This window comes from Perognathus longimembris, chromosome 26 (assembly GCF_023159225.1).
Source record: "Perognathus longimembris pacificus isolate PPM17 chromosome 26, ASM2315922v1, whole genome shotgun sequence".
Classification (NCBI taxonomy): domain Eukaryota; kingdom Metazoa; phylum Chordata; class Mammalia; order Rodentia; family Heteromyidae; genus Perognathus; species Perognathus longimembris.
Window position 1 is genome coordinate 9,844,636 of NC_063186.1, and position 560,449 is coordinate 10,405,084.

Consider the following 560,449-nt stretch of genomic DNA (forward strand, 5'->3'; position numbering starts at 1 on the left):
CAGGACTGGCCAAAAAACAAACAAAACAAAAAATAAGTAGAGAGTGATGGAAGGGGTGGCATTGTCCAAAAAAGAAACGTACTCTTTACCTCACTTATGAGGCTGTACCTTTGTACCTCACCTATATAATAACAAAAAGTAAAAAGAAGTAAAGGTATGGCTCAAGTGGTAAAGTCACAGACTTAACATTCGAGAAAGTCGAGAGGCCCTGAGTTCAAGCCCAGTTCAAAAGAATAGAGGAGAAAAGAAGACACTCAAGATTTTGTTACAATTTTATTTAATGTGTACCAAAAAAAGTTAGTGTAACTAATAAAAGAGAAATAGTCATGCTTTCCAAGCCAGTGAAAATAAAACTATCGAATAGAAGGCAATAGAGGGGAAATAAGGAGATGCAAAGAAAAAATAAAGAGTAATTAAGATGCCTATAAGATGGTAACAGTGCATCCAAATATATAGTCACAGTTGTTTACACTTGTGGGGCTGGGAATATGGCCTAATGGTAAAGTGCTCGTCTCATACCTGGGTTCGATTCCTCCGCACCACAAGTATAGAAAAAGCCGGAAGTGGCACAGTAGCTCAAGTGGCAGAGTGCTAGCCTTGAGCAAAATGAAGCCAGTGCTCGGGCCCCGAGTTCAAGCCCTAGGACTTGAACTCAAAAATAACAACAAAACCAAACAAACAAAGTAGTTTACACTTGTTCTCAGCTTATTAGCAGGCTGAAGCACAAGGATCATTTGAACCCAGGAATTTGATATCCACTGGGAAACAGTGAGATCCTGTTTCAAAAAAAAAAGAAGCCAGGTGCTGGGGGCCTCACACCTGTCATCCTAGCTACTGAGGAGCCTGAGATCTGAGGATCACAGTCCAAAGCCATCAAGGGCAAGAAAGTCTCTGAGACTCCTTTCACACCAGGGAATTCTGATCAGCCGTCCGTGCTTTCTGGTGATTTTTAATTTGAAATGTAACCTACTAACCACTGGGGGGCGGTATAGGACATAAGTAATCTTTCATCATCTTATCTTGCAGGGGTATTGTTCTTTTACATTGGGAGAAAGGTAGCTTTGTTTTGTTTTGCCAAAAATGCTTTGTTTTGTGCGTTCGGCATGTTAAGATGTTAGTCAAGTGTTCTACTATGGGAACTACATCCCAGCTAAATTCATTTTTTTCCCTACATTTAACAGGTGGCATTTTACAAAAGTGAAGCCGTGGTTAAGTGGTAGAGCACTAGCCTTGAGCGAAATACCTCAGGGACAGTGCCCAAACCCCAAGTTCAAGCCCCAGAACTTGCACCAAAAATAAAAATTGGTATTTTACCACAAAGGAGCATTTCTCTTCATTTATTCATTCATGCACTACATAGTATGTATCACTGAACTTTCTTTGGGCTAAAATCCGTTATCATAATTATTTGACATAGAGCTTATAATGACAAATATTTGTTGCTCTTGGATTATCAGAGACTAGTAATCTAACATCTTTTAAAAATGTGAATAGAGGCCTGTGAGGTTGGCTGTTACGTGTGTGTGTGTGTTGCCAGTCCCAGGTCTTGAACTCAGTGCCAGGGCACTGTCCATGAGCTTCCATTGCTCAAGGCTAGCACTCTACCACATGAGCCAAGCTCCAGTTCTGTTTTTTTTTTGTTTGTTTCTATGGTAATGGGGAATCGAACCCAGGGCTTCATGAATGCTAGGCAAGCACTCTATCACTGAGCCACAATCCCAGCCCTGTTAGGGTTTTCAAATCCAGTGTTTTATTATTGTTGTGCTTGTTTTGAGGCTTGAACTCAGGGGCCTGGGCTCTGTCCCTTACCTTTTGGATTAAAACTAGCAACTCTACCATTTGAGCCACATTTCTACTTCTGACTTAGTGCTGGTTAATTAGAAAGAAGGCTGGCTTTGAACTGAAATCCTTAGATCTCAGGCTCCTGACTAGTTAGAATTACAGGCATAGCTGGGTGCCTCTGGCTTGTACCTGCAATCCTACTCAAGAAGTTGAGCTCTGATGATCGCAGTTCGATGCCAATCTGGGCAGAAAAGTCGCCATGAAACTCTTATTTCCAATTGACCACTCAAGAACTAGAAGTGAAGGGACTGGGAATATGGCCTAGTGGTAAAGTGCTCACCTCATATACATGAAGCTGTGGGTTTGATTCCTCAGCACCACAATATAGAAAAAGCCAGAAGTGGCGCTGTCCCTCAAGTGGTAGAGTGCTAGCCTTGAGCAAAAAGAAGCCAAGGACTACAGTGCTCAAGCCCTGAATTCAATCCCCAGGACTGGCAAAAAACATAACAAAGAACTAGAAGTGGAGCTGTGGCTCAAAGTGGTAGAGTGATAGCTTTGAGCTAAAGAGCTCAGGAACAGTGCCCAGGCCCCTGAGTTCAAGCCTTACAATCGACAAAAAAAAAAAAAAAAAAAAAAAAAAAGGCACGAGCCACTAACATTTGACTTACAGTCAAGTTTTTAACATACAGCAATGTATGATGGTTTTATGTTGATTTTTCACCCCAAAGACTATTGATTAATCTCCTTTATCTCTTCCATCCATTACCCTATAACCTTTTTAATTAAATCAGTAACATCTCAAACTTTATTCAATCACAGTTTACATACTATCATTATATATTTAAATTATATATTGTTAAATACCACAACACAGTTAATATACAAAAAAAAAACTTCAGACATACTAAATTTTACTACAAGAGCTAGAAGATGGAGGGGAGACGGGAGCACTTAGCTTCCTGCCAAAGAAACAAGGGTAATGTAGACATTCCTAAACATTTAACTTCAGGGTCTGGGAGTGGGCCTTAGTGGTGAAGTGCTTGCCTAGCATACATGAAGCCCAGCACCACATAAACAGACAAAGTGGCGTTGTAAGCTGCTTCAGTGCTAGCCTCGAGCAAAAAGAAACCAGAGACAGTGTTCAGGACCAGCAAAACAAAACAAAAACCCACCAACTTTTAATGGGTGCTGAGGGGCTCATACCTGTAATCTTAGCTACTTAACATCTTAGATAGGTTAGAGGCCAGCCACGGAAGGAAAGTCTGAGAGTCATCTCCAGTGAACCACAGAACATTGAAAGTAGAATTGTGGCTTGAGTGGTAGAGCTAGCCTTGAGCAATAAAACTCAGGGACAGCACCCAGGATGTGAGTTCAAGTCCCTGGACCAGCAGTCCAAAAACAAAACAAAAAACCCTTGACTCATATCCCATTAAAGCCTAGGCACAATAACGGCTTTATACCCCAGCCAAAGCCAAAGCAACAATCCTTTTTTTTTTTTTGCCAGTCCTGGGCCTTGGACTCAGGGCCTGAGCACTGTCCCTGGCTTCCTTTTTGCTCAAGGCTAGCACTCTGCCACTGGAGCCACAGCGCCACTTCTGGCCGTTTTCTGTATATGTGGTGCTGGGAAATCGAACCCAGGGCCTCATGTATACGAGGCAAGCTCTCTTGCCACTAGGCCATATCCCCAGCCCGCAACAATCCTTCTTATGAACCAGGTTTTGAACTGAGGTACCTGTAGCTTGTTTGCTCACCATTTGATCCACACCTTCAGAATTTTGCTGGATATATTTTTTTTTTTTTGGCCAGTCCTGGGCCTTGGACTCAGGGCCTGAGCACTGTCCCTGGCTTCTTCCTGCTCAAGGCTAGCACTCTGCCACTTGAGCCACAGCGCCGCTTCTGGCCATTTTCTGTATATGTGGTGCTGGGGAATCGAACCTAGGGCCTTGTATATCCGAGGCAGGTACTCTTGCCGCTAGGCTGGATATTTTTGAGAGACCTTGATTCTTCAGATTTTAGCTTCCTGAGCACAGATTATAGACATGAAGCCACAGGTCTCTAGCTAAATTTTTTCTTTGCCAGTCTTGTTGCTTGGATTCAGGGCCTGGGCACTGTCCCTGAGCTCTTCAGCTCAAGGCTAGTGCTCTAGCACTTGAGCCACAGTGCCACTTCTGGCTTTTTCTGTTTACGTGGTGCTGAGGAATGGAGCTCAAGGCTTCATGCATGCTAGGCAAGCACTCCACCACTAGGCCACCTTCCCAGCCTCTAGCTAAAACTTTGTAATGATTAAATAACTCTTATCACTCAGCTTTTACAATTTTTACTTATATTTTAAGGGGGTATATTTCTAAAACTGGGTGAAAGGTGTACTTTGCCTTTAAACACTTCAGCATGCATATTACTATTACTTGGTTACTTGAGGCCTCCTCCAATACTGTCAAGGGGTCCTTCTGCTGGGCTCTGGTGGCTCATGCCTGTAATCCTAGCCATTCAGGAGGCTGAGATCTGAGGATCAGTTTGAAGCCAGCCCAGGAAGAAAAGTCCTTGTGAGACTCTTATCTCCAGTTAACCACCCAAAGACTGGACAGCACCCAGGCCCTGAGTTGAAGCCCCACAACCTACCAAAAAAGGGTGGAGGGAGTCCTCCCATTTTAGCTCCCTGGGAAGAAGTTGGAACCATAGGTTTTCACTAACCTGTCTGGTTCAGCATGCATATTATTGTGTCAGGACCTGGGCACTATCCTGAGCTTTCTGCTCAAGGCTTCAGTGCTACCACTTGAGCCAAACCTCCACTTCCAGCTTTTTTGGTAGCTAATTGGAGACAAAAGTATCATAGACTTTCCCCATGCTAACTGTGAACCTTGATCTTCAGATCTCACCCTCCTGAATAGCTGATTACAGGTATAAACCACAAGCACCAGGCACTGTCTTTTTAAGTTTTGCATACAAAAACAGGCTGCTTGGCAGTTTCAAAAGATTTCACTGATCTAGAGAACTCAAAAAACTAAGCCCCTCCAAGCCCAATAAACCTATTAGGAAATGGGCAAAAGAGCTAAAGAGAGACTTCACAAGAGAAGATATAAAAATGGCAAAGAAACACATGAGGAAATGCTCAACATCCCTGCTAGTAAAGGAAATGCAAATAAAAACAACCCTGAGATACCACCTCACCCCAGTTAGAATGGCCTATACTCTGAACTCAGGAAACAACAAATGCTGGAGGGGCTGTGGGGAAAAAGGAACCCTTCTCCATTGTTGGTGGGAGTGCAAATTAGTACAACCACTTTGGAGAACAGTATGGAGGTTTCTCAAAAAGCTCAATATAGACCTACCCTATGACCCAGCCATACCACTCCTAGGCATCTATCCTAAACAGCAAAACCCAAGATATCAAAAAGACATTTGTACTTCCATGTTTATCGTGGCACAATTCACAATAGCCAAAATATGGAAACAACCCAGATGCCCCTCCACAGACGAATGGATCCAAAAAATATGGTACTTATACACAATGGAATACTACATAGCGATTAGGAATGGTGAAATATTTTTATTCGCAGGGAAATGGTCAGAACTCGAACAAATAATGTTGAGTGAGACAAGCCTAGAACACAGAAAACAAAGGGGCATGATCTCCCTGATATATGACTGTTAACAAAGGGAGACGGAGAGACAGTAGAGACCAAGTCTGTGAACACTGTATATGTCCTTGATACATTGTATATTGCATATGTGTCTACCTGACCTAGACAAGGGATGGAAAACAGGTTGTAAGATATCACAAGAAATGTACACACTGCCCTACTATGTAACTGCACCCTCTTTGCACAACACCTTGTAAAAAAATTTATGTTCAATTAATTAAAAAAAAAAGAAAATAAAAAAATTTCACTGTTCTATTTTCATACTTGCTGACAATCTTTTTTTTTCTTTTTTTGTCACTCATAGGGCTTGAACTTTGGGCCTGGGCATTGTCCCTGAGCTCTTCAGCTCAAGGCTGGAGCGCTTATAACTTGAACCACAGTGCCACTTCCGGACAATCTATTTTGAAAACATTCACCCTTGTGAAATCCCTTTTAATAGTACAAAATTCTCCAACAAGATGTGGTTATACAGCTATGTAGGTTGGATTAATAAAAACTCATTTGTAGTGAGCTTCCAGAATTATTCTATTTATTTTTAGTAGGTAATTGGAGATAAGAGTCTCATAAAATTTCTGCCTGGGCTAGCTTTGAACCAGAATCCTCAGATCTGTTGCCTGAGCAGCTAGGATTACAGGTATGAACCACTGGCTCTTGGCTCTATATTTGTGCCAATAATGGAGCTTGAATGTAGGGCCTAAGTGTTGTCCTGGAGCTCTTTTGCTCAAGGCTAGCACTCCACCACTTGAGCCATAGTGGACTTCCAGAGTTTTGTGATTAATTGTAGATACCAATCTCAGACTTTTCCTGCTGGCTTTAAACCAGAATCCTAAGACCTCCGTTTCCTGAGTAGCTTGGATTACAGAAATGAGTTACCAACACCCAGCTGAGTTTTATTTATTTAGTTTTTGCAAGTTCTGGGGTTTGGACTCAGGGCCCTGGTGCTGTCCCTAAGATTTATTTTGTTGTTTTTGCTTTTGCATATGGCTAGCAGTCTACTACTTGAGCCACACACCACTTCCAGCTTTTTCTGAGTAGTTTATTGAAGAAAAGTCTCATAGACTTCCTGTCCAAGCTGGCTTTGAATTGTGATCTTCAAATGTCAGGTATCGTTGCAGCTAGAATTGCCCAGGGTTTTTGTATAGTCAGGGCATCAGTGGTTCATGCCTGAGGTTAAGATTTGAGGATCAGGCACCTCAACAACTGACTACTGGATGATAAATATAGGAGAGGAGCCCTAAGGGGGTAACTCCTCTGAACATCTAAAGTACTATTTATCAAAACGAATTCCAGAAAATGGCTTGATGTTTGATTTTGTGGGTTTTTTGGTGGATGGGGGTGGAGGGGAACAAAAGGGGAAACTGGAATGGAGGAAGGGTGAACAAATGCAGTCATATTCAGTATACTATGTAAAGAATGAATTATGCAACTTGTGTGTAGGGATGCAAAGGGGAAAACGGAGGAAAGGGAAGAAAGGGGTGACAATATCCAAGAAGCATGGTACTCACTACCAGACTTATGGAACTTTAATTCCTTTGTACTTCATAACAATTTAAAAAATACAGGAGAGAGCCAGGCTCTTGTCTTACACCTGTAATCCTACTCTGGAGGCTGATAGCTGAGCCGGGAAAGTTTGCAAGACCATCAGACCATCAAAAGGTAGGAACGTGCGCTGTAGTTCCAGTAGTAGACTGCTAGCCTTGAACAAAAACACCTAGGAGCAGTGCCCAGGCCCTGAGTTGACGCTTCCAGGTCCTGCACAGGGGGGAAAAAAACCAACACTTTTTTTTTTTTTTTTGCTTACTGCCACAATACAATTACCTCCTTTTTTACTCATGGCCTTGCACCAAACAGCCTTTCCTAATTCCATACCCGTTATTTGTTCGGTGTCCTGAATGCCCTTTCCCCTCTCATCATATTTTACTCATTGAAGAACTCATCAGCATTCCTTACAAGCCTTTTGTCACTTTGCTTGTTCTCAGGGGATGAATACAGTGTCACGTTCATAACTCCATGACGGCCATCCTCATTCTGGTCAAGTTCTTCCTGTCTGTATGGCAGGCCGCTAGTCACCTAGTCATTGAGCCCGTGTTAGATGACAGCTCTGGTATCCAGCCCCAAGGGACGCACCCATAGTCACTAGCTCGATCGAGATGGTCGAATGGGCTACAGGAAGCCACTCCAGGTTGCCCAGGCAAGGGATCGGGCTTTCTCGGCTTTTCTCTGAAAAGCTATCCACCTGAGGAAGTCGCCAGTGCTAGTTCTCGCACGTGATTTCCCTGGGTCGGCACGGTGCAGCGGGCCCGGGGAGGTCGCGGACACGCCGGGGTTCGCGCGGAGGGTCCGGTGCTGCCGCGGCGGGAGCCAGGAGGGGCGGGGAAGTACGTGAAACCCGAGAGGCTCGGAGCTTCGAGCACGTTCACCAACATTCTTTTTTGGTGGTCTGGGGTCCAAGGCGCGGCCGCTCGATCCGACCTGGCACGTGGGGTTCGCCCGGCTAGAACGCGACACCCCGGAAGGATAGAGAACCTCCTGACGGTCGGCGACTGCCTCAACGCCGCGAAGCCCGGGAGCAGCCAGACGCGCGCGGGGAGGGAAAGACGACCTCAGTGGCCGTGGGCACGAGCGTCTCTCCGCGGCCGCGGCGGGCGGAAGGGGCGGGCACAGCGGCGGCGGTGCGCGCGCGCGCGCGCGTGGCGCATGCGCGAGGCCGTCCAGCGAGCCCACGGCGGTTGGAGCGCGGGTGTCCGGAGGGGGCGGGGCTAGTCCGCCGAGCCGGAAGCAGGTTGGCTGGGCGGGGCCCGGGCGGCGGTGGCGGCGGCGGCGGCGGCGGCGGCGGCGGCGGCGGAGGTGGCGGCTACGCGCGCGCGGGCGCGCGGGCGCGAACGGGAAACGCCGCGAGGGTCGGGGCTGTGGAGACGACGGACGGCGACGATGGCCGCGGCGGCGGGAGGCGGGCCGGGAGCGGCGGCGGGCGCGGGGGGCGCGGCGGCGGCGGCGGGTCTGGCCATTTATCGGCGGAAGGACGGCGGGCCGGCGAGCAAGTTTTGGGAGAGCCCGGACACGGTGTCCCAGCTGGACTCGGTGCGGGTCTGGCTGGGCAAGCACTACAAGAAGGTGAGTTCCCGCGCGCCCGTGAGGAGGCGGGGGCCGCGGCGGGAGCGGCGGCGGCGGCGGCGGCGGGAGGCCGCGCGCCGGGGGGTCGGCGAAGGGGGGTGGGGGGCAGAGGCGGGAGGAGGCGGCGGGCCTCGCGGGCCGCCCCTCCCCCCCGCGCGCCACGAGGGACAACAAAGGCCGGCGCCGGGCTCGCCACGCCCCCGCGGGCCGCCCCGGGGGTCCCAGGACCCCCTGCCTCTCCCCCCCCCTCCACCTCCGGCCCCGAGCCCACGCACGTGGGTGGGCAGCCTCGGCCCGCGCCGCTGCGCCGGGGCCGCGGGAGCGCGGCCAGCTCGCCGGGCGTGAAGCTCTCGCTCCTCTTTTGTTAGCCGCGTTCCAGTTAGAGGTTCAAAAAAAAAAAAAGGGGGGGGGGAAGGAAAAAAAGAAAAGCAGATCACATTTTGTTCGGGGTGGGGGACGGGACTGGCAGGTCGTGGGGTAACCCAGGTTTCTCGTTAGCTGTCGTGTGGTGTGGCAGGGACTGCGGACGGTCGTCCTCGGAAGTTGGTCGCAGTGGGATTCTGCCATGCTCCTGGATAGCATTGCTGGCAGTACCGATCGACTGTGTGTGGGTCGGGGTTTTGTTTTGTTTTTTCTTTCCTCTCCCCTTCAAAAGGACGGTTTTTACTTCATCGTAACTTTTGGGTGATGTGTGTAGCCCGAGTACAAAGAGTTAATTAATGGTGCTAAGTACTTCGTGTTGTTGCGATTCCGTGAGGCCTTTAGTATTAGAGCACCTTTATTCCTAATGTTTTACCCCCATTTGGTGAAATTTCTGCCCCTTCCACTTTGGAATTTAAATTCTGCTGAATCTGTGTTTTTCTTTTTGTTGTTGTTCTGAGTTTTGTGTGTGTGTGTGTGTGTGTGTGTGTGTGTGTTTTTCAAAGCTTGGCTTATTAACCTGTTGTGTTTTAAAACCAGTGTTGTGGGGATGTATGTACAGCACCGCACCTGTGTTGTTACTTCGGGGGTGAGTGAACTCAGAGGCTCCTGCTTGTGTTAGTCTGGTGCTCTACTGCTTGAATCCACGTCCACCAAAACCCCCTTTGTGTAAACATTCAGGCGTGATGCCCTCAGGTGATTTAACGCAGCAGAAAGAAACACTGCTCCCTCCCACATTTTGGGAGCCTCCTTAGGTGGTGTTCCATGGAACTGGGGCAAGAGCCTGGGGTCACTATGTTGCTCGGCAAGGAGGTTGGTACTTAATTTAGCCTTGGGTAAATATTTGTTGAATGAATGAAAAGATAAACTTGTCTAAGAACCTCCTTATTTAGGGTGTACAACGCTGTGAAGTCTGTTAGTGTTGGACAGTTGTTAGTTTGGCCAGGCATGTTGGGTTCTTTTTGATTATACATTTTTAGGTGCTTTCATGCTCTTTCCTCCCTCCTCACCCCCAAGTCACATTTGAGCTCTAGATTTTTCTTCTCTCCAACACAATAAATATTGCTCCTTATGCAGTGAGAAACTGGTCACTTTATCGTGTGTTGGCAATAGAGTTTCTGGAAGTGGCTAAGGGAATTAAATACCATGAAAATATTTGTTGATTCTAACAAAATTTCTTAAGACAATACTTTGGGTCTGGGGCTGGGGATATGGCCTAGTGGCCCTGGGTTCAATTCCCCAACACCACATATACAGAAAACGGCCAGAAGTGGCGCTGTGGCTCAAGTGGTAGAGTGCTAGCCTTGAGCAAAAAGAAGCCAGGGACAGTGCTCAGGCCCTGAGTCCAAGCCCCAGCACTGGCCAAAAAAAAAAAAAAAAAAAATACTTTGGGTCTTTGTTGTTACTGTTATTTGGGCCTTAAATTCAATGAAGTTTTTGGGCTTGAACTTAGAACTCATGGCCTTAACACACTTGGTTTGTTGTTGTTTTCCTTTTTTAAAATAAATGCTTAAGGTTGGTGACCTACCACCTTGAGCCATGCCTTTGCTTCCAACTTTTTGGTAGGTAGTTGGAGATAGGGGTCTGTTTTGATGCATCTGCTCAGCATGGCTTTGAACTGTGATCCTCAGTTCTCAGCCTCTTGAGCAGTTAGGAATACAGGCATGAGCTACCAGTGCCTGCATAGCACTCCAGTTGAGCACTGGCCTTAGCCCTTTCTGCTTTAGTTATGTTTCATACAGGGTCTTTTTTTTCTTGCATAGGCTAGCCTTGTACTTCAGTCTTCCTCTTCTTCCTCCTTGCCTTCCTTGCAGCTAGGATGACAAGTATGATCACCACGCTCAGCTTTTTGTTGTTTTTTGTTGTTTTTTGTGCCATCCCTGGGGCTTGAACTCAGAGCGTGAGCACTGTCCCTGGCCTCTTTTGAATCAAGGCTAGCACTCCACCACTTGAGCTACAGTGCCCCTTCTCGCTTTTTCTATGCAGACATATGTGGTGCTGAGGGAGCGAACCCAGGGCTTTATGTATATGAGGCAAGCACTCTACCACTAGGCCATATTCCCAGCCCAGCTGAAATATTTTTTAAGTATGTATAGGGATGGGATTTTATTTATTTTTTGCCAGTCCTAGGCTTGAACTCAGGGCCTGGACACTGTCCCTGAGCTTCTTTTGCTCAAGGCTAGCACTCTACCACTTGAACCACAGTGCCACTTCTACTTTTTATGTTTTTCTGAGGAATTGAACCCATGGCTTCATGCATCATGCTAGGCAAGCACTCGACCACTAAGCCACATTCCCAGCCTGTAGGATTTTTTTTAATAAGTTTCCTTAAAACAGAAAATATATCTCGTATATCTGTAAGTTTGTCACAGTGACAGCAAACTTCTTTCCTGCAACAATTTTGCTAGGTTTTGAGTCTCTGTCTTTATCTTTCAGTATGTTCATGCAGATGCTCCTACCAATAAAACACTGGCAGGATTGGTAGTGCAGCTTCTCCAGTTCCAGGAAGATGCCTTTGGGAAACATGTCACCAACCCGGCCTTCACCAAACTCCCTGTAAGTACATCAGCTTATTCCAAGGCCATCTTTCCTGTACACTTGGATGCAGCCTGTGGTTGAATTAACCTTGCTGCTCAAGAGAGTCAGCTAAAGAGTATTGCTTTTTTTTCTTAATTTATTTTTTGTGATGGTAATAGAGTTTGAACTCAAAGCCTTCTGCTCTTATTGGACTTGTTTGCCCACAACTAACATTCTACTACCTCCAACCTAGCTTTTCTTTTCTCTCTCTCTCTTTCTTTCTTTCTTTTTTTCTTTCTTTCTTTCTTTTTTTAATGGCCTGTCTTGGGTCTTGAACTCTGGGCCTGGGAGCTATCCCTGAGTTTTTGTGCTCAAGGCTAGTGCTCTACCACTTGAACTACAACTGCACTTTCACTTTTTTGGCCATTAATTGGAACTAAGACTCTCACGGACTTTCTGTCCAGGCTGGCTTCGAACCTTGATCCTCAGATCCTTAGCTACTCAGCTGAGGAGTTCAGGAGTGAGCCACTGGCGACCAGACTAGCTGAGCTTTTTGCTGGTTATTTTGGAGATGAAGTCCTTGAAAACTTCTTTGCTTGGGCTGGCTTCAAACAGTTATCCTGTGGTTTTCAACTTCCTGAATAGCTAGAATTACAGGCATGAGCCACTGGCCCCCTGCTGAAAAATACACGTGTGTGTGCGCGCGCGCACATGTCTACACCCCTGTACATACCAGTCCTGGAGTTTGAACTCAGGACCTGGGTGCTGTCCCTGAGCTCTTTATACTACTCAAAGCTAGTGCTCTACCACTTGAGCCACAACTCCACCTCTAGCTATTTGGTAGTTAATTGGATATAAAAGTCTCACAAACTTTCCTGCCCAGTCTGGCTTTGAGCTGCAATCCTCAGATTTCAGTCTCCTGAGTAGATAATATTACAGGTATGAGCACAGTGCTGGCATATTTTTCTAACTTTTATGACTTTAAAATTATTTCTAAGTAAAAATGTGCAAGTATAGTGTAAAGGACTTATATTTCCCTTCCTTAGTAGTGTGGATTACTATTTTACAAATTTACTTTATCATTCATTCTCTTCCTCCCTGTGTGTGTATATGTGTATACCTACATCTTTATTTTTTCTTAAAATTGAAAGGGCCATGTTTTTCTGCTTTTGAGTAATTGAGTGCTTATTTCCTACTTTCTTCCACTGAAACTGGATTGGAGTTATTTAACTAAACTATATTTTTAACTGTTCAAAGCACTGTAATGTAAGTATTCGTTAGACTGTTGAGTATAACAGTCTAAATTACACACATAGCATTACACAAAGTATTTTACATAGTATGTTTTCACATTGGGAATATGTTTATAATTAGAAACATACAAGTATCCCCAAATGGTATTTTCAGGGCACTTTTTTTTTTTTTAATTTTCATGGGTCATGGGGCTTGAACTCTGGGCCTGGGCGCTGTCCCTGAGCTCTTCAGCTTAAGGCTTGTACTCTGCTACTTGAGCCACAGTGCCACTTGCTGTTTTCTAGTGGTTAAACGGAGATAAGAGTCTCACAGACTCTCCTGTCGGGCTGGCTTTAAATCTCATCTTCAGATCTCAGCCTACTGAATAGCTAGGATTACAGGCATGAGCCACTGGCACCCAGGTTTCAGGGGGCTTTTTTCATAGAATATTTAGCTCTTGGTCACGAAACCATTATTAACTTGCAGTGTTTAAGGATTAGGGAAGAATATTTTTAGGCATAAGCCATAATTAATAATTCATGGCTTAGTGCCAGTAGGACCAGATGTACTTCTCTTCCTCTCAAAATAGTGTTCTACACTTACTCAAATGAAAAGGATATCATATTTAATAGTGTAATATAAGATGGGATGAGAGAGAAAATTAAAAAAATCAAATGTTTTAGTGAAATGTACAACTTTATTGTACAAAGCTCTTTTCCTGAATAAATAACATTAGCGTAAGAGTAAATTACGTGGACTGATTTCTTTTTTCTTTTTTTTTTTTTTTGCCAGTCCTGGGCCTTGGACTCAGGGCCTGAGCACTGTCCCTGGCTTCCTTTTGCTCAAGGCTAGCACTCTGCCACTTGAGCCACAGCGCCACTTCTGGCCGTTTTCTATATATGTGGTGCTGGGGAATCTAACCCAGGGCTTCATGTATATGAGGCAAGCACTCTTACTAGGCCATATCCCCAGCCCCTGTGGACTGATTTCTTTAAAGTCAAAGTGGAGGGCTGGGAATGTGGCTTAGTGGTAGAGTACTTGCCTGGCATGCATGAAGCCCTGGGTTCAATTCCTCAGTACTACATAAACAGAAAAGGCTGGCACTTCCAGCTTTTTGCTGTGGCTTAAGTGATGTAGAGTGCTAGCCTTGAGCAAAAGAAGCTAAAGGACAGTGTCCAGGCCCTGGCCAAAAAAAAAAAAAAATCAAAGTGGGACTCCCTTCCCCTTTCTTTCTTCCTTTTTCTTTCTGTCTTTCTGTGTGAGGCTTTGAACTTAAGGCCTGGGTGCTATCCCTGACCTCTTGTACTCAAGGCTATAATATTCTACCACTTTGTACCACAGTTTCACTTCCAGTTTTCTGGTAGTTCATTGGAGCTAAGACTATGGCCTTTCCTGCCCAGGCTGACTGAATCACAGTCCTCAGATCTCAGCCTCCTGAGTAGCTAAGATTACAGGTGTGAGCCACCAGCACTCAGCTTAACAAGAGAAAAGATTTTGTAAGAAATAGGTTGTGTAGACACAATAAGTTTTTCACTTCTACCATATATAGAAGATTGAGGGGCTGGGGATATGGCCTAGTGGCAAGAGTGCCTGCCTCGGATACGCGAGGCCCTAGGTTCGATTCCCCAGCACCACATATACGGAAAACGGCCAGAAGCGGCGCTGTGGCTCAAGTGGCAGAGTTGCTAGCCTTGAGCGGGAAGAAGCCAGGGACAGTGCTCAGGCCCTGAGTCCAAGGCCCAGGACTGGCGCAAAAAAAAAAGAAGATTGAGAGTTTGGGTCAAATGGTATAGCTACAAGGCCCTGGGTTCAAACCTCAGTATAGCTCCCTCCCTCCTAAAAAAAAAAAATACAAAACAAAACTAATCTTCCCCTCATTCCTACAAGGTGGTGTGTGTGTGTGCACGCGTACCCACATAAGAATAAAAACACCTTAGAGCCACTCTTCTACCTGTTTTTTTTTTTTTTTTTTTTTTTGGCCAGTCCTGGGCCTTGGACTCAGGGCCTGAGCACTGTCCCTGGCTTCTTCCCGCTCAAGGCTAGCACTCTGCCACTTGAGCCACAGCGCCGCTTCTGGCCGTTTTCTGTATATGTGGTGCTGGGGAATCGAACCTAGGGCCTCGTGTATCCGAGGCAGGCACTCTTGCCACTAGGCTATATCCCCAGCCCCTCTACCTGTTTTTTAAAGTAGATGTGTTTAAGAAACAATAAAGCTCTGTGAGACCTAGACTACAGGATGATGAAGTCTCAGTCTAGGAGGGACAGAGATCTTTCAAGTATAAGGCTCACAAAACTTTTTGCTAAATGATAGGACAGATACATATGCTTTTTGTCAGCTGTGCACAGAGCCCATCTGCTGATATTGATCATTTTATTTGGCCTGAGAATATCCCTCTAACTAGCTCTTGGCAGAAAAAGTTTTCCTGCCTCTGGAAGTAAGTGAAGGAGTGAAACTCAATGGTAAAAGTGCATGCCTAGTTTGTGCCAAGGCTCTGAGGTTGGTCTCTAGTACCACCAAAACAACAGCAACCAAAAATGACAGATTTGGCGAAGTATAGGGGGAAAAGGAAGGTATAATATCCCCCAAAATAGAAATGTACTCATTAACTAATGCAGCCTCTTTGTAAAACCTTAGCAATTGCAGTAAAATTACACGTGTGTGTGTGTGTGTGTGTGTGTGTGTGTGTGTGTGTGTTTGAAAGATGACTATAATCCTAGCTACTCAGGAGGCTGAGATCTGAGGATTGTGATTCAAAGCCTGGGCAGGGAAGTCTGTGACACTCTTATCTCCTCCAGTTAACCACCAGGAAAACAGAAAGTGGAGCTGTGACTCAAAATGGAAGAAATCTAGACTTGAGCAGAAAATCTCAGGCCCTGAGTTCAAGCCCCACAACTGGCACACAGGCACTAATGCTACTAAAGAAATGTAAAATGTGTTTAAGCAACGTCCCCCAAAGCATACCCTTTTGTAGCTCTGGGAAAATCAAACCTAGGGCCTTTTACATGTTAGGCAAGCATTCTTTTTTTTGGGGGGGGGCGGGGAACCTAGTCCTGGGCTTGAATTCCGGGCCTGGACACAGTCTCTGATCTTCTTTTTTGCTCCAGGCTAGCACTGTACCACTTGAGCCACTTCCAGCTTTTTCTGTATGTGGTACTGAGGAATGGAATCCAGGGCTTTAGCACTCTGCCACTAAGCCACATTCCAGACCATAGGCATTCTTAAACTGAGCTACATCCGTAGCCCAAGATAGCCAAGATCTTAATCCTGTCATTAAGCTTTAATAAATTATTGAATTTTCGGGCTGGGGATATGGCCTAGTGGCAAGAGTGTTTGCCTTGTATACATGAGGCCCTGGGTTCGATTCCCCAGCACCACATATACAGAAAAAGGCCAGAAGTGGTGCTGTGGCTCAAGTGGCAGAGTGCTAGCCTTGAGCAAGAAGAAGCCAGGGACAGTGTTCAGGCCCTGAGTCCAAGCCCCAGGACTGGCCAAAAAAAAAAAAAATTTTATTGAATTTGTAATTAAGAGATGTTTTCTACCATTGTATGAATTTTGAAATGAAGAGGTTATGTTGGGGACTGGAAATGCAAAGACTATAGGTGGTATTTTGTGTATTGAAAGTGGGACTTTTTAGTTCATAGATTACAAATCTAATGGAAACAATATAAGCAGTCATTTAAGTGAAACGGTGTCCAAACAATGAGTGTGCAGAAAATGAATAAAACAATTTTTATTTATTTTTGCCAGTCCTAGGACTTGTACTCTGGGTCTGGGTGCTATCCCTGAGCTTTTGTACTCAAGGCTATAGTGTTCTACCACTTGAGCCACAGCTTCATTTCTGGCTTTTTTTGGTAGCTAATTGGAGAAAAGAGTCACTGTCCTGGCTGGCTAAAAACTACAATTCGCAGATCTCAACCACCTGAGAATTCCACGTGTGAGCCACTGGTGCCTAGCTGAATAAAACACATTTTGACTAAATGGGAGAATGCTTATTTAACTCCAGTTCAGATCAGAATTTGAACATTGTTGGCCTAGGAATGTAACTCAGTGGTTAGGTTGCCAGCAAAACATCTTTCCCTGTCCCTTTCTGTTCTCTGCCCCCCATCCTAGAATTCAGACATTGCCAGTAATCCAGTCTTACATATCCCTTCCCCAGTCATAAAGCCCATTTCCCTTCAGAGATAAAATTTATTTTTTATAGGTATCACTATGTTTGTATTTATGGGTTTTTGGGGTGTTTTTTTGTTTTGTTTTGTTTTGTTTTTTGCCAGACCTGGGACTTGACCTCAGGACCTGGGCACTGTCTCTGGCTTCTTTTTGCTCAAGGTTAGCACCCTACCACAGAGCGTCTTCTGGCTTTCTCTGTTTGTGTGGTGCTGAGGAATCGAACCCAGGGCTTCATGCATGTTAGGCATGCACTCTACCACTAAGCCACCTTCCCAGCCCTGTGTTTATTTTTGAATGGTATTTAGTATATGCTTGTTTTATTTGAATGGATGGTATTCTTTTGTATCTTGCTATAGCAGAAATGTTTCAAAACATGGAAAAAATTAGACCAGATAATTTAGTTACCTCACCTGCTCAGAAATATATTCCTGAATGTAAACGCAGGCTAGCCTTGGTTGGTCTCATGACTTTTGTTTCAGCCTCCTGAGTGCTTGGATTATAGGGGTGCAACACTATGCCTGTTTTGCTGTCTTCTTAGAAATTTGTTTTTTTGTTTTTGTTGCCAGTCCTGGGGCCTAGACTCAGGGCCTGAGCACTGTCCCTGGCTTTTTGCTCAAGGCTAGCACTCTACCTCTTAAGCCACAGCTCCACTTCCAGCTTTTTTCTATATATGTGGTGCTGAGGAATTGAGCCCAGGGCTTCATGTATACAAGGCGAGCACTTTACCACTAGGCCATATTCCCAGCCCCTCTTCTTAGAAGTTTGAAATTATATAGTCCTTTACATGTATTGTTTTCAAAGAAAAATATGGCCAGCCAGGCAGTGGCTCACATCTGTAACCCTAACCACTCAGGAGATTGAGATCTCTGAGGATTGTGATATGAAGCCACTTCAGGCAAACAAATCCAAGAAATTATCGTTGTTCTTATTTATGTGTATGTATGTGTGTTCCTGTGTGCATGTGCGTGTGTATGTATGTATACATGCTCTAGTCTTAGAGCGTGGACTCAAGACCTGGATGCTGTCTGAGCTATTACTCTACCACCTTCACCTTTTTGGTGGTTAATTGAAGATAAGAATCTCAGAGGGGCTGGGGATATAGCCTAGTGGCAAGAGTGCCTGCCTCGGATACGCGAGGCCCTAGGTTCGATTCCCCAGCACCACATATACAGAAAACGGCCAGAAGCGGCGCTGTGGCTCAAGTGGCAGAGTGCTAGCCTTGAGCGGGAAGAAGCCAGGGACAGTGCTCAGGCCCTGAGTCCAAGGCCCAGGACTGGCAAAAAAAAAAAAAAAAAGAATCTCAGAGACTTTACAGCCTGGGCTGGCTTTGACCCACAATCCTCAGACCTCAGCCTCTTGAGTGGCTAGGATTACAGGTATGAGCCACTGGTGCCTGGCTGTATGTTTTCAGATATCAGATTTTAAAATAAAAGTAATCATGAATCAGTGATTTTGCATTAGTGTTCTTTTTCAAAGACTTTGTATCCTTTCATATACTATTTATTTACAATGTTATATTAATGGAGTTTAAAAAGATGCTAGTATGTTTTTAGTAAAACTTCTTTATACCTTAATTTTTTTCCTGGAAGAACTCAGTAATTAAGTAGCAATCACTTAAGTCTTCTAGATTTATAAAACTTGGAATTTAAACATGAGTAATCTTTGTAAGATCCTTTATTCTCATGTGTAATTTGTATCATTTTAGGCAAAATGTTTCATGGATTTTAAAGCTGGAGGCACCTTATGTCACATTCTTGGGGCTGCTTACAAATATAAAAATGAACAGGGATGGTAAGTTTGACTGTTTGCATGTTTTGGTATCATATGTAACTTCATTAGTGTTAAATCATATTTTTCTATAATGTTAGAAAATTCTGTGAAGCATATTGTAGTTAAGTACAAGATAAGTTTTTATTAAGAACCTAGTTTACTTTGTTCCTACATCCAAATTACTATAGTTAAACTATAAGTATATTATTTTCATTATTTATTTTGGTGACTCAATCTAGAGTCTTCCATTTATTCTACCACTGCTATATCCTTTGCCCTAAGCAAGTCCTATATAGATAACAAATGCGCAGTATTAGCACACAGGAAGATATACTCACAGTGTTGGGGGTTGTTTTTCTTTTTCTTTTTATTGGCCAGTCCTGGGCCTTGGACTCAGGGCCTGAGCACTGTCCCTGGCTTCTTTTTGCTCATGGCTAGCACTCTGCCACTTGAGCCACAGCGCCATTTCTGGCCTTTTTCTATATATGTGTCGTTGGGGAATTGAACCCAGGGCTTCATGTATAGGAGGCAAGCACTTTTGCCACTAGGCCATATTCCCAGCCCTGGGGTTTGTTTCTGGTGCCGGTTCTGGAGCTTGATCTCAGAGCCTGGCCACTGTCCCTGAGTTTTTGTGCTCAAAGCTAGTACTCTACCACTTAAGCCACAGCTCCACTTTCAGCTTATTAGTGGTTAATTAGAGACAAGATTCTCCTGAGCTTTCCTGCCTGGGCTGGCTTCCAACTCCAATCCTCAGGGCTCAAAGCTTCCTGAGTAGCTAAGGTTATAGGTATGAGCCAAAATTGCCCAACTATATGTGTGTATTTTAACTTGTAAGAACGTTATATAAAGAAGCTGAGAGATAGTCATTGTAGTGAGGTTTGCCTTGCAATAACTCCTCCATTTTGCATTGCCATCAGAGTATTAGATGAAAGGAATCTGGCTAGGAATTTGCCTCAGTCAGTGGAGATAGGTTTTGAATCCTAGGTGTTTCAGTTTGGCTCAATTCATTCTTCCTCTTTCCTTTTTTCAGCCTTATATTTCTTGGTGCTATTTCTTTCTTTATTTTCTTGGATTGCATGCCTTCCATCCTAGTGATTTTGAGTTCAGGGTGCACCTTCATGTGGTGGCAGAGTGGAGAGACCTAGAGTTTAGTGAAGCTTGTGGTTTCTTTCTTTCTTTCTTTCTTTCTTTCTTTCTTTCAGTCCTGGGGCTTGGACTCAGGGCCTGAGCACTGTCCCTGGCTTCTTTTTGCTCAAGACTATCACTCTGCCACTTGAGTCACAGCACCACTTCTGGCCATTTTCTGTATATGTGCTGGGGAATTGAACCCAGTGCTTCATGTAAATGAGGCAATCACTCTTGCCACTAGGCCATATCCCCAACTTATTTTTATTTTTCATGGAAGTTTATAATGTTGCCATATCTCCAGGGAAGAATTTGTGTCTTAGTTTTTGCTTCCTTTGTCTCCCTCTTTTGTAGGTGCTGATGTAATCTAAGGCCTTGTACATGCTTGGCAAACACTACCTCAGATCTACACTCTGATCCCTGTAGTTTATCAAACTAAAGCTAATTATCCTAGTACAGTATTTCAGGGAAATGCCAATAAACGTCCAAACGTGTTATCAGAAGCAATTTACAATTAAATGATTTACTTAAAGTAAACTGGAAGTGATATGGGTACATGCATGTTTGTTAGAACTTCTTAAATGTAGGTTATAATGTTTATTGGGTTAAATGAGCAGGAGAGTTTAATTAGAGATACCTTTCTGTTTTGCAATTCTCCATCCAGCTCTGGTGTTGTACCTTTCACCATTCCCACGTTCAACTCTTTACTACTTTCTTATTCTGCTTGTAATTCAAATCCCAACCTGGACTCTTGGGGAAATAGTCTGAAAGATAAATAACTTCCCAGGTTACATATTGTAGAACTTGATTTGGGGCTTCAATGACAGCACAATGAGACTTTTTATTAGGAAAGATTAAGATATTTTAGATGGATACCTATAGTAAAATCTTTAATTCTTCCCCACTCTTTTCTTAAAAAGAAGAAAAGGACAAGGTTAGAGGAATCAAGTTAATAGAAATAATGATAAGAATCTGATCTTTGTCTTTAAAGCACCTAATCCATTACTTCAGTAACAAGATGGTTTTGTTAGGGGACGTTTAGGACAGTCTTATCCTGAAGGAAGACAAGAATAGCTTCACACGTGACTGATTCTGGAAGCCATGGTGTGTGTGAAGGCCATTGAGTAAGTGATGATAGTTTGAGAAAGCGACAGAGTTTAGGAAGACATTCTTGGAAGTGTGGGAAATACCTCCAGGATAAAATTAGATTGAGGGGCATGTTAAGAGCATGAGCCCTGGACTCACATACTGCCTGTATAATACTGCCCAGTTTATGGTAGTAATTGCTTCAGAAATGATCACTAGGGCTGAGGCTATAACTCACTGATTGTGGGCTTGCCTAGAATGAGCAAGGTCTTGCATTTAATTCCTCATTTGTGTACTCATCATAAACATATTCTGAGCTCTAAACATATATACCTTTCATTAAAGATTTAACTTTGTTGATGGTTTTTTGTTTGTTTGTTTGTTTGTTTTGTCTAGGCCTGGGCACTGTCCTTGGCTTCTTTTTACTCACAGCTAGCATTCTACCACTTGAACCACAGCTCCACTTCCAACACTTTTGGTACTTAATTGGAGATAAGAGTCTTACAGACTTTCCTGCTTGACTACCTTTGAGCCATGATCCTAAAGTATCAGTCTCCTAAGTAGCTAGGATTACAAGTGTCAGCCTCTAGCACCCTGGCAAGATTTAACTTTTCACTAAAATCACAATAAATCACTAAAACTGAAGGTGTTGATCCTTGATTAGTAAGACTGTATGGAGGAGGTGGTATGATTAATACCTAGACCAGCTTGAATATACAACCCATGTTATCAGTCACCGAAGTACTCTCCTTGGATGTTTGTGCTGAAGAATTAAAATGGATTTTAAAAAAAAGTAAGTCTTAGATTTTTAAACAAATGTGGAAGTGTTAGACTTCATATTGATTTTAACCATTTGGAAATATTTTAAGAGTAGGTCAAGACAACATCAGAATATATTACTTATTGGTATGTAAAGAGATAAGGAGAGGGGGGAGGGGGGAATAAGGGAGGAGGTAACAAACAGTACAAGAAATGTCCCCAAGGCCTAACGTATGAAACTGTAACCTCTCTGTACATCACTTTGACAATAAAAAAGAAAAAAAAAATTTTTAAAGATACGGAGAAAGTTAAGAAGGAAAGGTTAGAAGAGTTTTAGCACATTTAGATAACCAGTAATGTCAAAGATCACCTTTTTTTCCCATAGGAAGTAGATATTAAGACCATAGGGGGTTGGGGATATGGCCTAGTGGCAAGAGAGCTTGGCTCGTATACATGAGGCCCTGGGTTCGATTCCCCAGCACCACATATACAGAAAATGGCCAGAAGTGGCGCTGTGGCTCAAGTGGCAGAGTGCTAGCCTTGAGCAAGAAGAAGCCAGGGACAGTGCTCCGGCCCTGAGTCCAAGGCACAGGACTGACCAAAAAAAAACAAAAAACAACAAAAAAATAAAACAAAACACAACAAGATATTAAGACCATAGTACTAAGTGAATTAATTTGGAGACTTAATTCCCTTAGGGAATCTCAGTACTTTATTTTGACTTGGTTAGCTTTTAATGTCATTTTTTTTGTGTGTGACAGTATTGACACTGTGCTTGTCCTACTGACAATACTTTTTCCCCCCTAGGTCTTTCTAATTTGTTTGCATTGGATCCTAAAATGAAGTTTTCACTTTTCTTTAAGTTTGTTAAGACATACTTAGTAATTTTTTTCGTCTGTTTTAGGAGGAGATTTGATCTACAAAATCCATCTCGAATGGATCGTAATGTTGAAATGTTTATGAATATTGAAAAAACATTGGTGCAGGTAAGTTGGAAAGTGAATTAATTAAAATTTTGTAAAAAGCAGACTTCAAGCTGGGTACCTGTGGGTCATGCCTGTAATGTTAGTTTTTCAGGAGGTTGAGTAAGATCTAGAAAACCACTTTTTGAAGCTAGCCCTTGCAGAAAAGTTCAAGAGAGTCCATCTCTAAAATAAGCAACAAAAATCAGGGACTTGAGTTGTGGTTCAAATGCTTGAGTGCCAGCTAAATAAGCATGAGGTCCTAGAGTGGAAAAAAAAAGTATGTGTGTGTTAGGTTTGTGATACTGGATTGCCAAATGACCAATGGAAGGTTTTCTGTAATATATTGCCTGATGTCATTTTAAGACTATTGACCTTAGATTTCTGGTAAAAATAGACCATGTTGTTTTTCTTTATTTCCCCTCTTGTAGCTAGCTGGTCATGGTGGTTCAAGCCTGTAATCTGAGCTGCTTGGTAGGCTAGCTAGGATTGTGTGGTTGCAGTTTGAGGCCGACTTAGGTAAACAAGTTCTAGAGGCTCACTGAATGCCTGGTGTGGTGGTGCAATCATGCCTGTTACTCTCAGCAGTGTATGGAGCACAAGTAAGATTAAACACTGTCTCAGCCACTGTACCAGTTACTTGATTGTATTGTCAGTATTTTGGATGGGTTCCATGGTTATGATTTTTATGTGTTTTATTTCCTAACTAGATAATCTCTTTCTCTGTCCTTTCTTCCTTCTCCTCCCTCCCTACACAACTTCCCCCCCCCAGCTCTGTTTTTTTTTGTTTGTTTGTTTGTTTTGTTTTTTGGTCATGGGGCTTGAACTCAAGGCATGGGCACTGTCCCTGAGCTTTATCAAGCTCATGGCTAGCACTCTACTACTTTGAGCCACAGTGCCACTTCAGTTTTCTCTGGTTAATTGGAGATAAAGAGTTTCATGGACTTCACTACCCAGGCTGACTTCGAACTTTGATCTTTATGTCTTAGCCTCCTGAGTAGCTAGGATTATAGTTGTGAGCCACCAATGCCCACTGTACCCCCTCCTCTTTTTTTTTTTTTTTTTTTTTTTGGCCAGTCCTGGGGCTTGGACTCAGGGCCTGAGCACTGTCCCTGGCTTCTTTTTTGCTCAAGGCTAGCACTCTGCCACTTGAGCCACAGCGCCACTTCTGGCCGTTTTCTATATATGTGGTGCTGGAGAATTGAACCCAGGGCCTCATGTATATGAGGCAAGCACTCTTGCCACTAGGCCATATCCCCAGCCCCCCCCCCCTCATTATTTTTATGATGTTGATTATTGAAATTGACATCTTGTGCTAGGGAAGCACTCTTTCACCATTTCACATATCCATTCTGCTGACCTAATATTTTTATTGAGTGGTTGTAATTTTAAAATGATCACTAAGTTAAGTTAGCTTCCCTGGAGAAAGGTCTCTAGCAAAAACTAATGTGTAAGGTAGGCACTGGTGACTTAAGTTTATAAGCATAGCTGCTACTCAGGAGGCTGAGATCTGAGGACTGTGGTTCAAAGCCACCCTGGGGAAGGAAAGTCCATGAGACAAAGTAAGCCAAAAGTTAGGTTCACTTCAGCACATATACATATACATTGATATGATACAGAGATTAGCTTGGCCCCTGGGCACATGGAGATGTGTGAAGCATTCTATATTTTCATGCCCTGGTTTTATCTGTCAATAAACATTGTGATACTTGGGGCAGGGGGAAAAAAGCCAAAAATGGAGCTGTGGCTTGAATGGTAGAGCACTAGCATCCAGGCCCTAAGTTCAAGCCCCAGGACTGGCACAAAACAACTAACATATGGAAGTTGTTTGTCTACGGGCAGTTAGCTATGGGAAGAATTGGATTCGTTGATTGAGTTTCATCCATGATTGAGGAGTTAATCAGCATGTTCTATTATTCTGGAAATGCTATAATTTCATGCTTAGGCTGGGAATATGGCCTAGTGGCAAGAGCGCTTGCCTCCTACACATGAAGCTCTCGGTTCAATTCCCCAGCACCACATATATGGAAAGCGGCCAGAAGGGGCGCTGTGGCTCAGGTGGCAGAGTGCTAGCCTTGAGCGGGAAGAGGTCAGGGAGAGGGCTCTGGCCCTGAGTCCAAGGCCCAGGACTGGCCAAAAACAAAAAAAAACAAAAAAAAAAAAATTTCATGCTTAATCCTCAGCTGAAAAATACTACTACATTAGGTTGTTAAGGTAAATTCAAGTAATTTTGGCCAAGAACATTTATCTGATAATGGGATGGTATCTTAAAAAAGTGTTAAATTTCATGTCAGTATTCTTAGCAAATTCTTGTTCAGGGACAGTCACCTGCAGAGAAGGGATCTGGGAATAGTCTTAAATGGCCTGCTGAAACACTGAGGTTTTAGTTTGAAATAAGACTTTCATATTTTCCATACTTTCAAAGTATGGTTTTCTCATTTTAAGAATGATGAGTTTGAATGCCAGTTTTTGCCATGAAAGTAAGGAGTAATGTAAAATTATTTCAAAAACAATAGAATTAAACATTGTCTTTATTTTTTTTTTCTTAGAACAATTGTCTGGCAAGACCCAACATCTACCTCATTCCAGACATTGATCTGAAGCTGGCTAACAAATTGAAAGATATCATCAAACGGCATCAGGTAATCCAGTCATGTCAGAAACATTGTATAGTAACAAGCCTCAAATAAATGTTACCTGTGATTGATATGTTTGGTTTTTATTGTGTATACCTGCACCTTAAAGGAAAGTTTTCTCTTTGAGTTCTTTTTTTCCCCTTTCCTTACTTGCCTTCAGAGCAGCATTTAATAAAGTCACCACAGTTTTATTTATTTATTTATTTTTTTGCCAGTCCTGGGCCTTGGACTCAGGGCCTGAGCACTGTCCCTGGCTTCTTCTTGCTCAAGGCTAACACTCTGCCACTTGAGCCACAGCGCCACTTCTGGCCTTTTTCTATATATGTGGTGCTGGGGAATTGAGCCCAGGGCTTCATGTATACGAGGCAAGCACTCTTTCCATTGGGCCACATTCCCAGCCCCCAAGTAATCTTCATTACAGAACACTAAGTCACAGATAATACCACAGTTGCTGGGCGCCTGTGGCTCAGTGGCTCATGTCTGTAATCCTAGCTATTCAGGAGGGTGAGATTGAGGTTTGAAAGCCCGCCTGGACAGGAAAGTTCATGAGACTTTTCTTTCCAATTGACTATTAAAAAGATAGAATTGGAGTTATGGGTCAAATTGGTAGAGTGCTAGCCTTGGGCAGAAAAACTCAGGATGGTACCTCAGCCCTGATTTCAAGCCCCAGGACCAGCACACTAGAGAAATCAACAAAGTCACAGAGTTTGTGATGTAATTCTAGATTGGAGGAGGTGAAAGACACTTTAAACTTACCTAAGTACAGCAAGCTTGTCTTATTTTTTTAGATTTATTACATTTCGTTTTGGTAAGATATGAAAAAAATCCATCAAAAGTTTTTAAAGCTGCACAGAAATGATGGGACAAAGGGTGAACAAATGCAGCTGTGATATGTAATACACTAGATGCTGTTGAAAATGAACTGTACAACTTGTAAGGGGGGGATTGGAGGGAAAAACTGGGAGAAAGCAAGGGCAAGGGGTGGCACTGTTCAAAAAGAAATGTTCTCATTACCTGACTTATGTACATCACCTTTACAATAACAATTTACAAAAAAAATAATAATTTTTAAAGCCAAAAAGCACAAATTCCTATGTACATAGCATATTTAGTTCTGCATTGTCATCAGTTGTGTTTAAATCGTGTAATCTAGTTGGGTGAGGTGGCTCAAGCTGTAATCCTATCTACTTCCTCTGCAGAGATCAGGGAATCCTGGTTCCAGACCATAAAAGTTTAAGAAAAGCATTTCCTACCAGTAGCTGCCTACAGAGGAAGCTCAATGGCTGGGCACAGTAGAACACCTCTGTCATCCCAGTACAAATAGAATTATCAAGGCCTTATTTAGGCAGAAGCCCTGGCAGAAATAGAGACCCTATCTGAAAGTGATCAACTCCAAAAGAGGCTGGTGGAGTGGGTCAAGAGGTGATTGCCTCTTAATTCACACCCATAATCCTAGCTACTCAGGAAGCTGAGGATTGAGGTTCAATGCCAACCCAAGCAGGAAAGTCTGTGAGACTCTTGATCTCCAGTTAACTACCTCAAGAGGCTGTGAGTGGAGCTGTGGCTCAAGTGGTAGAGCACTATCCTTGAGACTGTGCCCAAGTCCTGAGTTCAACTCCCAAACTTATATATACACACACACACACACGAAGTTGAAGTTGCATGCCTGTCCAGCAAGTGTGAGGCCCTGAGTTGAAACCCTAGTACCACCTAAAACAACAATAAGAAAATCCTGGGTAATCTATGAATGCTTTCCTGCTCCCATTTTGGGAGTGTGTGCCTTCCAAAACCCCCCGAAAGCAAGCTAAGTGTTCATGTGGGTAATGTAAGTGATAAAGTGAAAATTTTACATTTGTTGAAGAGGCATCAAGCATTAAGCAGAAGTTGAATCACGTTATAGGAAAAAAGTGAATGATGCATCATCTGTACAGTATAGCCATTGTAGCTGGATGAAATAGGCAGAGCAGGTGCAGTTTTGCCATCCATATCCTGCTACCCTATGTAGAAGTAAAAGTTCTTTTGATAATACTCAAATCCAAGGAATGACTCTTTGCATTGCCTTTTTTGTACTTAGCAGTGTGAATTACTTTGTGCCTTTAAGAAGTTAATTTGCTGTGTGCTTGTGGCTAGGGGCCTTTATATTAACTTGTCAGTACAAGTACCACATCTGAAGAGTCTTACTGGCTTGATTGTGTGGGACTTTTGATCATTCATCTGCTCTCTAGAATGAGTGATTTTTGGTCTAAAGGTTTCCAAGTTGTGTTGGAGACTGCATTCAGTATTCGAACTTGGGCCTACCCATGTCTTTTTTTGGGAGGGAGTGGGGCAGTCCTGGGGCTTGAACTTGGGGCCTGGGCACTGTCCCTGAGCTTCTTATGCTCAAGGTTAGCACTCTACTACTTGAGCCACAGCACCATTCCAGCTTTTGCTGTTTATGTGGTATTGAGGAATTGAACCTGAGGCTTCCTGCATGCTAGGCAAGCACTCTACCACTAAGCCACATTCCCAATCCCCTAGCTGTGTCTTAACTTTATTTAGCTTTTATATATTAGTTCTCTCAAAATGACTGCAGCAGATGTATACACAGACACACTAGTGTCATTTCATATTACGTCTGCATCTTTTGGTCAAGCTAATAATATATGTATATAGTAGGTATTTATATATACATGTGTCTCTGTATTAAAATGTAAGTAAAACAGTACTGTTATAAATCTTGTGAAAATTGTATCTAGCATCTGATAGTTGGCTTGCTATGTGCTTTCTTTTCATATTAATTTGTAAATTTACTTTCTAGGGAACATTTACTGATGAGAAGTCAAAAGCTTCCCACCACGTTTATCCATATCCTTCCTCACAAGAGGATGGTAAGTGTATTTGCTTATGAATTTACAAACTCAATATATCTTTTATGTCCTATCCAAAAAGGTTTAAACACTATAGCTACTTATTTATTTACTTATTTGCTTACTCACTGTGTAGAACAGTAGCGGCTGCCCAAGAACTATCTATCTAGCCAAAGGCAGCTTTGCATTCATGATCTTCCTGCCTCAGTCTTCTGGGTTATACCAACACACTCCCTTTGAAGTCAGCTTTTGAAAAGTGCCTGTTATTGTCTCTACTTAATGACTTAGGTCTCCCACTTAAATCTAAGCCTAACGTACCATTTCCTAATCTTTCCCAATATTCAGTGAGAGGCTTCACTGAATATACGCCTGCTAAGCAAGCTTATTTTGTGCTGTACAGTTTTCTAGCTGGTATATATTTATTTATTGCCTGTCCTGGGGCTTGGATGTTTCTAGTGATGTTTAGTTCGTAGTCAATTTAGCCCCATGTCCTTAGGCAGAACATCATGGCATGAGCATGTGACCTAGTAGAATCTCATCCAATGTCAGTCAGGAAGCAGGAGGTATGGGGATATAGAAAGTGATCAAGACAGGTACTGGTGGCTCACACCTGTCATCCTAGCCACTCAGGAAAGTCTTTTGAGACTTATGTCTAATTAAACACCAAAAGGCTAGAAGTAGAGCTGTGGCTCTAGAGATAGAGAGCTAGCCTTAGCTGAGAAAGTTTAGGGAGATCCCCCAGTGTCTGAGTTCAAGCCTAGGACCAGCAAAAGAGAAGAGGTGGCAGGAGAGGGGAGAGATCAAGCAACATCCACAGTCCCCAATGACACACCCTCAGTGACCTTTGTCCTCCTACATGCTCCTCTCAGCAAATCATGAACTCATCAAGAAGTTTATTCATTAGATCAAAGCCTTCCTGATCTCATTGTGACTGGAAAAGACACATCTAGACATACCCAGACACGCTCAGAGGAGTGCTTTAGTAACCCCCCCCCAGCATCTCTCAGGATAGTCACACTGATTATGAAGATCAACACACAGTATGTATAAATATAGAATATCTTGAAAGGATGTAAGTTTAGATATCTGAAACCTTTAATTATTTCTTCCGCTAGGAAATTTTTCACAGGCAGTTGCTGTCACAATGTCTGTCAAAATCATCAGTGATTAAGATGGCTATTCTTTTTTCCCCTTTCCTCCTAAATGCACAGTCTTTAAAGGTAGGTCAGTATTTCAAACAACACAATCTTACTAGAGAGCCACAAGAGACAAGACTAGGTGTATAAATCAGCCTTTTGTCACTGTAATAAAATACTAAAGAGGGAAAGCTCACACTTTGGAGGTTTCGTCCTGTGGGCAGTCAGTCCACACTGCTTTTTGGTAAGACAGCACATCATGCAAGTTGCATCCCAGGATGGAGAAAGCAGTTTGCTTAATGGGGGCTGGGGAGCAAAGAGAAAGAATAGTGCCCTAGGGTCCTAAGATTGTCTTGACGGCCACCCCCTGTATCACCAGAACACTTCCAACTTGGACCTGCCAATAGCATTGTCCAGATGATTCCTCTAGCTAGCTTGGGGGGTGGGGGAGGATGGGACTGGGAGTGAAGACTTTGGGGGCTGCTTATCTAATCGGTAGCAACAAATTAGTTCAAAAGTCCTGTGGCCTCCATTTTTCTGAAACTTGCCCTTATTGGGATGTCAGGTTAGGGAATGAGGACTAATTGCTTTTAATTTATTTCAAGAGAGCAAGGTAACCAGTTGGATAATTCAAAAAGAATTACAATCTATGGGCTTCATGGCTTTAGTCTGAGTTGTGGGTATTACTCATTGAAACTACTATTGAAAACTCAGGTTTGCTTAGCTAATTTACCTAGATTGGGGCTTTTTTCTTGACTTTCAAAGTCCCTTTTCAGACTTTGCTTTTAATACGATGATTACAATTTCTTTTTTCCTTTTGCAAACCGGAGGTTGAACTGGGGCCTCATGTTTTGCTAGGCCAAGGTGCTCTACCTTTTGAGCTACTCCCGTAGCCCTTTTAGTTTGTCCTTGAAATAGAATCTAACTTTTGATCCTGTCTCCTGAGTAGCTAGTTACATCTACCATCACCGTACCTGGTTAGAAGCAACTTTTCCTAGATAAAAAGAGAAGCCTTGTTGACCAGTGCTGAAATACAGAGTTAATTCAAGTAACCAGAGTTAATATGTAATTTGCCAGTTAATATGTAATTACCACCTGTCTTTGAAAAAGGAAACTAAAAGGATTCTATCTATAGCCTGTGATCACAGTCTTTTTGTTTTGTTTTTTGGTTCTGGTGAAGGAATTTTTGTAGGCCTAGCAACACACTGTAATTGCTCTATATCCTCAGACTGCATGCTTGCACTCATGTTGAGGTTACAATAACAGATAGGAGGAAAGTTGAAAATACAAAAAATATGGGCTGGGAATATGGCCTAGTGGTAGAGTGCTTGCCTAGCATGCACGAAGCCCTGAGTTTGATTCCTCAGTACCACATACACAGAAGAAGCCAGAAGTGGTGCTGTGGCTCAAGTGGTAGAGCACTAGTCTTGAATACAGAATACTGGCAAAAAAAAAAAAATAGTGGAGTCATAGTTGCCTTGTTTTCAAAAGGATTGTTTTCTTCTATGTTTGTTTCTCTTTTTTTCTTTTTTCTTTTTTTTTTTTTTTTTGGCCAGTCCTGGGCCTTGGACTCAGGGCCTGAGCACTGTCCCTGGCTTCTTTTTGCTCAAGGCTAGCACTCTGCCACTTGAGCCACAGCACCACTTCTGGCCATTTTCTGTATATGTGGTGCTGGGGAATTGAACCCAGGGCCTCATGTATATGAGGCAAGCACTCTTGCCACTAGGCCATATCCCCAGCCCTGTTTGTTTCTTTTGTATTTCTGGGAGTGAAGCCCAGATACAGCATATAGGAAGGAAGAAATCTACCACTGAGCTACATCCTGTTCTTTTTTTTTTTCCTTATTTTAAATTGTTGCTGAGTATGGAATCCAAGATTTTGGGCATGCAGGGCAAAACTATATCACTGAGCTACAGGCCTACTCCTCAGTGTCGTACTATATAACATTATAGGACATGAGAAAAGGTGGATATAAAGGAAGCAAAATGATCAGCCAAATATTTACATCAAGGTGTTATGGCATGATTTACATCTTGAAATATGTAGTTAATACAGTGTCTTACAGAAAAGGGACCAGAGGGTCTGAGAGCTAACACAATAAAGAATGTTTACATTATGATTTTGACTTGGTGGTAGAGACAGGTAAGTAAATGGGAGGGAGTAATTTGCTGCAGCAGTCTTTGGTAAGAGTGGTAGATGGTAGATCTATTTAGAAAGTCTGAATATGCCAGCTGAGAAATTTCCCTTTAATCTAGTAGATAGCCTTCAGTTGATTTTTTTTTTCTCTTTGTTCATTAGCAAGCCAAAAGTTGTTAGTAAAACTTTCAGTTAAATCATGGTTATTTGCAATTTTTATATTTTGATGAGTTTTCTTTTTTTTCCTTTTTCAGAAGAATGGTTGAGACCAGTGATGAGAAAAGATAAGCAGGTATTAGTGCACTGGGGCTTTTACCCAGACAGGTAATTTTTTTTAATATTAATTTATTGGTTTAATTGAATATATGTATGTTACATAAAGTGATAACTCAATATATACCTAAAGTATGTAATGATGAAAACAGTGAGTTAGCCTACTTGTAAAGATTGTTTTGATTTATGTAATAATTGTATATACTTATGAGGTACATTGTGATATTTTAATGCATGTGGGTAGTATCTACTGATAAGTCAGGGGTAATTAATGTTTGTGTCCTTCTTGAGCTCTCTTCAGACAGTATACATTGGTGCAGATGCTCTGAGATCTGATATAAAGATTTATGTCAAAGCAAGTATATAGTTTCATTTTCTAAATAGAATTATCTTTGTTGATTAGTATTGCTGATGGAGGCCCCCCCCCCCCTTTTTGGTCCATCATGGGGCTTGAACTCAGGGCCTGGGCGCTGTTCCTGAGCTCCTTCACTCAAAGCTATCACTCTACCACTTTGAGCCATAGCACCACTTCAGGTTTTTCTGGTGGCTAATTGGAGATGAGAGTCTCACAGACTTTTCTGCTTGAGCTGGCTCTGACCCACAATCCTCAAATCTCAGCCTCTTGATGAGGCATGCGCCACCAGCACCTGGTTAGTTGTGATTTTTGTCTAGATTTTGAAAGAGGATCTTGCCATGTTGCCTTGGCTTGCTGTGAACAAAGCCTATTGGCCTTGAACTTGAGATCCTCTTTTAACTTGGCTTTCTGCCTCCGCTTCACTACTGGTGCAGTTACGCTGGGGTACCATCATACCCTACTCAAACATTTAACCATAAAATAAATTAGTATGTGTTTCTTAAATCAAAGGACTTTTTTTTTTTAATGGACAGTACTGGGGTTTGAATTTTGAACTGGACCTTGTGCGTGCTTGGCTTGCTTTCTAAGCTGGCAGTATCCACTTGAGCCACACTTTCAACCTGTGGCTTTTTGCTAGTTATTATGGAGATTGAGTCTTGTGGATTTTTATGTCCCTGCTAACTGTGAGTTGTTATTTTCCAGAGCTTCCGGGGTAGCTAGGATAATAGGCATGACGGGCTGGTCTTGCACGAACTCCTAAAAAAAACATTAATCATATCATTGTCAGTCCTCAGAAAAGTTAACAATTTCTTAATATGAAATATTTGATAGTTGCCATATAATTTTATACTCAATTTTATTGATGTTTGATAGATATTGAATATTTGATTGAATTGGAAATCAGATAAAATTCCTCATGTTGTCATTTTTCTTTGTGTGTGTGTGCGCGTGCGTGCGTGTGCCAGTGTTGAGATTTGAACTCAGACCCTGGGCACTGGGTTCTTGCTTTTTTTTTCTTTTCTTGATGGCCGTTACTTGGAGAAAAGTTTCACAGACTTTTCTGCCCAGACTGTCTTTGAACTATGATTCTCAGATCTCAGCCTTCTGAGTAACTAGGATTACAGTGTCAGTCTTAACCATCTTCTCTTCCTTCCTTCCCCTACTGGGGTTTGACTTTAGGGGCTCATGTGATTTCAGCTTGCTTGCTCAGCTGGTGCTTTGTTACTTGAGTCATTCTTCCAGCCTGGTCTTTTGCTAATTAGTGTAGCGATAGCGTCTTGGACTTTTCTGCTCAGGTTGATCTGGAACTGTGAGGATCTCACCTTTCTGAGTTGCTACAATTATTACAGGCCTGAGCCTCAGGAGCCTGGCTGCTAATAAATAGTATTTCTAAAATACATTATTTGGTAAGGTATTTTGTCAGTGAATGAACTTTGAAGCTAATTTGATTTTCTTTTTCACTTGCTCCATAGCTATGATACTTGGGTCCATAGTAGTGATGTTGATGCTGAAATTGAAGAGCCACCAATTCCAGAAAAACCCTGGAAGGTACATGGATTTCCCCCCCAATCAGGACAACCAGACCCTGCCTTCCGGCTTTCTTCCTGCTTCCCTGTCATTTCTTTATTGATTTTGACTTTTTTCACTGCAGAATCTAATTTTTCCTACATAGTTCTCATTCATAGAATAAAAATAGCAAGTGCTTCTAGTCCATTTTGTTCCCCCGTCCCCTGGCAATACTTTCTTAACTCTTTTTTTTTTTTTTTTTTGGCCAGTCCTGGGGCTTGGACTCAGGGCCTGAGCACTGTCCCTGGCTTCTTTTTGCTCAAAGCTAGCACTCTGCCTTTTGAGCCACAGTGCCACTTCTGGCCGTTTTCTATATATGTGGTGCTGAGGAATCGAACCCAGGACTTCATGTATATGAGGCAAGCACTCTTGCCACTAGGCCATATTCCCAGCCCCTTTCTTACCTCTTTACCAGTGAAAGATAAGGAATTAAAATTAGAAAAGGTAACTGGGTGCTGGTGGTTCACACCTATAATCCTAGCTACTCAGGAAGCTGAGATTTGAGGATCACAATTTGAAGCCAGTCCAGGCAAGAAAGTTGTGAGACTCATCTCCAATGAACTACTCAGAAAATGCTGTAAGTGGTCTGTGGCCCAAGTGGTAGAGCACTGGCCTGAGCACAGAGAGGCTGAGGAACAGTGCCCAGGCCCCGAGTTCATCCCCACGACCAGCTACAACAAGAACAAAATTAGAGAAGGTTAAGTTGTAGCTTAGGTATCATTGCTAGTAGATGTTTTACATCTGTTTTTATCTAGTCTGCCTTTGAGAATTAGCTGCTTTCCCTTTAGAATACTTTAAGAGCTTGTAATTTTATTATGTTCATATTCCTTCTTTGATGTGGTTTAGGTTCATGTAAAATGGATTTTGGACACTGATATTTTTAATGAATGGATGAATGAGGAAGATTATGAAGTAGATGAAAACAGGAAACCAGTGAGCTTTCGTCAGCGAATTTCAACAAAGAATGAAGAGGTATTTCATTTGGCTCCATTTTTTAACTGCTAGGTGTTTTTCCTTTCTTGTCTTAAATCTCTTTCTCTTCATTGATGCACCGTCACATACATACCAACATGTATCAGCCACTGTTACATGTAAAAATTACTAACAAAGACGTGAAGACCTGACATGGCCTGTAGGAAAAGGGATTAAAAATAGCTCAAGGGGTTATTAAGATTGCTTGGCTTGTTTAATATGGAATAGTACAGCTTATTTTCTCCTGTAGATCTAGTATAAATTTTGTATCCCACCATAACTTAATTTAACTTCTGGATTACCTTGGGAAATCCAGCTCCTACTTGGTTATTTTGGTAGGTACTTAACATCTGATATTCTTTTTTTTTTTTTTTTGGCCAGTCGTGGGCCTTGGACTCAGGGCCTGAGCACTGTCCCTGGCTTCTTCCCGCTCAAGGCTAGCACTCTGCCACTTGAGCCACAGCGCCGCTTCTGGCCGTTTTCTGTATATGTGGTGCTGGGGAATCGAACCTAGGGCCTCGCGTATCCGAGGCAGGCACTCTTGCCACTAGGCTATATCCCCAGCCCCTGATATTCTTTTTTTGTTGTTTTGTTTTGTTTTTGTTGCCAGTCCTGGGGCGTGGACTCAGGGCCTGAACACTGTCCCTGGCTTCTTTTTGCTCAAGGCTAACACACTCTACCTCTTGAGCCACAGCGCCACTTCTGGCTTTTTTCTATATATGTAGTGCTAAGGAATCAAACCCAGGGCTTCATGTATAAGAGGCAAGCACTTTACCACTAGGCCATATTCCCAGCCCCTCTTTTTTTTTTTTGTCTTTTTTGGTACCGGGGATCGAACCCAGGACATTGCACTAGACAAGAGCTTTGCCACTAAGCTACATTCAAGCCCTCTTTTTTAAAATTTTTTAAAAAAATTGGTCAGGTGCTTTAACCTGGGAGCTGCTCCTGAGCTTATTTTTTGTTTTCTTTGGTCTTGTCCTGGGAGTCAAACCTGGGGTTTTAGGCATAAAAGTCTTCTGTAATCCTAGCTACCCAAGAGGCTGAGCTCTGAGGATCATGGTTCAAAGCTAGCCCAGGAAGGAAGGTCCGTGAGACTCTTACTACTTATTAACCACAAAAATCTGTTGGCAGAGCTGGCTCAAGTGGTAGAACACTAGCTTTAAGCAGAAATGTTCAGGGACAGTGTCCCAGGCCCTAAGTTCAAACCCCAGGACCAGCAAAAAGTCTTCTACCACTGAGCAATTTCCGTGGCCCAGAGTACTTTTATATTATGGAACATTTTCACAGGTCATTTTCATATCTTTTTCGTTTCGCTACTTAATTCACATGTTTTATATTTTTTTAATAGTTACTATATCAACAGGCAGGCAAAGTTAGGAAATGTTCATCATAATGTGTATTGCATTGTGGGATTTTCTTGATCATTCCATTGAGAGATAGAATGTGAAAGGTTAGGGAAGTTTCTTCATTGCCTTGGTTATTGCGTGTTCTTTGTGTTCTGAACTGGTGGGTTTGGTATTTACTCTGTATTTACTGTATTTACTATGGAACCTTAATTTTGGACATACAACTGTAGAAACAGAGGAATCACCAAAGTTGATATTTATTTTCATTTACTTCTTCCTAGCCAGTCAGAAGTCCAGAGAGAAGAGATAGAAAAGCATCAGCCAATTCAAGAAAGAGGAAACATTCCCCTTCGCCACCACCTCCCACACCTGCAGAATCACGAAAGAAGAGTGGAAAGAAAGGGTAAGAACTGCATCATGTTTTAAAATGGCGTCAACAAATTTTAGAGGACTTTCCTGATTTGTACAATTGACGTTGGAAAATTGCTGAAAGTAAGTCCTACTTCAACGTCTTTGCAAGAGTTTTGACCTGGTTGATTATTTTGGGATGTTGCCTTGTTGGCATCTTGTTACATTTACACAAAAGCACCTTGTATACAGTCTTTTTCTGTGTGCAAATGGCCTGCAAAAAGTGAAAAAATTCATGTATACCATAATTAATATATTTTTCTCTGATTTAATTTCCTAATTTGTATCAAACTCAGAAGAAATGAACTTTCCAGCGGCTGGGATATGGCCTAGTGGCAAGAGAGCTTGCCTTGTATACATGAGGCCCTGGGTTCGATTCCCCAGCACCACATATACAGAAAACGGCGAGAAGTGGCGCTGTGGCTCAAGTGGCAGAGTGCTAGCCTTGAGCAAAAAGAAGCCAGGGACAGTGCTCAGGCCCTGAGTCCAAGGCCCAGGACTGGCAACAAAACGAAACAAAACAAAAGCTCAGTGACAGTGCCCAGGCCCTGAATTCCAGACCCAGAACAAGCACCACAAAAGAAAAAAGAAAGAAAAGAAATGAACTTTCCAAGCACAGAATGTGAGAATTATGGTTTCTATTCAATACATTATTGTAGGAATTAAACGAGATTTTAAAGGCTTTTAATGAGCCGGACACTGGTGACTGACACCCATCATTGTAGCTACTCGGGAGGCTGAAGTCAGCATCAAGTTAAAAGCCTACCCAGTCAGGAAAGTCCTAAGACTCTTATCTCCAATAAACTACTCAGAAAAAGCTGCAAGTGATGCTGTATGTAGCTCAAATGGTAGAGTGCTAGACTTGAACACAGAGACTCAGGGAGAGCGCCCAGGCCTGACTTTAAGCCCCATGACCAACGCCCCAAAAAGTCTTTGAACAGTGCCTAATCGGAAGTATATATTTAGCAAATGACATATTTGAAATTGTTATTATAGTTCCTTGATAATTTTTCAGAGCTTCTGGTTTTGTCTTAAAAAATGAGAGTGCAAGAATTATTTTTTTAGGGGCTGGGAATGACTTAGTGGTAGAGTACTTTCCTAGCTTACACGAATCCCTGGGTTTGATTCCTCAGCACCACATAAACAGAAAAGGGAGGGCAGGGCACTGTGGCTTAAGAGGTAGAGTGCTAGCCTTGAGCAAAAAGAAGCCAGGGACATTGCTCAGGCCCTGAGTCCAAGTCCCAGGATTGGCAAAAGCAAAACAAAACCTTATTTTTCTAAATTTATGCATATTTTTGAGTAGAAAGAGCTACTTTGTGACTTTTTCCCCCTCCCTGGTCCTGGGGCTTAAACTCAAGGCCTGGGTGTTATTCCTGGGATTCTGTAGTTTGACTTCCTGTTTTTTTGGGGTGATTGATTAGATAAGTTTCTTAGACTTTCTTGCCTGGGCTGGCTTCTAACCATGATCCTCAGATCTCAGCTTCCTAAGTAGCTAGGATTGCAGTTGTGAGCCACTGTAACAATTTCTTATATAAGTGACATATAGTGTGAGAGAGAAGATGCAATATTTTCTTAACAGTTCTTCTCCCCACCTTCAGCCCCCGCTGGAACCCAGGGCTTCATGCTCACTGGGCTTACTTGCTCATGGCTGGTACTCGGATACTTGAGCCATGAGTCCAGCCTATGTCTTTTCTGGTTAATTGGAAATGGACTCTTAGAGACTTGGAAAGGCTTAGAACCTTGAATCTCACATCTCCTGAGTAACTAGAATTTCAGATGTGGGCCACTGGTTTGATGCAGCACATGTTCTGTTATACTAATTAATCTTCCTTTAGAGCACTGTCTGCAATTTGAATAATAGCATTTCTTTGCCCATTTCTTATACTAATAACTTCATTTTAATTTTTAAATTTCATTTTAAATTTTGATTGGATTAATTTGAGGATTGTGTATGATTGTTTTTGGAAGTGATTTTTTTTTTTTTTTTTTGTCAGTCCTGGGGCTTGGACTCAGGGCATGAGATGAGCACTGTCCCTGGCTTCTCCTTTTTTTTTTTTTGCTCAAAGCTAGCACTCTACCACTTGAGCCACAGCTCCACAGAAAAGCCACAGCTTTTCTCTTTATGTGGTGCTGAGGAATTGAACCCAGGGCTTCATGCATGCAAGTCGAGTATTCTACCGCTAAGCCATATTCTCAGCCCCTTGGAAGTGATTTCTATGCATAATTTCTACAAATAATGTAGACATTCAAAAATGGTTTGCTGTAAGTACCTGTAGTTTATCTTGCTTCTGTCACATGTACCTGTATGTTTTAGGCAAGCTAGTCTTTACGGGAAGCGCAGGAGTCAGAAAGAAGAAGACGAGCAAGAAGATCTTACCAAGGACATGGAAGATCCAACTCCTGTACCCAATATAGAAGAGGTGGTACTCCCCAAAAACGGTTTGTATTCTTCTGCGTGAGAATGGGTGCTAGGTAGAATTCTCTCCCACATGATTAGGCTTTTCCTCTGGGTTCATAGCTCTCAATTTTAAAACCTAAATGGATTTCTTCTTTTAATACTAGCTCTTCAAAATTTCCTATGTCTTTATCAAAAAATTCATTGAGATTAAGTAAGTTACCCACCTACCACTAGTAATGCTTTAAAATTAATGAGTGTATTAGTGTCAACAGAATTAAAATAATTCATATCAAAATCTGAAATACTATTCATATTATACCTATTTAAGTGTGTAGACATTGCTTTATGTGAATACAAATTTGAAAACCTCCAGTATTGAATTTTGTAAACCACACCTAACCTATAAATAATTGATTTGTTATTTAATTTCAGGCTTAAATGTGTTTAAATATTCATAAACTTAAAATGACCTTTGAATGTTTGTATCCTCAGTGAACCTGTGATAAAATTTTCAAAAAGGCCTAGCACAATGCAAAGTAAAGACATAGGACAGGAATTGATTAACTTATTCCTCACTACCATCCTATAGTGCATAAAAAAGAGATGTGTATGTCAAGTAGAGACTTTTTTCCTTCTCATCCTGGGGCTTGAACTCTGGACCTGGGTGCTATTGCTGAGTTTTTGTGCTCATGGCCAATTCAACCACACTTCCACTTTGGTCTTTTTGTGATTAATTGTAGATTATATAGACCTTTGCAGGTTACATAGTCAGCTTTTGTGTGCTTGCCAGTCTGGGCTTGAACCAAGGCCCCAGATCTGTTCCCTAAGCTTTTGTGCTCAAGGCTACTGCTTTACCATGAATAGTGTAGAAATTTTAGAACCAAAGAATATTAAAATCTTTCTTTTTTTACAAATAGGACAAGGGACTGGCAATGGGTTTGTTAATATTTTGCTCCTTGAGCCTTTAACTATAGAATCTAGTCTGTTAAGTGTTCATGCTTTATAGTTGAGCATGAAGGTATATAGTAAATTATTTAAGAGTTTCATAATCTGTTTTAGAAAAACAAGGACAATTTTTCTTCTAACCTTTGCACTTTTTTCTTTCTTTCTAGTGAACCCAAAGAAAGACAGTGAAAATACACCTGTTAAAGGAGGAACTGTAGCAGATCTAGGTAAGCCTACCAAATATAGTTGTGTTTTTTCTCTCCTCTTTTTGGTAGTACTATGGTTTGAGCGCAGACCTTTGGGTTTGCTATGCAATTACTCTCCATGCCTCCTCCATCTTTCTGTCTTTACTATGAAATGTTGCTTTTAAGCTGGGCACCAGTGGCTCAGGCTGTAATCCTAGATACTCTGGAAGTTGAGATCTGAGGATGGTGGTTCAAAGCCAGACAGAAAAGTCCATGAAACAGCTCCAATTAACCCCCAAAAAACAGGAAATGGCACTGTTAAAGTTGGTAGAGCACTAACCTTGATGAAAAAGCTCAGGAACAGTCCCTACCTAGGCCCTGAGTTCAAGCCCCATAACCAACAAAACAACAACAAAAAAAAGACTTGTTGCTATTAAGGTTACTAGGTTCATCAACATTGGTTACTAGGTTCATTGACATCAGGTATGTGCTGGCTGCCTGCCCTCTATAAACTTTCATGATCTGGTTCCCAAGTTTATTTCCTATAGTTCTTTTTTTCCCCCATTTCTCGTGATCTTATTTAATAGTGTATATTGTTTTCCAGAAATTAGCAAAGCCAGTAAATAGTGTTTCTCTTTTGAATTTTTTTTTTTTTTTTTTTTGCCAGTCTTGGGGCTTGAACTTAGGGTCTGGGCATTGTCTCTGAGCTTCTTTTGCTCAAGGCTAGCTCTCTACCACTTTGAGCCACAAGGTCACTTCCAGCTTTGTCTGTTAATGTGGTACTGAAAAATCAAACCCAGGGCTTTATGGCATGCTGGAAAGCACTCTACCACTAAGCCATGTTTCCAGCCCCCTGTGAGACTCTTTCTGCCAGTTATCCACCAGAAAATTTGACGTCGTGCTGTGGCTCAAAATGGTAGAGTGTTAGCCTTGAGCAAAACTGCTCGGGGATAGCACCCAGGACCCTAGTTCAAGCCCCATGACCAACAAAAAAAAAGTCTCTTTCAGTACTTTTCTCTGTGCAGTACCAGTTTTCAAATCGTAAAGATGTCATTAAATTCAGGTAGCATTCACCTGTTTTAAAAATAAATGATGTGTTTTGACTTTACAGATGAACAGGATGAAGAAACAGTCACGACAGGAGGAAAGGTAAATGTTTTTATAGCCTCGGTTTGTGGAATGTTCCCACAGTTCTGTGTATTTGAGCAGAAACATTCTCTGGAAATGTCCTTAGAAGTCTTTTTTGTATTACTACTAGGGCTTGAACCCAAAGGCTTGGGTACTGTCTCTGAGCTTTTTTGTTCAGGGCTGGCACTTTACCAGTTGAGCCACGGCTCTACTTTAGACTTGGTGCTGGCTAATTGGAAGTTTAAGAGTCTCAAGCATTTTCCTAATAGTGCTAGCTTTGAACTGGGATTTCCAGATCTCAGCCTTTAGAGTTAGGTAGAAGAGTCTACTATTTTGAGACTTCTGATTTTCTAGAAATTATATGAGAGGCTTTACCTAGGAAAATTTAATATTCTTTTTTAGTAACATTTTGGGGACCAAGGAAGACAATTTAGTTTGGTATTAAAAAAGTGGTTCAGCTGTTGATGATGGTGTAGTCCTCTAGTTTTACTTAAAATTATGAGATCTGAAATGGAAATTTACAATTATTTGAATCCAGAAGTTAGAGGTCTGGGTGGGCAGTGGTGCCAGCCTCTTCCTGGCATGATCTGAGTAAAGGAAAAATTTGTGTATAATTTATTTGCAAACCTGTGCTCCAAGCATACATTAACCATGCTGTACAGGCTGACCATGGTGGTTACTCCTATAATCTCAGCTACAGAGTAGGGATGGGTATGAGGCTGGTCCTACATACAAACCTAAGCCCCTGTCTGAGAAAACCAAAGTTGGCTAGGAGTGTGGCTCAAGTGGTAGAGTGCTTGCAAGTACTTAGCACCAAGTTCCATATCCAGTACCACCCAAAATTTAAGAAAACATTGATGAAATTGCTAGTTTCCCTGATTTAAAGATAGAAATGTTTTTGTTACCGCGCAAGTACTTAGCACCAAGTTCCATATCCAGTACCACCCAAAATTTAAGAAAACATTGATGAAATTGCTAGTTTCCCTGATTTAAAGATAGAAATGTTTTTGTTACCGGCATCCTCGTTTAAGTATCATTGAATTCCCTAGTGTCTTGGGGTTCCGTTCTGAGCCTCAACCTTTCTATGTAGAGACTCTCCCACTTGAGCCCTGCCTCCAGTTCTTTTAGCTTTTGTGTGTATATATATTTTGTACATAGGGTCTCACATTTTTGTTTACATGTTGCCTGAGACTGAGCTCCCCTTAGTTTTTGGCTTCTCAAGTATCTAGGATGATAAATGTGGACCAGGACTGCCACTTACTTAATTGAGTAGATGGAGGTCTCAGTTTGCCTGGACTTGCCTTAAACCATGATCCTCTAGGCACAGCCTCATCGTGTGTGTTGTGTGGTGTGGTGTGGTGTGTGTGTGTGTGTTTCTTATGGAACTCAGGGCCTTGTTATATTGTAGGTTTGTGTTGATTCAGTCACAATGCCTCTTATTTTTTTGGTCAGTCATAGACCTTGAATTCAGGGCTATCCTTGAGCTCTTGCTCAAGGCTAGTACTCCACCATTTTTTAAAATAATTTATTAATTAAGCAAATTTTTTTGACAAGGTGTTGTGCAAAAGGGGTACAGTTACATAATAGGGCAGTGTGTACATTTCTTGTGATATCTTACACCCTGTTTTTCTTTCCCTTCCCTGGGTCAGGTAGACATATATACATTACACAGTATACCAAAAACATATACAGTAGTCACGTGGCCTACACCAAAGGAAATTCACCTGGGGCTTTAAATGTAATGTCGACAATAGTTTTCTTATCCTTGTCTTATATGAACATACATACATAGCTTTTGATCTGTTGTGATCCACTGAGAGGTGTATTTTTGACCTTTATATGTTGCGTAGTTGTTTGGTTTTAGTTACATAATGTAGAGTCGCTGACCCAAATCTGTGGGAAATACCATTTGACAAGAAGTTTTTGGTTTCGCAGACCTAGTCTCTACTGTCTCCCCCTCCCCCCACCTTAACAGTCATATATCAAGGAGATCATGCCCCTTTGTTTTCTGTGTTCTAGGCTTGTCTCACTCAACATTATTTGGTCAAGTTCTGACCATTTCCCTGCGAATACCAATATTTCACCATTTCTAATCGCTATGTAGTATTCCATTGTGTATAGGTACCATATTTTTTGGATCCATTCATCTGTGGAGGGGCATCTGGGTTGTTGCCATATTTTGGCTATTGTGAATTGTGCCGCGATAAACATGGAAGTACAAATGTCTTTTTGATATCTTGGGACTTGCTGTTTAGGATAGATGCCTAAGAGTGGTATGGCTGGGTCATAGGGTAGGTCTATGTTGAGCTTTTTGAGAAATCTCCATATTGTTCTCCGAAGTGGTTGTACTAATTTGTACTCCCACCAACAATGGAGAAGGGTTCCTCTTTCCCTGCACCCCCTCCAGCATTTGTTGTTGCCTGAGTTCAGAGTATAGGCCATTCTAACTGGGTACTCCACCATTTTGAACCACAGCTCCACTTCCGTTTTTTGAGTGGTTAATTGAAGTCTAGCGTCTCACAGGGACTTTCCAGCTCAGGCTGGCTTCAAAGTGGGATCCTCAGATCTCAGCCTCCTGTGTAGCTAGGTTACAGACATTTGCCACTGTGCCCGGCTTACACAATACTAATTATTTTTGCTGCTTTACTTAATTTTCAGCCAGGGTCTTGCTTTCCTTTTATTTATTTATTTTTGCGCCAGTCGTGGGCCTTGGACTCAGGGCCTGAGCACTGTCCCTGGCTTCTTTTGCTCAAGGCTAGCACTCTGCCACTTGCCACTGCGCCACTTCTGGCTGTTTTCTATACATGTGGTGCTGGGGGATTGAACCCAGGGCTTCATGTATACAAGGCAAGCACTCTTGCCACTAGGCCATATCCCCAGCCCCTCAGGGTCTTGGTTTCTGTAGACCTCAGTCATCATAATTCTGCCTCTCACATAGCCAGGCATGTATCAGCATTCCTAGTGAGAAATCCTTATTTTGTGGGGAATAGTGGCAGTGTTTGAAGTCAGTGTCTTGAACTTCTTGAGCCTCATCCCTAATCTTACAAATAAAATTTTAACATAATTATTATCATTACACATTTTGTGTTTTAACTTGAAAGAATTCCTCACACTTCCATATGTCAGATAAAAAGTTAATTTTTAAGTAGTAATTTGCTTTGTAGCTGGATTTTTAAAATTTAAATTGTATGTATACATTATAAATAACCAGAGACTTTTCAGTGATCCGTAAGATATGGTCTTGTTTTTCTAAAAATTTAAATGTCATTAAATCCTCCCCAAACACACAGGAATTAAAGGGAAGTTAAGAGAGGTGTTATGATTAGGTGGTTGTGAAGAATAAATGAGATTACATAGGCCATTAGGAAGGAAGATGGTCTAGTTATGCTTCATCTGAGCTAGAAACTAGTGGCTCACACCTGTAAATCCTGGCTACTCAGGAAGCTGAGATCTGAAAATCACAGTTCAAAGCCAGCTCCGGCAGGAAAGTGCATGGAACTCATCTCCAAATTAACCAGCAAAAAAAGCAGGAAATGGAATTGTGGCTCAAGTGGTAAGAGTGCTAGCCTTCAGCAAAAAAGTTCAATAACAGCAGTCTGAATTCAAGCCCCAGGACCTGCACAAAAATAAATAAATAAAAATCAGAATTAGCAATTTGGATTGATGACCTAGGATTAAGTAAAGCTGCTCAAGTAAGAACAAGCTATTGTGGAAAGCAAGATGGGCAACAGAAGTCAAATCAAATCTATACCTTCATTGTGTTTGACTTACTATAAAGTCTGATGTATTTTTGTTTTTCTCTCGTTCCCTGACTTGGGCTTTTTTTTTCCTCACCCAATAGGAAGATGAAGATCCTAGTAAAGGTGATCAGAGCCGGTCAGTTGACTCTGGTGAAGATAATGTAACAGAGCAGACCAATCACATTATTATCCCCAGCTATGCATCCTGGTTTGATTATAACTGGTGAGTGGGCCACTTCCATCTTCCATCTGTAAGCGTGGTAGCTGAGGGATGGGAAATCTTACCATCAAATCAGGCTCTGTCGGGACAAGGTCAAAGTGGATGAAAGGAAACAAACTGATCATCTCTGCAATATGATTTTCAGAATAATTTAAGAATGAAAGTTGTAATTTAGGATTATAAAATTTTGTAAGCTTTAACTTAAATCATATGTGTTTAGTCTCATAGCAATTTGGTTCCCTTCTCTTACTATCAAGGACCCATGCAGTATAATTAATTTTGGTAAATAGTTGTTGGATTTATTTTACTTTTAAAGTTGAAAAAAGAACAGCTCAAATTTAAGATTTTTCTTCTCTTTCAAAGAAGTTTCTCAATATTCTTATCTTTCCCTTTCAGCATTCATGTGATAGAACGGCGTGCGCTTCCAGAGTTTTTCAATGGAAAAAACAAATCAAAGACTCCAGAAATGTGAGCCTCATATTTTGTCTGTGTTTTCATGGCAAGAATGCTTAAAAGATACTTCTCAGTTTGCTATTGCCCATGTTTGGAAGTGAGCAAACATCAGATTCCATTCAGAACATTGTTCATACCTCATTTCCACAGCATCCCTTACTGTAAAAGAAATTCGTGACAGGCACCACCAGAGTCTCGTGGACCTAATCCTAACTACTTAGGAGGCTGAGATCTAAGGATCCTGTTTCAAAGCCAGTCAGGGCAGACAAGTCCATGAGAATTTAATCTCCATCAAAAAAGCTAGAAGTGGAGCTGTGGCTCAAGGGATGGAGTGCTAGCTTTGAGGACAAAAGCTCAGAGACAATGCCCAGGCCCAGAGTTGAAGCCCCAGAACTGGCAAAAAAGTAAAATAAATTAGCACTTTTTGGAGTATCCACATTCATTCTTTCAGTTAGATAGAATTCAGCAAAGGGTGTTTAGTACAGTTTTGTCCTACAGCTCTTCCTTTAGGTGTGCTCCTCTATGTTGTTGATTGCATGTAGGCATGTTTAATAATCCTGGAGAATATGGAGGAGTCTCCATGTATCTTCCTGATGAGGTTCGATACAGTGATGCAGCTGCTTATGAGCTGAGCTAAATTACATAAGTCATGGCTATGCTTGTGCTCTGGGAATAGGAACAACTTACTGGAGGGAGGAGGTTTGCCAGGAAGTATTTTTGTGTTTTTTCTATGGCCCATCAGCATACCCTTCTGTAGTCCATGTTTTAGATCTATCCTATACTGACAAGAACTAACCTGTTACCTCTTACTTACATGTGATTACACATAGAAATGTCTATATTTTGACTTAAAATATCTGGAAGTTTTGCAGATGAAACACAATGTAACATGGATGATTTAATGATAAATACATTTAAATGATACTTTGAGGCTTTTTCATGTAGACAATAATTTGTTTCCCATTGGAATGCTTTTGAGATTCAGATAAATGAAGAACGACAGATTTGGCATAAGAAGCCCTGATCATTTTTGCACATACTCAGATGTGATATGTTCTCCCAGTTAGTGTGTCTGACATATTTTTGACTTTGTGTTGTATTTTGGTAGTTTTTTCATTAAAAGCAAAGTTTTGTATTTACCAGTACTTATTCTATGTCCTTTTTGGAAGGTACGTGTACTCTTTCTACTCAGCTGTAGCTCCCTTCAGGCTGCCTAACTTGCTTTGTGTCCTAGCTTACTAAGCCTCAAACTCGATACTCGTGATTTTAAATATATTTTGAGGAAGTAGTTTGGTTTGGGGGTGTTTTTTTGTTGTTGTTTTTGGTACATTGTGGAATTTAGTGACACTGGTGACTTTTTTCTCTCATTTTGGTATGTTTTTGTCTTACCGCATCATAACTGCCGCTTCTATACCCCAGAAGGGTATTTTACTGTTATAGTTGTGGGAAGATTATATAGATGAAATTGAGCACACCACACTGCATGTATTGAATTCTAGCACCATACCTTAGCAATCCTTAGTGTAGTAGAATTCTTTAACCACTCTGTTCTTTAGTTTTCTCATCTAGAAATGAGATCATAATAGTCTTTATGTTATAGAAAGATGTTGAATATTGAGTTACTATATGGGAAATGCTTGATGTGTCAGAGATGGCTTAACAAAGTTAGCTTGGTATTCTGCAGGCAACCATTTACTCATGAACCTCCATCTCCAAGTTTGTTTATTTTTCTTGCCAATCCTGGGGCTTGAACCCAGGGCCTGAGCACTGTCCCTGGCTTCTTTTTGCTCAAGGCTAGCACTCTACCATTTGAGCCGCAGCTCCACTTCCAGCTTTTCCTGTATATGTGGTGCTGAGGAATCGAACCCAGGGCTTCGTGTGTGCAAGGCAATCACTCTACCACTAGGCCATATCCCCAGCCCCAAATTATTTTATAATGAACAAGTATGTGTGCGTATGTATATATATATTTTTTTCTTTTAGAAAAGCTAAATATTCAATGCTGTATCACCAGTAGTCCACTAATGTCTAAATTTTCTATTGCATATAGTTGTGAACAATCTGAAGAAATTTGGTTTCGTAAGTTTTTATAAGTAGCTTTTTCTGAAAGGATGCATGTCTACTTCATGGACTTTGCCCTTGCTTTTTTCAGATACTTAGCCTATCGAAACTTTATGATTGACACATATCGTCTAAACCCTCAAGAGTATTTAACCAGCACTGCTTGTCGAAGGAACTTAACTGGGGATGTGTGTGCTGTGATGAGGTAAAATGTTGGACTTTTTCTAAGACATTTCACTGCAAGTGGTTACTGATGTACTAATGTTTAATATTTGATTAAGCTATACATTTTCCTTTTGCTGTGAGTGTGTGTGTGTGTGTGTGTGTGAGAGAGAGAGAGAGAACACATAGGATTTGAACTCAGGGGGGCTTGTACTTACCAGGCAAGCACTATCCATCTCTCTTTAGTTATTTATGGGATATTGTCTCTTGTTTATGCTTAGTCCAGTGTGACCTTTATTCCTCCTATTTATTCTTTCTGCATAGCCAAGTGATGGGCATGCTTCATTACACTCAGCCTGTTCATTTTTCCCTGAGCTGTTCTCATGCCTGATCTCGGTTTCCCACTAGTTGGGATTTATAGGTCTGAACCTGTTGACAAGACTGGGTGTTTTTGATTAGTAAAACATCTACAGCTTAGTTTGTTTTTTGTTGTTGTTGTTGTTTTTGGTCAGTCCTGGGCCTTGAACTCAGGGCCTGAGCATTGTCCCTGGCTTCTTTTCTTTTTTTTGCTCAAGGCTAACACCCTGCCACTTGAGACACAGCGCCACTTGTGGCCATTTTCTATATATGTGGTGCTGAGGAATGGAACCCAGGGCTTCATGTATACGAGGCAAGCGCTCTTGCCACTAGGCCAAATTCCCAGCCCCTAGTTCAGTATTTTTTAAGTACTCAGTTCAGTTTTTCTAGATTTTATACTTGCTATGTTTCTTTCCTCAGTCCTGAGGCTTGAACTCAGGGCTTGAACACTGTCCCTGGCTTCCTTTTTGCTCAAGGCTAGCACTCTACCACTTGAGCCACAGCACCTGTTCCGGTTTTGTCCTGTTAATGTGGTGCTAAGGATTTTCAAACCCAGGGCCTCGTGCATGCTAGGCAAGCCTTCTACTGCTAAGCCACATTCCTAGTCACTTGCTATCTTTTTTGTGTATTAACGTAGTCATATTTTGAGTAGAACAGGGTGGGCTGGGGTAGGGGAGGGTACCAGTGGGCTCACACCAGTCATCCTAACTACTTAGGAGTCAGAGATCTGAGAATTATGGTTCGAAACCTGCCCAGGGAAGGAAAGTCTATGAAACTGTATCTCTAATAAACTATGAAAAAGCCAGAAGTGTAGTTGTAGCTCAAGGGGTAGTAGACTAGCTTTGAACAAAAGAAGTTTAGGAACAGTGCCTAAGCTGAGTTCAAGCCCAGGATCAGCACCCAGAAAAGAAGAAAAGGTTTTGGGTAGAATAATCAACTGTCCCAGAGGAAAACCAAAATGTGTATTTCCTTCTGTTAATTGGGTTTTAGTGTAAGTTCTTTGATCATATGCATAAATGAGCATTTGTTTTCTTGGTCACCTAATTAAACTATTGGATTTTGTACTAAGTCTTGAGATTCTATGTTCTTAACATTAGTTCGGGCTTGTAGAAGTTTTCTTTCATACACAGAACGAAATTTCTTAAGTACATGTTGATTTCTAACCCATAGAGAACCATGTAACTTTTATGTGTGTATGCATATTCATTTTTTCACCATTTGTTGATGGGTGTAGAAGTTGACTCTTTAGATTTTAATATTTGGAGCTTTATTTCTTTAGGGTTCATGCCTTTTTAGAGCAATGGGGACTTGTTAATTACCAAGTTGATCCAGAAAGTCGACCTATGGCCATGGGACCCCCTCCTACTCCTCACTTCAATGTATTGGCGGATACCCCCTCTGGGCTTGTGCCTCTGCATCTTCGATCACCACAGGTAAAGTAGTGCTGTATTTTTTCAGGCTTAGATACCAACAGATACTACCTAAAGCATTTCTGTTTAGGGGTAATTATGCTATATAATGTGATAGTATTTTGGTACTATTTCTTAGCTAATAGGTTTTTTTTGTTGGTTTATGAAAGTGTTTGTTTTTTATTATACAAATTTTTGAGTCCATAATAATTTATAAGTTTTTAGGGACTGTTCTCCTACCAGTTCTAAGTAGATTATTCATTATACTATGAAATTATATCTTTATTTTCATACTTTGAACCATTTTATAGTTTCTGCCATCAAGTTGCTAATAAAAAAGCAGATACCATAAAAATTTCATGCAGCCCATATCCTATAAATGTGAATTTAATGTCTTCATAACATTACACAAAATTCGAGGACATCTGTATATACATTGTTGAAAAGATTAATTTGGGGAAATAGGAACCTAAACTATAAAATTCCCTCGTTGTGAAATGGAAGATTATGTGCAAGATAAACTTCTCTCTCTTTTTTTTTTTGGTGGGACTGAACTCGGAACCTGGGTACTATCTCTGAATTTCTTTTGGCTCAAGGGTAACCACTCTTACCACTTGGGCATGTTCTATGGTACTGAGGAATTGAACCCAGGACCTCGGGCATTCTAGGCGAGTACCCTACCGCTAAGCCACTCTCCACGGAGTTCCAAGATAAACTTCTCTATAATATAAATGAAGACCAAAAATGTTTCTTTGTGCTGTGTTTTCATTAGAACTATGGCAGGTTCTTGTTGTTTTTTGGTCAGTCCTGGGGCTTGAACTCAGGGCCTGAGCACTGTCCCTGGCTTCTTTTTGCTCGAGGCTAGCGCTCTACACTTGAGCCACAGTGCCACTTCTGGCTTTTTCCATGTATGTGTACTGAGGAATTGAACCCAGGGCTTCATGCATGCTAGGGAAGCACTCTACCACTAAGCCACATTCCCAGCCCTGGTCTTAGTTTTTGTAAATACTTTATCCTCTCAACTTTGCACAGGTTAATATTGTTATTTGTTATTTTGTTTGATTCTAGATTCCAGCTGCTCAGCAGATGTTAAATTTTCCTGAGAAGAACAAAGAAAAACCAATTGACTTGCAGAACTTTGGTCTTCGTACTGACATTTACTCCAAGAAAACATTAGCTAAGGTAAGTAGTTGTTTTCTAAACCTACATGGAATATAGCCCAGTCTATTTTCATCTTCTAATGGGTATCATTTTTAATGAGAAATAAAATAAGGTTTGTATTCTGGGGAAGTGAGCTTTCTACTGCATTTTATAAAGCACCATACCTTTTTCCTCCTATGTGGTTAACAGATAGGAATTTTAATAGCTATAACCAGTATGGGGGGGGGGGGGAGAGATTACTTGTTACCACATCTGTGGTGAGAAGTATCAATAGAATCAGGGTCCAGGCCTGCCAAGGCAAAAATTAAGATCCTATCTTTAAAATAACCAGATCTGCCAGGCACCATTGGCTCATGCCTAGCTACTGTAGTGACTAATATCTGAGAATAACAGTTTGAATTCAAAGCTAGCCTGTGCAGGAAAGTCTGTGAGACTCTCATCTCCAATTAACCACCAAAAAGCTGGAAGTGGAGCTATAGCTCAAGTGGTACAGCACAAGCCTTGAGCAAAAAAACCTCAGAGACAGTACCCAGGCCCATAGTTCAAGCATCAGTACCAACACACACACACAGAACATGCTGGGCTTGCTTGTTTTAGCCTATAGTACTTGTTGTTATGTGGGGATCAACCTTCTTTTAGTAGTTTATTGGAGATAAGTATCTCAGACTTTCCTGCCTGAATTCGCTTTAGAACCAGGATCCTCAGATCTCAACCTCTTGAGTAGCTAGGATTGCAGACATGAGAGACATTGGCACCCCTTAGGAACATGGTTTTTCATGACTTAGACATAAACGGTTTGTGAATTCTCAGCAGTGGTTTAGTGGAGGATATGATTCAAAAAGCCAGCCTAGGCAAAAAAAAAAATCTCGGACTCTTTTATCTCCAAAAATAAAAAGCAAAATCTAGGATGAAAATATGTCAGAAGTAGTAGAGCACCATTCTAATAAGCTGGAGGCCCTGAGATCTCAATCCCTTCTATCAACATAAAAGATATCTGGGGCCTGGGAATGTGGCTTAGTGGTAGAGTGCTTGCCTAGCATGCATGAAGCCCTGGGTTCGATTCCTCAGTACCACATATACGGAAAAAGCCAGAAGTGGCACTGTGCCTCAAGGGGTAGAGTGCTAGCCTTGAGCAAAAAGAAGCCAGGGACAGTGCCCAGGCCATGAGTTTAAGCCCCAGGACTTACAAAACAACAACAACAACAAAAAAAAGTCAGGTGCTAAATGGGTTTTCAGAGTATACTTTGAGATACAGTGAGTTTTTGTTGTATATACCACTCTGATTTGATTCTCCAGTTCATCATATACCTTCTTAATCTATCACTGGGGGCCATGGTACACATCATCAAAATGATGAATGGGGGCGCAAATAGATTGGAGTCCAGGTTGATAAAAAGAAAATTCCCATCTCAAAAATTAACAACACCACACGCTGTCAGGATGGCTCAAATCATAGAGTGCCTGCTTAGCAAGCAGGAAGCTCTTGAGTTGAAAGGCTTAGTAGGTCCCCTCCTTCCCCAAAACAAGAACAACAAAAAAGTGCTCGGGGCATGACTTTTCCTTGACTCTTATTTATTGAAAGATTTACCTTGATGCTTGCATAGCATAGTCTTCTGAGTTCATTTACAGTCACCCTTTTGAATGACTAATTTCTGGTTTTACTTTTGTAGAGTAAAGGTGCTAGTGCTGGAAGGGAGTGGACGGAACAGGAGACCCTTCTGCTCTTAGAGGTAAGCAGATGCTTGTTTTCATAGGTGGCCATACCTGTGTGTTAAGATGCTGTGGCTAGCATTTGAAATTACACTTGGGATGTCCAACGAAAAAGGTGTTGAGTTTCACACGGGTACAGCCCTCATGCCTTGTTATTGGATGTTCCCTTACCTCTCTCTCATGTCACAGTATCAACTATAGAACATATACATGTTGGTACTCAGAATTAATGATATTATTAATTTCTGCAATTTCATTAGGAATTTAAGTGCAGCTGATTATTGCATTGTAAGGAATGGCAGTGCACAATCAAGTGCCTTCTAAGACAGTTTAGTGTTTTTAAAGCCTTGATTTGTGCTAAGATGCCACCACGCCTTTTGTAGCACCAGCACCAATGTCAACAAAGTGAATAAAGCATTGATATCTCAGTTTTGTCAAGAATGTATCCTTATATTGTCCATATATATATTTTTTCCTTATAGTCCTCTTAAAAGAGTCAGGTGCTACGTGGGTTCCCAGAGCACCCTTTGAGGCTCAGTAGGCAGATAGTTTCTTGTTCTCTATAGTTCTCTGATTTGGTTCCCTAGTTCCAACAGTTGAGGTTCCTTTAGAATTCAACAGTGTCAGCTGGTTCACACCTTGAAGTCTTAGCTTTTCAGGCAGCTGAGGTTGACAGGATTATAGGTTGAGGGCAGACTGGGAAGAAAAGTCTGTGTGCCTCCAAAATAACCATCAAAAAGCAAATGTTGGAGGTGTGGCTCAAGTGGTAGAGTATCAGCTGAGCAAGTGCTCAGAGTGCTGAGATTTCAAATCCTAGTATTGGCAATGAAGAAAACAAAAATGAACCATTTCTCTTCTTTGTTCTTTTCCCGATTTTTGTCTCACTCAGACACTGTCTCTCTTTCCCCTTCTCCACCTCATCCCTCTCTATTGCCTCTTCTATTTCTTTGTCTAGAGATCAGCAACTCAGAAAGGTTTCTTCTCCTATTTTAATTTAAGACTCACTTGTCCATTCAGTAACAGTGATGTAGAGACACTGGCTTTTCTACTTCAAACTTGTTTCTGGGTGTATCTGCCATGGTTGTTCCTTAAAAAAGACAGTGTTCTCAGGGCTGGGAATGTGGCTTAGTGGTAGAGTGCTTCTCTATCATGCAAAAAGAAGCCAGGGACAGTGCTGAGGCTGAGTTCAAGCCCTAGGACTAGCAAAAAAAAAAAAAGAAAAAAGAGTACAGTGTTCTCAGTACTTATTAAGGGAGTAAAACTTGTTTTTGTATTATTGTTTTGGAATCTTTGGTCTCTGAGGAAAATTTTATTCGTACAACACTGTCTTAGAAACAGCAGTTCTTTTTATTGATTATCTAAATTTTATCCTCTTCTACATTTAAGATTAGTGGATAGTAAATACAGAGTGAGGTAAGAATGACTGAGCGCTTGTTTTATCTTGAACATACCCAAGAAAAACCACAGTGCCCATAAACATTAGTATGTTTTCTTTCCTGCAGGTGGAATCTGTGCTATGGTGTTTTTTCTTTTAAACAGACAATTGAGTCAACATGTATTATCTGCCCTTACACAACGAGAAATAAAAGGTTTCTCAACAACATTGTTTACCACTAATATCTTCCATTTGTGTAATTTATTTAGAGTAGTTAATAGCTTAAAAGCCAGGTGTGGTAAGCATCCTATCTATAACCCCAGTAATTGGGAAGCTAAAGCAGGAAGATTGCTAGTTCAAGGTTAACCTATGCCACATACCAAGACAGCTCAAAAAAACAAAATAAACAGCACAAAATATAATGAAAATCATTAGATTGGTTCATAATAAAACATTTAGATTTCTATGTAATAACTTAACAAGTGTGATAGACTCAATGAGGTTATTTTATGAAAAAGTGTCATGCCTTTTTAGACTAATATATGGTATTCTAAATATTTCTGATTGTTCTTGAGACAGACTACTTTTTTTTTGGCCAGTCCTGGGTCTTGAACTCAGGGCCTGAGCACTGTCCCTGACTTCTTTTTGCTCAAGGCTAGCCCTCTACCACTTGAGCCACGGCGCCACTTCTGGCTTTTTCTGTGTATGTGGTACTCAGGAATCAAACCCAGGGCTTCATGCATGCTAGGCAAGCACTCTACCACTGAGCCACATTCCCAGCTTTTATTTTAGATTTTGAGACAGCTCTATATAACGCAGGGTGTCTTAGAACTCAACATGTAGCCTAGGTTGACTCTTGCAGTCTCAGCCTCCCAGACACTAGTCTTACAGGTATGTGCCACTATTTGGCTCCATTCTTTTCAATGTGCTGGAACTGTTATCTCGATACATATCTGTAATCCTGTTACTTGAGGCTGAGGCAGAATAATTAGGAGCTCCAGGCTAACCTAGCCCCCAAAGGAAGACTTTTTTTCCTTATTACGTAATTACTTTCTTGTTCCTTGATATTATGTCAATTTTAGGCTCTGGAAATGTACAAGGATGATTGGAACAAAGTATCAGAACATGTGGGAAGCCGTACTCAGGATGAATGCATACTCCACTTTTTGAGGCTTCCCATTGAAGACCCCTACCTTGAGAATTCCGATGCTTCTCTGGGCCCTCTGGCCTACCAGCCCGTCCCTTTCAGCCAGTCTGGAAATCCTGTCATGAGTACCGTTGCTTTTCTGGCATCTGTGGTGGACCCTCGTGTGGCATCTGCTGCAGCCAAAGCAGCACTAGGTATGGATGCTTAGCTTGACTTCAGATTCATGGATTACCAGTTGTTACATAAATAGGTTTTATATTAATAATCAAAGGGGACAGTTAGCCTAAAGTAACCATGTCCTTTATAGAGTATTCTTAACAGTTCTAAATAAAGCACTTTCATAGCAGTTTATATGTTACTGCTTTTTTTTATTGGTAGTGCTGGGATTTAAACTGTCAGATACCTTAACGATCTTAACTTTGCAAGAAATATTTGTATGGAGTGAACTCAGTCTTCCACTTGTATCCTTGAACCAGAGGAGTTTTCTCGGGTCCGGGAGGAGGTGCCACTGGAACTGGTTGAAGCTCATGTCAAGAAAGTACAGGAAGCAGCCCGCGCCTCCGGGAAGGTGGACCCCACCTATGGCTTGGAGAGTAGCTGTATTGCTGGCACTGGGCCCGATGAGCCGGAGAAGCTTGGTAAGTCACTGCTGTGTCCGTGTACTAGACTGCTGTTTGGGGTCCTGTCACTTTACTGAAATGATGGCATTTGGTCGTACTTAAGGAAACAATTGCTGTAAGTTTGTCTCTGAAGATTAGTATACAATATTAAGTATGAGGGCGGGGAATGTGACCTGGTGGTAGAGTGCTTGCCTCCTTTACATGAATCCCTGGGTTTGATTCCTCAGCACCATATATACAGAAAAAGCCAGAAGTGGTGCTGTGGCTCAAGTGGTGGAGTGGTAGTCTTGAGCAAAAAGAAGCCTGGGACAGTGCTCAGGCTCTGAGTTCAAGCTCCAGGGTGCCAACTTTTTCATGAATCGTTTTTGTTTGTTTTTTTTTAATCATGGTTAGAATATCTAAAAATATTTACAAGAGGCAACAGTATCACAGTTAGGAAATATTTGATGACTGTTGTCTTTGGTCAAATATACAGTGTAGAATTTCTTTTTTTCTTTCTTCTTTTTTTTTTTTTTTTTTGGCCAGTCCTGGGGCTTGGACTCAGGGTCTGAGCACTTTCCCTGGCTTCTTTTTGCTCAAGGCTAGCACTCTGCCACTTGAGCCATAGCGCCACTTCTGGCTGTTTTCTGTATATGTGGTGCTGGGGAATTGAACCCAGGGCCTCATGTATATGAGGCAAGCACTCTTGCCACTAGGCCATATCCCCAGCCTAAAGTGTAGAATTTCTAATGTTTGATATCTTCCTGAAGTTGTGTTACATTGACAATCGTGGGGCTTGAAAACTCAGGGCCTGAGCACTGTCCATGAGCTTTTTTTTGCTCAAGCTAGTGCTCTACCACTTTGAGCCACAGTGCCACTTTGGGTTTCCTGGTGAATAATTGGTGATAGGAGTCTCATAGACTTTCCTGCCCAGGCTGACTTTGAATCACGCTCCTTAGATCTCAGCCTTCTAAGTAGTTATGATTACTAATGTGAGCCACATCAGATGTCAGACTTTTTATTGTAACCCCCATGTGATCTAGCTAACTAAACCAGCCAAGTCAATACCAGTGATCAGTGGGTTCCAAATAGCACAACCATATCACCCTCATAGCATGCTGTTAGTATCCTAATCCTAGTTGAGAGGAATTTGAGAGGTAGAGTTAATTATGTTTTCCTTAAACAGCTGACAATGCTTTTGGAAATTGAATCACTACTAGAATGGATGGTTAGAGAATATTCTCTTTATAACACCTGGAGGTTTGTCCACTGAGCTCCTGAACACCCAGTGGCACGCAGGACTCCACAGAGTCAATCTTGAGCTACTTGTAGAGCTCTAGTAGAATATCCCAATTAATCATTCCTAATTTACAAGGTCATTCACAATCTGGGGTTGGAGATATGACTCAGTTGGTAGAGTGCTAGCCAATGAGCAAAGTGTAAGATACTGAGTTGAGTCGCAGTCTCAGACCAAAAAAAGAAATGTTTACCTCCAGTCCATCATAACATTAACAATAGCTTCCTGACAGTAATATTGGCACTTTTTAAATTTTTATTATTATTTTTATTTATTTTTTTTTTTTGGCCTGTCCTGGGGCTTGGACTCAGGGCCTGAGCACTGTCCCTGGCTTCTTTTTGCTCAAGGCTAGCACTCTGCCACTTGAGCCACAGCACCACTTCTGGCCGTTTTCTATATATGTGGTGCTTGGGAATCGAACCCAGGGCTTCATGTATATGAGGCAAGCACTCTTGCCACTAGGCCATATCCCCAGCCCCTCTTTTTTTATTTTTTCCCTATTGTTCCTGGAGCTTGAACTCAGGGTAAGCACAGTCCCTGAACTCTTTTGCTCTACCACTTGAGCCACAGCTCCACTTCCAGTTTTCTAGTAGTTTATTGGAGGTAAGAGTCTCATGGACTTTTCCTGCCCAGGCTAGCTTTGAAACATGCTGCTCAGATCTCAGCCTCCTGAGTAGCTATAGCATATTACAGGCGTGAGCCACTGATGCATAGCTGACATGGCCATTTTCTGTCAACATAAAGCTTAGGATTATTCCTTTGTTACTCTCATAGCTTATGAAGTACCTCACTATTCAAGTCAATCACACTATGTGTAAAAATATAAGGCCACTGAACTTACTAAAGCAATGGGACAATATACGATCATCAATCTTAACACTGACCAATGAGCTTCACTCTTCTCCTTTTTTCTGTTGTGTTTCAGATCTGCTATACAAAATACACTGAAATGGAGACTTAACTTTTTTGTCAGTCATAGGGCTTTAACTCAGGGCCTGGGCACTCACTGTCCCTGAGCTTTGGTACTCCAGGCTAGCTCTCTGCCACTTTGAGCCACTTTTGGTTTTCTGGTGATTAATTGGAGATAAGAGTCTCTTGGACTTTCCTGCCAAGGCTGGCTTTGAATTTTCATGCTCAGGTCTCAGCCTCCTGAGTAGCGAGGATTTTAGATGTGAGCCACCAGCGCCTCACACATTCAACTTTTTAAATGTGACCCATATGACCAGGAAGAAATTAGCTGTCATTATGTAATGAAATATGTATTGTCCAGCCTTTAGAGGACTATTTTCGGGGATTTTATTTGGTGTGTATCTCTTCCTACAAGCAATTCATAGTTGAGAAGACACAGTTAATAATCTCTACTACGGAGCCCATGTTTTGTGCTAAATTACGCATACATGAAAAAAACATTGTTGTGTTGGAGGATTTGGGTATTAATTATTCCAGGAGCATTATACATAGAAAGTGCTGTAACAGTTAACACAAGGGTACGTGTAATTTTAAACTGGTTTTGAGCTGAGTGTTGGAAAAGAAGCCAGGGCGTCACTTACTTAGCAGATAAAAGCAAGTACTCTGGACCGTGAAACAATGAAAGAACAAAGACAGAGAAAGGGAAGGATTTCAGCGGGTGGGAACTAAACCAGGTTTGCCGGTTGATATTGGGCCGTGGGAGGAGTAAGTAGCCTACAGAGGTGGACTAGAAGTGATTTTAGAGGAGAAAACGGAGGGCCCGTGAGCGTGGGCTGTCCCTTGCCGGCTTTTTGCGGTGCTCGCTCCTCCGTGTAAGCAATGACATGACCAGGCCCCCAGTCCTGAGCAAGCTCCTGCTTTGTGCCTCCTCTTCCTCCTCATAGGCCAGAATTGTACTAATATGTCAACACTTGCCTCTCCTGTATACTCAAAAAAAAAAAATTGACATCTTCGGTGTATATTTTTTTTTAACATCAGCTGATGTAATTCTAGGAGTCAGATTGCCAAGAGCATATTTCTCTACCTGTCAGAGCTGAATGACTTTATTATATACATATATATGGCTCTGCTTTTGTGAAAGAAGGCAAGTTATTATGGAAATCGTTTTGCTCTTGTGACCCCTGGACATTTCCCATGAAGAATATTCAGTTTAGGAAAGAGCAAAATGCAGCCATAAATAGCTATACCTGAAGAAAAGCACAATTAGTTTTTCTTGGGTCCATTGGAATAAAAAGGTCAAGTCAGAGGAATGAGAAAAACAAAAACAAAAAAAAACACTGGGTGACATATTCTTAAACAATCACAATGTCTTGGAGGAGTAAGTACTGTGGGTAAGTGCTAGTCTAGAGATGGGCATACTTGGTATTTTGTCATTATGTTGTCTTTGGGTTTTGTTTTGTTGCGAGACCTGGGGCTTGAACTTGGGGCCTGAGCTCTGTCCCTGAGTTTCTTTTGCTCAAAGCTAGCACTGTACCACCTGAGCCACAGCACCACTTCTGGCTTTTTCTTTGTATGTGGTGCTGAGGAGTCAAACCCACGGTTTCCTGCATGCTAGGCAAGCACTCTACCACTAAGCCACATTCCCAGCCTGGTTGTCTTTGTGTCCATAGTGGGACATGAAGTTGGCACTGTTCCTTAGCTTTTTTGTTTCAACTCTTGAGTCATATCTATACATTTGCCTTTTTATGGGTTAGATAAAAGTCTCAAGGACCTTCCTGTCTGGGCTGACTTCAAATTGGGATCCTCAGATCTCAGCCTCTTGAGTAAGATGGATTTCCAAGCGTGAGCCGCTGGTGCCCACGTATAGGTTGGTTTTGAAGGGTATAGATAGGGAAGTAAACAGAATAGCAGTAGCATGATTCAGTTTTTTTGTTCTACAGTATTAATCACTGACACAAATGAGTGTGTAGAATAGGGTGTTTCACTTAATAAATAACCAGTTTCTCTTCAGGATCTGTCATTACATAAAACATTGTTTTATTAAGTATATAGCTATTTTGCAATATTCTCTTCATCAACTTAACTTTCCCCATTTTCCTCAGCCATTTACAAAATGATTTCTAGACCTCTTCTCATGGTTTTTCTAACCACATTACTATATCAGCTTTGGCTGCTGCTACTTTGTTTTATGTCATGTACCTTCTTGTTTAAGTGAAAATCGTGAAACTCTTTATCTCCAATGAACCACCACAAAGCTGGAAGTCAAGCTGTGGCTAGAGTGGTAGCCTAAAGTGGAAACCAGCTGTGAGTTGGCATCTGAGAATGGGGGCACGCACGGGTGGACACACACACACACACACACACGTGTATGCTGTAATAGAGGGGTTTTCTTTAAGTATAGTTACAAAATAGAACCCACTTTATGTACTCTGCTACATAGGTCTTTTGAGAAGCACAAAGCACACGTTTTAAGGAGCTATGACCTTCGGAACCTGAGCCCTTACATAGGCTCTGCCCTAAATATTTCATCCTCATATGAATACATCATAATATTATGTAACTGTTCATCTTGGAATTACAGCTAATTAAAGAGTTGCTACCAAATTTTGCCTTCCTTACAATGGAGAAAGTGTGTAATCTTTTGGAATGTGAGTCTATGTAAATCATAGGATATCTTTTCAAAAGTATCTATCTTTGAAAAAAAAATCATTGCGTTTTTCCCACATAAGACATTTTTGGTCTACAGTTGAGCCGCCTTAGCCAACATAGCCTAATGCATATTCAGCTGAGAGGAACCTCTCAGGTTTTTGGTTTGTCTTAAACCTATTGAATTTCATTTTCTGTTCATGATCTATCAGGACTCTTCCTTATTATATTGTAATGTGTCTGGATGTAAGTTACATATTTCAGTCTGAACTGAGAGTTAGAACATTACCAATATTTTCAGTCACTGCTCCTCCTTTATCAAATCACCTCACCTTCCCACTCCCAACAGGAGGGATCCTAAATTTTGAAGATCATTCTAAACACCTAAGTGACTTTTACCACAAACACATGCACTTAAACAACATATGTTAGACGTAATTTTGCTTGTTTTTAATCTTTATAAAACATGGTGCATTTAGATTTTTCAGTCTTGATTTTTTTTTTTTTCTGAAGCAATGGGGTTGTGCTATATTGGTGTTGGGGTGTTGGTTTCTTTGTGTTGCCATAAGGGTTTCTGCTGAATAGCCTAGGCTGGCCTGGAACTTGCTACATACATATGCAAAGATCCCCTCAAACTCTCAGTCTTCCTATTGCACTTTCCCAAGTGCTTGGAATGTAGGCATGGACAGCCATACCTAGACCCTGTAGCCTTTTACCTTTACTCCCATCAAATACTGTGAGCTGGACACAGGTGACTCACCCCTTTAATCCTGGCTAGTTACAAGGCTAATTATAAAGCTAAGATCTGGGGATTGCAGTTTGAGGGCAAACTGTGAAAGAAAGTTTGCGAGACAATTCCAATTAACCAACAAAAAAGGCAATTCAAGCTGTGGCTCCACTGAACACCAGCCTTGAGCAAAAAAGATGGGGACAGAGCCTGGGCCCTGAGCTTGGGGACACACACACACTCACAACAGAATCAGAATATCCCAGATTTAGTTCTTAAATTACTTATCAGAGTCATGTATCTTTTTTTGTTGTTGTTGCCAGTCCTGGTGCTTGAACTTAGGACCTGAGTACTGTACCTGGCTTCTTTTTGCTCAGCACTAGCACTCTATCCACTACTTGAGCCACAGTGCCACTTCTGGCCGTTTTCTATTTATGTTGTGCTGGGGAATTTAACCCAGGGCTTCATGTATACGAGGCAAGCACTCTTGGCACTAGGTCATATTTCCAGCCCAGAGTCATGTATCTTACAACTACAAGGCCTGAGTTTTTTTGTTTTGTTTATTTGTTTTTCTCAACACTAGCGAGCTACCTCTTGAGCCACAGCTCCACTTTTGGCTCTTCTGGTGTTTAATTGGAGATAACAGATCTCAGCCTCTTGAGTAGCTAGGATTACAGGCCTGAGCTACCAGCACCCAGTTAAATAATAAATTGTTGGCTTTTTTTTTTCTGCTTCTAAGGTGGGGTTGTGGTTTTTTGTTTTTGTTTTTTAACTCTCCCTCCTCCTCCCCCCCCCCGCCACCCCCCCCCCAATCCTGGGGACACGGTAAGCACTCTACTAGGCCATGTTCCCAGCCCATCTTTCTTACTCTTATGCTTACAAAAAAGTATTTTCACAAGTTAGACCTATTCATGTGTAATAGGTCTAGAAAGTATGATTATTTTGGGGCCTTAGCACTCTCATCAACGATATTAATTGTGTTCCAGATACTCTTACTGCATAGTTCATTCTTGCCCTTTTTCATGCTTTTTTTCGCCTTTTACATCTAGAAGGATCTGAAGAGGAAAAGATGGAAACAGATGCTGATGGTCAGCAGCCTGAGAAGGTAAAGCTTATTTAAGTTGTTCTATAGCTGAAAAGCCACACGTGCTTTTTCTAAATGATGACTTGGAATTTTATTTTACTATATATATATATATATATATATATGTTTTGTTGTTTTTTTTTGTTTTGTTTTGTGTTTTTTTGCTTGTCCTGTGCTTGGACTCAGGACCTGAGCACTGTCCCTGGCTTCTTTTTGCTCAAGGCTAGCACTCTGCCATTTGAGCCACAGCACCACTTCTGGCCATTTTCTATATATGTGGTGCTGGGGAATTGAACCCAGGGCTTCATGTATATGAGGCAAGCCCTCTTGCCACTGGGCCATATTCCCAGCCCCATTCTTTATAATTTTTGATCCCCTTCCAGGGTCTAAGAGACTATTAGTAGTTCTGTGCACCACTTAGAATTTATTACTTGTGGTATAGTTTTTAGTTTTCACACAGTACAGGACCTTCACCTGAACCACCTATTGAAACTTTTTTTTTTCTTGCCAGTCCTGGGGTTTGAACTCAGTGCCTGAGCACTGTCCTTGGCTTCTTTTTGCTCAAGGCTAGCACTCTACCACTTGAGCCACAGCACCATTTCCAGCTTTTTCTATATATGTGGTGCTGAGGTATCGAACCCAGGGCTTCACATATGTGAGGTGAGCACTCTACCACTAAGCCACTTTCCCAGCTGTGATCACTGTTCCTTTATTATGTTTCTTCTAAAATTATCAATATGTGATAGACTGTCATTTCTTCTGGCAGCATTACATCTTGCTTCTTGGTTGATAATATGAAATTCAAATTCTTAAAATGACTAGTTATAATTTAAGTACTGATTTTTTAAATCTATGAGTTCTTAGTTTCATCTCTTCCTGTACCTGGCCCTTCTGAATCTAATCCACTTTTAGTCTAAGGTAGTATCACTCTGTAATTCTTTTGTTTTGACTTCCTTCAGGCAAAAAATAAAATGGAAAATGAAACCGAGGAAGGTGAAAAAGCCCAAGATGGAGAAAATGAGAAAAGTAGTGAAAAGGAACAAGATAGTGAAGTCAGTGAGGACATTAAATCAGGTAACTTGAGAAGCACCAAAAGGGACTGAAGAAATAGCGAGAACTCATATGTATCCATCCTTGTTTATTTGAGGTTTTTTTCTAAATGTAAATTTACAGAATTATGCTGTCTCATTCGACAGCTAGGTACTGCCTTTTCTTTTGTTCTTCATATGTTCAACTTAATTCAAATCCTGTCTTGTCCTAATCCTTTGGCTGTGTGGGTAATAAAAAATATAGTGGATTCAGAAACAAGAAAACTGCCCAGCACCAGTGGTTCAGGCCTATAATCCTAGCTGCTTGGAAGGCTTAGATCTGATGATTGTGGTTCAGAGGCAACCCAGGCAGGAAAGTCCATGAAACTCATATCTCCAGTTAACCACCAGAAAACCAGAAGTGACACTATAGGTCCAAGTAGTAGAGCACTAGCATTGAGCAAAGAAACTCAGGACAGTGCCCAGGCCTTGAGTTCGTGCCCCACAAACTACCACAAAAAAGGCGGGGGGAAAGCTGACAGCCATGCCTGCATTGTGATAGGTGTATCTGTAAGTGTATATGTGGTGAAGAGGAACAATCCAAGAAGCGGCTAGTGAGAGAGCACCGTAGCTCCCCATATACAATGCATAACCTCTGTAATCTAATTATGTTGTTGAAGTTACTTACAAACAGGATTTGTACCCATTCACACTACAGCTCTTCAATATGTTGGCTGGTGCAAGGATGTATGTCTATTAAAAATGGAATCAGGTGCTGGGAATATGGCCCAGTGGTAGAATGCTCGCCTCCTAAACATGAAGCCCTGGGTTCCATTTCTGAGCACCACATATATAGAAAAGGCCAGAAGTGGTACTGTTGTTCAGGTGGTAGAGTGCTAACCTTGAGCAAATAGAAGCCAGAGACAGTGCTCAGGCCCTGAGTTCAAGCCCCATGACTGGCCAAAAAAAAAAGAAATGGAATCATGGATACAATAGAATTTGGAAAATATATGTTCTCTGTTTCCTTCTTCCCTTGCTCTATTCCTGCTCTATTCTTCTCCCTCCCACCCAACCATCCTCAGGTTTGAACTCAGAGCTTTGTTGTTAGTCCCTGGTTCATCTTGTTTTGTTCATCTTGGTTTTTGTTTTAGTTTTAGTTTTGGTTAGTCATGGGGCCTGAACTCAGGGTCTGGGCACTCTACCACTTTGAGCTATAGCACTACTTCCAGTTTTCTGGTGGTTAATTGGAGATAAGAGTCTCACAAGGGCTTTTCTGCCTGGGCTGGCTTTGAACCTCACTCCTCAGATCTCAGCCTCCTGAGTAGCTAGGATGACAGGTATAAACCACTGGTGCCTGGCTCTCTTTTTTTCTTGCACATAAGTCCATCCTTTTTCTTTTTTTTTCTTTGTTTGTTTCCTGGTTATTTTGGAGCCTATTCAGTTTTCTTCCTGGAGTGGCTTTGAACTGTATTCCTTGGGATTGCTTCCTCCTAGTAGCTAGCCTGATGTCTGTGGGCCGATAATGCCTTACTGAAGATACTTTTTTTGCCAGTCCTGGGGCTTGAACTCGGGGCCTGAACACTACTGTTCTTGGCTTCCTTTTGCTCAAGGCTAGCGCTCTACCACTTGAGCCACAGTGCCACTTTCGGCTTTTTCTGTTTATGTGGTGTTGAATCAAACCAACCCAGGGCTTCATGCATGCTAGGCAAGCACTCTACCACGAAGCCACCTTCCCAGCCCCAAGATACTTCTTACTTTTATCCAGAGATTACTTCTCAAGATTTTCTTCCCAAAATGAGTCCGTGGTTACAGTTCCAGGGTTGGTTGGTTTAGGTTTAGTGAGAAGGATGTAAGTTGAAGGCAATTGCTTATCTACATTAGGAGCAACTATTTGCTACCCTGCTCTGGAAGCAATAATCACAAAGGCAGGCAGCTTAGGGAAAAGAAGTATGTTGGACACCTGCTGATTTATGCTTTTTTTCATTGTGGAGAAAAAGCAATAACAAAGAATCACTCTCTGGACCTAAAGGAACTCAGCTCTGAAAAGAAAGACCAAGTCAGAATGTACCTCAGGTACAGCTCATGGACGGTATGAAGATAGAGGAATGCTTACAGCACGAGACGCTGAAATAGACTGCCTCGAGACACTGCACAGAAAACTGCCAGAGTTGGGAACTACAAATCATGATGAAAAAAATCAAGTAATGGATAATTAAGGCAGAGTACAATGATGTTTTCCCCCAGATGTGCAGTTTAACCAATCACGCAAGTCATTAAAACACAAATTGTAAAGACAATGCAAACCATATTAAATGATTGATGAGACAAAACACAGAGAAGTATTAGGATACATTTGATGAGCTGTAAGGGCATGTGTTAGAAAATAAAACAGAATGAAGATAAAAAACACCAGCAAGACTAAAATATTTTAAAAAAAATCTGTAGTACCTATATTGAACTTGAGTTCAAATCCCACTAGCCCATGTGTCTTCTCTGTCTGCCTCCATACTCCAAATACCTGTCATTTCATTGTCACTGTCAGCTGCTTGTGTTCATCTCAGGTTTGCGCAAATAACTATTCTTAATGTTTAATTCCCTCTAGTTTTAGGGCTAGAGCATTCTGTTAGCTAGTGAACAGGCATATGGGTCTAAATTCCCCTGAATTTTCCTTTAGGTCTAAGGGAACTACACAGAGAGCTTAGGGCAGTGATGGCAAGACAGTGTTCTATTTTAAGCTATATCCCAGATAGAGGCATACTTAAAAGTGTGAAAATTTAAAGAAAAAAAGGGGGGGGGTTGCAACATTAGTCCTAGTTTGTCGTATGGCAAAGGTGAAAGGGTAAGATGGATTATTGTACCTGGGCTACAGTGATAATAACGTTTTCTGATATTTTTCAGAAGAAAAGGAAACTGAAGAGAACAAGGAACTCTCTGATACATGTAAAGAAAGAGAAAGTGATACCGGAAAGAAGAAAGTAGAACATGAGATTTCTGAAGGAAATGTTGCCACAGCCGCAGCAGCTGCTCTTGCCTCAGCTGCCACCAAAGCCAAGGTTTGCCCCTGACAGCCCTCTTTCTCCCGTGCTCTCTTAAGCCATGAATAGTCATATTGTTTTTAGTTAATTGGGAACATTTAGTATAAAGCTCCTTGCTCCCAATAGGCGATCACTATTGGCTTGAATGGCATTTCTAGGTTAAATTCTCAAGCAGGAGGAAAAGGGTGGAATAAATGTAGTTGCACTGGGGAGTTCAAGTAGTTAAAAAAAGGATAGATCGCGTCCTAATGGGTGGATTTTTTTTTCCATCTCATTCACTGTGTCATTTACCTTTGTGAAGACTTCAAGGCAAATGTGGAGGTCTCTCCAAGGAGTCGATTGTCTCCTGTTTTTCATTTGCCTTCAGAGCTGGTCTTGGGCCATTATTCCTATAATTCCTACCAGATTGAAATATTTATTATTTTTAAAGCAAAAATCTGTTTTCTTGTATAAATACTTTGCCCTGGTATTACGGACTGAAAGGAAAGAGGGGACCTAAAATAGCTCTTTTTCTTCTTGAATTTGCCAGCTTTTCTGGGGGTGGTTTTTTTCTATTTATAACACTGTATCGACTGCATAGCATATTTAAGAAGACAAGAAAATGTTATTTTCCCTGCTTAGTGTTAATTTAGCATGTTAAGACATTCCAACATGAATATATGAAATTTTTAGAAATCTTTTCACCTTTTATCTGTTCTACCTCAGAACAAGTTTCCTTCCATTGTAGATTACCACATTTCAAGAGGCAGTAGTTACTGGAACATTCCTAATCTCTTTATGTTGAGCTGTTTTTGACCCTTGGGTAAAGATGTTCTTCCAGGTGTTTAATCTGGGGAGCATGATTCCTAACAGACGACACACAGGAACTCAAATCCCAGAAGGCCATTGTGAGCACTAACTCACCTGACCCAGCGCCAGATGGACTGGGGAAGAGGTCTTCACAGACCTCATTAATTCTCAGTCAACCCAGACCAGATACTACATCAAAAATAACCTTTTTTTGTTCTTCACCTTTTCTTGAAGGTTAACTTATCATTCAGATAAATGGAAAGATTAAAAAGTCTGCAGCTCAGTGACTTTCTCAAAATTTAAGCCCACCTCTATAAGCACCACCACCCACTTCCAACCCTCCAGAAGCATCCTCCTCATTGTCCTGTGCAGTCACTGTGCCTCTCCCCAAGAGAGGCTTCCAGCCTGTCTCCCAACACCATAGGTTAGTTCCTTTTTTTGTTGTTACTCTACATAAAAAGAATCCCATAGTACAAATGGGATTTTTTTTTTTTGAGGTGCAGGAGTTTGTACTCAGGGCCTTGTACTTGCTTTCCAGCCCTATGAACAGGAGACTTTAAAAAAGAAAACTCCTCTTGAAATACTGATAATTAAAGACTTATTTGTTCAGTAACTGCCTGGTCTTTCTTAGCCTAAAAGTTCAAACTCTTAAGGAATCATGAACTGTCTATCGGAGAATTTCGGCACACTTTCTTCACCAATTGTGGTTTTTCTTACCGATTATTTTCCCCTTTTATGCCTCTGTTTTGTGGCTTTTTTGTGTATTGTATGAGAAAGAAATGAAATAGTAGAGCACCGTAGGACCGTTGTATGATGTCCCTTGGGTCTCATAGCTGTTACTGTGTCCAACTTTGGGCTGGAAAAAAAATGGGTCTGTTGGCTGAGAAGGTGGCTTAGTAGTAGAGTGCTTGTCTAGCACGCACGAAGCCCTGGGTTCGATTCCTCAGTACCATATAAACTGAAAAAGCCAGAAATGGCGCTGTGGCTCAAGTGGTAGAGTACTAGCTAGCCTTGAGCAAAAGAAGCTCAGGGACAGTGCCCAGGCCAGGAGTTCAATCCCCACTACTGACGTGCATAAATTAAATACATAAATAAATGTATGTGTCTGTTGTATGGCACTGACCATCTTACAACTATTTGACTAGAGGCTGCATAATAATTTTGTAGATTATTAAATCTGACCCTTTGCTAATTCTTACAAAGTTGAGAATGCTGTGCAGACATTGTTTTCTAGGTCACTGAATTTTCACTCCCTCCTCATCAAGCACTCTCACATTTCTAATCGCTGCTAGGAGTTTATGTTTTTATTTTTGAAACATTGATTTTCCTCTGATCTGTGCAAACAGTACAAATGCTCATGGTCTATGACTTGGTACATGTGAACTGTTTAGTACCACTTCCAGCTGGATCTGATACATTTCACAGCACATAATCATTTTTGTGCTCCATGGTAATCAGGGATAAGGAACTCACCTAAATTACTGTAATTAGTCTAGCATATCCAGCCAATCCAAGTTTCCCTAACTCTCATTATGTTCTTCTGTGTCTATAAACAGCTTTATTATTAAGAGTTTGTCACCCTCGGACATGGAGCGGTAATTAGAGCCTCTAGCTCTAGCTCCTGAACAGATGAGGTACTATGTTCTCTGCCTTCTCCCCAGACTTGTCATAGGAAAGGCTCTTCAGGAACGACCCATTTGTGCGTTGCCCCTCCTGCCAAGCTGTGAATTGCCACCTGCAGAAAGGCTATAGCAGGACACTGCCAGCTGGGTACTCTGGGTTTCCTCCTTTGTAGGCATTTAAGCTTAGCGGGAAAGAAAAGATGGATAACTATTGGTGGAATAAACCAGAAACCCCAGAACCTAGAATACAAGCTCTTTTTCAGCAGTAACAATCAGTTCTTCCAAGAGAGCAGAGATCACCCTTTCTTGAGAACACAGACATTTACCTTCCATTTATTTATAAATGGCTTCATATCCTTATGCCCTCCAATGGCAACAAGTAGTTTTATGTTCATGATAATTGGCTCTGAGCCCTGATTAGCAGGAAGATACTTTTTTTTTTTAACCCATCAGAAATAGAACTTGCTCTCTTTTATGTGTGAAATTCCTTCTTGAGATGGGAACGTTATTGCTGTTATTTGACTTGGGGTCACAAGGCTTCTCCTTGTGTCACAGGTATGTGTCGGTTAAAGACAATTTATAGTAAGTACATTGGGCATGGATATGGATATCATAACTGCTAATACTGGAACACGGAGAGGACACGGAAGGCTGGCATCACTCGTTCTCCACACATCCTCTTTAAGATCCTAGCCTGTGACACGTTGTCTAAGAACTGTTCTAAAGACTGAGGAGAGTGTTACAAGTAAAATAAATGGGAATCTGCTAGTGTCTTGGATGACTTGTAACCCCAGATAAGTCATAACTCCCAATATACTCTACTACTCAAAAGATTATGTCCAAACTCAACGTAAGGAGACATAGAGAACCCCTGTGGATGGAATTCATGCCAGTTTAACCCACTACAGTCTATCCTTTGGTCACAAATCGTACAACCTTCTCTCACTTGCAAAATAACCATTCCAAGGCTATACCATTGCACTATGGTATCATGTTGGGGTTGGAGGTCCAGATCTTATCAAAACAAGGTCCAGGGTTCTGGAGGCTCATAGGGGTAGGGGTATGGCAGCTCTTTTAAGTGTTGGAGTTATGAATGTCGAGATTGTATGTCCTAAATCTATTTCAGTCAGCCTCACCCCTTCTGTCACTCTCCCTTCTCCCTTTCTGCCCTTCCCAAAACAATTTCAACAGACTCCATTGTTTTATTTTCATAGTTGCAATTAGTCTGTTTTGACTATATTCAGCCTCTTTCATCTTTGTTAGCCCAGCCCCCTCCCACCATTATCTACCACTCATTCCTGGTTTCTTGATCAGAGCCCAGTCATACTCCTTAAGAGATTTTTTTCTTTTTTTTTTTTAATGTACTCTAACTGGGTATGGTGGCACATGTCTGTAATCCTAGTACCTAGGAAGCTGAGGCCAGCCTTAGCTACATAGTGATTTCCTCTTTTAAAAAAAGGGGGGGGGGGTGTGGAACGGGCCTGGGAATATGGCCTAGTGGCAAAGAGTGCTTGCCTCCTATACATGAAGCCCTAGGTTCGATTCATCAGCACCACATACATAGAAAAAAAACGGCCAGAAGTGGCGCTGTGGCTCAAGTGGCAGAGTACTAGTCTTGAGCAAAAAAAAAGGGGGGTGGGGAGGAAGTAGTAGAGTGCTTGCCTAGCAGGCACAAAGCCCTGGGTTTAGTTCCTCAGTACCACATAAATAGAAAAACCCAGAAGTAGTGCTGTGGTTCAAGTAGTAGAGGGCTAACCTGGAGCCAAAGAAGCTTTAGGGACAGCGCCCAGGCACTGAGTTCAAACCTCAGGACTGTTAGAAAAACAAGCTAGGCTTGCAATCCGGTCATAGAGAACTTACCTAGCATCTGTAGGACCCTGGATTCAATCCCTATACTGTTTGGGGTTTTTTTGTTGTTGTTGTTTTTCTGTTTTTAAAAAAACAACAACAAAACCATAGTTGGCACCAGTGCCTCATACAAGCTCCTTGGGAGGTAAGAGCTAGGGCATCATGATTTGATGCCAACCTGGGTAAAAGTTGTCAAGACCCCCATCTCAAGCAATAACTTAAATTGGTCATGGTGATGTGTACCTCCTATCCTAGCCATGCAGGAGGCAGAGATCAGGAAAATTAGGCCAATGCAGTCCAAAAAAAAAACCCTCATAAGACCCCCATCTCCACAGAAAAGGTAGGGCTTGGTGATGATGCTTCTGTCCTCCCAGCTGCTGCTTTCTCTCTCCTGGCTGTCTCTTGAGTCGTGTGTCTGGTCACCCTGGCTCTTTGTTGAAATCAGAGTCTCATGGACTTTTCTGCCTAGGCTGACTTCAAACCATAATCCTCCAGAGCTCAGCTTCCTAAGTAGTTAGGATTACAAGTATAAGTCACCAACTCCCAGCTTTCCTTCTGCTTTTTGATTATAAGCATTTTTAAATGTAAGTTCTTACTTTGAGATTGATGGTCCATTGACTTAATTTTTGTATATGGTATGAGGTAGTAGGGGTTGTGATCCAGACTCATCCTGCCCCCAGTACCTCTTGTCCAGCTTCAGTGTCTCCTTTATCTTTTTAAATAATTGTTCTTGTGTTTGTTTATTTTTATTGTTTTATATTTTGTTTATATTGGGGTTTGACTTAGGACCTGGTACTTGCTAGGCAGGCACTCTACCATTTGAGCCACACCCCTAGCCCCGGTCCTGTTTGTCCTCAACCTATTGTTGAAACACACACACACACCACCACCACCCACCCACACACACACACACACACACACACACACACACACACACCACCCCTCAAGAATTCAGAGCTTCATTCATTCTTAGGTTTTGCCTGCAACTTCTGTATCTCATTGTCTATTATGGCAATTCCCTACACTAGCTGCAACATTGACACGTGCAGAAAGTAAAACTTCATTTAGTCACCATTGACACTATTTGTATCAGGGTGTTTCGTGCTGAAGAGACTTAATTGCCTGCCTGTCCCTAGGAAACTCATAGGGAAGAAAAGGTGTTGGGGGGGAGACACAGCAAAGGGTGAGATGTACCTTCTTTTTGACTCATCAGTACTCCTAGCTTACACTTTACCCCTTGATAGGCTCTTTGATGGAAAGAGTTTCCATGGGAGGAGTTTCCTTTAATCCCCTAAAAGCATTAGTTTCCTCTCTCTGAATACTAAAACTTGAGAGGCAGTTATTTTTAATAGAAACAAGTGCTTGGTAGAAACAAACAAGGCACATTCTTAATTACATAATTTTCCTGCAAACTTCAGCATTTTCTTATATGTATTTCTTAAAGTATTTGCCTAACTTACTTGATCTTTTGCCTTTAGCACCTGGCTGCTGTGGAAGAAAGAAAAATCAAGTCCCTCGTAGCTCTCCTGGTTGAGACACAAATGAAGAAACTAGAGATCAAACTTCGACATTTTGAAGAGCTGGAAACTATCATGGACAGAGAGAAAGAAGCTGTAAGTAAGGAGAATCCCGTGGGGAATTTGGTCATTCATCCTTGATCAGCTTTCAAAAATGTAAATTAGGGTAGTACTTGAGTGCTGGTCTATGCACAAATCTGTCACTTTTGTCTCTCACTTATCCTTTCCAAAGAGGATTATTAGCTAAATAGTAGAAAGTAGATACGAACTTATCTTCAGAGCCTATGATCCCTCAGATCTGATCTTGGACATTCTCGTAAGGCCAAGAAATGTATGAGAATGGCCAAAAATGAGAAAGGACCCTACTACAAAGCATGAAACTATACAAAGGAAAAGAACACTTGGTTATCTTGAGGAAAATTTTATAGGAAATAAAGCTAGACTTTTGGGAAATTTTTTCTTTGTAGTTGGGGTAGTAGGTGATGGCAATTGATTTCCGGGGCCTCCTACATGCTGGACAAGCACTCCACTATTGACCTCCATGCCCAACCTTCTCCCGTGCCATCATTCCCTTCCTCCCTCCCACCCCCCCGTGCCGTGCTCCTGCCTCAGCCTTCAGAGCTGCTGAGAATACAGCAAGCACCACCCATCTGGCTTTGACTTGTTTCCTGGTAAATTCTAACCAAAATACACATGACATATAAAACAGCACAACTGGAAATGGGAAAATACTGCCTAACACAAAAGGCTGGCTTACTTGAATTCTTTCATGTTTGGCCTTCCTTTGCTTTTTTTTTTTTTTTGGCCAGTCCTGGGCCTTGGACTCAGGGCCTGAGCACTGTCCCTGGCTTCTTCTTGCTCAAGGCTAGCACTCTGCCACTTGAGCCACAGCGCCACTTCTGGCCATTTTCTGTATATGTGGTGCTGGGGAATCGAACCCAGGGCCTCATGTATACGAGGCAAGCACTCTTGCCACTAGGCCATATCCCCAGCCCCCCTTCCTTTTCTTAATTGCCCTTTGATATTAGCTGCATTTTATGATAGGAAAATTCTTTGTACAGGACAGTCCCTAGCACTGCCTAATGAATGTCAACAGCCCCGCTATAGTCATTTCTTATTGCTATATAAAATCCTACCCAATGCTTACTGACTAAAAGGGTATTTATTATCTCATATCTTTTCTGAATAATTCAAAAGGATAAGAATGTGCAGGAACACCCAGAAGGGAAGGAAGACACTATCTTTTTTTTTTTTTTTTGTCATGGCCTAGGCTCCCTGAGCTCTTTTGCTTAAGTCTAGCACTCTATCACTGTGAGCCACAACTCTACTTCTGGTTTTGGGGGAATTCATTAGAGATAAGAGTGTCACGGACTTTCTTTCCCAGGGTGGTTTTGAACTGGGATCCTCAGATCTCAGCTTCGTGAGTAGCTAGGATGGCATGTGTGAGCCACTAGGGCCTGGCCATTAGCATCTAGCGCTTTCTAATTCATAAACAAGCCAGTCCTCTCATCTTAATGTGCAGAGTTGGTCGTTCTTTTCTTGGGAAATGAACGGGCCCACTCATTGTGGAGCCTCCTCACTCCCAGCCAAGTCTCTTTGAGCTGCTGTGCCCGGGGTTTACTGTAAAAGGCACTCCTGCCCAGCTCCTTCCACTCCCAGCTGCTGTGGGACAGCTTGCTTAATTTAAACACTTGATTTTGTTTAACTGTCTGTAGATTTAATTTTCTCATACTATCAGAATTAAAGTTGTTTTTCTCTAGTGATTTAACATCAGAAGTGTCTTGGATCTTAAGTATTTAGCAGTGAATGAAATTATTACATCTCATTGGTATCATGAGTTCAGCCATAATTAGTGATCTGATAAAGTGTGAATATAGAGGAAGATGGTTATGAAAGTTAACAGGGAAATGGCATAGGCAAAAGCATCAAACTTAAGGGAAGATGCTAAGCTAGCCATGAGTTGTCTAAACTGGCACACGCAGCAGTCGAGAGCAATTTTCAGTCCTGGCTGTTTGGAGGACTTGAATTTGCTGAGAGAACTAGAGTGTTTGGGCTTTGCCTAAAACAGTGCAGTTGGTTTTTAAAAAGAAAAAATTACTCGAGGCTGGGAATGTGACTTAGTGGTAGAGTGCTTGCCTCGCATGTACAAAGCCCTGGGTTCGATTCCTCAGCACCATGTAAACAGAAGAAGTGGGAAGTGGCGCTGTGGCTGAAGTGGTAGAGTTCTAGCCTTGAGCAAAAGGAAGCCAGGGATAGTGCTCAGGCCCCGGGTTCAAGCCCCAGGACTGGCAAAAAAATAATACTCTGAGCCAAGTGTGAATTGGCTTCTGGACTAAGTGCTGCCTTGGTTTCTTGAAGTTTATTTAGAGAGGAGCAGAAACTGTGTATCTTCAGAAAAGAAAGGCAAAGCTGTAAGACATGCAGCCTGTGCTTAAAAAGGTGAGAGAAAGACAGTGACAGAGAAAGGGAGAAAATACTGTACTGAAATAGGGCCATGAAAAGTCAGCTCAGATTATGAGGAAAAGCTTTCTGGAGAATGAGGAGTTGATCTATTGTAAGGCTGGCCCAAATCTTAAAATACGAAGAAAATAGGAAAAGTGTTGTTTGTTTGTTTGTTTTCTCTTTTGCCCATCATGGGGCTTGAACACAGGGCTTGGGTACTGTCCCTGAGTTTTTGCACTCAAAGCTAGTGCTCTGCCACTTTGAGCCACAGCTCCACTTCTGGTTTGGGGGTAATTAATTGAAGATAGAGTCCCTTGGACTTTTCTACCTGGGCTTGGCTTTGAACCACAGTCCTCAGATCTCTGTCTCTCCTGAGTAGCTAGGATTACAGGTGTGAACCACAAGTGCCCAGCAAAAGGAAACCTTTGAAGAGATGAAAGGCTAAGTCATTTATACATCTATATTGGTATGTGTTCCAGGTATGTATGTACTGGCCATACAGTGGTGCATAAAACCCAGCAAAGTACTGGTGGCTCACCCCTATGATCCTAGCTACTTGGGGGCTGAGGTCCGAAGATTGAGATACGAAGCTAGCCTGGGCAGGAAAGTCCATGAGGCTTGTATCTCCAATTCACCAGCAAAAAGCCAGAAGTAAAGGTGTGGCCCAAAGTGGTTGAACATCAGTTTTGAGCAGCAACATGAGTCCAAGTTCAAGCCCCAGTATTAGTAAGAAAAAATAAGTGATAAATAAAGCCCAGCAAAATTCTCTGCCTTAGTGGAGCTTCAGTAGCTAGAAATAATGGGAGACTTAAGGAAATGATGAAACACCCTGTGTTTGTTTATGTACATACTTTAACATATTGAAGGCTGAGTGAGAGATTAGGCATGCCAAGAGAGGCTTTCAGGTTTAAGTGATATCATCCTCATAGTCATTATGAACAAACTGATAGTTGGTGACCACGTGCTGAGATGGGAATGTGACTACCATATTAGGGCACTAGGAAGTAGTTGGATGGATTGGAGCATAAATTAGAGTAGTTTAGAGAATAAATTCAGTCCCTGTAAACCATCCAGAAGCATTGCACCTTAACTGAAATAATTGGGGCCTGAGTATACCTCAGTGGTAGAACCAACCCATTCTTAACTTGCAAAAGGGCTGAATTCAGTCCCTAGCACCAAAAAATTTTAAAGAAAGGGAAAGAGGGGTGGGGTGGGTAAGGAATAGGCTAGGGTTAGAACTGAATAGGGTAGATTAGTGTAGGATGGGGCATTGAATTGAGGATTGACATTATTTTTCTTTACTATTTAGAACGAATTAGTCTGCGATTGTGTTTATACTTTCGTATAATTTATTGTTAGATATGCACATTACATAGTAGATACTTAATTTGTAATTAAGAAAGCTATATCCCAGGGAGCAAGTTCCCTTCTGAAGTGCAGAAATACATGGCATCGCAGAGCAAGCACGTTTCCAAAAGGACCAATGGCTAGTCGCTGATAGGCTTCAGGCTTTGAGCACATATGGAAGTCAAATGCAGTTGTGTTCTTTTCCTCGTTAAGGTGTGATAAGGAACGGTATATCTCTTTTTGGCTTGATTTTTTCCTCCATGAATGTCTCTATCGCTGGCACGAAATATTGCAGAGGAAGGTGTGATTATTAACTTTAGTTGGGAGGCCAACCAGTTAGAGGCTTGGAGTCTTAGCTGGTGTTTCAGGCTTTGGCAGTGTGGATTGGAATTTTGTGGCCCTCACCCACCTTTTCTTCTTTCTCACCCCTCCTCCCTGTTTTATGCAAATGGAGGTCCGGAGAAGAGCTTTGTGTGGAGTTCAGCTGCACTTGCAGCTGCATCTGCCCTCAGTGTCTTCTGCTGAAAAGTGCTCTGTTGTAGGTTCCGCTTGGATGTGGCTGCATCATACATACCCAGTTCAGGAACTCGGGGAGAGGAAGACAGCATTTGAATACTGTGGGGTTGGAGAGGGGAGGCTTCCGAGCAGCTTTGTGTGACTTGGCTCCCTAGAGCCTGGTGGGAATCCTGAAGGAGCTGACAGGTTCATTGACACTTTATTTACATGAGTAATTTACACACTGCTCATTGCAAATTGTAGGCTTCACTCATAGCCTGAGAAATGGAGGTAGCAGGGAATAAAATCAAGGCATTTTAGGACCTAATGTGGAGGCTTTTAGTATTTGTTTTTTAATTACAAGAATATTATGGATGGATAGGTGCTGGTGGCTCAGGCCTTTATTTTTAGTTATTCAGGAGGCTGAGATCCAGGGAGGATAAGACTTGATACCCAAGTAACTAGCAAAAAGCTAGGCTGGAAGCATGGCTTATATGTTAGAGTTCCAGACATGGTTGAAAAAAGCCAAGAACACAAGGCCCTGAGTTTAAGCCCCAATGTCAGCACAAAAATGAAAAAGAATGCTTTAAATGACAGTCTTTATGCACACAAACAATATTCTACGGACAGTTTTCCAGGTATCAAATCACTGGGTTCGGGCTGGGAATGTGGCCTAGTGGTATAGTGCTTGCCTTTTATACGTGAAGCCCTGGGTTCGATTTTTCAGCACCACATATATAGAAAAAGGCCAGAAGTGGCGCTGTGGCTCAAGAGGTAGACTGCTGGCCTTGAGCAAAATGAAGCCAGGGACAGTGCTCAGGCCTTGAGTTCAAGCCCCCCAACTGGCAAAAAGAAAAAAAAATCAAATCACTGGGTTCATCATCAAGTGCCTTTAAAGTATGCCATCACTTCTAAATTTTACTGAAATCCCTAGGTCACATTCTTTCTGATTGCCACAAAAGTCAGTGTAGCTTTCAAAGTAACCAGAATGAGAGGTTTTTCCTTTCTTTGCCTGATGAGGCCAGGATATGGTCGAAGCTCTGCAGCCTCTGCTCCAGAGCAAAGATGAACTTCCTAGAGCCCCACAGGAGCCTGCTGTCTGAGCATTCCTTCGCCTTTGGGGACCTGCTTGTCCTGTATTAGCACTTTGGTATAAACTGGATTTTGCTTTGAGCTATGTGTATATTTAATCATTTTTTTACATTCTTCTAATTACCTTCTCTTAATTACTTTCAGTGTTTTAAAAGGACAGCTGAAGTTCAAAAAATGAATAGGATAATGAAGAGTCATTTATATTATAGATGGTAAAATTGGATACGTTTTTCCTCCTGTCTTCTTACTGACACATCCATCTTTTTCTTACCAAAGAAAAAGAATGGCAGAGACCCTAGTGTTTTCTACAAAATAACCCAGGAACCACGCACTGGTGGTTCATATTTGTGATCCTAGCTACTCAGGAGGATGATATATGAGGATCGAGGTTAGAAGCCAGCCCAGGCAAGAAAGTCCAATTAGCCACCCGAAAACTGGAAGTGGTGCTGTGGCTCAGAGTGGTAGAGCGCTAGCTTTGAGCAAAAATGCTCAAGGACAGCAACCAGGTCCTCAGTTCAAGCCCCACAAAAGAAAAAAAGCCAAGCACCAGTGGCTCACACCTATAATCATAGCTACTCAGGAGCCGGAGATCTGAGGATTGCAGTTCAAAGCCAGTCCAAGCAGGGAAGTTCATAGGACTTATTTTTAATGAAACATCACACAACTGGAACTGGAGCCCTGGCCCAAGTGATAGAGCACTAGCCTTGAGCACAAAGATCTCAGAGACAGTGCCCAGGCCCTGAGTTCAAGCCCCACGGTGACAAAAAGAAAAAGAAAGTGATCACTGTCAACGCCCTCATGATTATGATACTTGTCATGCATTTAATTTCCTTTCTATTCAAGTTGGTTTTAGTAACTTTATTAAAGCAATTTAGGCTGGACCACCTATTATTGGGCATATGGTTTCTGAATTTTCTACATGTATAATAGTTTATGTCTCTCTCTGCCAGTCTTGGAGCTTGAACTCAGGGTGGAGGCACTGTTCCTGGTTTCTTTTTTCTCAAGGCTAGCCCTCTACCACTTGAGCCACAGCACCATTTCCTGGTTACGTGGTGCTGAGGAATCGAACCCAGGGCTTCATGCATGTTAGGCGAGCACTCTACCACTAAGCCACATTCCCAGCCTCAGTAGTTTCTCTATAGGTCCCAGAATAATTAGACATTCTGACTAGCCTCAAGAGCTACAGTCCTACCTAATGGGAGGCTAAAGCAAGAAGATCACTTGGGTCCAGGAGTTAAGAGGCCAACTTGGATAGCATAGCAAGATGCTATCTCAAAAGAAAGGTGGGGAGGGCTGGAAAATGGCTTAGTGGTGAAGTGCTTGTCTAGCATGCTTGAAACCCTGGGTTCCATACCTCTATACCACATAAGCAGAAAAGACTGGAATGGCACTGTAACTCAAGTGGTAAAGTGCTAGCTTTAAGCAAAAAAACCTCAAGGACATTGCCCAGGCCCTGAGTTCAAGCCCCAGAACTAGCACAAAAGAAAAGGAAAGAAAAAAATTCTGGTGGCTTCTCAGAGAGGATTGCACTGTCCCCAGTGGTCTCATAGCTAAAGTGGAAAATGAAGTCTTAAAGTGGTCTGAAGGGCTGGGAATGTGGCCTAGTGGTAGAGTGCTTGCCTCATATACATGAAGCCCTGGGTTCATTCCTCAGCACCACATATATAGAAAAAGCCAGAGGTGGTGCTGTAGCTCAAGTGGTAGAGTGCTAGCCTTGAGCAAAAAGAAGCCAGGGACAGTGCTCAGGCCCTGAGTTTAAGCTCCACGAGTGCCAAAACAAACCAAAAAAGAATTGGTCTGGGAGAAGCCGGGTACTGGTGGCTCATAATCTAATCAGGAGGTTAAGATCTGAAGATCATCTGTGAGACTCCTGTTTCCAACTAACCACCAGAAAACCAGAAGTGGTGCTGTGACCCAAGTGGTAGAGTACTAGCCTTGAGCACAAAGTGACTCAGGGTTAGTGCCCACGCTGGGAGTTCAAGCCCCACAATCAACAACAACAAAAAGTGGTCTGGAGGAGTCTCTGGCAATGACTAACAAGTATCTCAGTGGAAATATAGATGTAGCCCTTGGGAACTCAGAACCCAGGTAGTATGTGTCTCCAATCCTGAGAGCCCCTCTTAGTGTCATCTCTCTTGTCACAGCTGGAACAACAGCGGCAGCAGTTGCTCACTGAGCGCCAGAACTTTCACATGGAACAGCTGAAATATGCGGAGTTAAGAGCGAGACAGCAAATGGAGCAGCAGCAGCAGCACAGCCAAAACCCTCAGCAGGCACACCCACACTCAGGAGGACCTGGCCTCGCCCCTCCCGGAGCAGCAGGACACCCGGGCATGATGCCACACCAGCAGCCCCCTCCCTACCCTCTGATGCACCACCAGATGCCACCGCCTCATCCCCCCCAGCCAGGTGAGAGGACAGCGCTGCTTGCCCTGAGCAGCTCGTGGCCCTCCAGAAGGGTTGGCCCATGCATATCTGTTCAGAATTTCCATGGTCCTCTAGAAAAGCCTAGGCGAGTCAGTTCTGGTTTAACCTCATATAAATCTGTGCTGCTCTCTTGCCAAAGTTCTCTTGGTGAGGTAGGTCATTGTCTATAAATGGGTAAAATATTTTAGAATTGGGTTTTTTTGTTGTTGTTTTAACTTTAGGACTGACTGCCAGTGGTTTCCACCTATCATAGCTATTCAGGACGCTGAGATCTGAAGCTTTCAGTTCAAAACCAGCCCAGACAGGAAAGTCTCTGAGACCCTTACCGCTCATTAACCACCGAAGAGCCAGAAGTGGAACTGTGGCTCAGATGCTAGTGTGCTAATTGAGCATAAAAGCTCAGGAACATTGCCTAAGCCCTGAGTTTAAGCCCCAGGACCAGCACACAAAAATTACCTTTAGAGGCTGGGAATGTGACAGTGGGAGATGCTTGCATAGTATGCAGCACTGCATAAACAGAAAAAGCCAGAAGTGGCACTGTGGCTCAAGTGGTAGAGTGCTAGCCTTGAGCAAAAGAAGCTCAGGGACAGTGCTCAGATATTAAATGTCTGAGTACTTTGTATTCAAATAAGATCCACACACTGCATTCACATCTCTTTTTTTTTTTTTTTTTTTGGCCAGTCCTGGGGCTTGACCTCAGGGCCTGAGCACTGTCCCTGGCTTATTTTCTGAAGAGCCACAGCACCACTTCTGGCTTTTTCTATGTATGTGGGGCTGAGGAATCAAACCAGGGCTTCATGTATACGAGATAAGCACTTTTGCCACTAAGCCATATTCCCAGCCCTCACATCTCTTTTTAAAAGGTCACTTACATGTAGAGGAAAACACAGTTTTCAGCAGTGTGGCCATGCCTGATTTATGTTCTACTTTGAGCTATTCCCCTTGGGCAAGGCTTATATCTTTCTCGTGGTATTGGTCACTTGTCCTTTACTTTATCTCCTCCCCGCCCCACCCTCCCCACGCCCAATAATCTAGGCACAGCTCTTAGAACAGCTACCCTGAAGTAGTCTGATGCTTATCCAGGGTAGGAAGCAGGGTTCGCTATGGCTACTCACAACTGACATTCTACCACTTGAGCTACACCTTCACTTTCACCTTTTTGCTGGTTAATTGGAAATGAGAGTCTCGTGGATTCAGCTTCCTGGATTGGCATTGAACTGTGATCATAGATATCAGTCTCTTGAGTAGCTAGGATAATAGGTGTGAGTCACCTATGCCCAGCTGATATTTGGTTCTTTTTGTTTGTTTGTTTGTTTTTGTCCGTCCTGGTGCTTGAACTCAGGATATGCCACTTCCTGCTTTTTCTGCATAGTTGTATATGAGTCTCATGGACTTCCCTGCCTGGGCTGGCTTTGAACTGTGATCCTCAGATCTCAGCCTCCTGATTAACTAGGATTATAGGCATGAGCCACCAGCACCTGGCTGGTACTTGGTTCTTAGTGGAAATAGTGCCATATCCACAGTAGCTGTTCACAGAGAAAGTCTAAGGAGCTACAGCATGTAGCTTAGAGGTGCATCTGATTTCTACTCTATATAATGTCCTGATGAGCTGGGTGTGGCTGACACGCCTGTGATGCCAACAGTAGGGAAGGGGATTATGAGTTCAAAGTCAGCCCTGTGTACATAGTAAGTTGTGGCACCTTGGTATATACGTGAGACTGTTACCTTAGGGGGGGAAAACGCCTAATAATATGTGTTAGGATGCCTGGCTCATCGCCCACCTCATTTCACTGCATTTGAAGAACTAATGCATGGCATAACCACATAGCCTAGCTTCCTGCTGGAGCCAGGATTCACACTGAGCTCCATCTGATTTCCTAGTGAAGCCAGAGCCACAGAGGCACTATGACAGGGCTCAGGTAGAATTGTCAGCAGGCTCAGGGAGAGCTGTTTTCCTAGTGAGGTAGCGCCAGCAAATTAACTGATAAAAATAGCCTCTAGAAGAGAAATAGGGCATTTTCCTCTTCACTTTCTCTATAAAATAGGCTCTTCATCTTGAATTTGTAATAGAATCATTCAATGGAAGGCAAGGTCTCTTTTAATATATGACAAGATACTCTTTCATACTTGAGATACACATATGGAAAAATCTAAATTATAGGTAATAGGTTCTTCCTTGTTGACTATTATATAAACCAACACTCAGGACCACCATCTGTCCCTACAATTTCCCTGCTTCTCTAGTTGGGCTGATTTTCATTGTTATCTCAATAGAACGTGGTGAATTTCATCTGTCTGGCTCCTTCCTTTCACTCAACACCACCTGTGAGACATGTGCACATTGCAGTTGTTTTATACATTTGTTTCTTCTGTCTGTTACAGTGTTTCATTCACTACAAGGCTGTGCCCTCCTATACTAGTCCATTTTACCATTGATGAACGAATAAGCACCCAGTATTCAAGCTTTCGGCTAAATAATGTGTCTGTGACCATGGTAGACTTACTGTGTACCGTTGTGTTGTGTGTATCTCCAAAGGACTAGAATTGGGGTGTGCCTGGGAATGGTCCATGGAATGCATATCCTGCATATGTTCACCTCTCCAGCTCTGGTTGGACAGGTGTAAGTTCAGAACCGGTTACAAGCAGGTCCTCCAACCAATGTTTCCTGCATTTTAGTAGTGAAGAGGAGCAACGTTTACCTTAGTTGCTGAGCACTTGTCCTGGATAGTTGACCAGGTCAGTTAGCCAGATTTTTTGTTTTTGCTTACATTTTGTAGTGTGGGAAAAGACAGGAAGAATCTGCCTCTAAATGGCAGCATTGGCAGGGAAGTAGGCAGCTTTCTTGTTGAATGACGATCTTGTCCAGGTTTTTTGCTTTATAGAATTAATACGAGTATGAGTAATTTATATGGGTGTAAGTGATTTTTCTCTGCTGGGACATCCATAGCTAGTGTTAAATGGCAACTGTATGTGTTCCCTCTGGTTTGTCTTTCTGCATCCTTATTCCTTCCTCTTCTTTTCTCATTCCTAATTTTGATTTTCATTCAAGTGCTTGGGATTTTCACAGAAAGTCCTTATGCACGCTTCTGTCTCTTTTTTTTTGCTATTAACTTACTGCATACTTGTGTGTGTGTGTGTGTGTGCGCGTGCGTGTGTGTGCCCATGTGCACTCCCATGCCAGGAACTTGAACTTGGCCTGGATGAGATCTTTGTTGTTGTTTGGTCGAGGGCTTCAACTCAGGGCCTGAGCACTGTTCCTGAGCTCTTGTTCTCAAGGCTAGTAGCCACTTTAAACCACAGCACCACTGGTGGTTCAAACTCTGATGAAGTGTCTCAAGTTGGTTGGTTCCTATCAAATAAGAAGGCTGGGGAATTACATGCAGTAGAATGTTCCTGCTGTGTGGTTGCACACCCGTTTTTGACCGTCTTTATTTGGCATCTTGCTGAACTTGATGAAATGCACAGAACTGCATTTTATCCCTTTTCATGTGAGCTGTAAAATTGCTTCACATGATTCCTAAACTAAAGGCTCACTAGTTCTCTCTCTAAGACTACCTATTCCAGATGGTGCAAGATGAATAGTCATTATCGCAACCAATCAGGCTCTTGACTCCCCTCAGGGCCTCCGTATCCAGGAGGCCATGGAAGACCCTGAAGGAGAGTGGTGTCGGTGGTGGCTGCCCCTTCTTGCGTCCTTTAGTGTGCCGCAGTGGCTGCTGGCAATGTGCTTGAGGGTGAGGTGGTCGGAACTCCAGGGGCCTCGGCACTGGTGGGGAGGAAGATTGCCTGTAAGTAGGTGCCGTCAACATGACAACAAAAGCCTAGTGTGCGGGGGCAGTGGTGAACTCTGCCTCTCTGAATGAGTGGGAAATGAGACTCTTGATTATTTACGCTTGGTGGGTCTCAAGCAAGTCGCCTTCAGCAGGAAGCCTTTGAATGTGTAGAGAGCTTGTTCATTTCAATATCTGCATGGTTTCCTTGTTGTTAATAATGTGGGAATTTTCAAGTATCCAGAAAATAAGGATAGAAACGGGTCTGGCTTGATGAGAGAGAATTCAGATATTATTTCAGGGATAAAAGTAGAACATTTTATGTCAGTAAAATTCAGGTTCCAGGACCTCTCAGCCAAGGCATGACGCACCTGACTTTGTTTTGGTTTGTGGACCTAAGATATACCACCTTGCTTTGTAACCCAGGCTTGCCTTGAACTCAGGATTCTCCTGCCTCAGCCTCCCAAGTAGCTGAGATTACAGGAGTGCACCGCTTTGCCAGACCTAGACACTCGGGTTTAATCTTAAGCCCCTAAGTTAGACCTACTTACTTACCCAACACTACTGAGGAAATAGTACTCAGAAAAGGATTATAACCAACTGTCCCTCTTTAGCCCTTTCTGTAGTCTTGACCCCGCACTGAAAAGGGAAAAGAAAGGACTGGCTCATCACATTGGCAGTTTTTGTTATCTCTGGTACCCGTAGTCCTGCTTGCATGGTGAGATGATAAGGCTGCCATCCCACTTTCTGGAGTGGCAGGTTACTCTCACAAAGAGAACAGTGAGGGCCCAGTCCCTAACAAAGAGTATCTGTGGCAGGCTCTCCCAGGAAGCTGCTCTGGGGAGGAGCAGTCTCTAAGGAGCCTGGGCTTCCCCTCACTTGGCCCTGATTGTGTTATTTCCGTTCTCCTGGGGACTCAGCCAGAGGATGCCTGCACAGTTCGAAATGGATGCATGAAATACAAGACAAGATATTCACAGGTCTCTCCTCACAGCTTGATTTTTTTTTCTTCCCACCTTCCTTTCCTCTGGCATCTCAAAGAATAAAAATAAAATCCTTAACTAACATCACCATTAGAGATGATGGCTATATACCTTTAATGAAAGACCTGTAATCAACCTACATGTAAGAAATTTTTCTACTAGCTAAGCCTAATTTTAGCCGACCTTTCCTTTTTTTTTTTAAGATGCCTGCTGTTTTGTTTTGGTTTTTTTTTTCTCTCTCTCTTTAAAGGAAGGGAAAGAAGAAGGAAAAAAGCATGTATGTAGGTCAGACTCCCACTATCCTATGCTTTGCTACAGATGGGTTTGAAGTTACATTTTTCTTATCTACTAGGGAAGGGGGAAATACCTAGGGAAAAAATGTAATGCACACACAGCACTTAATTTGTGTGGTAAGGGCTCCTTTTAGTCTTATATGGGCCCATGTAGTTAGTTCTTTTATATTGGTAAGAATTAGGAAGTGCTCTCACATGGGTTATCTATTGAAAAAACAGACACCACAGAAACCACAGGATCTGTAGATTTCAGATGGACAGCATTGCTTTGGCAAGAAAATTTTTTCTACACTACTTCAGATTTGATCCTTAGAAATCCCTTTTGCAAGGAAGAAAAATAAATGTCCCTTTAAAATAGAATGGGTAAAGAAAAAGAATAATGTGCCTTGGAGTCTCAGTCAGTCCTGGTTTTAAATCTCAGCTCAGCTTCCCTTTTTTTGTTGTTATTGAGACAAGGCCTCACTATGTAACCAAGACTGTCCTCAAACTCACCATCCTCCTCATCCTCCTGCTTTCCCCAGCTGAATGCTAGGTTTACAGAAATGTTCCACCCTGTAGTCTCTTCATCTTATTCATTGAGACTATAGGCCAAAATATATATAGTTCATGTGAAACTTGGCTTTCTTACCTTAATTCTGGGTCTCACTGTCTTAACTGTCAATGAAATAATTGTTATCCTGCCTCCCAAATGTTAGATCTCTAAAAGCCACTGGCCTGTCTGTGTGTGGCCCCACAAATTGTGTGGTCTGTGTCCCCAGGAACCTCTTTAGAATACTCCTGTGGCTTGTTGAGCTGTCTGTCTCCAGGGTCCCAGAAGCAGGAATCATTATCTGTCCTCTGATCCTTCAATTTTGCTGTCACTCCTTCCAAGGAGCCATTGTCCTGCCACACCCTACATGCCCACATGCATGTCCAAACCCCGGCAAGAAGGCCTCCGACTTTACAGTAAGCGAAAGGAAGGACTTGTTTGATATTTTGTTGTTGGCTTTTTTAGTGCATCATAGAGACCATCAGTAACTGCCAATGCAGTCTGTATTTTAGGTTGTCATGTAGGATATTGGGGAAACATTTCAGTTAGCAATTATCATGCCTCAGATAAACCTCAATATCCATGATACTGCCACTTTGCAGAGTTGTTTTGATTTTTTTTTTTTTCCTTAGCTGACTGGTTCTTATAGACTTGAAAACCCCTAATGCTGCTCTGCCCCAGCTCATTAACAGGAAGATATAGGGAACTGGGTAAGTGGGCCAGTAGCACTGAGCAGGTAGCTTTACCAGTAACACTGCCTGGCCTAAAAGCCAGAGCCTGTAGGCTTATCCCAGTGCATGATGGACAGGCACCGCCGAGGGTTTGTGTCAGTCTGCCAGGGGATGCTTCCCTCTGCCAGATTGTTGCTTGAATAGCTCTTTTCTCCTGGAACTCACACTCCAAGACACCATCTCCCAGAGCCCAAGGCCCAGGTGCCTCCATTTCCATGTTCCATGTTGTCAGGCAACTTACTCGATCTTAATATCGTCCCTTCTCCCCTGTAAGTTGAAATAATCACTATTGGGATCAAACGAGTTCACATTTATACAGTTCTTAAGTAAAGTCCCTTAAGTACTTGGCATAATAGATTACACCATACATTTGGTGATTTAAAGCAATAGAAATTTCTCACTGTTCTGGAGACTCGGAGTCCAGGTATTCTATATAAAACAAAAGTATTTGGTTGTGCCTTGTACCAGCATACTGGTTGAGCTAGTGAGAATGATTATAGGTCTAGACTAACCCTAGGGGAGAATTCGGAAGGCCCTGTCTTTTTATTGGTTGGTTGGTTGGTTGTGGGACTTGAACTCAAAGCCTGGAGCTTTCTCATTCAAGGCTAGCACTTTATACCATTTTGAGCCATAGCACCGCTTACAATTTTCTCCAATGGTTCATTGGAGATAACAGTCTCAAGGACTTTCTTGCCCTGGCTGGCTTTGCACCATGATTCTCAGCCTTCCAAGAAGCTAGGATGACATGTACGAGTCATTGGTGCCCAGCTAAGGCCCCATCTTAACTGATGAAACCCCTGTTGTCCCATCTACACTTGAAGGATGAGGATCACAGTGTGTGCCCTCTTGGACCAGAAACATGACACCTCATTCAAAGAATAACTAGAGCAAAAAGAGGTGGAAATGTGACACGTGGCAGAGGCCTTAGCTTATAAGCACAAAGCACTAAGTTTAAAAAAAAAAATCAACACAGAAGGAAAAAAATGAACAGTTCTCTCAACATCACTGAAAGTCCTGTGGTAAAGGAGCAGCTGCTCAGCTTCCCTTTGTATAAATAAGCTGAGCACATGCCGAGTGTCTTGGCCAAGAGTGCACATCTAGGATAGGGTGAAGCGGAGTGAGGTTGTGGCTGCTACATCTGTACATCCATGTTGAAGACGGCTGCTGCCTGGGGTGGCCCACTCATGAGTCAGGCGTCCATGGTTCACACGTGAGACACTTCATCAAAGCATGTAAAGCCTCCGTTCTGTGGGGAATGCATGGGACTGAACCGTGTGTGTCAAGTGTGTTAGGATGCTTACATGAGCGCACACCTGCCGTGTTCCCCTTTGCACAGTACTGGCCTTGGCTTCTCTGTGAAGGTGTGCTTTACAGCTGTCCTGTAGAAGCTGGCAGAATGCTGTTTTCTGCTTGCCTAAGGTTCTGTCCGGTCTCAGCCTGGTGGTAGGAGGCACTACACACCCATTTATAGACGTGGTTTCTGTCGCTGATTCTCATGTTTGGCTTCCTTTTATCCTAAGACCATTCATTCATTAGAAGTATTCTTTTGTCTCTGGGCTAGAATTCTGTACTTCTGGGTTCAGAAGTTGACCTCCTTCCTACCTTTAACTACATACCACAGCAGCAGAGTTGAACAGTGACACTGAGACCCTGAAGTCTAAAATATTTATTACCAGAGTCTTAAAAGAAAAATTCATGGGGGGCTGGGGATATGGCCTAATGGCAAGAGTGCCTGCCTCGTATACATGAGGCCCTGGGTTTGATTCCCCAGCACCGCATATACAGAAAATGGCCAGAAGTGCCGCTGTGGCTTAAGTGGCAGAGTGCTAGCTTTGAGCAAAAAGAAGCCAGGGACAGTGCTCAGGCCCTGAGTCCAAGCCCCAGGACTGGCCAAAAAAAAAAAAGAAAAGAAAAGAAATTCACGGGGCTGGGAACGTGGCTTAGTGGCAGAGTGCTCACCTAGCATGCATGAAGCCCTGGGTTCGATTCCTCAGTGCCACATACACAGAAAAGGCTGGAAGTGGTGCTGTGGCTCGAGTGGTAGCTTTGAGCAAAAGAAGCTCAGGGACAGTGCCTAGGCCCCAAGTTCAAGCTCCAGGACTGGGGATTAATAATAAGTTTTAGGCTGGGAATGTAGCTTAGTGGTACAGGGCAAAATAAAAAAGTTTTTTTTTTTAAAGAACAAATTTGCTGAAAGCTCTAAAGACTGGATTAAATTGAATACAAGAGGCTGGGAATGTGGCTGAGTGCTTGCTTTCCTAGCATACATGAAGCTCTGGGTTTGGTTGATTCCTCAGAACCACATAAACAAAAGGCTGGAAGTGGCACTGTGGTTCATGTGGTAGATCCCGAGCCTTGAGCACAGAAGAGGCTCAGGGACAGAGCCCAGGCCCTGAGTTCAAGCCCCAGGACCAGCTAAATAAATAAATAAATTGAATGCAAGAAGTATCCTTCAAGTAGCTATCTGTCTTTCTCTCAGGCCAGTGCTTCATGATGAGCTCCATAGAAAAAGATGTTAATGATGATTTCATACCCTTCAGCTAGACCTACCCTCACAACCTGCTCACAAAGCGCAATCTGGGCTGAGCTGTAGCCGTTGGACTTTGAGCCTCCGTTTCTCTAGTCACTGTGGTCAGTACCTGGCATTGTGTGTGCCCAGGAAGACATTTGACAATCCCCTGTTCACACAAACTAACCAGAGTGAATGCTTGCTTTCTCTTAGGAATTTGCTGCTGTTATTGTTTCCCCACTCATGAGGCTTGAACTCAGGGTCTAAGGCGCTGTCCTGAACTTTTTTTTTTTCTCAAGGCTAGTGTTCTACTTTGAGCCAGAGCACCACTTCTGGTTTTCTGGTGGTTCATTAGAGACAAAAGTCTCATGGGCTTTACTGCTCAGACTGGCTTTGAACGGGGTTTCCTCAGATCTCAGCCTCCTGAGTAGCTAGGATGACAGGCGTGAGCCACCAGCGTCCAACTTAGTGATGATTTCTTTATAATTGCTTCTTAACAAGTACCTACTTGTCAGGGTGTAGGATAGCCCATCACTCCACCTCCCTCATAATGAATAGATGGGAAGCTGATCAGAGCCAAGGGGTGGCTCGGCAGTAGACCACCTAACAAACAAGCACAACCAAGTTCAACATCTGGGGTTGGAGGCATAGCTCAGGTGGTAGAGTGCCAGCCAGTTAGTGAAAGCATCAGATACCTAGTTCGAGTCCCGGTCTTAGACAAAAAGAAAAAAAAAATCTGATCATGGGGGTAAAGCGCCGATCATATTCTACTAGAACTCTTTGGAGAGTTGAGTTGTTGCTTGTACTTAATCGTCATGAACAGTGAGCTGTTCCCCCTTGTTCTCACCATTCCTTGTGTACTCACTGTGCTTGAACTCTTCCCTCCACAGGTCAGATACCAGGCCCAGGTCCCATGATGCCGGGGCAGCCCATGCCGGGCCGCATGATTCCCACTGTTGCAGCCAATATCCACCCCGCTGGGACCGGCCCTGCCCCTCCGGGGATGCCTGCAATGCCTGGAAACCTCTTAGGACCCCGGGTACCCCTCACAGCACCGAATGGCATGTGTAAGTAAGAAGACACAGCACCTCAGAGCCATGTCAGAGGGCTGAACATGTGTGCAGTGGGCTCCATACTGGTCACAGCTCTGGAAGACTGATGAGTTTGGAGTAGAAGGGCCAGGGGTGTAAGCTCAGGCCCAGCCCCCGGTTCTGTCTCTAGCCCTGCAACAAGAACAAAAGAAATAAAGGCTAGAAAGCAGACTACAGAGTAGGAGAAACAAATATGTTTCTCATAGCTATTCTTACTAACGTTTGCATAGAGTGAGGAAGGGAGTTTTCCCAGCTGTGTTGAGAAAGAAAGAAGACAGAGTCCCTCCAGACCAACGGAGGAAACAGCTCTGCTGATGCTTAGCAAGCCTGAGGCTGCAGGGGCCAGGTCACTTCTACCCTAAGCCAGGCCCTCTGGAGGGTTGCTGTTCTCTGCCCTTCACTGTAGACCTGCTTAGTGAGAGCGCCCTGCAGCCTATAGCACTAGGCAGGACCCAGCTCTGTCTGTGATTCTTACAATTAGAATTTCCTGTATGTTGTAAGAAGTTAGCTGCTAGTCATAGGACAACAGAAAACAAGAATCAGCTGGGCACTGATGGCTCACATCTGGAATCCTAGCTACTCGGGAGGCTGAGATCTGAGGATCATTATTTGAAACCACCCCAGGCAGGAAGGTCCATGAGACTCTTTATCTCCAATTAATCACCAAAAAAGCCAGAAATAGAGCTTTGGCTCAAATGGTTGAGCACTAGCTTTGAGCAAAAAGAAGCTCAGGGATTGCATCCAGGCCCTGGATTCAAGCACTAGGTACCCCTCAAAAGAAGAAAACAAACCACCAGAATCTCTTGTCTACGAAAGCTTTAGATGGGGTAAGTTACAGGAGACTACAAAGTACCGTGAATGCACCCTGGTACTGCGAGGAGGGAGAACAGGACAGGGAAGCGCTCAGAAGCACACACTGGCAGGCCCTACCCAACTCCTGGGGGCTGAAACAATGTAAGGTGCACAGAAAAAAGACATAGTTTAGCTGGATGTAGCAGGACTGGAGAACATCTGGCCCCAGACAACATCTATAAGGCCCATAAAATCATCTGGTACATGATAGGACAGATATATATGCTTCTTGTAGACTGCCTGCAGCCATCTGCCTGCATAGAGCTTTTTTTTTTTTTTTTTTTTTGCCAGTCCTGGGCCTTGGACTCAGGGCCTGATCACCGTCCCTGGCTTCTTCCGCCCCTTCTGGCCGTTTTCCATATATGTGGTGCTGGGGAATTGAACCGAGAGCTTCATGTGTAGGAGGCAAGCACTCTTGCCACTAGGCCATATTCCTAGCCCATAGAGCTAATTTTGTATGGCCTATAAATGATGTTATAAATATCCAAATGGGCCGAGTGCCGGTGGCTCATGCCTGTAATCCTAGCTACTCAAGAGGCTGAGATCTGAGGATCATGGTTCAAAGTCAGCTTGGGCAGAAAAGTCCGTGAGACTTTTATCTTCAATAAATGACTCAGAAAACTGGAGGTGGTACTGTGGCTCAACTGGTTGAGTGCTAGCTTTCAGCTAAAGATCTCAGGGACAGTGCCCAGGCCCAGAATTGAAGACCCATGACCAATTCTTCCCCCCGCCCTCCCAAAAAAAATTCCAAATGGCCCTTGACAGAAAAAAGGTTCACCCCCAGATAGGATTATGCCTGTAGAAAAGACAAATAAATGATCTCCCCTGAGGGAAAGCCTGGTCAGAGATGGTCATACACCCCTGTACTATGTTATCTCTCTTGCTAGACACCTGCGAGGCACATGAACTGACCTTCCAAGGGAATTAACCAGTCAGCCGTCCTTAGTACGGACATGTCATTATTACTTATCACTATCCTAACCAGCTGGTCCCCATGATGTGTCTTTGAGATCCCACCCTAAAGAGTCTTGAGTTATGACTCTGAGAAAATGGGTGTTTTGAAGGGTGTTCTTCCTGAAATGAACATGCAAGGGATTCTGAGCTGCTGACATAGCACGTGGCGCTAGGCAGGCTCCTCCCCCCACCCCCCCCAAGTTCCCACTGTGGGAAGATAACACAAAGGATGGGATTATTGGGCTTAAATGTGTTAGGTTTGGTAGAAACCTGAAACCTCTCAGGAATAGGGTTGGGTGCATTGACTAGTAAGCAAAGCTGTGCTTTCATTACTTGTTTTATATATTTTCATTTTCTGGCAAGATCTAGAGACTTTTAAAACCCCTAGATTAAATAATCTCTAGGGTTCCTTTGTACACTAAAGTTGAAATAGGAAAGAGCTCTACACACTCACACTAATTGTTCCCTTCAGGACTTGACCTAGTTTCGTCCAGAAATCCAAGGATTGCAGTTGAGGAGTTGTGAGGGACTCCCCATACTCTGCAGCTTGTCAGCGTCTCTTCTGTGTTATCTCCTGGCCCTGGCAGAAACAGATAACCGGCAAAAAGTAGTTGATCATCTAGTTTCTGGCCAGCTAGCTTACATTTACACTGTGGTAAAAAGAAACCAAGACAGAGCCCTGCCTGGTTCCTGACACCTGTGGTTCTTGCTGCTCTGGAGGCTGAGATGGGAAGATCTGGTTCCAGGCCAGCCCCAGCATACCTGCAAACTCCTCCCCTAGAAGACGCAGTCTCAGCTGATAGAAAGTGCCTTTCATCTCACTTCCGCTGGGAGGCATGGAGAGGGAGGCTGCAGTGCAGACCTGCCTAGGTCAAGGAATTAGACCTTGTCTTTAAAATGCCTAAGCAAGGGCTGGGGATATGGCCTAGTAGCAAGAGTGCTTGCCTTGTATACATGAAGCCCTGGGTTCGTTTGCCCAGCACCACATATACAGAAAAAGGCCAGAAGTGGTGGTGTGGCTCAAGTGGCCGAGTGCTAGCCTTGAGCAAAAAGCCAGGGACGGTGCTCAGGCCCTGAGTCCAAGCCCCAGGACTGGCCAATAAAATAATAATAATTTAAAAAATGCCTAAGCAAGCTGGACACCATTGGCTTACACAGCTACTCAGGAGCCTGAGACCTGAGGATCATGGTTCAAAGCCAGCCCAGGCAGGAAAGTCTATGAGGCTAATTAACTGCCAGAAAGTTGGAAGTGGAGCTATGGCTCAACTGGTAGAGCCTTAGCCTCAACTGAAGTAAAGCTCAGGGACAGTACCTCAAGACCAGCACAAAGTAAAATAAAATAAAGCAGAAGGGACTGGAGGTATAGCCCCAGTGGAAGAGAGCCTACTAGTAAGCACAAAGCCCTGATTATAGACCCCCCAGGGCCACCAGTTAAACAAACAAACATGTAAAAGCTTACACTTGACCAGGACGGGGCTTATTCAACTGCAGACATAGGATTCATAAAGAGAACCCTTAAAGTACACTGACGTCAAAATCCAGTAGTTGCAAGCTGGGAGCCAGTGGCTCACGCCTGTCTTCCTAGCTGAGTACTCAGGAGGCTCAGATCTAAGGATCGTGGCTCAAAGCCAGCCCAGACAGGAAAGTCCATAAGACTCTTATCTCCAAAGAAACCACCACCGAAACGGAATTGGTGCTGGGGCTCAAGTAGTAGAGCGCTAACCTAGAGCTGAGAAGCTCCGGGACAGCACCCAGGCCCAGAGTTCAAGCCCACGATTGGGGAGAAGAAAAATCCTGTTGCATTCTGAAAGGGTCTGGAGGGGAGGGCCTCTTGGCCTCCCAAGTGGGCTGTAGAGGAGGCAATGGTGGATTTAGACACCCCATCTTTTGGGAGATTAGGGTGAGCTTTATGAGCAGTGCACTTGCTGTGGTTGTTGGGGGAGCGGGCCTCCCCCAACCCCCGCCTTCCTCACAGTAACCAGTTACCTTGGATGTGTTTGCAGATCCCCCTCCGCCACAGCAACAGCCACCACCACCTGCAGATGGGGTCCCTCCGCCGCCTGCTCCTGGCCCTCCGGCCTCGGTTACTCCTTAGCCTGGAAGATGCAGGGAGCCCACCGCAAGCTGGAGTGGGGCTGACAAGACTGGGCTTTCTCAGCTTCCTTGGGTTTCTTTCAGGATTTTTCTTCTGGGCCTCCCCAAGCACACATCCCATGTCTGTCCCCCCGCTCCCCACTTCCTCTGCCCACCCTCTCTGTGCCCCGACGTGTCAGGTCCTTGGCTGACACTCCAGGTGAAGCCTGTGGTGACCAGGTGCTCTGGTGGTCCCCCCTGTGTCGCCCCGGCCCGGTGGGCAGGCGTGGGCAGTCCTGCCTGCAGGTCCTGTCAACATTAGTATTCTCTTGTCTGTGTCACTTTTTCTCTCCCACAGTTTATTGCTTTGTCTCTTACGCTTCTATGGATAATACTCTGTAATTATTATCTCCCTCCCCTCCCCCCCCGTTAGGATTCTTTAAGAGGAAAGCATCCTAAGTTAATAGGAACCAAAAATGGTGATGAGCAGAAGAGAGCTGCAGGGGACACACCTTAAAGGCATTAAAAGTGACCTTATTTCTGCTTTTCTGAGCTAAGAATGGTGCTGCTGGTAAAGTTTCCTGAGATTTTTGCCACATATCAATGCACCAAAATTAAGAAGTGGGGGAGGAGGGACTACCCCCTTGATCTTATTCCCTCATGAGGACTGTGAACGCCTCTGTCCTGCCCGGCAGAACACCCCACTCTGAACTAGTGTTTGGTCGAGGAGAGCACACGCGTTACAAACAAGTGCACACTCCCAGGCCCACTGCTTCTGGTTTTCTATGCAGGTGGTTTTCAGGGCCGGTGGAAGGCGTTTTGCTTTTTGAGGGCAGTGTGAGCTTTGAAGGATGGAATTTGGGGAGGCTCCCTAGACTAGCTAGGAAAGTGTAAAGAGTCTGGGGGCAGTGTGCCCCCACTCTTCCCCCCATGAATCTAGCCTGCTATATTCACTGCTGTGTATGTATTGGGTGGGTTTTTTTTTTCCTTCTCTTAAAAACAAAAGAAAAAAAATAAGTAGCTAGTGGGATAATAGCTTGTAATAGCGTGTAGCTCATGGAAATTGGTTAGGATAACTGGGGGGGGGGGGGTCCAAAGTCCCCAAACTACCTCTCGCGGTAGCCAGGGTGAACGGCATTTCTCGAAGCGGTACTTTAGGTTCTGCCTGGGATTAGAAAAGGGACCCTCCGCCTCCCTTAGGTTCTCCCTTCCCTCTCTGCGGCCATCTCTGGTTTCATCCACCACAGGCTTGTCAGGGAGGTACTGGGGCTACCAACCACCTCACTGGCTCCAGAGCGTTTGTTTTAAGGTTTGGGGTCATCGGGCTGGAAGAGTGGGGTACCATTCCAGAGGAAGATCCACTCCCACCCCCACCTCCCAAAAAAAGCCTTAACTGGAGTCCCTATCTTGCCCTGCTGGCTGAGTGGCCGGAGAGTTTTGGGGTTTCTCTTCTTGTCCTTCCCTCCTGTCCTTGCACGCGTAGTTAAAGGGTGTTTGGGGGCAAAGCTTGGATTCCAAAGGATCTGGCTTCTTCCCGTTCTTAAGGGGCAGTTTTATTATTTAAAATGCCAGGTAGGACATCTTTGGGGTATCTTTTTCTCCATGTTTTCTAAAGCTTTACTTATGAGAGGGTGTAGGGAAGGTGTCTTTAAACACCTTGGAGCTTCTTCCCTTCATATTAGGATGCAAAAAAAGTAAAACCACGACTGGGATTTGCCTTTCAAACCCTCAGGTTGGCCTTGAACCAGGTGACCCTGGTCACCCTCAGAGGACTGGAATATGGGACGCAAGGCAACATTGTTGCTTGTGTCTTCCAGACTTGGCAGGGAATGGAAATGAGTTTGTTCCCACTGGAGTTTTACTTCCCATGTATTTGTCTCCAGAAAGACCCAGTGCCTTCACAATGGCCGGGCTTACCCCCAACTCTGCTCCCGTCTCTCCCAAAGGGAGCTCAGTCTCAACGCTCACCTTTGATTTACCCTGGTGTCCTAGAAGGAGAATGAAATTCTGGTTCATACTGTGGTCCCTTGTAACCTCAGGTCTTTCATGTGATCACTTTCAAATTGAAGAGATTCAGGCAGAAATATTTTTTACTATACCGGTAATCTACAAAAATACCTGAATTCAACAATTGTTAACGTATTAGTGTAAAAATGATGACTTTTTTTTCTTTTCATGTCTTTAATCTGGTTTCATTCCTGTAATACAACGACCCAATTTTGTGAGGGGTGGGGGAATAACACGTGGTTTTTGTACAAACCTGTTTCTCGGTGTGTTATTATTTTGGGAAAATGGGGAGGAGTTTTGAAAGATTGGAGGAAATGGATGAAAGTGGCTTAATCTCTCTTTTTCATTGAATAAATGAAATGCCGATTCTGGATTCTAGTCCCATTTTCTGCATTCACACAGCAGTTTCCTCATGTACCCCATGAAGAACCTACAGAACTAGGACTAGCTCCTGCGAGCTCTCTGTATCTGGTGATCATGAAATCCTGTTCTTGGGGCTGGGAAAGTGGCCGAGTGGTAAAGTGCTTGCCTTGCATACATGAAGCCCTGGGTTCGATTCCTCAGTACCGGGACTGGCCAATAAAAAAGACCCTTAGATCCTGAATTTAGGAGCATTGAGGCTAGAAGTACACAGATTATCTAGAGGAAGGGATAAAATTCATCAACTCAACCCAAACAGATCCAGAACCAATTACAGCTGAGACCAACCTGCCCAGTTCTGCTTCTTAAGGGACCCTCGGGGTTAAGAAGGCCTAGGTCCCTCTGGCTTCTCCTGGCCTGCCTTACAGAAATGGAGCCCTCAGTCACTACTACTGCCTGTCCCCAAGGCCTTGTGCCCTTCCAACTCAGGAAAGCAGCCAGGTGACAAGGACTGCCAGCTGCCTTTTATCTTTCTGGGGAGACTTCACCACCTGCCCTGAAGGCACAACTTTGCAACCCTCAGCTGACAGTCACCTAATGAACCACGCCTTTGCACAGGCTGATTTCTGGGCCTGATTCCCCCCCCTCCCCCCAGTGTTGGGACTTCCTAATCCAAAGGGATTGTGGCATCCTTTATTCCAGTCACCTTATTCTGGAGATGATCTGTGGCTGTGTTGGCTTGTATGGGGTTTTCTCCCAACTGGCTGAACTCCAAAAGGACTTTTCCACACTGGCAAACCCACTACCTCAACAAGATGACCACTCCAGGTACGAATCCTTTTAAGTCTCTCCCCAGCAGTTCATTGCCAGAAAGTCACTGCAGTGTCCCACAACCTAAGGCTCTGTCTACTCTTGCTGTGTTCCATTGGTAACAGATCATACTATTAACTCTTCAGTGCCTAGGGAGGAGAGCATGCAGATCTTCCTTGCCCTGATTCTCCTGTGAGATTAAGAAGCACTGTATTAGCTAGTGCGGGAGGTTCATGCCTGTAATCCTAGCTACTCTGGAGGCTGAGATGAGGTTCGAAGCCAGCCAGCCCCAGGGCGGAAAAGTCAGTGCGACTCTTTAGCTCCAATAAATCACCCAGCAAAAGCTGCAAGTGGTGCTGTGGCTCTAGTGGTAGAGTGCTAGACACACTCAGGAACAGTGCCCAGGCCCTGAGTTCAAGCCCCAAGACTGGCCAAAAAAAAAAAAAAAGGCACGATATTCTTGCAGTGAGAAGGAAGGGTGGCCCAGATGTTGTCCAGCAAGGCCCTGAATTCAAATCCCATGAGAGGACATGGATGGATGGATATATTGGAGGAGCTTGAATTCCCTGGGTTCAATCCCCAAAGCCTCCACTTTTTTTTTTTTTTTTAGCATGATCTTGGACAAGATTGCTGAATCTCTTAGCAGAGGTAACCCATATGTTATTGGTACTGTGGTTATAAAGAATAAGGCAAGGATGTGAGAGCAATCTGTCACCCCATTGATCTCTAGAGTTGATTCGGCTGATCTGGCTGGCTAGGCAGGTGTCCCCCTTCCTCCCTCACCACTCCATGTCCCTCCCTCCCCTGAAGCTGATCATTCCCCTAGAGAGGAGGACCGATCTTCGGGTCAATATAGGAGTAGCTGTGCTCTGCTCGAACCTTCAAACAAGCTCTCAAGAATAAGGCAAGTCATTGTGGCTAATACTCAAAATGCAAAGCTAAGAATGATAAGGGTTCCTATCTAAACCCAAGCACGGCCTCAGGCATTGCCTGGTGAAGCCAACAGCTTCCCATTCCACATGGTTGCTTGGTAGGCCGCCGCATGGTCCTTGGGTCTGCCTTGGCAGTACAGGCAAGTTGGCAAACCCGGTACCAAATAGGCACGGAGAAGCCATTACCACACAAAAACCTCTGGTACCCAATTGTACATGATAGGAATCGAGGGACATGAGCAGAGGCTGTAGAAAAATGGTCATTTCGTTCTACAGTTTCTACTTCTTTTCTCTTTAGCCTCCCCAAATCATGTGCCTAGAAATAAAATATGACACTTTAATTCCCCAGTTGGAGAAAGTGGTAACAAATTGCTTCCAAGGAGAAATCTGAAGATAATTCAACATTTTGTACCATATGCTTCTGTTAGTTTGAAATTTGAAAGGAAAAGAAATAACAGCTATTCAGGTGGCTGAGATCTGCGGATCACAGCAAAGTCCCTGACACTTAATCTCCAATTAGTCATGGAAAAAGCTAGAAGTGGCTCGATGCAGGTGGCTCATGTCTGTAATCCTAGCAACTCAAGAGGCTAACATCTAAAGATCACGGTTCAAAGCCAGCCCAGACAGGAAACTCCATGAGACCCATCTCCAATGAACCACCAGAAAACAAAATGGCACGCCACGTGGCTTAAAGTGGCAGCAAGCTAACCTTGAGCAACAGAGTTCAAGGACAGCTCCCAGACCCTGAGTTCAAGCCCCACTCATGGCTGACAGGAAAAAAGAAATCTGGAAGTGGAGCTGTGGCTCAAGTTCTAGACGGCCAGCCTTGAGCAAAAAAGCTAAATTGGGACCATGCCCCCAAAGCCTGAGTTCAAGTCCCAGTGCCAATATTTTTTTTTAAATAATAGAAAATAGAGTTAACAAGGATAGCAGATAGGAGTTTTAAAGGTGAGTAGAAGAGACATAGGGTCTATAGAGACGTATAGGAAAAGGAAGCGATGAACCCATCCATTATCCACTTGTAAATTACCCAAGAGTCACAGACAGAAACTAACACAGGGGGCTGGGAATATGGTCTAGTGGCAAGAGTGTTTGCTTTGTATACATGAAGTCCTGGGTTCGATTCCTCAGCACCACATATATAGAAAAGGCCAGAAGTGGTGCTGTGGCTCAAGTGGCAGAGTGCTAGCCTTGAGCAAAAAGAAGCCAGGGACAGTGCCCAGGCCCTGCGTTCAAGACCCAGGACTGGCAAAAAAAAAAAGAAACTAACAGTATATACAGTGGGACAAGGTGACACAGATAAAGTATAGACCAGATGGTCAGAAATGGAATAAATAAGGATGTGTTGCTGCCTCTGGCTGAGTTGGTTCTCTGCTTAGAGCAGGGTTGTTTTTTTTTTTCTTTCCCCCTTTTGTTGGTTGTGGGGCTTGAACTCAGCACCTGGGCGCTGTCTCTGAGCCTCTTTTGTGCTCAAGGCTAGTGCTCTACCAATTGAGCCACAGCACCATTTCTAGTTTTCTGCTGGTTCCTTGGAGCTAAGAGTCTCACAGACTTCCCTGCTTGGGCTGGATTTGAACCACGATCCTCCAATCTCAGCCTCCAGAGTAGCTAGGATGACAGGTGGGAGCCACCGGCACCCAGCTTTAGAACAAGTATTCCGAGTGGTAGGTTGCCGTCCCAGAAGGCAGCAAGAAGTCAGGAAAAAGGGTTGGGGGGGAGGGGGTGTCACAAACGAAATGCTGCATGCTGCATGCCTCTCCCACCAACAGGGCTCCCCCAGTGAGCAGGAGACGGGAGACAGGTGCCCCCCCAAAGGAAGGTCAGCCCGCCCTTGGTCTCTCCAGGAATGCTGGGTGACCCGGGGCACATCGCAGGGAAAGGGACCAGAATGAGAGGCCCATCTCCAGGCTGCCCCCCCCCCCGCCCCAACAAGGTTAGGGGAAACCTGCAAACCTGCGGGGTGGGAGGCGGGTGGGCCTCCCGCCACCGGGGCCCCTCGGGGAGCCAGCCGGGTGACAGGCCAGCTCTTGATGGCTTTGGCTGAGGGAGGGGGTGCGGATTAGCTGTGATCCGATTAGAGCCTGTGCGCCCGGGGTGCTCGCCCCTGGCCAGGCTGGGCCACCCCACCCAGGTGGGGACCTCCCCCCCGCCCCCCCTCAGAACCCTGCCTGCCACCCGGGGTTGGGAGGACTTGGCAAGGTCCATATTGGGGGCCCCACCCCGAGGCTGCAGGTGCCTGAGTTTTCCTGCCGCGCGGCTCCCCGCATGGCGGGGGGGGGGGTGGGATGGGGTTGTGGGGGGGGGGGTCCCCGGCTTGCTGGTGCTGCAGCCCCGGCCCGCCCCTCCCGCAGGTCCGCAGCCCGTGCACCTGTCGCCCCCCTCCCCCCGTGCCCTGCACGCCCGGGCGGGCGTTGCACACTCGGGGTTGCCCCCCACCCCGTGCCCCCGCAGGAGGAGGGCGGACGGGAGCGGGGAGGGGGCGGGCGCCGGCGCGGCGTGCGGGGAGGGGGGGTGGGTGCGGGGAGGGGGGGTGGGGGCGGCGCCGAGCGCGCGGCGGCGGCGGCGGCGGCGGCGGCGGTGGCGGCGCGGGAGGCGGGAGGCGCGGCGCGCGCGGGGACGGCGGCGGACGCGGACGGCGGCGGCGGGGCGGCACGGCGGGGCGGCATGCGGCGGCTCGCGCTGCCCACGGCGGGCTGAGGGGCGGCCGCAGCGCGGGCTGCAGGCGTGGCGGCCGGGCGAGCCGGGGGCTGCGGCGCGGGCGGGCGGGCGGGCGGGCGCACGGCGCACAGCGCGCGGCCGGGGCAGCGGGAGCGCCGCCGCCGCCGCACCATGGCCCGAGCCGGGGGCGGGGGCCCGCGCCGGGCGCCGCCGCCGCTGCTGCTGTGTCTGGGGGTCGCGTTCGTCCTCGTGGCGGGGGCCGTGCCGGGTAGGTCACCGATGGCGACGCGGGGCGGCGGGGACGGTCGGGGGGTGGAGGGGGACGCGCGGGAACCCCGCGCCCCACCCCGAGCCGGGGCGGTGCAGGGGGTCCCCGCGCCGGGCTTCACACACCGCACAGGTGGAGTCCCGAGCGCGGTGGCCGAGGGGGCGGGGCGCCGCCTCGCCCGCCGCCGGGGACCCGGGCGCTGCGGGAGAGGGGCGGGGGCCGCGCGGGAGGGTGGGCGGACGGGGGCGCCGCAGGGAGCCCAGCGCGGGCCACACGGTGGGATTGGGGTGGGGGGGGTTTCCTCGTGGGCGTGGCTTGCACGCGGGGGCGTGGCCGTATGGCCTGGGCGATGCCTTGCGGGGGCGTGGCCCATAGCGTGAGGGCGTGGCCTCATGGTGGGGGCGTGGCCTTGTACTCTGGAGAGGCCTATGAGAGGGCGTGATCTCTGCGTGAGGCGGGGGCGTGGTCCTATGCTCTGTACAGACCTATGCGAGGGCGTGATCTCCGTGTGGGCGTGGCCTTTCTCGGGGGCGTGGCCTGGGTGGGGAGGAGTCTGGAGGGTGAGACTTGTGAACCTGCCAGAGTTGGGGGGGTGGGGGGGGGAGAGAGTCGGCCTGGGCGGAGCCTGCCGCTCCGCGGGCGCTATCTGTCCGTCGGTCCGTCGGTCCGTCTGTCAGCAGGTGGCTGGAGCTGGTGGGGGGGTGGGCGGAGACAGGTGGACCCAAGGACTTGGGTGTACTTCCCTGAGATGTGGGCGGGGCTTACGCTAGGGGCGGGGCCCTGAGGGAGGAGCGGCCTCGGGGGGGAGGGCTACGAGGGGGGCCCCCGGCCCTCCCCCGGGGAGCCCCTCCGCGCGCCCCTGACGCCCCTCCCCCGTTGCCCTCCCGCCCCGCAGCGCGCGAGTCGGGCAGCGCCCTCGAGGCCGACGAGCTGGTGGTGAAGAGCGGCCTGGCCTGGGAACCGCGTGCCGCCGCCAATGACACGCGGCCGGACGCCGGCCCGGGCCGGGCCGGGGGCGAGAAGACGACCACGTGGACGGCGCCCGGCGGCGCCCCGGCCGCCCCGGACCCCGGGGTGGGGCCCGAGGAGACGCTGGAGGCCTCGGCGTCCGTGACGGGCGCGGCCTGGCTGGAGGCGGACAGCCCGGGCCTCCTGGCCGGCGTGACGGCCGAGGTGGGCAGCGGCGATGCCCAGGCCCTCCCGGCCACACCCCAACCCCCCGACGAGGCCCTGGGGCGACCGTCGAGGCCCGCGCCCTCCCCCGACGCCCCCGACGCCGGGGGACCCCCATCGTCCCCGGTCCCCGAGGACAAGGAGCGCCCCTTGGAGGTCTGGCTGAACCTCGGAGACAGCACCCCCGACGCCCCGCAGCCGCCGGAGCCCACCCGGCCCCTGCCCGGCACCCTCGGGTCCCCGCCGCCCTCCGAGATCCTCGACATGGACTACTTGGAAGGGCTGGACGGGAAAGAGCGCGGGGTGGACCTGGGCGTCTTCCCGCCGGGGGTCCCCGAGCAGCACCCCGACGCCGACGGGGAGACCCCCTCCTGGAGCCTGCTGGACCTGTACGACGACTTCACCCCCTTCGACGAGTCCGACTTCTACCCCACCACGTCCTTCTATGATGACCTCGAGGAGGAGGACGAGGACGACGAGGACGAGGACGAGGACGCCGTGGGGGGCGGAGGCCTGGAGGAGGGCCCGGCCCTGCTGCCCTCCCCGAAGCCCACGGGCCGGTGGCACGCCCTGGGGGTGATCCCGGGGGGCAGCCTGGCCCTCCGGCCGCGCCCCGGGGGTGGGGAGTCCCCGGGGCGGGAGCTGGCCCCAGCCCCCGCCGGCGGCGAGAACGGCACCGAGTGTCGCAGTGGCTTCGTCAGGCACAACGGCTCCTGCCGGTCCCTGTGCGACCTCTTCCCCAGCTACTGCCACAACGGCGGCCAGTGCTACCTGGTGGAGAACATAGGGGCCTTCTGCAGGTAAGGGGGGGGGGCTGCTGAATGGGAGCCACCTGACCAGAGCACCTGGGGAGGTGGCCTCGTGGTAGAGTGCTGGCCTGGCACGCAGGAAGCCCTGGGTTCGATTCCTCAGCACCACAGACAGAGAAAAAAGCCACAAGTGGCGCTGTGGCTCAAGGGGTAGAGTGCTAGCCTTGAGTAAAAAGCAGTCAGGGACAGTGCCCAGGCCCTGAGTTCACGAAGCCCCAGGATCCGCACAACACTAAAGAAAAAGCGATTTTTCCTCAAAAGCCAGGTGTGGTAACCATATGGCTGTGATCTCAGCGCTGGGGTGGGGGGAGGATGGGGAAGATGACCAATTCTAGGCCAAACTGGCTGACAAAAGAAAAAGAGAATCTTAAAAAAAAAAAGGGGGGGGGGGAGGGGGGATTCTGTCATCCCTGGGAGAGAGGTTTCTGAGAAATAAGATTTTGAGAGTCCTTTAAGCACCCAAAGCACTCCATTTAAAAGACAAAAGGTAGAGACTTCCCCAAAGGTTTTGTAGAGAGGCCTTTGTGAGGTTGAGAGTTTTTTTAATTTTTTATTTGTGTGTGTGTGTGTGTGTGTGTGTGTGTGTGTGTGTGTGTTCCTAGAGAGTCCTGGCCATGCTCAAAAAGAGGTCAAGCCTTGGGCAGGGAACGTGGCTCAGTGGTAGAGTGCTTGCCTAGCATGCATGAAGCCCTGGGTTCGATTCCTCAGCACCACAGACAGAAAAAGGACAGAAGTGGCTCTGGGGCTCACATGCTAGCCTTGAGCAACAAGAAGCTGAGAAACAGTGTCAGGCCCTGGGTTCAAGCCCTAGGACTAGCAAAAAAAAAATATGTGTGTGTGTGTGGAGAGAGATGGATATCATATATATACATATATATGTATACATACATATGTATATATATAGAGAGAGAGGGGGGCCAAGCTCTGGCGGATGGATGGGTTATGAGCACAGCCTCCACTACTAAGACTAAAGGAGACGTAGGTGTGTCAAGTTCTGCAAGCTAAGCCCAAGGCCACTCACGTAGGGGAAATCAAGCTGGATAGTTCCTCAAACCTTGGGAATAGCAGGTGTTTCCTCACTTGGAGCGATGGATCTTTGCTTTTTCTTTTACTTTTTGCCACTCCTGAGACTTGAACTCAGGGCCTAGGGCACTGTCCTTGAGCATCTTTAGCTCTAGGCTAGTTGGTGCTCTACCACTTGGGCCACAGCGCCCCTCTTCTGGGGTTTTCTGAGTAGTTTGTTAGAGATAAGAGCCTCATAGACTTTCCTGCTCAGGCTGGCTTCGAACCACCATCCTCAAGTCTCAGTTTCCCTGAGTAGTTAGGATGACAGGTGTGAGCCACTCGTGCCCCAGAGGCTCTTTCCTTTCTATTTCCATTGATACTTGTCTCAAGAGTTTATCCCTGGGGGCTGGGGATATGGCCTGGTGGCAAGAGTGTTTGCCTCGTATACATGAGGCCCTGGGTTCAATTCCCCAGCACCACATATACAGAAAACAGCCAGAAGTGGCGCTGTGGCTCAAGTGGCAGAGTGCTAGCCTGGAGCAAAAAGAAGCCAGGGACAGTGCTCAGGCCCTGAGTTCAAGCCCCAGGACTGGCCAAAAAAAAAAAAAGAGTTTAACTATCCCTGAAATATCCTAAGCCACTAGCCTGCTCCTCATCTGTGATTACTTGTGTCACCTCACTCTTTGGAACTTCTCCCACCAGGGAAGTTCTGTTGTCTACTTGAAACCACACTGCCTTCTCTTGGAAGGATTGCAGGTCAGAGTCGATCCAGGCGCTACAAGTGGAATAGAGCATTCGAACTCCTCTGAGTCTTATTCCCATTGGTCCCGGGAAGAACTTGACTTTGTTTTCTGTAGGTTTCTTTTAAAAGTGCTCTTCTCAATGCTGCCACTTTTTTTTTTCCAGGACTAGGTGAAGACTTAAATATCTTGGGATTTAACCTTGATAGTTTCATACAGAAAGCAGTACAGCCTGGCTGGTGGCTCATGCCTGTAATTCTAGCCCTCAGGAGGCTGAGATCTGAAGATCATGGTTCAAAGCCAGTCTCAAAGCAAGAAAATACATGAGAGTCTTATCTCCAATTAACTACCGAAAAGGATGGAAGTGGTAGAGCGCTAGCCTTGAATAAAACAGCTCAGAGACAGTGCCCAGGCTCTGAGTTCAAGCCCCCCAAGTCCTGGCACCAAAAATAAAAGAGAGAGAGAGAGAGAGAGAGGAAGATGATGAAGAGGAGGAGGAGGAAGAAGAAGAGGAAATGAATGTTACACCTTTGGCCTTGAAGCTTGAGTACCAGTTCAATTCTATACATGACCATGATCTCTAGGGTCACTAATACAGGATGTGACCCACACAGTTCTGGTTGGAGTTGTCCAGTCATTGCCAAAAATAGGTCCTTTGATTGAGAAATTAGGGCAGGTCTGTGCCAGTGGCTCACACCTGTCAGCTTAGCTACTCAGGAAGATCCAGGTTCAAAGCCAGCTAGGGCAGGAGAGTCCTTGGGACTTTTTTTTCCCCCCTGCCAGTCCTGGGGCTTGAACTCAGGGCTTGAGCACTGTCCCTGAGCTTTTTGCTCAAGGCTAGCACTCTACCACTTGAGCCACAGCGCCACTTCTGGTCTTTTCTATGTATGTGGTACTGAGGATTCGAACCCAGGGCTTCATGCATACTAGGCAAGCACTGTACCCCTAAGCCACCTTCCCAGCCCTCTTTGTTGATGTAATAGCTTCGATGCCAGCATCACCTTCCCAGGCTCCTGCACCCACCCACCCGCCCCTCACAACCCAGGCCGGGCCCAAGGCTGGAAGACTGTTTTGCATTCCACTCACAGGGGACTGCTGAGCTTTTCAGTTGCAGACTGCAGCGAGCCTTTGTCTCTGTCACCCTGACCCACTGCAGCCGAAAACCATCAGGGAGCTGTGGCAGGACTCTTCTAGAATACTGGGCTAAGAGGGCCCCACTTAGAGGGGGTCTGCATTTCCCTAGCAACCCCAAACACTAGAGTCTTTTCCCCCACCCACCCACCTACCCGCCCATGAGGGCAGAGGGGTTCAGTTGGGAAACAAAGATGAATTGCTTGGGGGTTTGGGATGTGGAGAAGACAGTCCTCTGACCACATCATGCCCCCCCCCCATCTCTTGGGCCCCTCTTTCTAAATCTATCATTCACCCTGGGGTTCGTGTCCTCTCTCCTTTGCCTGCCTCTGTATCCTTCTACATCTTCTCTCTTTGAAGCAGCCCTGTTCCCATAGCAACAGCAATGTCATTGGAAGAGTTGGAGCCTGGGAATGTCCCCAAGGGCAGGAGAAAGTCACTCCACAAAAAGGACTAAGACCCACCCAGAGGGGGTTGCTTCTCAGTCGGCTTGCTGGATAAGTTCTCCTAGTCTTAGGGCACTTGAGGGGCCAAACTTTGCCAGAGGGCGGATGGAAAAGAGGGGAGGAGGCAAAGATAAGAGACTATACATCCATCTTTGGGTTTTGTCCCTGGCTGCCAGCTCCTGATTGTTCTGTGTCTGTTTAGCCAGATGAACCAGATAGGAGACAAAGTAGCCAGCTCCGCTTTTATGTAGGGGGGACTGTGGGGCTGGTACCCATAGCTCTGGTTCATCCCAAGTCTTCAGACTTATCCACCTCTTTATCCAGAAAGAAACAGGGCAGGCAGAGAGCCTGAGTGAACCCAGTGATTGTAATTCTTGAGGTTCCAGGACAGGAGATGGGAGGTTCCTGTTTGTCTGCAGTTCCTTAACAGCCATGTTAAAACTCAGCTGTTCTCTTAGTTTCTCTGTGCCTTGGGAGCCTCGTGGTGGTGGGGGGGGAGGGGGGAGTCATGGGGCTTGAACTTAGGGCCTGGGTGCTGTCCCTGGCACAGAATGGCTTTAAAGAGGGGGAGAGGGGGAGGCTGGTGGCTCACGCCCGTCATCCTAGCTACTCAGGAGGCTGAGATCTGAGGATTGCCGTTCAAGGCCATCTTGGTGCAGGCAAGTCCGTGAGGCTCTTACCTCCAATTAACTCCTCAGAAGCAGCCGGAAGTGGCGCTGTGGCTCAAGCGGTACAGTGCTAGCCTTGAGCAAAAGAAGCTCAGGCACAGTGCCCAGGCCCTGAGTTCAAGCCCCAGGAATGGCAAAAAAAAAAAAAAAATAGATGGGATGAGGGTCCCGATGGGGGGCTGTGGGGAGGAGTGTGGGTCCCCGCCCCATGCCCGGCCTCTCGCTGTCGTGGCTGCAGGTGTAACACACAGGACTACATCTGGCACAAGGGGGCGCGCTGCGAGTCCGTGGTCACAGACTTCCAGGTGATGTGCGTGGCCGTGGGCTCGGCTGCCCTGGTGCTGCTCCTGCTCTTCATGATGACTGTGTTCTTCGCCAAGAAGCTCTACCTGCTCAAGACAGAGAACACCAAGCTCCGAAGGACCAGGTGAGGCGGGGCCCGCTGACCCCTGACCCCAGGTGCTGATCAAGAGCGTTTCTGACCCTGTTGTTCATGCTAAAGATTTTCCCCCCAAAAAAGACAAACAACAACAAAAAGAAAACCCCAGGCACTGGGCTGGAGATATGGCCTAGTGGCAAGAGAGCTTGCCTCATGTACATGAGGCCCTGGGTTCAATTCCCCAGCACCACATATACAGAAAACGGCCAGAAGTGGCGCTGTGGCTCAAGTGGCAGAGTGCTAGCCTTGAGCAAAAAGAAGCCAGGGACAGTGCTCAGGCCCTGAGTCCAAGCCCAGGACTGGCCAAAAACAACAACAACAAAAAAAAAAACAGGCACTGATGGCTCCCGCCTGTCATCCCAGCAACTCAGGAGGCTGAGATCTGAGGATCATGGTTCAAAGCCAGGCCAAGTAGGAAAATTCATGAGACGAGTGTGTGTGTGTGTGTGTTTTGTCAGTCATGGGGCTTGAACTCAGGGCCTGGACGCAGTCCCTGAGCCTTTTCAGTCAAAGCTAGCGCTCTACCACTTTGAGCCACAGCTCTACTTCCGAATTTCTGGTGGTTCAATTGGAGGTAAGAGTCTCATGGGGAATTTCCTGCCTGGGCTGGCTTTGAACTGCGATCCTCTGATCTCAGCCTCCTGAGTAGCAAGGATTACCAGCGCCTGGCTCCATGAAACACTTATCTCCAATGAACCACCAAAAAGCCGGAATTGGAGCTGTGGCTCGAGTGGTAGAGCGCTAGTCTTGAGCACAAACGCACAGGGACGGGGTCCAAGCCCTGAGTTGAAGCCCAAGGACTGACACACATGAGAGAGGGCGGGGGGGGGGGGGAGAGACTGGGCCTCAGCTTCCTTGGGGCCCAAGAGACAATTTATACAGTGCTGACCCCAACTTCTCTTCCAGCCTGTTGCCCCATTAATCCCCTCGGGCCTTTATGAAGCTCCCTCCAGACCATGTGACCGAAGCACTTTCCCTGGGCAAAAGACAAAACCCCGTCTGTTGCTCGTGGGTCGGGTCGCCTCGTGCAGTGTGCAGACGCAGGCAGCTGCGCTCCTCTCAGCGGAGCGCCATTGTGCCTGTGCACTGAGGCGAGGGCCTGCGCGCGCACGTGATGACCCTAGAGAGACCCAGGCCCCTCCTCGCATGCGTGCCGCGCGGGGTGGGTGTGCACAGGGCGGGGAGATGGGACCATCCAAATCGGGGCACCCGTGGGGAGCCACCGCTCGCCAGGGAAGTGGGGGGGGGGGGGGGAAGCAAGAGCCTTTGCCAGATCTTCTTCATCTATTTATTTATTTTGGTCATCTGTGGGGCTTGAACTCAGGACCTGGGCGCTGTCCGTGAGCCTCTTTGTGCTCCAGGCTAGCGCTCTACCCCTTGAGCCACAGCGCCTCTTCTGGTTTGTGAGTGGTTCACTGGAGATGAGAATCTCGCGGAGCTGGGCGTCGGTGGCTCACGCCTCTAATCCCAGCGACTCAGGAGGCTGAGATCTGAAGATCGCGGTTCAAAGCTAGCCTGGGCAGGAAAGTCCACGAGACTGTTATCTTCAAGGAAACCAGCAGAAAAACTGGAAGTGGCGCTGTGGCTCAACTGGTTGAGTGCTGGCCTTGAGCGGAAGAGCTCAGGGACAGCAGCCAGGCCCAGAGTTCAAGCCCCGGACAATAAATCAATTAAATAAATATATTAAATATATATATATACATATATATATATATATAGAGAGAGAGAGAGAGAGACTCATGGGGAAAAAAGAAATAACCCCACACACCGAGCAGTTGGTGGCTCGCACCTGTCATCTTAGTTAGAGACTTAGATCTAAGGATGGCAGTTCAAAGTTAACCTAGGCAGAAAAGTCTTCGAGACTCTTAACCTCAGTTAAACATCAAAAAGGCCAACAATGGAGCTGTGGCTCAAGTGGTAGAGTGATTGGTAGCCTTGAGCCAAAAAGTTGAAGGACAGGGGCTGGGGATATGGCCTAGTGGCAAGAGTGTTCGCCTCATATACATGAAGCCCTAGGTTCAATTCCCCAGCACCACATATGCAGAAAATGGCCAGAAGCGGCGCTGTGGCTCAAGTGGCAGAGTGCTAGCCTTGAGCAAAAGGAAGCCAGGGACAGTGCTCAGGCCCCGAGTTCAAGCCCCAGGACTGGTTAAAAAAAAAAAGCTGAAGGACAGTGCCCAGGCCCTGAGTTCAATTCCTGGGACTGGCCACACACACACACACACATAGCCTGAGCTAGGTTAACTGTGCTGAGAATGCTAACTTGTGCTCTGTGCTGAGACTGCTGCAGTTTTATTGATTCTACGATACACGTTTTTCTTTTTGCTCACATATTAACATCTCTGAAATTGGATTGTGTTGTTACAATATCTGGCATTTTATCATTACTGTCGGCCAGATGGTTGTCATGATGCAGTTATAATTGCCTGGCGTGTATAAAACACGGTCATAGCTGTTCATATCATTGTCAGCTCTTTATTTATTTATTTATTTATTGCCAGGCCTGGGCCTTGAACTCAGGGCCTGGGTGCTTGTCCCTGAGCTTCTTTTTGCTCAAGGCTAGCGCTCTACCACTTGAGCCACAGCGCCATGTCCAGGCTTTTCTGTTTCTGTGGTGCTGAGGAATCGAACCCAGGGCTTCGTGCGTGCTAGGCGAGCGCTGTACCACTGGGCCACCTTCCCAGCTTCATTGTCAGCTCTTGATCTCCAGTCCCAATGAGCTACTTGCAGCATATAATAAAATCCCAAGGTGATAAGAAGGTAGTGGATCTTCTTGTGCTAAGCTGGCCCTCTACGGCATGGGCCATGCCTCCCCTTCTAGCTTTCTGCTGGTTACTTGGAGAGAAGGGTCTCACAGATTTGTCAGCCACAGGCTGGCTTTGAACCGAGAGCCTCAGATCTCAGCCTCCTGAGTGGCTAGGATGTCAGGCGTGAGCCGCCAGCAGCCTGCCCCATTTCACCGATTTCCCCCCCTCTTCTCTCTTCTGTCCTACCAGCAAATTTCGGACCCCATCCGAGCTTCACAACGATAACTTCTCCCTCTCCACCATTGCAGAGGGCTCTCACCCAAACGTAAGGAAGCTTTGCGACACCCCTTGTGTCTCCTCCCCCCCTGCCCGTGCCTTGGCTCACTATGATAACGTTGTCTGTCAGGTAACTTACCTTCTTCACATCTCCCCTTATGCATGCCTCTCGTCCCCCTCCCCACCTCACCCCTGTCCACGCTTTGGGTCACAGTGGAAATGTCCACATTGCCTTGGGGGGTAAGCTCAAGACCACAGGGGGTGGGAAGGTAGGGAAGGTAGGAATAAACTGTTCCATGATTGTCCTCCCTCTGACCAGTAGACTGACATGTCATTGAGATCTTTTGTTCCTCAGATGACTGGAAATTTTTATTTTGCCATTCCTGGGGCTTGAACTCAGGTCCTGGACACCGTCCTTGAGCCTCTCCTTGTTTCAAGAAAAAGAAAGATAGCCATGTCCCGGTGATTCATGCCTGTCATCCTAGCTACTCAGGAGGCTGAGATCTGAGGATCATGGTTCAAAGCCAACCCAGGCAAATCCATGAGACTCTGATCTCCAATTGACCACCAGAAAACCAGAAGTGGCGCTGTGGCTCAAAATGGTAGAGTGCTAGTCCTGAGCAAAAGAGCTCAGAGACAGTGCTGAGGCCCTGAGTTCAAGTCCCACAACTGACTAAAAGAAATAGGACCACTTCAATATGAAATGGAGCCTTGCCCATTGCTACAGCCGCCAGTCTGAGCGCTCCCGCGTGTGCCAGGAGAAACAGGGGCTTTACAGTGGACCTACTGTTTCGTTTCTCCTTTACCCTCCAGTTCCATGTTGGTATTAACAGTCCTGAAAACTTTCAGAGACTGCCAGGCACCAGCGGCTCACGTTTATCGCCCTAGCTCCTCAGGAACGCTGAGAGTTCAAAGCCATCCCAAGCAGGAAAGTCCATGAGACTCTTTTTTTTTGGCCAGTCCTGGGCCTTGGACTCAGGGCCTGAGCACTGTCCCTGGCTTCCTTTGCTCAAGGCTAGCACTCTGCCACTTGAGCCACAGCGCCACTTCTGGCCGTTTTCTGTATATGTGGTGCTGGGGAATCGAACCCAGGGCCTCATGTATATGAGGCAAGCGCTCTTGCCACTAGGCCATATCCCCAGCCCCTCCATGAGACTCTTATCTCCAATAGAACACCAAAAAAGCTGGAAGAGGAGCTGTCACTCAAATGGTAGAGGGGCTAGCCTTGAGCAGAAAAGCTCAGAGACAGCGCCCAGGCCCTGAGTACAAGCCCAAAATAAATGAATAAGTAAATAAGAAGAAAAAGTTCGATTTACTCTGTAAAGGGTAAGGGGTATTTCTTTTACATAAGTGAAGTAAGATTAAATAGATTTGTTTCCCCCTACCATTTCTACCAGTCACAGTCGGAAAAGATTTCAAGTCTCCCGTCAGCCAGGTCACTGGGTTAGCTCATGTCTGTCATCCTAGATATTCAGGGGGCTGAGATCTGAGGATCATGGTTCAAAACCAGCCTGGTAGGAGGAATCCAAAGGGCCTTAGTATCTAAGTAACCATGTAATTAACCAGCAAAGTACTCTACTGGGGGGAAGGGGAGGACTCAGGAAAGTGTAAGGGGTGCACATGCTCACTCTCACACAGAGATGCTCACACGCGCACACTCAATGTGCTGTTTGGGGAATGCGGGGAGTTGTGGGAGATCACTTGGCCCTCTGAAGACCTGCCAGCTTTCTGTAGTGATCTGGTGTTTTGGGTTATTTATTTATTTATTTTTGCCAGTCCTGGGACTTGAACTCAGGGCCTGGGCGCTGTCCCCGGGCGTCTCTGTTCTCAAGGCTAGCACTCTACCACTTGAGCCACAGCGCCACTTCCGGCTTTTTCTGTTTACGTGGTGCTGAGGAATCGAACCCAGGGCTTCATGCGTGCTAGGCGAGCGCTCTACCACTGAGCCACCTTCCCAGCCCCTGCCTGAGTGCTTTTCCCCTTCACTTCAATCTTCCTTACTTGCCGGCTCGGCACTTAACATGTGTGTGGTCGCCCCCACCCCTTCCCATAAAGCTTTGCATCTGGACCCCAAAGAGTGGGGGAAATCCAGGCCTGACACCCCCCCACCCCCCGGCAACTTACCCCAGGGAGACCAGGGGCCCATGTGGTGGGAGGCAGAGCCCCCCCGGGAAAGGACCTATGGCAGATGTGGATCCTGCTCCCTCCTGCCTAGAGACTTGCTGCCAAGCCAAAGCAGATGGCCCCGCTGCCGTGGGACTCGGCGACCTTGGGTCTTCTCATAGGCTGTGTTTGGAGGACGCACGCGTGGCGGGCAGGCGGGGAGCTCCGTCTGGGCCTCCATCCCCCTTCCCCTGTTCTCTTGGTGGGCGGTCCTTCGCGTGCCCGGAAGCCCTGTTTGCACACCTCTGTTCCTGACAGATAGGATGTGGCCCCGTGGGTGGTTTTCTTCTCTATCCAAACGCCAGGAGCCCTGGAGGAGCCCGGTTTGAGATGCGTCGCCTCCCTGGCTTTGTCGCTCCCTTTGGTCCATTGTGGGGTTTGAACTCGGGACCTGGGCGCTGTCCTGGGATTCTTTTTGCTCAGGGCCAGAGTGCTCTACCACTTTCAGCCACAGCTCCACTGCCGGTTTTCTGGTGGTTCATTGAGGATGCGAGTCTCACGGACTTTCCTGCCTTGGCTGGCTTTGAACCTCCATCCTTAGACCTCAGCCTCCTGAGTAGCTAGGGTGACAGGCGGAAGCCACCAGTGCCAGGCTCTGGCCATTGCTTTCGTAAGAATTACTTTGCTGTAAAGTACCTGCTAAGTAGAGCTAGGTGCTGGTGGCTCACGCCCATCATCCCAGCTCCTCAGGAGGCTGAGATCTGAGGATCATGGTTCAAAGCCAGCCCAGGTAGGAAAGTCCCTGAGACTCTTAGCCCCAATGAAGTAGCAAAAACAGGAAGTTGAAGTGCTGGGGCTTGATCTCAGATCTGGGCGCTGCCGTTGAGCTTGAGTGCTCAAGGCTGTCACTCTGCCACTTGAGCCACAGGGTCCATTCTGGCTCTTTGCTGGTTAATTGAAGATAAGAGTCTCACGGTCTTTCCTGCCCAGGCTGGCTTTGAACCTCAGTCCTCAGATTCCAGCCTCCTGGGAAGCTAGGATGACAGGTGTGAACTATTGGCGCCCAACTTTTTGTTTGTTTGGGTTTTTTTTTGCCAGTCCTGGGGCTTGAACTCAGGTCCTGGACACTGCCCCCGAGCTCTGTGTGTTCAAGGCTAGCACTCTACCACTTAAGCCACAGCTCTGACTTTGCCTGTTTATGTGGAACCTGAGGAATCGAACCCAGGACTTCATGCATGCTGGGCCGAGCGCTCTACCTCTAGGCCACCTTCCCAGCCCCATCCTTTTGCTTTTAGTTAACATCTTTGGGCTTTCCTCCTCCGTTCAACCGGGCAGGAAAACGTGAGAGGATGCTTTGATTGTCCTACCCGTTGTCTCCTTTCCTCATTTTTCTCCCCAACTCCTATCTTCTCCCAGGATGACCCTGGTGCTCCCCACAAAATCCAGGAAGTCCTCAAATCCTGCCTGAAAGAGGAGGAGCCCTTTAACATCCAGAACTCCATGTCAGCCAACCTGGAGGGTGGCAAGGGCGACCAGGCGGAGCTGGAGGTGAACTGTCTCCAGAATAATTTAACCTAAAGCAGAAGAAGAGCGGAAGTGGGGGGTGGGGGCAGGGCAGGAACGGAGTCTCCCCTTGTACAGAGTCTATTTCTTGTAACCATTTGTTAAACTCTTTTCTTCTTCTTTTTTTTCTGATCTCATGGCATGCTCTGATGTATTTTGTACAGGAGGGGAAAACACTTAAAATAAGCAAAGGAACTGAACAGAATTGCATACGTTGGATGTTTTGTCTGTACATTGCTACTGCTGTGATTTCTAAACCTACGCTGTTATATTCAACTGACTTTTTTTTTTGTACTTTGACCCACCTTTTTTTGGAATACCAGTTTAAAACAACAACAACAACAACGTTCTTGAAATAAAACTTTTTAAAAAGCTCTCCCATTTCTTCATGTTCTGTCTACTCCTTCCCAGTTGGCTCATTGTCAGATTTTCTCTCTTCCTTTCTCTCTGTCTCTGTCTCTCTCTCTTTTGGTGCCAATTCTGGGGCTTGAACCCAGGGCCTGGGACCTGCATTTGAGCTTTTTTTTTTTTTTTTTTTTTTGCCAGTCCTGGGCCTTAGACTCAGGGCCTGAGCACTGTCCCTGGCTTCTTTTTGCTCAAGGCTAGCACTCTGCTACTTGAGCCACAGCACCACTTCTGGCTGTTTTCTGTATATGTGGTGCTGGGGAATCGAACCCAGGGTTTCATGTATACGAGGCGAGCACTGTTGCCAATAGGCCATATGCCCAGCCCCCATTTGAGCTTTTTTGTGCCACAGTGCCACTTGTGGTTTTCTGGTGGTTAATTGGAGATAAGAATCTCATGGAGGGGCTGGGAATGTGACTTAGTGGTAGAGTGCTTGCCTAGCATGCATGAAGCCCTGGGTTCGATTCCTCAGCACCACACACAGAGAAAAAGTCAGAAGTGGCACTGTGGCTCAAGTGGTAGAGTGCTAGCCTTGAGCAACAGAAGCTCAGGAACAGAGCCCAGGCCCTGAGTTCAAGCCCCAGGACTGACAAAAAGAAAAAAGAATCTCATGGACTTTCCTGCCAAGTCTGACTTCGAACCATGATCCTCAGATCTCAGCCTCCTGAGTAGCTAGGATTATAGACATGAGCTTAGCCTGACTTCTTCCCTTCCCTCTCTCCCTCTCTCCCTTCCTCCCTCCCTCCCTCTGTCTCTTTCTCTCTCTTCCTTTTCTTCCTTCTTTCCTTCCCTCTTTTCTTTCTTCCTTCCCTCCCTCCCTCCTTCCCCGCCTTTCTCTCTTTCTGCAATACTGGTGTTTAAACTGGGCCCCTAAGCTCTTTTTTTTTTTTTTTTTGCCAGTCCTGGGCCTTGAACTCGAGGCCTGAGCACTGTCCCTGGCTTCTTTTTGCTCAAGGCTAGCACTCTGCCACTTGAGCCACAGCGCCACTTCCCACTTTTGGGTGGTTCATTGGAGATAAGGGTATCATGGGGACCTTCCTGCCTGGGCTGGCTTTGAACTGTGATCCTCAGACCTCAGCCTCCTGAGTAGTTGGGATGACAGAGGTGAGCCACCAGCCCCCCCCCCCGCCCCCCGCCCACTTCTTACTCTCACTGAGGCCTTAGGTGCAGGTCAATAGACAATGGGGAGGCTGTTAGCCGTCCAGGCACCCAGTGGGAATCGATTCAACAGCAAACGTTCCCATAGCCGGGGTTGTGAGTTGGAGAATTTTCTAGAACATTCTGCCTGAGTTGTCTGTGATGAGACTCCTTGGAAGTCTGCTTAGCTTGCCTAATTCTTGCTAATCCTAGATTTATAGTCTCATGTGCCTTCTTATTTTTTTTTTCATTTCCTGCGGGACCTTGCATTTGAAAAGTGATTAAAATATCTGGAGGCTTGAGATGGTTTCTCCTTCTAGAAAGTTTTTGTTTGCTTCTGTCAGATGTTCAGAGGGATAGGAATTCTGCAATCGCGTTTGTTCACATTCAAAGTGTAGGACGTTTCCTAAGCCATCAAAACCAAAACCACACACCAGTCATTCTACGCAAGGTGATTCATGTTTAATCTTTTTTTTTTTTTTTTTTTGGCAGTCATGGGGCTTGAACTCAGGGCCCTGGGTGTTGTCCCTGAGCTTTCTCCATTCAAGGCTAGCACTCTACTACTTTGAGTCACAGCACTGCTTCTGGTTTTCTGGTGGTTTATTGGGGGGCTGGGGATATGGCCTAGTGGCAAGAGTGCTTGCCTCGTATACATGAAGCCCTGGGTTCGATTCCCCAGCACCACATATACAGAAAATGGCCAGAAGTGGCGCTGTGGCTCAAATGACAGAGTGCTAGCCTTGAGTAAAAAGAAGCTCAGGGACAGTGCCCAGGCCCTGAGTTCAAGGCCTTTGTTTGGGTCTAGCCTCTTGTGGCTGGCTGCTTTGGTGGCTGGTCCTCCCCCCCCCCCCCCCCCGCCCTTCTCTGCAGAAGAGCGAGAGTTGGCCTTCTTCCTTCTTGGCAGGGCCTGTGTGCATTTGAAGTTCCCCAGGCCAGGCTCTGTGGGCCTCCTGAGCCGCCACCATTAATCACACAGCCTGCGGCGGCTGCCCCACGCGGCCGGCTTTGAGGGGCGGCCAGCCCCTCTGGTGGGAACTGCTCGTGGCTCTAATTGGGCCTCTCCAGGGAGGCGGCAGGCCCTGAGGCGCGCTTGTCTTTCCCCCTGACGGCCATTGCACCCTCGCCAGGAGCACAGCCGGCTTCCTGGTGCAGCCAGCCCGGGGCAGCAGTTCACTCTTGTTCTCCAGATGGGAAAACCAGAAAGCGGGGGGGGGGACGGGGGGGGGGATGCAGTCTGGGTCCCTGCCCAAGGCCAGGTCCAGGGAGGTTACCCGGAGTAACCAGCAGGAAGTGGGGTGACGAGGCTCTACCTCCCCTACTTTGCTGGCAACTCCAATGAGTTCCCACAGGAAAACAAAATAGACTTCCCTTTGGCTCACAGAGTCACGCAGACCCCATCAAACACCAGGCACAGAATCTGACTGATGTTCATGAAGGAATAGCTAAGTGATGGGCTGGGATGGCAGCTTAGTGGTAGAGCGCTCGCCCAGCATGCATGAAGCCCTGGGTTCGATTCCTCAGCACCACACACATAGAAAAAGCCAGAAGTGGGGCTGTGGCTCAAGTGGTAGAGTGCTAGCCATGAGCAAAAAGAAGTTCAGGGACAGTGACCAGGCCCTGAGTTCAAACCCCAGGACTGGCAAAAAGAGAAAAATCTAGATAAGAACCATCATACATGCCAAGAAACCCTGCCAGACCTATGAGAAGAGCCCAAAAAAAAGCCAGGTGCTGGTGGCTCACACCTGTAATCCTAGCTACTTAGGAGGCTGAGATCTCAGGATCGTGGTTATTGGTGGTGGTGGTGGTCATGGGGTTTGAACTCAGGACCTGGGCACTGTCTCTGAGCTCTTTTTGCTCAAGGCTAGTGCTCTATCACTTTGAGCCACAGCGCCATTACTGAATTTCTAGTGGTTCATTGGAAATAAGCATCACGCAGACTTTCCTGCCCAGGCTGGCTTTGAACCACCGCCCTCAGATCTCAGCCTCCTTGGTAGCTAGGATGACAGATGTGAGCCACTAATGCCCAGCTGTTCAAGGATTTATTTTGTCAGTCAAGGGACTTGAACTTGGTCCCTGAGCTTCTTTATGCTCAAGGCTAGCACCCTACCACTTTGAGCCACAGCGCCACTTGCAGTTTTCTGGTGGTTCATTGGTTCAAGCCTCAAGACTGGCAAAAACAAAAAGGAAAAAAAGAAAAGAAAAAGAAATAGAGAAGTGGAGTGATGGCTCATGTGGTAGAGAAAACACCATCTTTGAGTGAATAAAGCTCAGGGAATATGACCAGCCACTGATTTCAAACCCAAGTACTGACACACACACACACACACACACACACACACACACACACACGGATTGCTAACTGTCAGTGCCAGCTGTCCCCAGCCCTAGCATCTACCATTCCTCTCTGGCTATGTTGCTTCCCGGGTGTGTGCACAGCTAGTAGTGTTAAAAGTGAGCTAATGATGACACGGAGGGGAGGAAGTATGAACTGTGCTTTGTAAACTGTGAAGCTCCTGTTCTTACCCTTCCCCCCTTCCCTGGGGGTTCTAACTCTCTCTAGCCCGGGGTTTCCCTGCACAATCCTTCAGCCTGAGACTGCGGTCAGTCAGCCACCCCCCCCCCAAGCCCCCACACCGCTGCAGGGTCTACTGGCACAGAGCCAACCACCAGCCCCCACGCGCTTCCAGAATCTTCTGTCCCCAAAATGGCCCCCATCCTGTGTGGCTAGAGATGAGATCTGAGAGATCAAAGCAGTATGCTTGGCTTTGGGATGTGTGGGGTCCACAACCTACCTCTGTGAGTGTGTGTGTGTGTGTGTGTGAGTGTGAGTGTGTGTATCCACAGCCAGCAACTGAGAATACAAAAGCCCAGCAGGGCGCCGGTGGCTCACGCCTGTCCTCCTAGCTACTCAAGAAGCTGAGATCTGAGGATGGAGGTTCAAAGCCAGCCTGGGCAGAAAAATCCATGAGACTCTTTGTTCCCAATTAAGCTCCAGAAAACCAGAAGTGGTGCTGCCGGCCTTGCGCATAAAGAGCTCAGGGAAGGAATTGTCAAGGGCTGTCATTAGGTCGCATCACGTGCGTGTGTGTGTGTGTGTGTGTGTGTGTGCGCACGCGTGCACATGTGCCCACGCGCAATTACTGGGGCTTGAACTCAGGGCCTGGGCACTGTTCCTGAGCTTCTTTTTGCTCAAGGCTAGCACTCTGCCACTTGAGCCACAGCGCCACTTCTGGCTTTTTCTATGTCTGTGGTGCTGAGGACTCGAACCCAGGGCTTCGGGCATGCTAGGCGAGCGCTCTACCACTAAGCCACCTTCCCAGCCCCGGATCTCAGCCTGATGATACAACTAGGATTACAGGTGTGAGCCACCAAGGCCTGGCCCTGGCTTGTGTTGCTTCTAGTTTCTCACAGAAGTGTGTGTTCTTCCACTATTCCTGTGTGTGTGTGGGGGGGGGGAGTCTGCCTACCAGAGTTGGGGCTCCATCTTGGCTTCCTAGAGAGAGGACTGGGCCAGGAGCGACCTTGTGATGACCCAAGCCAGGCAGAAGGCTGGGGGAGTCTAGCTTGGGGCTCCGCGCATGCGCCGTGTGGACCTTGGAGTCTGCCGGAAGAGCAGTACCTTTGTGATTACAGGCAGTTGGCACCGGAGTCTGGGACAAGGGACAAGCTGGCGGGGAGTCAGAGCGGGGCCCCTGCTCCCATCCGGGCTGTGGCCTTTCCGCTGGTGATACGTAAGAGGATTAGGGCTCAGAAACTGGGGACAAGGGGGCTTTTCTTCTCAAGACTGCATGCTCATCGGTCTGCAAAGCCTCAGAGACAGGAACAAAAGGTGAGCCTGGTGCTTTTTGGGGGTGTGTGTGGGGGAAGGGATCCAACCCCACTTGTGATGGGTGGAAAGGCTCCAGTCTAGAGCTCCAGAACCCCCGGGGAAGAGTGGGGGTTCAGATCACTCATGGAGTGGTATAAAGGATTTGGGGGAGTCAGCAGTAGCTTACAAAAGGAAGCAGTCTTGGAATGTCAGGGAGGAAGGAGGCCTTTGTGGGAGTGTGGGGGAAACTGAGGTATACAATGAGAACCACTGAAATCTGGTGGTAGGAAACTCCCTGGCCTGATCCAAGAACCACCACGAAGATCAATGATCAGCCAGGTGCCCGTAGCTCATGCCTGTAATCCTCACTACTCAGAAGTCTGAGATAGGGGGATCACGGTTCAAAGCCACCCTAGGTAGGCTTGAACTCAGGGCCTTGAATTTGCTAGGCCTTGTCATAGTGTTTGGGCCTGCCTGCTTGCCTAGTAAGTCCTTTTCATGTTAGATCTTTTTTAAGTAAGGTCTCCCGTTTTTGTCTAGGCCATCGTCAATGATGCCCAACTTTTGTGTTTACTGATTGGGATGGGAATCTCATGAACTTTTTTTCCTGAGCTGGTTTTGAACCACAATTCTCTTACTTTAGCCTTCCAAGCAACTAGGAATACAGGATTGAGCCACTGTACTTGGCATTTGCATAGTCCTTCCTAGAACACAATTTAGCTAACATCTCACCTTTAATTCCCTTCCTTCCTTCCTTCCTTCCTTCCTTCCTTCCTTCCTTCCTTCCTTCCTTCCTTCCTTCCTTCCTTCCTTCCTTCCTTCCTTCCTTCCTTCCTTCCTTCCTTCCTTCCTTCCTTCCTTCCTTCCTTCCTGTTCGTCGGTCATGGCGCTTGAACTCTGGGCCCGGGCCCCATACTTGAGCTCCTCAGCTCAAGGCTAGCACTCTACCACTTGAGCCACAGCGCCACTTCCAGCCATTTCTCTTTATGTGGTGCTATGGAATCGAACCCAGGGCTTCATGCATGCAAGACGAGCACTCTACCACTAAGCCACATTCCCAGCCCTAGGGCTACACTCTTGATGCAGAATTGAGCCTCAACCACTTACTGGCCTCTTGTCCTATTGTGTGGGAAGACGAACATTCATCAGGATAAATGTCTTCTTCTGAACTGGGACATTCCCCAAGAGTGCAATGAAAGACAGGAGCAGCTTGGTGAGTACATGAGTTTATTAGTTGTTGCTTACAGAGCAGAGCCTGCCAAACATCCATGGAAACCCGGACTCGGAGCGCCCCCTGGTGTCCACAATGGCACAGCTTGCTCCAGGCTCAGATAAAACGTGGTACAGATGGAGCCACACTCCAGGTGGAAGGTTCTGTTCTGGAGCTCTTCATCCATGTGGTCTCAGCAGACACCGCCAGACAGTGAGGCCGACTTTGGTTTGCTGGGGTCGGGTACACAGAAGGGCTGTGAGATATAGATTCATCCTGGCCAGGATTCCGTGATGTTTCACTATTCATGGCCCTCAATATTTTCCGGTGGCTGTTTCCTTTTCTTTTCTTTTTGCCAGTCCTGGGGCTTGAACTCAGGGCCTGGGCGCTGTCCCTGAGCCTCCTTGTGACCAAGGCTAGTATTGTGTCACTGAGTCACGGCCCGATTTCTGGATTTCATGCCTGCTAGGCCAACACTCTACCACGGGGTCAAATTTCCAGGCCCAAGGATGGCTAGTCTTGAATAGAAGCTTGACAAGTGATTTAAAAAAAAAAAAAATGATACTGCAAGGGGCTGGGAATATGGCCTAGTGGCAAGAGTGCTCGCCTCGTATACATGAAGCCCTGGGTTGGATTCCCCAGCATCACATATACACAGAAAAAGCCAGAAGTTGGTGCTGTGGCTCAAGTGGCAGAGTGCTAGCCTTGAGCAAAAAAAGAAGCCAGGAACAGTGCTCAGGCCCTGAGTTCAAGGCCCAGGACTGGCCAAAAAGAAAAAAATAAAACAACGAAAAAAATGATACTGCAAATGCAGTGAAGTAGGGAAAAAGAAGGTTTTTTTCAACACAAAAAAAGTCCAGGAACAATGTGACTATTTATTAGCAAAAAGAAGAAAAAAGGATTGTGGAGATGTTCTCAGTGGTAGAGCAGTTCCCTATAGGTGTGAGGTCCTTCCGGCTTTTTCTGTGTCTGTGGTGCTGAGGAATCGAACCCAGGACTTCATGCACGCTAGGCAGGCACTCTACCTCTAGCGCCATCCTTCACCCGTTTCCATGGAAACAGGAGGCCAGCCCCTGACAGCAGGAACCCTCCCAGCCTATCACTAGCGCGCTCGTGCGCATGCGCCGCAGCGGGAGACATCCACCCGATTGGCTGCGTCGGTGGCGCTTGCGCACGCGCAGTCCTCGCCCAAACGGGGTGAGGTCACGAGGGTCGCGGAGGTGTGTCGGTGTGTGTATGTGCCTTTCCGGCCCCCGTCATCTCCGGCGCTTTCCCATCTTCATTCATCCCGGGCGCTCTGTTTCAGAGCTCGGAATGTTCCCGGAGCTCAATAATCTTCTCAACACCAGCCCTGACCGGGCGGAGCAGGCAAGATGTCAAGCGGACCCGAAGGGGAACGGGCTTGGAGAGAATGGTGGCTTTACATCCGGGATCTAGCGCGCGGGAGCCGGGGAAGCTCGGGCTTCTGGGAGTTGTAGTCCACAGATGGTGTGTGTGTGTGTGTGTGTGTGTGTGTGTGTGTGTGTGTGTGTGTGTGTGTGTGTGTGTGTGTGTGTGTGTGTGTGTGTGTGTGTGTGTGTGTGTGTGTGTGTGTGTGTGTGTGTGTGTGTCTAGGATTAGAGTGAAGGGAGGGAGGATTGCAGTGGGGAGGCGGGGGGGGGGCGGTTAGCTCAGGTCCTGTTAGCGGGATCTTTCTTTTTTTTTTTGGTTACTGTTGGGGTGCAGATCTTTTGGGCTTGAACTCGGGTCCAGGATGCCAGTCCTGAACATTTGTGCTCAAAGCTAGCCACTCTACCACTTGAACCACTTCTGGCTTTTTGATGTTTAATTGGAAATAAAGAATCTCATGGACTTTCCTGATTAGGCTGGCTTCAAACTGTGATCCTCAGATCTCAGCCTCCTGAGTAGCTGGGATGACAGGCGTAAGTCACCTGTGCACCACAAGAATTATTATTAGTCCATTGTGGGGCTTGAACTCAGGGCCTAGGTGCTGTCCCTGAGCTCTTCAGCTCAAGGCTAGCACTCTACCACTTGAGCCACAGCACTGCTTCCAGCTTTTTCTGTGTATGTGGAACTAGGGCTGAATTCATGTATGCTAGGCAAGCACTCTACCACCAAGCCACATTCCTAACCAAGAATTAATTTATGTTATTCCTTGTTTTGCCTTGAGAAACGGAGATTGACATTGTTTGCTCATTATAACTTCCATCATTGATTTTCCCGTATTTCTGACCTTTTGTCTTCATTTCCAAGTAAATTTAGTATGTTTATGGTTAATGAATACATTCTCCCCAAAATACATTTTCCAGGTATAGAAATTTACACAGACAGATGCCAGTGGCTCACACCTGTAATCCTAGCTGCTCAGGAGGCTGAGATTTAAGGATCGCAATTCAAAGCCGGTCTGGCCAGGAAAGTCCATGAGACTCTTATCTCCAATAAACTACTCAGAAAACAGCTAGCAGTGGTGCTGTGGCTCAAGTGGCAGAGTGCTAGCCTTGAGCAAAAAGAATTTCAGGGACAGTGCTCAGGCCCAGAGTTTAAGCCACAGGACAGCCAAAAAAAGAAAAAAATAAAGAATGAAAAAGGAAATTTACACAATCAAGTAGATTTCTGCACTATTTTGACTTCTTTCCAGGGAGGCTAATTATTTGTTTGTATTCCTCTTCATTTCTAGGGGAAACTGACTCTACTATGTGATTCCAAGACAGATGGCAGTTTCCTTGTGCACCACTTTCTCTCCTTCTACCTCAAAGGTATGGGGCTCACTGATGTTATAGGAAAAGAAACCTAAGGCAGCTTTTGCCTACCTACTCAGGAGGATGAAATCTGAGGATTGTGGTTCGAAGCCAGCTCAGGTAGGAAAGTCCATTAGACTTTTTTTTTTTTTTTTTTGGTCAATCCTTGGGCTTGATCTCAGGGCCTGAGCACTGTCCCTGGCTTCCTTTTTGTTCAAGGCTAGCACTCTACCTCTGGAGCCACAGTGCGGGCTGTTTCTGTTTATGTGGTGCTGAGGAACCGAACCCAGGGCTTCATGCATGCTAGGCGAACACTCTATCACTAAGCCACATTCCCAGCCCCACATTTTTTTTTTTTTTTGGCCAGTCCTGGGGCTTGGACTCAGGGCCTGAGCACTGTCCCTGGTTTCTTTTTCCTCAAGGCTGGCACTCTACCTCTTGAGCCACAGCACCACTTGTGGCTTTTTCTAAATATGTGGTGCTGGGGAATCGAACCCAGGGCTTCATGTATACGAGGCAAGCACTCTACCACTAAGCCATATTCCCAGTCCCCACAATTTATTTTTAAGGCAACAAAATTGAGTTATCTTGGAATATTTCTAAGAGAAGTACCTCTTGGAATCCTTGCACTCATTTCATGACTTCTGCAAAACTATAAAATGTGTGAAAAATGTGTATTTTACCCTCTTGAATTTGTTTTTTTTTGGCCAGTCCTGGGCCTTGGACTCAGGGCCTGAGCACTGTCCCTGGCTTCTTCCCGCTCAAGGCTAGCACTCTGCCACGTGAGCCACAGCGCCACTTCTGGCCGTTTTTTCTGTATATGTGGTGCTGGGGAATCGAACCTAGGGCCTCGTGTATCCGAGGCAGGCACTCTTGCCACTAGGCTATATCCCCAGCCCCTTGAATTTGTTTTTTAATAGGTTGTGGGGCCTGAACTCTGGGCCTTGGCTCTGTCCCTGAGCTCTTTTGCTCAAAGCTGGCGCTCTACCAATTTGAGCTACACCCCCACTTCGTAGTCTGGTGGTTCCTTGGAGACAAGAGTCTCACAGACTTTCTTCTTACCCAAACTGGCTTTGAACCATGATCCTCAGACCTCAGCTGCCTGAGTAAACCAGGACGACAGGTGTGAGCCACCAGTACCCGTGTGTATGCCTATCTTGGGGGTTGAACTTAGGTTCTGGGCACTGTCTCTGAGCTTCTTTAGTAGTTTATTAGAGATAAGAGTCTCAGGGAGTTTCCTACCTGAGCTGGGTTTGAACTGCGATCCCCAGATGTTCAGTAGGATTACAGGCCTGACTGAGCCACTAGCACCAGCTACCTGTAAATGTGTTGATCTGTTTGAGCGCTTTTCTTCCCAGAGGAATGAAGTATATGCAGGGAGGAACAACAGCTTTATTAAAACTCCACTGGTTTTGTTTCCTAGCCAACTGTAAAGTCTGCTTCGTGGCACTCCTCCAGTCTTTTAGTCACTACAGCATTGTGGGACAGAAGCTGGTAAGTATTCCAGAATTCCCTGCGTGAATCTGCATGCCCTGCTGCTGGACTAAGGCTGAGCTTTCCTCTTCAGGTGTTAGAGGACTTAGAAAAGGAGGGACTAGGAAATCTTAGGACCCTGAACCCCTTAACTAAGGCAGCACCTTAGCTTTTTCTTTCTTTTTTCTTTTCTTTTCTTTTTTTTTTTTTTTTGGTGCCAGTCCTGGGGCTTGAACTCAAGGCCTGAGATTTTCTGCTCAAGGCTAGCACTCTGCCACTTTGAGCCACAGCTCCACTTCCAGCTTTCTGGTGGTTCATTGTAGATACGAGTCTCATGCATGGCCTTTCCTTCCTGGGCTGGCTTCGAACCTCAGTCCTGCGATCTCAGCCCCCTGAGAGTAGCTAGGATTATAGGTGCGAGCCACCACCACCTGGCTCTTAGCATGGTTTATGAATTGAGAATTTACAGAACCAACCCTGTTGTTTGTCGATGTCACTTAGCCAAACGTTTTCTCGACTCATTCTGGATCAGGGCACGTTCTCTCCCTCTCATAGGGTCCTCCATCTTGGCCTGCTTGGGGTATATGGAAGGCATAGCTTGATTGGTTGGTTGGTTGGCTTGAGACACAAACATGAGAATAATCAACTTTTGCTGCTGACTGCCTCATCTCATCAGATGCAGGCAGGTAAGGAAAAGAATAAGCCAAGAGGGTGAGGGGCAGTGCGCAGATACTCAGGAGGCTGAGATCTGAGGATTATAATCAAAGCCAGCCCACGTAGGGAAGTCTGTGAGAATCTTTTGAACACAGGCCCTAAATGCTGTCTTTGCTCAAGACTATTGCTATAGCACTTTAAGCCACAGTACCCCTTCTGTTTTTTTCTGGTAGTTAATTGTAGATAAGAGTCTCACGGACTTTATTTTTTTGCCAGTCCTGAGGCTTGGACTCAGGGCCTGAGCACTGTCCCTGGCTTCTTTTTGCTCAAGGCTAGCGCTCTGCCACGTGAGCCATAGTATCACTCTCTCACAGACTTTCCTGCTTTGGCTAGCTTCAAACTGATCCTCAGATTTCAGCCTCCTGAGTAGCTAGGGTTATGGTGTGAGCCACCGGGACCTGGCAAGAACTCTTTATTATAAAGTCAGACACCAGTGACTCATGTATAATCCTAGCGACTCGGGAGGCTGAGGTCTAAGGATCGTGGTTCAAGGCCATTTGGACAGGGCGGTCCTTGAGACTTTTATCTCCAATCAGCCAGCACAAAGCTGGATTTGGAGGCATGGCTCAAGTGATAGAGCTCTAGCTGTGAGCAAAAACAAACAGAGCGAGATGGGGCTGGGAAGGTGGCTTAGCGTTAGAGTGCTTGCCTAGCATGCATGAAGCCCTGGGTTCAATTCCTCAGAGCTACATATATAGAAAAAGCCGGTAATGACCCTGTGGCTCAAGTGGTAGAGTGCTAGCCTTGAGGAAAAAGAAGCCCAGGCCCTGAGTTCAAGCTCCAGGACTGACTGGCCAAAAAAACCCCCCCAAAAAACCCCCAAACCCCAAACACTCCAGAGCGAGAGCATGAAGCCCTGAGTTCAAGTCCCAGTACAAAATAAATAAGACTAAATTGCTACAATTGTAAGTGAAAATACAGGTCTGAAAACAGCATAGAACATGTGCAAGGGTGAGTTGTGGGGAAAAGGAAGACCTGGTTTCAGATGAAGCATAGACTTTTGTGACTTGTAACCTCTCTACCACTTGAGCCGCAGCTCCACTTCCGGCTTTTTCTGTGTACGTGGTGCTGAGGAATCAAACCCAGGGCTTCAGTGTATGCTGGGTGAGCATGCTACCACTAAGCCACCTTCCCAGACCCAAGTTGTAACCTCTTAGGAGGTTGTAACCTCTGGTGTCTCCCCTCTGGGATGAGTTTGCCTCCAAGGTCCAGCTGCTTCCTTCCTTCTCTGTCACGTTTAGGGTGTCAACCTGACTGTGGCCAGAGAGCGAGGGCAGCTGGTGTTCCTGGAGGGCCTCAAGTCCGCCGTGGACATCTTCTTCCAGCCTCAGGAGGAGCCACACCCCCTGCGCTTCCTCAGGTCAGCACGCCACAGCATGGCCCCTGTGCGGAACCCTCTCTGCTTGTTATGTGGGGAGGCCGAACTGGCCTCTGAGATCACACATTCTCCCTTCGTCTGGCAGCATGGGCAGAAAGCTCTTGGCTCCCGAAAGAAACACAGAAACAAAAGCTACCAATAACAACAACAACACCCAGAAGGCCCTTGACCTATTTGTGTGCACTGGCTGCAAAACTTCTTGGAGAGAGAGAGAGAGAGAGAGAGAGAGAGAGAGAGAGAGAGAGAGAGATCCCCTAGCATCACTGACTGTGTGTTTCTTCATCTGGTTTCTTGTTTCTTCATCTGGCTGGTTATACCTGATTGATTGTTGGATGTGTGAGATGAGGAGCCATCTTGGTTCAGATAACCCTGGAATGTGGGGCAGGCAGGGCGATTGCCCTGGGCGCTTTGCTCCTTTTCTCTTACCCAATGTGGGAAAATGACTGCTGAGCATCCATTGATTGCGGGAAGATAGGGGTCCCCGGGCCAGGTGGTGTTACAAACTGCATCTGGTGGCTATTGAAGCGGCCTGTAGCCCTCAGCCCATCACCACAGGGGTATCAGAAATCGCTGTTATTTACTTAGTAATTATATAATTTTTATTTTTTTTGGGTATCAGAAATCGCTGTTATTTACTTAGTAATTATATAATTTTTATTTTTTTTGTGATGCTACTGCTTGTCCATAGGAACTTTGACACTTAGCGAGGCAAGCATGCCTCCAGCCCTTTTTGCTCCAGTTATTTATTTATTTTTGGCCAGTCCTGGGCCTTGAACTCAGGGTCTGAGCACTGTCCCTGGCTTCTTTTTTGCTCAAGGCTAGCATTCTATCACTTGAGCCACAGTGCCACTCCTGGCCATTTTCTATATATGTGGTGCTGGGGAATCGAACCCAGGGCTTCATGTATGAGGCAAGAACTCTACCACTAGGCCATCTTCCCAGCCTGCTCCAGTTATTTTTGATAGGATCTCTCTCTCTCTCCTGGCTTGGAGCAGCCTGGACTGTGATTCTATTTAGGCTTCCCTTGGTTTCTGGACTGATAGGTGCACACAGTCATGCTCAGCTTTTTCGGCTGAGATGCGGGCTCTTGTGAATATTTTCTGCCTGGACTGGCCTTGAACCACAATTCTTCTGATCTCTTAACTCCAGAACAGTGAGCACTACAGGTGTCAGGACACTGGCATCTAGCTCTGCCAAACTGTTTTTGTTTTGTTTTCAGTCGGGGCTTGAGCACTGTCTTCTAAGACTTTTTTCACTCAAGGCTAGCACTCTACCACTTGAGCCACAGCTCCACTTCCAGCTTTTTCTGTGTATATGGTGCTGAGGAATTGAACCCAGGGCTTCGAACCCAGGGTATGCTAGACGAGCACTCTACCACTAAGCCACCTTCCCAGCCCCATGGTGCATGGCTTTTGATCTGTCTTTTAAGGGCTCTGGAAATGATTTATGTCCCTCACTTTCTAGCACAGTGCTTTGTGCCCAGTCGGCCTCAGGATATTGAATTGGAGTAAAACTTCCTCATGAGTGTATGAATGCCTTTTCTTTGTCAGGACTATGATTTAATTCTTTGCTCCCTCCCCCAACTGCCCCGCTTTTTCCTGGTGCCTTTTCATCCTAGATAAACATTTATGAAGAAATTGAGCTCTAGTGACTTTTTTTTTGGTGCTTGTCCTGGGACTTGAACTCAGGACCTGGACGCTGTCCCTGAGCTTTTTTTTTTTTTTGCTCAAGGCTCACTTTTATATACCACTTGAACCACTGCTCCACTTGCAACTTTTTTTTTGCTAGTTAATGGGAGACCAGAGTCTCACAGACTTCCTTGCTTGGGCTCCAGAGTAGCTAGGATGACAGGCGTGAGCCAGCAGCGCCTGCCTCTGAGCTCTGGTGACTTTGGTCCCTGTGTCTCCAGGGAAGCCAGTGCCGGGAGCCTGCAGCCATTACATGCGTTTGTGCGGGAGGCCCTGACGCCCGCGGACGGCGAGGACGCTGCATGGAGGTTCCCAGTGCTGCTGGTCGACGACCTCAGTGTGCTGCTGAGCTTGGGTTTAGGAGCGGTGGCTGTGCTGGACTTTGTCCACTACTGCAGAGCGACCGTGTGCTGGGAATTACAGGTACTGACAGCCCTGCAGCCTGCATTCCTTGTCCGTGGCTCAAAAGACCCAGAGAAGCTCACGATCGGGTGCTGAGATCAAACCCGAGGCCTGAGGCATGCTGGGCGAGCAGTTCACTGCTGAGCTACGTGTATATTCCTAGCTCCAGTCTGTCACTTTGTGATGACGTAGACCTCTTCCCTTCCGTTTGTCCTAGACTCGGGTTATATATATGCCCGCCCCCTGACTCCTTTTTGTGAGCTACGCAGGAGGCCTCTCCTGGCCCTGTCATCCTGTAGTTTTAGTATCTGTCTGACCTACCACGGCAGCCATAGTTCCACTTCTAGATTTTTGTTTTTTTTGCTGGTTAATTGGAGGTGAGACGGTTTTTTGTTGCTGTTCCTGTTTTTGTTTTTATTGGTTGTGGAGCTTGAACTCAGGGCGGTGCTGTCCCTGAGCTTTTTCATTCAAACCCAGTGCCTCTACCTCTTTGATTCATGGCGCCACTTCCAGTTTTCTGGTGGTTCACTGGAGATAAGAGTCTCATGGACTTTCCTGCCCGGGCTGGCATCAAACCGTGATTCTCAGATCTCAGCCTCCAGAGTAGCTAGGAAGGCAGGCCTGAGCCACTGGTCCCAGGCAGTGACACTTTTTATAACGTTCAAGAACTGGAGAGATGACTTGGGCACCGGTGGCTCACACCTGTCATCCTAGCTACTCAGGAGGCTGAGATCTGAGGATCACGGTTCAAAGATAGTTGAGCAGCAAAGTCCATAAGACTTCTTATCTCCAATAAACTACACACACACACAGCCGGAAGTGGCACTGTGGCTCAAGTGGTAGAGCTCTTGCCTTGAGCAAAAGAAGGTCAGACCTGGCCCAGAGTTCAAGCCCCAGGATCGGGGGGGAAAAAAAAAAAACTGAAGAGATAGAGCCAATTTTCCAATTTTGAAGACCCTAGGATGGGCTTGGTTTTAGATGAATTTACCTGGAAGTTCAGGTTGGACTGGTTGGTGAAAATGTCCAGCTGATGATTTGCAATTAGCATCCTGGTCCTTCCCAGAAGGGACCGGTAGCAGCAGCAGCAAGAGGGAGGGTGACCGAGAGGACATGCTCCGGTAAGAAGCTGGGTTCCATCTTGTGTGTGATGCAGGGAAATGTGGTGGCCCTTGTGCACGACAGTGGAGACGCGGAGGATGAGGAGAACGACCTCCTGTTGAATGGCCTCAGTCATCAGAGCCACCTGATCCTGCAGGCTCAAGGCCTGGCCACTGGCTTCTGCAAGGATGTGCACGGGCAGGTACGTCAGGGTTGGAGCCCAAGGGCTGCTTTACCCTCTGCCTGTCTGTCTAAATTACACTGGAGAAGATGAAAAGATTAGGCTGGGAAGGTGACTCAGTGGTAGAGAGCTCACCTAGCATGCCTGAAGCCCTGGGTTCGATTCCTCAGTACTGCATACACAGAAAAAGCCAGAAGTGGCGCTGTGGCTCAAGTGATAGAGTGCTAGCCTTATGCACAGAGAGGCTCAAGGAAAGAGCCCAGGCCCTGAGTTCAAGCCCCAGGACTGGCAAGAAAAAAGAAAAAGAAATTGGTCCCAAGCTGGGTGCTGGCAGCTTATACTGGTAATCCTGGATTCTTAGGAGGTTGTGATCTGAGAATCAAGATTGGAAGCCAGCCAGGATAGACATGGCTGAGAAAACTCTTATCTCCAATTAACCAGCAAAAGTTGGAAATAGATGAGTGGCTCAAATGGTAGAGCAACTGCTGTGAGCAAAAAAAGCTGGGCAAGAGCTTGAGGCTTGCTGGGCATGGGAGGATCACACATGGGATTCTAGCTACTCGGGAGGCTGAGATCTGAGCATGGAGGTTCAAAGCCAGCCAGAGCAGGAAAGTCCATGAGACTCTTATCTCCAGTGTATTCATCAGAAAAAGCCAAAGTGGCACTGTGGCTAACGTGGTAGAGAGCTTGTCTTGAGCACAGAGAGGCTCAGGGACAGCGCCCAAGCCCAGAGTTCAAGCCCCAGGACTGGCAAAAAAAAAAAAAAAAAGAAAAAGAAAAAACAGCATAAGGCTCTGAGTTCGTGCTTCAGTCCCAGCATAAAAGAAAAGGAAAAAACAAAAACAGAAGTTGGTCCCATTACTGTACAGTGTGTTATGTGAGATCTCTGTTGAAGCTCAAATAGAGGACAGAATGGGGTTTCCAGTGCCACTTTTCGGGTGACTCCCTCTTTTTTTTTTTTTTTTTTTTTGCGAGTCCTGGGGCTTGAACTCAGGGCCTGAGCACTGCCCCTGGCTTTTTGCTCAAGGCTAGCACTCTACCACTTGAGCCACAGCGCCACTTCTGGCTGTTTTCTATATACGTGGTGCTGAGGAATCAAACCTAGGGCTTCATGTATACAAGACAAGCACTCTTGCCACTAGGCCATATTCCCAGTCCCCCCCCCCCCCGTTCCCCCCCCCCCCCCCGCCCATTCTTCTCCCTATGTGCAGCTGAAGATCTTCTGGAGGAAGCCCACAGGCCAGCGGGATCGGAGCCTCATTTACCAGTATAAGATACAGGACAAGAACGTGTCCTTTTTTGCCAAAGGAATGTCTCCAGCTGTTCTGTGACTCCATTTCAGGGGCCAGCTATAAAGTTCACTTGGAATGTCTTTTACATGTGGAAAATGAAGCAGTCTGACAGGAATAGTATTTTATGTTGGACTGGTGGCTCCACTATGAACAGAAAGGGTTGAGCAGAGAGAGGACCCTGGTCCTGGAAGCTCATGCCTGTCATCCCAACTACTCAGGAGGCCGAGATCTGAGGATTGCAGTTCAAAGCCAGCCCAGGCAGGAAAGTCTGTGAGACTGATCTCCAATTAGCCTCCGAAAACCTGGAAGTGGAGGTGTGGACTGAGTGGTAGAACACTTGCCTTGAGCAAATAACCTTAGAGACAGCACTCAGGCCCTGAGTTCAAGCCCCAGTACTGGCGCAGAAAATTAATTAAAACTTATTTTTCTACTTGTTTAACTTTTTTTTCATTTGTCAAAAAACTCTTCCATTTGTCTTTATAAAGGAAAGACCCCACTACCTTTTCCTTCCAATCAAGCTCAGATTAGTATGTAGTTCACCCTGGTGAAATAGCAGCTACCTTTTTTTCCCCCCAAAATACTGCAGACTCATAGAAAACTTCAAATATCTAAAGAGAAAGTCGGTATTAAGGGTTAGATCTAGCTGGGTGTGGGGGGGATGTATGCCTTTAATCCCAATGGTAGGTTCTGGAGTTCTAGGCCAGCCTGGGATACCTCCTGGATTTATGGCCAGTTCTAGTCTACAAAGAGAAACCGTTTCAAAAACAACCCCCCCCACACACTCCCAACCAAAGCAACAGCTGGGCAGTGATGACCAGAATCATAGCTGTTCAGGAGGCTGAGATCTGAGACCACGAGATGCTTACCTTCAAGTAACTACCAAGAAGCCAGACATGGAGCTGTGGCTCGAGTAGCCGAGTGCTAACCTTGAGTGAGAAAGCTCAGGGAGGCCAGGCCTGTCACCTTAGGAGGCTGAGGTCTGAGGAGCATGGTTCAAAGCCAGCCCGGCTTTGTAAGGTATAAGGTCTGCCCCAGAGGGCTCTGTGCACCGGTTACCCAGGGAACTGGGTGGAGACAACTAGGTGGGGGGGCATTGCAGGGAGCCCTCTGGGCAGACCTTACAGTCAGGAAGATCCCTGAGACTTACCTCCAGTTAATGATCAGAAGACCGGAAGCGGAGCTATGGTTCAAAGTGGTAGAGTGCTAAGTCCTGAGCACCAAAGTTCAGGGGGCAGTGCCTAGGCCCAGAGTTCAAGCCCAGGGCCAACACACACACAGTTCAGGGACAGTGCCTGGGGCCTAAATTCAAAAACCACCTAACAAGAGCAGCCGGGCTAGGTGGCTCACACCTATAATCCAAGTTACTCAAGGGGCTGAGATCTGAGGATCAGGTGTGAAGATGACCTGGGCCTCTATTCTCTAGCCGCCACTTCCGTTTCGGTGTATGTGGTGCTGTGGAATCGAACCCGGGGCTTCCTGCCTGCTAATAAGCAAGCGCTCTACCACCCGGCCACCTTCCCAGCCCCATAAAACGCCCTGGACGTGGTCCAAGCCGGGCGATGGCGCCCCCGCCGGTCATCCTGGCTACTCGGGAGGCTGAGATCTAAGGATCGCAGTTCAAAACCAGCCTGGGCAGGAACATCCGGGAGACTCTCATCTCCAATGAGCCACCAGAAAACCGGAAGTGGCGCTGTGGTTAGGTGGCAGGGCGCCAGCCTGGAGCTGGAGAGCCCCGGAACAGCGCCCAGGTCCTGAGTTCAAGACTCACCACCTACCAAAAAATAAAGGAAGCTCTCGGGCGATCGGCCGTGGGGACCGGGGAGGGGGGAGGCCCCCTCCCCGTGACCCCAGCTGCAGCAGCGACTCCCGCTCCCCTCAGCCGTCCCACCGGACTTCCTTCCGGATGAGTGGCAGGCGGCCCGGACCGCCAGGGGGCGGGGCGAGCGCTGCGGAAGCGAGGCCCGGCCGCGCAGGCGCACGCGCACGCCTGGCGGGCGGGGGAGGAGCCGCACGTGTGGAGGGCGGCGGAGGCGGCGAGAGGGGAAAGGTAGAAGGTGAGAGGTGAAGGGGCGGGGAACGACGCCGGCGCCGGGGCGGCCGGGAACGGAGGGCGGCCGTCAAGAACCGGACCGCGGTCCCCGGCGGCGCGCACGCGCTCCCCGCCGCCACCATCACCGCCGCCTCCGCCACGGGCGCCGCCGCCGCCGCCACCGCCGTCCCGGAGCCGCCTCCGTCCCAGGTGCGCCCGAGGGCCGGGCCCGGGCCTGCCGCCGCGCTCCCGGAGCTCCGGAGTGGGGGGCGGTTCCGGGGCGCCTCCTCCCGCAGCCTCTCCCGGGGCGCTGTCCAGCAGCGCGGCCGAGGGGGCGCCCTTCCCCCCCACCCCGGCCGCGGCCCGCCTCCCCCGCCCGACCTCCCCGCAGCCCGCCGGGGGTCCCGGCCCGCCACCGCCTTCCCCGCCCGCCAAGGGCACTTGGCTTCTAGAACTTGCTTTGGTTCTGTCTGGGATTCCCAGGGTGCGGGCGCGTGTGCGCGCGCGTGAGAGGGTGCGGGGCGTGTGAGGGGGTGCGGGGCGTGTGAGGGGGTGCAGGGATGCGGGGTGCAGGAGTGCAGTGGTGTTTGGGGGGCGTAGGTGTGTGGGAGGGGTACAGAGGTGTGTGAGGGGTGCAGGGGCGTGCGAGGGGGTGCAAGGGTGTGGGGAGTGGTGTTTGGGGGGGCACAGGTGTGTGGGAGGGGTGCAGGGTGTGTGTGGAGGGGCTCAGGGGCGTGCGAGGGGGTGTAAGGGTGTGGGGTGCAGGGGTCCAGTGGTGTTTGAGGGGGTGTAGGGTGTGTGAGGGGTGTGTGAGGTTCAGGGTGTGTGCGGAGGGGTGCAGCGTGTGTGAGGGGTGCGAGGGAGTGCAGGGGTGTGGGGTGCAGGGGTGCAGTGGTGTGTGAGGGGGTGTAGAGTGTGTGTGAGGGGTGCAGCGTCTGTGAGGGGGTGTAGGGTGTGTGTGAGGGGTGTGTGAGAGATGAAGGGTGTGTGAGGGGGTGTAGGGGGTGTGGGGTGTGTGAGGGGGTGCAGGGTGTGCGGAGGGGTACAGCGTGTGTGAGGGGGTTTAGGGGGTGCAGGGTGTGTGCGGAGGGGTGCAGCGTGTGTGAGGGGTGTAGGGTGTGGGTGCGGGGTGCAGGGGTGCATGAGGTGTGTGAGGGGTGTAGGGTGTGGGTGAGGGGGGGATGCTCTCTGATGGGGAGAGAAGCACCTGGTTTGTTCCGCTGCTGTAGTTTTCTTGTGTTGCTTCACACATAACTTTGCTTCTGGGTTTCACTGTTGTTGTTTTTATGGTGTTTTTTATTTTAAATTAAATTTTGTTGTCAAGGTGTTGTGCCAAAGGGGCACAGTTACATAATAAGGCAGTGAGTACATTTCTTGTGATATCTTGCACCCTCGTTTTTCTTTCCCCTCCCTAGATCAGGTAGGCATATATACAATATCCAGTGTACTAAAATCACATACAGGAACCACGTAGCGTAAGCCAAGGAAATTCACCTAGAACTTTAAAGATAACGTCAACAGTAGAATCCTCCGGTGTCCTGCTCTTGGAGTTGTTTTTGCTTATCCTTGTCTTAGATGATCATGTGTGCGTAGCTGTTGAGCTGTTGGGATCCACTGGTAGGTTCATTCTAGACCTTTTTATGTTTTTCACTGTTGTTGTTTTTTAAGGCTTTCCTATTTATTGCTATTGTAAAGGCGATGATGGCCAGCGGGGAGACAGTTCCATAAGTCAGGTAAAGAGAACATTTCCTTGTGGACAATGTCACCCCTTCCCTCTCTCTCCCAGTTTCCCCCTCCCATCCTCAACCCACCAGCTGAGTAAGTAGTTCATTTTCCACACATAGTGTCTAGTGAGGACCATTGCTCTCGGTAGGTTTTTGTTTTTTGTTGTTTTTTAAAAAAGAAAAGCAGTTTATTTTTAAACTTTGCTATTATACGCAGGAAACAGGGAGTCTTGGGTCAGACTGTTTGCAGAGGGAGGTGATGGAGGGGTGGCAGAGGCAGGAGGTCTTTCTGACTTGAGTCTTGTCTGGTCTTCTGGCCACTTGCTGCACTGCTTCCTGTGGTGACATTCAGAGGTGGGAGCACAGACTTGGTTTTTTGTTTTTTGTTTTCCTGGCGATTTTGCAATTGGTTCTGGAGTGGACACAGATTTCTTTAATGATCTTATCATTGGTATGGATTTTCTTACTGTCTCTTTTTTTGTGGAGTTTTGGTTTTTTGATGTCTTTATTGGTGTGCTGCGATCTCTGTGTTGTGCTAATAAAGATAGAAATGTTTCTTTTTTTTTTGGCCAGTCCTGAGGCTTGAACTCTGGGCCTAGGCAGTGTCCCTAAACTCTTCAGCTCAAGGCTAGTGCTCTACCACTTCAGCCACAACACCACTTCCAGTTTTCTGGTGGTTCATTGGAGAGAAGTCTCACAGACTTTCCTACCTGGACTGGCTTTGAACCATAATCCTCAGAACCTGAGCTTCTTTTGCTCAAGACTAGCACTCTACCACTTGAGCCACAGTACACTCACTTCTGGCTTTTTCTGTTTATGTGGTACTTCAGGAATCGAACCCAGAGCTTCATGCATGCTGGGCAAGCACTGTACCACCAAGCCGCATTCCCAGCCCATTTTAGGTATTTTAGGGTGATGCTTAATTGAAGCCTGTAGCTCACCCACCTTCCCTCCCTCCCTCCCTTCCTCCCTTTCTCCCTCCCTTCCTCCCTTGTCTGTCTGTCTTGGTGTTGTTACTGGGACTTGGACTCAGGGCCTAGTGCTGTCCCTTGGCCTTTTTTTTCTCAAAGGTGATACTCTAGCTTAGCTCCACTTAAGTATTTTTGGTGGTTAATTGGAGATAAAGAGTCTCACGGGGGCTGGCTTCAAACCTCGGTTCTTAGACCTCAGCCTTCCCGAGTAGCTAGGATTACAGTTACAAACCACAAGAGCTCAGCTCTTGTATGATAATATAGTTTAGCCTTCCCTGTGAACACATGATACAAACAAATATCTCCATATTTAGTCTTTTTTTCTCTTCACTTGTTCTGAGGCCTGGGCGTTGTCCCTGAGATTTTTGTGCTCAAGGCTAGTGCTCTACTTGAACCACTTCGTAGTCTTTTTTTTTTTTTTTAATTGGAAGGAGGTTAAAATCAGGGTCTTGGACATTCTAGGTAAGCGCTCTTATCATTGAGCTACACCTTTATCCCCTTTTAACTTTATATTGAGACAGGGTCTCATCAACTTGCCCAGGCTGGCTTTGAACTTTTCATTCCACCTCGACTGCCCCTAGTGTAGGGATTATAGGCTGGCATTACAGGTACCCGGCTCTATACTCACTGTTTTGATCATACTTGAAAGAATTAGTTTTCATTTATTATGAAGTAATGTGTTATTTGATATTCTTTTTGCCAGTCCTGGAGCTTGAACTCAGGGTCCAGGCACTGTCCCTGAGCTTCTTTTGAAGCTCAAGCTTAGCGCTCTACCACTTGAGCCACACCGCCATTTCTGCCTTTGTTTGTTTATGTGGAGTTGAACTCAGGGCTTCATGCATGCTAAGCAAGCTCACTAAGCCACATTCCCAGCCCTGAGTACTCTTGTTGTTGTCGTGCTGGCCCTGGAGCTTGAATTCAGTGTCTGGGCACTGTCTCTGATAATTTTGTGCTCAAGGCTAGTGCTCTACCACTTGAGCCACATTCCTGCTTCCAGCTTTTCTGATGGTTAATTGGAGATATGATAATTGGAGATAATTGACTTTTCCAACTGTGAGCCTCAGATCTTAACCTTCTGAGTGGCTAGGATGACAGACAGCCATTGGCACCCAACCTCTTGCTTTTGTTATTGTGACAAAGAAACCCCACATTTCTCTAGAGGCTCCTATGTACCTTTATATAACTAGTTAGGACTCCTAAACACCCCACCCAACCTCTCAGTTTATTTATTATTATTATTATTTTTGGTGCCAGTAATGAGACTTGAACTCAGGGCCTGGTGCCGTCCCTTAGCTTTTTTTGCTCAAGGCTGGCACTCTTCCACTTGAGCTATAGCTCTGTTTCACTAAGTCCCGTTTAGGCAACTGTCTTGAAGTAGGTAAAAAGTTTATGGCACGAAAACAGGTTTAATGATGGTGAATTGCCTGAAGTCATATATGAGCAAGTTAACTGTCCGGTTGGGAAAGCAACCATGCCTGCTGGGCTTTGTTTTTTCTGGCTTTCGTGGTAGTGCATATATATGTGTGTGTGTGTATATATATATATATATATATATACATACACATACATATATACATATATATGCACACACATATGTATGGTGGTATGTGAGATATATATATATATATGTATATATATGGTGGTATGTGCTATCACATTGAACAGATGGGAAGATTCCTCATAGAGAAACTGGGGCTTCTCCCAGGTAACCCAGCTTGTGAGTGGTGGAGCCAGGCCTTTCCATCATGTCCTCAGTTTGAGAGCCTCACAGACATTTCTGCTTAGTCTGGCTTCAAACGTTAATCCTCAGATCTCAGCCTCCTGAGTAGTTAGGATTACAGCCAAGAGCAACCAGTGCCTGGCATGATTGGTAACTAATTTTGGTCAGTTCTGGAGCTTGATTTCAGTGCCTTGCCCTTGCTCAGAGTTGGTGCTCTACCTCTTGAGTCAAACCTCCAGCTTAGCTTTTTATTGGTACTTTAAGGTGGCATCTTTTTAAATTTTTTTTTTTTTGCCAGTCCTGGGGCTTGAACTCAGGGTCCTAGCACTGTCCCTGAACTTCTACCACTTGAACTAGGCTAGAACTCTACCACTTGAGCCACAGCATCACTTTTGGCTTTTTCTATGTATGTGGTACTGAGGAATAGAACCCAGGACTTCATACATGCTAGGCAAGCATTCTACCACTGAGCCACATTCCTAGCCCATGATGGCATCTTTTTTTTTCTTTTTTTTTTTTCCCCCCCAGTCCTGGGCCTTGGACTCAGGGCCTGAGCACTGTCCCTGGCTTCCTTTTGCTCAAGGCTAGTACTCTACCTCTTGAGCCACAGTGCCACTTCTGGCCGATTTCTATATATGTGGTGCTGGGGAATCGAACCCAGTGCTTCATGTGTACGAGGTGAGCACTCTACCACTAGGCCACATTCCCAGCCCAAGATGGCATCTTTTGAGGAATTTTCTGTCCAGGATGGCTTCTAACCACAATCCTCCAGGTGTTAGCCTTCTGAGTAGCTAGGATAACAGATAGGAACCCCTGGCACTTGGCTTCAATTGCCTATAATACCTAGTACAGTATAAATACTGTTCATGTTCTTTTTCCATTTTTGAATTGCCTTGAACCAAGCACTTCACATTTTCTGAGTAGTCACCCTGCCACTTTAGCTGTAGCCACAGCCTGCCTTTATTTATTTTTGAGATGTCTTGCTAACTTTGGCCTGGGCTGGGCTTCACATTCATGACCCTCTTGCTTTGGCTCCTGAATAGCTGGAATTACAGACATATATCACTATGCCCAGCTAAACTTGTGTTTTTCTACTGTTGGTTTGTATGGTTTTTTTTTTCTCTGATATATTCTGGATATTAATTAATCCCTCACTAGGTAAATGATTTGTAAATATTTTCTCTCATTCTACCGGCTCTTGTTTGTATCCTCTAATGTACAAAAGTTTTTAATTTTTGTAAAGCTCGGGGTGTTATTCCCAGCCCTTTGTTTTTGTTATTGTTGTTGCCTTTGCTTGTTTTTGTATTCACGAAATCTTTGCTGAATCCAACATTATGAGGCTTTTTTCCCCTTCGCTTTGGTCGTGATGGGGATTGAACCCAGGGCTTTATGCATGCTAAGCAAGCACTGTACCACTGGAGCCAAGCCTCCAGCTCCCTTCTAGGGGCTTAATAAATTTTAGCTCTTTTTTGGGAGGGTGGGGGGCGCTATCCTGGGGCCTGAACTCCGGGCCTGAGCACTGTCCCTGGCTTCTTTTGCTCCAGTCTAGAGCTGTACCACTTGAGCCACAGCTTCACTTCTGGCTTTTTGGTGGTTAATTTGAGATGAGAGTCTCATGGACTTCCTGCCTGGGCTGGCTTTGAACCGTGATCCTCAGATCTCAGCCTCCTGAAGTATATATATTTTTTATACTATCATACATGGAATGTCTTATTAATTTACTTTTTGGCATTCATTGTTAAGATATAAAATGCAACTGTGTTTTTTTTTTATTCTTTCTTATTGTCAAAGTGATGTACAGAGAGGTTACAGTTTCATACGTTAGGCCTTGGGTACATTTCTTGTACTGTTTGTTACCTCCTCATTCATTCCTCCTCCCACCTGCAACTATGTTTTGATGTGCATATTTTATGCTGTAGCTGCTAACTTTGCTAATTTATTAGCTTTGTGTGTATATAAATTTTTTGTTTTCCAAATATAAGATTTTTTTTCCAGTCTTTGTGGTACCTGGCTTTGGGCTTCGAGCTTGCTAGACAAGAGATCAATCATTTGAATTATGCTTTTAACCCATCCCATGAGAGCTCTATATCATGACATTTGAGAAAGAGATAATTTATTTGTTCCTCTGAATTTGGATGCTAAGGAGAAAAGGTTGGTGAGAAAATTCTGATTACTCTGGCTAGAATTTTCACTACTGTGTTAAAGTGGTAAAACACCCTTATCTTCTCTCAGATCTCAGGTTTTTTCCATCAAGTGTAACATTTTCATATCCTTTCTTCTGTTGAGGAACTTTCCTTCCAGTCCTGGTTAATGTGGGTTGGTTTTTTTTTTTTTTGTTGTTGTTGTTGTTGTTGTTGGTGGTGGTGGTGGTGGTGGTCATGGTCCTTGAACTCTGGGCCTGGATGCTGTCCCTGAGCTCCTTTAGCTCAAGGCTCTGCCACTTTGTCTTTTTTTTTTTGCCAGTCCTGGGCCTTGGACTCAGGGCCTGACCACTGTCCCTGAGCTTCTTTGTGCTCAAGCACTCTGCCACTTGAGCCACAGTGCCACTTCTGGCCGTTTTCTGTATATGTGGTGCTGGGGAATCGAACCCAGGGCTTCATGTATACGAGGCAGGCACTCTTACCACTAGGCTATATCCCCAGCCCACGGCTCTGCCACCTTGAACCACAGCTCCACTTTCAGTTGTCTAGTGGGTTAATTAGAGAGAAGAGTCTCATGGACTTTCCTGCCCTGGCTGGCTTTGGATGGTGATCCTTAGATCTGAGCCTCCTGAGTATGGAGGATTACAGGTGTGAGCCCCTGATGCTGGGCTACTCAGTGTTTTTATTGAGAAAGGAAATTTATTGTTGTCAGATGCTTTTTCTGTATCATTGAGTTTGGTTCTGTATCATTGTGTTTGGTTTTCTTCATTCTGTGAATATGGTATATTTTGAATAGATAGAAAAAAATATTTTTTTTGGTTGGTCTTGGGGCTTGAACTGAGAGGCCTGGGGCGCTGTTCCTGAGCTTTCTTTGCTTAGGGCTGGCACTCTACCACTTCAATCACAGTGCTACTTCTGGCTTTTTCTTCTTTGTATGTGGTACTGAGGAATCAAACCCGGGCCTTCATGCATGCTAGGCCAGCTCTCTACCACTAAGCCACATTCCCAGCTCCTACTGGGGTTCGTCCTAACCAGTTTTTTGTTTCTTGGGTTTCAACCCAATGCACTTACTTGCTTGGTAGGCAGGCACCTGTACCACCTTTCCTTTTTCCCTTTCCCACATCTTGTCCCCCCCTTCATAAAATTCATTTTTCAGATAGAGTCCTATGCTTGGGTAAAAACCAAGGCTGCCTTTAGGTTGTGATCCTTTTACCTAAGCCTTTCAATTTCTTTTTTCTTTTTTTTTTTGGCCAGTCCTGGGGCTTGGACTCAGGGCTTGAGCACTGTCCCTGGCTTCTTCTTGCTCAAGGCTAGCACTCTACCACTTGAGCCACAGTGCCACTTCTGGCCATTTTCTGTATATGTGGTGCTGGGGAATCGAACCCAGGGCCTCATGTATACGAGGCAAGCACTCTTGCCACTAGGCCATATCCCCAGCCCCAAGCCTTTCAATTTCAAGTAGCTTGGATTACAGAAGGGGTCCATCATGCCAGACATGTTTGTGGATATGGGATCTTGCTAACTTTTCCCCTTGGGCTAGCACTGAATCCAGATCCTCCGGATTTCCAGTACCAATATGACCTAACACATGTGGCCCTGTTTCTAGCTTTCAAATGGATTCTTTCCAGTGGTCAATTCATTTACTTTGTCTGTCATTCCTGACTTAGGTCAAGTGGGAGTAAAAACATAGGTAGTTGGCACTGCAGAAGAAAATCTTTATTTGCTGATACTCTATTGTGACTAGCGTTGGGCATGGTGGTGGTCATTTGTGACCGCCACCACAACCAGTCATTGTGATTATTAGGTTTGTATCTTCCCAGCATTCTAAATCGAGACCCTGCTTATCCTCTTGAATGATCCTGCTTCTGATTCTCTGAAACCAGCCACCATATGTTGTTGTTGGTCGTGGGGCTTGAACTCAGCTTGAGTGCTGTCCCTGAGCTCTTCTTGTTCAAGGCTAAGCACTCTACTACTTTTGAGCCACAGCGCCACTTCCATTTTTTGAGTGGTTCATTGGAGATGAGTCTTCCTGGACTTTCCTGCGGGGGCTGGCTTTGAACCACCAATCCTCAGATCTCAGCCTCCAGTGTAGCCAGGATGACACCAACCGCCCTGAGGAACTTTCCAGTCTGCTGACAATTCTTGCAGCTTCACTATTGATGGGTAGAGAAGTAAAGTTTCTTGTTGTCAGCTTTGGTCCACTTCACCGAACGACCTTCATTCACCGCACACCTACTTTTCTCCTGAAGAGATGAATTAGCACAGTGAATGGACGCGGTGACTTTCCACCCTGGGCAGAGTGAGGTGCTGCCGCCTAGGGAACCCCAAGTGATTTCAGCTCTGGCCTGCCCCAGGGGAGCTGAGAGCCCAGAAGAACAGAAGAGCAAGGGGACATTGTAGGCGAAGTGACCCAGGGGGGTGGAGGACTCAGGGCACCCGCAGGACAGCTACGCTCCTATGCTCTTAACTTGGTTTTAACTCTTCAGTGCGGTCATTCATTCCCTTGACACAGAACTCCAGGTTGTAACAGAGTGTCCACAGGGGACGTTGCCTTCTGCCAGCCCTGGCCAGGGTCCTCTCCCCAGAGGCACAGAGAGAACTCAGGAAAGTAGCACACTGTCCCCTTGCCTTTTTTTTTTAATGGCCAGTGGCTGGTGGCTGAAGACTGTCATCCTAGCTACTTAGGAGGCTGAGATCTGAGGAGTGTGATTCGTGATCTGTAGCCACAGGAAATTCCCTGAGACTCTTCATCTCCAATAAACTACTGAAAAACAGGAAGTGGTGCTATGGCTCTAAGTGGTAGAGGGCTAGCCTTGAGCAAAAGAGCTTTGTGAACAACTGTGCCCAGGTGCTGAGTTCAAGCCCCACAACTGGCAAACAAAGAAAAAAAGAAAAGAAAAAAATTGTTTTCTTGAAGTAACTGTACAAAGGGGTTTCAATTTCACCTATACATTCATGATATAATTCATCCGGATCTGTCATTCACCCACCTCCCATTGTCCCTTTGCTTTTGTTTTTGTTCTCTGAATGTTTCTTTGTGTTTTTTTTTAATTATTATGAATGTACAAGAGCTAGGCTCCAGTGGGAGCTCAGTGTGGCACAGTGCCGTAGCAAGACTCTGCCTCTCTCTTTGTCTCTCTTTCTTCACATGCAGACACAGACACACACACACATACACATACACACGTGCGCGTGCCAAAATGAAAATACATGGGAGTTTCCTCATCTTCTTTCACAACTGGGTCATGTACCATTGATATTCCAGGACGTCCCTTAATTTCTTTAGCCAGAGCTCTCCGGATCAAGTGGTGAGGAGTTTGAAGTTCCAAACACAGGACAGACAGGCTGTACTGACAAGAGAAGCCAAGTGTCCCCCTGCTCCCCCTGAGGGTCACACGCAGCTAGCTGGGATGGTGAGCTGTGCTTTTGTAACTTTGATAGCTCTTACCAGAGAAACTTGGCTCATTAATTTTATTGGTGCACATTCGTAAGCAGCGTATGACAGTGGTCTTTAACCCTTGCCAACCCTTAGTGCCAATGTATAAGAGGCATTGATAGGTGAAACATTTCAATGATAGGTGTAAAGTGTGTAGATTTTACATACACAAACATACAACCATCCCTTCACACGCTCTCTCTCTCTCTTGTCTCTCTCTATAGTTCAGGCTGCAGCCCTCAAATCTTGGAACTCTGTTTCCTCCTGCTTCTACCTGACATGCTAGGATTACAGGCATGTGCCATTATACCTGACATGTATAAGTTTTGGGTGTGTGTGTGTGTCTGTGTGTGTATGAGTGAGTTCTGGAGTTTGAACTCGGAGCACGGATGCTATCCTTTAGCTTTCTTGCTTCCACTGGTGCTCTGCCTCTTGAGCTATACCTCCACTTTCGGCTTTTTGCCTGTTTATTGGTAATAAGAATCTCTCAGATTTTTCTGCCTGGGTTGGCTTTCAAACAGTGCCCATTTCTTAAGTTTATTCTTAAGGTCTTTTTCTGTTGTTGTTTTGTTTTGCTTTAAAAGAAAAGGTTATTGGATCAAGATGATCTACCTTATTGTAGATGATGTATATGCAGGCATTGATTTCTTACCTGCTCATTTTCACTTAAGTTTTGTATTGTTTCATCAACTGTAAACGATTTTTACTAATTTCTCTTGGATTTTCTAAATCCACAATAGTATCACAACTTTCTATTTCCTTTCCAGTTCTCTACCGGTATGATTGTTAATCTTGATTGTCCATTTGATTAGGTTGGGAAGTGCCTAGATTATTACCAAATGCCACTTCTGGGTATGTGTGTCAAGTCATTTCCACAGATGGTTAACCAAAGCAGGGAGCACTGTCCTGGGACTAGGGGTCCAGATTGGAATGAAAGAGGAACCCTGTAGTGCAGGTATATATGTCCGCATTCATATTCACATTTTATCTCTTGCTTTCTGCCACCATGATTCAAACTCCTTTATGTGAAGTATTTTGTCATCGTGGCCCCTGTGTGACCAGAAGGTTGGGACTGGTGAAGGGGTTGTTGCTGTGACTCTTCTCTTGGCATTCGGAAGCCATCAGCACTGGTTTGTGGGAGGAGTTTCCTCGAGTGCTGCAGGCAGAGCTTCAGGGATGTTTCTGGTAGGAGCTAGGAAAACCAGAATGCCAAGAGTCCTGTGGACAGTACTGACTGTGTTTGTGCGGCTTCACATGACAAGGACTCTTGGGTTACATGCTGGCAAAGAAGTTGTCTACATTTTGCCTGTTTCCTAAGACTGTGCAAGACTGAGTTTAACTTGGACTTGAGTTGTTTCTCATGTATTTGTCCCAGGAATGGAAAATGTGACTGACTTTTTTTTTTTCTTTGTTGGTCGTGGGGCTTGAACTCTGGGCCTGGGTGCTGTCTCTGAGCTCTTTTTTTGCTCAAGGCCAGTGCTCTTATCACTTTGAGCCACAGCACCCATTCCGGTTTTCTGGTGGTTCATTGGAGATAAGAGTCTCATGGACTTTCTTGCCTGGGCTGGCTTTGAACCGCGATCCTCAGATCTCACGCTCCTGAGTAGCCACCGGCACCCTCCCTTTTTTGCCAGTCCTGGGGCTTGAACTCAGGGCCTGAGCTTCTTTTTGCTCAAGGCTGGCACTCCACCACTTGAGCCACAGCGCCACTTCCAGCTTTTTCTGTGTATGTGGTACTGAGGAATCGAACCTGCTAAGCCACATTCTCAGCCAATTCTTAGTTTAAAAGAGGGCTGAGTATTATTAATTGTCTTAAGAACTGACCAAGGTGATCTGCTAATATAGTGAATATAACAGTGTACTTGGCATAGCATAGGTTGATGTTATGAGAAGGCTTGTGGAGGAAGTGACTCTTTATCTAGCACTGGAGACCTTATCTAGCATGCAGAGTTGGATAAACCTTATCTAGCATGCAGAGCTGGATAAATAATTAGATGTGGGAGATTTAGAGCACTTTCACCGGCTTGAGGCCCTAGGGTTGAAACCTGTAGCCCGGGCTACATGGAGAAGCAAACCTAGAAAAAGAGGTGCAGGGTTCAGACAGGAGGAAGTGAAAGGGTGTTCACTGATAAAGATGGAGGGATGTTGGTGTGCAGTCAGAGGTTTGTAGGGTACAGCGTATGTGGCTGGAATGGTAGAGACACATGTGGCAATGATAATTCATTGAGGATTTCCTAGACTGGGCCCGATAACTCCACACTGGGCCTCAGATTTTTTTTTTTTAAATTGAGATTGGACTCAGGGCCTGGGCACTGTCCCTGAGCTTCTTTTGCTCAAGGCTAGCACTCTACCACTTGATCCACAGCACCACTTCTGGCCATTTTCTATCTATGTGGTGCTGGGGAATCGAACCCAGGGCTTCATGTATACGAGGCAAGCACTCTTGCCACTAGGCCATATCCCCAGCCCCGAGTTCCAGGTTGTATTAAGTGCTTCCAACGTGCCAACGACTGTTCTAGGCCCTCATGTACAGTCATGAACAGACGGCCCATTGGAGTTTTAAACGTTTTGAAAGAGAAGAAGTATGTTCCGAGAGGAGCAGCAAAGGGAACTGGCAGGGCTGGTCCCCTCAGGGGAGGTCTTCTCTAGCAGTGACAGTGCACCTGAGACCTGAGGGATGAAAGGACAGCTCTGAAGAGGAGCGCCTAGAGGAGGGAACAGAATGTGCCAGGTCCTTGAGATGGAAATGAGGCTGGCCACACTTTAGGTATTGGAAGAGAAGGGGGTGGAGGCAGGGGAGGTGATGTGAGGTGAAGCTGGGCGGGACCAGGGCGCACTGTGCCGAGTCCTTGGAGCCAGGGACAAGCATTGGTTTTTGTTCTAAGTGCAGGGCTCAGATGAGGACAGATCTGTGAGGCTTGTTATCAAGGCCTGGGCAGAGGATTGGCAGGGGAGCAGAGAAGACACAACTGGTGAGCTGGAGGGAGAGTTGAGAATGACGGCTGGGTGTCTGCCTTGGTGGCTTTGTGAAGGGGAAGACATGATGCCCAGAGGAGCTAGTTCAGAAGGTGTGTTTGTAGAGTCTCTGGGGGCGGGGGGGGGGGGGGACAGGACTGAACTTCAGCTAAGAATTCTGAGAAGTGGGTCACATGCGCTAGTGTCTAAAACCAATTAGCTCATTTAATTGGAGACTGAACAACAGGTTTAATAACACGGATGTCATGTTTTATAGATGATTTTTTATTGGCATATATTAAACTGTACATAGTAAATGGTTTCATCAGGACAGTGCCATTTCATTCATGACAGTATACTTTGATCATGTTCATACCTCTGTTACTCATTCTTAACTCCCTTCCTTCTCCTCTAGTAGTCCTTTTTTTTTTTTTTTTTTGGACAGTCCTGGGGCTTTGAACCCAGCCCATTAGTAGTCCTCTTTTGTATTAATGATCGGGGTTTTCATTTTCCTTCACCTAGTTCCACAAATGAGAGAATAAAAAATTATATTTGGGCTGGGAATATGGCCTAGTGGCAAGAGTGCTTGCCTTGTATACATGAAGCCCTGGGTTCGATTCCTCAGCACCACATATATAGAAAAGGCCAGAAGTGGCACTGTGGCTCAAGTGGTAGAGTGCTAGCCTTGAGCTAAAGGAAGCCAGAAACAGTGCTCAGGCCCTGAGTCCAAGCCCCAGGACTGGCCAAAAAAAAAAAAAAAAAAAATAGCTGGGTGTCAGTGGCATATTCCAGTCATCCTAGCTACTTAGGCTGAGATCTGGGGAATCCTGGTTCGAAGCTAGCTTGGGCAGCAAAGTGTGTGAGGCTCTTAAACTAACCATTAGAAAACTGCAAGTAGAGTTGTGGCTCAAAGTACAACAACAACAAAATATCAAGGACTTACTTCGAGCCCCTGGATTGGGGGAAGGGGGGAAATCTCTAGATATGCATGCCCTCAAGGAAAAAGCACAAACTTTAGAGTATATTGAAAGGTAATCAGATGGAACTTTCTCCAGTTTTCATTAGGTTAACTAGTATTAGGGTTATTCTGTTGGTCACAAAGTTTCACTGGTCAATTACAACATGTGTTTGCCATAGGTCCTGTTGTTTCTGGTTCTTGATTTTGTAGTATGTGTGTTTTCCCCAAGAGTGTTTGTATGATTTTAAAGCTGAATTTTCTTTTTCCCCAATGCTGGGGCTTGAACTCATGGCCTGGTCACTGTCCCTGAGCTTTTTTGCTCAAGGCTAGCACTCTACCACTTGAGCAACAGCTCTGCTTCTGTCTTTTTCTGTTTATGTGGTGCTGAGGAATTGAACCCAGGGCTCCATGCATGCTAGGCAAGCACTCTACCACTAAGTCACATTCCCAGCCCCCGTGAATGATTTTATGGCTGAAAAGCCATTGGTAGTGAAATGTATGGGTATGAAGTGCAGAGAGATCTGGGCACCAAGATAGAAATAAATGATATTTAAAACCAGGGCAATAAGATAAAAAGAGGAGAGGAACATTTCATTGTGCTTTGGTGAGGAAAGCCCAGCCCCATAAACTCTCCGATCTGCTTGTGTATCTGGAAGTTGACAGGACTAATGCCTGGGCCTGTTAGCTTCTCATAAAAATAAATCAACACATGAAAGCAAATTTGAAGACTGTAAGGTAGTATAATTATACTATTACTGTAAGGTCGTTATATGTTTTTAGTCTTTATTTAATTTGCTTGTTGGTCATAGGGCTTGAACTCAGGGCCTGAGCACTAACCCTGAGCTTCTTTTCTCAAGCCCAGCACTCTACCACTTGAGCCATGGCTTCCACTTCTGGCTTTTTGGTGCTTGAAATAAGAATCCCAAAGAATTTTTCTTCCTTGGGCTGCCTTTGATTTGCCCGTCCTCAGTTCTCAGCCTCCTAAGTAGTTAGGATTATGTGAGTCGGCTGACATTTAAAAAAAATTGTTTGACATTTCTCTCTTTACCATCATGTAAACCCTTTATTGTGGAGCTGTTGACTTTTAAGGGAGACATGTTGCTTTATTTGTGAATTTAGTCATTTTTGTTGCTGAGATTTAGCCATCTGGAACCATGCTTTTGTGGAGATTTCTTTTTTTTTTTTTTTTTTTTTTGGCCAGTCCTGGGCCTTGGACTCAGGGCCTGAGCACTGTCCCTGGCTTCTTCCCGCTCAAGGCTAGCACTCTGCCACTTGAGCCACAGCGCCGCTTCTGGCCGTTTTCTGTATATGTGGTACTGGGGATTCGAACCTAGGGCCTCGTGTATCCGAGGCAGGCACTCTTGCCACTAGGCTATATCCCCAGCCCTTTTGTGGAGATTTCAATCTCCTGTGTTCTTTTAGTCGGTGATTTCTCACAACTTGTGTCTGTGTAATGGCTGGGTTGTGTATTTTCTTGTTACGATTTGGGGTGTGTGACTCAGTAGGACAATAATCATTTTTATTGCTCAGAACTCTTCTCCACTCAGAGTGAGGACACTTGGTTACCAAAGCTATTGCAGTTGATAAACCACAACCTTGTATATGTAGCAATCTCTAATGAAGACTAGTCACCACTACCGCTTTAATATCTTTAGATGAATATAGGAGCAGAGACATGTCTTCATCATCCAGGAGGGCCTTAATTAACCAGGTAGTAATAGAAAGAAGATAGTGACATAACACTAATGAATAATAATATGCATTTGGTTATATAGGAAAAGCAGGAATGGGAGCTAAACTTAATAGGAGAGGTTAGTAAGGAAGTAGATGAAAATATGATTTAAAATGGAATATTGAAAGGCAGATGTCGGGGCTGGGAATATGGCCTAGTGGCAAGAGTGCTTACCTTGTATACATGAAGCCCTGGGTTCAATTCCCCAGCACCACATATACAGAAAATGGCCAGAAGTGGCGCTGTGGCTCAAGTGGTAGAGTGCTAGCCTTGAGCAAAAAAAAGATGCCAGGGACAGTGCTCAGGCCCTGAGTCCAAGCCCTAGGACTGGCAAAAGATTAAAAAAAAAAAAAAAAGAATGGCAGATGTCATGGTTCAGGTATGATGATGTTGGAGGAAAGAAAGGTAAGGAAAAGTAGAACTAATGCGAGTGGGCAAATGGCTTATACTGAACAGGAGAAACTAAAAAGTAGTGTCCTATATTAAATTTATAGAAAAAGAATGAATAGGGCTGGGAATATGGCCTAGTGGCAAGAGTGCTTGACTCGTATACATGAAGCCCTGGGTTTGATTCCTCAGTACCACATATATAGAAAATGGTCAGAAGTGGCACTGTGGGGTGGGAATATGGCCTAGTGGTAAAGTGCTCATCTCATATACATGAAGCCCTGGGTTTAATTCCTCAGCACTACATACATAGAAAAAAGCCGGAAGTGGCGCTGTGGCTCAAGAGGTAGAGTGCTAGCCTTGAGCAAAAAGAAGCCAGGGAGGGGCTGGGGATATAGCCTAGTGGCAAGAGTGCCTGCCTCGGATACACGAGGCCCTAGGTTCGATTCCCCAGCACCACATATACAGAAAACGGCCAGAAGCGGCGCTGTGGTTCAAGTGGCAGAGTGCTAGCCTTGAGCGGGAAGAAGCCAGGGACAGTGCTCAGGCCCTGAGTCCAAGGCCCAGGACTGGCAAAAAAAAAAAAAAAAAAAAAAAAAAAAAAAAAGAAGCCAGGGATAGTGCTCAGGCCCTGAGTCCAAGCCCCAGGACTGGCAAAAAAAAAAAAAAAAAAAAAAAAGAAAAAAAAAGAATGAATACAAGCAAATGATTTGTTGTTGGTGGTGATAGGGCTTGAACTCTGGGCCTGGGCGCTGTCCCTGAGCTCTTCAGCTCTAGGCTAGCGCTCTACCACTTGAACCACAGCTCTACTCCCAGTTTTCTGGTGGTTTATTGGAGATAAGAGACTCACCGACTTTCCTGCCCTGGCTGGCTTTGAACCACGATCCTCAGATCTCAACCTCTTGAGTAGCTAGGATGACAGGGGTGAGCCACCTGCACCTGGCAGTCAAAAAAAATTTTTTTTGGTAAGGAGTACCAAGCCTTCCTTACCCAGTACTGTCAGGCTTCCCAAATTGCTGCCTCTGACACTAAGCTACCCCGAAGTTTAAACTTCTGGGGGGAGGGGAAGCTCCTATTGGACCCATTTTCTCTCCTCAGCCACCTGTTAAAGACTGACTTATTGCCATTGAATCATTGAGCTGTCCTCACTCCTTATTGTGAGTGCAACTTGGGCTCTAATTGGCACTCAAGATGGCAGTTTACTACTGTGTTCTGAGATAGGGGAGCCTCAGAGTGCCCTTCTCACCAAGGCTAGCTCCCACTCTGGGCTGATTGCTGCCCGGCAAATTCCTCTTATAGAGTTCAGGCTTGCAGGGTATGTGGGCTTTTCCTGCAGCTTGAGTTGGCAGTCTGATGGCAGGACTGTTTGTTTCGCTTCCGGCTTTTTCTGTGTATGTGGTACTGAGGAATGGAACCCAGGGCTTTGTGCATGCGAGGCCAGCACTCTACCACTAAGCCACATTCCCAGCCCAGGTAACTGATTTTCTTTGCTGGGTTTAGTTCTCTTTCTCCTTCGGGGTTTCTTGTTCTCTTCCTTTCTCTTCCTCTTCAGAGTCTCCAGATTCTTCTGGCAGATGCTTTTAATCTGCCATTTTGCCCTGCCCTTCAAAAGTCTCTTTAGTGAGAAAGAATCCTGAAGTGTATGAAGATGTTTATGTTGAGAGAGAAATTTTAAGTGTTCTAGAGCTGTAAGTGTGGTGGTGCACAGCTGTAATCGTGGCACTGGGAACCAGGCAGGAGGATTTCTCATTGACGGTCATCTGGCTACATAGCAAGTTGAAGGCCAGCCTGGTATAGATTTACTAAGACCTCATCTTGAAAAACAAAACAAACTGATCGAGTTGGAATAAGCATATTCTTGCCTTTCTCTCTGAAAGAGTGCAGCTACAATCCCTGGACAGAATGCATGAATTAGGTATCTGAATACTCTGAAAGATAAATGGTAGCAGATGGATTGAAGAAAGAAAGGTGAACTCAAATTAGCACTGAGTTGGCATTGAGCCTCGTGGGTTATCCCCCCTTCCCCCCAATATCAACCATTGTGGATTGACTCTGTGGCAGCCCCAGATCCTTAACTGTGTACTTGGTGCAGACAGAAAGAGGACCAAGAGAAGCTGTGTCTCTGTAGTCTGAGGATCAGCAAAGAAGGTTGCTCTAGTTAGGGGTAGAAATGCAGGAAAAAATTTCATTCATTCGCTGTTGTTTTTGTTTTCTTCTGCCCTGTGAGCCATGGACTTCTGTAGTAGTGGGGCAGCAGTGACATAAGAGCATATAGAGATTATATCTTCTCTTCTTGGTGCTGGGAATGGACTCCAAGGTTCTGGGCATGTTAGGCAAACACAGTACTCACTACTAAGCTACTCAACCTGCTCCTGAAGTTCTTGATTTGTATGTATAGATTTTCCCCAGACTTCTGTGTTTGTCCTCCTCCTTGGAATGAGCTCGGAGTTATAAACACCTTAAACAAACTTGGACTAGGTGAGCGGTCTGCCTCCCTACCGCTTACCTATTCTTCTCTTGCCTAGTGCCCTTTACCTTCTGAGCCTTTAAGCGTGGCTTGATCTGGCTTGGCTGTCCCTAAGATCCTTAGGGCTGTTGTGTCTTCATTCTTTTTTTTTTTTTTTTTTGGGCCAGTCCTGGGGCTTGGACTCAGGACCTGAGCACTGTCCCTACGCTTCTTTTGCTCAAGGCTAGCACTCTACCACTCGAGCCACAGCGCCACTTCTGCCTTTTTCTATATATGTGGTGCTGAGGAATCGAACCCAGGGCTTCATGTATATGAGGCAAGCACTCTACCACTAGGCCATATTCCCAGCCCCTGTTGTGTCTTCATTCTAATAGGGTTGTTCCTTTGACATTCGCCTCTAATGTGGATTTCTAACATTAATAAGCCCCTTTGTTTTTTCTCATAGTGGGGTCTTCGGCAAAGGCAGGGGCAGGCTTGCTTATAATTTTTATGTAATACCTTCCACTCAGGCCTCCAGGGCAACATTGTATCATGTCTTTTTAAATTCAGGAAGCACAGCTAGATTTTGATCTGAAGCAATCTGTAAGTGTGGGGCAATATAAGAAGAACAGGTTTTTATTTTAGGTTGGGAAAATTTTGCTTTGGAATAGCTTTGTTAAAATTGGAGTAGAGGTGGATAGTGTCTCCATTTGCTAGGTTCAGGTAGGAAGACTGTGTAATAAATTAGAATTTGGCTTTGTTTTCCAAGTGCTAGAATATGAACACTTTTGAGGTGTGGCTCATGTAGTAGAAAGCCAGTCTTCAGTCAAGTGAGAGCACAAGTCCCTGAGTTCAAACCTTGGTACTGGCCCAAAAGAGAGGGAGAGAGAGGCAGAGAATAGTAGAAGTCAGAAAGACATGCATTTGACCAGAGAATGGAAATGAAATAGTGTTTGCCTCATTCCTAGCTCTTTGTTGTTGTTTGTGCAAGTCCTGGGCCCTGAACTCAGTGCTTGGGTGCTGTCTTTGGGTGACTACTGAAGGCTAGCACTCTATTACCATTTGAGCCACTGCTTTTTCTCCCCTCTTTTTTGGTGGCGGGGTGGAGGGTGGTTTTCCTTGGAGATAAGAATCTAAAGTACTTGGTGTTGGGAATAGCCTAGCAAGCATGAAGCCCTGGGTTCAATTCCTCAGCATCACATAAACAGAAAAAGCCGGAAGTGGCGCTGTGGCTCAAGTGGTAGAGTGCTAGCCTTGAGCAAAAGAAGCCAGGGACAGTGCCCAGGCCCTGTGTTCAAGCCCCAGGACTGGCAAACAAACAAAAACAGAACCAAAAAACCTCAAGCACTTGCCTGCCCAGGTTGCCTTCAAACCCGGGATCCTCCTATCTCAGCCTCCTGAGTAGCTAGGATTACAGGCATGAGCCGCCAGCGCCTGGTTTCATTCCTAGTTCTGAGTGAGCTAGCCAGCAGGGGAGGCTCACTCCTGGGGGTTGGTGTGTGGGGGGGAACCGGCCTAGGAAGGAAGCTGGGATTCGGATCTCACTTTCCTGGAAGACCTGCCCTTGGGAAATATTTAAGGGAAGAGGTGTGGACAACTGGTTCATGGTGTTCTGTCTTGACTGTCTTCACCAATCATCTTGGGCAGTGTCTCTGTGGGTGAAGATCTCCTTTGCCTTTGTTTTTCTCCAGGGGCGGGAGGGAGAATACTAGGTAGGTTGCTGCCTTGGGCTCTGCATGTGCTAGGCAGGGACCGCTCACATTCCCAGTGAGCCCCTTGAATGATGCAGCCTCTGTGAGCACATTTGCATGGAGCCGCAGCTGCCACCTGTGGTCCTGACTCTGCCACCTGTTTCAGATCTCCCTAGAAGGTTCCAGGACTGGACAGTTCCATGCGTCTCTTTAAGCCTTGTCTTCCAGGAAGAGGGAAGGAAGGAGTGTGGATGACTCCCCTCTGCCTGGGCGTTAGTCAGGGAATGACTCCTTTGGCTTTTCATTTCTGATTGTGACACTTGAGGAGTCATCTTTTTGGCCTGGGTTGTCATCAGTAAACTAAATCAAGCCAAGACACACGTCTGGGCAGAGTCCCTGAGACACAGACCAAAGAAAGAGAGGCCTGGGACAGGAGAAGTGGGTTGAATTTGAATGCCATCAGAGCGCTCAGATAGGAACAGAATTGTTCATCCCTGAATTTTCAATTTGATTACACTGGTTTAAGGTTCTTTGTTTGCAAATGACAGAAATTAACTTTGAATATGTTAAGCAAAAATAATTTATTGGAAAGATGAGACTGCTCACCAACTAGAAAGAAAAGTTGATGAGCCAGTCTTCATAAAGGACTAGAGCCGGCACAGCCCTGGGATCTTGGGAGCCTCTGTGGTGTTGACTGAATAACGTCAGTACCCAGTCCCTCTTTTCTGTTTGGAAGTCAAAGCCTTGGGCCGGAGTCAGGCCCTGCTGGTATGACTGATGGCTGGATCCTGGGGCTGGAGTGAGTTTCCCCAAGCCACAGGAAGAAGCCGTTACTCAAAGAAGGGACACCTGCTAGGCGGACGGGCATGGCGTAACTCTCTATCCACTGTGAGAGCAGGAGCTGAGGTCATAAGCTAATGTTGCTGCCCGAGAGGTGACTCCTATTTCAGGCACCTAAGGCTTTTTGGTGTTTTTTTGGGTGGTGGTGGTGTTTTTGTTTGTTTTTTGGTCGTGGGGCTTGAACTCAGGGCCTGGGTGCCGTCCCTGAGCTCTTTCACTAAAGGCTAGCACTCTTATTACTTAGCCACAGTACCACTTCTGATTTTCTGGTGGTTCATTGGAGTCTCACAGACTCGTCTGCCCCAGCTGGCAGGAAATGCTGGCGCCTGGAGTCCTTTTTGGTATTTTTATGTTGAGAGCTGGCCACACTAAATGTTCTTTATCAGTAATAAATAATCAGTGGAAGAAGTATGTTTTGGGGGACACTTGCTTTGCAAAGTGTGTGTGTTTCCCTTCCACAATTTTTTCTCCCCTCTCCGGGTGCTGGTGGCTCACGTCTGTAATCCTAGCTACTCAGGAGGCTGAGGATCACGTTTCTATGACAGCTGGAGCAGGAAAGTCTGTGAGACTCATGTAGCCAATCAACCACCAGAAAACTAGAAATGGTGCTGTGGCTCAAAGTGGTAGACTGCTATCCTTGAGAGAAAAAGCTCAGGGACAGCACCCAAGCCCTGAGTTCAAGCCCTGCAACTGATCCCCACTCCCCCTCCCCCCCCCCAAAAAAAATCAAATCTCAATCCAGCCTGTGCTGTAGAGAGGAGGTTGGGGGTGTTCACACAGCCGATTTGGGTAGAGGTTCTGGGGGAGGTGTCTGTTACGTGTAGCTGTAGTACAGGTGTGCTTTCCTGTGTCACATGCTAGAAAAAATGCCCTCCTCCACCTCCTGGGGTGTGTGTGGCCTTCTAGAAATGTTTAATACTGGGGCTGGGGATGTAGCTTAGTGGGAGATTGCTTTCCCCTAGTTTGTGAAGTCCTGAGTTTATAACCAGAGCTGGAAGGGAAGTTCATTGGTTTCTTTGGTTAAGCTGGTGAGAATAGCCCGTAGTCACTTGCAAGGTTCCTAAGGCAAGGTATAGGTGTGTGTACACGCGCATGCACAGATTGGTTCTTAGGTCCCCTGACTTCTCATGCAGGCACCCCGAAACCTGGCTGTACAGTACCTTCCCCTGGCAAACCTAGTGCGCAGAGCCAAGCACTCTTTGTTAATTGGCTTTTCCCTCCTGGCCAGGTGCCTACCGATGATGTCCGTGCTCCGTGGCGTCCAGCGTCTGCCAGGCTGATCCATGGTCACTTTCCGGGATGGCAGCAAGGTGACTTCCGCTGAGGATGACCCTGACTGAACGGCTGCGGGAGAAGATATCGCAGGCCTTCTATAACCATGGGCTGTTCTGCGCATCCTACCCCATCCCCATCATCCTGTTCACGGGAGTCTGCATCTTAGCCTGCTGGTACGTGGTCACCGTCTAGGGACTGTAGGTGTTCTGTGCTTAACTGCTACAGAGTCCTGGGACTCTGGTGGTGCACAGCCTCAGTCTTGAGGAATTTTGGCCAATCAACTAAAGTAGTCCAGGCTGGCTTCGGCTTGGTAATTCACCAGACTTGTTCACCTCCTTGGTATGGTGTATCAGCTTGTAAGAAATTTTAACACAGTTGAAAGGCATGATCCTTTCATTCCATTCCCCTCCCCTTTTTCTGTGTGCTGCTATTGGAGTTTGAACTCGTGGCCTTGTGTTCCCACTTGGCTCTGTTGCATATAACTGTCACTCTGCCACATGAGCCACTTCCATCTTTTTGCTGGTTATTTGGACATGAGTCTTGGGTTTGTCTGCCAGGGCTGGTTTTGAACTGTGGTTCTCAGATCTTAGCCTCCTGACTAGGGAGGATTATAGGCACCCGCCACCCGTACCTCGGTTCCTTTTCCTTTAGTGCCTGAACGAGTAGGAGCTTTCAGGTGTTGTTGCAAGGCAGAGTCCATTTGAACACCGAAGTTCCTTGGATCCCGTTTTACAGGTAACCTCTAAGGCTGGCTTCTCTGCTCTCTTTCTCTTAGGTTCATGTGCAGACTAGTTTTGACCTCCTGATTTATGAGGTCTGCCAAGGACTCTAGTGAGAGTCACAGATGCCTTTGATTCTTGTCTGCCTTTCCCAGGGTCACATAGAAGTCTGAAGCCTGGCTAGTAATGACGATCTAAAAGGAGGAGGTTGATGTATGATAAGATTGGCTGACCCTTTTTTCTGTGTGTGCGTGTGCACGCGCATGTGCGTGTGCTGGTTCTGGGGTTTGAACTCAGGGCTGGGTTGCTGTCGCCGAGCTTTTCTTTTGCTCAGAGTTATCACTTTAGCCACAACTTCACTTCTGTGTTTTTGGTGGTCAATTAGAGACAACAGTCTCATGGACTTTTCCTGCCCAGGCTGGCTTTGAACAACAATCCTCAGATTTCAGCCTCCTGAGTAGCCAGGTTTATAAGCGTGAGCTACGAGCACGAGCTCCTTTCTTTTGACAAGATCTCACTTTGTCGCCTGGGCTGGCCTGAGGAGTGCTGGGATTTTAGGCACGTTGTCACCTCACCTGGCTTATTCTGATTCCTAAGCAGCAGTGTGTGTTGGCACTTTGGGACACTGCTTGGCATTCCTATTGCCTTGCCAACGTTGAAGGGAGTGTGCTGCGTGGGTACAGTTGAGTCTTATCTTTGATTGAGTAATTTGACATCACACAAGTGTTTCAAAATAGGCTGTCCTTGGTTGTGAGATATTGAAGGAAAGGAAAGAGAGCTGCTGGCCTTTTGAATTGGAGGCCTTGAGAGTAAGAGGCTCCTCGTGGGTGGCAGGGCCGGGACTAGGCAGGACCTGCCTGGACAGAGAACAGAACCCTTCTGAGGTGAGCGGTGCTGCGTCACAGCACAGAGGCGCTTCGTAGCTGCCTTCATGCAAGTGCTTGTGGCAGCTTTTTTTTCCTTCTTCTTCTTGCTTTTTTACGCATGATAAGGCTGTATCAGAGAATCCACAGATTCTGGAACTGTTTGGCCAGGAGCCCAGAAATTCCAGACCCAGAGATAGAAGGTTCTTTTCTGTCATCTTCCATCCTGGGAAGCTCTTCTAGCTGGAGCAGCTCCCTTCGTGTCGTGTTGGAGCCACGTGGCCGTGGGATCGCTTACCTTCCGTAGTTTCTCAGATGAGACATTTGCTCAGCGTGAATGTTCCTCCTGGGATCAGCACCCGCCTGGGTGTTGGGAGCACTTGTTGCTTCACCCTCCACTGGGGATGAAATGAACAGAGCAGGGCTGGAGGGGGTGGTGACCAATGCAGCTTATTAGGACTGTGCTTTTCTCTAGGTAGGAGAGGGAGAGTAGGCAGTATGCAGTGTGTGTGTGTGTGTGTGTGTGTGTGTGTCTGATTTTCCCTCACAGCGTGCAGGGTGTGTGATCTGGACAAGCTGTTGCTGAGTGACTGAACACTAGGGTATGATGACCTGGACACTGAACCTTGTGTGGGAGCCCTGGTTTCCTGGCTCCCCGGCGCACTTGACTGCTCTTTCCTGTGGGACACTATGATGAAACTTGCAGCCAACAGTCACTGTGGCAAGAGAGATCGGCTTACATTTCCTAGAAGTGAGGCCCCAGGGGCCCGAGGTGTGTCGCGGCAGCTGCCCACAGGCAGCTGTGGCTGTGGGCCTGTCTTCGTGAGTGGGGAGGTACACACAGGGTGAGTGTGTCAGTGTGAGCGGCTGGGTGTGCGGGTGTCCCCTCGCTAGACCTTCCAAGGGCAGGCAGGGAGTAAGGTGAGAATCACATAAATCACTCGTGATTCGGGGGGGGGGGGGAATCCGATAGATTGTAGCGGAAGTTGGAGTCTTGAGGCTGTACAGAACTTCCGGAAGGCTGATGATCCTTGTGGTGTGGCTCCATGACCACTTCTTTCCTTGGTAGGTAAGCAAAGGATCCTGGGAGCAGAAAGTTCCAGATTCTGTGCATTCTTTTAAGTACTGCTTCCTCATCTCTCAGGCTGAGGCCGGCCGTGTCAGTTGTGGTGGCCGCCACTGCTGTCAGTGTGCTCTGTGATGACCATGAGCCCTGGGGGGTCCCACCTGGAGCTGGGTGACACGTTCTCTTTTTGGCTCCTCATGTGGCCCCTTTCTATCTAGACTCCTTCAGAGTAGCTCAAGCCCTGTTTGTTGGTGTAGTGGAAAGTCACAGTGGACCGCTGAGAAGCCCTCCTCCTCTCCCTCCCCCCCCAGTCCTGGGGCTTGAACTCAGGGCCTGGGCGCTGGCCCTGAGCTTCTCTTTGCTCAAGGCTAGCACTCTACCATTCGAGCCACAGCCCCATTTCTGGCTTTTTTTGGTTTATGTGATATTGAGGAATTGAACCCAGGGCTTCATGCATGCTAGGCAAGCACTCTACCACTAAGTCACATTCCCAGCCCCGAGAGGCACCTTTGATCTCTGTCCTAAGTCCTGGATTCAGGAGAAGCCACGTGGTCAGCTCCCTGACACTTTGTGTGGCTCTGACCTGTTAGCATTCCAAAGCCAGAAGTTACCCCTGCCTCCCCAAGCAAAGCCTGTAGGAGATCAGAGCCATTTAGCACACACTTCCTCAAGCAGAGGATAATTCAGTCTCTCCCTTCTCTGATGTCTTCCAAGAAGACCTCTCACGTGGCATTTCCTGATCGTGTCTGAAGTTGCTTTCTGTGTGTCTCCAGGGACTCCCACATTTCCCATTAGAAATGACTGGAGGTTGAGAATGAGGGGAGTGAAGATCCAAGATGTCTGCATAATCGGCAGGACCCAGAGCAATGTAGGGCCACATCTTCAAAAAGCAGGAAGAGCTGAGCACAGTGACACATACCTCTAATCCCAGCTATTTTGAAGATGGGGATAGAAAGAGTTAAGTTTGAGGCCAGTTGTGTAAAATGTTTGTGAGATCCCATCTCAAAAACAAGTGAGGCATGGTGGTTCACTTTTAATCTCAGCTACCTAGTAGTTGTCCTTCAGAGGGTCTCAGTCCAAGATTCTTGCCCAGGCAAAAAGCCTAACACCCTATCTGCAACAAAGCCAAAAGGGCTGAGGGTATGGGTCAAATGGTAAAGTCCTTGCATCTTTGTGTTCAAGCCCTTGAACTTTAAAAAAAAGGCAGAGTGTCATTTTGATTCACTGTCATAGTACTTACGGTTTGCGTTTTATACCTTTGTTTTCCTTCATGATTTAAAAAGAGAAGCCTAATAATTACAATAACTACAAATGGACAGATAATATGGAAGGTCTGATGGGTAGTGATAGCAGTCTAAAGGGCAGAAGGATGACCATGTGCATGGAGAGTTTGTATACTCCTGGAGCTGAGCTTTTCAAGTTTTAGTTGTTTCTCCTTGAGGCTTACTGATGCCACCTTCTCCCATCTTCCACTGGACCTCAAACTAGATCATTAGACATGTTACTTGTGATCCCGCGGGTAACCACAAAGAAAATACAGAAAAGGAAAGAAGAGAATCCAAATGACATACTACCTGTGTGAGTTAGGAAGATTGGAAGGATCTGGATCCTGGGCTATTGGGGGTGGTGGTTGAGGGAGTTCAAGAGGCCCAATCTCAAGCTGGGTATGGTAGTCCATGCCTGTCATCTCAGCAACATAAACAGGAGGCTAGAGGTCCAGCCTGGGTGAAAATGAGACTCCCATCTCAAAAATAAGTAGAGTGAAAAGGGATGGAGGGAGTTATGGTTCAAGTGGTAGAGCGCAAAACACAGCCCGAAGTAATCTGGTCCTGCTTCTCAGGCTTTGAGTTGTTCCAAGTTCAGCCTTGGGTCTGTCTGGCCTGAAACCTGCTGCTTGAGACTCTGCCTGCCTCTCCTCTGCTTCTCCCCTCATTACCTAACGCCGTGCACTGCACCAGAGGTCACATCTGTCTTGTTCATCCTGCGCCTTGCACAATGTCTGGCCCTGAGGTGATGCTTAGCGATTTATTGGGAGAAGGACTATTAAGAAAAGCCCCCAATGCTGCTGGGTGTGCAGTCGCTGATGTCACAACCCCAGAACTGGGCAGACAGGAAGCCATTTCCCAAAATGAAGGAGCAGGCAAGCGGAACAGATTACCCTCAGGCCCACTGCCAAGGGGATTTCGGCCATTTGCCTTCCCCGATGCTGGATGTATCCCAGATCGTGGGTGTCTGCTTAAGGGGGGATGGGGGGAAAGGTCAAATCTGGTGCCTTTTGTGACCCAACAGAAGCAGGTTTCCTGCAGAGATGCTTTCGTGTTGTTCTATTGGAATAGTGTGGTATTGGAAGCTCGCTGCTTGGGTTGGAAATTGCCTTAGCTTGGATGACTCCATGTTCAAAATAACCAGCAAAGCAAACAGGGCTGGAGGTGTGGCTCAAGTGGTAGAACTTCGGCTGAAGCCCTGAAATCAAACCCCAGTTCTGCCCCTAAATAACAGGAGCAGTGGGTCCTCCAAAGGCTGTCAATGTAGCTCCGTGGTAGAGGATTTGCTTCGCAGGTACAGGCATGTGCGCACACACACCTGAGTGCACATATATACACCATCACCCCCACACACCAAGATACCACCTCCCACTGCCTCCTCCTCTGTGTGGTTAAAGTTAACTGGACTGATGATAAGAGGTGGCAAGGAGGCAGGGAGCATGGTTCAAGTGGTACAACACCTTCCTGGCGTGCGCTAGGCCCCGAGTGCAAGCCTGTGTCTCAATCTGATTGTAGTTCAAAGCCAGCCTGGGCACAAAAGTCTGAGAGGTACTATCTTCATTTAACCAGCAAAATGACAGACTGGAGATGTGGTTCAAGTGGTAGAGTACCAGCCTGGAGCACAGAAAGTTCAGGGACAGTGCCTACACCCTGGGCTCAAGCCCTAAGACTGGTGCACATGTGTGCGTGTGCACACACACAGACACACAGATTTGTTTCAGCACCACATCTTTATTGTCTCTGAAAACATTGAAGCGACCTGCTTTTATAAAGTGGGCTTCTTTGTAAGCTGTAGGTGACTGCCATAAATTTGCAACGCTGTGCTCTAGATGACCTCTCCACTTGTATGATGCTCACCTTCGATGTGTTCCAAGGAGAGCTCACGGCCCCTGCAGGTTCCCAGGTCACCCCTCCCTCACGCCCGAGCCCACCTCCCTCTTCCTGCCCTCACTCTTCTCCCCCTCCCCCTCTCCTCCCCAGCTACCCGCTGCTGAAGCTGCCCCTGCCGGGAACGGGCCCCGTGGAATTCTCCACTCCGGTGAAGGACTACTCACCCCCGCCCTCGGACTCTGACCGCAAACAAGGCGAGCTCGGCGAGCAGCCGGAGTGGGTAGGTGCCCGGCCCGCTGCTGAGGAGAGCCCAGGGCCAGAGCTGATTGGCTGAGGCTGGCTCCCCGAGGGGCTGCGCCGATGGTCAGCCCAGAATGGGTGTTGACGTGCTCCAACGGCCTCACAGAGGCGCCCCAAACACTGAGTTATACATTGAACCAATAACCTTTATTGTAAGAAAACACCCGGTGACGCAAAAGCGTGACTATCCCAGAAAGACCGGGAGCCGTGATCGTCTGGCGGTGGCCAGCCGCATCTGGGCTCCCGCACGCCCCGGAGGGGTGCCCGGCCTCTCCCCTGGGCTGAGAGCAGCACGCATCCCTGGGATGTGCACAGCTTAGATCCTTTCTCCAGGGGAGGGCCCACAAGACCTAGCTGCCTTGGTGAGTTTACATAGGTCAGTGCTAGCTAGAACTCTTAGCTCCCCCAGCCCCGGCTCCTGCTGTTTGCAAGCCATACTGTTCCCTGCTGGCTGTCTCTGGGTTGAGCACTGACAAATGGGAAGCCCGGCTCTGGCTGAGGGGCTCAGAGTCAGGACGTCCCTTGCCGTCCCTGCCCTCCCAGTTTGGAGTCCCATAAGCTGGAGTAGCTTCTCTCTGGACAGCATGTGAATGGACTATGTGCCAGGCTTCCAGAAATGGTGTTCTGGCCCCAGGGCTTGGGGCTGGGCCTGGGGAGTCTCTGGAGAACAGAGCCTCTGCCCCTCTGTCTCTGAGAGCTCCCAGTTCCTGTCTGGTGAAGGTAGCAGGGTACTGGTTATACACTTGACTTACCCTGTTCAGATGTATGTGTGTTACAACCACACAGTGTCAGTGGGCAATGCAACACACCATTTTGGCTTACTGGGGCTCTGCCTGTCAAGATTTCTGCTAGCAGAAATCAGTTCTGGCAGAAACCAGTTTGAGACTTTGCATCCCAGCTTGACTGTTGGGGTTCACAGTGGGGCCTTGTTGATTGAAGCCTTTTACAACTTTGTTAACTTTTATTGCAAATTTCATCATATAATAGAACAGATGTGGGGTTGGGGATATGGCCTAGTGGCAAGAGTGCTTGCTTCGTATACATGAAGCCCTGGGTTCGATTCCCCAGCACCACATATACAGAAAACGGCCAGAAGTGGCGCTGTGGCTCAAGTGGTAGAGTGCTAGCCTTGAGCAAAAAGAAGCCAGACAGTGCTCAGGCTCTGAGTCCAAGGCCCAAGACTGGCAAAAAAAAAAAAAAAGAAAGAAAACAAATTGAACAGATGTGAGTTTTATGCCAGTCTTGGGGCTTGAACTCAGGGCCTGGCGCTGTCCCTGAGCTGCTTTTTTGCTCAAAGCTAGCACTGTACCACTTGACCCACAGCGCCACTTCTGGCTTTTTCTGTGTATGTGGTCTTGAGCACTGGAACCCAGGGCTTCATGCATGTGAGGCAAGCACTCTACCGCTAAGCCACATTCCCAGCCTTCTTTGTGTCTTCTGTTGGATCCTGAAACAAAATGTCATCCTTCTCATGTCCCTTGAGCTCCTGAATTTCTTAAAATGTCATATATCGGGCTAGGAATGTGGCTCAGTGGTAGAGCGCTCGCCTAGCATACATGAAGCCCTGGGTTCGATTCCTCAGCACCACATACACAGAAAAAGCCGTGGTGCTGTGGCTCAAGTGGTAGAGCGCTAGCCTTGAACCAAAAGAAGCTCAGGGACAGCGCCCAGGCCCTGAGTTCAAGCCCCTGGCAGGAAAAAAAAGTCATACATGAAGGCTCAGTCTTTGTGCTGTAAAGTTCTTGATATTACCAGCCGTGTAGTTTTTATCCATTGTGGTTTTAATGTGCATTTCCCAGATGTTGCTGTGAAGGTTTGCAGGTGGCTGTTGTATCCGCCTGCCTCGCTTTGTCGTGTGTTGCTTATATGCCGCGCCCACGTTGTTTATCGGGTTGCTGTGGTTATTTTTCCATCCACCCCGTGGGTTGGGTCAGCTGGCCACACAGAGAGGAGGAGGAGGAGGAGGGAGGAGGAGGAGGAGGAGGAGGAGGAGGAGGAGGAGGAGGAAGGTTTGCACACCTAGAGCCCCTGTCGTGTCAGCAGGCACACACTCCTCAGCGGGCTCTTAGCCCAGTGGCACTTGGTGCAGGGGGCCTGGTTTCTGGGTGTGTGGGCCCAGCTTGTGGGTGCCCTGTGCTGGCCTGCTGGGGTTGTATTCCCTTCCTTGAGCTTAGTGAGCACTGTGGTCTGCTGCCGGTAAGGTGAGTACAGCCGGATGAGCCAGAAATGGGGTGCCAGTGGCTTTGATGTGTGGGCTCGTACCCCTTCTATGTGCCCACGGCCCGTGTTTCTCCCTCGCGCGCTGAGGCGCCCCCTCCCGGTGCCCCCCCTTTCTCCGGCAGTATGTGGGTGCCCCCGTGGCATACATCCAGCAGATATTTGTGAAGTCTTCCGTGTCTCCCTGGCACAAGAACCTCCTGGCGGTGGACGTGTTCCGCTCCCCCCTGTCCCGCGCCTTCCAGCTGGTGGAGGAGATCCGGAACCACGTGCTGAGAGACAGGTACCCCTCTCCCGAGACCGCGGGGAGCCACAGTTCCATTTCCCAGCAGTCTTGTGGGCCCACTGCGGCTGCATTTCCCCCGTGGACCCCAGAGCTCCATCTCCATGTCTCAGACACCGTCAGTCTCCGTGGGTCTGACTCTGCCACGAGACAGACGTCTGCTGGGACCCCAGGCTGTCACCACCAGCTTTTAGTTAATGGCTTTGATAAGGAAGTGTGTGTGTGCGCGCATGTGCGTGTGCCGGTCGTGGGGCTTGAACTTGGGCCCCGGGCACTGCCTCTTAGCATGCTTGCTCAAGACTAGTGTTCTGCCATTAAGTCACATCTCCACTTCCAGCCTTTGGGTGTTTAATTGGAGAAAAGAGTCTTTATTGCCCAGGCTAGCCTCGAACTTTGATCCTCAGACCTCCGCTTCTGGAGTAGCTAGGACACCAGGCAGGAGCCGCCGGCGTCTGGCTTTTGCCGAGGATTGTGATCAACTAAACGAAGCCCTGGCTTGGCTCCCTCTCCCTCCTTGCCCACCACGTTGGCTCAAGGGTTCCAGGGTTCGGCTCTTCTTGGAGGCGGCGCGCTTGGCTGCAAATCCTTTCCTTGCTGCCTCCATCCCCAGGCTGTGTGGGGACAGCGGGTGGTGGTGGGGGGCACGTGGGAGCATGCAGGGGGCTGGCGGCATAGCGGGGCCTCCTTGTGTGTCGCGCACAGCTCCGGGACGCGCAGTCTGGAGGAGGTGTGCCTACAGGTGACCGACTTGCTCCCGGGCCTCCGCAAGCTCCGCAGCCTCCTCCCCGAGCACGGCTGCCTGCTCCTGTCCCCCGGAAACTTCTGGCAGAATGACCGGGAGCGTTTCTACGCCGACCCCGACATCATCGGGACCATCCACCAGCACGAGCCCAAAACCCTGCAGACGTCAGCCACGCTCAAAGGTACCTTCCCCCCCCCCCTCCTCCCCAGCCTGCTGTGTGCAGGGGCCATCACGCCTCCCCTCTGCTTGCAGACTTGCTGTTTGGCGTGCCCGGAAAGTACAGCGGGGTGAGCCTGTACACAAGGAGGAGGATGGTCTCCTACACCATCACCCTGGTCTTCCAGCATTACCATGCCAGGTAGGGCAGCGGCCCCGCCCCGGGGTGGCACGCTGGGAGCCTGGCTTTGGAGGAGGCCCCGGGGGCCCCATGCCGTCTGTGAGGGGTGCGGCGGCCTCCACAGGGGAGGAGCCCACAGCTTGAGTGTCCCCTCAGCCTGGACATGGCGGGGCCTCCTGTGGCCCCAGTGTTCCCAGTGGGGCCCTGTAGGAGCTCCCCACAGTGGCCAGGGCCCGTGAGGTGCCCCCGATCGCCTCTTCCCGGGCTTTGGAGAAGGAGTGGGGGAGCCAGGCCCGACTGCCAGCTCTGCCAGCCCCGCCCATCTTCTGTGCCATGGAGACTTAGAGACGCTTCCTCCCAGCATGGGGGAAGTGGGCCGGGACTGCAGCTCAAGGGGCAGGTCCTGAGTTCAAACCCAGGGCTGCCCAAATGAAACCCCCATGTGGGGCGGAGACCCCTGGCCCCACCCAGAGATGCCCCTCCTTTCCAGCTTCCTGGGAAGCCTGCGTGCCCGGCTCATGCTCCTGCACCCCAGCCCCAACTGCAGCCTTCGCGCCGAGAGCCTGGTGCACGTGCACTTCAAGGAGGAGATCGGCGTGGCCGAGCTCATCCCCCTGGTGACCACCTACATCATCCTGTTCGCCTACATCTACTTCTCCACACGTATGTCCCCCGTGAGCTCACAGGCCCCCAGACCACCCCAGGCCCTAGCCCAGCTTCCCTAAACAGGTGTGTGTGTGTGCGCGCGCCCCCCCCTGTCTGTGAAATGGAGAAGTGCCTGTGGGTGTGCTTTGCTTTGGATGAAACCTCGGGGCTTTCCTCCTCCGCTGTCAGGGCGTCCTCTGCTCTGAGCTCAGTCAGAAGGGCCAGGGGCCCGGTCCCCCCTGACGTTGCTTCCCTGCCCTCTAGGCAAGATCGACATGGTCAAGTCCAAGTGGGGGCTGGCCCTGGCGGCCGTGGTCACCGTGCTCAGCTCGCTGCTCATGTCCGTGGGGCTCTGCACGCTCTTCGGCCTGACACCCACCCTCAATGGCGGGTAGGTCCCTCCCTGCAGGCCCCACCCTTCCGCCAGAGAGCCTCCCGTGTCTCCCATGCCTTCACCTTGTGAGCCGCTCACACCTGTCTTCCTAGCTACTCAGGAGGCTGGGATCTGGGTAGGAAAGGACATCAGATTCTTACCTCCAACAAACTACACAGAAAACGCTGGAAGTGGTGTTAGGACTCAAGTGGCAGAGCGCTTGCATCTAGTTTCTATTCATGCTTGTGTGTAGTGCATCTAAATATAGCATATTTAAATATATAACGTGATAGGCATAGTTAGGGTGTGTATGCAGTAATTGCACTTGGGTGTTTATGTAAGTATGATTTGCAGTGTTTTGTTTTTTTTTTGGCCAGTCCTGGGCCTTGGACTCAGGGCCTGAGCACTGTCCCTGGCTTCCTTTTTTGCTCAAGGCTAGCACTCTGCCACTTGAGCCACAGCGCCACTTCTGGCCATTTTCTGTATATGTGGTGCTGGGGAATCGAACCCAGGGCCTCATGTATATGAGGCAAGCTCTCTTGCCACTAGGCCATATCCCCAGCCCCTGCAGTGTGTTTTAATGGCTGTATCCACAGTCTACTTGTTCACTTTTTGTAGGTGTATATGATGGTACTAAGACTTGAACTCAGGACCTCCTGCCCTCTCGCTTGGCTTTTTCACTTAAAGTTGGTACTCGGCCCCTTGAGCCACACCTCCACTTCTGGCTTTTTTTGCCGACTAATTGGAGATAAGATTCTCACAGCCTTTTCTGCCCAGGCTGGCTTAGAACTGGGATCCTCAGATCTCAGCCTTCTGAAGAGCTAGGATTGCAGGCGCCAGCCGCCAGTGGCCGCCCGGTTGCTCACTCTTAATGTTAGATGCCTGATCCGAGTGCTGAGGCTCCCGCCCCCAATCCCAGTGACGCAGGGGGCTCAGCTCTGAGGACCAAGGCTCAAAGCCAGCGCGAGCAGACAGAACCCCAAGACTCTCCAGTTTGCCAGAAGTAGGGGCTGTGGCTCAGTGGTAGAGCGCCAGCCTTGAGCAAAAGCAGCCAGCTCAGAGACAGCGCCCAGGCCCTGAGTTCAAGCCCCAGGACTGGCGAAAAAAAAAAAAAAAGCCAGAAGCAGAGGCCTGGCTCATCAGGTAGAGCTTCTGCACCTGCCTTGAGCCAAGCCCGTGAAGCCCTGAGTTCAAGACCCCAGTGCTGGCACTTAACAAAGGAAACCCACGCGGAAGCAGCGCTGGAGAGCCCTGCTTGCCCTCTGCCCTCTGCCTGCGAGGGGAGGTCACGTGCCCTGGGGAGGCGATGACTCCCCCTCTCCTGTAGCCCTCCCCCCCTGCTTCCCCGGGTCACAGCTAAGCCCGTCCCCGCGGGGACCACACCTGCCGCCCGGCTCCGCGGCACAGGCCGCCCTCCCGTCCCGTGTCCCCTCCCGTCTCCAGGGAGATCTTCCCGTACCTGGTGGTGGTGATCGGGCTGGAGAACGTGCTGGTGCTCACCAAGTCGGTGGTGTCCACCCCGGTGGACCTGGAGGTGAAGCTGCGGATCGCCCAAGGTAACGCGGGGGTGGGGCGGGGGGCTCCCCGACCCCGCTCCCCCACTGCGCCCTCCTCCCGGGGCCTCGCGCGGCGCCCTCCACGCGCCCTGCCGTCGCCCTCCGCAGGCCTCAGCAGCGAGAGCTGGTCCATCATGAAGAACATGGCCACCGAGCTGGGCATCATCCTCGTGGGCTACTTCACCCTCGTGCCCGCCATCCAGGTATGGGGCCGGGAGGGCGGGCGGCGCCCCCCCATTCCCCGCCCCCCCCCCCCCCCCCCGCGCGTCCTCAGCGCCCGCCGCCCGCGTCCCCAGGAGTTCTGTCTGTTCGCCGTGGTGGGCCTGGTGTCGGACTTCTTCCTGCAGATGCTGTTCTTCACCACCGTGCTGTCCATCGACATCCGCCGCATGGAGGTGCGGGGGGGGGGGGCGTGAAGGGGACAGGAGGGGGGGTGTGCGGGGCGGCCCGCGCGCTGACCGCCGCGCCCCCGCAGCTGGCCGACCTGAACCGGCGGCTGCCCGCCGAGGCCTGCCTGCCCGCCGGCAAGCCCGTGGGGAGGCCCGCGCGCCACGCGGCCGCGCGCCCGGCCACGCCGCACACCATCACGCTGCAGCCGTCCTCCTTCCGCAACCTGCGGCTGCCCAAGCGCCTGCGCGTCGTCTACTTCCTGGCCCGCACCCGCCTGGCGCAGCGCCTCATCATGGTACCCGCCGCCCCCGGTGTCCCCGTCCCCCGCCGCCCCGTCCCTCCCCCCGCACCCCCCCTCCTCGGGCCCTCCCCGGCGGGGCGTGCGTGGGTGCGTGCTGCCGCGGGCCCACGGCTCCCCGGCTGGCTCCCCGCAGGCCGGCACGGTGGTGTGGATCAGCATCCTGCTCTACACGGACCCCGCCGGGCTGCGCACCTACCTGGCGGCGCAGGTGACGGAGCAGAGCCCGCTGGGCGACGGCGCCCTGCCGCCCCTGCCGGTGCCCGCGCGCCACGCCGACCCCGCCTTCCCCATCTTCCCGCGCGACGCCCCGCCGCTGCCCGAGAACCAGAGCCTCCCCGGGGGACCCCCCGAGCCCGCGGGCCCGGCGGAGGGCGCCGGCGACGGCCCGGCCCCCGAGGTCACCTGGGGCCCCGAGGACGAGGAGCTGTGGAGGAAGCTGTCCTTCCGCCACTGGCCCACGCTCTTCAGCTACTACAACATCACGCTGGCCAAGCGGTGAGCGCGCGCGGGGCGCGGGGCGCGGGGCGGGGGGGGGGTACGGGGAGCCCTCCCCGCCCTGAGCCCGCCCGCCCATCCGCCCAGGTACGTCAGCCTGCTGCCCGTCATCCCGGTCACGCTGCGCCTGAACCCCAGGGAGGCGCTGGAGGGGCGGCGCCCGCAGGACAGCCGCAGCTCGTGGGCGCCCGGGCCGGGGCCCGCGGGGCTCTGGGAGGCCGAGTCCCTGCGGCCCGGGGGGACCCAGGCCCACGGCGACGTCACGCTGTACAAGTGAGGCGCGGGGGGGGGGGGCGAGGGAGGCCCGGGGATGGGGCGGGGCCGGGGGGGGGCGCCCCGCTGACGGCCGGCTCCCCCGCAGGGTGGCGGCGCTGGGCCTGGCGGCCGGCATCGTCCTCGTGCTGCTGATGCTCTGCCTCTACCGCGTGCTCTGCCCGCGCAACTACGGGCAGCCGGGCGGCGGGCCGGCGCGGCGGCGGCGCGGGGAGCTGCCCTGCGACGACTACGGGTACGCGCCGCCCGAGACGGAGATCGTGCCGCTGGTGCTGCGCGGGCACCTCATGGTGAGCGCGCGGGGGCGGGGCCGCGGCGGGGTCCCCCGAGCCCCGTACCACGCCTCCCCTCCCTCCCTCCCCTCCCTCCCGCAGGACATCGAGTGCCTGGCCAGCGACGGCATGCTGCTGGTGAGCTGCTGCCTGGCGGGCCACGTCTGCGTGTGGGACGCCCAGACCGGGGACTGCCTGACGCGCCTCCCGCGCCGGGGGTAGGTGCGGCCCCGCCCCCTCCACCGCCCACCCATCACGAGGCCCCGCCCTGGCCCCGCCCCTCCGCCACCTCAGGGCCGGCCTGAGGCCCCTCCCACCCCGCCTGAGGCCCCGCCCCTCCACAGGCGGCGCCGCGACAGCCTGGGCAGCACTCCCGAGGCGCAGGAGAGCTGGGAGCGGCTGTCGGAGGGCGACAAGGCCGGCCTGGAGGAGCTGGGGGACAGCCCCCCGCTGCGCCGCCGGCCGCAGGGCCCCCCACTGCCCGCGCGCTTCCAGGACCAGCCCGACCTCAGCTGCCTCATCGACACCAACTTCGCGGCCCGGCCGCGCGCCCCTGAGCTCGCCCAGCCCGAGCCCCGGCACCGTCTGAGCTGCGGCCGCGCCCGGGACCCGCCGGGCTACGACTTCGGCCGCCTGGTGCAGCGCGCGTTCCCGGAGGAGGGCCGGGCGGCGGGGCCGGTGCCCGTGCTGCGCCCGCCCTCGCCCTCGCCCGGGCCCGCGCTGGCCCCGGCCCCCGAGGAGGACGTGGCCGAGAAGGGCTCCCCGCCCCTCTCCTGGGCCCCGAGCGCCGACGGCTCCATCTGGAGCCTGGAGCTGCAGGGCGGCCTCATCGTGGTCGGGCGGAGCAGCGGGCGGCTGGAGGTGCGCCTGGCCCCGTCCCCGGCGGTGGGAGGGCCGGCTCGCCCCGCCCCGCCCCGCCCGCGCTCACGGCCGCGCCCTGCAGGTGTGGGACGCCATCGAGGGCGCGCTGTGCTGCAGCAGCGAGGAGGCGGCCTCGGGCATCACCGCCCTGGTCTTCCTGGACAAGCGGTGAGGCGGGCGCGGGGCGCGGGCCTGGGTGGCGGGAGGGGCGGGGAGCCCCGTGGGGAACCCGCGCCCTCTGATCCCCCAGGATCGTGGCGGCTCGGCTCAACGGCTCCCTGGATTTCTTCTCCCTGGAGACGCGCGCCGCCCTCAGCCCCCTACAGTTCAGAGGTCAGAGGCCACGCGGGGAGCTGCCCACGCCTCGCCATGCAGTGCCCGCCGCCGCCCCAGGCCTCACGGAACCCGTTGTCTGCAGGGACCCCCGGGCGCGGCAGCTGCCCCGCCTCCCCCGCGTCTGGCGGCGGTGGCGACGCGGTGCTCTGCCGCCTGACGCACACGGTGCCCTGCGCGCACCAGAAGCCCATCACCGCCCTGCGCGCCGCGGCCGGGCGCCTGGTGACCGGCAGCCAGGACCACACGTTGCGGGTGCGTGCTGTGCGGGGGAGGGCCGGGGCTGAGGGCGCGGGGCGGGGGTCCAGCGGGGACAGGCCCGACCCGAGCGCGCGCCACCCCGCCCCGCCCCGCCCGTGCAGGTGTTCCGGCTCGAGGACTCGTGCTGCCTCTTCACGCTGCAGGGCCACTCCGGGGCCATCACCGCCGTGTACATCGACCAGGTGAGGCAGCGGCCGGTGGGCGGGGCCTCGTGCCGACCGGCGGCCCCGCCCCTCGCGGTGACCCCGCCCTCGCCTCTCCCCAGACCATGGCGCTGGCCAGCGGAGGGCAGGACGGGGCCATCTGCCTGTGGGACGTGCTGACCGGAAGCCGCGTCAGCCATGTGTTTGCGCACCGCGGAGACGTCACCTCCCTCACCTGCACCGCCTGCTGCGTCATCAGCAGCGGCCTGGATGACCTCATCAGCATCTGGGACCGCAGCACGGGCATCAAGCTCTACTCCATTCAGCAGGTGGGCCGGGGCGCCGGGCGCGGGGGGCGGGGGGCGGCTCCTCTCCCTCCCCCCACTTAAGGCGCCTCTCTCGCCCCGCGCAGGACCTGGGTTGCGGGGCGAGCCTGGGCGTCATCGCCGACAGCCTGCTGGTGACGGGCGGCCAGGGCTGCGTGTCCTTCTGGGACCTGAACTACGGGGACCTGCTGCAGACCGTCTACCTGGGCAAGAGCAGCGAGGCGCAGCCCGCGCGCCAGATCCTCGTGCTGGACAACGCCGCCATCGTCTGCAACTTCGGCAGCGAGCTCAGCCTGGTGTACGTGCCCTCGGTGCTGGAGAAGCTGGACTGAGGGGGCGCGGGGCCGCGCCATCCCGAGCGAGACATTAAACTTTGTACAAAATGGTGTGTGCGGGGCCTGCGTGACTGTGTCCGCCGAGGCAGGTGGGGAGCGGCGGGGACGGCGCAGGCGCAGCTCGGGGTGGTTCCGCCACACAACCTTTATTATTTCAATAGCAAAGAGCCGAGAACCGGCGGGACCGAGGCAGCAGGAGCGGGGGGCCCCTGGCCCTGCGGGGCGCGCGGGGTGTATGTAGTGTCGGTGTTGGGTGTTCGAGGCCGGCGGCTGTCAGGTCTTGTTGAGCGTCCACAGCGGGTCCAGGAGGCTGAGCGGGTCGTCGGAGGGCGCGGCCGCCCGCAGGCCCTGGCCGTCGGGGGCCTGCAGGAAGTGGTGCTTGCTCATGCGCGGCTTCCCGCGCCCGGAGCCGTCCAGGGAGAAGGCCTCGGGCGTGAGCGAGGCCAGCAGCTCCAGCGAGGACGACGAGGAGGAGGGCGGCGCCGCGCTGGGCGTCTCGGGCCGCGGCGGCTCCTCCTCGGGCTGGGGGAGCTCGGGCAGCGGGGATGGCGGCGGGGGCGAGGGCGGCGCCGGGGCGGCCTCGGGGAGGCTGGCGGCGGGGGGAGCTGGAGGCTCGGCGGGGCCGGGCGGGCCGGCGGGCGGGGCGTCCACGCTGCCCGCGGGCCGGATGCTGAGCTTGGCGATGGTGGCCTGGATGGAGCTGATGGGCACGTCGCCGCCGAGGACCAGGTCCTGCGCGTCCTGCGGGAGGGGGCTCTGGGGGGCCCCAGCCGGTGAGCGGGGCCCAGCCCCCCCCAGCCCCGCCGCCCCCTCAGCCCCGCCCCGCTCACCTTGTGGCCGCCGCCGGCGCCGGGCGCGGGCCTGCAGGGCGGGGGCACGCCGTGGCGCTGCAGCACCTGCTCCACGTGCCTCACCAGCGCCTCGTGACAGAACCGGAGGTGCAGCTGCGGGGGGACGCGGGGCTCAGCCGGGCAGGTGCGCGGGCAGGGGCCCGCTTCCCCAGACCCCGGCCCCGCGCACCCACCTTCTCCTGCAGCATGTGCTTCCGCTGCTGGCGCATGCGCCGCACCAGCTGCGGCAGCTGCGGGATGCCGTTGCCGGCCTCCACCTCCTGCACCGCGGCGTAGAGGAGCGCGAAGGCCCCGGTGCGGCCGACGCCGGAGCTGTGGGGAGGAGCGGGGTTAGTGCGGGGGTGGGGGGATGGGGTTAGTGGGGGGGGTGGGGGGGATGGGGTTAGTGCGCGCGGGCGGGCCGGGGCGCCCCCTACCTGCAGTGCACCACCACGGGCGTGTGCAGCGGCCGCTGGTGCAGGCAGTGCGCGTGCACCTCCTGGATGAAGCGCAGCAGGTGTCCCGGGCTGTCGGGGAGGCCTCTGCGGGGGAGGGCGCGTGAGCGCGGGGAGAGGGGGTGGGGGCGCCCTCCTCCCCCTGCCCCCCCCCCGCGGGACGCACAGCTCGGGCCACGTGGGGAAGTGGAGGTGCACCAGCGAGCGCGTGAGGCTCTGGTCGCGGAACTGCAGGCTCAGCACGCGCTCCACGTGCGTGTCGGTGACGCGCACGCTGCTCAGCGCCACGCGCAGCGCGCCGTGCACCACGGGCTGCCCGCGCTCCGTGGGGAAGTAGCGGGCCACCTTTTGCTGCGGAGGGAGAGAGGGAGGGCGGGCGGGCGAGACAGGGCCGGTGAGCGGGGTGGGGTCCCTGGAGCGGCCCGCGGCCCCCCGCCCGGCCCGGCGCGCACCTTCTCCATCTCCGCCTCGGACACGAGCATGACGATGACGGCCGCGCGCAGCTCGTGCACCATGAGCCAGAAGTCGGCGGCGGTGCCGGGCAGCGGCGCCTGCGTGGCCACGAGCGGCGGGCAGTAGGGCGAGAGCCCCTCCACGCGGCTGGCGTTGATGTAGTCGTCCTTGCCCGAGCGCAGCACCACGCGGTTGCCGTCGTAGGGCATCACGTCCGGGTGCCGGTTCTTGAGCGAGTAGCAGCGCGCGATGGCGATGGAGCGGCCGCGCGCGTCCGCCTCCTGCGCCTCCTGCAGCTCGCGCCACGCGGCGTCCAGCGCGGCCGCGTCTGCCAGCTGCCCGCGCGCCGCCTCCAGCTCGGCCCGCAGCCGCCGCAGCCGCTCGGGCCGCTCGTAGGGGTCGCGCTCGATGAGGCGCAGCGCCTGCGGCCGCCGGCCCTCGGCCGCGTCCACCTTGGTGGGCTGCAGCAGCGGCTGCCCGGCGCCCGGCGGCGGCGCCCCGCCGTGCTGGCTCTCGGGGCTGGACGACAGCAGGTCGGCGGCCGCGGGGCCCCGGCGCGCGCACGGCGGCGGCTCGGGTGCGGGGGTCCGGGCGGGCCCGGGCGTGGGGCCGGGTGAGGGCGCGGGGGAAGGCACGTGGCGGGGCGCGGGGCCGGGCGGGGCGGCCGGCGGGGGCCCGCGCATGGGCAGCGGGGCGGCGGGGGGCGCGGGGGCCCGGGGCGCCGGCGCGGGGCAGTAGGGCAGCGGGGCCTGCCGGGGCGCGGGGCTGGGGAAGGGGTGCGGGTCCGGCGTCGGGGCCGGGCCCGGGTAGACGAGCTGGGGATGGACGGGCGGCTGCGGGGGGAAGCGGTAGGGAGGCTGGGGCGGGAGGCCGCCCGCCGCGTGGACCGGGGCCGGGAAGAGGTGCGGGTGCTGGTACGGGAGGGGCGGCTGGGGCGGGAAGGCGGCCTGCGGAGGGGGCGGCGCGGCCCGGGGCGCGGGGAAGCCGGCCGGCAGGGCGGCTGGGTAGTGGGGCGCGGCGCCCGGCGGCTTGGCCCCCAGCGGGTAGGTGTAGGGCGCGGGGTATCGGGGCTGCGGGGGCGCCGCGGGGCTCGGGCCGGGCGCGGGGTGGCTCAGGATGGGCGCCTGCACGCTGTCCACCGTGGTGGTCGCCGGCCGCAGGGCCATGGCCAGCTCGGGGCCTGGGTAATGGGGCGGCGGGGCGGAGGGGAGCCCGGCAGCCGGGGCGGGGGCCCGCACGCCCCCGTAGACGCTGCTCACCGCCACGTGCTGCGGGGAGGACCGCGGCGCCAGGCCCAGCTCGGGGCCGTAGGCGGGGGCCGGGGCGGGGTAGAGCGCGGGCGCGGGTGCCATGGGCACCGCCGGGGGCACCAGGGGCCCGGGGTAGGGGCCGGGGGGTGCGGGGCCTGGGAGGTAGTGGGGCGCGGGGCCGGCCGAGCCCGGGAAGGGGCTGGGAGGGAAGGAGAGCGGGGCGGCGGCCCCCAGGAAGGGGTCGGGCGGGCGCGGGCCGGTGGCCATGTCGGGGGGCAGGCCGCGCAGCTCCTCAGCCGGCTCCCCGGGCTCGCCCGGCTCCCCGTCCTCCCTGCGCGCCAGCAGCGGCTTGGGCGCCGTGGGCCGCGGCGGCGGCTTCTTCTTCAGCTCCCTGGGGGACAGGCCGTCAGCGAGGCCGGCCCGGGGTGCCCCCGCCCGCCGCACCCCCGCCCCGCACCCACCTGTCGAGCAGCTGCTGGCGGGCGGCCTCGCGCGCCCGGCACGCGCCCTGCGCGCGCTCCAGCAGGGCGGCCACCTTGCTCTCCAGGTCGGCGTAGAAGTCCTTGCCCTCCTGCGACTTCTTCATCAGGTCCTCGTAGGCCTCGTACGAGGCCACCAGCGTCTGCAGCGTGGAGTTCCACCTGCGGGAGGGGGGAGGCGCGGTGAGGGGGAGGCGCGGCTGGGGGAGGGCTGGGGGGCGCGGGCGGGCGGGCGGGCGCTGACTTGTGGTCCAGGTCGCCGAGCGCCCGGCGCACGGCCGCGTACTGCTCGTGGGCCTCGGTGAGCGCGCGCAGCACGTTGTCCTGGGCCGCCAGGTTCTGCTCCAGGTAGACCCGCAGCTGGTCGTACTTCTTCAGCTGCTCCTCGAACAGCTTCTGCGGGGGGCGGGGGACGGCGCGGCCCTCAGTGCCTCCCCCTCCGTGGCCCCCTCCGTGCCGCCCCCCCCAGGCCCGCGGCCGCCCCACCTTCATCTCCGAGTGGTCGGTGGTGACGAGCGCGGCTGTGATGTCGTCCTTGTGGATCAGCTCGCGCAGCTGCTGCTCCAGGGACACGCGCTGGTCCCGCATCTCCTGCACCTTGGCCAGGATGCGCTTCAGGTTCTGCAGCACCGCCTTGTCCTCTGGAGGGGGGCGTGAGGGGGGCGTGGGGGGGCGTGGGGGGGTCAGCGGGGCGCAGGCGCGGCCGGCCGGGCCTCGCCCTCACGGGGGCGGTGCGGTGCGGGGCAGGGCGGGCTCACCTGGGGTCAGCGCCGGCGAGGGCAGCGCCGCCCGCACCTGCTCGAGCGGCCCGCTGAGCAGCCGCAGGTTCCCCACGTGCAGGTTCATGGCGCGGTGCAGCTCGCTGTTGGTGAAGGACGCCTTCTCGTGCACCTCCATGTACTTGGCCCACTCGCGCCGCACCTCGGCCAGCTCCGCCTTGCCCCCCGCGGGGGGCCGTGGCCGTGGCCGTGGCCGCCGCCGGGCCCAGCGCCTCCTGCAGCTTCTGCTCCTGCCGCTCGTCCTCGTCTAGCAGGTCCTTGACGTCCTTCAGCGAGGCCTCCACGTCCGTGAACACGCCCGACAGCACTGCGGGGGGGGGGGGGGGGGGCAGGGGCGGCGCTGAGGCAGGCCCCGCCCCGGGGAGCCCCGCCCCGTCGCCCGGCCCCGCCCCCGGCCCCGCCCACCTTGCATGGACTGCACCAGGTTCTTGACGGTGTCGGGCCGCACGCTGAGCGCCGCGCACTTCTCCATGAGCGCCGGCGGGATGTGCGCGTACGCGTCCAGGTTGTCCACCGTCTCCGGGGCCAGCTGCATCGAGTCCATGAACTGGCTGCGGGGACAACCACCGTGCTGCGCGGCCCTCCTGGGGAACCCCTCCCCCCACTGCGGCCCACGCCGGACAGCCCCACCCCACAGCCCCACCCAAGCTGCTGGAAAGAGTGGGGAAGACCCCGGCCCCGGCCCGCACTCACTCCAGAACCTCGTTCTTGTCCTCGATCTTGGCCATCATCTCCCGAAGCAGCTTGGCCTTCTCCTCGCTGGGGAGGCAGCAGGGCGGTGAGTGGGGGCGCCATCGCGGGACACCCCGCACCCCGCGCCCCCGGCGGAGCAGCGCACCCACCTGTAGAGCGAGGACGCCTCGTGGGCGGCCATGGGCACCAGTTTGGCAAAGATGTCGGGCCCCGTCACAGCCGGGTCGGTGGGGTTCACCGGCAGGGGCTTCACCAAGGGGGCTCCTGGCGGGCGTGGAGGGGGTATGGCGGGTCGGTCCGGCCGGGCCGGGCAGGGCGCCCCCACCCCACCCCATCTCCCGCCCGCTACCTTTCACGGGCTGCAGCGTGTCCAGCGCGGGCACGGCCTCGTGGTAGATGAAGTCGTTGTCCTTCTTGGCACAGTTGTACCTGGCGGTCCAGGGAGGGGAGGCGCAGGCGGCGGAGGTCAGGAGGGCCCGGGCTCCCTTCCCCCGCCGCCCTGCCGGCCCCCCACTCACTTTCCCCCGATGACGTCCATGGCGAAGCGCAGCGCATCCTGTATGGCGTCGGGCTGGCCCTGCGGGGCAGAGAGAGGAATGGGCGCGGGCCGGGGCCGGGGGCGGGCGGAGGGGCGGCCAGGCCCCCGCCTCACCTTGGCCAGCTTGATGGCTTCGTTGAGCTTGTCCAGGGCGCTCTGGAAGTAGGCCACCTGCGGGACAAAGCCCGCTCAGTGCCTTCCCGCCGGCACCACCTCACAGCCCCGCTCCACACCCTCTGTGGACAGGGCGGGGCAGGGCCAGCCCCGCTCGCCACGGCCTCCTCACCTGCTCCCCGAACTTCTGCTGCTCCTCAGCCTGCTTCCCCATGTGCAGCTGGGAAGAGAAGGGGACACAGCCTCACAACCGGCCCCTGTCCCTCCCCGGTGCCCCGGCCTCCCGCCCCCCCCCCCCCCCCAGCCCGCCACTCACGTGCGCCACAGCGGCGAAGTAGTAGATCTTCATCTGCACCAGCTTCTTCCAGTCCTTCTGGATGCGGCCCAGCAGCGCGGCGGTGTCCGGGCTCTCCAGGGCCCGGCAGGCCTCCTTGTAGTAATCCACCACCTGGGGTGGACAGGGGTGGGGTGGGGTGGGGGTCGGAGGCGGGCAGCGCGGAGCCGGGGGCGCACCCCCCCCTTGCGCCCGCCCCTACCTGCGCGCTGATGCGGGCCACGAGGAAGCTCTTGCGGTTGTCCAGCATGGACTTCTCCAGCAGGCACTCCTGCGCCTGGCCCTGGGGGCACGTGGACACATCACCCCCTCTGGCCCGCCCTCCCCCGCCCACGCCCCCTGGCACCCCCCCCTTCCCCCCCTCACCAGCATGAGGTTGAGGTTGAGCGTGAGGACCTGGCGGCTCATGTCCACGCTGTAGGCCTGCGGGAAGTGCTCGCGCAGGTAGGCGAAGGCGCCCGCCGCGCACTGGAAGTGGGTGCAGGAGACCTTCATGCCCTGGGGGCAGGCGGGGGGGTGTCAGCTGGGGCGGCCCTGCCGTGCCGCGCTGCGCCCCCCCCCGGCTCCTCTCCTTACCTCCTCCGACACCCGCTTGTCCATGGCCCCCAGCATGGAGTGCAGCGCGCCTGGGGGCAGAGGATGGGGAGTCGGGGGCTGCCCACACCCGTATCACCCAGTCGGGGCCACCCCCGGGGGCAGGGGGGACAGCAGGGCCGCAGTGGGGGGGGCTCACCGAGGTTGTAGAGGATGCAGGCCTGCTCGTACTTCATGTCCTCGTGGGCCACGGACTTGCCCGAGAAGATCTCCGTCCTGCAGACACAGTGCCGTCCGTCACCGGGGTGGGGGCGCGGGGACCCCGGGGCGGGGGGGGGGGGGGCGGCTCTCACCAGGTGACGGGCACGGCGGCCTCCTGGCCCGCGCCCATGGGCACGCGGCTCTGCAGGTAGTGGAGCTGGCCCAGGTACTTGCGCAGCACGCTGCAGCCCTCGAAGTCGCGGGGGACGCGCACGGCGTTCTGGGGGCACGAGGGGAGAAGCAGGCTAGGAGACCGCACGGGGCGCCCCACCAGCCGTGCTTGAACACCCTACCTACCCACCCACCCTGCGACCTAACCCCAGACACAAAGATGGCGCCGTCCCTGTGCTGCGAAACCCCAGTGACCCGCAGATGGGCCGCGCAGACCCCAAGACACGCGCCGACGCGCACGGCCAGCTCCGTGCACGCCTGCTCTCAACACTTCCGGCTCTATGAGAAACGAAAGGACACGGGGCTGGAGGCGCCCAGGGCTGGGTCCCCAGGGCCGCGGGGGCGGGGTGCAGTCCCGGCTGGGTACCTCCAGAGCCGCTGGCTCCTGGCCGCGTCAGCCCAGGGCTCTGCGGGGCTGTGACTGCAGGCACAGCCCCCTGCGGCCCCCTCGGTGGGTGAGGTGGGGGTCTGGCTAACTCGTTTCCCAGGATAATCCTGAGCTGCCATCCTCCCATCCCGGCCTCCCAGGGGGTCGTCACCGGGATCGCAGGCGTGTCTGCGCGGCAGGGGAGCAGGCGGCTGGCTGGGCACGGCCCACTCTGGCCTCTCAGGAGATGGGCTCCCCTCTTTCTACAGCAGACGCACCTGTAGTAAGGTGTGTCCCCGCCCCGCGGGGGAGCCCCCTCTGCCCCACAGGGAAGGGCTTCTCAGAGCTCCTCATCCGCATTACCATGATCTCTGCCATATTCAAACCCTACCTTTCGTTAAACCAAAACCACTGTACAAACTAGAGCCATCCCCTAAAGCAGTAATGACCCTGAAATAACAAGTTCCATGTCTAGCCGCACGCTGCTTATAGTCACAAAAATATTGCCTTGAATTTTCTAAAACCGTCTCCAGATCACACCTACCCACCCGAGTAGGTGGAAGGGTCATGTGACTTGTGCTGCATCTGCTGTGTGTGCCTCCAGACCGGGGATGTGTTTTCTTCATGAAGCACCAGGCTCAAGTCTGGTCTAAAATTGCTCACCTGGGCTGGGAAGGTGGCTTAGTGGTAGAGCACTTGCCTAGCATGCATGAAGTCCTGGGTTCGATTCCTCAGCACCACATATACAGAAAAAGCCTGAAGTGGTGCTGTGGCTCAAGTGGTAGAGGGCTAGCCTTGAGCAAAAGCAGCTCAGGAACAGTGACCAGGCCCTGAGTACAAGCCCCAGGGATGGCAAAAGAAAAGAATGTACACCTCATTTTTACTTCTGTATTGTTGGATCTGATCACTTATTTTTCATTAAATAATTAGAGCATGACCAGTGGTTTCATGGATTTATGAGTCATTGATCTCATCTAACTCTAGGGGCAGGGTCCAGGTCCACAGCTCAAGCAGATGAGGATTAAATCATTAGTTCCCCCAATTACTCAATAAACTCTGTTTCCAGAAGACGGTGGAGTAGGAAGCACAGAATGCTTCTTACTCTCCAGTCTCTCCAGCTGCACGTGTGTGCTGGCAGGACTTGGACTCTATTCAATACTGAAGGCTCACAATTTCCCAGGGAAGCTGGATAGCACATTAGGGTGCATATCAGTTCCTCTACAGTAGCAGCCAGCAAGCAGCTGAGGGAACGGGGTGGGGGGGGAGAAGAGGATGCCTGTTCTCCAAAAGCGCACCTGGCTCTGTCGGATGACCACCATCACTGCCCCTCCCTCCCCAGAGTCACTGCCCAGGCACTTAAAGGCACAGTGCCCCCCCCCCTTCACGTGTCCCATTTTCCTCTCTGGGATAATGAACAAATACGAGGACATCTAAAAGTAGCCACTTACTACAGGCGAAGTGAGAAAGGAACCAGGCGTACCCAAAAGGAAATGCAGCATCCGAGAAGACCTTCGAGTTTACATCTGAGGCCGGCACAGAGACAGCCGACAGCAGCCACAAAAAAAATCAAACGCCAGCCAATGCTGGGCTGGGAAGGTGGCTTAGCGGTAGAGTGCTTGCCTTGCATGCATGAAGCCCTGGGTTTGATTCCACAGAAAAAGCTGGAAGTGGCACTGTGGCTCAAGTGGCAGAGTGCCAGCCTTGAGCAAAAAGAAGCCAGGGACAGCACTCGGGCCCTGAGTTCAAACCCCAGGACTGGCACACACAATAAAGGGCCAGCCAACACCAGGGAAGGAGGGGAACCTCATTTCCATCATTAAGTTCAAATGCTCAGTTTCCACCAACCAAAGGATCACACAGCATATGAAGAATGCACTAAAAGAAGAACACCGTTCAACCGAGAATGCAATTTCTGGGGTGAGCCTGCTAAGTCCACGGCACTCTGCTCTTGGGAACATAACTGGGGGAGTAGAAAGGGAATCAACCAGGGCGGGGAGTCCGGGAGTGACCACCTAGAAGGCCCCTGGCTTCCATTCAAGTGCTCGCGTGGTGCATGTTTATGGAGGTGTTCAGGGTGCTGGGCTTCAGGTGTGCGGCCCAGGTGACCCACCAAGGACACTGAGCTCAGAAGGAAGGACACAGGAAGGTCCGGGTGGGTAGCAGGGCATGGAGTAGGCCTTGTCTGCATGCCCGGTGTGCAATGTGCTGAAACGCCCCCTGCTGGGGATGTAACTGCTCTCTCCCCAGCTGGACACACCTCAGCAGAGAATGGGGGCGGGGGGGGGGGGGGAGCAGCCAGCCCTGAGCTGTTACCTCAACTTGTGGGAACAGAGATCCTCGACCCCTTGACCTTTGCACTCCAGCACTCCGTCATACCCAGCGAAGCACCCATTTACTCCGTGGTTCTTAATTTTTAAACTGTGCAAGTGCCGCCGGTGGTTGATGCCTGTGACCCAGGCTACTGGGAAGGCTGAGATGCGAGGATCACGGTTCAAAGCCAGCCTGGACAAGAAAGTCCCTGAGACTCTTATCTCCAGGGAACCACCAAAATGCTGAAGCCATGCTGAGCCATGGCTCATGTGGCAGAGTGCTAACCTTGAGCATAAGTTCCAAAATTGGCACACAAAAATAAAATCTGGGGGCTGGGGATATGGCCTAGTGGCAAGAGTGCCTGCCTCATGAGATACATGAGGCCCTGGGTTTGATTCCCCAGCACCACATATACAGAAAATGGCCAGAAGTGGCGCTGTGGCTCAAGTGGCAGAGTGGTAGCCTTGAGCAAAAAGAAGCCAGGGACAGTGCTCAGGCCCTGAGTCCAAGGCCCAGGACTGGCCAAAAAAATAATAATAACAAAAATAAATAAATAAAATCTGAGCCAGATGCTTTAGTAGCTCACACCTGTCATCCTAGCCTCTCAGGAGGCAGAGATCTGAAGACTGCAGTTCAAAGCCAGCCCAGGCAGGAAAGTCCCTGAGACTCTTATCTCCAATGAACCACCAGAAAACCGGAAGTGGAACTGTGGTTCAGAGTGGTAGAGCTCCAGCCTTGAGCAAAAGAGCTCAGGACAGGACACAAACACTATGCTCATAATACTAATTACAAAAATGCCCTTTTGCTGTTATTGCTAAGAAATGCAGATTAAGGTCTAGGGGTGTGGCTCAAGCTGTAGAGGACCTACCTGCCTAGCAAGTGGGAGGGAGGCCCTGAGTTCAAACCTCAATATACACCAACACCACCACCCCTTGCCTAAAAAGAAGAGCAAGTAGAAAAAAAATCTTTGATTAATAAGTCTTAGGAAAGCAGGAAGTTTGAGCTATATGGCAAGATGCTATCTCAAGAAAACAAAATAAAGCAAAAAAAAAAAAACCCACTGTTTTAAGAAACACAGCCCCTCTTCCGGCTTTTTCCATTTACGTGGTACTCAGGAATCGAACCCAGGGCTTCACGCATGCTAAAGCAAGCACTCTACCATTAAGCCATATTCCCAGCTTCACCACATTTTTTTACCAATTGAATTGGTTTAGTTCAATAGTTCTTGAGCAGTGGGGTCTTCTAAGCTCTTTAAAACAAAGAGCATGGAAGCTGAGGCAGGAGAATCATGAGTTTAATACCAAACACCAACCTAGCCTTGAGTAAGACCCTCTTCCAAAAACAAAAGAAGCCTGGGATGCCCTACTCCCCCAGCCTCTCCAAATACAGAACAAACCACTGCAAACAGCCAAACAGCCAGCCCTGTGCTCAAGGCTCACACCGCAGACACCAGAAACAAGCCACAGATCATGCCACCAATATTGTTCTGGAAGTATAGCCATCACACGAAAAGTACTGTCAGTATGTGATCCAAACTCTATACTCACACAACCCCAGAAAACAACCTGAAACAGCATCGGAAAGAATAAGATTAACAACATCCATCATGCAGCTGCTTTTTTCTAAATCAACAGGTAAAAACACACTGGAAGAAGTGGCCAGGCATGCAATAATAGCAACAGCTAAACATGCATCGAGGCAGGCGAATGGAGCAACGGGACTTGTGGAAACTTTCTATGAGGGAGTATATAGAATAAGGGAGAGTGATGGAGGGGATCAGGCTGATCAGAATACATCTGTAGAATATGAGAACATGTCACAATGAGCCCCCTTTGTACAAATCATGTATGCTAATTAAAAAAAAAAAAGGCTAGGTGCTAGTTGTTCACACCTGTAATTAAGTTACTCAGCAGGCTGAGATCTGAGGTTGGTTTGAAGCCAACCGGGGCAAGAAAGTCCATGAGACTCTTGTCTCCAATTAACCACCTGAAAACTACATGTGGTGCTGTGGCTCAAAGTGGCAGAGTGCTAGCCTTGAGCAAAAAAGCTCAAGGACAGCGCCTAGGCCTTGAGTTCAAGCCCCCTCTTCCCCCCACCCCCCAAAAAGATACTTGCTGAGTATGTAGCCTAGTAGTAAAGTGTGTACTTGGCAACCTCCAGCAACCAAAACTAAACAAAAGTAAGGGTGCTTTAAGATAAAAATAAGCAACAACAACAAACCCTGAAAGCTGGGCCAGGTAGCAAGCTCATGCCTCTAGTTTTAGCTACAAGCTGGAACTTGGGAGGCTGAAGCAAGCACGCATGAGCCCACCAGTTTGAGACCAAAGCAACTTAGTCTCCCACTAGGCACACTGGCTCATGCCTCTAATCCCAGCTACTCAGGAGGTGGAGATGAAGGAGATCACAGTTTGAGGCAATAATATTTTTTTCTTCATTAAAAGAATGAGAAGACCTTGATTCAACCAAGAAGCCAAGCATGGTGGCAAGTGCCTGTGCTCCTAGCTACCGGAGGTAGAGGTAGTTGATCATGGGCTGAGGCCTGCCTGGGCTACACAGCAAACTCAACAACAGCACGGGGACTATGAGACCCAGTCCCAAACCAAACCAAACAAACCAAGCGAGGCCTCCTACCTGTCTGAGCAATTCCAACTTCTTCAGCTCTTCATTGTAGGCTTCTGGGTTCTCTCCATAATTCTTCAGGACAAACTAGAAAGAGAGGAAAGAATGTAATCTAGTGAAAGGTAGGACAGACGGACAGAAACACAGACACACACCTCTCCCCAGACCTCTGAATCCTGGGTGATCACCAGTTGGAGTCCAGGCTGGAGTCTATACCCAGAGCTGGTCCAGGACCACTCTTTCTCAACAATGGGCAGCACGGAGATGCTATAGCCATGGGCACCTCCTTTTCCTTTGAGCACAGTGGGCCTTGGCAGGCCCTCAAAATGTCAAGTCCTCTCCATAAAGTCCAGGATTCTTACAGCTCAGGACACTAGGGAGCTTAGCTGGCTAACTGGGACCCTATGAGAATTTCAAAAGGGTCACAAAGTTAAACATCCTTAGGATTGCACCCTGCTTTGTGTTGGGATCATAATCGGACAGCACATGCACGTAAGAGGCACCAAACAAGAGCAAGAGAAGCTGGGCATTGACCACGCACACCTGTTACTCAAGAGGTTGAGATCTGAGGATCAAGGTTCAAGGCCAGCCTGAGCAGAAAAGTCCATGAGACTCTTATCTCTAACAAATCACCAGAAAACAGGAAGTGGAGCTGTGGCTCAAAGTGGTAGAGTGCTAGCTTTGAGCAAAAGAACTCAGGGACAGTGCCTAGGCCCTGAGTTCAAGCCCTATCTCTCTCTTGCTCGCACGCACGCACGCACGTACAAGCATACAAAATCTTCAGCAACCCTATTCTCTGGGCTGGGAAAGGGCAGCACAGGTGATCTGCAGAGTCTTGTCCAGTGGGAATGACCCGGAAGAGAGACAGGGACAGAGGAAGTCAATGGCCACATCAGAAGAGACTGCCAGGCCTGCCCCAAGAGCAGCCTGTCTTGGACAGTGAGCACCCACACTAGTTGAGGCCTGAGTGAAGAGCCCTTTGTTCAACAAGGATCAACAGACTAAGGCAGTGGGGGTTACCCCTGCTGTCATGCCTGTTGCTAGTGCGGTGGATAACAATCTGGGGCAGAGGGAAGCCATGTGCTCTACAAAGGACACTGATGACCAAAGCACAATGACTTTGAGGCCCTGGCCAGTCTGTGACGTGAAGGGGAAAGAGGTTGAATTCTTTCCCAAGACCCAGGCAGGACCTGCTACTATGGATCAGTCACGTGGGGCTGGAGACAGGATTTATCTACCCTAGTAGGAAAGAACAGCAGGGGGGAGGCTATTGCTGAGCTAGTTATTTTCCCAGCCCTCTGGCCCTTGCCCCTCTGCTCCTGGTTTTACTCCCTCAAAGTCCCTGTATTGGTGAGCTCTCTTTTTTACCCCCTGCCACTTCAACCCACTCCTACAAATCTATCACAACTCTGACTTCACTCCTGGCTTTCAATTGGAGGACTGAGAGGGAAACGCACACCCTTAGGGGGAAAGACAGTGAAAGAAATGGAGTGCAACCTCAAGAAAATGTGCTTATGTGTTCTTGATGCCTGGCAAGGAAAGCAACTTTTGTTTTAATATTTATTTTTTATTAAGTAGTTGTACAAAGGGGTTTCAATGCCAGAAGTCAGGCTGTGAGTACAAATGTAACTTGATCAATGTCAGCCCTTCCATCAACTTTTCCCATGGAGAACAACTTTTTTAAAAACTGCTGGGGGGGCTGGGGCTGGGAATATGGCCTAGTGGCTAGAGTGCTTGCCTCGTATACATGAGGCCCTAGGTTCGATTCCCCAGCACCACATATACAGAAAATGGCCAGAAGTGGCGCTGTGGCTCAAGTGGCAGAGTGCTAGCCTTGAGCAAGAAGAAGCCAGGGACAGTGCTCAGGCCCTGAGTCCAAGCCCCAGGACTGGCCAAAAACAAAAACAAAAACAAAAAAAAACTGCTGGGGGCGGGAAGAAGGCTGGGAATGTGTCTCAGTGGTAGAGCGCTTGCCTAGCATGCATGAAGCCCTGGGTTTGATTCCTCAGTACCACAAAAACAGAAAAAGTCAGAAATGGCGCTGTGGCTCAAGGGGCAGAGTGCTAGCCTTAAGCAAAAGAAGTTCAGGGACAGTGCTCATGCCCTGAGTTCAAGTCCCAGGACTGGAAAATAAATAAATATTGTTGAGAGGCCAGGTGCGAGATGGCTCATGCCTAAAAAAATCCCACTGGGTGGAGATCAAGAGGACTCTGGTACAAGGCCAGCCTAGGCAAAAAGTAAGATCCCATCTCAACAAAAAAGGTAGGAACCTGGTATAGTGCCTCAGGCCTGGGGTACAAATCCTAGCTTATCAGGAGACTGATATCTAAGGATCCTGGTTGCAAGCCAGCCTGAGCAGGAAAGCTCATGATACTCCTATCACTAACAACGAGGAAAAAAACAAAAACAAAACACATGGAGTTGTAGCACAAGTGGTAGAATACCAGCCTTGAGTGAAAGAGTTAAAGGTCAGTGCCCAGGCTGAGTTCAAGCCCCAGTACGTAATACACATTTTTCTCTCTCTCTCTCTCTCTCTCTCTCTCTCACACACACACACACACACAAAACACACACACACACGGAGGGGGGAAAACAACTGGGAGCAACTGTGCACACTATAATCCCAGCAGCAGCAAGAAGATTAAGCAGAAAGTTAGTAGCAAGTCGTAGATAGATTACAGTTCAGGCTAGTCAGAGGGAGGAGGAAAAAAACCAAACTATAAAATAACTAAGGGTTGGGGGTATGGCTCAAATGGTGTCTGCTAAGCAAGTGTGAGGCCCTAGGTTCAATCCCCAGCACTAGAAAGAAAAAAAAAAGTGGCTGATGATTGGGTACTTAGCTCAGTGGTAGAACACTTGCCTACTAGCAAGACTAAATCCCTGGTTCAATCTCTAGCACTGGAAAGTTACCTAAAGAACACTTGCTGTTAGTGGGTTTTTTTTTTTTTTGGTCCTCTGAGAAGATACATTCCATGAAACAAAGCCCCCTAGAGATATTCACCTCTACACAAACTCTGTAAACCAAAATTTACTAATCACTGTTCTCCACACCCCCCCCCCCCCGGGGTGGTATTATCAGACACACTGCAGACTTCAGGGGCTCCACACTCTGATCTATCCAACTGTCTTCGTACTCAACCCCAACACAACAATGGGGACTAAGCCATGAGGTAAAACTTGATTATCTGAATGGGAGCAGTCTTCAATTGAGTCCATCTAAGACGTTTTAAGTTTGCCCACTGCCTACAGGCCCTCTGGGATAAGAGGCCAAAGGATCAGAATTACATGGAAAGTCCTAGAAACAGGGTTTCATAACTAATGTAAGCTAATTATTTAAAAAAAGGAAAAAAGTGAGGGCATTTGCTAAGACCACTGAGCACTAGTAAATGAAGGGGCAAGGACTGAAATCCAGGCATTTGGGCTTCAGAGGCCATGTTCCTAGCCATGCATCAGACCACCTATTTGTTTCTAATTTTTGTGTGTGTGTATGCTCAGTTATGGGTCTTGAACTCAGAACCCGGGAGCTGTCTCTGAGTTGTTGTGTTTTTTGCTCAAGGCTTGTGCTCTACTGCTTGAGCCATAGCTTCACTTCCAGCATTTGGAGATAAGAGTCTCATAAACTTTCCTGTCCAGGCTGGCTTTGAACAGTTATTCTCAGATTTCCACCTCCTAACTAGCTAGGATTTCAGACATGAGCCACAGGCTCCTAGCTTATGCTATGCTCTTCCCCTCCCCCTCTTGTCAGTCATGGTGCTTGAACTCAGGGCCTGGCACTGTTCTTGAGCTTTTTTGCCCAAGGCTATCACCCTACCACTTTATTCATTTATTTATTTTTGGCCAGTCCTGGGCCTTGGACTCAGGGCCTGAGCACTGTCCCTGGCTTCTTTTTGCTCAAGGCTAGCACTCTGCCACTTGAGCCACAGCGCCACTTCTGGCCATTTTCTATATATGTGGTGCTGGGGAATCGAACCCAGGGCTTCATGTATACGAGGCAAGCATTCTTGCCACTAGGCCATATTCCCAGCCCCTCACCCTACCACTTTGAGCCACAGTTCCACTTCCAGTTTCCTGGTGGTTAATTGGATAGGAGTCTTACAGACTTTCTTACCTGGGCTGGCTTGGAACCATAATCCTCAGATCACAGCCTACTGAGTAGCTAGGATTACAGACATGAGCCACCAGCTACCGGCTTGCTATGCTCCTCATTTATCTTACTATCTTTAAACTTCAGTGCGTCAAGTGATAAACCAAAAAGGAAAGGCGTGAAAAGGGATCGAATATACAACTTTTTTTTTTTTTGAGGATTGCTGGGTCTTGAACTCCTAGACCCAGTGGTTCTTCCAGCTCACTTCTACTTCCAGAGCTGAGTCAAATATAGGGCATTCCTTGAATTGTGCTTCAGAAATACACAGTGAATTGAGTCCTTCATATAATACTATTACTTAATATATGTTCCGCTGCTGAACTTCCAAGGATTACTTTCATTCAAGAAAGAAGGGCTACCAAGGGAAATTTTTAGCCCTTTGCTCCAAGTCAGCAAGCCTAGCAGACAACCACTGGCCAAAAATACTGCACCTGGAAACAGACTCTCAATTTTCCCTTAACCTGGGCCTCACGAATGAGCACCACCCCACCCCTCACTTCTAGGTCTTATAAACAGCACAAATGAGGAAGACTCAAGTTACCTCTCCCAGAGGGAGTAAGAAGTAGATTAGGTCATCCAGCCAACAGTTACAAGGAACCCCCACACAAGGAATTTACTACTTCCTGTACGAAGGGAAAAAAAAATCTGATCGATGCCCTAAGTGAAGGAGATGTAGGCCTTTGGTGGATGAGATTATAGCTGTTTTGTGGGGAAATATGAAAAAGTTCTCCAAACCTGAAAAGCCACGTAGCTCTACCCAGTTGTGACTAAGGTGAAGGGTAAGAGAAGAGGAGGCAGCATGTGCGTGCAGCACACTCTAAGTCAAATGAGTGATGGAAAGGCTTGTCTCAGTCAGAGGAGGTGGTTCAATCGCCAGGCAGCTGAGGGGATTGTGATGAGAGATGGTTCAACTTGGGTGACAAGCAGGAAGAAAGCGATTACCAGAAGGACCTGAGCAAGGGCAAATGAACAGATGTGGGAGGGAGGCTGAAAGTTCCCACAGGAGCAGACTGGAAGAGTGAAGTTACAGAGGCAGGCTGCAGCGAGCTTGTGACAGGACTGAACAGTAGGCTGTTTCTCTACAGGTAAAAATTTAGCTATCAGTTCAGGAAAGGGGGTGGGGGTAGGGAGGAAAGAGAAGACAATGGATATGCAGAGGGGCTACCAACCAGATAGTAAACCTGACCTGAGGGGTGGATCACTAGGAGGTGAGCTCCATGAGGACAAGGATTTTTGCCACTGACACATAACAGACACTCAATAACTTATTTGTTCAGTGAATGAACCAGGATGGCTGCATCATCTTCGCCTAAGCCTGTTATATATAAGCTCAAGTGCAGGGAGTTCAAGGTAGGTGTTTGGGATAAAAGGAACGAACACTAGCACCTGCAGCCAAATCATTCACCAATAAAGAACCTAAGAGTCATCCTTCTCTTACTTGCGGTGAGTCAGCACAATAAAGTATACAGCAGGTTCAAGACACACCTCAGTGGTAGAGGGCTTGGGTAGAATGGGTGAATACACAGCCTCAAGTTCAATTTCTGTTAAGGGGAGGTGGGGGGGTGGGGGTTAGTGCAAGTCCACCATCACTTGCCTACCAGAAGATTATGCGGGCCCAGGTATGCCAACCCAGTTTGGCACTGAGAACTTCTTGCTCTTTTCCTGGCTCCTGTTTCTCATCAATATAGACTAGAAGGCATGTCCATTAGAAGCAAAAATCAATAGTTACCAAGAAAAACCTTCAACAAGTTTACATTTAATGGGTTTATCTGTGGAAAAGCCAAAACACAGGAATGCACAAATAACGAAATCCTCCAATCAAAATTCCTTCAGAGAACTCCAATCACCAACATGCTCTAAAAACATTTATAGAAAAATAGTGAGGCACAGAAAACAACTGGCTACCACTGATTCAACCAGTCAACCCGTTACTGCTAAATTAGAACCACCCAAATCTCAATTACTATAATTCAACTCTACTATGTTTGTTTTTTGGGGGCCCACTCCAAATCTATAGCCTCCCCAAGATTTTATTTAACAATACCACCACACCAGACTTTGTCAAAAGCCTAGCTTCACAAACATTTGACTAGAAAACTTCTATTCATCCTTCAAAACCCATCTCTAGCAAGCCTTCCCTGGCCCCTCCTTAGGTTAATACTTCTGTTTACTACAAGCTTTTCTTAGACTAATATCACTCTAATTTTTAAATTCTCTCTACCAAACTATGAATTCCTTGAGAAAAAGGAAGGTAAGACTATTTGTATAACCAACGCTCAGCATGATGCTTAATAGGCTGACACAAACAGAACTAAGTTTTATTTTACCTCCCTAAATCAAATTTAGAAATCAGCAAACCACCAGACTGTTTGGCTGAACTGGTAAAGCACTTGTCATAAACAAAAAAGCCCTGAGTTCAAGCTCTGGTACTGGCACTTGTAAGTACATGCACATACACAAAAAAATTACATGTTTATATATGTGTGAGTGTATACACATACATACATACATACATACATACATGACCTATCACTACCATAGGAAGAGGGAGGAATTCCTGGACAGAAAACAAAGTCGCTATGAGCAGAAGTGTAGAAGGCTTGTACCAGAAGTATTCAGATCAATTTATATTGGGACTTCAATAATCACAGAAAAGAACTGGACTAGGTGAGGGCTTTGAAAATAACAAGGAATGCAAACCAATAGTGGCTGAATGAAGACACATTATAATAGCGTGAAGAAAAGGTGGGAGATAGGTTGGTAGGAAATGATTTCCAAACTCAAGCTTCTTTTCCCAAGCACCTCGCTGAGTAGTGCTTAATATAGTAGCTGCTGTGCTAAAAAGCAACAAAAACCCTGCCATCTCCAACAACAGCCTCCTAGTTTGGCTCTTCTCAGAGGGTGAACTTGATGCTCAATCACCACAATCTGTGGGGTAGGGAGAAGAGAGACGATGGATACGCAGAGGGGCAACCAATCAGATGGTTGACCTGAGGGGTGGGTCACTAGGAGGTAAGCCTCCTGCCTCAATAGAAACACCAAGCTTGTCTTGTCCTATGCAAACCAGTAATTCTCGATAGGTCCCTCCAACGGCTACAACACTGCAGGCAGAAGACCTGTTTGTTTTTGGTTCACAGCTTTCCCAATAGGCTCATGGGGAGACCACAGAGAATTGGGAGTCAGTGCCCTATGCGCCGGGCGCCACTGGCTCACCCCTGACATCCTAAGCTAACTCAGGCTGAGATCTGAGGATCACAGTTCGAAGCCAGCCTAGACAGAAGTGTGTTGAGATTCTGTCCCCCCCCCCACCAATTGCAACCATTTCTTCCTCCCATGAAACCACCAAAAAGCTGGGGAGTGGAGCTGCGGCTTCAGTGGGATGAGCTGCTCAATCAAGCCTTGAGCACAAAAATCCAGGGACAACTTCCAGGGTCCCGAGTTCAAGCCCCAGGACTGGCACAAAACAAACAAACAAACAAACAGAAAAACTGTAGTCAGTGTGAGAAACGCTTCCCCCCGCACTCCCACTTCCAGCAGGGTTCCGGGGGGCTCCGCCGGGCCCAGCCGGACGGCCGGGGTGGGGGCGGTCCGGCCACGGAAGAGGGGCGGGGCAGAAACGGGTCCGGAAAGCGTCACCGGGGCGGGCGGGGGGTGGGAGGGCTCGGTGGGAACTGGCGGACCGACGGACCGAAGGCCTGGAGGCAGGAGTTGGGACCCGGGTTCCGTGAGGAGAAGGAGAAGGAGCTGGGAGAGGCGGGGTGAGAGGGACGAGCAGGGCGGGGGCGGCCGGGCCTCAGCCGACCCCGCGGCCCGGCCGGAGCTGGGGGGCGCGGGCGGGGCGGGGCCCGGAGCCCGAGGGGGCGTCACGCGCGGCGCGACGACGGCGGCGGCGGACGGCGGCGAGGCGCGCTCACCTTCTTCACGGCAGGCTGGAAGTGGAAGTCGCCGGCCTCCTTGAGGTCGAGCCAGATCATGGGCATCCGAGGGACGGCCTCCATGGCGGCTTCCCGGCGCCGAGCAGGCCGCTCGGCCGCCCTCCTCGCCGCGGGGTGTGTGCTGCCTCAGCCGCGCGCACGACCCCGCCCCTCCACGCCGGAAGTCGCTCGTCACGAGGGCTTCCCTTCTCCCCACACCCTCCCTTTCCACGAGACTGCCCCGCGGCCTGCCGGGAGGTGTAGTCTTCGGGCTGCGTGGGGCCGCGGCGCATGCTCAGTCTTCCTCGCGCGAGGGAGTTAGACGAGAGCGCGTGCGCACTCTCTTCTGTGCGCACGCTCGGTCTTCCACGCCGTGGGAGTTGCAAGGCCCGAGGGGAAAGCTTCATCCGGGGAACGAAGGGGATTCTGGGACTCGTAGTCTTCTGCCCCCTGAAGCTATGCGGCGAAGCAGGCTCGTTACCGGCGTGTAGTTTCTACCTGCCAGTGGGGCGGGGCATTAGAAAACACACCTGTGGGGGGCGTGGCTCGAGTGGTACAACGCCAGCCCTAACAGGCGAGGGACCCTAAGTTCAAGTCCCAGTATCACCACCAAAAAAAAAAAAAAAAAAAAAGTAATAGAGGCGGGCATCAGCTCAGGAGACTGGGACCTGAGGATCGCGGTTCGAAGCCAGCCCAGGTGGGAGAAGTCCCATGAGTGTATCTCCAGTGACCACCAAGAAGCCAGAAGTGTTGCTGGGGCTCAAGGGGTAGCCCTGGCCTTGAGCACAAAAGCTCAGGGACGGCGCTCAGGCCCCGGGTTCGAGCCCCAGGACTGACCTGGGAGAGAGGAGGGAGAAGAAGAGTTCGTTCACCTGTGCACTTTTGGGAGCAGAGGTTCCTTGCCCCCCAAGGGGACCGGTAGGTCCAGTCACCTCCTGGAAGACCTGCCATTGCCAAAGAGCCCAGGATGTCCGCTCGTGATGATGGGAAACGGACGTAACCCTAGGGTGCGCAGGAAACAAATGAAGGCTGGAGTGATTGCTGGTGCAAACAGCCGCGTGTGCACAGAAGGACGGGGCACGCCCGCTCGGCTTGCACCCTCAACCCCTCAGCCTCCTGAGTAGCTAGAATGCCTGGGCGTCTGGTTGAGAGACTTTTGAGGAGCAGGGAACAGCAGCAGATGGAGCCAACAACACAGTGTTGCCTCAACCCAGCCAGAATCCTGGGGCCCCTGGTGGGGAACAGAGCAACAAAAGAGAAATTAGGCCGATTTTGTTGTTGTTTTCAATGATAGGGGGCTTTTTTTTGGGGGGGGGGAGTGGTTGGTACTGGGGCTTGAATTTAGGCCTTGGGGTGCTGTCCCTTTGCTTCTTCCCCCCTCCCCCAGGCTGGTCCTTTCTCGCTTGAACCACCACAGCTGTGCTTTTTGCCTTTTTAGTGATTCATGGGAGATGAGTCTCAGGGACTTTCCTGCCCTCGCTGGCTTCAAACCATGATCCTCAGATCTCAGCCTCCTAAGTAGCTAGGGTTATAGCCATGAGCCACTGATGCCTGGCAGATGTGTTTTTCTTTTCTTTTCTTTTTTTTTTTGAGGGAGGTTTGGTTTACTTTCTCTCAGGACCAGGTTTAATCACTGGGCAAAGGGCCTTCTTGTACCATATTTATACATGGAGGGGAGCACTGAGGATTCATCTGTCTAGCACAGTCCCCCAAATTCACACGATGGATAGGGAGGACCTAGGTCCATGGAGCCTGGAGCACTGCCCACACACAGCCTCTCACGTTGCTTGGTGCCTGGCAATGAGCACAAGCACAACCAGACCTTCAAGGACATCCTGTAGGCCTGGCAATACCCTATGGGGTGCCAATCCACGAGGTCAGGACTGAGGTTAGACTAGGGTAATGGGTTTTTCGGGGGGGGAGGGGCTTTTGTGCCAGTTCTGACCACTTCCGGCTTTTTCTCTGTAAGTGGTGCTGAGGAATCGAACCCAGGGCTTCATACTAGCTAGGTAAGCACTCTACCACTGAGTCACATTCCCAGCCCAACTTCTGACTTTGTGTATGTGTGTGTGTGTGGGGGTCATTGGAGATACTAGTCTCACAGACTTTTCCTGTCCCAGGACTGGCTTCGAACTGCGATCCTCAGATCTCAGCCTCCCGAGTAGCTAAGATGACAGGTGTGAGCTCCACCAAGCGCCAGGCCCAGTGGCCGTTCTTGGGGCAGCCATGTTCTTCCTGCTTATGGAATACTCTGAATTTATTTCCAGGCCCAAATCATCCAGTAAAGTGAGACAACACAAGCAGTTCCCTGGTGATCACTCTGAGATGAGTACTGTGTTCTGGGCTTTAGCAGCTTCATGGGAGCCTTCAGGTAATAGAAGCAGAGATGTTTCTGCCTGGAGGGAGGGATGAAAACACACTGGGTGGAATCAAACACAAGCCTTTCCCTCCCTCAGCTCTCCCAGGTAATCGGACCAAGCAAAGGGCTTCAATATTATTCCTGTATGGCTGGTATCTCTACTTGTCTCCTTGTGAGGAACCCCACGCCCCTACCTTCTGTAGAAGGAAGGAATTGGGGGAGAAGGAGGGGGAATGAGAAGCAGGGAGGTCCTCTGAGACTAAGAACATGTATGATTTTGGTGGGCTGGGTGTGGTAACACATACCTGTTATCCCAGCTACTCAGGAGGTAGCAATAGGGAGGATTGAGGGCTTAAGGACAGCCCCCCAAATAGTAAGACAGAGTTGCTGGAATTGCAGACATGCCAGGTATGGCTGGAACAGAAACCTTTTTTTTTTTTTTTTTTTTGTCCAATTCTGGGGCTTGAACTCAGGGCCTGGGATCTGTCCTGTGCTCAAGGCTAGCTCTCTACCATTTGAGCCACAGGGCCACTTCTGGCTTTTTCTGAGTAGTTACTGGAGATAAGAGTCTGATGGACTTTCCTGCCCAAGTTGGCTTCAAACTGCAATTCTCAGATCTCAGCCACCTGAGTAGCTAGGATGACAGACTTGAGCCACCAGCGCCTGGCTGGCACTGAAACTTTCTACGTTCGGTTCCTCACTCGCTATAGGCTGGGGACTTCAGGGCCTCCACTCCGTGTCTCCTGTGCCTTTGTTCTCACCTGTCAACCAGGTAAGAGAGACAGGCAGAATTCATCTCTTCACTTTTCTGGAATCCCTTCCCACATTATTTATTTATTTATTGCCAGTCCTGGGGCTTGGACTCAGGGCCTGAGCACTGTCCCTGGCTTCTTTTTGCTCAAGGCTAGCACTCTACCACGTGAGCCACAGCGCCACTTCTGGCCTTTTTCTATATATGTGGTGCTGAAGAATCGAACCCAGGGCTTCATGTGTAAGAGGAAAGCACTCTTGCCACTAGGTCATATCCCCAGCCCCCTCCCCTCCTTCATTTTCTAGAGTGATATCTTGCCATTCTTGCATTCTTCATCCCTTCCAGCAAAGAAAGAACAGACATAGGCATGGCAGGAGGAAGGTGTAATAAAAATGTCTCTATTAAAATCCACAAGAAAAAAAATACAAAAACCCACAGAAATACAAGAAGAAACGCCCACAGGGCGACGTCACGGAATATAGATTGACCTAGAAAAGGTTCTGGAAAGTTCATTTGCTTGGCGGTTAACAATCACTGTCAAATCATTCCCACACCCTCACACCTCCTTTTTAAAAAAAATAAAGAAAACAACCTTCATAGACAGATATGTTCAGATACAAAGAGCTTCTCTCACTACTTTTTTGCTTTGTATTATTTTCAGTAAAGCTTTCATTTAAAAGTTTATTAAGTATATAAAACAGGTGGTGGAGGGGGAGAGAAATGGAGCTGAAAGGGCTTGGGGCGCCCTCGTGTGGTGAAAGTGTAGACTCACCATCATTTGCTCCCGCAGAAGCCTGGTGCTCTACCACTTGAGCCATGGCTGCACTTTTTTTTGGGGGGGGGAGGTTAAGAGTTAAGAGTCTCACAAGAGACTTTCCTGCACTGCACTGCAGTCTTCGGATCTAAGCCTCTTTCCTTAGCTGGAATTGCAGGCATGAGCCATTGACACGCAGCTTCTTGAGTCCCATGCATTGATCAACCACACCCTTGGGCATTGTTCTTCCTCATTTCTCCCAAACCCACGCCTCCTGGGATGCTTTCAGGTTGTCTCTCTCCCAGTTCACTAGGAGTCATCTCTTTTTAGTACCTGATTCTTGTCATTCTGAGTCAAAATGGAAGATCCTTCTATTTTTTTAAACCTTTATTATTTGCCAGTCCTGGGGCTTGAACTCAGGGCCTGGGTGCTGTCCCTGAGCTTCTTTTTGCTCAAGGCTAGCACTCTGCCACTTGAGCCACAGCGCCACTTCTGGCCTTTTCTGTGTCTGTGGTGCTGAGGAATCGAACCCAGGGCTTCATGCATGCCAGGCGAGCGAGCACTCTCCCACTAAGCCACATTCTCAGCCTTCTCTCATGGCCTTTCCTGGCCTGGGCTGGCTTTGAACCCCGATCTTCGGGCTCTCAGCCTCCTGAGTAGCTAGGATGGCAGGCGTGAGACTTGCTCTTGTTGCTTTCTGGAAGGCTTTCTTTTTAAAAATACACTGCGTTGAAACCTTGCGACTGTCATCAATCGAGGATGAGAAATATTCGCCCCCGAAGCCACAGTGCTTCCTCCAGCCTCATCCACCAAGCACTGCACACAAGGGCCTAACTCCCGGGAGGGGAAACCAGGAGGTCTAGCATGGGATTCTCAACCAGCAGAGGGTGTGTACTGGGTGCTCCCCACCTGTCGCCTCAGCTCCCCAGGAGGCTGAGATCCGGAGGACCGCGGTTCGAGGCCAGCCCTGGCAAGGAAAGCCCGTGCGACTCCAATGAACCACTCGGAGGCGGGGGGGGGGGCGGAAGAAAAGGCCGCGAGTGGAAGGGACGACAGGCCGCGGCCACGAGCTCGGGGTGTGGATAGGGAGGGAGGGGGAATCCCCCGCGTTGCAGGGGCGTCGGGCGGCCGTGCGCGCATGCGCGGGCGCGGGTCTCCGCGCCGGGTTTGTCCGCCGCGGCTTCCCGTAGCGCTTCCGCCCACGTAGGCTGCGCAGGCGCAGTGGGCTCGCGGCGCACCTGCCGTTGCCGCCGCCGCCGCCGCCGCCCTCGTCGCCGCCGCCGCCGCTTCCGGCCGGGGCGGGACTAGATGGGGGGCCGCCGAGGCCAGTCGTCGCCACCCGGAAGTGAGAGCCGCGGCGGCGGCGACCCCGCCGACCCCCGCCGCGCGACGCCCGTGCGAGCGGCCGGAGGAGGCGCCGCGGCCCGGCGCCCGCAGGCCCGCGCGTAGCGAGGCCGCGCCGTCCGCGCCGGCCCCGCCCGGGCCTCGTCCCCCCCCACCCCATTCCCCCCCCGCCCGGTCCCCACGCGCCCTCGGGACCCCGCGCCGGCACCATGTTCAAGAAACTGAAGCAGAAGATCAGCGAGGAGCAGCAGCAGCTCCAGCAGACGCTCGCCCCCTCTCAGGTACCGCCGCCTCCACCTGACTCCCGCCGGGGAAACTGAGGCAGCTGCTCGAGGGACGAGGAGGGACAGCGAGGGGAAGGCGGACATTCCAGGGTGACCTTTGCCTTCCGTCCCGGGACGCCCGGCCCTCCCTCCTCGGCCAGGTGGTGGGGTCCGTCTGGATCCGTGGCTACTTTTGACCTTTGACCTCCGAGGTCCGCCCCCAGTGCCTCCACACCCACCCCCCCCTCCCGCCCCCCGGACTGTGGCTCGAGGCCCAGTGACTCTTCCCAAGTTTTTCCCTTGGGAGAGTTGCGTTTCACCCTTTATTTCCTCCTCCGGGGGTGTCTGCTTTGCCGGGTGACCTCCGACCTCTGACCTCCCTGCCCTTTGATGCCTGACTCTGGCCAGGAGCCCCAGTGCAAAGGGCTCGGGTGTGGTCTACTTTTTGGGGGGGGAGAGGCGCACCTTGGAGACACCGCCTACCCACCGCCACCGCCAGAGATGGTTGACCGGGATTGAGGGGTGGCCACCTGGGGAAAACAGATCCCCAGCTTCCTTGTGATCGCTGATCTTGGAGTTCTGGAAGAGCCCGGAATCCTCCAGGACTCGGCTCCACCATCGTGGTCTCCTCGTTGGGAACTGCAGGGCTTGGAGCCATGGGGTCCTGAGAAGGATTGGCGGCTGGCCTGCCTCCTGTCATGATTAGTCACTTCGCTCCGTTGATGGGTGGACTGGCATGGACTGGTGCGGGTCACTGCCCTGTTGGCTGCTGTTAGCATGGATTACGGTTTACTTTTTTTTTTTTTTTTAAAAAAAGAAGGCTATCTTGATGTGGGTAACAAGTTCCCAGGAAAAGCGTGTGTGTGTGTGTGTGTGTGTGTGTGTGTGTGTGTTAGGGTTGAAAGAAACATTTCACTGATGCTGGAACAGGGAGGCTGAGGGTTTATCCGTGTCTAGGAAGCTTCTCTGTAGCTCAGCAGCAGATTGAGCACTGGTTTCCTCACTTTTTTGTTTTGGGAGTCTTTGTCTTTGATTCAAGAAATGCTGAGTTTGGACGAATTTTGAATCACTTCTAATGAAAAGAAAAATAAAACTCAGGGCATGTCCCTGAGCTTTTTCCACTCAGGACTTAGCATTTGTGTCACAGAGACACTTTCAGCTTTTTGGTGATTTCTTGGAGCCAAAAATCTCATGGACTTTTCTGCCTGGTGGGCTTCAAACGGAGATCCTCAATTCTCAGCTCCCTGAGTAGCTAGCTAGGATTGCAGGTGTGAGCTCCCAGCCCTCCAGTCCTGTCCTTTTAGACTCCACTATTAAAGATCCAAACATGGAACAGTTTGCTACTCTGGGAAACTAGTTTCTAAGTGTGAACAAACCCTTGGGGAACACACCTGCCTGCAAGCCATAGCACATCATAGCAGCATTTCTCCCTGCTGCTTACCAAGACAGGTGATTTTCTAGTAAGATCGTGTCTTACTATGTTACCTGGTAGTAGTGATCTTTCATGCCTTAGCTGCCTGAGCAGCTGGAACTACAAGCACTCACCACTAGTCGTGGCACGAGATCCTTTTTGAAGCATCGCTTCATTTTTATTTTCGGTGTTGATGCTGAGAAATCTTATCTAGCACCCTCTGCTACTCTTTCCTTTTTGAAGGCTGACACCTTGTATGAAGTTTCATGGCGGCCTTTGAATGCCTTTCTCTACCACGTTCTGGCTGCCCATGAGCCAATTTTAATTTGGAGTTACGTGTTTAATGTCCTATAAACTTTAAGGTAATTTCTTTGACATTTTTCTTGCCTTTGTGTTTTCTCAGAATTTAAGTTAGTTGTATTTTATGCCTTCTGAATGGACTCTTGCTTTTCCCTCTACTTCTTTTTTTTTATTTTATTTTTTACCCTCTGCCAGTTCTGGGACTTGAACTCAGGGCCTGAGCACTGCCCTTGAGCTTCTTTTTGCTCAAGGCTAGCACACTGCCACTTGAGCCACAGTGCCATTTCTGTCTTTCTCTGTGTATGTGGTACTGAGGAATCAAACCCAGGGCCTCATGTATGCTAGGCAAGCACTCTAATACTAGGCTAAACTCCCAACCCCTTTACCTCTTTGTTGTTGTTGTTGTATGTTTGTTTTGTTTTATTTTACCTCTTTTGTATTCTACATTTCTTTTTTTTTTTTTTGGTTGGTCCGGGGCCTTTAACTCAGGATCTGGGCATTGTCCCTGAGCTCTTTTACTCAAGGCTAGCACTCTACCACTTTGAGCCACAAAGCCATTTCTGGTTTTCTGGTGGTTCATTGGAGATAAGTGTCTCAGGGACTTTTTTTGCCTAGACTTTGAACTGCAATCCTTAGATCTCAACCTCCTGAATAGCTAGGGTTATAGGCATGAGCCATCACTGCCCTACTTTTGAGAGCTTAATTCATCTAATTCTTTAACTGAATTTTTTTTTTTTTTTTTTTTTTTTGGCCAGTCCTGGGCCTTGGACTCAGGGCCTGAGTACTGTCCCTGGCTTCTTCCCGCTCAAGGCTAGCACTCTGCCACTTGAGCCACAGCGCCGCTTCTGGCCGTTTTCTGTATATGTGGTGCTGGGGAATCGAACCTAGGGCCTCGTGTATCCGAGGCAGGCACTCTTGCCACTAGGCTATATCCCCAGCCCCTTTAACTGAATTTTTTATTTTGAATATCCTATTCTTAAATTACCCAGGACTGTTTCTTACTATCTTCTGATCTTTCATAGCATTCTTCTTGCTGTATAATAGCACATATCTTTTATTTCTTTAAAGAAATAGGAATTTTTCCCTTTGTTTTCATGGTTTTCTTTTCATCTATGTTTTTTATTTGTTCTAGGTCAATTTTATATTGTTGAGCCTGTCTTTTTATATTGGGTTTTTTTCTTTACATATCAAATTCTCTGGACTATAAAGTCACATTTTCAAGGCTCCTAACATCTGGTGTTATGTGCAGGTGTGTCATAGAGACACATTAGGATTCATTCTAGTTATGGGCTAGAAACTGGTTTTATCATCAAGGGAAACACGAACATATTGTTTACTGTAAGTCTCTTTAAAAAGGTGACTCAGTTTTTTCCAGAAAAGTGTGCAGTTTGAGGGAGGAGTCAGGCATTCTATTCCTAATGTTCTCAAAGCAGGTCTGAAGATGTGGGCTTAAGGGTTTTTTACTGTACACTATGTCACATATCACTTACACCCTCTAAATTTAGCCACACTCTTTGCCTTTCACCCCTATTTCTCTGTGTCATTGCTTTAGATAGTAAACCCATGGTTCTTCAGCGGCTACTATGTTGTGTGTATAATATTTTAGTTTATCTCTTTTTGGTCCTGCCTCTTAACTTCTGCATCTTTACCCCCTTTTGCTTTAGGTCTTAAGACTTGCTTTGATTAGCATAGTAGTCACTTAATAGGGAATTTCCTAGTAAGATGAATATCTCAATTTTGTGGTTTTGTTATCTTTGATTGTGTTGTGCAATGTGAGATTCATTCCTTTTTAATCCCTGTTTTGGGGGTAGTTAAAATTATTGACTGTATTTGACTTACTCTGGATTTAAGAGTCAGTAACTGTGTTTATCAACTTTGTTCTTGCAAAGATAACGTATGATGAAATCACTTTAAGTAAGTTGTGAATCAGGGACTGGGAGAGACCTGTTGAATGACAATACAGGTCGGAAAGTATCTCAAAGGCTGTTGGGTAGGAGCCAGGAGCCAAGAGTGTGGCTCAGTGGTAAGAAGAGTATTGGGCTAGCAAGGGTAAGTCTTGAACTTCAGCACTAATATTGAGTATGGCAATCAAAAACAAAACAAAACCCCAGGAAGGTTCTGTAAAAATCCTAGCTACTTAGGAAACTGAGGTCTAGTTTGATTTCCTAGGCAGGAAAGTCGACATGACTCTTTATCTTCAATTAACCATCAAAAAGCTGGAAGTTGAGTGGTGACTCAATTGCTAGATCACCACCCTTGAATGAAAAGGCTAAAGGACTATCTATCCCCAGGACCTGAAGTCAAGTCCCAGTAGTAGTAGTGTGTGTGTGTGTGTGCACACGCGCGCGCACACACACACACAATACTTGTCTTAGTGGTGTTTCCATGTGAATTATATTACTGTTATTTTCGTTTTTACTGTGAGTCCAAGATAAATCTTGAGAGTCATGTAAAAAAAAAATACTAGGGAAATGGATAAGGGAATTAAAAGACCTTTGTACTAACCTACATCTTAGTCTGTAACCTGAGCAGGCTTCAGATTTTCTGAAAGTCTGATTTTCACATCAGGAAATTGGGGATGACATCTTTCTCTCCTGCTTACCTTTCAGGAGAGGTCTAAGGATCAAAAGTAATGAAATATCTGAAAGCATTTGTCATAGTTGAACATTTTATTTCTTCAACAGTGGCTGTAAGAGAGACTCATGGTACTTCTGGTGTGATCATGCACAGGGCGTGCGTGTGACGTACGTGGGCAAACATTTCCCGAGAAACTAGGGTGGCATCTGAGGACTCTTCATGGGTAATGAAAGCAATGATACAGCCAGGTGCTGGTGGCTCATGCCTGTCATCCTAGCTACTCAGGAGGCTGCGATCTGAGGATCATGGTTCAAACCCAGCCTTGCCAGGAAAGTTCATGAGATTCTTATCTCCAGTTTAATACCAAAAAGCTGGAAGTGGAGATGTGGTTCAAGTAATAGAGCACTGACCTTGAGTGGGAAAGCTAAAGGACAGTGCCCTGAGTTAAAGCCCCAGGTTTGAATATACACACATACAAAAATGACACATAGAAAAAATAGTTCTGTTGAGATGACAAGGCAGTCAAGACTTACTCTTTCGAAAAGTGACTATATTAATTTTCTAATGTTGGTAAGTAATTACAACTTACAACTTGTTTAATGACCCAGTTCACAGTCAGAAGTCTGGAAGGATGAAAGTAGGTTTTTTGCTCATTGTCTTTTTGTGCTAAAGTCAGGTGTTGACCCAGTTCTGTTCTGTTGTCACTCTTGTCAGTGTTGCTTACAGTTGCCCTCTCTGCTTCTGCTGTTTAGAATCTAGAGATTCTAAGGCTAGGCTAGGCTAAGGGAGTATGAGAAAGTTCTAAGTGAAGACTTTTTCCATGTTTTCTTGAGAATAACTTTATTAGCTGGGCTCCTGTGACTCCTTCCTCTAGCTCCTCTGGAGACTGCACCCTAAGGCTCGAAGTTCAGAGCCAGCTTGGGCATCAAAGTCTACGAGACTCTTATCTCTAATAAGATAAGAAAACCCCACATCCTCTCCCACTGAACTAGAAGACTTGGGTCCACTCTAGATGGAGGACTAACTCTTTCTTAGCATCATGTTCTTGCAGCGTTTTGCTTTCTTCAAGTAAGGTAAGACTGCATCGCTGCCCTCTACTCTTACTGTCTAGGCCCATATTTGGAAGGGCTTAGGTTTACCCAGCTCAGCTTTTGTTTTTGTTTCTTTTGCCAGTCCTGGGGCTTGAACTCAGGGCCTGAGCACTGTCCTGGCTTCCTTTTGCTCAAGGCTAGCTAGCACTCTACCACTTGAGCCACAGCGCCACTCAGTCTATGTTGTCATAGATGTGCAGGAGGCTGTCTTGAAGGTTTGGATTTATTTAGACTGTTAGGGTTGCTGTTAGCTCACCTTAGAGTAGACCTCAGAGTTCTTTAAATTTCTTTCTCTTTTTTTTTTTTTTTTGGCCAGTCCTGGGCCTTGGACTCAGGGCCTGAGCACTGTCCCTAGCTTCCTTTTTGCTCAAGGCTAGCACTCTGCCACTTGAGCCACAGCGCCACTTCTGGCCGTTTTCTGTATATGTGGTGCTGGGGAATCGAACCCAGGGCCTCATGTATACGAGGCAGGCACTCTTGCCACTAGGCCATATCCCCAGCCCCCTTTAAATTTCTTTGGAGAGTTTCTAGTGAGGAGTATAGTTTTCAGGTATTTAGACCTCAGTATCTATCTGGGGTAATGCTATTTTACCTTGTATTTCATATAGTACTGGATATTAAAGAAACCTTAAAGGGGAAAACTCAAGAGCCATTGTAAAAAGTGAATTGTCAATATTGAACTCAAAGTTAGTTCTAGATGGTAACAGAATTAGCCTGAGTCTTCTAGTTGGTTATTTTTTATTCTTTTTAAAAATGTGTTTGTTTGTTTTCTTAAACTGATTCATAGGCATGGGTGCGCGGAAAAGAACTGATCAGTAGTGATCAATATAGTCTTCCTAATTTGTATAATGATTTCAAAATTCAGGGACCCACTGCCTCTTCAACACCAACTAGAGCTAGAAGCAGGACATCTTCATTCTCAGAGCAACTGGATGAAGCTGCTGCCCCCAACAGAGAGGTAAGGTTAATAAGTCTCCTAGTATTATTTCTCACAAGAAATTACTCTAAAATGTCATGCCACCGAGGATAACACCACGAGAAATGATTTTGACAGGCCATTGATTCAGTTCCTAGGTTTTAGTAACATCGTCTTTTGTTTGGAACTAGAACTGATGCTTTTGTTTTTCCTTTGTGTGCCTGTATTGGGACTTGAACCCAGGGCCTTGAGCTTTGGCTTAGCGAAAGGCTAACACTGTACTACTTGAGCCACACCTCTACCTCCAGCTATTTGCTGGTTACTCGGAGATAAGAAGATCAGAGTCTCTTGGATTTGTCTGCCTGGCCTGGCTTTGAACTGGGATCCCTCAACTTACACTTTTCTAAAGGGTTTCTCTGAGAACCTTCCTTTCAGAGGATGATATGCTCTTTAATATTGGAAGCTTCTTGGTAAAAGTTGGTCCAGCATAGCATATGAGGAAAATTCTTCTCCTTTCAAACTGGTGAATGGAAGCTGAAAAGTAAGTAGTTCCACATGACTAGTAGGTGGGACTTTTTTCCCCTCAGTACTGGGGCTTGAATTCAGGGCCTGGGAACTGTACTTTAGCTCTTTCACTCAAGGATAGCACACAACTATTTGAACCACAGGTCCACTTCTGGCTTTTTTCTGGTTAGTTGGCGATGAGAGTCTCACAGACTTTTCTGTCCAAGCTGACCTCAGTCCTCAGATCTCAGACTTCTGAGGAGCTAGGATTACAAGCATGAGACACCAGCACCCATCCATATAAACTTTTAAATAAGATACTTAAATTCCACAAAATAACTACAAAGTAAAGCACAACTAGGATTGCAAAACATAAGAATTTTGCTTGGTCCAGACACTGGTGGCTCACACCTCTAATCCTAGCTACTCAGGAGAGTGAGATCTGAAGATTGTAGTTCAAAGCCAGCCAGGGCAGAAAAGTTGTGAGACTCTTATCTCCAATGAGAAGTGGTGCTGTGGTTCAAAGTGGTAGAGTGCTAGCCTTAAGCAAAAGAGCTCAGGAACGTGAGCACCCAGGCCCTAAGTTCAGGCCCCACAACTGACCAGGGAAAAAATAAAATTTTGTTTGGGTTGGAGTAGCATTAAATCTGTGGAGTAGTTTGAAGGAAGTGTCAATGTTATGAATCAAAATTGTGGTAGTTTTTTTTATAAAAATAGTATCATAGTGAGGCTTATAGACATACATTTAAAATGCTATTATTTTATCAGATAGGTTTCTTGGAATGGAGTTAGTCTATGCAAATTTAAAAATTCAAAGACATATCTAGTTGTGCTTTGAAATAATTTTTTTAATTAAAAAAAACTTTTATGGGCTGGGGATATGGCCTAGTGGCAAGAGTGCTCGCCTTGTATACATGAAGCCCTTCCTGGGTTCAGTTCCCCAGCACCACGTATACAGAAAATGGCTAGTAGTGGCGCTGTGGCTCAAGTGGCAGAGTGGCTAGCCTTGAGCAAAAAGAAGCCAGGGACAGTGCTCAGACCCTGAGTCCAAGCCCCAGGACTGGCAAAAAACAAAAACAACAACAACAACTTTTATTTAGTAGATGTTAAGCCTAAAAAGTGTCATAGCATATGTGATAGCTTTCCATTACCTTAACAAATACTTGAGATTATCAACTTACACAGAAGTCTCCTTGGGTTCGTGTTTTTGGAGGTTTCAGTCAGTCAGTTGGCCCTGTTGCTTTTGGGCCTGTGGCAAGACAAATAATACATCATGGCAGGTAGTTCATGGTCGAACAAAGCCTATTTCCCTCATGGCCAGGACATGCCGAAGAGGGAGATCAGTGGTCTGAGCTACAGATACTCACTACAGGGCACACCCCTCACTCTAGCCCTCCACGCCTTAAGATTTCTACCAATTCCTCTGCTGCTAAGTGAGGGACTAATCCTTTTGAACCCTTGGGCTTTGTGGACATTTAAGATCTAAACTATAGCAGTACAGTTTTTTCATTCCAAATTAATGGCATGTGTATTATATATGTATATATGTTTTATAAATGTATATGTAATATATGTATATATATGATCCTTCTCTCCCCCCGCTTCTTTTTTTTTTTTTTTTTTTTTTGTGCTGATCCTGGGTCTTAACCCCAGGGCCTAGGCACTGTTCCTGAGTGTTTTTGTTCAAGGTTAGCACTTTGGAGCTCCATGTGTAGCTTTTCTTTTTAGGTGTTTAATTGGAGATAAAAGTCTCCTGGGCTTTTCTGCTGGAAATGGCTTCAACTGCAGTCCTCAGATCTCTAGAATTACAGATGTGAACCACCAGCACCCAGCAGTCTAAAATATACTTTTGACTTCAAAAGTAATCTAAACTTGGACTTTAACTTGCTTTGCAGTCGATAGAAGTCATGATTGAAAGTATACTTCTGGGCACTGGTGGCTCACACTTGAGATCCTAGCTACTTAGGAGGCTGAGTTCTGATGGTCCTAGTTCCCAGCCAGCTTGGCCAGGAAAGTTGGTAAGACTCTCATCTCCAACTAACCACTAAAACAAACAAAACCCCAGAAAGTGTATGTTGAGTGGTAGAGTGCCAGCCTTGAGCAAAAAAGCTAAGGGACCACACCCAAGGCCTAGAGTTCAGAACCCATTAGGAGTACCAAGAAAAGAGGAGAAGAAAAGAGATAGGAGTTTCTCCTGCCATTAGGATTGCCAGTGGTTTTTTTTTTTGTTGTTGTTACCAGGCCTGCCTGGTTTATTTTATGACCATGACTTCAACTTTCCCCACTTGCACCAGGAGCCAGGGTTGGAGTTGCAGAAAATTTGTCTTCTTTTCTCTTCTGTCTCTTTTCTGCATCTAAAAGGCTGTTTCAGTGTAGCTGTCATTTCCCCCTGCCTGTTTGTTGATTCCTATGCTCCTCTTTTTCTTTCTCCTTGGAATATAGTCCTTCTTTCTCTCTCTCTCTCTTCCCCCTCCCTCCCTCCCTCCCTCCCTCTCTCTCCTCATCTCTCCTGACTGCTCTGATTCATGGAGTCATGGAGGGGGTAATCTACCTTCTTATTTGGAATGTTATTCCTCAAACAATGAGTTGTTGTTTTTTAAATGGAGAACATTTCCTAATTACATTTTTAAAGGTTTTATTGCTACTCTATGGAAACATAATTTGTGCCTGTAACTTAATCTTACATCTTGCAATATTGTTACCCTCATTATTAAGCCCTTTTTAAGATTTAATTTACAACAATTGGTATTTTGGTATGTAGCATGGAAGTCATTCAAAGAAAATTAAGTATAAAAGAATATACCTAATATATCCAAATAAGTAGTGTGATAGAATTTATTCTTAAAACTTACACTTTTCTATTTCAAAAGTTCTGTCTGGGGCTGGTAATGTGGCTTAGTGGTAGAGTGCTTGCCTAGCATGCATGAAGCCCTGGGTTCACTTCCTCCGGACCACATCAATAGAAAAAGCGGGAACTGGTGCTGTGGCTCAAGTGGTGGTAGAGTGCTAGCCTTGAGCAAAAGAAGCTCAGGGACAGCGCTCAGGCCCTGAGTTCAAGCCCCAGGACTGGCAAAAAAAAAAAAAAAAGTTCTGTCTGGGCGTAAGTGGCTCACACCTGTAATCCTAGCTACTTAGGATGCTAAGATCTGGAGATCTAGGTTCAAAGCCAGCTTGGGCTTTCATAAATCCAAAGACTTACCTTTAATTAGTAAGCCAAGAGCTGGAACTGGAGACATGGCTCAAGTGGTAGAGAGCCAGCCATGAGTGGAAAAGCCAGGTGAGAGTGCAAGGCCCTACGTTCAAGTCCCTGTACTGACACACACACACACATATACAAGTTTCTTCTATGCATACTCAAGAAATAATTTTGGGGGCTGGGGATATGGCCTAGTGGCAAGAGCGCTTGCCTTGTATACATGAAGCCCTGGGTTCAATTCCCCAGCAGCACATATATAGAAAATGGCCAGAAGTGGCGCTGTGGCTCAAGTGGTAGAGTGCTAGCCTTGAGCAAAAAGAAGCCAGGGACAGTGCTCAAGCCCTGAGTTCAAGGCCCAGGACTGGCCAAAAAAAAAAAAAAAAAGAAATAATTTTGCATGTGAGTACAAATATATGTGTGTGTGTGTATGTTTGTGTCTGTGTATTTGGGCATATTTGATCCTCTGTAAACACTACAGCCTTTTTGAGTACATAAAAGATGAAGTTGGACTGTGGGTGTGACACAAGCAGTAGAATGGTTGGCCCTGAATTCAGTCCTCAGTACTGCAAAAAGAAAAAGGGGGTGGTGAGAAGGCTGGCTCTATATTTATGAATGTTATTACAAGACTGTATTCTTTACGTTGTTTTTTTTTTTTTTTTTTTTTTTTTTTTGGCCAGTCCTGGGGCTTGGACTCAGGGCCTGAGCACTGTCCCTGGCTTCTTCTTGCTCAAGGCTAGCACTCTGCCACTTGAGCCACAGCACCACTTCTGGCCATTTTCTGTATATGTGGTGCTGGGGAATCGAACCCAGGGCCTCATGTATATGAGGCAGGCACTCTTGTCACCAGGCCATATCCCCAGCCCTTCTTTACGTTTTTTAAGCCCACTTTGCTCAGGTAATATTGACATCCAAAAAGCTGTATATATCTCATATGTACAACTAAGTAAATTTGGGATTTAAGTATATACAGTGGAGCTATCACTTCCCAAACTTTCCTTTTGTGTCCATTATTGTGGTGACAATTATTTATGGCTAAGAAGGTTTCACACAAGTTGTCCCTTTATAAACAATTTAAGTACACAGTACAACACTGACAGCTGTCAGCATTATACTTTATTAAAGAGCCCCAGAACTTATTTATCTTACACCACTGAAACCTTCCATTTTGTGTTATGTATACTGGTAGGAAATTTTATTTCAAATGTCTAGGCATGATGTGCACTGTAGTACTGGTTGCTATATTGTTTGTATTCCAGTTAGCAATTTGTCAGTTGTATCTCGAAATCCAAACCAATCAGTTTGTCTCTTATCACTGATTATTTCTAGCAACTTGGTATTCCAATGGTGGGGAGAGGTAGTGATGATAATGATGATGATGGCGATTATAATGTAGTGTTACACAGTGAGAACACATTTCGACATGCCATGATGATTTGTATTTCATCCTTCGTTTTATTTTTGTACCTCTGCTGGTTACACTGAATGAGACAGCTACTAGCTGGGATGATAGCAGAGCCTGCTTTTCTCTCTGAATATACTATCTTTGCTTTGGATTCCTCCAAACAGCCTAAAACACAGAGTGACAGTGTGGTGAGTCCTTCCATGACTTTTCTGCACTCCCTTTGTAGGACAGCAACAATAACGTGGCGACTGTACAACCAAATTTTCACCTTGCTAGTCACTTACCCCTTTCTCTAAAGTGTCTTTCTAATGGCCTCTTGCTAACCCTACTATCAGAGCCAGTGGCTGAGTTCTGGTGTCTGCTTACTGACAACTTTGTAACAGCAGCATAATAACACAATAGCAGCAACACGGTAACAGTTCGCACTAATGCAGGCCAGGGTCACTGGGTCAAACCTCTTCAGATTTCTCCCTCAGGAATGTTTGCCCATTCACTGAATAAAAAAGAAAGGTGTATATTGTTTGAGATCTCTTTTTTGCTATTGGTAGGGAGTCAAGACTATTTTGAAATGTGACTTATCTTTTGGGAGAAAGAATTCGTTGTTATACAAATTCATAAATTTATGGATTCTCTGGCATTACTAGTAAGAAATAATTGCATTGTACTTTGCAACTATTAGTTTTCTGAGTGTCAGACACCTGAAAGAAATGTTATTTTTATCTGAATGGATTCACATAGTTTTGAACTGTGTGTAAAATTTTTACATAGGAAAATTAGACATTTTCCTCTTTAAAATATCAGGTCGATTTGTAATTAGCAAGGTAAAATTTAGAAATGTTTACCCAGTAAGGATAGCTTTCCATGTTAGAGTAGCAGTGAATGGAACTGGGCCAGGCGCTGGCGGCTCATGCCTGTAATCCCAGGTACTCAGGAGGCTGAGATCTGAGGACTGTGGTTCAAAGTCAGCAGGGCAGGAAACTCCATGAGGCTCTTACCTCCACTGAACCACCAGAAAACTAGAAGTGGCGCTGTGGCTCAAAGTGGTAGAGCACTAGCCTTGATCAAAAGAAGCTCAGGGACAGCGACCAGGCCCTGAGTTCATGCTCTAAAGCCCCATGACTGACAGAAGAGAGAGAGAGAGAGAGAGAGAGAGAGAGAGAGAGAGAGAGAGAGAGAGAGAGAGAGAGAGAGAGAAGAATGGAACTAGTGATTGGGTAGCTAGTGGTAAAAGTTCTATACTTTATGTCATCAGTGAACATTTAGCATGCCTATATGGCCAACTCATTTCTGAACTTGGTTTCAGAGAAGGAAGTTTCTTAGGGTAATAATGGAGTATTAAGAGATATATTAAATTACTGTGAGAAACTGGTTTGTCATTGGCTCTGGCTACAAGTAATACGACATTGTTTCCAAACTGATTGGGGAGTGAATCAGGGGTCTCAGTCAGAGAAAGCTTAGCAGTTTACTTTAAAAACAAAGAAGGCTGGGAATATGGCTAGCATGCATAAAGCCCTAGGTTCGATTCCTCAGTACCGCTTACACAGAAAAAGCCAGAAGTGGCGCTGTGGCTCAAGTGGTAGAGTGCTAGCCTTGAGCAAAAGCAGCTCAGGGATAGCACCCAGTCCCTGAGTTCAAGCTCCAGGACTGGCAAAACAAAAAACCACAAAGAAGGGCCTGGTGTTGATAGCTCACACCTGTCATCCTAGACACTCAGGAGCCTTAAGTTCTTAGTATTGAGGTTCAAAGCCAGCCCAGGCAGAAGTCCATGATACTCTTATCTCCAGTTAAGCACAAAAATGAAGCTGTGGCTCAAGTGGTAGATAACCAGCCTTGAGCAAAAGGCTAAGGGGCAGTGCCCCAGGCCCCAAGTTCAAGCCTCAGAACCAGCAAAAGAAAGAAAAGAACTTCTTACATGCCAAGCTCTTGTAAGTATAAAACATAAAATTCATTTGAATCTAGTATCTGTTTTTTTTTTTAATGTTACAAATGTAAAAGTGGAGGGCTCTTTGAAAGTAAATTTCAGAGCTAGGCATGGTGGTACACACCTGTAATCCCAGCTACTTGTTACTTCAGAGGCTGAATGAGTCAAGAAGAGCCTCAGTTCAAGGCTGGCTTAGGCAAAGTTAGCTGGACTCTAATATCAAATAACAAAATACAAAATAAACAAGAAAGGAAGGAAGAAGGTAGATAGGGAAAGGAAGGCATGGGAGGGAAGGGAGAGAGAGAGGGAAGGAGGAGGGAGGGAAACAGGAAGGAAGGAAGGAAGAAAGGAAGGGAGGAAGGGAGGGAGGGAGGGAGGGAGGGAGGGAGGGAAGATGGGGAAGGAAACCTTTAGTAAACCAAACATCTTTTCTTAGCACATTTAAATTTCATATTTGTCTGATAAAATCTTTTCTCCTCATGTGATGAAAGTATAGAATAGTCTATGTCATCATAAAAATTTAGTGAGACACAATTCTAAGGCCTTGAGTTTTTGCTGTATCCTTAGTGCCTGGCTTGGCTTGGCATTCAAGAAACTGATTATAGAAAGATTGAAGATGATGTTCTTAAAGACAAGGTGGGTGGGAGAGCCTGTGTGTACTGTCAAATACATATTACAACCTTTTTTTCCCCCTTATTACCAAAGAATTGGTGACTTTGAATATTGCCATGTTTTTGAGCTAGCACCATAGACATCTCTTGAGAAAAAGCCTTTAAAAGGAAATGATTACCTAAAAACTTAGTAAGCATTTATCAATAGCTTACTAATACAACAGATATTAGGTGCTGAGCATCAAACTTAACATGTAGAACTGTAGTCTTCTAAGACTTTATACTTTAATGTGGGAACAAACCGGAATTGAAGTTTTACAAGAGGAAACACACACCTAGAGAATGCATTTGTCTTGTAGGTGAGCCACATGCAGCAGTACAAGTGAATTTGAAAAGGGGCCAGGTCCTTTTGTGGTTCAAGTTTATAATCCTAGCTACTCAGGAGGCTGAGATCTAAGGATTTTGGCTCAAAGCCAACCCAGAAAAGAAAGTCCCTGAGACTCTTCAGTTAATAACCAAAAAGCCAAAGTAAAGCGATGGCTCCAATCTTGAGCAAAAAAAAAGCTAAGGGACAGCACCCAGTCCTGAGTTCAAGTCCCAATATCAACATACATGCACACTAAAAAGATACATTGTTTATAACTTAAGCCCATTCATTTAAATGGAGTGTGATTCTGTAGGAGGGAACAATCAACATTGCTTCTGTTTTAGATAGTTTCCTCTTTGAATTTTGCTGATTGAATCCCTGAGGAATTTTATCATGGGGAGAAAGTTGGGACACATTGGGAAAGAAGCTGTGAGTACTTGAAATAAGTTTTGCTGTGTACTAATCTTTGCTATTTGGTTTCACATACTACAGCAAAATGGGTTTTCTAAATCGCCATACTAATTTTTCCTTGCATGAAGACATTCTAATAAGTGTGCAGTTACTAATTGTGTTCGATCGATGAAAGTATGTTATAGGTCCTGATACTTACTTTTGGAAAATATCCCTTTATGACATTTCTTTCTTTTTCTTAGAATGCATCCACCCATGCTGCGAAGTCCTCAGACAGTGTTCATAGAAGTGAACCATCCACTCTACAGGTTTGTCACTAATGGTACTTAAAAAAAAAAAAAATCCTTTCAGAGTGTAGGCCCATCTGTTATTGTTACATTTCAGCATGCACTCAAACACTGATGTTCAAATATGTGATACTGTATGTCTAATAAATATGGATTTGTTTATGGTTTCTTGGGAAAATTTTACCTTCCTTTCTTTATTTCTTTCCTTATTTATTTTTGTGCTGGTACTAGGGCTTGAACTCAAGGCCTTGCATTTTTCCTTAAATTTTTTTCAGTTTTTTTCTTATTTATAAAATTAATGGCAATGACAGTGAAAACTTTTAAAATGGTGAAAAAAACACCATTTTACTGATTTTTCTCTTGCAGTGTGTATTATCAATCTGAAACATGTTACATTCTTATTTGATTATTTTTTTTTGGCCAGTCCTGGGGCTTGAACTCAGGGCCTGAGCACTGTCCCTGGCTCCTTTTGCTCAAGGCTAGCACTCTGCCACTTGAGCCACAGCGCCACTTCTGGCCTTTTCTGTGTATGTGGTGCTGAAGAATCGAACCCAGGGCTTCATGCGAGGCAAGCACGCTACCACTAAACCACCTTCCCAGCCCAGGTACATTCTTATTTGAAAGAGTGTGGAAAAACTGAATCAAAATTAGAAATTGAAATCTAACAGTATCACAATTTAGTGATACAGAACAGTACGTATGCTTATTATCCAAATCCACTCAGCTCCCCAGCCTAGACACAGAAGTTGCTAGCATCTCAGCTCCCTCTGACTCCCTTCTGGTCCCTTCTTCATCCTCCAAGGGCAGCCCCATTCATCTTCTAACACCACAGGGTTAGTTTTTTGGAACTTTTTTTTTTTTTTTTTTTTTTTTTGGCCATCCCTGGGCCTTGGACTCAGGTCCTGAGCACTGTCCCTGGCTTCTTCCCGCTCAAGGCTAGCACTCTGTCACTTGAGCTGCAGCGCCACTTCTGGCCATTTTCTGTATATGTGGTGCTGGGGAATCGAACCAAGGACTTCATGTATACGAGGCAAGCGCTCTTGCCACTAGGCCATATCCCCAGCCCTGGAACATTTTGTAAATGGAATCAAAAGCAGGCACTTTTGCTAAGTCTGGATGATCTTGCTCGATGCTCTTCTGAGATGGATCTGTGCTGCTGTTTGTGGTTGTAAGTCATTCACTCTCACTGGTGAATGAGAGAGCTCTATAGTATTTCACTGGTGGACATGACTTTGTTTCACCTGCTCTTGGCTTCAATGGTGGTTTTGAGTTTGTCTTGAATAGTGACTTTGATCATCTTTACACAATTCTATTGGTGTAACCTGGGAATAAAATTTGCCAATGTCAGAGAGGGTGCTTGTGTTCAGTTTTAGTAAATGCTGACAGCTCTTCAACATGGAAACATGGTGTGTTTTCCATAGTTTTATTTTCAGCCATCCTAGTGGATGTGGAAGGTACCCTTTGCTGGCTTTAGTTTGTATTTAAAGCAGGGTGCTGGCTGGCTACCTCTTAGGAAGCTTTAACACCTGCAGGATTGAGGTTCAAAGCCAGCCCAGGTTTGACAAATCCAAAGAAACTCCATCTCCAATTAATCAGCAAAGTGCTGGACTGGTGGAATGGCTCAAATGGTAGAGCACCAGTCAAGAGCAAAGAAAGCCAAGGGAGATTATGAAGCTCCAGGTTTAATTAAGCTCTGGTAACAGCACAAAAATAAATAAATAAGATGGAGAAAAAGGGGAAGATTGAATGTCAGGCAATATTTATTTGAGTATATACCTCAGGCCAATCTTGATTTTTACCTAGTTCACATGCCCTTAATTGATTTCTTTTTTAATTTTTATTTTTTGGTGCCAATCGTGGGGCTTGAACTCAGAGCCTAGGTACTGTCCTTGAGCTTCTTTTGCTCAAGGCAAGCACTCTGCCACTTGAGCCACATTCCACTTCCAGCTTTTTCTGAGCAGTATGTTTCAGAGTCTTACGCCTTCTCCTGCCTGGGCTGGCTTGGAAGCACAGTTGTCAGATCTCAGCCTCCTGAGTAGCTAGAACAACCCAGGTGAGCCACCAGTGCCCAGCTACAGATTACTTTTTTACAAGTCCCCGAAGAAGAGAGAGAGCGCTCTTGTTATTGTCATTTTGTATAGGTAGATACAGTGTCACAGCAGTGTAAGTAACTTGATCAAAGCTGTTTAGCCTGGGATGACAGGTGTGAGCCACCAGTTTTAAGAGCTAAGAGGCCACAGTCAATAGTTTATGAGGCCCATCCTGGCTCTACAGCTACTTAGGAGGCTGAGAGCTGAGGATCATGGTTTGAAGCCAGTCCAGGCAGGAAAAGCCCAAGACTCTTATCTCCAATTAACCACCCAAAAAACAGAAGTGGAGGTGTGGTTCAAGTGCTAGAGAGCCAGCAGTGAACAGCAAAAGTGAAGTAACAGTGTGAGGACCTGAGTTCTAGTCCCAGTCTCAGCATATATGCACACAAAAAGAATTTACCCAATGGCTGTCTTCTCTCCCTCCCTCTCTCTCTCTCTCTCTCTCTCTCTCTCCCTCAAAAAACAATGTTTTATAGGCAGTGTCAGCAGTTGAATTTGTTGTGTGTGTGTGTGTGTGTTTGAACTCACTTCTTCTGTTGGATTTTGGTTACAGTCAGGTGACACTCAGACTTTCGCTCAGAAACTCCAGCTTCGAGTGCCTTCCATGGAATCTTTGTTTCGAAGTCCTGTAAAGGAATCTCTCTTTCGATCTTCTAAAGAGTCACTGATACGTACATCTTCTCGCGAGTCCCTCAATCAGCTTGACCTGGAATATTCTGTGGCCTCCTTTGATTCACCTTCTGATATGGAGAGCGAGGCCGAAGATTCGAATTTCGACAGTGTCAACAAAGAACAGTTGATTCAGCGATTGCGAAGACTGGAGCGAAGTTTAAATAGCTATAGAGGAAAGTATTCTGAGGTAGGAACATGCCCCTTTGTCTTGTACCAAAACATTTTGCCTCTGGCCGGCTGGTCTCTCATTTATAGGAGAGAGAAGATAAATCAGTTTCATTTCTGTAAATCAATTGCCTAAACCACTGATCTTTTCCAGCATCTAGTTGAAAATTTTCCATGACATAGAGAGCCTTTGATAAGTTTCACTCCTGTAAATCAATTGCCTAAACCACTGATCTGTTCCAGCATCTAGTTGAAAATTTTCCATGACATAGAGAGCCTTTGACAAAACACAGGGTGTAAGGTTTTAGAGACTATGGCCTACAGTCTTCTACTTTTTTTTTTTTTTTAATATCCCTTTGCCATTCTTTTTTTTTTTTTTTTTGCCAGTCCTGGGCCTTGGACTCAGGGCCTGAGCACTGTCCCTGGCTTCTTTTTGCTCAAGGCTAGCACTCTGCCACTTGAGCCACAGCGCCGCTTCTGGCCATTTTCTGTATATGTGGTGCTGGGGAATCGAACCTAGGGCCTCGTGTATCCGAGGCAGGCACTCTTGCCACTAGGCCATATCCCCAGTCCCCCCTTTGCCATTCTTAATTCCCTGTTTTCAAGGTTACGTGGATAGACAAATAGAGACTAGAATACCCCCAAATCAAGTTCTTTTGTCAACCAAATTCTTATTACTCATGGAAGTTAATTTTTAGTAGTCTTTTTTTTTTGGCTAGTCCTGGGGGCTAGAACTCAAGTCCTGAGCACTGTCCCTGGCTTCTTTTTGCTCAAAGCTAACACTCTACCACTTGAGCCATAGCACTACTTCTGGCTTTTTCTGTGTATATGTGGTGCTGAGGAATCGAACCCAGGGCCTCGTGTATACAAGGCAAGCACTCTACCACTAGGCCATATTCACAGCCCCAGCTTTCAGTAGTCTTAATTGGTTCTTTCTAATTGATCTTGTGTTTAAACTTTTTGTCTTTTTTTTTTTTTGGAGGTGTGTGTGTGTGTGTGTGTGTGTGTGTGCGTGTGCCAGAATAGAGACTTGAACTCATAGACTTTCCCGCCTGAGCTGATTTAGAACTTTAATCCTCAGATCCCAGCCTCCTGAGTAGCTAGGACTATAGGCGTGAGCCACTGGCCCTCTGCCCAACCACCTTCTTATTTTTTTCTTAAATTGTTATGTACTTTCTGGTCTTAAGATTAAAAAGCAAAGGAGAATCATAGTCTTGAGCACAAGTTTGCTTTCCATAGTCTGAAGTCTGTTAGTAGTCTCATCTTCCACTGCTTTTTTGCCTTTTGATTCATGATATCAACAGCTTTCCAAGGAACATGGCAAGCTGTATAATAGAAATTGTTTCCTCTATATTTAACCTTATTCCTTAGTGACCACTCTCACTAAGAGTAATCCCCTGGAGCTGTATGTTTAATCTTCATGTGTGTCATGCTTATAGTTTCCAAAAATACTGTTAATCTATACTGTCATCAAGTTAGGCTAGAATGTTTAATTCTGTTTAGGTTAAGGGTTTGTTTAGGACTCCAAATGCCAAGTTTCTACCACTTGGTTATAAATTTCTTTCTTTTTTTTTTTTGCCAGTCCTGGGCCTTGGACTCAGGGCCTGAGCACTGTCCCTGGCTTCTTTTTGCTCAAGGCTAGCACTCTGCCACTTGAGTCACAGCGCCACTTCTGGCCGTTTTCTGTATATGTGGTGCTGGGGAATCGAACCCAGGGCCTCATGTATACGAGGCAAGCTCTCTTGCCACTAGGCCATATCCCCAGCCCCTTGGTTATAAATTTCTATCTTCAAAATTTTACAGAGCCAGTGTCATAGGTTCTATAACCAGAATCTTAAGGGATTAATTATATGCTCTCTCGGAGCTAAGGGGGAAAAAAAAAAGAAATCAACCAGAGAGTGCTTCTAAACAGATTTCTGTCTCTCTAAACTGTTTTCCTCAATTGTTAGACTGATGTGGGGCCCCAGAATTTCTTTTTCTAGCAAACACCCCATTGATTCTGTTGTTAATCCAGGCTGTGATATAAGATGGGTTGTCCTCCTGCCTTTAGGCAATTGACTATCACCTCAACATTTGAATTAGGTAGTAAAATCCGGAGAAATGTGCCTAAAGTGAATTTATTAAAATTAATATCTTACCATCAAATTACATTTTGTCTTTTTTTTTTTTTTGCCATTCCTGGGGCTTGGACTCAGGGCCTGAGCACTGTCTCTGGCTTCTTTTTGCTCAAGGCTAGCGCTCTGCCACTTGAGCCACAGTACCACTTCTGGCGGTTTTCTGTATATGTGGTGCTGGGGAATTAATTGAACTCAGGCTTCATGTATATGAGGCAAGCACTCTTACCACAAGGCCATAACCCAAGCCCCACATTTTATCTTTTATAACTAATATTTTGTGTGTTATTTAATTTTACCCTGTGTATCTGGTTGGGTTTAGTGGTCTATAAAGGAGTCTGATAATTTTTGGCATTTTTTTAAGAGGTGTTTTGTTTTTTTTCCAGAGCTGAGGACCGAACTCGGGGCCTTGTGCTTGCTAGGCAAGGCGCTCTTCCGCTGAGCTAAATCCCCAGCCCCAGTTTTTGGCATTTTTTGAGTGTCTCTTTTAATTTTATTTTCTTTGAGTATTTATACAAAGATGTTTCAACTGAATAAATCAGTTTATAAATACAATGCATCTTGATGTTTTTTCCCAACACCACAATCATTACCCTGAAGTAATTTATTATTTTCTATGACAGGATGGTTTAGCTAAAAGAATAATTAAATTGCACTTGTTGAGAAATGACTAATGTTATTGGTGTATTTGTTGTAGCTTGTGTCAGCTTACCAGACTCTTCAGAGAGAGAAGAAAAAGCTACAAGTAAGTGGAAGTGGTATACTGGCTATTTTTGAGTCATGCATAAATTTAAATTTAGAAAAGGTCTTTTAGTGAGAGGCTGCTAATTCTTCTAAAATTATTCCTCTGATCATGCTGTTAGCCCACTTCACCACTACTGGAAAATGTGATAGTCAGTAGAAGACCCTAGAGGTTTTTCATGGTTATTTAGGGAGGAATTTTTTTTTGAGGTACAGATCCCTGTAATGGTCAGGAGTTTCAAATTTAAGACCTACTTTCTTCTTTTCAATTTATTTCCATGTTTTCCCAGTAATTCAGTCTTCAAATTTCTTCCCTGTTTAGTTTGTTTTGTTTTGTTTTTGTTGCCAGTCCTGGGGCGTGGACTCAGGGCCTAAGCACTGTCCCTGGCTTCTTTTTGCTCAAGGCTAGCAATCTACCTCTTGAGCCACAGCGCCACTTCCAGCTTTTTTCTATATCTATGTGGTGCTGAGGAATCGAACCCAGGGCCTCATGTATACGAGGTGAGTACTTTACCACTAGGCCAAATTCCCAGCCCTCTTCCCTGTTTAGTAGTAAAGTGTCACACAGCTTTCTTGGTTTTGGGTCTTTTCTTTTTGCCAGTACTGGGGCTTGAACTTAGGGCCTGAGCTCTCTCCCTGACTTCTTTTTGCTCAAGGCTAGCACTCTACTACTTAAGCCACAGGGCCACTTCTGGCTTTTTCTATAATGTGGTGCTAAAGAATCGGCTTCATGTATGTGAGGTAAGCACTCCACTACTAGTCCATATTCCCAGCCCTCTTTTTTCTCTTTATCTTATTCAATACTTGCTAGTCGCTCTTCAGAGCAAGATACTTCATTTGTGTATTTGGCATTTGTGCTGTAGCCTTACATTAAACAACAAAAATCTCTAGGGAATTTTATTGTCTATCCAGTGTACAAACAGTATTAAATACTTTGAAGGAAAATAGACCAATCAAATACAGTTTACCACCACCCAGCTCTAGCTTTTTAAGTATGTTTAAGTTATTGGACAGGTGCTATACCAAAAACAAACAAACAAACAAACCTCCTTACAAACTATGAAACAATATATTAACTTCTATAAAGTAAAATACAACACCAATATCTTGCCACACATTTCGCTGAATTGTTAACATGTATATCTATAATTGAAAGTGAGGTGGTTTTTTTTTCAACCTTCTATTTGTTTCCTTTTATTTTCTCAGTAGATATCTCTGATGTTTTCTAAAGCCCTTTATTTCTATGTCAAGGTCTTGGCAAACATTATGTTCTAGAAAGAACAGTTCTTGGGAGACTACTGCTTGTCTAGCTCTTAAGTATTTGAGGATAAGAAACTACATCTACTAGATGACCCCTTTTCTTTCTCTTTCCCTCCTTGTCTCTCTCTGTCTCTCTATCTCTCTCAGTTCTTTTGTGCCTGTACTAAGGCTTGAACTCAGGGCCCGGGCTCTGTCCCCTAGCTTTTTTACTCAAGGCTACTCTACCATTTGAGCCATACCTCCACGTCCAGCTTTTTGCCATTAGAGTCTCACAGATTTTTCTGCCTGATCTGGCTTCAAAGCATCTCAGTCTCCTGAGTAGCTAGGGTTACAGCTGTGAGCCATCAGCACCCAGCTTGCACTATTTGTTTTTAAGATAGGTTCTTGCTTCTTGCCTGGGCTTGAGCCTGGACCACATTGTACCTATTTTAGGCTTTCCATCACAGCTGGATTATAGGCATACATCATCTCACCCAACTTCTGTTGAGATGAAGTCTCACAGACTTCTACCTTGCCTGGCTACCTTGATCTTCTCATTTGCAGCCTCCTAAGTAGCTAGAAGTGAGCATAAGGCACATGTGCCAAACTATTAACAAAAATCTCATCATGGTCATGTCCTTTACATTTTCAGTCCTGGCCTTTAAAACTGCCTCTTCTTTGAATAAGTAGTTGTAATTTTTTTTTTTTTTTTTTTTTTTTTTTTTTTGCCAGTTCTGGGCCTTGGACTCAGGGCCTGAGCACCGTCCCTGGCTTCTTTTTTCTCAAGGCTAGCACTCTACCACTTAAGCCACAGCGCCACTTCTGGCCATTTTCTATATATGTGGTGCTGGGGAATCGAACCCAGGGCTTCGTGTATACGAGGCAAGCGCTCTTGCCACTAGGCCATATTACCAGCCCCCTAGTTGTAGTTTTTTTTTTTGGCCAGTCCTGGGACTTGAACTCTGGGCCTGAGCACTGTCCCTGGCTTCTTTTTGCTCAAGGCCAGCACTCTGCCACTTGAGCCACAGCGCCATTTCTGGCCATTTTCTGTATATGTGGTGCTGGGGAATCGAACCCAGGGCCTCATGTATATAAGGCAGGCACTCTTGCCACTAGGCCATATCCCCAGCCCTAGTTGTAATATTTTAAAAAGTTTTTATTGTTGGTTTTTGTATGCTGTGTCATGCATATCTTTAACCGGCTTATTCTTGTGTTGTTTCCATTGAAGGGTATATTAAGTCAGAGTCAAGACAAAGCGCTTCGGAGAATTGGAGAATTAAGAGAGGTAAGTTGTAATGATTAATACTTGCAGACAGTAATTTATCCTCTTACATTTATCAAAGTTATTGGACCTGCTAAATTAGTTTCATATCCACATTGTTATAGGAACATTCAGCCAGCCTTAGAGTTTTTGTGGGCTTTTCCTAAGATAACCACACAAATTAGTTCTTACAGTTTTTGTTTGTTTTTTTTCTATGATAGAGGTTATCTTAAAGTTAATGAAATAAATATGTCTTGCTTTGCCAGGTGTTGTTAGCTCATACCTGTCATCCTAGCTACTCAAGAGGCTGAGATCTGAGGATAATGGTTCAAAGCTAGCTTGGGCAAGAAAATCCCTGTGAGACTCTTATGTTCAAGCCCCACCATTGACTCCCCCCCCAAAAAAAAATATACATATATGTCTTACATTGCAACAGATTATGTTCAACTGTGTGAACAGTCATTGGCAACTTTCAAGAATAAACCCTCTGAGCAGTTAAGTTTGTTTGTGACAGTCCTGGAGCTTGAACTCAGGGGCTAGGCACTATCCTGGCCGTTTTTTGTTTCTTTTTTCTCAAGGCTACCACTCTGCCACTTGAGCCACATCTCCACTTCTGCCTTTTTGGTGTTTAGTTGGAGAGAAGAGTCTCATGGATTTTTCTGCCCCAGCTGGGTTCAAACGGCATTCCTCAGATGCCTCCTGAGTAGCTAGGACGACAGGCATGAGCCACCAACACTGGCATTACCTGTTAAGTATTTTAAGCATCTTTTTGCTTTTCTTAGCCAACTGTCTGGTAAAATTAAATAAAAATAATGTTCCTTGCACTTTTGAGGTATAATTTTTCTATAAAGATTAGAGTGCATTCCTTTGTGTCTTTCTGCCTCCTTGTACCTCCTTGCTGTGGGAGTGGACAGAACCACTCCTGATTTTATTCATGCTCTCCAATGAGTCTGTGGGTTTTGTTCTCAAATGCATCTTACTGCTTCTCTCTGCTTTTTCCTCTCCAGATCTTAGTAATTTGCTCCTTCCTTCTCCTCCACCATTTGTGTTTTCATATGTGTGTGTGTGGAAATATTACATATTTTAGTTGTGAATGTTCTTCATGGCTGTCAGCTTGCTGTTGTTTGTTTCCTTATGTTTTCTTCCTCATTTTTTAAATTATTTTTTTCTTTCGGTACTAGAGCTTGAACTTCAGGTCTGGTGCATGCTAGGCTGTGTTCTCCAACTTCAGCCACATCTCCAGTTCTGTTTTCTTTTTCTTTTTTTTTTGCCAGTCCTGGGCCTTGAACTCAGGGCCTGAGCCCTGTCCCTGGCTTCTTTTTGCTCAAGGCTAGCACTCTGCCACTTGAGCCACAGTGCCACTTCTGGCCGTTTTCTATATACATGATGCTGGGGAATCGAACCTAGGGCTTCATGTATTCGAGGCAAGCACTCTTGCCACCTGGCCATATCCCCAGCCCCGTCCAGTTCTGTTTTCTTCATGTTATGTTCAAGACAGGGCCTCTCAAATTTTGCTGTCCTGGCTGGTCTCAAACGGTGTTCCTTCTGTTCTAGATAGGATTGGAGGAGTGAGTCACCAACCAGCTCCTGACTTCAACTTGACACTTTTTGTTTCTAAATTACTCAATTTCTTCATGTTCTGGTGTGTGTGTGTGTGTGTGTGTGTGTGTGTGTGTGTGTGTGTGTGTGTACTGGTATTGGAGCTTAAACTTAGGTCCTTGAGCTCTCAGCTGTCTTGTTCACAACTGGTGTTTTGCCACTTATGCCATGCCTCTAGTCCAGTCTTTTGCTGAATAATTGGAACTAGAGTCTTGCCTTTTCTTCCTGGACAGCTTTGGATCTTGATTGTTCGGGTCTCAGCCTCCTGAGTAGCTAGGATGACAGGCTCAGCCACCAGCACACTGCCTGACTCTTAATATTCTGTGTGTGTGCGCATGCGCGCACGCATGCTGGTCCTGGGGCTTGAATTTAGGGCCTGGGCACTGTCCCTCATCTTAAGATTGGCACTCAACCACTCAAGACTAGCTTCTACCGTTAGCGCTCAAGACTAGCACTCTACCACTTAAGCCACAGATCCTGATTAATTGGTGCTAAGAGTCTCAGGGACTTAACTGCCTGGCCTGGCTTTGAACCACAATCCTCAGATCTTATCCTGCTGAGTAGTGAGGCTTACAGGTGTGTTTCCTGATGATCTTCATAGTCTTTAAGGAACAAAATCCTTTGTCCATGTTAATGTGTTAAATAATCTTGGTGACTTTATGTGCTGATTATTTTCCAATTATTTGGGATTGTTATTTCTGGTACCCTATCTTAAGAGATAAGCAAGCCAGGTGAAGGTGGCAGGAGGCTGAGCAAATGAGGATCTAGGATCAAAGCCAGCCCTGGCAGACATATCTGTAAGATTCTTGCTTCTACCTCACCAGCAAAAGGCTGGAACTGAAGGCTGGCTCAGGTAAAGTAGAGCGGCAGCTGTGAGAAGAAAAGGGAGAGCAAGAGTGCGAGGCCCTGAGTTCACACCCCATTTCTGATACCCCCACCCCCCCCACACACACAAAAGAAAGATAGGCAAATCTGTCTTAGTTATAACTTTCAGCTTGGAAAAACCTTTTGTTTTATGCTGACAGCCATACAATCTTTTACTTTCAGGAGATCCAAATGGATCAGCAAGCGAAGAAACATCTCCAAGAGGAGTTTGATGCATCTTTAGAAGAGAAAGATCAATATATCAGCGTTCTCCAAACGCAGGTAGAGGATGGAATTTGGGGGTAAAAATAAAGGGAGAAGCTTTAATGGATTAAAATGGCTTTTAATGGACTAGGTTTTGTTGTTTTCTGTTTGAAGTGAGAGCCTTGTTTTTAGAAGTCTTTGCTTTCCCTTCCTTTTAAGGATAAGTTGGAGTTTTATATCCTTTGATTATTTGTAATGCCATTGGTAACTATCACAGAGTATAATCAGCTACCTTGGAGAACAGTTTTATATACTTCCTCCCCTGTAGTAACACTACTGCTGTTTACTCTCTCCGGTTTGTTGTTTGGTTTCTGTTTGTTTTTATTTTGTTTTGTGCTGGGGACTGGGGTGTGAACTCAGGGCCTCAGACTCTCACTGGGCTTTTTCACTCAAGGCGGATGCTCCGCCCCTTGAGCCGTACCTCCACTTGTGGCTTTTCACTGGTTGATTGGAGATAAGAGTATCTCATGCTGGGGATATGGCCTAGTGGCAAGAGTGCTTGCCTTGTATACATGAAGCCCTGGGTTCGATTCCCCAGCACCACATATACAGAAAGTGGCGCTGTGGCTCAAGTGGTAGAGTGCTAGCCTTGAGCAACAAAAAGAAGCCAGGGACAGTGCTCAGGCCCTGAGTCCAAGCCCCAGGACTGACAAAAAAAAAAAAAAAAAGTCTCTCACACCGGTCTGCTCTTGCTGACTTGGAACTGCTGTTCTTGGAGCTCAGCCTCCTGAGTAACTTAAGATCCAAGATAGTGAGCTAGTGAGCTCGCCCCTGCCATTAAAAATTAAAAAAAAAATTTTTTTTTTGGTGCTGGTCCTGAGGCTTGAACTCAGGGGGGCCTAGACTCTGTTGCTGAGCTCTTTTTTGCTTAAGGTTTGGTGCTCTAGCGCTGGAGCCACTACTGCACTTCTGGCTTTTGGCCGGTTAATGGGAGATAAGAGTCTCATGGACTTTCTTGCCCTGGCTGGCTTCGAACCATGATTCTCAGATCTCAGCCTCGAGAGCCCTGTATTTTTTTTTAAAGACAGTATTACTTCTATCCTTTTTTTTTCCCACCCCCTAATGAAATATTTTATTTTAGGTTTCTCTCCTGAAACAACGGTTACGCAACAGCCCCGTGAATATCGATGTCCTAAAACCTCTCCCTCAGATGGAAACCGAGGCTGAAGTTGACAGGAGGGAAGAGAACACGGAGGATAATGTAGAGGCAATAGGTAAGCTTCCTCCTGTTGAAAGTTTAATTTAAAAAATAGAGGGGAGCCAGGCACTGGGGGCTCACCTGTGTCTTTCTAGCTACTAAGAGGCTGAGATTTGAGGATTGCAGTCTGAAGTCAGCCTGGGAAGACAAATCCAAGAGACTCTTAGCAACCAGCAAAAAACCGGAAGCAGACATGTGGTTCAAGTGGTTGAGTGCCAACCCTAAGCATAAAAGCTAAAGTAGATTCAGGAGGCCCTGAGTGTAAGCTCCAGGGCCACCACCAAAACAATGAAAAAAACACAGTAGAGGACAATATTGAAATACAGGACAGGAGCTGACTTAAAAAGAGGAAGGGAGTAAAGTGCCCTCAGTCTTAGCATTTCCACAAAAATGCAGAGATTTCTGTTGTCTTTTAGTATTTTGTTGTCTAACTTTCAGGAGAAAGTAATTGCTTTAAAACTTGATAGTTACATCATCTACAGGTAGCAGCGTGCTTTCATTATAATTGAAAATGATGATGTTATCCTGTGTATTGATAGCAGCTGCTACATTTCATAGGAGCAAGTCAGTTCTTCTCAAGGTTAATGGATATTGTATTTATAATTGTTTAGATATTTTAAAAATTCCATTGTTTATATGGTTCTAATCTCAAAAGTATCCATATTTTGTCCCATTATTTTTTAACTGGAAGATATAGAAAAGATTTTATGTCAAAGTTCAGTTGTTACCCTCCTTAAATTTTGGGTTTCATCTTCAGTAAAAATTTCTATTTTTTTTTATCTCCTAGATAGTTGTTGGGATTTTTTTGGAGACAAATTGGCTATACCTTTTCTTTTTTTATATAATTTAATTTATTTATTAATTGAACACAAATTTTTTTGAAAAGGTGTGTGCACAAAGGGTACAGTTACATAGTAGGGCAGTGTGTACTTTTCTTGTGATATCTTACGCCCTGTTTTTCTTTCCCTTCTCTAGGTCAGGTAGACATATATACAATATACAATGTATTAAGAACATATACAGTAGCCATGTGGCCACGCCCAAGAAAATTTGCCTAGGGCTTTAAATGTAATGTCGCTATTAGACGATATGTCGACAGTAGTCTTATATGAACGTACATACATAGCTTTTGAGCTATTGTATTCCACTGAGAGGTCAATTTTTGACCTTTATATGTTGCATAGTTGTTTGGTGTTAGTTACATACTGTTGGGTCGCTCCCCCAATCCTGTGGGAAATACTATTTGACAAGCAGTTTTTGGTTTCACAGACCTGGTCTCTACTGTCTCTCCGTCTCCCAATATACATTTTCATTTCCTAGGTTTTCATTGGTTGGTTGGTTGGTATTTTTGGCTAACAGGTTAGCATGTAAAAGGTTACACTATATATATAACCCGGTGTGGCCTCACCTTCCAGATTACTGAGCTTGCAGGCATATGCGACTACCCTTTCAAAAGACCACTTTTTTTTTTTGTATAGCCAGAATTAGAGTATGTTACTAAGCAGCTATCTGAGCAATCAGCGTATAAGAGGATTTAAAATTACCCAAATGTAAAATTTCACTCATAAATGTAATGAAATGCAGAAAGCTCTGCCAGCTTTCATGTCAGGAAGAGTGTGGTTAGAAGGAATATTTAATAATCCTTTTGAGTTGGTATTGAAGATCACATAATTATGAACAACAGCAAGTAGTTGCCAAATATGTCGGTTAAGGAAGGTGGATCCAGTCACCGTTTGTTCTCTTCTGTGCCATTGTAGACTTAAGAAAGGTGAATACAATAGGCATCTATAATCTTAGGTACTCAGCAAGGTTCAAAGGTCCAATGAACTGCCAAGAAGCTGGAAGTGGAGCTGTGGCTCAAGTGGTAGAGCACTAACTTTGAGCAAAAATAGCTCAGGTTCAAGGCCCAGGACTGGCACGTGCAAACACCTACACACACATACACACACACCATACACACACCATACACACACTCACTGTACACACACACACCATACACACACACACACACTAAATTGAATATACTACACATCTTCAAAGACTAGAGGTTTGGGAGATGCTTATATATTAGCTGGCCTTGCTCTTCTTGATCTAGTTTGGAATATTGCACAGCTTGGTAGAGGAATACCCTCCAGGGGCTTGGGGTTTGGCTTAGTGGGGGAATATCTGCCTAATTCGCCTGTGGAAGACCCTAGATTCAATTTTTAACTGCCCCCCCCCCAAAAAAAAAATGTTGACAAGCAATGGTATGCATACTTGTATACTAACAGAACTGTATGTAGAATTCCTTTCTAATTCCTCGCTGACTGACCCTGCTCCTGGTGCTTCGCTGTCTGATGCTAGGAGATGTCCCTTCTGCTAAAATGCTGGAAACACTTCAGCAAAGAGTGAAGCGTCAAGAAAATCTTCTAAAGCGTTGTAAAGAAACCATCCAGTCACATAAGGAGCAGTGTACACTACTAAGCAGTGAAAAAGAAGCTCTTCAGGAACAGCTGGATGAAAGGCTTCAGGAGCTAGAGAAGATGAAGGTAAAACTACAAAGTTCCTTCTGGAAAGATAGATCTCTCAGCTCCCCGCCTGTACCTTCTCTAGAAGGCCTTCCCCACGCTTCTCCGAACACCCATACACCCTAGCTTCTGTGGCATTTGCTGTGCTTCCGTCTCCTGTACACTTCCGTCCTACTAGAAATGAATTTGTTTTTATTTTTTAGGAGCTTCATATGGCTGAGAAGACAAAACTTATCACTCAGTTACGTGATGCAAAGAACTCCATTGAACAGCTTGAACAAGATAAGGTAACACAATGTAATATGTCACACCTCCCTAATTCATTGAGAGCTGTGAGAAGGCATATTTCTGCTTTTTAAAATTAATACAGTTGGGGGCTGGGAATATGGCCTAGTGGCAAGAGTGCTCTCCTCGTATACGTGAGGCCCTGGGTTCGATTCCTCACCACCACATATACAGAAAATGGCCAGAAGCGGCGCTGTGGCTCAAGTGGCAGAGTGCTAGCCTTGAGCAAAAAGAAGCCAGGGACAGTGCTCAGGCCCTGAGTTCATGCCTAGGACTGGCAAAAAAAAAAAAAGTAAAAAAAAAAAATTAGTACAGTTGATGTCATGAAAATTTTGCTTTTTTTTGTGTGTGTGACAGTACTAGGGCTTGAACTCAGGATCTAGATGCTGTTTCTGTGCCTTTTTGCTAGCACTCATATCACTTGAGCCACAGCATCCTTTCTAGCATTTTTGTTTATTAGTTGGAGATGAGACTGTCACAGAATTTTCCTGCCGGGACGGGCTTAGAGTTGGTGGTCCCAGATCTCAGCCTCCTGAGTAGCTAGAAACTGGAATTTGGTACTTTTTTGTTTTTACAAAACTATAACCACATTACTATGTCCTCTAGTAATTAAAGTTTTTCTTAGGGGGCTGGGAACATGGCCTAGTTAGCAAGAGTGCTTGGCTCGTATACATGAAGCCCTGGGTTCGATTCCCCAGCACCACATATATAGAAAACGGCCAGAAGTGGTGCTGTGGCTCAAGTGGCAGAGTGCTAGCCTGGAGCAAAGAGAAGCCAGGGACAGTGCTCAGGCCCTGAGTCCAAGAACCAGGACTGGCAAAAAAAAATTTTTTTTTTCTTAGTATGATCTGCTTTCTCCTCAGCTTCAGATTTTTCTTTTCTTTTTTTTTTTTTTTTTTTTTTTTTTTGCCAGTCCTGGGCCTTGGACTCAGGGCCTGAGCACTGTCCCTGGCTTCCTTTTTGCTCAAGGCTAGCACTCTGCCACTTGAGCCACAGCGCCACCTCTAGCCATTTTCTATATATGTGGTGCTGGGGAATCGAACCCAGGGCTTCACTAGGTCAGCACTCTTGCCACTAGGCCATATTTCCAGCCCCTCAGATTTTTCATATTATCTCAGAAAGGTTTTTTTGCTTTGTTTCTTTTTATGAATCAAAGTCTAGATAAAATTCTTTTATTACAGTTGGTTGATATGATTCTTTTTTTTTTTTTGGCTAGTCCTAGGCTGTGAACTCAGGGCCTGAGCATTGTCCCTGGCTTCTTTTTTGCTCAAGGCTAGCACTCTGCCACTTGAGCCACAGCGCCACTTCTGGCCGTTTTCTGTATATGTGGTGCTGGGGAATCAAACCCAGGGCCTCATGTATAGGAGGCAAGCACTCTTGCTACTAGGCCATATCCCCAGCCCCGGTTGATAAGATTCTTAAGACTTCTGTTAATTTATAGTTTCAGTTGTCTTCTTTATCATCTCCCCCCCCCCCCTCCTATGGTGATTTGGTTTCTGAGGAAAATGAAGGCTCAGGATTTTGTTTTAAAATTCCTTCTTCATGATTCTTCATTGTTAATATTGGCTATTGTCATACTATAAAGCAGGAATTAGGAGACCCTGTGAGAAAGGTAATAAATCTTCTTAAGAACATAAAATAGCTGTTACGAAGTCTGAGCACCTTTTCAAGAGATGAGTTAAGCTACTCTCATTTTACTTAGTGTCTAATAATTGATTTAATATATTATTATATGATTCTGTTTCCCCCCCGTGATCTTCATTTCTAGTATACATTATTCATTCACAGATGCTCATCAGAGGCTTGGGATAGGTTCTTCCTTCACAGACACACTGGCACATGGGAGGGCCGGGGTTCCTTATTGTCTGATAGGGGCCTGTGACCACTGACAATCACAGGAAGACAAAGGAAAATCCAAGCAGATTCCTCTACTTCACTTTGGTCCATCCATCTGGGCAGTAGGGACCATCCATTCTGAACAGTCTTTGGACTTCTCCACACATCACAGCCCTTGATCAGTGGTTGTACTTCAGTATGGTCAGGAGTCAAGTTCAATGACATCTATCTCATTCATTATAAAATACTTATTAGGATAGGGAAAATTATAGCTCATTTATAGAAAGGTTAGAAAATCTTTTAATTGAAATGTGTTTTGATACTTAAAGGATTACACTTACTAGTCACATATATATATAATATATACATATATATATATATTTTTTTTTTTTTTGCCAGTCCTCAGGGCCTGAGCACTGTCCCTGAACTTCTTTTGCTCAAGGCTAGCATTCTACCACTTGAGCCACAGCACCACTTCTGGCCTTTTCTATATATGTGGTGCTGAGGAATTGAACCCAGGGCTTCATGCATACGAGGCGAGCACTTTACCAGTAGGCCATATTCTCAGCCCTAGTCACATAATTTTTAATAAAAAAACTCTTGAGGGCTGGGAATGTGGCTTAATGGTAGAGTGCTTGCCTAGCACGCATGAAGCCCTAGGTTCCATTCCTCAGCACCACAACATAAACAGAAAAAGCCAGAAGTGGCGCTGTTTCTGAAGAGGTAGAGTGCTAGCCTTGAATAAAAAGAAGCCAGGAACAGTGCTTAGGCCCTGAGTCCAAGACACAGGACTGGCAAAAAAAAAAAAAAAAAAAAAATCTTGATACTTTGGGTGGTGGTGGCTCATGTCTGTCATCCTAGGTATTCAGGAGGCTGAGATCCAAGGATCGGGGTTCGAAGCCATACAGGGCAAAAAAGTCCCCAAGAGATTATTATCTCCAATTAACCACTCAAAAACCATAAGTGGCACTGTGGCTCAACTGGTAGATTGCTAGCTTTTGAGCACAAAGAAGCTCAGGGACAGTGCCCAGGTCCTGAGTTCAAGCCCCACAATTGATCAAAAATATTAAAAAAATGTGTGTGTGTGCACACACACACACCCCCACACCCGATACTGTAAGTATCAGAGCAGAACAAACTTGAGTTTGTGAATAGTAAAGAAATTCCTAACCTTGCACCAAGTCAAAAGTATTTTCCCTGCCTTTCTTACTAGTTTTAAGCTATCCTATCTGTTGGTGATGCAGTTTTGTTATGCAAATGCTTTAGAGTCTGCACTTATGTTCAGGGAATGGTCATCACCGAGACAAAACGCCAGATGCATGAAACCCTGGAACTGAAAGAGGAAGAAATCTCTCAGCTTCGGAGCCGCATCAAACAAATGACTACCCAGGGAGAGGAATTACGGGAACAGAAGGAAAAATCTGAGAGAGCTGGTAAGAATGCAGGGGTTACTTATTTTATGTTGTAGTGCCAAAATCACTGAAAGTACAGCTGGGTACTGGTGGCTCATGCCTGTCATCCCAGCTACTCAGGAGGCTGAAATCTGAGGATCGCAGTTCAAAGCCAGCCCAGGCAGGAAAGTCCATGAGATTCTTACCTCCAATGAAACCACCAGAAAACCAAAAGTGGAGCTGTGGTTCAAGTGGTGAAGTGCTAGCCTTGAACAAAAAGAGCTCAGGGATAGCGTCCAAGGCCCTGAGTTCAAGCCTCAACCCACAAAAAAGAAAAAGAAATATATAGGTTATATGCAGTATACTGCAGCTGTTCATTTTATCCCTTTCCTGGTGTTACTTGAGATCTGTTGCTCCTGTCTTCAAATAACTAGTTTTTCACACTTAAATAAATCCACTGCTTTAGCTTTAGTACATGCTGCTGCTATTTATGGGTATCAAGAAATTCTTCCAGTTATTTTGAAAATCCTGTCTTTTTTTTTTTTTTGGCTAGTCCTGGGTCTTGAACTCAGGGCCTGGGCACTGTCCCTGAGCTTCTTTTTGCTCAAGGCTAGCACTCTACCACTTGAGCCCCAGCGCCACTTCCAGCTTTTTCTGTGTATATGGTGCTGAGGAATCGAACCCAGGCCTTCATGCATGCAAGGCGAACATTCTACCACTTAGCCACCTTCCCAGCCGGAAAATCCTGTCTTTTGTCTTTTAAGTGCACACCAGGGTGGAATGTTCATGCTTGCACCGATCTCAGTTACTCTGTATGTACTTGTGCACACACGCATGTTTAGTTGGCCAAGGCAGGCACTAGGATAACTATCTATTTAGGTGTGTGTTGCTGCTGGATTGGGAAAATAAAAGCACATTTACTATTTCAGTGTGCTTTCAATCAGTAATATTATTGTAATCATTGTACATATAGTTTGTATGTGAGCACCTGCGTGTTTGTGTATGCCTGTTCTGGGACTTGAACTCGGGGCCTAGGCGCTGTCCCTGAGCTTTTGGGCTCAAGGCTAGCACTCTACCACTTGAGCCACCACACCACATCTGGCTCTTTGGTAGTTAATTGGAGATAAGAGTCTCAGGGATTTTCGTGTCCTGGCTGGCTTTCAACCATGATCCTCAAATCTCAGCCGCCTTAGTAGCTGGGGTTACAGGTGTGAGCCATCATTGCCCAACATTCTTGATACCACAGTTGAACATTGTAATAGCACATAAATGTTGCTAAGATACTAACATACTTTAACAGCAATGTCAATTTTTTTTCCCCTTCAGGTAAATTGCTTTGTTACTACTTTTTTAACCCCTCCCACTTTTTGCTTTTTGAAGGTTCACTCATAAGTCTCTTGGATTTTTTTCTTCCCAGACTGGCTTTAAACTGTGATCCTCAGATCTCAACCTCCTGAGTAGCCAGGATTATAGGAATGAGCCAATAGTGCCTTGCTTGTTACCTTATTGTTAACATAGCCAGTATTTAAAAAACAAAAAAAAAGGAACCCACACTCCATTGTTAACCCCCATTACAAAGTATTCTTGCCTCCAGTTATACAAAGGGAATAAAATATTCCCTTTGGAATAAAAAAAAATTTCCAGAGTTCACTAACTTATATAAGCCTTCTTGTGGTTGTTTTTCCACATGTGCTATCTTTGCTGAAGTTTATATGTTTTCTATGATTGGCAACATAGAAAAGCCTGGATTAAACCAGGGGCTGTGCTCAAGCTGGTAACCCAGCTACTTAGGAGGCTGAGATTTGAGGATTGTGGTTCAAGAGACTCATCTCCAATTAAACAGCAAAACACTGGAAGTGGTGTTGTGGCTCAAATGATAGGGCTCTAGCCCTAAGTGCATGTAGGCATTGGGGGGAGGGAGGGGGAAGAAGGGAGTGGGGAAGACCAGGCAAGAGAGAGAGAGAGGCCTGAATCCAAGCCAGAGTACTGGTAGTGAAAGAAAACAACTTGCATTAACAATTAACATGCCTTGCTTTAAAAAAAAAATTACCATGTTGTGTGTTCCAAAAATGTTTTTATTCTTTTGTATGCTCTAAGCCAAATATACCAGACATTCAGCAGGTCATAGAGATTTATGGGACCCGTTATCATAGTTTATGTATTTAATAATGTGTGATGTTTATGCATTTCTATATGGCAAACCCAAACCATGTGTGTATGTAAGTGCTTTGTTACTTGCTAATGATGTATGTAACAAACTTTGCTGAAGTCTCATAAAACATCTTTATTTTATGCGCCCACACATGCCAAAAGTGAATCATGTGCCTTTCCCAAGCCTTGTATGAACAGGACTGGGGTAAGGGCCAATATTTTTTCTTATCATGGGTCTTAGAATAAGCTTTACAAAGAAAATTCCATGTATCTCAGGCAAGAAAAGTATGAGATGAAGTAATAAGTAATGTATACATGTTTTGGCACCAAATGAATATCTGATGAGAAATTTATTATAACTGCACCTGAGTTGGATTTATTTTTAGACCTGGCAATATCACTACTACTCTTTACCCACTGGCAAAACACATTTCTTTAATGTAGGTATGGGTTTTGGGTTTTTTTGGTGTGCCGATACTGGGTCTCGAACTTAGGGCCTAGGTACTATCCCTTAGATTTTTCCTGTAAGGCTGGTTCTCTACCATGTGAAGCACCCTTCCACTTCCAGCTTTTTGCTGGTTAATTGGAAATAATCGCTTCACAGACTTTGCTGTCTGCCTGGCTTCGAACAGCAATCCTCAGCCTCCCGAGTAGGTAGGATTATAGGCAGCTGGCTAATGAGGGATTTCATCTCCAATTTAGTTACATTTGCTTGACTTTAATCCAATGTTTTTCAAGATTAGTGTGATGTTTAAGGTATTTAATAGGTAAGATGTCTTAAAATATGGGTAGGTAAAACCCGCACTATGGCTTATTAATAGGATGAATCTTGTTATATATACTTTGGACATGTCTAAAAAGCAATTTATTTCTGAGGCTTCAACTTGAATAGGAATTGCAATATCAGTTTATACCACTGGGTGGCAGTGTTTGTTTTTTAATGTAAATTGCAATCCAGTTCTCAAGTTTTTTCATACCTCTACACTTTGAAAAGTTATTTACGGTTCTAAAGAGCTATATCTAGTGGGTTTTATTAATTGTTACATTAGTAATTAAAACTAAACATTTCAGAAAGGTTTACTTTACTTTACAAGTGAAAACATAAACATTTATTAGCACATTTGTAGTGAAATATACCTTTATTTTCCAAATGGCCCTTTTTACATTTTAGTTTTTGTCTATCACATGGTTTGTTTTAATACAATACAACTGGATTTTCATGCTTGCTTTAACCTATGTTTAATCAGTTGATTTTGATGAAGTAGAATTTCTGTTTTACACAGATAAATATGTGTAAAGGACAGAATCTCACAGATTGTCTGACAGGGTCCCAAGACCCAAGAATCTTTGGAGCACACATTCTGTGTGTGTGTCTGTGTGTCTGTGTCTGTGTTTGTCTGTGTCAGCACCGGGCATTGAACTCAGAGCCTCACACTCTCTTGGCTTTTTCACGCAATGCTGACTCTTTACCACTTGATCCACAGCTCTACTTCCTGCTTTTTCCTGGTTAATTGGAGTTAATACTTTCATGGACTTTTGTGCCTGGGCTGGCCTCAAGCCACAATTCTCAGATCTCAGCCTCCTGAATAGCTAGGATTACAGGTCAGAGTCACCCGCACCTCCCTGTATTCCTTTCCTCTGCTCACAGAAAGAGGCTTGATAATTAAATATGAATTAATAAACTTCATTGATTTTTATTAGCTTTTTATTGCCTTTTCTGTTATTTGCACTTTTTTCATTTTGTAGTTCTAGCATTTTTTTCTTTTTAAGCCTAATACCACATGTGTTTTAGCCCCTATTTGCTGGGATAAAAAACACAAACTCATTTTCATACTCCCCCACCCCCACCCCAGTCCTGGGGCTTGAACTTGGCCTGGGCACTGTCCCTGAGCTCTTTAGCTCAAGACTGGCACTCTACCGTTTTAAGACACAGCTCCACTTCCTGTTTTGAGTGGTTAATTGGAGATAAGAGTCTCATGGGGACTTTGTTGCCGGGCTGGCTTCAAACCGTGATCCTCAGATCTCAGCATCCTGAGTAGCTAGGATGACAGGCATGAGCCACCAGCCCATGGCTTTACATACTTTTTTTATGTGCCAGTACTGGGGTTTGAACTCAGGGCCTGGGTGCCATCCGTTACCATTTTTTGCTCAAGGCTAGTATGCTGCCCCTTGAGCCACAGCTCCACTTCCAGCTTTTTGATGTATAGATGGAGATAAGAGTCTCATAGACTTTTCTGGGCAGGCTGGCTTTGAACCACAGTCCTTAGATCTCACCTTCCAGACTAGGATTACAGGCATGAGCCACCAGATCCTGGCTTACTCATTTTTCATGTTACTAGCCAGCCTTTTACCATCAACAATTCATACTGAGATTGGCAGCCTTTCCATACTTCTGCATCTTGTTTTGAGTAGAAGGGGATCTTGTTAGCCTATTCACAGAATATTCTCTAGGAGTTTTCCCTACCTTTATATGAGAGTTCACTGTTTAATTTATCTCTCTTCCAGATTAGTTCACTTGTCTTTTTTTGTGAAACATTTTCCATATGTCACCCTATTCCCAGCATATGCCTGGCCATGCGGTTCACACCCAGGAAATACTTGACAAAAGAATGGGTGGATCATTGACTTGTAGGTTAGCAGGCTTTCTCGCCTAACCCTGAAAGAGAGTGTTCGTGTTTATATTCCCCTTGGTCCATGTGCGTGACTTTGTTTAAAGGGGCGATGAGTAGCTGTGGAAGTCCCGCTCTGCGTTTTACTCACGAGACAGAGACCAAATATTAACTCATTAGAGCTTAGCCTAGAAGTATTTTCAAAGTTCTGAGTGTCAGTTTGCTTTGGATTTTCATAGGAGGCTGGGGTTTGAACTCAGGGTCTGTGCTCGTTAGATTACTTCCTGTGCCTAATCCTCTCTGCTTTAGTTATTTTCCAAATATAGTCTCACTTTATTTTTGGGTGGGATGGCTTGGACTGTAATCCTCCTATTTTGAGACATAGGTGGGGGGTGACAAGGGCTTTTGATGAGTTCTTAGAATTTTTTTTGTCCATGCTGGCCTCGAGTTGAAATCCTCCCCATCTCTATCTCCCAAGTAGATAGGCTTCCAGGAGTGAGCTACTGAGCCCAGCCTAAAGTGTCTTTTATTTTAAATAGAAATTGCCTGAGATACATTGAATTTTGGAAAGAACACAAGGTGTTCTTGCAACCTTCTGAAATAGTTCACGCTTCACCTTCCTGTCTAATGGTGGTTTTTGGTTTTTCCTGCGCCCTCTTGCACGTCGGCACACTTGTAATTTGTGGTTGTATGCATGCTTTCTCTCTCCTCATTTGTCCTTTGTAAAAAAAACCCCACAAAAACCCCTGAATTTATGTGGACATTCAGAACATTCTTTTAGTACTTGTGTTACAATTCTAGCCTCCTTTGCAAAGAGAAGAGAAATTCACTGGTAAAGTGTTCAAGATTATGAATACCACTTCCTTGCTACCCCAGCTGAGTAAATTCTCAGTATATCTTTTTCTGATGCCAAGATGGGACCCTGTCACAGAGTATGTTTATTATTATGCACACACACAAACACAGGAACACATATGTAACGTGCTTTGATCATTTGCAGAAGAACTTAACATTTCTTTGGAAGAAGATGGCAGAAGAAAGTGATTTTTTTAGTGTCGGAAGTTTTAATGTGTTGAATTTCGTTGAGGGTTAGAAACCCCTACTAATTGATAGATTCAGGAATTCTGACTTCATAGGAAATACAATTACTCAGCAGAGCTAGATCAGTGTTAGTATGCTAGCTGTGATCCTAGCTACTCAAGAGGCTGAGATGTGAGGATCATGACTCAAAGCCAATCCAGGAAAGTCCATGAGGCTTAACCAGCAAAAGCCAGAAGTCCGGATGTGGTTCAAATGGTAGAGCAGCAGCCTTGCGCCAACAACAAAAAAGGCACTTGAGGCTCTGAGTTCAAGTCCCAGTACTGGTACCAGAAAAGAAAATCTTTATTCTGTTGCATTTTGTTGAGAATTAGAAGCCATTTGTAATTGACAGGTTCTGAAATTCTGGCTTAGTAAGAAACATTACTCAGCTGAGCTAGATCAATATTAGCATGCTTAGCTTTCTTAGATATTGTTTCTTAAATCCTATTTTAAACATCTGCCACTATTGAACCTATATAATTCCAATAATTTTATCATCTGTTGGAAAAATTGAGCACCCCAATTGTTGTATTTAAATGAGGATTACAAGATTGCAAAGGTTTATCTTTCTAGATGAGATAATTTGGTTTCTGACATAGTAGAGAGAAGGGATTAAATTAAAAAAAAAAGGAATGTGAAACAAAAACCATCCTTAAATCATAGGATGGGTAATCAAATGGTTTATGAAAAGCATTTTAGTGGGTAAAACACTAAAATTAGGATACAATATCAGAGGTATCCTAAAATTTACTGAATGTGTTTAGTAAGTAGTAGAAAATTATATCTAAATAGAAACCAAAGACATGGATTTGCTTTATCTAAAAGGTGAGAAAGCTACATTTAATTTAGTTCTGTTCTGAATTCTGGCATTACAAGAATAGAAACAGAACTTTTTGTGTGGTATTTACTACATACATTTTTATTTTGCTTAACTGACTAAAAGGTTTTCATCTGAACAGTGGCAGAGAATAAAAAATATCTTCAGGGCCTCCAAAAGATGTTTATATGACATACTTAGTGGCTAGGAAACAGTTTTACTTGATGATGAATAATAAATGAAATGGTAGCTGGAAGTCAGTGGCTCAGGCCTGTGATCCTAGCTACTTTGGAGGCTGATGTCTGAGAATCAAGGTTCAAAGCCAGCCCAGACATACAAATCCAAAAGACTTAGCTCCAGATAGCCAGCAAAAAATGGAGCTGTGGCTCAAGTGGTAGAGCGGCAGCTTTGAGTAAAAAGGTAAAGGAAAAGCATCTTGGCCCCGAGTTCAAGTCCCAGTCCCAGTACACAAGAAACTATAACTATATTTTTTCATTACTTTCATATTTTTTTGCTTTCCATATTTAAATCTTCAGCACAAACTAAGATCTTATAGGATCTCTTTCCCACAATCAGTTAAGACACTGACTCTTTTTTCCTTTTAATTGGCAGTATTGGGGTTTGAACTCAGGGCCTTGTCCTTGCTCATCCGGGTGCTCTACCACTGAAGCCAGACTCCTATCCCTTTTTATTTTAGTTGTCTCTCAGATAATACCTCATACTTTTTGCCCAGTTCTCTCTATGTACAGCAATCCTCCTACCTAATCTCTCAGTATGGTTGAGATGGTTGATCACCAGTGCCCAAATTATTTTTGGTAAGTGTCTCCCTAACTTTTGGCCCAGCCTAGCCTTGCAGTATGTCACAAGCAGGGATGATAGGTAAGGAAACGAATCTTATAATCATAACAGGAATGAAATTATTTCTGTATCCCAGATTCTAGAATGTATAGTAAAAGCAAGCTAAGTTGAACAAAAACAATGTTTTTCTTTCTTTTACTTATTTCTATAGATGACCTGGGTGTTAGTAGGCACATGCCAGTGTACTTAGACTAAGAAACTTGAAAAAACTAATTCCAGGTAGTTGAATGTTCCTTTGGGATTTAGGCTTTAGTTAAGCATCAGCTTTCTACTTGAGGTTTATAAGATGAGTAATGGTTGCCAGAGAGATTATGTATTAAACTGTTTTGAGCAGTCATTTGTGTTTCCCAGTTGTTGGTAGAGATCAGCTTCTGTCTCTTGCTATGCCTAATACAATTTATTGTTTAAAAAATGTTTTAGTCTGAGTGTAGTAAGGAATCTATCCTAGTTACACAGGAACCATAAATGGGGGCTTCACAGTCCTGTATCAGCCCATGAGTGAGAGAAGTCCTATTATTAGCATTAAATAATTACTGACGATAAATTAAGAACTGTGGAGCAAACAAACAGCAAACAGATTATACAGTGTGGAAGCAGGGGCCCTATCTCTCTCGTCTCTTTGAATTTGTTACAAAACACTAGTTATGAGCCTAAGGAAATTTTTAAAATTCCATTTGGGTCATCAATAAGGAGCCCTGAACTCCAGGGGGTAAAAAAAAAAAGCTTGAAAATAAACTGATTTCTCTGACACTTGTGACTCTGTTAAACAGAACGAGCTCTGGCTTAGACCAATGAAGTAATTTTCTTTCCCACCTCTCCTGCTGCAGCTGCTCTTAGTTCTCCCCCTCCCTTGAATGTCAGACACGTTAGCTCACTGGTAGTGCTTCCTGAAGATACTTGTCCTCTGCTCTTTTCCTGATAGCCTTTGAGGAGCTGGAGAAAGCCCTGAGTGCTGCCCAGAAAACAGAAGAGGCGCGCCGAAAGATGAAGGCGGAAATGGAGGAGCAAATCAAAGCCATGGAGAAGAGGAGCCAGGAAGAGCGGGCCAGTCTTCAACAAGAACTAAGTCGGGTGAAACAGAAGGTCACGGGCCTCATGAAAGTAAGAATAACTCCGGGTTGAAATGGCCTGCAGACATTTTGAAACTGATCATTATTTGTATTTTTTTGGTGCTGGTACTGGGGCTTGAACTCAAGGCCTGGGTGGGGTGCTGCCCCTTAGCTTTAGGGCTCTACCCCTTAACCACTTCTGGCTTTTTTGATGGTTAACTGGAAATTAGAGTCTCAGACATTCCTGCCCAGGCTGGCTTCGAACCTCTGTCCTCAGATCTCAGCCCCCTGAGTAGCTAGGGTTACAGACATGAGCCAGCCAGCACCAGCTGTTTCTATTTGTTTTGTTTATTTGTGCTGATAATTTAGGGGCTTGAATTCAGGGCTGAGGCTCTGTCTCTTACCTTTTTCATTCATTCTTTGGCTGGTTAATTATAGTTAAGAGTCTCATGAAGTTTTCCTTCCTGGGTGGACTTCAAACCTTGATCCTCAACTCTCAGCCTCCTGCGTAGCCAGTATCACAGGTGTGAGACACCAGCCCACAGCTGAATCTGATGGGTTCCCTCCCCCCCAATTGTGGGGCTTGAACTCAGGGCCTGTGTGCTATCGCTGAGCTTTTTGGCTCAAGGCTGGTATTCTACAACTTTGAGCTACAGTTCCACTTGTGGTTTTTAGGTCCTTAATTGGAGAAAAGAATCTCACGGAGTCTCTTCCCTGCATGGGCTGGCTTCAAACTGAGATTCTCAGATCTCAGTCTCCTGAGTAGCTAGGATTACAGGTGTGAGCCACCAGCACCTGGCTGAATGTGATTTTTTTTTTTTTTGGGGGGGGGGCAGTCCTGGAGCTTGGGACTCAGGGCCTGAGCACTGTCCCTGAGCTTCTTTTGCTCAAGGCTAGCACTCTGCCTCTTGAGCCACAGCGCCACTTCTGGCTTTTTCTGTGTCTGTGGTGCTGAGGAATCGAACCCAGGGCTTCATGCATGCTAGGCAAGCACTGTACCACTGAAGCCACATTCCCAGCCCCAGACTTAAATTCTTTTAATTTTGTGGTTGTTTTGTTTTTTCTTCTTACGTTCTCACATTTTCATTTGCTCATGATTACATCTTTGAGCCAACTGAAATTTATTTATTTATTTATTTATTTATTTTTGGCCAGTCCTGGGCCTTGAACTCAGGGCCTGAGCACTGTCCCTGGCTTCTTCCCGCTCAAGGCTAGCACTCTGCCCCTTGAGCCACAGCGCCGCTTCTGGCCGTTTTCTGTATATGTGGTGCTGGGGAATCGAACCTAGGGCCTCGTGTATCCGAGGCAGGCACTCTTGCCACTAGGCCATATCCCCAGCCCCCAACTGAAATTTATTTGATATGAAATACGAGGTATGGTTCTAACTTAAATTTTTTCTATGTAACTATTAAGTATTATCCCCTATTAAGTATTAAGTATTGTCCCCTGCCCAACAACTGAGATAAAAAAAAACAAAACTTAAATAGTTGTACAAAGGGCTTTCGATCCAGCATGTCACTTTGTAAGTACAAAGCATCTCAGTCAGTGTCACCCCTTTCACCATCCCCCCCCCCTTCAGTTGGTGACTCTTAATCAGTGTAGGGGAGCTGTTCTGATTTTTACTCCTCAACAAGTCACTACCTTGATTAGGGTATAACAAAATATTACTTCCTTGGAGCGTTACGTATTTGATTCTGTGGCTTTTCACGTCATCCATTTCACTGATTTTCAGAAATCCTCAGAAGAACAAATTGCTCAACTCCAGAAGCTACATGCAAAGGAACTGGCCGAAAAAGAACAGGAATTGACTGAGAAATTTCAGACCCGTGAAAGGGAATTACAGGAACAAATGAAAATAGCCCTTGTAGGTACCTATGTTCTTTGTCTATAAACCTCACAGAGTTACAAGACTTGTTAATCAGTTGCCTTTCAGAGAGTGTAGGAAGTGTCACAAAAGGTTGTCGGAGTCCTACGTGATAATTACTTTTGCTGATCTTCAACACTTTATTTTGTCCGTGTTGTTTTCATCCATTCTTCCTATAACTGCAGGCTGTAATGAGAAGGAAAGTGAGGAGAAGATAGGTTAATTGAAAGAGTGCCTACATACTTGAGGAAGAATGTCTAAACCCTAAGTGTTATCTGACATGTATTTTATTGTTTGTGGGTTTCTTGAGGGTGTTGATCTGGGGCTTGATCTGATCTAGGTGCCATCCCTGAGCCTTTTCTGCTTCAGGCTGTCATTCTACCACTTGAGCCACCACGCCACTTCTGTTGTTTTGGGTGGTTAACTGGAGATAAGACTTTACTGCCCGGACTTTTCTTCCTAGCTAATGTCAAGCTGTGATCTCAGCTCCTAGCTCCTAGCTCAGATCTCAGATCTCAGCCTCCTGAAAAGCTAGAATAACAGACGGGAGCCACTGGGCTGTCTGAAATGCATTGTAAAGAAGTAAATGCTTTGAAAATAAATTTAATCAGACTCCAGTGGCTCACACCTCTCTGTAATCCTAGCCTGTCAAGAGGATGAGATCTGAGAATTATAGTTCGAAGCCAATCTATGCAGGAAAGACTTTGTCTCCAATTAGCCATCAAAAAGCCAAAAGTGGAGCTCTGACTCAAGTGGTAGAGCACCAGCTTTGAGCAGAAAAGCTAAGGGATAACATCCAAAGATTAAGCCATAGTATCAGAATGCACACACACACCAATGAAACAAAAACCCTCAACAGACTGATACTCAGCTCGTGGATCCCAAAGTTTTATCTGAAATGCATTTTAAAAAGGTAAATTCTCGGCTGGGGATATAGCCTAGTGGCAAGAGTGCCTGCCTCGGATACACGAGGCCCTAGGTTCGATTCCCCAGCACCACATATACAGAAAACGGCCAGAAGCGGCGCTGTGGCTCAAGTGGCAGAGTGCTAGCCTTGAGCGGGAAGAAGCCAGGGACAGTGCTCAGGCCCTGAGTCCAAGGCCCAGGACTGGCCAAAAAAAAAAAAAGGTAAATTCTCTCCATTCATATGATGCTTGAAAAAGAAATTTAAGGACTGGGAATGTGGCTTAGTGGTAGAGTGCTTGCCTAGCATGCATGAGGCCCTGGGTTTGATTCCTTAGTTCTACATAAACAAATTAAAGATAAAAGAGATAAAATTATGTAAATAAGTATAAATTTAAAATGAATGAGTTAACAAAAGCAACAATTCAGTTGTGCAGACAAACTGTCATAGTGTAAATGATCATTAAAACCCTCAAATATTTTTCTGTAAATTGTAAAAGCCTTTTTGTCTAAGTTATTATTAAAATGTGAACTATCAAAATTGTTTGTTTTATATGAAGTTACTCAAAATAATAAATGATTTTGAAATGTGTTTAGTGCAAAATGGTAAGAGGTATTTAGATTTCTAATCCCCTTTCATGAATTATTTTCTGTACTTAGTCAAATCTGAGTCTCCAAGAATTTCTCAGAATTTCTACAATAGTGACTCTTTTTTTTTTTTTTTTCTTTTTTTTTTCTGCCAGTCCTGGGCCTTGGACTCAGGGCCTGAGCACTGTCCCTGGCTTCTTTTTTGCTCAAGGCTAGCACTCTGCCACTTGAGCCACAGCGCCACTTCTGGCCATTTTCTGTATATGTGGTGCTGGGGAATTGAACCCAGGGCCTCATGTATAAGAGGCAAGCACTCTTGCCACTAGGCTATACTCCCAGCCCTACAATAGTGACTCTTGACCTATAGTAGCAGCTTTCCTTTCTGATTGGCTGAAGTCAGGAAATTAGTGTGTGGCTGTGACACATATCTGGAGACATGTCCTCTGGGGTGGTGTAGAAAAAATTCCCAGCAGTTTACAATGATGTTTAAAGCATATCAGGACAGCATGAAATAAAGATAGAGTCATGGAAGTCAAAGACAAAATGAGACATAAGTGAAAACTAAAAATAATGCTGGAAAGGACCTGCTATAGGGTTTCATGCTGGAAAAATGGGATTTTAGGGGCAGAGAGCCTTGAATGTTGCTTTATTATTACTATCTTCCAGGAACTGATATATTCAGATATAGTCTTTATAGAGAGAACCAAGACACACACACACACACACTCTTTCTCTCTCTCACACACACACGTACACGTACTTGCCTACTTCTATTTGAACCAACTTTAAAACTTTCCGCTTTTTATTTTTATGACCATATAGAAATTCATTTTACCTTATTATTTATACCCAGTATGGCGGCTGAAGCCTGTAATCCTAGCTACTTGGGAGGCAGGTATAAGGGGATTGTGATTGAAGGCCAGCTCCAGCCTAACGGTTGGTGAGGCTCCATGTCAATCATCGGCGAGTCCAGCACCACACACCTTCTGCCCTGGCTGCAGAGACAGTACCCATGGCCGGGTACTGTCATCTTCAGCAATATGGAGAAGCACAGTGAGAATTGCAACTCAGGCCAGCCTAGGGGCACAGAACAAGACGCTAGCTTGAAAATAACTCTGAGCATGGTGGTTCAAAGCCAGCCTAGGCAAGGAAATCCATGAGACTCTTATCTCCAATGAACCTCTCCCCCCTCCCCCTCCCCCTCCCCCAAAAGCTAGAAGTGGAAGTATGAGCAAACAGTAAAAGGACAGTGCTTGGCCCTGAGTTCAAGCCCTGGTACCAGCAAACAAGGCAATAAAGAAATAACCAAGACATAAAGGGTTTGGAGGTGTGGCTTCTGTGTTCCTCACCTGTCTTGCTGGCACCAAGTCCAGAGTTCCATTTTTCATACTGCCAAAAAAATTAAAATGTTGCTTACATTAAACAACACAGTGTATTGAAATAAAATATTTTAAAAATCAACATGATGAAAAATGGACTTTTTTCTTTGTCAATTCCTATATAACCCAGAATCATTTCTTCAAGTATGGTACAGTCACCAGAGTATACTGATGTGGAAACGCAGTTGGTTAGCAGTTTGTACCTAAGCAGTAGGTATCATCAAGATACTTTTCGTAATTGGAGTTCAGTCAGGCAATGGACATGTAATGGGACAACGTCATGTTATGAGTGTTCTTCTCGCTTTCCTAACCAAAACAGGTTCCACACTTGAAGCTGTTTGTGGCTTCATTGGAGGTGGGAGTCTCAGGGACATTGCTGCCTAGCTGGCCTCAAACCGTGCTCCCCAGAGGTCAGCCCCCCTGTCCCTAGGATGACAGGCATGAGCCACCCTCTCCCCTCCCCCCGTCCCCCAGCTAACACTGCACCTCAATTCTGCAGACAAGAGAGATGATGCTATGGCTTGTTTCACAGCACTGCATGTAGAGCAAATGAAAAGCATGATTCCTGCTGCGATTCCCGTTGGGAACCCTGGTGATGGGTGTGGGGTTAAGACGTTAATATAGTCCTTGTTTCCTGCACAGGAAACAAGTCGGTCAGAATTTGTGAAGATCGCTCAAGAAAAAGCAGGCCAGGAGGCTTTGGCCCTGGAAGAGCTAGAGCTGCAGAAACAGGCAGTCCTCGCAGAGAGCGAAAAGAAGCTGAAGGACCTCCAGCAGGAAGCACAGACTTATAAAACGGTAAGCTTGATAGGCATTCTCCATTGCTGTGAACTTGTTTGTGTATAAACATCAATGCTCTATCCATATAGAGGCTTTTGTTTTTTGTTGTTTTTTTTTGTTTTGTTTTGTTTTTGCTAGTCCTGGGGCTTGAACTTAGGGCCTGGCCATTGTCCCTGAGCTTCTTTTGCTCAAGGCTAGCTCTCTACCACTTGAGCCACAGCGCCACTTCTGGCCTTTTCTGTCTATGTGGTACTGAGGAGTCGAACCCAGGGCTTCGTGCATGTTAGGTGAGCACTCTACCACTAAGCCACCTTCCTAGCCTGGGCTTTTGTTTTTATGTTTACAATCACATGTCCATTTCCTTGATTGATTGATTGGCTGAAACTGAAGACTCCCTCCACACTCTTGCTTAGCTTTTTCCACTCAAGCTGGCCCTCTACTACTTGAGCCATAGCTCCACTTCTAGCTTTTTGTTGGCTTATTGGAGAATTTCAGGTTTTTCCTGCCTGGGCTGGCTTTAAACCATGATCCTCAGATCTCAACCTTCTGAGTAGCTAGGATGACAGGTGTGAGTCACTGACTGGTACCTAGCCAATGCCAACATTTTTAACAGGTGCAGTAAAGTGAGCACTAAAGCAACGTGGATCTTTCACTTGCTTGTTTTGTAAATTATATCTTAATTTCCTTTTGGTCACATAAAGAGACTGGATTTGACCTTTTTTTTCCCTTTTCTTCTTTATATCTTCCTTTCTCTTTTTCTTCCCTCCCTCCCTCCCTCCCTCCCTCCCTCCCTCCCTTTCTGTGTCTGTGTATACACATGCCAGTACAGGGGCTTGAACTCAGTGTCTAGGACACTGAACCTTAGCTTTGTCCCTGAGCTACACCTCCAGTTCCAGCCTTTTGCCAGTTAATTGAAGATGAAAACCTCACAGATTTTCCTTTCTCTCTGGCTTTGAACTGGGATCTTCAGATCTCAGCTTCCCAAATAGCTTGGGTTACAGAAGTGAGCCACCAGCACCTGGCTTGGATTTGAGCTTCATAATACTTGCCCAGTTCTGACTTCCTGATGACTTCTTTTTTTTTTTTTGGCCTTCAGAGTCAAGATAACTATAAAATATTAGTAATCTCTGGTAACATTTATATTTTGATATAAGTACCTACTTTTTAAAAAGAAATCTTATTTTGAGGTAGAAAAATAATGTACTTAAAAATTACTTTATAAAAGCTATAAAATATTATTATAGGCCTTAAGGTAAAAAAATAGGAGGTGAAAGTCCATTTTCCTAAAAGCTACTATTGTCTTATAGTTTATTTCTATTCTAGTTGGAATAGAGGTAGTTGGAAGTGGTTACCCTAATAAATAGAAAGAATTTAGAGTTTCGAATTGTGTTAAAAATGTTGTGTTCCTAAAAATGATTGTTAGTAATTGAGCATAAACATACGGTTTGTCCTTATGCTTGGGATGTTATGTAAAGTTACCTATGTTTTGATTTTGAACTAGGCACACAGCCTACTTCATTTGTATATCATTTTTAACAACGTATATTCTTTCAGTAATATCTATTTTCATTCACAGAGAATTCTCGAGTTGGAAAGTTCTTTGGAGAAGAGCCTACAGGAAAGCAGGAGTCAATCCGAGCACTCAGCTGTTCATTTGGAAGCCGAAAGAAATAAGTACAATAAAGAAATGACAATCATGGCTGAGGAGCACAAGACAGAACTGGAGCGCCTAACCCATCAGCAGGAGAGCCTGTGGACAGAAAGACTCCATATGTTAAAGCAGCAGCATCAGACGGACATGGAAGCACTTAGAAAAAAATACGAAGAAGAGAAAGAAACATTATTGAAAGACAAAGAAAGCCTTTTCCAGGAGCACATCGAAGACATGAATCAGAAGACTTTAGAAAAGCTGGATGTGAAACAAACAGAACTGGAATCGCTGTCCTTGGAGCTAGCAGAAGTCCTCAAAACCCGTCAGAAGCTGGAAGAGGAGCTTTCCGTCCTCCAAGATCAAACGAAGCAGGAATCAGAGGCTCGGCTGGAGGCGGAGAGGAGACACCACGAGCAGCACGTGGCCAGAGTCATCCAGGAACAAGCAACGGCTCTGCAGAGAACAGAGATCACGTTGAAAGATCAGATTAGCGAACTGGAACTCCTCATAAAGGAAAAGGACAGGCAAATAAAAGAGCATCAGTTGCGTGTGGCATATTTAGAAGCAGACATGGAAAGACGTAAAGGGGAACTTCAGGAGGCAACTGCTAAGGTAGAGCTTTCTCAGTCATGCATTGAGCAGTCAAAGACATACGAGGAGCAGTTGGCCCAGTCGCAGCAGAAGTTAGCAGATTTGGAAACAGAAAGAAACCATCTTAGACGCCGGGTGGAAGAAGCCGAAGCCCAGACGAATCACGCTTGTCTGGAGTTAGATACTCAGAAAAGCCAGGTGCAGAAGTTAATGCAGCAGCTAGAAAACCAGAGGACCGAAACAGAGCAAAAAGTGCAATCGTTAGCCCAGCTCTGTGAGTCTCAACGTAAAGACAATACCATGGGCCAAGAACAAACCAAGCAGCTCCTGGTGGAGAAAGAAGATACGATTTTACAACTGCGCAAAGAAACGGACACCCTCAAACAGAAATTGTCAGCCAAGGAAGAGCAGATTAGGAGCTTGCACGAGGAACATGCAAGCCAATTTAAAAAGCAAGAAGAAAAGATGGAGAAAATGAAGCAGAAAGCCAAAGAGGTTCAGGAAACTTTAAAAAAGAAAATGTTGGATCAGGAAGCCAAACTTAAAAAAGAGCTTGAAAATACCACTCTGGAGTTTAGTCAAAGAGAGACGGAGTTCAATGCCAAAATGTTGGAAATGGCTCAAGCCAACTCAGCAGGACTCAGCGATGTGGTCTCAAAACTCGAAGTAAATCAAAAGGAGCAAGTAGAGACTCTTACGAAGGCCCATCAACAAGAACTTGGTGACGTCGTAGCCAGCTGGGAAAAGAAACTGAGTCAGCAAATGGAAGCACTCCAGGAGAAACACAGAGCCCAATTAGTGCAGAAGGAGCAGGAAGTCACGGGTCTGAAGAACTCCATCCTCTTAGTTGAGCGCCAGAAAGAAGAGCTGGAAAAGGAAGTGGCCCAGCTGAAGGAAGAAAGTATGAAGCAGGACGCCAAGTTAAGCGAATTCCAGGACCAGTTAAAGCAGAAATCAGCGCACCTGACATCTCTCTCACAAAACGAATCGCAGTTGAAAGCGCAGCTTGAAAATGTGCAGGCCGACTTGAATCGCTCTCTGAAGGAAACTGCTCTTCTTCAAGGGCAGATCGATGAATGGAAACAGCGAGGAGAAGAAGAGCAACTTCAGCTTTCCGAGTTGTCACACAAATTAAAAGCCACCGAGGAAGAATTCCAGGGTTTGCAGTCTTTACATGAGACATGTCAGAAAAGCCTGGAAGCCAAAAGCTTGGAACTCAAAGCATTGCCCGAGCAACTCGCATCTCAGCTAGATAGTTACTGTAAAAACATGGAAGCTTTCTTTGAAGCAAAAGCAAGTGAGCTCCTTCATATTAGCAGCAGTAAAACGAATGCCCTTCTCGCGAGGATTTCTCATTGCCAACACCACGCAACTCGAGTGAAAGAGGCACTGCTGAGGAAAACGAGCAGAATTTCTGAGTTAGAAGCACACGTGACCCAGCTCACCGAGGAGCAACATACACTCAATAGATCTTTCCAGCAAGCCACCCAGCAGTTAGAAGAAAAAGAAAACCAGATTAAGAGCATCAAAGCCGATATTGAAAGTCTTGTCACGGAAAAGGAAGCGCTCCAGAAGGAAGGAGGCAGCCAGCTGCAGGCTGCCTCCGAAAAGGAGTCTTGTATCACACAGCTGAAGAAAGAGTTGTCCGAAAACATCAATGCCGTCACTCTGATGAAAGAGGAGCTGACAGAGAAGAAATCAGAGATCAGCAGTCTCAGTAAACAACTAGCTGATCTGAATGTTCAGCTCCAGAACAGCATCAGCCTCAGTGAAAAAGAGACAGCCATTTCCTCCCTAAGTAAACAGCATAAGGAGCAACAGCTTGAGTGGCAGGACAAGGTACAAGCTTTGTCTTTGCAAGTGGATACTCTGAGTAAAGAAAAGCTGACCGCTCTTGAGCAGGTACAGCATTGGTCCAACAAATTCTCTGAGTGGAAGAAAAAGGCGCAGTCTAAATGCACGCAGTATCAAACCACCATCAAAGAACTGCAGTCACAGCTTGAGTTCAAAAACAAAGAAGCTAGTGAAAAGGAAGAGCAGATCACTTTACTGAAGGGAGAACTTGATCAGCATAGTCAAAGACTCGAATGTCTGAAGGGTGAGGTGGAAGGTAAGAACGAGTATGAGCAAAGGGCTTGTACATTGGAGGCAGAGTTAAAGACTCAGACAGCAAGGATTGCTGAGCTTCAGGGCCATGTTACTCAGAAAGAAGTTGAAATTGAATCTTTAAATGAAGTTCTTAAAAATTGCAATCAACAGAGGGATCAGGAGCAGGAAGAATGGGTTCAGAAACTTCAACACTTTCAGGAGTTGGGAGAAGCAAAGGACAGAAGAGTTAAGGAAGTTGAGGAAGAGGTCTTAAGGCTTGAAAAGAAAGTGTCTTCCACAGAAGCCGAACTGGAAATGAAGAAGAAAGAACTGGAACAGGCAAGTCAAAGTGTACAAAGCAAAGATGAAGAGCTGAGGGCTTTGGGAAATCGACTGGAACTAGAAAATGCTGCCAAATTAGCAGAGCTGAAGAAAAAAGCTGAACAAAAAATTGCCGCCATCAAGAAACAGTTGCTGTCTCAAATGGAAGACAAGGAGCAGCAGTATAAAAAAGGGACGGAAAGCCATCTGAGTGAGCTCAATCTAAAACTGCAAGAAAGAGAGAAGGAAGTTCAAAGCTTGGAAGAACAGCTGCGCTCATTGGGAACTTCTCCACAGTCCAACACACCAACTATGCACAAATCCGTAGAAACTATGGCTGCACACTGGGAGCAAGAAGAAGCCGCGTCCCAGGGCTGTGTGCAGAAGGCGTGCAGAGAAAAACTGAGAGCTTTGCAAAGCACTTTAGCTGAAAAAGACAAACTATTGCAGAGGCTAGAGCAGGGGGAAGAAGGAATCACTTCTTCACATTCAGAAATGCAGTGCAAATGCCAGGAACTCCTAAGAAAATTAGAATGTGCCGAAGCGAAGCAGTGCGAGGATCAAGTTGTAATTGACCGTCTTCAAAAAGAACTAGAAGAGAAAAGGAAATGTTCCTTGATAGGGCCACAGGACATGGCCGGAGAGGGAGGAGAAAGGATCCTTGGGTCCAAGCAAAACTGGGAAAATACAGTTGATGATGTCCAGAAAATTCCCCAGAAGAAAAACCCGGACTATCAGGCCCTAGAAGAAAAGCTAAAGGAGCTGGACACCTGCTTAGTAAGAGAGAAAGAAGCACATCAAAGTGAAATGAAGGAGTTGACCTCAAAATATGAAAAACTGCAGGCTTTATACCAACAGATGGATGGGAAAAACCAATCCATGGAAGTTTTGGGGGACAATGATGAAGAAAACTCCAAATCACCTAAGTTCCCATCTAAACCGCTTAGTAACATGACCACCGAGCACAATGATCTGGAGTTGAAATTAGCAGGGGCAGAGAAGGAAAAGCAGAAGCTAAGCAAGGAGATTGCTAGACTGCAGAAAGACCTTCGGCTCTTGCGGAAGGAACACCAGCAGGAACTAGACATCCTGAAAAAAGAATGGGAACAAGAAATGGATGAAAAAATCAAGTAAGTTTCTTTTTCTTTTCTTTTCTTTCTTTCTTTTTTTTTTTTTTTTTTTTTGGCCAGTCCTGGGCCTTGGACTCAGGGCCTGAGCACTGTCCCTGGCTTCTTTTTGCTCTAGGCTAGCACTCTGCCACTTGAGCCACAGCGCCACTTCTGGCCATTTTCTATATATGTGGTGCTAGGGAATTGAACCCAGGGCTTCATGGATACGAGGCAAGCACTCTTGCCGCTAGGCCATATTCCCAGCCCCAAGTAAGTTTCTTGTACACCCAATAAAGTTTCATTTCTTCGGGTATTTTCACCTCCCTAAAATGTTAAACAGAAATCCAGTAAGTTAAATACTGAGGAGAGAAAACAGATGGGGGCAAAGGACAAGATTATCCCCTGGCCATTTGGAGGAAAAGACTTCCATGTGGGATCATAGTTACTGAGTTTAAGTATTTTCCTTTTGTTGATGACTTTTAGTGGTAGCATGATTATTATATAACTTAGATGGTCATGATAAAAATTTAAAGTGTGAAAGGACTGATCTCTAGAGATTATTTGTAGGTTTAGGGTATCCTTCCAGAAGTTTTCCTTCCTAGAAGAGGACACACACACACACACACACACACACACACACACACACACACACACATACTTCAAAAATTGCTTTCAATCTAGTGTTCATCCCTATAACCCTACTTGGAGGCTCAGATCTGAGGAGTACTTTTCAAAGCCAGCCCAAGCAGAAGTGTCCAGGAGACTTTTACCTCCAATTAACCACCAAAAAGCTAGAAGTAGAGGTGAGCCTTAAGTGGTAGAGTGCCAGCCTTGAGTGAAAAAGCTAAGGGACAGTGCCCAGGCCCTGAGTTGCAGCCCCAGTGTCAGCACCAAAGAGAAATAAATAACATTTAATAACAGGGACAGTATGTGGTGTGCACTGTTTGAAGAGGAGATAAGTCTTTAGCAGCTTGTTCTCTGTGTGGTGACTGTGAACTTTTTTTTTTTTTTAACGTCTTTCTTACTCAGACAGGAACAGGAAGACCTTGAGCTGAAGCACAATTCCCTGCTGAAACAGCTGATGAGGGAGTTCAATACCCAGCTGGCCCAGAAGGAACAAGAGCTAGAGCAGTCCATCAAAGAAACCATCAGTAAGTACAAACAGGAGTAGTGGTCACAACTAGCCGGGACGATCTTAAGTGTATTCATGTGTGAATTTTGTCAAATTCAATTTGGAATGAAGATTCTTAGATCCACTGATTGGGATATACCTCTTCACCCTTATCTCATACACTTTCTTGTCGTTTCTGTTTTTATTTATCAGATAAAGCCCAGGAGATTGAAACCGAACTTGTAGAAAGCCATCAAGAAGAGACAAATCAATTATATAAAAAAATCGCCGAAAAAGATGATGATCTAAAAAGGACAGCCCAAAGATATGAAGAAATCCTTGATGTACCTTACTTTATTTCTCTCTTTTGCAATGTTGCTAGAATAGATTTCATGGTAGTAGTAAAGATTGCCTATTTTTCTAATGTCTAAGAGTTTTTTTGTGTTTTTTTTTGCCAGTCCTGGGGCTTGGACGCAGGGCCTGAGCACTGTCCCTGGCTTCTTTTTGCTCAAGGTTAGCACTCTGCCACTTGAGCCACAGCGCCACTTCTGGCAATTTTCTGTATATGTGGTTCTGGGGAATTGAACCCAGGGCCTCATATATACGAGGCAAGCACTCTTGCCACTAGGCCATATCCCCAGCCCTTGTTTGTTTTTTGTACAATGTTTTGTTTTTTATACAATGTTGCCCAAATTAGTACTTCCATGCTATATGGCAATTTACAACACAATTGATTTCTGCTAAGATTATAGTATCCTGTTCAGATTCTGCCACCCAGTCAGTACAGTTTGTTTGCTGCTTTTTTTTTTTTTTTTTGGCCAGTCCTGGGCCTTGGACTCAGGGCCTGAGCACTGTCCCTGGCTTCTTCCCGCTCAAGGCTGCTAGCACTCTGCCACTTGAGCCACAGCGCCGCTTCTGGCCGTTTTCTGTATATGTGGTGCTGGGGAATCGAACCTAGGGCCTCGTGTATCCGAGGCAGGCACTCTTGCCACTAGGCTATATCCCCAGCCTGTTTGCTGCTTTTAAGGCAATAGTGATCTACTAGGGGAAAAAGGGATTTCTTTTTCCCCTCAGTTTTTCATAGACTCAAACTAGCCTAGAAAGAACTAGAAGAAGAATTCAGTGTTTGTAAGCTCACACTTGTAATCCTAGCTATTGAAGAGGCTGAGATTTGAGGGTTATGGTTTGAAGCTAGCCCAGGCAGGAAAGTCTATACAACTTATCTCCAAATAACAAACGACAACCAGAAAAACCCGGAAGTATGGGTATAATTCAAGTGGCAGAGTACCATCCTTGAGCAAAAAAGCTAAGGGATAGTACCCAGGCCCTGAGTTTCAAGCACCAGTAGAAGCACCAAGAAAGAAGAAAAAAAAGAAATGAGAATTTGTGTTTAGGAGAAGTCTGTATAATGGAGTAGTATGTTTAAGTGTGGCCACTTAACGTAGCTGGGATTCTTTCCAGGAGAGCTAACTATCTATCCCTACTTGTTTGAATAATTTTTATTTATCTCAGTAGGAAAAAAAAATGTCTCCATGAAATGTTTTGTGTTTGGAGAAGGCTAGTTCAAATATTTGGTTTACTAATGGCATTTTATTAATGATAAGCTAGTGAATACTTCAAATAACAAACCCAAGAATATTATAAGCAATATACATTATTCTGTTAGATTCCTTTTCCACTAAGTCCTCCAACTTTCTATTTATTTCATTTTATGCCAAGAGCCATTTGATGATTTTTTTGGGGGGCCGGGGGTGGCTAATTAGAGATAAGAATCTCACAGACTTTCCTGCCAAGCTTGGCTTTGAACCAGGATCCATAGACCCTAGCCTCCTTAGCCAGGATTATAGACATGAGCGACTGGCCCCCAGCTGTAGTGTTTTTAGGTGGCTTTTTGTTGTTGTTTAGTTTTTCCCTTTTTGTGCCAGATCTAGGGCTTACAATCAGGACTACACATTCTTGTTTAGCTTTTCTTGGTCTAGGCTGGTACTCTACCACTTGAACCACATCTCCACTTCTGGCTTCTTGCTGTTTAATTAGAGATGAGAGTCTTTTAGACTTGCTTTCCCAGGCTGGCTTTTAAAACCTGAGATCTCAGCTTCTGTAGTAGCTAGATAAGCCACTCCACCAAGCCGCAGTCTTCTTTTGATGTTAACCCATGGTTTTCTTATCCTAAAGGCTCGTGAAGAGGAAATGACTGCAAAAGTGAAGGACCTGCAGGCTCAACTAGAAGAACTACAGAAGAAATACCAGCAGAAGGAAGAAGACCCGGGAAGTGATCAGGTGAGAGAGACTGCATGCACTTCACATGTTTCTTGAAATCATTGTCATTTCTGTGACTCTGCTTGCTCATAAATATATCTAAATGAGACTTTTTGGTTTTCTTTTTTTGTCAGTTGTGGGGCTTGAACTCAGGACCTGGGTGCTGTCCCTTAGCTTTTTCACTCAAGACTAGTGTCTTTCCATTTGAGCCATACCTTCACTATCATCTTTTCTTGGTGATTTATTGAATCTAAAGGTCTCATGGACTTCCTGCCCAGTCTGGCTTCCTCACATCTCAGCTAGGATTTTTTTTTTGGGGGGTGAAGGGGGCCAGCTCAAGTCCTGGCACTGTCCCTGAGCCTCTTTGTACTCAAGGCAAGGGCTCTACCACTTGAGCCACATTGCCACTTCCAGTTTTGAGTGGTTGATTGGAGATTAGAGTTCACAGAGACTTTTCTGCTGAGGCTGGCTTGGAACTGTGATCCTCAGATCTCAGCCTCCTGAGTAGCTAGGATTACTGGGGTAAGCCACTGTCTCCCAGTTTATGAAACTCTTATCTCCAGATAACCACCAGAAAACCGGAAATGGAGCTGTGGCTCAAAGTGATAGAACGGGCCAGAAAGCTCAGAGACAGACAGGCATTGAGTTCAAGCTCCATGACCAATGAGAGAGAGAGAGAGATTATACAAATGATCCATGAATACATACTGGTTGGAAAGAGTCAGATGAAGTATACAGAATAAACCCCTTCTTGGAGGTGATTGTTATTATCTAATGTATTACTATTATTTCATAGATAGTAATCATAATTGGGAGTAGGGAGACATTTCACTCCTTCTTCAATGTGTTTATGTTTCAGTTTAGATATTTTATATAATAAAATAGACCAGGCTTAAAATAAAATAAAGTTTCCAGGAAAGTTTTTTGGTTTGGTTTGTTTGTGTTCTGGTCCTAGGACTTGAACTCATGTCCTAGGTACTAACCTACAGCTTTTTTGTTCAAGTCTGTACTCTTTCACTTGGGCCACAAGCTCTACTTGCGGCTTTTTGTTTGTTAGTTAGAGCTAAGAGTCTCACAGGCTTTCCTTCCCAGGCTGCTCTGAACCACGATCCTCAGTTCTCAGCCTCCTGAGTGGCTAGGATGACAGACGTGAGCCCGATTCCTGCCTTCAGTGAAAGCTTTAGAAGTTTGTGTATCAGAAATCTGACCTCCCTTAAGAATGTAACACTGACTTATTTTTTGTAATCTCCTATCCCTCTCTTTTACCGTTTAGGATTGTGTGTGTGTTTGTGTATACTCATTTATCTATTTTTTCATTTTTAGGTAACAATTATGGAATTACAGGTAAGCTTAGTTGTTCATGGAAGTTGACTAAATGCACTACATTTTACTTCTAAGTTAAAACATAGAGGTTTCTTTCTGCTTTTTTTTTTTTTTTGGCCAGTCCTGGGACTTGAACTCAGGGCCTGAGCAATGACACTTGGCTTCTTTTTGCTCAAGGCTAAGCACTCTACCACTTGAGCCACAACACCACTTCCGGCCTTTTCTGTTTATGTGGTGCTGGGGAATCGAACCCAGGGCTTCATGCATTCTAGGCAAGCACTCTACCGCTAAGCTACATTCCCAGCCGCTCTTTCTGCTTTTTTTTTTTTATTTGGCCGGTCCTGGGGCTTGGACTCAGGGCCTGAGCACTGTCCCTGGCTTCTTTTTTGCTCAAGGCTAGCACTCTGCCACTTGAGCCACAGCGCCACTTGTGGCCGTTTTCTGTATATGTGGTGCTGGGGAATCGAACCCAGGGCCTCATGTATACAGGGCGAGCACTCTTGCCACTAGGCCATATCCCCAGCCCCTCTTTCTGCTTTTTTGTTATTATTTGTTTAAGCAGATTTTTTTTTGGTTGGTCGTGGGGCTTGAACTCAGGGCCTTGGCACTGTCCCTGAGCTCTTTTGCACAAGCCCAGCATTCCACAACGTTGAGCCACAGCACCACTTCTGGTTTTTGAGTGGTTAATTAGAGATAAGAGTCTCACGAGTACTTTTCTGCCCAGGCTGGCTTTGAACCCCGATCCTCAGATCTCAACCTTCTGAGCAGCTAGGATTATAGGTGTGAGCCACTGGCATCTGGTCATTTTTCTTTTTAACTTTTAGCAAAGATTAATTTCTCAGGCTGTACTGAAATGTGTCTAGGTAGTGGTGAAACTTATTTTCATTTCAGCTCTAACTTTTTGTTCTTTCAGACACAACTAGCACAGAAGACGACTCTGATCAGCGACTCAAAGTTGAAAGAACAAGAATTCAGAGAACAGGTATAGGCTAATTGATGTCTCTTATTTTGAACTAATCTAGTTTATTTTGTTATATCGCTGCATCTCAGCAAATTTAAAAACACAAAAGCAGCAAGCCAGGTGCTGGTGGTTCCTCCCTAAAATTCTTAACTATTCAGGAGGCTGTGATCTGAGAATCATGATTTGAGGCCAGCCCAGGCAAGACACTCTTATCTCCAAATGGATGAACAAAAGTCAGCAGTGGAGACAAGTCTCAAGTGGTGGAGCACCAGCTTTGAGGAAAAAAAAAAAAAAAGCCAAGAGCTCAAGGCCCTCAGTTCAAGCCCCAGTACTGGCAAAATGAATGAATGAATAAACGAAATAAATTGTAAAATAAAATATTAGTGATTTCAGAGCTGTCTTTGAACATCTTCTGGGCGTTGCTGTGTAGTCCAGACTGGCCTCACCTTACTGTCCTCCGCCTCTGGGCCTCCCATGTGCTGGGATTATAGGTGTTTACTAAGACACTTGGTCAGACTTCTATCCCCACTCAGGAAGTATACGGTCCTAAATGCAATCCCCTCGCATCCATTGTCGCATATAGTTAAACAAAGAGATTTGCATCTTGCTTTTTCTTGTATATAACTTTCCTTTTTTTCCTTTTGTTGATAGTGATTGACCTCAGGGGCTTAGGCGCTGTCCCTGAGCTCTTTCACTCAAGGCAAGGCTGGCGCTCTACCACTTGGAGCCACAGCTCCACTTCTGGTTTTCTTAAATAGTTGGAGACGAGAGTCCCACAGATCTTCCTGCCTGGGCTGGCTTTGAACTCTGATCCTGAAATCTCAGCTGCCTGCGTAGTGAGGACTTTGATCCTCAGATCTCAGCCTCCTGAGTAGCTAGGATGACAGGCGTGAGCCATTGGCATGCGCCTTCTCACCTGCTTTCTTTGGGCAGCTTTGGCTATTCTCAGTAGTTCATGCAATGGAATCTGACCTTCACAACTGAATCATTCCATAAGATTTTCAAGGTTCTTCCTTACTGTGGCACATTTTTACATGTCATCCCTTTCTCCCATTGTATCTATTAATCTTCATCACTCCATTGGGTTCTATCTTTTGGCTACAACAAACAGCGCTGCTAGGATTATTCCTATCCAAGTTGGTTTGAATTCTTCTTCATAGATATTTTCATAGTTATTTCGGCAACGTGTCTGCCAAGAAGTAAAAGTGCTCAATCATACAGTACTTGTATGAGAATCAGCCAGGTGTATCGGCGCTTCTGCGTCATGTGAGGTCACCACAGTAATGTATAAGGACTCTCCATTGCACCACATCTGCTCCCACAGATTTTGTTCTTTTTTAATCTGTAGCCATCTGGGGCAGATAGTACCAAGCAGCATGTCAATTGTAGTTTTCATTTTTGTAATTACTAATGATTTTGTTATGTGTGTTGGCCATGATATGTCTTTTTTTGGAATCATATCTGTTAAAGTCCTTTCCTCATTGTTTTGTTTAAATTGTGTGATTTGTCTTTATATAACAGACTCCAGTGGTCTTTATGTAGTCTGAATACAAGTTCTTCCCATAGAGATATTAGCAAGCATTTTCTGCCATTCTATATGCTTTTTCACCTTATTGATACTGTTTGTTTTTTGTTTGTTTGTTTTTGCCAGTCCTGGGCCTTGAACTCAGGGCCTGAGCACTGTCCCTGGCTTCTCTTTTGCTCAAGGCTAGCACTCTGCCACTTGAGCCACAGCACCACTTCTGGCCATTTTCTGTATATGTGGTGCTGAGGAATCAAACCCAGGGCCTCATGTGTACAAGGCAAGCACTCTTGCCACTAGTCCATATTCCCAGACCCTTGATACTCTTTTTAATGCACAGATGTTTCTAACTTTAATAAGTTTAGTTTATTTATTTTTTTCTTTTTGTAAGCATTTGTGTCTTATTTAAGAAATTGCCCCTTTAAATTTTATTTGCCTATACTTCAACATTAAAAAATCTAGGGGCTGTAATAGCCCAGATTATTTCCATATAAATTGTATAAATTGTGGTTTCAATGTTTATTTTTAGATTCACAATTTAGAAGACCGCCTGAAAAAGTATGAAAAGAATGTATATGCAACAACTGTGGGGACACCTTACAAAGGTAATTTTTCATGTCAGGTTGTGGGTATTTTGTGTGTGTATGTGTATGTGTGTGCATGTGTGTGCATGCATGTGTGCATGCCATTACTAGGCTTACACTCAGAGCTTGCGCATTGCCCCTTAGCTGCTTTGTTTAAGGCTAATACTCTGCCATTTGAGTCACAGCTCCACTTGTAGCTTTTGGTGCTTAGTTAGCTTAATTAGCCTGGGCTGGTTTTGAACCATGATCCTCAGATCTCAACCTTCTGAGTCATTAGGATTATAGGCGTGAGCCACCAACTCCTAGCTTTGTCTGATTTCTAATCGGTAGACTTACAGATAAATTTTACTTTTGACCTGGCTAATCTGTATTCTTCTCTTCTCTTACTTAATATTTATTATTTGACAAAAATTATATGCATTGTTTGCTACACATTGATTTGAAATATGTATTCTCTGTCGAATGGATGGATTAGACTCACTAATGTGCATTATCTCACATACTTAAACTTTTTTTGATTTTGCTAGTCCTCGGGTATAACTCTTGAGTTTTTGTGCTGAAGGCTCGTGCTCTACCACTTGAGCCACAGTGTCACCTTTTCTGAGTTGTTTATTGGAGATAAGAGTCTCACGGACTTTCCTGCCCAGGCTGGCTTTGAACTGTGATCCTCAGATCTCAGCCTCCTGAGTAGCTGGGATCACAGGCGTGAGCCACAGACTCCTTGGCTCTCAATGAACCTTCTCAGAGTGTCAAATAAAAATATTTTAAATCACTCTGACATTAATATTTTATGGATTTCATCCCATGTCACTTAATCTATGCTTCAGAACTATTCTTAAATATTTGATAAGTTCAGTACTTTTCAGTTGGAATATTAAGACAAACTAGGACGCTAGCCTGAGGTACTAAATTTTGAATAAACTAGTCATTGCAGAATATCCGATGCCAACCACATAATACTTACAAATACCAATGTTAAGGAATCTTTGTACTGCTCATATACTTTTTTTTTAAAAAGTGTCAGAGCTAGATGCTGGAGGCTTAGATCTCTAATCCAAGAATCTCAGGAGGCTGAGATTTGAGGATCGCAGTTCAAAGCCGGCCGGTGCAGACAAAACTGAGAGGCTCTTTTCTCTAATAAACTAACAAAAGCCAGAAGTAGAGAGGCATGATTCAAACAGTAGAGCTCTGGTATGGAGCAAAAAATAAGTTACTAAACAAAGGTGTGACCCTGAATTTAAGCCTCAGTAATGGTGGCCTAAGAAAAAGAAAATTGTTGTGTCAGCAAGTTATATCTGTTACAATGATTCTTTATTTTCTCTTCCAGTTATGTCTGATATAATCTTTCTTATTTTCTTTTCAGACAGATCACTTGAATCGTGTAGTATGTGTATTATGCAACATAATATAACGACTATAAGATCAGTGCCTCTCTGTTTCACTCATCATTTTTCAGCGTCTGTTCTCTAAGTAATAAGAACCATCTATCCAGTTTTGACTTTATAGTTTGGTATCTTTTGTTTGACAGGTGGCAACTTGTACCACACAGACGTCTCGCTCTTGGGAGAACCTACAGAGTTTGAATATTTGCGAAAAGTGCTTTTTGAGTATATGATGGGTCGTGAGACTAAGGTATAAATTATGTCTGGTGATTTGGTGTGAGGCCGAGCTCAAAGGGGAATATGTTTGACCATTCATACACATATTGCTATGTGTGTTTACTATTAGCAGGTCACACATGCTAGTCGTAAGTAATCGGTAGTTATATTATTGCTCTTAGTTAACAAAAGCTCATTAGCTGGCACATCTTGCTTATCTTTTTCATATACTTTTAAAAGTGCTATTTCATGATGCTAAAATACTATAAATATTAAAATTTCATTAAGAATAATTTATGAAGGACATGGCTATTTTTCTTCTTCAGATGTTAAAATTGAGAAAATTGCTGGGGTCCAGTAGCTCATGTCCATAATCCTAGCTACTCAGGAGACTGAAATCTGAGGATCACGGTTCGAAGCTGGCCCAGGGGATAAAAAACTCCGTGAGACTCTTATTCCAATAAACTACTCAGAAAAAGGCAGAAGTAGCACTGTGGCTCAAATAATAGAGCCTTGAGCAAAAAGAAACTCAGGAATAGAGCTCAGGCCCTGAGTTCAAGCCCCAGGATGGACACGCGTGCACGCACACACACACACACACACACACACACACACACACACACACAGAAGAGCCAGTGTTGAGACGTGTGATTTCATTACCATCTTGTTTCCTGTCAAGCAGATCCCGTTTTTCATCTTACCTGTGTTTTTTTTTTAAATCTGCTTCTGCACACAATGAGTTTTATCCTTTTAAAGAAGAGTATGCCAATAATTCTAGCTGTTCAGAAGGCTGAGATCTGAGGATCTTGGTTCAAAACCAACCAGGACAGAAAGGTCCTTGAGATTCTTATCCTCCAATTAACCACCAATATATGTTTTAAAAAAATGAAGCTGTGGCTCAAGTGGTAGAAAGAACACCAATCGAGCTAAAAAGCTTAGGCACAATGTCCAGGCTCTTGAGTTCAAACCCCAGGACTGGCACCAAGAAGAAGAAAGAAAAGTACCTCTGTCATACACACATTCGTATAGTATGGGATGAAGGAAGCCCTGTGCACTGTGCTCCTTGTACTTTTAATTATGGGTGTTGGTCCTCTCCACTGCTGTTGATACTGAAATTTAGCTTGTCTTCCTTTTCAATAGACACTTTATTGAAGGATCGACTCCCTAAAGAAAAGCGGGCAGGAGAGGCCACTTGAACTTTTCTTTACTTCCCAGGGCCTGAAGATACTATAGAGAGAGTAGACAGACTGGTTACTTTTTCAAGATGGTGGCAAAGAGTCTTTGGGCTTCTCCAAACTCTTTCTGGCAAGCTTTAAGGCTTTATTAGGTAATCGGCACACATTCCTGGGTCACTGATGAATTTTAAAGGTGGATTTATCATTTAAATGTCCAGAAATGTGAAGAAACAACGTATCACAGTTTGGGGTTGTTGGTTTTGGTTTTGGTTTTTGCAAACATGCTTGTATATACATGTATAGTTGTTTCAGCATGACTATAAATGGACCTTTTGGGACTTTGAGTTTGACGTAATATTGAAATGAGAAAAAAATGCTTTCTATAATTATAAAGGTTTAAGTTTTAGATTTTGATTTTTCCTTAAAAATAATCTTATACAATAATATCAGGGTTTGTTACTCTCTGTATATACAGTGAAAATACTGAAATTGTCATCACTTAGTATTTCTCCTGACATTTCATGCTACCTATATTCTTGATTTGTAGACTTTACCTTAGCAGGTAAGATTCTGTTCTGTAGAGTTAATACAGACTTAAATGAGGATTTTGTAAAATTCCTTTGAATCCCTAAGAACTAAGTTTATTTACATATTTACTTCTTTAAGACAAGCTGGGCACTGGTGGCTCGTGCCTGTCATCCCAGCTGCTCAGGAGGCTGAGATCTTAGGATCACAGTTCAAAGCCAGCCTGGGCAAGAAAGTCCATGAGACTCTCATCTCCAATTAACTACCAAATATCAGAGCACTAGCCTTGAGCACAAAAAGCTCCAGGACAGGGGCTGGGGATATGGCCTAGTGGCAAGAGTGCTTGCCTCGTATACATGAGGCCCTGGGTTCAATTCCCCAGCACCACATATACAGAAAATGGCCAGAAGTGGCGCTGTGGCTCAAGTGGCAGAGTGCTAGCCTTGAGCAAAAAGAAGCCAGGGACAGTGCTCAGGCCCTGAGTCCAAGCCCCAGGACTGGCCAAAAAAAAAAAAAAAAAAAAGCTCCAGGACAGCTCCCAGGCCCTGAGTTCAAGCCTCAGTACCAGAACAACAACAACAACAAAATAGTGTAAGTTTGTTTGAAAGTGAAAAATCCATGAAAGGAAGTGGTGAGATTCTCCATCCTTCCCTCCATTCAGAGAGGTGGCCCCAACTCAGTTGTTTTAAATGACATTTCAAATGTTTGTTTATTTATTTGCTTTTGATCATAAGAGCAGAGACGATGAAGGGAAGTAGAGGGCTACAAGTAAAATCTTGCCATGTTGGGGTTTGTGGTGGAACACATTTACTCGATCTTTTAGTTACATCCTTTTCTTCCTGGAAAAAATACATTTTTATTTTCTAATAATGGAGTTTCGAAAACTTTTGGCTAACTACTGTATTATCTTTTTTTTAAATGTCCAATATGCATGCGCACACACTCACAGAGTCTCAAGCATGCGCACACACATCTACATTTAGGATACATATAACCATGAACAAAGAATTTTGAGTCGTTTCTCTGGGCTACCCTCCTCCCATCTCGAGGAAGACTAGCAAGCACAGTCCCTAGGAAAATACTACTACCTAACTTTGTATATAAGCACTGAATTTGTTATCCTAACCAGTTGCATAAGTGATATATCTTCTTTCCTCTCTGTCTTCCTCAAAACATCCCATCTTGATACAAAATAGGGACTTTTGAACCCTTTGAGGAGAATTTTCCAGGAGCTTATGGGTTGCCGGTCTGACTGAACGATATACTATATTTAGGTCTGCACAATTTTGAATCTTTGTTTTACAAACCACCATGTGTGATGTTTTGACTCATCATGTTTTTTCTACCAAACAACACATTTGTGTTTCTTTTAAGATGTAATTTCGATTAGGCTGATGTGCTGCATGTCTTGGGGAAAAAAAAAAAAAACCTACTTAGCATGTTTGTGTTCATGCAGTAGCCGTGTTTAAGAGATATATGATGTGATTTAGTTAAAGTTGGACTTGGGAAACATCTGATTGTTACTGTTTCGATCATTACTTTACTTTCATACATTTTTTTTTTTTTTTACAAATAACCTTTTCAAATCACCAGTAATAATTTGCAGCACTGTCAATCTGTAATAGCATAATGTAAAAACAATCATATTACTTTCTAAGAAACTAAGTTTTTCCCTGACTAAGACAAAAGACCAAGTGCATTTGATCTTCATAGCTTCATGCTATTAGATTGGAAATGTATCGCCTCAAAATAATATAAACTTGGACATTGTGAGGAGTCCTTTTCCATTGAAATTCAGACAGTTGGCTGGTATTTCCTTACTTGAATACCTTCACATCATACTTCTTTGTTCGTGGCTTCCATTGAAAGCACTAAGAACCTCATCAGCAGAACACATCGGAAGGGGTTGAGACTTCCCTCTTCTCTGCAATCTCTCCCTCACCATCTTTCTCCTCCCCTTGTAGACCATGGCAAAAGTCATAACCTCTGTCCTGAAGTTTCCCGATGACCAGACCCAGAAAATTTTGGAAAGAGAAGATGCTCGGCTAGTGGTAAGCTGTAGACTGTGTAGATGTAGAAATGGATGGGGGGATGGATGGAGGGAGGGATGGGTGGATGGATGGATATAGATAGATCACATATATAGCTAGATAGTTCATATTATATGTGTAGATAGATAGATCTCACTTACCTATATTCTGTGTTCTTTATAAAGCTGATAAAAGATAGTGAAATTTTAAACTATTTATTATTACTACAGCCTAAAAAGTGATAGTGAGTTTATGTAGGGGACTCTAGCCAAGGGTAAATGTGACTAGCCGCCCTCAAGAGCATATTAGTTACTTAATAGCATATTCATTAACATAGGAACTTAATGATAGGTGACATAGCCATATCTGCTAGATGTGAGTTGTAGAATTTATGCTGTTTATATGAAGAATAGAAAAGCCATTAGTTTAAAACAAAAAGGCATTCTTGTATATCAAGTAGCAAAGTTTTAGAACTCAATTGTAATGTTTTATAGATTACAATTATTTATTACTATTACAATTGATTTCCTAATACATTGACTCTGGCTAAAATAATTTAGGCATTTTTTTAGCTTTTGATACCATATAAGAGAAAAGTGGATAGCAGCTGAACTATTTTTTTTAAAAATGATGGGAATATGGCTTAGTGGTAAAGTGTTTGTCTCGTATACATGAAGCCCTGGGTTTGATTCCCCAGCACCACATCTACAGAAAAATCCAGAAGTGATGCTGTGGCTCAAATGGTAGAGTGGTAGCCTTGAGCAAAAAGAAGCTCAAGGACAGTGCTCAGGCCCTGAGTTCAAGCCCCAGGACTGACAAAAACAAAACAACAAAAAAATGAACTAGGACTAGGCAGGCTCCAGTGGCTCACACCTGTGATCTGAGCTACTCCAGGAAGCTGATCTAAGGGTGGCAGTTCAAAGGCATGTTGGCAGAAAAATCCAACTTTTATCCCCATTGAAACTGCAAAAAGCCAGAAGTGGACGTTGTTACAACTCTACTTATTTCTGGTCATAAATATTTTTATGAAGACATATGTCAGAAAAATGTATGCTACTCGTCAATAGAGAGAAAATGGTTTTTAATAATCTTAATTGGTTGAGTATGAGTCCATCAAAGCAGAGGTTTTTCTACTTGGTTGGGTTTTACTTTTCTTTTTGACAGTCCTGAGACTCTATCCCAAGGTCTCACCCAAGCTAGGCAACAAAGCTAGTTCTCTAGTACTTGCAAGTGTAGAATATCCGTAGCCATACATTGCAAATACTTCTGCAGGTTTTCCTCTAAGATGTGAACTGTTGTGTTTGTGCAAAACATAGTTTGTTGGCTCCATTTCTTTCCACTCCCATTGGATAGAACAGATTCTTGGAATGACTCTTGGGAGGGTGGCCATGCTGCCAAGACTCAGCGCTTCTAAACAGCCTTTGGGTGACTCTGCCATTTTAAAGCAAGCCATAGAGAGCTGATGGTTTTGGGATGTGGCCATCTTAAATTAGGGCACAGAATTTACTTAAGGTTGACTCACGCACAAACTCTGAGATTGAATTCATCTAAACGGAATTTTTAGTTTGGTTTGTTGGTGCTGAAATCATTCCACTGTGTTAGAAATTCATCAACAGGCTGCTTTCCCCAACCTTGTGAGGGGTAACTGAAGATGACATGAATTGAATTTTCGTATACATTGCAATGAAATTAGGAAACTAGTCATATGCCCTTAATTTACCTAGCAGAGCGTGAAGCACACCTTTATATGTTGGTTGAAAGTTAAAAAGAAGGGACTCCTCTTTAGGCCCCTCTTCTAATGGAGAGCTACTTTCTCTCACAGCTTTCCTTTCACTTGAAAATAAGTATAGTTTGTTTTCCTTGAAGGAAAGAAGAAAACAAAAGGCGGGGGTGGGGGGGGGCTGGGAATGTGGCTCAGTGGTAGAGTGCTTGCCTAGCATGCACAAAGCCCTGGTTCGATTCCTCAGTACCACATACACAGAAAAAGCCAGAAGTGGTGCCGTGGCTCAAGAGGTAGAGTGCTAGCCTTGAACAAAAAAAAGTGGTGGGGGGGGGGGGAGGAAGGAGGGTAGGAGGGTGCTGGGTGCTGGTGGCTCACACTTGTCATCTTAGCTATTCAGGAGGCCAAGATCTGAGGATTGTGGTTCAAAGCCAGCCTTGACAGGAAAGTCTGAGACTCTTACCTCTGATGGAAAAAAAAATAAAATAAACCAGAACTGGTTGTGTGGCACAACATAGTAGAGCATTAGCCCTGAACAAGAGAGCTCAGGGACAGTGCCCAGGCCCAAAGTTCAAGTCCCACAACTGACGAAAGAAAGGCGGGGGCGGGGGGGGGGGGGGCTGGAAGGGAAGGATGAGGAGTGAAAGGGAATGGAAGAATTGTAGGAAGGTGTTCTGTGTTCCTTACATGTCCCTGATGTGAGGAGATTTGAGAACATTAGAAGTCCAATGTGTTTAGTCCTATAATTTTATATCCACATAGAATCTGTGCTACTCTGTGTTGTATTGTCTTAAAACTAACCCACTAAGCTTCTTTTCTTCCTGGCTTTATAGTTTGCTTCCGCTCGCAGTGGTATCTTCTGAGTAAGCCGCCAGTCTGTGCTTAGTTAGCATGTGGTGAGTGCAGAATTGTATCTTCCCGTGCAAAAATCAAATGTATTGCATGATATTAACCATCTCGTGGAATGCTTTCCTTCTTGTTTAATGAACATAGATGATTATACTTGGAGTCAGTACAAGTATTTTCCGTTCATTCTTCTCTAGAGGTTAAATAATTGCATGGGTTAGGAATCATTATAAACCATGGCCTTTGGAATTCTTAAAGATTGTGAAAGGGAAACAAAAAAGTACTTTCTGGAGATAAAAGTGAAATGGCCATGCACCAAGTTGCTCATGCCTGCCCATAATTCTAGCTACTCAGGACGCTGAGATTTGAGGATTGCAGTTCAAAGCCAGCCTGGGTAGGAAAATCTGTGAGACTCTTCCCTCCATCTAACTACACACACACACACACACACACACACACACACTCACACTCACACTCACACCCTAGAGGTGTGGCTCAAGTGGTAAAACACTAGCCTTGAGGAGAAAAGCTAAGGAACAAACAGTGGCAGGCCCTCAGTTCAATCCTTACTCAAGGCTAGCTGAAAATATTGACAGCTAGTAAGGTTCCTTAAAAGTAAATGGATTTTTATTACATCCTAGATCATACAATTCAATATAAGATAACACATTTATTCTTAGGCTAATTTTAGGCAGCCTACTTTAATTGAATGTGGCTGTTTCTGATGAGCACATTATTATATGACATTTTACCTGAAATATTTCATACAATTGTTTTTGTTATGTGAACCCCTACCTTCTCTTGTTTCCACATATTATGTATGTTATTTTGTTACTAATATGATTTAGTTTCCTTTTAAACATTTGGTGTACACCTTTACCTAGGCTAATGTTCATCAATTATAAGTTGAATGACCACCAATAGGGCTTAATTATACTTAAAATACATCACTTAATTTTCCTAAGTGATTAAAACTATCCTATTGAAAAAAAACAACTATATTCTTTCTATTGTGTACATTACAATGTCTGGGAGTACAGAAAATAGCTGTGTTAGATTGTTTTGATTGTAAATATATGAAAATTGTGAAAAAATTAATCTTATATCTAATCCATGAAGTCTTAATAGTTTCATTTTTCATATAATACTTAACATGATTTCAGATGAGTGATATTATTTATCACTGGGAATAAGACTTATGTAGCATTACTGTTAGTTGATAGTTTGCTCACTCTCTTTGAAACGTTTCAGATAGACAATTTGCAAAAATAATACCCAATGAACACCTATAATACACCTTTCACTTAGATCAATTATTAACATTTTCTCATCTTTTTTTCCTTGCTCTCACTCTTGATTTCTTCCTCGTGTATATTTTTCACATTTGTAACATTTACTCACAAACTTGGTACTTCCAAGCATTTATCACCTACAAACATAAACACTTGAAAATATGTCTTTAAGTAGAAGCACAGTGATAATTATCACATTCAGTAGACTTAATATTAAGGTAATAAGTCAGGCACCACTGGCTCAGGCCTGTCATCCTAGCTACTCAGGAGCCTGAGACCTAAGGATTGCAGTTCAAAGCCAGCCCAGGCAGGAAAGTCCGTGAGACTCTTATCATCAATGAACTACCAGAAAACCGGAAGTGGCTCTGTGGCTCAAGTGGTAGAGTGCTAGCCTTGAGCAAAAGCGGCTCAAAGACATTGCTCAGGCCCTGAGTTCGAGCCTCAGGACTGGCATACACACACACCCCATCAGTTTGAATCCTTTCAAGAACACTGATTTCTAGAAGATTCTGTTAGGATTTAGTATTCCTTTCTCTTTCTCTACTGCCAGATGATAGAATGAAATTTTATTTTTTAACTTGGAAAAAAAATTATTTTCCCCCCAAAAAGTTGATCTTACACTTTTAAGTGCACGTGCGATCGTGGTTCTTTCTTCCTGTCTCCTCATTCTCTTTTTTTCTTTTCCTTTGTCAGTCATGGCTTCGATCTTCATCCTGACGGAGAGCAAGGCTGGCCAGCTGCTGATTGGAGGAGCTGCCCTCGTGTGAACCTCTGCCTTTGAGAGTCACACTGTCACTGGGAGCCCTTCTCATGGCTTAGAACACTAAGAAAACCGACACTGGCTCCCCAGATCGCAGACGGCCTCCAAAGGCAACCCCTGCCCCCCAACACACACACCCTCAGTGGACAAATGATGATTAGGGACTTTTTTTTTTTCTTCAATTTTCTCTTGGGGAAGAGTTTTCTATTTAAAAATAGTTTGAATAACCTCACCTACTCTCTCTTAACAATGTTCCTTTCTTCTCGATTCTTTTTTGGACCCTGTGTTCTCCCTTTTCAAGAAATGCTCGCCTCTCTTATTTATTTCAGGGTGGTTTTTCTTTTTTAAAAAATTTGTGCAATATGTTTTGAGGTGAAACAGTAAATTTTTTCAGATCAATTAGAGAGTTTTATTATTACTCAGATTTTTTGAAAATTTGCTAAGGATTAATTCTTTAAGCTATCACACGCAAGTCCCAAATGGCGGTACCTCATTGTTTACTTAGCTTTTGTACTTATATTTTTCAGAGGAAAGAATACTATTGTAAATTGTAAATAGTCAATAAATAACTATTGTATGCAAATCCGTAACTGTTGGCAATGTCATCTGGGAAGAAGAGATAAATAAAGTTTATTTCCTGTATAACATTTCTTCCTGTGTTTCTTCCAAGGTTGAGATGTATTTCAACATGGGTAAACATCTATTTTTTTCACTTGAATTAATATGAGAACTGTCAGGGTGGCTAGATGCTGAGCATTTGGCAAGTTTTCTTTGTGTGTATTCAAAATTACTTGACCAAGCTAGAAAAAGCAAAGAAACAAAATAATCAAAATGCCTCTTCTCTCTGGAATAGAATATATATATATATATGTATGTATACGTATATATGTATTTATATATATATATGTATATATTTATTTTAACTGGGCATAAGCACTGTCCTTGAGCTTTTGTGCTCAAGGTGCTTTACAACTTGAGCCACAACGCCACTTCTGGCTTGTTTTGGTTCATTGGAGATAAAAATCTCACGGGCTTTCCTGCCTGGGCTGCTGTTGAACCTTGATCCTCTCATCTCAGCCTCCTGAGTAGCTAGGATGACAGGCGTGAGCCACTGGCGCCCAGCCATACTTTGATTCTTTTTAAACTTGAGGAGAGAAACTTCTGGACACGAAGACAGGAGAATTACTCAAAGTGGGTCCACACGGCCTTCGCTCCAAGCCTGGGTTATGATCTCCCCTTTGTCTCGAAACAGAGCCCTGGTAATACAGTCTGGACCCCAGCCCTGCCACAAAGAGCAAGGAGGTCTACCCAGGGGTCCAGCCATACCCCACAGCTGACCTATTCTCTCTTCTCCAAAAGAAACAGTCTTGCCTGCCTCTTGGCTAATTTCTTTTTCTTTTGTTTTACTTAGTTGCTCGATTCATGATGGCTCTTTCCTGCTCTTCTTTTTTTTTTTTTTTCCCTCCATACACTCACCTCCCTCTTTCCTTATCCTAAAAACTCTTGTCTTTCCTACTGAGATACAACTCCTGACAGTGCCTCTCTTCTGCATGACAGAACTATATTCCTACATGGAGTGTAGCTCATCATATCCCTTCCCTCTCTTGCCATCTTCCTTTCTCCATGTATCTCTTCTCGAACCCTCCTTACTCCTAATAGCTTAGTTCTAACTTCTGTAGAACAATACAAAACCCCAGCCACATAGAGTATGACTACGTTGTGTAGAAAGAGCTAGGCGTAGGATCTTACTATATGTAAAGAGTTCACTGGACTTGTGAATTTGGAGAAATTATTAAAGATGACATCTACTCCCACACCAACAGAGGGAAGCAGTTTATCAACTCAGTTAACATGCAGTCCAATGAGAACACAGAGAATAACCCTATTTTGTTAGAAAGACATCAGGCAACAACAACAAAACCCTAAACCTCGAAGAGTCCTCAAATAAAATCCTAACACATAAATAAAAGAAATAGGAGAAAATATGGAAACACAACATCTCCAGAACACAGATGAAAATGGCCATAGGGCCAAAGGTGAGCTACCAATTCAATATAATACCTATCAAAATCCTCATGTCATTCTTTGCAGAGATAGAAAAATCAGGGCTGGGAAGGTGGCTTCGTGGTAGAGTGCTCGCCTAGCATGAATGAAGCCCTGGGTTCCATTCCTCAGCACCACACACATAGAAAAAGCCAGAAGTGGCACTGTGGCTCAAGTGGTAGAGTGCTAGCTTTGAGCAAAAGAAGCCAGGGACAGTGCTCAGGCCCTGAGTTCAAGTCTTGGGACTGGCACAATAAAGTCGTTCATGCACATTCGCCTGTTAAGTGTCTGTTGATTGTTTCGGGGTCCTATGGTATTTCACACATGAATACACAGAACTTTAATCAGATTGAACCCCTCATTTAGTCTCACTTTCCCCAGTTTCCTACTTTTCAATATCTTTCCAGGCATTTCATCAACTTCCTCCCATTTACAGTTACAATGCATATCAGTAGTGATCATTCTCTGATATTCCCTGTTCTTCCTTCCAGTTCTTCCAGTTCCCCTCACACTCTTCCATTTATGTTTTTTACCTTTTATTTATTTATTTATTTTTTGGCCAGTCCTGGGCCTTGGACTCAGGGCCTGAGCACCGTCCCTGGCTTCTTCCCGCTCAAGGCTAGCACTCCGCCACTTGAGCCACAGCGCCGCTTCTGGCCGTTTTCCGTATATGTGGTGCTGGGGAATCGAACCTAGGGCCTCGTGTATCCGAGGCAGGCACTCTTGCCACTAGGCTATATCCCCTGTTTTTTACCTTTTAGATCTATAATCTGCATAGGAAAGAAAATATGCAACCTTTGCCCTTCGGAGCCTGGTTTGCCTTATAGTTCTACTCGTTCCTCTTTATGGTCAAGTCAATGCCAGTTGAAGGACATCTGGGTTGTTCCAGAGTCTGGTGGCTAGGAATAGTGCTGAACTGAATACAAGTGTGAAAATGCCTTCAAGGAGCTACCCAAGTATCGTATCATTCATTCACATGGCAGAACAGCTTTGAATTTTGTGAGGAACCTCCATACTGATTTCCATAGTGGTTCCATGAGTCTCAGATTTCCACCAACAGTGTGTGAAGTTTCTCCACATATAAGCATTTGTGTGTGTGTGTGTGTGTGTGTGTGTGTGTGTGTGTGTGTGTGTCTCCTAGGGCTTGAACTCAGGACCTGAGCTCTTCAGCTCAAGGCTAAGTGCTCTACCACTTTGAGCCACAGCTCCACTTCTGGTTTTCTGGGGGTTCATTAGAAATTAGAGGCTCATGGATTTTCCTGCTCAGGGTGGCTTTGAACCACAATCCTCAGATCTCACCCTCCTGAGTAGCTGGGATGACAAGCGTGAGCCACTGGGCAACCAACAGGTTGTTGATTCTTCAGTTTTTCCAGCTCTCTGTGTATTTTGCTTATTCGTTCCCTTGTCAGTACATAGCTGACAAAGACTTTCTCCCATTGTGGAGATTTTCCTCTTCAAACCACATAACGGTTTCCTATGCTCAAGCTTCTTAGTCTGAGGCAACCCCATTTTGTCAATCTTTGTATTTCTTTACTGTGCTATTAAAATTCTATTCAGGAAGTTATTGCCTAGGTCAGTGTGTTCCAGTGCTTTCCCTATTATTTCCTGAAGTCATTTTAAGGTTTCCGGCCTTGTACCCGTTGAATAAATGTTAGTGCAGACTGCGTGGTATGCATCTCATTTCCATAGTCTACACATGCATCTTCATCTCCCCAGCACCGGTTATTGAAGAGGCTGTCTTTTCTCCAAGGTGTGTTTGGAGAACCTTTGGCCAAAAAAGCAGATGATCTGAAGCCACTCCTGTCATCCTAGCTCTTCAGAAGGCTGAGATCTGGAGGATGGGAGTTCCAAGCCAGCCCAGACAGAAAAGTCTCATCTCCAATGAACCACCAGGAAAACCGGAAGTGGTGCTGTGGCTCAATGTGGTAGAGCGCTAGCCTTGAGCAAAAGAGCTCAGGACAGCGCTCAGACCCTCAGTGCACCCACCAGAAAGATCTGTGCCCAGCTAGGTGGCTGCCTGCCAGAAATATCAGCACCCACTCCAAAGCTCTGCCTATATACAGCTCACTCTGAAAATTCTTAGTGGAATCGGTGTGAAAACTGGAAACAGAAGGCATAAGCCACATAAATCTTCTATAATCTTTCTAGAAAGGAAACAAAAAAAAAGCAGCTGGGTGCTGGTGGCTCAGGCCTGTCATCCTAGCTACTCAGGAGGCTGAGATCTGAGGATCGAAGTTCAAAGCCAGCCTGGGCAGGAAAGTCTTTGAGACTCTTTGTCTCCAATAAAGTGCTCAGAAAAGCCAGAAGTGGCCCTGTGGCTCAAGTGGCAGAGTGCTAGCCTTGTGCAAAAGAAGCTCAGGGACAGTGCTCAGGCCCCGAGTTCAAGCCCCAGGACTGGCACAAAAAAGCAAGAAGGAAGGGGGCTGGGGATATAGCCTAGTGGCAAGAGTGCCTGCCTCGGATACACGAGGCCCTAGGTTCGATTCCCGAGCACCACATATACAGAAAACGGCCAGAAGCGGCGCTGTGGCTCAAGTGGCAGAGTGCTAGCCTTGAGCGGGAAGAAGCCAGGGACAGTGCTCAGGCCCTGAGTCCAAGCCCAGGACTGGCAAAAAAAAAAAAAAAAAAAAAAAAAGAAAGAAGGAAGGAAGGAAGGCAGGCAGGCAGGCAAGCATCAACTCCACTTTGGAATCAAATCATAAACTGTCATCTGCTGGATTGAAAGATTTGGTCTCCAGAAAGCAGCTGAAAACTTGGACTATAGTTCTGCCTTTCTATTAGATTTGAGTTGTTTTGATTTTTTTTATTTGTAGTACTTTGTGTGCATTTCTTTTTTTCTTATTTTTATTATTATAAAGGCAGAAAAGTTACATAAGTCGGGTAAAGAATACATTTTCTTTTTTTCTTTTTTTTTTTGGGGGGGGGTTGGGGCTTAAACTCAAAGCTTGGACACTGTCCCTTTGCTTTTTTCACTCAAAGCTGGCACTCTACCACTTCAACCATGCCTCCACTTCTAGCTTTTTACTGGTGCATTGGAGATGAGAGTCTCTCAGGGACTTTCCTGCCTGGGCTGGCTTCAAACCACAATCCTCAGATCTCAGCCTCCTGAGTGGCTGAAAGGCATGAGCCACCAGCGTTAGACTGGCTTAGCTCTTGAAATGAGAGAATGAAGAAAGGGAGAACACGGGATCATTGTTTCCGTTAGAGAAGTGGACAGTAGGATCCATTTTCCAGAAACACACATGCTCAGGAAGAAAGTTTACATCCTGAATGGCAGGTTGGGTAGAATGGCTTCCAGCCTCTGTAGCAAATCTTTCCTGGAGACAGGAGAGTTTATTCTGGCAATGAGGAAATTGAGCTCACTCCTGATGTCAGATTCTATGAATAAGTAATAAATGTTTAGTCGCGCCATTTAAAAAATGCTTCCCCAAGCAGCCCATACATGGAGTTTTTTTTTTTCTTTTGTCAGTTGTGGGTCTTGAACTCATGGCCTGGGTGCTGTCCCTGAGCTTTTTTGCTCAAGGCTAGCACTCTATCACTTGAGCCACAGCTCCAGTTACATGACAGTACTATGAGAGTTTAGTTTATAAAGACTGAAATCGATGTGCTTTAGACAAACGGTCCCTAATCTTTGTAAAACTTCTTTTTAAGAATCCATTAAAGCTGCGTGGCCGGTGGCTCACGCCTGTCATCCTAGCTACTCAGGGTGCCTGAGATCTGAGGATCACGGTTCAAAGACAGCCTACAAAGTCTCCAGGAGACTCTTATCTCCAATTAGCCACTCTGAAACCAGAAGCGGAGCTATGGCCCAACGTGATAGAGTGCTAGGTGTTGTGCAAAAGATCTCAGGGTCAGCACCCAGGCCGTGAGTTCAAGCCCTACAAACGACAACAAACAAGATTCATTAAAAAAGCAAAAAAAACCAACCTTTCCCTCAGAATGCAAGCTAGTAAAACCATTCTTGACAGCAGTCTGGAGGTTCCTCAAAACATACACGTAGATCTACGACCCAGCCATACCACTCCCGTGCATCTATCTAGCCAGAACATCACAAGTCAGGAGACCATGAAGACACCTGTACAACCATGTTCCCTGCCGCACGTGATTCACCGCAGCCCAGATAATGGAATCCGCCTAGATGCCCCACAATAGATGGATGAATGAGTCAAGACGGTGTGGTACCTATAAACAATGGAATTTTCTACAGCCATGGGAAGGACTAACATTCTTTCACTGGCTGGAATGGATGGACCTAGCACAAGTGGGGTAAGCCAAGCTCAGAAAGACAAATGGCACATATTTGTCTCTCTTATGCAGAAGCTACATCTAAACTAAACTAAATACAGGGGACAGGATAAATGATAGAGGATTCGAGGCATTCCGAGTTCAAGCCCCAGCGTGGCCGCGAAGACAACTGGGGGGTGGGGGGTGGGTTGGCCAGAACCAAAGCCCCGCGATGGATCAATGATCGATGGATCGGGGAATCCTCTCACCGCTCCAGGACCCCAGGATGGGTCCCACTTTTGGATTCAGAGGGGCGCAGGGGCCGTGAAGTGGGGGGCTGGGGTCCCAGAGGAGCAGAGGAGGGGTCCCCGAGTGTCCGAGGGCGCCGGGGGTGTGGGGGGTGTAGGGAGGTGCCCGGGGGTCCTTGGGGACTGGGCGGGGTGGGGTGGGGACTGGACAAGGAGGGGTGGAGGGAGGGGGGAGGGATGAAGAGGTGGGGGGGATGGGGGAGGAGAGTGCCCACTCCGCGGCCCGTGCGCAGTGACGCCGCGCGGCCACCAGGGGACGCTGCGGCGCCGCCAGCCCCGGCCGTCCCGGCCGCCAACCCGCGGCGCAGCGCCGCGCCAGTGCCCGGGTCCCGGCCGCAGCCGCCCCCGGAGCCCGTGGAGCCCCGGCTGCCTCCCATCCCCGCTCCCGGCCCCACCTCCCCCGCGCCGGGCCCCGCCTCCCCCGCGCCGGGCCCCGCCACCCCCGCGCCAGGCCCCGCCTCCCACACGCCAGGCCCCGCCTTTCCCACGCCGGGCCCCGCCTCCCACACGCCAGGCCCCGCCTTCCCCGCGCCAGGCCGCGCCTCCCCAGCTTCAGGCCACGCCCCCAGGCGCCAGGCCCCGCCTTCCCCACGCCGGGCCCCGCCTTCCCCGCGCCAGGCCGCGCCTCCCCAGCTTCAGGCCACGCCCCCAGGCGCCAGGCCCCGCCTTCCCCACGCCGGGCCCCGCCTCCCCCGCGGGCGGCCCCAGCCCCGGAGGCGGCCCGGGCCGGGCGCTCGCGGTGGGCGGCCTCGCGAGCAGGAGGAGGAGGAGGAGGAGGAGGAGGCGGCGGCGGCCGGGGCCGGGCGGAGGAGAGGCCGCGCCGGGCGGAGGAGGAGGATGCGCGGGCCGCGGCGGCGGAGCGGACCCCGCGCGCTCCCCGTGCTGCTCCTCGCGCTGCTCGCCGCGGGGCCCCGCGCGGCCGCCGCCTTCAACCTGGACCCGAGCCGCCCCGTGCGCTTCCAGGGCCCGCGGGGCTCCTTCTTCGGCTACGCCGTGCTGGAGCATCTGCACGACGGCTCGCGCTGGTGAGCACGGGGCCCCGACGCTGCGCCCGCCCGGCCCGCGCCCCACACCCAGACCCCCGACCCGGCCCGCGCCCCACACCCAGACCCCCGACCCGGCCCGCGCCCCACACCCAGACCCCCGACCCGGCCCGCGCCCCACACCCAGACCCTCGCCGCACACCCAGACCCCCGACCCGGCCCGCGCCCCACACCCAGACCCCCGACCCGGCCCGCGCCCCACACCCAGCCCCTCGCCGCACACCCAGACCCCCGACCCGGCCTACGCCCCACACCCAGACCCCCGACCCGGCCCGCGCCCCACACCCAGCCCCTCGCCGCACACCCAGACCCCCGACCCGGCCCGCGCCCCACACCCAACCCCGGACCCCGCGCCCACCCGGCCCGCGCCCCACACCCAGCCCCCAGACCCGGCCCGCGCCCCACACCCAGCCCCGGACCCCGCGCCCACCCGGCCCGCGCCCCACACCCAGCCCCCAGACCCGGCCCGCGCCCCACACCCAGCCCCGGACCCCGCGCCCGCCGGCCCGGCCTGCGCCCCACACCCAGCCCCCCCCATCCCGCGCCCGCCCGGCCGGAGCCCCAAACTCAGCCCCACCTTCGGCCTGCACCCCAAACTCAGTGCCTCCAGCCCCTCCACCCTCCTTCCCGACCGGCCCTCTAAACTCTCCTCCCCAGCCCCGCCTGAGGACCGGGGTGGGGGCTGCCGCGGCCCCGAGGGGATGGGCGCTTCCCCGGGACCCGGGCGCTTCCCCGGAACCCCAGGCCCTCCAGAGTGACGGGGGGGGGGGGGCGGCTGGAAATCTCCGCGGGCTTTCAAGGGTCACCCCCGGCCGGGCAGCCAAGAACCCTGAGCCCCAGCTCCCCATCCACGCCGTGGGTGTCCCCAAAAGACAGATGGCAGCTCTGGGGGGGGGGGTGGGCTTCACGTCCATGCGCGCCGGAGATGGGGCTGGGGGCGCAGAAGGGGGGTGCGGGGCCCAGGCCGCTCCGCCCGGCTCTGCCTCCCTCCCTCCCTGCTTCCACTCTTGCTCCCCGAACCTGGAGGCTCAGGGTGCGGGGAAGGGGCTGCCGAGGACCCCGAACCACGAAGTGCTCAGCCGGGCTCCATGCCAGCGGGGCGCTCGGGGAGCTGGAGAGCCGGGCTCGGGTCTGTGTGGGGTCCAAGTGCGTGTGTAAGGGTTCCACACAAGTGACTCCGGACCCGGGATAGCTTAGCCCCCTCAAAAGAAGAGCATCGAGATTTATTCCGGGGTGACTTCCCCCCCCCCCCCCCGCTGTCTTTGATCTTTGGCAGTGGTGAAGGGACAAAACTCGGATGGCCAGCTCTGCAGGGACATTAAATAAATCCCAGGCAAGCTGGGCTCCCCCCAACCCTCCCCCCCATCCCCTCCTGAGACGCCCAGAGTTCTGTATCTTATCACACCACCAAGTGTGTGCTCACTTCCCTCCGGGCCGCGTGTTTCCTGCCCTGTCAGGGCTTTGGTGCTCAGTCAGATACCAAGGCAGCGCTGGGCAGGGAAACACCGCACTTTGCATCCTGGTTCTGAGGGACAGAACAGCATGGAAGGTTCTGGTGCATTGCCACTCGCCGCCACACGCATTGCTAGAAGGGTGAAGATGAATTAAAATGACTTGAAGAATTCAGCCCCAGCCAGGTGCCGGTGGCTCACGCCTGTCATCCTAGCTACTCAGGAGTCTGAGATCTGAGGATTGGGGTTCGAAGGCAGCCTCTGGCAAGAGAGTCCATGAGACTCTGATCTCCAGTGAACCACCAGGTAGCTCAAAGTGGGGCCCCTTGTGGCTCAAGTGGTAGAAAGAAGAAAAAGAGGGGGCAGTGCCCAGGCCCTGAGTTCAAGCTCCAGGGCTGGCACAGGGAAGGGAAAGGAAGGAAGGAAACTTTGAAGGAAAAGTGAAAAATCAGCTCCCAGCCTAGTTGCACGAACTGCCTCATTATATATAGTATATATGGTTTGTAATTATATATAACGTGTTTATAGATAATCGTTATATAATCATATGTAATATAATAAGCGCTTCTGGCTTTTTTTTTTTTTTAACGTGGTTCTGGTTTTGAACGCCGGGGATTATTGGCGCTGACACCTGTCGGTCTTGGTGAGAAAGGGCTTCCCTCACCCCCCCCCACCCCCTCAGCCTCCCCCCTCCCTCGCTCTCTGCCTGCTTTCTCAAGTGTTTGGGGAGGAAACAGAGTATGTCCCAGCGCCAGTTTCCTGAGGGACCCACCAAGTCTCTTCTTGGATTTTCTGGATTGTTCCTCTGAAGATCTTCAGGCTGCTGTTTCCTTAACTAGTGCTGAATACAACCTGTGACAGAGGCAGCTGTCTTGCCCAAAGGAGAGCCTTCTAGAACAAGAAGACAGACTCCTTTTAGCTAGTCACTAACAACCCTGAGAGCCAGGTGCCAGTGGCTCACGTCTGTCACCCCAGCTCCTCAGGAGCGGGAGGTCTGAGGATCACGGTACAAAGCCAGCCCGGGCAGGAAAGTGTGGGAGACTCTCATCCCTAAGGAACCACACCCCCCCAAAAAAGCTGGAAGTGGAGCTGTGGCTCAAGTGGTAGAGCGCCAGCCTTGAGCAAATCAGCTAAAGGACCGTGGGAGGCTTGGAGTTCAAGCCCCAGTACCGGCACAATAAAAAGGGTGGAGTTAGGCTGGATGATGGGGAGGGGGCTTTGGAACTGATTCCAGAAATAAAATCCGGAACCTTCTTCCCACCCGTGGGCTCTAAGAGTCAGTCGCAGGTGAGGGATTTCTGAAGAGGGGCTTTCCCCTTACACTGAGCCATGGAGATCTCCGAGCTGTGAATTCTTTTAGTGGACTTGGCAGCCAACCAAGGCAGAATAGATTATTTCATCCCTACCTTCCTTTTCAGCCAGAAGGAGTTTTAGGAAATGAAAATAGAAGTTAGTCCAAGATGGAGGGGAAAAAAAAACCCCAAAACCCCACAAAAACCCTAAAGTCTTAGAAACCACAGACTCATTGGGTTCCTAATAGTGGCATGTGTGAGTGCGTGTGTGTGTGTGTCTGTGAATCACACTATGAGACTAGGGTGCTGTCTCTTAGCTGTTTCCTTCAGCCCCAGCAAGAAAACCTATGAGACTCTATCCCCAATGAACCAGCAAAAAGCTGCAAGTACAGGTGTGGCTCAAGTGGTAGAGCACCAACCTTGCGTGAAAAAGACAAGCAGAGCACAAGTCTCTGGGTTCAAGCTCCGGTCCTGGCACCATCCCTCCCTCTCCCCCCTCCACCCCCAACACTTCCTGGGTTGGCGGGTGCAGAGTCTGCAGCCTGAACAGCTCAGGTTAGATCTATGTCTTTCCTTAGTCAACAATTCATCTGGATGCCAGGAAAGCAATCAACAGCAAGCATGGTCTCCAGGCCTAGATCCAGAAGTTACACCATACCTCTTCTCTCACATCCTATTGGCTGATGCAGATTGCAGGGCATGTCTCTCACATTCTGTTGGTGGATGCACATCTCAGGGGTGGTCTCTCACATCTTACTGGCCCATGCATATTGCAGGGGGTGTCTCTCATATTCTATTGGTGGATGCAAATCGCAGGGGGTGGGCAGACAGGCTTTACCTCTTGAAGGAAGAAGCTGCAAAGTTTCCGGGACCAGGGCAGGGACACAGGAAGTGGGGAGGGGGACTAAATCACCCTGGCCATCCCTGGGTTTCTGTGACGTCAGCTGAAACTCCGAATAACTTCCAGCACAGCAGAAAAAGATCTGTGAACTCCAGGTGTCGCCAGGAGCTGGAGATGCAAGGGATTGAGGCATGGCCTGGCTTTGAACCTCAGTCCTCAGGTCTCAGCCTCCTGAGTTGCTAGGTTGACAGGCGTGAGCTACCAGCGCCTGGCTGAACTTTTATTTTCCCTCAATTTACTGTTGTTTTAGAGGTGATACTCAGCGGGGTTTCCTTTATCTATGTCAGGTAGTGAGTACGTTTCCTTTCGCAGAGTGCCCCTCATTCCTTGCCAGTCCCTCCCTCCCATCTCCACCCACAAGTTACGTGGTTCACTTGCATCAATGTCAAGTGCGCTCTCATGCTGCACTTTTTCACCCTTTTCCCTCTGATTCTGTGCCCTCCCCCCTGCCTTTCCACAGATGTGCAGGGGAATATATGAGACAAAGAGTACAGAGTCATCGGAACAAGAAAAAGTAAACGCCCTTTGTGTGTTTCAGTATATATATTATTTTATATACCTACAAGGAGGCACCTTTGCGATGCTCTCCTAAGACTGTCTTCTTTTGGTCTCCTTATGTGTGAGTATCTAGAGTTCTGTGTATTATGTCATATTCCAGTGAGTTTCAGATCTAACTTCCGCATAGGAAAGAGAACACGGCGCCGTTCGTCTCTGTGAGCTTGGCTTGGCTGACCTCACTTTACATGATTTGTTCTAGTTTTATCCACTTCCCTACAAATGACATTACATTATCCTTTCTAATGGCTGAGTAAAATTCCATTGTGTATAGGTGGCACAGTTTTTGGATCCACTCATCTACTGTGGGGCATCTGGGGTGTTTCCATATCTTGGCTGTTGTGAATAGTGTGGCAATGAACATGAATGTGTAGGTGTCCTTATCATATTCCAGGCTCATGAGGTTTAGAGTAGATGCCTAGGAGTGGTATAGCTGGGTCATAGGAAAGGTCTATGTTTCTTTTTTTTCTGTTTGTTTTTTTTGGCCAGTCCTGGGCCTTGGACTCAGGGCCTGAGCACTGTGCCTGGCTTCTTTTGCTCAAGGCTAGCACTCTGCTACTCGAGCCACAGCGCCACTTCTGGCCATTTTCTATATACGTGGGGCTGAGGAATCGAACCCAGGGCTTCATGTATATGAGGCAAGGGCTCTTGCCACTAGGCCATAGTCCCAGCTCTGTATGGTTTTTTTTTTTTTGCCAGTCCTGGGCCTTGGACTCAGGGCCTGAGCACTGTCCCTGGCTTCTTTTTGCTCAAGGCTAGCACTCTACCACTTGAGCCACAGCGCCACTTCTGGCCGTTTTCTGTATATGTGGTGCTGGGGAATCGAACCCAGGGCCTCATGTATACAAGGCAAGCACTCTTGCCACTAGGCCATATCCCCAGCTCCTGTTTTGTTTTTTGAAGAGCCTCCAGACAGCTTTCCAGAGTGGTTGTACTAGTTTACATTTCCACCAACAGTGTAGTAGGGTTACTTCTTCTCCACATCCCTGCCAGCATTGTTTGTTGTCTGAGTTCATAGTGTTGGCTAATCTTACTCTGGGGTGAGATGGAATCGCAGGGTTGTTTTGATTTGCATTTCCTTTATGGCTAGGGATGATGAGCATTTCCTCATGTGTTTCTTTGCCATTCTTAACCTCTTCTGAGAAGTTGCTCCTTAGCTCCCTTGCCCATTTAGTGATTGGCTTATGAGGTTTGAGAAGGGTTAGTTTCTTGAGCTCCTTGTACATATTGGATATTAGGTCTGTTACATTGCTGGTAAAGATCTTCTCCAAGCTGGTTGGCTGTCTTTCTAGTTTAGTGGCTATGTCTTTAGCTGTGGAGAAACTTTTATTTTAATGTAGTCCCACTAGTCAAGTCTTTCTCCTCTCTGTTGTGCCCCTGGGACTCTATTCAGGAAGTTCCTGCCTGTGCCTATAAGTTCTAGTGTCTCTCCTACTCTGTCCTGCAGAACTTTCAGAGTTTTGGTTTGACGTTGAGGTTTTGCTCGACTTTGAATTGATATTGGTGCCTGTGCACAAGCAGGGATTCACTTTGAGTTTTCTGCATGTGGCTGTCCAGTTTTCCCAGCACCACGAGTTGAAGAGGCTATGATTTTTCCACTGTATTGTCTTTGGCTCCTTTGTCAAATAGTATGTGACTGAGAGTACGTGGTTTTATTTCTGGGTCTTCTAATATATTCCATTGATCTTCAAGTCTATTTTTGTGCCAATACCAAGCTGTTTTTGTTATTATAGTTCTGTAATAGAGCTTGAAATCTGGCATTGTGATACCTCCTGCACTGCTTTTTTGCTTCCAATTGTTTTGGTTATTCCAGGTTTTTTGTTGTTCCATATGGATTTTTTAAATTTTTTTCTCTATCTCAGTAAAGAATGTCATTGGGATTTTGATGGGGATTGCATTGAATTTGTACACCATTTTTGGCAGCATAGCCATTTTCACAGTATAGAGTCTACTTATCCATGAACATGGAAGGTCTTTCCATTTCCTGGTATCCTCTTTGATTTCTTTTCCTATGTGAATCCCTTTAATGTCCATGTTTTGCCTTATTGCTCTGGCTAAGGACTCTAGAACTATTTTGAAGAGAAATGGAGAGAGTAGATATCCTTGCCTTGTTCCTGATTTTAGGGGAAATGGTTTTAGTTTTTCCCGGTTTAGTAAGATGTTGCCTGTTGGTCTGTCCTATATAGCTTTTATTGTTTTAAGGATTGTTCCTTTTATTCCTGGGTTCTCCAGAGCTTTTTAACATGAATAGATATTGTATTTTGTGGAAGGCTTTTTCTGCATCCACTGAGATGACCATGTGGTTGTTCTCCTTGTCTGTTGATGTCATGAATTACATTGATTGATTTGTGTATGTTGAACCAGCCTTGCATCTGTGAGATGAAGCCTACTTGGTCATAATGTATGATTTTTTCTTGTTTGTTTCTGGGTTTTGTTGGCTAATATTTTATTGAGGAGCGTTGGTCTGTAGTTCTCTTTTTATTGTTGAATCCTTACCTGATTTGGGAATGAGTGTGATTTTGGCTTCATAGAACAAGTTTGGGATTGCTTTGACTATTTCTGTTTCATGAAAAAGCTTGAGGAGTATTGTTGTTAATTCATCTTTAAGTCTTATAGAATTCACCAGAGAATCCATCTGGGCATGGTCTTTTCCTTGTTGGAAGATTTCTGCTCACTTTCTCTATCTTACTGTGTGTTATTCATTTGCTTAACTGGTTTATATCTTTTTGATTTAGTTTAGGTAGTTTCTATGTTTCTAGAAATTCATCCTGAAATGCTAGGTTTTCTTCCTTTAGTGAGTATAGGTTTTGAAAGTAGTCCTTATAATCATTTGTCTTTCTTGGATGTTTGTTGTAAGGTTTCCTGTGGTGTCTGTGATTTTGTTTATTTGAATATCATTTCTATTTTTTTCCATGAATCTCACAAGTGGTTTGTCAATCTTATTAACTTTTTTCACAAAACCAGTGTTTAAAAATGGATTTTATCAATAGTTTTTTAGTTTCTACTTCATTGATTTCTGCCCCAATCTTTTCAATATCTCTCTGTCTAGTAGTTTTAGGTTTGATTTTGTGCTTGTTTTTCTAACCATTTTAACTGCACCATGAGGTTATTATCTTGAGCTGTTCCTCTTTTCTTTATGTGTGCTCTTAGGGCTATACATTTTCCCCTTGCATGGCTTTTGCTGTATCCTAGAGGTTCCGTTGTGATGTTTTTGTTTCATTTCATTGTAAGAACTTTCTCATTTCTTCTGTGACCCAGGTGTTATTCAGTCATGTGTTCTTCATGCATTTGAGTGATTTCTGCAATATGTTTTGTTGTTGAGAACCAGTTTGATTCCACTATGGTCAGATAGAATGCAAGGGATTGTGTCAGTCCTCTTGTATTTGCTTAGGTTCTTTGTGTGAACTATGATATGATCTGTTTTGGAGAATGTTCCAAGGGCTACTGAGAATGTGTATTGGGCTGTTGTTGGGTGGAATACTCTGCAGATGTCTGTTAAATCCATTTGGGATATGGTGTCATTTACTTCTCAGGCTTCTTTGTTTATCCTCTGTTTGGTTGACCTGACCTTTGGTGAGAGTGGGGTGTTGGAATCTCCTGCTACTATTATGTCTGGGTCTATCTTGTTCTGTAAGTCCGAAAGTATTTGTTTAATGTAGTTAGGTGCTCCATTGTTTGGTGCATAGATACCACTGTGATTTCCTCTCCATTGATCTTTCCTGTTATTAATATGTAATGACCTTCCTATTCTCATTGTACTGATATTAATGAAGTCTTTATCAGATACCAATATGGTTACTGCTGCCCTCTTGCAGGGTGCATTTGCATGGAAGATCTTTTTCCATCTCTTCACTTCGAGTTTGTTTTTCTCCTTGGCTGTGAGATGGGTCTCTTGGAGAAACCAAATGAATGGATCTTGGTTGTTTTTTAAATCCAATATGTTCTTCTTTTTCTTTTGATTGGGAATTGAATTCATTGGTGTTTACAGTTATTATAGAGAGATGTGTCATGTTTCCTGCCATTTTCCTGATTTCTTATATTTTGCTTCTTTCCTCTTCCTGCGCTTACTAAATCGGTCTTCTAGTGATTTTTTTCCTGATGTATTTCCTTGGTTTTGATTGTTTCCTTCAGATTGTATTCCTTCCTTTAGTATTCTTTGTAATTACAGCTTAGTGTTCATGAATTCCTTTAGTTTTTCTTTGTCATGGATGGTTTTAGTTTCACCATCAAATGTAAATGATAGCTTTGCTGGGTACATGAGTTTGGGTTGGCAGTTGTTGATCTTCAGGGCTTGGATTATACCATTCCAGGCTCTCTTTGGGTTGAGGATTTGTGTGGAGAGACCTACAGTGATGTTGATTTTATTTCCATTGTAATATAGCTCCTTCTTCTTTATGAGGTACCTTTAAATTTTTGGCTTGTGAGGCTATTGCTCTATGGCTTCTTTTCCTTATTAGTTTGTAGTTACTTACAGGTTCAAGACAAGAACCTTTCTTTTTTGCCAGTCGTGGGGCTTGAACTCAGGGTCTGAGCACTGTCCCTGGCTTCTTTTTGATCAAGGCTAACACTCTACCACTTGAGCCACAGTGTCACTTCTGTTTTTTTCTGTATATGTGGTGCTGAGGAATCGAACCCAGGGCTTCATGCATGCTAGGCAAGCACTCTATCGCTGAGCCACCTTCCCAGCCCAAGACAAGAACCTTTTACTGGAGTTTTTGTCTTTGTTTTTCAATGCCAGTCCTGGGACTTGAACTCAGGACCTGGGTGCTCTCTCTAAGATTTGTTATTCAAGGCTAGCAGTCTACCACTTGAGCCACAGTTCTCCAGCTTTTGGGGTGTTTAGTAGGTGATATGAGTCTCACACATTTTTTGCTCATGCTGGCTTTGAACCAGGATCCTCAGATCTCAGCCTCATGAGTAGCTGGGATGACAGGCTCTTTGGTTTTTACCCACTTTGAGCCAACCTTGAAGTTTTGTTTTGAAGTCTTGTGTCGGGGGGGGGGGGAGAGGGTTGCTGGGGGTGGGTGCTGGGCAAGTACTTCACCACTGGTCTGCACTGCAGCCTCTGTCCTTCATTGCTTTGATGTGCCTGGACAAGATCTAATATACTCTCCAGGATGGGAAGGTGGCTTAGTGTTAGAGTGCTTGCCTAGCATGCATGAGTCCCTGGGTTCAGTTCCTTAGTACCACGTACCAAAAAATAATAATAAAGTTATATTTTTTAAAAAAATGCTCTCCAAGGGCTGGGGATATGGCCTAGTGGCAAGAGTGCTTGCCTTGTATACATGAGGCCCTGGGCTCGATTCCCCAGCACTACATATACAGAAAGTGGCCAGAAGTGGCGCTGTGGCTCAAGTGGCAGAGTGCTAGCCTTGAGCAAAAAGAAGCCAGGGACAGTGCTCAGGCCCTGAGTTCAAGGCCCAGGACTGGCAAAAAAAAAATGCTCTCCAAGTGCCAAGAACCACTGGAGTCACAGCGATGGGCAGGAACATATAGAATTGTCTCTGCAAGGCAAAACTTACTTCTGTACAGAAGGGCGCTGGCCATCAGCTAGAAATCTGGCAAGCAAGCAACCCAGAGCAGGCTGGCTGCTCCTCTGTTTATACCTAATGAAGCAGGCCCTGCCCCTTTGCTCAGATTGGCTGGGCTCAGGTTAACAATCTGCTCGTGGTTGGGTAGTGTGAATAGGGTGAAATGTATTGACATAGGTTCTCCTTCAGGCAGCAGGCCCCGCCCCTCCACTCAGATTGGCTGAGGGCGGGTTCACACTCGCTTGTGATTGGCTGGCTTGAAGGGGGGGGTGCAATCTATTTACATAAGGTGATTCTGAAATAAGATCAACAGTGCATAAGTCATCTCAAAATATACCCCAACCCTCGGCTGTTTCTGGAACCATCTGAGGAGATCCTTAATGATAATGGTACTAGTAGCAATAATAAATGGTATCCCAGCAAATAGGTGGTCCTCTGGAGCTGGCTGGTGACAGCACACCTCTCCTTCTCATCCACAGGGTCCTCGTGGGTGCCCCGAAGGCCGATTCCAAGTACAGCACTTCCGTGGAGTCTCCTGGGGCAGTGTTTAAGTGCCGCATTCACACCAACCCTGAGCGGAGATGCACAGAGCTGGACATGGCTCGAGGTAGGGAGGCCTGGCTGGCCAGGGCATGGAAATGGAAGCTGGGCCTCCACTTTACGCTTCTCCTTCATGTCGGGTGGGTTCATCATTGCTCACTGGCCCATCCACCCCACGGTCCTCCCATCTCTACACAACTATGTGCCCAGGCCCTCCTACTTGTCAAGGGCCAGGAGACAGCCATGAGCAAAGCTAATAAGGACTGTGGCATTCTGGACTTGAACAAAGAGAGGATGAAGTCGGGGCTGTGGTCCAGGCCTGCCATCCAGCTACTCAGGAGGCTGAGATCTGGGGATCACAGCTCGGAGTCAGCCTGGGTAGACAAATCTTATCTTCAGTTTTTTTTGTGTGTGTGCTGGTCCTGGGGTTTGAACTTAGGGCCTGGGCACTGTCCCTGAGCTTTTTCATTTCTACCACTTTGAGCCACAGCTCCACCTTTGGCTTTTTGCTGGTTAGTTGGAGATAAGACTTTTCTGTCCAGGCTGGCATAGAACCACCATCCTCATATCTCAGCCTCCTGAGTAGCTAGCATGACAGATGTGAGCCACCACTGCCCAGCTTATTAGTGCTTTGAAAACTGAATTTTAAGTAGTTAATCCAAAGTATTAACTAAATGATAGTTACAACTGCTTTAGTTAGGTACATTACAACTTAAAGATCTTGCTTCTGAACATCCATCAATGCACTATTTGTTCTGTTGAGAATCTTGCTATTTAAAAAACAAAAATAGGCCAAATGCCAGTGGCTCACGCCTGTCATCCCAGCTACTCAGGAGGCTGAGATCTGAGGATCGCAGTTCAAAGCCAGCTCAGGCAAGAAAGTCCATGAGATTTTATCTCCAATGAACCACCAGGAAACCGGAAGTGGCGCTGGGACTCAAGTGGCAGAGTGCTAGCATTGAGCAAAAAAAGCTCAGGGACAGCACTCAGGTCCTGAGTTTAAGCCCCAGGACTGGCATGCACGCACACACACACACACACACACACACACACACACACACACATCTATAGATTGACATTTCGTTCTAAGTTCCTTATTGTTGTATGGGTAACAAGCATTTGAACTGAGGCCCACTCTTTGAAAATCAGACAGGAAAGTGAGCTCACCCCACAATGGTGACTCTTGTGTGCTTTCTCCAGGCAGGATTCGGGGAGCCCCTTGTGGAAAGACATGCCGGGAAGACCGGGACAATGAGTGGATGGGCGTGAGCCTGGCCCGGCAGCCCAAGGCGGACGGCTCTGTGCTGGTGAGGCCTGCCACAGATAGACTGGGGAGGCAGGCACCCCACGAAAGAGTGACTGCCCGCTGGGAAATGCTCTTGAGGCCCGGATGTCTCTTCTCTGCTGCTGCTTAGATGACTTATCTTTTTAGTCTTATTATTTTATTTTTTAAATTTGTTTCTGCCAATCCTTGAACTCAAGGCCTGGCTGCTCTCCTTGAGCTTTTGTGAGCTAAGAATCTCACCAATTGACTGTCTCGGCTGGCCTTGAATGGCGATCCTCAGATCTCAGCCTCCCGAGTAGTTGGGGTGACAGGCGGGAGCCATGGCAGAGCCTGGCTGAGCCCCAAGGCTGCCGTGTTTAATGTTCCTGCATTTTATTTATTTATTTGTTTGTTTGTTTATTGCCAGTCCTGGGGCTTGAACTGGGTTCTTTTTGCTCAAGGCTAGCACTCTGCCAACTTGAGCCACAGTGCCACCTCCGGCTTTTTCTATATATGTGGTGCTGAGGAATCGAACCCAGGGCTTCACATACACGAGGTGAACACTCTACCACTAGGCCACAGTCCCGCTCCGTTCTGGCATTTATTTTCTCTTTGTCCTGCTAGGCCTGTGCCCATCGCTGGAAAAACATCTATTACGAGGCGGATCACATTCTGCCTCATGGGTTCTGCTACCTGATCCCCCCCAACCTGCAGGCCAAAGGCAGGGTGTTGATCCCGTGCTACGAAGGTAAGGATGGGCGTTCCTCCTCCCTGCCCTGCTCCTCCCCTTCACATTCCAACTCCCCTCCCTCCGTGCTTCACACTGCCACGTATTAATCACAAGGCAAATTTCACTCCTCTGATGGCTTTAAAAAATTTCTTTTTTCAGTCAGTCCTGGGTCTTGAACTCAGGGCCTAGGCGCTGTCCCTGAGCACTTCAGCTCAAGACTGGCACCCTACCACTTGAGCCACAGTGCCACTTCCGGTTTTCTGGTGGTTCCTTGGAGATAAAGAGTTTCAGGGACTTTCCTGCCCGGTGCTTGCTTCGAATTTCAATCCTCCAGGTCTCAGCCTCTGAGTAGTTCGGAGGACAGGCAGGAGCCATTTGTTTTTTAATGGCTTCTTGGGTGCTTCTTATTTATTTATTTCTTCTTGGATGGGAGCAGTGACCAGAATATATCGTGTTGAAACCAGGAAATTAAGAAGGAATAGGAAATAAAAATGAGGTCGGGACAGAAAATGGAAATAAGAGCCAGGCGTCCGTGGCTCACGCCTGTCATCCTAACTACTGAGGATCTGAGGGTCACAGTTCAAAGCCAGCCTGGGCAGGAAAGTCTGTGAGACTCTTTATCTCCAGCGAACCACTAAGAAGCTTGCAGTGGAGCTACGGCTCAAGTAGTAGAGTGCTAGTCTTGAGTGACAAACGGTGCCCAGGTCCTGAGTTCAAAACCCAATATCGTCATGTCCATATGTATCTGCCCACGTGCGCGCACGCACAAACACACACACACACACACACACGCACACACACGCACGAGTTACTGTTAGCCACGCTGTGGTATTTTAGGACTCCCCAAACGTTAGTCAATGCATGTGATAGAGCCCAAGTACAGATATTTCTTTTATCTCTTGCCCTTCCACATACAGAAGCAAGAACTCAGGCTTGGCAGGAACAGGGCTGTCAACAATGCATCTTTTTATTAGGACAGAAAAGGTCTCCCGAGTATGGTATAAATCCACAAAGACGTATTCCAGTCAAAGCACTGACAGACGCAATGAGGAGCCATGGTGGTGTCACTCCTGTATTCCTAGCATCCCAGGGCTGACGGTAACTTCCCCGCAGGATCTGGCCTTGCTTCTCGTCCTGGCATCGAGCCTGTCTATTCCTAATCCATGAGACAGTGCCCAGGCCAGTTCTGCAACCTCAGTGTGTTCATCTGGGAAATGGGGAGATTCAAACCTACTGGAAAGAAGTTCACGGTGGGCATCGGTGCCTCCCGCGCCTGCCGTTCCAGCCAATCAGGAGGTTGAGATCTGAGGATCATGGTTCAGAGCCAGCCCGGGTAGGAAAGTCCACGAGACTCTGATCTCCAATGAACCACCAGGAAACCGGAAGTGGTGCTGTGGCTCAAAGGGGTAGAGCGCTAGTCTTGAGAATAAAAGCTAAGGGACAGCACCCAGGTCCTGAGTTCAAGCCCCAATATCAACATACACACACGTACACTCTTAAGAACAATAATAAATAAAAAGGAAGTGAAGCAAAAATGGAGGAGGAAGGCACGGCTCAAGTGGTAGAGCACCCACCTAGCAACCACAGGGTCCTGAGTTCAAACCCAGTATTCAAGGAAAGGACTTGATTTTGAAGGATGGAGTTTTCTTGTGTGTGTCACAGGGCCGGAAGTGATCAGAAAGAACAGGTGTCGTTGTGTGGGTGTGGTGGGGCTTTCTGAGGGGTGGTGCACTCTGGGATTTCTCCATGGCCACAGACGTGAGCCCCAACAACTGAGAGGGTTTCTCAAGTGAATTCAGAGTTCTCGGTGCAAGCCGAGGTGTGCATTATCAGCATTTCGGAACCAGAATATTTTCCCTTGTCTTGAATTGCCTTCTGTGTAAGCAGGAGGGGATGAAGCCAGCCATTGTGCTAGGGGAGGAAGGACCTCCATTTGGGGCGGGGGTGGGGGAGGTGGGATAAAGGAGCCCTACAACTTCTAATGAATTAAAGTATGTGATGCTGGACAAGTAAATCATAAATCAAACCCACCCAAGGCAGAGAGATTCGCCTTCTCTCTCCAGGTCCCCTCTTTGGAACTCACTGTGGCTTAACAGACTCGGTGTCCCTACTATCAGACTGTGTCTGTGTGTGTCTGTGTGTGATTTGAACTCAGGGCCTACGCACCGTCCCTGAGCTGTTGCGTTCAAGGCTAGCACTCTACCACTTGAGCCACAGCACCATTTCCATTTTGTTTTTGTTTTTGTTTGTTTTGTCTTTTTCTCTGTTGGAGAGGCAACTTATTATTAAAAAAAAACAAAACAAAAACCCTGCAGGCTTCTCTGCCAGTGCCAGGGCTATGGGGAAATTTGGAATCTGCACAAAGCCAGGAGGAAGCCCTGGCTGCCAGACCCCACGGCCTTTGTGTGGATGGCAGGAAAAGCTTCCTGGGAACGCAGGACAGGGGAGGTCACTTCCAGCCGTTCCCTGGGGCTCCCTCCACCCTCCATTTCCTGAGCCTGTCAATGAAGGAAAGGGTGGAGCTGGGCTCCCTCCTGCCTCCCTTCCCACCGCCTCCCTTCAGGCTGCCCAGCCTGCTCACGCCCAGCAAGCCGACTGAAGTCTATGTGTGCTCACACTCACACACGTGAGGGAGGGCTTGATTCTAGCATCTTCTCTGGATACCAGGATCCTTGCATGGGTCAGCTGTTTCCATAACTTGTAGCATTTGCATATAACTGCTCACCGTCATTCAATCACCTCTGGATTAATTCATGGATTGATTAATGTCAGTTCTGGGGCTTGAACTTAGGGCCTGGGCACTGTCCCTGAGCTCTGTTTTGCTCAAGCCTAGCACACTGCCATTTTGAGTCATCTATGGCTCCACTTCTGGTTGTCTGGTGGTTTCATTGGAGATCAGAGTCTCACGGACTTTCCTGCCTAGGCTGGCTTTGAACCATGAGTCTCCGATCTCAGCCTCCCAAGTAGTTGGGATGACAGGCATGAGCCAGGAATGCCCGGCCAAGATTATCTTTAAGTAGTTCTGCAAAGGAGTTTCTCCTCAGCAAATGAATTTATAAGAACAACGCATCTCCCATCCTCTTCCTCAGCTCCATCCATACCTTCAGATTTAATGCTTGCATTTTTGTCAAGAGGTACAATGGAGTATTTTACTTCTGATGTCTGTGAGACCCAGAGGTGGTTTACACCAGACTTTCCAGCTTAACCATGGAACGGTTTGTTTAGGTTGGACCTTGTGATCTTTCTTGTCACTGTGGGGATTTATTTTTACTCTGTATTATTCTTTGTCCTTCTGAAATTGGAGACAGGATTTTATTATATATATATATGCATGTATGTATATTTATATAATGTATATATATATATATTTCCACACTTCCTTACCCCTCAGCCATGGCTCAGGGTTTTGCTTTGCGTTGGTGTCCGGGAGTTTCGTCCTTATAACCAGCCAGGCAACAGGAATGGCTCCCTTGCCAGGCAGAAGGAGACTGTAGTTGACATTCTCCTTGGGATGTAGCAACCGATTAATGGCCACTTACTGGAAAAACGTGTCTAGGCGACTTAATGAGCCCAGAAACGGAATTCCTTCGGATTTCCCCTGCAGCCTTTTCCCCTCTTCACCCCAAATAGACTCGGGGCGCTGCAGGAAGTGGTCTTGTGCCCTCGGCAGTCCCCATTGTTCTTCTGTGTTATGTTGCAAAAAGTAATCGTGTGTGTGTGTGTGTGTGTGTGTGTGTGTGTGTGTGTGTGTGTTTCTAGAAGCTTCCCAGAGCCCGTGGCTTCTAGGGTCATGGGGTCATTGGCCTGGCTGGCCTGGGCCTGAGGCTGTCCAGGAATGTGACTGCCATGTGTGATTAATCTGAGTCGCTCTCAACCTCTCTCTAACCTCCTCTTTAGTCTTGAAATGACGGTAAACAGCTGGCCACGTCTCTCTGGGTTCTGTGGGAGTAACTCACTTTTGCGATAAGCTGTAGAGATAAATACCAGTCTATTAGCTGTGTGACCCTGCGCGATTCACTTCGCCTCTCTCAGCCTGGGTATCTATCCTGGGGACACACGAGGACGGGGGAAGAATAGGACTGTATGGATTAGAGGTAAAGAATACCAAACCTGGAACATTCAAGAAAAGAAAAAAAAAATACAACAAAACCATCAGCTTCTTTGTCAGTTTGAAAATACAGCAGAAAGTTGGTTTGCCGTGGCTCATGCCCGTGACCCTCGCCGAGATCTGAGGATCAAAGCCAGCCTCAGGCGGGGAAAATCCATGAGACTCTCATCTCCAATAAGGCCCCCGGCACTGGCACAAAAATATAAAATAATAAAAATCAAATTTTAAAAAATTAGATAAACCAGCAGCAACGGAATGTCCCCTTTGTCGACTAATAGGAGCTGGAGGAATGAATGGGGAAGGGTTGAGAACAGACATTAGGTTATTTTTCTTTTTGGTGCTGGTCCGAAGGCTTGAACTCAGGGCCTGGGCGCTTGTCCCTGAGCTTTTGTGCTCAAGACTAGCGCTCTACCCCTTGAGCCACAGCGCCACTTCTGGCTTTTGGTGGGCAACTGGAGATAAGCATCTCACAGACTTTCCTGCCCTGGGCTGGCTTTGAACCGCCATCCTCAGATCTCAGCCTCCTGAGTCGCTGGAATAACAGGCGGGAGCCACAGTGCACCCAGCTTTGGACATTCCGATTTTAATCATCATAATGTATTGTCAGTCAGGGTGTAACTAATAATTACTGTCTAAGGTGTGGGCTTATTTTTGCCACCAATTAAAGAATGAAGGGGCAGAAAAGTGTGGAAAGCAGACAGATTTGTTTAAAATTAACAGGTAACAACGAAACAGATTTCCTGTACAAGGAGAGGTTCCCAGGTTGGGCACCCACAAGCTCTCTCCTGGGCCTGCTCTCTATAGGGTCCCTTGACTCCGCCCCCAGAGGGCATGCTCCTGGTCTGATTGGTCAAGGAGTAGGCATGGACTGTGGGGAGTCTTCTGATTGGTTCCCCCTAGGGCCCGCTTTATATAGTGTCTCTTGACTCCGCCCCCAAGGGCATGTCCCCGCGCTGATTGGCCAAGAGGGTAGACATGGGCTGTATGGAGTCTTCTGATTGGTTCCCCATCTGCACCCAGGTGTGCAGAAGAGACTCCTGATTGGATGAAGGCTGGTGGGGGGGGAGGCGGGACCAGGCTGGGCTATATAGCTTGTGAGGGTGAGGCGCACACGTCTTGCTGAGTCATTCTCCCGCCATATTGGAGTTGGTTCTGGCCTCCATCTTCCACCCAGCCAGGGAGTTCTGACTTCCCCCTCCTCACCACATTCTGGGGCTCCCTCCAGGACCCCAGCCTTGACAAGTTAGCGAGCACATTGCTTCCAATTGTGCTGTGTGTGTGTTTCTAGGAGGAGAGGGGACTCCATGCGGGGAGGTGTGGGTGTGATTCCATTCCTGGGTCACCTTGGACCCGCCAGGGCGCCTGCTCCTCTCTGTCCTCAAAGGGATCATCGTCCCCAGCTCCCCACTCAGCTACCCCGGGGCTGCTGCTGCTCCTCTTCCCTGCCCGAGCTGGAGGAAACCCTGGGGAGGGGGCCCCACTGGGCACCAGAGCCTGAGAACTTTCAGAGGTCTGGAAGATTCCTGAGATTTCTGGAACCGTCTCTGGGGTGGCTGGTGTTCCTGGGCCCAGCCCACAGTGGCACAGGGGGAAGTGTGTGTGTGCGTGTGTGTGTGTGTGTGTGTCTGTGTGGTGGGGGGAGACGAGGTGGACGCCGCACAAGGCCTGGCACACGCTGACAAAACTGTGATCCGCTCTCACTCCCTCTCTCCTTCCAGAATATAAGAAGAAGTACGGGGAAGAACATGGCTCCTGCCAGGCTGGGATTGCAGGCTTCTTCACCGAGGTGGGTCTCTGCCATCTATCTGGAGATTCTCTCTCTCTCTCTCTCTCTCTCTCTCTCTCTCTCTCTCTCTCTCTCTCTCTCTCTCTCTCTCTCTCTCTCTCTCTCTCTCTCTTTCTGGCCAGTTCTGGGACTTGAACTCAGGGCCTGGGCGCTGTCCCTGAGCTTCTTTATTGCTCAAGGCTAGCGCTCTACCACTCTGAGCCACAGCACCACTTCTGGCTTTTTCTGTGTCTGTGGTGCTGAGGAATCGAACCCAGGGCTTCACGCATGCCAGGCGAGCGTTCTACCACTCGGCCACCTTCCCAGCCCTGTCTTCCTAGCTTTGATATTCATTGGGAAGGGAAGGTTGGCTTTGGAGGCCCTTGGAGATGGGACTTGGAGTGTCCCAGCTTCTGGATTCTGGGTCTCTCATGAGGGGGAATTTATTTGAACCTGTGTGTGTGTGTGTGTGTGTGTGTGTGTGTGTGTGTGTGTGTGTGTGTTAAAGGGTGGGTGGGGCCGACGTGAACTGGGCAGAGGCCATTAGATAGACTAGGCTGGCTCCTTGGGAAATTGCCCATAGAAGCCTCTTAGTCTGAGACCTGGGGACAGAGAATCCAGTCGAGTCGGGTCTCCTGTCTAGTGAGGCCAGGCACTGTGGCTCACGCCTGTCATCCCAGCTACTCAGGAGACTGCGACCCGAGGAGTGCAATTCAAAGCCTCAACGCCAAGCCTGGGCAGGAAAGTCCCTGAGATTGTTTATCTTCCAATGAACAAGCAAAATTCTGGAGGTGGAGTTGTGGCTCAAGTGGTAGAGCACCAGGCTTTGAGAAGAAAAAGCTCATGAACAGAGCTGAGGCTCTGAGTTCAAGCCCCAGTACCGGCCACGCGCGCACGCACAAACACACGATATGCTTGCTCTTCACATCATCAGCTACCCCATGAATTGTCTCCTGACAAAACCTTCCACAGTCAAGCGAAGAACGGTGTCCATTTGAGCACCAGGATCTTCTGACCCACTTCTGATGGAACCCCGATGCCTCTCCTCCCCACTCTTCCAGCCCTCCAAGGCCTCTGGCATTCTTAGCCTCCCTCCTGTATTCCTTGCCCTTGCCTAATTCCCTCTTCCAACCACAGCCACTCAGCTGCTGCTGGAACGTTCTCTCTCCAGGGTGCTGTCCAGGAGAGCCAGCCATAGCATCGAGAAGAATTCCCACTGATGGGCTGGGAATATGGCCTAGTGGCAAGAGTGCTTGCCTCCTACACATGAAGCTCTCGGTTCGATTCCCCAGCACCACATATATAGAAAACGGCCAGAAGGGGCGCTGTGGCTCAGGTGGCAGAGTGCTAGCCTTAAGCAGGAAGAAGCCAGGGACAGTGCTCAGGCCCTGAGTCCAAGGCCCAGGACTGGCCAAAAAAAAAAAAAAAAAAAGAATTCCCACTGATGAACGGCATTCTAGTACATTTCTTTGGGGGGAGAGGAGGATGTGAATGTTTACTGATCGGCACCCCCTTTCTCTATTAGTTCATTTCTACCTCCACATTCTTTCAAACCATTTCGAAGTTTCCATACTGGGTGCTGGTGGCTCACGCCTGTCATTCCAGCTACTTAGGAAGAAACTGAGATCTGAGGTTTGTGGTTCAAGACCAGCCAGGGTAGGAAAGTCTGTGAGACTCTTTATCTCCAATAAACCACCAGAGAAAAGGGAAGTGGCGCTGTGGCTCAAGTGGCAGAGTCCTAGTCTTGAGCAAAAGAGCTCGGAGACGGGGCCCAGGCCCTGAGTTCAAGTCCCGGGACTGGCAAAAGTGTTCTGAATGTGTGTGTGGGGGGGTCTTTGAGGGCCCTGAGATGGGGGGTGAGGGGAATGGCGTGGGCACTGAGTGCTGGATGGGGGAAGTGGGGAAGGAAGGGGGCTTGGAGGGGCGGACGTGAACGGACATGCCCACTTGAGGGCCATCCGAGGAAATGCCAGGATCTGTTGAGAAGCAGCCAGGAGGGCATCGGGAGCTGGAGGAACCACAGTGCCTTTGCATGCGCTGGGCTGGGCTTAAACCGCAGCAGGGCGTCTGGTACACACTGAGTGGAAGAGCATGGTGGCGGGGGGAGGGGCCAGGCAGCCCCTCCTGGAGCTCAGCCCTCGCTCCCGTTCCCAGGATTCCTTAGCCTCACACGGGAGGTCTTTGAACTCCCTGTCTCCCTCATTTCTGGAACATCAGCCATCTGCTGCTTGGTTGAGTGGGGTCAGGGGGAGATTCCTGACTGCTGCTGCCCGCCCGCTGACCCTAGCATGCAGGCTTGGCCCCTCCAGAGGGGCAGTCACCCCCCCCCCCCATTCTCACCCCAGCCCCCGCAGGGCAGGCATTTCCCAGCCCCATGGGCCCTCAGTGTCTGGGCCTGTCCCGCAGGCCTGGGGCCCCAGCTCCTCAGAGTTCGCCCGGGCCTGTGGTGGAGGAGGAGAGAGGCTTTCCTGGGAACTTCTTTATTTATTTTGCTGTCGACTAGAATAACAAAGATGATAGAGACTCCCCTGCAGCCAGGGACCGCTCCAAGATGGCCCCGCTGGGGGGGTTTTGACGGATCCTGATGTGTTTTCTGCCCTGGGCTCTGGCTGGAAGTAGGGTACAGGGAAAAGCCCACTCGTTCCTTTTAGGTGCACCCAGAACTCTTAGGCCTGGTAAGGCTGTGCATTTGCTAGTCAGTGTATTAGGGAGCCCAGCGTGGTAGCTCACGCCTGTAATCCCAGCTATCTTGGAGGCTGAGATCTGAGGATTAAGGTTTGAAGCCTGCTGGGACTCAGAGACAGCGGCCAGGCTCAGAGTTCAAGCCCCATGACCAACCAAGAACACACACACACAGAACCCAAAAGAACACGTTGTGCCTATCTCCAAGGGCCATTAGATCACCTATCATACTTTTTTTTTTGTGTGCATATGTGTGCAGGTCCTGAGACTTGAACCCAGGGCCTGGGTGCTATCCCAGAGCTATTTTGCTCAAGGCTAGCGCTCTACCACTTTGAGCCACAGCGCCACTTCTTGTTTTCCTGTGGTTCATTGCAGATAAGAGTCTCACAGACTCTCCTCCTGGGCTGACTTTGAACCGTGATCCTCAGATCTCAGCCTCCTGAGTAGCTGGGGTGACAGGCGGGAGCCCCCAGCGCCCCGCTTGGAAAGATGTTCATTCTGATTCTTCTTTGGCTGGGACTGCTTCTCAGGGGCCGGTCTCCCCACCACCCTCCGCTCACCTGGCGTCTCTTTCTCTAGGAGCTGGTGGTCATGGGTGCTCCCGGGTCCTTTTACTGGGCTGGGACAGTCAAAGTTCTGAATGTCACGGACAACACCTATTTTAAACTGACTGACGAGGCGATCATGAGCAGGCGATACACGTACCTGGGTGAGTAGCTTCATTAGACGGACCGGTTAACATCAGAAGAGCTGAGATTTCTTACCCCACCATGCTCATGAATATGGCTTAATGGAGGGAAAGAAGTGTTGGTTATCTTTACAGCTGTCCTTCTAATTAGTTACATTTTTCTTCTTCTTTAGCTTTTCTCTCTCTCTCTCTCTCTCTCTCTCTCTCTCTCTCTCTCTCTTTCTTTCTGTCAGTCATGGGGCTTAAACTCAGGGCCTGGTCACAGTCCCTGAGTTCTTTTTGCTCAAGGCTGGGGCTCTTCCACTTTGAGCCGCAGCACCACTTCCGGTTTTCTGGTGGTTCATTGGAGATAAGAGTCTCACAGACTTTCCTTTCCGGGCTGGATTCGAACCGAGATCCTCAGATCTCAACCTCGTGAGTAGCTGGGATGACAAGGGTGAGCCACCAGTGCCTGGCTAAATTAGTCTTTTAATATCTATCCATGTTTCATGGAAGGTGGAGAGAGGAACGGAAGAAGAAATGGAGTGAAAAACTGTGATTTACTGATGGGAGAGGTGACACTGATCAAGATACATTGCGTTCGTAAACTGCCGTGTTGAAGGAAAACCCCTCTAGACAACTACAGGAAGATAATAAAGTAGAATGAAAAACTGTGATTTAATTGAACTCTGATAAGCCTCTGGGAAGCAGACATTTAAAAATCCTTGGCACAAGCAAGCCAATGCTGAAATTTAATTAGAGCCTCAGAAAAAAAATGTTCTCAATTTGTCAAGCTTTCTAGTCTTTTAGGAAAGAGATAGACATGATTTAATTTAGCATGTACTAGACAAGAGTAATAGAAGGCTAGGCAGTGTGGTACATAGGATGGATGGGTGCATGGATGGATGGATGGATAGATGGATAGGTGGATGGGTTGGTTAGGTGGATGGGTGAATGGGTGGATGGATGGTTGGTTGGTTGGATGGAAGGATGGATGGATGGATGCATGGAAGGAAGGAAGGAAGGAAGGAAGGGTAGATGGATGGTTGGTTGTGTGCATGGATGGAGGGAAGGAAAAGAAGGAGGAAGGATGAATGGATGGATGAAAGGAAGGAAGGGTCAATGAATGTATGTGTGGATGTATGCATGCAAGGAAGGAAGGAAGGAAGGAAGGATTGTGGCTCTATAGTGACAGAGGCTGGGGTAGGAAGATTTTTTTTGGTCTGGAAGGTTTGAAGTTCATGTAGGTACCATAACAAGACCCTTAACTCAAAACTTAAAATGAAACCAGGCACCAGTGGCTCATGCCTATAATTCTAGCTACTCAGAAGGCTGAGAGCTGACGATCTCAGGTTGAAGTCAGTCTTGGCAGGTAAATCGTAGATACTTCGATCTCTAATTAACGGGCAAAAAGCTGGAAGTAGCGGGTGTGGCTCAAGTGGTAGAGTGCCAACCTTGAGTGGAAATGTCAAGTGGAAGCAAGAGACCTTGAATTCAAGCCCCGTGTGTGTGTGTGTGTGTGGCATGTGTGCGTGCGCGTGCTAATCCCTGTATGGTGACCATAGACAATGTGTGTCACCACTAAACACAAGCATCTTAAAACCACAGCATTAATGTTTCAGGGTCATGCCAAGTTTTGGGGGAATGTATGACACAGACCACCTGGCCAAAAGAAGGCACTGTGAAGGGCACCAATAAAGTGCGAGAAGGCAAGAGACATTCCCACTAAGCTTAGATGGGTTCCTCCTGCCATTGTTTCTAGATTTCTGTGTATCCGGATTCTGTGGCTAGATGACCAACCATGCATCCATCCATCTGTCCATCCATTCATCCATCTACCCACTCACCCATTCACCTATGCATGCTTCCATTCTATCCATCTACCTATCATCCATCCACCTACCCATCCACCTATCCTCCATTCATCTCTCCATCCATCTGTCTACCCGTCTATCCATCTATCCATCCACCCATCTGTCCATCCATCTATCCATCCATCCATCCATCCAAACATTCATACATACACCCAAACATACATTCATGCATCCATCTATTCCTCCCATCCCATCCTCCATCTATCCATCTCATCCATCCATCCACCCATTCACCTCCCCATCCTGTTCATCCATGCATCAGTTCATTTATCCATCCTTCCATTCACCCATCTAAACATCCATCCACTCATCCACTTACTCACCCACTCATCCATTCATCTATTCATGCATGTGTCCATTTATCCGCACATTCACTGCTCCATTTATTCGCCCATTCATTCATTCATTCATATATACATCCAAACATCCATGCATGCATCCATTCCTACAGTCCTATTCTACGCACCCACTTTCCCACCCACTCCATCCATCCACCCACCCACCCATCCATCCACCCACCCATCCATCCATCCATCCATCTATCTATCCACCCATCCATCCATCCACCCATCATCATCTTCTGGAACCTTCTCTTAGAAAGTATATAACATAATGGTTAGCTGTGGGGGCTCCAAAATCACGAGCTTGGATTTGAATCTCTCTCTGTGATTTGGGGCATGTTATATAACCATATTTTGTGTATAGGCCAATATGTAAGACAGAGATATTTCTAGAGTTGTTACATGAAAAGAAGTAATGACACTCAAAGACAGGTGTGAAATGTTTATAGCAGCTGTCATTACTAGATATCCCAAACCGGAAACACCACAAGCATTCAGCAACAGCGGCCTCAAAACATGCGGTGTCCTTGTCATAGAGCTTCACTCAACGAGAAAAAGAAGCAAATGGCAACTGTGCAGGGGTCATGCTCACTAAAATTCTAGAAAGACAACTGGTCAACTATTGCAATAGAGCCAAAGTGATGGCTACCTATGGGAAGACATGGAAAATAGGCAAGAAGGAACCTTGAGGGTTGCGATGCTATGTGGATATCTTTCCTCCCTCCCTCCCTCCTTCCCTCCCTCCCTCCCTTCCTCCTTGCCTTCCTCCTCCCCATTCCTTCCTTCCTGTCTGCTCTCTTTCCCTTTCCTTCCATTCCCTTCCCCTCACTGTCTTTATTATTATTATTATTTGGAAGTTCTGTCTATACCAGGCAAGTTCTCTGACACTGAGCTGTATCCCAGCCCCCTCGCATCTACAAATTCCTGATCTGGATTGTGGTGGTGGTGTGTGTACGTGTGTGTGTGTGTGTGTGTGTGTGTATGCTTCCATTCAGTTTTACACTTCAGTTGTGTGTGTTTTACTGCTTATATGTCCCAGAGAGAAAAACAAATACAGCGTATTCTGCACGATGCTTGTTCCACAGAGGACTGCCAGATAGCAGTCTTTCTCCTGCCACCGTCTTGGTTGAACGTGATTGCTTGGGTTTCTTTTTGCTTTGTTTCTGAGCTGGTGCTGGGGCCTGGACTCCAGGCTTCGAGCGCTTGCTCTCCCACTTGAGCCATACCTCCACTTCCAGCTTTTCACTGGTTATTTGACCAGCAGAAAACTGACCTCTTGGAGCCGTCCCTCTGGGCTTCAAAAACACCACTGTCACATCTCAGCCTCCTGAACTGCTGGAGTCGCAAGCGTGAGCCGTTGACGCTCCATGTACACGTGCTGTTTCGAGATGAGCCATTGAACCGGATAGAGGAACAGGCTCGAGAAGCCTTTTTCTCTGGTGCATATGTTTCCTCCCTGACTTTCCTTTTCAACTGTGACCTTGCTTTCCACCTGTGCTGTTTAGGCTACGCCGTGGCTGCTGGACACTTTTCTCACCCGTCCGTCACCGACGTGGTGGGAGGAGCCCCCCAGGACGAAGGCATCGGGAAGGTGAGGAGAGGCCCACAGCATGACATGGGGTCACACAGAGGTCAGCCTGCTGCTTGGTGGTTCAAGGTTTGCCAGTTACTGTGACCAGAGCATGCTCCTGGCGTAGCTGGTGGTCACAGGATAGAATAACAAAGAACCTTCTGGCATCCTCCTTCCCCATGAACACTGGATCATGAATGCCCTTGGCACTGTGTGATCTCTGCCCATTCTCTTTGCTTTTGTGTTTGCTGGTTCTGGATTTTGGACTCAGGGCCTGGGTCCGGCCCCCCCCCATCCCCCCATCCCTTTGCTTGTGAGCTCGGTCGAAGTTGGTGCTCTCCCTCGTGAGCCACGTCCCGGCTTCTGACATTGGGTGGTCCATTGGAGATAAAGAGCCTCACGGATGTTCCTTGTCAAGGCTGGCTTTGAACTGCAACCCTCCGATCTCAGCCTCCTGAGTAACCAGGATGACAGGCGTGGGCCACTGCCGAAGGTTCCAGAAGGAGCAAGACAGGTGGCACCCGAGGACAGCCTGGGAGTGTGGATCATCAGGCTTTCCGTTAAACATTTGTACCGCGTGGAGAGCAGAGACTCGAGGCGGGGGGGGGGGGGGGGGAAGGGAAATGGAAGGTTCTAGCAGGTCAGGGACCCTCAACTGCCCTGTGAACTCCACACCCATCACCCTGGAGACGGACCCATAGTCATGCTTCAGAGCCAGCCCAGGCCGAAATGAGACGCTTTACCTTCAATTAACTAGCAAAAAGCCGGAAGGGGAGGTGTGGCTCAAGTGGGTAGAGCGCTCACCTTGAGTGACAAAGCAAAAGGACAGTGCCCAGGACCTGAGTTTCAGCGGCAGTGTGACCCCCATCCCCCCCCTGAAAAAACCCGAGAAACCCCAAACCAAAACGTGTCTTTCGCAGGGTGATAGCGACAGTGATCTCTTCATTATCATGGGACTCTCGGGGATAAGAAATACGGGGGCTCCTTAGCTCTGTTGTAAACTGCCGGTTCGTGTGCTCCATTTCCTAGGTGTATATTTTTAGAGCTGACCGAAGGTCGGGCACCTTGATCAAGATTTTCCAGGCATCCGGTAAAAAGGTGAGGAGTTCATTTTTTTTTTTTTTTTGCCAGTCCTGGGGCCTTGGACTCAGGGCCTGAGCACTGTCCCTGGCTTCTTTTTGCTCAAGGCTAGCACTCTGCCACTTGAGCCACAGCGCCACTTCTGGCCATTTTTCTGCATATGTGGTGCTGGGGAATTGAACCCGGGGCCTCACGTATACGAGGCGGGCGCTCTTGCCACTAGGCCATATCCCCAGCCCCAGGAGTTCATTTTTGGTGATTGGTTTAAACTTGGTTCAGCTGGTGCTGGTGGCTCGCGCCTGTCATCGAGTTTACTCAGGAGACTGAGATCTGAGGATCGTGGTTCAAAGCCAGCCAGGACAGGAACGTCCGCGAGACTCTAATCTCCAGTTAACTACGCAAAAATCCAGAAGTGGCTCAAGGGGCAGAGCGCTAGTCTTGAATGAAAGCAGCTCAGGGACAGCGCCCAGGCCCTGAGTTCAAGCCCCAGGACTGGCATTAAACCAAATGGCTTCAAGGCCGTAAGTGTACCTCTGATGGTTCTATCTGCTTGTGCCTTTGTTTTCTTTTTTTTTTTTTTTTTGGCCAGTCCTGGGCCTTGAACTCAGGGCCTGAGCACTGTCCCTGGCTTCTTCCCGCTCAAGGCTAGCACTCTGCCACTTGAGCCACAGCGCCGCTTCTGGCCATTTTTTTCTGTATATGTGGTGCTGGGGAATCGAACCTAGGGCCTCGTGTATCCGAGGCAGGCACTCTTGCCACTAGGCTATATCCCCAGCCCCTGTGCCTTCGTTTTCTCAGTGAGGTAGGTGTACAGTCTGCCAGTCTCCCGGGACATCAGGGAGTAATGTGAGCTCTATTTTATTTTTGTGTGTCTCTGTTGGGGGTTTGAACTCAGGGCCTGCGCGCTCTCCCTTAGTCTTTTCTACTCCGGCTATCACTGTTAGCACTTGAGCCACACCTCCACTTCCAGCTTTTTGGTGATTCATTAACTATAACCATCTCATGGACTGTCCTGTCCTTGCCGGCTTCAAATCAGGATCCTCAGATCTCAGCCTCCTGAGCATCTAAGACTAGATTGCAGGCGTCAGCCACCAGCACTGGCCATGTTGTTGTTATTATTATTATTATTATTTTGTCTGTCATGGGGCTTGAACTCAGGACCTGGGTGCTGTCCCCGAGCTCTTTCACTCAGGGCTAGCGCTCTACCATTTTGAGCCACAGCGCCACTTCTGGTTTTCTGGTGCTTCATTGGAGATAAAGAGTCTCAGTGCCTTTCCTTCCCTGAGCTGGCTTTGAACCATGATCCTTAGAGCTCAGCCTCCTGAGTAGCTGGGATGACAGGTGCGGGCCCCCAGCGCCGGGCTGGTCCTGGGGCTTGAACTCGGAACCTCGCACTCTTGTTTGTTTTCCTTTTTTCTCTGTCCACTCAGAGTTGGCACTTGAGCTTCTATTCCAAGATCGGTAGCGGGTGGGGGTGGGCATTTCCAAGGCAAATGGACTCCCGGCCCCATGAGTGGAGGCTGGCACTGAATGCCTTCTTTGCACCCCGCCATTTGGTTTCAGATGGGGTCGTACTTCGGGTCCTCTTTGTGCGCAGTGGACCTGAACGGCGATGGCCTCTCCGATCTGCTGGTGGGGGCCCCCATGTTCTCCGAGGTCAGGGATGAGGGACAGGTCACCGTGTACCTCAACCGAGGGAATGTGAGTACACAGTGTGGGCAAGGGAGGGTTGGGGGTGGGTGGGGGGTGGGAGGGGATGTCCTCCCCACATGCCCTCCCAGCATGCACTGCACCCATCCCCCATCCTCCCGGCATGCATTGTGCCTGTCCCTCCTCCTGCCCTCCCAGCATGCATTGTGCCTGTCCCTCCTCCTGTCCTCCCAGCATGCCCTAGGACTGTCCCCCCTTCTTATCCTCCCAGCATGCACTGTACCCATCCCCCATCCTCCCAGCATGCATTGCGCCTGTCCCCCTTTCTGTCCTCCCAGCATGTACTGTGCCTGTCCCCCCGTGTCATCCCAGCATGCCCTGTGCCTGTTCCCCCTTCCTATCCTCCCAGCATGCACTGCGCCCATCCCCCATCCTCCCAGCATGCACTGCGCCCGCCCCCCTCCTGTCCTCCCAGCATGCCCTGTGGCCCCCCCCATGCTCCCTTCCATTTCTGCGGTCTGTGACGGATGTCGTAAGTCAGTAGACGGATGGATGGGTGGATGATAGGTAGGCAGTGAGTTACCAGCTCAGCATATCCCTTGCGAGTCACCGAGGCACGTCACTGCACGCGCGTGCACAACACAGACGGTCTGTTCTCTCCCTCCTTTTCATCACCCGGGAGAGCCCCGTGAAGGAGTTTCAGTTTAACGCGTCGGTTTGTGGGTCCGGTGCGTCGTGACCCGTGTCACCCCTTCCCCCATCCTCCCCATCTCCCCCAACCCAACCTGACCCGACCCTTCCCCACCTGGCTCCGCGGGTGGGCATCATGGTGAACGTGTTGACAGTGTTCACCCTCCCTCCCTCCTCCCTCCCTGCACTCCTCCTGCCTTCACGCTGCCCAGAGGAGCCACCACAGCCAGCTTGTGCGTGTGTGTGCACGTGTGTGGGTGTATAACATACGCCCATGCGTATACATACACATGCATGCGTGAGATCACGCGTGTACGATGCATGTGTCTCCACGTGTGAGCCCACATGCGGACTACATGTGTATGTGCATGTGTATGTATAATGTATAAATATATGCGTATAACATACACATATCAATATGCACCTATATCATAATGTATATGATGAATGATATACATTATATAGCATAGTATCATGATAGTATGAGTGGTATAATAGATCATATAATATATTAATATGTAATATGTGATCATATATAATTGTTATGTAACTATAATTATAATATGATATAATTATAAAATATGTAATTATAATAACACGTGCTAGCTTATACTAGTATGTATTTTATTGTATACAAATACATATTGATATATACATATATCATTATATTATATTTTTTACTATCTTATTAATATCATTATATGTAATATGTCATATAGCATATATTCATATGTAACAAATAGCATTTTATTTATTATACACTATATCATGTGTAATACCCTACAATATGCATTTCTTATACTGTATATTGTATGTGTTGTATATAGTACATGTTATATAAGATATCTACATATGATGTTTTGTATAATATGCATATAATATAATGCATATCATGGAACATGTATGTCATGTATTATATTCATATTATATATTATGCAATATGTAATATGTTATCTGTTATGCTGTTATTTTATATATTATGTGATTTTTATATGTTATATAATATATCATATGATTATATATTATCGATATATTAAATGATTTATATCATATACAAATATATAGTATACATATGTAAATGTACACAACATATAAACCACATATATACGTATGTGAGTGCATCTATACCCATATCTGTCTCCATAGAGCTCTGCTTGTGTTTCCATTACATTAATGATGTAGATCTGATTTCCACGCGTGGGAGCGCGCATGCCCCCTTCGTCTCTCCGAGCCCGATGCTCTTCTCTGAACGTCATTTCCCCCAGTGTCAGCCCGTCGTTAGGAGAGTCGAGGGGGCCCTGTGGGGACAGGTGGGAGGCGCTGGCTCGGATGGGGCGGGGCATGCCTCCTATGGCTTGTCTCTGAGGGCGTGGAGACGAGCTGGTTTTGCCAGGAGGAGAGGAAAGTTTGGGTTTTGCCAGCCCTGTCCAGGTGCTTCCTGTGTGTGCTCTGGCAGGAGGTGGCCTAATGAGTTGTGTGTGCGGGTGTGTGTGTGTGTGTGTGCATGGGTTCTGTGTGTGTGGACTTGGTCCTCACCCTTGCCCCCTCCCTCCGTCCTGTCTCCCAGGCAGGTCTGGAGGAGCAGCTGGCCCTGGCTGGCGATGGCGCCTACAACGCACACTTCGGGGAGAGCATCGCCAACCTGGGCGATCTGGATGACGATGGCTTCCCGGGTGAGTTCTCTCTTAAGATTTTTCACTCAAGGTGGGTGCTCTACCATTAGAGCCACAACTCCACTCCCAGCTTTTTGGTTTCCTGCCCAGGCTGGCTTTGAACCATGATCCCCAGATCTCAGCCTCCTGAGTAGCTAGGATGACAGGCGTGAGCCACCGGCATCCTGTGACCTAAATCTACAACTTTCCTTCTCTGTTGATTTTTGTTCTGCTAGGACGTGGTTTTTGTTCTGCCCCGTTGTGAATCTAATGCTTAAAAAATTAGCACTCAAGAATTTCCCATTTTAGGAGACCCAGACTCCAGGGTCGTTGGAGTTTGGGGAGCACAGCTTCCTTTGTTGCTTTTGGGATGGGGTAAACACCCAGATGTTTTTCTCCCTGCAGACGTGGCCATTGGCGCCCCCAAAGAGGACGACTTTGCGGGGGCAGTCTACATCTACCATGGTGACGCCAGTGGGCTGGCCCCCCAGTACTCCATGGTAAGTGGTGTACAGCGGTTATGATAATCATTTATTCACTCATTCATCCATTCTTCATTCCACAGACAGACACAGCCAGGCACAGGGCTCACGCCTGTCATCCCAGCTACTCAGGAGGTTGAGATATGAGGATCCCAGTTCAAAGCCAGCCCGGGCAGGGAAATCCAGGGGACTCTTAGCTCTAGATAATGAGCAGAAAGTGGGAAATGGAGCTCTGGCACAAGTGGCAGAGCGCCAGCCTTGAGTGAAAAACCAAAAGCACGGCCCAGGCCCTGAGTTCAAGCCCCAATACCGACACACTCACACACAGACACACAACTGTATGCTAGGCCTGGGTTACAAATGAAAACAAAATGGTCTTGCTTTCAAACTTCCCTCCTAGTAAGAGAGACAAAGAAGGGTTGGAGTCAGAGAGCCAAAGGGGCCGCAGGTACTGAGTTCGAGTGTTGGTCTCGGACCAAAAGAAGGAAAAAGAGTCAAACGAGTGATGCTTCTTATGAAACACAGAAAAGTGTGTATACAATCCCAACTTTTTTTTTTTTTAAATCATTCTGCCAATTTAAAACAAAGGTACTTTTTTTTTTTTTTTTGGCCAGTCCTGGGCCTTGGACTCAGGGCCTGAGCACTGTCCCTGGCTTCTTCCCGCTCAAGGCTAGCACTCCGCCACTTGAGCCACAGCGCCGCTTCTGGCCGTTTTCTATATATGTGGTGCTGGGGAATCGAACCTAGGGCCTCGTGTATCCGAGGCAGGCACTCTTGCCACTAGGCTATATCCCCAGCCCCAACAAAGGTACTTTTTAAAAATGTTACCCAGAGTTAGAACTGTTTATTCTAAGGAACTATTTATTAAAGAAGAGAGAATTATCCAGGAACTGGTGGCTCACGCCTGTCATCCCAGCTCTTCAGGAGGCTGAGATCTGAGGATCGAGGTTTGAAGCCAGCCTGGGCAGTAAAGTCCATGAGACGCTTATCTCCAGTGAACCCCCAAAAAACCGGAAGTGGCGCCATAGATGGCTCAAAGTGGTAGAACCCTAGCCTTGAGCAAAAGAAGCTCAGGGCTAGCACTCAGGTCCTGAGTTCAAGTCCCAGGACTATCACACACACACACACACACACACACACACGGAAGAGAGATTTTCACCCATGTGAAACTCTTGCACTTGCTCAGGAATGATAGAGTTCATGACTTCTAGGCAGCTAAATACACTCAGCTTTGCTTCACGTGACAGAGAGCACAGTGGCACTTTGTCAAGTTTGGATTTGCATTTTCCTTTTTTTGGCCAGTCCTGGGCCTTGAACTCAGGGCCTGAGCACTGTCCCTGGCTTCTTCTTGCTCAAGGCTAGCACTCTGCCACTTGAGCCACAGCGCCCCTTCTGGCCATTTTCTATATATGTGGTGCTGGGGAATCAAACCCAGGGCCTCATGTATCCGAGGCAAGCACTCTTGCCACTAGGCTATATCCCCAGCCTCAAGGATTTGCATTATTCTAATGGTGCAGTTGATCCTCTGTTAATGTGTCTGTTTGCCATCTGGACTATTCCTTCAGTACATGTCTCCTGTTCATATTCTAGGTAGGCTTTTGGTGTTCGTTCGTCTTTCAGGATTATGTGTGCACAGTAGTGTGTTCTATGTGTGAGTGTTTGGTTGAATATATATGTTGAATGTAAACAAAGTTGAGACCTCATCTCAGCCTCAAAAAGCTGAAGGTGGTGTTTCACACCTGTAACCCAATCTGTGCAGGACACCGGAGGAGAGAGTATGGAGATCTGAGGCCAATCCCAGGCCAAAGCATGAGACCCTACCCAAAATTTAAATAAAAATAAAAATAAGGCAAAAGAGGCACACCTTGTGTGATTAAACTTTTGCCTACTAAGTGTGAAGATCTTAGGTCAAAGAACTAGTACCAGAGAGAAAAAGAAAACAAGTTCTTCCTGTTTATCAGTTTCTGGGGACCATCTATATGCTAACTTAAAGGAACAGAAAGCTAGAGAGACAGTGGAGAGTGGAGAGTGGAGAGTTTTAAGGGTCAGCATGGGGCCCTGGGCAGGGCTGAGCCTTTTCTGCCTCAAGTTCGAGAACACAGAAGTGACCGCTGGTGGCTTCAGCCTGGTGGACATTCGATCTTGCTGATAATCTCCAGCCCAGCTCCTGGGAAAAAAGGAAGTCAGGCGTTCAGAAAACGGAAGCATGGTCAGGATATTTTACAGCTGAATGTGGCATGATACTCTGTGTGTGTGTGTGTGTGTGTGTGTGTGTGTGTGTGTGTGTATTTCCCAATGGGTCAGGGACAGTGAAGACCAGAAATTTCCAATCAGCACATTTTATTATAGAGCCCTTCGAGAGTCACGCGCTTCCTCTTCACGCTTGCCTGTGTCTGCTTGTATTTCAAGAGGTGGTGTGCGAGGGTGGGTGAGACCTGTGTGTGCGCACGATGGTTCTGTGTGTGTGAGAGGCGGAGGGCCTTATCATTCCTCCTGCCGGCCACTTGATTCAGTTGATTCCCCGGGAGAGGCATGTTTACCACCAACGGCTGTGGCTCACACCTGGAATCCCAGCTACCCAGGGGGAAAAGCCTGAGATCTGAGGATTGTAGTTCAAAGCCAGCCCCAGAAGATAGGTTTGAGAGAGACTTAGGACCAATTGATCAGCCAAAAGCTGGAACTAGAGCTTTGGCTCAAGGGGTAGAGCGCCAGCCTTGAGCAAAAAAAAAGCTAAGGGAAGCCGGGCTATACCGCCACATCCAGTTTTCTGATGGTTCATTGGAGATAAGAGTTTCATGCACTTTCCTGCCCAGGCTGGCTTTGAACCACAGTCTTCAGACCTCAGCCTCCTGAGTAGTGGGAATGACAGGCGTGAGCCACCAGTACCCGGCTCGCCATATTCCTTTCACTAGCTACAAGTAACCATGGAAGCAGTACCTAACCTCATGAATGGGTGGATGTGGTGGAGGCAGACGCTCTGGGCAGGATGTGAAGTCTGTGGCCATGTCCTGAACGCCAGCCACACCGTCCCCGGTCAGGGACTGTGTCCCCCAAGGGAGAGGTTGAAGTCCTCTCAGGACACTGCGCTGGGCAGAGGGCAGGGTCGCTTCCCACCCTTCCTCCCAGGACCCCAGAGGTTGCTCACACCGAGAGCCCGCTTCCTGCTCCCCGGGTTTTTGTTTGGTTGCTGGACCAAATCCACACAGAGAGCTGCTGCAGAGCCGACTTTGGGTGTGTGTGTGTGTGGAGAGTGAATGGAAAAACCAAAGTGATGGCTGGAGGCCTGACCCAGGTGAGCAGCCACTGTTCCCAGCTCCTCCGCCTCCCTGCACCGGGCAAAATGATTTAGGGAGCTTTGAAAAGAGGGGGAGGGAGGAAGCGAGAGAGAGAGGGGAGAAAAGAGAGAGGACAGAGAAAAGAGAATGAGAGAAGAAAAGAGTAAAGAGAGAGAAGGGAAGAGGAGAGGGGAGAGAGCATGAAGGAGAGAAAGAAGAAAGGAGAAGGAAAGGAAGGGAGGAGACAGAAGAGAGAAGAGTGAGGGGGAAGAAGAGAGGAGAGGCAGAAGGATGGCGAGAGGAGAGATAGGAAATGAGAGAGGAGGAATCAGAAGAGAAATAGGAAAGAAAGAGGGGGATAGAAGAGAGGTGAGAAAAGAGAGGAAAGGGAGCAAGGAGCATGTGAGAGAAGAGAAGGAAGGAGAGAGGAGACAGAAGGAAAGAAGAGAGAGAGAGAAATGAGAGAGGAGACAGAAGAGACAAGAGAGAGAGAAGGACAAAGAGAAGAGAGAGAAAAGAGAAAATGAGAGCCAGGTACCAGTGGCTCACGCCTGTCATGCTAGCTACTCAGTAGGCTGAGATCTGGAGGAATGTAGTTCAACCAGGCCCTGAGTTCAAATCCCATGACTGACCAAAACAAAAGAGAGAGAAAATGAAAGGGAGGAGAGAGCAGGAAGGAGGAGGGGACAGAGGTAGCTATGACCAAGTGCTATCATGCCTAGGATTTAAAAGGGGAGGGGGATTCTTTATAGCAGGTTTTCCCCCCACAGAGTCGTGGGCAGGGCAGGAAGAAATCAGAAACAAATTGCCCGGTGGTTCACTTTTCCTTGGCCCTGTCTTCCCATTCCTTCTGCCTGAGCGATTATAGTGTGGAAACCTCATCTCCCTCCATCCTCCTCTTTCCACGCTTCCCTTTCTCCAGCTCACCCTGAGAAGCTCAGAGCCTCCTGTGCCTTTCTGCATCTGAGAAGCCCCTAACTGTGCACTGGTGGTGCTTGTGATCTTTCTAGAAGGCACACAAACCACGGTGGAGCGCCACAATTTCTGGTTTTCATTTAGGGTTGTTAGCACGGCCCAGCCTTATCTTCCTGGCTTTGTAGCGTAATAGCCTGCAGATGTTGGTGGGTAACTGAAATCTGCACACACACACCCCAAAAAAATGGACCCCTGTTCTCTCTCCCTCTGGTCCAAGCTACAAGCTTGCCTCAAAGATACAAATGCCACAGCTGGGTGCTGCTGGTGGCTCACTTTTGTCATCCCAGCTACTCAGGAGGCTGAGATCTGAGGATCAGGGTTCAAAGCCAGCCTGGGCAGGAAAGTCTGTGAGACTCTATCTCCAATGAACCTCCAGAAAGCCAGAAGTGGTGTTGTGGCTCAGGTGGTGGAACCAAAAAAAAAAAAAATGCTTCGGGACAGCATTCAGATCCTGAGTTCAAGACCCAGAACTGGCAGGGAGGTTGCGGGGGGGAGAAGCCAGACAAGCCCAGAACCGGCTCAACAGGCTTTGCTATGCTAGCATTCTTGGCTTTCAGAGTTCTATTTTTTTTTTCTTTTGGTTGGTTCTGGGTCTTGAACTCAGGGCCTGGGCACTGTCCTGAGTTCTTTTGCTCAAGACTGGTGCTCTACCACTTGAGCCACAGCGCCACTTCCAGTTTTCTGGTAGTTCATTGGAGATAAGAGTCTCACAAATTTTCCTGCCTGGGGTGGCTTTGAACCACTGTCCTCAGATACCAGTCTCTTGAGTAGCTGGGATCGTGGGTGTGAGCCCCTGGCGCTCAGCTCTGGTGTGGATTCTTCTCTGAGCCTCTTATCCCTTCTCCGTGATCCGATTTCCCTCCTGCATGTTTCAGAAACTCTCTGGGCGGAAGATAAACCCTGTTCTGAGGATGTTTGGGCAGTCCATATCAGGAGGCGTTGATATGGACGGAAATGGATATCCTGGTAAGAGGATTTTCTTTCTTTTTCTTGGAAAAGTGAGAAGTAAATCAAGAGAGATTTCCGAATAGGATTATTTGCAATCTGCCCCATAATTCTCACATCCATTCTTAGATTAGGTCACACAGTAGAATTGGGGGTGGGGGAGGGAGGTTTGCCTGGTTGGTGTTCAATTTGACAAGCAAATTATGGTTCAAGCTTTTATTTTATATCTATTTATTTGGGGCTTGAACTCAGGGCCTGGGTGCTATCCCTGAGCTCTGTTGCACAAGCCCAGCGCTCTGCCACTTTGAGCCACAGCTCCACTTCCAGTTTCCTGGTGGTTCATTGGAGATAAGAGTCTCACAGACTTTCCTTCCAGGGCTGGCTTTGAACCTCAGATCTCAGCCTCCTGAGTAGCTAGGATGACAGGTGTGAGCCACCAGTACCCCGACTTTTATTTTTGAGTGTTTAGTAGATCTCCTCTGATGGCGTTAAATACCACAAGAGTGCATTTGGGCGGGGGGGTGGTGGTGGTAATTTCTGTAACAGAATACTACTGAAGATTAAAAATAAAATCCTATTCATATTGCAAATGATTGCTAGTGAAACCTCAAGGTTAACTTTCTAAATGTTTAACCCTATCCTGAAACTTGCACTTCCTCCCTCCCTCCCTCCTTCTCTCCCTTCCTTCCTTCCTTCCTTCCTCCTCCTTCCCTCCCTCCCCTCTCTCCTTCCCCCTTCCTTCCTTCCTTCCTTCTTTCTTTCCTTCCTTCCTTCCTTCCTTCCTTCCTTCCTTCCTTCCTTCCTTCCTTCCTTCCTTTCTTTCTTTCTTTCTTTCTTTCTTTCTTTCTTTCTTTCTTTCTTTCTTTCTCTCTCTCTCTTTCCCCCTTCTCTCCCTCTCTCCTTCCTTCCTTCCTTCCTTCCTTCCTTCCTTCCTTCCTTCTTTCCTTCCTTCCTTCCTCCTTCCTTTCATTCTCCTTCTGCCTGTACTGGGGCTCTAACTCAGTCCCAAGCTCTTGCTTGGCTTTTTAAGCTCAAGGCTGGCTCTCTACCACTGGAGCTGCACCTCCAATTCTAGCATTTTTGCTAATTCCTTAGAAATAAAGAGTCTCTTGGATTTGTCAGCCCCGGCTGGTTTCGAACCAGGATGTTCATATCTCAGCCTCCCGAGTAGCTAGGATTACAGACATGAGCCGCTGGTTCCTACCCAACCTTTTAACCTCTCCAAAAGGGGGAAAAGCACCCTTTTTCCAGAGAAATTTTACTGAGAGAAATGTGGGTAAGAAGGAAGCCATGTTGGGCGCCTGTGTGTGGCACACGCCCGTCATCCTAGCTACTCTGCGGGCTGAGCTCTGAGGATCCTGCTTTGACACTCACTTATCTCAGTGAACCATCCAAAAGCTGGATATGGAGCTCTGGCTCAAGTGGTAGAGCACCAGCCTGAAGCAAAAGAAGCTAAAGAACAGTGTCCAAGGCCTGAAGTTCAAGGCCAAACATACATAAACAAACACCATAAAGTACTGGCAGCTTCTGAAGAAAGTGGGGCCATAGTGACTCCCACAAGATCTGATTGTTCCGACTTCTCCTCCATTTCAGATGTGACCGTGGGAGCCTTCATGTCCGACAGCGTGGTTCTTCTAAGGTGAGAGGCCTGGCCCCCTGGGCCTTGGGTTCCCTTGGTCCTCGAGGTAGTGGATGGGGGTTGACAGGGGAGTAAAGCACCCCCAGTGAGTGATTTCCTGGCATCTTGTCTCTGCAGGACAGAGGAATGCTTGCTTCATTTTATCCTTCTTATTCTCTGTCCCCAAATCCTATAAGGCTGTGAATGCCTTATAGATAGGAGATAGTAACTTCCCTGGTGCTTCTGGGTAGGGTTTAGATGAATTCAACCCATACATTCCAATAGCTATAAGGGATATTGGTCTTTTTGAGAGTTGTTTCTTTTTTTGTCAGTCATGAGACTTGAACTCAGAGCCTGGGCCACTGTCCCTGAGCTACTTTTGCTCAAGGCTAGCACTTTACCACTTGGAGCCACAGTGCCACTTCCGGTTTTATGGCAGTTCGCTGGATATGAGAGTCTCACGGACTTTCTTCCCCCCTGGGGGTTGACTTTGAACCGCCATCCTCAGATCTCAGCCTCCTGAGTAGCTGGGATGACAGGCGTGAGCCACCAGTACTCTGCTGAGCCTCTTCTATGAATGCGCTATATGAATATTGTCCTGATGCTCTGAGATCAAGGAAGCCTCGGCTGTGCCATCCGTTCACCTCTATCCTCAACACGACTAGTTTTCAACTCTTCAGACCAGGAACCAGCAATCTTGCCACGACCACCCCCCCCCCCGTCCCCCACCCCCCCCCAGCCCCCAGTATTTCTGTCTGGGTGAGTCAGACAAGCAGCCTTGCAGTTCAGAGCCAACACTTCACTTTGTGCAGAACCTTGTGTGGCAGAACATTCTAAAATAGACTAGTAGGAATCTCACGGCTGGAGGAGATCCCAGAGGCCATGTCAGTTCCATGCCCCAGATTCTTCTCATTTCATCCTAACCCTCTCCACATCAGAGTCTCTCCCCACAGGGGCACAAAGTCTCTTCACTCATTTCAAAAGGAACCAACTGACCCCAAGTTAACTCTAAACACTGCATTGTTAAGACAGCACAATAGCTCTGTAGGTTCAGTCTGACTTCGAGATCCGGTGGCCTGGGTTCAAATTCTGCTTTGTTGCCTGCGAGGTAAACTTCCCAGGCAAGGCCTCTGACCCTTCTTCTGTCTCAGAGTTCTTGTTGATGCTGAGTAACAATAGTTCTTGCCAGATGTTTGTGGGTTCATATATCTGAAATGTTTAGGGACATTGCCTGGTGAAAGAGCCGAATAAATCGTTAGAATATCTTATGTAAATCGAGTTAAATTTGTCTCACAAGAACAAAACAAAACATCTAGCCAGTGCTGGTGGCTCCCGCCTGTCATCCCAGTGATTCAGGAAGCTGAGATCTGAGGATTGAGGTTCAAAGCCAGCTTGTGCAGGAAAAATCTATGAGACTCTGATCTCCAAATGAACCATTGGGGGGGGTGGGGGAAAAAGCCAGAGGCCAGGAGTTTGGCCTAGTGGTAGAGTGCTTGCTTCACATGCACAAAGCCCTGGGTTCGATTCCTCAGTACCACATACACAGGAAAAGCCGGAAGTGGCGCTGTGGCTCAAGTGGTTAGGCTGCTAGTCATGAGGAAGAAAAGCCAGGGACAGCAAGCGGTCAGTTGGGGAAGGACCATGGGTCCCTGCTGGTGACTCAGGGAGAACAGGACAGGAGCGAGGAGATCTCAATTCCCGACCCCCGCCAGGAATGACTTTGAGATTCGGCCCACATCTACCAAGTTCCTGGTCCCGAAAGCTTATCTGCCACCCTCTCAGCATCCGTATGCCCAGAGGTCCCTTAGGGCATCCGGTTAAAGAAGGGAGGGAGGGAGAGATAGACAGACAGAGACAGAGACAGGGATAGAGAAGGAGAGCAGATTGAAGGAGACAGACATAGATACAAAGGGAAGACCACAGACAGACACCAGGTTGAAGTGACAGAAACAGAGAGAGGGGGTGGAGTCTGCTGCTTGCAGGGGCGGACAGCACAAAGTGGGTGAGAGGCAGAATGCAGCCCGCAGGCTCCAGCCCCCTCTTCTGAGCCAGCTCCCGTGATGGATTTAGGGTGCAGAGGAGACTCCATTTGAGATATGGCTGAGGGTGAGGCTGAGAGGGGTTGCGCTTAGTCTCATCCTGGAAGGGTAAAGGGCTCAGGGAAGGAGGTGTTGGAAGGAGGTGTACCTGTAACCTCAGTTGGGGTCATTCTTTCTGGACTCTTCTGTCCCCTGCTCGCTCACCTGCTCCTGCTTCATAGTTGAGGACTGAGAGATGAGACTCTGCCACTTCCCTCACCCAACCAAGATGGCTCCCGGGAGAAGGAGGCTGGGGGTGGGGGGGGATGGGGAGGTCTTCTCCTTCCTAAGCTAAGCCAGCCCAGGGCAATCACAGGAAGGACATAGGTTCCTCTAGGTATTCTTTTACTCTCAGTTTTTAAAAAAATGTTATTAAAAAGGTGACGATGTATGCAGGGGCTCCCGTGTCATCATCTTCTGGGTTCTTTTGTCTGTCTGTGGAACTTAGGGTGATCTTGGGATCTCTCTGTCTCTGTCTCTGTCTCTGTCTCTCTCTCTCTCTCTCTCTGTTTCTCTCTGTGTCTCAATCTCCCCCTGCCTTTGTCTTCGTCTCTGCATGTTCTCACTGTGTGTCTGTCTTTTTATCCCTGACCCCATCTCTCTTTCCCTATGTGTCTCTGTTTTTCTCTGTCTCTCTCTCTCTCTGTCAGTCTGTCTTTTTCTGTTTCTATCTCTCTGTTTCTCTCTTTCTCCTCTCTGTGTCTCTGTCTCGTTCTCTCTTCATCTCCCTCTCTCTACATCTGTCTGTATCTCTCTTCTTTCTCTCTCTCTCTCTGTCTGCATTTGAACCCAGAGCCTCCTATATGCCAGGCCCCGATTCTCTCTTCGAGCTACACAACACCCCTAGCCTCCTCGTCTGTGGTTTTCAGTCACCTGTGCTGGGCAGTCCTTGCACCCACTTACCAAAGGTTTTGTTTGTTTGTTGTTACACATCTACTGTGCATGAAACCTGAAGATAAATTCCCCACAATCCCAGTTCAAGCCCCAGGACTGACGCGTGCGCACGCACACACACACACACACACACACACACACACACACACACACACACACACTAAGAGATAGATCTAGATGTCACTGAGAGGAGAGCCAGGGACATTATGGAAACTTCCAGATGTTGGTAAACACAAGCTGGCTGTGGTAGGGTTAGTGGGACTTCATACAGTATCCATTTACAGTTTGTGATCAGGGGTAAACTGCCCACTTTTTTTTTTTCCCCCATTGGTAATGGGGCTTGAACTCAAAGCCTGGACACTGTCCCTGAGCTCTTTAGTTCAAGGCTAGTGCTCTACCACTTGAGCCACAGCGCCACTTCCCGTTATTGAGTGATTCATTGGAGATAAGAGTCTCACAGACTTTCCTGCCCTGGCAGGCTTTGAACCTCCATCCTCTAGATCGCAGCCTCCTGAGCTGCTAGGGTGGCAGGCATCAAGACCCTTCCCCCTCTCTTCTTCCCTCTCTTCTTGAAGTTGGGTGAACATGAGTTCCATCCGCCCTGCTACCCTGGGCATGCTTGGAGCATTGTAAACCAGTGAGGTCATTATCCTTAAGCCGTTAATGTCCCTTAATCTTGTTTTGTGGAGCCTGGGGCTCCTTAGACATAAAAAGGATTTCTTTAGAGACCCTCTCCCCGCCCCCACCCCCCACCCCCGGGGTAAGAAACGAGGGTGGGGAGGGGAAAGTTAAGCTGCAGCTTAGGCAGATGTTTGCCAAATCCCTCTGAGCTTTTTGCCCCTTGACCCCAGCTGCTTCGACAGATGCCATCTATCCTTTGAAACCTGGGGGCTGACGGGCGATTTCTCCTGCTCTTAAAGTGCCCTGCTGTTACCAACCAGGACTGGATCCATCAAGTTCTTTGAGGAAACTGATTTAGTGACACCACAGAGGTGGACAAACAAAAGGGAGAAGGGCCGATTGGCCAGCTAGGGTAGGAACGTAGCAGTTTGTGCTTTACAAAGGCAATCAATACTTTTAGGGGAAATCTTTTTTAAAAAATCCAACTTTTTATTTTTTCTTTTCTCTCCCATCTCCACCCACAAGTTGTAGAGTTCGTTTTTCACCGTGTCCAGTGAGGACCGTAGCTATTTGTTCACCCTCTGTCCTTCCATTGCTGTGTTTCTGGGGGAATCTCTCCCGCGGACGAATAGTTCTCGAATCTTGGAAGTGGAGGTGTGGCTCACGGGGTAGAACGCCAGCTTTGAGCTAAAGCCCTATGACTGGCACGTGTGCGTGCACACGCGTGTGTGCACGCACACACACACACACATCATTCTTGAATCATGACTTCCACTGGAGGAACTCCTCAAAAATACATTTCATCGCCTCCGAATACAATGGAAAGGGGAACTCACTCTAGTGGATTATTTTCATTGTCCTTACGCAGTTGTACCAGCAGGTCCCATTCAATTCAGCAGGCCAGGTTGTGATCACACACACGCCTTGATCCACGTCATCCCGCTCATCACTCCCCACCCCGGCTCCGTCTCTCCCTATCCTTAGTGAAACTTTAAATCCCACCAGCAGCCAGGCGTTCATTTCTGTGGCTTCAACCAGATGTGTTTGACATTCATCACGAACTTGTTTTTATTCATGGGATGCTAACTGGTAATAAATGACTAGTGATGTTCTGAATTTTTGTTGTTGCCGGTTGAGGATCTTGAACTCAGGGCCTGGGCGCTGTCCCTGAGCTTCTTTTTGCTCAAGGCTAGCGCTCTACCTCTTGAGCCACAGCGCCACTTCCGGTTTTCTGGTGGTTTGTTGGAAATAAGAGTCTCACAGACTTTCCTTTCTGAGCTGACTTTGAACCACGATCCTTAGATCTCAGCCTCCTGAGTAGCTAGGAGGCTGAGCCACCAGCACCCAGCAATTGTGCTACTTGTAAAACCAAAAAGGTACTTAACAGAGCACACTGGTCCTTCATAACTGGATAATTCATATTTGAATTGAAGGCTGACATTTTTAACTTACCTTATCTGTGTTTGTGTAGTTCATTTCTTTCTTTCTTTTTGGTGATGGTACTGGGACTTGAACTCAGGGACCTGGGCAATGTCCTTTAGTTTTTTTTTTTGCCCAAGGCTGGTGCTCTACCACTTGCGCCCTCAGCTCCACTTCTGGCCGTTTGCTGGTTGATTGGAGATAAGCCTTAGGGATTTTTCTCCCTTAGCTGACTTTGAACCCCAGTCCTCTGCCCTCTCCTGACTGCACAGTAGCTGGGACCATAGGCGTGAGCCACTGTGGCCATTGGCATAGCTCTGGTGTGATGTTGAGAGCTGATACTTGACACAAGTCGCCATCTTTTGGATACAGGGCCAGGCCTGTCATTACCGTGGATGCCTCCATCTTCCTCCCTGAATCCATCAACATCACAGCTCCACAGTGTCATGATGGCCAACAGCCTGTGACCTGCCTGAATGTCACCACCTGCTTCCGGTTCCATGGCAGACGTGTCCCGGGGGAAATTGGTAAGTCCTTCCCTCAGTGGCCAGTCATCAATCCTGAAGTCACAAGAGCCACCTTAGCTTAGTAAGGAGCATCTCTCTCTCTCTCTCTCTCTCTCTCTTTCTCTGCTGTTAAGTGAAGTAAGCCAGCCCCAGAGGCAAATGAGGTCTTCTTGTTTGGTATATGGAAGTGAGATCTACATTATAAATATATATTAAATATAAATATATAGTACATGCTACATAAATATATTGATGTTGTCTAGGGGAACCGATTTATTTTTTTTCCACCCAGTAATGAATTAAAAAGGCAGAAAAATGCCTAAAATACTTTTATTTGCAAGTGAAAGGCAAGCCTTTGACGTGGGCAGATTCTCCATCCACCCAAAGAGGAGTCCAATGGATTCCTATCGGAAGGCAGTTTTTATATTACCAGGCTCTGCCCGTGTGTCCTGGGCTTTGCGCTGATTGGTTGATGGCTAATATATGTACTGCCCTGTCTCTTTTCATTGGTTGAGCGGACAGCCAGAGCATTATGGGAAGAATAAGTGTTTGCGCAGACACCCAGGGCATTTTGGGAAGAAGAGACATTTGAGCCAGCACCAAGGGCATTATGGGAACAAGAAGCGCCATGATGGGATGGATGCATGTTGTCTGCCACCTGTTAGGATCCTTGTCTGCCTAACAGCTCCCCTTCCTCCCCTCTCACTATGTAAATATGCACAGGGCATGTGCATATACACGTAACCGTATTAACTTAAGCATGGTATTCACCGGGGAGGATTCCAGTAGTGTAACTCCCTTGAACAACTAACCCACCATTGAACAAAATGGATGCCAGGAAGTTGGAACATGTGTTGTGGAGGGCAGGGGCAGGCAGGTTCGGGGAAGGAGGGCAGACGAACGGGGAGAGGAAGCATGGGCGAATGATCACTTTGTACAACCCCTTACACATCATTAGCATATTAAATTAAAAATCACCTTGTACAGCTGTACAAAGTGTCATCCTAGCTGCTCAGGAAGCCGAGATCCGAGGATCGCGGTTCAAAGCCAGCCTGGGTAGGTAAATCCGTGAGACTCAGAAAAACTGGTGTGGTGCTGTGGCTCAAGTGGTAGAGTGCTAACCTTGAGCACAAAGAGCTCAGGGACAGCACCCAGGCCCTGAGTTCAAGCCCCAGAACTGATTTATATATATATGCATATATAATTAATTTATAATAATAATGAAATTGAAATCACTTTGTACACCTACTCAAAGATAATAATTAAGAAGAAAAGAGGCCTGGGGAATGAGAGAAGGAAACCTACGTGTTGCAAGGAGAGCTTAGCCAACAATCTCCTTCCTTACTGCCTCCTTCTAAGGAGACAGGGAGAAAGTTCATTCCTCCCCCTGGGGGGGCGGGGGGAGGTGGGGAAGGAGGTTCTACGACTACAAAAGGAAAATTTATTAGGAGAATTTCACAGCTGAGCTCTTGTTCTGACAGAGAGCAGGCCTGGAAGGGAGGCAGCCAGCGCTGCTGAGAGGCAGCTGGCTCCCTGCTGGCCCAGGCCTGTGGGGGGTCCCCCGGGGAGGCAGCTGGGGGCAGCACCAGTGGAGCCCCCCCCCCCCCGCCCCCGGCTGCAACACATTACAGTGTGACATGGGGCCCTGTCAGCTTTTCCATCAGCGTGACATCATTGGACATGGCACGGGTACAGCTTGCCGGAGGAGAGACCTGAAGGTGGGAAATGGCAGTTGGAGCTGGCCCGAATCCCAGCCTGGGGGAGGCTGGGCTGGCTCGAATGAAGGGGACCCCCCCTCCCCACCCAGCCCAGCCCACCGTGGCCCCGAGGCCTGCCTGAGGCACCACCCTCCACAGCCCTAAATCATGCTCGCCCACATGTGGGGGGGCCGCTCTCCCCAAGCCCTGTGGCGCTCACCAAAGCCTTGAACCCCAGCCGCTCAGGAGGCTGACATCTGAAGAGACCCTTACTCCCAGTAAGCCAGCCAAAAGCCGGCATGGAGGGGTGGCTCATGTGGTAGAGGGCCAGCCTTGAATGACAAAAAAAATCTAAGGGACAAGAGCCCAGGCCCTGAGTTCCTAGCCCCAGCACACATGGGTGTGCACGCACACACACACACACACACACACACACACACGTTCATGAAGGCCAAGAGGAAGTGCATGGGGGAGGTCACTGTCACCCCATCTTCCTGGACTCATTTCCACCCAGCCCTGTGCTGCGCTGAGCTAGCACAGTTGTCATCCGCTCACTTCTTTCCGCCCTTTCCTCCTGAATTACCTCTTCTGGGGGTGGAGGCAGCCACATTTCTCTCTTCCTGGGAGGACTGCGAAGTAGAGGTGTGGTAGAGAAGGGGGGTACGGAGCCGCAGGTTCCCCCTGCTTTCTTCACTTCCATGTTGGGGCAGCAGAAACCCGGCCGAATGGAGCGGGAAAACCCACACTATTCCCGCGCATTACCTTTCCCCATTGCTGGGCTGAGCTTTGGGATTTGGGTTTCTTCCGAGGTGTCTGCTGTTGAGAGAGGGGGGCCCCCAGGAGGGAGGGAGAGGAGAGAGGAAGAGAGACAGAGCATGTGTGTGTGTGAGAGAGAGAGAGAGAGAGAGAGAAACAGAGCATGAGAGAGAGAGAGAGAGAAACAGACAGACAGGAAAAAAGACAGAGCATGAGACACAGTGAGAGAGAGAGAAGAAAAAATTGCAGTGAAGTAATGTTTTATTTATTTATTTATTTTTTAAAAAGCATTCTACACAGGCACGGTGGCTCATGCCTGTCATCCTAGCTACTGAGGAGGCTGAGATCTGAGGATCACTGGTTCCAAGCCAGCCTTGGCAGGAAAGTTTGTGAGACTCCTATTTCCAATAAACCAGCAAAAAGCCAGAAGTGGAGTTGTGGCTCAAGGGGTAGAGCACCAGCCTTGAGCAAAAAAGTGTGGGGACAGTGCCCAGGCCTTGAGTTCAAGGCCCCAGAACCCACATTCATGCACACGCATCCCCACCGCCCGCCCCCCCCCCCCCAGTGTGTCTAGCACCAGAGATGAGGAATGATTGGCATTCTGAACTCTGCTCAGCAGTAGATGAAGCAAGTCCTTTCTCTTTGGGGGACCCAGGCTCCATGTCTTTGTGGGTTTTGTGCCAGTTCTGGGGCTTGAACTCAGGTCCTGGGCGCTGTCCCTGAGCTTCTTTGTGCTCAAGGCTGGCGCTCAACCACTCTGAGCCATCTGTGGCGCTACTTCTAGTTTTCTGGTGGTTCACTGGAGATAAGAGTCTCACAGACTTCCCTGTCCCGGCTGGCTTTGAACCACAATCCCACAGATCTCAGCCTCCTGAGTTGCTAGGATGACAGGCGTGAGCCATTGGCACCCAACCCACCCTTTTCTTTTGAATAGTAAACTTTCTCGTGGAGCAATCCCTGTCCCATCCCAGGTCCCTCCCACTGGTCCAGCCTTGGTTTGGAAATCAGCTGTTTGCTGGAACAAGCCAAGGCAGGCTTGCTGGCCAGGAATCTGCTAGCTCTGCATGGAAGCACCCCAGGGAAGCCATTAAACACAGCAAAAAATAGGCCCTGGGGAGTGCCACCAGAGGCCTGCCTGGGTCACCTTCCCTCTCTGGCTTCCCCTAGTGACCCGGCCCTTTGATATTATAAAGGACCAAAGATGCCGTCGTCATCATCAACATCAACATCATCATCATTCCAGCTTTAGATCTTGAACTCACAGCCTGGGTACTGTCCCAAGCTGCTCAAGGCTAATAATGCTCTACCACTTGAGCCACAGCACCACTTTCGGCTTTATTTTGGTGGTTCATTGGAGATGAGAGTCTCATGCTCTTTCCTGCCCAGGCTGGCTTTGATCTGTGATCCCCAGATCTCAGCCTCTCGAGTAGCTGGCATGACAGGCATGAACCACAGTGCCCGGCTCCTCCTGCATTCTGTGGACACCGGGCTCTGCTGCCTGTGAGTCTTATCTTTGATGGTATGGTTTATTTGGCAGAACTGAATTACGTCCTGACCGCTGACATTGTCCAAAAGGAAAAGGGCCAGCCACCCAGAGTCTACCTTGTGCTGTCAGGAGAGTCTGCAGGCCAGGCGTTGGAGACCCTGCATCTGACCTACCGAGAGGAGATCTGTCGTGACTACGTGGCCCACGTCAAGGTCGGTCTCTTCTTCCTTTACGTATTCAGATTCAGATCTCTGTACATGTTCTTTTGGAAGGCGTGACACCCACACTTGCTTCTACATTCTTTCTGGTTTATTTCCTTTTGTTTATCTGCCGGTCCTAGGACTTGAACTCAGAGCCTGTGGGGCTCTGTCACACCTTAGCCTTTGCACTCAAGGCTGATACTCTACCATGTGAGCCATACCTCCACTTCTGGCTCTTTTGGGGGTTGTCTCGAGATTTTTGTCTGCTGGAGCTGGTTTTGAACCGCGATCCTCCAGATCTCAGACTCCTGGCTAGCTAGGATAACAGGCGTGAGCCAGCAGTGCCCAGTGCTGTCCTTTATCTTACGGTGCTGATCTCTGGGAGGGATTACAGGAATCCAGCCCTTGGCTTTAGCTTGTTCCTCCAGGAGATTTCTCATGCTCTGCCCCCTCCTGTTGAGGCCTAGTTGTTTGCAATGATGCTGGATCACATTGTACCTGAAGCCTTACTGTTATTACGTAGTAGCTCTGCTCCTAGTCAGAGTTTCTGCTCTTGAAAACTGGTTGGACTCGATTTTTTTTTTTTTTTTTTTTTTTGCTCGATGGCTGTCTGTTTATTTTTGGAGGCCATGTTTTCTGACCTCTTTTCTCTCTCACTCTAAATAAAACTTGCAAATATTTTTCTCCTCTGTGGATTATTTGTTAAATATTCTTTGCTTGCTAGTTCAGGAGGCTGGGCTTTGTTTAGTTACACAGTGTACCAAATGGCCTCTGTGGGGGGGGGGCTGTGGGGGAGGTGTGTGCGGGGGGGGGAGGAGAAGTCCTGACAGGATGACAGAAATGGTCAGCCATTGCCCCGACCCCCCAAAGCAGGGCCAGACACACAAGAGAAAGAAGTTGGGTTGTGAGTAGAAGGAGGGTGAAGTTGAATCCTGTGTCCGTGAGACTCTTTATCGCTAATAAACTACTCAGAAAAAGCCAGAAGTCATTCTGCAGCTCTAAGTGGCAGGGTGCCAGTCTGGAGCACAAAAGCTCGTGACGCCATCTCTGAATCTCTAAAATGGTCATGCTAACACTGAACTAACCCTGGATGGGGTCAGGAAAGTCAAGGTTGCCAAGGGCACTGGTTCACCCCAGCTTCTCAGGAGGCTGAGACCTGAGGATCATGGTTCAAAGCCAGTCCGGACAAGAAAGTCCATTAAACCTCTGATCTCCAACTAAACCAGAAAAATAAAAGCTAGAAGGAGAGTGTGGCACAAGTGGTAGAACACCAGACTTGAGTGAAAAAGCCACATCAGAGTGCAAGGCCCGGGGGCTGGGAATATGGCCTAGTGGCAAGAGTGCTTGCCTTGTATACATGAGGCCCTGGGTTCAATTCCCCAGCACCACATATACAGAAAACGGCCAGAAGTGGCGCTGTGGCTCAAGTGGCAGAGTGCTAGCCTTGAGCGGGAAGAAGCCAGGGACAGTGCTTAGGCCCTGAGTCCAAGCCCCAGGACTGGCTACAAAAATAAAACAAAACAAAACAGAGTGCAAGGCCCTCAGTTCCAACCCTGGTACCTGCACACACACACACACACACACACACACACACACACGAACATTTTTGGAGTGTTATAATTCATGCCTGTAATAATCCCAGACCAGCACATGTTCAGGGCCACCCCAGGCTATATATCGTGAGTTCAAAGCCAACCTTGGCTACCATTGTGAAACCTTGTCTCAAACAATAACAAGAAACATAAGCAAGCAAAAAGAATTAAAATTTGCAGGGTGAATACACTTGAGAGACCTTGCATGGGACCTAATAAATAACAGACTATCAGTGTGATTATTATTTAGTTATTATACATCATTGCCAACATTGTATTTTTTTTTTTTTTGCCAGTCCTGAGGCTTGAACTCAGAGCCTGGGCGCTACCCCTTGAACTCTTTTGCTCAAGGCTAGCGCTCTGCCACTTGAGCCACAGCGCCACTTCCACTTTTCTGGGGGTTCACTGGAGATCAGAGTCTCAGGGACTTTCCTGCCTGTGCTGGCTTTGAACCCTGATCCTCAGAGCTCAGCCTCCAGAGTAGCTGGGATGACAGGCATAAACCATGGGTGCAGGGCCCTGAAGTTCCTTTCACTGGGTGTGGCTGTGTCTCCAGCCAGAACTCGAGTCAGGGCCTGCCCAGACCAGCTGCCCTAGGATTTAGGCTGCTGGCCACATTTTTATAAACTGTCCATTCTCCTGTTAAACCACCAGTCTAAGCGCCATGGCTGGGAAGGGGCGTGTGGCTATTTAGGACAGGGTCACTCATAATTGCGTGAGGGCATTCGAGTGTCTGCAGTTGGTGATTTATATTTGCTGGGCATGGGACCTTTTTCTCTTATATTTCCTCTTCTACAAGGCCATTCCACAAAATTTTGCAACTTTTTTTTTTTTGGTGCGAGTCCTGGGGCTTGAACTCAGGGCCTGGGCACTGTCCCTGAGCTCTTCAACTCAAGGCTAGTGCTCTAGCACTTGAGCCACAGCGCCACTTCCGGTTTTCTGGTGGTTCATTGGAGATATTAGTCTCTGAGACTTTCCTGCCTGGGCTGGCTTTGAACCGCGATCTTCAGATCTCAGCCTCCTGAGAGGCTGAGCTAGGATGACAGGTGTGAGCCATCAATGCCGGGCAGCAAATGGTTGCTTATCAGAAACTCACATCCCCCTGACAGATCCAGGCAGAGTGGCTCCTTTTACCCCGCAGCCAGGTCTCCAGGAGGGAGGACCATGGGTGGGGAGAACTTGGGGGCTGAGAACAGAAGTGCACAGCAAACTGAGAATGTGACGTGATTGGCTCATTTCCGGGACAATGTGAGAGTTGGCCCACTTTAGTGGGCTGTTTCCTTGATGATGGGGGTCAGGGGAGTGATGAGATACTCCAGAAACAAATGTAGTTCTCAATAACCATCACCTATTAATATTCAAGAGAATAACATCACGGTTAAGGAATGCTCAGGGTTTGCCAAGTGAAGTAGTGCATACCTGTAGTCTCGGCTACTTGACAGGCTGAAGTGGAGGGCGGGGGAGGGAGGACTGTTTGAATCCAGTGGCTCTAGGCTGTGGGGCGGGCAGACTGTGGCTTTTTTGCAGGGGCCTAAGGCAGACAGCAAGGATGGGGGCAGGGAGGGCCAGGGGCTGCTCCCCAGAGAAAAGCCTAGAAGCCGTGAGTCAGGGCTGCCAAAGGGATATGTTGGATCCCAGCCCTGGGGACCGATCACAAGAATCAATAGAACATTCTGGCTTATCGCCCTGTGGCCTGTAGACAGAGGACCGCCACTGGGACCATGTGTGCTTTGTTTAGTCTGGCTTAGGTTATTTCTCCTTTCTTTTTTCTCTTCCCACTCCCCTCTGCCGAAAAAATTTGCACTCCCTAGATGGTGGTTGGTTTTAGCTACTGGAAAGTTCTTGAGTTGAAACTTCCTCCAGCGTTAGCAGTCTTGCCACAGGTTATTCCTGTTCCTTACCCTGATGTGTGTGTGTGTGTGTGTGTGTGTGTGTGTGTGTGTGTGTCCAGGGGGACCCCTCTCTGGGAGGAAGAGTTCTGTGATTAGCCACTTCCTCCTTCTCCAGTCCTGTTTTGCAGAACCAAATTTCATTTAACATGCTGACTTGTTTCCATACCTTGCAACCCGCCTCCCCAGTGACCCGTTTTGGAGACGCGACACCTCCCCTCCCCCCAAAGCCAGAGACATCAAGAGTGTTGGCCTGTGTTAATGAATCTTTGAACATTTTCTCAGGCAAGAAGATGGGGAGGGGGTGGGGAGGAGACAAGCCAGAAACAAACGCAATCCTGAGGCCTTTGGTATTGGAGAAACAGCATCAGTGTGAAGGAATGCTCCTCGATGGGCTGAGCATGTCTTTAGTCCTGGTTAGTCAGGAGACTGAGGTGGGAGGATCTCTTGGATCCAGGAATCAAGTGTGCTCGAGATTTCTGGTGGGGCAGCCCAAGAACACGGCCCATCCAAGCTTTCCATTACCCAGCCTCAGTTTACTCTTCCAGTCTCATTCTACCACCACACTGCACATGGCCTGGCTCTTACCCGGAGCTTGTTCCTTTCCCTACTAGGACCTGCCTGTCACACATCCTCCTTCCCGTTCCTGGGGCTCCCTGCAGTCTCCCTAATTCCTCGCTTCTCCAAAGGCTAGCCCTTGTTAGGGCCATGTAGAACCACGCACGCGCCATCATTAGCATTATTTTTGGCACTAGCATCATTTAGCATTATTTTTCTCTTCCATATGCATCTCCTATCATAGTTTGCTTCATGGTTTCCCTTTAAAATGAGCTGATAGTGGGCTGGGATATGGCCTAGTGGCAAGAGTGCTTGCCTCATATACATGAGGCCCTGGGTTCAATTCCCCAGCACCACATATACAGAAAAATGGCCAGAAGTGGTGCTGTGGCTCAAGTGGTAGAGTGCTAGCCTTGAGCAAAAAGAAGCCAGGGACAGTGCTCAGGCCCTGAGTCCAAGCCCCAGGACTGGCCAAAAAATAAAATAAAATAAGCTGATATTAGCCAGATGCTAATGGCTGATGCCACCAGCTATCAGGAGGACCATGTTCAAAGCTAGCCCAGGCAGGAAAAAGTCTGTGTGAATCTAGTGAACTTTTGTGTGTGTGTGTGTGTGTGTGTGTGTGTGTGTGTGCTTGTAGGCCTTGAACTCAAGGCCTGGACTTTTGTGCTCAAGGCAAAGTGCTCTATGAACCAAGTGCAAGGGCCTGAGTTCAAGAACCAGTTCCACGTTTATTTATACACACACAACAGACAGATGGTCTTTGCAGCAGGCCAGTGTCTGCATTCTCCAGACCTCACTTGTGACAAGGACAGGGGTCCTCTGCGGTGACTTCATGATCACCAGACATCGGCCTCACATCTGTAGCAATAGACAACATGGACGTGCGGAGGACAGAGATGGGAGAGCTGTATCCAAAAGAGCGAGTAGGCAGGCACTGGGGAGATCTTGAATTTCAGGCCAATCGAAGCTCCACAGTGCCTCTGACTCAAAGAAGGAGTGGGAAGGGCCGGGCGCTGCGGCGCCTGCCTGTCATCCCAGCTATTGGGAGGCTGAGATCTGAGGATCACAGTTCAAAGCCAGCCTGGGCAGGGAAGTCTGTGAGACGCTTTATCTCCAATAACCAGCAAAAAGCCAGACATGGAAGGCCTGTTCCTGGGAGTAGAGCTCCAGCCTGGAGCGAAAATAGCCAAGGAGCCCGGCCCTGAGTTCAAACCCCAGGACTGGCAGCAAAGAGAAGAAAAATCAAATTAGTGCCCACAGGGACAAGATTTAAAAGCTATGGTAATCACCATTGCCAAAAAAGAAGCATTTAATGTGTGTAGCTGAAGTGAGACGGTGAACATTTGATTTTGTTGCATGGTGGCGTTTCTTTGGTGGGAACTGGTGGTGTAGAGAGAAATAGGAATTCCGCATCCCGAGCACGCACGTTTTCCCTCTACTGCATCCTGAGCATGCGAGCATGCTCCATGGTAGTCTCGGCGTGCCCTGTGTCCTGAGCATGCGCAGTTTCCCCTCCATGGCCTTCTCCTCTGAGCGCTCTGCATCCTGAGCATGCGCAGTTCTCCCTCCGTGGTGGTCTGGGAGCGTTCTGCATCCTGAGCATGCGCAGTTTTCCCTCCATGGTAGTCTTGGCGTACCCTGAGTGCTGAGCATGCGCAGTTTTCCCTCCAAGGTACCCTCCTTGGAGTGCTGTCTGCATCCTGAGTACGCACTATGGTGGGCTCCTTGAACACATATACCTGCTAGCGTACCATGGGAATTCTGTTCATATTCCCAAGATGTTGGAGCTTGTGAGGAAGGATGGAGAAAATGAGCCTGCAGCTGGCTGAGTGCATCCTGCTTTGGAGTCCGGGCAGAAACATTTCCGGTGCGCCACACATAATGACTCCCCACCTAGGAGATGGAATGCCTAGGATGGCGGGGGCCGGGAGACGACTTGCAGTGGTCCTACTGTTCAGATTCCTTGTATTTTCATAGCAGAAAGCTGTGAGTGGAGCACTGGGGATCCATAACAGCCTCCTCTCAGCTCAAGTCATCTGACTCTAGAAAGACATTGTTGTGCCCAGCTATTTACCCAGCCCTGGAGGATGCCATGGCCCGAAGGCCCTTCCTCCTGTGAACATCAGTCCACCAGGCCTGAGCCTCCCCTTGCTGCCGACTCCCCCTTTACTTCCTCCAGGCCCAACACCCTGAGTCCCTGCAAGTCTCCAGTTCCTTATTCCATTCCTGAACTGGTCTGTAGAGCTGGTTATTTTGTGCCAGTATTGGGGCTTAACACTCAGCTCTTGGAGCTCCCTCTTAGCCGTGGCTCAGGCTGACACTCTGTCACTTGAGCCACAACTCTACTTCTAGCTTTTTGTTGGTTAATTGTAAATAAGAATCTCATGGACCTTTCTCCCCAGGCTGATTTTGAACCATGATCCTCTAGATCTCAGCCTCCCGAGTAGCTGGGATGACAGCCGTGAGCCACCAGTGTTTAGCTTCAACTAGATATTTTTTAAATCTTGACATTCAAAATACATAATAGATTAAGGTGTTTTATTTTCCTAAGCAGATTGGCGTTATATCTTTATAAGTCTTTTCTCTCTATTGACCTAAAAGCTTTTCTTTTAAGTCCAGTTTTTGGTAGTGGAAGGAATGAATGCATATTTCATAGCCAGTGTTATTTTATATATCTAGGTTCTTGTCAATAGGACCCATTTAAAGATGGGATATGGCTTAATGGCAGTCTCTAGGGTCCCCTTTATTTATAGACTCCCCTCAATCCCGTGATGACTTTTGTTATATCTTTAGTGGCCTTTGACACAATGAGAGATGTTCTGAAAGCCCATATCGCATGCTAAGTTTAGCTAGACTTTCAGCAGCCTTGATTGAGTGCTGGTCTTAATGAGAGAAAATATGATCCTTTTATTTTTCTCCACCACTGTCATTTAATTCTTACTGACTATGACAAGCAGCAGCCGCTTGGATAAGTGGGTGTCTTTTAAAAAACAAAATGACACACCATCATGATAAATATATTCTCCCCTTAATGCAACAGGCCTCTTGTGAGGGGCTTGTGCGGGCATGCATCATGCTGGGCTGGGTGCTGGGGCTTTCCCTCAAGCCTGAGATTCTCTCTCTTTCTCTTTCTCCCTCCCCATACTGGGGCTTTGAATTCAGGGCCTGGGCACTGTCCCTTAATTTTTTTATTTTTTTATTTTTATTTTTTGCTGAACACTAGCACTCTACCTCTTGAGCCACAGCCCATTTCTGGGTTGCTTTTTGTTTTTGTTTTTTGAGTTAGTGGTTAATTAGAGAAAGAGAAGTGGAGGGAGAGAGAAGCCCAGTGTGACTGACATATTCCAAAAGAGCACCCGAAGAAGGAGAGTAGAAATTGGAGCTGGGATTTGGGATATGGGTTCGAGATTGGAGGGGTTGCTTGTAGTAGCTCCGAGGCTGGCTCTTTGAGCTCTGTCGGGGGGCATTGCTGGCTCACAGAGGATTGAACTGGCTCAGAGTGTTCACAGCCACACTCTAGAACTGGCCTGAGATTTGAGACCCAATGCTTGCCTCCATTTCCTCTGTGAGAAAAATGGAATGGACTCCACATAGATCTATGGTGAGGGTTAGTGGAAATGGTTTATCTGGAGCATTCCAGGGGGTGTTTAGTGGATTATTGCTACTTCTTATCCTAGGGAACCCCAATGTTACCTTGTTTCTTGAGCATGTCTCCCCCCCACACCCCCTACTGTGGCATTTAAACTCAGGGCCTGGGCTCTGTCCATGAGCTTTTCTGCTCAAGGCTAGCGCTCTACCACTTGAGCCACAGCGCCACTTCCAGTTTTCTGGTGGTTCATTGGAGATAAGAGTCTCATGGCCTTTCATGCCCAGGCTGGTTTTTTTGAACCTCAATCCTCAGGTCTTGGCCTCCTGAGTGGCTGAGATGATGACAAGTGTGAACCACCAGTGCCCGGCCATATTCTTATTCTGTAGACTATTCATTGAATTTGATAGCCACATTCTCCACCCCCTTCCTGTCTTCATCCCACTACCACGTGTGCATCCTATAATTGAGCAGAACAACTCCCTTGGGACAGGGCTGGTCAATGACTTTGCCATCTCCCCCTCCCCCCAAAAATTAAAAAAAAATCAACAACAAACAGCTGTGTTGATCCCTCTGAGTCTGGCATTTCTGCTCTGGGTTTGGCCGCCCCGACCTTGGATGACATCCCCTCTCAAGGGTGTAGCAAAGGCCGGGATGGACATCCTCCCTCTCCACAGCTCAGCACTTTGGAACCCTCCGGACTATTCTGGTTGTTTCTATTCTTGCCTAGAAAGTGGATCCCAGCTGGGTGGGATCTGGAGAGGTGAGGAGCAAATGGGTGCGGGTGGGACATGCAAGAGTGGAGGTTGGAAAACCCGCTTGGGATTATTTCCAGGAGCAGAGGGCATCTTTTCTACATCCTGGGCTCCATCCCTGAGTGGGACTTGACTCAGCCTTTCGGGGTGGTGGTCACTGTGGGGAAGGGTCTCAGCCACTCAGCCCCAGGGAAAACACTTGGAGGAAAGAAGTTCCAGAATGGAGTCTGTGCATCCGCGCTGAGGTTGGTGCTGAGGTTGCCTGTGGGGTTCTCCTTGAGTTGGGATGGCCTCCTGGCTCCTCCAGAAACACCCCCCCAGGGCACACCTGGTCACCTTTAGTCAGCTGTGTCCACAAACCAGGATGAGGCCCTTGGGGCCTGGCTCGGAGGCCCCATTTCTGGGTAGGCGGTCAGCCTCTCCCTCCACGGCCGCAGGTGATTGGCTGGGAAGCAGGAAGGTCATTTGCATGCATTTGCTGTTGCCACGGCAACACGTTAGGGGTGGGGCCACCGGGGTAAGCCTTCCTTCATTCCTAAGTAAACAGACCCAGGGCCACTGTTCACTACATGATCCTTCTTGAGTATAAAAAGGAGTCTAAGCCAGGGGCTGGAGGCGCACACCTGTGTCATCCTAGCTACCCGGGAGGCTGAGATGGGCAGGAAAAGATGGGAGCTTCAGTTAATGGCCAAAAAATAAAAGGCTAGAAGTGGCACTGCTGCTCAAGTGGTAGAGCACCAGCCTTCAGCAAAAAGAAGCTCAGGGGCAGTGCCCAGTCCCTGAGTTCAAGTCCCAGGACTGGCACCCCCCCAAAAAAACCCCCAAAAAACCCAACTAGCCAACACGGGTGTCTCATGCATAGAATCCTAGCTATGTACAAGGCAAAAGATCATGAGGATCATAGTTCAAGGCCAGCCAGGTAAAATGTCCCCAAGACCCCATCTCAACCAATAGTTAGGCACAGTGGGGTTTGCCTATCCGCCCAGCCATGTGAGTGGCTGAGAGTACATCTTTAGGCCAGCCCCGGCAAAAGGCAAGAGCCCTATCTCAAAAAGAGGCAGAGCAAGCTGGGTGCCTATGGCTCCCGCCTGTCATCCTAGCTACTCAGGAGGCTGAGATCTGATGGTCATGGTTCAAAGCCAGCCTGGGCAGGAAAGTCTGTGAGCCCCTTAGCACCATTTAACCACCAAAAAGCCAGAAGTAGAGCTGTGACTCAAGTGGTAGAGCACCACCAGTCTTGAGCACAAAAACTCAGGGACAGCACCTAGACCCTGAGTTCAAGCCCCAATGCTGGCAAGCAGAGAGAGAGAGAGAGAGAGAGAGAGAGAGACAGAGAGACAGAGAGAGGCAGAGAGACAGAGAGACAGAGACAGAGAGACAGAGAGAATATGATGGTTATTTAATTACAAGTCTGAACATGGTTTCTAATGCAGAAAAGACATTTAACAGCATTGGTAGTTTCAGTTCTAGGGGGAAAAAATCTGATGGAGCTGCAGCTAAGAGGCTTCAGAAACTCTCAGTGGAAGAAAACACTCCAACTCTTGTTTCTCTTGTCCTTTAAAACTGGTATTTTCTTAAAAGGCAGGAGGAGGTGCAAAAGGGGAGGGAAGAAGGGCGAACATGCAATCATGCTGTTTGGTGTACACTATGTGGAAAGAAAAAACAAACCACACCAAACTTGTATTTCCTAGGTAGCACATGATTCTGGAAGTGTGTGTCTGTGTGTGTGTCTGTGTGTGTGTGTGTGTATGTGTGTGTGTGTGTCCTAGGGCTTGAACTCAGGCCTGGGTGCCATCCCTGAGCTTTTGTGCTCAAGGCTAGCACTCAAACACTTGAGCCACAGTGCCACTTGCCACTTTTTAGTAGTTGGAGATAATTATCTCATAGATTTTTCCTGCCCAGGCTGGCTTTGAACAGCCATCCTCAGATCTCAGCCTCCTGAGGAACTCGAAGTCTCAATTGACTACATTGTGAAGGATAAAGGTTCAGAGCTCTCAATACAATTGAAAAAACAATTCTAGACCATGAAAAGCACTGGTATCCGTATTTATAGAGTTTCATTACCTGACTTGCAGACAGTAGCAACACAAAACAGCAGTGTTTTCCTCTCAGTCAGTATCTGTAGAAGATTAGATGGAGGACAGGAATGGGGGGGCACCCAGTTTTATTTTTGTCTGAGTATTATAAACTAACAATGGAGAAAGATAGGAGATATCTGCAAAACTCACATGAAGGCTTCCGTTTTAAGTCAGGTACCAGTATCTCCTGCCTATTATCCAAGCTACTCTGGGGGCTGCTACCTGAGGCTCATAGCCAGCCCAAGGGCAGACAAAGCGGTGAGACCCTATAATTCCTGGCTCACCAGCAAATCCAGAAGTGGAGGTGTGGCTCAAATGGTAGAGCACCACAGTCTTGAGTGTCAAAGCTAAAGGACAGCACCAGGACCCTGAAGAGCAGGTAACCCTGAAGAATTTATTTAGGGAAATCGATGTTTCTCTACATAAGAAAAAAATGGGTGGATGGGTGGAAGGACTTCCCTGGTTGTGCTAGGCGTTTGGTTGGGAAGTGGCCCTGATTGAGCTTTTGCCATGTGACCGGCTGGCTGACTCACTTTGCTCAGTCTCCGGGGAGGTGATGTCATTTGGGGCGTGCAGCTCTAATGGTGGCCCAGCCAGCTGCTGGCTAGAAGCATGCGCCGAGCCGAGCTCGCTGGCCCAAATCAGAGGTGGCAGCTCTTCAGCGCCGTTTTGTTCATTCTGCTGTGGGTCACGGCAGCTGTCGTTCCGTCATCCTTGTCTCTGGTCTCTTCTTTCTCTTCTTCTGACTTCTCTTTGGCCCCTTGTCTCCCAGTTGCATCCCCTGCCTATGTGTGGCTGCTCTGTTTTCCTCTGCACAACAGGCCTGATCTTTGATAACACGGTAATGAGAGGAATCTAGGGGCTGGATGAGTTATTTCTGCTTTTATGTCCAATTCACAGGAGCTAGAAGTCTGGTAGAAAAAGCTTTGATTGTGGTCTCTGAAAGATATGGGTGTATTATTTTATTTATTTACTTACTGACTTATTTATTGTTGTTAGTCATGGGGCTTGAACTCGGGGCCTGGGCGCTGTCCCACTTGAGCCACATCTCCTCTTCCGGTTTCCTGGTGGTTCATTGGAGATAAGAGTCTCCTGGACTCTCCTGCTGGGGGCTGGCTTTGAACCATGATCCTCAGATTGCAGCCTCCTGAGTAGATAAGATGACAGACTTGAGCTACCAGCACCCAGCTCTGGTTGTAAAATTCTATTGCCATCATTACTCACTGTCAATCTTATCTGTAAACAGGTATCGATCTCAATTTTAAAGGGTTGTTAGGAAGATTGGATGAAGTGGTATATGAAGAAAAACTCAGGGGCTGGGAATGGGGCTCAGTGGTAGAGCGCTTGCCTAGCATGCATGAAGCCCTGGGTTCAATTCCTCAGCACCACATCCACAGAAAAAGCCTGACGGGGCGCTGTGGCTCAAGTGGTAGAGTGCTAGCCTTGAACAAAAGCAGCTCAGGGACAGCGCCCAGGCCCTGAGTTCAAGTCTCAGGACTGGCAACAAGAAAGAAAGAAAAACCCAGGCTGGGTGCTGGTGTCTCACACCTGCAATCAGCTGTTCAAGAGGCTGAACTCTGAGGATTGCAGTTCAAATCAGCCCCAGCAGATAGAACTGAGAAAGACCAATGACCAATTAGTCAGCCCAAAGGTGGAAGTAGAGCTTTGACTCTAATGGTGGAGTGCCAGCCTGGAGTAAAATAGATAAGGCAAACCAGACACTGGTGGTTCACACCTGTCATCCTAGCTACTCAGGAGGCTGAGATCTGAGGATGGCAGTTCAAAGCCAGCCCAGGCGGGAAAGTCTGTGAGACTCCTCTCCAATGAACCAACAAAGAGCCAGAAGTGGAGCTTTGGCTCAAGTGGTAGAGCACCAGCTCTGAGAGAGAAAAAAAAAAAGCTAAGGGATAGCTCCCAGATCCTGAGTTTAAGCCCGTTTTGGCACACACACACACACACACACACACACACATCCTGCCCCTTCATAATTCAGATCCTTGATGCAATTAGAGGCAGGCTGGGTCACCTTCGAGATGGAGGCCCCTTTATGTGTGTAAAGAGTGTGTTGCTTCAGTGGTGACAAGTGTGCTCCAACAAATCCACCACGATAGACTTCATACTCATGGAATTAGTGTCATGGCGTTAGAACCGAGATAAAAGTCTTTGGCAAAACCTGTAAAGAATAGTTCCGAGAAAAACAGAGGCCCAAATTTATAGGGTCTAAAAATAGGGGCTGAAGTGCAGCTGTGTTTAGCTTGTCAGCAGACCTGTTGAATCAAGACAGACTGGGGATTTTATTTCTCTGGCCCCTGAGCTCATTTGTCTTGTTTAAGAAAGGCCAGCAAACATTTCCAAATAGGGGTGGTATTTCTTTTTCTTTTTTTTCTTGTTGGTCATGGTGCACGAACTCAGGGCCTGGGCGCTGTCCCCGAGCTTCTTTTGCTCAAGGCTAGCGCTCCACCACTTGAGCTGCAGCACCAATTCTGGCTTTCTCAGAGTTCATTGGAAATAAGAGTCTTATGGACTTTCCTGGCCAGGATGGCTTTGAACTGTGATCCTCAGCTCTCAGCCTCCTGAGTAGCTGGGAGCCACTGGCGCCCGGCTCTAGCTCTCTGTTTTGCCTTTTACCATGCTCCGAGAAGGGAACTCGGGAAATGTTTCTGGCTAAATAGGGCTCTGCATAAGGAAGTATATAAAACTTATGCAAGTCCTTAATTAAGAAACAAGTGATTATGCTACCTTGGCATAATTATTATTACCTGGGATGATTAACTTCATTGAATGTGATTCCACAGCCATTAAATAGGAAAAGAAGCCTCAAATTTTAATTTTGTTAATGAGTTTGAGAACCATTAAAATATAAACTTCCGGGGCTGGGGATATAGCCTAGTGGCAAGAGTGCCTGCCTCGGTATACCCGAGGCCCGAGGTTCGATTCCCCAGCACCACATATACAGAAAACGGCCAGAAGCGGCGCTGTGGCTCAAGTGGCAGAGTGCTAGCCTTGAGCGGGAAGAAGCCAGGGACAGTGCTTAGGCCCTGAGTCCAAGGCCCAGGACCGGCCAAAAAAAAAAAAAAAAAATATATATATATATATATATATATATATATAAACTTCCCTGTTGAGGATACTTCATTAAAGATTCGGATATGAGAGTGAGGGAAGGGGTGACATTGTCTAAAAAGAAATGTACTTTACCAGACTTATTAACTGTAACCTCTCTGAACAGCACCTTTATAATAACAAATTTTTAAAAAAACATTTAAATCAGATTTAACTGGGCACAAGTTCATTCCCATAATCCTAACTACTCAGAAGGCTGCAATCTGAGGATCGAGGTTTGAAGCTTGACAGGGCAAGACAGTTTTTGATTCTTTTCTGCAGTGAACCACCAAAAAGCCAGAACTGGAAGCATAGCTCAAGTGGTAGAATGCCAGCCTTGAGTGAGAAAGCGAAGAGAGAAAGAGAGCACAGGGCCTGAGTTCAAGCCCTATTGTTGGCATTAAAAAGAAAAATCCAACCAGGCACTGGTGGCTCACGCCTGTCATCCTAGCTACTCAGGAGGAGCTGAGATCTAAGCATGGCAGTTCAAAGCCAGCCTGGGCAGGAAAGTCCTCAGGAGACTCCTATCTTCAGTGAACCACTCAGAAAATGGTAGTGGAGCTTTAAAGTGGTAGAGTGCCATCTTTGTGCAAAAGAGCTAGGGACAGTGTCCAGGACCTGAGTTCAAGTTCCACAATTGCCACACACAAAAAAATCAGATTCACTGGACCTAGAGAATCAGGTTGGGCCAAAAATGCATTCTCTTTAGCACATATCTTGGACAGGTCAGAATTCTGCACTGGGCTTACCTGGTGATTGTCACAGATTGTATTTTAGTGTCCGAGGAGAGATGTGATGGTGATTACTGTGATGGTGATGATGGTGGTGGTGGTGGTAGAGATGATGGGGATGACCATGAGGGTGATGATGGCAAACACGCCAGCCATTCGCCCGCACTGTACCATTCCCTGAGGTGTTGTGTGTTTTGTCTCATGTGATCTATTCTCCAAACTCGCTTCTGCCAGCATTACTTGAGCAGAGCCGAATGGGAAGAATGGTACCAGCGAGGTTTCTGTTGTTGTGGACATTCGATGCCCTAATTAATAAGAGACACAACATAGAAGCTGTCATGCCATAAACACGAAAGCCCTGAGCCAAGCGCCCAGTCTCGGGGAGCTACTGCGTGGCTTCTTCCTAAGATCTTTTTTGTGTTCCAGTTTACTTGTTTCCTGGCTTCAGGGTAGGTGTGGGGGGGGTATCTCTAGAAAGTTGTGGAAAGACTGTTCTCTGACAGTTCTAGGCAGGCATGTGTAGATGAGGTGACTCTCAGTCAACTGCTTTCTGAAGAGAGGCGCCATATTTCCTCCTCTAACACAACATATCGCATCTTTTTTTCCTCCCTTTAGATTGTGAAGTCTCCCTCTGAAAATGCCATTTCTAGAGCTAAGTGTGGTGGCTCAAACAGATAGTCTTACCTACTTAGGAATCAGATATTGGGGAATCCTACTTTGAGGCCAACCCAAGCAGATAGCTAGCTAGGTAGCTAGATAGATGATAGCTAGAAGAAGAAGATGATGATGATGAAGAAGATAGATAGCTATGACAGACGGGTAGATAATAGACAGGTAGATAGACTAAAAAGACTAAACGACTTCATTTCAACCAATCACCCAAGCTACATGGGGAAGCACACAAACAGGAGAATCACAGTCCAGGGCAGCCTAGACATAAAACAAGACCCTATCTAAAAAAAAATAACCAAGGGGGCTGGGAATGTGGCTTAGTGGTAGAGTGCTTGCTTAGCATGCATGAAGCCCTGGGTTCAATTCCCCAGCACCATATAAACCGAAAAAGCCAGAAATAGATCTGTGACTCAAGTGGTAGAGTGCTAGCCTTGTGCACAGAGAGGCTCAGGCAAAACAAAACAAAACAAAACAAAAAACCAAGGCATGGGCTGGGAATGTGGCCTAGTGGCAAGAGTGCTTGCCTCCTATACACGAAGCTCTTGGTTCGATTCCCCAGCACCACATATATGGAAAACGGCCAGAAGGGGCGCTGTGGCTCAGGTGGCAGAGTGCTAGCCTTGAGCGGGAAGAAGCCAGGGATGGTGCTCAGGCCCTGAGTCCAAGGCTCAGGACTGGCCAAAACAAAAACAAACAAAAAAACAAGGCATTAGTGCATTAATGGATTAAGTGGTACAGTGCCTGCCTAGCAAGCACAAGGTTCTGAGTTTCAAACCAGGATCTTCAGATCTCAGCTTCCTGAGTAGCTAGGATGATGGGCATGAGCCACAGTGCCTGGCTGGATTGATTCTTTCCTTCCTTCCTTCCTTCCTTCCCCCCTCCCTCCCTCCCTCCTTCCTTTGCCAGTTCTGGGGCTTGAACTCAGGGCCTGGGCACTGTCCCTGGCTTCTTTTTGCTCAAGGCTAGCACTCTGCCACTTGAGCCACAGCGCCACTTCCGGCCTTTTCTGTGTCTGTGGTGCTGAGGAATCGAACCCAGGACTTCATGCATGCTAGGCAAACATTCTACCACTAGGCCAAACTCCTGGCCCTGCTTGCTTTATTTCCAAGGAGGCTGTTCTTTCTTCCCTTGGTCGGGCTGGGCTCTGCCCATGAGCCAGAGCCTGTCCTCAAGCTACCCCAGGCCCTGGTCCTCGCGCTGGCTTTGTCCTGGTGAGTGATGATAGAGCGCAGGAAGGCAGGAAGGGAGGAAGCGGTTCCAGGGCTGGGTGGGTGGAGGTCAGGGTGGAGCCCAGCTGGGTAAGGGTGTGTGTGTCAGGCAGGCAGCAGGAAGGAGGGCTGGGTTGCTGTTCCCTGACCAGTTCTCAGTCCTGGCGTGCTCTTGCTCTTTTGCTCTCCTCTTTCTCTCCTTTTTCTCTCTCCTTCCCCCTCTTTCCCTCTGTCATGTCTCTCTCCTCTCTTTCTCTCTGTCATGGCTCTCTCCTCTATCTTCCCCTCTCTCCTCTCCCATAGGATTCCAAGGCCTCGGCCTTGAAGACACTTGGTGTGCATGCTGGGGTCAAGCCTGAGGCTTTAACTATGGCCACACTTCCTTCCATTCTCCATGGAACTGTGGTGTGGACTTCAGTCCAGACACCTTCCGAGAGACACCCACTCTTGCCGGGCACTGGGGCCTGTTACCCCAGCCTCCCCCTGCCTGTCACCCAGACTTCCTCCCACCTGTCACCCTGGCCTCCTCAAGAGGCCAAGACCTGAGGTCAGAGCCAGCCCAGGGACAAAGATCTGTTAGACGCTCATCTCGAGTCAACGAGCAAAACACCTGGGTATGTAGGTGGGGATCCATGAGTGGTAGAGCACCAGCCATGAGCAAAAAAGAAAGCCATGTAAGAACATGAACCCCTGCATTCAAGCTCCTAGTAAGGGGATTTGGGGGTGGGGGGCAAGAGAGAGTAAGGAGGGGTTGGGAATGGAAGGAAGAAAGGAAAAAAGAAGAAAGGTAGTAACAAAAAAGAAGGAAGGAAAGAAAGAAGAAAGGAAAGAAGGAAAAGATAGAAAGGATGAAAGAAGGAAAAGGAAAGAAAAATCACAGAAGGAATGAAAGAAGGAAGGAAGGAAGGAAGGAAAGAAAAAGGAAGAAAAGGAAAGAAGGAAAGAAAGAAGAATGATAAAAAGAAAGGAGAGAAGCCAGGAACAGACAGAAGGAATGCAAGAAGGAAGAGGAGAAAATGTAGGAAGGAAGGAAGTAGAGAGAAGGAAAGAAAAAAGGAGACAATGGAAGGAAGGAAAGAAAGGAGAGAGGAAAGAAAGAAAAAAGTAAGTAAGGAAGGAAAGAGAGTGGAGGAAGGGAGGAAGGAAAAAAGAAGGAAGGAGAAGACAAGGAAGGAAGGATGGAAAGAAGGGAAGGAAAAGAAGAGAGGACAGGAGAGGTGGCAGTGCTCTCCCGGTCTTCGTCCTCTTGTCCCTCTTGGTGGCTCTGTGGGGGGCTCTCATGAGGAGGATGGGGGTCCCCGAGACCTGCTTGTCCCTCTGCTCCCTGAGGTGGAGAGGAAGGTCCCCAGGCCACCATGGCTCCATTTATTCCCTCATACCCCCCACCACCATCATCATCACCATCTCCCTCCTTCCTTCCCTCCATCTCTCGCTCTCTCTGTTTCATTTCCACCTCCTTTTCATCACGTCTGTGTTAAAACAAAAACCATTGTTTATTGAAAAGGCCTGTTTGTCTAATGCTCCTGGAATTTAGTGGCTGGAGCCTTTTCCATTTCTTTTTCTTTCTTTCTTTTTTTTTTTTTTATATTCAGTTCAGACCTTGGGATGTGGCCGACTGGTTACGAAACCTCGGATGGGATCAGTCCTAGGATGGAATTATTCCTAAGATGGAATAATTGGCACCAGGGGACCCCCCCCACCCACCCACCTGTAGCCGGTCAGCTTGCTTCTGTGTGTGGCTGGAGTTGGTTGGTAGAGGGAGAGTTGGCGACTGTGACCATCGAAGCTTTGTTCAGGGAGTGGGTGGGGATGATATTTTGGAATCATTTTCAAACTGGCTGCCTCTCGCTTAGCTGTAGACCTCAGGGGTTAGCTCTTCCTCTCAGCCTCTCTCTGGACCCGAATCAGAAGCTCTGAGCCCTGTTACTTGAGCCTGGGCAGCTTTGCGATCTAGAGGATCATGGTTCAAAGCCAGCCCTGGCAGGAAAGTCCCTTAAGACTCTTTATCATCTCCAGTGAACCAACAAAACAAAAGCTAGAAGCAAAGCTGAGGCTCAAGGGGTAGAGTTGTCAGCCTTGAACGAAAGAACCGAGAGAGAGAGTTCCAGGCCCCAAGTTCAAGCCCCAGAACCAGCATTTAAAAAAAAAAAGGTTATAAGTAAGTGGGATAACATAGATTGGGTTTTGGAAATTTGCACTTAGTTATAAGTGGGTAGGGTAAGGAAGAGAGCAGCCATTTCCCTCTCTGCACCCCTTGTATTGGGAGATGATAAACAACCTGTTATGTCCTCTCTGTCTTTTGTCTCTCTGTCTCTCTCTCTCTCTCTTCTCACTCTGATATGGCTTTGTTTTCCTTTTATATCATTTTCTTGGCATAAACAGTTGTGAACCACCACTTAAAGTAGCTGCATATGCCTGTGTTAGCATGGTGTTGGTAGCTGTGGTAACAAATAACCCCTCACTGTTAGTGTGTCAGCCCGATAGAAGTTTGTTTATTGTCCGCATCTCAGCCAAATAAGGCTACATAATTTCTTCCTCACCACGATCTGAGGCTCCCAATGTCTCTTCTTCTGCCGGCTCTGCCATCCCTAGGACTAGAAAATCTTTTTTAAAAATTGTTATTATAAAGGGGATGTACAGCGGGGTGATAGTTTCATAAGTCAGGTCATGAGCACGTTTCTTTTTGGACAATGTCTTCCCTTCCCTCACTCTCTCTCAATTTTTCCCTCCCGTCCCCACCCACAAAGTGGTAGCGTTCATTTTCCACATAGTGTCCAGTGAGGACCACAGCTGCATCGGTTCAACCTCTGTCCCCCCCCCCATTTCTGTGCCCCCACAAAAGACAGATCAACAAATAAGAAGAAAATAAAACCAAAACAGCAACAAAGAGAAAAATCTCTTGTTTCCACTTCCTGGAGTGGACTACTGAATCTCGTGAGCCAAGCCAGCCCAGGGCAGGAAGTCCGTGAGATTCTTTTCTCCAATGAACCATCCAAAAGCCAGAAGTAGTGCTGTGGCTCAAGTGGTAGAGTGCCAGCCTTGAGCAAAGGGACAGCACCCAGGTCCTGAGTTCAAGCTCCAGAACTGGCACAAAAAGGAAAAGAAAAAGCAAAAACAAAACCCTTTAGCTCCATGGGGACAGAAGGAAAAAACAGAGAAAGTACTCTGACCTCTTAAACCTGGAAGTGGCCCATATCCCTCCCATACCTTCCACTCACTGTCCATTGGTGAGAACTGGTCACATGGTCATAGCTAGCTTCAAGGGATGCTGGGAAATGTAGTCCAAGCCTGAGACATCATCTCCATTGTAGCCCCCTGAGGTCACACTCCGGGGAAGAAGAGGGGCACTTGTTCCTGAAAGATGAAAATGATGAGGTGGTAGGACCGGCAGGAACTGAAGAGTGGGGTGCATGTGGGGTGGCGGGAACATCAGAGGACAAGGTGAGGACTGGGCAAGTCAAGGAAATGGCGCAGGTGGGAGGAAGGAAAGAGGGCAAGAGGGAAGGCTCTTGCTAGTTGTGCCAGCATCGAGTGCAAACGGCGGGGGTGGGGGGTGGGATCTGTAGGGGAAATTAGTAAAATTAAAAGAAAAGCAATCAGCATTGAAAGCAAACGGACTCAGGGTTGCGAAACTTGTTCTCCCTAAGTGTACACATTCACAAAATACCAGAGAAACACAAACACTGCAGAACGAATCTCACTGCTTAGTCTCTTTATTTCCATCATCACAAGGGCCCTGGTGGTGTGGGTAGGAGCTGAGCCAACCCAGGGCTTGAACTCAGCACCTGGGCACTGAAGGCAGTTCTAGGAGTCTCTACTAGAGATGGATTGTTGGACAAGAGGCCAAACACATGAGCACTGGGCGGGGGCTGGGGGGACACTTGCCACATGGCCGACAACAGCTCAGATGAGCTCAAGGAGGCCCACATGCCTGGGAATTCAGTGGACGAGGGGGAGAAAAGATGGCAGCCATGGGAAAGGCCACAGAGGTCCAGGTGAGGCCTGATTGGCTACGCTTAATGGGTGGGTTTAATTAAGTGAGTTGCTGAAGAGTCTCTAGCCATGGGATGTGTGTGTGTGCACGCACACACACATATATGAATGCACACACACACACACACACACACCAGTATTAGGACTTGAACTTGGGGCTTGAGCAATGTCCCTTGGCTTTTTCACTCAAGGCTGATGCTCTGCCACTTGAACCACAGCTTCATTCTAGAGTTGAGTTGTTTATTTGGACATAAAGAGTCTCAGGCTGGGTGGGTACTCACTGGTAGCTCCCACCTGTCATCCCAGCTACTCAGGAGGCTGAGATCTGATGATCACAGTTCAAAGCCAGCCTGGGCAGGAAAGTCTGTGAGACTCTTTATCTCCAGTGAACCACCAGTAAACTGGAAGTGGCACTGTGGCTCAAGTGGTAGAGTGCCTTGAGGAAAAAGAGCTGAGGGACAGCACCTAGTCCCTGAGTTCAAGACACCCCCCACCCCCCACACACAACAAAAGCCCCCCAAAACCCCAAAAACCAAGTCTCAGGGACTTTCCTACCCAGGCTGGCTTCGAACCAGCATCTTCACATCTCAGCCTCTTGCATAGCCAGAATTACAGGCTTGAGTCATTGGCACCCGTCTCTTACTGATGTTTGAAGATTCCCTGCCCTCGGGGCTGGGGGGAATGGATAGAAGAGGAAGAGGGGAGCAAGCAGGGGGGCCCAGGCCAGGAAGCTGTCTTTCTCCTACAGAGCCAAGGCCACTTAAATTCATGGCCAAGACACTGTGAGCCGCTCTCTATGGCATTCAACTGCTCACCCTTCATAAAATACAGCCCCGAGATTTTTCTCCTGTGGCTTTTAGAAGGTATAAGTATTTCATAAAGCCCCTTATAAACATGGACCATATGCCTGTTCGAGCTGTAGTGTGTGATTCATATTGAGACACAAAGGACCCCTACAAGGTTGGGGGGTGCGGGGGAGGAACCCTCAACTTTGCTTCCTGAGCACCAATGATCTGTTATAGCCTAGGGCTGAAAAGATGCTTTTGTGCCTTTTCCACCAGCCATGACTCTCCGAGGAAGAATAGGAGCTGGCGGGCTTGGAATCACACAGTACGATCATTTATATATAGTTATTTATTGAGGTAATAAATTGGAATGGTTGAGCCTTTTTTTTTTTGTGTGTGTGTGTGTGTGTGTGTGCCAGTCCTGGGGCTTGAACTCAGGGCCTGGATGCTGTCCCTACCTGCTTGGGCCACAGCGCCACTTCTGGTTTTCTGGTGGTTCATTGGAAATGAGAGTGTCACAGACTTTCCTACCTAGGCTGGCTTTGAACCGTGATCCTCTAGATCTCAGGCTCCTGAGTAGCCAGGATGACAGGCGGGAGTCTCCAGCACCCGACATGGAATTACTGGGATTTTGATGATCTTGGTTGCTTGTTTAATGACATGATCACTTGCTGAGCTGTGCCCATTCTGTGAGTATCAAGCTGAGCAGATAGAATCACGGTGGTTTGAAGAATAACCGGCCAATCTGGCAGAATGGAAAAAAAAAAAAAAGCTGATATTTTGATTCTCTTCTTCATTTCAGTCATGGTTTCAAGGATTTTCACGCACCAACAGCGATCTTAAAGGAAGCTTCTAGATGCCCCTCTCTGGGCTCATGAAGCAGCAAGATATTATTAGTTTTTTTTTTAATGAAAGCAGCCAAACCCTGTGTGAAGTCTAGAAAATTCTTTCTGTCTCCCCCTCCTATGGACTCACACGGGGTAACAGCTGTATTTCTCTTAGCTTCCAGAACCCATGTGGTTCAACTCAGGTCTGAAACCCTCGATTGAAGGACTAAATTCTTTAAAACCCTGAGGGGTCTCAGGGCGACTTCTGAGCCCGGGCCTTGAACCTGTCATAAAACGGAATGGACAATATATTTTTAACTGTGGAGAGCCGGGAGTTCATGTAGCCTCTGAAGGTTTCTCTCTGTGAATCTAAAGCATGTTATTAATCATTCTGGAAGCCCCAGGATGGCCTTTCTCATTATCCTATGCTATTAAGACAAAGTCCTTTTTCAAAATTTTAATGTATGTGTGTGTGTGTGCGCGTGTGTGCATGGGTGCCTGTGTGTATGTGTGTGTGGTGTGTGTTGGTACAGGGAATTGAACTCAGGGACTTTCTGCTTGTACTTGTTTGGTTTTTTTTTGTGTTATTTTTTATTTCTGCACAAGGCTGGCAGTCTAGTGCTTGAACCATACCTCCACTGCTATCTTTTGCTGGTTAATTGGAGATAAGAGTCTTGCAGGCTTCCCCACCCCCCCCCAGTTCCTTGTGGGGCTTGAACTCAGGGCTTGGGCACTGTCCCTAAGCTCTTTTGCTCAAGACTAGCACTCTACCACATTGAGCCACAGCGCCACTTCCGGTTTTCTGGTGGTTTCATTGGAGATCAGAGTCTCATGGACTTTCCTGCCTAGGGCTGGCTTTGAACCGTGATCCTCAGATCTCAGCCTCCTGAGTAGCCAGGACTACAGGTGTGATCCATTGGTGCCTCTTTGTAAAAGAATTTCTAAGTCAGGAGCCAGATTCGCTGGATATTTCTTTTCCTTTAAGAAGTAAAAGCAGCCTGGTGCTGGTGGCTTATGCCTGTCATCCCAACAACTCGGGAGGCTGAGATCTGCAGGACCGAGGTTCAAAGCCAGCCCAGGCAGGAAAATCCATGAGACACTAATTTCCAATGAACCACCCCCACCCCCACCCCACTCTGCAAAAAGGGCAGATATGGAGCTGTGACTCAAGTGATAGAGCACCAACCATCCTTGAGCAAAAGAAGCTCTGGGATAGCACCCAGGCCAGGAGTTCAAGCTCCAGGATGGTTACAAAAAATAAAAATAAAAAATAGGGAAGAAAAAGCATCCATAGAGCTGGTGAATAGTTATGCAAAATAAATGTATTGGAGAGTAAGTAAAGCTTTTCTTTGCCCTTCTAGAGTCCCAGTGCCTGCCAGGCTAATGATCTAATGATGATTTGCACGTAGAGCGATGAGCAGCCATAATTAAAAATCTCTAATCTAGCTGAGAAGCTTCCAGAAACAAGATACCCTTACTCGCTTGCCACTTATGGCCTGCTTTGGGGGTGAACAGAGTTTCTGAAGTACTTTGAATCAACTGTGTTTAGAGCTCTGTCTAGCCAGTGTTTATAACTGAATTCATCCAAAGATAAAGCTTTTCTTTCTTTCTTTCTTTCTTATTTTTTTTTTGGTCTCTTTTCCTGGCATAATTCCCATGTTGGAAGACTCAGACTATTTATTTAGTCGTGTGTTTCAGAAAGTTGTGTGTAATGTTATTTCTCAAGCCAAGGGTTAGTGACTTCGCATCTGTAACACGTGGCCGCTTGAGAGGAGAGACCCAGATCCTCTGGAGAGGCCCAGATCAGGAGGATCACAGTTCAAAGCCAGCCTTGGTCAGGAGAGTTCATGAAGTACCTAATCTCCAACAACTCAGCAAAAAGCCAGAAGTGGGGATGAGGCTCAAGGGGTAGAGTGCCGGGCTTGAGCTTAAAAGCCAAGTGAGAGGGCTGGGAATATGGCCTAGTGGTAGAGTGCTTGCCTAGCATGCATGAAGCCCTGGGTTCGATTCCCCGGCACCACATATATAGAAAAAGCCAGAAGTGGCGCTGTGGTTCAAGTGGTAGAGTGCTAGCCTTGAGCAAAAAGAAGCCAGGGACAGTGCTCACGCCCTGAGTTCAAGCCCAAGGACTGGCAATAAAATAAAAGCCAAGTTAGAGCAGAAGTCCCTGAGTTCAAGTCCCAGTACTGACTGGCATAAAAAATAAAAAAAAATAAGACAAGCAGGAGGGAGGAAACTATCGCTTTCTATTTTTGTTTAATTTGTCCCTGTGACTCTGCTAAGCTAAGAAAGGCTTGCTTCTTTCCTTCTTCCCTTCTTCCCTTCTTTCCTTCCTTGCTTCATTGCTTGCTTCATTTTTTAATGGAGAAAACAGTTATGCAGGGGCTGGGAATGTGGCCTAGTGGCAAGAGTGCTTGCCTCGTATATATGAAACCCTAGGTTCGATTCCTCAGCACCACATATATACAGAAGGCCAGAACTGGCCCTGTGGCTCAAGTTGGCAGAGTGCTAGCCTTGAACAAAAAGAAGTCAGGGACAGTGCTCAGGCCCTGAGTTCAAGCCCCAGGACTGGCAAAAAAAAAATTTAATTAATTAAACAGTTATGCAGCCAGTGACAGCCACACTGTCCATTTTCCATCTTCTTCACAGCCACAGACTCACAGACTGAGAGGTCAAACCCAGGCACTCTTTTTCTTTTCTTTTTTTCTTGCCATGGGGCTTGAACTCCAGGCCTGGATGTTGTCCCTGAGCTCTTCAGCCCAAGGCTAGAACTCTACCATTTGAGCCGGCTTTGAACTGCTATCCTCATATCTCATCCTCCTGAGTAGCTGGGATGACAGGCGTGAGTTATGGTGCCTGGCCAACATATACACACACACATATATACATACACACACATATATATCATACACATACATGTGCCTATATATGTATATGCTTATATACATATATATCATACACATATATGTACATGTATGTGTGTGTGTGTATGTATAATTCCAGGGCCATTCATTTGTTAGGAGAAGTAAAGTTTTAGCAACTCGGTTCTGTGCCAGAGCCCAATCCTGAGAAATTCCTCTACTGAATTCCTGTGCTGAGCAAGAAGGGAAAGCATGCTTCCAATAATGACAAAGAAACCACTAAATGAGTGCCGCTGCTTTGTCCTCTGTGGCTCAAAGCAAACAAGCACAGTACAGGAGGGATGGGGGAAGCTGTCCTTCTTGGGGGGGGGGGGGGACTCTGTCCTGTTTCTAATTGCTACACCCTCCCCTGCCTCAGCCCACATAGCTCCCCGTGGTTTGAGTCCTGGCCTGCCCCCAGCTACTGGGACATGTAATAAGAAACCCACTTGCCAGCTGCCTAATTAAAACAGCTTCATGCAGCCACTGCCAGAAAGCAGCCCGCACACCCGGAGATGTCAGGGCGCATTCATCACCCAAAATCAGATGCAGCACAGGGGGACTTTGCTTCTCAGTGAGTTCCGGTTTATGTCACTGTAGATGAAGAGACAGTCCCTGAACTGGGCCATGGCAGCTCACGCCTGTCATCCATCCCAGCCACTCAAGAGGCTGAGATCTGAGGATGGCGGTTCAAAGCCAGCGCAGGGACAGGGAATCACCAGAAAACGGAGTGGAGCCGTGGCTCAAGTGGTGGAGCACCAGCCTTAATTAAGCACAAAGAGGCTCAGGGACAGTGCCCAGGCCTTGAGCTCAAGCTCCAGGACAAAAAAAAAAAAAAAAAAAAAAAGAAAGAAAGAAGCAATTCCTCTCTTACAGTCCCTCTCTTGCAGTCCCTGATTATCTGTTGTTTTCCTCATCCTTGTGTGGGAGACATTGCCTTCCCCTTTGGCTCCATGCACTCTTAAGTAAACAGTATTTTAGGGAGATGCCAGAATCCACCATTGGAATCATTCTTTTCTTTCTGTTTTAAACTATGGTGTGTGTGTGTGTGTGTGTGTGTGTGCGCGCGCGCACTGGTATTGAGGTGTGAACTCAAGGCTCCATGTTCCCCCTTGGCTTTCTTACCCAAGGGTGGTGCTCGACCCCTGGGCCACACTTCCGCTTCGGGCCTTTGGCTGGTTGGCTGGGGATGAGAGTCTCTGGGGCTTTCCTGCCCGGGCTGGCTTTGAACCGCGACCCTCAGCTCGGAGCCTCTTGCTCAGCAGGGATGACAGGCCTGAGCGCCGGGATGGTTTCTTAAATGATCGCGCCCACGTTCCGAGGAGGCTGACTTGGCGGCGGGCTGGCGGACACGGAAGAACACCTGCCGGCCGCCATTCCCGCGTGCACGGGGCCTGGCGGCGCTCCCGATGGAGAGGTTCAGAGTGCCACCCCAGGGCATTGTGGGAACAAGGAACATTTGCGTGGAAACCCAGGGCATCATGGGAACAAAGAACATTTGAGCGGAAACCCAGGGCATTATGGGAACAAAGAACATTTGAGCAGAAACCCAGGGCATTATGGGAACAAAGAACATTTGAGCGGAAACCCAGGGCATTATGGGAACAAGGAGGATTTGCGTGGAAACCCAGGGCATCATGGGAAGAAACATTTGAGCAGAAACCCAGGGCATTATGGGAAGGAGCATTTGAGCGGAAACCCAGGGCATTATGGGAAGAAGGAGCATTTGAGGAGAAACCCAGGGCATTATGGGAAGGAACATGTGAGTGGAAACCCAGGGCATTATGGGAAGAAGGAGCATTTGAGGAGAAACCCAGGGCATTATGGGAACAAGGAACATTTGAGTGGAAACCCAGGGCATTATGGGAAGGAACATGTGAGCGGAAACCCAGGGCATTATGGGAAGAAGGAGCATTTGAGGAGAAACCCAGGGTGTTATGGGAAGGAGCGTTTGAGCGGGAAAAACTCCAGAGCAGGAAGAAGGAGCCTTTCCTGAGAGGAGTTCAAGGCACTAGGGGAAGAAAGAGCACCGCAGTGTGCCGACCCCCCCCCCCCAGCTGTGTCCCCCTCTCCTCCTCCGTCCCCCCTTCCTCCTCTGCTCCTGCCCTTCCTCCCCCTCCTTCATGCCTGCCCCCCCTCCATCCCAGTCCCCCTCCTTCACCCCCTCTCCCGCATGCATCCCCGTTCCCCTCCATCCCAGTCCCCCTCTTCCATCCCCTCCCTCCCTTCTCATCCCCCACCCTCCCTCCTCCTTCCCTGTCCCCCTGACCATCCGCATCCCCTCACCGTCCCAGTCCGCCCTCCGCCCCTGTCCCCTGACCGGTCCCGTGCCGTTGATCTTTGCAGCCCAGGGTGCGGGATGTCATCAGCCCCATCGTGTTCGAGGCCGCCTACAGCCTGGGAGCCCACAGGGCTGGGGAGGAAGAGGAGGAGAGGGAGCTGCCGGCGCTGACTCCGGTGCTACGCTGGAAGAAGGGACAGAAGATCGCCCAGAAGAACCAGGTCAGACCCCTAAGCCCACTGCCGGGCCTTGGTGGCAGGGGGACAGGACGGAAAGAATGTCCGTTGGGGCACAGCCCGTCCTGCTTGGGGAAAGGATGCAGCAGACCATATGAGTTGTGTCCAGCTGTGGCAGGATTCAAGCCATCGAGACTGTCCTCCAGTTGTTAGGAAAATATCACCCCTATTAGGGGCGGTGGCTCATGCCTGTCCTCCCAGCTTCTCAGGAGGCAGAGATGTCAGGAGCAGGGAGGGTTCAAAGCCAGCCCAGGCAAGAAAATCCATGAGACTCTTCTCTCCAGGAAACCAGAATTGGAGCTGTGGCTCAAGTGGTAGAGCACTATTCTTGAGCAAAAAAAAAAAAAAAAAAAAGGTTAAGCACAGTGCCCAGGCCCTGAGTTCAAGCCCCAAGACTGGCACATACACAATACAAGTGTGCAAGTTAATCACTAGCTCAGTTTTTGGCCTTGGGAGAGTCCCAGAGAAATTGTTATGACTTTATTACAGGAACATGAGAGGAACAAAATAATCTCTTGAGCATGGGACTGTTTTAAGATGATAAGATTTTTATTTTATTTTATTTCTTGCCAGTCCTGGGGCTTGAACTTAGGGCCTGGGCGCTGTCCCTGAGCTTATTTTTTTTTTGCTCAAGGCTAGCACTCTACCACTTGAGCCACAGTGCCACTTAATGGCCTTTCTTTTCTTATTTGGTGGTTCATTGGAGAGAGGAGGCTCACAACTTTCCTGCCCCCGCCAGCTTCAAACTGCGATCGTCACATCTCAGCCTTTTGAGTAGCTAGGATGACAGGTGTGAGCCACAGGGGCCATGAAAACATTTTTGAGGTGACCTCTTACAGTCACTTAGCTCACAATAGCCTTCCTTTCCCCTCCTTCCTTTGAGTTATTTCTATAGTACTTACTTCCTTTTCCTCGTTTGTTTGTTGTTGTTTTCTTTTTCTTCCTGGGAAAGAGAGCAAATAATGCACTGAAGTCTTCTAGCCCTTCCTCTTGGAAATTTGGCTCTTTTTGCCCCAGAGTGTCCAAAGGAACTTGGGAAGTTCTTCTCCCCCCTCCCCCCAGATGTTCCCCCTATAATCAAGGAAGGGAATGTTGCCTGGGGAGACTTTATTCTTTTGGAAATGTGGTATGGGAATAGGAAGTTCAGAATTTTCCTATCTGGTGAAGTCTACACTCTATTAGACACCAAATTTGCTGGAGGCCATGCTGTATTCTGAGAAGCCATTGAACTTATTCTGCAGAAAAGAGGTGGGGGAGAGGAGGGGGGGGCGACATCCCCTGGAGCTGTGTTTGTGAAAGGGGGATTAAGAACCCCACAAACATAAGGAGTAATAATGACAAATTTTAATAGTGAGTAAGAATAAGTTACAGTTTAAAAGGAGAAAATAGCCAGGCGCTGGTGGATCACTCCTGTCACCCTAGTTACTCAAGCTGTGGTTTACTCCCAGGTTATGAAGTGCTGTTCCAATCGGCTTGTTGTGTCTTTCACAGACAGTCTTTGAAAGGAATTGCCTGTCGGAGGACTGTGCAGCTGACCTGCAGCTTCGGGGCAAGCTGTTGCTTTCCAGGTACATCATGCCTCTTTTCCTAACACTGTTCTCTGAGAGACTTGCATCCTCCAATTAACCAGCAAAAGCCAGCGGTGAGATGTGGCTCAAATGGTAGAGCGCCAGTCTTGAGTGAAAAAGCCAAGGCTTATGATGATAGACAAATATGGCCCCATGCCAGCGGCTCAGGCCTGTCATCCTAGCTACTCAGGATGCTGAGATCTGAGGATTGCAGTTCAAAGCCAGCTCAGACAGAGAAGTCCATAAGACTTGCATCTCCAGTTAATCACCAAAAGCCGGAAGTGGTGCTAGGGCTCAAGTAATGCTAGCCTTGAGCAAAAAAAAAAAAAAAACAACTTAAGGACAGTGCCTCTACCCCAAGCTCAAGCCCTACTACTGGTATGCGCGCGCACACACACACACACACACACACATACACACACACACACCACACACTTAAAATATATGTAGATTGTGTACATTTTGAACAATGAAAACTCCCCCTCATAAGCTAATGTACTAATGTATGCTGAGTTAAAACTTATAAGAGAGGGCTGGGGATATAGCCTAGTGGCAAGAGTGCCTGCCTCGGATACACGAGGCCCTAGGTTCGTTTCCCCAGCACCACATATACAGAAAAAGCGGCCAGAAGCGGCGCTGTGGCTCACGTGGCAGAGTGCTAGCCTTGAGCGGGAAGAAGCCAGGGACAGTGCTCAGGCCCTGAGTCCAAGGCCCAGGACTGGCCAAAAAAAAAAAAAAAAAAAAAAAAACTTATAAGAGAAAGAGGTGTGTTGTAAAATAAATAAAATAACAGCCAGTATTTCAAGGGAATAGTTTGCTGTTTCGTACATCTCCTAATCTACTTTATATATCTAATTTCAAGCAAGGTGCCAGTGGCTCATGCCTGTAAACCTAGCTACTCAGGAGGCTGAGATCTGAGGATCATGGTTCAAAGACAGCTCGGGCAGAAAAGTCCAGTTAACCGCTCAAAAACTGGAAGTGGCACTGTGGCTCAAGTGATAGAGCGCCAGCCTTGAACAAAAGACACAGGGACAGCACCTAGGCCTTCAGTTCAAGCCCCAGAACTGGAACTGGTGTATACACACACACACACACACACACACACACACACGGAATCAAATTAAAGTACCACATATTTCTTCTAACAAGGCCTCTGAAGACGCTGGGGGTGAGGGAAGCATTTGTTTCTGGTTCTGTTTATTAAAGACACAAGGAAATCCATCAACGCTTTCGTGAGCTCAAGAAAATGCAGGCGTTAGAACAGAGAACACTGATGCTGAGGTTCATGAGCGCTGAGTGGCTGCATGGTGGACAGGGAGTCCCTACCATCAGGAGTTCCCAGACACCCAGAAACCAGGCAGAAAGAATTGCTCTAGGTCTGACTCCGGAGGCTCACGCCTGTTATCACATGGCTAAGATCTGAGGACCGTGACTCAAGGCCCAGCCCAAGCGAACAAATCAAAGAGAGTCTCATCTCCAATCAACAAAAGGCAGAAGTGAAGTCCATGGCTCAAGTGGTAAAGCATCCACCCTGAGGGGGGACAAAAGCCAGGAAGAAGTGCACGTCCATGGGTTTAAGCGCCAATAACAACACAAGGAAGAAGGTAGGGGGAGCGAGACTGCTTTATTTCCGTTCTGTCTCTCTCCCCTTGAGCATACATCACTTCACAAGAGAAAGGATTCCCAGTTGGGAAATGTATTTTGGTTATCTTTTCTTGCCTGTGATATTGCTATGTATGTCTGTCTCCCTCTCTGTCTCTGTCTCTGTCTCTGTCTCTCTCTCTCTCTCTCTCTCTGTCTCTCTCTCTCTCTCTCTCTCTCTCTCTCTCTCTCACACACACACACACACACAGTACTGAAGCCTGAACTCAGGGCTTGGATGCTGTTATCAAGGCTGGCACTCTACCACTTGAGCCACACCTCCACTTGCAGCTTTTTGCTACTTCGTTGGCGATCAGAGTCTCTTGGACTTTGCTGCCTGGACTGGCTTCCAAACCACGATCCTCAGATCTCGGCCCCCCGAGTAGCTGGGATGACAGGCGTGAGCCCCGGGACGCTCAGCTTTCTGGCTGATTTGGGGGGTTGGTGGCTGGGGACACACCGTGGCTACCTCCATGGAGTCCCTGGTGGGAGGCCCCGGTTCTGGGGTGTTTTCCAGCTGTCTGGGAGGAGCCTGCCGGCTCCTGACCCGCTGAGTGTGGCCCAGGGCTGGCAGCCCCGGTGCAGGGTGGGGAGGCCAAGCCTCACTACACACCCCTCCAGCCCAGGGGGGTTAGGTCTGAGCGCAGGGCCTGGGGGAGATTTCTCTGCACCCCATCCCCCCGACACCCCAGGAAGCCTTGTCCTGAATCCAGTTGTTCCTGCTAGGCCAGTGATGTGTTCCAGATGGCCGAGCTCCTGATGCCCGGGAAGCCGGGAGGAGTCCCGAATTCCTCTCCAGGCTGGGAAGCGGCCCCTTCTCCCAGGGACCCAGAGAGGGGGGCTGAGCACCTGGGGGCTCAGGAGGAAGCTTATACAATTACACATATGATATCTATGATTATATATACTATAGAATGTATGTATTACATATAACATATATAACATTGTATACCATTACATATATGATATTTATGATTATATATGCTATAGAATGTTAGGTATTTTATATAACATTATACACAATTACATATGTGATGTCTATTATTGTATATGCTATAGAATGTTACGTATTATATAAAACATTATATATAATATTGTATACAATTACATATATGATATCTGATTATATATGCTATAGAATGTTGTATATTATACAAAACATTATATATAGCATATAGTGTGTATTATATATTATTTGCACAAATATAATATTAGATACACATCTTGATATATCTAAACATATAATATACAAATATGTTTTTACATATAGGCAAACATATATATATATTATATTTCTAGTACTAGGACTTGGGCACTGTTCTTTACATTTTGTACTCAAGGTTGGCACTCTACCAACCTGAGCTACACCTCCACTTTTGGCTTTTTGGTGGTTCATAGACGTAAGAGTCTCTCCGACTTTCCTGCTTGGGCTGGCTTTGAACTGAGATCCTCAGATCTCAGCCTCCTGAGTAGCTAGGATTAAAGGCATGAGCTACTGGCAGCTGGTGACATATTATTCTTTTCTTTCTTCCTTGTCATTTTTATTTGAAAATGCTATTCCTGTGTATTCATTGCAATGACCTGAATCTTGCTAGGTGAACCCTCCTTCCACTCCTCTCTCCATAGTACATTCCATTCTCTCTCACACTTTAGACTGTGGGTAAGCACAGGAGAAGAGGAAGTGTTTCTGCCTTGATCTGGGTGGATTTTCACACTAGAAATTCAATCCCAGGACCCCTTTCCCTGATGCCCTGTGAACTTGAATTTGGGTGTCTTACAGAGACACCTTCTCATCTGTAGCTGGAGCTCATGACTCGGCAGGGCCGATGTATGGAGCCCCAATAATACAGAGAGAGAGCCTCTCATACTGCATGGCATAAACCTCACAGAGAGTTAGCAGTACTGGTTTATGTAGTTTCAAATAAATGCATAATAGGAGTGTGTGTGTGTGTGTGTGTGTGTGTGTGTGTGTATGTATGTGTGCATGCACCAGTACTGGGGCTTGAACTCAGAGATCCATGCTCTTGCTTTGTTTTTTTTTCACCGAGGCTCTACCACTTGAGGCACTTCTGGTTCTTTGCTGGTTCACTGGATGTAAGAGTCTCATGGACTTTTCCTGCCTGTGCTGAGTTCAAATCACAATCCTCACATCTCAGCCTCCTGACTAGCTAGGATGACAGGCGTGAGCCCCCAGCTCTTTTGGCACGACTTACCTTCACGATGTGTTTCCTAAGGGTTCACTCGCCAGCCTGGATTCGGGCTTTATCAACACACATGTTTCTTATTATTCACACTGTCATCAGTTTATTGTTTTATGTTTCTTTTTCTGTCTGAGACCCAGACTCAAACTTGGTATCTAAGTCTTTCTTTGGCTCATAGACTACTGCTCTACATCCTGAGCCATGCCTCCAGCTCCAAGTTCATTTGGAACTTTCTGCTCATGCTCTCTCCTTGGGAGACAGCAGATGAGTTAACTGGTTCCAGGATGCGCTCATGTTTTTGTTCATTTGAAACTCTAAAAATGGAAATGTTTTGCTAGTTGTCAACCAAAGTGCCAAGAAAGAAGATTTCCCAGGCATCTGAACTCACCCCGATTGCCTCCACAGATCTCGGGGAAAGTTGTGAAGAACAAAAAAAAACAACCAACCATCTCAGCTGGGTGCCAGTGGCTCACACCTGTCACCCTAGCTACTCTGGAGGCTGAGATCTAGAGGATCACGGTTCAAAGCCAGCCCAAATAGGAAAGTCCGTGAGACTCTTGACTCCAATAAACTACTCAGAAAAAGCCCGAAGTGGAATTATGGCTTATGTGGTAGAGCGCTAGCCTTGGGCAAAAGAATCTCAGGGACAGCACCTGGGCCCTGAGTTCAAACCCCAGTATCAGCACCCAAAAAACCAAAAAACAAGCATAGTCAGTCATTGTAGATGATGATTCCCAGTGTTCTCTTTCTAAATGCTCAGAAGACTAATGCGATTCCATTCCTCTTCTCACGACAGTCAAGTAAGGTTGCCTGCACTGTATACTATTTAGCTGTATTTTCAGGTGTTCTGGGAGCAGTACAGTAGCGAGAAGAAACACTGGACCAGCCAGTGGCTCAACAACTCCACCCGCCAAGGAGCTTTGGCGAATCTATTTAACCACCTTTCTGTGCAAAATAATGACCATCCGCCTGTCAGATGTCATGCCTGATGTTATGATATCTTCCTTTTTTTTTTTTGAATTTTATGAACTTGGGGATGGAGGTGTGGCCCAGCTGGTAGAGCAGTAGTCAAGGATTGAAAATGCCAGATAATGAGTTCACGTCCTGGTCTGGGACAAACAGAAAGGTGGGGGGAGGAAGGAAGGAAAGAAGAAAGAAAGGGAAGGAAGGAAGAAGGAAGGGATTGGTTCTTCCATAAATAAATAAGCACCCATGGAATTTTTGGCACACAAAACTGTGGCCTGAACATTCTAGAACTTTGGCATGGCCATCTGTGAGATTGGTCTTCATGGAGTCTGTTTCTTTCCACAAGCTATTAAAAGACTTTGCTTGCCAAAGCCTTTCACGATCCCAATGGAGTTTATTATCTAAGGGCTCAAATGTTCTCCATCCCAAGCGCCACTCAGTGCTGGCTCTAACTTAGGCCCTACCCAACGGACCTGAATGGAGTAGGTTCTGCTGTCTGGGACTCAACTTTTTTTTTTTGCAGTCCTGGGGCTCGAACTCAGGTCCTGGGTGCTGTCCCAAGCTTTTTCACTCAAAGCTAGCATTCTATCACTTGAGCCACACCACCACGTCCAGTTTTCTGGTTGTTTATTGGAGATAAGAGTCTCCAGACTTTCCTGCCCCAGACTGGCTTTGAACCACGATCCTCCCATCTCAGCCTCCTGAGGAGCTGGGATGACAGGCATGAGCCACCAGTGCCTGGTAGGGGCTCAACGTTTACCCCAGGAAAAGGTAAGGTTGTGTTGCTGGACAGTTTGGGGGATGGTGTGCACATTTGTTCATTTAATGGGGTTCATTGAACAGCTTATGGGAAGAAATCCTATCAAGAAAAGATTCTAATAATCTTCACAGCCTGAGGTGACATACCAAGCATTTCATGGCTTTTATTAGGTATGTATGTTTATACGTTTGTAGGCATATATGTATATGTTTATTGTGCCAATCCTGGGCCTTGAGCTCAGAGGCTGGGCACTATCCCTGAGCATTTTACTCAAGGCTCAGGCTCTACCCCTTGAGCCACAGCTCCACTGATGGCTTTTGGGTGGTTGAAGAGAGAAGAGTCTCATGGACTTTCCTGCCTTGGCTGACTTTGAACCATGATCTGCAAATCTCAGACTCCTGAGAAGCTACGATGATAGACATGAGCCACCAGCGCCCTGCAAGGCCTGAACAACTGATGAGAACAAGGGAGATGAGTAGCTCCTGATAAGTTTTTTTTTCCTGGTCCTCAGGAATATCTGAAAGGCCTGGACATGACAGGTTAGGGCTAGGAAGTATGGGTGGTGGCAGACAATAAGAAACATTTCAGGCTTGGAAGTCCTGGGTTTCTTGGCCAGCACAGCCCCGTGGCCAGACACCTTAACCACATTGTGTTTTCCTTGTCTTTGAAAAATGCATCTAACACTGGGTGCTGGCAATCATGCCTATAATCCCAGATACTCAGAAGGCTGCAAGTGAGAATAGGAGTTTGAATCCAGCCTGCGTGGGGAAACCTGTGAGATTCTTACCTTCAGTGAATCACCAAAAAAGCCAGAAGTGGAGCTATGGCTCAAGTGATAGAGTGCTAGTCTTGAGGGCAAAGGATCAGAGACAATGAGCGCATGTGTGTGCTCACGGGCACACACGCACACACACACACACACACACACACCCAAGAACCCTGATTTTTTTTTTTTTATTAATTGAACATAAATTTTTTTACAAGGTGTTGTGCAAAGAGGGTGCAGTTACATAGTAGGGCAGTGTGTACATTTCTTGTGATATCTTACAACCTGTTTTTCTATCCCTTGTCTAGGTCAGGTAGACACATATGCAATATACAATGTATCAAGAACATATACAGTGTTCACAGACTTGGTCTCTACTGTCTCTCCGTCTCCCTTTGTTAACAGTCATATATCAAGGAGACCATGCCCCTTTGTTTTCTGTGTTCTAGGCTTGTCTCACTCAACATTATTTGTTCGAGTTCTGACCATTTCCCTGCGAATAACAATATTTCACCATTCCTAATCACTATGTAGTATTCCATTGTGTATAAGTACCATATTTTTTGGATCCATTCGTCTGTGGAGGGGCATCTGGGTTGTTTCCATATTTTGGCTATTGTGAATTGTGCCGCGATAAACATGGAAATACAAATGTCTTTTTGATATCTTGGGTTTTGCTGTTTAGGATAGATGCCTAGGAGTGGTATGGCTGGGTCATAGGGTAGGTCTATATTGAGCTTTTTGAGAAACCTCCATACTGTTCTCCAAAGTGGTTGTACTAATTTGCACTCCCACCAACAACGGAGAAGGGTGGAACCCTGATGTTAACACCCTGACGCAGTGTGAGATTGCAAGAATATATGTTTGACAGAACACAGCCCCAGGGAAGCAGAGATGGACTATTTTGGTCAGACATTGTGAGCTTTTGAGAAGGCATGAGCAACAACTTCACAGCTTCTTTGCAAAGTCTTGAGTTCACCCTATACCCCAGCTAGGTGCCTGGCTTCCCTTCATCCCAGACACATGTTTGAGAACAGGGACTGGAATAAGTCAAGACGTCTTGGGCCTGTGACCCCTTGGTATTTGTACATGAGGGAAATTGGTGCAAAGTAGAACAGGGGTATTACCCCTGCCGTAATGCTGGAGTTCCCTCTATTCCCCAGCTTAATAGTCTACCCTTCTAATTGGTCATTGTGAGGTGACCAGCTGCGTGCAATTGGTTCTCGAGATAAAGCTAGGTTAGTGCTCTCTCATAACTCATGGTCTAACCATGACTCCTCTAATCTTACAAAAGCAAACGGGGACAGAAATAACCCATCCATTGTTTAACATGAAGAAGGCCAACAATAATAAATAATTGCCACAATAGCTTGAGGTCAGGGTCCCTTCATGTACTGGAGACCATTCAAGAATGTGAAGTTCCCCGAGTTCATTTTTCACATCTTGTTTGCATCCTCGGACTGCTCGCCTCCAGAGCAAGGCCATCTGATTTCTTGTTGTACATGTTATTCTTGTGGGTGTGCCAGGCTTGTGAGAGACTGAGGCCCTCTCTTCATGGAGGGCTTAGGATAAATCTTTCCCCAGAATTTGTATATCAAAGTACTATAGCCTAGTGAGAGTTTGAGTACTTTCTTTTTTTTTGTTTTTGGTTGGTCAGGGGGCTTGAACTCAGGGCCTGGGCACTGTCTCTGAACTCTCTTGCTCAAGGCTAGTACTTACTCTACCACTCTGAGCCACAGTACCACTTCTGGTTTTCTAGTGGCTCATTAGACTTTCCTTCCCCGGGCTGGCTTTGAACCTCAATCCTCAGATCTCAGCCTCCTGTGTAACTGGGATGACAGGTGTAAGCCACGGGCACTCAAGACCTGAGTTTAAAATGAAGAAGCAAGGGTCCATGGGCCCTGATTGTCATGACACATGGCTGCTGAATGGGATTCTGGGACTTGTAGTTCTGACTCTAGTTTCTCCCTCCCACTTTCAGGCATCCTCCATGCCTTTCTATTATCTCAGCGTGAGCTCCAGTGTGTTCACTGCTGTTGCTTTTTTTTTTTTTTTAATTGCAGTGTGGATGATATGACCCCCTATCTAGCTCTGGGAGCAGTGAAGAATATCTCCGTCAACATCTCCATCTCCAACCTGGGAGATGATGCTTACGACGCCAACGTGTCTTTCAATGTCTCCCGGGAGCTCTTCTTCATCAACATGTGGCAGAGGGTAAGGAGCTCGCCCCAGACACAGCCTTTGTTCCGTCTAGGACATCAGCTCACCTACTTGATAGGGATGATCCTCACAGAAACCGCAACAGTTAGGATCACCGGAATATTGTTCCTTTTCCACTGGGGAAGAATAGGCTAGTATAGTCAAATCAGCGGCACTTTGGAGAATGTCTGTATTTTATGTTGCTCTGTGTGTGTGTGTGTGTGTGTGTGTGTGTGTGTGTGTGTGTGTGTGCATGCTGGTACTGGGGCTTGGACTCTGGGGTTTGCACTCTCTCACTTGAGTGTTTCCTTTATTAAAAGTTTTAAATTTACTATTGTACATGATTACCTACTACATATCATTACACATGCTTTGAATCGAAAGCAACCAATAAATAGAATATAAATAGAATGTATAGCATATTATAATATAATAAGTATGATAGAAATTTAATATAAAATACAATATAAATAAATATAAAAAGAGAAATTCCAAAATCTCCAGTTTAAAAATATTTTTAATTGTTATTATAGAGGTGATGTACAGAGGGGTAACAGTTACATAACTCAGGCAATGCGCACATCTCCCTTTGGACAATGTACCCCCTTACCTTGCTCTCTCCCAGTTTTTCCCTCCCTTCCCCACGCACAAGTTGAATAGTTCATTTTCCACAGCGTGGCCAGTGAGGACCATGGCTACATTTGTTCACCCTTTGTCCTTCCATTTCTGTGCCTCCCTTCACCCTCCCAAAGACATATAAAGGAACAAACAGAACAAAAAGAAAACAAAACAAAAACAGCACAGAAGAAAAATAACTCATTTGCATTTCCTGGAGCCACATCCTCTTCTGAGTATGCATTTGATGTCAATAATAAAGGTCTGCCTTCTCTTTAGTGCCAGGTGCTGGTGGCTCAGACCTGTCGTCCTAGCTACTCAGGAGGCTGAGAGCTGAGGATCTAGGTTCAAAACCAGTCCAGGCTAGAAAGTCCATGAGACTCTTATCTCCAGTGAACCGTCAGAAAACCAGAAAAATGGTAGAATGCTAGCCTTGAGCAGAAACGCTCAGGGACATCAATCACTCAGGCCCTGAGTTCAAGTCCCATGACCAACCTCCCTACCCCAAAAAAAATCTTGTCAGAAAAACAACTCTTTACTTAGCTGGCCTGCTACCACTTGAGCCACACCTTCAGTTCCTAGAAAGCACAGTTCTTTTCATAGGATATGGTGTCACTAAAATAGCTTCTTGTAAAATAGCAGCTACCCTGAATGTGCAGTGCTTATGTCAATCCACCACTCTGACAGAAAAAATTCTAACTCCTCCCTAATGATTCTGGGCAGCCAGGGTAATAGAGAAAGAGACTGTGTTATTTCATTTCTTTGTGTGATAGGGAATGTGGGAAATGTGGTGGTATCTTCAGAGAAATTCAAAGGTGTTCCTTTTACTATTTTAAGCAGAGTAAGTTTATTTGGAAGGAAAAGCCATGAAAGGAAAATTAGTCAGGTTCTCCATAAAAGAGAGTGGGCTCCCCCCCCCCCCCCCCACGACACACACACACCAAAGGAGTCCTAGGCATTACCTTTCCCAGAATCTCCCTGCTCAAAATTCAAGATGGCGCCAGGCGATAAAACCGATACAATTTCTAATCTGAATAGGGAGAGGGGAGAGAGAGAGAAGGAGAATTGACACAGTAAAGTTTTTGTAGAACTTTTTATTTGTGGGAGTTCTTGGCGTGAACCCACGCCAAAGCTATCCCCCCCCCCACCCCCATATGCATCAGTGCAGGGGAAACAAAGCCCCCAGTGTGTTGGCAAAACTCAGGGAAATCAAACATTTGCAGGTAGAACTGCACCTCATCCTTCAGGGTTTCCCCAGATTGCTGACAGCCTTCACCCCGGCTGCTCACTCCCTGGAGGGCACAAACGATTTCCATGGTGTTCTCTTGTTAATAACAGTGCAAGATGCTTCTAGACATCTTGGCTGAGCCATTAAGATGATGGATTGAACTTGCCGCTTGCCCTTGTTAAGAAAGCCCTGAGGGAAGACATTAATACTCAGAAAATAATAAGTCTTTTCCACTCTTTTCCTGTCTTTAATCCACTGTCCCGTCCGCCCACCCCCCCTCCCCCATGACTTTACCTTGAACTTCCTGCATCTCAACAGGTAGAAAACCTTACTTGGCTCTGTTCCCAGTGGAGGGAAGGTTCTAGAATAACAGCTAACTCCTTATCTTCCATTCAAGGACTGTCGGAAGTAAATCCCCTGCCTTTATTTTGATTTGATTTGATTTTGTGGGTGTATGGGCTGATCCTGGGCCTTTTCCACCCAGGGCCTGATCAACTGTCCCTTTAGCTTTTTTTGCTTAAGACTGGTGCTCTACCCCTTGAGCCACACCGCCACTCCTGGCTTTTCTGCTGGGTAATTGGAGCTAACTCTCTTAGAGACTTTCCTGGCCTGGGCTAGCTTCAAACTCTGATCCTCAGCTCTCAACCTCCTGAGTCACGAAGGATGGCAGGTATGAGCCATGGGCACCTGGGCTACCCTGGTGCATTTGAATTGCTCCTCCACACCTGGCCCTCCATTGTTAAAAGCACAGGAGAAGGTAGAAACGGGTTGCTGGGATCCGCTTTGTAGTTGCTCACCTAGTGTGGCCTTTTGCCTTCAAGCTTTCTTCCAGCCTGCACAGCTCACTAAAAATACTGGGGTTTTCGCAGCTGGGCAGCTTCCTGAAGTGGTCCATAGAAGGTTCTGGTAAGAAACTCAAATGATTATTTCTAATCACAGCCACTACCCAGCCTCGATGTGGGCTGGCTTGGCTCCACTTTCGCCTTATGAAAAGCTCCGTTTGTGTATTCACCACGTCGGAAAGGAGGGGCACGTTTTTGCTTTAGAAAAGTCAACAGAGCGAAAGCTGTGTTTTGCTACCAGGATCCATTAAGAAGAAAAGTCTTCCCAGAGTCCCGGGAGTGGCAGATGGGTGAGGAGAATTTAGAAAGCACACATTCAGATCTCTGGATATTTTTTCCCCCTCCACTTTTTGATTTACTACAAGAGAGCAATTTAATCATTTCTCCTCTCTTAAGGGCAAATAAGGAGTTTTGCTTTTTACATCTTTTTTAAAAATTATTTTTCACCACACAGCACAGCACCTTGAATCAAAAAGAAAGAAAGCTGGCAGGTGGTTCACACCTGTCATCCTAGCTACTCGGGAGGCTGAGATCTGGAGGATCTAGACACTGGGCGTCAGGGATGAAGATGAGGGAGTAGAGGGGTCAGAGATAGCTCACAAGTCACACGTGGCTTTTGTCTGTGTTAGGAGGGAGGGTCTTAAGTCAGCCATTGGAGCCAAGAGCACAAAGATTCCCAGCTTCCTCTTCAGATAATACCCTTGTGCCACCCCAAGTAAGAAGGGTGGGGTTAGCTGGGAATGTAGTTTAGCGGTAGAGTGCTTGCCTAGCATGAAGCCCTGGGTTCGATTCCTCACACACACAGAAAAAGCCAGAAGTGGCGCTGTGGCTCAAGTGGTAGAGTGCTAGCCTTGAGCAAAAGCAAAGCTCAGGGTCAGTGCCCAGGCCCTGAGTTCAAGACCCAGGACTGACAAAGAAGAAGAAGGGAGGAGGAAAGAAGGGAGGAGGAGGAGGAGGAAGAGGAGGAGGAGGAGGAGGAGGAGGAGGAGGAGGAGGAGGAGGAGGAGGAGGAGGAGGAGGAAGAGGGTGGAGCAGTTTGCCTTTTTATACAAGATGCTTCATCTTGAAGTGTTTTGCCTCCACATCTTTTCTCCAAGGCGGTGGCAAAGAGCCTGTGGCAGAGCAGAGCTCAGAACAAAGGGCACAGATACAAAATGTGGGGACTTGGAGTTATTTCATAGGACCTTGCAAAAACATTGTGGGTTTTGTTGTTGTTTTGGAGTGCCATGCTGGGGCTTGAACTTACAATCTCTTGCTCTTGGCTGTATTGGTTTTTTTTTTTAAATTTCCCCTCAAGGCTGTCTTTCTGCCACTTGAGCCACAGCTCTACTTTGCGCTTTTTGTTTTGGTAGTCCCTTGGAAATAGCCTCAGGGACTTTCCCGCACCAGGCTGGCTTCCACCCACCATCCTCTACCTCTCAGCCTCCTGAGCAGTCAGGATGACAGGCGTGAGCCATAGCACCTGGCAATTTTAAGCACATTTAATTCTCGCAGCCTGGGGAGGAATGACCCCCACCCTCCTCCGCGTCCCCCATAATGACCTTGAAACCTTCCAATCTCCTGCAAGGGACCAAGGCTTAGCAGGGCGCGGCTGGGATGTGCAGACACAGCCCGATTCTCCACGGCTGGGTGCGTCTTGCCAGCGTTCTCCAGGGTGGCCAGCTGGGTTCTCGGCATGAATCGCATCTTTCTCCTGATGTCACCTCCTGCGTTGTGTGTGCGGGGGGGGGGGGGGCCACGATGGGTGGGAAACGTGGATGACTTCTCAGGGGGCAGATGCCATCTTTCCCAACAAGGTTCCCTTCAAGTGCTGCGCAAGCCTTGGCCTCCAGGCCGAGCCCCTGTGCTGCCAATGCTGGGTCCCAGGCCACTGCCTGCTACCACTTCCCCTTGGGGAAGATCACACCTAAGAGCATTGCCCCTCACACCAACCTGTCACCCCAACTACTCGGGAGGCTGCAATAGGAGGATCGCAGTGCAAAGCCAGCCTAGGGAAGGAAAAAAAAGAATCCAGGGAGATGCTATCTCCAATGAAACACCACCACGCCAGAAATAGAATTGTGGCTCAAGCCATAGCGATCAGCCTTGCGCAAAATAATTATAATAATAATAACAAGCTAAGGGACAGCACCCAGGCTCTGAGTTCAAGCCCCAGGATGGGCACAAAGGGCGGAGAGGGAGAGAGATTTCCTAATGTACATGTGGCCCTGCCTGAGTGAATTCTCACTGGCTGCTCAGTCCTTCCATTTGCTCACTGGGAGGAAAGAATGTTCTAGTGTGTGGAGGGAGGGGAAGATGCATGGGGCTGGTCAGTTTTTCCAGAATCACCCCCTGCGCTCTCTTCCTTTTGGGGATTGAAGGGGGTGTGCTAGCTGGAAGTACTAACACCCTGTTACAGATCTCAGCCTCCTGAGTAGCCGGGATTACAGGCCCAGCTTGGACCACCAGTGCCCAGCAGGATTTGAATTTAGACCATGATCAGAAAACTTTTAAGTGTGGAAATGTGTAAACACTTAGAACAGTTAAAGGATGCTGTTCAGGAAACTTTGAGCTAACTAATTTTTTTTTTTTAAATCCAGGTTTCAAAATCTAAAAAAAAAAAAGATAAATAAGGATTCAATTTACTTTCATCACAAGTTCTTGCTGCTCATAAAATGATTCATACTAATTTTTTTAAACATCTTAGCCCAGTTGAGGGTATTTCAAATAAAGAAATAAATGCGCTTGAATAATTTGCAAATATTGACTCAAGGAGAGATTTCAACACCGTTTTCTTGTCAAGTGGCTCTTCTTTCCTTGGAGGAGGAAAGCCATTCCTTTGAAAACTTACGAAATACCGCCTTGATGATACTGGGTTTGCCTTCTGCTCTTTCTTCTCATTTGCAGCACCCTTGAGTACTTTGAAGATTTAGGGACAGTAAATAAAGTCGAGGGCCACTTTTTTTTTTTTTTTAGCAACTATCATCTAGATTGGTATGTGCTCTGTGTGTGTGTGTGTGTGTGTGTGTGTGTGTGTGTGTGTCTGTGTCTGTGTAGATGAGAGTTTCACAGATTTTCCTGTGCAGGCTGGCCTGCGATCCTGAGTAGCTAGGATGGCAGGCGGGAGCCACCAGCACCAAGCAGTGGGAGGCTTCTAGAAGTTCATATGACTTTGCCTCTCACCTTGAAGCACTGTGGCTCAAGCGTAAAGCTTAAAGTGAATTCTTTCCAGGTGACAGTCTGGGCAGTTGGCTGGCTCCCACTTAGCCCATCAGAGCCAACATGGGCAGAAAAGTCCACACCACACTTAGCTGTGCAAAATAGCCAGCAAAAAGACCAGAGTGGAAGCGAGGCTTAAGTGGTAGCGCACCAGCCTAGAAGGTTCCAGATGAAACAGCTACCTTCCACTACCATCACCACCCCGCCCCCAAGGCCACGGAAGGCTAGTTCACAGAGCCACAGAGAAAGGAAAGAGTGAGAGACACAAGTTCTCTGCTGGGAGGGCAAAGAGCCCGAGCTGTGAAACGGGAAGTAGGGCGGGAGAGAGACATTCACAGAGCCGTGGGGCAGGGCAGGAAATCCACACTCTGTGCCAAAGAAAACCTCGTCATCCTTTTTACAAAAAGCCTGGTGAGGTTTGGGCAGGAGGCCGCTGCTGGGGGCGCTGACAGTCTGGGCTGCACGTGGGGACAGGGGACACCGCTCTGATTTTGAATTGATGGATTACATTGATTGATTTGTTTGTGCCAGTCCTGGGGCTTGAACTCAGGGCCTGGGCGCTGTCCCTGAACTGCTTTTGCTCAAGGCTAGCCCTCTGCCACTTGAGCCACAGCACCACTTCTGGCTTTTTCTGTGTGTGTGGTGCTGAGGACTCGAACCCAGAGCCTCATGCATGCTAGGCGAGCACTCTACCACTAAGCCACCTTCCCAGCCCTGAAACCACACCCTTTAAAGGTGTCTCTCCCTTCCCTCCCACTCCCTCCCACTCCCCTCCCCTCCCCTCCCCTCCCCTCCCCTCCCCTCCCCTCCCCTCCCCTCACTGTGAGCACATGCAAGGGCCATGGAGCCAACGACCCTGCTTCAGATAATTAATAGCCATACGGGCAAGTCTCCTTGTTTCTCCTCTGCCTTATTGGGGCAGTTCAGGCTGTGAAGTGCACCCCGCCATGTGGGGCCAACGGGATGAGCTAAGACGGGCCACCCACGAAGGAACAGGGTGCGCATGGCTGAGCTGAAGCACTCGGGACTCTCTTAGAACAGTTTCTAATTTCCTGGCCATGTCAGGATGCCCAGCCGGTCCCTGTTAAATGCATGTCCCTGCCTTCTTCCTCCTGTGGGTTTAGCACATGGGTGCCACACACAAGTTTGACAACCCCATCTTGACGAGAGGAACGGGCCTAGGAAAGCCTCTCCCACCCATCAGGGATCCTGGATCAGGATCAGAAGGAGCGACTCAGCCCTTGGCTGACCTAGCGGGCAGTGCCCATCCCTCTCCCGAGAGGCCGGTCACCCGGGCCCAGCCCGGAAAGCTGCTTGTGTGCCAGGGAGGGAAAGCCACCAGTGTGTGGCGGCATCTAGACGAGGGCCACTCAAAAGCGTGGCCTCCCTGCTGGGTTGCCGGTGGCTCCCGCCTGCTATCCCAGCTGCTCAGGAGGCTGAGATCTGAGGATCCTGGTTCAAAGCCAGCCCGGGCAGGAAAGTCCGTGAGATTCTTATCTACAACACACTACTCACAAAATGATTATTTCAGAGTCATAAATTCAAGAGTTTCCAGGATCCTAGTTCCCTTCCTTCCCCAACCCCCCCGAAATTTCCAGAAAGAAGGAAGTGACTTTAGCTTGGCAGTTCAAGGCGCCCTTCCTGCCCCCCCCCCCCGCCCCGCCATTCCCCGGAGACTGGCAGAGAGAGGCATTTCGGGAGGCAGGCATTCTCCTCAAAGTGGACAGAGAGAATAATAATTAAATGGATCTGGGCCGGAGAGGCCCTGAAGTGAATTAAAATCAATAAAAGTAGGGAAGTAAGTCAGCGAAGCCATATTGGCTGGCATTCTTAATGTTTCATGGGTAGAATTTTCCTTTGCTTCTTTCTTTGTGCCAGTCCTGGGTCTTGAACTCAGGGCCTGGGCGCTGTCCCTGAGCTTCTTTTGCTCCAGGCTAGCACTCTACCACTTGAGCCACAGCGCCACTTACGGTTTTCTGGTGGTTCGTCGAAGATAAGAGTCTCACGGGCTTTCCTGCCCGGGCTGGCTTTGAACCAGGATCCTCCAGATCTCAGCCTCCCGAGTAGCTGAACTGAGCTGGGTGTTGGTGGCTCCAACCTGTCCTCCTAACGACACAGGAGGCTGAGATCTGTTTTTTGTTTTTTTAAACTTGAGACTCTGCTAATATAAGAGGTAATGTTCTCTCAGTTGACAAATCAATTACGTTTTATTATGTCGCTTTCATTTAGTTCAGACTTGTGTGTCGATAGCTCGGTTCTGAGCCAGTGATACTGACAGGGAGCCAAGAGAGCTTTAAACTTAAAAGGGTGTTAGAGACGGGTGCTCGTGGCTCAGGCCTGGCATCCCAGCTGCTCAGGAGGCTGAGATCTGGAGAGTCACAGTTCAAAGCCAGCCTGAGCAGGAAAGTCTAGTGAGACTTTTTTTTTGGCCAGTCCTGGGCCTTGAACTCAGGGCCTGAGCACTGTCCCTGGCTTCCTTTTGCTCAAGGCTAGCACTCTGCCACTTGAGCCACAGCGCCCCTTCTGGCCGTTTTCTGTATATGTGGTGCTGGGGAATCGAACCCAGGGCTTCATGTATTTGAGGCAAGCACTCTTGCCACGAGACCCTATTCCCAGCCCACGAGACTCTTATCTCCAGTTTAACCACCAGAAAACCACAAGTGGCCCTATATATGGCCTGAAATGGCAGAGTTCCAGCCTTGGGCAAAAGAGCTCAAGGACAGTACCCAGGCCCTGAGTTCAATTCCCATGACCAACAAAATAAAAATAAAAATAAAAACAGACCTGGTGTCTTTTTTTTTTTTATTTTAACGAACTCTGGAGCTGTGGAAATTCACACCTCTGGCTCAGAGTCTACACATTGTTGATCCCACAGGACTTTGTTGTCGCTGTTACTGTTCCCAAAGCGTGTGGTATTGTGGTCGGATCAGGGCTGTTTCCCCACACTGCCAATCCAAACAAGTGGGAGAGGGAGGCCCAAGGCCCCAGAGGACAACAGGCTGCACTATGGGATCCTTCCAACCACCCCATGTCACAAGGAAGGCTGGGGCTGGCCCCACTGGCTCTATTCCCAGAACCAGAACCACCCAGGCACGCCAGGGAAGGAGAAGGCTTGTGCCAAGGCCCGCGGCGCTCCTCCTAGGCACCAGCCAATGAGCCGCCGTTGGCCGATCTTGGGGGTGAACTCTGGGACCGTGAATGCCAGGTGCTGAGAGCGAATACGGTTCCGATCATTCTGTCATCCTAGCTACTCAGGAGGCTGAGATCGGGAGGTTTGCGGTTCAAAGCCAGCCTGGGCAGGCAAGTTCCTGAGACTCTTAGCTCCAATGAACCACTTGAAAAAGCCAGAAGTGGTGCTGTGGCTTAAGTGGTAGAGCATTAGCCTTGAACAACAACAACGAAAGCCAAACAAGAGCACAAGGCCCTGAGTTCAAGCCTCCGTGCCATCATGGTCACACACACAAATGTCAGTGGACCATTTCCTGCTCTTTATAGAGCAATGTGTACTACTAGACGAGTTCAATTATCTATATAAGCTCCATGGGACATCTCTGATAGTATGCTTTGTCCTTTGTGTTTTTGTCGGAGGTAGGATTTGAACTCAGGGCCGGGGTGCTGTCCGTGACCTCTTTTGCTTAAGGCTAGTGCTCTACCACTTTGAGCCACAGCGCCCCTTCCAGCTTCTTTTTTTCTTTAGTAGCTAACTTGCAAGTGAAAGTCTCATGGACCATTCTTCTTGGGCTGGCTTTGAACTGTGATCCTCAGATCTCAGCCTCCCAAGTAGCTGGGATGACAGGCGTGAGCCACTGGTACCTGACTAGGTTTCTTATCCTTCCTTCTTTCCTTCTTTCCTTCCTTCCTTCCTCCCTTCCTCCCTTCCTCCCTTCCTTCCTCCCTCCCTCCCTCCCTCCCTCCTTTCCCTCCCTCCTTTCCCTCCTTCCTTCCTTTCTTCCTTCCTTCCTTCCTTCCTTCTTTCATTCCTTCTTTCCTTCCTTCCTTCCTTCCTTCCTTCCTTCCTTCCTTCCTTCCTTCCTTCCTTCCTTCCTTCCTTCCTTCCTTCCTTCCTTCCTGCTTTCCTTCTTTCTGTGCCAATCCCAGGGCTTGAACTCAGGGCCTCACACTCTTGATTGCCTTTCCCCTCAAGGCTGGCGCTCTACCCCTTGAGCCACAACCCCCGCTTCCAGCTTTCTGCTGGCTCATTGGAGACAAGAGGCTATCAGGACTTTCCTGCCTGAACTGTCAGAACACGTGGGCCCTCCGATTCAGTTAGCTCGCTCAGCAGCTGGGATTGCAGATGTGCGCTACTGGAACCCAGCAAGGATCTTTCTGTCTGTCTGTTTCTTTCTAGCAAGATTTTAAAAGGTGGAAGGAAGGAGTGGACTTAGAGACAATGAACCCAAAAGATAATAAGGTTGCCTTTCCCTCCATGTCTTAGGGGCCTGATGTCCAATTCACCCCAACATGAGCACTGAACGAAGCCTCGGTTTGATTCATAGTGGCTTTATCCACCATACTTGCCTACTTGGAGAATCGCATAGGGGGAGATGGGGGGCAGAAGAGAAAGGGAAGGAAACAGCAACCACAGCAAATCTACCTGGTCATGGGGCTCTTTAGCCATCCTCGACTCCCTGAAACCCTCTGTGAAGGGCCATCTCCATGGTGCCATTTCTCTTCCAGGAAGCCACCGGCACTTCCTGTGAGCTCCTGGCGTCTGACTTCCTCAAATGCAGCGTGGGGTTTCCATTCATGAGGTCAAAGTCGAAGGTAAGCAGCAGGAATGGGGTGCTCGGACGCCCCACTCACCCACCAGTCACTTAACCCTGCCTCCCTCCTAGTTTTCCTCACATCTCCGAGGCCCATGGTGGCCTTGAACTCAGGGCCTGAGCTCTTCAGCGCTCTACCACTTGAGCCACAACGCCACTTCCGGTTTTCTGGTGGTTCATTGGAGATAAGAGTCTCACTGACTTTCCTACCTGGGCTGGTTTTGAGCCCTGATCCTCGGATCTCAGTCTCCTGAGTAGCTAGGGTTACAGATGTGAGCCACCAGCACCTCCTAGGGGTGCTAGCCCAGGCCTTGAGTTCAAGCCCTAGGATGGACACACAATAAATATAGATGATAGATAGATAGGTAGATGCTTCCAGAAGTTAGAAATTATAGAATATTACAGCAAACCCTTTTGGAGTACAGGCATGCTTGTGGGTGCCAATGATCATTTTTTTCCTTTTTTTGTCTTTTTTTCTTTTTTCCTGTAGTATGAATTCAGCATGATCTTTGACACGAGCCATCTGTCTGGGGAAGAGGAAGTTCTCCGCTTCATTGTGACTGCACAGAGGTAAGCAGACGTGAAACGAAGTTGGGTTTGTTGCCTGTTTTTAAAATAAAAGATTTAAAGGCTAGGCGCTGTGGCTCAAGTGGTAGAGCACCCGCCTTGAGCAAAAGAAGCTCAGGGACAGTGCCCAGGCCCTGAGTTCAAGCCCCAGGACTGGAAAATAAAATAAAATAAAGGATAGCATGGTCTCCTTAACATTAGTGATTCACAGAATTAACAATTCGAATTGTTTTTCTAAAACTTCAGGCGCCATTTCTAGAGCTTGAACTCAGGGCCTGGGCACTGTCCCCGAACTTTTTCACTCAGACTGGTGCTCTACCACTTGAGCCACAGCACCACTTCCAGTTTTCCTGGTGGTTCATTGGAGGTAAGAGTCTCACTGAACTTTCCTACCCAGGCTGGCTTTGAACCCTGATCCTCTGATCTTAGTCTCCTGAGTAGCTGGAATGACAGGCGTGAACCACCGGGGTTTCCTCTGTGAGGAGATAATGTCACCTGATGTACAGACGGAATACAGACAGATGGCCGGGGCTGGGGTCAGGGCGCCATTGTCACAGAACAATAGAGAGAAGGAGAAGGATGGAAAGGCTATTTTAGTATTGTCCTCTTCCTCGCTTGCCACAGAGCAGAGTAGGATACAGGTTTTCTGGGGCTCCGCAGAGGGAGGCCTGGACACAGTGTGAATGAAAAATGATTAGGACTGGCTAGCACCCAAACCTCAGCAACTTGGACCGGGGCGGGGGTGGGGGGGGAGGCTCTGTGCTTCTACCCCAGTGGGATAAATACACACACACACACACACACACACACACACACACACACACACAGCCCAGCCCTGTTTTTCTCCTGCTACCACTGCTCTTTCCTTGGGCTAATCCCAATTTAGATGGAACTTTAATCAGTCAGTCAAGGGAAACTTGATCTTCCCTTCTCTACCTCCTTGCTCCTCCTTCCGCCATCTTCCTGCCTCCCAATCTGGGCATGAGCAGAGGGGCAGCACAAAGATGTATGGAGTCCGGGCTGACCTGGCTCTACCACCCCATCCCCAGGCTGAGATTCTGAGGATCACGGTTCAAAGCCAGCCTGGAAAGGAAAGTCTGTGAGACTCTTGTCTCCAGTGAACCACTCAAAATGCCGGAAGTGCAGCTGTGGCTCAAATGATAGAGCACTGGCCTTGAGTACAAAAGCTCAGGGACAGCGCCCAGGCCCTGAGGGCAAACAAAATAGTAAAAAAAACAACAATAACAACAACAATAATAATAATAGCAGCCTGGGAACACACAGGGTGGCGTGTGGAGGATGTCCGGATGGGGCTGCTGGCCGCCGGCTCACGTTCACTCTTCTTCCTGTCGCTAGTGGGAATGTGGAACGCACCGACGCCATTCATGACAACACCCTGGTACTGACGGTGCCCCTGCTGCATGAAGTGGACACATCGATGACTGGGTACGTCGCCCGGACCTTGGGCCCACGCAAGGCCCTGCTTCCAGAACACGAGTGGCTCTCTGGTGTCACCTGATGGACGGGGGTTCCCAGGATGGCGGGGCGCGGCCCTCGCCCGGGTGGGGCGCTAATGCGCCTGTGCTCCTCTTTCAGAATTGTGTCTCCCACGTCCTTCGTGTATGGAGAGTCTGTGGACACGTCCAACTTCGTTCAGCTGGGAGACCTGGACTGTCATTTCCAGACTCTCAACATCACCCTCCAGGTACCTGCCCCCTGCCCCCCAAAACCCCTCATGAGACCTAAGGCCCATTTCTTTATTATTATTAATATTACTTAGTCAGTCCTGGGACTTGAACTCTGGGCCTGGGCATTGAACTCTGTATCACTTTGAGCCACAGAGCACAAGAGCTCAGGGACAGCACCCCGGAGGTCCTGAGTTCAAGCCCCAGGACCATCCCCCCCCCCCAAAATTAATGAGTGGTTCCCTAGGCCATGACACAAGACGGTCTGTGCATTCCCCTGAAACTCGCCGTGTGTGCTTTGTCCTACAGGTCTATAATTCCGGCCCGAGCGTCCTCCCGGGCTCCTCTGTCAGCATCTCCTTGCCCAACCGTCTGTCCCCCGGCGGGGCAGAGGTATTTCAAGTCCAGGATGTGGTGGTGAGTCCCCCGTGCTCTTTTCCTCCATTCCTTCCGGCCACCTTAAGCGCTTCCTGCTTCCATGTGTTGCACCCAGCTTAACCACCCCACTGTGAGGCTCGGCGAACTGGGCTCAGCCTGCACTTGGGAGACCTGGAATGTCTACAGACTTCCCTACCAGGGTAGTTTGTTTCATGATAGAAGATTTCTTTACCCAGGTGCCGGTGGCTCACGCCTGTCATTCTAGCTACTCAGGAGGCTGGGATCTGAGGATCAAGGTTCAAATCTCAGTCTCCTGAGTAGCTAGGGTGACAGGTATGAGCCACTGGCACCTAACTTGAACTCAATTTTTATTAATGTATAGTTGCTTTTTTTCTTCCTTCCTTTATGTTCCTTCTTTCCTTCTTCCCTCCCTCCTTTCTTTCTTTCTCTCCTTCCTTCCTTCTTTCCTTCTTTCTCCTTCCTAGCCTCCTTCCTTCCTTTTTCCTTCCTTGCTTTCTTCCTCCTTCCTTCTTTCCTTTCTTGCTAGTCCCAGGTCTTGAACTCAGGGCCTGGGCGCTGTGCCTGAGCCTCTCTGTGCTCAAGGCTAGGGCTCTACCACTTGAGCCCCAGCGCCACTTCCAGCTTCCTTTGGGTTGTTTATTGGAGATAAGAGTCTCGTGGACTTTCCTGCCCCGGGCTGGCTTTGAACCTCGATCCTCCAGATCTCAGCCTCCTGAGTCGCTGGAGATGACAGGCATGAGCCACCACACCCTGCAAAGGTCATATTCTTTTCTAGGTGATGTCTTTGAGAAAAAGAAGGCTGATGTCTCACCCAACACTGAGAACACTAGGCCCTGAGTTCAAGCCTCCGTCATTACCAACACCCTCCCCCACCCCAGCCCCTACAAAAAGCTGCTAAGTAGTTGCCTGTCTCTAGACCAGAGCCCTGCTGGTGTAGAAACACACTGGGTCGTTATGAAGTCTGCAACAGGAAATTACATTGAGGATAAACAGAGCTCATCAGCCAGGGCCCAGAGAGACACATGGTTCTCATTTAACCCGCCAAGTTGAGGGCTCGTTATGTTATGTGCGCTCGGGAAACGCAGGCACAGGAAGTCGATTCCCTGACATGTGCTCCAAGTTTGTTCTGACCAGAAAAAGAAAAAAAAAAAAAAAGAAAGAAAGAAAAGATTCTCTTTCAGACACAGAGCAGCAGTTATCTCCCTGGCTGCCAGGAAGCTCACCTCATCTCCTTGCCTTTAATCATGGGGACTATAACCTGAAGCACATGGCAGGCCGCCCAGGAAGCCCTGGGAACCTTAGACCCCCATGGGGGAGGGGGGCGGCTTTTTCTGCCCGTGGCTTTGCTTACCCATCCAAAGCTGCGTGAAAGGTAAGACAGACCATGGAGGGCGCCGGCCTTGAGCAGAAAGAAAAGCTAAGGGACAGTACCCAGGTCCTGAGTTCAAGCCCTGATGCAATACACGCATGTATGCACACACACAAAAACCCAGAGAAATAACCCCATGAATCCTTGAACGCAGGGTAGACCAAACAGCTTTCTTCGTCTTGGAGGGGCCTCAGCTGGAGCTAGGTTTCGGCAGACCCCCATGGGGCCTCAGGCAGCTCTGTCTTGTGTCCCCCTGCCGCCCCCCAGCAGGGGGGCGGGTGGTGACGGGTGCATTTTATTATCCCAAACCAGCAGACCACTCCACTCCACTTCCCAAATGTCTCGGTATCTGCAGCAGGAAAAGCGTTCCCACATGCGCACCTGGTACTCAGGTAGCCCCGCTGCGGCTCACGTCTGGAAATCCTTTCAGGGTACATGAATTTGGGGGGCAAGGGAGCAGTGCCTCTTCGAATGAACTCTGCTTGCAAGGAGCTTGCACTCTTTGTGTGTGTGCGTGTGTGTGTGTGTGTCTGTGTGTGTGTGTGTGTGTGTCCTGTGTCTTGAACTCAGGGCCTGGGCTCTGTCCCTGGCTTCTTTTTGCTCAAGGCTAGCACTCTACCTCTTGAGCCACAGCGCCACTTCCGGCTTTTTCTGTGTCTTTGGTGCTGAGGAATCGAACCCAGGGCTTCATGCATGCCATGCGAGCACTCTACCACTAAGCCACATTCCCAGCCCACAGAGTCAGTTTTTCTTTTAATCATAGTAAATGAGCTGTCTGTATTTGCCCCTCTCTGGGTTTACAGAATTACCACCGACTGAAAGGAGTGGGGAGTTTAAGAATATTTGACTTAGGGTTTACTATTAAAACCCTATCATCCCTTTTGGCTTCCAGTCAATACAGAAGGAAAAAAAAACACTAAAAAAAAAAAAAAACCCTCACTAGGCATTCAAAGCAATTTATGTTTGATTTCACGTAAAATATGATATGAAAGACTAGGAAAATGAGAATGCAACTGTAGCTATAACTCACCTTTTGCTGAACGGAAAAAAAAATATGCGGCTTTATTGTCTATTATTCTACTTGCAAATATGTTGAATCAGGCCTAAGTAACAAATTGGTATCATCTCGCAGGACTTTTAGAGCTAACTATTTTTATGGTGTGTGTTGGGGCTTGAACTCAAGACTTCACACTTCCACTTCACTTTCTGCCTCTTTGAGCTCCACTTCCAGCTTTTCAGGTGGCTCACTGGAAATAACGAGTCTCATACACTTTCCTGCCCGGGCTGGCTTTGAACCGCCATCCTCAGATCTCAGCCTCCCGAGCAGCTAGGGTGACAGACATGGGCCACCAGGACCTGGCGTGACTCCTGATTTTCGTTTCGAAGTTCACTGTCGTTACTGTCGCTGCAGCCTGTTGTGGGGAACCGAATGGGAAGGCATTCGATGGGAAGGGGGGGTCGGATTAGTGGATTCAGCCCCCAAAGCTGCTTGGGCCTCCCGACCTCAGAGGGCGTGCGAACAGAGAGGAGTGGGGCAGCAAGTCAGGAGAGGGGGTGCCGGTTCTCTGTTTACCCAGTTGTCATCTTCTGCGCTGATGTAACATGATCTGGAGAAGCAGCGGGTTAGGGGGATGTCGCCCAGCCCAGAGAGGCCACGGTGAACAGAGGGGGTACTGGAATTAACTAGAAACACATGTGCTCCCACCAGAAGCCGTGGCCCCCTGCATCCAAGCCAGCGCCCCCTTGGCTTTCCCATCTAGCTTCTCACCCGAGAGCTGTGGCAAAGACAACGCCAGTTTCATCTTCCATTTCCCTGTCATTGGCTGTATGCCTTGGGTGTAAGGAGATGGAGCCCGTGACCTCCAAGTGACCTTCTCCCTTCCGGAATCCCCCAGCTAGCTGACACAAGGCTTGAGCTGATGCCCCCTGGAAGCCAGGCAGGCTGTCAGCATCTCCACATCCAGTGAGGCTGTCATCCTCGTGACTCAGGAGGCTGAGATCTGAAGATCACAGTTCAAAGCCAGCCCAGCCTGTGAGACTCTTATCGCCAGTGAACCAGCGGAAATGGCTCACTGGGGCAGAGCGCTGGCCTTGAGCTGGGAAGCTCAAGGACAGCGTCCAGGCTCTGAGTTCAACACCCCCCACACCCACCAGAACCAGCACGCGCACACACACACACACACACATCAGATGGATGCTGGTGGTTCATGCCTGTAACCGTAGTAGCATTCCAGCCCCAAGTTCAAGCCCCGCCATGAATGCATATATAGCTGTGTCAATATAGATACAGATAGCTGTGTATGTATAAATGTGTGCTTATTTATATGTATGCAACATATACAGGAAATTTATACTGTGTCCATTGCTATATGTACTAATTTATAATAACATACATTATATGTTTATACAACATATATAGGATATAGTTATACGATATATTTGATATATGAGGTACCCATTGATTTTATATATATATATATATATATATATATATGAGGTCAGTATCTCTATATACAAGTATCCTAGTATCTATCTATATCTAAATATTAATGGACACCAATGGCTCACACCTGTAACCTAGCTAGTTAGGCATATGTAGATAGGTAGAGATAGACAGAGAGATAGATCTAGATATATCTACATATAGAGAGAGATATAGATATAGATAGATGATAGATATAGCTAGATAGATCTATCAATATATAAATATCTAGATGTAGATAGACAGATGATAGATAGATAGATAGATAGATAGATAGATAGATAGATAGATGCCAGTGGCTCACACCTGTCACCCTAGTTAGGGGCTGAGGTTGTTCAAAGCCAGCTCAAGGAGACAAGTCCAAGAGACTCTTCAGTTCAGTTAACCAGCAGTCCACAAGGGCCGGGGTGCCTCCCGCAGTTGGTAGACTAATAGTAACACACACCCGGGGTAACAGTTAGGCCTTAGTTGGTGAGAATAACTGGCTTGGTCAGCCTGCTACCAACCATGAGCCCCACTTTACCTTCAAATCCAGTAAACCACGAAGCAGGTCTCTCGGATCTGTCTGCCCCAGGGCCGGCTTCATTCGAATCACGATCCTCAGATCGCAGCCTCGGGAGTGGCGAGGAGGAGGGGCCTGAGCCACCAGTGCCCGGCCTGACGGGAATCCTCGGGTTCTTATGTGCCCTAAAACCACCAACATTTCTTCACTTTCCACTTGCACGCAGTGTTCTCTCTGGGGTCTGGGTGATGGGAAAGGATAAAAGCCTGCAGAAAACATTTCTTGGGGGCTGCGAATGTGGTTTAGTGGTAGAGTGCTTGCCTAGCATGCATGAAGCCCTGGGTTCCATTCCTTGGTACCACATACACAGAAAAAGCTGTGAGTGGCGCTGTGGCTCAAGTGGCAGAGTGCTAGCCTTGAGCAAAAAGAAGCTCAGGGACAGTGCTCAGGCCCTGAGTTCAAGCCCCAGGATTGGCAAAAAAAAAAAAAAAATCACACAAAGGATTTATTTCATCATGCTCTGCAGTCTCTCATAATTTCACAAATTATTTTATTTGAATCTGTCATTGGTACTGTACATAGTTCAGGATATATATTCTTCCATTTGTCTCATTTATTGAACATTTGTAACTGTGTGTGTGTGTGTGTGTGTGTGTGTGTGTGTGTGTTTGTCCATCTGTCTGTCTGTCTGTAGTGCCATCATGGGACTTGAACTCAGGGCCTCATGCTCTGTCTTGCTTTTTTGCTTGTGCGCTACCACTTGAGCCACAGCTCCACTTTGGGCTTTTTGCTGGTCCATTGGAGGTGCATAAGAGTCTCACAGACTTTCCTGCCCAGGTTGACTTGGAACCTCCGTCTTCCAGATTCCAGCCTCCTGGGTAGCTGGGATGACAGATGCGAACCAGGGAGCCACTGGCAAAGCAGGAGAATAGTTAGGGGACGAGTTCCAAAGAAGACATTGCTCTTCAGGATGGACTTTGATCTCTTTATCCACACACGGCGGAAGCAGCAGGGTGACAATTCAGCGTGCCCATTTCGATCTCTCCTGCGTCTCGAAGGATCTCCTGTTCCCTTCTCTCCAGCCCCGCTCCTCTCCCCACACGCCCTCACAAGACCTTTATTTGATTTTCAGGTGGCCCAGGAGAAGGGAACCTGTTCCTTCCAGAGGAACCCGAGCCCCTGTGTCACCCCTCAGGAACAGGAGAGCATCTTCCACACCATCTTTGCCTTCTTCGCCAAGTCTGGGAGAAAAGTGTTGGTAAGAGTTTCTTCTCTAATTCCTAGAGATGAGAAGCCAGGTTGCCACTTGGTACTTCCTTCCCCGGGCTGGCTTTGAACCACAATCCTCCAAATCTCAGCCTCCTGAGTCGCTAGTATGACAGGCACACCAAGCCAAAAATTTCTATTTCTTTTGGTAGTGTGTGTTAGGTTTTCTTTCCTGCCCGGGCTGGCTTTGAACCGCGATCCTCAGATCTCAGCTTGAGTAGCTGGAATGGCAGGCGGGAGCCACCAGCGCCCGGCTCTCTGTTTCTTTTTAATGCCATTGAACTGTTGTCTGCTTTCTCTTCTCAGGACTGTGAAAAGCCGGGGATTTCTTGCCTCACGATGCATTGCAACCTGAGTGCCCTCGCCCGGGAAGAAGGCCGCGCGATAGAGATCTACACGCTTCTGAACACGGAAATCCTGAAAAAGGTGAGTCTGAGAACACGCCTCCCACAAGCACTTCCCTTCGGAGGAGCACCCACGGCAAATGCCTGCCATCCCAGCCACCCAAGAGAATTGAGAGCTAAGGAGCGCGGTTCAAAGCCAGCCCAGACAGGAAAATCCGTGCGACTCTGATCTCCACGGAACCATCAGAAAGCTAGAAGCAGGGCTGGGAAGGTGGCTTTGTGGTAGAGTGCTCGCCTAGCATGCATGAAGCCCTGGGTTTGATTCCTCAGCACCACGTACACAGAAATGCCGGAAGTGGCGCTGTGGCTCAAGTGGTAGAGTGCTAGCCTTGAGCAAAAGAAGTTCAGGGACAGTGCTCAGGCCCTGAGTTCAAGCCCCAGGACTGGCAAAAAAAAAAAAGCTAAAAGCAGAGCTGTAGCTCAAATAAATGGCAGAACGCCAGCCTTAAGTGGAAAAGTCAAGTGAGGCCCTGAGGTTCGAGTGCAAGCCACAGCGCTGTTACCAAAAATGAAGAAGGAGGAGGAAGGAAGAAGGAGACAGAGGTAGAGGAGGAAAAGGAGGAGGAGGAGGAAGAGGAGGAGGAGGAGGAGGAGGAGGAGGAGGAGGAGGAAGAGGAGGAGGAGGAAGAGAAAGAGGGGGAGGAGGAAGAAGAGGAAGGGGACGGAGGGATGGAGGGAGGAAGGAGGAAGGAAGGAGGAAGGAAGGAAGGAAGGAAGGAAGGAAGGAAGGAAGGAAGGAAGGAAGGAAGGAAGGAAGGAAGGAAGGAAGGAAGAGGAAGAACTTCTTTGTACAGCACTCCTCCTCCAGCTGTTCTGGCTTGGTTTCTTTGATTTTGCTTTGCTTTCTCTGACTTTGGCTTGCTCTTGCGGTTGTTTGAGACTGGCCTGAACACTCTCCGTCCTGCAGTCTCAGCCTCCCTGGATGCCGGGGTGGCAGGTGTCTGCTCCTGTCCTCAGCTCGGCTGCCCCTCGTAAGCCTTTTCTGCCGCGCGCCCTCGCTCGTGTGTGGCCGGGGGCTCTGCAGCCGCACCTGGGGGTTTACTACCCCTGTGGGGGCCTGGATTCCACCCAGATGGGCCTGGGAGCCGCCATCCTCTTTTTCATGAGCTCTCCGGCTGTTTTATTTGCACCTTTATGTCGCTGGTGCTTTCTTTAGTTGGCGTCAGGATTGCCCAGAGACCACATCGAAAATACAGAATCCTTCAGTCGCCTTCGACTCCTCTGTCAGATTTCTTTTCACTTTTTTTTTATTAATTAAATTTTGTTGTCAATAATAGGGCAGTGAGTACATTTCTTGTGATATCTTACACCCTCGTTTTGCTTTCCCTTCCCTAGATCAGGTAGGCATATATACAATACCCAGTGTACCAAAAACATATACAGTAGCCACGTGGCTTACGCTAAAGGAAATTTACCTAAATTCACTTTAAATATAACATCAACAATAGAGTTTGTTTATCCTTGTCTTATATGATCATATATACATAGCTGTTGAGCTATTGTGATCCACTGAGAGGTCTATTTTAGACCTTTTTATGTTGAGTAGTTGTTTGGTTTTAGATACATAATGTAAGGTCGCTGACCCAAACCTGTGGAAATACCATTTGACAAGAAGTTTTTCGTTTCGCAGACCTGGTCTCTACTGTTCCCCCCCCCCCCGCCCCCCCCATACCTCCACTCTAACAGCCATATATCAAGGAGATCATGCCCCTTTGTTCTCTGTGTTCTAGGCTTGTCTCGCTCAACATTATTTGTTCAAGTTCCACTCTGTCAGATTTTTAACAGGCTCCTGGCTGATGCCAACTCCGCTGGTCTAGGAAGTGTGGTTTTTGTTTATTTTATTTAATTATTATTATTTTATTTGCCAGTCCTGATTCAGGTCTAGCTGCTGTCCCTGAGCTCTTTTGATCAAGGCTAGCACTCTACCACTTGAGCCACAGCGCCACTTCCAGTTTTCTGCTGGTTCATTGGAGATAAGAGTCTCATGGATTTCCCTGCCCAGGCTGACTTTGAACCACAATCCTCAGATCTCAGCCTCCTGAGTAGCTGGGATGACAGGCGTGAGCCACCGTTGCCTGGTTTGCTTTTCTTCTTTTCTAGCAAAAAGAAAAAGTCCAGGCTCCTTAGCAAAGCCTGCAAGGAAGCAGAGGTCAAAGCAAGGCTTCCATTGTATCTAGGGCTGAAGCACAATGATCAGTCATCCTGACACCAGTGGGAGGCTGCCTCCTCCTCCTCCTCCTCCTCCTCCTCCTCCTCCTCCTCCTCCCCCCACCCCTCCTTGAAGGAACTGAGCCCAGATGGCCCTGGGGCGTCACAGCTCCCCTGAGACCAGGAACATGGCCAGACCCTTGGTGGGTTGGCCGGGGCCTCAAGCTCTGTGTTTATTTTCCATCTGACCTCAGAGCTGCCCGGGCCTAGGGAATTGGAGGGTCTGATTGTTTTGACCTTCACAAGTTCACATCTGAAATGGAGCATCTGATTTATTATTTTTCCATCTTGATTTATTTTTCTTTCTTTAAAAAAAAAAAAATCTGTCCTGGGGCTTGAACTCAGGGCCTGGGTGCTGTCCCTGAGCTCTTTCACTCAAGGCTGGCGCTCTACCACTTTGAGCCACAGCGGCACTTCCGGTTTTCTGCTGGTTCATTGGAGATAAGTCTCATGGATTTTCCTGCCTGGGCTGGCTTTGAACCGTGATCCTCAGATCTCAGCCTCCTGAGCAGCTGGGCTGACTAACGTGAGGCATGACTCCTATCCATGATGAAATCCTCCTCAGATCTACTTGGGCTCTTGGGAGTTCTGTCCTGCCTTGGTGTCTGTCAGGGAAAAGCCATTGCCACGGTCACTAAGTTGTGTTGTCTGCCACAGGATAGTTCCTCCGTCATCCAGTTCATGGCTCGAGCTCGCGTGAAAGTGGAGCCCTCCTTACGGGTGGTGGAAATCGCCCACGGCAACCCGGAAGAAATGATGGTGAGTCCTGGAAATGATTCGCGGGTGAGGTGCTTCCTGTGCAGGTGGAAACGTGTAGGGGGTGGAACTGGGGGTGCAGGAAGATGGACGTGGGGTGAGGCTGAGTCGTCTCACGTCCTCCCAAACACCATTTCCTGCCCACGGCTGTGCGGAAATGGTTCTCATCATCAAGACTGGAGGCATGGCTCAGAGAGTGGAGTACCAAGTGTAAGTGAGCAAGCGTGAGGACCTGAATTCAAGCCCTGATGCACGCACACACACACACACACACACACACGCACATACACGCAGAGACGGAACACGCATTCCACAGAAGTGGCAAGGGCATTCTTGACAGTTTGCCAAAGTCAACAGTGGTGGCTTCCCCATCTCTATAGCCACAAACCCAGACCTCTCGAGAGTCTGCTGTGCTGGAATGTGAATCCAGGCGTCCTCTGAGGTCACGTGGGTGAGCCGAGCGTGGACCCCACACTGAGCCCCGCTGGGTGGGCGTACTGCCAGGCCCCATCTGCCCCCAGGCCCTTCCCAGCCTCCCCATCTCACAAGGGAAGGAGCCCAGAGGAGCCCCAGCTGCCCACCACGCTGGCCCCTCCCGGCCATGTCTGTCCTCTGGGCCTAAGACCATTTGGATGCCGGGGAGTAGATTCTGAATTCAGGGAGATGATTGGATTCCCACCACCAACCCAAAGAGAAGCCGGGCTCTGTGGCTCACACCTGTCATCCTGTCTACGCAGGAGGCTGAGATCTGAGGATCGTGGTTCAAAACCAGCCCAGGCAGAAATGCCCATCAGACTCTTATTAGCTAGACACACACACACACACACACACACACACACACACACACAGCCAGACATGGTGCTGTGGCTCAAGTGGTAGCATGCTAGCCTTGAGCAAAAGAAGCTCAGGGACAGCGCCCAGGCCCTGAGTTCAAGCCCCAGGACCCACACAAAAATAAAAGACAAGGACCTTCCAACGAGAGAGCAGGTGCTCCAAGAAGATGGAGGCGTTGTGTGTTTGTGTGTGTGTGTGTGCGTGTGTGTGTACATGTGTCTGCCCACCAGTTCTGGGGCTTTTTCACTGCATATTGGCACTCTACCACTTGAGCCACACCTCCATTTACAGCTCCTTGCCAGTTAGTTGGAGATCAGAGCCTCTCAGATCTGTCTACCCAGGTTGGCTTCAAACCATGGTCCTCAGATCTCTGCCGCCTGATCTCAGCTAGGATGACAGGCGTGAGCCTCTGGACCACAGCGCAAGGCTAGTGTCCTCGTGTCCCGGACGGCAATGATGAACTTGGATGGTGCCGTGGTACATTAGCTTGGGCAGCAGAGAGCACAGTAGATGCTCAGAATTCTGTACAACCGCCGGGCACCATTGGCTCACGCTCTGTCATCCTCGTTACTCAGGAGGCTGACATCTGGAGGATCTTAGTTCAAATCCAGCCCTGGCAGCAAAGTCCGTGAGACTCTTATCTCCAAGGAACCACCCGAAAACTGAAAGTGGCGCTGTGGCTCAGGTGGTAGAGCGCTAGCCTTGAGTGAAAGAAGCTCAGGGACAGCGCCCAGGCCCTGAGTTCAAACCCCAGGACTGGCAAAACAAAAACAACAACAAAAATCCTCAGGTTTCCAGCACTGCTATTCTGTGTTCGCTTCCTAGGTCGTCTTCGAGGCCCTGCACAACCTGGAGCCGCGGGGCTACGTGGTGGGCTGGATCATCGCCATCAGCTTGCTGGCCGGCGTCCTCATTTTCCTGCTGCTGGCTGTGCTGCTCTGGAAGGTGAGCCGGCTGGATCTCGGTCCCTGCGGCCTCGGCCCACCTCGGGCGTCCAGGATGGGTGGACAGTCCATTGCAGACCCCTCCCTGCACGCTGCAAATGCAGGGCATGGCACGGCCCCCTTCCGCCTGGGAGTGGAATTGTGTTTTGTTTTGTGCCAGTCCTGGGGCTTGAACTTGGGGCCTGAGAATTGTCCCTGAGCTTCTTTTGCTCAAGGCTAGCACTCTGCCACGTGAGCCACAGTGCCACTTCCGGCTCTTCCTGAGTAGTCTCAGGATTTGCCTTCCGTGGCTTCAAAACATGATCCTCCAGGTCGCAGCCTCCTGAGATACATAGGATGACAGGCGTGAGCCACTGGCGCCCGGCTCTCCTCTTCTTTTAAATTATGTCCCAAATTGCTTAACCCATAGGCTGAGTGCTGGTGGCTCGCGCCTGTCATCCCAGCTACTCAGGAGGTTGAGATCTGAGGATCGTGGTTCAAAGCCAGCCCTGGCAGGAAAGTCCATGAGACGCTCATCTCAATGAACCAACCAACCAACCAACAAAAACCCTGAAAGTAGAGCTGTGCTTCAAGTGGTAGAGCACCAGGCATGAAGGGGAAAAAAAGCTCAGGGACAGCGCCCAGGTCCTGAGTTCAAGCCCCAGGATGGGCATTAAAAAAAAAGACCTTTCATGGTAAGCGAATGCCTTGTCTAGATCTGAACTCCCTCCCTGTGCGCTCAGCCATCTTCCCTGGCCCCACACCCTGTACCCCCAACCCCTGCCTCCATCAGCCCCTCTTTAGAAGGCCCCCGAACCCCCCATGCCAAGCTCTCCGACGCCTGGCAATCGCGGGACCTCGCTCGCTCCCACACAGAATCGAATCCACACCGTGGGGCCCCAGCCCCTTCTCTGAGCGCTGCAATGAATCCCCGCTGGCCGCAGCCACGGTTATTTAAACCTGACAGGCAAGGCTGCCTAGAGCTTGCCAAGCCGCCAGGCGGGAAGAAATCCTTGAAACCTGACACTCTTTCCAGGGAGACATGAAATAAAATAAAATCTCATCCCCCAATGAGTTCCCTCTCCTTTCCTTCAGCTTCTGACTGGGCCTGAAGACAAACTGGGCCTGGGGTCTTTCAAAGACCGATAGCTCCCGCCTGTCACCCTAGCTACTCAGGAGGCTGAGATCTGAGGATCACGGTTCAAAGCCACCCGGGGTAGAAGAGTCCGTGAGACTCATATCTCCAATGAACCACCAGGAAACCGGAAGTGGCGCTGCAGCTCAGAGTGGTAGAGCACCAGCCTTGAATGGAAAAGCTAAGGAACTGTGTCTGGGCCCTAAGTTCAAGCCCCAGTTCTGGCAAAAAAGAAAGAAAGAAGGAAGGAACGTCAAGAGGGAGAAGGGAGGGAGGAAGTACAATATTATTTTGACATAGGCATCACCAGACCAGCACCTTTGTGTCAACTTATTTCCAATCCCCATTCAAAAGACCTTTATCTTTCAGCTGTCAGAGGAAAAAAAAAAAAGAGAGAAATCTAATTCCTTTAGCATACGGCCCTCTATTGCCATCTGTCGGGACACAGTGGTAATACATGTATTCGTCTCATGGGAGCAACATCCGGTGTGCGGGGTACAAACCTGCACCTCTGTGCTCGGCCGTCCTGGGCCATGACAGTGCATTGTGGGGATTAATTTTATTTTGCTTTATTTGCCCGTGATGGGACTTGAACTCGGGGCCTGGGCACTGACCCTGAGCTCCTTTTGCTCAAGGCTGGCACTCTACCACTTGAACCACAGCACCACTTCCAGTTTTCAGGTGGTTCATTGGAGATCAGAGCCTCACACTTTCTTGCGCAGGCTGGCTTTGAACCGCGATCCTCAGATCTCAGCCTCCTGAGTAGCTAGGATGACAGGCGTGAGCCTTCAGCTCCTGGCATAGAGGGCATTATTTTTTAAGACCTGCTCTTTGGATTCAAAAGCAGACAAATGGGGCTGGGGATATAGCCTAGTGGCAAGAGTGCCTGCCTCGGATACACGAGGCCCTAGGTTCGATTCCCCAGCACCACATATACAGAAAACGGCCAGAAGTGGCGCTGTGGCTCAAGTGGCAGAGTGCTAGCCTTGAGCGGGAAGAAGCCAGGGACAGTGCTCAGGCCCTGAGTCCAAGGCCCAGGACTGGCCAAAAAAAAAAAAAAAGCAGACAAATGTACTGTCATGGCAGCATAACCAGCCATTCTGGAGATCTCATGCAGTGTGATCGAGACCCTGGTTGGTGGCTCAGGAGGGCGAACTCTGGAAGATCGCAGTTCAAACACAGCCTAGGGCAGAAAAACCCAAGAGACGCTTACCTCCAGTGAACCATCAGAAAACAGGAAGTGCCATTCTATATGCCTCAAAGTGGTAGAGTGCTAGCCTTGAACCAAAGAAGCTCAGGGACAGTGTCCATGCTGTGAGTTCAAGACCCATGACCAATAAAAACAAAGAAAACTAAGGGACACTGCATAGGCCCTGAGTTCAGGCTCCATTTTTAACACACATACACACACACACACACACACACACACACACACACACACCTGACACCTTGATTCAAAGCGATCCTCTCTCCAACACCACTAACCCAGCCCTGGCTTCTTTCCTATCTCGCAGCTGGGCTTCTTTCGCCGAAGGTACAAAGAAATCATCGAAGCGGAGAAGAACCGGAAAGAAAACGAAGATGGCTGGGACTGGGCGCAGAAGAACCAGTGACCTGCCTGGTGTCCTCTGTCACATGATGGGCGGTCACCCGCCTCTGGCCCTTCATCGTTTGTATCTTCCATATTTGGAAGAAAAGGAAATCTTCTCCAGATTTTTCGGAGGCCCCACTGATGCTGTGTTTTTTTCTCCTCCTCCTCCTCCTCCTCCTCCTCCTCCTCCTCCTCCTCCTCCTCCTCCTCCTCCTCCTCCTCTTCCACATGACTGGCCACCACCACCACCATGACCACCACCACCTACCACCCACCATCTCCTTCTTCAAGATGAACTCTCGGGATGTGAGCGTCAAGAAAGAGCCGAGCGATATTTATGAATGAAAAAAAACAACAACACAAAAAAAAACCTTGCATGGTCAACCCTCAGGGGAAAACGGTTAACCTAAAAGCCTTTTTATATAGATTATATATATATATATTATGTCTTTATATTTGTACCGATGTTTTATGAGTTCTATTAAATAGTTATATGAATTCACTCAAGCACTGAAACCCCTTGTCCCCCCTCCCCACAAATCTGGGAATGACCCGGTAGGACTCATATGCAATTTTTTTTTAAAGCAATAAGAACATTGTTGTCTGTGGAAAGCTTATCCTTGACAAACAAACAAGAAAGACTTGCAGCTGCAGGCTGGTAGCTCACCCCTGTCGCCCTAGCTCCTTGGCAGGCTGAGCTGTGAGGATCACAGGTTTGAAGTCAGCCCTTGGTGGACAAATCCCAGAGACTCTTTATTGCCAACGAACCATCAAAAGATTTTAAAAAAAGTTGGAAGGAGCAGTTGGCTCACGTGGTGCAACACCAGCGGTGAACAACACCCAAGTTCAAGTCCCAGTACCGGCACGTCCCCCCCCCCAAAAAAAAAGACTTGCAGATTATAATAAATGGAAGACACTTCAAGGAAAGGCTCTACCACATAGCAGCCCTGCATAGGCAAACAATGGATTCCACAAAGACCTGGAGTCAAACTCTGAGGAGTCACGTGCTGAAGAATGACAGGTGCTTTCTCCACATGCCTTTTGGGGAAAGAAAGTTCTGGCAGTCGTTTGGAAGGGAAACCTGCATCCCTCCTGAGTGTTTTCTGCCTCAACTTCCCCAGCCAACATCTCTCCTTCTGCTCCATGTTGGGCAGGCAGAGGCCCCGGGCCAGTGCTGAGGAAAACATCTGGCACACAGCTGCATGGCATCTCCACAAAGCCCCCTCCCCGCAAGCAGCCACGAGACTCGGTGCTTACAGCTTTGTTTCCCAGGGACAACCTTCAACCTGTGTGCCTTTTTTTTGGGGGGGGGGGTCCTCAGGTCCCCCCCCCCCACGATCCTGTTGGCTTACCCAAGATGGACAGCACAGGGAGGCGGTGGCCAGTCATGTTTCAGAAGATGTCCTGCAGGGGCGAGCTTGGAGCCGGTGTCGCCTCCAGCCTTCTGGAAGGCCAGGCTCTGCCTCAGTGGTCCCAAGCTGGGCAGGCTCAAGTTGGACACAGACCACACACCGGTGCTCATTCCTTTAGTCATTCCTGACTGAAGTCCTCTCAGGCTCCACCAGATCTTGGAATAAGGATTTTTTTTTTCCTTACAGAGCCTCTCTTACTTGAGGCAAATGCACCCGAAAGGTGTGGAACTCGGGATGGAAAAAAATAAATCATGAGTGCAAGGCACTGCACACCTGGCACAGAGAGGCATGTGTGTGACTTCTGGAATCTTCTTACACGGATGACGCAGTTGTATGAAAATGAAAGCCAGCCCGTTCCCCCCATTCCTGTGAACCCAGCAGCAAAATCAGGAACCAAGAGGGCTACAGCCCCAAGGAAGGTTTTCCAGTTTCCATGTGGCAATGAGAGGTACCAGAGCAACACGATGTGTGCCAGGAGTTCACGCCTGTCCTCCCAGCGGCTCAGGAGGCAGAGATCACAGATCCAAGCCAGCCCGGAATGGAAAAGTCTTCAAGACTCTTCTCTCCAATGAAGCCATTCAAAAGCTGCACATGGAGGTGTGGTTCAAGTGGTAGAGCGCCAGCCTTGAGTGAAAAAGCTACAGGACAAACACCAAGGCCCCAAGTTCAAGCCCCAGTACTTGCACACACACACACACACACACACACACACACACACGCATTAAGAAATATCATTTGAGGGATGAGCTGGCAATGAAGCTCAGGCCCCGAGTGGGTGATATTCTAGGTTTGATTTCCCAGGATCACAAAATAAATAAGTGCATACATGAAATTATTCTTTAGGGGAAAATGTTGGGGTTTTTTTGGGGGGTGGGCCTAGGCAGAAAAGTGGCCATCATTTCAGAAATCCTCCAAAATTTTGTTTTCATCAATGGACTCCTACGATTCACAGTGGAGAGGATTGTTCTGGAATAGCCAGTGGCTGTGGCGAATTGAGTCGAAATGTCTGGGGTTTTCTCAGCACACGAAAGGGTTAATTCATGAACAGCTTTCCCCTCCCCACGGGGGTGAAATGGATTATTATTATTAGCACAATGATGGTGATTTCAGGTTCTGTTCGGGTGTGTTTTGTTTCGAGTTCGGATCTGCACGGAATGACTGGCAAGAGTGGGTTGGTTTGTTTGGTTTTGTTTTTTTTTTTAACTTTTAGGGGTGACTCGTTTGCATGGTGAGCACCCCTGTTCCATGGGCTTCTAGAAATCTGCGAAGATGTCTTTGTGCCCACCCGGGGAGGGAGATTCCTTGAGGTAAAGCTTGTCAACTTGTCAGTGGTCACTTCTCCTTCGGTCACACTGTGTGGGAAATGCCAGGTTTACAAAAATAAAAATAAAAATAAAATACGTATTTCGCAATAAAAGAAACAGCTGCAAATGACTCCAGTGTTTGTATCCTTTTCTACAAGTCCAGCTAGCACAACGATCAGAGCTCCATTCATGTGGCCATTCTTTGCCTGGACCTCTATCTGGGGTCTATGCGCTTATATTTACAGATACTGTGTTTTTGCTCTAATAAAAAAGAAACACTTTTGTGCCTGTACTGGGACTTGAACTCAGGACCTTGTACTTTTTTTTTTTTTTTTGCCAATCCAGGGGCTTGAACTCAGGGCCTGGGCACTGTGTCTGAGCTTGTTTTGCTCAAGGCTAGCGTTCTACTACCCCTTGAGTCACACAGCACCACATCTGGTTTTCTGGGGGTTTGTTGCAGATGAGAGTCTCACGGACTTTCCCGCCCCGGGCTGGCTTCGAACCGCGATCCTCCAGATCTCCTCAGCCACCTGAGGAGCTGGGATGACCGGCCTGAGCCATGCCTGGCCTACATCCTCCCCAGCCTGAGGAAGGCAGGACTTCACCACACCAACCAGGCCAACCAGGGGGGTCCTGAGGCTGCTTCCCCCCCCCCCCACTCACACCCATTGGTGGGGACCTGGGATTTGAGGGTGTCTCTAGGGCTGTGAGGGAGGAGGAGAGACAGCCAGGAAGCGGGTCGAATCCATGTGTGATGGGGGAAGCTGGGCTCCTGACTCCCGGGTGAACAAACACAGGCACTGAAACCAAGGGGGAGAATCTCCCCGGGCGGGAGGTTTGGGGGTTTGAGTCACCCCCTGGCTTTCCTCCCACTCTCCCGGGTCAAGCCGCCTCAGCCCAGGCAGTTAGGAGAGTCTGGGGTTCGATGCCAACCGAGACCCCGTCCTTGCTCAAGTGGGGCTGAGTATCCAACCTGCCCATCCACACTGCGGGTGTGTGTGCGTGTGCGTGCGTGTGCGCGCGTGCACTGGGATGGGAGCTTGAACGCAGGACCTTGGCTCTGTCCCGGCCCAGGCTGGTTTTGAACCCACGATCTTCACATCTCAGCCTCCTGAGTGTTGACAGAAAATGGGGTGAGCCATCAATATACCCTAGGTTCCTTCTTAGTCTTAGATGAATGGACAGAAGCTGAGCCTCATAGGTCTGCCTGTCTGTCCGTCCATCCATCCATCCATCCATCCATCTATCCATCCATCCATCCATGTCCAGTGGACAGGGGCAGCTCGGCCATTGCCCAGGCCGGCGGAGGGGCGGGGAGGGGCCCGCGGCCTCCACGCGCAGGCGCCGCGGCCTCCACGCGCAGGCGTTCCCTGGCCCCAAAGCACACGCAGGCGCAGGAGCGCAACCAACCCTGGCAGGCTGGCGAACCCACCCAGGCTTCCTGATTGGCTAACAGCGCCAGAGCCACGCCCCCTCCCGTGGCACTTCCCCGCCCACTGCACTGTGCGGCCAGTGAGCGGGAAGACTTGGTCCACTCCCCCCACCCGGTGGGCGGAGTCATGCTGGCTGCCGCCCCGCCCCGCCCCCTGGACTGTGAAGCCCGGGAGCGAGAACACCTCGTCCCCCAAGTGGGCGGAGTCAGGCTCACCGACTCTCCTGAGCTCCCTGATTGGCGGAGAGCATCCGCGCCCCGCCCCGTCGCCCCGCCCCGCCCCGCCCCGCCCGCTGGACCGCGAAGCCCGGGAGTTTGAGGGAGGCGCCGGGGCGCTGGGGGGGCTGAGGGGCCGGGGTGGGGGCTGAGGGGCGCTCTGGACTCGGTCAGTCCGAAGGCTGGTACGTGTTCCCCGGTGCCCCGCAGGCCCTCCTCAACTCGGGGGGTCCCCGAAACCTTCCCGTGCTCCCTGGAACCCCCTGACGCTTCCCGCCCGCTGCACCCCCCCCCCACAGGGCCCCTGCACCCCCCCCCGGGGCCTCGGGACCCGCTCTCCAGGCCCCCGACCCCGCCCGCCGTGCACACCGTGCCCCACCCACCCCACCCCGGCCTCCGAGGTCCCCAAGAGCCCGCCCCCCCGCAAAGACACCCTAACAGCCAGAGCCCCCCAAATCCGTAGCCTACCCCGGTACCCCAGACCCCTGCCGTCCTCCCTCCAGCCCTCCCTCCAACCCCTACTCCCGGACCCCATCGCCATCTCCGCAGGGACGCCCACTATCCACCCCCGGGGTTCCACTCACGCCTGAGTCTCAGGCCCACGCCCCCCCTTCACCCGCCCCCCCAATCCAGCCCCCATCCTGGGCCCCCCAGGCAGCAACTGAGGCCCTGGGGGCGGACCCCTCTTTCCTCCCCTCCCTCCTCCCCTCCCCCTCCCCTCCCCCTCCCCTCCCTCCTCTCCCTCCCCTTCCCCCTCCCCTTCCTCCTCCCTCCCCTCCCTCCTCTCCCCCTCCCTCCTCTTCCCTCCCTCTTCTCCCTCCTTCCTCCCACCTCCTTCCCCTCCTCCCTCCTCCCCCCCGCTTCCCCCCTCCCCTCCCTCCTCTTCCTTCTCCCTCCCTCCCCTCGTCCCCGCCCCCCCCCGCCGCCTCCCCCGCGTGCTCCCCGGGCTCCGGCTCCACTCCGCCGGGCCTCGGTCCCCTGGGCGCTGCTCTCGGGTGCCGGGCGGGGGCGGGGGCGGCCGGGGCTGCGGGCGGCGCGGGCGATCGCCCTCCGCGGGGCCCCCCGACCGCGGCCGGCGCGGCCCATGGACGGCCCCGCGGTGATCACGCAGGTGACGGGGCCCGGGGAGGACGCGGCCGCCAAGGGTGAGCGGGTCCGGGTCCGGGTCCGGGGCGGGCGGCGGGGTGCGGGGCTCGCGATCCCCGCGACCGCAGAGGGGGCGCCGGAAGTTGTGCGGGTGTGCAAGTGGAGCCCGGCTAGTGTGCATGCTCTGGCAGAGTTGTCTGTGTATGTGCAAGTGTGCAAGGGGAGCCCGGATAGCATGCATGCACTGGCAGGGAGGGTGTGTGTGTGCAAGTGTGCAAGGGGAGCTCGATAGCATGCATGCTCTGATAGGGAGGGTGTGTGTGCAAGTGTGCAAGGGGAGCCCCAGCGGCATGCCTGCACAGAGAAGTGTGTATGTGTGTGCATGCTTGTACCTAATAGCCATCTGTAAGGGTGTGTGTGCACGTGTGTGCGTGTGCGCATGCGTGAGTGTGTTGAACCCTTACCATGGGGTGAACTCAGGCCTCCACTCGGCCCCTTAGCTTCTCCACCCCGGGTGGCTGCATTGCAGGAGATGAGAGTCCCGCTGACTTTCCTGCCAGGGCCGGCTTTGAACCCTGATCCTCAGATCCTGACACACACACACACACACACACACACACACACACACACCCAGGAGCCGGGAGGGTGAAGTCATGAGCCCCTGGTGTCCAGGCTGGGATTGTGGGTTTTTTTTTATTTTCTTATTTTGTTAAGCAAAGGCCTCAATCTGTGCAAAAATCTAAAGTGAGCACACAAATTCAAAGATAGTCCTTGTTCTGGGACCAAAAAAAAAATCAAAATTATGTAATGGGATAAGTAACAGCCCATGTTCCTTATCTGCTTCAAGGAAGGACCTGAATGGTTCCTTTCAATTAATCATAATTTGGGTGAAGGCTGTTTGCCAAAATGTTCCCAAATCTTTATACCTCAAGCACTTTCAGTGCTGGAGAGCAGTAATAGAATAGTTCATAACTGATGCTATTCTTACTTTGCAAAATGAGTGTGGAAACTAAAGCTTATGGTGTGTTCAATGTCTTAGAAAACAACAACAACACTGTACCAAATTGTCAACAAGACTGGAAGAAATGAAGATTAGCACCGACAATAAGAATTAATAAACCCGGTGCCCGTGGCTCACGCCTGTACATCCCAGCTATTCAGGTGGCTGAGATCTGGAGGATCGCGGTTCAAAGCCAGCCAAGGGCAAGAAAATCTGAGAGACTCCTACCTCCAATGAGCCACCAAAAAGCCATTAGTAGAGCTGTGGCTCAAGTGGTAGAGCACTAGCCTTGAGCTGAAGAGCTCAGGGACAGAGCCCAGGCCCTGAGTTCAAGCCCCAGGACTGCCCCCAGAACCCTCGAAAAGAAATTCCTCCTGGTGTTTTAGTCTCAAGGTTACACTGGCCTCAGAAAACAAGTGTGGGAAATATGACAAAATAATCTTTTTCCAGAGAAAGTCATATTTAGTAGGATACATTGTAGAAAACCCTTAGGGCATTGGTGGGGCTTTTGTGACTGTTTAAATATAGATTTGATTTGCTGAATGGATACAGGGTTGTTGAGATAATGCTCTTCTTGTATTCGCTTCCTGGGTGATTTCTTTTTCTTTTTTAATTTATTTTTGTTTTGCCAGTCCTGGGACTTGAACTCAGGGCTTGAGCACTGTCCCTGAGCTTCTTTTGCTCAAGGCTAGCACTCTACCACTTGAGCCACAGTGCCACTTCTGGCTTTTTCTGTGAATGTGGTGCTGAGGAATTGAACCCAGGGCTTCATGCATGCGAGGTGAGCACTTTACCACTAGGCCACATTCCCAGCTCCTGGGTGATTTCTTTACCATAAGAAAGTGCTGTTTGTCTGTTCCAAATAATGAGTGACAGCTGGCCATAATACCCTACCCCCTTAGTCTTTAATATCTGTGGGGTCTGTCATGCTGTCCCCCTTTTTTCATTCTGGGCATTCACTTTTAGAGGTTCGCCACATGCCACTGGCTTGTTTCTGTCATCCTAGCTACTCAGGAGGCTGAGATCTGAGGATCGCAGTTCAAAACCAGCAGGGACAGGAAAGTCCATGAGCCTCTTATCTCCATTGAATCACCAGAAAACCAGAAGTGGCGCTGTGGCTCAAGTGGTAGAGTGCTAGCCTTGAGCTGAAGAGTTCAGGGACAGGGTTCAAGCCCCAGGACCGGCACAAAAAATAACATAAGATCAAATAAATAAGAAGGTGATAGATGTGTTTCTACCTATGGATGGTGCGTGGAGATGAATCTAGAGGCAGAAATCTCGAAAATTCCCATTGCAGTTGGCTGGGATGGCGAGACGCTGGAAATCCTTTTTTTAACTTTCTTTGCTTTTCTGTTTTGTGTGAGCGTTAGGGTGAGCATCCATCATGCCTACCAAAATAGTCAGATGTTTCCTGAGAATCGTTGGCAGCGATGAGGAGAGACAGGGGGCGGCGGGCGGGGGGGGGGGTGCGTGGAGGAGAATGTCACAGCGATTTGGGTGCCTTTGGGGAGCACCACAAAGGCTATTGGGAAAATATGATGAATTGAGTAAGCCCTAGAATGAAAAGCCCAGGCTGAGACATATCCTGCTGGCATGGGTGGCTCCCACCTAGCATCCCAGCTACACAGGAAGCCGAGATCTAGAGGATCACAGTTCAAAGCCAGCCCTGGCAGGAAACTCTGAGAGACTCTAATCTCCAATGAAACCACCAGAGAACCGGAAGTGGCGCCTTGGCTCAAAGTGGTAGAGCGCTTCGCCTTGAGCAAAAAGAGCTCAGGGACAGTGCCCAGTCCCTGAGTTCAAGCCCCACAACTGACAAAAACAACAGTATTTGGCCTTCCCTTTTGGTGTGTGAGCAAACAACCCAAACCCAGGAACATTCTAGCAATGTGGAACTAAGTCTTTCCAACGGGGCCCGGATATCTGAAGACGAAGGATGCAAGCTGTTTGCCAATGGGAAGGTCAGGCCTTGCATCATTTTAAGTAATATCCAGAAACTTCTACATTTCTGATGCCTCAATGAGGCACTGATTACATAACCCGGCCAGGAAGATGGGCCAAACCAAGGGCAAGGGAAGGGCTAAGGTGAGCGCTGGGTGGAAGGTGTGATCAGTAGAAGAAAAGCAGCTGGGATTGGGGGTTCCCTCTTGTCATCTCAGCTCCTCAGGAGGCTGAGATCTGAGGATCATGGTTCGAAGCCAGCCAGGGCAGGAAAGTTCATGAGACTCTTATTTCCAACGAACCACCAGGAAACCGGAAGTGGTTCTCAAGTGATAGAGTGCTGTACTTCTGCAAAAGAGCTCAGGGACAGCGCCCAGGCCTGAGTTGAAGTCTCAGTATTGGCACCAAGAAGAAGGAAGAAGAAGAAAAGAAAAAAGGAAGGAGGGACTGATAGAGTTTAATGGGGGTACACTGTTTGTCTGGGCTGGGTTTATCCTCAGATCTCAGCTTCCTGATTTTTTTCCCCTGCCCAGGCTGGTTTTGAACTGGGATCCTCAGATCTCAGCTTCCTGAGTAGCTAGGATGACAGGCATGAGCCACTTGACTCTTGGTGTGAAAAATCTATGTATGATCATGCTGAAGAACTCAGATTCTCCTTCCGTAGGTTTCACTTGTGTGTCCTGCCCTGCTATTTCCGAACCCCAGCATGTGATCTTGATATGGGGAGGCGGGCTCTAGCCCGTGCCATCTTGGCCCTGTGGTAGATGATAGGGAATTGGGTTTAGCTGGCGCCATCTTATTTTCATGATAGAGGAAGGAGAAGTCCCACCTCCCAGGTGATGGACAGGCCTGCATTCCTAGAGGAAAGGAAATCCCACCTCCCAGATGATGGGCAGGCCTGTGTTCCTAGAGGAAAGGAAGTCCCACCTCCCAGGTGATGGGCAGGCCTGCATTCCTAGAGGAAAGGAAATCCCACCTCCCAGGTGATGGGCAGGCCTGAATTCCTAGAGGAAAGGAAGTCCCACCTCCCAGGTGATGGGCAGGCCTGCCTGATAGAGGCAAGGGGTGGGGATTTGGGTGATAGGTTACCAGACCTGCCAGTCCTGTGCCTTGAACTCAAGGGACTCCGCCCCCTGACCCTGACACTATTTAAGCCTAGAGCAGCTCAGGCGCCATGATACAAGGCCTCCTGTCCCTGGCCTCTCCCCTGGTTGCCATGGCGCACCACATCAGCTGATCTGGTTTGCTGGTGGTGTTTTCCTGCCTTTTCTTTCCTCTTCCACCCTCATGACTCTGTTTCCTAACAGTGTGAAGTGCATTCGAGGGGCTGCAGGTCTTTGCGACTGGAATCCAACTCTCCCATAATAAAGACTCCCAATTCGACCTCTTGGAAATGTATCTTCTCTCTTTTCTCACTACTTGGATTTGCAGTGGAGATTTTTACTTTACAACACCAGGACCGGCAAAAATCAAAGAAGATACATTTTAAAAAAAAAAGAAGAAGAAGTAAAAGCTCAAGGACAGCCCCCAAGTCCCCGAGTTCAAGCCCCAGGATTGCCACAATTGAAAAAATAATAATTCTTTCATTTTTCTTTTCTTTTGTGCTGGGTCCTCCATCTCCTCACACACACCCCCCAACGCTCCCCTTTATGTAACAGAGGAAAATGAGTGTTTGTTGACCAATTTTTTTTGGGGGGTGGGGTGGGAAAAGAATGTGATGAATGCATAGAATGCCCAGAATTTCCTGTGTGACCTTCAGTGCCAAACCACTGGCCTCGGAGCGCATTCCACTTCTAGAAGAAGGAAAAATAAATCGGGGCATTTATTTAAACAGGGGGCCCTGGAAAAGACACCCTGCCCTCCTTTCCATCTTAAAAAAATATGCGTTTAGCTTCTTCCATACGATAGGATTGTAAAATGTAAAAAAAAAAAAACACAAAAACAACTTCACAATGAACTTATTTTGTTTTTTGGTCAGTCCTGGGGTTTGAACTCAGGGCCTGGGCACTGTCCCTGAGCTTCTTTTGCTCAAGGCTAGCGCCCTACCACTTGAGCCACAGCACCACTTCCAGTTTTCTGGTGGTTCCTGGGAGAGCAGAGTCTCCCAGACTTTCCTGCCTGGGCTGGCTTTGAACCGTGATCGTCAGATCTCAGTCTCCTGAGGAGCTGGGAATGACAGGCGGGAGCCACTGCTGTCAACTTTTTTCCCCCAAGCAATTTCCCCTGAAGGTGCGCTGTGAACATGGGCCGTGACCAGAGCTGGCCTGGCCTGCTCCCCCGAGGAGACACTGACAAGTGCAGACACAGGAAAGGAAGGAGGAAGGGAGGGAGGGAAGAAGGAAGGAAGGAGAGACAGCCACCATTCTGGGCCACTGGAGTAAAAACTCCAGATGTGCATGTGTGTGTGTGTGTGCATGTGTGTGCATACATGTGCTTAGAATCAGGGCATCTGATTATTGTTTGTTGTTCAACGCTGGTGCTCCACCATCTGAACCACACCGCCACTTGTAGCTTTTTGCTGGTTCATTGGAGTTAAGAGTCCCCGGGGACTTTGCTGGCCCAGGCTGGCTTTGAACCGGGATCCTCCGGATCTCGGGTGGGGTGGGGTGGGGTGAGGGTGTGGCCCGGCAGTCTGTGACTGCTCGCTGATGTGCTTCCCCCTGCCTCTTTGCAGCCGCCCAGTGCAACCTCGACGTGAAGAAGCCCAGGCACCGAGGCGTCCTCAGCTCCTTCTTCTGCTGCCTCCGGGCCTACGAGGGGGAGGCCTCGCCCTGCCGCAGTGGCCCCCATGTGCTCCCGCCACTGCCGCCGGAGGAAAACGAGGGGCTACACAAGGTCAGGCCGGGCTGGGGGAGTACTATATACTCGGTAAAAAGCAACTGGCTTGGCATCCGGGCTGTGACTCACACCTGTAAATCGTAGCTACTCAGAAGGCTGAGATCTGAGGATCGTGGTTCAAAGCCAGCCCAGGGCAGGAAAATCTGTGAGACTCTTATCTCCAACTAACTACCAGAAAACTGGAAGTGGCGCTGTGGTTCAAGTGGTAGAGCGCCAGCCTTGAGCGGAAGAGTTCAGGGACAGCGCCCGGGCCCAGAGTTCAAGCCCCAGGACTGACAAAAGAAGGAAAAAAAAAAAAGAATAAGAGAATAAGATCTTTCTTTGTCTCTTCAAATCTGATCATGACGTTTTTTTCTTTTTCCTTAGGGTGACCAGAGTGAAGTCATTCCCATACCGAGTGTATGTATATTTTTCTGATTTTATTGAAAGTTGCATAGAATTTTGCGGGTTGGGGGTCTCCTGAAATCAGGATTCTTTTTGTTTATGTGTGTGTATGTGTGTGTGTGTGTGTCCTGGGGATTTGAACTTGGGGCCTGGGCGCTGTCCCTGAGCTCTTCTGCTCAAGGCTAGCACTCTACCACTTTGAGTCACAGCACCACTTCCGGTTTTCTAGTTGTCTCATTGGAGATCAGAGTCTCATGGACTTTCCTGCCCGGGCTGCCTTTGAACTGTGATCCTCTAGATCTCAGCCTCCTGAGTAGCTAGGGTGACAGGCGTGAGCCACCAGCACCCACTTAAGAAAAATAGCTCTGCATTTCATATTTTCTGGGCTGAACTGTCCATTCCTTCGGGGCTAAGGCTACAAAGTTGCCGGTGTTTGTTTTGCATCAAATATGAAGCAGGCTTTGACCTTCCTGCAGGACTCGGTGGTTACCTGGCTCCTATCAGACACAGAACAAAGCCACAGGCTTCACTGAATGGTTGACATTGTTTCTAGAATGAGACAAAGACACCCGTTAATCCACGCTCCCCACCATGCAGATACAGAGGAGTTTAGTCACCGGAGGCTGAGCACAGATAGATTCCCTGGTTAATGCAGTACCCGGATTAAAGATAACTCAGATCGCTACCACGGGGCAAAAATGTCCCAGTAGCTCACAGTACAGTGGGGCAGGCACTGATCTAGTTGGTTCCTTTAGCCTGAACATAACTGTTTGTTCTGTGTGTGTGTGTGTGTGTGTGTCCGTCCTGGGGCTTGAACTCAGGGCCTGGGCGCTGTCCTGAGCTCTTCAGCTCAAGGCTAGCGCTCTACCGCTTGAGCCACAACGCCACTTCCGGTTTTCTAGTTGGTTCATTGCAGATCAGAGTCTCATGGACTTTCCTGCCCAGGTTGGCTTTGAACCCTGATCCTCAGCACTCAGCCTCCTGAGTAGCTGGGTGAGCCACGGACATCAATTTCTTTTTTAAAGGAAAGAGAGAAAGAAAGGGGGGGAAATCCTGTGGGTTTGGCTCGGCTCAGAAGTGAACCCACATGGCAGAGTAAATTTTAAGTAAAACACAGCCCCAGGAAATGCGCCTGGCAAAGTCAGAGTTGCTGTTATAATTAAACCTTCCCACCGGGCGCCAGTGGCTCCCGCCTGTCATCCTAGCTACTCAGGAGGCTGAGATCTAGAGGATCACGGTTCAAAGCCAGCCAGGACAGGAAAGTCCATGAGACTCTGATCTCCAATGAGACAACTAGAAAACCGGAAGTGGAGCTGTGGCTCAAAGTGGTAGAGTGCTAGCCTTGAGCTGAAGAGCTCAGGGACAGCGCCCAGGCCCTGAGTTCAAGCCCCAGGATGGACACAAAAAAAAAACCATCATCACATCCGCCAGTCTGGATGTTGTTGGGTCTTTTACATGAAGGAACTAATACAGATTTGTCGTTGTTGTTTAGCCACCAGCTGAATACCTTCTTCCGGAGGTGACGGTGCCGGACTATGGAAAGAAGTGCATTGTTATCGACTTAGATGAGACCCTGGTGCACAGCTCATTTAAGGTACATCCGGTTTTTTAATAAACACGCGTGGTGAACCAGGCACTGGTGACTCCCGCCTGTCAGCCCAGCTACTCAGGAGGCTGAGACCTGGACGATGGCGGTTCAAAGCCAGCCTGGGCAGGAAAGCCCGTGAGACTCTCATCCCCATTGAACCACCAGGAAACCGGAAGTGGCGCCATCTAAGTGGTTCAAAGTGGTAGAGCACCAGCCTTGAGTGAAAGAGCTCAGGGACAGCGCCCAGGCCCTGAGTTCAAGCCCCACCACCACCACCAACCACCAAAAATTGGTCCATGCTTTTTCCATGTCCCCAATTGTTTTTTCCAGTTTTAACTTTTATCAGACATATTAATGACAGTTTGGGGTTTGTTTCTTTCCCCCCCCCCTCCTCTAGCCTATTAGTAATGCTGATTTTATTGTTCCGGTTGAAATTGATGGAAGTATACATCAGGTAAGAAACCCAAGTGAACTCTGAGTTTCCTCGAGCCTTTTCCGAGTTCGTGTCAACTCTATTTCCACATTGTCACGGCGGTGACCACAGTGTGCGGTCTGTCGGAGGACGACTTTCAGGACACGTGCGGTGGCTCATCTCTAGAATCCCAGCCACCCGGGCGGCTGAGATCCAGAGGATGGCGGTTCAAAGCCAGCCCGACAGAAAAGTCCAGGGGACTCTCATCTCCAACGAACCAACGAAAAGCCGGAAGTGGCGCTGTGGCTCAAGTGGTAGAGCGCCGAGCAAAAGAAGCCCAGGGGCGGTGCCCAGGCCCTGAGTTCAAGCCCTAGGACTGGCACACACACACACACACACAGGGGAAACTGAGGAAAGGCCTCTTAGAGGGTTGTGGGAGTCCCTCCCCCCCCTTTTTTTTAAATGCCAGTCCTGGGACTCGAACTCAGGGCCTGGGCGCTGTCCCTGAGCCTCTCTGCTCAAGGCTGGCGCTCTACCGCTTGAGCCACAGCGCCACTTCCGGTTTTCTGAGCGGTTCATTGGAGATGGGAGTCTCATGCACTTTCCTGCCTGGGCTGGCTTTGAACCTGCGATCCTCAGATCTCAGCCTCCTGAGTGGCCGCTTCCAGAAGAGAAGGAGGGCCCCTCCCCCCCCGTGGGCATCTCCACCCCCCCCCAAGGGCCGTCACCCCCACCAGGCCATTGTCTCTCCCCTGTCCACCCCATCTCTGCCCTGGCGCCTGGCCCTCGGCGCCTGCCTGTAGTCCCGGCCTCTCCCCCGCCGCGCTGACCTCCGGCCCCCGCTGCCCGGCAGGTGTACGTGCTGAAGCGGCCGCACGTGGACGAGTTCCTGCAGCGCATGGGGCAGCTGTTCGAGTGCGTGCTCTTCACGGCCAGCCTGGCTAAGGTACGGGGGACCCCGGGGGGGGGGGTTCCCTCCCGCACCCCACCCTGCGGGCCCAGCCCCTGGGAATGGGGGGAACGCGAGAGCCACAGCTAGATGGATGGCTTCATGTCTTTTTGAAATTCTGTCAGTCCCAGGACCCGAACTCAGGGCCTGGGCGCTGTCCCTGAGCCTCTCTGCTCAAGGCTGGCGCTCTACCACTTGAGCCACAGCGCCACTTCCGGTTTCCTGGTGGTTTCATTGGACGTAAGAGTCTCCCGGGCTGTCCTGCCCCAGGCTGGATTCGAACCGAGATCCTCCAGATCTCAGCCTGGGATGCCAGGCCCAGGCCTTATTCTTGCCTACAACAATGAGCGCAATGCGCCGGGAAATGTGGCCCGCACCCTGGCATAGGTGGCTCAGGCCTAGCATCCCAGCTACTCAGGAGGCTGAGATCTGAGGATCACGGTTCGAATCCAGCCCGATCGCGAAAGTCCGTGAGACTCTTACGTCCAAGGAAACCACCAGGAAACCGGAAGTGGCGCTGTGGCTCGAGCGGTAGAGCGCCAGCCTTGAGCAGAAGCGCTCAGGGGCAACGCCCAGGCCCTGAGTTCGAGTCCCAGGGCTGATAGAAAGGAAGACTTGTGGTGTGCAGTACGCAGACCCCGTGGCCGACCTGCTGGACCGCTGGGGCGTCTTCCGCGCCCGGCTCTTCAGGGAGTCCTGCGTGTTCCACCGTGGCAGCTACGTGAAGGACCTGAGCCGCCTGGGCCGCGAGCTGAGCCAGGTCATCATCGTAGACAACTCGCCCGCCTCCTACGCCTTCCACCCCGAGAACGCCGTGGGTACCACGGGGGAGGGCGGGGCTCGAACCTGGGGCCTGGGCGCCGTCCCTGAGCTCTCCAGCTCCAGGCTGGTGCTTTACCGCTTGAGCCACAGCGCCACTTCGGGCTTTTTCTGCTGGTTCCTTGGAGAGCTGAGTCTCAGGGCCTTCCCTGCCCAGGCTGGCTTTGAACCGCGATCCTCAGATCTCAGCCTCCTGAGGAGCTGGGATGACAGGCGCGAGCCACCAGCGCCCAGTGGCAAAGTCAAATTGGGGTGGACGAGTCACTGGGGGGGGGGGGGGGGGGGCGGGGGGGACCATTTTGTATCCCAGAAAGCTTCCCCCTCCCCCGGCTCTTCCTGGGCAAGAAACGAAGGCACAGAACAGACTTCATGGGGCAGGGGTTTCATGGAGGCGTGGCCCAGCGGGTAGAGCAAAGCTCCAGGTTCTGAGTTCGAGTCTCAGTCTTGAACCTGAACACAAAGGTTTTCATTCTTTTAAAAGAAAGAAAAAGAAAAGAGACCCAGGAATCAGGGATCCACTGTGGCACTGTTGGGGTTCCCCCTTGTAGATCCATCTTTGGGGTTGGGGGTGGCCTTCATCCGCGCGGCCGGGATTACAGGCGTGTGCTGCCACACGCGCCTCACGGTGGGCCCGGCTCTCTGCCGCCTCCCAGGTGCCCGTCCAGTCCTGGTTCGACGACATGGCCGACACGGAGCTGCTGGACCTCATCCCGTTCTTTGAGGGGCTCAGCCAAGAGGACGACGTGTACCCCGTGCTCCACAAGCTCTGCGACAGGTAGCGCCCGCCCTGGGCCCAGCTGTGCCATTCCAGAACGTTCCACTCAGGGGATCCCCTCTCCCCCGCTGTACCCCCTCCACCAGGCTCCATGGCACATCCATTTGGATGTGTGCAACAAAAACAGACACGGAAGCAACTTCCAGGCCCCAGCTGCTCAGGAGGCTGAGATTCCCAGGACCACGGTTCAAAGCCAGCCCGGGATGCACCCAAAAGCCAGACGCGGAGCCAGGGTTCAAGTGGGAAAGCGCCAGGCCTTGAATAGAAGTGAAAAACCCTGGGGCTGGGAATATGGCCTAGTGGCAAGAGTGCTCGCCTCCTACACATGAAGCCCTGGGTTCGATTCCCCAGCACCACATATACAGAAAACGGCCAGAAGAGGCGCTGTGGCTCAAGTGGCAGAGTGCTAGCCTTGAGCAAAAAGAAGCCAGGGACAGTGCTCAGGCCCCAAGTTCAAATCCCAGGACCGGCCAAAAGAAAAGAAAAATATTTTTTAAAAAATAGACAATGATTTTTTTAGAAGATAAAAAGCAAATCCACTCGCCCGGGGCGCGTAGAGCGCGCGGCTCGCCGGACTCGCGTTTCTCAAACCACAGCAAGAAAGGAAAAGCGGAAAGCAACAACAACGACGGCGGCAGTAACCGTAACAGTCTTCATCTCTCCCGCGGGCTCCCATCCGCCCTGATTTCAAAGCACAAGGCCTCTCTGGTCTCCTGGGGCCTCGAACCCCCAACTCAGAACTCTCCCCGCTGGACCAAGTGCCTTGTCGAATGTGATTTTATGCAGAGTTAATTTTTCTATACAACCTCTTTCCAGACATCTTCCAGGCGTTTCTTTTGCTTAGATGCTCGTGAAGATGACGGAGGGGACCATTTTCTAGAACCTCGTGGCGTGTGTGTGTGTGTGTGTGTGTCCAAGCGAGTGTGCACAGGTGAGCGGCTGGTCAGGGAAGGGAGTGAGTTAAAGAATTCTGTCTAGCAGGCTGCTGGGGGCTCAGGCCTGTCATCCTAGCCACTTAGGAGGCTGAGATCTGAGGATGGCGGTTCAAAGCCAGCCCGGGGCAGGAAAAGTCCTGGAGACTCTGATCGCCAATGAAACCACCAGGAAACCGGAAGTGGCGCTGTGGCTCAAGTGATAGCGCAGCAGCAGCCTTGGGTAGAAAAACTCAGGGACAGCACCCAGGCCCTGAGTTCAAAACCAGCCTAGGCAGGATCAAGGGCATGAGATTCTCATCTGCAACCAGCCAGCAAAAATCCAGAAGTAGAGGCGTGGCCCAAATAGTAGAGCACCAGCCTTGAGCAAAAACAAAAACACAAAAGCCAAGTAAATACATAAGGCCATGGGTTCAAGCCCACTGCCAACAACAACAATCCCTTCTGTATATAATCCAGCAAACCCTGCCCGTTTCTTCTCTTTTTAACTCTTTCCAAAACTGGGTACACATGGGGATGATGATGATTATTAATATTATTGTTGTTAATTTGACTTTCTTTGCTGATAAGCTACGGTGCCTCATGGGATTGATCCGGGTGGCTCTGCAACTGTTCTATGCCCATGTGCCTACGGCTTCACACCCGCTCACGGCTCATGCGCACACTTTTTGGCACAGCCCGCCCCGTCCCCTTCATCCTGACCCAGAAAAACCAAGGGGGGGGCACAAAGGCCAACAAATGAAATAAATGAAAGAGCCGGCCTGCCCCCTGGTGGCGGGGTGCTGTAACTGCATGTCAACCGCTGGCCTCTGATGAGCAGGTGTGGCCCAGTCCGCCACCTGGTGGCGGCCTCCGGTAATTACACTCCCACGGCTGGCCTTTGATTAGCTGAAGATGCTTGTCCCTCAGCAGGTGTGGTGGGTGCGCCACCTGGTGGTGAGATGTTGTAATTACATGTCCACATCTGACCTTTGATTAGCAGGTGTGGCCCCAGTACGCCATCTGGTGGTGGCCTCTGGTAATGACACGTCCTCATCTGGCCCTTGATTAGCAGAGGCGTTTGGGCTCGCCGCCTGGTAATAGGGTGCTGTAACTGCACCTCTACAGCTGGCCTCTGATTAGCTGAAGATGCTTGTCCTGAGACCTGGCCATAGGCAGCAGGTGTGGTGGGGTGCGCCGCCTGGTGGTGGGATGCTGTAATCACAAGTCCACATCTGGCCTTTGAGCAGGTGTGGGTCAGCCCGCCATCTGGTGGTGGCCTCCAGGAATTACACGTCCTCATCTGGCCTTTGATGAGCAGGCATGTTCTGCGCCTCCGCCTGGTGGCGGGGTGTTGTAACTGCAATCCACATCTGGCATTTGATGAACAAGCTTGTGCGAGCGCGCCGCCTGGTGGCAGGATGTTGTAACTGCATGCCCACATCCGGCCTTTAACGAGCAGGCGTGTGCAGGCGCGCCGCCTAGTGGTGGGATGTTATGACTGCACTTCCATATCCGGCCTTTGACGAGCAGGCTGTGCAAGCGCGCCTCCTGGTGGCGGGGTGTGGTAACTGCACGTCCACAGCTGGCCTTCATGATTGCGGGGCAGCCCCACAGCTGGTGGCCCCAGTCGGCTTCCCACTTCCCGGTCTTTTCCCCCTGGGAAGCTCAGCCTGTGGAGGAAGTGAAGGACAGGTGTATGAGCCCACCAGCTGTGGAAGGCCTGTCGCTTCACACTTGACAGGAAGGTTCCTTGGCCTCAGTTTCCCCTGCCCAACCACCCCCCACACACACACACACTCCAGGATCTCCTTTTCTTCACTCATTTCCCCCATTTGGGATTCTTTGTCTAAAGCAGTGATCTGTTTCTTCTTTGACGGCTTGGGTCTTCCCGCACCATTGCCTTCATCATCGGTGCATTGGGCTTCAGCCAGACTCCTCAGTGGGACCTGATGAGACTTGACATTTGGGAGTGGGGTGGGGTGGGGTGGTCCGGGCCGGGGCTCTGGCCACACAGGAAGGCTGAGATCTGAGGATGATAGTTCAAGGCCAGCTCGGGCAAGAGAAATCGGCGAGACTCTCCTCTCCGGTGAGCCAACACATTTTATTTTTTAAACAAAAAAGAGCTGGAAATGGAAGCCAACCTGGGGCGGGAACACCACACGCAGCCCCGGGTTCAAGTCTCAGTCCTGGCACCAAACACAGGCAAAACGAGGGTCGAAGGTAAAGTTTCTTGCTTTGCTTCCACGCACAGAACCCTCGAACCCACTGCCAGCCACAAGCCTCCTCTGGGACTTGGGTCTGAGGACCAAAGAGAAATAATATTCAGTCACCGCAATGCCAGGAGAGGCAGGGACGCCCCTCGCTAGGCAGCACCACAGACAGCAAGTGGTACGTGCCACAAACGTGGTGTTTCAGAAACTGTTATTTAATGACACCCTGCCCCCTTCCCCACACGGCCTTAAACACCCTGAATGCTGGAGTCAAATACTGATATCCAGCCAGGTGCCGGTGGCTCACGCCTGTCATCCCGACTACTCAGGAGGCTGAGATCTGAAGACTGTGGTTCAAAGCCAGCCCATGCTGGAAGGTCCACAAGACTCTGATCTCCAGTGAACCACCAGAAACCTGCAAGTGGTGCTGTGGCTCAAGTGGTAGAGCAATAGCCATGAGCAAAAGCAGCTCAGAGATGGGCTGGGCATGTGGCCTTGTGGTAGAGCACTCGCCTAGCATGCACGAAGCCCTGGGTTCGATTCCTCAGCACCACATATATAGAAAAAGCCGGAAGTGGCGCTGTGGCTCAAGTGGCAGAGAGCTAGCCTTGAGCAAAAAGAAGCCAGGGACAGTGCTCAGGCCCTGAGTTCAAGCCCCAGGACTGGCAGTAAATAAATAGAACATAGTTGCAAGAAGCTCAGACAGCACCCAGGCCCTGCGTTCAAGTCCCACAACCTGATATCTACACAAAATAAAGTCACAGGGAGAATGTCAAGGTCTTCACCCATGCCCCTCCCGCCCTCTTATATGGAAGTGAGGGGAGGGGGTGCAGAGAGGATTGAAATGCTAGAATATTCCAGGGGGAAAGTGAGCCTAGGAAGTATTTTTTTAGCCAGACCCTAAAATGCCATTAAGTGTAGAATTGGATACAAGTTGATCTAACTCAGTTTATAGCTGTTGATGCGGGGTGTGTGTGTGTGTGTGTGTGTGTGTGTGTGTGTGTTAAGGGCTGGTTCCTGTCACCCACAGACCTGGCACTGGGCTGGAGTGAGGGGCACTAGCACCCCCATGAATGCCAAAGTGCCATTTTTTTTTTCGTTTGAGCCCTTGGGATTCTCCTTGATGTACATCACCAAAATAAATTTAGAAACGCTCTCTAACACACACACACACACAATCTACTTGTAAAAGTGAAGCACTAGAATTCTAACATAGGGCAAAGAAAGCGCGAGGGATTTTATTTTTCTAAGGTCAATACGGGTATTGTTTTTAAAGAAGCCTGTGAGCTTCTCTGTGCCAGATCTTTCCAACAGTTACCAAAATACTCTTCACTTTTTTTTTCTTTCATTTTGCCAAAAGAAAAGCCTGACTTGAGTGTGAGGTTACAACTCCACAGCCCAGAGCTGGCGGTGCACGCCTGCCATCCCAGCTGCTCAGGAGGCTGAGATCTAGAGGATCACGGTTCAAAGCCAGCCTGGGACAGGAAAGTCTGTGAGACTCTGATCTCCAAGGAGCCAGCAGAATAAACAAACCCCAGCCATGGCCCTGCGCCTGGGGGTGGGGGGGTAGAGTGCTAAGCATCCAGGCCTGTGTTCGAGGCCCAGGACTGGCACAAATGAAAAAATAAGTACGCGTAAATCTGTCACCTGGTCACATGTTACGGCCTTGTATGTTAAAGATGGCGTTCTAATTCAATAAACAGAAACCCATCTCAGCGCCCAGCGCCCAGGCCAGGCTGGCTGGCGTGGGCCCTGGTCTGCGGGTGCTGTGTTCGCCCCACGCAGTGCTGGCCTCCAGGTCTCCGTGGTTCTCAATGTGATTTTTAAAAATTAAAGGTTTAAAAATGTCCGTGTCCTGGGGCTGGGGCTGGGGATATGGCCTAGTGGCAAGAGTGCCTGCCTCGGATACACGAGGCCCTAGGTTCGATTCCCCAGCACCACATATACAGAAAACGGCCAGAAGCGGCGCTGTGGCTCAAGAGGCAGAGTGCTAGCCTTGAGCAAGAAGAAGCCAGGGACAGTGCTCAGGCCCTGAGTCCAAGGCCCAGGACTGGCCAAAAAAAAAAAAAAATGTCCGTGTCCAGCGCAGCGTGGGAAACGCGCCCTGGATGCCCCACTCCCGGGGGGGGGGGGGGCCGGGGCGAAAGGCCTTCGGCTGTGGAGTTCGCCGTGGTTTTGTTTCTTTTTTTTTTTGAAAAAATTAACCTGATTTCAATAATAATAAATGAATAAAAGTGTGGAACTGCGCCCTCTGGTGGTCATTCTGCTTCACTTCACGGTGCCCAAGGTGGGGGGGGCGGTGGGCGTCCGGCTGGGCTTCCCACTGCTTCCCCAGGCCGCCCACTCTTCCCCGGGGCCCCTAGCTGCTCCACGGAGCCCCCACTCCTCCCCCAGACCCCCTACTCCTTCCTGGTGTTCCCTCACACCACCCCGTTGCCACCTACTCCTGCCCGGGCACCCCCCCCACACACACTTTGAGCCACAGCCCCACTCCTAATTTTCTGGTGGTTTCCATTGGAGGTCAGAGTCTCTTGGACTTTCCTGCCCCATGCTGGCTTTGAACCAGGATCCTCCAGATCTCAGCCCCCTGGGTCACTGGGATGACAGGCGGGAGCCTCTAGCACCGGGCCCTCTCTTGCTTCCCCCTCCTCCCAGCCCCCCAAAGAACCAGTCCTATGAGGAGATGGCACAAAGTACCATGGGAACAGAGCCGGCTCTCTCACTGAGGTGACAGAGCGAGGGGGGGGGTCCCCTGAGACACAGTGATCTACAAGGCCTTGAATGAAGGTGAGGGGACAGAAATCCAGCAGACTCCAGACAAAAAACCAACAGCTTCCAGCCGCCCCCATGCCCGAGCTCTGCCATGGTCCCACAGGTAACCTCGAACCCGCAGGCCATCAAGGGCACCAGGACAGGTGAGCACTGGTGGCTCACGCCTGTCCTCCCAGCTACTCAAGAGGCTGAGATCTGAGGCTCACAGTTCAAAGCCAACCCCGGGGCAGGAAAGTCCATGAGACTCTGATCTCCAATGAACCAGCAAAGAGATGAAAGGGGCTCTGTGGCTCAAAGTGGTAGAGCGCCATCCTTGAGCAAAAGAGCTTAGGGACAAGGTCCAGGCCCTGAGTTCAAATCCCAGGGCTGGCACACACACAGAAGGGCACCCAAGATGGCTCAGGACAAGCTGAAGCTGGTGGCCAGCCAAGGGTAACAGCAGGGTTCCCAACACCATCAGCTCAGTGGCCACTGAGAGCCTGTCCTATGGACGAATGATGCACTGGGCTGTGGCCTGGTCCCCACCCACAAGGAGGTGAACACAGTCCCTTGGCTTGTGGCCCCATCCCAGTGAGCAATGCCTGAAATGGAGGCTCCCGGAGATGCGCTCTACATGGGAGATGCACAGATTGGGGGGGGTGCCTCTGCTTGAATCGGGATTCAGGGCTTCATAAGCCACCCCCTTCCCATGTCATCCCCCTCTTACGTGTGTCCCCAGTTCTATCTCCCAGACTTTGACTTCCTCTGAGATATCTTTGGGAGATGGGAGGAGGAATTCCCCAACATGGCCAAATGGAAATGGCAGAAAGGGGAACAAAGAAGCTGAGCTTCTTCGGAGCTCAGCTGGGAGCTGGACACCCTCCCCCCAACCTCCCAGGGGTTCTTCCCGCTTGAGCTCTTCAGCGCAAGGCTGGTGCTCTACCACTTGAGCCACAGCTCCACTTCCGGTTTTCTGGTGGTTCATTGGAGATAAGAGTCTCATGGACTTTCCTCTCAGGGCTGGCTTTGAACTGCAATCCTCTCAGATCTCAGCCTCCTGAGTAGCTAGGATGACAGGCGTGTTCAACTGACATCCAGTGATTATTAATTTCTTTTATACTGATATAGGGGCTTGAACTCAGGGCCTTGCATGCTCCCTGGGGCTGTTTTGCACCAAAGGCTGGTGAATGTTCTACAACCTTCCCCATACCTCCACTCCTAACTCTATTTTTCTTTTTTTCTGGATAACCAGAGATAAGTCTCTCAGGTACATCTGGCCCTGCAGGTCTGAAAACAAAAATCATCAGGTCTCAGCCTCCTGAGACACCAGGACAACAGACGGGAGTCACCGGTGTCCAGTTCCACTGTGATTTTTTTTTTTTTAGCTACTTGTGGGGCCTGAGCACTGTCCCTGGCCCCTGGCTTCTTTTTGCTCAAGGTCAGCACTCTACCACTTGAGCCACAGCGCCACTTCTGGCCTTTTCTATATGTGTGGTGCTGAGGAATTGAACCCAGAGCTTCATGTATGCAAGGCAAGCACTCTTGCCACTAGGCCATATTCCCAGCCCTCCACTGTGATTTTTTTTAAAAAATTTTATTTAATCAAAACCCTCAGCCTTACAAGCCGGCGGAGGATGGAGAGGATTGCAGTGTTGTTCCTAACGGAATGAATGACAGCCCTGGAACACCCTCAAGAAGCAACCAACAGTCCGGTGCGAGAGAGCTGAAGGCAGTTCAGAGGAAGCCTTGTCCACGCCAGAGGCGGCCACAGGGGCACCATCCTTGCCCTAGATGCGGGTCTGGGATCACACCATCCTTGCCCTCAATAAGGATCCACGATCACACCATCCTTGTCCTAACTGCGGGTGCAAGGCCTGCTTCAGTCAGGGAAAACTCCACCGAGTCCTCAGTTCTAGTCCTGGATGCAGATCTTCACAAAGAGCGTGGCTGACGGGTGCTGATCCCCATTCTTAGACAAGAGATGGACATGGCGGTAACCTGGCAGAAAGAACACAAAAAACAAAAACAAAAGTGCTGGTCACTCCAGGCAGATTCAGTGGAGGCACTGTTAGGCCTCGTCCTCAATCTTGCCAGACCCTTCCTTCCTCCTGCTCGTTCTGCCTTCTTGGCGGACACTCACCCTGCTTCAGGCTGCCCCAGGGGATGGTGCTCTGGCCGATGAAGTCGTTCTTCGAGGAGGCGTCGTAGTCCTCCACGACAAATCGTACCAAGGCGAGCTCCGGCACCGCCACTTCAAATTCAAACTCCGTGTCCCACCAGGGATTGAAGCCTGGGAACAGGGACCATGAGAGCCAGCCAGCCCCGCACCCCCAGCCAGCCCACCGGCCCCCAGCCCCGACCCAGCACGTTACCATTATTGGTGACCACTGCAGTGTGGCGACTGCTCACATCCCGGCCCACACCGTGGATCTCCACGGTCACCTTCGGGTCCACAATGGAATTCTTATTCTTATTGACTTTGGGCAGCTGTTGTCCAGAAATAACCTGAAAGCGGGGGAAAATGAGAGATGATAATTAAAAAGTGCTGACTAAAGATAATAATAGTAATAACAGCCCAGGTGCTGGTGGCTCACGCCTGTCATCCTAGCTGCTCAGGAGGCTGAGATCTAAGGATTGAAGTTCAAACCCAGCCCAGGCAGGGAAGTCCGTGAGACTCATCTCTAATGAAACCACCAGAAAACTGGAAGTGGCGCCGTAGCTCAACTGGTAGAGTACTAGCCTTGAACACAAAGAGCTCAGGGACAGCACCCCAGCCCTGAGTTCAAGCCCCACAACCGACACATAATCATTATAATAATAAGTAAATCAGGAAGGAAAGATCCAGAGGGCACCTATCCCTCGGGAATCTAGCCATACCCTGATGTTCAGCCGCTTCGGGGCCCACCAGGGCCCCTGCGTCAGGGCGCGGGAGTTGAAGGTGGTGCTGGGGTCCCGCAGGAAAGCAGGCTTCAGCACGTACCCACAGGCCCCGTTGTCCTGGAAGCGGCCCTGGTAGACATCCATCTCCGACCCCGGTGTCTGGAAGTTCAGGGCCACTGGAAGTAAGACAAGAGAGTCACTGGCTGGGGGGGGCGGGGGGCTGGGCCTTTGGGTCCTGGATCTTTGGGAGGGGGGGTCTTCTCAGGGTATACTGAGGCAGGATTCCATGTGATTCTAACATGTGCCAATCTCTGGGCCCACCACACTAACCATGTGTTCCATTTCTTTCTGTGGCTACCAAAGACTTCAAACTCGGGGCCCGGGTGCTGTCCTGGTGTGGGTTTGGTTTGGTTTGGTTTGGTTTTACTCAGGGCTGGCGCTCTACCGCTCGAGCCCTACCTCCCCTCCCAGCTTTTGGCTGGTTTTCCAGAGATAAGTCTCACGGAAGCCTGTGGCTCAACGTGCGTCAGTCATGCCAGCTCCATAGGAGGCTGAGATCATGGTTCGAAGCCAGCCCCGGGGCAGGAAAGTCCAGGAGACTACGGCTTCATCTCCAATAAATGGCTCAGAAAAAGCCAGACGTGGGCGCTGTGTCTTCACTGGTGCCGACTCACTGGTCGTGAACCCCAAATGTCCAAACTGAGCCCAGGGGGCCCTGCCTCAGTATCTCCAAAGCCACTCAGTGCACATCTGGGGCTCAAGATAACCCTCAACACCCCACCCCCTTCCAGGGCGCCCCTGCTCCCCCAACCACCCTTCCAGCCACCCCACCCCATCCCACCCCATCCACACCCCCATACCTATCTGACACCCTGCGTTCCACATCTCCACCGGGCTGTAATTCGAGGAGTCCGTCCTCCAGCCGGCAGGGTAGATTCTGCTCAGGTGATCCACATTATGGCGGATGAAGGAGTTGCCTAGAGGGGGGAGGGGGAGGGGGAGGGTTAGACCCAGAAGGGTGTGTCCCTTCCCCCCCCCCATCCCCAAGGGTGCGGGCCCAGATGGACAGACATAACACGGACAGGGCGGAGGTTCACCGGACTCCTGGAGCAACCGAAGGGCACGGTTCTCAGAGAAGGACGCCATCTCGTAAAACGCCTGCGTGCTGGGCCCAGGATTGGCGAACCCCGCAAAATGGACGCTCTTGCAGTAGATGACCATGTCGGAAAGTTCCGGAGCCAATCTGACCTTTTCCTCCTTAGAGGTCATGGGGGGAGGCCCGGGTTAGAGCCAGTAAAGGCAAAGGAGTACAAGGAGTGTTGGGGTACAAGGGGGGTGACCCCAGCGCCGCCCCCCCCAACCCCCAGCCCCTACCCCCTCACACCTTGGGTTTATGTTGTACTCGGCTCCTCACAGCCTCGTCGTCCATCTCGGCGGCCTCATCTTCGTCCGATACATCCGCTGCCTCTGAGCCGGGGGCCCCTCCCGGGGGCAGCAGCCCCCCGAGTTTCTTCCCCTTCAACAGGATCTTCCCCTTCAATTGCTGGGGTGGGGAGGGGGGAGGTGGAGGTCAGAGGGCAGTGGGTCAGCATCCTCCATCCGGCCTCGGCCCTCTGCGCCCCCACTTCAGGACAGTCCCCCCCTGACACCCGCCCCCCCCGCCCCCCCGCACCTCGGGGGAAGGCAGGCTGGTGGTCACCCCGTCCAGCGGCTTGTCCAGCAACATGGGCCCCAGAATGGCCCGCAGGTGCCTGGCCATCACCCGCTGCTGCTCCAGGCTGCAGTGGTTCTCCAGCGACAGGATGACAGGGTACGGGGAGACCTGGTACCCCGAAACACAGGGGGAGGCGTCAGCAGCCCTGGGAACAGCACACACACACCCCCCGCCCACACGCTTCGTTCCCCACACCCACCCCTTGCTCCTCACCCCCATTCCCCCACCCTTCACCCCCACCCCCCTCCGGGGCAGCCCCCCCACCTTGAAGGCGTAGTCCCGGATGGCCCTGAGCGCGTCGCAGAAGAGGATCTTGGAGGTGAAGGTGTAGCCGTGGTAGATGATCGGCTCCTGGTTCGGCCCATCCCAGCAGTCCAGCTCCAGACACCGGCAGCCTTTGCAGAGAGCCCTGGGGGCACAGACGGGGGGTCAGGACACCCCGCTCCTCCCCACAGTAATTCCTGCCCCCAACCCCCTACCTACACTAGACCTACAGGAGCTCCTGGACCCCCCCCCCAATGCCACTCCAGGACACCCCCAGTGTCTCCCAGGACTCCCAGAGGCCCCCCAGGACCCCCCAGTGCCCCCCAGGTCTCCCAGAGGCCCCTCAGGACCCCCCAGTGCCCTCCAGTACTCCCAGAGGCCCCCTAGGACACCCCAAGTGTCCCCTAGGACTCCCAGAGGCCCCCAGGACTCCCAGAGGACCCCCAGGACCCCGCAAGTGTCCCCCAGGACTCCCAGAGGCCCCCAGGATCCCCCAGTGCCATCCAGGACTCTCAGAGACCCCCCAGGATGCCCCAAGTGTCCCCCAGGACTCTGAGAGGCCCACCCCCCAGTGGCCCCCCAGGATCCCCCAAGTGTCCCCCAGAGGCCCCTAGGACCCCCCAGTGCCCTCCAGGACTCTCAGAGACCCCCCCAGGATACCCCAAGTGTCCCCCAGGACTCTGAGAGGACCCCAGGACCCCCCAGTGGCCCCCCAGGATCCCCCCAGTGTCTCCCAGGACTCCCAGAGGCCCCCAGGACTCCCAGAGGCCCCCCAGGACCCCCCAGTGCCCTCCAGGACTCCCAGAGGCCCCTCAGGACCCCCCCAGTGCCCTCCAGTACTCCCAGAGGCCCCCTAGGACACCCCAAGTGTCCCCTAGGACTCCCAGAGGCCCCTAGGACTCCCAGAGGACCCCCAGGACCCCCAGGACCCTGCAAGTGTCCCCCAGGACTCCCAGAGGCCCCCAGGATCCCCTAGTGCCCTCCAGGACTCTCAGAGACCCCCCAGGACACCCCAAGTGTCCCCCAGGACTCTGAGAGGACCCAGGACCCCCCAGTGGCCCCCCCAGGATCCCCCAGTGTCTCCCAGGACTCCCAGAGGCCCCCAGGACTCCCAGAGGCCCCCCAGGACCCCCCAGTGCCCTCCAGTACTCCCAGAGGCCCCCCAGGACCCCCAGTGCCCTCCAGTACTCCCAGAGGCCCCCCAGGACCCCCCAGTGCCCTCCAGTACTCCCAGAGGCACCCTAGGACACCCCAAGTGTCCCCCAGGACTGAGAGGCCCCCCAGGACCCCCAGTGGCCCCCCCAGGACCCCCCACATGTCCCCCAGGACTCCCAGAGGGCCCCCAGGACCCCCCAGTGCCCCTCAGGACTCCCAGAGGCTCCCCAGGATACCCCAAGTGTCCCCCAGGACTCTGAGAGGCCCCCCAGGACCCCCCAGCCCCCCAGTGCCCCCCAGGACTCCCAGAGCCCCCCCCAGGACTCCCAGGACACCCCAAGTGTCCCCCAGGACTCCCAGAGGCCCCCCAGGACCTCCCAGCACCCCGCCCCCAGCCTCCCAGGCTCTCACCGGATGTAGGCCTCTGTGCTGCTGGGCCCGGCCAGCTGGTCCTCCAGCAGGTAGGTGTTGTGCGAGGACGACACCAGGTAGTGGCTGAGAGGCTGCCCCATGTCCTGGTAGACGCGCCGGTGGGCCAGGCTGAAGGCGCTGCCGTCCGCCGACAGCAGGTACATGAGGAAGCCGTCCTTGGTCATGTGCCTGCCGGCTTTGGCTGGGAGGAAGGAGAAGAGGCCCCACCGGGGACCCTCAGGGTGGGTACCCCAGCTCCCCTCCTGCCTGCAGATCAATGGTTCAGTGGGAAGTCCTGGGACTTGAACTCAGGGCCCCGGGCGCTGTCCCTGAGCTCTTCAGCTCAAGGCTGGGCGCTCTACCACTTGAGCCACAGCGCCACTTCCGGTTTTCTGGTGGTTCATGGGAAATAAGAGTCTCGCAGGCTTTCCTGCCTGGGCTGGCTTTGAACTGCGATCCTCAGATCTCAGCCTCCTGAGTCGCTGGGATGACAGGCGTGAGCCACCCTTGCCTTTCTTTTCGGGGGTGCAGGGGGGATCCCCCAGTTCCCACAGCCCTGAAGCCTTACCAGCTTCGCTGGGCTCATAACGCTCGATGAGAGATATGGCCAGGGCGGGGCCGGCCGCCTCTTCCCTCTGCTGTTGTTTCAGGAAGTTGACCAGTTGGTCCACGGAGAGCGTGTCTCCCGATTGAGCGGCCAGGGCGAAGGTGCGGTCAATCTCGTCCCGCTGGGTAAGGATCCTGTAGAAGGCCTCGATCTCTTCATCCTCCAGAGAGTCGGTCTGAGAGCGGTCACATTCCTGCAGAGCCAGAAGCCACCAGGGGCTGGGAAGGTGGCCCAGTGGTACAGCGCTCGCCTAGCATGCGCGAAGCCCTGGGTTCGATTCCTCAGCACCACAGACACAGAAAAAGCCGGAAGTGATGCTGTGGCTCAAAGGGTGGAGTGCTAGCCTTGAGCAAAAAGAAGCTCAGGGACAGCGCCCAGGCCCTGAGTTCAAGCCCCAGGACTGGCAAAACAAAAAAGCAAGCAACAAGTGGCTCAGCAAGCATTCACACACACACACACATACACACAGAAACACACACTGTGACATGAGCAGGGCGTGACTTGGTTTACCCTGAAGATCTTGCGGGCGTAGCTGTCGTCTACTTGAATGTTCAGCTCCTTCAGGAAGTTCTGCAGCTCCTTGAAGCTCATCTTGTTGTCTTTGTTCTTGTCGGCTTTCCGCAAGCAGGAATGGATCCAGCTGGGCCAGGATGAAGGAAAGAACTAGAAAATCCCTGTGGTTTTCCCCCCCCCCCAAAGAACCCAACCAGAACTGGCTGCAGACACTGCCTCCTACTGGCTTGCCTTGGTAATGCACCTGCAGGGACCACAAAATGGCACACACACACACACCCCACATTTGCTGGCTTTCAAAACCTTTTCAATGTTGGAAAATATTTCCTTTTTCCTTTCCCTTTTTCTTTGATGCTGGTCCTGGAGCTTAAAGTCAAGAGCTTGGGTGCTGTCCCTGCGCTTTTTTCCTTTCTTTCTTTTTTTTGCTCAAGGCTGGGACTCTACCACTTGAGCCACAGCGCCACTTCCGGCTTTTTCTGTGTCTGTGGTGCTGAGGAATCGAACCCAGGGCTTCATGCGTGCTAGGTGAGCACTCTACCATTAAGCCACATGCCCAGCCCAGCTATGACTCTTCTTGGGACAGAGCCCACACTTGAATTGATTTTATGATTCTGTGAATTATATGTCCATAAACTAGTCATAAAAAAAAAAAGAGAGAGAACTTCTGGGTGGGGTGTACACGCCTGTAATTCTGTCTTTTAAAAGACTGAGGCTGAAGGAAAGGAAGTTTGAAGCCGGCCTGGGTTCATAGTGTGGCAGGGAGGGGAGAGGAGGGGAGAGGGGAAGCCGGTGGCTCCCGCCTGTCAGCCTAGCTACACAGGAAGCTGAGATCTGACGATTGTGGTTCAAAGCCAGCCAGGGCAGGAAAATCCATGAGACTCTTATCTCCAATGAAACCACCCAAAGTCCCGGAAACAGAGCTATGACTCAAGCAGTAGAGCATTAACCTTGAGCAGAAAAAAAAACAAACTCAGGGATGGCGCCTAGGCCCAGAGTTCAAATTTCACACACACACACACACACACACACACACACACACACACACACACACACACACACACGGAGCTGTGGCTCCAACAGTAGAGCACCAGGCTTGAGCAATAAAGCTAAGGGACAGCACCAAGGCCCTGCGTTCAAGTCCTACAACCAACCCCCCAAAGCAATATCCATATCCTTATCATCCGTCACTGAAGATATCTAGCCACTGCTTCCGGTCTGCTCCGTCCCACACTGGCAGAGCCCCGGGTAGGATACTGCTGCAGCTTCTGCCTCTGGTCCATGGAGCCCGAGTGGTGGATGATCTTGCGGAGGCCTTGAACCCAGTGCTGGGCGTCGGCCGGGGAAGGGGCGATGAGGTCCAGTGTGTTGCGTTGGTCCTTGAAGATGATGGAGAAGCAGCGGTCCTCTGGGATATCCCGGGCAAACTTCTCCAGGCCCTCGGTGCGATGCCCCATGCGGACTTCCTGGATGTCCTCGATGGAGACTGCAGGAGGAAGGAGCTCAACGGGCGTTGTGATACATGCCTGTCGGCCCGGCTACTCAGGAGATCTGAGATCTGAGGACCACGGTTCAAAGCCAGCCTGGGCAGGGAAAATCCCTGAGACTCACATCTCCAATGAGCCACCCAGAAAACCGGAAATGGCTCCAAGTGGTAGAGCACCAGCCTTGAGCAAAAGAAGCTCAGGGACAGTGCGCCCAGGCCCTGAGTTCGAGCCCCAGGACTGACACACACACACACCCTCACTAAATAAATAACAAAATAGAGGCACTCTGGCTTAATACCCTCCTGTCCTTCTCTGAGTCTAACCCATCCTGATGGCCGAGTGGCAGGGGTAGGAAGGCCTGTGGTGGGGGAGGAGTGTGCCCAATCTAGGCTGCAGGCTTTCCTGGCTGGGGGGGGGGTAGGAGGTTTGGGGGGGGGGCCTCAGGGCTCCCCAAGCCATCTGGAACACAGCGCAAATCTCTGCTTAATCTCTTCTGTGTGTCCCGCTAGGCCTTTTAACCCAGCGCGGCTAAAGCTGCCCTCCACCAGGATGGAAAAACGTAATAATGACCCAAAAATGATTAAATAAATAAATAAACACATGCAACAGGAAGTCACGGCTCTGGCCCTCCCCCTCCCCCAATATCTGCAGCCCCCAACTCACCCCAGAGAGAAAAAGCCAGATGTCTTGGGCAGCTTGGGACATTTGGGTCACTGAGGGCCCGGCCTGCCTCAGTTTCCCCCTTGAGATGCATGCGCAGAAAACTATCTTACCTTTTTTTTTTTTTTTAATGTGGTTCTTGGGGCTTGAACTCATGGCCTGAGCACTGTCCCTGGGCTTCTTTTCGCCCAAGGCTAGCACTCGACCACTTGAGCCACAGCGCCGCTTGTGGCTAGTTTTCTGGTGGTTTATTGGAGATCAGAGTCTCCTGGACTTTCCTGTCTGGGCTGGCTTTGAACCACTATCGTCAGATCTCAGCCTCCTGAGTAGCTGGGATGACAGGCGTGAGTCACCAGCTCCCGGCTCTCCTTCTTTACTCTTTCTTCTTACTCAGGCAGCGAAGTCTACGAGACTCTTAGCTCTGATTAACCAGTAAAAAGCCTGAGGTAGAAGTGTGACTCAAAGTGGTAGTGGTAGCCTTGAACCAAAAGGCTCAGGGACAGCGTCCAGGCTGTGAGTTCAAGCCCCAGGACCGGCACCAAATAAATAAATAGATCAATCGAAACATGGATAAGATACACATCAGCCATTCTTTCTCCTTAAATTTCACTCTTCGTACATTCACTTAGCCTTGGATCCCTGGATCTTTCCAGAAGCTTCCAGAAGGCCCTCAGATCCACATCGTCAATCAAGCAAATACCACACCCCCACCAGTGGCCTCCGTGTGTCTGTGTGTGTGTGTGTGTGTGAGAGAGAGAGAGAGAGAGAGAGAGAGAGAGAGAGAGAGAGCGCAAGAGCCCAACTCCACCCTGATGTCCCAAGCCTGAAGGCCCAAGGAGACTCTGCCCCTGGGAATGACACCCCACAGACCTGCCCTGTGACACCTCCGGAAGTGCCCTCTCTGCGTCTGGACTTTGGGCTTGGCTGTGGGCGGAGATCACACCTGGACATCTGGACACGAGCTACCAACCCCACCTGCCACCCACCTTTCTCTCTCTCTCTGTCTGTCTGTCTGTCTGTCTGTCTCTCTCTCTCCCTTCTTTCATTTTGGCACCAACACTAAAACTGACACTCAGGGCCTGGGCGCTGTCCCTGAGCTCTTCAGCTCAAGGCTGGCGCTCTACCACTTGAGCCACAGCACCACTTCCGGTTTCCTGGTGGTTCATTGGAGATGAGAGTCTCAGGGACTTTCCTGCCTGGGCTGGCTTTGAACCGTGATCCACCAGATCTCAGCCTCCTGAGTAGCTGGGATGACAGGCAAGACCCAGCTCCTCATTTCTTGACCCTGGGCAGGGTGGGAGGGGCGGAGAGACTCCTAGGCTCCCACCAGGCCAGGCCTCAGTTTCCCCATCTGCAATCATGGCCTGTGATTGGCCTCTACACCCACCCCACATCCCACCCCCACTTCCCCGGGGCGGGGGGCGGGGCAGGCAGTGCACTCACAGAGCTGGGACTCCGGGGTCCTCATGACCTTTCTCGACTCTTGCCAGATGGTCTTGCAGTCTTCCTGGAGCTTGTAGAAGCGCTCACGCCGCCAGGAGCCGGACTTGACCTTCAGCAGCTGGCTGCCCTTCAGCAGGGCCTGGAGGTCACGGTCATCCTGCAGGCCTAGGGGGGCAACACGGTCAGCAAGGGAAGGAAGGGAGGGAGGGAGGGAGGGAGGGAGGGAAGGAAGGAGGGAGGGATGGAGGGAGGGGATACTTGCCCCATTCATGTCTGCCCTTGGCCCCTCTCTAGACCCCACTCATGGTTCTCTGTGGTGTCCCCCTCCTTCGTGTCCAGGCTAGCCCACACCCCAGGACCCTGCCTTCTCTAGGGAGTTGTTTGATTGGCAGCTGAGGTGACCATACACATGGTAGAATAATACTAGCCAGGTGCTGATGGCTCACGCCTGTCATCCCAGCTCCTCAGGAGGCTGAGATCGGACGATCGGGGTTCAAAGCCAGCCCAGATAGGAAAGTCCATGAGACCTTTCTCTCCAATGAACTACCAGGAAACCGGAAGTGGCTCTGTGGCCCAAAGTGGTAGAGCGCTAGCCTTGAGCAAAAGAAGCTCAGGGGCAGCGCCCAGGCCCTGAGTTCAAGCCCCACCACTGACCCAAAAGAAAGTGAGAGAAATCTCTTTTCCATCTGCCAGCCCCCTGCAGCCCCTTTCACCCTGGGCCCGTGGCTGATGGCTCAGATGGGGAGAGGAGCCCCCCACACTCCCAACAGGAAGCAGAGAGAAGAGCCCTCCATGGCTGCAAAGAGTCTCGATTTCTGAGATTTCCTAAGCTGTTTTCTCACACACATTCATTCTCAGTCTCTTGTCTCTCTCTCTCTCTCTCTCTCACACACACACACACACACACACACTCACACAGAGCACCCTGGCTCAGTTCCCTGCACCGATCGTTTTACGGATCCCCCCCCCCCCCCCCCGCTTCCCTGTCCCTTACCCTGTCTGTGGAAGGAGCTCAGTGGCCCCAGGTTGACCTAAAAACCGGACAAATCTCCCGGCAATCACAGCCCACAACAAGATGGCTCACAGACAGGGCACGAAAGGTGCCAGGCAAGCCGGGCACCAGCGGCTCGCGCCCGACATCCCAGCCACTCAGGGAGGGTGGTGGTTCAAAGCCAGCCTGGGGCAGGAAAGTCCATGAGACTCTGATCTCCAATGAAACCACCAGAAAACCGGAAGTGGCGCTGTGGCTCAAAATGGTAGAGCGCTAGCCTTGAGTTGAAGAAGCTCAGGGACAGCTCCCAGGTCCTGAGTTCAAACCCCTTGACCACCACCACCACCACCAACAACAAAATGGTACCAGGAGGAAGCTAAGATGCCCTGCTGATGTTCTTAACTAATGCACAATGGACAGAAGGAGACACACACGTACGCCCATAAGCACACAGCATTTACCATGTTTGCAGGTGGTGATCAAGATCATAACAGCCTCCATTATAATAACTACTATTGGAATCAGATAGTGCCAGGGTTAGCACAGGTACTTAATCCCCTACCCCACCTCCCCCTCCGCCAGCCCCAGGGTCACCAATTCCCGCTGTATGGATAAGGAAACTGAGGCCCAAGGAAGCTGTCTGTAAGCCAGAGGAGTCAGGACTCGGAAGCAGGCAGCTCATTCACAAGGGTCAAGGATGTGAAACCACCATTTGACCGACTTATTTTTGCCAAGTGTGCAAGGGGCTCACACCAGCAATCTCTGCTTACACTGTGGTCTGAGAGATAAGAGATTGGTGGTTTGAAGCCAGCCCCAGGCAGGAAAGTCCAAGAGAATCTTATCTCTAGCAAAAAGCCAAAACATGAGGTGTGGCTCTATAGATAAAGTGTCAGCCAGGAGCAAATAAAGACCATTGAGAGAACCTCAGGCCCGGATTTTAAAAGCTCACTCAAGTCATCTACACTGAGATCCTGAGGATCGGGGGGTTCGAAGCCAGCCAGGGCAGAAAAGTCCCTGAGACTCCAATGAACCACGGGGAAACCAGACATGGAGCTGTGATTCAAGTGGCAGGCAGGGGGCTAACTTTGAGCCCAACAAGGATCAGGGACAGCACCCAGGTCTGGTGCACGCGTGTGCACGTGTGCATGCACGCTCTCTCTTTCACACACCCACACAGAGCTTCAGCCCCACAATGCCACACACTGGGCCACACGCGAGTGCAGGTAGACAGCAGCTACACGCCCGCTTCCCCGTGAGTGACAAAGCCACTGTCACCCCGGGGTCACCCCCCTGTCACCCACATTCTGCATTTGCATCCCAGTTACACAGCCAAGGGAGCCTGGGGGGGGTGGGGACAAGGACGGGAGGGGGCCCTGGGGTGACCCAGAAGGACCCACAGGACCCCCCCACCCCCCGGATTCCCCCCAAGAAGGACCGAGATCCTGGGGTGACCCAGAAGGGGCCACAGACCCCTCCCACCCCCGGGATCCCCGGCAGGACCGAGGCCCCCGTCATGCGAGGCCCGGGAGCAGCGGGGGCCCCGGGGGGGGGGGCGGGTCCGCGCGCTTCGCGCTCCACCTGCCGGCATCTAGGGTCCCCGCCCCGGCCCGCGCCCCTTACCCAGCCTCTGCCCGTTCAGCGCCGCCACCCGGAGGCTCTGCTCCTGCAGGAAAAGTTCCCGGGAGCGGCTGCGGCTGCGGCCCCGGAGCCCCAGGCACTGCATGGCGAGCGCGCCCCGTCCCCGTCCGGGTCCGGGTCCTGGTCCCAGCCCGGCCGGGGCCGCCTCCGAGCCCGCGAGCCAGGGCGGCGGCGGGCGGAGCCAGAGCCCGGGAGGCGGGGCCGGGCCCGGAGTGACAGCACTGCGGCCCTGTAGGCGGGGCGCAGGAAGAAAATCTGAGCCTAAGGGGGCGGGGCCAGAGCCCGGAAGGCGGGGCCGGGCCCGGAGTGACAGCACTGCGGCCCTGTAGGCGGGGCGCAGGAAGAAATCTGAGCCTGAGGGGGCGGGGCCAAGACCGGAAGGCGGGGCCACACCGAGGAGGCGGAGCCAGACTGAGGAAGTGGAGTTCGGGACCGGGTGTCAGCGCGGGAGTGACAGTCAGTCCGAGAGGGGCGGGGCCGGTCCCCGAGTGACAGTCAATGGCGGAGGGGGCGGAGCCAGACCGGACAGGGAGCTGGGGGGCGGAGTCGGCCCGAGAGGGGGCGGAGCCATTTCCGGAGAGGGCGGAACCAGACTTAGAAGACGGGAAGCCAGCTCTGGGGGGCGTGGCCAGTTAATGAAGGGCGGAACCTATCACAGGACAGAGCCAATCCCGGGTGGGCGTGGCCGCCCGCGGAGAGGCGTGGCCTGTGGAGGTGCGGCGAGAGCTGAACACCGGCGAGGAAAGGCGGGATCACAACCCGGTGGCGGGGACGGGACGCGGGCGGGGCGGGCCAAGGGCAGATTCCCGCACACCCTGAGGCCAAACCTGAGGCCGGGGCGGCCGGGGTGGCCGGGCGGGCGGGCGGGACCCTGGCCGGAGCCGCACTCCGCAAGCCGATGGGGGTTTGCAGGGGGGGAAGGAGGGGAAGGGAGAGCCCGGGACCCCGGAGTGACACTGCGGGGACCCGGGACCCCGCCTCTCCCCACCGGCAATGCAAAGGAGGCGCAGGCTGGGGTGCAGGCCGGGCTGGGGCTCAGGCAGGATGGGGCGCAGGCAGGATCGGGGGTGCAGGCAAGATCGGGGGTGCAGGCAGGACCGGGGCACAGGTGGGATCGGGGTGCAGGCAGGACCGGGGTGCAGGCAGGACCGGGGCACAGGCAGGATCGGGGGTGCAGGCAAGATCGGGGGTGCAGGCAGGACCGGGGCACAGGCGGGATCGGGGTGCAGGCAGGACCGGGGCACAGGCGGGATCGGGGTGCAGGCAGGACCGGGGTGCAGGCAGGACCGGGGCACAGGCAGGATCGGGGGTGCAGGCAAGATCGGGGGTGCAGGCAGGACCGGGGCACAGGCGGGATCGGGGTGCAGGCAGGACCGGGGCACAGGCGGGATCGGGGTGCAGGCAGGACCGGGGCACAGGCGGGATCGGGGTGCAGGCAGGACTGCGCTGGGGCAGCGCCCACCCCCGAGATCACCATGGGACCTCTCAAAGTTTGGTGAAGAATCAGAGAGGCCCGGGCAGCTGAGACCCCCAAATCTCTGAATTCTTCGACTAAGTCAACTTTCTGTCACTTTACTGGTGAACCCCGGGGAGACTTGTTTCCTTCCCTCAGTTTCCCCACCCAAGCTTTAAAGGATGCAAAGGATATAATAACAATAGTCAATCAGAGCTGGTGGCTGAGGCCTGCAACCCTAACCACGCAGGAGACTGAGAGGATCGCGGTTCGAAGCCAGCAGGGAACACAGACAAATCCCAGAGCCTGTTCTAGATCCCATGAACCAGTCCCAAAGCCAAAAGCCAGAGGTGTCATGGATCAAGGGGTAGAGCTCCAGCTTCGAGTAAAAAAGGAAAAGAAAAAAGCTAGACAAGAGTGTGAGGCCCTTGGCCCTGCAAGCAGTAGGAATTTTTTAATTTAAATAAAGTTTAAAAAAAATTAAAAAGCAAATCCTGAAGTGAAGAAGGAGCCATTCATTCATGCCTACCAGGGCTGGCAGGGCTAGAGACACCAGACCCATTCCTTGCAACTTTGTACCACACTGCTGGAAACAATGAAGCCTTTCATGTAGGCTAACCCAGTAATTAATTACTGACTCCATCTCTAGTGCTCACCAAGGTCAAGACCTACCCACAGAGGCCTGACTCATTCCCCTCTTGGCTTTTACTGGGAAAATAAAAAAACACACACACACAAGAAAAAATCCCTATGTGCTGGTGAGTCACTGGCAAAGCCAGTTTTCTATGCAGACCAGCGCAGCAAGAATAACCAAGCCCCGGGTCTGAGCACCCTGGGAGCAAGTGGACGAGACGATACGCAGGCACACACAAAAGCTGTTCCAAGCCCAAGCCCACCTGTGGCTCACGTCTGTCATCCCGGCTACTCAGGAGTCTGAAATCTGGAGGATCCAGGTTCAAAGTCAGCCCTAGGCAGGAAAATCTGAGACTCTTTGTCTGCAAGGACCAAGCAAAAGGCTGCAAGTGGAGCTGTGGTTTGACTGGTAGAGCGCTAGCCTTGAGTGGAAAAAGCTCAGGGACTGCATCCAGGCCCCGAGTTCAAGCCCCAGGACCAACAGACAGACAGACAGACAGACAGACAGACAGAGAGAGAGAGAGAGAGAATTTAGATAACCCAGAAGCCACTCTTCCATCTCTAATTTTCTTTAACTGGAGCTAATTTGTGTCTGTCTGTCTGTCTGTCTGTCTATGTGTTGGCCCTGGAGCTTGAACTCAGGGCCTGGGCTTTTTCACTGAAGATTAGCATTCTACCACTTGAGCCACTGTTCCATGTCCAGCTTTTTGCTTGGTCCCTTGGAGACAAAGAGTCTCACAGAGGGTTGGGAAGGTGGCTTAGTGGTAGGGTGCTTGCCTGGCATGCATGAAGCCCTGGGTTTGATTCCTCAGCACCACATACACAGAAAAAAAACTGGAAGTGGCGCTGTGGCTCACATGGTAGAGCACTAGCTCTTGAGCAAAAAGAAGCTCAGGGACAGTGCCTAGGCCCTGAGTTCAAGCAAAAAGAAGAAGAAGGAGGTGGAGGGAGAAAGGGAAGAGGAGAAGGAGGAGGAGGAGGAGGAGGAGGAGGAGGAGGAGGAGGAGGAGGAGGAGGAGGAGGAGGAGGAGGAGGAGGAGGAGAGGCAGAAACCAAGCAGTATTCTCCAATGTAGACAGACAAAGCTCACAAATGGACAGGGAGAGAGAAGCTGAGATTTCCACTGTGATTCTCTCATCTGTCTGTCTGTCTTTCCCACTCATCTACCTGAAGTCCTATACCTGCCTCTGCGCCCCCCCCCCCGCCCCACCGAGGAGAGAAAGTTCGAGAAGGGGGTAGAGACGGCCTGACTGAGTTGGACCCAAGCCTTAGAGAAAATCATGGCTGCTACTGGTTTCTTTGGGGCCTTTGGGAATCAGGTCAGGGCCAGAGACTGCCAAATACGACTGCCAGATCTGGAGGCTGAGTATGAGTAAATTTCTACAGAAAGTGGAGTGGAAAACTCCTCATTCTTACTCATTCTTATTGTTATTATTGCTATTCGTATTATTATTTATTGTGCTGGTCCTGGGGCTTTGAACCGGGATCCTCCAGATCTCAGCCTCCTGAGTAGCTGGGATGACAGGCGTGAGCCTCTGACACCTGACTCATTCTTTCATTTTATTTTAATTTAATGTGTGTGTGTATGTGTGCTGCTACTGGGGTTTGGATCCAGGGCCTTGCACACTTTGTTTGGCTTTTTCCTTTCCATTCAAGGGTGGTGTTTCACCACATAAGCCATGCACACACACACACACACGCACACACACACACACACACTCCCCGATCTGAAGCTGCCTGAGGGGCTGAGTTTACAGGGGTGAGCTACTCGACACACCCGTCCTGCTGGAGAATGAGCTTGTTAAACCAGTAGAGGAGTGTGGCAAGACAAGAAAGGGTCTAAACATTAACACCCCCCCCCAAATAGACATAGGAGTCCCCCCTGGAGTAAGGCAATGCCAGCCTGTACCTCAAAACTGTACTACCAGGAGTCATTTTTTTTCCACTGCTCTGACAAAGACACGAAGCAAAGGCTTGGACACAAGACAGAGCCACGAGATGCCCCAGGAACCCCCAATTCTATCCCAACCTGAGTGTCCCCCCCAAAATACAGAAACGGTGACTATTTGTTTTAGTTTGGTTCTGTTATCCTTCCAGCCCTGGCGTGGCCACATTTAGGGGGTGGGTTCGTTTATAATAAGATCAGAGACAAACTTCAGCCACATTTCCACTCCTCCATTGCTCCCTTCTCTTTACACCCTCAACCCTGCCCACACCCCAGCCTCCTGACCCCCCTCCTCCCCATAGTCCAGGCACCCCCCCCCCCGTCTTCATAGAACCATATCAGGTCACATCGGGTGTTCCCGTGTGCAAACTCCACACTCTTGATTACAGGGAGCCCACCGAAGAAGAAGAAGAAGAAAAAGAAAGTATCTTCAGATCCATATCACCCTCCCATCTATCTCCCCGCTGTCCCCCAAGCCAGGTCTTGGGGGGAGTCCTGGAGGCCTCTTCCCTTCCCCACACACACACACACACACACACACACACACACACACACACACACACACACTTCCCACAACAGAGCGGGGAGCTGAGATTGATCGTCCTTCTCGCTTCTTCCCGGCCCTAAACAAAAAGGCACCAATCAAGCCAGCCTCCTGCGAGGTCGTGGCAGGCTGCTGGTGTCACACACTCACGCACACCCGCGCACACTCACCGTGCAAGGTCAGGAAGTCCCCGCCGGCGGCGTCCATACCGAGGAGGGGGGTGGGGGGCAGGAGGACCAGCCGACGTGGTGGACTGGGAGGGGGGGGGGTCGGTCCTGGGGATGGGGTGATGGGGTGGGGTGGGGACCGCTCCAAGTGCTCCAGCAAGGCCCGGCGCTCTGGGGAAGATGGGGGGTGGGGGGTGGGGATAGGGGAAGGAGGTGGGAAGGAGGCCAGGGGTGGACCTGAGACGCTGCCCCGCCCCGGCCCAGGCCCCTGCCAACCCCGGGGCTTCTCCACGCCCACTGCTTGGTGGTGGTGGTTGTGGTGAAGGAGGACGGGGCGGGGAAGACTGTGGGGGGGGGGGCAGGGGGGAGGGAGGGAGGCCGTGGGGAGGAGCTGGAAAAATCTGGAAGATTTGTCAGCTTTTGGGACCTGGGCCCACACCCACACCGGGCCAGAAATAAAGTTAGAAACTTGGCGGGCGCCACCCACAAAACCACGGGGGCCCTGTCTGTCATTACTGTGGGCTCAGTGGTCACCCTGGCTTCCTCCACCCCAACCCCACCCGTGGCCTGGAGCTGGAGGAGGAAGGCAATGGGGGAGGGGGGTTCTGGCAAATCCCAGCTAGCTCTGAGCTTTTCTCTCACCCGGCCCCGGGTGGGGGGCTGGATTCGAACCCTCAACCTCCAATCTCAGCCTCTTGTATAGCCAGGATGATACAGTGTGAGGCTAATCCGACTCTCCTGGAGCTTCTAGCCCTACCCAGAGGCGCCAAAGCCTCCAACCTTGACCTAGAGGTTGTCAGAGGACAGGTGAGAGCCACTGAGTCAGAGCCAAGCCTGAGCAAGCAGGTTCAGCCGGGCATGGGAGATGACAGGACCGCACCCCGCTCAGGGACTGACCTGCAGCCCTTCCAGGCCTCTGCTTGCTTGCACACCTAAGTGCTTGTGTGCGTATGCGTGTGTTAGTCAGATGGAGGAGGCCCAACAAGAGGCCTTGTACACGAAACAACCATGTGCCACCCTCTGTGAGCCTAGCTCTGGCCAGGTGCCAGAGTGACCTCCCTTAGTTCCAGCTCTCCAAGCGGTGCTGAGGTCCCCGTGACTCACAGAGGGTGCTTGGTGGTAGCAAGAGAAACAAAGGGAAGATAACCAGTCAGACCAGGAAGCAGAGCTGACGGTGGGAGATAAGGCCTTCCCCTTCCTTTTCCTGGACACCCTGGGAAAACCCAGATAAATCCACATGGAATCGGACGCCTCCCCCACCCCCACGGTTCCAGGAGGGACCCACACAGGGGACAGACAGACAGACAGACAGACAGACAGAGGTGCTCCCCCCCACCTCAGGGAGGGGGCAGGGGTGATAGGGACAGATGCCCAAACAGCTGAGATACACCCCCCCCCAATGGGTGAGATCCACCCAAAGAGGAACAACCAGGGAGGCAGCTTCTGCCTGTAATCCCAGCCACTCAGGGAGGCTGGGATAGGAGGAAGATTGTGGTTCAAAGCCAGCCCAGGCAGGAAAATCTGTGAGATGCCTCGGCTCCAATGAACCACCAGAAAACCACGAGTGCTGCTGTGTCTCAAGTGGTAGAGTGCAAGCCTTGAGCTGAAGAGCTCAGGGACAGTGCCCAGGCCCCGAGTTCAAGAAGCCCCATGATACACACACACACACACACACACACACACACACACACACACACACACGGGTGAGAAGCCACAGATAAGCAAACAGAAATGTTGGTGATCTGCAGAACGGGTTCTAGAATAAAGAAATTCTCTGTGTAGGAGGAAGTCCCACGGAGATGGTAAGGTGGATGAATGGGTTGCAAAGGTGACTCAAGCCATTCATTCTCTCATTCATTCAGTCACATAGTCAACGAGTGGATGCCCAGTATGGCAGAATCAGGGATGAATGGAGGAGGCAGACAGATGCTAGCACAAAGGAAAGAGAATTAAAGATGGAGACACACAGGGAAGCAAATGACAGCAATGGCCATGGGAGGGAATGGAGGAAGTTAGGATACCACCCTCCCCTGGCCTGGGAGGTGTCAGGCAGCAGAGGGTGGGTGGGGTTATGCAAACCAGAGGGAGGAGCTAAGCCAGGTGCATGCCAGTCATCCAGGCTACTCAGGAGGCTGAGAGCCGAGGATCAAGGTTCAAAGCCCTGGCTGTGAGGAAAGTCTCTAAGACTCTTATCTCTAATGAACCATGAGAAAACGAAGTGGAAAGTGTGATTCAGGTGGTAGAGTGCCAGTCTTGAGCAAAAAAGCCAAGCAAAAGCATGAAGAGCTGAGTTCAAGCCCCAGCCTTAGCACACTCACACCCACACACAAATACTCAATTTAAAAATGATATAAGACAATTCACAATAGCCAAAATATGGAAACAACCCAGATGCCCCTCCACAGATGAATGGATCCAAAAAATATGGTACCTATACACAATGGAATACTACATAGCGATTAGGAATGGTGAAATATTGGTATCTGCAGGGAAATGGTCAGAACTTGAACAAATAATGTTGAGTGAGACAAGCCTAGAACACAGAAAACAAAGGGGCATGATCTCCTTGATTTATGACTGTTAAGGTGGGGGGAGAGGGAGACAGTAGAGACCAGGTCTGTGAAACCAAAAACTTCTTGTCAAATGGTATTTCCCACAGGTTTGGGTCAGCGACCCTACATTATGTAACTAAAACCAAACAAACTACTCAACATATAAAGGTCAAAAATTGACCTCTCAGTGGATCACAATAGCTCAAAAGCTATGTATGTACATTCATATAACACTACTGTCAACATATCGTCTAATGTCGATATTACATTTAAAGCCCTAGGCGAATTTTCTTTGGCGTAGGCCACGTGGCTACTGTATATGTTTTTGGTACACTGTGTATTGTATATATGTCTACCTGACCTAGGGAAGGGACAGAAAAACAGGGTGTAAGATAGCACAAGAAATGTACACACTGCCCTACTATGTAACTGTACCCTTTCTGCACAACATCTTGTCAAAAAATTTTGTTTAATTAATAAATAAATTATAAAAAATAAGATGAAACCAAAAAAAATGATAATAAGAGGCCTTGGCCAGACACTAGTGGCACTCCCCAGTCATCCTAGCTAATTCGGACCCTGAGATATTGAGGTTCGAGTCTGATCAGGCAGATAAATGAGGAGATGCCTATTTTGTTCATCCTGGGGCTTGAACTCAGGGCCTAGGTGCCATCCCTGAGAGCTTCTGCTTGAAGCTAATGCTCTACACTTTGAATCACAGGTCCACTTCTGGCTTTCTGTTGGTTCACTGGAAATAAAGAGTCTCAGGGACTTTCCTGCCTGGCTTGGCTTCAAACCTTGATCCTCAGATCTCAGCCTCCCAAGTAGCTAGGGGGACAGGTGTGAGCCACCAGTGCCGGGCTAAGAGATTCTTATCTCCCATGAACCAGCAAAAATCCAGAAGTGGAGCTGTGATTCAAATGGCAGAGCACTAGCCTTGAGCAAGACAGCTCGGGGACCCCCGGGGCCCTGAGTTCAAAAAAAAAAAAAAAAAAAAAAGGGCTGGGATGTAGCTCAGTGGCAAAGCGCTTGCCCAGCAAGTGCAACGTCCTGGGTTCGATCCCCAGTACCAAAAAAGAAAAGACAAAAAAATACAGTTTAAAAAAAAAGAAATTTAAGGAAAATTAAAGAAAAAAAGAAAAGAAAACGAGAAGCATGCTTTTACTTTAATGTGCTAATCCAAGTGATAAGGAATCCGTTCATGATAAAGTCACTCTTCATACAGTATCCGTGAATGCAGACACAGCTGACAAAGGCGGAGAAATACGCTTGGCTCATCGAGACAATCAATCAAGAACTACATTAGAATGTCCCCAAACGGGGAGTTTATTATGAATGACAGCCCCTCCCACGGGGGGCGGGGCCGAACGGGGCGGGGCCGTGAGCGGGGCGGGGCCAGGAAGGTGATGGACAGGGAGCGTGGTCAGTAATCGAGGTGGGCCTGGGAGGGGCGTGGCCAGGGACGGGGGCGGGGCCTGCGAATGGGCGATGACAAGAGGTGGGACCAGTGGAGGGGGCGTGGCCTGGGACGGGGGCGTGGCCAGACGCAGCCCGTCCCGCAGCGGCCGCTGCCGGCAGCGTTGAGCGTCTCTCTGTTGCCATGGAGCCCGCGGAGGCCGGGAGTGCCCAGGAGCCGGAGTCCCAGGTTTATGACTATGTCGACACCCTCAGCTCCAGCCCGTCCCCCCGGAAGTCTTCCCTGCCGTCCACCACCTACTCGGTGGCGTACCAGCAGGGTCTGCTGGCGCGGCCCCGCCGCCTGGGGCTGCTGTCGCTGTCGCCGGCCCCGGAGCCGCAGATGCTGCGGTTGCGCCCGGCCTCGCGGCGCAGCCAGGACGTGTCGCACCTGCTCACCTGCGTCTTCCGCAACCTGTACTCGGTGCCGGTGATCGGCGAGGACCTGGGCGCCAGCCTGGTCCGCGCGCGCGGCAGCCGCGACTCCCGCCTCCAGCAGTTTGTGGAGCAGCTGCAGCAGGTGAGGCGCTGGGGCGGGGGCGGGGCCTGGAGCAGGGGGCGGGGCCGGGAACAGGGGCGTGGCCATGGGAGGCGGGGGGCCAGGAGAAGGGGGCGGGGCCATGGAGGCGGGGCCTGGAGAAGGGGGCGGGCCCGGGAACAGGGCGTGGCCATGGGCGGCGGGGCGGGGCCAGGAGCAGGGGGCGGGGCCATGGGCAATGGGGCGGGGCCGGGAGCGTGCAGGCGGGGCCCTGGGTGATAGGGCAGGGCTTGGAGCATGGGACAGGGCCAGGGGAGGGGCCCTGGGCAGCAGGGCGGGGTCTGGGCTGAGGACTGGGCGTGGGGCGGGGCCAGGGCACCTGGAGTCAGGAGTGGGGCTCCCGGGTCGCAGGGGCGGAGCCAAGCTTACAGGCCCAGAGCCCACAGGCCCTGCCTCAGTGGACCCATGGGCCTGCCTCAGTGGGTCAGCCTGGCCCACAGGCCCTCAGCCCACGCGCCCTGCCTCAGTGAATGAACCCAGGCCCACATGCCCTGCCTCAGTGGATGAGCCCGAGCCCACTGGCCTGCCTCAGTGGGTCTCCCTTCCCCCCATCCCCATAATGCAGGACAGCCACTCAGCTCTAAACACGCTCAGGCCTGGCACCCTCACTACTCAGGGAGGCTGAGATCTGGGGAGCCCAGGTTCAAAACCAGCCTGGCTAGGAAAACTCTGTGAGACTCCAATTAACCAGATTGTTTTTTAAAAGCCTGAAGCTGAGACGTGGCCCAAGCGGTAGAGCACCAGCCTGGAGCAAAACCAAACCAAAATCCTAAGAGCTAGCACCCAGTCCAAGCACCATGGCTGATATACAGAGAATAGCCAGGCGGTGGAGGCTTGCACCTGTCATCCCAGCTATTCAGGAGGGCTGAGATGTGAGGATGGTAGTTCAAAGCCAGCCTAGACAGGAAAAGTCCAAGAGACCCTCCTCTCTAAGCAGCCACCCAAAAGCCAGAAGTGGAGCTGTGGTTCAAGAGGTTGAGCACCAGCCCAGCTTTGGGCAACAAAGCTAAGGGTCAACATCCAGGCCCTGGCACTGAAGAAATAAACATAAAACATAAAGGTTAGGTAAGCTCTATCATTCCAGCACATCTCTGCACATTTGTTCCACCTCCTGGCAGGTTCAGGAGCTGTACAAGCAGCGACTGGATGAGGTGGAGATGTTGGAGCGACATATCATCCAGGCTCGGGCCCGGGCCCTGGCTGAAACAGAGCGAGCCACGAACCAGGCCAGAGTCCATTTTCTGGAACCCCTTGTCAAGCTGCCCCCAGGTGTGTGCAGGAGAGTGACTACCTGGAGCCTTGGCTTCCCACAAAGATGAATGCTGTAACACATTCACCACTGGGCTCTTTTCTTTTTTTTCTTTTGCTGGTCGGTCCTGGGGCTTTGAACTCAGGGCCTAGGTGCTGTCCCTGAGTACTTTTCACTCACCCAAATCTGGGTGCTCTACCACTTGAGCCACAGCTCTACTTCCGGTGGGTTTTTATTTGTGCTTAACTGGAAATAAAAAGGTCTCCTGGACTTTTCTTGCCTGGGCTGTCCTTGAACCAGGATCCTCAGATCTCAGCCTCCTGAGTAGCTAGGATGACAGGTGTGAGTCCCTGAAGACTAGCAGCCCACTCTTTATTTTTTACTCCTTTATTTATTTGTTTATTTATTGCTGAAAATTGGGAAAGCCATTAGCATTTACATTTTTTTAAATCTCCAAAAACCCATGACCCACTAACAACCACCAGCTCAGAAATTTGGCACTGGTGGCTTATACCTGTCATCCCAGCTACTCAGGAGGCTAAGATCTGAGGTCCACAGTTCAAAGCCAGCCCAGGGCAGGAAAATCCAGGAGACTCTTTATGAACCAGCAAGAAAGGCCAGAGGTAAGGGATGTGGTTCAAATGGTAGAGCACCTGCTTCAAGCCGACAAAGCTAAGCAGAAGTATGAGACCCTGAGTTCAAACTCCAGTACTGAGTTGCACAAAAATATAAACAACTAAACAAATAAGTACATAAATTAACCAGCACATAGCTTTCGAAACCAGGAAATCAATATTGGTTCCTTTCCCCCACTCAAGTTTATGACTTTATTTGTATACCAGTCCTGGGGCTTGAACTCAGGGCTTGAGCACTGTCCCTGAGCGGTTTCTGCTCAAGGCTAGCACTCTACCACTTGAGCCACAGCGCCACTTCTGGTTTTCTGGTGGTTTCATTGGAAATAAGAGTCTCCTGGACTCTCCTGCCCAGGCTGGCTTTGAACCTCGATCCTCAGATCTCAGCCTCCTGAGTCACTGGAATGAAAGGCGTGAGCCTGACACCCCTTCATTTGTCTCCATGCAGTGAAGAGTATCTTCCGGTGGTGCGTGGACAGTAGCTTGCTGAGGAAACACAATCTGATCTGCCCTGAGGATTACTACACCGACCCTGTGCCATTTTGCTCCGCTCCTAAAGGTAGTGCTCCACCCCCACCCCCACCCCAGCCTCAAAGACCCTGGCTCGCTTTCCTATCATGTCCTTCCTGATAGGCCTATTGTTTTTTAACGTACCAGTCCTGGGATTTGAACTCAGGGCCTTGTGCTTTTGCACCTGGCTTTCTCCCTCAAGGCTAGTGCTCTACCATGTTGAGCCACAGCTCCACTTCTGGCTTATTGCTGTTTCACAGGAGATAAAGAGTCTCATGGACTTTTCCTGGCCGGGCTGGCATTGAACATCAGTCCTTGTATCTCACTGTTAACTCCATTCATCAGCACACACAAAAAAAGCCAGAAGTGGAGGTGTGGCTCAAGTAGTAGAGCACCAGACATGAGGAAAAAAGTTAGGGGAGACAGGAGGGAGGTCCCAAGACTGGCACACACACACACACACACACACACACACACACACACTCACGTCTTCTCAATGGTCCAATAACTCACTTTTTCCCTTCCTTGGCACCGCAGGCAATTTCTATCCTCTGTGTTCAAAATTGAAATTTAGCTGCCAGAAGCTTTCGAAGCCAAAGAGAAAACGAGAGAAGGAGCCAGAAAGTTCCTCCCAGGAGAAGAAGGTTCTGTTGTCTATAGAGGAGGAGTCTGACCACACCATGGAAAGTTCCGTGAGGGCCTCCACCCCGAAGGCCAAACTGAGGGAGAACAAAGAAAGTCCCAAGGTTAGTGTCTGGGTTTTTTTTTTTTTTTTAATTGTTGTGCCAGTCCTGGGGCTTGAACTCAGGGCCTGGGCACTGTCCCTGAGCTTCTTGTTGCTCAAGGCTAGCACTCTGCCACTTGAGCCACAGCGCCACTTCTGGCTTTTTCTGTGTCTGTAGTGCTGAGGAATCGAACCCAGGGCTTCATGCATGCTAGGTGAGCACTCTACCCACGGAGCCACATTCCCAGTGCTGGATTCTTTCTCTCTTTATTGTATGTGTGTGTGTGTTAAAGAAAACAGGTCTACCCAAGAATAAAAAGTGGATGAACCACCTAAGCATGTCCCAGAGGAAGCTGGAGCGGTGCCTACTGGCCAGCATGGAGACCCGAAACCACTTCCTCAGGAACCCCCGGTTCTTCCCTCCTAACACGCCACAGGGAGGCAAATCGCTCATCTTTCCCCCAAAGACGCCTGTCCTGACCAGAGACTTCCTAAATCGAACCCAGAACACAGGTACATTTTCCATCCCCTAACGTTTCAGAAAGGTTGTGCACCCTTCAGAGGGAAAAGCCCCCCCTGCCCCCCAGGACTGGCCTAGAATTGGGGAGACGAGATAGCAATGTCACGACATAGCAGGTACCAGGACCTGTGGCTCATACCTGTCACCTCAGCCACTCAGGAGGCTGAGATCTGAGAGGATCGCAGTTCAAAGCCAGCCCCAGGCAGGAAAGCCCATAAGACTCTTAACTCTAATGAACCACCAGAAAACCGGAAGTGGTGCTGTGGCTCAAGTGGTAGAGCGCCAGCCTTGAGACAGAGAGCTCGGGGACAGCACCCAGGTCCTGAGTTCAAGCCCCACAATCAACAACAAAAAAGATATATATTCCATTTCTTATTTTTCCATCAGTTATAGTTTCCCATTAATAAATCACTATGTATTTTTTTCTTTTTCATCGTAACTATGTGATTTTTCTTTTTGCTTATAACCAATATTTCTCTCTCTCTTTTTTAAACTGTATAACATCCTTTCTTTGTCTTTTATTTTTCCTTTCTGTGCCAGTTCTGGGGCTTGAACTCAGGGCCTGGGCGCTGTTCCTGAGCTTCTTTTGCTCAAGGCTAGCACTCTACCACTTGAGCCACAGCGCCACTTCCGGCTTTTTGGTGGTTCATTGGAGATAAAAGTCTCACAGACTTTCCCTGCCTAGCCTGGCTTCAAACTACGATCCTCAGATCTCAGCCTCCTGAGGTGCTGGGATGATGGGGCGTGAGCCCCCCCAAGTCAGCCTTTCTTTTTATCTATAGCTGTGTAATACTCCTGTCTTTTGTTGTTGTTGTTGTTGTTCTAACTGTGAACGATTTCATTTGCTTTTTGTTTAGGACTGAATAATATTCCCCACAACCTCTCACCTCTGTTTCCTCCTACAGCTGTGCGGACACACCCGTCTTTCTAGCCAAACCCTCAGTGGTATTTTTCACAGATTATGAAATTGGACCGGTTTATGAGGTAGAATTTTGTTTTTCTTTTGCCAGTCCTGGGGTTTGAACTCAGGGCCTGGGCACTATCCCTGAGCTTCTTTTGTGCAAGGTTTGTGCTCTACCACCTGAACCATGGTTCCACTCTTTGCTTTTTTTGGGGGGGGGTGATTAATTAGAAATAAGAGTCTCATGTGCTTTCCTCTCTTGGCTGGCTTTGAACCGTGATCCTCCATGGAATCGTCCCAAAGCCAGTCCACGCTACCCCCACATCTCCACCACCACACCCCTGTTTTCTAGTTTCAAAAGTTACCAGTGTGGGCCATTTGCCCGTGGCTCCCGCCTAGCATCCCAGCTCCTCAGGAGACTGAGATCTAGAGGATCACGGTTCAAAGCCAGCCTGGAGCAGGAAAGTCTGTGAGACTCTTTAACCTCCAAGGAAACCACCCAGAAAAAACCAAACTGCTTGTATACAAGACCCTCTCCTTTCCCCTGGCCTAGATGACCATCGCCCTGCAGAACACCACCTCGGCTAGCCGCTACCTGCGCGTCCTCCCGCCCTGCACACCCTACTTCGCTCTGGGGCTGGGTGAGTTGAATGCGCAGGAACCTTCTAGACTTGCTCAAAGGCTCCCACTTGGTCTGTCTGCCCCCTGATGGGGAGAGAGAGAGAGAGAGGCCCCCTTGAGTTTCTTGATCCTGAATGGAGCCTGCTTTTCCCTGGATGGCCAGGAGGGGGCGCTGACACCCAGCCTGGGCCCTGCCTGCCTTTCCTCACTCTTCCACTGGGAGCTATCTATGGCGCCACTTCCGGTTCTCTGATGCTGCCATTGGGGTCGGGGGTTGGGGGGGAAGAGCCTCCAGGCTAGGATGACAATGTGTGCAGTCCCCCTGGTGTGCCCAGCCTGCTCCCCCCCCCATTTTCTTTGTCTTTTTAATGTCACAATCACCCCCCCTCACCCCCGCCCCGCAGGGATGTTCCCTGGGAAAGGAGGGATGGTGGCCCCCGGAATGACCTGTCAGTACGTGGTCCAGTTCATCCCCGACTGCTTGGGAGACTTCGACGACTTCATCCTGGTGGAGACGCAGTCGGCACACACCCTGGTGATTCCCCTCCAAGCCCGGCGGCCACCTCCGGTCCTGACCCGTGAGTGTCCCGGGGAGCTGGCGGAGGAGGAGGGGGGTTCCCTTGAGATCAGGGGGTACCCCCCCTGCCTTCCGGCTGGATCCTGAAGAAATGACTCCGTGCAGCCTGTCCTGGGACTTGAACTCGGGGCCTGGGTGCCTATCCCTGGCTTGGTTGTTACTGTTGGTGTTTGATTGGGGATCAAGAGTCTCCCAAGGCTTCCCTCCCTGAGCTGGCTTTGAACCGTGATCCTCCAGGTCTCAGCCTTCTGAGTCCTTGGGAAAAGCCCTGACGTGGCTCTATGGCTCCAAATGGTAGAGAAGCTCAGGGACAGCACCCCCCCCCCCCCCCCACCTAGCATTCTGGGATGCTGAATGTGGATAGCGAGCCACAACATCTCTCCCCCCCCACTCCCCCCCCCCCCCCCGCAATCTGGCTGCAGTGTCACCAGTGCTGGACTGTGGTTACTGCCTCATTGGGGGCATAAAGATGACCCGGTTCGTCTGCAAGAACGTGGGCTTCAGCCTGGGCAAATTCTGCATCATGCCCAAGAGGAGCTGGCCACCGCCCTGCTTCCGGGTGAGTGGCGGGGTACATGGTTGCCCTCCCAAGGAAAGAGGCAACCTGTGTTCTATGATGGCACACCCGTGGAAACATACATAGCCCCGAACAAGGTGTAACTCAAGGCCCTGGGCTATTTTTTCCTTCCTTTGCTACTTCCTTGCCCCTGAGGGGTTGGTTTTGAACCGTGATCCTCTAGATCTCAGCCTCCTCCTGAGGTAGCGAGCCCCCCTCTGCACCCAGTTTCTTCCATCTTTCCCAAAGGCTGTGGCCATCAGTGGCTTCGTGGAGCAGCCGCCCTTCGGAGTCATGCCCTCTGTGTTTGAGCTGGCACCGGGATTCGCCATATTACTGGAGGTAATAAGCGCTGGCCATCTGTGTCCTCCCTCCCTCCTTCCCTTTCTTCATGCCAGGCCTGGGGCTTGAACTCAGGGCCTGGGCACTGTCCCTGGCTTCCTTCCTTGTGCTCGAGGCGAGCACTCTACCACTTGAGCCACAGCGCCGCTTCCGGCTTTTTCTATGGACGTGGTGACTGAGGAATCGAACCCGGGTCTCCACGCGCGCAAGGCGAGCGCTCTACCACTGAGCCACCTCCCCAGCCCCTCCTTGCTCTCGTTCTGAGATTGCTCTTCATCAACTCCCGCCAGCCTTGCTCCGGGGCGATGCTTCCACCGAGCCTCTTGGTTTCATGGGAATGGGGGCAGAGACGGCAGATAGAAGACGAGGAAGAGCTTTGGGGGATCGGGGAGATTTGGGGGTGCGGTGGGGGGGTGTCCCATCTCTCTCTCTCTCTCTCTCTCTCCTCCAGGTCCTGTTCCTCCCGACGGCCCTGGGGAAGGTAGAGCAGACCTACCTCGTGGTGTGCGACAACTGCCAGGTCAAGGAGCTGGTGATTAAGGGTGGGTGTCATCCCCCCATGCACCCCAAAACCTGGTTTCATTGGAGATAAAGAGTCTCACGGGCTTTCCTGCCTTGAGGCGGCTTTGAACCCCGACCCTGCAGGGCTCAGCCTCCCGAGTGGCTGGCATGACCACGCGTGAGCCACCGGGCACCCGGCCCATCGCAGGGAAGCGAGTGAGGCTCTTAGCACCCATGAGCCACCAGAAAGCCGGGAGTGGCGCCGCGGCTCAAGTGGTAGAGCGCCTCTACCATCTTCGTCCCCCCGTGTTTGGGTTAGGGACTGGACAGCTGGTCGCCCTGGACCTCATCTACGTCTCTGGCGAGAAAAGCGAACCCGAGCCCGGGGAGCTCATGGACTTAACCGCCCAGCACTTCATCCGCTTCGAGCCCGAGAACCCCCAAACCACGGCAAAGAAACTCCTGATCATCAGGAACGCCACGTGAGCCTCCCAGACTTCTCCCACCCTCCCCGGGGCTGGCTTCGAACCACCATCCTTACACCTCAGCCAGGTGGTAGGCTTATACTCCTTCCAGTGGGGAAAGAGGGATCTCTCTCTCTCTCTCTCTCTCTCTCTCTCTCTCTCTCTCAACATGGTCACCAGCAGAGCCTGGCCAAGCTAGAAGAGCTTTCTAGAACCTTCCAGAACTTTCCAGAATCGTCTAGAACTTTCCAGGATCTTCCAGATTTGGCCACTAGGCAAATAGTCTCTTACCCACTGCCATGGTTGCTTCCCCCACCAGGCACGTGGAGCTGGCTTTCCACTGGCAGATCATGAAACCCAACCTGAAGCCCCTCATGCCTGGAGAAACCTATAGTATGGAAAACATCAAATGCCACCCGGATAAAGAGACGGCCTTCTCCATCATGCCGGAGAAGGGGAACCTCAGCCCCCACTCGGACCACGAGTTCATCCTGAGCTTCTCTCCTTACGAGGTTCAGTTGGTGACTGTGTTAACGTTTGGTGCCCATCCTGGGGATTTGAACTTGGGGTCTGGGAGCTGTCCCTGAGCTCTTCAGCTCAAGGCTGGCGCTCTGCCACTCGAGCCACAGCGCCACTTCTGGTTTTCTGGTGGTTTCATTGGAGATGAGAGTCTCATGGACTTTCCTGCCCGGGGCTGGCTTTGAACCACAATCCTCAGATCTCAGCCTCCTAAGCAGCTGGGACACTCTGGCTTCTAGCCTTTTCCTCTTCCTTTTCCGGGCAACCCCGCCGTTAGCAGGTAGGTGATTTGATGTCTCTGGGTGTTGTTGTTGTTTTCTTACAGCTGAGATTGTACCACAGTGTTCTACAGATGGTTCTAGAAGATATCCCAGAGCCCTTGAGGTGAGCTGGCCCAGAAGGGCTCTCCCCTGCCTGGAGTGGGGTTCCCGGGGGAAGACTGCTGGGCAGGAGGAGCTGATGAAACTCCCCCCCCCCACACACCCCGATCCTAGCATGCTGCTGCCAGTCCCGGGACTTGAACTTGGGGCCTGGGTGCTATCCCTGAGCTCTTCACTTCAAGGCTGGCGCTCTACCACTTGAGCCACAGCTCCACTTCCGGTTTCCTGGGGGTTCATTGGAGATAAGAGTCTCACGGACTTTCCTGCCCGGGGCTGGCTTTGAACTTTCAATCCTTCAGATCTCAGCCTCCCGTGTAGCTGGGATGACAGGCGTGAGCCACCAGCCCCTCCTGGCTCACACTGGATTTTCCCAGAAGGCCCAAAGAGTAGAGGCGGTGTGTGTGTGTGTGTGTGTGTGTGTGTGTGTGTGTGTGTGTGTGTGTGTACGACAGGGGTTCTCTCCCCACTGTGTCACGCCCAGCTCCGAAGACACGGAGAGCCTGGAGGACCGGCCGCACTGTGTGGACAACGTGATCGTGCTGGAGATCGAGGCCAAGGGCCAGGCGGAGCCGTTCCAGGTGCTCCTGGACCCGTACGCCCTCATCCTCCCGGGAGAGAGCTACATCGGCATGACGGTGAAGAAGGCCTTTAAGGTAGGGTAGCAGTCTTGAAGAAAGCCAAAGCCCAAGCCCAAGGCAGGGCTGGGAAGGTGGCTCAGCGGTTAGAGCGCTCACCTCGTATCCATGAAGCCCTGGGTTCGATTCCTCAGCACCACATAGATAGAAAAACAGCCGGAAGTGGCGCTGTGGCTCAAGTGGTAGAGTGCTAGCCTTGACGCTCAGGGACAGTGCCTAGGCCCTAAGTTCAAGCCCCAGGACTGAAGCCAAGGAAAAGCATCCAGATCCTGAGTTTGAGTCCTGGTACCAGCACATCGCTCCCCCCCTTTCCCCCTGGATTGGGGGGCGGTGTTGTTCCAGATGTGGAACAATAGCAAGTCGCACATCCGGGTACCTGTGGGGGAAGATAAGCGACTGCCACATTATCGAAGTGGAGCCCTGCTGCGGCATTATAGGTGGGTCAGGGAGGTTGTCAGCTGAGGGGGGTAGGGGGGGGCTTGAGATGGGGTCCCGGGTACCTTGTAATACATTCCAGCACAGGCCTGGGGGGGCGGGGGGAGGGGGGTTTGGCAGGAGAAAGAGGAGAAAAACCAGGACCCCCCCCCCCTTGGGCTGGGAATGTGGCCTAGTGGTAGAGCGCTCGCCTCCTATACATGAAGCCCTGGGTTCGAGTCCTCAGCACCACATATATAGAAAAAGCTGGAGTGGCGCTGTGGCTCAAATGGTAGGGACAGTGCTCAGGCCCTGAATTCAAGCCCCAAGACTGGCACAAAACAAAAGGGCTGGGACCCCAACTTGTCTCCTCCTCCTCCCCTCCCCTCCCCTGCCCACCTCTCCATCCCAGAATCCAACGAGGTGGGCGAGTTCCAGCTGAACCTCACGGGCGGCACCCCGGGCCCGCTCAGCAAGGACCTGATGTGCAAGATCAAGGACTCACCCACCCCCGTGGTGCTGCACATCGAGGCGGCCTTTAAGGTGCGGTTGGTGGAGTGGGGGACCCCCCCTCCCCCCGTGGGCCTGTCCCCAGGCTAGCACACTGACCAGGCCCCAACCCGGGGTGTGTGGGGGGGGGGCGGTCTCTGCAGGGGCCTTCTCTGGTCATCAACGTCTCAGCCGTCCAGTTCGGCCTCCTCCGCCTGGGGCAGAGAGCCGTCAGCACCGTGCAGATCCAGAACGTCAGCCAACTGCCGGCCGTCTGGCACCTGCGGGAGAGCCAGGTCCTCCTGGAGGAGAGGCTGGAGGAGGTGAGTCTTGGGGCTGCCTCGGGGGACCTCCACTCCGGCCATCGCACACCCCAGCACACACCCCGGCTCTAACGGCCTCTGTCTCCCAGGTGTCCCCCTTGGCCATTGAGCCCTCCAGCGGTCAGCTGCCCCCACTGGGGGAGTGTAGCGTGGCCATCCGCCTGGACACATTACGCTCCCAGCGCCTGCAGACAGTGCTGGAGCTGGAGGTGGAGAACGGAGCCTGCAGGTATCGGGGTGCAGCCAGCGTGGAGTGGGGGGGGTGGGGGGTGGGTGTGGGGAGCGGGGGAGGATGAGCCCCCCTTCCCCCCCCAGTGCCCAGAATCAACACCAAGCATGGAGCCAGGTGGCATTTCTCACACCTAGAATCCCAGCCACTCAGGAGGCTGAGATCTCGAGGATCGCGGGTTCAAAGCCAGGGGATCTTGCGTTCCAGCTACCTCCCCGTGTACGCCGAGGTCCAGGCACCGCACGTGTACCTGAAGCACAGCCACGTGGAAGTGGCCAACCTGTACCTGGGCGTGCCCACGAAGACCCCCATCCTGCTCATCAACGGCACCCTCCTGCCCACCCGCTTCCACTGGGGCAAGGTGAGCGCACTCCCGGGGTGGGGGGGGGGCGGGAGCCCCAGCCGAGCCACTCCGGAGATTCAGCCGTCGAGGTAGCCCTCGTCCCCCCCGTGGCCCCGTCCCTCCCCCCTCAATGACCTCCCCTACAAAGCTCACACCCATCAGCCCACCATCAACCCAGAAGGCTGAGATCTGGAGGGATCAAGGTTCAAAGCCAGCCTGGGCAGGAGAGTCCAGGACACTCTGATCGCCAACGAACAGGGCTTTGAACCGCGATCCTCAGATCTCAGCCTCCTGAGTAGGAAGCTAGGTCTGAGCCGCCAGCCATCTTGTCTGCCAGGGGGGTGGCAGGGTGCATTCTGGGAGCCCCATAAGACGCAACTGACCCATCATCCATTCCTTGCACCCCCCCCCCCGCTCCAGCTCTTGGGGAACCAGGCGGCCCTGTGCTCAGCCTCCGTCACCCCCAGACGTGGCATGCTGAGCCCCAGCGAAGAGCGCCAGCTCAGCTTCGAGTTTACCGCCTACACCCAAGTGAGTCTGAGGGGCACGGATGCTCCTGCCTGGGGCTGGCTTTGAACCACGATCCTCCAGATCTCAGCCTCCTGAGTGGCTTTGATGATGGGCGCGAGCCACCGGTGCCCACCGTGTTTCGTGTTTCTTTCTCTTTTTTGGGGTGTGGGGTGGGCGGGGTTTGTAGGAAGAGCTGGTGGATCTCGCCCTCCCGTGCCACGTGTCCAGCATGAAGAAACTCCTGGTCCTGGGCATTTCCGGAAAGCCTCGGGGACTGGAAGTGACCATGACCATCTCCATGGAGGACCCTGAGACACGGTGAGTCAGTCCCGAGCAGGAGTGATGACAGAAAGGACTAACAATGAGCTGTGGTACCAATGTGTGTGTGTGTGTGTGTGTGTGTGTGTGTGTGCGCGCGCGTGCGCGTGCACCAGTCCTGGGACTTGAACTCAGGGCCTGGGCGCTATCCCTGAGCTTTGACTCCAGGCTAGCGCGCTAACCCTTTTGAACCACACAGTGTTGCTTTCTCTGGTCATTTTTTTTTTTTTTTTTTTTTTTTTTTTGGCCAGTCCTGGGCTTGGACTCAGGGCCTGAGCACTGTCCCTGGCTTCTTCCCGCTCAAGGCTAGCACTCTGCCACTTGAGCCACAGCGCCGCTTCTGGCCGTTTTCTGTATATGTGGTGCTGGGGAATCGAACCTAGGGCCTCGTGTATCCGAGGCAGGCACTCTTGCCACTAGGCTATATCCCCAGCCCCTCTCTGGTCATTTATTGGAGGTCAGAGTCTCATCCGCTTTTCTGTTCCAGCTAGCCTCCAACTGCGATCCTCCAGATCTCAGCCTCCTGAGTAGCTGGGATCACAAGCGGGGGGCGGGGGGGGGGCGGGGGGGGAGGTTCTTCCTTAGCCCCACGAGGCCTGAGCAGCCGATATCCGACCCCTCGATGACGCGGAGTCTGTTTGCAGTGCCAAGCCGAGCCCTGCCCCCCCGGAGGAGCTGTACCTGGACTTCGGCTCCACGGTGCCTCTGAGGACACACGTGCATGGTTATCTCATCCTGACCAACCACTGCCCCATCCGCACCCCCTTCATCCTCAACTTCGAGAACTTCGGGAGCCCCGAGGACAGCCTGAGCAGGAAAGCTCCCCTGTGAGTCAGAGGGATTCCTTCTTCTTGCTTGAACTCAGGGCCTGGGCGCTGTCCCTGAGCTTCTTTTTGCTCAAGGCTAGCACTCTACCACTTGAGCCACAGCGCCACTTCCGGCTTTTTCTGTGTCCGTGGTGCTGAGGAATCGAACCCAGGGCTTCATGCGTGCTAGGCAAGCGCTCTACCACTTAAGCCACCTTCCCAGCCGGAGATGGATTTCAGAATGAGTCTTCTGAGCAGGTGTCCCTGGTAGCCTATGTTCTGATTGGTCACCATCCTGGGCATGTATCCCTGGGGCCTCCATCTGATTGGTCATCCAATTAACCACTCCCAAATCGGAAGTGAAGCTGTGGATCAAGTGGTAGAGCACCAGCCTTGAGCCAAAGAGTCCCATTGACAGCGCCTAGGTGCTGAGTTCAAGTCCCAGTATGGACAAAACAACAACAGAACAAAAAAAGGGAGTATCAAGAACACACACAGAAAAGAGGTGCTGATGGCTCATGCCTATAAAGAGACTGAGGTCTGAAGATTACAGTTCAAAAGCAGCCCAAGGAAAGCAAGTCCATGAGACTCTATCTGCAATGACCCACCAAAAAAGCCGAAGTGGAGCCATGGTTCAAATGGTGTAGCACTAGCCTTGAGCTAAAAGGAAGCTCAGGGACAGCACAAAGGCCTTGAATTCAAGCCCTAGGATTGGCAGGAAGGAAGGAAGGAAGGAAGGAAGGAAGGAAGGAAGGAAGGAAGGTAAGGAAAGGAAAGGAGGGAGGGAGGAGGGAGGGAGGAGAGGGAGGGAAGGGAAGGGAAGGGAAGGGAAGGGAAGGGAAGGAAGGAAGAGGAAGGAAGGAAGGAAGGAAGGAAGGAAGGAAGGAAGGAAGGAAGGAAGGAAGGAAGGAAGGATGGCAGGCAAGAGTAGAATATTAGGAGAGCTACTGTGCTCTTTTTGCTTAAAGCCAGTGCTCTACCACTTGGAGCCATCTATGGCGCCACTTCCGGTTTTCTGGTGGTTTCACTGGAGATAAGAGTCTCTTGGATTTTCCTTCCCAGAGTTGGCTTCGAACTGCAATCCTCCAGATCTCAGCCTCCCGAGTAGCTGGGATGACAGGTGTGCCCTATCAACCCGACTGACGCTATGTTTTTTTGTCTCTCATCTGTGAAGCCCTGATATGTCCCCTGCCCTGCTAACTACACCGCGGATCCAAGAAGGGCTGGCGAAACGGGAGATGCTGGGTGAGAACCCCCAGAATGGGAATGATTGTTTTTGTGGGGTTTGGTTGTTGTTGCTGTTGTTTGCCAGTCCTGGGACTTGAACTCAGGGCCTGAGCACTGTCCCTGGCTTCTTTTGCTCAATGCTAGCACTCTGCCAACTTGAGCCACAGCACCACTTCTGGCCTTTTCTCTATAGGTGGTGCTGGGGAATCGAACCCAGGGCTTCATGTACACGAGGCAAGCACTCTTGCCACTAGGCCATATCCCCAGCCCTGATTGGGGTTTTGTAGTTACCAGGGGGAGAGCGAGGGCCTTGGTCCCCGAGGTCCCCTCTCAGAATCTTTCCCAGAAAGGTCCTCAAAACACTGTCTACCTGACAGTTTTCCCCGACTTTTCATCTTGCCAGTCATGGGGCTTGAACTCAGGGCCTGGGTGCGCTGTCCCTGAGCTTCTTTTGCTCCAGGCTGGCGCTCTACCACTTGGAGCCATCTATGGCGCCACTTCCGGTTTTCTGGTGGTTCCTTGGAGAGAAGAGTCTCACAGACTTTCCTGCCTCGGCTGGCTTTGAACTGCGAGCCTCCCGATCTCAGCCTCCTAAGGAGCTAGGATGACAGGCGTGAATGACCAGCACTACCTGGTTTTGATTTTTTGTTTTGTTTTGATGTGTGTGTGTGTGTGTGTGTGTGTGTATTTACTAGGACTTGAACTCAGAGCCTGCTTGCTCTCCCCAAAGCATTTTTTCTCCAGGCTAGCACTCTACCACTTGAACCACAGTTCCACTTTCAGCTCTTTTTTGCTAGTTCATTGGAGATAAGACTCATCCAGGGCTGGGAAGGTGGCTTAGTGGTAGAGCGCTCACCTAGCATGCATGAGGCCCTGGGTTCGATTCCTCAGCACCACAGACACAGAAAAAGCCGGAAGTGGCGCTGTGGTTCAAGTGGTAGAGTGCTAGCCTTGAACACAGAGAGGCTCAGGGACAGCGGCCAGGCCCAGAGTTCAAGCCCCAGGACTGGCAACAACAACAATAATAATAATGAGTCGTCTGTCCATTTCTCTGAATCCCTTCTCCCAGTTTTTATGGAGAACATGCTGTCCCACGGGAAGGGGGCTGCTTTCTTCCCTCACACGTCCCAGGGCATGCTGGGAGCCTACCAGCAGCTGAGGATTAAAATCACGGCCTGTGCCAGCATGTGGGGCGAGTACTGGGACAACCTCACCTGCATGGTAAGCGAGGCCACTGCAGCCGGGCCTGGCGCCCCCTGGTGTTTGGGTTTGTTTGCCAATCCTGGGACTTGAACTCAGGGCCTGGGTGCTGTTCCTGAGCTCTTTGGCGCATGGCTGGTGCTCTACCACTTGAGCCACAGTGCCACTTCCGGTTTCCTGGTGGTTCATTGGAGCTCAGAGTCTCACAGACTCTCCTGCCCAGGGCTGGCTTTGAACCACCATCCTCCAGATATTAGGCCCTGAGTTCAAGCCCCACAGTATTGGTGAGTGTGTGTGTGTGTGTGTGTGTGTGTGTGTGTGTGGAGGAAGGGGCGGGCAGGTGGCAGGGTAGGGGTTCCGGGGCAGGCAGCCCTGAGCCAGTGCTCCGTGGCAGGAAGAAGGTGGTGGTTCGGGTTCGGTGGGGCCCTGGCAGCATGGCGTGGTGGGGTGACAAGGCCAGTTGTATTTCCAGGTGGGAGACCTGCCCCCCACAATCATCCCAGTGCACATGGCGGTGGTGGGCTGCCCCATCAGTTCCATGAGGACCTCCTACTACACGCTGGGACACTTCCAGAAGGAGCCCATCATCAGGTGCCCCCCCCCCCCACCCTGCCTCCCTGAGGCCCGGAGACACCCCATGAGTGACACCCACAGGATGAGGCCCTGGCCCGGCACCCACGGTGCACACACCCGGTCAACCCAGCTATGCAGGAGGCTGAGATCTGGAGGATGGCGGTTCAAAGCCAGCCCGGAGCAGGAAAGTTCCCTGAGACTCTTACCTTCAATGAAACCACCAGGAAACCGGAAGTGGCGCCATAGAAGGCTCCAAGTGGTAGAACGCTGGCCTTGGGCGAAAGAGCTCAGGGACAGCGCCCAGGCCCTGAGTTCAAGCCCCAGGACCAGCACACACAGAAAAAGAAAGCCCAAGTGACAGCCCATTAAGCCCTGCAGAATGAAAGCCTCCAACACAGGACATTGAGGGATGGCCAATGCGGCCTGTAACCTAAGCCCCTTCCTGGGGCCTCTCCCTGTGGGTACCCTAAATCTGTGGGAAATGTGATTGATTGCAGATTTGACAGGTGTGGGGGTTTTCTATTTTGTCGGTCCTGGGACTTGAACTCTGGGCCCGGGCGCTGTCCCTGAGCTTTTCTTTACTCAAGGCTAGCACTCTACCACTTGAGCTACAGCGCCACTTCCGGTTTTTCTGGTGTTTCATGAGAGATGAGAGTCTCACGGACTTTCCTGCCAGGGCTGGCTTTGAACCGCGATCCTCAGATCTCAGCCTCCTGGAGTAGCTAGGATGACAGGCCTGAGCCACCAATGCCTGGCTAGGAATATTAATGATTTAATAAGCTATATTCCGAATGATCAGCTTGTGGGAATGTCCTCCTCAGTCACCCCAGAATCTGTGGGTCGGGGCCGGCCAGCATTCTGAGGCCCTGTGGAATCTGCTGTCCTTCTGCAGGTTCGGGACCCAGGTCTCCGGAGGCAAGACCATCACGCGAACCATTCGCCTGAATAACTCCAGCCCCTGTGGTGAGACACTGGGGGACCCCAGGAGTCCAAGTGGCCCTGGATACTGAGGGGAACCCCTCAGGACCAAAGCCAGGCGCTGGAGGCCCACACCTGTCATCCCAGCTCCTCAGGAGGCTGAGATCTGGTGGATCACGGTTCAAAGCCAGCCCCGGGCAGGAAAGTCCGTGAGACTCTTATCTCTAATGAAACCACCAGAGAAACCGGAAGTGGCGCTGTGGCTCAAGTGGTAGAGCACCAGCCTTGAGCAAAAGAAGCTCAGGGGCAGCGCCCAGGCCCTGAGTTCAAGTCCCACCACGGGTGGATGAAATAAAAAGACAATGGTCCTGAGAATTGTTGGCTAGGCAGGGAGAGGCTTTTCTCAACACAAAGTCGGGGGAGGGGCAGTGGGAGGGGGACTTTAGGGAGACCCCCCCACCCCCACACACACTCCTCCTCCCCCCTGCCGCAGACATCCGCCTGGATTGGGAGACCTACCTCCCGGAGCACAGCAGGGAGCACCTGCTGGAGCTGCTGGTATTCTACGGGCCTCGATTCCCCCTCCTGGACGCTATGGGGAACGAGCTGGTGCGTTCCGAGAGCTCGGAGGCCAGCTGCGCCTGGCCCTCCAGCAGCCCCTCTGACCTCTCGGAGTCCAGCCACGCCGCATCGCTGTCGGTCAGTGGGGGGGGGGCGGATGCATGGGGGGGGACACGAAGGGGGGGGGCTGGGAACGATCGAGCCACGGCTGGACCCTCTCCTCCCGCGTCAGGTGGAAGGCAGCTCCAGCGCCCCGGCCAGGGCCATGGAACCCATCATCTCCGTCATCCTGAAGGACCACGAGGGCGTGCCCACCGACCAGGTGTACTCCATCTGGCCACGGCAGGTGGTGAGCCTCGCGGGACGGCGCCACCGTGGGCGTGGGGGATGCCTGGAGGGGATCCCCACCCACCGATGCCAAGGCTCGTCCCTACCCCTGGCCAGGTGGTCCCTGCTGGGGGCAGGAGCACGATCCACGTCTCCTTCACCCCCATGAGGCTGGGCCCCGACGAGGAGTACAAGGTGGAGTGCACGGGCTACGCCCTGGGCTTCATGAGCCTAGACAATGAGGTGAGCATTTCCGCGCCCCCCCCCAGCCACCTCCCAGACGGTGACCCTGACCCCAGTCTCCACTGGCGCTGACCCCTGACCTCTGACCCCAGTCAGAAACCGGAAGTCACTCTGCCTGCGCACACCCAGGAACCACCAGGGATTCTCTGTGATGGATGGATGGATAACTGGGTGGTGGATGAATGGGCAGATGGATGACTGGATGGACGGATGGATGATGGATGGATGGATGGATGATGGATGGATGGATGATGGATGACTGGATGGACGGATGGATGATGGATGGACAGATGGATGACTGGATGGATGGATGACTGGATGATGGATGATGGATGGATGGATATCCAGGATGACTGGATGGATGATGGATGGATGGATGATGGATAGACAGATGTATGGATGGATGACTGGATGATGGATGGATGGATGGATGATGCATGATAGATGGATGGATGACTGGATGGATGGATGGATGGATGACTGGATGGATGGATGGATGATGGATGGATGGATATCCAGGATGACTGGATGGATGATGGATGGATGATGAATGAACGGATGGATGGATGATGGATAGATGGATGTATGGATGGATGACTGGATGATGGATGGATGTATGGATGATGCATGATAGATGGATGGATGGATGATGGATGGATGGATGGATGGATGACTGGATGGATGGATGGATGATGGATGGATGGATGGATATCCAGGATGACTGGATGGATGATAGATGGATGGATGATGGCTAGATGGATGGATGGATGACTGGATGGATGGATGGATGATGGATGGATGGATATCCAGGATGACTGGATGGATGATAGATGGATGGATGATGGATAGATGGATGGATGGATGGATGACTGGATGGATGGATGATGGATGGGTGGATGATGGATGATGGATGGATGGATGATGGATGGATTACTAGATAGATATGGATGATGCATGATAGATGGATGGATGACTGGATGGATGATGGATAGATGGATAGATGGATGACTGGATGGATGGATGGATGATGGATGGGTAGATGATGGATGATGGATGGATGGATGATGGATGGATTACTGGATAGATATGGATGATGGATGGATAGATGACTAGATGGATGGATGATGGATGATGGATGGATGGATGGATGACTAGATGGATGGACAATGGATGGATGGATGATGGATGGATGACTGGGTGTTGGATGGATGATTGGGAGATGGATGGATGGATGACTAGGTGCTGGATTGTAGGTGGATAGAGAGCTCCCAGGGCGGGTCCGTCGCCTGCAGGACTTCGACGTGGACCCTCTGAGGCTGGAAATGCATGGCTCCGTGAGGCGGGCGCAGTGAGTGAACCACTGCACCTCCCTGCCCCCCACCCTGCTCCCCTCTCCTAGCTAGCACCCCAGGGACGGCTGCCCAGCAGGAGCCACCGGGCAAGCTCCCAGCCTCCACGTCCTTGTCCTGGCAGGTTAAGCATAAAACTGGACTCCAGCGGCCATCTGGAATTCCGATGCCAGGCCAGCGATCTCATTCCCAAAGAGGCCTGCGCTGGGGTGAGCATGCGGCCCGCTTCTGTGAGACCCTCCCCTGAACCCCTACAATGAGAAGGTTGGTGATGTGTGTCTCCCTCCCCTCCCCCCCCCCCCGTGGCCACACAGGTGCTGAGCGAACTGCTGAGCACGCGTCACCTGAGGCTGATCAACACCACGGATATCCCACAACACTTCCGCATCCTGGTCTCCAGCCCTTTCACCATCTCTCAAGACAAAGCCCACGCTGGCCTGGGCGGCGGCAGAGCCAGTGGCAGGAGGCCCCTGGCAGGGAAACTGCTGGCACTGCCTGCCCAGGAGAACATGGAGGTGAGAGACCACGCCCATGTCATTTGCATAGGCATGAGCATGCCATGCACAATTTGCATACGCACAAGCATGCCCCACCCCACGATTTACATATGCACGAATGTTACACACAGTGCAACTTACATACCTACGCAGGGACATAGCACACAGCACAATTTACATATGCATGAGCACTACCCACAGTGCAGTTTATCTGTGTATGAACACACCACACAGTGCAGGCTCAAGAAGGTTCTAGAATTGCACCCAGTCTGTCTCTTTGAGTTTTTCTGTCCACTCCTTTGAGGAATTTGTGTCTCTTGTCTCTCTGTTCTCCTTCCTCTCAGTTGCTTTCTCTTTCTCTCTCTCTTCCCCCTCCTCCTCCTTGCTGTTTCTGTGTACTTCTATCTTGGTATCTCTGAGTCTCTGAGTCTGTCTTTATCTTCTCTGACTTTTCTCTGTCTCTTTCCCTTTCTTTATCCCTTTTTCTTCCTCTTTCTCTGTCCATCTTTGTCTCTTTCCTTTTCTCTCGGCCTTGCCTCTCCTTTCTGTCCCCTCTCTCTTTCACTCCTCTCTCCATCTCTCTCCCATTTTGTCTTTATTATTTCTCCCCAGATCTTCTTTCCTTCTTTCTCTTTTCCCCTCTCTTCCTCTACTTTTTTCTCCTGCCTCTGTTGCTCCCTCCCTCTCTCTGCCCCTGGGTCTTTGTCTCTCTCTTATCTTTCTCTCTCCCTTTGAGCTGGGGGGGGGCAGAGCGCAGGCACAGGAGGGGTCTCCCCAGGAGACCCCCCCTGAATCTGCCATTAGAAGCTCTGGGGAGATGGAAAGGCCCTCAGGGCGGGGGGGGGGGGGGGGGAGGGGAAGACATCATATAAACGCACACTATCTCACCTAGCAGGCACAAACCATGCTCAGGGCTAACACCCAGGCCCTGAGTTCAAGTCCCACAACCAACCAATCGAACAATCTTTAGGAAGAAAGAGAAACATGAAGCCAATGTCCAGCAGTGTTTATGGAATAGATGCACCGGAAGGGGGAGCTCCCCGGCTGGTTTTTGTTGTTTGGGTGAAGATATTGGCCCTCATATCTGTATCCTATCCGCCCCCCCCCCCCCCCCCCGGGCTCAGGTGAGCGTGTCCTTCAGATTGTCCTTGGAGCTGCTATCCTATCAGAGGCTTCCGGCTGACCAGATGTTGCCGGGCGTGGACATCATCCAGAGGCCGAATGGAGAGAAGGAGATGGTGTTCACCCAGAACTTGCTCCTGGAGTTCACCAATGAGACCACACAGGCCAGTCCCAGGCTCCTGTCGTCCTCACCCACCCCCAGGCCCCCCGCCCAGTCCCAGGAGCCCAGCAGGAAGGTAGGGTGGGCAGGAAGAGCCCAGGACAGCATTCATGACTCACGCCTGTCATGCCAGCTACTCAGGAAGCTGAGAGCTGAGGATCGCGGTTCAAAGCCAGCCCAGGCAGGAAAGTCCGTGCGTGGCACCACAGCGAGACATCGCTAAGGCCATGTCCCCCGTAGATGGTGCCCCTGCGGGCGACGGTGGCCGTGCCTGAACTCCAGCTGTCCACCAGCTGGGTGGACTTCGGCACCTGCTTCGTGAACCAGCGAAGGGAGCGCGAGTTCCACCTGCTGAACCGCAGCGCCTGCCCCAGCTACTGGGCCGTGATGATGGGTGCGTGGGTGATGGGGGGGCCCTGCCTGCCTGCCTGCAAAGGACTCTGGACCCTGACTCCCTTGGTGATCCTGGGTGCTGGTGGCTCACGCCTGTCATCCCAGCTACTCAGGAGGCTGAGATCTGGAGGGTCGTGGTTCAAAGCCAGCCCAGGCAGGAGAGTCCATGAGACTCTCATCTCCCATGAACCACCAGGAAACCGGAAGTGGTGCTGTGGCTCAAGTGGTAGAGCGCTAGCCTTGAGTGAAACAGCTCAGGGACAGTGTCCAGGCCCTGAGTTCAAGACCCACAACTAACTGGGGGGGGGAAAAATCTATCTTGTGGGACACACATGGAGGAGTGGCTTGGCCCATTGTTGCCCTCCTGTCCCCACCTGCAGGGCAGAAGGAAGCTAGGAAGGAGGCAGAGGTGTTTGCAGTCTCTCCCAGCAGTGGGCGGCTGGAAGCCAGGCCTGTCAACGCACCCCCAACCTCTGTCACCCTGCAGGTGTTTTTCACTGCCAGGTAACAGCCAATTGGGGCCTGTCTGGGCGCTGTCCGTGGGGCCTGGGGCTGTGGCCCCGACTCCTGTGACCCCCCTCTTTTCCCCCACCAGGGACAGTGAGCTGTACGAGTCCACCCTGGTGGTGGATGGCTTGCTGGGAGAGAAAGCCTGCACCCTGAGACTGCGGGGCCAGGGATCGTATGATGAGAAATACATGGCACCCCCATTCTGACCTGGGTCTTGCCCTGCTGCGGGGAGGGACACAGCCCTGGGGTGAGGCCCAGGCCGGCTGGGCAGAGGGTGGAGGGACTTAGTCCAGTCTGGGAATGGAGACGGATTTCATGTCAAGGATGAGGGATCCCGGCCCAGGCTCTGCCTCTGAGGTCCCCGGATATGCCACAAAGAAAATGGCGCCCACAGAAGAAAGAGCAGAGACAAAGACTACAAGAAAAACCCATGGCTCTCACAAAATAAATTAATAACCACAAAGCAGGGCCGTCGGGATGATCTAGAACATTTATTCCATCAGGGCGGCCTTCATCCGGGTGCCTGTTGTTCCCCCACCACACCCTGGCCCCTGGGCTCCCCCACACTGACGTGTGCCCCGATGGACAAAGCCTGGTGGGGACCACCCCAGACGCGACCCCCCCCCTTGTGGACCGGGCCACCTGCCTTCACATTTTCCCAATTAGATTAAGTGCTTCCATTTCCCCAGCCCCACCCGAAGAGGACGGGCTCCGTGGATCGTTCCTGTAGTCGGCAGGGCCTCAGTTTCCGGGGTACTCGAAGACAGCTGCGGCCCCCATGCCGGTCCCAATGCACATGGACACCACGCCGTAGGCCCTGGGGGAGGCCTCGGTGTCAGCGGGGCCCAGGCCTGGCCCCCCCCCACCCAGCTCCCCATCACTGTCGGGGTACAGGACTGGGGACCCCCACCCGCCTCCTGGCACAGCCTGGGTGGCGGGCGCCCCCTGCAGGCTATGGCTGGGTGACGGGCGCCCCCTGCAGGCCATGGCTGGGTGACGGGCGCCCCCTGCAGGCCATGGCTGGGTGACGGGCGCCCCCTGCAGGCCATGGCTGGGTGGCGGGCGCCCCCTGCAGGCCATGGCTGGGTGACGGGCGCCCCCTGCAGGCCATGGCTAGGCGCTTGGGGAGGATGGGGCCCTGGCCTCCTCTCCCCGGTTAAGGGAACAGTGGGCTTTGGCCCTTGAGATTCCACTTCGGGGACAGCCTCACCTCTTCCCACGGCGCTTCAGCTCGTTCAGCAGCGTGACCACCTGGCGCGCCCCGGTGCAGCCCAAAGGATGGCCCAGAGCCACGGCGCCCCCCAAGGGGTTCACCTTCTCAGGGGGAATCCCCAGCTTCTCCACGCAGTACAGGGCCTGCAAGGAACCACAGCGGATGGAGGCTGCTGCCCCACAGGCCGGCGAGCGCCCAGGGCCTCACACAAGGGACAGAGAGGCTCACCTGGCTGGCGAAGGCCTCGTTGATCTCAAAGATGTCCACGTCATTCACCGTCAGCCCTGCACGCAAGGGAGAGACCCTGAGCTCAAAATGAAGGATGGGGCTGGGCGCCGTGGCTCACACCTGTAATCCCGGCTACTCAGGGGGCTAGGATCCGAGGGTCACGGGCTCAGTGCCCGGAAGAGTAGGAAACTCTGTGAGGCCCTTATCTCCAGTTAAACACCAAATGGAAGAAGTGGCCGGGCACTGTGGCTCACACCTGTAATCCCAGCGACTCAGGAGGCTGAGGTCTGAGGATCACAGTTCGAGGCCCACCAGGGTAGGAAAATCTGTGAGACCCTGACCTCCAAGGAACCAGCAAAAAGAAAAAAAGCCAGAAATGCAACTGTGGCTCAACTGGTTGAACACCAGCCTTGAACAAGAACGCTCAGGGACAACGCTCAGGCCCTGAGTTCAAGGCCCAGGATTAGCACCAAAAAAAAGAAAGGGGGGGGTGGGAGGATTGTGGACAGGACTCGGGGTGCCCCCCAGGCTCTGCCCCAGCACAGGCCCAGGGCCCTAGGGGTCCAGAGGGTGGGTGAGGAGGCCCCACGCGTAGCGTGCACCTCACCAGGCAGCACCCGTAGGGCCGCCCCGGAGGGGAGCCGGGGCCAGGCCGGGGCGCAGCCGTCTCACCTGCTTTCTGCAGAGCCGCGGGGATGGCGTAGGCGGGTCCCACGCCCATGATGTCGGGGGGCACCCCGACCACCGCGAACGACCTCAGGACGCCGAGGATGGGGAGGCCCAGTTCCTCCGCCTTGGACCTGCGGGCCAGCAGCACGGCCGCTGCCCCGTCGCTCACCTGGCTGGAATTTCCTGGGGGGGGGGGAGGGGCAAGGGGGAGGTGAGGAGGTGGTAGGGGGGAGGGAGGGCAGCTAGGCCCAACCCAGCCAGGCCTGCCCCAGCTCACCGGCCGTGGTGGAGCCTTTGTCCTTGAAGGCCGGCTTCAGCTTGGCCAGGCCCTCCAGCGTGGTGTTGGGGCGGATGCCCTCATCTTCAGACACAGTGATGGTTTTAGGGGTGCCCTTGGCGTCTAGGACGGTGGTGGTCACGGGCACGATCTCAGCGCGGAAGCGGCCCTGGCTCTGGGCTCTGGCCGCCCTGTCAGCACCATGGACAGACACCGTCAGGCCGACTCCGCCCACCCACCTACCTTCCCCACTACCAGAAGCCTGCACACCACGGCTTCCAGAGAAAGGCAGGCCAGTTGGGGGTGGGGACAGAGCAGCTGTGGGAGAGGCCTGGGACCCCCCACCTGCCCTTGTGAATCCGGAGGGGGCCCCCCCAACCTGACGCCTTCCTGGACCACCAGGGCTGTGAGCCCCACAATTCCTGCTCCTGACTGATCCAAACCTCAAAGGAGAGAAGGCGGCCCAGGACTGGTGGCACACGCCTGTAACCCCAGCCCCTCGGGAGGCTGAGATCTTAAGATCGGGTCAAGAAAATCCGTGAGGAACCAGAAAAAAGCTGGAAGTGGACGCGTGGTCCATGCTGTAAAGCACCGGCCTTGGAGTGGAAAAGCCAAGCCAGAGCAAAGACCCTGAGTTCAAGTCCGTCCCCGTACTGGTGGAAAATCCTACACAGCACAACAGAGCCGTCCCTGTCCCCATCCCCGACCCCCTCAGCTCTCACTTAAGCTGGGAGGCCAGCGCGAAGGCATCCTGCTTCTCCCTCGAGATGCCGAACCGTTCAGCCACGTTCTCCGAGGTGATTCTGGAAGCAAAGCAGCGCCCCAGGCGGGCGTGAGGTGTGAGGTGGTCAGGGACCGGGCCCAGCTGCCGGCCTCAGCCTGCACCTCCCGCGTCCCCAAGTCTGATCTGAGCCATGGGGACAGCGTGAAGCCTCGGGAGGTGACAAGGGTGAGGGGCACTAGTGCTTTTCTATGGGGAGATGAGGGGTTCTGGAAGCTTCTAAAGGAAGCTCCGCCTGGTACTCACCCCATCGGGATGAGGCAGTCTCTGGCCTTCTCATTGTCCACCAGGCGGGAACTAATATTGCCAGGATTCCCTCGCTCAGACATGGACATGGACTCCACCCTGAGAAGCAAAAGGAAGAACCTGAGCCCAACCAGGATGCTGCCCCTCAAGCCAGGCACCGCCCCATGTGTGGCCAGGGCCGGCAAACAGCCAGGGAGCCCCTCAGGATGAGCAGAGGGTCGGCTACAAGGCAGAGACAGGGCACGTGTCTGTGTCCTAGCCAGGCCCGAGCCCCGCCTCTCCCTGTGTCCAGGACCAATCAGGACACAGGCCTCTCCCTACATCCAGGACCAATCAGGACATTGTGTGGGTTTCTGGGGGTGGGGCCAACTGCTATACCAGCCAATTGGCAGCTGTCTAGAGGAAAGCCTGGTAGGGCCCCTGAACAGGGCACAGGGCACACGCCTTGCCCAGTTTGAGGGAGAAGAGACAGATCATCTACATGGACACAGTGAGCCCAGATCGCAGACAAGGGGGCCCTGACCTGCAGGGATGAGGAGATGGTGGTGCCCAGTACAGGGGGGCGGAGCCTAGGGCCTCAAGGGCCTGGCCCTGGGAGTTCACGCTTGTCATCTTAGCCGCTCAGCCACAATCTGAGGGGTGTAGCTTAAGGCCCACCCAGGCAGGAAGCAAGTAGGAGACTCTGATTTCCAAGGAACTAGTAAAAAAGCCAGATTCGGCAGCATGGTTCAAGTGGTAGAACCCTACTAGCCTGGAATGAAAAATCCAAGCGACAGCTCCCGGGCCCTGAATTCCAGCCCCTGGATAGGCAAGGATTACCACATACATGGGCTTCACTGAGTGTGTGGATACCCAAATCACTAGATGGAACTGTTTTTCAGGCAACAATACCCTTCTCAACGGGGTGTCATAGAAGCCGGGCCCCAAGGGTGATCTGTGGTAGTCACCCACTTAATCCATCTGTGGGGACAGCCGAGTAGGCAAAGGTTGGGACTGTGACCCTTGCCCCCTGAGGGCCTCTGGCCTCCAGACTCAATTCCAAACAGACGCTCCGGGCAAAGAGACATGTCAAGCTCTTAGGCGCCATCAAGCTGTGATTTCAGGATTATTGACGCCCAGGGACGCTTTTTCCTTTTTATTTCTATTGTTTAAATGCTGGGGCTTGAACTCAGGGACTGGAATCTGTCTCTTCGCTTTCTCGCAAGGCTCAGATCACTTGAGCCACGGTAGTTTATTGGGGATCACTCTTCCAGATGTTCCTGCTTGCCCTGGCCTCACACTAAGATCCTCAGATCTCAGCCTCCTGGGTAGCTAGGAAGATGGATGAGAGCCAGGAACCTTGTGATGTATCTCCTAGCATCATGCCTTAAAGTCAAAGCCTTGGAAAACTCATGGAAGGTTCCAACTCTTCCTCTCGGCACCTACAATGCTTTCCCCAGGGAGAAGAGAACCCGAGGGACAACGAGGCTCAGACAACCCCCTCTGTGTAGACTTTGGCTGTCTTCCTACTAAGACACAGGTCAGAAGAGCCCTGGTCTTGTCAGCCACAATGGGCCAGAGGCCAGCGGTACTTCCTGAAAAAAAACCTCGGCTGGCCATCAGCCAACAGTGGCTCCCGCCTGTCATCCCAGCTACTCAGGAGGCTGAGATGTGGAGGGTTGCGGTTCAAAGCCAGCCCAGGCAGGAAAAGTCCATGAGACTCCTATCTCCAAGGAATCACCAGAAAACTGGAAGTTTGCGCTGTGGCTCAAAGTGGTAAGGCGCTAGCCTTGAGCAAAAGAAGCTCAGGGACAGCCTGAGCCCTGAGTTCAAGCCCCACAACCAAAGAAATAAAATTTAAAAAATCACTGAAGAAACCAATGTTGTCAACCTTCCCAGGAAACAAAGCTTTGAGGTCAAGGTGCCCTTCCCAACAATGCTGAGTCATTGCTGAGCCCCCCCGGGAGTGGAGGGATTTGTGGGCGCCCACTCCCCAGCAGCTGCCTCAAGCAGGGGGAGGCGGGGCTCGGGGAGAACCCCCAAATCATCATCCATTAGAATGGAGGAGGAGGAAAATTAGTTTGATGATCGCAGGTGGTTAATAAGCTCCCGACTGGAAGGAATTCTTACCCACAGGCCATGCCAATGTCATAAGACCCATTTCTGATGCCACCTGCAACAAAAGTGTTCCGTGACCCTCCGGGGCCTCGGTGGGTCTGTCGTGCCAGCCGTGGAGCCCTCCCCCCACCTGTCGTCTAGGTGGGGCCCGTGGAAGCGGACCCAGGAATTGCCTGCAAGGTCTTCTTCACTTTGCTTTCTGGGGGCTGGGAAGGTGGCTTAGGAGTGCTAGCCTAGCATGCATGAGGCCCTGGGTTCGATTCCTCAGCACCATGTACACAGAAAAAGCTGCATGTGGTGCTGTGGCTCAAGTGGTAAAGCACTAGCCTTGAGCAAAAGCTCAGGGACAGTGCCCAGGCCCTGAGTTCAAGCCCCAGGACTGACAAAAGGAACAAACAAATGATCAATAATGCTTCTTGTTGGCCCAACAGACGGCAAATCGCTGAGCCAGCCCTGCAGGGTCAGGGTCTTACCTGCGATGTTAGCCAAGGCCTGCAGGCCTGAGGAGCACTGTCTGTTGACGGTGGACAGAGGCACGGTCTCAGGGATGCCGCTGGGACAGAAGAAGGGATGGCCTTGTCATCTCTGCCCTTCCTTCCCTCCCTGCCCCCATCTGGACAAAGAGCTGTGCGGGGCTTTGTCCTTAGATCCCATAGGTTTGGGGGGGGGGGCTCCCAAACATGGTGCGCCGCCATTAGTCCTAGGAGACGATGCCATCCCAAAGCAACATCACAGTCTTCAGAGCTGGGTACCGTAGCTCATGCCTGTCATCCTTGCTACTGGGAAGGCTGAGATCTAGAGGATCGAGTTTCAAAGCCAACCCCGGGCAGGAAAGTCTGTGAGACTCTTATCTCCAATGAACCACCAGAAAACCGGAAGTGGCGCCATAGATGTCTCCAAGTGGTAGAAGTGGTAGCGCACCAGCCTTGAACAAAAGAGCTCAGGGACAACACCTAGATGCGGAGTTCAGAGTTCAAGCTCTAGGACCAGCCAGGAAAAAAAAAAAGGAAAGAGGAAGAAAAGAAGAGAGAGAAAGAAATGAAGGAAGGAAGTAAAAGAAAGGAGAGAGGGAGGAAAAGGAAGGAGAATCCACTCATTCTCCATCTTGGCACACAGGTACTGAATGCCATGTTTGTCAGGGTGCATTTGCCCTGGGTTTTGCCCCAACCCTAAACTCCTGCTGAGGGTCTGGGTGTGCGGCCTGCTCAACCCACCCCCAAGGCTGGTGGCTGATCAGCATGTGTGTCTGGTTATTTATCTGACATGGGAGCAGAGGCTACCCAGTCGTGGCGTAGACAGCCAAGCTAGCATTGTGTACAGTCACGTGACTGTCAACCTCTCCTCCAGTCTCCCAGCCCTGTGTGTTTTGGCTCAGGGCCCAGTAACTCTCCCTACCCTTCTAATGAAGGGGAAAGGTTGGGTCCATAGAACACGATCCCAAGGATTGTTTTGATTGCTTTGATATCTGCCTCCCACTACGATTCCTCCATGAACTCACCCCCTCCCCCTTTTCTTCCCCCCAATCCTGAAGCTTGAACTCTTGGTCTGAGTGTTCTCCCTGAGCTCCTTTTTGCTCAAGGCTGGTGCTCTACCGCTTAAGCCACAGCGCCACTCGTGGCTTTTTCTGTGATTTGTTGGGAGATAAGAGTCACATGGACTTTCCTGCCCAGGCTGGCTTTGAACCATGATCCTCAAGATCTCAGCCTCTTGAGTAGCTAGGATGACAGGTGCGAACCCCCAGCCATCTCATTCTGGGTTTTCGGGGGGCTGGAATCTGCTCAAAAATGACAGTGGCCAATTCAGAGGGAGAAGTAGGCAAGATTACCTCAGAAACTGAGCAATCCTGGCCATTATAGCCCCGGCTCCAGGTTGAAGCACGTTACCTATGAACAAAGAAAGCCTTATTCAGTGCTACAGAAGTGCTCTGAACATTGAAGTTACAGATGTGAACAGCAGACAGAGATATTCCAGATCATTCTCTAGGAATGTGGGGAGCCAGCCCCACACAACAACCTGTCTTGATCACACACATAAGCCCTGGGTAGGAGAGTTTCGGTTACAGTTACCCCTACACTTTGCTACCCCCGCCCCCCAAAAATGCATACAGGGCAGGTGGCCTGTCCTTAAGATAACATGAGAACACAGCACAGAACAGGACAGCCAACAGACCTGAGCCAAGGATGAGGGGAATGAGATGTGCGCGCGCGCGCGTGTGTGTATGTGTGTGTGTGTGTGTGTGTATACCCCCCCCCACACACAGGTCCCAAGCACTTCCTTGAGCTTTTGTGCCCAAGGCTGACACTGTACCACTTGAGCCACAGTGCTACTTTGGTGTTTAATTAGAAATAAAGAGTCTTATCGATTTTTTTTTTTTTTTTGCCTTTCCAGGCTGGCTTTCAACCTCAGTCCTCAGATTTCAGCCCCCTGAGTAGCTAAGATGAGAGGTATGAGCCTCCAGCGACCAGCCTGTTATATTTCTTTCTTTCTCTTTTTTCTGTTGGTCACAGGGCTTGAACTCTGGGCTGGGCACTGTCTCTGTCCCTGAGCTCTTCAGCTCAAGGTTAGTGTTCCACCACTTGAGTGCCACTTTGGTTTTCTGGTAGAAAAGAGTTTCATGGACTTTCCTTGCCCGTGCTAGCTTTGAATCACAATCCTTAGATCTCGGCCTCCTGAGTAGCTAAGATTACAGGCCTGAGTCACTGGCATGCAGCCAGCTCATATTTCAAGGGAAGCAATGCAGGATGGGACACAGTGGTGGACTGAAGGTAAAGGCTGAATTCCTGTCCTGGTTGTGGGGCAAATTCTCTGGGCGTCAGTTTCTTCATGTGATCATGAGAAGGCTAGGCTAGATGGCTTTTTCTGTGTTTTTTTTTTTTTTTTTTTTTTGCCAGTCCTGGGGCTTGAACTCAGGGCCTGAGCACTGTTCCTGGCTTCTTTGTGCTCAAGGCTAGCACTCTGCCACTTGAGCCACAGCGCCACTTCTGGCCGTTTTCTATATATGTGGTGCTGGGGAATCGAACCCAGGGCTTCATGTATGTGAGGCAAGCACTCTACCACTAGGCCACATTCCCAGCCCTTTTTCTGTGTCTTGTCTCCCTTCTTCCACCCTGGCCTAAACAGGATGTCAATCCATGTGAATGACAAGGCATCTCTTGTGCCTCCTGCTGGACTCACGCCTATCATCCTAGCTGCCCAGGAGGCTGAGAGCTGAGGATGGAGGTTTCCAAGCCAGCCTGGGGAAGGAACAGTCCATGAGAACTCTCACCTCCAGTTCATCAGCAAAAGATCAGAAGGTAGAGGTGTGGCTCAGGGGGTAGAGCACCACCAACCTTGGAAGATAGTAAAGCTAAGTGACAAGAGTCCTGGCCCTGAGGAGTTCAAGCCCTGGTACTGGTGCACACAAACACACACACACACACACTCTTTCTCCTGACCCCAGAGCGTCCTGCGCCCTCGGATTCAGAAAGTCCACCGCGGGGCTCTCCTGTTTTTCCGGGGGGGGGGGGGGGGCAATGAAGAGTTGTGGGCTGGGTCAGGCTTGGGGCCTGGGGTCCAGACTGGACATTGGGAGGCACTGACACTGCACTTGGGAGTGGGTGGGGGACGGGATCGGGGTTCAGGGGGACGCCTCACCCACGGAAATGTCTCCCCCAGCTGCTCCGGCTTCAGGTTCACATCCTGGAGCACGGCGGTCATGGCGGCCGACAGGAGCTCGTCGGGGGTGGTGTCCTGCCGGGGGTGGGGTAGGGGGGAGGACACAGAAAAGAGGTGAACCCCGCTCTCATCTGCACCCCTCAAATAAAAAGAAAAAAACCAACCCGAGCCACCCTAACCTGGGGGTCCGTCTCCCCCAGGCCTTCCTCGGGGGAGGAGAGGAACCCGGGCAGACCTCGATTGGGGCCTCCGCCCGGCCCCGGGGTCCCCTCGCCCCACCCCGGGGCCCCGCACCTTGAAGCCCCCGCGGCCCGCCTTGCCGATGGCCGTGCGCCGGCCGTGCACCACCACCACGTCCCCGGCCGCGGCCTGAGCGCAGACCCCGCGGCACGGCGCGGCCTGCGGCGCGGGAGCCGAGTCGGGTCGGCGGGACAGATGTCCCATCACCACCTGGAGCCTCCACATGGCCGCCTTGGGCTCCATGGACGACGCCCCCAACTTCTCCTGCGCCCCACTTCTGGGGCCCGGAAATAATAAACCCTCGCCCGAGCGTGCGCACAACCGCCGCGGCCCGAAGGTGCCCACCCACTCCTCGACGGCAACCAATCCGGAGGAGGCGCTGGCTTGCCCGAGACCACGCCCCTCTCGACGAAGGCAACCAATCAGAACGAGGCGATGATTACCCCCGAGACCCCACCCGCCCTCTCACCGCCTCCTGCCAATCACAAGGAGGTGCTGACTGCCTGAAACCACGCCCCCCTCCTCTCATGGGACCAGCCAATCAGAAGGAGGAGCTGCCCGAGGCCACGCCCCCCTCCTCCGGCCGCTCCACACTCCAAAGTCCGGCTTCAGGGCTCCGCCTGGGGGCGCTGATCCACGGGTGAACTTGCCTGGATCCCCGCCCAGAATGCTGACTGGTAACCCCAACTTTCGCAATACTTCGGAGTCATCCTTAACAGGGGGGTGGGGGTGGGGGTGGGTGGAGGGAGGGGTAAGGGCGAAGTCTCAGAGTTTTTCTTTCTTTTTCTTAAATTTTTATTTATTATTTTTCGATTGTACAGAGAGGGCGTGCAGAAGTCAGGCCAGGAGCACATTTCTTTATGGACCATGTCACTCCCTGCCCCCCCAAAGTTTGGATCTCCCGCCCTGGGGGGGGGTGGGGGGTCCCCTTGCCAATGAGTGGGCCGGATTTCCTAAGATCACATCCCTTGCTTTTGCTGTGATAAGTGGATTTCCCCCCCCTCTCTGCCCTCCCCCACATGCTGTTCCCTCCCACCTAGTTGGCCCCAGGCTCCGCTGGTTCTCAAACCTGAGGACCTCAATATTTTAACAGGGTCAGTCTGTCTGTCCCAGGGCAAAGCAATATGCAGCCTCTGAGTAGCACAAACAATGGGTCTTCACAAAGACACCCAGGGCTCGCACCTGTCATCCCAGTTGTTTAGGAGGCTGACATCTGAAGATCGCTGCTCAATGCCACCCCAGCAGGAAAGTCTGTGAGAGTCTTACTCCAATAAACTCGGAAAAGGGTGAAGTGGTGCTGTGGCCCGAGTGGCAGAGCACCAGCCTTGAACACAGAGAGGGTCAGGGCCAGAGCCCAGGCCCTGAGTTCAAACCCCAGAACCAGCTCACAGATACGCAAACACACACACACGAATGAGACACCTTGAACCCCATCAAGCTCCTTAAGATCAAGGGTGGTTGCTATAACCCACCTCGCCTTCCCTCCATTCCTGAACCCCTACACTAGATCCTTTTGTTTGTGTGTTTTTTATTGTCAATCATGGGGGTTGAACTCAGGGCCTGGGCGCTGTTCCTGAGCTCTTCTGCTCAAAGGCTGGCACTCTACCACTTCGAGCCACACGACTCTACTTCCAATATTCAGTTGCTTTGTTGGAGGTGAGAGTCACATGGACTTTCCTGCCTGGGCTGGCTTTGAACCGTGATCCTCCAGATCTCAGCCTCCTGAGCAGCCGGGGTGTCAGGTGTGAGCAGCAGCCCAGGGGCTCAGATCCTCTTTTTTGAAGGCATGAAAAGGCCTTTCTGGGCTCCCACATCCGGATATGACTCTCATAGCTGGGTGATCCCCACTTAAGGCGTGGCCTGCTGAGGTGCTTCTCCCTGGGCCAGGCCCGGCCGCTCACGGCCTTTGGGGCGGAGCCGCCTTCACCTCCTCCTCCCGCGCGGAAAGCGAAAGGGGCGTGGCCGGCGCCGGGTGCCTGGCGAGGAAGCAGGAAGCCCGGGGGAGACCCGCGGGTGGGCACCGCGGCGAGGCGCCATGGCCGCCGGAGACCCGGGCGCGGGGTTTGTGTCCCGGGGTCTGATGAGGGCGCGGCGTCGGCCCCGACCGCGGCCTCGCCCGCGCTGACCCCAGCCCCGGACCCCGCGCTGAGCCAGTCCCCCGCCCCGTCGTCGCCGTCGCTGTGCCAGGGCCCCGCGCTGACTCCGGCCCAGGCTGCCCTGCCCCTGGCCGCCCTGAACGTGAGCGTGCGCCGCCGCCTGGCCCTGCACCTGAACCCGCGCACGCCCGTGGCCGCCGACTGGACGGCGCTGGCCGAGGAGATGGACTTCGAGTACCTGGAGATCCGGCAGCTGGAGACGCGGCCCAACCCACCGCCGCCCTGCTGGATGCCTGGCAGGCCCGGCCCGGGGCCTCGGTGGGCTGCCTGTTGAGGCTGCTGGCCAAGCTGGGCCGGGAGGACGTGCTGCAGGAGCTGGGGCCGGGCGTGGGTGAGTGGGCCCGGAAGACCCCCGAGGACCCCGGTGGGGAGATGGACCCTCCCCCCCAGGGGTGGCCAGCCACACTGCAGTGGGCCGCCTGCTGGCCAGGCTGGGCCGGGAGGACGGTGCTGCTGGAGCTGGGGCCGGGCGTTAGTGAGTGGGACAGGACCCCCAGGACTGGGGGGGGAACCTGGGTGGGGAGATGGACCCTGGGGGGTAGCCAGCCACTGCCTCCTTCCCCGGCAGTGGAGGACTGCAACAAGTACATTCGGAAGCAACAGCAGCTGGAGACTGAGAAGCCCTTGCAGGTGGCTCGGGTGGACAGCAGCGTCCCCAGGACTGAGGAGCTGACAGGCATCACCACCCTGGACGACCCGCTGGGTGAGCGCTGTGGGGAGGATCCCCATGCTAGGAGGGTCCGGGGAAGAGAGCTTGGCAAAGCCAACTTTCATGATGGGGGAACCTCAGTTTCCCCAGACTGATGGGAGCCTATGCTGGGGGAGAGGGGGCTCACCCTTGTGAGCCTTCCCCAGCCACTCAGGATTTTGAAGCCAACCTGGGCAGAAAAGCCCTTGAGACTCTGTGGCCAGTGAGCCACCAAAAAGCCAGAAGTGGAGGTGTGGTTCCAAGTGGCGGAGTGCCAGACTTGCCCAATAACAATAATCAACAATAATAAGCTGGTTGGGGCTGTGGCTTAGTGGTAGAGTGCTTGTAGGAAGCCCTGGGTTTGATTCCTAAAGCAGCACCCACATACACAGAAGCAGCCTTGGAGTGGCGCTGTGGGCTCACGTGGTAGAGTGTTAGCCTTGGGCAAAAAGAAGCTCAGGGACAGTGCTCAGGCCCCGAGTCAAGTTCAAGCCCCAGGAATGGCAAAGTAAATAAATAAATAAGCAAGGGGAAAAGTACCCAGCACATGAGTTCAAGTCCTAGTGCACACACACACTGGTGCCCATGGTTCATGTCTGTTATCCTTAGCTACTCAGGAGGCTGAGATCTGAGGATTGCAGTTCAAAGCCAGCCCAAGCTGGAAAGCTCATAAGACTTTTATCACCAGTGAACCCCCAGAAAAAGCTGGAAGTGGTGGCTGTGGTTCAAGTGGTAGAGTGCTTGCCTTGAGCACAAAAGAGGCTCGGGGAGAGCGCCCAGGCCCTGAGTTCAAGCCCCATGATCAACTAAAGGAGGGAGGGAGGGAGGGAGGGAGGGAGGGAGGGAGGGAGGGAGGGAGGGAGGGAGGGAGGGAGGGAGGGAGGGAGGGAGGGAGGGAGGGAGGGAGGGAGGGAGGGAGGGAGGGAGGTCTGATTTGCTTTGTGACTTTCAAGGATATGGGGTGGGGTTCAGGGTCCCATCTCCAGCAGGAAATTTCTAGTTGGTATCATCATCCTCACATTTCTGTGGAGTTATCCCCCACTCTCCCACTGGTGGTGGGGCTTGAACTCAGGGCCTGGGCACTGTCCCTAAGCTTTTATGCTGGAGGCTAGCAATGCTCTACCCACTTTGAGCCACAGTGCCACTTCGTTTTCTGGTGATTCATTGGAGATGGAGAGAGTCTCAAGGACTTTCCTGCCCCGGCTGGCTTTGAACCTTGATCCTCACATCTCAGCATCCCATGTAGGTGGGATGACTGGCGTGAACCATGGGTGCCCACATTGTGCAGAGGTCTCACCATTCCCCACCTTGCGCCCTTCCGCCCAGGACAAACACCAGAGTGTTTCGATGCCTTCATCTGCTACTGCCCCAATGACCTCCAGTTTGTGCAGGAGATGATCCGGCAGCTGGAGCAGACCGACCACCGGCTGAAGTTGTGCGTGTCAGACCGCGATGTGCTTCCCGGCACTTGTGTCTGGTCCATCGCCAGTGAACTCATCGAGAAGAGGTTACCTGGGGGGGTTGGGGTGGGTGGGGTGGACAGGTGTGTGAAGCTCCCTGATGTTAAGCCCTCAAGGAGGCTGTGCCTACACTAAATGAAGTCACCACAGTGCCTGCTTCCTTCCAGATGCCGCCGGATGGTGGTGGTGGTCTCAGATGATTACCTACAGAGCAAGGAGTGTGACTTCCAGACAAAATTTGCACTCAGCCTCTCTCCAGGTAAACTGAAGCCTACCTCAGGCTAGAGAACAGTAGATCCGGTTAGTTCCCTCCTCCCCACCCCCAACTGTCCCAAGATGCCTTCCTCTATTTTACTTTACTTGATCTTTTTGTCCCTCCTGGGCTTGAACGCAGAGCCTAAGTGCTGTCTCTGAGCCTCTCTGTGCTCAAGGTTAGCGCTCTACCACTTTGGGCCACAGCACCACTTTTGGCTTTTTCTAAGTAGTGTATAGGAGATAGTCTCACAGACTTTCCTGCCCAGGCTAGCTTTGAATCACGATCCTCCAGATCTCAGCCTCCTGAGTAGCTAGGATGACAGGCGCGAGCCACCAGCGCCCAGCGTGGATGCTGGATGTCTTTGGCCATGTGAGATTAAGCACTCTTGTGTGTCTCTTTATGTAAGCATGTGCCACAGGGGCTGAGCTGCTGGAGGGCGAGTTCTGCCCCCCCTCCCATTGGGTTCTAGGGCTGCCTGTGTCCAGGCAGGGGTCTGATGGTGGCTTCCTTCTCCCCTGCCCGTAGGTGCACATCAGAAACGTCTGATCCCCATCAAGTACAAGCCCATGAAGAAGGAGTTCCCCAGCATCCTCCGCTTCATCACCGTCTGTGACTACACCAACCCATGCACCAAGTCCTGGTTCTGGACCCGCCTGGCCAAGGCCTTGTCCTTGCCTTAATGGGGGCATCTGGACCATGGAGGAGGGCCTGAACCATAGGGGTGCCCTAAATGTGCCTTACTCCCCTTCACCTTTTATTTCTCTGAGACCTGGCAGCTCCAAGCTGCACCCGAGGAGCAAGGAGGGAAAATCAGAGTGGAGCTCTGTGCGATCACAGCAGGAACTGTCTCAGGGGTGCCCTGGAGAGACCATTTTGGGGTTCAGAGGGTGTATGTAGGAGGAACCTAGGCCCCCTCGCTCTTCTCCTCGGGGTGGATCCCTCCCTAAGCCTGGCCCGCCAAGCTCCTCCTCTTGTTGGCATACAGACCCCTGCCAGCCTCTGACCCCTGATCTACGGACAGATCTGAGCAATTGGGGATGTCCAGGGGATAATGAGTCCTGCACGGTCAGACCCAATGTAGAAAGGGGCCTGGGCCCTGAGTGTGTCCATTCTATCTGAGCGGCCATGGTCTCTCCCTGGCAATGTCAGGAGAAAAGCTTTCTCCTTGTGCCACCACTCACACACAGAGTGAGCCCCAACAGCTTCTTTCCCTCCTTCCTCTGGCCTTCCTTCCCTCCCTTCCTCTCCTTCCTCTCTTCCCTCCTTTTCCATCCTTTTGTTCCTTCCTTCTTTCCTCCCTTCCCTTCCCTTCCCTTTTCCATCCTTCCCTCCCTCCTCCCTCCCTCCTTCCTTGCCTCCCCTCTCCTTTTCCTCTCTTTCCCCTCCTCCTCCCCTCTCTCCTTCCTTCCTTTCCCTACCCTTCCCTTCCTCTTCTTCCTTTCTCCCTCCCTCTCTCCCCTTCCCTCCCTCCTTTGTATATTGGGTATTTTAAAGCAATTTGGAATATGTCTTTTTTTACATCCATTTTATATGCTTCATGATGACATCCATGAGATCTGAGAACTGCATATCAATTTTCTAAATCCTAGGTTTATAATAAAGGCTGTTCTATTTTGTGTGTGTGTGTGTGTGTGTGTGTGTGTGTGTGTGCGTGCGCACGTGCACTAAGGAATTGGAAATGGTAAGATGGGACACCACTGGCCAGGTAGGACAGCCTGGCACTGTGGATGGCTTGGTTTATGGAACTGGCAGAACTTTCCAGATACCTGGGTGACGCTGCTGTCAGATCTGGCTTAGGAGCCTGCTCCCCAGATCCATCCTACTTATTCCTTGAGTCACAACTTGTGCCTAGAATCTAGTTTTTAGACACTAGTCCCCCCTCCCCAAGTTTCCTCCCAGAAACAAGGCGATTGCAAAAGGACTATGGCAGAGAACAGATCAGATCAAAGGGTACAGATACAACAGGGGTGGGGGAGATTTTTAGCTAGTTCACAGGATCCAGCAAAAGCATCTTAAAAAAAAAAAAAAAACTGGTGGGTTGTGGGACTCGGGACCTGGGCTGGGCTCTGTCCCTGAGCTGCTTTTGCTCAAGGCTAGTGTTCTACCACTGGAACCACAGTTCCACTTCTGGTTTTTTGAGTGGTTTGTTGGAGATGAGTCTCTCACGACTTTCCTGCCCCAGGCTGGCTTTGAACTGTGATCCTCAGATCTCAGCTAGGATGACAGGCGTGAGCCACCACAACCCAGATGTTGTGAGGGGGCAATTTGACAAATGGAAAAAAAAAAAAAAGACAAAGGAAATGTGTGCCGAGTGGGAGGAGAGACTCTGGGCTCCTGGAATGTCCCTGTCTTTACAAGATTGAACCTGGTCATCTTCCCAAACCTGGTCAGCTTCCTGAGCCTAACCACCAATGCCTGCAGTGCACTGCTTCAACTTATGCCAAGAAAGTATCGAGGACAATTATTGTAAGTGAGGAGACTTGGAAGCAGATGTGTGGCTCAAGTGGGAGGGCATCACGATTGAGTGAAAAAGCCAAGAAAGGAGCACCAGGCCCAGAGTTTCAAGCCCCAGTAAGGGCAAAAAGCATTACAGGTTTATGGGACACCTGTAATCCATGCTACTCAGGAGACTGAGATATGATGTTCCAGATTTGAAGCCAATCTGGGCAGACAAATCAGTGCAATTCGAATTTCCTATTAACCAGCACAAATAATGCCTGAAATGGTGCTGTGGCTCAAGTGGTAGAGCACCAGCTTTGAGTAAAACAGCTAAGGGACAGTGGCCAAGTCCTGAGTTCAAGCCATAGTCATGCCACCAGGGTGTGTGTAAGGAAAAAATGTTTAAAAAGCAGAATAATTGATGTAGAATGATAAGGCAGCTTGGGGCAGATAGAATCATCAGGGTTCACTTGGAGTGCACCATGGCTCTTCCTTGTGTCTAGGCAGAAGGAACTATTAGAGCCCTGTGCTGAGAAAGTGCTGGGTTAAATTCGTGCACCTTGCAGATTAGGGAAGTGAACAAGCAAGCCCAACATTTCATTTTCAGGAAACCAAAACAAAAAACCAAGGGAAACGACAGCTGGCTGACAGGAGGTGTGTGAGCCCTCAGAACTTTTTCTTCTCTGAGCTCAAACCTCTTCTTGACTCATTCCATCTCATTTTTTTTTTTTAATTTGGTGTCACTCCTGGGGCTTGAACTCAGAGCCTAGGCACTTGTCCAGGAGCTTTTGTGCTCAAGACTGGCACTCTACCACTTGGTTGAGCCACAACATCATTTCCGGCTTCTTAGTAGTTGGTTGGAGATAAAGAGTCTCATGGACTTTCCAGTCCAGGATGGCTTTGAACTGTGATTCTCAGATGTCAAGCTCCTGAGTAGCTAGGATGACAGGTATGAGCCTAGCTCACCCATCCTACATTTTAGAGCTCTTTTTACATTTAATTTGTGTGGTTTCTTTACTTAACCATTATAAAATAATAGATCTTGGGAGCTGGGGATATGGCCTAGTGGCAAGAGTGCTTGCCTCGTATACATGAGGCCCTGGGTTCAATTCCCCACCACCACATATATAAAAAAAATGGCCAGAAGTGGCGCTGTGGCTCCAGTGGCAGAGTGCTAGCCTTGAGCAAAAAGAAGCCAGGGAACAGTGCTCAGGCCCTGAGTCCAAGCCCCAGGACTGGCCAAAAAAAAACCAAAAAACAAAATAATAGATCTTGGTGTTCTTGGATACATGTACAAGTGTATTTTGGGCACAGTTGGTTCTTTTTTGGTAGTCAATATCAAACTCATTTCCAAAGACCTCACACCCAAAGCTCTCCCTCTTTCTCCTCCTCCTCCTCCTTCTTGTGTGTAGGTACTGCGGCTTGAACTCGGGGCCTGGGCACTGTTGCTGAACTTTTTCACTCAAGGCTAGTGTTCTACCACTTTGGGCCACAGCTCCATTTCTGGCTTTTTGGTGGTTCATTGGGGAGTAAGACTCTCACAGATTTTCCTGCCTGGGCTGACTTTAAATCATGATTCTCCAGATCTCAGCCTTCCTCATTAGTTAAAGGACATACATGTGTCAGTCACAGACTCCAGGTTATGCACATAATTTCCAGAGAGTGAAAGGCAATATCTAAAAGTCTACCCATGGTCTTTACTCTGCCCAACAATCCCAGGTTTTATCTCTAAGGCATGGCAATGAAGATGTCATTCTACACATGAGATGTCTCTCATCTCTTGAGATGTCTCCCATCTCTATGGGAATTTACATACATATGTATAATTATATATGAATATTATTACTTATTGCTATATATTCCCAATTGCTCTTTCTATATTATATATATATATACACATTTTTAAATTAAATTTAATTTTTTTGCCAGCCCTGGGGCTTGAACTCAGGGCCTGGGCACTGTCCCTGAGCTTCTGTTGCTCAAGGCTAGTACTCTACTACTTGAGCCACAGCACCATTTCTGGCTTTTTCTGTATATGTGTAGAGGAATTGAATCCAGGACTTCATGCATGCTAGGCAAGCACTCTACCACTAAGCCACATTCCCAACCCCTATATGTTACTGTACATATTCTGTCTTCTCTGTAGGAATATATATATATATATAAATGCATGTCATTTACAATTAAATATATGTAATATTATTGTTTATTATCTATTATGTATATTCCCAGTCTTCTCTGTGGGAATTTATATGTATATATGAGTATACACATATATAAGCTTGTCATATATTATATAACATGTAATATTACCGTTTATTACTTATATTATTATATTATACATACTATATATGTAATATGTGTATGTAATAGTATATTATTGTTTATTATTTATAACTAACATATGTTCAGTCTGCATTATATATTCCGTCTTCTCTGTGGGAACTTATATCTGTATGTTATATATAATTATATATGTATTAATGCTTATTATTTATTATATAGTGCCAGTCTATCCATTATTAGATATATTCCCTGTCTTCTCTGTGGGAATATATATACAAATATGTTATATATAATTATATATTCGAGCCCCATGACAGCCAAAAAAGATATATTATTATACATTTGTTTTATGTGTTGTTATTTATATTCCCAGTCTTCTCTGTGGGAATTTACATATAATTGTATATTGTATATGACATTATTATTATGTTACTACATGTCTTATATATATTACAAGTATAATTACAAATATATATATATGTAGGCACCTGATACACTCATGGCTGAAACCAACTTCTACAGCAAGGCTGTGGCTGCCATAGTGTGTATCCTTCCCGTTTTCGAGGTCGCCAAACACACACCCCGAACTCCTCCACTCTCGGGGGCTTTCATCCGACCTCTGGAGCCGAAGCTGCGCCTGGCGGAAGGCGCCCCAGTCCTGGGGAGGGCGCTGTGGAGCACTTCCGTCTCGGCGCCGATGACGTCACGCGGGCGACTTCCGGTCAGCCCCTTATCCCTTCAATCCACCACCTGCTCCCCCTTCCCCCCCCATCCTGACCCTGGTTGGCGGTGGTTCCCCGTCTCCCCTCCACAGGCTGCTCCACACCCCCTCGGCTCTGGGTCCGCACGTCTCCGGGGAGTGACGCTTCACGCCGTGACGTCACCACAGGGCGGAAGGTTAAAGGAGCCCGGGAGTAACTCCTGATTGACGTCCGCGCCCGCCTATGACCCGTCACGCCCCACCTGAAGCCTGACCAATGACAGCGACGCCAGAGGCCGCAGTGGGGAGGAGCCCCAGCGGTTACCGAGCGGTCCCGCCCCTCCCGCCCAATCACGAGCGTGCCGCCATGTTTAGTGTGGCGGAAACTCCTCCGCGCGGGAGGCTGCTGGCTTTGCTCTGACGCTCAGAAACACTCGAGAGGAACTTCTTCCTAAGAGCTACTTCTCTTCCACCTCCCATCTTACCCCCTCCGTCCGCGAGAGGACGGCTTACCCGCTGGCCGTGTATCCAGCCACACCTAAGATGGCGACCCGAAGGGCCTCCCGGCGAGGGGGCGTGTCCGCCCTTCCGGCGCGGTGACGTCAGCGCGCTGCGTGCGGCCGGCAGGTGGTGGGAGAGCAGGGAAAGTTGGGCGCTGTGCGCCGAGGGCTCGGGGCGGAGAGGGCGGGACGGCGGCCGAGGGGCCGGGCCTGAGGTGAATCTGCTTGGCGGCGGCGGCTGGGAGCCACGGGCAGCCTGCGCTCGGGAGTCCAGGCTTGAGTGGGAAGGAGAAGAGCGGAGGCGCGGGACGAGGAGGCTTCGCAGGCCAGGCCCGCCGCTCCGCCGGCGCGGTGACCCCGCGGCTCCCCCGGCCCGGTCCGGCCCGGCCCGGCGCGGCGCGGTGCGGTGCGGCCCGAGGCGGTTGGCGCCGGGAAGACGCGCGGCTTGAGGGACACCTCCGGCGGCCGTCATGACCGAGGACTCGGCCCCCCTGCCCTGGTCCATCAACCGGGACGACTACGAACTGCAGGAGGTGATCGGTGAGCTAAGGGGAGGACCCGGGGGGAAATGAGGGTACGGCGTGGGGGGAGGGACCGCGGGAGGCGGGGACGGGGATCCCCTCCCCTCCCCGCATCCGGAGAGGAGCTGGGGAGAAAGGGGCGTCTCGGGGCGACCCCATGCTTTTTTCTTTAGGGTGCTCTTGAAGCCCCTCCCCCCCGGGTGGGGGAGCTGTGGGGGGCGGGGCGGGGGGTGGAGGGGACCCCGATCCTGGGGGTGACCCCGTGCTGCTTCTTGGGGGGAGGGCTCTCTCGAAGCCCCTCCCCCTTGGGGTTGGGTGGGGGGGCGAGTCGAGGGGACCCTCTCTTCCCTCTGAGTGGAAGTTTGTGGGACCTGCCTGCCTGCTTGGTGATCGCGCCACGAGTGACCAGACCAACGTGGTCTAGAGAGAAAAGTCTTTAAGCTTGGGCGAGGCCAAGCCTTTTGCCAGTGACAGTTCGCGAAGTGGGCTATAGATGGAATGGGGGGGGGGGCGCTGTGGTCCATTGGGACCCGTGGGTGGAGGGGGCGGGGTGGGTGTTGATAGAACAGGAGTAACAACCTGGGTTATGGATGAAATGGAGTGAGATCTGCGATAAGTTGCAGGCCTTTTGCGAGGGTTGTTTGATAGGTGATCAAACACACAGGAGCGACAGACATGTCCTATAAAGAAAAGTGTGGGTGCAGGGGAAATCTGTGATCCACGGGGCCTATGGGTGGGGGGATTATGAGTGTGATCAATGGCCTATAGAAGAAAGTGTAAGGTGCAGGGCAAGGGTGTTGTGCAAAATGGGTTCATGAGTGAAATGCGGGTGGGCAGAGTGCTTTTCAGTTTCTTTGAGCACCCATGCAGAGAACCCCTGAAGTGACCCCAACCAAGCAAAGGGGGTGCAGACATGGCAGAGCCAAGGGAGCTGTAGGTTACCACCACCCTGAGCCTGGAAGGTCCTTTGAAAACTCTCAGGGAGGCTGGGCAGTTATTAAGTAGCCAGGGGCCCAGTGGCACATGCCTGTAATCCCAGCTACTCCAGAGAGCTGAGATCCCAAGGATCATGGTTTGAAGCCAGCCTGGGCTAAAAGTCCATGGATCTCTGCTCTCTAATGAATTACTAAAAAGCTGGAAGTGGAGGTGTGGCTCAAGTAGTAGAACATCAGACTTGAGTGATAACATTACAGAAATAGTGCTCATGCCCAGAGTGCAAGCCCCAAGTACTGCCTCAAAGTAAAGTCCAGGATTAAAAGGATGTGGTTTGGGCTGGTGGAAGGAAGAAACTAAAATAGGGCAAACCTGAAGACTGAGGAGGATTTCAAGGAAAATCATTTTACTGATATTAAGTTGAGCACTGAAAAATGAGAAAAGAGTTTTATTTAAGAGCCTGGGGAAGTTTTTTTTTTTTTTTTTCTTTTATGTTTGTGCTGATATAGGGGCTTTAACTCAGGGAAGGTTGGCCCTCTGCCACTGCCAGAATTTTTATTTATTTATTTATTTTGCTGGTTAATTGGAGATTGGAGTTTCACAAACCTTCTCGGCTGAGGCTGACTTTGAACCATGATCTTCACATCTCAGTTTCCTGAGTAGTTAGGATGATAGGCGTGAACCACCACCAGGAAAAATCCCCGCCCTCCCCCCCCCCCCCCCACACACACACAGAGGAATAAGGAAAGGCAAAAGCCCTGGGGAAGGCAAAGAGCTTGATGTGTGTTTGTGTGGATGGAGATCTGAGGCAGCGCCACAGTTAGTCTTGGTAAAGAGCTTGGAATTTTCTTTCAAGTGTGTCATCGGAGGGTTCCAGTCAGGGAGGGATGTGACATGATCCCATAGGTGTGGCTGCTCTGTGCACGGTGTGTGGATTTGAAGGGAGTCCAGGAATACCAATCGGCAGAAAGCAAAAACTTGTACAAACACGGTTGGAATTCTGAAGGGCAGTGATTGAGGGGAGCCCGAGGGCAGGGAATGATGGGAGTATTGGCTGGACAGTAACTCAGTGACCCTAGACATTAAAAATAAAAAAAAAAAGGTGGATTTAGCTAAACACAGCCGGCAGCTGACATTCTTGTGTATTGGAAGAAGAAAAGAATTGTCTACTTTAACCACCATCTTGCCCCCAGAGTTGTTTTGTTGTATGTGTGTGTTTACTTTCGATGCTGGTACTGGGGCTTGAACTCAGGGCCTGGACACTGTCACTTAGCTCTTTCCACTCAAGGCTGATGTTCTACCACTTGAGCCACAGCTCCATTTCTGGCTTTTTGTTGGTGAACTGAAGATAAATGTCTCACAGACTTTCCTGCCCTGGCTGGCTTCGATGATCCTCAGCCTCATGAACAGCGAAGCTTAGAGGCTTGTGACACTGGTGCTTGGCCACAAATCTCATTTTTGTTTCTAGAAATCTGTTTTTGTTTTTTGTGGTACCAAGGGATTGAACCCAGGTTCTTAAGCATGCTAGGCAAACATTCTACCCCTAAGCCACCTTCCCAGCCTCAGTGATTTTTTTTGTTTGTTTGTTTAGTGAATGGACAACGTTGTTCAGTCATCACCACAGGCCAGTTTTAGAACATTTCCATCATTCCAAAATGATGCCTCACACTTGTTTGTAGCAACTCCCTTTTCTCACCCCTTGCCCTGGGCGACTTCACCCCCTCCCCCCATAAAATCTGCTTTCTGTCTCTGTAGATCAGATCTTTCACAACATGTCATGTAAGTGTCATCATATAGCCTGTAGTTATTTGAGTTGGTTTCCTTTGATTGTGCTTATGTTTTGTTGAGGAGTCAGTTAAGGGACTTGAGGCCGCTATCCCTGAGATTCTCCCTCCCCCCCACCTCCCCACCCCTCAGGGCCTGGGCGCTGTCCCTGAGCTGCTTTTGCTCAAGGCTAGCACTCTACCACTTGAGCTACAGCACCACTTCCGGCTTTTTCTGTGTATGTGGTACTTAGGAATCCAACCCAGGGCTTCATGCATGCTAGGCAAGCACTCTACCACTAAGCCACATTCCCAGTCACAATTAGAAATCTTGTAAAAATTAAATATTTGGAGCTGGGGGTGGGTGGATGGTGCCTCTAATCCTAGCTACTCAGGAAGCTGAGATCTGGGGATTGTGGTTTCTCTTACCTCCAGTTAACCACTAAAAAAAATGGAAGTGCAGTTGTGTGTGGCTTAAGTGGTAGAGTGTCAGTTTTGCCACTACCAGCTTAGAGAGAGAGAGAGAGAGAACAAAGCTGATTTTTACTTCTTATTGGAACATGGCTGCTTTTTTTTTCCCTTTCTCTTTTGCTTGATGTAAGGATTTTTTTTTTTTTTATGTAAGGATTTTAATCTTAGCTGTGGTATAGGGCACTTCTACAAGGCCCTGCTGTCTCTCCACCAGGGAACTGCCAGTTCTATGGTAAGATGGCAGAGATGAGAACCAGTCTGGCATGGAAGGGCTGCTTTGCATGGTGGCTTTCATTGTCTTGTCTTGAAACGTTGCTATAAATATTGACTGTTGATTGGGTTTAGAAAAAGCATAAAAACTTCCAATGAAGCTTCCCCCCCACTCCCTCTCCCCAAAAGGTGGTGTGATTGGCATAGCTTTAGCAAAGGCAGCCTACTAGCTTTAGTCTCTACTTTGCAATCCTCTGCTTTTACTTTATTAATTTATTTTCACTAGCTAGTTTATCATGATTATGGTGTGTGTGTGGGTGGGGTGGGTGGGTGGGTGGGTGGCTTGAACTCAGGGCCTCACACTCTTGCTTAGCATTTTCTCTCAAGGCTGGTGCTCTACCACTTGAACCATGCCTCCCTTTCCAGCTTTTTGCTGGTCATTTGGAGATACAAATGTCTTGGATTCATTTCCCCATGGCGGCTTCTGAGCTATGATCCTCAGCTCTCAGCCTCCTGAGTAGCTAGGCTGAGAGGTGGCATGAGAAACCGCACCCCACTAGCTACACATTTTCATGTTTAAAGTTGTGCTGTGTAAATAAAGCTTCCTCTAGTCTCAGCTAGAGGCTCACTTCTAGCCCCAACAGAAATGTGAAGCACTTCATGCTCTATTAATAGAATGATGACCAATAGTTTATTTCTCCTATGATTAGAAGACTCCTCTTAGGTAACATTTTCATTGAGGCAGACATTAGACCAATTGTTTCATAGGGTTATATCAAATAAGGATCACATTTGGAAACAAATACAATGGTCTGAGAAGATACTTTTTCCCTATTTGTCTATTTGCTTAATTATTTATTTTTGTCAATCATGGGGCTTAAACTCAGGGCCTCTACCACTTTGAGCTACAGCTCCACTTTGGTTTTCTGGTGGTTCATTGGAGGTCAGAGTCTCATAGACTTTCCTGCCCCAGCTGACTTTGAACCACAGTCCTCCAGATCTCAGCCTTCTAAGTAGCTAGGATGACAGGCGTGCGCCATTGGCATCTGACAAGTTGTAAGATAGTTGGTCCTTCTCTATCTTCAATGTTGTGTTCCCTATTTTATTCATTCATTCATTCATTCAGTTAGTTTCTGTCTGCTGTCTCTGTCTCTCTCTCGGTCTTCTTTTGTATCAGATTCTTGGCAAAGCTGAGTTGCATCCCCTTTCCAGAGACTCTCCCAGGTGGGCTTTATTCGATGACTTCTGCTTTTGTGGCACAGTCTGGATTGTTGTCATTTCATCAGTTGTAAGGGAATTCCAGGAGACAAAACTTTTTACTGTAGAAAAACGTTATTTAAAACAAAATAGGGAAAAGGAGAGTGAAACTTTTGAGTCATGTTGGACACTGGCTGGTCAGAAAGCCGAGATCTACAGATAGCAATTTGAAATGACCCCAGGCAGAAAAGTCCCAGGGACTCATCTCCAACTAGCCAACCAAAAGCTGGCAGTGGAGGCATGGCTCAAGTGCGAGAGCCAATCAACACCGGGAGCTCCTGAGTTCTAGCCTTAGGCCTGGGGCTTGAACATTCACACATAAAACCCTGACCCAGTGAGTTGTTTTTGCTAAAGCCAGGTGAGTCATAACCTGGCATTTTTTTTTTAAATTTTATGTTTGTGTGTGTGTATGTATGTGTGGGTGTGTCTGTGTGTCTCTGTGTGTGTGTGTGTGTGTGTGTGTGTGTGTAGGGCTTGAATTCAGGGCTTGGGCACTGTCCCTGAGCTCCTTTTACTCAAGGCTAGCACTCTTACCACTTGAGCCACTGCGTCACTTCCGGCTTTTTCTGTGTATGTGGTACTGAGAAATCAAACCCGGAGCTTCATGCCTGTTAGCCAAGCACTGCACTGCCAAGCCACATTCCCAGCCCAAAGAATAGTATCACTGGATGGATGAACATTACATGGAATTCATCTTTTTTTTTGTCACTTGTGGGGCTTGGGTGCTGTCCCTTAGCTCTTTAGCCTCAAGACTAGCACTCTGCCGCTTGAGCTGCAGCTCCACTTGGGCTTTTTAGGTGGTTAATTGGGGATAAAAGTCTCAGGTGCTTTATCTGCTCCAGTGCCCCAATGGCTTCTAATTTTGATCCTCAGATCTCAGCTTCCTGTGTAGGATTACAAATCTCTCTGCGGGAGGAGAAGGCTCAGCTAGCTCTCAGATTAGAATTGGAATTTAAATATGGCACTAAAAGCCAATAACTTCATTTGACCCAGCAATTGGTTAACTTCAATTTCATTTGAAGAGGTATTGAAACATTGTGGAGTTCTAGCTTCCAGGCCAACAATGGTCTTACCTTGTTACATTGTTTCCTTTGTTACAGTATTTGACATACATTGCTTTGTGAATGTTGGGAGTAATGAGGCAATGTGTTGAGACTGAGCTATATTTCTCTTTTCATTTTTATTTTTTGTACCACTACTAGAATGTGAACTCAGAGCCTGGCACTCTTTGCTTTCTGCTCAATGTAGGCGCTCTACCACTTGAGCCATACCTCTACTTCCAGCTTTTTACTGGTGAATGGGACATAAGAGTCTCACCAAGTTTTCTGCTCATGTTGGCTTCGAACCACAGACCCTCAGATCTCACTCTCTCTCCTGAGTCGCTAGGATTCCTGGCACTGGTCCTGGGTCTAGACAAGATGGTTTTGTTTTTTTTTGGCCAGTCCTGGGCCTTGGACTCAGGGCCTGAACACTGTCCCTGGCTTCTTCCCGCTCAAGGCTAGCACTCTGCCACTTGAGCCACAGCGCCGCTTCTGGCCGTTTTCTGTATATGTGGTGCTGGGGAATCGAACCTAGGGCCTCGTGTATCCGAGGCAGGCACTCTTGCCACTAGGCTATATCCCCAGCCCTAGACAAGATGTTTTTTATCAATAACTATCCTTTCACTACACGGGACTATTACAGTGAAATCCCCTTGTACAGTTAATATATACTAGGGGGGCAAAGACTTGACAAGTTTTGTTTTGCCTCAAGCAAGTAAAATACTTTCCTTGAAAACAATCCCACTACTTGATTAATCAACCAGTATTTATTGAAGTCCTATTATGTGATAGGCACCATGTTTGATGCTGGAGAGGAAAGCAGGTAGGAGTGGGGTTTGAGTCTGCCAAGGCTGGAGGTGGTTGTATTTTTTTTTTTTTTTTTTTTGTCAGTCCTGGGGCTTGGACTCAGGGCCTGAGCACTGTCCCTGGCTTCTTTTTGCTCAAGGCTAGCACTCTGCCACTTGAGCCACATCGCCACTTCTGGCCATTTTCTGTATATGTGGTGCTGGGGAATCGAACCCAGGGCCTCATGTATACGGGGCAAGCACTCTTGCCACTAGGCCATATCCCCAGCGTGGTTGTATTTTTAAAATAGGTCCTGGAGGCCAGGCACGGTGGCTCACGGCTGTCTTCCCAGCTACCCAGGAGGCAGAGACCTGAAGGTCCCAGTTCAAAGCCAGCCTGGACAGGAAATTCTGTGGGACTCTTTTGTTTTGTTTTGTTTTGTTTTGTTTTTTGCCAATCCTGGGGCTTGAACTCGGCCTGAGCACTGTCCCTGGCTTCTTTTTGCTCAAGGTCATGGGGCTTAAACTCAGAACTTGGTTTTTCACTGTCCTTGAGCTCAAGGCTGGTGGTGCTCTACCACTTGAGCCAAAGCGCCACTTCCGGCTTTTTCTGTGTATGTGGTGCTGAGGAATCGAACCCAGGGCTTCATGCATGCTAGAAAAGCACTCTACCACTAGGCCACATTCCTAGTCCCCCTACCCTTTTTTGATCACTTTTATTACATGTGTAGCTTCATGTAACTTACTAAACCACACACAACAGAAGTTCATTATTAGGCTACAGTAATACCTTTATACCCACATCTGCACCCTCTCCCCACACTCCTAACGACCTCTGGCCAGCAGACAGCTGTTCTAGTTGTTCTCTGTCTAGAAGCTTATATTTGATACTACTTGCTCGCTCTCTCTCTGTCTCTCTGTCTCTCTCTCTCTCTCTCTCTGTGTGTCTCTCTCTCTCTCCCCCCTCTGGCTCTTTTCTTGTCCTGGGGCTTGAACTCAGAGCCTAGGCACTGTCCCTGAGCTATTTGCTCAAGACTAGCACTCTGCCACTATGGGCCACAGCGCCACTTCCTGAAAGACTCTTGATCCTATTTAAGTTTTCTATTTTAGCAGGCAGTTACCCTATTTAGACTTAGTATTTATCACTTGTCCTACTTTTGTAAGCTTTTAATTGTCATGGTAATTTATTTTTTAGGACTGTTTAGTCCTCTTCCCTCTGTTTCCCTACCCCTCTTCCCTTCCCCTCTTCTTTTCCTTTTCTTCTTTATTTTTCCCCCCAGTACTGGGTCCTGACCGAAGGCCTGGTAGGTAGTGTCCCTTAGCTTTTCTTTGTGCTCAAAGTTAGTGTTCATCCACTTGAGCCACACCTCCATTTCCAGCTTTTGCTGGTTAATAAGAAAGTGGGAGTTTCTCAGATTTGTCTTCTGGCTTCCAACCGTGAACCAGCACCCATCGTCCCATACCCTTTCATAACATGTGTCAGATTATTTTTAGTGCCGGTCACTGGTGGCTCACGCCTATCATCCTAGCTCCTCAGGAGGCTGAGATCTGAGGATCATGGTTTGAAGCCAACCTGGGCAGGAAAATCCATGAGACTCGTATTTCCAATGAAACCTCCAGAAAACCGGAAATGGAGCTGTAGCTGACAAAAACTAAAAACTTGTTTAAAATGTGACAGGTTTTTTTGTTTTGACAATTTTTTAAAATGCCCTTTTTTAACATCTATTCATCTACGTATTGACCTGCTTACGTGTTCATTTTTAGGAAGCGGAGCAACCGCGGTGGTGCAAGCAGCTTACTGCACACCTAAAAAGGAGAAAGTGGCCATCAAGCGGATCAACCTTGAGAAATGCCAGACCAGCATGGATGAACTCCTGGTACTCAGCACTCACGCAGCCGTCTGTGTTGTGTCTGTGGGGAAAGGGTGCTTCGTGTTCTCACTTGGCTTTTCCACTCAAGGCCGGCGCTCTACCACTTTGAGCCACAGCTCCATTTCCAGCTTTTCCATGGTTCATTGGAAATAAAAATCTCACGGGCTATCCTATCTAGGCTGGCTTTGAACCATGATCCTCAGATCTCAGCCTCCTGAGTAGTTAGGATGACAAGCTTGAGCAGCTGGCGCCTGGCTAGAGTCCTATATTTAATATCCATTCCTTACTATATGTACATAGCTTATCTCTTGAAATCCCCTTTGACTATGTCCATAGGCAAATACTTCCTCAAGTTCCTGCTTCCTTTTCTTTGGTGTTTACTTAGCTTTTAGTGCAGAAGCCTGGTGGTGACTTGGAAAGGTATAAAATGTAGTCAATGAGAGTTTAGCCATAAAAAAATATGTTTTCAGGTGGAGAAGATGAAAAAGGAGAAACAGCATTTATTAAGCACTTGGTATTATGGCCACCTTTCCACAGTTGGTCCTATGGAAAAAAATATCATGTGTATGGAGTGTATGTGTATGGAAAGAAAGGACAAAGCTGGGCACCGGTAGCCTGTCATCCTAGCTACTCAGGAGGCTGAGATCTGAGGATTGTGATTCAAAACCAGCCCAGGCAGGAACATCCAAGGGCCTCCTCCCTCCAAATAACCACAAAAAGCTGCAAGGAGAGCTGTGGCTCAAGTGGTAGAGTGCTAGAAAGCTTAGGGTGTGCCTGGCCCAGAGTTCAAGCCCCAGGACTGGCAAAAATAAAATACAAGATTTACTAGGGTCATTATTGCAAGGAGTAGAGTCAGAATAGACTGAGGGAAATGAAGAGATTTTTTTCTTTTTGATTAGCCATTACTACTACTACTGTTACTATTATTATTTGTCTAAGACTAGGAGTTAGACTTGGTACCTGATGCTTTCCCTCATTGGCTGTCCATCTGAGCCACGCCTCCCATCCCTCATTGGTTGTCCACCTGAGCCACGCTGCCCATCCCTCACTCAGCTATTCTTGAAGTGATCAGGGAATCCCAGAGAAGTGTGGCATAGTCTTGAATACCCCCAAGTCTCAATTCACTAATTTGTGGTGTGTGATTTGTGTTGGTATGGAATGGATTACCATGTTTGTTTGTTTGTTTTTCCTGGCCTGGGGCTTGAACTCAGGGCCTGAGCACTATCCCTAAGCTTCTTTTGCTCAAGGCTAGCACTCTACCACTTGAGCCACAGCGCCACTTACAGCTTTTTCTGAGTAGTTAATTAGAGATAAAAGTCTCATGGACTTTTCTGCCCTGGCTGGCTTCAAGCTGTGATCCTCAGATCTCAGCATCCTGAGCAGCAAGGATGACAGGTATGAGCCACTAGCACTCAGCCCACTTTTTTTTTCTTTCTTTTTCTTTGCAGAAAGAAATTCAAGCTATGAGCCAATGTCATCACCCTAATATTGTGTCTTACTATACGTCTTTTGTGGTCAAAGATGAGCTGTGGCTTGTCATGAAACTGCTCAGTGGAGGTGAGTGTGGGCGTAGATTGAAATGTTTAAAATGGACTTTGCGATGATAGGAAGACTCTTAATTCAAGAGCTGCTGGCAAAGCTATGGTGAGCATCGTTAAGCCTCTTAAACCTCTTTATTAAGGATGACTTCTCCCTCTCCCCCTCCCTCTCTCCTTTTCTCTTCCCCTCCCGAGGTAGGAACTCCATGAACTGCCTTACTCTGTTACTTCTTGGTGAAGTTAAACCTGCCCTATCTTGCTCTGTTTCTTGCATGCTGAACATGAGATGAAAAGGCTTGTTTACATTCAAGTTAAATTTGTTTGGGGGCAGAATTTTGTGTGTGTATATGTGAGGCTGCCCAATTAGTACTGTGTGTGTCACATCAAGAAGCATTGGCTGTTGGGTGTATCTTGTGTGTGTGTGCATAGGTGTGTATGCACCCATCTTGGGACTTGAACTCAGGGCCCAGGCTTTTTTTTTTTTTTGCCAGTCCTGGGGCTTGGACTCAGGGCCTGAGCACTGTCCCTGGCTTCTTTTTGCTCAAGGCTAGCACTCTGCCACTTGAGCCACAGCACCACTTCTGGCTTTTTCTATATATGTGGTGCTGAGGAATCCAACCTTGGGCCTTATGTATAGGAGGCAAGCACTCTACCACTAGGCCATATTCCCAGCCCCCCAGGCATTTTTAATCCAGGCTAGCACTCTGCCACTTGAGGCACAGCTTCAATCTCAGTGTTTTGGTGGTTTATTGGTGATAAGAGTCACACAGACTTTCCTACCTGGGCTGGCTTCAGACTGCCCTCCTCAGATCTCAGCTTCCTGAGTAGCTAGGATTATAGGCATTAGCCACCAGTCCCCAGCTCCTGAGTTGTTTTGTTTTATTTATTTTTATTTATTTTTACCAGTCCTGGGGCTTGGACTCAGGGCCTGAGCACTGTCCCTGGCTTCTTTTTGCTCAAGGCTAGCACTCTACCACTTCAGCCACAGCGCCACTTCTGGCTTTTTCCGTATGTGTTGCTGAGGAATCAAACCCAGGGCCTCATGTATAGAAGGCAAGTACTCTACCACTAGGCCGTATTCCCAGCCCACTATAATAACAATTTTTAAAAAACAGAGTTTACCGAAGAAAAATATGTTGGTTTTTATTTCTTTCACATCTAAAAACTGGCATTCTTCTGTGAAAAGGAAATTTGTTTTACTTGCTGGGGCTTTTTTTGTTTGTTTATTTTTGCTGGTCCTGGGCTTAAACTTGGTCTGGGCACTGTCCCTGACATCCTTTTGCTCAGGGCTACTGCTCTACCACTTGAGTCACAGCGCCACTTTTGGCTTTTCCTGTGATTAATTGGAGATAAGAGTCTCATAGAGTTTCCTGTCTGGGTTGGCTTTGAGCTCTGATCCTCTGATCTCCACCTCCTGAGTAACTAGGATGAAAGGCTTGAGCCACTAGCACCCAGCCATAATTCTTGTCTTAATTATTTTTAGAGTGAAAAGTTGGATTTTCATGATCGGTCCTAGCAGAGTGTTGATGTGTTAAGTCCAAAACAGCTCTAAATAAGCTTGGGGCAGTTCCTTTCTTATAGTGAATTCTGTTGTGTGTCTCAGGATCGGTTCTGGATATTATTAAGCACATTGTGGCCAAGGGGGAACACAAAAGTGGAGTCCTAGATGAGCCTACCATTGCTACAATACTTCGAGAAGTCTTAGAAGGGCTGGAATACCTGCATAAAAATGGGCAGATTCACAGGTATGGAAGCCTTGAGACCATTTGCATTCCTTTTTGTATTGTCTTTCCTCTGAGTTGTGTTATTGCTGGTATGTGTGTGTGTGTGTCCCCGTGTCCTAGAGTTTGAACTCAGGACCTGGGTGTTGTCCCTTAGCTTTTGTGCACAAGGCTAACATTCTACCACTTAAACCACACCTCTACTTCTGGCTTCTTGGTGGTTCTTTGGAGACAAGAATCTTACAGGCGTTCCTGCCCCAGCAGGCTTTGAACCGAGATCCTCAGATCTCAGCCTCATGAGTAGCAGTGTACCAGTCCTGGGGCTTGAATTCTGGGTCTGGGCGCTGTCCGTAAGCTTCTTTTTGCTCAAGGCTAGCACTCTACCACTTGAGCCACAGCACCACTTCCATCTTTTTCTGTGTATGTGGTGCTGAGGAATCAAACCCAGGGCTTCATGCATGCTAGGCAAACCATCTGCTACTTTGAGCCACAGCGCCACTTCCACTTACCTGTTGGTTCATTGCTGATAAGAGTGTCAAGGACTTTCCTAAAGTCCAAGATGGCTTTGAACTGTAATCCTCAGATCTCAGCTTCCTGCGGGTCTTCAGCTTTGATTCTTGAGGGCTGTTCTACTGACTATACTTTGGGTTGAAAAAGGGAAAAAACACAGATCAGATCAGGCACTGGTGTTGTGGCTCACATCTGTAATCCTCAAGACGGCTGAGACTTGAGGGTCACCCCTGGAAGCCAGCCCAGGCAAACCTGACAGACTCTTCTCTCCATTTCACTAGCATAAAGCCAAAAGTAGAGCTGTGGCCCAAGGGATAGAGCTTCAGCCTCCAAGGAGAAAGCCAAATGAGAGACTGAGTTCAAGTCCTGGAACAGGCACCAAAAAAAGAAATACTAATAAAAAGAAAAGGCTAGCCCATTCGGATTGGTTATCTGGGGGAAATCAGGAAAAATAGTCACTCAAGGTACAAGGCCTCCCAAATGCCAGATTACTATCTTTTAGGAAAGACAAAAACTTAAGATATGTTGATTTCAATAGATACTGCCTAAACATGGCTGCAAGTTTTCCAACAGCTCAAAGTGGTATATGGCAAAACTTAACTTCTTTGTCTCAGCTGTGCGAAAGTGTATTGCTTCCATGTGCCTTTGATTTGAAGAAAATGGCACTTTTGTAGTTTACTTTAAAAACAAAAACACCAGACCTCTGGTGGTGCATGCCCTTAATCCTGCTTACTCAGGAGGCTGAGATCTGAGAATCGGGGTTCGAAGCCAGCCTGGGCAGGAAAGTCTGAGCTACTCTTTATCTCCAATTAACCAACCCCCAAACCAGAAGTAGAGCTGAGGCTGAAGTGGTAAGAGCACCATCCTTGAGTCCAAAAGCCAAGGGGCAAAATCCAGGCGCTAAGTTCAAGTCCCACAACTGACAAAAAAAATAATAATGATAACAATAAAGAGAAAGAAAATAAGAAATCTGAAAACTGTGGGCTTCAGTTCATAGTGACACACTAATTTTAACAGAATTATCATAGAATATGATGTTAATAGAGGAAACTGAGTAGAATATACGTAGGAATTTTTCTTCAGTATCTTCTCAATTTTTTTTTTTTATAAATCTAAAACTCTTCTAAAAAATAGTGTCAAAAAACATCTTCTTTATGTCTTACTCCAAAAGAAATCACTTGTTACCTTTTTTGTGTGTGAGTCCTTTGACATATGTTTTATACCAGCATAAATGTTATAGTTGTAGATATTCCTGATGTGATGATTGTCTTTTCATAAAAAAGAAAACATAGCAGGCACCAGTGGCTCAAACCTGTAATCCAGCTATTCAGGAGGCTGAGATCTGAGGATCATGGTTCGAAGCCAGCCTGGGCAAGAAACTCTCCATGAGACTCTTATCTCCAGTGAACCCCCCAGAAAACCAGAAATGGTACTGCTTAAAAAGTGGTAGAGCACTAGCCTTGAGCAAAAGAGCTCAAGGACAGCTCCCAGGCCCTGGGTTCAAGCCCCACAGCCAACAATAATAAATAAATAGAATAACCAGTGCTTAAAGTACGTTATGCTAAAGAGTAGATGCTTTTTGATGTGTAACTGTTTTATTTCTTTGTATGTGACTTAAAGAGATGTGAAGGCCGGAAATATTCTTCTGGGAGAGGATGGCTCAGTACAGATCGCAGGTAATACTTCATATCTCTTTCCATTCTGATTCAATAATCAGTAACACTTCCCCAGTGGAGTACCACTTTAGGAGCATCAAGAACCAGAAAGATGTGGGATTTTTTTTTTTTTTTGGTACCTGTCCTGGGGCTTGAACTCAGGGCCTAAGCACTGTCCCTCCGCATTTTCACGCAAGGCTGGTGTTCTACCATTTGAGCCACAGCACTACTTTTTGCTTTGTGTATGGTTCATAGGTGATAAGAGTCTCGGGGACTTTTCGTGCCCAGGCTGGCTTTGAACTGTGATCCTCAGATGTCACCCTCCTGTGTAGCTAGGATGACAGGTGTGAGCTATTGGTTAGTGACAAGGAAATATTTCCTTCAGGATGAGTAAACTTAGCCAGGCACTGGTGGCTGATGGGATTCTCAGATCTCAGCCTTTTGAGTAGGAAAGATGATATTCGTGAACCACTGGCGCTCGGTTGCTTATGTTATTTACTAGCACCTTGTCTGTTTAATGCTGTCATTTCAATATTGTCTCAGCCTGATTTTCCTTGGCTGTGATAAAGGACTTGAGGAAAAAATGATTTGGACTCCTAGTTTCAGAGGAGCTTTTTTTTTCCTCCCCCAAGGTAGCTGGACAATTTGTTTGGGGCCTGAGTTTAGGCAGAATATTGTAGTGGCAGGAACAGGCTTTTATGGTACAGTAGGGCAGACTGTTTAGCTCATGGCAGCCAGAAAGCAGGAGTATGAAGGCGCAAGGCACAAACTGTCTTCCTAGTGCACATCCTCAATAACCTAGACTTCTGACTAGGCTCTCTTTTTTTTCTTTTTTTCTGCTGGTCCTCCTGGATCTTGAATTCTGGGCCCAGGCGCTGTCTCTGAGCTTTTTCACCCAAGGCTGAGCTCTCTATCACTTGAACCCTACGGCTCCATTTATAGCTTTATTGATGTCTCATTAGAGATCAGAGTCTCAGACTTTCCTGCCTGGGTTGACTTTGAACCTCCATCCTCAGATTGCAGTCTTTTGGAGTAGCAAGGACAACAGGTGTGAGTCAACAGCGCCTGGCCTTACCACTTCTTAGTGATGCCACGATTCTGAGTCAATCAAGCGATGAACAAATCAGTGCCAGTCACTTGCCCAAAGCCCTGTATCTGACAGCCAGGCTCCCTGGTACAGGAGCCTACAGGGAGCAGTTTCTGCTTAGACCATCATAAAGCACATCACCTTTATAATAACAATTAAAAATATCTTATAATGAATGCCATGCTCTTTGTTGCATTTGATTCCAGACTTTGGGGTTAGTGCTTTCTTAGCAACCGGAGGTGATATTACAAGGAATAAAGTTAGAAAGACCTTCGTTGGCACCCCCTGCTGGATGGCACCGGAAGTGATGGAACAGGTACTCTGATTTTAAATATATATATGTATGTATATATATCATATATATTTTTTCTTAATGGTTGAAGTTTTTGTTAGGAACCTGAAAAATCCTAGTCACGATCACTTGTTATGTAGGTATTTATGTGTTCCTTGGTTGAAACTATTTTCTCTCCCTAATTTTTTTTTTTTTCCCCAATCCTGGGGCTTGAACTCGGGGCCTGGGCACTGTCCCTGAGCTTCTTTTGCTCAAGACTAGCACTCTACCCACTTGGGCTACAGCACCACATCTGGGTTTTCTGTGTATGTGGTACTGAGGATTCGAAACTAGGGATTCATGCATGCTAGGAAAGCACTCTACCACTAAGCCACATTCCCAGTCCCAAACTTTAGTTACTCTTAAAACACAACCAAAAAAATCCATCCTCAGACTGGGCACTGGTGGCTCACGCCTGTCATCCTAGCTACCCAGGAGAATGAGATCTGAGGATTACAGTTTGAAGCCAGACCCAGCAGTAAAGCCTGTGAAGCTCAGGGCCAACTAACTATTTAAAAAAAAAAAAGTCAGGAGCTGGGAATATGGCCTAGTGGTAGAGTGCTTGCCTCGTATACATGTAGCCCTGGGTTCAATTCCTCAGCACCACATATATAAAAAAAAGCTAGAAGTGGTGCTGTGCCTCAAGTGGTAGAGTGCAAGCCTTGAGCAAAAAGTAAGAAGCCAGGGACAGAGTTGAGGCTCTGTGTTCAAGCCTCATGACTAGGGGGGGGGGGGAAAAAGTCAGAAGTGGAATTTTGGCTCAAAGTGGCAGAGCACTAGAATAGTAGCTCAGGAACAGTGCCCAGGCCCTGAGTTCAAGCCCTAGGATGGCACCAAAAAAAGATAGCCTACACAATGGAAATCTTTGCCAGCTATACCACTAACAAGGATCTAATGAGCCAGAATACACAAGGAGCTCAACCTCTCTTTTCTCTTCCTTTTAAAAGTGCCTTTTGTTTTGTTTAAGTTACTACACACATTTCTCTGTTTTTTGCAGGTTCGAGGTTATGATTTCAAAGCTGATATCTGGAGTTTTGGAATCACAGCCATTGAACTAGCCACAGGGGCAGCTCCATATCACAAATATCCACCAATGAAGGTAAGGTTCTAACTTAGCTCAAGACCCAGCTTTATTTTGGAGCCTTTCTTCATTTGCCTATCTTACCCATAGCATCCTTTTCCCCTCTAGTTTTTTTTTTTTTGGCTGTGTGTGTGTAAATTTATAAATTTAAACATGTGAAAACAATTTATGAGCAAGGCTCTGGTGGCTCACATCTGTCATCTGAACTACTCAGGAGGCTAAGATCTGGAGGATCGTGGTTCAAAGCCAACCCAGGCAGGAAAGTCCATGAGACTTATCTCCAATTAACTGCTCAAAAAGTGTGCTGTGGTTCAAGCAACGAGCACTAGCCTTGAGCAAAAAAAGTTCAGGGACAGTGCCCAGTCCCTAAGTTCAAGGCTTAGGACCGGCACAAAAATACAATGAAACTAGAACCCTCTCACCATATTTAAAACAACAACAACAAACTCAAGCCAGGTGCTGATGGTTCAGGCCTGTCATCCTAGATACTCAGGAGACTGAGATCTCATGATCTCAGTTCTATGCTAGGTCAGGCAGGACTTTTCCATGAGATAATGGTCTCCAGTTAACCAGAAAAGAAGTTATTCCCCAGTACTAGTGAAAAAAAATCTTTTAGATAGGAAGTATGGCTCAAGTGGTAGAGGGCCAAACAACAAACAAGCCACGTTACAAGAAGTGAAGGAAGCACAGGGAGAAATAGGTAAAGCTAGCAAGGCTACCAACTTACTTTGCTCTGGTCTTTATGTTTTTTCTTTTTTTTGGTGGTGTTGGTCACAGGGCTTGAACTCAAGGCCTGGGTGCTATCCTTGAGCTCTTTTTGCTCAAGGCTGGTGCTCTACCACTTTGAGCCAGAGCTCTACTGTGGTTTTCTGGTGGTTCATTGGAGAGAAGAATCTCCTGGACTTTCCTGCCCAAACTGGCTTCAAACCTTGATCTCAGCATCCTTAGTAGATAAGATGACATTCAGCTAAACTTTTTTTTTGTACTTGTCGTGGAGCTTGAACTCAGGGTACTGTCTCTGAGCTTCTTTTACTTAAGGCTAGCCCTCTACCACTTGAGCCACTGTTATGCCTAGATTTCCGGTCCCCAAAGACCACCAAGGAGGGCTGGGGATATAGCCTAGTGGCAAGAGTGCCTGCCTCGGATACACGAGGCCCTAGGTTCGATTCCCCAGCACCACATATACAGAAAACGGCCAGAAGCGGCGCTGTGGCTCAGGTGGCGGAGTGCTAGCCTTGAGCGGGAAGAAGCCAGGGACAGTGCTCAGGCCCTGAGTCCAAGGCCCAGGACTGGCCAAAAAAAAAAAAAGACCACCAAGGAGCCGATACCGATGCAAACACACGAGAGTCTTTATTGCAACCTCGAGCCTCGACTCCCAACCGTCACTGACGCAGCGGATCTCGATTGAGATCCCCGACCCTCAGATAGGCAGGGTTTTTATTAGGATTACAACAGGGGCAGGGTATTTCCAACTTGGCAGATACTTGATTGGATGGCATTTAGCAAGCAAGTCTTGTCCTATTTCTATTGGCTATCTCCCCTTTCAGTTATCTATTTTGGCTTTGATAGCGGGAACTGGCCTCGATATCAGGAATTGACCACAGGTGGTCACGTAGCACTGATGCAGGGGGTTAGTGCAGGGGGTAGAGCAAGTCACAAATGGGTTGAGCAAGCCATTTACAGAAGCAGAATATTGCAGTCAGGCTGACCTAGTACCAACTTTATTTTAACAATTGAGACCATGTTTTCTCATTACCACTAAGCAAGCTTGAGCAGGCTAAAACAATCCAGTACTCAATCATAAGTAAACCAACCTGACAGTTACCATGGCTATGACTATGGTCATTTTTTACTGTCTGTTACCATGGTTGCTACCTAGGTATAGAGGTGAACAGGTGCTCTCTACATTTTTAAATGTCAAATTACAAGAAACTAGTCTCACGGGTGGGGGTGCAGCCCTCTATCATGGAGTCATCACCAGGATTTAGAAGCTGTTATAATTTTAACACTAAAACATATTTAGTTACTCCAGTTTTCAGGTTAGCCCTAACACCACAGCACCACTTCCTGCTTTTTTGGCAGTTAATAAGAGTGTCACAGACTTTTCTACTCAGGCTGCCTTCAAACCACAGTCTTCAGATCTCAGCCGCCTGAGTAGCTAAAGTAAAAGTTTACAGAAAAAAAAAAAGCTGGGCACCAGTGGCTCGCACCTGTCATCCTAGCTACTCAGGAGGCTGAGATCTGAGGATCATGGTTCAAAGTCAGCCCAGGCAGTAAAGTCCATAAGATTGATCTCAAATTAACCACCAGAAAACTGAAAATGGTACTATGGCTCAAGTGGTAGAGTGCTAGCCTTAAGCTGAAGAGCTCAGGGATAGCACTCAGGCCCAGAGTTCAAGCCCATGACTGGCAAAAATTTAAACCGAGTGCTTATAAATTGGAAAGGAGGATTTACGCATCTTGAAAATCTTGACCATAGCACTTAGTGAACCCTTGTGTGCTCATCAGAAGTTTATAACTTTGTTGAAAATCCCTACAGGTCTTAATGCTGACACTGCAGAACGACCCTCCTTCTTTGGAGACTGGTGTTCAAGATAAAGAAATGCTGAAAAAATACGGCAAATCATTTAGGAAAATGATTTCCTTGTGCCTTCAAAAGGATCCAGAGAAAAGGTAAAATCTGAGAAGTGTTTGACTTTTTTGTCCATCAAACGTGGGAAGTCTAGGATCATACACATACATATAAACACAGAGCATTATTTGTACACGTGCACCAGCATTGAATTGTCAACTTTTTAAAAAAAGAACAAAAAAGGATATAAGTAAATAAAATATTTTTAGAGATGGGTGGGGAAATAAAACAAAACCGGGTGCTGGTGGCTCCTGCCTGTCATCCACTACTCGGGAGGCTGCCATCTGAGGATGTTAGTTCGAAGCTACCCCAGGGAGAAAAGTTCATGAGATTTTTGTTTTTTAATGTTCAGTTAACCACCAAATTAAAAGCCAGAGGTATAACTGTGGTTCAAATGGGAGAGCAATAGCCTTGAGGGAAAAAGCTAAGGGACAGCTCCTCGGCCTTGAGTTCAAACTCTGGTACCAGCACAAATAATCAAATAGAAGCAAACATTTGTATGTCTATTGTGCATCATTGTAGACTGTTTGGATCACCCAGTGCAGTGTTTCATCCTTGAGTCATGAGTAGATGTTGTTTTTGTTTTTGTGCCAGTCCTGGGGCTTGAACTCAGGGCCTGGGCACTATCCCTGAGATTCTTTTGCTCAAGGCTGACACTCTACCGCTTTGAGCCACAGCGCCACTTCTGGTTTCCTGGTGGTTCATTGGAGATAAAGAGTCTCACAGCCTTTCCTGCCTGGGGCTGGCTTTGAACCGTGATCCTCCAGATCTCAGCCTCCTGAGTAGCTGGGATGCCAGGTGGGAGCCACCGGCCCCCAACGCCCCACAAGTTTCTTAGCACTAAAAATTCTTTAATTTTTGTTTTCTCTAAAGGTCAAGAAAAGTCAAAGCCTTTGACAACTTTGATCATGTCTCTAGTATATGTAATGGGGCTTCAGAATTTACTGTTGGAAATATTGGAAAGGGTAAGAAACTCAGGCAGCAAAGTTGCTATGTATGTATCTAGGAAAAAAACATTTTTTCCCCCTGTTTCTGAGTAAATGACACACACACAAAAAAACTCAAAGACAGGGAACACTTGTGCCTGCCAATTTAGTTCAGGAAAAAGAACATATCTTCTAGCTGGAAATAACTTGAAGATTGTCAGGAACAAAAACAACAACAACAAAGTTTCAAAAAAGATCCTTGCATACCAGAAATCAGAGGAAGCCATACACTAGAGAAAAAAAGAAAATACCTTTGCCACTAAAATGGTCACAGTTAAGGGAGAATATATAATCATAAGAAATATTTATATAATACTATACTTAAAGAATTTGTTATAATTATAATTCACAACTTACATGATTCTATATACTATATTGTGTATGTATATACGGCATGCTTTATGTACATATTATATATGATATAATAGACTATAAATTCATAGATTATATAAATTAATATGTATAAATTGCATATAAAGCACAAATGTATAATATAATTTATTAAATATATAAGTAACATATATAAAATTACTTATGTAATATATAAATGTATATATTACCATTTTTATATATTTCTATTATATGTTCATGCATATAATATACAATAATATTTATATCAGAGCATTAATATATAGTAATGTTTATGTCTTTCATATATTTTATTGTATTATACCTGCATATTAAAATATTATCCTAATATTAATTTATCCTAATATTAATACTGAGGGGTAATGTACCCTCCTGTATGTCCATATCTCCTGAGAAGATGCAGTATGAAGAGCTCATGGTCTAGGCAGTGCTCTTCCTCTGATTCTATAAATGAGAAAACCACAGACAAACTCAAGATGAGCAACATGCCTGCAAACACCTGAGGGCCCCACTGTCATCCCAGCTGCTCAGTATCCAGGTTCAAAGCCAGCTGGGAATAGACAAATCTGAGAGGCTTTTATCTCGAGTTAATCCACAAAAGTCTGGGAATAGGGGTGTGGCTCAAGCTGTAGAGCGCCCGCCTTGAGCAACAAAGCTAAGGGACAGCTCCCAGGTACCTGAGTTCAAGCCCCTCAGGTCTCAGCCTCCTGAATCACTAGGATGACAGGTGTGAGCCACCAGCGCCCGGCTTGGTGTAATTCCTTATACGGAGTGATTTTTCTTTTTTCAAGTTTTAATTCTCAACTTGAACTCAGTGTCTGACACTTTGACCTACTGGCTGGCGCTTTACCACTGAGGCATGCCTCCCAACCAGAGTGAGCGCTGTTGCTTTAGTATCTGGTAAAGTTGATGATGCTGAATTTGCTCAAATGAAATGAGACAGCACAGTCGGGATGGAGAATGGCTTTTAGTGTGTGTGAACATTTGTGATGGTACCGGGGCTCGAACACAGGGTCTTCTGTTCTTGTATAAGCTTTTTCCACTCTCAATACTTGGGCCTCCAGTTCCAGGTTTTGCTGATTGATTGGAAATAAGAGTCTCTCCGGTTTGCTTTTGAAGCATGGTTCTTAGATCTCAGTCTCTTGACTTGCTAGGATTATAGGCATGAGACACTGACACTCAACTGTAAAATCTTATTTTTTTTAAAGAATTGGTAGTTGCCTTGATTTCAAAGCAGTTCTGTTTAAACACATTTTTATGCTTTGCTAAAACTTTTAGATTTAACTTCTTGTAGAAAATACTTTGTAAGCCCTTAGGAAATGACTCTTCCAGAATCAGCATTTGACTGGTGACTTTTTCAGGGAATCTCTAATTCTTCGAACATACCCATTTGAGTTTCTTACTCTTCTCCATGTCCTGTATAAAGATGACCTTCCCCTTTGTATTTCAGCGGGTGAAAGGAAGTGGCGTACACTGAATTTTTTACTTTGCTGTTCCTGAACTGGTTTTCCCTCATTGTGAAGATGGACACTCACACAACACTTGAATTAACTGTGAAAACTTTCTTTTCTGATTTTAGACCCACAGCAGCAGAATTGTTAAGGCACAAATTTTTCCAGAAAGCAAAGGTAAGGAATTGCAGCTTGGTTACACATGTTTATAGGATATTCTTTAAGGCTTCCTGTTATGTCCGCTACTCATGATTTGCCATTTTCTGTGTCTCTGTGTGCGTGTGCGTGAACCCGCCTGTATGCCTTGAACTCAGGGCCAGGGCACTGTCTCTAAGCGTCTTTTGCTCAAGGCTAATGCTCTACCACTTCCAGCTTTTTGCTTGTTAATTGGATGGTGTGAAGTAGTCTTTCAGACTTTTCCCGCCTGGGCTGGCTTTGAACTCTGATCCTCAGATCTCAGCCTCCTGAGTACATGGGATTATAGGCACGAGCTACCTAGCAGCACCCAACATGTTGCCTTTCTTAAGATAGTTATGTTTAGAAGAAGGATAGGGGATAAAATAATGGCTGGAGGCCATTATGTATATCATCTTTGGCACTTACGATAGTTGCATTGGAATTTACTAGCTTTATTTTGTGTGCATTCAGTGAGATTAAATATATCTCAGGAATAATTATTGCCATTACAAAAATGATCAGCTAGGTGCTAGTGGCTCATGCCTATAATCTGAAGTACTCAGAGGCTGAGATCTGAGGATAGGAGTTCAAAGCCAGCCTGGATTGATGAATGTAGGAGACCCTTAAATACTCAGCAAAAAGCAGAAGTGAAGCTGTGGCTCAAGTGGCAGCCTTGAGTAAAAAAGCTAAAGAATAGCACTTAAGACCTGAGTTCAAACCCCATGACTGACAATACGAAAAAAACTTTAGTAGTAATGTACAAAAGGGCTCTGGGTAGTAGAACAGAACTTTTTCCCATTCTCTTTATTAACACTTGTCAGGAATATTCTATGGGGAATTGTAGTTTGGTTCTCTTATGTGAATAAAATTCTGATTCCCCCCCCGCTCCCTCCAGAATAAAGAATTTCTTCAAGAAAAAATACTACAGAGAGCTCCTACCATTTCGGAACGATCTAAAAAGGTAACGGGAGGGTGGGTAGGGTTTCCTCCGTTTTCTTCTTTCTTTTTTTCCTTTTGCAGCCGTGGGGCTTGCTGCCCCTGAGCCCCCTGCGTTTCTTTGTGCTGGGCAGGTTCGTAGGGTGCCAGGCTCCAGCGGCCGACTCCACAAGACAGAGGACGGAGGGTGGGAGTGGAGTGATGACGAGTTTGATGAAGAAAGTGAGGAGGGTAAAGCGGCCATCTCCCAACTCAGGGTAAGTTGTGTTCACTTGCACACTCAGGCTGCAACTTCCTGTGTCTTTCGGAAGTGGCGCGGTGGCTCCAATGGTAGAGCGCTAGCCTTGAGCAGAAGAGCTCAGGGACAGTGCCCAAGCCCTGAGTTCAAGCCTCAGCTCCACTTCGGGTTTTCTGGGGGCTCATTGCAGAACCCCAAGGAGGCCATTGAGGAGCACACCCCTGCCCCCCTCCTCCATGGAGCCCTCTGCCCAGGAGCGAGAGCTTCCCCCGTTCCCCTCCATGGCTTGCTTGTCACTCTCAAAATAAACTTCCCTCTGTTTACTTGATAAACAACCACCACAAGGGATCTCAGTTTGCTTTTGCAGAACTTTCCCCAGAGTTGTGTAGGAGTTACTGTACGAATGAGATGGGAATGGAGCGGTCTACCTTCCCCACTACCTGCGGTTCCTCAGAGCTGGGTCTGTGTGACCCAAGCTCCGAGTTATGAACACAGGGCCTTTTCTGTTTGTTCTTTTCTAGTCTCCTCGAGTGAAAGAAACATCCAATTCTGAGGTAAGTAATGGCCATTGTTGATCCTAGTTAAAGCATACGTGCTTTCAAAACTAGATTTTTTACATGTATATTTAAGATATAATGTACAGATAATTTATGTACACATGTTATTTGTTTAATGTGTGATATATTTTATATATAAATGCATGATATACTCATATGTACATGTTAAATGTGTATAATATAAATATGTAATTACATAATGCATCTAGTGTGTGTGTATAGATACACACACACACACACACACGCGTGCGCGTACGTTTGTCAGTCCTGGGACTTGAACTCAGGGCCTGGGCACTGTTCCTGAGCTTCTTTTGCTCAAGGCTAACGCTCTACCACTTGAGCCACAACGCCACTTCCAGCTTGTTCTGTGTATGTGGTGCTGAGGAATCGACCCCAGGACTTCGACCCCTTCCATCATTCTCCCCCATCCCTCCCAACCCCACCCATCCTCTCAGTTTTCCTCATTTCATAGCATCTCCACTGACTATGATGATTCCCATTCTGTCTTCTCCCTCCTTCTTCCCCTGGCCCTGAGTTCAAGTCCCCCAGGACCAGGCACATAGAGAAAATTTCCCCCAGGAAGGCTGTTAGCAGCCGCCTACCCTGCCCCTTCAGACAGCGTTGTTTCCCTGTGGCTCTCTTGTAGCTCTTCGCGTCCGCAGATGCCATGGGTACTTTGCTCCAAGTTCCAGAACAGATCTCTGCTCATCTACCTCAGCCAGCTGGGCAGACACCTCCACAGCCAACCCCCATTTCCCTCCCTCCCCCTGCAGAGCCAGCCCGGCCGGCCCAGGTACTGTGAACACACTCCATCATTATCGTTATCATTATCATCATCATATTTCTCGGGGAGGCCTCAGTCAGACGCCCACGGGCAACCCAGCCCTGGCACATTGGGTTTTGTGGTAGATTTTGAAATCCTGTCTTCAGTCAGGCGCCTGGGACTCACGCCTGTCACCCTAGCCACTTGGGAGGCTGAGAGCTGGGGATCGGAGTTCAAAGCCAGCAGAGGCAAGAAAGTCCACAAAACTCATTTTATTTCTCATGAAGCACCAAGAAGCCAGAAGCTCAACTGGTCGAGCACTAGACTTAAGCAAAAGAGCTAAGGGACAGCAACCAGACCCTGAGTTCAAGCCCTAGGACCATTGCAAAAAAGGGGAGGGGGGCTAGAACTTTAGGTTGAATGGAATTTTGGGGGGACAGCTAGTTTAGACCTTACCCATTTTATGGCCATGTGCTACACTGCCAGGTTTTTTTTGGGGGGGGGACGTGGGGGGTATATATTGTGCACAATAAAAGGTTTCATGCCATTTTCACACATGTATATGTTGATCATATTCACTCCCTCTATCAGTTTTTTTTTGGGGGGTGGGGTGGGTGTGATACTGGAGCTTGATCTTGGAGCCTGAACTCAGGGCCTGCACTGTTCCTTAGCTTTTTCACTGAAGGCTGGAGTGTAGAAGCTCAGCTCTACTTCTGTTTTTTTTTGATTTTTTGTTTGTTTTGTTTTATGGTGGCTCACTGGAGATGAGAGTCTCTTGGACTTTCACCTATGGAGAGGCTTCAAACCACAATCCTCAGATCTCAGCCTCCCACATAGCTGGGATAACAGGCGTGATCCACTGGTGTGTGGCTTGGGCTAATTTATTTCAGTAAGAAATCCAGCTTCTGGTTTTCACTCTTGATGACAAGGACTAGGGTTTCAAAAAGAAGAAAATGTCAATAGGGCTGTGTAGGATATTTTACTTAGGTGTGGGAGTTAGCGTTCTGATTAGGCTGGCAGTTAGATTTTTTTTTTTTAATTTTGTTTTTTCCACATCTGAGATCTGGACTGGAATTCTCCATCGGATCCTTTACACTCACTGGCAGGTGCCCTACCAGCTGAACCATGCCTCCAGCCCCCCCCCCCCCCCCCCCCCGCCGGCAGTCAGTTTTTGCTGCTTTGTTGCTTCTTGAGCGTGTCTGTCCTCTTAGCAGAAAATGTCTATGCGAGCCACAGCTCCCCTTCCAGCTTTGTTGCTATTTCATTGGAGATAAGAGTCTCACAGACGGCTGGGGATATGGCCTAGTGACAAGAGTGCTTGCCTCATATCCATGAAGCCCTGAGTTCAATTCCTCAGCACCACATATATAGAAAACGGCCAGAAGTGGTGCTGTGGCTCAAGTGGCAGAGTGCTAGCCTTGAGCAAAAGAGAAGCCAGGGACAGTGCTCAGGCCCTGAGTCCAAAGCCCCAGGACTGGCAAAAATAAAATAAAACGAGTCTCACAGACTTTCCTTCCTGGGCTGGCTGGCCTTGAACCATGATCCTCAGGATTGTCAGCTCTCAGCCTCTGGAGGAACTAGGATGACAGGTGTGAGCCACCGCGCCCGGCACTCGGCTGATTCTCGGTTTCCTCCACACTCAGCGTTCCAGGGACTGACTGGACTTTTCCATGCGTTGTAGGCGCTGTCTCCCGGAGCAGGTCCTCAGGAAGCCAAGGTCCCTATTAGCCTGGTACTAAGATTAAGGTAAATAGCCATTCTGGGGGATTCTGCTTGTTATTTTTGGTCAGTCGTGGGACTCGAACTCAGAGCCTGTCTGGGCGCTGCCCCTGAGCTCTTTTGCACAAGGCTGGTGCTCTTCCACTTTGAGCCACAGCTCCACTTCCGGTTGTGGAGTGGTTTCAATGGAGATAAGAGTCTCATGGGGACTTTGCTGCCTGGGCTGGCTTTGAACTGCGGTCCTCAGAGCCGCTGGCGCACGAGATTTCCCGTTGATCAGTGGAAGCCTAGAGCTCCAAGGCTCCTAGTACATCGCATGTGAATGCTGGGGTGTGGGGTCCCCGTCCCCTAGAGAAAGCATCCAACCGGATGTCGGCATCTCTGGCGCCATGGGGACTTTGCAGGCACAGAGTTCTGGTGGATGTAGGAAGAGGGAAGGTGGTGGACTCTGCAGAAATTCTCACTTTGCTTTGTTCTTCCTTTACAGGAATTCTAAGAAAGAACTCAATGATATTCGATTTGAATTTACTCCTGGGAGAGGTAAGGTGTCAAAAAAAAAAAAAGACTGGAAGTCAAAAATACCTTCTAATCTGTTTCTTAATTAAATGTGGAGGATTTAGTCCTTAGCTATGTTTTGCTTATAAAGGATGATTTAAAAAAAAAAACCAACAAAACAAAACAAACATTGAAGCCAGGTACCAGTGACTCACGCCTGTCATCCCAGCTACTCAGGAGGCTGAGATCTGAGGATCACAGTTCAAGGCTAACCCAGGGCAGGGAAGTCCATGGGACTCTCATCTCCAATGAAACCACCAGGAAACCGGAAGTGGCACTGTGGCTCAAAGTGGTGGAGCACTGTCCTTGAGCTGAGGAGCTCAGGGACAGCGCCCAGGCCCTTAAGTTCAAGCCCCCAAAACTGCCGTGTGTGTGTGTGTGTGTGTGTGTGTGTGTGTGTGGTGTGTATGCTGTCAGCCATGCTGGCGCTGGAGGTCCCAGTGACGTGGGTACAAAAGACCTAGAAGGTCTTTCTTTGTCCTTGCAGATACAGCTGAGGGTGTCTCTCAGGAGCTCATCTCTGCCGGCCTGGTGGACGGACGAGACCTAGTCATCGGTAACTACCTTTTCTCCTCCTTCCTCACTGGGCATTTCTTTTCTAGAAAGCCAGGTTTATTCCACTGAGTAGATAGAATGGTTCTGGGCCTGCTGGACTGAAATGAAAGGTATTGAGGATAGTTCTTTATTTCAGAACAAAAAAACGACCAAGGCTAGTGGCTCCTGCCTATCATCCCAGCTCCTCAGGAGGCTGAGATCTGGAAGATCATGGTTCAAAGCCAGCCCTGGCAGTGAAGATTGTGAGACTTTTATCTCTGATGAACCACTACAAAAGAAAAACAGTTTGGAAGTGGATCTGTGGTTGGAGTGGTAGAGCACTAACCCTAAGTGAGAAAACTCAGGGACAGCATCTGGGCCCTGAGTTTAAGCCCCAGGAGCAGCATAAAAGCAAAAAACAAAACAGCTGAAATGTGGCCATCTCTTAGCTCTTTTGGTATACCCAGTGGAACATAGAACTGAGTAGACATAAGAAATAAATCTCCTCAAAAAGCACAAAGGAAAAGAAAAGATTCAGGCAAGCTCCAAGTACATATTACTGATGGAAAAAAGAACCAAGTTCCAACAGGTCAGCTGAACTTTCTTGTGAAAGACTAGATGGTGGACAGGTCTCTCTACATAGCCCGTGTGGGCCTGGAGTTCTTCCATGATCTTCCTGCCTTCACCTCCTGAGTGCTGGGATTACAGGAACTATTTCTTTTTTTAATTATTATAAAGGTGATACACAAGGGATTAAGGATTCATTTTTTTTTTGTTTTTGTTGGTCCTGGGGCTTGAACTCAGGGCCTGGGCACTGTCCCTGAGCAGCTTTTGCTCAAGGCTAGCGCTCTTCCACTTGAGCCACAGCGCCACTTCCGGTTTTCTAGTGGCTCATTGGAAGTAAGAGCATCAAGGACTTTTCCTGCCTGACTTAGAAGCACGATCCTCAGATCTCAGCCTCCTGAGCAGTTAGGATGACAGGCGTGAGCCACCCGCACCCAGCTACATGAAACTATTTTCAAGTCAGTTAAAACCATCTTAAATCATTTTTCTTAGATTGTAAGAACAGGCCACAGGTCCTATTTGGCTCAGCCTGGGGTCCTTTGGTCCATTCGCAGACAAATCCTATCTCCCTCACCTCTTGTCTTAGCTACATCAAGACCGATTTAGCAGTTACTTATACAAGTGAGACGGCATGGCTCAGTTGATTAGAGTCCTAGCCAGTGAGTGAAAGCATCAAGTACTGAGTTCCAGGTCTAGTCTTTGACAGGGAGGGAGGGAGGGAGGGGAAGGGAAGGGAAGGGAAGGAAGGAAAGGGAGGGAGGGAGGGAGGGAAGGAAGGAAAGGAGGGGGATTTAATTATATAGCTAGTAGATGAACTTAGGTGGTGCTTGGATGTGGGAACTAGTGGGTGCATCTTGTTGGTGTCCACTTCGATTCTAGCCTGTTCATTGCCACCATTTCAGCTTTGAAATATGTTGAAGGTGAATTTACTTCGCTTCTCATTCATTGCTTGCTTTGTTTGTATGATTACAGTGGCAGCTAATTTGCAGAAAATTGTGGAAGAACCTCAATCAAATCGATCTGTCACTTTCAAACTGGTATTCCTCCTCTCTCCCTGATCAGCCGTCTTACCCTTTTACACTCCCGTAGACTCCACACATCAGCCTTCATGTTCCCAGGAGACAAAATACAGTGGTACCGGTGGCTCCCGCCTGTCATCCCAGCTACTCAGGAGGTAGAGATCTGGAGGATTGCGGTTCAAAGTCAGCCTGGGTAGGAAAGTCTGTGAGACTCTCATCTCCAAAGAAACCACCATAAAACTGGAAGTGGCGCTGAGCAAAAAAGCTCAGGCGTAGTGCCGAACGAACCCTGAGTTCAAGCCCTAGGACTGACAAGACACACACACACACACACACAATGAGAAATTATGAGGCAGTATGATTACAGCAATGTCTTCTCTCTAGGAAGCGTCATGAGCTTCCTGTTTATATCCCAGGGGCCTTTTTGCCCACTGCCTTTCTTGGTAGAATCCTATGATCAGGTTTGGTTGGTTGGTTGGTGGCAGTCTTGGGACTTGAACTCACAACCTGGATACTTTCCCTCAGCTTTCGTACTCACAGCTTAGTGCTCTACCACTTTGAGCCCCAGCGCCACTTCTGCCTTTCTGGTGGTTCCTTGGAGATAAGACTCACAGACATTTCCTACTTGGGCTGGCTTTGAACTGCGGTCCTCAGGACCCCCAGCCTCCTGATCCTGAGTAGCTGGGAGGACAGGAGCGAGTCATCCTTGTCACGTGTGATTTCCTTTGGTTCTTCAGGCATCAGGCGTGGAAGGCTCGGACATCCCGGATGATAGCAAACTAATAGGATTCGCCCAGCTTAGCCTCAGCTAAAACCCAGCCGCCCCGCCCAGAGGCGGCCGACAGATTCCACCTGCTGGGATCTCTGTGTTTGCTTCTCTTGGCCTCCATCCACTACTGCCAAAGAATCCAGCCACCAACCTCCTGGCCGAGAGCTTTTGACTGCCTTCATCTTTCTGTTGGTCCTGCCATCATTTCCCCCTTGTATCCCACTGAGAAAGGAAAAACAAAACAAAACACCAGACCATTGTGGCCAGCATTCCCTCTCAAGAGCTCTCCGTTACTAAACCTTCTATCTACAATGTCGGCCCTTCCGGTCTCTCCCCGATCTGGAACCCACCCCCACCCCCCCCCCCCCCCCCCCACCCCCGTGTGCCTCAAGGCCCAGCCAAGGACGAATCTCAGCTCATTCTTGCCTTACTCAAGCCATGGCCTCCCCCTGTGGAATACCTGGGCGGCCATTTTGGGTGGCCATATTGGATTGGATTGGATTGTTTCCACCAACCCCACTGGCCCCCCTCCCCAACACCTGCCAGGATGTTTCGGGGGGCAAGGGCTAGGATAGGTGAACGTTCCGGGGGAAATATATCTGCCCACTGAAGTGTTAGTACAAAGTTGATTGTTCAGCTGGAGCCCATAGAATTTGATTCGTGGTTTGGGGCTTTTTTTGTGGTTTTTGTTTTGTTTTGTTTTGGTTGTGTGTGTAATTTTTATTTTATTATTGTTGCTTTGTACCTAATGTGAATTCTAGCAATCTTTGGGGTTTTTTTTTGGTGGGGGGGACGATAAAAAAAAGCACAACCTCTCTTTGGAGGCAGCCTAAAACCTATTTGTTGTCATCGTTGTTGGGTTGTTGTTGTTGCCATGGTTCCTGTCTTCTGCCGGAGCTGTTTCTCAGGCACCCCCCTCTGCTGTTTTTCTTCCAGAAAGGGGCTGCCAAGCCTTAACCTCAGCTCCTGCAAAACATCCGAATAGGACACACTTCAGCCTTCCTCAGATCCTTCACAAAAGGGTTTTTGTTGTTGTTGTTGATCATTGTTGTTTTGGGTTTGTCTGTTTTTTCCTTGCACAAAAAGACATCAAGGAATAGCTTCTACAAAAAAGGAAATGTGGCCAGGGATACTTTCTGAACCAGGAAACAAAAACTCCTAAGGGGGAAGCATTTTTCAAAGGTAAAGCAAAACAGCATGTAGTTGGGCCATCAGTAGCTTACGCCTGTCATCCTAGCTACTACTCGGGGAGGCTGAGACACAGGAGGATCGCAGTTCAAAACCAGCTCAGGCAGACAAATCCAAGAGACCATTTACTCTCTCCTGATCCGCCGAGAAGTCAGAAATCGCGCTGTGGCTCAAGTGGTAGAGTACCAGCCTTGAGCAGCAAGGCTAAGGAACGGTGCCTAGGGCCCCGAGTTCAAGCCCCAGGAGGGGCACCAAAAGGAAAAACAAACTGAAGGAAAAAAAACCACCCTCTGATCGTCCTCGGGAAGTTCCTTTGCCAGGCCTCCCATCCTCGGGCCCACTGTGTGTGCAGGCTTGAGATTTCTACAGCAATAAAGGAGACTCGCCCTGGGCCGGGACTATAGGCTCGCCCCTCAGCCCCCTCTCCAGCAACTGACTCTGGAGTGGGGGTGTCTCAGCCCACCGAACCCGACTTACGACAGACAGGGGGGGGGGGGGAAAGCCACATGTGCCCTGACATTTAGATTTTAGCTAGTGTTCGTTTGATTTTTTTCTACAGAAATAATATAAATTATTCTTTAGTTGGTTTTTTTAAAGAGCACTTGTAATGCAATATGTGAATAATTCTTGTGAGGTTTATGATTATTTTTTCCCCTCCTCCTGTTTCGTAGTCTGCTAATAACCATACCCTCTTTGACCAAGTTTTATAGATGAATGAGGTACTCTTTTATCTGGCCTTAAAAATGGGCCCACGGGCCCACGAAAAGGGAAGAGCTGCCTTTAATAGAATCACTTGAGCCCTTTACTATGTTGATCTTATGAACAAGATTGTTGGGGGGCGGGGAGGGGGGGCTGGGTTTTTGTTTTGGTTTCTAATTGTTTTGGTTTCTGTGCTGGACATGAACCTGAAACTCACTTGAAGCTGGACACCGCTCGTGGCTTATGCCTGTAATCCTCAAGAAGCTGAGGTCTGAGGGCTGCGGTTCAAAGTCCAGTGAAACACCCCAAAAGCCAGAAGTGGGAGCTGGGGCCCAACCTTGAGCCGCCACCGCCCCCCCCCCCCACACACACACACACTAAAGGACAACACCCAGGCCCTACGTTCAAGCAATTCAAAAAAGGAAAAGCTAAAAGCTTTCCTTGTACGTGACTTACCTGTTTGTGGTTTCACTCATTCTGAACCTGTACTTAGGGACTTTTCGAGAGTTGTTCTGGGTGCCTAGGCATGTTGGGAGAATGGGAGAAATGGGGGATCCGTTCAGGATAGGGAGGGGAGATTGGAGAGACCCAGTGGGGCTGAGGAGTGAGGTAGAAGGAAAATCCTTTTCCTTGTCTTGGTGGGGTAGAGGAGATGAGGCCTAGCCAGTAGGAACGAGGTGTGGGTCAGAGGCAGCGTGCCCTCTGTAGAGCAAGACTTGTGGCTCGTTAGTGTATAGAGTATAGGGTTTGTTGTTTGGGTGCCAGTCCTGGGGCTTGAACTCAGGGCCTAGGTGCTGCTGTACCTGAGGTGTGTTTTTGTTTTGTTCAAGGTTAGCACTCTCCCCACTTCTGGCTTTTTCTAGTGATTTTATTAGAGATGAGATTTCTCCTGCCCAGGCTGGCTTCGAACTACCCCCTGCAAGTCTCAGCCTCCCTGAGTAGATGGGATTGCAGGCGTGAGCTGCTAAGCCTGGCACAGTGTTAACGTACCCCCCGCATATGCAGGAGGTACATTCACTTCTGCTACCTGGGCTCAGCGAGGCCCAGAAAAGCAAGCAGCCAGGAACTGCCCAGGTGGGATAGCCTGTCACCTGGGAGCCCCCAGTCCCCCCACGCTCTCTTGATGGCTGGAGTAAGAATGGACTCGAAGCACCAAGGGAAAATGTGCCAATGCTATTTGTGAAACCTTTGCTCTTTCTTGATGAGTGGGTTTTGTTTTTTTAATTTTTTCCTATTTTTGCTTCTATTTCCACCCGAGCCCTAGAGCCAGCCCGTAATAGTTGATCACCCAGAGGCTAGGATGATGATGTAGCCATACCAGGAGACTCCTCAAGATGAACGCTAGATAATGAGCATTGTAAAATATTCCACTCCCCCCCCACCCCAGCTTTTTTGTTTGGTTTTGTTTTGTTGGACATGGTATTTTTTAAATCTGCATGTTTTCTTCATTTTTAATCAATAAAGGATAAATTGTCTTTGACGGTGTGGATCTATGCTTTGGTTCCAGGAGTTGGGGATATGAACTGTGGAATGGTTGCAGATGTATCTGTAACTTGCCTAGGACATCTGGAAATCACCATATAAGCCAAGTGCCAGTAGCTCACGCCCGTCATCCTCAGGAAACATCTGAGGATCGTGGTTCAAAGCCAGCCCGGGCAGGAAAGTCCTTGAGACTTCCCTCCAATGAAACTACCAGAAAACCAGAAGTGGTACTGTGGCTCAAGTGGTAGAGCGCCAGCCTTGAGCAAAAGAAGCTCAGAGACAAGCCTGGCAAAAAAAAATAAAAAAATAGAGATAGGTGGGTAGATAGATGATAAATACATGGATAGATAGATGGGTTGATAGGTAGATGTAGAGATAAGTGAATGGATAGATAGGTGGATGGATACAGAGAGATGGACTGACAGATACATGGTAGATGGATAGACAGAAATATGTAGAGATAGATGAATGGATAGGTGGACAGACAGATGGATCGACAGATATAGAGATGGGTGATAGGCGGATGGATAGGCAGGTAAAGGTAGAAATGGATGAGTGGATGAATAAATAGGTGGAAAGATAGATGGATAGACATGATAGATACATGGATGGATAGATAGGCAGATAGATGAATGGATAGATAGGTGAGCAGATTGATGGATACATACATATAAGATGGATAGATAATACTGAAGGAGCAAGCCTTCACCATCTTGGTGTTCACTGGACAGAACAGTGCTCTCTCTCTCTCGCTCTCTCTCTCTCTCTCCTGGTGTTCCTCCATTTCCTCCAGGTTCTGCCTGTTAAATGGCCCCACAGCTGTCAGCACCTCTGGCTCACACACTAGCTGAACTAGGGAGCCATGCTGTGGGCCATTGGATAGTAGCTGGAAGAATGGCAGAACTTCCCTCAGAGGGGGTGGGACATCCTGCAGAAGGCTGGACATGGCTCCAGGAGCAGGAAAATGGCACAAAGGCACAGGAGTTTCCTTGCACCATTTGCCTTAATCTGACTTCACACTGGCCACGGCCAGGGTTCCCCCAACTCCTGACAGAACCACAGGCATAGAACCCTTGAGAAGTTCTGCTTCCAGAACTTCTGTTCCCAAGAGTCCTGGAAACGAGCACTTGCTGGCCTTTAGGGATATGTGAGTGTCTCAAATCAGGACTTGGGGACCTTGGGGGGGGTGTCTCAAAGACCCTCTGAGTATTGGGGTAACCCTGGGAGGTGGGGGACACTGAGGTGGTGGGGAGGTGGAAGCCTGAGGAAGGAATCAGGTACAGCTGGCTCAAGCCTGCAAGACACCTCTTGGATGGTCGCAGCAGAAGGCTGCTCCATCTGGAAGTGAGCACACCGCCTGGATTTCCCATAATGGATAGAAAGCAAAACCGTACTTAAAAAAACACACTCTTGAGGGTTGGAGGCATGGCTCAGTTGGTAGAACACCAGCCACTGAGTGCCGGGCCCTGGGTGACTTGAGTTCAAGTCCTGGCCTCTGCCAGGAGAAATGGACTGAGGCCAATGCAAGGAATTATAGAATAAAGACAGATACTCTTTCTTGTGGGTCTAGTCAGTTGGGAGACTGCTTTACAAAGAGGTAAGGAACAACTCAGAATAAAACTGTGATTGGAAATAAATCAAACAACCCTTAAAAGAAAATCAAAAGGGTCAGGCACCGGTGGCTCACGCCTGTCATTCTAGCTACTCAGGAGGCTGAGATCTGAGGACTGTGGTTCAAAGCCAGCCTGGTTGGTAAAGGCCGTGAGACTCTTATCTCCATTAACTACTAAAAATCTTGAAGTGGGGCTGTGGCTCAAGTGATAAGAGTGCCAGCCTTTAACTAAAATAAGCTCAAGGACAATGTCCAGGCCCTGAGTTCAAGCCCTCTGACTGACAAAAACATAATAAATAGCTGTGTGACATTATGAAAGAACCCTAATACATAATTTTTTGTAATAGTGGGGGGAGAGGGGATGAGAATAGCCAAAGGTTTGTGCAAAGGTGGGAAGGTTGAACCTATATTAGATACAGCTCAGGATGTTGGGGTGTCGTATAGGAACAAGGACCCCAATTTGAAAGGAACTTGACAATACAAAATTTACTTCTGTAGCCTGTGAAACAGTCAATAACCTGGCAAGCAAGCAATGGAGAGCAGGTTGCTTCCTTTTTATCCTTAACCTAGCAGGCCCCACCTCTGTGCTCCCATTCGTTGAGCTCAGGTCTCCTGGCTCCCATTGGCTGAACTCAGGCCCTTCTGCTCTCATTGGTTGAGCTCGGCCCCTCTGCTCCCCATTGGCTGAGCTCAGGTCCTTCTGTTCCCATGGGCTGAGCTCAGGTCTCTCTGCTCCCCATTGGCTGAGCTCAGGTCCTTCTGTTCCCCATTGGCTGAGCTCGACTACTCTGCTCCCCATTGGCTGAGCTCAGGTCCCTCTGCTCCCATTGGCTGAGCTCAGGGCCCTCTGCTCCCATGGGCTGAGCTCAAGTCCCTCTGTTCCCATTGGCTGAGCTCAGGTCCTTCTGTTCCCCATTGGCTGAGCTTGACTACTCTGCTCCCCATTGGCTGAGCTCATGTCCCTCTGTTCCCATTGGCTGAGCTCAGGTCCCTCTGCTCCCATGGGCTGAACTCAGGTCCTTCTGCTCCCCATTGGCTGAGCTCAGGTCCCTCTGCTCCCATTGGCTGAGCTCAGGTCCTTCTGCTCCCCATTGGCTGAGCTTGACTACTCTGCTCCCCATTGGCTGAGCTCAGGTCCCTCTGCTCCCATTGGCTGAGCTCAGGTCCCTCTGCTCCCCATTGGCTGAGCTCAGGTCCTTCTGCTCCCATTGGCTGAGCTCAGGGCCCTCTGTTCCCATTGGCTGAGCTCAGGTCCCTCTGCTCCCATGGGCTGAGCTCAGGGCCCTCTGCTCTCATTGGCTGAGCTCAGGGCCCTCTGCTCCCATTGGCTGAGCTCAGGCCCCTCTGCTTCCATGGGCTGAGCTCAGGTCCTTCTGTTCCCCATTGGCTGAGCTCGACTACTCTGCTCTCCACTGGCTGAGCTCAGGTCCCTCTGTTCCCATTGGCTGAGCTCAGGCCCCTCTGCTCCCCATTGGCTGAGCTCAGGGCCCTCTGCTTCCATGGGCTGAGCTCAGGTCCTTCTGTTCCCCATTGGCTGGGCTCGACTACTCTGCTCTCCATTGGCTGAGCTCAGGTCCCTCTGCTCCCATTGGCTGAGCTCAGGTCCCTCTGCTCCCATTGGCTGAGCTCAGGTCCCTCTGCTCCCATTGGCTGAGCTCAGGACCCTCTGCTCCCATGGGCTGAGCTCAGGTCCTTCTGCTCCCCATTGGCTGAGCTGGACTACTCTGCTCCCCATTGGCTGAGCTCAGGTCCCTCTGCTCCCATTGGCTGAGCTCAGGTCCTTCTGCTCCCCATTGGCTGAGCTCGACTACTCTGCTCCCCATTGGCTGAGCTCAGGTCCCTCTGCTCCCATTGGCTGAGCTCAGGTCCCTCTGCTCCCCATTGGCTGAGCGCAGGTCCCTCTGTTCCCATTGGCTGAGCTCAGGCCCCTCTGCTCCCATTGGCTGAGCTCAGGTCCTTCTGTTCCCCATTGGCTGAGCTCGACTACTCTGCTCCCCATTGGCTGAGCTCAGGTCCCTCTGCTCCCATTGGCTGAGCTCAGAGCCCTCTGCTCCCATGGGCTGAGCTCAGGGCCCTCTGTTCCCATTGGCTGAGCTCAGGTCCCTTTGATCCCATCGGCTGAGCTCAGGTCCCTCTGCTCCCCATTGGCTGAGCTCAGGGCCCTCTGTTCCCATTGGCTGATCTCAGGTGCCTCTGCTTCCATTGGCTGAGCTCAGGTCCCTCTGTTCCCATTGGCTGAGCTCAGGTCCCTCTGCTCCCCATTGGCTGAGCTCAGCTCCCTCTGCTCCCATTGGCTGAGCTCAGGTCCTTCTGCTTCCCATTGGCTGAGCTTGACTACTCTGCTCCCCATTGGCTGAGCTCAGGTCCCTCTGCTCCCATGGGCTGAGCTCAGGTCCCTCTGCTCCCCATTGGCTGAGCTCAGGTCCCTCTCTTCCCATTGGCTGAGCTCAGGCCCCTCTGCTCCCCATTGGCTGAGCTCAGGTCCTTCTGCTTCCCATTGGCTGAGCTCAGGTCCCTCTGCTCCCCATTGGCTGAGCTCAGGTCCCTCTCTTCCCATTGGCTGAGCTCAGGCCCCTCTGCTCCCATTGGCTGAGCTCAGGTCCTTCTGTTCCCATGGGCTGAGCTCAGGTCCCTCTGCTCCCCATTGGCTGAGCTCAGGTCCTTCTGTTCCCATGGGCTGAGCTCAGGTCCCTCTGCTCCCATTGGCTGAGCTCAGGTCCCTCTGCTCCCATTGGCTGAGCTCAGGGCCCTTTGCTCCCATGGGCTGAGCTCAGGTCCCTCTGTTCCCATTGGCTGAGCTCAGGTCCCTCTGCTCCCATTGGCTGAGCTCAGGGCCCTCTGTTCCCATTGGCTGAGCTCAACTACTCTGCTCCCCATTGGCTGAGCTCAGGTCCCTCTGCTCCCATTGGCTGAGCTCAGGCCCCTCTATTCCCATTGGCTGAGCTCGGGTTCACCATCTGCAGAGGATGTTGCTGAATTAACAGGATGGAACTATAATTCAAGGAGCTCCTCCCAGGACGTCTGTCTTCAAGAAAAGGATGGATGTCACTAAAGTGCAACTCACAAGGGCCAAGCCACCCGGCCTAGGCAGGAACCCTTCAGAAAAAAACAATTCTCTCCAGATTCACAGAAAGAAAGCTAATTTCCTTTGATAGAAAAAAAATGCATTTGCTCACGACTCTTTTGGGCAATGCTATTTTTAATGGTGTGTGCACTATCCTCTGTCCAATCCTATAGCATTTTATAGCACAGAGTAAAGTACAATGGGAAGGTGGCTTAGTGGTAGCGGGCTCGCGTAGCATGCATGAAGCCCTGGGTTTGATTCCTTAATACCACATACACAGAAAAAGCCAGAAGTGGCACTGTGGCTCAAGTGGTAGAGTGCTAGCCTTGAGCAAAAAGAAGCTCAGGGACAGTGCTCAGGCCCTGAGTCCAAGTACTGGCAAAAAAGAAGTAAACTAATATCTATATGTAATTTTTTTTTTTTACATACTGGAGCTTGAAATCAGGGCCTAAGCATTGTCCATTAGCTCTTTCCCTCAAGGCGGGTGCTCTACCACTTGAGCCACAAGCTCCATTTCTGGCTTTTTGCTGGTACATTGGAGATAAGAATCTCTTGGACTTTCCTAGCCAGGCTGGCTTTGAACCACGAACCTCACATCTCAGTCTCCTGAGTAGCTGGGATGACAGGCGCGAGCCAGCCATGCTTAGCCAAATCTCTCTTAATATTTACCTAGAATAACTTTTCATGCTTTAGACCTCTGCTGGCTTATGCTCTTGTGTTTTAACTTCTTATAGGATGACCAATTTGTTATCTGGGTTCTGACAATTTTGAGATCGAAGAGACTCACTAGATCAACCCAGAAGACACGGAACAGGTAAGTCGTGAGCAAACACTTGCCTCGAGGCCATTTACAAATTGTTCACGTTTCTTATTTTTCTGTAAATAGTTAATATTCTTATTTTTGGGGGCTGGGAATATGGCCTAGTGGCAAGAGTGCTTGCCTCCTACACATAAAGCTCTCAGTTCGATTCCCCAGCACCACATATATGGAAAACGGCCAGAAGGGGCGCTGTGGCTCAAGTGGCAGAGTGCTAGCCTTGAGCGGGAAGAAGCCAGGGACAGTGCTCAGGCCCTGAGTCCAAGGCCCAGGACTGGCCAAAAAAAAAAAAAAAATATATATATATTATATATATTCTTATTTTTGTAAATATTTACTCAAATACATAAGCATATGTAAATATAATAACTTATAATATAATATATAAATATATAATAGACTTATTTATTTGTGCTAGTAGTGAGGGTTGAACTCAGGACCGCACCCCTCATTTGGCTTTTGCATTCAAGGCTGACACTCCTATCACTTGAGCCACAGTCCTGCTTCCAGACTTTTGCTGGTTAATGGAAAAATCGACAAAACGTCTCAGCAGGGCGCCAGTGGCTCGCGCCTGTCATCCTAGCTACTCAGGAGGCTGAGATCTGAGGACTGAGGTTCCAAGCCAGCCTGGGCAGGAAAGTCTAGGAGACTCTGATCTCCCATAAACGGCTAAAAAGCCAGAAATGGAGCTGTGGTTCACTGTGGTAGAGCATCAGCCTTGAGCACAAAAGCTCAGGGACAGCGCCCAGGCCCGGGGTTCTAGCCCCAGGACTGGCAAAAAGTAAAGACAAGTCCTTGTACCCATGAACCTTCCTCCTTCCCATTCGCATATCCATTCTACTCTGGTAATTTCTCCCTTTATTGTGTGTCTAGGGGAATGCAGGTACTGGGGCTTGAACCCAACTTCCTTGCTCCAGGCTGGTGTTCGACCACTTGAGCCATGCCTTCTCTTCCAGCTTTTTGCTCCTTCACTGGAGATGAGTGGCTAAGATTTCTCTCTGGAGGCTAGCTTTGAACCAGAAGCTTCCACTCGCACCTGTAGCTCTGTCATTTGTTTTTTAAGTCTTCTATTTCACTGGCGTTCCTCTGGGGTGTGTGTGTGTGTGTGTGTGTGTGTGTGTGTGTGTGTGTACACGCGTGCATGCATGCACTGGTCCTGGGGCTTGAACCCAGGGCCTGGCCACTGTCCCTGAGCTTCTTTTTGCTCAAGGCTGGTGCTCTATGACTTGAGCTTCATGTCTGGTTCTCAGCTGAGAGTCTCCCGGACTTTCCTGCCTAGGCTGGCTTTGAACTGGGGATCCTCAGATGTCAGCCTCCTGAGTAGCTGGGGTGACAGGGCCTTCCTGAGTCCTCACTAGACCCACGCAGACCTCGGGAGACCGAGCTTGCTCCTTTCCAGGCACAGATGGATGCAGAACGGACCTTGAAGCCAGACCCCCTGCCTCCCTTCTTCAAGAAGCCCAGCTGGGGAAGCTCCTCAGCCGCTTCCCACTCGTGGTCGCTGGAGATGTTGCTTCGCCGGCTGCGCTCCACCGGGGACAGACAGGAGGACAACTTCGCCAGGGTGCTGGATGAGATCGGGGAGTTTGGCCGCTTCCAGTGGTGGCTGACGGCCTTTACCTTCCTGCCCACCGTCCTCATGGCCTTCTTCATGTTCGTCGACCACTTCTCCCTGTTGGAGCAACTGCCCTACTGTAACACCAGCTGGATCCTGGCGGTGGGGCCTAACCTGACCGTCGACCAGCAGCTCAACCTGACGCTGCCCCGGGCCCCCAATGGGAGCTTCTTGCGCTGTCTCATGTACGTGCCCGTGCCCTGGGATTTGCAGTCCATCATCCAGTTTGGCCTCAACCACACAGATATATGCCTTGATGGCTGGATTTATCCCGATTCCAAGATGAGATCCCTGGTCAATGAGGTTTGTGTTGAAATGTCAGTGGTGGGACTTGAACTCGGGGCCTGGGTGTGGTCCCTGAGCTTTTTTTTTCTGCGCAAGGCTGGTGGCCCTCAGCACTTGAAGCACAGTGCTGTTTGATTGGAGAGGAAGAGTCTCTTGGACTTTTTCTGACCAGGCTGGCTTTGAACTGTGAGCCTCTTGATCTCAGCCTCTTGAGTTAGCTGGGGTAGGGGTAGATACAGAGGTGACCCCCCTTGGCGAAGGTCACTCTGGGAAAACCAGAAACGTGAAGCTTCCACTTGGGTACCGGTAGCTCGCACCCGTCATCTAAGCTGATCAAGAGGCTGAGTACTGAGGATCATGGTTCTGAGCTCAGCCCAGCCAGGCAGACAAACCCAAGGGACTCTGATCTCCAAGGAACCAGCCACACAATAAACACACATGCAAAAGCAAAAGCTGGACGTGGCGCTGTGGCTCAAGTAGTAGGGCAGGGGGTCTTGAGCAAACTAAAAATTAAAAATAAAACTGCCAAACCGAGTATGGGGCCTTAAGTTCAAACCCCAGGAGAACATTTAGGGCCAGAGAAAGGACATGGATGACAAATTTGACATATGCACACAGAATTGCTTTAATTAAGTAATTTCAGTGCCAGTCCTGGGGCTTGAACTCAGGGCCTGGGCGCTGTCCCTGAGCCTCTTTGTGCTCAAGGCTAGCACTCTACCACCTGAGCCACAGCGCCACTTCCGGTTTCCTGGTGGTTGGTTCATTGGAGATCAGAGTCTTGTGGACTTTCCTACCCGGGTTGGCTTTGAACCAGGATCCTCAGATCTCAGCCTCCTGAGTAGCTAAGGTGACAGGTGTGAGCCACCAGCTTCTCATCTTCATCATCATTTCCCCTCCCCCCTTGCTTCCCCGCCCCCCTCCCCCCCCCCCCCCAGTTCGACTTGGTGTGTGACAAACAACCTAACAAAGAACTGCTGCAGGCCATACTCATGGCGGGCATCCTGACGGGCTCTTTCATTTTCGGATTCATCTGTGATAAGTGAGGCTCCAGAATCCTCTCTGGCTCCCAGTGAAAGCTGCCCAGCCCTTGGGGGGGGGGGGAGGGAGCTGGGGTGGGAGGATGAGGAAAAGGATATTCTGATGCAAAGAGGGAGGGGGATGGGGCGCTGGTCACCCCAGGCCTGCTTCGTGGCTGAGCCCCCTGCCCCCCCCCCCCCCCGTGATGACACCTGTAGGCTGGGCCGCCACCCCACCATCTTGCTATCCTTCCTGTGCCTGGCCATCTTTGGCTTCGGGACGGCCTTCGTGAGTAGCTTCCACCAGTACCTGTTGTTCCGCTTCGCCGTCTCCCAGGCGGTGGTGGGCTACATCATTGGCAGCCTGTGTTTAGGTGAGATGGGGTCTCCACGGGTTGGTGGGACCAGGGTGGGGACCCATGACAGGAGGCAGGAATAAGGGATTTGGGGGGTGATCCGGAGGGATGGGGAGACTGAGAGTTTGACCGGTTGCACTGGAGGCTGTTGGTGCTCTACTGCTTGAGCCACACCTCCACGTCCAGCTTTTGGCTGGGTTTGTGGGAGATTAAAAAAAAAAAAAAAGTCTCCCTGACTGTCCTGCCCGGGGCTTAGAACCAGGATCTTCAAGATCGTGGCCTCCTGAGTAGCCGGGATGACAGGCGTGAGCCACTAGACCCGGCCGACTCCTGGGGGCTTGGTGATCGTTACAGAATCCCTTTTTTTCACCTTATCTTTGTCCTCCACATTAGCATCCTGTAGCCCACATATACCTCCCTGAGCACCCCTATAAGAGCTTTTGGGGGGGCGCCCGGGAATTTCTTGGACCCTGTGTCGCTTGGATTATTTCTGCCCGCCCACAAGCACTCCTGTAGGATTCCTGTAGTGGCGGAGAATGGCAGCAGCTCCGGGGAGTTAAGCTCCTGGCTCAGGGCCACACAGCAGGAAGGGGCTGAAACCTCATCGGGGTTCCCACCCCCACCCCTTCCCCTCGGTGCTCAGTGCAGTCACCCCCATAACCTTGCAAGGCCCTGATTGATCATTTGGGACAGACTGCTGGAGGCAGAGACAGTTGGAAGGACATGCTCTTAGAGCCTTAGGCGGAGGGGACCAACCCCAGCTACTCAGGAGACTGAGATGGAGAGGAGGATCGCGGTTCCAAGCCAGCCCCGGGGAAGGGAAATCTGTGAGACTCTCATCTCCAAGGAACCACCAGAAAACCGGAAGTGCCGCCATAGATGGCTCCAAGTGGTAGAGCGCTAGCCTTGAGTACAAAGAGTCTCAGGGACAGCGCCCAGGTTCTGAGTTCAAGTCCCAGGACTGACACACACACACACACACACACACACACACACACACACACACACACACAGAGCAGATAGAAGAGCCTTTACCCCGCCCTCCCACCCCCTACTCTCCCCGGGGCAAAAATGGGGTGAGCCAGAAGGCTTGGGTTCAGGGGCAGCCTAGGAAGTTCACATGGATGTGGATGTTTGGTCTCCTCCGCCCTTTTCCACACAGCCACGGAGTGGCTGGAAGGGGAGCATCGCACGCACGCCATTATCCTGGCGCACTGTTTCATCACCGTGGGGATCCTGTTCCTCGCGGGCCTGGCGTACTCCATTCCCCACTGGAGACTGCTCTTCCTGGTGGGCGGTGTGCCCATCTTCTCCCTCCTCTCCTGCATCTGGTGAGCTGAGCAAATGGCCGGGCGTTGCGTGGGCTTGGGGCTGGGGGTGGGGTGGGGGGGGGTTGGGGTTGGTGGTGGTGAGGAGAGGAGGACCCTGCTAGCCCTGGGGTCCTCCCCAGAAGCCATGTCAATCAGAGGAGCAGAAAAGGGAGAACTCAAAACACTAGGAATGCCCCTGGCTCCCGCCTGCCATCCCAGCTCCTCAGGAGGCTGAGATCTGAGGATGGTGGTTCAAAGCCAGCCTGGGCAGGAAAGTCCAGGAGACTCTTTTTCCTGCAGAAAACCGGAAGTGGTGCCATATGTGGCTCAAAACGGTAGAGCACAAAGAGCTCAGGGACAGTGCCCAGGCCCTGAGTTCAAGCCCCAGGACTGACAAAACTTTAAAAAAAAAAAAAAGAAAGAAAGGGAAGGAAGGAAAGAAGGAAGGAGGGAATGACAGGTGGGAGGAGAAAGATCATGATGGTGGTGGAAAAAGGGGTGTGGGAAGGGCACCCTGAACTGCTTAAGAGAGGAATGGACCCCACACAGGTTTCTCCCAGAATCCCCTCGATGGCTGATGACCAGAGGGAAGATAGAAGAGGCCAAGAAAGTGCTGTGCTATGTTGCTAGAGTGAATAAGAAAACCATTCCTCCAGAACTGTTGAACGAGGTGAGACGTGTTACGATCCTCCTCCTCTTGCTGGGCACCTGAGGTGGCTCCTGTCATCCCAGCTATTCGGGTGACTGAGATCTGGAGGATCAAGGTTCAAAGCCAGCCCGGGGCAGGAAAGTCTGTGCGACTCTGCTTACTCTCCAGTGAACCACCAGAAAACCGGAAGTGGCGCCATCGATGGATCAGAGTGGTAGAGCGTCAGCCTTGAGCACAAAGAGCTCAGGGACAGAGCCTAGGCCTTGAGTTCAAGTCCCATGACTGACCAAGAAAAATAAGAACACCCCCCCCCCCGCGCCCCAACTTCCAGTGAGATCTCAGCATCCCCACACAGTCTGAGGAGAGTTAAATCCAGTCAGGGCAAAGCCCGAGACCAGCTGGCTGGCTTTGGGGCAGGGATGGGTGACAGGAAGCTAGGGCTTTTGGGGGGAGGGTGGTGGTGGATGGGGACCCCTCCCCTGTCGGGGGATGGATGGCAAGCTGGGGTCTCGGCCTTCGTCCAGGGTCGTTCCTTCTTGTTGTCTAGCTGCAGCTGTCTGGGAAGAAGACGACGAAGGCCTCGGTGCTGGACTTCTACACCAACCGACCCCTGTACACGGTGATCCTGGTGATGGGCTGCGTGTGGTGAGTGTCCCGGCTTACACTCCACTGTGGCGCTCCATGAGAGAGAGGAGGGAGGGGGGAGGGGAAAGGAGGGGGGCAGAGGGGGGAGAGGAGGGGGAAGGGGAGAAGGGAGGAGAGGGGGAGAGGAGAGGAGGAGGGGGAGAGGAGAGGAGGAGGGGAGAGGAGAGGAGGAGGGGGAGAGAAGGGACAGGAAGGGAGGAGGAGGGGAGGGAAGGGGATGAGGAGGGAGAGGAGGGGAAGAAGGGGGAGAGGGGAAGAGAAGGAGGGATAGGGGAGGGGATGAGGAGGGAGAGGGGAGGAGGGAGAGTAGAGAGGAGGGAGGGGGGAGGGGAAAGGAGGGGGGCAGAGGGGGGAGAGGAGGGGGAAGGGGAGAAGGGAGGAGAGGGGGAGAGGAGAGGAGGAGGGGGAGAGGAGAGGAGGAGGGGGAGAGGAGAGGAGGAGGGGAGAGAAGGGGATGAGGAGGGAGAGGAGGGGAAGAAGGGGGAGAGGGGAAGAGAAGGAGGGATAGGGGAGGGGATGAGGAGGGAGAGGGGAGGAGGGAGAGTAGAGAGGAGGGGGAGAGGAGGGGAAGAGGAGGGGGGGTGGAAGGGAGAGGAGGGGAAGGCAGGAGGGGGAGAGGAGGAGGGAGAGAGGAGGGAGAGGAGGAGGGAGAGAAGGGGAGGAGGAGTGAGGAGGGGAGGGAGGAGTAGGGAGGGGAAGAAGGGGGAGAGGAGGGGAAGGAAGGAGGGGAGAGGAGGAGGGAGAGAGGAGGGAGGGGAGGGGAGGAGAGGGGGAGGAGGGGAAGAGGAGGAGGGAGAGAGGGGGAGGGAGAGAGGAGGGAGAGAAGGGGAGGAGGGGAGGGAGGAGAGGGGAGGGGAGGAGGGGGAGGAAGGAGGAGAGGGGAGGGAGAGGGGAGGGAGAGGAGGGCAGGGAAGGGGATGAGGAGGGCAGGGCAGGGAGAGTGAGGCCTGGGCCTGGTCCCCAAGGCTCCTCCCTTCCTCGCCCAGCTCCTCTTCTCCTCGCCTCATCTTCATTCCTGGCCTTCACCCACCAACCTCTGTGCGCGGGTGTCCTGCCTGCGCATGCGTGTGTGCGCCCGCGCATGCGTCGAGGCACGCACGTGTCTGCGCATGCTTCTCTGCATGTATCTCTCTATGCGCATGCGTCCCTGAGAGCGTGCCTGTGACGCATGAGTGTCGGCCTGCGCGTCTCTGGGCACGTGTCTTTGACCACGTGCCTGCGTGCCTGTGCGCATGCGTGTGCCTGTGCGGGCCTGCGTGTCTTCGTGCACGGTCTGCGCAAGCCTGTCCCTGCGCACGTGTCTGCCCGCGCATGCGTGCCTGGACGCGTGCGCATGCGCGTCGGGTGCGCCTGCGCGGCCTGCGTGCGCTGAGGCGCGCCCGTTTCCCTGCGGTCCTGCCAGGTTCAGCGTCAGCTACAGCCTGCACACGCTGGGCGTGAAGCTGATGGGGCTGGACGGAGTGACCAACCAGTTTCACAAGGTGGTGCCGGGCTTCGTGGGCGTCCCCGCGCGGCTCAGCGGCATCTTCCTCCTCGAGCAGTTCGGCCGGAAGTGGACGCTGGCCGTCACGCTCCTGCAGGCCACCGCCCTCTACCTGCTCCTCCTCTTCATCCCGCCAGGCAAGCGCGCATGCGCACCCACGAAGGCACCCGCGCACGCATGCGCATGCACTTGCCTCCAACACCCTGGAGCGTTTCTAGAAGGGATGGAGGTGGGGGGTTGGACCCTCTGCTTCAGGGCCGGGTTTGCTAGCCCAGGGATGGATTAGGTGGTCAGTTGGTTCCACTGCTCAGTTGCTTTCCTGGGGGTGGGGGCTGGGGGTGGGGGGGGTGAGTGGGAGGGTGGGCCTGGACTCATCAGGTGCCCTTCTCTTCACCTATGCAGAGATGAAATCCGTGACCATCTTGGTGGTGGTGTTCGGGCATTTCAGCCTGTCCACCACGGTCTCTGTGTTCTTCATCTACACGGCGGAACTTTTCCCCACTGTCCTCAGGTAGGGAGGGGGACAGGGGGGACTGGACGGGATGCATACTTAGCCGAGGCTTCGCCTGGCTTAACAAGCAACGGGTTCACATATTTATCAGTCATCCTGGCTGCCCAGGAGGCTCAGCCATCTGGAGGATCACGGTTCAAAGCCAGCCCGGGTAGGAAAGTCCATGAGACTCTTCTCTCCAAAGAACCACCCGAGAGTCCTAGAGATTATTTTATTTATTATAATTTGCCAATCCTGAGGCTGGAATTCAGGGATTGGGTGCTGTCCCTGAGCTCCTTTTTGTTCAAGGCTAGCACCCTACCCCTTGGAGCCACAGCGCCACTTCCTGGCCTTTTCTGTGATTTGTTGGAGATCAGCGTCTCCCCGACTTCCCTGCCTGGGCTGGCTTTGAACTGCCATCCTCTAGATCTCAGCCTCCTGAGTAGCAGGGATGACAGGCTCGTGAGCCATCAGCCCCTGGCTTTTTCAGTAGTTTTTGACAGACACACACACACACACACACACACACACACACACACACACACACAGGGCCTCCATCCAGCCTCTAGGCCCAAGCCTTCCAGATCAAGTGTGATATCTTTTTCCAGAGCCACAGGCCTGGGCCTCATGATTGCAGCCTGGGCCGCGGGTGCCATCACTTCGCTGATTATCACCAGTCAGGTCAAATCCCTCCTGCCTCTCTTTCTCTGCTGCGTCTTCTCCTCCATGGCATTGTGCTTCTCTTCTGCCCTGCCGGAAACCCAAGACCTGCCCCTGTGGGACACGTTGGATCACCTCACGAAGTCAGGGTGAGTGTGTGCGAGTTTCCGGTCATGTGTCACTGTTCTCCCCCCCCCCCATCCCCCTATGACACAGAGTCACCCCTTCCTTGGCTGTCTCTTCTCTAATGTAGATCCAGCCCAAGCTCTATGAGTTCTTGAACACTCTACCTGGCTCTCTTTGACCCACTTCAGGTCAAGTCTCCTCTTCCTAGCCCCCTCTGCCTGTGTGAATTAGGATTCTGGCCTTGGAGGGAGGCTCCCCTTCCCTCCATCTCTCCCAGAGCACAGGAGAAACTTGCTTGGAATGGATGGGGTTCCAAACTCCTACATCCTCACAAACTCCTATGTCAGCTGGGTGCCGGTGACTCACACCCGTCGTTCCAGACACTCAGAAGGCTGAGATCTGAGGATCCCAGTTCAAAGCCAAGCTGGGCAGGAAAAATCCATGAGACTCTTGGTCTCTAATAAACGACTCAGAAAAAGCCAGGAGTGGCGCTGTTGAGCCAAAGAAGCTCAGGGACAGCATCCAGGGCCCTGAGTTCAAGTCCCCATACTGACAACAGAACCTGTTGGCCTGTGGATGAATGTCAAGGGGAGACTTGTGGGAATATGGCCTCCTGTCTCTCTGTTACCCAGCCAGGCATGCTTGCAAGGCGTCTCAGGGTGGACTGTGTTTCTTCAGTTTCCAGAAAGAGGCACCCCAGTATTCCAATGAGTCCACCAGGAGGAACAAGGAAGACACGGCGATAGTGGCGCCCAAGGACTTGAGATCGGATTATTTGTCAAAGGAAGCGGCCAAAAACACCATTCTGAATGTCCAGAACCTCAAGATGAGCTCGCTCCTCCCTCCCGACAACCCCTTGGTGCCACTCAAAAAATCTGCTTCCCAAGAGCCCTCTACCACAGCTTCGGAGCAGCCAGGCCAGGAAGAAGAACCAAGCACAGCACGCTGAGCTCCTCCACCCCGCCTCCCTCCCACTCCCATGACCTTAGGTTGGACTTGACCTTGGAATGGTCTCAGATAGGGAATGATGGGACTCAATGGAAGGCTCTGCCAGAGACTTCCAGCCTGGCAGAGGCAGGGAGGGCTCTCCCAATCCAAAATGGCCCTAGGACGCTTCTAGGAATGGAAATGGCCAAATAGCCCCTTTCTAGCAAACGTCATGTATCTCAATAAAAAGGTACCATGTTGGTTTTAAGACCGTGATGTCTGAGGAAACCCACAGAGGGTTTGGTCTGGGGTAGGAGGTCACGGGAGATTTCCCAAACTCTTCAGGCCCTGTGCTGGAAACATCCTCAAGGGAAGAAGCCAGTGCTGGTGGCTCACAGCTGCTCATCACAGAGACTCTGGAGGCTGAGATGGGAGGATTGTGATTTTGAGGCCAGCCCGGGATGGGAAAAGTGGCTCCAATGGTAGATTCACTAGCCTTGAATGGAAAAAAAAAAAAGCCGAGTGACAAGCCCTGAGGTTGAGCCCCAGAACTGGCACATAACCCCCCAAAAAACAAGGCCTAGACAACAGCAACAACACTAATAATAATAATAACCCATCTAGCACAATTTGATATCAATCAATAGGTCAAGTGACTTTAGATCGAGGGCTCCAAGTGACCCAATGCTTGTAGGTAAATACGAAGAGGCGCAGAGGTCAAACTCCAGGAGCACCAAAGACAAATAAATAAATAAACCGGGCACAGTAACGAATGACGGCCATGCCAGCCAAGTGGGAGACATAGATAAGAAGAGGTCCAGAGTCCAACTCTAGCCCTGGGCAAAGAGATTCCATACCAAAACAATGCAGCACACACAGGTCAGGGGGCATGGCTTCAAGCAGTTGAGTACCTCCCTAGGGAAAATGAGGCCCCGATTTCAAACCCAGTACCCACCTTGTCCCCGTACCCCCTGACAAAACTTTATTGAGCAGGAAAGAACAGGTAGGTCCTGATGGGGTGAGAGCAAACTTCCTTGTAGACTCCACTCTCATCCAAAGACAGCTCAGCCGGCTGCCTATGGCGCACACTTATGGTCTTAGCTACTCACTGGAGAGGCTGAGAGCTGGAGGATTGTGGTTCAAAGCCAGCCCAGGGCAGGAAAGTCCATGAGACGCTTATCTCCACTGATCCACCAGAAAACCAGAAATGGAGCTGTGGCTCACAGTGGTGGAGTGCTAGCCTTGAGCAACAACAACAAAAAGAGCTCAGAGACAGTGCCCAGACCCCCGAGATCAAAGATCAAGCCTCAGTATTGGCGCGCATGCGCGCACACACACATATCTTAGCCTGAGGCCAGTGCCCATGCCTGTCATCCTAGCTACTTGGGAGGCTGAGGTCTAGTAGATTATGGTTCAAAGCCAGCCCAGCCAGGAATATCCCTGAGACACTTACTTCCAATGAACCAGCAAAAAAAAAAAAAAAAAAAAAAAAGCCAGAAGTGGCACCATGGCTCAAGTGGTAGAGCCCCAGGCTTGAGTAGAAAAGCTAAGGAATGGGCAGGCCCTGAGTTCAAGGCCCTAGTATTGACACAGAGGAGACAAAGGGACTGTGGCTCAGTGGTAGAGTGCTCGCCTAGCATGCATGAAGCCCTGGGTTCGATTCTTCAGTACTATATCCACAGAAACAGCCAGAAGTGGCGCTGTGGCTCAAGTGGCAGAGTGCTAGCCTTGAGCAAAAGAAGCTCAGGGACAGTGCCCAGGCCCTGAGTTCAAGCCCCAGGAGCGACAAAATAAAAGAATGATGTACACATGGAAATGATTGAACCATCCCTCCTCCATCTTGGCCGAGCCAAAGGTGAACGGTAGGATTGTCAATGCTGCTCCTGGCTCACCCTGTATCTTCCCCAGGCCCAAAGCCCTGCCATTGGCACTGGGGTGCGGTTGGCACAACTGATCACAGATGTTAAGTCTCTGGCCATCTTGTGTATGTTGCTATTTGTCTAACATTATTAGGACAGAGTTCACACTTGTAATGTGTGAGCAATAGGTTAACCTCAGTTAAAGAAAAGTAAAATAAGTAAACCAATCAGGCCATTACATAACCTTTATTCTAGTTCTAAAGTCCTTAGTGTTTTGGCTCCTGGGCAGAAAAATAAAATTCCATGATCCTTCTCCAATGAGGCCAAAGTTCATCACCATAAAGCAAACCTCCCCTGGGACTATGCTGGCTTTGGGGTATCCCCCGGTCCCCCCAATGGTGTCCAATTTAATCTTCTAGATTGAATTCTTTATTTTATTTTTTTGCCAGTTCTAGGGCTTGAACTCAAGACCCGAGCACTGTCCCTGGCTTCTTTTTGCTCAAGGCTAGCGCTCTGCCACTTGAGCCACAGCGCCACTTCCGGCTTTTTCTATGTGATGTGGTGCTGAGGAATCGAACCCGGGGCTTCATGCATGCTAGGCGAGCACTCTACCACGAAGCCACATGTCCAGCCCCATCACCTGGCCATGCTTTCTGGGTGGAAGGTTACTAAGAGCAAAGTGTACTCAGAGTTAGCAAGGTGGGTGACTCAACCTGACCCCTAAACAATCAGACTCAACAATCAACCAACCTTGACCCCAAGTTTAGCTGACTGGGAAAAGCCACACTGTCCTCTTGTGCCAGCACACAGATGCTGGCCAATGAAGATTCTTTTACCTAATGGCTGACGTTTCCTCCTCGATCCTGAATAGACCATAAATGAGGTTCAGGAAAATCCCTTCTTCCTAAACATATCCTGGAAGTAAACCCAGGCACTGGTGGCTCACGCCTGTCATCTTAACTACTCAGGAGGCTGAGATCTGAGGATCGTGGTTCAAAGCCAGCGGGTGGCAGGAAAGTCCTTGAGACTCTTTGTTGGGGACTCAGTTTTGGCCTTGGTGGGGGAAGGGCGCCAAGAGTGAGACACTGCCCTTCTCCCAGCCCTGGGACAGTGTAACAGCGAGTCCTTCCCACCTTCCAGCCTCAACCGGAAGAGAAGCCCCCTGCCCCTGGGGGGGTGAACACGTGCGTGCGTGCGTGCCACCATGATTGTCCAGCCCACAAAGGAAGTTTCATGACATCACCTGATGGGCAGTCCGGCTTAGCCAATGGCCTAAGTCCTTCCCATTCCCGCCATTACCGCTATATAAACCCCCCTCCCAATTAAATCCTTTGAGACTCATTCAACCATCCAGCCGTCTCCCCGTTATCTTTGTCCTGTGGTTCCTGACACAGTATGGGGGGCCGAGGAAGGGATTTTGGCATTCCACTTCAGCCTAGAGCAGTCCAGTAAGGACACGCCTTACTCCTTCTGCTGGTATGAGGGGCAGGGCGGAGTTTCTTCCATAGAATCGAGGTTCAGGCATTCCCCCCGGGAGATGGGGGTGGGGAAGGGGTCCTAGAGACCCCAACATTTGAGCATCTCCTCTGGAGAAGTGAGGAGAAGGGGTCCTCAGAGATCCCGACAACTCTTTATCTCCAAAGAAGCACCCCAAAAGCCCAAAGTGGAGATGTGGCTCAAGTGGGAGAAAGCCTATGTTGTGTGGAAAAAGCTCAAGGCCAGCACCCAGGCCCTGAGTTCAAGCCCCAGGATTGGCACAAGAGAAGAAGAAAAGAGGAAAAAAAATAAACAAACTTGGGGAGTGATCATTGTTAGCATATTCACCCCTATGATAGGTTGACAGCCCTCATCTCAGGCTACCCACAAGCTAGGTCCATTCCCACAGTCACCCATTCCCACCCAAACTGCATGTACCCTCAGCCCCAGTGGCTCAACATGTTGTTCCACACTCTGGATGTTCTGCTTCGGTCCCCTGGCTATTTCTGTTAGGGCTGACCTGAAAACTGGAGTAACTAAATAGAAGTTTTAGTGTTAAAGTTATAACAGCTTGTAAACCCTGGTGATGACTCCATGATAGAGGGCTGTACCCCCACCTGTGAGACTAGTTTCTTATAGTTTGACATTTAAAAATGTAGGGAGCACTTGTTCACCTCTCTACCTGGGTAACAACCATGGTAACGGACAGTAAAAATGATCATAGTCATAGACTATAGAAATAACCATAATAGTAGTAGAAATGCCATGGTAACTGTTGGGTTGGTTTACTTATGATTGAGTACTGGATTGTTTTAGCCTGCTCAAGCTTGCTTAGTGGTAATGGGAAAACATGGTCGCAATTGTTAAAATAAAGTTGGTACTAGGTCAGCCTGACTGCAATATTCTGCTTCTGTAAATGGCTTGCTTAACCCATTTGAGACTTGCTCTACCCCCTGCACTAACCCTCTGCATCAGTGCTACGTGACCACCTGTGGTCAATTCCTGATATCGAGGCCAGTTCCCGCTATCAAAGCCAAAATAGATAACTGAAAGGGGAGATAGCTAATAGAAATAGGACAAGACTTGCTTGCTAAATGCCATCCAATCAAGTACCTGCCAAGTTGGAAATACCCTGCCCCTGTTGTAATCACAATAAAAACACTGCCTATCTGAGGGTCGGGGCTCTCAATCCAGATCCGCTGTGTCGGTGACGGTTGGGAGTCCAGGCTCGAGGTTGCAATAAAGACTCTCGTGTGTTTGCATCGGTATCGGCTCCTTGGTGGTCTTTGGGGACCGGAAATCTAGGCATAACATTTCTAGTGCCCAGATCCAAAAGGTATTGTCCCAGCTAAGTGCCAAGATCTAGAAGGTTTTCACAGTTGCCCGTTCCCATCTGAAATGCACAGACCCCCATGTCAACAACACACTACTGTCACAGTCAGAATGCCCATTACCACTCCCATGGCCATTTCTAGTATCCAGCTAGAGAAGGTATTGATAGGATATAACCACCCTCTTCCTGAGGGCAGCCTGCTACCCTGTACCCCAGGAGGGCCAGCCTGTCAGACCACTGCTGTCCTGGATGCCAAGGGCGCCCCCCCCCCCCCAAACCATCACTGTGTCTGAAGATGAAGGCGTCCATCCACACACCACGCTGGAGGGCCTGGTCAAGCTGAAGCCGGCCTTCAAGCACGGAGGCTCTGGGCAGGGAAGCCGGGATGGGCCTGGCTGCCCTCCCCCTCCCCCCACATCTCCCCCCCACCCCTGTGTCCCCGGGAAACTCTAGCCAGGTGGGCGACGGGGCGGCCTGGTGAGGTGCACGCTACGTGTGGGGCCTCCTCACTCACTATCCGGACCCCCGGGGCCCTGGGCCTGTGCTGGGGCAGAGCCTGGGGGGGGGGCACCCCGAGTCCTGACCACAATCCTCCCACCCACTTTTTTTGTTTTTTGTTTTAGTGCTAATCCTGGGCCTTCAACTCAGGGCCTGAGTGTTGTCCCTGAGCGTTCTTGTTCAAGGCTGGTGCTCAACCAGTTGAGCCACAGTTGTTGTACTTCTGGCTTTTTTTTTTTCTGGTTCCTTGGAGGTCAGGGTCTCACAGATATTCCTACCCTGGTGGGGATCGAACTGTGATCCTCAGACCTCAGCCTCCTGAGTTGCTGGGATTACAGGTGTGAGCCACGGCGCCCGGCCTCATCCTTCACTTTGAGCTCAGGGTCTCTCCCTTGCGTGCAGGGCTGACGGTGAATGACGTGGATGGACATCTCTGAGATCAATGAGGCCTTCGCCAGCCAGGTGAGCCTCTGTCCCTTGTGTGAGGCCCTGGGTGATCGCTGGCCTGTGGTTCCTCCCCCTGGGCCTACGGCATGGGGGCTGCTGCTGTCTTTGGAATATCCTGGAAACTGAGGCCCTGCTGGCGTGGATGAACTCCCCTGCCCATCACAGGTGCCCTGTATTTTGTAGTCAGTCTGGGGAGGTCTGATTCAAGGCCTGGGTTGGATCTCTGTCCTGACAGTGGCCATTATCAATATGCTCTCAAAGAACCATCCGAGTCACAGTGATAAACACACAAAAAAGATTGCCTCTGCAAGGCAAAATTTACTTGTGTGGCAAGCAGAGCAGACCCACAGCTCCCCTATTTATACCTCTCAGCAGGCCCTGCCCCTTTGCTCTGATTGGCTCAGCTCAGGTTCGCAATCTGCTTGTGATTGGCTAGTTTGAAGAGGGTGGAATGTATGGACATAGGTTATCCCTAATGCAGCAGGCCCCTCCCCTCTGCTCTGATTGGCTGAGCTTAGGTTCACAACGTGCTCATGATTGGCTAGTTTGAAGAGGGGGACAGTGTAGTTACATTGGTATCCTGCATGCAGGACGCCCTGCCCCTCTGTTACGATTGGCTGATGTCAGGGTCACATTCTGCTTCTGATTGGTTAGTCTGGATAGGGTGAAGTGTATTGACATAGGTTCTCCCTCAGACACCAGGCCCCGCCCCTTGGCTTGGATTGGCTGGGTGCAGGTTTTCACTCAGAGGTGGTCAGATGTATTCACACAAGGTGATTTTGAAATTAGATTTAACAGCTGCACAAGTAAGCTTAAAAAATATACTGGCTACCTTGGCTATTCTGGAACAATCTGAGGGGTGTCTCAATTCCATCTGGAAAAGAAACCAGTTTAAGAAGAAACAGAATAGTTTACAAATCCTTTCTTATCCCGGTGCATTTCCCCTTTCCCTGCACAAGAGCAAGCCAGCAGGCCAAAAAGCAGGAACTTCTAAGCCCCGGGGCTGGAGAGAAAAGACCATTTTTTTCCCCACAGTGCTTCTCCATTTCTTGAGCAGATTTAATCCTCCAGTCCCTCGGCTCAGCAGACCAGTTCTTTAACCCCGGGGGCCATGTTTTTTTTCCCTTGGCCTCCAGGCTGGGCCAGGTCAGAATTGGTGAGGCGTGGAGTAGCTCTCATCTCAAGATCCTTGGCCAAGAGCCTCAGGTGCTGTTTTCTCTCCCAGCTCACTGCCTTTTAGGAGGCCCAAGATGGGATCCAAGAGCCCAATGCCCTGTGGGTAGTGCCTGAGAAGGTCAGGACCCACAGTTAACCTCCCAATGTAGCCCCGCCCCCTTATAGAGACCAGGCACCCCCGCCTCACCCACCTCCACACCCAACAGGGCTTTGTGACCTGGGCTATCCTAGGTTAGAAGCCAGGGTTGGTGGCTCAGGCCTATAATTGCAGTTGTCCAGGAGGCTGAGGTCTTGAGGATTGAGGTTCAAATTGAATTTACCAGCAAAAACTAGAGTAGCTGGGTGCCAGTGGCTCACAGTGTAGCATCCTAGCTACTCAGGGGCTGAGATGGGAGGATTGCAAAGCCAGCCCAGGCAGGAAAGTCCATGAGACTCTTATCTCCAGTGAACCACCAGAAAACTGGAAGTGGCCCTGTAGATCAAGTAGTAGAGCCCTGATCTTGACCCGTAAGAGCTCAGAGACTGCGCCAAGGCCCAGAGTTCAAACCCCACCAGCAACAACAACAACAACAAAAAGCCAGAAGTGGAGCTGTGGCTAAAGTAGTAGAGCACCCAGTTTTGAGGAAAAGGAGCTCAGGGACAGAGCCCAGGCTCCTGAGTTCAAGCCCCCAGGACCAACACCCCTACAAAAACAAAACAAAACAGTCTCTTGGATTTATCTGTCCATGTGGGCTTCAATCTGTGATCCTCAGATCTCAGTTTCCCTAGTAGCTCTGATGACAGATGTGAGCCACCGGTGCCTGCCTATTCTGTCATTCTTGTTACAATTTAATTCACAGAGAGTTCAAAGGTTTCTAAGTTGGTCTGCTCTTCCCTTAGCCTTTTCACTCAAGGACGGTGCTCTACCACTCGAGCCACGCCTCAACCCTCTCTGGAAGTTTTCTGCCCTAGGCTGGCTTTGAACCCGGATCCTCAGATCTCAGCCTCCAGAGTAACTAGGAATAAACAAGCATAAACCCCGGAGGCTGGGGAGACCTGTAGGCATGGCTCTGATTTAAAATACAGAAATAAGATGGGGCACAGAGGGGTGGGTGGGGGAAAAGGGGAAGGGAACCAAGCACCTTGGCTAGACCTGTACCAGCACCTGGCATAGCCCAGCACCCCAAAACCCCAGGACACGCATGGGTTCAACCCAAGAGAGAACTCCAGAGGCCACTGGACAAGGAGGGAGGAGGGCCAGGCCAAGGACAAGTTGGATTAATTAAACCTGAACCGTGAGTTGACCCACACCTTGGGTTGAGTGGATGCCCAGAAAACTCAGAGAAATTGAGGAATTGAGGCGCCATTAGGGGCCCAGGCTCAGACGCCGTCCTCCCTCCCCGGCCCAGCAGGTGGCGCTAGAGCGCCAGCCAGCCAGGGCCTCGTCGGGATGGGCGTGGCTAGGGGCGTGGCCACAGTCCACGGAGGCTGGGAAAGGGGAGTGGCTAATCAGCGGCGGCCTCTGCGGATTGGGCATGGTCGGGGGATAGGCGTGGCCAGTTGGCAGCGGGCTCCCCTGATTGGGCGTGGCTTGTGGCGGGCGTGGTCAGGGGCGTGGCCTGGGTTCTCTCTGGGTGTCAGAGCGCAGCGACTCTCCGCTGGGACGCAGGGACGGACGGACGGTCTGACGGGGATTTCTGACGGGTCGGGGTGCTGGAGTTTCTCCGGGACGATGGCGGAGCACCCCGATCGCCGCTGCTGCCTGGGCTGGGACTTCAGCACGCAGCAGGTAGGATGGGACCGGGGATCGTGGCGGGACCGGAGGAGGGTGGCGGGGACCCGGGCCACCTCCTCCGGGACGCCCGGCCGGCTGCACGGAGCCGGGGGCCAGGCTGTGCGCATGCGCCGACCTCCCTGGGTTTCCCCCTCCCCTTTTCCTGGGGCGGGCGGGGGTGTGGGGGGGAGGCGATCGCGGGGTGCTGGGCGTGGCGAGGAGGTCCTGCCCCGGCCTAGGGGGCCCAGCTCTGGAACAACCCCAGAAACATCCAGAAACATCATTCCCCACCACGACTCCCTCCCCCTCCAATCCCACCCCTGGGCACATTGTGGGGAAAGGTTCCAGAAATGTTGGGGGGCCTAGGAGTCAGTCAGCTCCCTGCGATCTCAGCCTTGCTGGGAACTTTTTATTTTTTTATTTTATTATTTTTTTGTGGTGCCAGTCCTGGGGCTTGAACTCAGGGCCCTGGGATTCTGCCCCTGAACTTTTTCATATCGAAATCTTGTACTCTACAGCTTGAATCCCAACTCCAGCTCCCACCTGTTTAGGTTTTTTGTTTGTTTGTTTGTTTGTTTTTGTTTTGATGGGGTGGTTCATTGGAGATGAGTGTTACAGACTTTTCCTGCCTGGACTGGGCTGGCTTCGAACCAGGATCCTGAAATCTCTGAGCCTCCTGAGTGAAGAAGCTAGGATAGGCAGGCCTGAGCCACCAGGGGTCCTGTGAATTTTTATTTTTTGGTAAGTGGAATTGTTGTGCAGCTGTAGGAATGGACTTTGCCTTTTCTTGTTGACTGAACGCTTGGCACCCGGTTGGCCTGGAGCTGAGGAGAGGCCCCAGTTCTTGCAGGCTATGAACAGCCTGGGCTGCTTCCAGCACCCATGGAACAGGATGGGAATTTACCTTTGAGAGGAGGGGGTGTCCTCCCTCTGGGATCTTTGTGTTTTATTCATTTATTATTATTATTTTGCCAGTCCTGGGGCTTGAACTCAGGGTCTGGGCACTGTCCCTGAGCCGCTTTTGCTCAAGGCTAGAGCTCTATTGCTTTGAGCCACTGCTCCACTTCCCGTTTTCTGGGGGTTCACTGGAGAGAAGAGTCTGCTGGACTTTCCTGCCCCAGGCTGGATTAGAACTGTGACCATCCAGATCTCAGCCTTCTGCGTAGCTAGGATGACAGGCGTGAGCCAGCTGCGCCCACTTAGCTTCTGCAGCTTTAGAGGGGGCCTGTTACCATGGTAACAAAGATGCTCTATAGACCTGAAGGGGAGCTATAGGCTGAACCTCCACCTTTTGAAAAAATGCCTTCCAGGTGAAGGTTGTTGCGGTCGATACAAAGCTGGACGTTATCTATGAAGACAGTGTGCATTTTGACAGAGACCTTCCAGAATTCCGGTATGGTTGTGCCCCGTGTCCTTGAACACTTGTATGGCTGTGTCTGTCTGTGCTAGGACTTGAACTCAGAGGCCTCAAGCTCTCAGTTTGTTTGTGCTCATGGCTGACACTCTACCGCTTGAGCCACAACTCCAGTCTAGCATTTTGCTGGTTAACTGGAAATGGAGTCCTCTCAGGCTGTCCATGAAGGTTGCTTTTGAGGCCCACCATCTTCTAGATATTGGTCTCTCTCTCTCTCTCTCTCTCTCTCTCTCTCTCTCTCTCTCTCTCTCTCTCTCTCTCTCTCCTAGTCATGGGGCTTGAACTCAGGGCCTGGGCTCTGTCCCTGAGCTCTTTTGCTCAAGGCTAGCACTCTACTACTTTGAGCCATAGCTCTACTTCCTATTTTCTGGTGGTTTCATTGGAGATCAGAGTCTCACAGACTTTCCTGCCCAGGCTGGCTTTGAACTGTGATCCTCAGGTCTCAGCCTCCTGAGTAGCTACTGGCCCAGTGCCACAGACCCAGTTAGTTATAAAGGAAAATAGTTTCTTTTGGCCCATGGTTCTGGGCAAAGGTCTAAGCATTACATCTGCCCTCAGCTTTCTTGCTTTGAGTCCAGGCTATTATGAAATGGGTGGCAGTGATGTAGATCACTTTCTTGATTCTATTTATCTATCTATCTGCCAGTCCTGGGGCTTGAACTCAGGGCCTGGGCGCTGTCCCTGAGCTTCTTTGTGCTCAAGTCTAGCACTCTACCATTTGAACCACAGCGCCACTTCTGGCTTTTTTTTGTGTATGTGGTGCTGAGGAATCGAACCCAGGGCTTCATGTATGCTAGGCCAGCACTCTGCCACTAAGCCACACTCCCAGTCCCTGTCTTGTGTTTATATTTCCCTCCAGAGCCGAGTTTATAGGTGTGTGCCACCACACCCAGCCTTTTCTGTCCAGGTGGAGTTTTTCACACTTTTTTTTTTTGGCCTGGACTATCCTGGAACTAAGAGTTTCTCAGTCTTACACTTTTGAGTAGTTAGGATTACACACCTAAGCCGCTGACACTTAGCCTGTTATTTAATCTTAATCACTTCCTATGGCCCTGCCTCCAATATCAAAGATTAAGTTTCTACCCTTTTACGACCTCAAAACAGAGGTTAAATTTGAGAATAAAGTTCTTTTTTTATTTTATTGTATTGTAAGGGTGATGTACAGAGGGGTTACAGTTATGTAAGTAAGGTAATGAGAACATTTCTTATCCAGTTCTTTTTTTTTTTTGGCCAGTCCTGGGCCTTGAACTCAGGGCCTGAGCACTGTCCCTGGCTTCCTTTTGCTCAAGGCTAGCACTCTGCCACTTGAGCCACAGCACCACTTCTGGCCTTTTTCTGTATATGTGGTGCTGGGGAATTGAACCCAGGGCCTCATGTATACGAGGCAAGCTCTTTTGCCACTAGGCCATATCCACAGCCCTCTTATCCAGTTCTTAACCTAGAAGAGCCTGGGTTTTTCCTTCCTTCTCAGTGGGTGATTGGGGGGGGGAATACTTCTTCCCCCCCACACACACTTTGTGCTGATATTGAGGCTTGAACTCAGGGCCTGGGCACTGTCCTTGAGCTAATTTGCTCAAGGCTTATGGTTCTACCACTTGGAGCCATCAATGGCGCCCCTTCCGGTTTTCTAATGGTTCATTGGAGATAAGAGTCTTACGGACTTTCCAGGCTGGCTTTGAACTGTGATCCTCCGATCTCAGTTTCCTGAGTAGCTAAGATGACAGGTGTGAGCCACCAGCGCCCGCCACACGTGAGAGACTCTTATAAGCCAGGAGTGGAGATGTGGCTCAAGTGGTAGAGCGCCAGCCTTGAATGAAAAAGCTGTGGGATTTGTCTTCCTGCCTGCCTCCTCTCAGTCAATCCACTATCTCCACTTGAGGCCTAGGGAGAGAAAGAAGCTGGCCTACCTCTGCCATCATGGTGGCGGGGGCGGGGGGTGGGGTTGTCAAGGCCCAGCTTGCCCTGGGCCTCCAGCCCACACATCCTCTTCTTTTTTTCAGGACTCAAGGTGGGGTTCATATACACAAAGACAGGCTGACGGTCACCTCTCCAGTGCTGATGTGGGTGAAGGTAGGCATGAGGAGCTCTCTGTCTCTCTTTTGGAGCCAGTCCTGGGGCTTGAACTCAGGGCCTGGGCACTGTCCCTGAGCTGCTTTTGCTCAAGGCTAGCACTCTACCACTTGAGCCACAGCGCCACTTCCGGCTTTTTCTGTGTATGTGGTACCGAGGAATCGAACCCAGGGTTTCCTGCATACCAGGCAAGCACTCTACCACTGAGCCACCTTCCCAGCCCCTACCCAGAATCCTTTGTGGCATCTTACAGTTCAGCTCAGTCATGGCGGACTCTTTGTATCTCCCCAGGCGCTGGATGTGATCTTGGAGAAGATGAAGGCCTCTGGGTTTGACTTCTCTCAAGTCCTAGCTTTGTCTGGAGCTGGGCAGGTGTGTCAGTCATCGTGTTCTCCTTTCTCCCCTGTACCCCCTAGCTCTCTCTCTTCCCCCGAACGGCAGCAATGGGTCCTGAATGGACACTTCCCCTTGGAGCACATCTTGTGTTGTTGGAAGTGGAAATGCATTCACTGTTTTGCCTTGGAGTGAGCACAGTTCCTGCCATCTCTCACCGGAGCCCTACCATGTTTTGCCACTGTCAACCCTATAGACCCTTTCCCCCTCCTTGACTGGATGCTAATGTGCACAACATGGGGGCCAGTCATTCCCTGCTCAACTGTCCTGTGCCGGTCTAGCACTCACTACCTGTCCTGTGAATGGATGAAGGAATGAATGAATGAATGGGGTGAGTGAAATCCAGCATTCTTTGAGTGAATGAATGGATGAATGAGTTTCACTGCATGGTCTATGAATGAATAAATGCAGTTCAGTACAAGTTCCTTTAATGAATGAATGATTGGGATGAGTGGGTTGCAGTATGTTCTTTAAATGAATGGAAGAGTTTTAGGATGTGTCTGCATGAATGAATGAGTTTCAGTACATGTTCTTTGAGGGGATAGATGGATGAATGGATGGATGGGTAGAAGGTGGGTGGATAAGTAGATGGTGGGTGGATGGGTGAAAGGGTGGGTAGGTGGGTGGGTAAATGGGTCAGTGGATGGATGATGGATGGGTGGGTGGATGGATAGATGGATGAGTGGATGGATGGATGGGTAGAAGGTGGGTGGGTGGGTAGATGGGTGGGTGGATGGGTGGGTGGATGGGTGAAAGGGTGGGTAAATTAGTCGGTGGATGGATGATGGATGGATGGGTGGGTGGATAGATGGATGAGTGGATGGATGGATGGATGGGTAGAAGGTGGGTGGGTGGGTAGATGGGTGGGTGGATGGGTGAAAGGGTGGGTAAATTAGTCGGTGGATGGATGATGGACGGATGGGTGGATGTGTAGATGGAGGGTTAGATGGATGGATGGATGAATAAATTTCACATAACATCACAAGCAATGTACTTAAATACGGTTTTGCAAAAAGTACCAAGAAACAGACCAGTGATTTTCTCTTCGAATCTTATTACAAGTTTTTGGGGTGATAGGATAGAGCTCCTTACCATTAGATGGAAATAAGTATTGAGGCCAACACCGGTGGCTCACGCCTGTCATCCCAGCTACTCAGGAGGCTGAGATTTGAGGATTGTGATTCAACACCAGCAGGAAAGTCTGTGAGACTGATCTCCAATGAACCACCAGGGAACCGGAAGTGGCGCTGTGGCTCAAGTGGTAGCGCGCTAGCCTTGAGCAACAGAGCTCAGGGACAGCTCCTGGGCCCTGAGTTCGAGCCCCAGGACTGGTACCCCCCCAAAAAAGAAAGAAAAAAAAAACACTGAGTCTCATAGAGGTGATGATTGCTGAGACAAAGAGAGGTAGTGGAGATGGGGTCCAGTTGCTTGCTGTGTGGTCTGTGGTCTTGAGACTGTAAACCATAGGTGCTTGCTTTGTCTCCAACAGCAACATGGAAGCGTATACTGGAAGGTGGGGGCGGGCTTGACACTGAAGAATTTGTCACCGGAGAGTTCATTACACCAACAACTACAGGTGACTCCCCCCCATTTCTTTTTTTTTTTTTTTTTTTGGCCAGTCCTGGGCCTTGGACTCAGGGCCTGAGCACTGTCCCTGGCTTCTTCCCGCTCAAGGCTAGCACTCTGCCACTTGAGCCACAGCGCCATTTCTGGCCGTTTTCTGTATATGTGGTGCTGGGGAATCGAACCTAGGGCCTCGTGTATCCGAGGCAGGCACTCTTGCCACTAGGCTGTATCCCCAGCCCTCCCCCCCATTTCTTGGAGTTCATTTCGTTTATTTGTTTTGTTTTTGTTGCCAGTCCTGTGGCTTGAACTCAGGGCCTGAGCACTGTCCCTGGCTTCTTTTGCTCAAGGCTAGCACTCTACCACTTGAGCTACAGCGCCATTTCCGGCTTTTTCTGTGTATATGGTGCTGAGGAATCGAACCCAGGGCTTCATGCATGCTAGGCAAGCACTCTACCACTAAGCCACCTTCCTAGCCCTAGCATGATTTTCTATGATCAGAGCAGGTGAATAATAGTTTTTGTGAGTCTGAGCATCTTTTGGCAGAAAGAGCCAAAGGGGAGCTGGGTGCCCTTGGCTCACACCTGTCATCCTAGCTCAGCTGCTCAGGAGGTTGAGCTTTGAGGACCATGGTTTGAGGCTAGCCTTGGGAGAAAAGTCCCTGAGACTCTTTATCTCCAATGAACCACCAGCAAAGCTCCAAGTGGAGCTGTGGCCCAAGTGGTGGAACATTATTAGCCTTGAGTGATAAAGCTTAGGCACAGCAGCCAGGCTCAGAGTTCAAGCCCCAGGAAAAGAAGATAGGAAGGAAGACACGGAAAGGATGGAAGGAGCAGAAGGGTCCCAAGTCTTGTAGAGTATCAACTTTGGAACTGTGTGGATTGTCAAGCGTGTGAGAAAACTTGGTGTCCCCTCTTGTCATCCCAGCTACTCAGGAAACTGAGATCTGAGGATCGAGGTTCGAAGCCAGCCAGGGCAGGAAAGTCCCCATGAGACTCTTATCTCCAATGAAACCACCAGAAAAACCGGAAGTGGCTCCATAGATGGCTCCAAGGGGTAGAGCGCTGGCCTTGAGCAAAGAAGCTCAGGGACAGCACCCAGGACCTGAGTTCAAGTCCCAGGAATGGTGTGTGCACACATGCACACATATACGTACATACGTGCAATGGAAGGTTGTGGAAACAGATGCTCTTCCTGCTGGCTGTGTCTGACACTGTGCCTTGGTCCCTTCTTGCAGATGTGTTTCTCCATCAGTGACTGCCCAGTGTGGATGGACTCCAGTACCAGTGCCCAGTGCCGCCAGCTCGAGGCCACCCTGGGTGGGGCCCAGGCTCTCTGCCGTCTCACCGGCTCACGAGCGTATGAGGTGACAAGGGGTTAACTGATCCTTCATCCCCAGAGTGGCTATCTTATTTATATGTTTCTTTTGTGCCAGTCCTGGGTGGGGCTTGAACTCAGGGTCTGGCTAATGTCCCTGAGCTGCTTCTGTTCATAGGCTAGTGCTCTATGGCTTGGAGCCATGTATATGGCGCCACTTCCGGTTTTTGGTGGGTCATTGGAGATGAGAGTCTCACAGACTTTGTTGCCCTGGGGTTGGTGTTGAACCTCTGGCCTTCCAGATCTCAGCCTCCTCCTGAGTAGCTAGGGTGACGGGCGTGAGCCACCAGCTGATTTGAAAGCTTTTAATATATATTTATTCCTCTGAATCACATTAAACTCTTCACTACCATTCTCTCTCCCAGCGTTTTACAGGGAACCAGATTGCAAAGATTTACCAGCAAAACCCCGAGGCCTACTCCCAAACAGAGGTTTGTTCACGGTTCCTATCTGTCCTATCGGATTCAAAGTCCTGTGTGAATTGTGTTTACCAGACTTTTAGCACCAACTCATCATGGGAATATCTCTGGGGTGGGGGTGGGGCCGGGGGTGCCTTCCATGAATGAACATTTAAGAAAACCAACATACAGCTGGGCACCATGAATAGCCACACCTGTCATCCTAGCTACTCAGGAGGCTGGGATCTGAGGATCATGGTTTGAAGCCAATCCAGGAGAGAAAGTCCATGAGACTCTTTTCTCCCATGATCCACCAAAAAAAAAAAAAAGAACAAAGAAAAAAGATGGAAATGGAGCTGTGGCTCAAGTGGTAGAGTGCTAGCCTTGAGGACAAAGAACTCAGGGACAGTGCTCAGGCCCTGAGTTCAAGTCCCACCACTGGCATACACACACAAAACCGATATACCAGCTTTGTATGGCTTTTCTGCTTAAACAGGTCCTGGGTTCCACCCTTAGTGAAAGAAGGGAGGGAAGGAGGGAGGAAGGGAAGGGAAGAGACATATTCAGCATGTAATCATGTTTCAATTAATGATGGTGGTCTCCTAGTTGTGTGGTTTGGGTTTATTTTTTGTGTGTGGCTTGAAATCAGGACCTAGACATTATCCTTAGCTTTTTTTTTGGCCAGTCCTAGGCCTTGGACTCTGGGCCGGAGCACTGTCCCTGGCTTCCTTTTGCTCAAGGCTAGCACTCTGCCACTTGAGCCACAGCGCCACTTCTGGCCATTTTCTATATATGTGATGCTGGGGAATCGAACCCAGGGCTTCATGTATACAAGGCAAGCATTCTACCACTAGGCCATATTCCCAGCCCAAGATTTTATTTTATTTATTTATTTATTTATTTTTGACAGTCCTGGGGCTTGGACAGGGCCTGAACACTTCTTTTTGCTCAAGGCTAGCAGTGCCACTTGAGCCACAGCACCACTTCTGGCCGTTTTCTATAAATGTGGTGCTGGGGAATTGAACCCAGGGCTTCATGTATGCCAGGCAAGCACTCTTGCCACTAGGCCATATTCCCAGCCCCATCCTTAGCTTTTTTTTCCCTTAAAGCTGGCATTCTACCACTTGAGCCTCTGCTACATGCACCTCTGGCTTTTTACTGGTTCATTGGAGATAAGAGTCTCACAGACTTTCCTGCCTGGACTGGCTTTTTTTTTTTTTTTTTTTTTTTTTTTTGGCCAGTCCTGGGCCTTGGACTCAGGGCCTGAGCACTGTCCCTGGCTTCTTCCCGCTCAAGGCTAGCACTCTGCCACTTGAGCCACAGCGCCACTTCTGGCCGTTTTCTGTATATGTGGTGCTGGGGAATCGAACCCAGGGCCTCATGTATACGAGGCAAGCTCTCTCGCCACTAGGCCATATCCCCAGCCCCCTGCCTGGACTGGCTTTGAACCGTGATCCTCAGATCTCAGCCTCCTGAGTTGCTAAGAGGGTAGAGTTGACAATCACGCTCCCCTAGGGTCATCGTGAGTGTTCTCACGTCACAGGCAACTACTCTCCGTTCATGGTGACCCTGGCGTTAGGAAACAAACCGACAGCAGGCCCCAGATTGCCTCCACACCTGTCCTTCCAGCCCGTCAGGAGGCTGAGATCTTGAGGATCCTGGTTCAAGGCCAGCCCTGGCATGAAAAATTTCCTGTTACCAATGAGTTACCAAAAAAAGCCAGATGTGGAGGTGTGTGTGGTTCAAGCGGTAGAGATGCCAGCCTTCAAAAAAAATAAAGCCAGGAGAAGGCTGGAGGCCATGAGTTTGAACCCTGGTGCCAGCACCGTGTGTGATGTGTGTGTGTGTGTGTGTGTACACACGTGTGCCCACGGGAAGCCTGCAGGATGGGGGGAGGGAGGGAGGACGGAGGCTCACCTCTCTCCCTGTGGTTCTTCTGCAGAGGATTTCCCTGGTCAGCAGCTTTGCGGCTTCCCTGTTCCTGGGCTCCTACTCCCCCATTGACTACAGTGATGGTGAGCCTTCCCGGGGCGGGGCTTGGGATGGGTGGGGCTAATGGGTGGAGCTGAGGGCAGGGGCGGGGCTTGGGATGGGTGGGGCTGAGCAACTGGGCGGGGCTTGGGATGGCTGGAGCTGAGATGGGCTTGGATTGGAGGAAGCTGAGTGGAGCGGGGCTTGGGCTGGGTGGAGCCTGATGAGGCGGGGCTTGGATGGGTGAGGGTGGAGCTGAGTGGGTGTGGCTTCGGGCGGGCGGGTGGGGCGGGGCTGGGGTGGAGCCTGGTGTGGTGGGGCCTGGGCTGGGTGGAGCCTGATGAAGTGGGGCTTGGGTGGGTGGGGCTTGGGTGGGGGTGGAGCTGAGTGGGTGTGGCTTTGGGTGGGTGGGTGGGGCTTGGGTGGGGGTGGAGCTGAGTGGGTGTGGCTTCGGGCGGGCGGGTGGGGCTTGAGGTGGGTGGAGCCTGATGAGGTGGGGCTTGGGTGGGGGGTGGAGCTGAGTAGGTGTAGCTTTTGATGGGTGGGTGGGGTTTGGGCGGGGCGGGGCTTGGACGGGGCGTGGCTTAGGCTGCAAGCAGATTGGCAAGTTGGCCACGTGGCCATCAGTGCCTCCCCTTTGACTCTAGATTTCAGGACTTGCCCAGAGGAGAGGACATTAACCACCTTTCCGTGGGGTGGGGTGGGGTGGGGTGGGGTGGGGTGGGTGCTGGGGTCGCAGCCTGAGCTCGGGGCCGCATGCGCCACACTTAACACTTGCCTGGCTTTTCCTTGGCTCCTGGGAGAGAAGAGTCTCTCCTGATTTCCTGCCGGGGGCTGACTTTGAACCACTGTCCTGCCGCTCTCAGCCTCCCGAGGCAGCCAGGGGTATAAGGCGCGAGCTGCCAGTGTCTTGGGTTTTGTTTTCGCTTTTGCTATTTACGTTTGCAGTTGTTGTTTTGGGGGTGCTGGGGTTGGACCTTGGGGCCTCACACCTGCTCCCTCGGGGGGGAGTCGCTTGGGTGGAATCCTCCTACCATCCCTGCAGGCCCAGGGGGGGTCAACCCTCCTAGTCTGGAATCATCGACGGGGATCCACTGCACGCACTCTGCTTTCCCATTAAGATAGAGTCTCATAGCTTCTTTTTTTTTTTTAAATCCAGGCTGGGTCTTACACCATGATCCTTTTAATCTCTACCTCCTGAGGGGCCAAGGGTGAGGACAGGCCTCAACTACCCTGCCCAGCCTGCTTTCCATCTTTTCATTCCTTTTCCTTCCTCAGGCTCTGGAATGAATTTGTTGCAGATCCAGGACAAAGTCTGGTCCCAGGCCTGCCTTGGCGCCTGTGCCCCCCATTTAGAGGAGAAGCTTGGCCTGCCCGCACTGCCCTGCTCAGTCCTAGTAGGTTCCCTCCCTCCCTCCCTTCCCTCCTTTTTTTTTTCTTTTTGAATGGCAATCCTGGGGCTTGAACTTCAGGCCTGGATGCTGTCCCAGGGCTTTCTTTTGCTCAAGGCTAGTGCTCTGTCAGTTGAGTCCACTTCTTCTGGCTTTTTGATGGTTTGTTGGAGATACGAATCTCATGGACTTTTTCTGTCCAGGCTGATCTCAAACGATGATCCTCAGATCTCAGGCTCCAGAGTAGCTAGGATGACGGGTGTAGCCATCGTTACGGGTCTATCTCCTCCTTCCTCTTTCCCTTCCACTCCCCTCCCCCTCATTGAGCTAGGTGCTGGTGGCTCACGCCTGTGATCCTAACTACTCAGGAGGCTGAGATCTAGAGGATCGCAGTTCAAAGCCAGCCTGGGCAGGAAAGTCCATGAGACTCTTCTCTCCAAGGAAACCACCAGAAAACCAGAAGTAGTGCTATGGCTCAAAGTCAAAAGACAAGGCACAGTGGGCAGGCCCTGTGTTCAAATCCATACCTGCTCTGGGATGGCAGAGGGGAGGGAACCCAGGTGTCTGGTTTGCAAGGGCCAGGTACACCAAACCCCTTCCGTTTCAGTTGTCTGGAATATTCTGGTAACTTGAGGTGGTGATGGGGGGGGCCGTCTGCAGCAGGCTGAAGTTGCCCATACAATTGCTCTCGACCCTCAGGGAGCCATTTCTTCCTACTATGTCCAACGCTACGGATTTTCTCCAGAATGCAAAGTGGTGGCTTTCACTGGGGACAACCCAGGTGAGGGTGTGGAAGTGTCAGGGGAGGGGCTGGGAAGGTGGCTCAGTGGGTAGAGTACTCGCCTCTCATGCATGAAGCCCTGGGTTCGATTCCTCAGTACCACATAACGCAGAAAAAGCCGGAAGTGGCGCTCAAGTGGTAAAGCGCTAGCCTTGAGCAAAAAGAAGCTCAGGGACAGCGCCCAGGCCCTGAGTTCAAGCCCCAGGACCGGCAGCAAAATGAAGTAACAAAGCAAACATAAACCCCAGTCTGCAATGGCGTTTGTGTAAATTCTCTTAGGCCCCCTGAGCCTGTGATTTGCCATTTTCCTTGAGGGATGGACTGGGAGGTGTATATATGGGGAGGGGGGTGGCAGGGAGATTGGTGCCCATGGCTTCAGTTAATCAAAGGCTCCTTTACCTTTCTCAGCATCATTGGCAGGCATGAAACTGGAGGAAGGCGACATTGCGGTAAGATGGCTTCTTTATCTCCATGCTTTCTTTCTCTGTTGGTCGTGGGACTTGAACTCAGGGCCTGGGCGCTGTCCCTGAGACTCTGTGTACTCGAGGCTTAGTGCTCTACCACTTGGAGCCATCTATGGCGCCACTTCCGGTTTTCTGGTGGTTCCTTGGAGAGAAGAGTCTCACAGACTTTCCTGCCTGGGGCTGGCTTTGAACCGCGATCCTCCAGATCTCAGCCTCCCGAGTAGCTGGGATGACAGGCGGGAGCCACCGGCGTGTGGCAGATAGGATTCTTTCTAGTGGGGGGGTTGATTGCTGGCTCCTTGGGTGGAGAATGGTCACGGAAAGTGGGCCGATGCAGTGGGCATGGTTGGTAGAGACCCGTCCCCTTGTCTCCCCAGGTCAGCCTGGGGACCAGCGACACGCTCTTCCTGTGGCTCCGGGAACCCACACCTGCCCTGGAAGGCCACATTTTCTGCAACCCAGTTGACCCCCGCCATTATATGGCACTTCTGTGGTAAGCTGGGATGTGGGGTGGTAGTGGTTTCCCTACCTGTGTGTGGGAAAGGAGGTGCAGGCTGCTCTGGTCCCGTTTTATTTATTTACTTTGTCGGTCATGGGGCTTGAACTCAGGGCCTTGGCGTTGTCCCTGAGCTTCTTTTGCTCAAGGCTTAGCGCTCTACCATTTTGAGCCATCTATGGCGCCACTTCCGGTTTTCTGGTGGTTCCTTGGAGGTCAGAGTCTCACGGACTTTCCTGCCGGGGCTGGCTTCGAACCATGCTGTATTTGGGTACTTGAGTATCCATGGACCCATGGACTGGGGTTGTATAGCTCAGTGGCAGAGTACTTGCCTGGCCTACACCAAGGTCATAGGTTCAGTCCCCAGCACTGCCAACGCTGTACCTCTGGTCTCCAGAATTTGGTTCCCTTTTACAGTTTTAAAAATGGCTCCCTAATGAGAGAGAAGATTCGAGATGAGTCAGCTTCCGGATCCTGGAGTGACTTCTCCAAGGCCCTGCGGTCTACAGAGATGGGAAATGGGGGAAACCTAGGTAAGGGGTTTTCTTATTTATTGTTATTATTATGTTTTTGTGTGTGTGTGTGTGTCAGTCCTAGGACTTGAACTCTGGGCCCGGGCCGCTGTCCCTGAGCTCCTCAGCTCAAGACTAGCGCTCTACCACTTTGAGCCACAGCACCACTTCCGGTTTTCTGGTGGCTGCTTGGAGAGAAGAGTCTCACAGACTTTCCTGCCTGGGGCTGGCTTTGAACCAGGATCCTCAGATCTCAGCCTCCTGAGTAGCTAGGATGACAGGCGGGAGCCACCGGCGCACTGTGCTCTTAACAAACAATCCCTTCTTGATTCGTGTTCCAGGTTTTTATTTTGATGTAATGGAAATCACCCCTGAAATGACTGGGCGTCACAGGTTTAATATAGAAAACCAGGAGGTATGGCTTTCATGTATTCATTCATTCCATCATTCACTCATTCACCCGTTCATTTGCTCATTCACACACTCATTCATTCCCAGCCAGTCCTTGGTGTTGGGTGCTGGGGACATTGGGCCAGCTTGGGCATGGCGCCCCGTCAGCGTGGCATGAAGGAGGCCCAAGCAGTGTGAATGTCTGGAATAAGCACGTGACTCTTATTTACCAAATAAAAAGAATAAGGAGCCAGGCACTGGTGGCTCACGCCTGTCATCCTAGCTACTCAGGGAGGCTGAGATCTGGAGGATGGCGGTTCGAGGCCAGCCTGGGCAGTCAAGCCCATGAGCCTCTCATTTCCAATGAACCAGCAAACAAGCAGAAGTGGCGCTGTGGCTCAAAGTGGTAAAGCGCCAGCCTTAATGGAAAGAGCTCAGGGGCAGCACCCAGGCCCTGAGTTCAAGCCCTACAACCAACCAAAGAACCCAACAGTAAGGCCAGCGGCTGGTGGCATGTCTGTCATCCTAGCTACTCAGGAGACATGAGATCAACTCCAGCCAAGGCAGACAAATCAGAGAGACTCTTATCTCTGGAACCAGTCCAAAAAAAACACCCCAAAACAACTAGCTAGAAGTTGAGGTGTGGCTCAAATGGGTTAGCCTTGAGGGACTGGGAGGGGGGGGAATAAAAGCACTAAGGGACAATCAATATCCAGGCCCTGAGTTCGTGCCCCAGTACAGGTGTGTGCATACACACGTAGACAGATTTCCTCAGTGACTCTGCACTTGTCTTGGGAAGCAGGTGGCGGCCTTCCCCAGGGACGTGGAAATCCGAGCCTTGATCGAAGGACAATTCATGGCCAAGCGGATTCATGCGGAGAGTTTGGGCTACCAAGTCAGTGAGTGAGGGGGACCCATTTGAAGGGTGTGGGGGACCCAGGATTCAGCATAGTCATGAGACTACCAATAGAGGGAGGCAGAGCCTGGTTCTGGCCAGGGGAGGGGTGGGAAACTGAGTTGGCTAGCCCCTGTGGACAAGAGGCTTGAACTCAGGGCCCAGGTGCTGTCCCTGAGCTCTTCAGCTCAAGGCTAGTGCTCTACCACTTTGAGCCACAGCGCCACTTCCGGTTTTCTGGTGGTTCATTGGAGATAAGAGTCTCACTGACTTTCTTGCCCAGGCTGGTTTTGAACTGTGATCCTCCAGATCTCAGCCTCCTGAGTAGCTAGGATGACAGGCAGGAGCCACCAGTGCCTGGTTTCATTTGTTTTTGTTCTTTGTTTTTGCTTTTTTTGTTCTGTTTTATCCCCCCCCTTGTAGTGCCCAAGACAAAGATTTTGGCTACAGGTGGGGCGTCACACAATACAGACATTCTACAGGTAAGTACTGGAAATTGCCTTGCAATGAGACATTGCCCAAGTATGGGAAATCTAAGAACCCAATCCTTTAGTTTTTGTCAGTCCCGGGACTTGAACTCAGGGCCTAGGCTGCTGTTCCTGAGTTTTTGTTGCTCAAGACCAGAGCTCTCTCCCACTTTGAGCCACAGCTCCACTTGTGATTTTCTGGTGATTCATCATTGGAGATAAGAGTCTCAGGGACTTTCCTACCCAGGCTGGCTTTGAACCATGATCTTCTAGCTCTCAGCCTCCTGAGTAGATGGAATGACAGGCGGGAGCCCCTGGCACCCAGCTGCCTGCTGTTTTTTTCTTTTCTTTCTTTCTTTTTTTTTTTTTTACTGGCTCCCACAGTGATTTCTGATGCCTGGTGTGGGCTTCCCACTGCCTGTAGGGTGGTATGTTAATTGACTTGTTGGCTCACGCCTGTCACCCTAGCTACCCAGGAGGCTGAGATCTGAGGATCGTGGTTCAAAGCCAGCCTGGGCAGGAAAGTCCAGGAGACTCTTATCTCCAATGAACCACTAGAAAGCCGGAAGTGGCGCTGTGGCTCAAGTGGTAGAGGGCTAGCTTTGAATAAAAGAAGCTCAGGGACAGCGCCTATGTCCCGAGTTCAAGTCCTAGGACTGACACCCCCCCCCACCAAAAAAAATAAAGGCCCTGTCCATCCCCTTTGTCGTTCCCAGGTGCTGGCTGATGTCTTTGGTGCCTCCGTGTATGTCACAGACACTGCCAACTCGGCCTGCGTGGGCTCAGCCTACCGGGCTTTTCATGGTAAGTCCGTGGTGGTGGTGGTGGGGGGGCCTGGCTGGCTTCAGATTGTGACCCTCAGATCTCAGCCTCCTGAGCGGTGACCGAGACAGCAGGTGTGCGCCACGGCACTGGTGCCCAGCCCGAGCGGCTGTCTCTTTGATTTTTAGCAAGAAGAGACAAAAGGACAGTGAGTCAATAATCCACGGCTCTGGGATGAGCCCCCCCCCCCCAGGACCTGGGACAGCTCCCTGCTTTGAGCCATGGCAGCCAGAACCCCAGAATTGACCCATGCTCCTCAAGGGGGGTTCTTCTCAGTTTGCTTGCACCACTTTTCCCTGTCACCTGCCTGCCAGGAAGCCCCTCATTGGCAGCCTGCCTCAAAGGACTTGATCACGGCTTCATAATCAGTCTATTCTTTGCCTGTTTCCCCATAACTACTACCTAAACTTAATATCTTCTTTCAATATTTAAAAAAAAAAAAAAGATTGTTATAGCCTGGCACTGAGGGGTCACCCCTGTCACCCTAGCGACTCAGGAGGCTGAGATCTAGAGGATTGCAGCCATCTCCAATGAGTCACCCCCAAACCGGAAGTGAACCGCCAGAAAACCGGAAGTGGCGCCATATATGGCTCCAAGTGGTAGAGCGCCAGCCTTGAGCACAAAAAGAGCTCAGGGACAGCGCCCAGGCCTTGAGTTCAAGCCCCAGGACCGACACACACACACACACACACACCCTTTCCCTCCTAGGTCTTGCAGGTGGGGCAGATGTGCCTTTCTCAGAAGTTGTGAAGTCAGCTCCAAAACCCAGACTGGCTGCTACCCCAAGCCTGGGAGCCACACAGGTGAGAATGCTTTAGGTTTTCTTCTAGTGTTCAGATTATAAAAGCCAGTTAGAGCCTTTTCTCCCAAAACATCAATTTCCCTCCTTTGCTTCCACTCTTATATTCCAATGAGCCACCAGACAAATGGAAGGGGTGCTGTGGCTCAAGTGATAGAGTGCTAGCCTTGAGTAAAAGAACCTCAGGGATAGTGCCCAGGCCCTGAGTTCAAGTCCCAGGCCCGGCATAAAAAAAGAAAACCAACAACAACCATATGTTTCAAGTTGTCATCAGAAAGAGATACAAGAATTTCACTTCCCCATCTCCTACCACCTTATTATAAATGGGTGTTTTCTGCCCCCTCCCCAGGTCTATGAGGCTCTCCTTCCTCGGTACGCCAAGCTGGAACAGAGAATCTTGTCCCAGACACAGGGTCTCTGAGGTAAATTTTCTGGGGCACAGGCTCCCCACTCTCCCACCCCCCAGCCCGTGTCCATTGCTACCTCGCCTCAGTTGCAGGAGGAACTCCTTCCTTTGATGTGTTTCCCTGCCATGCAGGGTTAACGCCAATCTGGGCTTGGATCATGATCAGGACTTTGCCAGGGTGCCTCACACCTGTCATCTTAGTGAATCAGGAGGCTGAGATCTGAGGATCGCAGTTCCAAGCCAGCCTGGGCAGGAATGTCTGGAAGACTTTCTCCTCTCCAAGGGACCACCAAAAAGCCGGAATTGGAGGTTGTGGTTCAAGTGGCAGGGTGCCACTGTTGCTAGAGGTGAAGGCAGCCTGAAAGGGGGGTGGTGATCTTGGAAGCTTGGTAGACAGAAGGAGAAGAGACAAGAAGCAAATGACGGCAGTGCATCCAAATACAACAGCTGAATCCAAGAGTCAGGAGAAAGTTGGGCGCCGGTGGCTCACGCCTGTCGTCCAAGCTACTCAAGAGGCTGAGATCTGAGGATCGTGGTTCAAAGCCAGCCTGGGCAGGAAAGTCCGTGAGACTCTTCTCTCCAATGAAACCACCAGAAAACCGGAAGTGGCGCTGTGGGTCAGACTGGCAGTATGCTAGCCTTGAGCAGAAAAACTCAATGACAATGTTTAGGCCCTGAATTCAAGCTCCAGGACCGACTGGTCCCCAAAGAAATAAACCTCCAATTTCTGACCATCAGGCAATTTGGGCTCACACCTGTAATCCTAGGTAATGAGGAGGCTGAAATCTGACCATCCATGGTTCAAAGCAGAAAAATGTCTGAGACTTCTTCCAATTAACCAAAAGCCAGAAGGAGAGCTGTGTGTCTCAAGTAGTGGAGCACCAGCCTTGAGCCTCAAAGCTAAGTGACAGTGCCCAGGTCCTGGGTTCAAGCCCCAGCACCAGTTCCTTCCCTCCCCCCCCCAATGGAAAGGAGAGTTTCTATTGAGATCGAGGCTCTGGCAATCATTGGTCAATGAATGCAGAGAGATCAGTTTGTATTTCTGCCACTTAATTCACCTATCCTGACACATCCAGGTGTGTGTGTGTGTGCAATTCAGTCACCTTCATTTACAGCAGCTTGATCTGCAACAGGCAATCTCAGATGCTGTGATTCCCAGAGACACAAGGGTTCCAGGCCCCCCTGAACCCCAAATGGCCCATTTCACCACCATCCCTGCTGCCTGCCCCCCACCCCCCTTTCTAGATGCGCCCTAGCGCAGGCGCGCCCAGCCGGCCTGCAGGGCGGAGGGGCGTGGCCATCGCGGAGAGGGGGCGTGGTCTTCACGGAGAGGGCGTGGCCGGAGCGGTGGTGTTTTCCGAGGCCCTACCCCCCCTCTCACTTTCTAGGTGCGCCTTTGCGCAGGCGCACACAGGAGGCGTTCTGGGGCGTGGCCAGCGTGTTGTTGTCTCTTGGAAGCCCCGCCCCGTGAGGGGGCGTGGACCACGCGGTCGCAAGCTCCGCCCCTCTCCCCGTTCTCCCGCCCCATTCGCCCGCCTCTTTGTATCCAACATCCGGGTTTCCCCGCCGGCGAACGGGGACCCGCGGTCGCCGCCGCGGAGCCATTTTGGACCCGGGCTCCGCTTCCCTCCCCCCGCCCGCGCCCCCTCCGTCCTCCCCACCGTCCCCCCCTCCCGTTCATGGCCGCCCCGGACTCGACGGCCCCGCGGCCCGGGGTGCGGGCCCCGCCCGGTGCCCTGATGTCCGGCTCCCGCGCGCCCCGGCTCGCCGCGCCCCGCCGCCGACCCCCGGCCCCCGCCTCGGCCCCCGCGCCGGGCCGCCGGCCACGCCGCTCGGAGCGGCCTTGAGCCTCGATCCTCCCGGTTACCCAAGGGGCCCCCCGCCTCCAGTGCGGGGCCGCGCGCGGGGCGGGCCGCGGAGGAGCCGCGGGGGAGCAGCGGGGCGCCCGGCCCGGCCGGCGACTCGGGAACCCGGGGGCGGCGCGGCGGAACATGACGGCGGCCTGGGCGGCGCTGCTCCTTGTCTGGGGATCGCTGTGCGCCGGTGAGCGCGGGGGGCCGGGGGGGGGCCGGGGCGCGGGGGGCCGGGGCGCGGGGGCCCGGGGTGCTGGGAGGAGCGCGGGGCCGGTGAGAGCGAGGCCGGGGCTGGGGCCGGGGCTGGGGCTGGGGAGGCCGGGGCTGGTGAGCGCGGATTGCCTGGGTAGAGTGGGTCGAGCGCGGGGTGCGCTGTGCCACGGGGTGGGTGGGGCGCGGGGTTCTCGGGGCGCGGGGACGTGGCGGGTGCCACGCGCTGTGGATCAACAAAGGGCGGACCCCGCGTCCCGACCCTGCGTCGCCGGCTCCTGGAGCTCCAATCCCGCCCTCCCTCCCTCTGCGGCAGCCCCGAGCTGGGGACGACCCCCCTCCCAGGTAGCAGCACCCTGAACTTGCTTGCACCAACCTCCTCCAAGCTAGCAGCACTCCCTCCGAACTAGCAACACCCCAAGCTTGCAAGGACCTCCCTCCATCCAGGCTAGCGTTACTCCCAAGGTGGCAACACCCCCTCCAAGCTAGCAACACCCCCAAACTAGGAACACCTCCCCTCTAAACTAGCAACACTCCTAGCTTGAAACAATCCCCCTCCAAGCTACTAACACCCCAAGGTAGCAACACCCCCTCCAAGCTAGCAACACCCCCAAACTTGGAACACCTCCCCTCCAAACCAGCGACACTCCTAGCTTGCAACAATCCCCCTCCAAGCTAGTAATACCCCAAGGTAGCAACACCCCAAACTTGCAACAACCTCCCTCTCCAAGCTAGCAACACCCCAAGCTTGCAACACTTCCTTTACAAACTAGCAACACCCCTGAGTTTGCCACACCCCCTCCTAGAAGCTTAGCAACAACTCTCCAAGCTAGCAACACCCTCAAGCTTGCAGTCACCCCCTTCCAAGCGCGCAATGCCCCCCGAAGCTTGTAGTCTCCTCTAAACCTGGAACCCCCAAGCTTGCAACCCCCTTACACTTGCAACCCTCTCCACACTTGGAGTCCCTCAAGTTCCCCAAGCTTGCAATCCCTCCCTTAAGCTTGCAATCCCTTTCCCCCCCAACCCCCCGCCCAGTTTGCATGCACCTCCCTGGGGCTGAGGATTGGGGGTGCCCAGCGCTCTGAATTGGGGGCAGGATGTCGCCCCTGCTATAATCTGTCGAGATTATGTTTCGTGGAAGGCACTCCTGGGATGCAGGAAAGGAAGCATGAGATTTGGGGTTCAGGTTGTGCAGATGCATAGGAATGTGTCTTCCCATCCCTCCCCCTTTCCCCCCCGGGCCGCAGATCTAAGGGTGTGTTGTGGGGGGGGGGTCTTTTGGACCACTCGTTGCTGGGTATTATTGAAGGGGGGAGATCTTCACATGGGTGTTCCCACCCCTCTTCCCCTTTGGAATTCTGGGTGCTGGCGCCCAGTCCTCCCGGAACAATGGGGTGGGCCACACGTGTGTCCCCTTGGATGGCTTTGGGGGTAGGGACGGGGGGGGGTGATTTGGAAAGGATGCTGGAGGTAGGGTGGGGAGGAAGGAACACCCAACAGGTCTTGAGTTGGGGGCAGCACCCCAAACTCGCCACCACCTCTGTGTGTGCGCGTGTGTGGTTGTGGGTTGGTGGCATGGGGCTTGGGTGTGTTTGGTTGGGGTCAGCGTGCGGGTGTAGACACCAGGTGTTTTGCGGAGAAAGCATTTTCATCACTACCATCACTTCGATTTCTCTCTCCCCCTGGCCCTAGGCCTTGCCCCCTCCCCCCCAAGTCTGAATGGAGCACAGAGATGGGCATAGGGAAGTGGAGACACGTAGGAGAAGTGGCTAGCCAGGCTGCTGGATTTGGGGCGTTCTTGTCCCCCATTACATACATGCAGCACCTCAAAATGGTGGTGGGGGGGGCAGCAGAGTGTGAAGTCTGGGAAAACCCATGCAAAGGAGGGAAGCGGGGAGGGAAGAAAGGGGGGAGGCTGGGGTTGCCCTCACTGCTGTAGGGGTGACAGATGGCTGGCTGTTCCTCCTCTCTATCGATGGTATGGTTCCCTTGCGAGGTACCAAGGCCCTGTGGTTACTTGGTGTAAACCAGTTATTTCCATCCCAAGGATGGGGGGGACCCCGAGCGCCTAGAGCCCCCTTGTACATGTGGTGGAGGCCAGGTGGTACTTGGGTCATTGGACATTTTGTGCCCTTTTTATGTCCATCGTGGGGCTTGAACTTTGGGGCCAGAGATCTTTTTGCTCAAGGCTGGCGCGCTCCCATTTTGAGCCACAACAGCGCCACGTGTGGTTTTTTTTTCCCACTGGAGATAAGAGTCTCACCACCTTTCCTGCCCAGGCTGGCTTTGAACCACCATCCTCCGATCTCAGCCTCCCGAGTCTCTGTGATGACAAGTGGCTGGCCCTGTGTTCATACACCATTACACCAGGATAGGGGTGAGGGGTGAGAGTTTTACCAGGTGAACTTTTGCCAGGAATGACACACGGGCTTTCTGTCTGTCTTCATCAGGAGGTGGTTTGAGCATGGGTAGGATATTTTGCTCAATGTCTAGTATGTAGGAGCAAGTATTCCAACATATAATCACTCATGTGATAGTTTATGTTTTTGTAAAAACCTATCTTCAAGCCGGGCACCCGTGCTCACGCCTGTAATCCCAGCTACTCAGGAGGCTGGGATCTGAAGATCTCCATTGGAAGCCCAGCCTGGGGCAGGAAAGGCCGTAGGCTGGAAGTATGTCTCCTTGAGTAACAAAGCTCAGGGACAGTGTCCAGGCTCTGAGTTCAAGTCTCAGAATGAGTGAATGAATGAATGAATGACCTTCTCCATCTAGCGCGCAGGCTTACCTTTGCCACACAGTTCACGTGATTCGTGGTGGCTGGACTCGGCCTAGGCGCTGCCCCTCAGTGTCTTTCTGAGCCACACATCCATTTCCGGTCTTTTGCCGGATCTCCCGGGGCTGGCTTTGAACTGCGAGCCTCCCGATCTCAGGCCTCCGTGGTAGCTAGGATTACAGGTGTAGCCACCGGCGCCCAGCTTCCTCCTTTGGTGGGGAAGTTTGGATGTTTCCCACAGCCCCGGAACAAGCCGGGGTGGCGTCCTTGAGCTGCTTCCCCCAGGAAGGGGCTCGGGTTTCAGGGGAGGCGGCTGGTTGTGGGTGGCCGGGCACCGTGCCCACCCGCCCCCTTGGCCAGGCCCCTGCCTCCCTCACGCATGTACAGAATGTCAGCAAGGACCATTTGCCGGGGCCTCTCTGCCTGGCCTGGCAACTGGCACCCCCCTCCCCCCCAGTCTCCCCCCCCCCAGTGGGCCCACCTGGGGGCCCCACCAGCGGGCACGCGCCTGTTTTGGGGGGCGCGTTTGTAGCAGGACATGAGCGATGCCCTTTCTACCAATCAGCTCTGCCAGGTGGCCTCAGCAGCCATGGCGACCGAGGGCTGGGCACGCCAGGGCCGAGGGCCAGCCACCCCCTGAAGGTACCGAATACTGATGTGGTGTCCCCCCTCGCTTTTGGGGTGCGGTGGGCAGATGCGGGCATGGGAGGAGGCCTCCCCCCCCCCCCCCCCGGTGATCTCGGCCCATCCCCATGGGTGCTTAGTGGCATGCTGGCCGGCGGACCCCCCCACCCCATGTTGGCGTCTTAACTCCACCCCTGACCTCTGCTGAACCCGAAAGTGGGGCGCCAGCTTTCTGGGGCTGTCCTCTGCCAGGTGGCTCTGCCAGCCCACCACGGCTGGGGGTGTGGTGGTTTTGTAGGGAGCGTGCAAGCATTGTGACAAATCTCACTCTGCCCTCAGTTACTGGGATGTAAAGCCGAGGGCTAGGCGGTCTGTTCTCAGCTCTTTGCCTTTCTAGAATGATCTTCCTCCGGCCTTCCTCCTGGCCCAGGCTTAAAAAATTCTATTATTATTATTATTATTATTATTATTATTATTACTGCTGGTATTAGGTCTTGAACTCAGGGCCTAACCTCTGTCCTTAGTTGTTTGTTTGTTTTTGCTTATCAGGGCTGGTGCTCTACCATTTGAACCACACCTCCACGCTTGGCTTTTTGGGCCATTCCTTGGAGACCAGAGTCTCTTAAATTATTGGTGGTGTACCCGGGGTTGGCTTCGACCCATGATCTTCACTCAGATCTCAGCCTCCTGAGTAGCTAGGATTGACAGGTGTGAGCTACTTGGTGCTTGCTCTTGGCTTGTTTATCCCATAAGCCCTTGCTCTGGGCTTCCATTTTGTTTCCTTTGGCAGAGAGTCTAGTGTGTTCCAGCCCTTCCCTGGCATCTGTTGGTTTATGGTGAGCTGCTAGCCCTCTAAGGCTTCCTAGGAATTGTTTGGTTGTTTTTTAAAGTTACCAGCAGATAACTCTGCCTAAGATAATGGAAGGGAGTAGAAATACTAGCCTTGTGCTTATTATCTCCCATAGCCATATATATATATATATATTTAAATTTATTTAATTTAAAACAATTTCCTTCTGACTTTATGCATCAGCCTTTGTTGGTGTTTTAAAGATCATCATCAATGAACACCTACAGCCTGGTGCTTTCATTCATGGACTGATTGCTGACAAAAAAAAACAAAAGGCAGAAGCAGTACCCCCAATGGGGCAGATTTGAGGTCCCCTCCCCCCCTTGTCTTTCCTAGCCAGTTTTCTGGGCCACAGTAAAGTGCTTTGGGGTCAGGGGGGCGGCGGGCTGGGCTGTGTTGCAAAACGTGATCCTCCCTACCCTGCGTTCCAGTTTGCCCGTGAACCCCTTCCTCGAGGAGGCTAAAATTAGTTGGGGGGGGGGCAGGGGGAGGGAGGAAGAGAAAGGCTGGATTGGAAACTGAAGCCTTTTTGGCCAGAGCATAAAGCCCGGCTGCTTCCCTGGGCCCCGAGGCCGGGCCCAGCTGTTGGCTGTCCATCTGCAGAGGGAAGGGGACAGTCCCCACGCGCGCCTGCCCAGCGCTGGGCCAATGGGAGCTGGCTCACGTGGGAGGGGTTAGGGGAGTTCCCCCCCCCTTCCCTCCCAGGGCTGCTGGGTTATCAGATGTGAGAGCAAAGGTTATTATAAAAGTGATGTGCGGGGGGGGGGGGGTGAAACCGTGCCTTTTAAAGTCCACTCGGGACCCTTGCTTGTTGCCCTTCGCCTGAGTCCCGGTGTCCACTGATTGAGAACACGCATGCGTGAGATCTCAGCGCCCTGGGCTTGCAGCTGTGGGCAGGAAGCCCTTGCTTTCACTGCCCCCCCCAGCCCCCTCCCCCGTGGCTCCTTAGGAGGCTAAAATCGGAGGCTGGTGGTTTGAGGCCAGCCCAAGCAGGAAGGTCAATGAGACTTTATCTTCAGCGAACCACAAAAAGGCAGAAGTGGGGCTGTGGCTCAAGTGGTAGAGCCCCCCGCCCCCCCCCCAAAAAAAAAACCTGAACAACAACAATCTCAGGGACAGTGCCCAGGTCATGAGTTCAAGCCCCCAGGACTAGCGCATGCGTGTACACACACACACACACACACACACACAGCCTTCTTTTATGAACTTTCTATTCATCTAGGGTGTGCACACTGGTACTGGGACTTGAACGCTGTCTCTGAGCTTTTGCACCCAGCTTTTCCTGTAGAGAGTTTTATTGGGGGGGGGGCGCATAGGCTGACCTGGAACAGCACCCCTCCTGGGGGCGGTGTCCTGATCGGCTGGAATGGCAGGGTTGTGCTGTCACTCCTAGCTGCCCCATGGAGATGGTGTGGCCCTCAAACCCGTGCTCTCCGTCTTGGTGTGCGTCGCCAGCCGCTAGGACCACCGGTGTGGTTGGACCACCACCCTCAGATCCAAAGCCGCCTGAGTAGCTGGGCTGACAGGCGCGAGCCACCAGCACCAGCCTTTCCTTTGCTGGCCTGAGACTGGAGCTCACACCCGGGACCTGAGGCTTTTGAGCTCTGGCTGGTGCTCTACCACCTGGGCCACACCTCCAACCCGCCCTCCGCTTTTCACTTTTTGAACTCTTTATTTAGGGCTTGGACTTCTTGAATGTGGATTCTGAATTTCTTTTCTGCCATCGTGTATGTATGTATGTATGTATGTATGTATGTATGCACACAACACGTGTAAACCAATGCACACGTCTGTGTGATACACGTACCCATATTCATGGGCGTGCAGATGTAGATATGTGCATACAAATATATGCATGCGTACATACACACGCTTTCAGGCAAGGTGCTCTGCCATTTGAACCCTGGCCCTAGCCCTTTCCTCATTTTTTCACCTTGCAAGAATGCAAGGACTTTTTGGGTAGCTGGGATGGTAGGCATGCTTGACTATGCCCTGCGTTTTTTAGGTTAAGATGGGGTCTCTTGTTTGTTTTTTTTTGGTTAACGCAGGTTGGTCTCAGATTGTCATCCTTCCAAGTCTTGACTCCCCATTGTAGCTAGGATTTAAGGTGTTTTCTCTTTTTCCTCTTTGCTATTCACTTGCCCCAATGACTGATTTGAAAGCTCTGAGGCTGGAGGTGGGGGAGGGGGAGAATGAAGGTAGTCAATAATTGAGAGTTTCTTGGGGTCCAAGTTTTCATGAGTCTGGAGGGTGTAAGCCAGAGACCCCCAACGGCCTGGAAGCCATCACGGGAAGAGGCCGACTTCTATGTGTGTCTTTTCTGGAAGGTTCTGTTGTCTCTCCTGGCAGCGTGACTCAGTGAACTCAAACGTGCCTCGTCCTGTGTCCAGAGTCTCCTAATTCGCTTTTCCTGCCTTCAGGATGAGCTTGTCTATAGAACGCTGAGTGGTGGTCTTCCATACCAATTGGACGCTCAGCCTTTGGGTGTGTTGTGTGCGCATGCGCGTGCACACACGGCCTGCCCTGGTCCTGGGGCTTGAACTCACAGCCTGAGCACTGACCCTGAGCGTTTGTGCTCAAGGATGGCGCTCTACCCCTTGAGCCACAGCACTCCTTCTGGGTTTTTGGTGGTTCACTGGTGATAAGAGTCTTACAGACTTTTTTCTGCCCGGGGCTGGCTTTGAACCACAGTCCTCCAGATCTCAGCCGCCTGAGGAGCTTGGGATGCCAGGCGTGAGCCCCCAGTCCCCAACACCAGCTATTTTTTTGGGGGGAGGATGAGCTGGGGCGATTGGGTCCCACCCAAGATGGCACAGATTTTGCTGAACCAGTGGGTGCAGGCAGGCTTTGTGGGTGTCTCTGCACAGCCGTGCTCACAGTCTTGTCTTTGTTTCTTTCTTTCTTTGTTGGGGGGGGGGGGTGTCGGCCCAGGTTCTGGGCGTGGGGAGGCCGGAACTCGCGAGTGCATCTACTACAACGCCAACTGGGAACTGGAACGCACGAACCAGAGCGGCCGGGAGCGCTGCGAGGGCGAGCAGGACAAGAGGCTGCACTGCTACGCCTCCTGGCGCAACAGCTCGGGCACCATCGAGCTGGTCAAGAAGGGCTGCTGGCTGGACGACTTCAACTGCTACGACAGGTACTGGGGCTGGAGGAACCCAGGGCCTCCCCTCCCTCCCCCTCTCCCCTCTCTGGGCTTAGTCCTCAAACCTCAGCCTCCCGAGTAGCTGGGGTGACAGGCGTGCGCCTCCCATCCCCAGCTCTCCCCCGGCCGGGGTCCGGGCTCCCCTCTTCTGCTGTCCGGTTGGTGTTCCCCCCAGGAAGTCGCCGTGTGTGACTGGGGTGAGGGGCGCAGGTCTGACCGGAACTCAACCTCCCCTCCCCCCTCCCCCCCCCCCCGCCCCGCTGTCTGGGGCTCTTGCAGGCAAGAGTGCGTGGCCACCGAGGAGAACCCCCAAGTCTACTTCTGCTGCTGCGAAGGCAACTTCTGTAACGAGCGCTTCACCCACCTGCCCGAGGCTGGGGGCCCGGAAGGTGAGGCGCGGGCGGGGGCGGGGCCGGCTCCCGCAGACCAATGGCTGCACTGCGTGCGGGTGGGCCCTGCGCCCGCACGCCAATGGCTGCACTGAGTCCGGGTGGGCGGGTCCTGCTCTTGTAGACCAATGGCTGCACTGCATGTGGGCGGGTCCTACCCCGCCCACCAATGGCTGCACTGAGTCCGGGTAGGCGGGCCCTGCTCTTGTAGGCCAATGGCTGCACGGCATGTGGGCGGCTCCCAGCTCCTGCAGACCAATGGCTGCGCCGGGTGTGGGCCCTGCTCCCACAGGCCAATGGCCGTGCCGGGTGCGGGCGGGGGGGTGGGGCTGCGTGACCCAGGGCTCCGTGGTGTGTCTCTCAGTCACCTACGAGCCACCCCCGACAGCCCCGGCCCTGCTGACCGTGCTGGCCTACTCGCTGCTGCCCATCGGGGGCCTGGCCCTCCTCCTCGTGCTGGCCTTCTGGATGTACCGCCAGCGCAAGCCTCCCTACGGCCACGTCGACGTCCACGAGGTGAGAGCACCCGCCTGCCCACTCGTGAAAGTCTGGAAGACCCAAAAAGTAAAAAAACCCAACATAACAAAATAAACGAACCAGCTGCAAGTGGTGCCGCGGCTCAAGCGGTAGTGAGCTAGCCAAAGGTGGAAAAGATCAGGGACAGCGCCCAGGCCCTGAGTTCAAGCCCCGGGACCAGAACCCAAAAAAACAATACAGGGCTGGGAATGTGGCTTAGTGGTAGAGTGCTCGCCTAGCATGCATGAAGCCCTGGGTTCGATTCCTCAGCACCACAGACACAGAAAAAGTCAAAAGTGGCGCTCAAGTGGTAGTGAGCTAGCCTTTGGTGCAAAAAGCTCAGGGACAGCACCCAGGCCCTGAGTTCAAGTGTGTGGACTGGCACAAATAAGTAAATGAATGAATGAAAAAATAAAGCCCTCCCTTCCCTGTCCCCCCCAGGACTCCGGACCTCCGCCCCCATCCCCCCTGGTGGGTCTGAAGCCCCTCCAGTTGCTGGAGGTCAAAGCCCGGGGCCGCTTTGGCTGTGTGTGGAAGGCCCAGCTCCTGAACGACTTCGTAGCCGTGAAGATCTTCCCTCTCCAGGTTAGGGAGCAGGCGCCAGGTGGCTCCAGCAAGTCCCCTACCACTCCAGGGCAGTCGTAGGCCCAGTGGGAGGAGGGAAAAGAGGCCACATCTGTGCTGAGCACGCGTGTTGCTCTTGATTGATCTGGGGATTGCAGGCAGTGGCAAGCCAGGTACCAGTGGCCTGTCATGCTAGCTACTCAGGAGGGTGAGCTAGAGGATCATGGTTCAAAGCCAGCCTGGGCAGGAAAGTCTGTGAGACTCCTATCTCCAATTAAGCACCCAAAAGAAGCTCAAGGAGGATACCCAGGCCCTGAGTTCAGACCCCACACACCCTCCACCCCCTGCAGTGACTCACAAACACACAAAACCCACATCTTATAAACCATAAGGAAGTAGAACATGGGGGGTAGCTGCAGTCCTCCTATCTGGGGCCAGGTACTGGCAGCTGGGCCTTTGCCTGCCATAGCGCATTCCCCTTCCCATACCCACACACCCACCCGCAGGACAAGCAGTCTTGGCAGAGTGAGCGTGAGATCTTCAGCACGCCTGGCATGAAACACGAGAACCTGCTGCAGTTTATCGCCGCTGAGAAGCGAGGCTCCAACCTTGAGGTGGAGCTGTGGCTCATCACTGCCTTCCATGACAAGGTGAGTCAGCTAGGTCTGGACCTAAGTGTCCCCAGAGCCTGGGGCTACCGTGTGTGTGTGTGTGTGTGTGTGTGTGTGTGTGTGTGTGTGTGTGTGTGCGTGTGCTGGTTATGGGACTTGAACTCAGGGCCTGGGCACCATCCCTGAGTTCTTTTGTTCAAGACTAGTGCTCTAGCACTTGGAGCCACAGCACCATTTCCAGTTTCTGGGTGGGTCGTTGGAGATGAGAGTCTTGTGGACTTTCCTTCTCTGGGTGGGCTTTAAGCCGCCATCCTCCAGATCTCAGCCTCCTGAGTAGCTAGGATGACGTGGGCCGGGCCTCTGCGCTGACGACCCTCTGTGGGGGACATTCACCTCATCCTCTCAGCCCCTCCTGGGGGGGCGGGGGGCTGAGCCCGGTCCTGTCTAGCCCCCAGCACCTAGGCCCAAGCCCTATGCGAGCGCCCGCCTGCTCTCTCTTAGGGTTCGCTCACGGATTACTTGAAAGGAAATATCATCAGTTGGAACGAACTGTGTCACGTGGCCGAGACAATGTCGCGCGGCCTCTCCTACCTGCATGAGGACGTGCCCTGGTGTCGCGGGGAGGGCTATAAGCCCTCCATCGCCCACAGGTAGGTACCTGGTCTGGCTGGGGGACCTGGCTGGGAGGGGAACCTCCTGAGGAGCACTGCATCCTGGGAATGGCACAGGCCGGCTCCGTGCTGCCCTCTGCTGGCCACGCAGGGAAGTGCCGCCTCCATTCTTGCTTCCGTTATGGGTAGAAAGAAAGAGAAAAAAACCTAGGCAGGCACTGGTAGCTCACGCCCGTCATCCCAGCTACTCAGGAGGCTGAGATCTGGAGGATCGAGGTTCAAAGCCAGCCTGGGCAGAAAAGTCCATGAGACTCCTATCTCCAATGAAACCACCAGAAAACGGGAAGTGGCACTGTGGCTTAAAGTGGCAGAGCTCTAGCCTTGAGTAAAAGAGCTCAGGGACAGTGCCCAGGCCCTGAGTTCAAGACCTGGGACTGAGAAAAGGAAAAACGCTACTGGTGGCTCAAGGCCTATTTTCCTAGTACGCAGGAGGCTATAATCTGAAGATTGTTGTTTGAAGCCAGCCTAGGATGGTATGTTAGATGAAGTTATAACCATTGTGTGCTACTAAATGGCAGAGACAATTGTTAGGAACATTTAGGATCTAATAGTGCGTGCTTGCGCTCTCTCTCTCTCTCTCCTCTCTCCTCCTCCCCCCTCCCCCTTGTGCCAGTACTGAGGCTTGAACTCATAGCCTGGGCACTATCCTTGAACTTTTTCACTCAAAGATGGCGCCTTACCACTTGAGCCACAGCTCTACTTGCTGGCCTTTTGCTGAGTCAGTGGAGATAAAGAGTCTCCTGGACTTTCCTGCCCGGGCTGGCTCTGAATCTCAATTCTCAGATCTCAGCCTCCTGAGTAGCTAGGATGACAGGCGGGAGCCACCGGTGCACAGCTTAAAGCAGCCCCTCTTAATAAGGGGGCTCTCTTGAGTGCCACTTTCTAACCCCAGCCAAGTGGCTTGGGCACGTTTACTTTAATTCCCCCCCACCCCCACCCCAGAATCCATACGATGGATATTGTAAAAGGGTCAGAGAACTCGAATGCTGGGCCACCCGGTCCCCATCATCCTCTGA

The 560,449-nt window shown here is 49.4% G+C and overlaps 16 protein-coding genes and 1 long non-coding RNA gene across 38 annotated transcripts in view; 13 read left to right on the forward strand and 4 right to left on the reverse strand.

The window, feature by feature from the left end:
- The first annotated feature begins 8,281 nt into the window (after nt 1–8,281).
- Nucleotides 8,282–95,769, forward strand: Smarcc1 (SWI/SNF related, matrix associated, actin dependent regulator of chromatin subfamily c member 1). 2 transcript variants are annotated; one of them, XM_048334507.1, is made up of 28 exons: nt 8,282–8,537; nt 11,394–11,513; nt 18,581–18,666; nt 22,520–22,601; nt 25,127–25,219; nt 28,011–28,080; nt 31,586–31,655; nt 33,432–33,507; nt 34,372–34,497; nt 36,125–36,246; nt 38,566–38,690; nt 39,762–39,821; nt 40,891–40,928; nt 44,749–44,870; nt 45,264–45,335; nt 47,473–47,586; nt 49,180–49,333; nt 50,378–50,491; nt 52,141–52,200; nt 54,638–54,896; nt 55,179–55,340; nt 61,930–61,985; nt 62,924–63,038; nt 65,894–66,045; nt 71,765–71,899; nt 79,324–79,588; nt 89,312–89,488; nt 93,322–95,769. In XM_048334507.1, exons 1-28 carry the CDS (start codon nt 8,355–8,357, stop codon nt 93,411–93,413), a joined length of 3,300 nt encoding a protein of 1,099 aa, XP_048190464.1. In that variant the 5' UTR covers nt 8,282–8,354; the 3' UTR covers nt 93,414–95,769. The 2 variants fall into 2 exon arrangements, with proteins under 2 accessions (XP_048190464.1, XP_048190463.1); XM_048334506.1 differs by having other exon boundaries at nt 8,283–8,537; nt 65,891–66,045.
- Nucleotides 95,770–100,329: 4,560 nt separating this feature from the next.
- Cspg5 (chondroitin sulfate proteoglycan 5) lies at nt 100,330–113,578 on the forward strand. Of its 3 annotated transcripts, none has more exons than XM_048334634.1 (5): nt 100,330–100,426; nt 101,322–102,399; nt 106,637–106,825; nt 109,834–109,990; nt 113,380–113,578. In XM_048334634.1, exons 1-5 carry the CDS (start codon nt 100,330–100,332, stop codon nt 113,539–113,541), a joined length of 1,683 nt encoding a protein of 560 aa, XP_048190591.1. In that variant the 3' UTR covers nt 113,542–113,578. The 3 variants fall into 3 exon arrangements, with proteins under 3 accessions (XP_048190591.1, XP_048190592.1, XP_048190593.1); XM_048334635.1 differs by having other exon boundaries at nt 109,834–109,909; XM_048334636.1 differs by lacking the exon at nt 109,834–109,990 and having other exon boundaries at nt 113,380–113,542.
- A 7,588-nt stretch (nt 113,579–121,166) lies between these two features.
- Elp6 (elongator acetyltransferase complex subunit 6) lies at nt 121,167–131,258 on the forward strand. Its single transcript, XM_048334747.1, has 7 exons — nt 121,167–121,454; nt 122,764–122,842; nt 124,248–124,318; nt 126,253–126,371; nt 128,299–128,500; nt 129,633–129,779; nt 130,970–131,258. Exons 1-7 carry the CDS (start codon nt 121,206–121,208, stop codon nt 131,087–131,089), a joined length of 987 nt encoding a protein of 328 aa, XP_048190704.1. The 5' UTR covers nt 121,167–121,205; the 3' UTR covers nt 131,090–131,258.
- Nucleotides 131,259–133,081: 1,823 nt separating this feature from the next.
- On the forward strand, nt 133,082–171,573 carry LOC125342523 (SREBF chaperone). 3 transcript variants are annotated; one of them, XM_048334745.1, is made up of 23 exons: nt 133,082–133,104; nt 155,309–155,528; nt 161,249–161,378; nt 163,741–163,898; nt 164,601–164,821; nt 164,893–164,998; nt 165,468–165,640; nt 165,887–166,013; nt 167,439–167,551; nt 167,660–167,754; nt 167,848–167,946; nt 168,027–168,236; nt 168,376–168,737; nt 168,825–169,010; nt 169,099–169,300; nt 169,385–169,500; nt 169,627–170,143; nt 170,226–170,311; nt 170,394–170,476; nt 170,562–170,731; nt 170,839–170,919; nt 171,003–171,209; nt 171,293–171,572. In XM_048334745.1, the coding sequence occupies exons 2-23, from the start codon at nt 155,407–155,409 to the stop codon at nt 171,536–171,538; spliced, it is 3,810 nt and encodes a 1,269-aa protein (XP_048190702.1). In that variant the 5' UTR covers nt 133,082–133,104; nt 155,309–155,406; the 3' UTR covers nt 171,539–171,572. The 3 variants fall into 3 exon arrangements, with proteins under 3 accessions (XP_048190702.1, XP_048190703.1, XP_048190701.1); XM_048334746.1 differs by lacking the exon at nt 133,082–133,104 and adding an exon at nt 133,111–133,289 and having other exon boundaries at nt 167,899–167,946; nt 171,293–171,573; XM_048334744.1 differs by lacking the exon at nt 133,082–133,104 and adding an exon at nt 133,111–133,289.
- On the reverse strand, nt 170,316–192,392 carry Ptpn23 (protein tyrosine phosphatase non-receptor type 23). Its single transcript, XM_048334743.1, is given in 27 exon segments — nt 170,316–170,335; nt 171,814–172,297; nt 172,372–172,485; nt 172,566–172,704; nt 172,809–172,913; nt 172,993–173,177; nt 173,279–174,920; nt 174,991–175,170; nt 175,253–175,404; nt 175,495–175,649; nt 175,767–175,947; nt 175,949–176,094; nt 176,193–176,338; nt 176,481–176,546; nt 176,630–176,744; nt 176,830–176,909; nt 176,999–177,057; nt 177,133–177,189; nt 177,305–177,352; nt 177,449–177,580; nt 177,669–177,749; nt 177,833–177,964; nt 178,043–178,092; nt 178,200–178,276; nt 178,354–178,481; nt 183,741–183,815; nt 191,787–192,392. Coding segments are annotated over 26 exon segments (4,812 nt in total). The 5' UTR covers nt 191,871–192,392; the 3' UTR covers nt 170,316–170,335; nt 171,814.
- Nucleotides 192,393–196,917: 4,525 nt separating this feature from the next.
- On the forward strand, nt 196,918–268,663 carry Golga4 (golgin A4). Of its 6 annotated transcripts, XM_048334736.1 has the most exons (26): nt 196,918–197,275; nt 203,502–203,594; nt 208,744–208,842; nt 212,207–212,272; nt 214,895–215,200; nt 217,990–218,037; nt 220,501–220,557; nt 223,180–223,278; nt 224,342–224,474; nt 226,802–226,986; nt 227,169–227,252; nt 230,372–230,519; nt 238,915–239,093; nt 240,774–240,905; nt 244,418–244,573; nt 246,132–250,336; nt 251,345–251,466; nt 251,640–251,770; nt 253,602–253,706; nt 255,009–255,029; nt 255,922–255,990; nt 258,021–258,096; nt 259,604–259,707; nt 263,338–263,424; nt 265,957–266,019; nt 267,955–268,663. In XM_048334736.1, exons 1-25 carry the CDS (start codon nt 197,204–197,206, stop codon nt 265,984–265,986), a joined length of 6,807 nt encoding a protein of 2,268 aa, XP_048190693.1. In that variant the 5' UTR covers nt 196,918–197,203; the 3' UTR covers nt 265,987–266,019; nt 267,955–268,663. The 6 variants fall into 6 exon arrangements, with proteins under 6 accessions (XP_048190693.1, XP_048190694.1, XP_048190696.1 ...); XM_048334737.1 differs by lacking the exon at nt 265,957–266,019; XM_048334739.1 differs by lacking the exon at nt 208,744–208,842.
- On the reverse strand, nt 264,178–267,947 carry LOC125342525. Its single transcript, XR_007209240.1, has 3 exons — nt 267,726–267,947; nt 266,400–266,431; nt 264,178–264,215 (listed from the first exon to the last, which is right to left on the reverse strand). It is a non-coding gene; the product is annotated as an uncharacterized LOC125342525 (long non-coding RNA).
- A 6,730-nt stretch (nt 268,664–275,393) lies between the features above and the next one.
- Nucleotides 275,394–387,218, forward strand: Itga9 (integrin subunit alpha 9). The gene is made up of 28 exons (XM_048334593.1): nt 275,394–275,621; nt 285,849–285,976; nt 287,110–287,216; nt 287,798–287,921; nt 293,730–293,797; nt 297,038–297,167; nt 300,846–300,931; nt 301,940–302,008; nt 303,554–303,691; nt 305,898–306,003; nt 306,388–306,482; nt 311,590–311,680; nt 313,253–313,298; nt 318,662–318,816; nt 322,786–322,946; nt 349,960–350,115; nt 351,622–351,698; nt 360,096–360,246; nt 370,792–370,878; nt 371,368–371,447; nt 372,801–372,890; nt 373,041–373,149; nt 373,439–373,546; nt 379,014–379,139; nt 379,454–379,573; nt 382,417–382,518; nt 384,175–384,294; nt 386,922–387,218. Exons 1-28 carry the CDS (start codon nt 275,434–275,436, stop codon nt 387,018–387,020), a joined length of 3,117 nt encoding a protein of 1,038 aa, XP_048190550.1. The 5' UTR covers nt 275,394–275,433; the 3' UTR covers nt 387,021–387,218.
- Nucleotides 387,219–392,333: 5,115 nt separating this feature from the next.
- Nucleotides 392,334–403,215, forward strand: Ctdspl (CTD small phosphatase like). The gene is made up of 8 exons (XM_048334658.1): nt 392,334–392,507; nt 398,064–398,224; nt 398,594–398,626; nt 400,104–400,205; nt 400,597–400,653; nt 401,465–401,557; nt 402,189–402,374; nt 403,033–403,215. The coding sequence occupies exons 1-8, from the start codon at nt 392,447–392,449 to the stop codon at nt 403,156–403,158; spliced, it is 819 nt and encodes a 272-aa protein (XP_048190615.1). The 5' UTR covers nt 392,334–392,446; the 3' UTR covers nt 403,159–403,215.
- Nucleotides 403,216–410,618: 7,403 nt separating this feature from the next.
- Plcd1 (phospholipase C delta 1) lies at nt 410,619–427,604 on the reverse strand. 3 transcript variants are annotated; one of them, XR_007209227.1, is made up of 16 exons: nt 422,772–422,910; nt 420,161–420,325; nt 417,828–418,056; nt 416,571–416,700; nt 416,022–416,253; nt 415,454–415,655; nt 413,888–414,032; nt 413,582–413,731; nt 413,294–413,452; nt 413,007–413,166; nt 412,770–412,886; nt 411,907–412,085; nt 411,402–411,534; nt 411,170–411,319; nt 410,885–411,027; nt 410,619–410,850 (listed from the first exon to the last, which is right to left on the reverse strand). XR_007209227.1 is itself a non-coding variant. In XM_048334657.1 (15 exons), the coding sequence occupies exons 1-15, from the start codon at nt 427,569–427,571 to the stop codon at nt 410,942–410,944; spliced, it is 2,274 nt and encodes a 757-aa protein (XP_048190614.1). In that variant the 5' UTR covers nt 427,572–427,604; the 3' UTR covers nt 410,619–410,941. The 3 variants fall into 3 exon arrangements, 2 of the variants coding, with proteins under 2 accessions (XP_048190614.1, XP_048190613.1); XM_048334657.1 differs by lacking the exon at nt 422,772–422,910 and adding an exon at nt 427,535–427,604 and having other exon boundaries at nt 410,619–411,027; XM_048334656.1 differs by having other exon boundaries at nt 410,619–411,027.
- A 4,079-nt stretch (nt 427,605–431,683) lies between these two features.
- On the forward strand, nt 431,684–454,054 carry Dlec1 (DLEC1 cilia and flagella associated protein). Its single transcript, XM_048334482.1, is given in 38 exon segments — nt 431,684–432,058; nt 433,195–433,345; nt 434,406–434,516; nt 435,005–435,213; nt 435,485–435,660; nt 436,617–436,695; nt 437,166–437,253; nt 437,638–437,811; nt 438,233–438,369; nt 438,616–438,708; nt 439,160–439,250; nt 439,529–439,691; nt 439,993–440,185; nt 440,518–440,576; nt 441,054–441,225; nt 441,550–441,579; nt 441,581–441,644; nt 442,034–442,164; nt 442,275–442,433; nt 442,523–442,662; nt 442,870–443,023; nt 443,426–443,536; nt 443,703–443,833; nt 444,478–444,660; nt 445,814–445,884; nt 446,936–447,087; nt 447,539–447,657; nt 448,532–448,602; nt 449,051–449,256; nt 449,351–449,467; nt 449,563–449,688; nt 450,942–451,036; nt 451,162–451,246; nt 451,352–451,552; nt 452,659–452,820; nt 453,057–453,210; nt 453,590–453,713; nt 453,805–454,054. Coding segments are annotated over 38 exon segments (5,178 nt in total). The 3' UTR covers nt 453,926–454,054.
- Nucleotides 454,055–454,191: 137 nt separating this feature from the next.
- Acaa1 (acetyl-CoA acyltransferase 1) lies at nt 454,192–463,419 on the reverse strand. Of its 2 annotated transcripts, none has more exons than XM_048334555.1 (12): nt 463,179–463,419; nt 462,868–462,959; nt 461,056–461,130; nt 459,704–459,783; nt 459,243–459,285; nt 457,134–457,232; nt 456,829–456,909; nt 456,107–456,297; nt 455,833–456,012; nt 455,161–455,216; nt 454,930–455,075; nt 454,192–454,536 (listed from the first exon to the last, which is right to left on the reverse strand). In XM_048334555.1, exons 1-12 carry the CDS (start codon nt 463,365–463,367, stop codon nt 454,461–454,463), a joined length of 1,308 nt encoding a protein of 435 aa, XP_048190512.1. In that variant the 5' UTR covers nt 463,368–463,419; the 3' UTR covers nt 454,192–454,460. The 2 variants fall into 2 exon arrangements, with proteins under 2 accessions (XP_048190512.1, XP_048190511.1); XM_048334554.1 differs by having other exon boundaries at nt 461,056–461,113; nt 462,864–462,959; nt 463,179–463,415.
- Nucleotides 463,420–465,733: 2,314 nt separating this feature from the next.
- Nucleotides 465,734–468,947, forward strand: Myd88 (MYD88 innate immune signal transduction adaptor). Of its 2 annotated transcripts, XM_048334557.1 has the most exons (6): nt 465,734–465,755; nt 465,849–465,983; nt 467,295–467,475; nt 467,596–467,687; nt 468,210–468,405; nt 468,537–468,548. In XM_048334557.1, coding segments are annotated over exons 1-5 (564 nt in total). In that variant the 5' UTR covers nt 465,734–465,754; the 3' UTR covers nt 468,365–468,405; nt 468,537–468,548. The 2 variants fall into 2 exon arrangements, with proteins under 2 accessions (XP_048190514.1, XP_048190513.1); XM_048334556.1 differs by having other exon boundaries at nt 468,210–468,947.
- A 4,825-nt stretch (nt 468,948–473,772) lies between these two features.
- On the forward strand, nt 473,773–504,000 carry Oxsr1 (oxidative stress responsive kinase 1). Of its 2 annotated transcripts, none has more exons than XR_007209220.1 (18): nt 473,773–474,149; nt 482,354–482,466; nt 483,909–484,017; nt 485,602–485,743; nt 487,850–487,905; nt 489,178–489,287; nt 490,300–490,401; nt 492,923–493,056; nt 495,950–495,998; nt 496,894–496,959; nt 497,069–497,191; nt 497,694–497,726; nt 498,376–498,522; nt 500,174–500,238; nt 500,699–500,751; nt 501,254–501,322; nt 502,837–503,038; nt 503,621–503,664. XR_007209220.1 is itself a non-coding variant. In XM_048334553.1 (18 exons), the coding sequence occupies exons 1-18, from the start codon at nt 474,080–474,082 to the stop codon at nt 503,693–503,695; spliced, it is 1,581 nt and encodes a 526-aa protein (XP_048190510.1). In that variant the 5' UTR covers nt 473,773–474,079; the 3' UTR covers nt 503,696–504,000. The 2 variants fall into 2 exon arrangements, 1 of the variants encoding a protein (XP_048190510.1); XM_048334553.1 differs by having other exon boundaries at nt 502,837–502,901; nt 503,621–504,000.
- A 9,919-nt stretch (nt 504,001–513,919) lies between these two features.
- On the forward strand, nt 513,920–522,219 carry Slc22a14 (solute carrier family 22 member 14). Its single transcript, XM_048334483.1, has 10 exons — nt 513,920–514,432; nt 515,350–515,453; nt 515,650–515,804; nt 516,949–517,117; nt 517,646–517,766; nt 518,293–518,390; nt 519,793–520,010; nt 520,276–520,384; nt 520,972–521,172; nt 521,828–522,219. Exons 1-10 carry the CDS (start codon nt 513,920–513,922, stop codon nt 522,096–522,098), a joined length of 1,959 nt encoding a protein of 652 aa, XP_048190440.1. The 3' UTR covers nt 522,099–522,219.
- An 8,311-nt stretch (nt 522,220–530,530) lies between these two features.
- Xylb (xylulokinase) lies at nt 530,531–547,634 on the forward strand. 6 transcript variants are annotated; one of them, XM_048334604.1, is made up of 19 exons: nt 530,531–530,633; nt 531,929–532,011; nt 534,033–534,102; nt 534,394–534,474; nt 535,985–536,071; nt 537,296–537,424; nt 537,801–537,866; nt 539,776–539,848; nt 541,083–541,201; nt 541,895–541,976; nt 542,385–542,425; nt 542,818–542,933; nt 543,354–543,469; nt 543,790–543,863; nt 544,641–544,737; nt 545,157–545,215; nt 545,917–546,004; nt 546,731–546,825; nt 547,171–547,634. In XM_048334604.1, exons 1-19 carry the CDS (start codon nt 530,577–530,579, stop codon nt 547,240–547,242), a joined length of 1,605 nt encoding a protein of 534 aa, XP_048190561.1. In that variant the 5' UTR covers nt 530,531–530,576; the 3' UTR covers nt 547,243–547,634. The 6 variants fall into 6 exon arrangements, 4 of the variants coding, with proteins under 4 accessions (XP_048190561.1, XP_048190562.1, XP_048190563.1 ...); XR_007209223.1 differs by having other exon boundaries at nt 530,547–530,633; nt 545,957–546,004; XR_007209224.1 differs by lacking the exon at nt 545,917–546,004 and having other exon boundaries at nt 530,547–530,633.
- A 1,059-nt stretch (nt 547,635–548,693) lies between these two features.
- Nucleotides 548,694–560,449, forward strand: part of Acvr2b (activin A receptor type 2B) — a 15,852-nt gene continuing 4,096 nt past the window's right edge. Inside the window, exons 1-7 of one of the 2 annotated variants that reach the window (XM_048334609.1) lie at nt 548,694–549,270; nt 556,469–556,676; nt 556,962–557,071; nt 557,460–557,587; nt 558,029–558,172; nt 558,658–558,801; nt 559,264–559,412. In XM_048334609.1, coding sequence (XP_048190566.1) covers nt 549,219–549,270; nt 556,469–556,676; nt 556,962–557,071; nt 557,460–557,587; nt 558,029–558,172; nt 558,658–558,801; nt 559,264–559,412 — 935 coding nt within the window. In that variant the 5' untranslated portion in view covers nt 548,694–549,218. Of the gene's footprint in view, nt 549,271–556,468; nt 556,677–556,961; nt 557,072–557,435; nt 557,588–558,028; nt 558,173–558,657; nt 558,802–559,263; nt 559,413–560,449 lie in introns of both variants that reach the window. The other variant, XM_048334608.1, reaches the window with a different exon arrangement.

Coding starts and splice junctions, on each gene's coding strand:
- Smarcc1 (XM_048334506.1), top strand. CDS start 8,355: ATGGCCGCGGCGGCGGGAGGCGGGCCGGGAGCGGCGGCGGGCGCGGGG. Junction 11,514..18,580: donor CGGCCTTCACCAAACTCCCT/GTAAGTACATCA, acceptor GTATCATTTTAG/GCAAAATGTTTCATGGATTT. Junction 38,691..39,761: donor GGTGGTACTCCCCAAAAACG/GTTTGTATTCTT, acceptor CTTTCTTTCTAG/TGAACCCAAAGAAAGACAGT.
- Ctdspl (XM_048334658.1), top strand. CDS start 392,447: ATGGACGGCCCCGCGGTGATCACGCAGGTGACGGGGCCCGGGGAGGAC. Junction 400,654..401,464: donor TTGATGGAAGTATACATCAG/GTAAGAAACCCA, acceptor GCTGCCCGGCAG/GTGTACGTGCTGAAGCGGCC. Junction 401,558..402,188: donor TCACGGCCAGCCTGGCTAAG/GTACGGGGGACC, acceptor TGTGGTGTGCAG/TACGCAGACCCCGTGGCCGA.
- Elp6 (XM_048334747.1), top strand. CDS start 121,206: ATGCGCCGCAGCGGGAGACATCCACCCGATTGGCTGCGTCGGTGGCGC. Junction 124,319..126,252: donor GCATTGTGGGACAGAAGCTG/GTAAGTATTCCA, acceptor TGTCACGTTTAG/GGTGTCAACCTGACTGTGGC. Junction 126,372..128,298: donor CACCCCCTGCGCTTCCTCAG/GTCAGCACGCCA, acceptor CTGTGTCTCCAG/GGAAGCCAGTGCCGGGAGCC.
- Xylb (XM_048334604.1), top strand. CDS start 530,577: ATGGCGGAGCACCCCGATCGCCGCTGCTGCCTGGGCTGGGACTTCAGC. Junction 534,103..534,393: donor CAGTGCTGATGTGGGTGAAG/GTAGGCATGAGG, acceptor GTATCTCCCCAG/GCGCTGGATGTGATCTTGGA. Junction 546,005..546,730: donor AGCCTACCGGGCTTTTCATG/GTAAGTCCGTGG, acceptor TTTCCCTCCTAG/GTCTTGCAGGTGGGGCAGAT.
- Oxsr1 (XM_048334553.1), top strand. CDS start 474,080: ATGACCGAGGACTCGGCCCCCCTGCCCTGGTCCATCAACCGGGACGAC. Junction 484,018..485,601: donor CATGAAACTGCTCAGTGGAG/GTGAGTGTGGGC, acceptor TGTGTGTCTCAG/GATCGGTTCTGGATATTATT. Junction 490,402..492,922: donor ACAAATATCCACCAATGAAG/GTAAGGTTCTAA, acceptor AAATCCCTACAG/GTCTTAATGCTGACACTGCA.
- Golga4 (XM_048334736.1), top strand. CDS start 197,204: ATGTTCAAGAAACTGAAGCAGAAGATCAGCGAGGAGCAGCAGCAGCTC. Junction 244,574..246,131: donor AAGCACAGACTTATAAAACG/GTAAGCTTGATA, acceptor TTTCATTCACAG/AGAATTCTCGAGTTGGAAAG. Junction 251,771..253,601: donor GATATGAAGAAATCCTTGAT/GTACCTTACTTT, acceptor CTTATCCTAAAG/GCTCGTGAAGAGGAAATGAC.
- LOC125342523 (XM_048334745.1), top strand. CDS start 155,407: ATGACCCTGACTGAACGGCTGCGGGAGAAGATATCGCAGGCCTTCTAT. Junction 167,755..167,847: donor CCCTCGTGCCCGCCATCCAG/GTATGGGGCCGG, acceptor CCGCGTCCCCAG/GAGTTCTGTCTGTTCGCCGT. Junction 171,210..171,292: donor AGCTCTACTCCATTCAGCAG/GTGGGCCGGGGC, acceptor CGCCCCGCGCAG/GACCTGGGTTGCGGGGCGAG.
- Myd88 (XM_048334556.1), top strand. Junction 465,984..467,294: donor CACCCTGGACGACCCGCTGG/GTGAGCGCTGTG, acceptor CCTTCCGCCCAG/GACAAACACCAGAGTGTTTC. Junction 467,688..468,209: donor TGCACTCAGCCTCTCTCCAG/GTAAACTGAAGC, acceptor CCCTGCCCGTAG/GTGCACATCAGAAACGTCTG.
- Cspg5 (XM_048334634.1), top strand. CDS start 100,330: ATGGCCCGAGCCGGGGGCGGGGGCCCGCGCCGGGCGCCGCCGCCGCTG. Junction 102,400..106,636: donor AACATAGGGGCCTTCTGCAG/GTAAGGGGGGGG, acceptor TCGTGGCTGCAG/GTGTAACACACAGGACTACA. Junction 106,826..109,833: donor ACCAAGCTCCGAAGGACCAG/GTGAGGCGGGGC, acceptor CTGTCCTACCAG/CAAATTTCGGACCCCATCCG.
- Plcd1 (XM_048334656.1), bottom strand. CDS start 422,874: ATGCAGTGCCTGGGGCTCCGGGGCCGCAGCCGCAGCCGCTCCCGGGAA. Junction 415,656..416,021: donor TTATGAGCCCAGCGAAGCTG/GTAAGGCTTCAG, acceptor CCTTCCTCCCAG/CCAAAGCCGGCAGGCACATG. Junction 414,033..415,453: donor AGCACAGAGGCCTACATCCG/GTGAGAGCCTGG, acceptor CTGTGCCCCCAG/GGCTCTCTGCAAAGGCTGCC.
- Slc22a14 (XM_048334483.1), top strand. CDS start 513,920: ATGGATGCAGAACGGACCTTGAAGCCAGACCCCCTGCCTCCCTTCTTC. Junction 515,805..516,948: donor CATTGGCAGCCTGTGTTTAG/GTGAGATGGGGT, acceptor TTTTCCACACAG/CCACGGAGTGGCTGGAAGGG. Junction 517,767..518,292: donor CTCCAGAACTGTTGAACGAG/GTGAGACGTGTT, acceptor CTTGTTGTCTAG/CTGCAGCTGTCTGGGAAGAA.
- Itga9 (XM_048334593.1), top strand. CDS start 275,434: ATGCGCGGGCCGCGGCGGCGGAGCGGACCCCGCGCGCTCCCCGTGCTG. Junction 372,891..373,040: donor GTGGACACATCGATGACTGG/GTACGTCGCCCG, acceptor CTCCTCTTTCAG/AATTGTGTCTCCCACGTCCT. Junction 379,140..379,453: donor AGTCTGGGAGAAAAGTGTTG/GTAAGAGTTTCT, acceptor TTCTCTTCTCAG/GACTGTGAAAAGCCGGGGAT.
- Acaa1 (XM_048334555.1), bottom strand. CDS start 463,367: ATGGAGCCCAAGGCGGCCATGTGGAGGCTCCAGGTGGTGATGGGACAT. Junction 456,910..457,133: donor GACTGCCTCATCCCGATGGG/GTGAGTACCAGG, acceptor CTTTGCTTCCAG/AATCACCTCGGAGAACGTGG. Junction 455,217..455,832: donor CGCGGCTCTGCAGAAAGCAG/GTGAGACGGCTG, acceptor CCTTGCGTGCAG/GGCTGACGGTGAATGACGTG.